Source organism: Podarcis bocagei (assembly GCF_964188305.1).
Source record: "Podarcis bocagei genome assembly, chromosome: W".
NCBI lineage: Eukaryota > Metazoa > Chordata > Lepidosauria > Squamata > Lacertidae > Podarcis > Podarcis bocagei.
The window spans coordinates 42741101-43273587 of record NC_138131.1 but is presented as its reverse complement, the minus strand read 5'-3'; the positions used below and the strand labels follow the sequence as shown (position 1 = coordinate 43273587).

General features: G+C 45.4%; 1 long non-coding RNA gene across 1 annotated transcript; it reads right to left on the bottom strand.

Moving 5' to 3' along the window:
* Positions 1 to 253363: 253363 nt before the first annotated feature.
* On the bottom strand, positions 253364 to 523316 carry LOC308578343. Its single transcript, XR_014003889.1, has 2 exons — positions 523159 to 523316; positions 253364 to 253489 (listed from the first exon to the last, which is right to left on the bottom strand). It is a non-coding gene; the product is annotated as an uncharacterized lncRNA (long non-coding RNA).
* Between the last annotated feature and the right edge of the window lie 9171 nt (positions 523317 to 532487).

The window sequence follows — 532487 nt, the reverse complement described above, 5'->3', positions numbered from 1 at the left end:
TTTCAGAGGGTCGCATAGGGGCTTTCGCACTCTTGAAATCCTCTGAATCATCCGATTCAGTTTCAGACTCAGAACCTTCATCAGTGGGTGTGGGTTGTTGCGGCTGCTTTTGCTGTTGCTTATCCTCAGTCTCATCACTGTCATCAGGATAACATTGGAAAATTCCCACATTCTCCCCCCACTTGGCATTGTACTCAACACTTCTTGTGAGCTTAATTGTCTTAGAGTTATTCTGTAAGAACCTTTCTGATAACCTAGAAAGATACCATGCAATCCACGCTTGCCTAACTTGGAGCTTTGTGGTGTGTGAACCCACATGTCAGAACCAAAAATTCTCATGTGTTTGATGTACGGTTTCTTGCCAAACATCTTCTCATACGGGGTACAACCAATCGCTGAAGATAACCTGCGATTGTAACTGTAAACAAAACATGAGAGAGATTCGGCCCAATAACTCTCTGGAAGATTGGCATCATGCAGCAAGGTTTTTAACCCTTGAAGCAATGTCTGATTTGCCCTTTCGCAAAGCCCATTCTGCCATGGCGAGCGAGGACTGGACAAATCGTGTTGAATTCCTTTCTCAGTCAGAAAAGCTTCAAACTGCTGAGAAGTGAATTCTCCCCCGCGATCAGTGAAAAGAGTCTTTATCTTCTTACCATGCACATTTTCCAACCAAGCACAGAATTCCTTGAACCTTGGAAAAGCCTCTGATTTCTGCTTGAGATTGTACACATAAATATACCTGGAAAATGCATCAATGAGAACCATGAAGTACCTATTTCCACCCAAAGAGGGCGATAGTGGACCAACTAAATCAGCATGAACAACCTGGTATGGTTCAGTAGCTTGCCTACTAGACACCTTACCTTTCGCAGCCATTTTCACCTTGTTTGCTGCGCATGCCTTGCACTTCATGTGGTACCTGCAGGGTTTAATAGTCGTACCTTCAACCAAGGCAGGCATTTTAGATACTGCCTCAAAATGCAAATGACCAAATTTTCTGTGAAAATCATGAATACATCCTGCATGCAAACATTTGTTAGAACCTGCAATGCAACAAGTCTCATTCTGCACAACATCATCATAATACAAAACAAATAAACGACCAACATTTTCAGCATGCAATACATAATCGTTTTTCTTTGTGATGGTGCATTCCTTGTTCTTGAAGGAAACGTCAATGTTCCGTTCATTCAGCTGCATAACACTGAGTAGATTGTGTGTAGCATCTGGAACGTAAAGCACATCTTGTATCGACAAGTCCAAACTGTGAAGAACAACAGTTCCGTAGCCTTGACTGGGGATCGTGTGGTCATCCGCCTGGTGAATCGCACCTTCCTGTGGTGTAAAAGACACGAACAGTCGCTTATCGTTGCACATGTGGTGGGTAGCTGCTGAATCAACAACAAAGAAAGATCTAGACGTCTTCTGGACCTTTGCGATGTTTGGAGTGAAGCGTGAGACCATTGCCTTGTGCTGCGTTGTCCTGGAGACCGGACCTTTGCCTTTGCTTTGGCCTTTTCCACGCGATGAGCTTCCGCTGCGCTGCTCTGTCTTGGCTCTGGGATATCTGCATTCCCTCTTCATATGGCCTAGACATCCACACAAGTAGCATTTCACTGCCTTCAAAGCTTTGGCGCCATCTGGTGGTTTCACTGCACTCTGGGATGACGTCTGTGAAGACTCCTCCTTACCCATGCAGCTAGCACCCTGGCGGTCTGCTTCATTCAGAATCACGGCAGTAACATAGGCTACTGTGAGCTGAGCAGTTGGCTGAACAGCAATCTGAGTGGCAACGAACTCCCAACTTGGACCCAAAGAATGTAGTATCCTGAAGGAATACACAGCCTCTGGAAAGGTGAGTCCTCTCTGTTGCAGCTCATGTCTCAGATTCTGCATTTCCATCAGATGTGTACGCACATCTCCACCTTCAGCAAGAGCCATACCATGCAGCTTGGCATAATAGTACATTGAGGAACCAGCCTCTGTCCTCAAGTGAGCTTCTCTTAAAGTGTCCCAAATTTCTCTGGCTGTGGTCTTACCACGCAACAGACAGAGCTCTTCTGGGGATACTATCAATGTAAGAGTTCCCATCGCTTTGGTATCTTTAGCTCTCCACTCGTCTGTAACTAGAGCTGGGGGGTTGTCTGTAATAACTTTATACAGACCCTCTTTCCACAGAATAGCCTCTGCATAGAGTACCCAGTCCGCGTAGTTTTTCTTATTGAGCTTAGGAATCCCAAAAGCATCAGCCAGCTTTGCATCTGCCATCTCCACGGCGTTTAATCAAGCTGCGTCACTGCTGCTTTCAAACCTCATTCCAAAAGCACGTTCAAAGGTACTTTCGGTTTTCAAGCCTCCCAAGCCTGTGAGCCTGTGCCTTAGAGCCTTTGCCTGTATTGCGGCAAAACGGCTTTAAAAGTTCAAAGTCCAGCCATAAAGCCATAAACTAGAAGCTGGCAGGCTGCCCGGAGCATGAGCACATACCTCTCATCAATCAACTCGACGCGCAGAGCAGATAACACCGATCCGTTTCTCTGTTCCTCTGCCGGCATTCCGACTCGGCTTCTGGAGTCCATCCTTCAGCTGACTGCGTTTATCTGGGCCCGGAACTAAAAATGTTGTAATTGCAGAGTCCTGTACACAGCGGAATGATGAGCAGTACGTGCCACATGCTTAACTTTGCTTTATTTTCTTTTTAAAAAAAATTATCGGTTTTACAAAGTTTTTATAAACAATACAAACAAATAAAGAAACAAACAAACATGTATAATTTCATCTCCTTTTTTCATAAACCTCACTTCTCTGACTCCCCCAAACCTCCCCTTTCTACATCCCAATTTCCAAAATTGTTTCAGCAAATCCTAAACTTAATTTTATCAAATTTGTCTCTTATTTGTTCTTTTCTTTTACTTAATCTTTTGTCGCTGTAATCTCCTTTTCTTACTAAAAACCTCAACATTTTAGCATTCATTAATTTTGCAGTATTTCTTGAGATAAGTTTTAAATTTCTTCCAATCTTCATCCGCCGTCTCTTTCCCCTGTTCACGGATTCTGTCGGTCATTTCAGCCAATGTCATATAGTCTATTACCTTCATCTGCCATTCTTCCAGAGTGGGTAGATCTTGAGTCTTCCAATGCTTTGCGATAAGTATTCTTGCTGCTGTACTAGCGTACATAAAAAAAGTTCTATCTTTCTTCGACACCAATTGGTTAACAATGCCCAAGAGAAAGGCCTCTGGTTTCTTAGGGAAAGTACATTTTAGTACCTTTTTCATTTCATTATATATCATTTCCCAGAAAGCCTTAATCTTCGGGCACGTCCACCAAAGGTGGTAGAAAGTACCTTCAGTTTCTTTACACTTCCAACACTTATTGTCAGGCAAAAGATAGATTTTTGCTAGCTTGACTGTGGTCATGTACCACCTGTAGATAATTTTCATAATATTTTCCATTAAGGCATTACATGCCATAAATTTTAGGCTTCCGGAGGCGGCGTGAAACAGCAATGGCGGTCCTCTTCAGGCTCTGAAGAGGGGCTCCACGGAAAAGGGTCGTGCGCTGCGGCACAGCGACGACCCATTAAGAAAAACCACGGGCAGAGCGAGCCCGTGGCCGTGGGACTCGGCGGGCACCAGAAGCGACCCCAGAAACGGAGAAGGAACCCCATAAGGGGCTCCGGAACGTGGAAGGGGGAGCGGTGCTGTGAGTTCATCGCTCTTTCTGCGGAAGCGAAGCCGTGCGGCTGCTGCTGATGAGCGCTGACCTTTCTTCTTGAAACATCAGGCTTCAAACTACATACTCGTGAGTAAGGATTAAATTTTCGGGACTAAAAGATCTAAAATTTGGCTGAAAACGGGAGACGCAAAACAGGAAGTCCGTCTTCCGACCGTGCTTTAAAGATCAAAAGCAAAGACTTTGACAAGCGGGAAACGCTTTAAAAGGGATTACAAAGTTGGGACTATCGTGTATTGACGGAATTGGCTTTTAAGGGGTAAAAAAGAGGCATCTGTTTTTAAGCTTACGGGATTTTAAATGGGACTTTCCTCCCTTTTGTGGATTACAAAGGATTAAGAAACCAAGCCTCGGACTGCCAGGAGATAAAAGAACTGTCAAATTGCGGAAACTGTATCTAAAATTGAAATTGTTACATTTGAGCGTTGCTGACAAGATACAATCAGGGAAACTGTTTCTTGCACCTCTTTTGTGAGACTTTGTTTTAACTGGGGAAGAGCTCTGCACGTTAAAAGAGTGATTGAAGGACTTTTTGTAAACTGTTTGGGACTTCAGGAACTTTAATGGCGGATAAAATCCTTTCTTTCTTGTGAGCTACAGTGGTACTCCCCCTAGTGGATTCTGGATTTATAATTGTCTGGGAACAACATTTTATTTTGACTCTCTGCTGCTTTGTTATTTACACTTTGGAACTGTTTTTCCCATGGGACAGTATATAATTTGACCTTGACACATAGACAGGTGTGGAATGAGTGGCCCAGCGAAAACAAGATCTGCAAAAACGAAAGCAAAACAAGCCCAACTTGTTCAAACAACTTTGACTTCCCAGTCACGTAGATCATCCGTCCCAGCTGTTTTGGGAGTACAAGAGGGGGAAGTTGAGCAGCCAGCATCAGAGGACATGGCTACAGGAGGATCTGAAACCTTTTTAAAACAAATCTTGGAACAATTGGCAATCTTGAACCAGAAGGTGGATGACCAATCGACAAAAATTGATCAAGCTACAACCTCTATTAGTAAACTAACTGACCAAGTTGCTCAACATACACAAGTAATTGGGAACCTTAAGGAAGCAACTGTAGAAAATCGTAAACTGGCTGAGGAAGCCAACCAAAAAGCAGAACAAGTAAATCAGAAGGTTGAGGCAATAAAAGGGGAGGTAAGGCCGTTACACAAGCAGATCAGTGAACAGCAGGCCTACCTGTCTATGGTGGAGCTGAGAAATCGGGAAAACAATCTGAGATTGAGAGCTATTCCAGAACTTGAACAGGAAGATCTGACTGGCTACCTGACAGCGGAATTTTCAAAGTTCTGGGGTATAGAAGAAGACAAAGACTTTAAAATTACAACTGCGTTCAGACTGGGAAGAGTCGTGAGGAGGGACAGATCCAGAGACTGTTTGATTATCCTGAGATCCAAGCAGGAGAGAGACAAGATATTAGGCCTTCATTTTAAGAAATCACTGGTTATTCAAGGCAAAAGAGCAGAAATTTACAGAGACATACCAAAACAACTTTTGGACCTTAGAGCTACATACTCAGACTTAGCAAGATTACTGAGAGGCAACTCAATTCCTTATAGGTGGGAGTTCCCTCAAGGATTATCCTTTAACTTCACAGGAAAGAAAGTTAAAATTAAAACAACAGAAGACAATCAGAAGTTCCTGAACGACCACGGAGAGGATCTCCAAAAGGGAGCAGCAGCAGCTTGGCCACTGCCACCGCCTGGAATTGTACCGACACCTACACCCTCGGGATCAGAGGAAAAGGAAGAGACGACACTATAAGACCAACAGATTGATCCAGGATGTCTCTGCAGCTACTCAGTTGGAACATTAATGGCGGGAATTCTCCGGAAAAAAGAAGAAGAATCTTTCATATATTGAAAAAAGAACAATTGGACATTATTTGCTTGCAGGAAACTCATGTGACTAGGCTCCACAGGAAAGTATTAATTAACAAAAGACTAGGCCAAGAATTTATTTCATCGGATAGAGTCAAGAAAAGAGGAGTGGTGATCTACGCAAAGGAGAGCCTGTCACCAAAATTTTTATTTAAAGATGAGCAAGGAAGAATTGTAGCTATTGAAATACAGACACAAGGAGAAAAATTTTTGATATTAGGAATTTATGCACCAAATGAGGGGAAATCAGACTTTTACAAGAAGCTGCATGAGATAATGCTGGACTATCTGGACTATACCAACATCATTATGATGGGAGACATGAATGGTGTGGTCTCTACAAACATGGATAAGTCACAAAACCAAAACTTAACAAAAGATGGTAGACTACCTAAGACTTTTTTTGAACTAACTGACAATATGGATTTGATTGATATATGGAGGACAAAGAACCCCTTAGGTAAAGAAGGAACCTTCTTTTCTGAGGCCCATTTGTCATGGACAAGAATCGACCAAATATGGACAACTAGAGGGCTGGCACCTAAGATTAGAAAAGTGGAAATCTGCCCTAAAACCTGCTCCGACCACAACGCCTTGAAAGTGGAATTGAGACTTACTCCAATCGGTTCCTTCAGATGGAAAATGAATGACACCCTACTAAGAGATCAGGAGATTGTGAAGAAGGCCCCAAAAACTTTAAAAGACTATTTTGAAATAAATTTGAACACCCCGGTGGAAAAGAGAACAATCTGGGACGCGAGTAAAGCAGTTATGAGAGGGTTTCTGATACAACAGAATACGATTAAGAAAAGACTCTGGAATGAAAAAAAAGATAAGATCTTAGAGAAGATAAGAGAAGGGGAGAAAAAACTGAGATCAAAACCAAAGTCGAAGGAGGTTCTCAGAGAAATTAAGTTCCATCAAGCACAATATGCGAAACTGATAAATCAAGAAGTTGAATGGAAAATTAAACAAATGAAACAAAGATCATTTGAATCAGCGAATAAGTGTGGGAAACTGCTAGCATGGCAGTTGAAAAAGAGACAAAAATTGAATACGGTTACAAACCTAGAGATTGAAGGGAGAAATATCCAGAAACCAGAGGAAATTAGAAAGTGCTTCCAGAGATATTTTAAAAAACTTTATACGCAAGGGCCGCAGGAAGAGACTGAGATAGACCAATTTCTAAAAATTAATGGATTACCAAAATTAGCCCAGGAAAAGAGATCAATCCTGAATTATAAGATAACACAACAAGAAATTGAGGATGCCATTCAGAATATGCAACTAGGCAAATCTCCAGGACCAGATGGACTTACCTCCAAATATTATAAGACATTGAAAGACTTCTTGATACATCCACTATTGGAGGTTTGCAATCAGATCATGGAGGGGAAGAAGGCGCCGGAATCGTGGAAAGAAGCTTTCATCACATTGATACCCAAACTGGAAACTGAAAAGACTCAACTCAAGAACTACCGTCCCATCTCACTCCTAAATGTGGATTACAAAATTTTTGCAGACATTTTGGCAAGTAGGCTTAAAAAAGTGTTAAATGAAGTAATTCATAAAGACCAAGCAGGCTTTCTCCCAGGTAGACATCTGTTTGATAATACCAGGAATATAATCGACATTTTAGAACTCTTGCAAACTAATATCAATACGAAAGCAGTGTTGATTTTTATAGATGCGGAGAAGGCCTTTGATAATATTTCTTGGAAGTTTATGAAGAGAAACTTGGAAGGGATGGGAGTGGGACGGGGGTTTGAAAATGGAATAGAGGCTATATACTCAGAGCAAAAAGCTAAACTGATAGTGAACAATGTGGTGACAGAAGAGTTCAAAATTGAAAAGGGAACACGACAGGGGTGCCCCCTATCCCCTCTTTTATTTATCTCAGTCCTGGAGGTGCTTTTGAACATGATTAGGGAGGACCGGTTGGTGCAAGGAATACAGGTCGGAGTGAAACAATATAAACTGAAAGCTTTTGCAGATGATTTGGTTTTAACATTACAGGAGCCAGAATCTAGTACAAAAAGAGTTTTAGAACTGATTCATGAGTTTGGTCGGGTGGCAGGATTTAAGCTGAACAAGCAAAAAACCAAGGTTTGGGGAAAAAACTTGACACCTTTAGAAACAGATGGGTTTCAGAAGGAGACAGAGTTAAATGTGGTTAAAAAAGTGAAATACCTAGGGGTCAATTTGTCTTCCAAAAATTTGAATTTATTCAAAGATAACTATGAAAAATGTTGGTCAGAAGTTAAAAAGGATTTAGAAATTTGATCAAGATTAAAACTTTCCTTGTTGGGTAGAATTGCAGCTATAAAAATGAATGTATTGCCAAAGATGTTGTTTTTGTTTCAAACCCTACAGATTGTGGACAGAGTGGAATGTTTTGGAAAATGGCAGAAGGATATTTCTAAGTTTGTCTGGCAAACATAATGTTGTGTCAGCAAACATAATGTTGTGACCAATATCCTGTGCCCACTTAATCATAGCTGATTTAACTGTTTCGTCTTGTGTATTCCACTTCAGCAACAAGTTATACATTCTTGACAAATTCTTAACATTGGGTTCTAACAGTTCTGTTTCTAATTTTGATTTCTCCACCTGGAAGCCAATTTTCCTGTCTTGTTTGTATACCTCCATTATTTGGAAATAATGGAGCCAATCTCGTACCTTTGTTTTTAATTTCTCATGACTCTGTAATTTCAGTTTATCTCCTTCTTGTTACAAAATATCCCAATACTTTGGCCACTTGGCCTCCATATTGAGTTTTTTCACCGCTTTAGCCTCCAAAGGTGACAACCATCTAGGAGTTTTGTTTTCCAACAAATCCTTATATCTAGTCCAAACATTATATAGTGCTTTTCTGACAATATGATTTTTAAAGGCCTTATGCACTTTAGCTTTATCATACCATAAATATGCATGCCATCCAAATACATTATTAAAACCTTCTAAATCCAAGATATCTGTATTCTCGAGGAGCATTCACTCTTTCATCCAGCAGAACGCTGCTGCTTCATAGTACAGTTTTAAGTCCGGCAGTGCAAATCCCCCTCTTTCCTTTGCATCCGTTAATATCTTAAATTTTATTCTGGGCTTTTTGCCCTGCCAGACAAATTTCGAAATATCCTTCTGCCACCTCTTGAAACAGTCCATCCTGTCAAGAATTTGCAATGTTTGAAATAAAAATAACATTCTAGGCAATACATTCATCTTTATAGCTGCAATTTGGCCCAACATTGAAAGCTTCAAATTTGACCATGTTTCCATATCCTTTTAAAAGTTCTGACCAACATTTCTCATAATTGTCTTTAAATAAATTCAAATTCTTAGATGTCATATGAACCCCTAAATATTTCACCTTCTTAACCACCGTCAAACCTGTTTCATTCTGGAACTTCTCCCTTTCCATGACTGATAATTTTTTTTCCAAAACCTTAGTCTTTTGTTTGTTCAGTTTAAATCCAGCCACTTGACCAAATTCTTGAATTAATTCTAAAACCCTTTTTGTACTAGTGTCTGGCTCTTGTAAGGTAAGCACTAAGTCATCTGCAAATGCCCAAAACTTGTACTGTTTGGCTCCGACCTGTACCCCTTTAACCAGCTGGTCACCTCTAATCATATTTAGCCACACCTCCAAGACAGATATAAAGAGTAATGGGGAGATTGGGCACCCCTGTCGTGTCCCTTTTTCTATTTTAAATTCTTCACAGAGAGCCAGTGTGGTGTAGTGGTTAAGAGCGGTAGTCACGTAATCTGGGAAACCGGGTTCGTGTCTCCGCTCCTCCACATGCAGCTGCTGGGTGACCTTGGGCTAGTCACATTTCTCTCAGCCCCACTCACCTCACAGAGTGTTTGTTGTGGGGGAGGAAGGGAAAGGAGAATGTTAGCCGCTTTGAGACTCCTGAAGGGGAGTGAAAGGCGGGATATCAAATCCAAACTCTTCTTCTTCTTCTTCAGTTATCACATTATTTACAATCAGCTTTGCTTTTTGTTCTGAGTATATTGCACCCATACCATTCTCAAAACCTTGGCCTACCCCCATCGCATGAAGATTCTTTTTCATAAAGCTCCAAGAAATATTGTCAAAGGCTTTCTCCGCGTCCACAAATATCAAAACTGCTTTAGTGATTATGTTCACCTCTAATAGTTCCAAAATGTCTATTATGTTCCTCACATTATCTGACAAATGTCTTTTTGGGAGAAAGCCTGCTTGGTCCATATGAATCTCTTCCATCAGCACTCTTTTTAATCTTTTTGCCAAAATGTCTGCAAAAATTTTGTAATCCACATTAAGTAATGATATAGGGCGGTAGTTCTTAAGTTGAGTCTTTTCAGTCTCTGTCTTTGGTATGAGTGTAATGTACGCTTCTTTCCACGATTCTGGTGCCCTTTTCCCCTCCAAAATCTCATTGCAGACTTCCTTTAACGGTTGCACTAACCACTCCTTCAAAGCTTTGTAGTATCTGGAAGTCAGCCCATCTGGTCCTGGAGATTTGCCCAGCTGCATGTTTTGGATGGCACCCTCTATCTCTTGTTCTGTTATTTTCTGGTTTAGATCCACTTTGCTTTGATAAGAGATTTTTTGTAATCCATATTGCTTGAAAAACTCGTCTATATCTTCTTCCTTCTGCGGCCCTTGTGAATATAATTTTTTAAAATAGCTCAGAAAGCAATACCTGATCTCATTAGGTTTATATATATTCTTTCCATCAACTTCTAGGCTTGTAACCGTATTTAATTTCTGTCTTTTCTTCATTTGCCAGGCCAGAAGTTTGCCACATTTGTCTGCAGATTCGAATGTCTTTTGTCTCATTTGTTTAATCTTCCATTCAATCTCTTGGTTCGTCAATTCCATGTATTGTGTCTGATATAACTTGATCTCTCTCAGGATCTCCTGGGACTTTGGTTTGGATCTCAATTTCTTCTCTCCTTCTTTTATCTTTTCCAAAATCTTATCCTTCTTTTCATTTTGTTTTCTCTTCTTTATTGAATTTTGTTGTATTAAGAATCCTCGCATCACAGCTTTACTTGCATCCCAGATTACTCTTTTTTCCACATCTGTTTTTAGATTTATTTCAAAATAGTCCTTTAGGGTTTTTGGGGCCTTTTTGTGGATCTCCTCATCTCGAAATAGGGTGTCATTCATCCTCCATCTAAATGAACCAGCTGTTGTAAGTTTCATCTCCATCTTAATGGCGTTATGGTCGGAGCAAGTCTTTGGGCAGATTTCCACTTTCTTAATCTTTGGAGCCATCCCACTAGTAATCCAAATTTGGTCAATTCTAGTCCAGGTCATCATAGCTTCAGAGAAGAAAGTTCCCTCTCTCTCGAGAGGGTTCCTTGTCCTCCAAATATCAATCAAATCCATATTTTCAGTCATTTCAAAAAAAGTCTTTGGTAATCTCCCATCTTTGGAAATTATCTGTCTTTGTGCTTTGTCCATATTCGTAGATACTACTCCATTCATGTCTCCCATCATAATTAGGTTGTAATCCAAATAGTCCAATAATGTCTCATGCAACTTCTTAAAAAATTCTGACTTCCCTTCATTAGGTGCGTAAATCCCTAATATCAAAAAATTTTCACCTTGAACTTGGATTTCAACTGCCAAATATCTCCCTTGTTCATCTTTAAACATAAATTTCGGGGAAAGTTTTTCCTTTGCATAGATTACCACTCCTCTTTTTTTTACTTTATCTGATGAAATAAATTCTTGGCCTAATCTCTTGTTGATGAGTAGCTTCCTGTGCAATCTTGTCACACGAGTTTCCTGTAAACAAATCAAGTCCAAATGTTCCTTTTTCAATAGGTGAAATACATTTCTTCTCTTACGAGGGAGGTTCAAACCGTTACAATTCCAGCTTAAAAGTTGCAGAGCCATATTGAAACTATTTGCCTCCTGTCGCTCCGAGTAGCTCTTCTTTTTTTTTTTTAATAAATTTTTTATTGCGTTTCTTTCCATAGGTTAACAGATTAGTTTACATAGCAACATGCAAGAAACATTTTTTATATATGAAGAAAAATAAAAAAAGAAGAAAAAGTTAAATATCTTTCACAACGTCCTTCGACAACTCACTTTCTTTTGGACCTCCTCACATCCTCTCAACATTGCATTCATTATTCTAACCAGTTCAGCAATTTGTTATCTTGTTTCATATCTTATTGTACCTTTGCATTTATTATGTTGCCAATTTCAAAAGTTTGTAATTTAATTTTGACACTTTTAATAAACATAATATTTTTGTTTCTGATTTATCTCGTTTTTTCGTCATTACTTACTTTATCATTTACTTAAATAAATTGCAGAAGCATAACGTTTCTTAATCGTGCACAATCTTAACATTCAAACAACTTATAGTATTTTTGCAAATAGTCCTTAAATTTTTTCCAGTCCTCCTCCATTGTTTCTTCACTCAGATCTCGGATTCTGCCAGTCATTTCTGCCAACTCCATGTAGTCCATCAGCTGCGTCTGCCAGTCCTCCAGTGTGGGTAAATCTGGTGTCTTCCAGAACTTTGCAATAAGAATCCTTGCTGCTGTGGTTGCATACATAAACAAAGTTCTGTCCTTCTTTGGCACCTTCCGGTCCACCATGCCCAGGAGAAAGGCCTCTGGTTTCTTGGGAAAGGTATATTTAAATACCTTTTTCAACTCATTATATATCGTTTCCCAGAAGGCCTTTACTTTCGGGCAGGTCCACCAGAGGTGAAAGAATGTCCCTTCTGCCTCCTTACATTTCCAACACTTATTATCAGACAGGTGATATATTTTAGCCAACTTGACTGGGGTCATGTACCACCGGTATACCATTTTCATAATGTTCTCTTAAGGGCGGCCTTAATCTTTATTGATGCGGAGAAAGCATTTGACAACATTTCTTGGATGTTTATGAAGAAAAACTTGAAAGGGATGGGAGTGGGACGGGGGTTTGAAAATGGATTAGAAGCAATCTATTCAGAACAAAAAGCCAAACTGATAGTGAACAATGTGGTGTCGGAGGAACTCCAAATTGAAAAAGGGACACGACAGGGGTGCCCTCTATCCCCTCTGTTATTTATTTCTGTTCTGGAGGTATTGCTGAACATGATCAGGGAGGACCAGTTGGTGCAGGGTATAGTGGTCGGAGCGAAACAATTCAAACTGAAAGCTTTTGCAGATGACCTAGTCTTGACAGTACAGGAGCCAGAATCTAGTACAAAAAGAGTTCTTGAACTTATCTTGGAGTTTGGTCGGGTGGCGGGATTCAAGCTAAACAAACAAAAAACTAAGGTTTTGGTCAAAAATTTGACACCTACAGAGATAGATGGGTACCAGAAAGATACAGAGCTAAGTGTGGTTAAAAAAGTGAAATACCTGGGGGTATCTTTGTCCACCAAAAACTTAAACCTATTCAAAGATAACTATGAAAAATGTTGGTTGGAAATTAAAAAAGACTTGGATATTTGGTCAAGATTGAAACTTACCTTGTCAGGCCGAATCGCAGCTATAAAGATGTGTGTTTTGCCAAAAATGTTATTTTTATTTCAAACCCTTCAGGTCGTGGACAGAATGGAATGTTTTGGAAAATGGCAGAAGGATATCTCTAGGTTTGTCTGGCAGGGCAAAAAGCCCCGAATAAAATTTAAAATACTAACTGACTCAAAAGAAAGAGGGGGGTTTGCCCTGCCGGATTTAAGGTTATACTACGAAGCTGCAGCCTTCTGCTGGTTGAAGGACTGTTTTTTGTTGGAAAACACCGATGTCCTAGATCTGGAAGGGTTTGATAATGCTTATGGTTGGCATGCATACTTGTGGTATGACAAGGCGAAGGTTCACAAACTGTTCAAAAACCATATTGTCAGAAAATCAATTTTTGCCGTCTGGATGAAGTATAAGGACTTATTAGAAAGTAAGACCCCGAGGTGGTTATCACCAGTGGAAGCCAAGATTTCTAAAAAAAGGCCCAATATGGAGGCCTACTGGCCAAAATATTGGGAATTAATTGAAAGAGTCGGAGACAATTGGAAGCTCCAAAGCCAGGACAAATTAAAAAGTAAGGTGCGAGATTGGTTACATTATGCTCAAATTCAAGAGGTATTTAAAATGGATAAAAAAGTGGGTTTCCAGACGGAGAAATCGAAACTGGAGACGGAGTTACTAGAACCAAAGACTAAGGTACTTTCGAGAATGTATGACTTGCTGCTTAAATGGAACACACAGGATGAGACAGTTAAATCTGCTATGATAAAATGGGCACAGGATGTAGGACATAACATTATGTCTGAGGACTGGGAAAGGTTATGGAACACCGAGTAGCTCTTCTTCTTCTGTCGGTAGTTTAAGTCCAAACGACAAATTTAAGATGTCTGTTACTTCTTTTGTCTCTGATGTTGGTTCCACTCCCACTGTTCCTTTCAGAAGGTCTTCCCTGTAGTCTTTCAAGAATTGGTCTCGGTCTTGAACTGATCTTATCCTGATTTTCCTACCTTTAAATTTAAAAGATAGGCCTTGAGGGAATTCCCACCTGAAGGGTATTTCGTTCTTCTTCAGCAGACCCACTAGTTCTTTATATAGTGTTCTTGCATCCAGAATCTCTTTTGGTATATCCTTAAAAATATCCACAAAAGAATTCTCAATCTCAAGGGTTCTTTGATAATGCAAATTCAATATTTTGTCTCTTAAAGTTATCAGGCAATCCCTTGGCTTTTTCCTGCCTTGCGCTCTGCCCAGTCTGAAGGCAGTCACTATCTTAATTTCTTCCTTCTCCAACTCCTCTTGCCAAAAATCCGAAAATTCTTTTGAAAGGAAGTCCACCAAGTTATCTCCTTCACTTTCAGGAACTGCTCTCAATCTTAAATTCCTTTCCTTCCTCTGCAGGTCAAGCATGGACAGGGCTAATGTATGATCTTCTAGTTTTTTGCAAACTGGCTCTATTTTTTCCTGTGTAGCATCTGCAGAGGCTTTGGCCTCCTCAGCAGAGACCTTAGCTTCTTCTGCAATTTTACGTATGTTGGCAGAGTCCTCTAATATTTTATTAATAGATTCTGTATTAGACGTCACTCTTTTCCCTAATTCATTCACGCTTTGTGTGTTCTGATCAAGTTTTATTGAGAGTTCTGTCAACTTTTTGCTATTTTCCAATCCCTGCTTGGTCAGAGATTCCAAAGACTCATTTATCTTGACTAAAGCTTGTGTTACAGCATCTGATGTCATTGTTGTTTTTGTCTGGCCAGTTGCAGCTGGTGCCGTAGGGATGCCTGAAGCTGAAACTCTACGCTGTTGTAAAGATTTTGTCTTGTATGGTCTTGCAGATCTAGTTGTTGTCTCTTCTGGTACGCCGCTCATTGCCTAGCCAAGGTCACTCTCACGCCTGGGTTGTTTTTAAAAGGAAATTTCCACTGCCTTAATAGTTACAGTCCAAATTGCAGCAATTACCAGAATGTCCTCTAGGGGAAAAAAGTTTCCAAAACTTCTGAAACAAAATGTCTTATAGTCAATCCCCTAGGGTTTTCCAATAGTCAATTGCAACAGTTTCCTGTATTTCCAGAGATTAACAAAACAGTAATTTTGTAACTCTCCTGAGCCCAATAACTTTAAAACAAAGTAGCTTTCCAAGTAACCATTTAACTCACTTACAGTTCTCTTCCGGCATCCTCACTTAGACAGTCCGTTTCAGGAGCATTTGACACAGCGGTAAAAGTTTTTTAAACTCCTTTTCCAGCAGGTTTAAATCAGAAATTCAGCCCCCTTCTGCTCCTGCCAGCCAAAAGGGGGAATTTTCAAAGCCAATGTCTAGTTCGCTTAGTTCTTTAAGATCTTTCAAAGGTTGCAGCTTTTAACTTTCTTTGCTGTATACTTTTGCAGTCCGGGAAAGGCTGACTTCCTTGCTTTAAAGCCAATCCCGTTTTCAGCCAAAATTCTTTAAAGTAATTGTAAATCCCAAATTAGTTTCAGTCCTACTCACAGGTTTTAATTTGTAATCCAGATTTCAGGAAGGAATCGGCGCTCTCCGGCTATGGCGATGCGGCTTCGCTTCACGAGCTGGGTGACGACTCTCAGCACCGCGCTTCACCCCCGCTGCCGTTCCGGAGCCTTTAAGAAGGCTCCTTTGCGATTTCGGGGGGGCGCAATGGTGCCCACCGAGTCTCCTTGTTTACAGGCTTCAGCGCCTGTAATTTTTAAGGGTCCCCGCTTCGCCGTAGCGACAGGACCCGAACTCGAAAAGCAGACCCCCTCCAGAGCTCGGAGGGAAATCCGCCATTAACCGATGGCGCCGACCGGAAGTCAACTTTGCTTTATTTTCACCTCAAAGTTGAGAGATTACAAACATGCATCTTGCCTCTGCGGGAGCAGAGAAGCAACCATCCTTCTCCTCGGAACAAAGAACACTGAGAGAAACAGTGAAAAACAGGAAACCAGTGTACGTCACATCCAGTCTCCCATTCCCGTGGGAAACCCAACAGTACTCTGACTGTGGAATGCAAAACATTGTCCTGTGACTAGCACTTCGCTGCACAGTGAAGAAAGCAGAAACCAACATCCGGGGGGTGTTGCCTTGTCCGAAACCTAGGGAGGTAAGGGCCTCCGGCACGCCCCCGAGCGGTGACACCCGTGGGATCCTAGTTGGCGTACTCCAACAGGACCCCCCCACGGCTTGTGGTTAACCCTTCCCAGTCTCCATGCTGGGTAGTCGATAGGAGCCAATGCCTAAGGCCAATACCTTCCAATTCTGTAATCAATAAAGTTGTGGCCTTTTTATGCCCATTAACCTTAAATAATGTGTCCCGTGTCTTTATTTCACTTGGGGGAGGGGACTTGCCACACAATAGAATTCCCATCAGCCCCAGCATCATATGGCCATGCTGACAGGGGCAGATGAGAGCTGCAGTCGAAAACATCTGGAGGGCACCAGTTGTGGTGGGAGGATGCTACTGTTCACAGAAGACCTTCCCATTAGGAAGCACCATAGCTCCGTGACCGAGTATCTGCATTGCAAACAGAAGCTCCCAGGTTCAATGCCCAGCATCTCCAGGTAGGGTTGGGAGAGAATCTTGCCTGGAACCTTAGAGCAGGGGTCCCCAAACTACAGCCCGCAGGCTGGATGTGTCCCGCCACGGTCCTGGATCCAGCCTGCCCGAGGTCAGGAGAGGAAGATGCCCAGAGTTGCTGGAGGACGGATGCCTGCAGGGAAGCTCGCCAGCCTCGGCCGCAGGTTTGGCTTGCCTTCCGCTGTGCATGGGGGCATGAAAGGCCTGCACATAGACTGGGCCATGGGAGTGAGGGAGATCCATGTGTAGGCTGGGTTGTAGGGATGAACATTGGTGATATTGACCATCTCATTAGCCAAAAGCAGGCCCACACTTCCCATTGAAATACTTATAATCTCCCTTGGCCAATAAAGCAAGATGAGCGCCACAACCCCAGAGTTGGCCACGACTGGACCTAATGGTCAGGGGTCCCTTTACCTTTACCTATTCACCAAACTAAATGTTTTTCCTTCTGCAGTGTTGGATGGCAGATTGAGAGGAGTTCCCTACCAGGACAGACTTTGCTCGTGTGACCAAGACATCGATTCTATAGAACATATTTTGCTGCACTGTGCGAAATACGAGCACGCCAGGGCTGAACTGATATTACCCTTGCTGGTACCTTTCCCGGGAAAATCAGAGGTTCACTATGTCAGGTTCCTATTGGAAGACTGGACAAACACTAGAACATTAGCAGTGGCAAAGTTTTTATCAGTGGTTGCAAGAACCAATGATCCCTATCTTTAAGTCTGAACAAAATGCTTGTTTAACCTGGTGGTAGGCTGTCTGAATTGTGTACAGTGGACGCTCGGGTTGCACACGTGATCCATGTGGGATGCACGTTCGCAACCCACAGTGGCTCGTCTGCACACACGCGGGTTACAATTTGGCGCTTCTGCGCACGCACAACTGCTGAAACTCGGAAGTAACCTGTTCCGGTACTTCCGGGTTTCGGCGGGTCTGTAACCCAAAAAAATGCAACCTGAAGCATCTGTAACCCGAGGTATGACTGTATTGTTTTGTAATGATTTGTTGGGTCTCTGGACCGTAATAAAGACTGATGGTGATTTACTCGAACCTACTTTTCAAAAATTAGATACTGCTTCTTATAATGCCAAAATCAACATCTTGACATAATAAATTAAAATGTAGCTTTCCAGTTGACCACCAAGTCCAGTATGTACAAAACACAAGTCCTATATTGTCAGCACCATAGTACATTCTTTTCTAATTTCTTCATCTTCTCTTGTATTTTGTTGTCTGTCCTATTGCTTAGAAGAGTGGCGTGAAATAATCTTCTAAGTGTCTAATGAAGATGATTGGGTTGGCAAACAAAAGAACTTGGCACTGATGGAAACTGGCACAGGCAGACAAGACAAGGATTCCTGGATATTTCCCTGTTTCGCCCGAGGGGGCTTCATCAGCTGTGCATGGTTCTAAATCATATAAACATAGACACTTTGTAATATAATAGCTACACAAATTCCAAACTAACAAACAAAGATATTAAAAAATGTACATATATATAATAGCTACATGAAGCTTATTCGTAATGGATTCTCAGTCGTGGTGACCCAATAGGCAACAAGTGCAGATAATTCATGTTAATTCACTCTTAAAGGAACATTGTTCAATGACATACTACAAACAGTAAATTGTTACAACAGGCATACTATATGGTCATAAAGGTTTTCCCAATATATAACTAAAGAAAACAACTATAATCTAATTCAGTGTTTAACCATAAAGGATGAAGCATATTCCATAGGAAAACAAACCTACTTTCTTTCTGTTGTAGAACCTTCCTTGCTTGATCTAGAGGCCCCTGGTAAGCCTAAAGAACAAAAAATGTTAGATCATCTTCAGTATGTGATTCCTGAATGAAGTGCTGTACCAAAGGTGCATCTACGTTTTTGTTTCTGATCCTACTGCGATGCTCTGATAGGTCCTGATAGGTCTTATGCCCAACATACAGTAAGCCACAAGGGCACTTAATTATATAAACAACCTGTGCTGTGGCACACATGACTGTATGGTAAAGTTGAAGTCTTAACTATTCTTTTACTAGTAATGCAAACCTACATGTGGTGCAATGTCCACATTTGAAAAAAAACCTGTTGTCAAGGTCTACTGTGTACATGTGTGTTTTAAGTCAGTGTGTACTAACATATCCCTAAGTGATCTAGTACGTCGTTTGGCGAGGCAGGGAAAGACTTCACAGCCAGGAATTTCTTTCAGAATATACCAATGGCGTCTTGTTATTTTTTCAATTTTGGCTGTCATATAGTTGTACTCAAAGGAAACATAAATCCTCCTATGACTCTTGTTGGTATCAGAGTGGGTTTTTATTTTTTATTTTTTTATAAGATATTTATTAAGATTTTCAGAAAAATTACAAAAGAAAAAGAAAAAAGAAAAATACAAAATAAAAATAGTTAAAAAACAGTTCAATCTTTCTATCACATATTTTTCATTTGCTTATTTCCCGGACCCCCTCACACCTTCCTTTTCTGTATTCCAGTTCCAATTGTTAATTCAGCAAATCCCTCCCCTCTTCATTCATCTTAATCTTCAATTTTTAAATATAACATTATTATTTTTTTACCTATTAATAACCATTTTCTCATATTCCCTTATAGCATTACAGCAAAAGACCACTTAATTTCTATCCACCATCATTCTAACATTCATTAATTTTACAGTGTTTCTGTAAATAGTCTTTAAACTTTTTCCAATCTTCTTCCACCAACTCTTCTCCCTGGTCTCGGATTCTGCCAGTCATTTCTGCCAGTTCCATATAGTCCATCACCTTCATCTGCCATTCTTCCAGGGTTGGTAGATCTTGTGTCTTCCAGTACTTTGCGATGAGTATTCTTGCTGCTGTTGTGGCGTACATAAAGAAAGTTCTATCCTTCTTTGGCACCAATTGGCTGACCATGCCCAGGAGAAAGGCCTCTGGTTTCTTCAGGAAGGTATATTTAAATACCTTTTTCATTTCATTATAAATCATCTCCCAGAAAGCCTTAATCCTTGGGCACGTCCACCAAAGGTGAAAAAATGTACCTTCAGTTTCTTTACATTTCCAACATTTATTATCGGGCAAATGATAGATTTTTGCAAGCTTGACTGGGGTCATGTACCACCTGTATATCATTTTCATAATATTCTCTCTTAGGGCATTATATGCCGTAAATTTCATACCTGTGGTCCACAACTGTTCCCAGTCAGCAAACATAATACTATGTCCAACATCTTGTGCCCATTTAATCATGGCAGATTTCACAGTTTCATCCTGAGTATTCCATCTCAACAGCAAGTTATACATCTTTGACAAAGTCTTAGTTTTAGGTTCTAACAGTTCTGTTTCTAATTTTGATTTTTCCACCTGGAAGCCAATTTTCTTATCCAAGTTATATGCCTCCATTATCTGATAGTAGTGAAGCCAGTCTCGCATTTTATCTTTTAATTTCTCAAAACTCTGCAATTTCAATTTATCTCCTTCTTGTTCCAAAATTTCCCAATATTTTGGCCATTTGACCTCCATATTAAGTTTTTTCTGAGCCCTCGCCTCCATTGGTGATAGCCACCTTGGGGGTTTGTTTTCAAGTAAGTCTTTATATCTTATCCAGACATTAAACAATGCTCTTCTGACAATATGGTTTTTAAATACTTTATGTGCTTTAACCTTGTGCCACCCAAAAACATTGTTAAAACCTTCTAGATCCAAAATGTCTGTGTTCTCAAGAAGCAGCCATTCTTTCAGCCAGCAAAATGCTGCTGACTCATAGTAAAGTTTAAGGTCTGGCAGGGCAAATCCACCTCTGTCCTTTGCATCAGTTAATATTTTAAATTTTATTCTGGGCTTCTTGCCCTGCCAGACAAATCTAGAAATGTCTCTCTGCCACTTCTTGAAACAGTCCATTTTGTCCAAAATTTGCAATGATTGAAACAAAAACAACATTCTTGGCAATACATTCATCTTTATAACAGCAATTCGACCTAACAAAGAAAGCTTCAAGTTTGACCATATCTCTAAGTCCTTTTTCACTTCTGACCAACATTTCTCATAATTGTCTTTAAATAAGTTCAGTTCAATTCAAAATCCTTTATTAGGCATAACACACCACACATTAACAAACAAACATCATATACAGACTGTATAAAATACGGGCTCAGCGAACACAATTTATCCTAGTCCTATTCTTAACTCCAAGAAATGAATCGATGTACAAAGATAATATAATACAACACAGCAACATCACCTACCATTAAAACCACTAAGTCTCTTTATCATGGCCCATTCTTTCTTCATGGACAGCACTTAAAAATCTTTAAATAAGTTTAAATTCTTAGCGGTCATATTCACCCTCAGGCAGGGGCGGCGACTTATAAAAAATATTGGGGGGGGCCATACCGGGGTCCTGCCGCTGGTTCGCTCGGGTAGCCGGGAGAACGCAGTTCGAGGTGGCGGTGTTGGGGAGAGACCCTCGCTCAGGGCGCCACGAGACTTGGCGGCCGGTGGCCTATCTGGGGGGTTTTGGAGCGTATTTTGGCGGAGCGATTGGGGAGGAGGGGGCTTGTTGCCGGATTCTTCAGCTGGGCCGGAGATCCGCTGCTGGGGGGTCCCTGGGCCGAGTTGTGAGCACGGCCTGCTGAAGGGAGATCCAGCCGATTGCGCGACGGGGACGGCCGGGGCTCTCCGGCTAGGGCGCGCGGCTGGCTGGCTGGCTGGCTGGCGAGGGAGCAGGTGGGGAGGAGGCGGGGGTCCTGATACAGTCGGGGGCGGAGGCAGACGGGGCCGAGGGGCGAAGAGGGCAGGCGGGGACGGGGCGCTTGCTCAGGAGCTCAGCTAACCTGTCCCAAGAGACATAGCCTAAGTACTCCTTCCTTCCTTCCTTCCTTCCTTCCTTCCTTCCTTCCTTCCTTCCTTCCTGTTTTTTCCCCCTCCCTCTTTCCACTGCTCCCCTCTTTCTTTCTTTCTTTCTTTCTTTCTTTCTTTCTTTCTTTCTTTCTTTCTTTCTTTCTTTCTTTCTTTCCTTCCTTCCTTCCTTCCTTCCTTCCTTCCTTCCTTCCTTCCTTCCTTCCTTCCTTCCTTCCTTCCTTCGTCTCATTCCTTCTTATTTCATTCATTTTCTTCCATTCCTCCAACCCTTCGATGCTCCTTCCTTCCTCCCTTCCTATTTCATTCCTTTCTTTCCTTTCCTGCAACCCTTCCCTGCTTTTTCTTTCCTTCCTTCCTTCGTCTAATTGCTCCTTATTTCATTCATTTTCCTTCCTTCCTTCCTTCCTTCCTTCCTTCCTTCCTTCCTTTTCCACCCCCTCCCTCAATCTCACCCTCCCTCCCTCCCTTCCTTTTTCCTTCCTTTCTTCCTTTCTTTGCTCCAACCCTTTCCTTCCTTCCTTTCTTCTCATTGCTTCCTGCTTCATTCATTCCTTTCCTTTCCTCCAACCCTTCCCTGCTCTTTCTTTCTTTCCCTTCTTCCTTCCCTCTCTCTCTTTCCCTCCCTCCTTCCTTCCTTTTCCACCCCTCCCTCAATCTCACCCCTCTCTCTCTCTCTCTCTCCCTTCCTTCCTTCCTTCCTTCCTTTCCTCCAACCCTTTCCATCCTTCCTTCTTCTCGTTGCTTCCTGTTTCATTCATTTCTTTCCTTTCCTCCAACCCTTCCTTCCTTCCCCCACCCCTCCTCCCTCCCCCTCTCTCAATCTCACCCCTATCCCTCCCTCCTTCCTTCTCGCCTTCCCCACAGATTCACACTCTCCCCCCCTCACCGCCCGCCCTACAGCCCAGCTGAAACTCTCGCTCACCCTCCAGCCGCAATTGATTTTATATCGCTATTCTCCCTTACTCCCCGCTGCTGCTGCCGCCTCTCCCCTCACCCCCCGCTCCCCCCCGCCCACCTCCCAGCACATGCCTTTCCCTGTGGTGTGTGTGAGAGAGAGAGAGAGAAAGGGGGGAGAGGGAGAGAGAAAGAAAGAAAGGGGGCACACACCCTTGTCGATGCCTTCTATACACTGAGAGGCAGAAATCACATTCATAATAGGAACCAGAGAAGCCACACTGAGGCTAGCAGGTGGGCGCTCGTTAGGAGCACGCTGGGCAGGTTGTGTGTGTGTGTGTTTGGGGGTGGTGTCGGTGGAGAGGGGGGGGCGGACAGACCGTAGCTGGGTGCCGTGACATCAAGGCGAGAGGGAAGCTGAGCCGAGGAGCAGAGCTGCGCGATCGGCGGCGGCGCTCTGCTGGAGGGGCGCCCAAGATTATTGGGGGGGCAGAGCCCCCCCAAACGAATTTTTGAGGGGGCTCGGGCCCCCTCAGGCCCCATGGAGTCGGCGCCTATGCCCTCAGGTATTTTACTTTCTTGACTAATGTTAAACCTGTCTCCTTCTGAAACCTCTCTTTCTCAATCGGTGTTAAATTTTTCTCAAGCACCTTAGTTTTTAACTTATTCAGCTTAAATCCTGCCATATGACGAAATTCCTGAACCAATTCTAATACTCTTTTAGTACTAGATTCTGGCTCCTGTAACGTCAATACTAAGTCATCTGCAAAAGCTTTCAATTTGTACTGTTTAGCTCCGACCTGTATACCCTTGATCAAACGGTCCCTTCTAATCATGTTTAGCAAAACCTCCAGGACCGAAATGAAAAGCAATGGGGAAATTGGACAGCCTTGTCGTGTCCCTTTTTCTATCTTAAACCCCTCTGTTACCACATTGTTAACTATTAGTTTGGCCTTTTGCTCTGAATAAATTGCACCTATACCATTTTCAAACCCTTGGCCAACCCCCATCCCCTGAAGATTTTTCTTCATGAAACTCCAAGAAATATTGTCAAAGGCTTTCTCCGCATCTACAAAGATTAAGACAGCTTTAGTGTTAATATTCACTTGCAGCTTCTCTAGAATATTAATTATATTTCTCGTATTGTCAGACAAGTGTCTGCCCGGGAGAAAGCCCGCTTGGTCCTTGTGTATCTCCTCTACTAGGACTTTTTTCAGTCTTTTAGCCAAAATGTCTGCAAAAATTTTGTAATCCACATTAAGCAAGGATATGGGGCGCTAATTCTTAAGTTGCGTCTTTTCAGACTCATTTTTAGGTATTAATGTAATATAAGCTTCTTTCCACGACTCTGGCGCTTTTTCCCCCTCCAAAATTTCATTACAAACCTCCTTTAGTGGTTGTATTATCCAGTCCTTCAAAGATCTATAATATTTTGAGGTTAAACCATCTGGCCCTGGAGCTTTGCCCAACTGCATATTCTGAATGGCACCTTCCCAGAGTGGGTTTTTAAAAGTGTTGACCTATCTAGCATTGTAGTTCTCTGCATTGCAGCAGAGACTACTGTGCATGCGATGTTGATTTTGGCATTATAACAAGCTGTATCTAATTTTTGAAAAGTAGTTTCGAGTAGATAGCTTTGCAATTGTTACTATATGGCCTATTACGCTTATGTATCTAAACTTCCAAGCTGCAAATCACGACTCAGAGTTCAAGGGCCAATGGCAGAGGCCCAAATCCTGAAATGTTCTGTGATTGGACATCATTTATCAAATCAATTTATCAAATTATCACAGGAGCTCAGAATCCTTAGTCCAGGCTCAAGCTCAGACAAAGACAGACCACTGAATACATAACAGTGAAAATATATTATTCCTTTCCACTTGGGATAATCTTGCCATAAATGCCCAAAACTAGCCTGACTAAGGAGTGGTGGAGAGGTATACTTCTGAATATTCAATAATTCCATAACACTTGCAGTATCAGATTGAGGCCTGCTGTTTCACATCAACAAGCTGAATGGATTTACTCCATGACTTTATACTTTCCTTAATGGTAAATATTAAGTAGGGTAGACAAATTGCAACACTGAGCTATTGTAGTTCCCATGCCAATATTGCAGTTCCCCATTTAAAATTCCTTCTTGCTCCCTGTCAGTGGAGGCTCATCCTTAAGGGGGACTGGGGCACTGCTCCACCAAGCTCAATTGCTTCTCTGCTGTCCTCCAACAGCCTGCTTCTTTCTTACATCCTCTCTAGGGTTGGCATGAGCAGTGAGCTCTTTCCTCCTCAGTCTCAGGCTGCCTTTGCAGAACTCAACGAGGGGAGAGGGGCATGCCCCACATGCCCCTGTCCAGGGGAGGAGAGGGGCAGGAAAGCTGCTGCTCAGGCTCCTTGAGTGCGCCAGGTCAGACGTGACCCGGAGGCGGAGCTGCTGCTGTGACTGGGAGCGAGGTGCACTGCGGCCACCCACCCTCCTGCTCTCTTCCCTGGGTCAGGCCTAACATAAGGACAGAACTCTGGCCAGCAGAAGCACAGCAGCTTAGGTCAGCTCCTTCTCACACAGAGCCAGGCACCAATGAGGGAGCCTGCTTTGGGGGCACCTGTTTGTGCCCCCTGCCACAAATTTGTGCCCCCACGGCCCACACATGCTACACTGTAGTTGGCTTCATCCATGGGCGTAGCCAGCATTTTTGTTAGTGGGGGCAGGCCTTTTGTTAGGGGGTCAGAACCTCAGTTAGCTATGTATTTTTATTTATTTTTATTTAGTAGGCCCCCCTTGGCCACATCCATGGCTCCATCTATCATAACATTTTGGAAATGCCCTGACCCACCCACCCCAACACTGATGTTGATTTTCTGAGATATCAGGCGCTCAAGCACAAGTCAAACATAAAGAATCGCTGCTGTTTCTTTTTGTGTAGCCTGTTTAGGCTGGAAATTTGCCTCAGTTTTTTATTCTCTAAGGAAGGTTCTGTAAAGTGCAGGATAATGTAGTAGCTCACAGCATGGCAGGATCACTTAGTTGGGGACATGGGCATAGCCAGGGGGTGAAGTGGCCACCCCTAAATCAAGTAAATAAATAAAAATACAGAGAGTCTGATATTCCAGATGCAATCACACTTCTTCCTTAGGGCAGCCTCCTATTCATTTATTTCTTGTTGAAAGATAAAGAAGTGTTTTGCAGAAACTAGCAACAACTTTATATATCAAGAAGACACATGTAGTTCATAGTAACTGTCTTTCAGGGCAGTTTGTCTAGGAACAAAAGCAACTGTTGCTATGAACACTGACTAGTCACTAGAATAATAAGATGAAAGCTGGAGGTGGGGTTCGGGGTGGGGTTAATCTTTCTTTAAACAAACATGTAAGTATGGATGCTAAGCAGAAGAAGAAGTAAGACAAGCGTTTCTGTGGGGGAGGGAGTTTATTGACTGCTCAGATATAAGACTCACAACATCATTTTATAACCAAAGAAAGTGCCTTTATGTGACCATTAAAACAAATCAACTGGAATTATATTCACAGAAAGCCTTTAGCAGAATCATTTCCTGTCCTCGGAATCCAGCTGGAAGTGTTGGGCGAGCCGACTGCATAATCAAAAAAGCCAGTAAGTTACTGTGAGACAAACAGAGGAAGCTGTGTTCCTTTTCAAATCTGTCTGTCAACAGTCACACACACCAAGCAAAAGCCACCCATAACAGACGTTTTCCTTGATAAATGGGAGAATTGTCTGATAATCAACAACCATATAATTTTATCCAGTAGTATTAGTTTGATCTGACGGAAACTGCACATTTCCCAAGAAGCACTGAAAGAACGCTTCATTTAACTACAAACCCCCAAATCTGGGATCCCATCAAAACTGATGTTTGGCAAAAGTTTTGCAGCAAACCCCCCACATTTTGTAACACCCCACAAACAGAGTAATTGATACATCAAACTGGGGTTCATAATTAATATCCAAAACCAAACATTGTCCAATTCACTCCACACTGGTGCCAAAGTCTGGCAAAAGTTTTGTAGCATTTTGCAGCACCCCACAAACCAAGTAACTGACAGGGGTCATGAGGTCACCCAAAAACCCAATGTCGTCTGACTCACTCCAAATCAGGGCCAAAGTCTGGCAAAATGTTTGCAGTAAAAACCACACATTTTGCAGTGCCCCACAAACGGAGTGGTTCCTAGCACATCAGGAGGAAGAGTCCAGACAACCAAAAGTGGATAAATAGGTTGTATTTATTAAATATAACAACTTGAGGATCAGCAAAACTAGTCAGATTTGACCAATGAAACCAAATCAAATTAAGTCTGGGCAGGTGTGCTTGTTCCCCTCCACCCACAAACACGCAAGTGCTCAAACAGAGCTCTTTGCAGATCCTTAAGAATCATGTCACAACCCAAATCAGAAAGATGCATACCACCAGGTCTATACAACTGTGGGGCACAGAACATAATTCTGCCATGAGGGATATAAGCACCCACATTCTCAAACACAAACATCGTTGTAGAATGATTAGCTTTATGTCTTGCCCATCCACCTTCTTAGGAAGGCTGCCCCCACTCCATAAGCACCTCTACAACATTCCAAACCAAACTATGATAAACTCAGGGATGAGGAAGCACAGCTGATATTTAGTGATCTCAACTGAATTTACCTCACCAGATTGTTATCCCCAAGATGGATGACCAGAATATCAGGATTAGGGTTAGGGAGGGGATAGGTGGACGTTCAGGGTTAGGGTTAGTGCCTGGTTTGTTTTTTTTTCATGCTTTTTAAGCTTCTAATGATATTGCTTCATTTTTATGAGACTCGATAATTCCAAAAAGTAAGCAAACTACCTGAAACGTAGCAAAACCAAGAGAAATGTGAAAACCAAAAGTGAGATACCAGAAACCCAAGAAGGAAGGAATTCATGAAAAAGGAAAATTGCCAGACAGAGACTTCAATCAAATCATTACCAAATTCACCAGAATCCCAAAACCAATTGAAAAGAAGCAGATTTATAACTTTGTAATCAACTTTGCATAGCCTCCCCTCTCCCACGAAGTGTTGCTATCTTTCCTTTCCGGGGATTTCTGTTTGTCGTTGGCTGTGGACTGCCATGGACGCTCAACGGAGTATAAATCAATTTTACAACGGCTAAGAGTACTTCTGCTGACTCACGTGCTCTGACATTTTCTTAGACCAACATTTTCCTGGTTTGAGGAACGGAAATGAATTGTATAAGACTGACATAGACTGACATAGATTGAGAAGAGGGTTGGAAATTGCAGAGAGGGAGTGACTCAAACAGCGACATCAGCTGGTGAATAAAAATTTTGCACTCTTTCGAAAAAGACGTTCCTCTAACAAGACTTATAAGATCAATTACAGGGATTTTTGCAAGATCAGCAACTAGTGAAGATACCAAAGCACTGCATCATAATCTGCTGAAAGAGAAAAGGTTTCATAAAATTTTATAGACCTTATACCCCATTACTGGAATAGCATTCCTGTTGCCCCTGGAAGAGTAACATCTAGAGAGAATAGTACCTAATATTATTGCATTGTACATTATTAATTGAAAATACTCACCAGCTCCTTTCTTATTATTTATATATACTTTTCATATTTTCTTCCCCCTCTTTATTCCTTTACAAATTATAAATTATAAATAGCATTATTATTATTACTTTCTCTTGCTTTATTTCTCTCTTACCCTCCCATCTTTTCTTTGTTTCTTTCTTTTGTAAATTTTTTTGGGGGTATTTTTTGTTTTGTTTTGTTTCTCTGTTTCACTTCTGTTGTTTTTCTGGTTGTGTTTTTGTGTGGTTTTGTCTTGTGTGTGTTTTTTTGTTTTTTGTTGCTGTTTTTTCTGTTTTTATTTGCTTTGCCTTTCGCCATCTATTGGTAGCTAATGCAGCTGATATTAGCATCAGATGTCATTAGTTTTGTTGTAAGGTGCTGATTAACTGAACCGCTAACCTGTTTAAAGATTTGTATATATGATCTATCACCCTGAATGAGTAAGTGAACGCAAGGATTGCAATCATTTATTATATTTATTTGAGCTGGTGAATTTGTGATAGTTCTGTATTGATGATTGGCTGTCACTAATTAGATAATTGTCCATAATCAATTTTAAATATATTTAGTGAAACTGGTGCATATAAAGAATTAGTGGATACATAGGCCAGAGATTATTATCAGATTGGTAAAACTGTCGTGATTGCATTAAGAAAGATTGAATTTAACTGACATTCATTAATTATCACATTGGAAATATTGTCACGATTGCATTAAGATTGAATTTTATTGATATTCAGTCTGTAAGACAGAAAGAAAGAGAACAAATTACCTTGTGAGCTAATTGAATTTCTTAGTGATGTCTGGTAAAAAAACAACTGTGTCAGGTTCTGTGGCAGTTTCAGTCTCACAAAACAGGAGAACTTCTGTAATTGACATGGATCAACCACTAGATATGAGAGAATTAATTTTAAGTTTGAAGAAAGATATCCAAGATTTAAAAAATAATGTAATTGAAAAGGCAAAAGCAACAGAAGAAAAAATTATTTCTATGGGTGTTAAAATAGATGAAAATGTGAAAATAACAGCTGAGTTATCAACTTAGGTCAACAATTTAGTACAAAAAAATTCAGAACTGACGAAAATAGTGCTAGACCTTAAAGGTAAAACACAGAACCTAGAGGAAGCTCAGAAAAAATTACAAAATGAAAATAGAGAGTCGAAAAGGGAATGTGATAAGATAAGGAAAGAAACAGCAGATCTGAAAGCGCAGCAGGATTCAACTCTGGACTCTGTTGCGATGTTGCAAATGCAGAGAAGGGAGAATACCCTAAGATTCAGAGGACTAACAGAGGACGCAGAAGAAATAACTGGGGGAAAAAACTCAAAAGAGCTAGCAGCTTGGTTAGACCTAGAAGAAGCAGAAGTAGCACAAAAAATAGAAAAAGCATTCAGAGTCAAATCTAATGCAGCAAAAGCAAATAACTGTCCGGCTGACTGTTTAGTCTCTTTTAACTCTTTAAAGGAAAAGAAGAAAAGGTTAAAAGGTGGCAACTTAATGAGAGTATGTTAAATGATGAAAAAACTGTACAGAAGGCCAAGCAAATCTTAGAATAATATTTTAAGTTTATTTAAATCAAGGAGTAGATCTAGAGAAAGTTTGGGACACGGGTAAAGCCGTCATAAGAGGCTTCTTTATCCAACAAAACGCATTCCAAAGGAAAATAAAGGAGGAGAAGAAAATGGAGATCTGGGAGGAAATTAGAAAAAAGGAAAGGACCCTTTCCCAAAAACCAGATGATGAACTCATTAAGCAAAGTATAAAAATTTTACAGATGCAATTCTCCATGATAATAAACGAAGAGATAGAATGGAAGATAAAATGGTTGAGACATAGAAATTTTGAGTTTGCAAATAAACCTGGCAAACTTCTGGCCCGGCAATTAAAGAAGAAAAAGGAAGATAGAATTATCAATAAAATTAAAACTGAAGACAAATGGATCCAAGAACCGAAGGAAATTAGTAAAAACTTTGCTAGTTTTTTTGGGAAAACTATATAAAGAAGGTCCAGAGACTCTAGAGAAAATAATTGATTATTTGGGCAAAAATAAACTACCTAACCTAAGGAAAAAATTGAAATTTTGAACTCACCAATAACAGCTATGGAGGTGCAACAAGCTATACAGAGATCAAAATTAGGAAAGGCCCAGATGGTCTCCCAGCTAATTACTATAAAAAGTTAGAACAAGCATTATTTCTTCCCATGAAAGACCTAATGAAAGCTACCGAAAACCTGGAAGGACAGCTTTATTACTCTTATCCACAAACAGGGAACAGATGCCTCAAACATGGCCAATTACAGACCCATTGCACTGCTAAATAACGATTACAAGATATTTGCAGACATTCTTGCAAATAGATTAAAAATGGTGCCGAAAGAGATAATTCATAAAGATCAAACCAGATTTCTTCCCGGACGATTTATGCAATCCAATATTAGATGTGTGTCAGGGAACTGCAGGCAGCGAGGGGGGAAAGAATTAGAGGATACAGGGAACGATCTCCACTGCTCAGTACTGAGTCCTCCTCAGAAGACAGAGAAGAGGATGAGTCTGGGGAGGAAGGGGTGCTTCAGAGAGATGGGGATCCACGTCACAGGGGGAAACGGAAGGGGCTGAGCCGTTGGCTCTGTTGGTCTCGAGGGAGGGGTCACTTTGTTTATTCGGCATGTAATCTTGTCTGAAGAAAATAAAGAAAGGAATTTATGGCTGGCTGCCGGGAGTGTTTTTCTGCTAAGTGCAGCAACGTGTGCAGCTGGCAAGCTGACAATGTGTGATTAATGTATTAGAATATTTGGATATTAACATTGATAAACCAGCAGCTATTATGTTGGTGGACGCTGAAAAAGCTTTTGACAACGTGTCCTGGAAGTTTATGAAAAAATTAATGGAAGAAATCAGACTGGGAGAAAATATTTGTAAAGGAATAAATGCCATCTATTCAGAACAATATGCAAAATTAATCATCAACGGAAGAATTACTGAGGAGTGCAAAATAAACAAGGGAACCAGACAGGGCTGCCCACTGTCACCACTGATATTTATCTTGGTGATGGAAGTCTTGAACAATCAGGTAAGAAAGGATCAGCTTGTTAAAGGCATCACTCTGGGAAACAAAACATATAAAATTAAAGCTTTTGCGGATGATTTACTTGTTATGACTGAAAACCCTAAAGAAAGTCTGAAAAGAGTGCTGGAATTGATTAAAGAATTTGGAGAAGTGGCAGGCTTTAAGCTGAATATAACAAAAACAAAAATGCTTGTTAAAAATGTAACCACGGAAGAAAAGGATGACTTAGAAAAAATATTGGGCCTTAAAATCTCCTCAAGAGCGAAATACTTGGTGTCAGGGGTTCAGGAGCAGAGGCACAGGAAAGGGAGGAAACAGAGAGCGAGGGGGAGGAATCCGAAGGTAAAATGAGCGATGACAGCGGTCCGAGATCTCCGAGTCTTTCCAGTGAGTCGGAAGATTCACAGAAAGGGGCGCCAGTGGTCAGAGCAAGGGGGGCGCCTAGGGGGACACCCCAGGTAGAAGGGACCAGAGGGGACTCAGAGAGCAGCAGTTGGAAATCGGGACCAGCTTCCCCACCAGAGCGCAGTAGGGGGGGAGGGGTCCCAGGTATCGGGATCTGGCGGCTCGCCGCAAGCGGGAGGGCAGGAGTTAGGATTGGCCACACCTCCATCGGGGAGCGAGGAAACGGTCAAGAGGAAGGTTGAAGGCTGTGCGCGCGCGCCAAGTTCAAATGCACAGGAAGGCGGCACAGTAAGCAGCCCGGATAGGGAGCCAGGTCCTAAAGCCCGCCGCAAGGAGGGAGAAGAGTCGGGGGGGTCAGCGTCAGAAGAGTCCAGGAAGGAAGAGACCACGGGGGGTAGAGGGACCCAGAGGAGAAAGGAAAGACGGAAGAGGTGGAGTAAGGCTAGAGTATTAAGTTGGTGTACAGGAGGCGGAGACTCAGACGGAGCTTCGCCGGTCTAGCTTCTAAGACGTAGAGCTGCGCGCTGCGGCTTGAAAATGGAAACTGTAACTCAATAAAGAAGTTTGTACAATACTGCCGGCTAGCGTGGTCCTCTGTGAGCTGGGACCTGGAAGCGGCTCTGACAGTAAGCTCCGTCCCAAGATTTTGCACCAAAAGCCTCGCAGCGTGAGTGGGCGCAGCGAGGCGTGGAGATTGGTGCTTCGCAAGCTCACGAAAGTCGGAAGAGATGAATACTGAACAGCAGATAGCAGCCCCGCAAAATACAGTGTCACATCTAAACACCGAGATACTAGCCTCCAGGAAGAGGGAGGAGGAAGCGGCTGCCGTCTACAAGGATCTCCAAGTCAGGTTGGAAGTGCTTACTAAGCAGGGGCAACCGGGACCCAAATCGGAGGGAATTGGGCTGGGGAGAAGAGGAGGCAGCCTTGTATCTCATTTCGATGGGAATTTACAGCAGTACCCCAACTTCCGAGCAGATGTGCAGTTTGCGCTGCAACTGCTGGATAAAGACTTTAGAGATGAGCAAGAGAAGGTGGGGTTTATTTTATCCCATCTGCATGGAGACGCTAAAGCGTGGCTGCGCAATCTATGGAGAGATAAGGATCCGGTGCTCCGAAGTGCGGATGCCTTCATTAAAGCGATGGATTCGTGTTTTCTATCAAATATAGACGTTGATATCGCCAGAAAAGAGATACATGGGCTGAAACAAGGGAGGGCCAGTGTGAGGCAGTATCATTCCCGCTTTTTTGCACTGGTCAGTGCCCTGGAATGGGACAAGGATTCAGCTCCAGTCAGAGACCTGTTCTGGGAAGGGTTGAACAGTGCGGTAAAAGACGAAATTGCGAGGGGGGAGAGGCCCCGGAGCACTCAGGAGATCGTTCAGAGGGCGCTGACGATTGGAGTGCGTCTAGAAGAACGTCCATGGAGCAGAGATGAAGGGCGTGGAGGACGCGAGTCGGCGAGAGCGCCTTCCTTCTTTCCCAGGGATGCAGCGCGTGCGCTCTCCACGCCTCCGCCAGGAGGAGGAGGGGAACCTATGGAGGTTGGAGGTGCCAGGGCTCAGTCAGCAACCAGAGCCCTAGCACCGGGAGCAGTCAAGGCGAAGCCTCCTAGAGGGAACAGAAAGTGCTACCTCTGTGACAGTCCTCAGCACATGGCGAAAGAGTGTCCCCAGAGGCTCCACAAGCACACTGCAGCCTCCGCGACGGTAACAGAAGCAACTCAGCAGAGAGAACCACAGCAGGGAAACGACGGAGTCTGGCTGGAAACAGAGGCACTGGGGCCCAGCCAGACGAGTCAGTGAAGCAGTCCCCAGGGATGTTGCAGCCCACAGACCCCCTCCCGCCCAAACCAGTAGTGCAGCTCACCGCATCGCTCCAGCTACCCAACGGACTTACAATGGAAGTGCCAATTACCATTGACTCTGGTAGCAACGCGGATTTTATAGGGCAGGATTTCATCGAGCAGCACAAGATAACGCTACTGCCAGCCACGCTGCCCCTGAAGGTTGTCACGGTGGATGGCAGAGAATTGCTAGGGGGGCAAGTGGTGAAGCAAACGCCACCGATGGTGATGCAAATTGGAAATCACAGGGAAGTCATCAGCTTTAATGTCACCCAACTGTCGGACACGCCTGTAGTATTGGGCATGAGTTGGCTGGACAGGCACAGTCCGACGTTGGCTTGGTACCAGCGGCAACTAACTTTCGGCTCCTCTTACTGTGCAGAACACTGCATCCTACCCAGACTGGAGGGGGAAGAAGAGGACGCACAGCTGCAATTGGGCACGCTGCAAGCAGTGCCCCACAAGTACACAGAATTTTTGGAGGTTTTCTGCGAGAAGGAAGCGGACAAGCTACCTCCACACAGGCCCTATGACTGCAAGATTGACCTTCTGCCAGGGGCGACGCTGCTGACAGGGAACCTGTATTCCATGTCTGAAGATGAACTACAGGAACTCAGGGAGTTCATAGATCATAATTTGAAGCGCGGGTTCATCCGGGAGTCCCAGGCAGTGGGGGGCAGTCCAGTATTCTTTGTGAAGAAGAAGGACACGCCCCAAAAAAGGCTGGTGGTGGACTATCGCATGTTGAACTCGAAAACCAAGCCCACGGCTTTCCCCATGCCCAAGATCGACAACCTCCTCGCGACGGTGCGCAAAGGACGCGTGTTCACCAAGTTGGATCTGCGAGGGGCGTACAATCTTATTCGCATACGGGAGGGCGACGAGTGGAAGACGGCCATGTTCACGCCCCTGGGCACCTACGAATACAGAGTTATGCCCTTTGGATTACAAAATGGCTCCCACTGTTTTCAAGCTTTCATGCATCACGTGTTAGCGGGGCTCCTCTATAAGAAGTGTGTCTGCTTCCTGGACGACATCCTGATATTTTCAGAATCACAGGAGGTTCACGACAGAGACGTCAAGGAAGTTCTGCAAAGGCTACAGGAGCATAGACTGTACGCCAAGCTGGAGAAGTGTCAGTTCGACATGACGGAGGTGGATTTCCTGGGCTACAAATTGTCGGACAAGGGGCTCGCCATGGACAGCGCCAAGGTTCGCGCAGTGTTGGACTGGAAGAGCCCGCGCAACCGGAAGGAGGTCCAGCGGTTTGTCGGCTTTGCTAACTTCTATCGAAAGTTCATCAAGGGGTTCGCGATGCAGACGGCGGCCATTACCGACACGCTCAGCTCCAAGAAGAAGAAGTTCATCTGGACGGAGCAGGCGGAGCAGTCCTTTCAGAAACTCAAGCGTCTCTTCTCGTCCGAAGAGCAGCTGCTGCATGTAAATCCTAGCAAACCGATGAGGGTTGAGACAGACGCCTCAGACAGGGCCGTGGGAGCAGTCCTGTTGCAGCAAGATCCGCATGGGGATTGGAGGCCGTGCGCCTTCTACTCCAGGAAGCTCAGCAAGTCGGAGCAGAACTACACCATCTGGGACAGGGAGTTGCTTGCCATTCATGCAGCATTCAAGGCGTGGAGGCACTTCCTGATCGGAGCCAAACAGACAGTGCAGGTCCGCACGGACCATAAGAATCTGGAGTACTGGCGCACGGCGAGGTTCCTGAAGCAGAGGCACTTACGTTGGGCGGAGTTCTTTGCGGACTTCAACTTCAGGATAGAGTACGTCCCAGGTGACACCAACATCATGGCGGATGCACTGTCCAGGAAGCCGCAATACCTCGAGGAGGCAACGCCAGCGGCGGCCAAGCACATTTTCGCACCAGAAGTGTGGGCGTGCGCTTCGGCAACCGTCGACCTGGATGCGGTACGTCGCGCGCTGCAGGACGACTCTTTCGCACGAGCGAAGATGGAGGAGGTGCACAGGGGCACGGCGAAGGGCGGTGAGTTCCAGATACGCGAAGGGTTGCTCATGCGCAAAGGGGCCCTCTACGTGCCGGGAGACGAACTCCGCGCTAAGGTACTGCAGCAGTTGCACGACGCACCCACCGCCGGGCACTTTGGCACAGAGAAGACGATAGAATTAGTCGCCAGAGACTTCTGGTGGCCCAAGATGCGGGGGGAAGTCGCGGATTACGTCGCGAGGTGCGACACCTGCCAGAGGGCTAAGCCAGTGCACAAACCGCCGGCGGGACTGCTGGAACCGCTGCAAACTCCGCTCGAACCGTGGGAGAGAGTGGCCCTGGACTTTGTCACGGATCTGCCCAGCTCGAGGGGCAAGACAGCAGTGCTAGTGGTGGTGGACTTGTTAACCAAAATGGCACATTTCATTCCGTGTGCGAAGGTGGCCACGGCGGAACAGACAGCCAAACTGTTCATAGATCACGTGTTCAAGGTTCACGGTCTGCCACGGTCTATACTGTCCGACTGGGGGCGGCAGTTCATCTCGAACTTCTGGCAGAAGCTGATGGGCATCCTGAACGTCAAGATCAACCTAGCGTCGGCGAGACACCCGCAGACCAACGGGCAAGCGGAGCGGGTCAATGCCATCATGCAGCAGTACCTGAGATGTTACGCAAATCAGCAGCCTGCAACGTGGGTGGACTACCTGCCACTCGCCGAGTTCGTCTACAACAACACGAAGCACGTGTCCACGGGGGTGACGCCGTTCTTCGCCAACAATGGGAGGCATCCCAGAACCTTCCCGGGATTAGAGAGAGTGGGGGAGGGGGAGCCACAGACAGCGGACGCCTTCGCGTCAGAGTTGCAGGAGGTCCACGAACAGCTTCGAAGGCAGTTAGAGCTAGCTAAGCACGCATACAAACTGCAGGCTGACAGACACAGGAGGGTTGGGGAAGAAATACAGGTGGGAGACTGGGTTTGGTTGGCAGCCCAGGCAGTGCCGGCCAGATCGTTAGCGAAAAAGAAGCTCGGCCATAAGCAGCTAGGGCCCTACCAAGTCGAGGCACAGGTCAACCCGGTGGCTTTCCGGCTGACACTTCCGGAGGGATCCAGGATGCATCCGGTTTTCCATAGATCAGTGCTCACTCCCTACAAGGCACCGCACAGATTTCAGGAGCCAGGGACGGCACCAAGCCCGCTCAGGGAAAGGACCACGCAGGGGGGGGGTCACCAGAGGGGGAGCCCATCAACGAGGTCACAGAGATTTTAGACTCAAGATGGGGGGAAGACGGAGTGGAATACCTTCTCGCCAGAGAAGGCACCCCAGTCAGTGCCAACAGCTGGGTGCCGGGCTACGCTTTGGAAGAACCTCTGCTAAAAGACGAGTTTCATGCCCTCTTCCCACACAGGCCCATGCCAACCGAGTTTTTCGAGGACTGGCTTTTCACACCCACGCTTTCAGCCAGCACGTTCCAGGGGTTCGACTCGGACGAGGAACCGACACTGAACACACGTTCCCCGGAGGGGTCACCCTCGGGATCTGCCTCAGAACCCTCGTATTGGTGGGATGACCGACCAGAGGAGCAGTGGCGCAGGAAGTGGCTGGAGGGTCCCGGGCGAGCAACGTCCCCAGAAGGGACCGAGGGAGAGACGGACATGGACGTGTTCGGGGAGGACCTTGGGTTCGAGCACGGCGGCACAGAGATGGAAGCAGAGGAGATCGACGTCGGCGAGTGCAAGGAGGAAGAGCCGGACTTATCCAGTTGGATGTACGCCACGGGGAATGAACTGTATCCGGCACTCACCCCCATATCAACGGAGCACCCAGCACCCACGCCTGAAGGAGGGGAGGGGGAAGGGGGGGCTTCGAGGGGGGATGGATGTCAGGGGTTCAGGAGCAGAGGCACAGGAAAGGGAGGAAACAGAGAGCGAGGGGGAGGAATCCGAAGGTAAAATGAGCGATGACAGCAGCCCGAGATCTCCGAGTCTTTCCAGTGAGTCGGAAGATTCACAGAAAGGGGCGCCAGTGGTCAGAGCAAGGGGGCGCCTAGGGGGACACCCCAGGTAGAAGGGACCAGAGGGGACTCAGAGAGCAGCAGTTGGAAATCGGGACCAGCTTCCCCACCAGAGCGCAGTAGGGGGGAGGGGTCCCAGGTATCGGGATCTGGCGGCTCGCCGCAAGCGGGAGGGCAGGAGTTAGGATTGGCCACACCTCCATCGGGGAGCGAGGAAACAGTCAAGAGGAAGGTTGAAGGCTGCGCGCGCGTGCCAAGTTCAAATGCACAGGAAGGCGGCACAGTAAGCAGCCCGGATAGGGAGCCAGGTCCTAAAGCCCGCCGCAAGGAGGGAGAAGCGTCGGGGGGGTCAGCGTCAGAACAGTCCAGGAAGGAAGAGACCACGGGGGGTAGAGGGACCCAGAGGAGAAAGGAAAGATGGAAGAGGTGGAGTAAGGCTAGAGTATTAAGTTGGTGTACAGGAGGCAGAGACTCAGTCGGAGCTTCGCCGGTCTAGCTTCTAAGACGTAGAGCTGCGCGCTGCGGCTTGAAAATGGAAACTGTAACTCAATAAAGAAGTTTGTACAATACTGCCGGCTAGCGTGGTCCTCTGTGAGCTGGGACCTGGAAGCGGCTCTGACACTTGGGTATTTGGATCACCCCCAAGAACATAAACTTATTTCAGGATAATTACACCAAAACTTGGTTAGAGATTAGAAAAAACTTTGTAACCTGGAGTAAACTAAAATTAACATTTCTGGGTAGGATTTCCATTATAAAGATGAATGTGCTTCCAAAATTCATCTTTTTATTTCAAATGATTCCAATACTGGGCGAAGCAGGTTGTCTCAAGATATGGCAAAGAGAAATTTCCAAATTCCTGTGGGAAGGGAAGAAACCTAGGATTAAACACCTGATCTTAATAGACATAAAAGAGAGAGGAGGCTTTTCTCTACCCGACCTAAAACTTTACTACGAGGCAGCCTGTTTCACCTGGCTAAAAGATTGGTGCACGTTGCAGGATTCGGACCTCCTGGTAGGTTTTGACAACTGTTGGGGATGGCACGCCTACCTGATATATGGAAAAGCGAAAATTCATAAAAAAATTACCAACCATATAATAAGAAAGTCACTCTTTGCTGTATGGGAAAAATATAAAGACCTGATGGAGCCTAAAGTCCCGTGGTGGACTTCTCCAATAGAAGCCATAGCAGTAAAACGGAAAAAAAACCCAGGAAAGCTGGCCAACATATAAAACACTTCTAAAAAATGGAGATTACCAAATAAAATTTAAAAACTTTGAGGAAATAAGAGAACACATCTCAGACTGGTTTCAATACCATCAGTTATTTGAAAAATTTAAATCTGACAAACAAAAGGGGTTCTCAACAGAAATTTCCCGATTCGAATCTGATCTGGTAAATTCTAAAAGAAAAACTCTTTCCAAAACTTATCGACTCCTCCTTGACTGGACAGTCAAGGAGGAGGAGGTAACAGTGGCAATGGTGAGGTGGTCCCAGAATTTTGGCCATTCAATAACCATGGCACAATGGGAAAATTTATGGAAGATCAATTGGAAATTCACAAATTGTTACACGATTAGAGAGAACTTTCAAAAATGCAACATCGATGGTATTCTAACACCATGGAAACTTTCAAAAATGTATAAAAATGTGTCAAGTAATTGTTGGCAATGCGGGGACTCAGGAACATTCTACCATATGTGGTGGATATGTAGGAAAATACAGGTATTCTGGGAGAGTATACATGCAGAACTGCAAAAAATGATAAAGATCTCTTTCAATAAAAAAAAGAGGCCTACCTCCTGGGAATAACAGATTTAGATATTCCACAAAAGAGGAAGGGTATCTTTTTATATGTGACAGCAGCAGCAAGAGTTTTGATCGCAGCAAAATGGAAGAGTAATGAAATCCCCTCTATACAAGATTGGATTCAAAAGCTGACAGAATACCACCGGTATGAAATTTACGGCATGTAATGCCTTGAAAGAAAACATTATGAAAATGATATACAGGTGGTACATGACCCCAGTCAAGCTTGCTAAGATATACCATTTGTCTGATAACAAATGTTGGAAGTGCAAGGAGGCTGAAGGAACATTCTTTCACCTTTGGTGGACCTGTCCAAGAGTGAAGGCCTTCTGGGAAATGATTTATAACGAGTTAAAAAAGGTGTTCAAGTACACCTTTCCTAAGAAACCGGAGGCCTTCCTCTTGGGCATTATGGGCCAAAAGGTGTTAAAGAAGGATAGAACGTTTTTTATGTATGCTACCACAGCAGCAAGAATACTTATCGCCAAATATTGGAAGACTCAAGATTTGCCCACACTGGAAGAGTGGCAAACGCAACTGATTGACTACATGGAGTTGGCCGAGATGACTGCCAGAATCCGAGATTTGGGAGAAGAAGCAATGGAGGAGGATTGGAAAAAATTCAAGGACTATTTGCAAAAATTTTATAAGTTATATGAACTTTAAAATGCCGCATGACTTGAAATGTTAGCTCCAGCAATGAGAGTGGCATATACATGAAATTGGATAATATTATTGAAAGAATCAAAGTTTAAATGGTTAAAAATGATAATATGTTTTGTTCTTAGAGTAAATGGATAATAAGGGATTTAAACTTAAATTGCAATGGAAAGTACAAAAGAAACACATGAAACAAGGTTATAATTTGCTGATAAATTTATTGTTAAGAACGCATTGTGCGGGAGATGTGGGGAAGTTCGATAGAAAGTTGAAACAAGTTGTTGAAAGGTTATGGTTTTCTTCTTTTTCTTTTTTTGTCTTTTCTTTTTCTTTTTCTTACTTTGTCTGTGATTGGAAAAAATGCAATAAAAACTATTTTTTTTAAAAAAAACAAAAGCTGACAGAATATGCCGAATTAGATGGTTTATCAGAAAAAATAAAGAATAAATCAAAACAGGAATTTGTTTCAAAATGGAAGGTTTTCAAAGAATATCTGAAAAATAAATATAGTAGTTTAAATTCTGTTGCAGCATTCGAGTAATAGTTGCAAGGTAGATATAAGAAATTATATTTACCGTATTTTTCGCCCCATAGGACGCACCGGCCCATAGGACGCATCAAGTTTTTTTTGGGGGGAAATAAAGGGGGGGAAATTATTTTCCCCCCAGGCGCTTGTGGGGCCGGCAGCAGGGAGAAGCGCTCTTCTCCCCGCTGCCCGCCTTCAGATCAGATCCGGGGACAGCGGGATGACGCGCTGCGCCTCCCCGCTGTCCCCGGAGCTTGCGGGGCTGGCGGCGGGGTCTCCCCGCTGTCAGCCTCCAAACCACTTCGGGAGACAGCAGGATGGCGGCGTTCCGCCTCCCTCTGTCCCCCGACCTTGTGGGGCTGGCGCTGGGGCTCTCCTGAAGTCTGGAGAGCGAGAGGGGTCGGCGCGCACCGACCCCTCTCGCTCTCCAGGCTTCAGCGAAAGCCTGCATTCGCCCCATAGGACGCACACACATTTCCCCTTCATTTTTGGAGGGGAAAAAGTGCATCCTATAGGGCAAAAAATACGGTATTAAGAATAAGTTTAATTATGATAAAAGTGTGTATTGGCAATAAGTAATATGAATTTGAAATATGGAATAGAAGGGAGGTTGGTTCTTTAGTGTTAAGACCAATAGATGTTTTATTATTTGCTAAGAAAATTATGTGTCTATGGTTATTCTTGTGCGTAATTTGGTACTTGTGTTCTTTTTCTTTTTTCTTGTTGTACCAATAAACTTTATTTAAAAAGAAAAGAAAAGAAAAGAAGTAGAAATGTGAGAAGCAGAAGAAATACCACCAGAAACCCCCGACAAGAGGGGGAAAGTAAATTGCGCAGAAACCCCAAAGCCAGTTAAACCTTAGTTTTGCATGGTGTGGGGGTGATTTCGCTTTTGCGTGGCTATTCCCTCCCCCCCCCCACAGGTGGAATAAATAAAGACAACGGACACAGCGTTTTAGGTTAATGGGCGAAAATGGCCACAACTTTATTGATTACAGGAAATGAAGGGTATTGGCTTTAGGCATTGGCCCCTAACCGACTATCCGGTCTGACCGGGAAGGGTTAAACACCAACAGGGGGAGCCACCCGAGATGCGTATCCCTAGGCGCTCCCCGAGGGGTTACCGCTCGGGGGCGCGCTTTAGGCCCTAGCCTCCGTAGGTTTCGGACGAGGCGTCGCCCCTCGGAGTCCTTTAACAAACTACCCTTCAAGCATTGGGGGAGGTGATGGCGTTCCTCCCCCCAACCTCATCTGCATGACAATACCCCGGGCAATGCCTACCACCAAAACCGAGGGAGTTGTGACGATTTGCTACGAGGTAGGCGAAAAAACCAAGTAGCTCACAAAACCAGCCAATTAGCCAAATGGAAAAACTCCTACCAGGCCCCTTGCGGCGACCAGCCAAAGCCCATAGCAAGGTCAGTGGCAAAACCTAGAGGGCGGGTGGGTGGGAAACCGCGTCGTCTCCAGGGTGAAAAGGGGCAAGCCGAGGGCTGCCCCGACCTTAAGTGGCCTTTCTAAGGCCCGCCCCTGCCGCCAGCCGATTGGCTGGCGCCACAGGGGATGCTAATTGGGGGAATCCCTGTCTCCTGCGAGGCTGGCGCCAGCCTCGCGAGAGCGAGTGTGGGCGGGGTCGTGATCCCGCAACCCCCCCTCCTCCTGACGATCGGAAGGGGCATTGCGTGGCTATTCCCTCCCCCCCCCCACAGGTGGAATAAATAAAGACAACGGACACAGCGTTTTAGGTTAATGGGCGAAAATGGCCACAACTTTATTGATTACAGGAAATGAAGGGTATTGGCTTTAGGCATTGGCCCCTAACCGACTATCCGGTCTGACCGGGAAGGGTTAAACACCAACAGGGGGAGCCACCTGAGATGCGTATCCCTAGGCGCTCCCCGAGGGGTTACCGCTCGGGGGCGCGCTTTAGGCCCTAGCCTCCGTAGGTTTCGGACGAGGCGTCGCCCCTCGGAGTCCTTTAACGAACTACCCTTCAAGCATTGGGGGAGGTGATGGCGTTCCTCCCCCCCCAACTTCATCTGCATGACAATACCCCGGCCAATGCCTACCGCCACCGAGCCTCAAGCCGGCTCGCCGCCAATACCCTCAGACCTGTAACCAATCCCTAACACCTTGAAAAATATCAGCCAACCAAATATCATTTCCCGCATCAGATAGATGCACGCCATCCCAGCGATAAAGCATTTCCTTGTCAAACCGTATGCATGGGTGCTGAATGACCCGACCGCCCCATGCGGCCACTCTACGTGCCACCGTGCGCTCCACAATCCTTCTAGCTTTATTCACAGCCACGGGTTTCTCTGCATCCCGCCAACATCGCCTTTCCAGCAAAGACGACCAAATTATTGTAATGTTTTCATGGGATGCCCTCAACAATTCCAAGTCATTGATAATGTTCCACATCAAGTTCACCCCTTTCCTATACGCCAAGTCGTTCTCGCCCAGCTGGACGACCAAGGCACTGGGTGGGCCCTCGGCAGCGATTTTTTTGGATACAACTGGGAAAAACTCTTCCCAACGCATACCCCTCCTAGTGATCCATGATAGTTTGACCCAGCTGGGTAGTCGTAGCTCTTTAACCCAGCCCCTTTGTTCGGCGCGCCGCTTTGCCCAATATACGATGCTGTGGCCGAGGATCCACAGTCGAACCACACCAGTACCTGAAAAGAGAGAATCGGAGAACCGGATCAGGAGGAGTGCCCGGGGGAAAAGCTGAGGGGAATTTAGAAGGTCTACCGTATATAACCCTGGAATGCGTTGGATTTCCAGCGCCCCATGTCCATAATTCTTTCAGCCGATAAGCCCATATGGGCGGCGGTGGTTGCCGCCCCAATGCGAAAGGAGTGCGCGGCGTACTCCTCTTGGGGAAGCCCGATGGCGGCAATTGCTTTGCGCATGACCCTCGTGAACTGCTGCTTTGAGAGGGAGGAACCGTCGGAATGCAAGAAAAAGGGGCCACTAGATTCTGGTCTTACACACAGGTATTTTCTAGCATCCTTTACAGGGCAAGGGCCCGCCTTTTGAGTCGCCTGGAGGTGAACCAAGGCTCCCTTGCCAAGCTGATCAGTCTTCGAACTACGGATTCTTAACATTACATGCGCACTGCCCACAGTTACGTCCTCAAGTAGTAGCCCCCTGGACGCTGCGCGGTCCTCACAAACCACTTCGCCTATGCGTAGGGCGCCAAAAAATGCGAAAGAAAACGCTGCTGAAAATAATCTGGCTTCATATCTTGACCAAAACAGGGCCCTCAGCTTCCTACGGATTTGGGTGAGTATATCTAAAGTTATTGGCCTTCTCCTGTCCCGGCCGTGAGGCCTGGACCTGCGCCAGCCCTCAAGCATCTTACACACAACGAAATGCGAACAGGGATCCACAGAAAATAAAGTTTTAGAAAAGAAGGATATAGCTGCTGAAAGAATATTGAGGGTTTTGGGGGCCCGGCCAAGATCTCTAAGGTGGACCAAGTACTCTATGACTTCAGACTTGGACGGTGGCCTGCCTGGCTTGGACCGTCCCTTTTTGATGCGGAAGGATGTGAAGTCTAGCCACGCCTTATTATACGATCTCAGGGTAGAAGGCGCTAGCGCAGACAATACTCCTTTATTGCTTCTCGTTGCCAATATTCCAGAGGTGCTCCGGGAATGGTTGCGGCTGCTGCTGCGCATCCAGCGCCAATGAGCGAAAGCGTTCCATCTGGAAACGAGATAGAGCATCCGCGATGTTATTATCAATACCAGGGACGAACTTGGCTGAAGCGTGAAGGTTCAACCGCAGGCAGGAGAGGACAAAGTACCGTAAAAGGGACGCTACTCTGGGTGAGCGTGACGATTGTTTATTCAAAACTGACACGACCGCTAGATTGTCCGTCCAGAAACAGACCCTATGGTTCTTGAACTGGTCTTCCCATAAGTGAATTGCAACCACGATGGGAAAGAATTCTAAGAATGTCAAGTCACGTAGTATTGGTTTACCTTGCCAGGAGGGAGGCCAGTGCTGGGCACACCACTGGCCCCTGAAGTAGACCCCAAAACCTAAGGACCCGGCCGCATCCGAATGTACTTGGAAATCAGACTGCAGCACCAAACTATCCTGCCAAAGCAATATGCCGTTGAAACCATCCAGGAATTGCAACCAAACAAGGAGGTCCGCCTTTACTGCCTTGGATAAGCCTACCCTATGATGGGGTGACCGTAAGCCTGTGGACAGCTTTGCTAGGCGGCCACAGAACGGACGACCGGGGGAAATTACACGGCAGGCGAAGTTGAGGTGCCCCAGGAGGGATTGAATTTGCCTCAAGGTGACCTTCTTTAGGGGCAGTATTTGGCCGATAAGCTCTCTTAAGGCAACCAATTTTTTAGCCGGTAATCGCGAGGTTTGGGCAACGGTGTCAAGTTCAATGCCCAGGTAGGTCATGGTAGTGACCGGGCCCTCGGTCTTCTCGCTTGCCAGAGGGACACCCAGTTCCCTAGCTAAGGACTCGAAGGCCAGGAGGAGGGACCTGCACTCCCCAGCGTCACTTGCCACCAAAATAAAATCATCGAGATAATGACCCACCCCCAGAGAGCCAGTTCTAAACTTTAGGGCCCATTCCAAGAATGTGCTGAAGGTCTCGAACGCAGCACAGGCAACAGAACAACCCATGGGCATAGCTTTGTCAATGAAGTAAGCTCCCTGGAATTTGAAACCCAACCAGTGGTAGTCTTCCGGATGAACCGGGAGTAGGCGAAATGCTGACTCGATGTCGCATTTTGCCAAAAAGGCGCCCCTGCCGAAGCTCCGCACCAACCGCACAGCTTGATCGAAAGACGAATACTTCACCGTGCACATCTCTTGGGGAATGGCGTCATTAACCGAGGATCCTTTGGGATAGGACAGGTTGTGTATCATTCTAAATTCACCGGGGGCCTTCTTTGGGACAATACCAAGGGGGGAGATATGAAGCCCTTCGATAGGCGGAGTTGCGAATGGACCGGCCACCCTGCCGGCTGTAATCTCCTTCTGTATCTTTTTAAACGCGATGTCGGGCCTTTCTAATACTGATTTCTGGTTAGGGGGGCAACTGGAATTGGGTGTGAAGGCAACCGGAATTCTAAAACCTTCAGAAAACCCTTCATCCAGTAGGTGGGCTGCACGTCTATTTGGATAGAACTTTAACAATGCTCTCAAGGGCTCCAATTTTATCGGAGAGCACGCAAGGCCTAGGGAGATGTTAGTAACGAGCCCCAGTTGGCCCTTGGGAGGGGGCTGCAGGTCCGGCGGGGCCACCCCTGTTTCCCCAGGAGAGGTGACCCCTGCCTCCCCGAAAGGGCTGCTGCCTCCCTTTGAAGCAGTTGACTGCTGGGTGGCTGCCTAGGCACCTATCGCATTCGTGCAAGTACTTACAAGTAACGCGCTGACAGGTACCCTTGTTGAAGTCCCAGCACTGCCTACGGCGTTGGGTCTCCACCTTACCAGATTTTGGCTGTTGAGCGGCTTTCTTCTCAATATTGGGCCCCACATGTTCAAACCAGCAATTGTTGTCCTTTTGGTCCCAGCGCGTTGAAGACAGCAGCGAGGCATTCCTCCGAAAGTCTTCATCATACGCCAAAGCAGCTTCATCTCCTGCCATCTCCCGTGCCCTCCTGACGTGTGCCAGGTAGGACACGAGGTGCGCGCCCCTCTTGGGATAGCAACTTGACACCACAGCCATAAACACTTGATAGCCATTAAGCCAATTCTCGAACGTTCGCTCTACCCGGGGTACCCTGTACCTCCTTTTCCCATAGTACTTAATTTTTTCCCCTTTTCCCTTGACCTGAGCTGGGGGCAGCAAGGAAAACATATCTACATAATTGCCATTCAATATCTTATTCCTCTTCCTCTTAGAGAGGTGGTTCCCCAGAATAAAGTCAGTGGCAGCGTTGGTTGAGACTTTAACGTCTGGAACCAGAGCCCCATCCTTCCAATCAAGCGTGCCGTTAAATGTCTTCCTGTGTGAGTTTGCCCTCCGCTCATGCACCCACTGGGGTGCTCCAGTGTCCTCCCCCTCCCCCCAATATGCCTCCATTGGGGCGTCACTATCCCCATCTGATGAAGAGGTACCTGTTTCCTCCTCGGAGTCCGAAGTGTCCCTCTTCTTGCTTTTCTTCGACCGGTGTTTCTTCTTCGCCTTCCGCTTTCCGCCCCGTGGAGCGTCGTCACGGGGGGCCGGGTCGCTGGCAGCGGCCACCTGCTGAGGGGGCAGCTCCTCCTCAGAAGATGACTCCTCCGATGTGCTTGGTTGCCTAGGGTTATCCTGGAAAACACTGGGAACATCAATCACCTCCTGGCGCGGGGCTGATGTAGAGGCCACCGCCGGCCTGGCCTTTTGTCCGCTCGCCCTAGGTTTTTTAGCTGGTGCCTTGCCTTTCAGTGGACCTGACTTAGATTTTTGAGTTCTAGCAGCTTGTAGGCGCGTCCGTGGCCTGCTGGGGGCCTGCTCAACCACGTTAGCTGCACTAGTGGAGGGACCATCCTGACCCTGCTGACTGGGGGGGGGGGTGTCTGGTATGCAATCTTGTGACACCTCGACAATGTTCGGAGAGGGAGTGATAGGTGCCCTGCACTGCGCGTACAATGATTGCAGCGCGGAAAAAAGCTGGGCCAAGGCCTGAGGGTTACAAAGGCCTGTTGGCATTAGGGCGTTGCCACGCTGAGATTGTTGGGGGTTGCTGCTGCCCTCCATGACCAAGCTGAAAGCAGTGCCTCGGGGGGGGCGCAAGTCAAGTCAAGTTAGTAAGCAAATCGAGTGTCTATTTTATTTATTTATTGTTTACCTATTTGTTTATTTATATGTTTGCTTGTTTTTTAATTTAATTTTATTTATTTTATTATTATTATTATTATTATTTATTTATTATTTATTATGGCACAGCGATGTGCCAATGGCTCGTGGGGAAGATGCGGACAGTGGCGCTTCGGCGGCGCGGCTCGTAAGCCTTGAGCGCGGTGGCTGCTCGCACCCAAGAGACCAGCACGGAGGTAGATTCAGGCAGGGGCGCGTCGCTCCGATCCGCTGCCGGAGGATCAGCTGATGGGCGGCCGCTTGCTGGCAGGCTGCTGAGAGGCTGAAGGTGCTCCCTTTCGCTGCCGCAGCTCAGCTGATGAGCGGCCGCTTGCTGGCGAGCTGCTGATCGGCTGCCGGCACGACGATCCCGGGCGCAGCTGACGAGCGGTAGCTGGCGATCTGAAGCTCAGCTGATGAGCGGCCGCTTGCTTGCGAGCTGCTGGGATGCTGCCGGCACGGCGATCTAGTGCACAGCTGAAGAGCGGTAGATCCGATCAGCTGATGAGCGCTGCCGGCGCGGCGATCCGAGCGCTGAAATCCGAACCACGAGGAGCGGCAAGTCTGGAAGACGACGAACCTCACGGCGACCCAGCAAACCGCGTCGTCTCCAGGGTGAAAAGGGGCAAGCCGAGGGCTGCCCCGACCTTAAGTGGCCTTTCTAAGGCCCGCCCCTGCCGCCAGCCGATTGGCTGGCGCCACAGGGGATGCTAATTGGGGGAATCCCTGCCTCCCGCGAGGCTGGCGCCAGCCTCGCGAGAGCGAGTGTGGGCGGGGTCGTGATCCCTCAACCCCCCCTTCTCCTGACGATCGGAAGGGGCATTCCCTGAGATGTTTACTGTGTGGGTTTCTTGTGGTTCTATTCCATTGGTTTTCTCATCTTTGGTGGATGTGGTTTGTTTCTGTTGTTTCTGGTTCGTTTTGGGGCTTATGTTGAATTTGTTTCTTTTAGGGCGGTTTTCGTTTCATGGATTCTTTTATATAAATTACGATTGTGAGATATACTTGGGGTCCTGTATGTATTTCATGCTCTTTATTGCCCCCCCCCCCAACAACCTCAGGCTTTTATATACATTATTTACACAATGAGTCCCGTCTGACTGGCTAATTCTGGTTTTTTTAAAAAAAAATATTTTTTATTGGTTTTACAAAATTTTTTATAGACAATACAAACAAATAAAGAAACAAACAAACATGTATAATTTCATATCCTTTTTTTCATAAACCTCACTTCTCTGACTCCCCCAAACCTCCCCTTTCTACATCCCAATTTCCAAAATTATTTCAGCAAATCCTAAACTTAGTTTTATCAAATTTGTCCCTTATTTATTCTTTTCTTTTACTTAATCTTTTGTCGCTGTAATCTCATTTTCTTTCTAAAAACCTCAACATTTTAGCATTCATCAATTTTGTAATATTTCTTGAGATAAATTTTAAATTTCTTCCAATCTTCATCCGCCGTCTCTTTCCCCTGATCACGGATTCTGCCGGTCATTTCAGCCAATGTCATATAGTCTATTACCTTCATCTGCCATTCTTCCAGAGTGGGTAGATCTTGAGTCTTCCAATGCTTTGCAATGAGTATTCTTGCTGCTGTAGTAGCATACATAAAAAAGTTCTGTCTTTCTTTGACACCAATTGGCCGACAATGCCCAAGAGAAAAGCCTCTGGTTTCTTAGGGAAAGCTGACTGGCTAATTCTGCTTCCCTCCTGGCGCCTGAATGGCCGGGAGGAAAAGACCAATCAGTTGTTGTTCTAGGATCCTACTTGCCTATTTTTCTAGGATCCAAGGTTAGTACATAACAGATTGCTTCATTTCTAGGTTTTTGGGGGTTTGCACCTTTGAGTATATTAATTTTTATGAGATCTGATAATCCCCCCCCCAAGAAAGGAAAACCACCAGAAATGAAGCAAAACCACCAGAAATGTCTAATGACCATTCCAACAATGAAGTCAACCACTAAAAACACAAGAACCTATTGAAAAGAAGCAGAAGAAACATGTAAAAGCAACATCAATGGAAACTGACAAAGAAGCCAACCAACCCCAAGCAAAGCAGATTCACCAGAAACCCCCAAAGCATTCAAAAGTATTACCACCAGAATGCAAAAACAAGAAAACTTCTCAAAGGAAGCAATAAAGCAAAAGTCCAAAAAACAAGCCAAACCAATGGAAAAGAAATGAAGCCAGCCGCAAATGAAGCACATTCACCAGAAACCCAAGACTAAGTGAAAACTACCGTATTTTTGGCCCTATAGGACGCACTTTTTCCCTTTCAAAAATGAAGGGGAAATGCGTGTGCGTCCTCTGGGGCGAATGCAGGCTTTCGCTGAAGCCTGGAGAGCGAGAGGGACGAACTGGCCGCCACAGGAGACAGGAAAGTGTTTTCTCCTCGTGTATCTTGTCGTGCCAGAAATGGGGTGGCCATGTTACACGGAAACCAAATTCCCTGCTGGGTCTGAGCCCACCCAGGGGCAGCAGCCTGTGCAGCACTAAAATCCAGCACCCTCTGCTTTGAGCATGTCCTGCTTTACAACGTCACAGAATGATAGCATTGTAGAGCTGGATGGCACACCCAGGGTCATCTACCCTGCAGGTGGGTGCTGGGAGTCAAGGAACGGCTCCAGATCCCACCAGCCCTTGTCCTTTCCTAGGAGCTGGCCCCACCAGGTGGGCATGGCGGGGTGGCACCTTGGAACAAGGTCTGCTTGACGACCACACCCTGGGCACACCGGAGGGTGAGTGGTGCCTTGCGGCAGGTTGGACTGGATGACCCCCAGGGTTTCCAATCCAGAAGAAGATCTAACTGGAACACATCTCTTCCCTTCCCCATGGCACTACATGGTTGCCGACACCAGCACTGGCTCTCTGGTGTCAGGTCAAGCAGCGGCACTGCGGATGGGGATATATCCGCTGCTTGGGGGCACCCAATGCATCGGCTTCTGGTACTACCTGAGCTCAGGGTGGGCTGGACGGCCCACAGAGTTCCCTCTTGCCTCCAAGCTAGAGGACCCCAGTGACTTCCACCGCCCCAAGTCCTTCATCCATTCAGCTGAGAGTCACAAATGCATTGCTGTGCTGGTGGCCCCAATCCGAAAGGAGTTGGCCGCGAATTCAGCTGGGGGTAAACCACAGGCAGCAATCGCCCTTCGCATAGCGCGCATGAACTGATGCCGTGCAAGGTAGGAGCCATCCAAATGTATGAGGAATGGGCCTGAGACGGTTGGTCTCACGTACATGAAATGTCTAGTACTCTTTACTGGGCATGGCCCATTGTGACTATTTGCTCGGAGCCGAATAAGGGCCCCCTTTCCCTGCTGATCAGTTTTGGAACATCGGACATGCAGGACTAAATTGGATCTGGACAAGGTCAGGTCTCTCAAACTTCCCCAAGCAGCGGAATCTTGTTGGCCCTCACAAACCACTTCGCCAATGCGCAGAGCGCCAAAGGAGGCAATGGTGTAGCCTTATTAGACTTTACTGATTGGTGTGCTCTGCGTTGCTCCCGGACAGGAGGAAGGAAGTCAAATGACACCAAGGTTGGTTCAAAGAAAGAGTTTATTCTGCTCTCCAGATAGCAGAAGGCACTTGTGTGGTGAGTCCACAGCAAGTCCAAAGAAATGAGAAATTTCATGCAGTATATATATCCTCCAGGCACCCTCTCCCTCCTTCCCCAGGAATCCAACCACATCAGCCTATACACGCAGGTTGACATCACATGTGTTCCTGCTACGGTATTCTTAACCATAAAAGGATATTCGTTCCTGTACTTCTGACCATAAAAGGGTATTCCTGTTCCTACTCTTATCTTGGAGCAAGAGGTCACCAACTCCAAGAACACACTCTGGCACTGTTCCCGGACTAGGTCTATGCGTCAGGACGTAAGATAAGACCTAGACATTGTTGGGATACTGCCAGGGAGAGAAAGGCCATGATGACCCCACGTCGATTCCGGACGATCCATCGATCTCCCGTAGACATGCAGTATCATTCAATTAGTGACACGAGCTCCAGAAATAGCTTGCCACATTCCAGAGCTGGTGCACGCTCTATCAGCAGAATTTGCACAGCGAAAGATGCACGCCGGAGAGCATTATTTACAACTTTATTCAGTGTTGGTCAGAACAAAGAAAACATGACTGCCTGTGTTGATGTCTCGGGCACATAGAGAGAAACGAAAGCAATAGACAAACAGAAACTTCCTGTGAGCAGGAAATACATAGGCTGTGACTCACAACAGCCTGTCCCCTTTTTAAGGTGGAACGGAAATATCCTAACAGACATGTCATCCCTACTCCACTAGAACAGCCAAGGTCATCCTTGCCGTCACAAACTGATAAAGGAGAGGGCTCTGAGCACTTGTTTATACAGCTGGGTTTGGCTCAAGAGCTCAAGTTAAAGCATTCTAGAAATGCTCCCTTGGAAACAGAAAAAAGTGGATTTTGGGTCCCTGCACAGAAACCCATTCCTTCAATGGCGTATGCAGCCGAAAAATAACCGGGCCTTGTACTTGGACCAACAGATACTTCTTAACTTTTATTTTTGTTGTTGTTGTTGTTTGGATTTGGCATAGAATGTCATATGTTATGGGCCTTCTACCATCACTGCTGGGAGGCAGCAGCCTGCGCCAGCCCCCCAGTGCCCTTCACACTAAGAAATCCGCACAAGGGTCTATGGAGTAAATAGCCTTACAGAAGGAGGAGATTGCAGCTGACTGGATGTTATAGAGTCTTTGCTGCGCGACCCAGCTCCCTAAAATGTACCAAGTATTGCAGAACCTCAGCCTTGGTAGGGGGTGTGTCAAGCCTAGCATTTTTTAATTTGCCTTGAAACTCCATAAAGTCCAACCAAGCCTTTTTATGATGTCTAAGCGTGGATGGGACTACTAAAGCCAATACTCACTTCAGGACATCATGTTCCAAAGGTGCTCCAGGAATGGCTGTGGCAATTGCTGCGCCTCTGGTGCTAATGAGCGGAAACAGTCCATCTGAAAACGAGACAGAGCATGCGCGATGTCATTGTTAACCCTAGGTGTAAATTTGGCAGAGAAATAGGTGATTAATTCTAAGCACAAAAGGACAAAGCACCGGAGCACGTTTGCCACCCTAGGAGAGTGTGATGATTGTTTAGACAGGACACTGACAACCGCTTGATTGTCAGTCCAGAAGCATACCTGGTGATTCCTGAACTCATCAGCCCACAAGTGCACCAGAACTACGATAGGAAAATTCTAAGAAGGTGAGGTCACGCGTGATAGGTTTTCCTTGCCAGCTGGTAGGCCAACGCTGAGCACACCAGCATCCCCTAAAGTAGACACCAAACCCCAGGGAACCAACTGCATCAGACTGTACCTGAAAGTCTGAACGCAGCATCAAATTGTCCTGCCACAAAGAATTCCCCTGTACTTATCCAGGAACTTTAACCAAACCTCCAGGCCTTACTTGATCACTTTAGAGAGGCGCACTCTGTGTTGAGGAGCATGCAGTCCCGCTGACAGCTTAGCCAATTTCCTACAAAAGGGGCAGCCAGGGGGCACTACCCGGCATGCAAAGTTGAGGTGACCCAAGAGTGATCGACTCTGCCTAAGGGTGACCTTCTTGAGAGGAAGAAGTTACAGAATTAATTCCTTAAGTGCTGCTAGCTTCTCCCTTGGTAGGCTGATGTCTGTGCGATTGTGTCCAATTCAATACCCAAAATAGGTTATGGTCGAAACTGGACCCTCTGTTTTGTCTGCCACCAAAGGTACCCCAAGCTCCTCAGCCAGGGAGGTGAAAGCCTCTAAAGAGAAGCGCAATCAGGGCTATTACTAGTGATGAGAGAAAAGTTATCGAGGTAATGGGTCACCCTTTCAGAACCAGTTCTAAAGCAAAGGGCCCAGTCTAAAATTGTACTAAATGACTCAAAAGCTGCACAAGCTACTGAGCACCCTATTGGCATAAATTTGTCTATGAATAAGCCCTAAACCTAAAACCTAGCCACAGAAAGTCCTCTGGGTGAATTGGCAGGAGGCAAAAGGCTGACTCAATGACACACTTAGCCAAGAGTGCTCCCCTGCTGAACCTGCGAATAAGCTTTTATAGCCTGATCAAAGGAGGCATATTTCACAGAACAAGGCTCCTGTGGTATTGCATCATTGACTGAGCCACCTCTAGGGTAGGATGGGTTGTGGCTCATACGATACTCTCCTGGAGTCTTTTTAGGGACGATGCCTAAAGGTGAAATGTGTAAAGCCAGTATAGGCGGCTCCCTGAAGGGGCCAGCCACCCTCCCAGCCAGAATTTATTTGTTTATTTTCTTTTTGCAATAGCTAGCATTTCCCTAACTGGTTTGTTTGTTTGTTTGTTTGTTTGGTTTAGGGGGTCCACTGAGTTAGGAGGGATCTAAGAGGTGAGAGCTTAACAGAAGAGAACGCCAAAACCATGGGCCAAATTAATACCGGTTTGCGGCTGAATTAATACCGGTTTGTGGCTGTTCTTTGGGCTGGTCTGTGAGCATTTCAAGACCCCTGGTGGAAATGCCCCCTACCGCCCAGAAAGGGCTGTTTACCTTTAAAACATGAGGACGCCGGGTAGTTACCTAGGCACTTTTCACATTCATGTGCATACTTACAATTTGGCCCCTGGCACACACCCAGCAAACCTCACGGTGAGGGACTCGCTTAGCTTTGAATTTCCAAACTTAGAGGGATCTGGCTGCTTCTTTTCCACATAGGGACCCACGTGCTCCATCCAGTAATTCTGGTAGCTCAGGTCCCAGCAGGTGGTGGGCAGCAGGGAAGCATTTCTGAATTGTCCTCGGAATCAGAAGGCTTACTTCTCTTGCTCTTCTTGGCCGAATGCTTCTTCTTACTTAGACTTCTTTCTCCCTTGCCCATCATTGGAGACTGGTGCTGTTCTGCAGCCGCTGACACTTCCTGTTGCCCCTGCATCTCTTCCTCCGATGATGTTTCGGAGCCCCCTTCCGTAGTAAGGTTGTGAATCCTGTAGAATACTGGGAAAGTCTGGGGTATAGTGAGAGGCAGAAAGGTTATAATTGGTGGGTTTCTGGATGAAAAATCGGCTCTGGATCCATTCCAGTCCGGCTTCCGCGCTGGTCATGGGACCGAGACGGCTTTGGTCGCCCTAACAGATGATCTCCGCAGGCAGCTGGATCGAGGCGGGTCGGGGCTGCTGATTCTTCGAGACCTGTCAGCAGCCTTCGACATGGTCGATCACGAACTTCTGGACCAACGCCTTGCCGACGTGGGGGTCCAGGGCACAGTCCTTCAATGGCTGCGCTCATTTCCCTCCGGTCGGGGACAGAGGGTGGCGCTTGGGGGGGAATTGTCATCGCGCCACTCCTTGGTGTGTGGAGTGCCTCAGGGTGCGATTCTCTCCCCGATGCTTTTTAACATCTTTATGCGCCCCCTTGCCCAGCTTGTCCGGAGTTTTGGGCTGGGCTGCCATCAGTATGCTGATGACACCCAACTCTATCTGTTGATGGATGGCCATCCTGACTCGGCCCCAGACACACTGATCAGATGTTTGGAAGCTGTGGCTGGATGGTTACGTGGGAGCCGGTTGAAGTTAAATCCTTCGAAGACAGAGGTCCTCTGGCTGGGACGGAGCGATATGGGATTGAGGGGGCAACTCCCATCTCTTGCGGGGGTGCAATTAGTGCCAGCACTGTCCGTTAAGAGTTTGGGTGTAATCTTTGACACCTCCCTTTCCATGGAGGTCAGATTGCATAACAAAGGCGGCATTTTTTCATCTCCGGCAAGCTAAGCAGTTGGCTCCTTACCTCTCTCGCTCTGACCTAGCCACTGTGATCCACACAACGGTCACCTCCAGACTGGATTATTGTAACTCACTCTACATGGGGCTCTGGTCCATGGGGTCACGAAGAGTCGGACACGACTAAACGACTAAACAACAACAAGCACAACTGGGAAAGGAAACATCTATGCTCCTATCATGTACTAAGGAAGAGGAAAATAAAAGTACCCAACTTTACACAGAACCCTTTTAGCAGATCTTGAGATAGTTTGAGTGAGTTTGCTTCCTTAGACTAAAGAATGCAAGTTCCTAGAGAAATGATCTTTAAAGGAAAATTGAAGTGAACAGTTTTTTCCTAAGATAGGGAGAGGATCTTTTATTAAGCATAGTTAATTCAATTGACATAATCACTCACAAATGATTAAAAGAGCCATAGAATTAATCAATTAAAATAAAATTAAAATTAAAATTAAAAGGAATACAAAAGTGAACATTTTTTCTGAACTTGCCTAGGAACAGTAAGCCTAATTAAGATTTTTTAAAACAACCACACATAGGAAAGTGAGATTCAAGGTACCTTTAGAAAAGATTGCCCCCCCTCCCCGTAGTTTCCTTTTAAAGGAAGCTTACTCAGGAGTAAATTTACCTGGCACAGAAGTAAGAAGGGGGAAAAAACTGAAAGAGACTGATACAGGGGGGGGGGGCATTTTCCAAGAAAAGAGGCCAGGAAGTCTTATAGAGGCTGGTATCAGGGCTCAGATAGACAATTGCTGGCTATGGAAGCTTCTCCCTTTTAATAACAATTTTCTTAGAAGGAACACCATATTTTCATAGGCATATGCTTAATGAAATACGTACACTGCATATTAGCTTGAGAGAGCAGTTGGCTCAACTAGGCTTTTGCAGCAGAAACATTAGTTTCTTCACAGCACATTTCAAAATACTGGAAAAAAAGACTGGAACACGGATGTAGGCTCACAAACTCAAAAGTTGCAACAAAACATCATTTACCGTCAACTTAAAATCATAATCCTCACTTAAGCTACTCGGAGGAAGACTCTTTGGAGCCTCTCTCAAATAACAAACATTTGCACGCTTCATTCTCATTTTTGTCCTGTTTAAGATTGCTAAGGCCCTTATATTTAAAATTTTTGAAGCAAGCTTGCAATTTTAAAACTATGTGCATATAAGAACAGTCTGTGGATGCCAAAGCCAATGTAAACACAAACCCTTTAAATATTTCTAAATCTTTGAGTACATCTCTTATTCATTTTTTTTAGAGAAACTAAGATCTCTAATGCGTGGGTTCTCAGGCTGGGCTGTTATTATATCTACTGCCTTCTGAGCACCATTAAGTTTACGGTTTCACATTCTAGCTTTAGGTTATAGTTTATAGTTTAACAACACAAATTTGATGTGTTCAGCTCTCCCTAAGGGTTCACACCCTGATTTTGTTGAAGGATCTCTGAGGTGGCCGCTGTGCCCTGGGTTCCAGGTGGTGGGCCTAAGCCACCCACTAAAAGTTACAATGGTCTCGCAATTTGTACTTGGAAAGACCATTTTGCCCCTTTATTTTATTTCATTTTATTTTTCCCAGTTGCAGATGACAAACTGGAGGGGCGTATCAGAATCCTCTCTGGGGCAAAAAGGCTTCATGGAAGCTTTGTTGCCAGGAGGAGTCCAGCTAGGGTGTTTAGAAGAGTGAGCTCCCATTTTCCCTCTAATACTGAGGGGGGGGGGTTGCTCAGTAGATTACACTAGGAGATAGAAAAACAAGCACAAGAAAGGGACAGAGAAGGGGGGGGGGTAGAGAGAAGAATATTCTATCAGTACTTGATTTTTTTTTTTCTTCAACTAAAAGGCAATCCCTGCCTACCAGAAAACCACAGGCACTAGCCTGGAAACCACGGGTCTCTCTAACCCGGTAAAAACCACGGATTCGGAATTTATTCAGCGCTGCTTACAAGACTAATACTCCGAGGGAAGACGTGGGGGAAAGAGGAAAGGAGACTTTCCACGGTTTCCCCGGTCAGGCTCCGAGAGGGAAATCGGGAAAGAGAAAAGGAGAGAAAGAGTTTAGGACGTTTCTGGGCGACTCCGAGGAAAAACGTCAGAAAAACAGCAAAAGTTCCGCGGTTTCCCCGGTCCGAGAGGGAAATCGGGGGAGGGAAGGATAGAGTTTAGGATGCTTCCAGGCGACTCCGAGGGAAGACGTCAGAGATGGAAAGAAGAAAAGCCCAGCTGTCGTGGAGACGTTACTTTCCCACCCCCTCCCAATGTATTAACTTCAAACCATACTCACATTCGTAGATGTCCCTCGTGGATCCCGGGATCCTTTCTCTTTAGCCAGCTTGACCTTGCCTTTGCTCCCCCTGGCTGGGCTTTTGGTGACGATTGATTACCGCCCGCAAAGAGGAGGTAGGGAGAGGAAAAGGGGATCCCTGGGCTAAGGTTGCCCAGTGGCACCCGATCCCCTCCATCTCCCCCCTCACCTTCACAGGAGGACCAAGTGTCCCTGAGCATGGTCGCCAAACTGTTACCGGAAAAATCTGAGGGCTCCCTTGGACAAAACAAAGACACCAACCAGGATAACTTGGAGCAAAACAGCAGCCTGTAGGGTTGGCCTTTATTGAACTGTTGCAACAGGGTGTTCCCCTCACTTGCAAGAGAGAGAAAAGACACAGAAAAATGGTGTGCAAGGCCTTATAAAAACTTTTGAAATTCTCATCCTGTAGGTCAAGCCCACCCCCAGAAACATCATGCATACATCACAGAAAGGAGGGGTTGAGGGAGGGGTGGTGGTGGTAACCTGAGTGTCCTGTCACCTGGCTGGTTCCCTTCTCCCCCTCCCCATGAGTCATTTTCCAGGTGACAGAGGGGACTTTGCAGTTTCCTGCCCCCAGAGGGAAGAGCTGATTATTGTCCTTTGTTCCAGTCTGTGCCAAATCCACTCCCATATGCAAGTTCTTGTGATCTTGATTGTCTTCTGTCTGGGACCATCAGGGTTATAGAATCATAGAATCATAGAGCTGGAAGAGACCACAAGGGCCATCGAGTCCAACCCCCTGCCAAGCAGGAAACACCATCAGAGCACTCCTGACATATGGTTGTCAAGCCTCTGCTTAAAGACCTCCAAAGAGGGAGACTCCACCACACTCCTTGGAAGCAAATTCCACTGTCGAACAGCTCTTACTGTCAGGAAGTTCTTCCTAATGTTTAGGTGGAATCTTCTTTCTTGTAGTTTGGATCCATTGCTCCGTATCCGCTTCTCTGGAGCAGCAGAAAACAACCTTTCTCCCTCCTCTATGTGACATCCTTTTATATATTTGAACATGGCTATCATATCACCCCTTAACCTCCTCTTCCAGGCCCAAGACAGAACCCTGTGGCACCCCACTAGTCACTCTTCTCCAGGATGAAGAGGAACCATTGATGAGCACCCTTTGGGTTCGGTCAGTCAGCCAGTTACAAATCCACTGAGTGGTAGCAGAGTCAAGACCGCATTTTACCAGCTTCTTTACAAGAATATCATGGGGCACCTTTTCGAATGCCTTGCTGAAATCAAGGTAGGCTACATCCACTGTGTTCCCTTCATCTACCAGGCTTGTAATTCTGTCAAAAAACGAGATCAGGTTAGTCTGACATGACTTATTTTTCAGAAATCCATGCTGACCATTGGTGATCACAGCATTCCTTTCTAGGTGCTCACAGACTGTTTGCTTCATGATCTGCTCCAGAATCTTCCCAGGTATTGATGTCAGACTGACTGGGCGGTAATTATTTGGGTCCTCTCTTTTCCCCTTTTTGAAAATAGGGACAACATTTGCCCTCCTCCAGTCTGCCGGGACTTCGCCTGTTCTCCAGGAATTCTCAAAGATGACTGCCAGTGGTTCTGAGATCACATCTGCCAGTTCTTTTAATACTCTTGGATGCAGTTCATCTGGCCCTGGAGACTTGAATACATCTAAACTAGCCAAGTATTCTTGTACTATCTCCTTAGTTATTCTGGGCTGTGTTTCCTTTGCTGAATCATTTGCTCCAAATTCTTCAGGTCGGGCATTGTTTTCTTTATCGGAGAAGACTGAGGCAAAGAAGGCATTGAGGAGTTCAGCCCTTTCTGTGTCCCCTGTTTGCATTTCACCATCTTCTCCCCTGAGTGGCCCCACTGTTTCTTTGTTCTTCCTTTTGCTACGAACATACCCATAAAAGCCTTTTTTGTTGCTTTTAACCTCTCTAGCCAGCCTGAGTTCATTCTGTGCTTTTGCTTTTCTGACTTTGTGTCTACACGTGCTGGCTATTTGTTTGAATTCCTCTTTGGTGGTTTCACCCCTTTTCCATTTTTTGTACACATCCTTTTTTAATCTTGACTCAGTTAAAAGTTCTTTAGATAGCCACCCTGGCTTCTTTAAGCACCTTCCATGTTTCCGTCTCATTGGTATTGCCTGACGTTGTGCTTTTACTATCTCCCTCTTAACAAACTCCCAGCCATCATGAACTCCCTTTCCTTTTAGTATTACTGTCCATGGGATCTCACCCAGCACTTCCCTAAGTTTTATGAAGTCGGCTTTCTTAAAGTCAAGAAATTGAGTCCTAGTATGCTTGGCTGCTCCTTTCCGCTGTATAGTAAACTTCAGAAGAGCATGATCACTCGCGCCTAATGATCCTTCCACTTCTACCCCACTAACCAGGTCATCAACATTGGTTAGGACCAGATCTAAAATGGATGTTCCTCTTGTTGCTTCTCCCACTTTCTGGACAATGAAGTTGTCTGCAAGGCCAGTGAGGAATCTGTTTGACCTTATGCTCTTGGCTGAGTTTGACATCCAACAAATATCCGGGTAATTGAAGTCCCCCATTACTACTATCTCCCTTCCTTTTGCATGCTTGGCCATCTGTTCCAGGAAGGCATCATCTATGTCCTCCGTTTGGCTTGGGGATCTATAGTAAACTCCCACAATGAGATCTCTGTTATTCTTCTCTCCCTTAATTTTGACCCAAATGCTCTCACTTTGGCTTTGAGGTTCTAAATCTTGGATCTCTTCACAGGTATACACATCCCTGACATATAACGCCACTCCTCCTCCTTTCTTGTCTGGTCTGTTTCTCTGAAATAGATTGTATCCCCCCATTATTACATTCCAATCGTGGGACTTATCCCACCAGGTTTCAGTGATGCCTATTATGTCATATGTAGTTTGCTGTACCAAGAGCTCAAGCTCATCTTGTTTATTTCCCATGCTTTGCGCATTAGTGTACAGACATTGAAGTCCATTAATCATTCCCCCGTGTCTCTTATTTAAGGATTTTTTCCTCCCACCACTAGGTCTGCGTGCTGTTTGCTCCATTTGGTCTATGACATTTGGATGATCATCTTCATCAATTGATAGACTCCTACCTTCAGGAGCACTGTCTCCCTCCCCCACATTAGTCAGTTTAAAGCCCTCCTGATGAGGTTTCTGAGATTTTTGGCAAAAACATTTCTCCCAACCGTTGTGAGGTGCAGCCCATCGCTTGCCAGAAGTCCATCTTCAAGAAACTGCAGTCCGTGATCTAAGAATCCAAACCGTTCCTGTTTTCACCATTTGCGAAGCCAGCTGTTCACTTCCACGATTTTTCCCTCTCTCCCTGGGCCACGTCGTTCAACTGGGAGGACAGATGAGATGACAATTTGTGCATTTAGTTGCTTCAATTTCCTGCCAAGAGCCTCGTAGTCTCTTTTGATCTTCTGGAGGCTATTGCTTGCAGTGTCATTGGTTCCCACATGAACCAAGAGGAAGGGGTATTCGTCAGTGGGTTTTATAATTCCTTGCAGTCGTTCAGTTACATCTTGGATCTTAGCCCCGGGGAGACAGCACACTTCCCGAGACATCTTGTCAGGCCCACAGATCACTGCTTCTGTTCCCCTCAGTAGGGAATCCCCTATCACCACTACACGCCTCCTCTTAGGTTTGGTCGGGGTTCTTCCGTGAGCTGTCCGTTCCAAGGTCGCCTGCACATTCCCTGAGGACTGACTTTGCTGCTCGTCTTCATATACCTGATCGACTGTAATGAGGGAGAGATCCTCAAATGGAGTCTGCTCTTCGTCTTCCATGCTAGGGGAGAGGACTAGGGGAGAAATATGCCTCGATGCCGGAATTGGAGGCTTCCATTATTCTAAGCCCAATACGCAATCAAGATCCACAGCTTTTGTCAAATTTTGACCCGCTAGCAGTACCGACGCAAGATGCAGCTGTTGACCTGCTACCTGTACAGCCTATACGGGTCTGCAAAACCCTTGCTCTGCAAAAACCAGCTGAACATCATGATACATCAGCTGAACAACATGATATTTGTAACAGTGGCATCGAAGATCCTCTGGGCCAAATCAACCTATTGGCCCCTCAGTTAAAGCTATCACACCTACCTAGGGACCAGCGACCTCAAACCTGGAACCACCAAGCAGGGCAGAAAGAGGAGGAGCCCAGCTCAGGAGCCTCAAACCACCGGAAAAGAGATTGACTGCCACTATTTCCACCATCACCCTATTTCCACATCCTTTCTTGGAATGTGGCGGGATGGCTATCTAAGCAGGGTGATGTCGACCTTCTGGATTTCCTTACAAAATTTCAGATTATATGTCTACAGGAGACATGGTGTCTAGATCTCCATGTCCCTTCTTTACAGGGATACGAAGCCTTTGCTACCCCTGCGATAAAACCAAATGTTTGGAGAAGGCTGAATTAGAATTCCCTGGCATGGATATCCTGCTGGCAGGTGATTTCAACGCCAGGATAGGAAATGACATTAATACGTACTGCTCTAAATCCCAGTTCCTGCCAGAGGCAGATTGGTTTATTCCCTGGTCCTCTGACGATAAGGTCTTGAATAAGGCAGGCATTACATTAATGGAGACTGCCTTCAAACATAATTTGTATAATTTGCATGGTACCCATATGGACAGGTCAGGGGGTTTCTTTTCTTTTCTTGGACCTAGAGGTGCGAGCGTTATTGATTATATCCTGGTCTCCCCAAAACTCTTGGAGAGGTCACAGGGCTTCAGGACTTTCAATAGAATTGAGAGTGATCATCTTCCTATATCAGTTTCACTAATTCCCCGTGGTTTGGAGGATCCGCAATACCGCAATCACTGTGCAGACCCACCTCCAACTCTGGCCCTTCGTAGGCGTAAATGGAACAGCGACCTGGAATCTAAAATCAAACTACACCTGCATTCATCAGACTTACTGGCCTTGAGAGACCAGTGTATCTCATCTAATTCTGACCCCTTTTCAACATTTCAGCAGGTCTCAGAGTCGCTCTTCCCACTACTCACGAATTCCAACCCTCCCAAACAACAAAACAACTCGAGGGCCTGGTTCGACAAAGACTGTAGGAATCTAAGATCTTTGCTTAGGAAATTACAAAATAAGGTAAAACAGGAAGGGACCCTGTCCTCAGTGGAAAACCTGCACAGGTGGCGTTCTCATTATAAAAATACTCTAAAATTTAAGAAATCCCTCTACAGAAAGGAACAATGGGAAGCACTTGACAAAGCGATCAAATTGTGGGACGACAAAAAGTTCTGGGAAATAATTGCTCAGGGAGTTTCACCCAAAGGGAAAATTGTAACCAACAGTATTTCATCTAACTTATGGTACCAACATTTTCCCCGGCTATATACAGCTCCAAACATTGCTAAACCGAGCCAGTTTCCTCCTCTTAAAAATGATCTATTAATGGGCTGGGATCCTGTTACCAAATCAGAATGTTTACAGCTAATTAAAACACTCAAGAATGGCAAAGCTCCCGGTGAAGATATGATTCCTCCTGAGGTGCTTAAATTAAATGCCTAGTGGTGGGCTGCTATTTTGGCCCAACTTTTTACAGCAATAAATGATACATGCAAAATCCCAGAAAACTGGAAACTGAGCCTGGTAGCCCCCATCTATAAGAAGGGAGACCCCCAAGACCCCTCAAACTATCGCCCCATAAGTCTCCCGGACATTGTGTATAAACTTTATACTCGATACCTGCTAAATAAACTGGTTGACTGGGCTGACCACTCTAACTTGCTTAATCCGGAACAGGCAGGGTTTAGAAAGGGCCATAGTACAACAGGCCATTGTTTGGTACTACAGACAATGATAGATAAGTATACAAAGGTACATAAGAGCAAACTTTTTGTGGCTTTTGTAGATCTCACATCCGCTTTTGATTCAATCTGTAGGGACAAATTTGTTGGTTTCTGCTCTCTTCACTGTGCAGCGAAGTGCTTGTCACAAGACAATGTTTACATTCCACAGTCAGAGCACTGTTGGGTTTTCCCACGGGAATGGGAAGCTGGATGTGACGTACACTGGTTTCCTGTTTTTCACTGCGCTCTCGGTGTTCTTCATTCCGAGGAGAAGGACGGTTGCTTCTCTGCTCCCGCAGAGGCAAGATGCATGTTTGTAATTTCTCAATACTGAACTGAAAATAAAGCAACCTTAAGCATGTGGCACGTACTGCTCATCATTCCGTTGTGCACAGGACTCTGCAATTACAACAAAATTATGGCAAAAACTATATGAAACAGATATTGATAGACGACTTCTTATCAGAGTTTGCAGGGCAGCGGCGCGCGAAGTTATACGCATCTTTTAGAATTAGGGGAGCTAGTCTCAAACGTTTGTTGGGGGAGACCTAGGGTTTTTTTGTGGGGGAAGTTATTTGTCCTGTCTTCAAGCTTTTTATGATGGAGGACCTCTGTAGCCACCCCCAACGACACGATCTCAAGATGGAAGGTGAGGGAACAGCTGCAGTCACCTGCGATTCCTGCGCAATGTTTGCCATCTTGCCAAAGGTTGCAGAGGACAGGGTCACACTTCAAAACGACCTTGACAGATTAGAGAACTTGGCAAAAACAAACAAAATGAATTTTAACAGGGAGAAATGTAAAGTATTGCACTTGGGCAAAAAAAATGAGAGGCACAAATACAAGATGGGTGACACCTGGCTTGAGAGCAGTACATGTGAAAAGGATCTAGGAGTCTTGGTTGACCACAAACTTGACATGAGCCAACAGTGTGACGCGGCAGCTAAAAAAGCCAATGCAATTCTGGGCTGCATCAATAGGAGTATAGCATCTAGATCAAGGGAAGTAATAGTGCCACTGTATTCTGCTCTGGTCAGACCACACCTGGAGTACTGTGTCCAGTTCTGGGCACCACAATTCAAGAAGGACACTGACAAACTGGAACGTGTCCAGAGGAGGGCAACCAAAATGGTCAAAGGCCTGGAAACGATGCCTTATGAGGAACGGCTAAGGGAGCTGGGCATGTTTAGCCTGGAGAAGAGGAGGTTAAGGGGTGATATGATAGCCATGTTCAAATATATAAAAGGATGTCACATAGAGGAGGGAGAAAGGTTGTTTACTGCTGCTCTGAGAAGCGGACACGGAGCAATGGATCCAAACTACAAGAAAGAAGATTCCACCTAAACATTCGGAAGAACTTCCTGACAGTAAGAGCTGTTCGACAGTGGAATTTGCTGCCAAGGAGTGTGGTGGAGTCTCCTACTTTGGAGGTCTTTAAGCAGAGGCTTGACAACCATATGTCAGGAGTGCTCTGATGGTGTTTCCTGCTTGGCAGGGGGTTGGACTCGATGGCCCTTGTGGTCTCTTCCAACTCTATGATTCTATGATTCTATGATTCTATGATTCTATGATTCTATGATTCTCAAAATACTTAGAGAGTTACATTCAGACACCACAGTTAAAATCAGAACTGGGATGTCAGGCAACTATACTGACCCATGTGGTAGCGGTTTTTGTGATGAAGGCCATGAAAGCCAGGGAAAGATTTATGGATGACAATGTAAAGACCCCTTCATCGTCTGTTTAACTCATTGCTTGTTTTCCCTCTCTTTCTATTTTGTGGGATGAAGGTTTTGTTGGCATAGTATGTAATGAATTTTAATATTTTTAACTATTGTTGTGTTGATGTTTGTGTACAGGCATGGTCCTCACAATAAACGGATTTGTTGTTGTTGTTGTTGGTTTAGGGTTACGGTTAGGATTATGGTTAGGGTTAGGGTTTGGGTTGGGGTTAGCATTAGGGTTAGGGTTAGGGTTGGGGTTGGGGTGAATGACCACCGAAAGAACAATCCAAGCTTATTCGTCCTCTTCCTATTCAGATGGAACCCAAACACCTATGCTTGATTTGGGCTGATAAAAAACATTTCACTCTGCGATTTTTGAGTGAATGTGCATTCTAACCCCCAAAACAGCAATTTGAAATAAGCCCAATCAGGCCTTTCTCATCTTCTTTTTATGCAGATGGAACCCAAAGCACCTTTTTGCTGTGGTTGGGGGTGATTCTGGTCCACACCCCAAAAACACCATGCGAATTGAAATAAGACCAATCAAAGCTTATTCGTCTTCTGTATACACATATGGAAGCCAGGAGACTGTGTTGTTTTATTTTGGTCTCATTACACACACTTTGTGATTTCAGGGTCAATGTGCATTAACACCAAAGAACACGACATGAAATAAGCGAAATCCAAGATTCTTCTTTCTATGTAGCTGGAACCCAAAACAACCTGTTTGGCTTTGTTTAGGCTTATTACACTTCGCTTTGCTAGGGTTAGTGTTAGTGTTAGGGTTACGTTTAGGTTTAGGGTTGGGGTTGGGGTTGGGGTTGGGGTTGGGGTTGGGGTTGGGGTTGGGGTTGGGGTAAGGGTTAGGGTTAGGGTTAGGGTTAGGGTTAGGGTTAGGGTTAGGGTTAGGGTTAGGGTTAGGGTCAGGGTGAATGACCACCGAAAGAACAATCCAAGTTTATTCGTCCTCCTTCTATTGAGATAGAACCGAAACACCTATGGTTGATTTCGGCTGATAACAAACATGCCACTCTGCGATTTTTGAGTGAATGTGCATTCTAACCCTAAAAACACCAATTTGAAATAAGCCCAATAAGGACTTTATCATCTTCTTTTTATGTAGGTGGAACCCAAAACACCTTTTTGCTTTGGTTGGGGGTGATTCTGGTGCACACCCAAAAAACACCATGCGAATTGTAATAAGCCCAATCAAAGCTTATTCGTCTTCTCTCTACGCATAGTGAAGCAAGAAGACGGTGTTGTGTTATTTTGGGCTCATTACACGCACTTTGCGATTTCTAGGTAAATGTGCAGTAACACCAAAGAAAACGCCTTGAAATAAGCGAAATCCAAGATTCTTCTTTCTATGTAGGTGTAACACACAACAACCTGTTTGGCTTTGTTTAGGCTTATTACACTTCGCTTTGCTAGGGTTAGTGTTAGTGTTAGGGTTAGGGTTACGTTTAGGTTTAGGGTTGGGGTTGGGGTTGGGGTTGGGGTTAGGGTTAGGGTTAGGGTTAGGGTTAGGGTTAGGGTTAGGGTTAGGGTTAGGTTTAGGGTTAGGGTTAGGGTTAGGGTTAGGGTTAGGGTTAGGTTTGGGGTGAATGACCACCGAAAGAACAATCCAAGCTTATTCGTCCTCTTTCTGTTCAGATGGAACCAAAACACCTATACTTGATTTGTGCTGATAAAAAACATGTCACTCTGCAATTTTTGGGTGAATGTGCATTCCAACCCCAAAAACACCAATTTGAAATAAGCCCAATCAGAGCTATATCATCTTCTTTTTATGTAGATTGAACCCAAAACACCTTTTAGCTTTGGTCGGGGGTGATTCTGGTACACACCCAAAAAACACCATGCGAATTGAAATAAGCCCAATCAAAGCTTATTCGTCTTCTCAATACGCATATGGAAGCGGAAAGACGGTGTTGTGTTATTTTGGTCTCATTACACACACTTTGCGATTTCTGGGTCAATGTGCATTAACACCAAAGAACACGACTCGAAATAACCGAATTCCAATATTATTCTTTCTATGTAGCTGGAACCCAAAACAACCTGTTTGGCTTTTTTTGCCTTATTGATAAAGCTCTGATTGGGCTAATTTCAAATCCAAGATTCTTCTTTCTATGTAGCTGGAACCCAAAACAACCTGTTTGGCTTTGTTTAGCCTTATTACATTTCTCTTTGCTAGGGTTGGGGTTATGCTTAGGGTTAGGGTTACTGTTAGGGTTAGGGTTAAGGTTAAGGTTAAGGTTAAGGTTAAGGTTAAGGTTCGGGTTCGGGTTCGGGTGAATAACCACCGAAAGAACAATCCAAGTTTATTCGTCCTCCTTCTTTTATATATATATAAATCTTTTATTGGTTTTACAAAATTTTTGTACAAAATTTTTCAAACAATACAAACAAATAAAAAGACATACAAACATGTATAATTTCATAGCCCTTTTTTCATATCCCTTACTTCTCGGACTCCCCCATACCTCCCCTTCGTGCATCCCAATGTCCAAATTTCTTTCAGCAACTTCGGAACGGCTAAGGGAGCTGGGCATGTTTAGCCTGGAGAAGAGGAGGTTAAGGGGTGATATGATAGCCATGTTCAAATATATAAAAGGATGTCACATAGAGGAGGGAGAAAGGTTGTTTTCTGCTGCTCAAGAGAAGCGGACACGGAGCAATGGATTCAAACTACAAGAAAGAAGATTCCACCTAAACATTCGGAAGAACTTCCTGACAGTAAGAGCTGTTCGACAGTGGAATTTGCTGCCAAGGAGTGTGGTGGAGTCTCCTACTTTGGAGGTCTTTAAGCAGAGGCTTGACAACCATATGTCAGGAGTGCTCTGATGGTGTTTCCTGCTTGGCAGGGGGTTGGACTCGATGGCCCTTGTGGTCTCTTCCAACTCTATGATTCTATGATTCTATGATTCTAAATAATTTTATCAAATATATGTCTTGCTAATCTTTTCTTCAACTTAATCTTATGTCGCTGTAAAGAAAGGAGGAGGAGTGGCGTTATATGTCAGGGATGTGTATACCTGTGAAGAGATCCAAGATTTAGAACCTCAAAGCCAAAGTGAGAGCATTTGGGTCAAAATTAAGGGAGAGAAGAATAACAGAGACCTCATTGTGGGAGTTTACTATAGATCCCCAAGCCAAACGGAGGACATAGATGATGCCTTCCTGGAACAGATGGCCAAGCATGCAAAAGGAAGGGAGATAGTAGTAATGGGGGACTTCAATTACCCGGATATTTGTTGGACGTCAAACTCAGCCAAGAGCATAAGGTCAAACAGATTCCTCACTGGCCTTGCAGACAACTTCATTGTCCAGAAAGTGGGAGAAGCAACAAGAGGAACAGTCATTTTAGATCTGGTCCTAACCAATGTTGATGACCTGGTTAGTGGGGTAGATGTGGATGGATCATTAGGCGCGAGTGATCATGCTCTTCTGAAGTTTACTATACAGCGGAAAGGAGCAGCCAAGCATACTAGGACTCAATTTCTTGACTTTAAGAAAGCCGACTTCATAAAACTTAGGGAAGTGCTGAGTGAGATCCCATGGACAGCAATACTAAAAAGAAAGGGAGTTCATGGTGGCTGGGAGTTTGTTAAGAGGGAGATAGTAAAAGCACAACGTCAGGCAATACCAATGAGACGGAAACATGGAAGGTGCCTAAAGAAGCCAGGGTGGCTATCTAAAGAACTTTTAACTGAATTAAGATTAAAAAATGATGTGTACAAAAAATGGAAAAGGGGGGAAACCACCAAAGAGGAATTCAAACAAATAGCCAGCACGTGTAGACACAAAGTCAGAAAAGCTAAAGCACAGAATGAACTCAGGCTTGCTAGAGAGGTTAAAAGCAACAAAAAAGGCTTTTATGGGTATGTTTGTAGCAAAAGGAAGAACAAAGAAACAGTGGGGTCACTCAGAGGAGAAGATGGTGAAATGCAAACAGGGGACACAGAAAGGGCTGAACTCCTCAATGCCTTCTTTGCCTCAGTCTTCTCCGATAAAGAAAACAATGCCCAACCTGAAGAATTTGAAGCAAATGATTCAGCAAAGGAAACACAGCCCAGAATAACTAAGGAGATAGTACAAGAATATTTGGCTAGTTTAGATGTATTCAAGTCTCCAGGGCCAGATGAACTGCATCCAAGAGTATTAAAAGAACTGGCAGATGTGATCTCAGAACCACTGGCAGTCATCTTTGAGAATTCCTGGAGAACAGGCGAAGTCCCGGCAGACTGGAGGAGGGCAAATGCTGTCCCTATTTTCAAAAAGGGGAAAAGAGAGGACCCAAATAATTACCGCCCAGTCAGTCTGACATCAATAGCAGGGAAGATTCTGGAGCAGATCATTAAGCAAACAGTCTGTGAGCACCTAGAAAGGAATGCTGTGATCACCAATAGTCAGCATGGGTTTCTGAAAAATAAGTCATGTCAGACTAACCTGATCTCGTTTTTTGACAGAATTACAAGCCTGGTAGATGAAGGGAACGCAGTGGATGTAGCCTACCTTGATTTCAGCAAGGCATTTGACAAGGTGCCCCATGATATTCTTGTAAAGAAGCTGGTAAAATGCGGTCTTGACTATGCTACCACTCAGTGGATTTGTAACTGGCTGACTGACCGAACCCAAAGGGTGCTCATCAATAGTTCCTCTTCATCCTGGAGAAGAGTGACTAGTGGGGTGCCACAGGGTTCTGTCTTGGGCCCGGTCTTATTCAACATCTTTATCAACGACTTGGATGATGGACTCAAGGGCATCCTGATCAAATTTGCAGATGACACCAAACTGGGAGGGGTGGCTAACACCCCAGAGGACAGGATCACACTTCAAAACGACCTTGACAGATTAGAGAACTGGGCCAAAACAAACAAGATGAACTTTAACAGGGAGAAATGTAAAGTATTGCACTTGGGCAAAAAAAATGAGAGGCACAAATACAAGATGGGTGACACCTGGCTTGAGAGCAGTACATGTGAAAAGGATCTAGGAGTCTTGGTTGACCACAAACTTGACATGAGCCAACAGTGTGACGCGGCAGCTAAAAAAGCCAATGCAATTCTGGGCTGCATCAATAGGAGTATAGCATCTAGATCAAGGGAAGTAATAGTGCCACTGTATTCTGCTCTGGTCAGACCACACCTGGAGTACTGTGTCCAGTTCTGGGCACCACAATTCAAGAAGGACACTGACAAACTGGAACGTGTCCAGAGGAGGGCAACCAAAATGGTCAAAGGCCTGGAAACGATGCCTTATGAGGAACGGCTAAGGGAGCTGGGCATGTTTAGCCTGGAGAAGAGGAGGTTAAGGGGTGATATGATAGCCATGTTCAAATATATAAAAGGATGTCACATAGAGGAGGGAGAAAGGTTGTTTTCTGCTGCTCCAGAGAAGCGGACACGGAGCAATGGATCCAAACTACAAGAAAGAAGATTCCACCTAAACATTCGGAAGAACTTCCTGACAGTAAGAGCTGTTCGACAGTGGAATTTGCTGCCAAGGAGTGTGGTGGAGTCTCCTACTTTGGAGGTCTTTAAACAGAGGCTTGACAACCATATGCCAGGAGTGCTCTGATGGTGTTTCCTGCTTGGCAGGGGGTTGGACTCGATGGCCCTTGTGGTCTCTTCCAACTCTATGATTCTATGATTCTTTTTCTTTCTCAAAACCTCGCCATTTTAGCATTCATCTATTTTATAATAGTTCTTAAGATAGATTTTAAATTTCTTCCAATCCTTTTCCGCCGTCTCTTTCCCCTGGTCACGGATTCTGCCAGCCATCTCAGCCAGTGTCATGTAGTCCATCACTTTCATCTGCCATTCTTCCAGAGTGGGTAGATCTTGTGTCTTCCAATACTTTGTGATGAGTATTCTTGCTGCTGTCGTAGCATACATAAAGAAAGTTCTATCTTTTTTTAACACCAATTGGCCGACAATGCCCAAGAGAAAGGCCTCTGGTTTCTTAGGGAAGGTACATTTAAGTACCTTTTTCATTTCGTTATATATCATCTCCCAAAAGGCCTTAATCTTCGGGCACGTCCACCAAAGGTGATAGAAAGTACCTTCAGTTTCTTTACATTTCCAACACTTATTATCAGGCAAATGGTAAATTTTTGCTAGCTTGACTGGGGTCGTGTACCACCTGTAAATCATTTTCATAATATTTTCCTTTAAGGCATTACATGCCGTGAATTTTATCCCGGTGTTCCACAACCATTCCCAGCCAGCAAACATAATGTTATAACCAATGTCCTGTGGCCACTTAATCATAGCTGATTTAACTGTTTCATCTTGTGTATTCCATTTCAGCAGCAAATTATACATTCTTGACAGATTCTTAGTATTGGGTTCTAACAGTTCAATTTCTAATTTTGATTTCTCCACCTGGAAGCCAATTTTCCTGTCTTGTTTATACACCTCCATTATTTGATAATAATGGAGCCAGTCTCGTACTTTGGGTTTCAATTTCTCGTGACTCTGTAACTTCAACTTATCTCCATCTTGTTCCAAAATTTTCCAATACTTTGGCCATTCCGCTTCCATATTAAGTTTTTTCAACGCCTTAGCCTCCAAGGGTGACAACCATCTAGGGGTTTTGTTTTCCAACAGATCTTTATATCTTATCCAAACATTATATAAAGCTTTTCTGACAATATGATTTTTAAAGGCCTTATGCACCTTAATTTTATCATACCATAGATATGCGTGCCAACCAAATGCATTATTAAAACCTTCCAAATCCAAGATGTCTGTATTCTCGAGGAGCATCCACTCTTTCAGCCAGCAAAACGCAGCTGCTTCGTAGTACAGTTTTAAGTCCGGCAGGGCAAATCCCCCTCTTTCTTTTGCGTCCGTCAGTATTTTAAATTTTATTCTGGGCTTTTTGCCCTGCCAGACAAATTTCGAGATATCCTTCTGCCACCTCTTGAAACAATCCATCTTGTCAAGAATTTGCAATGTTTGAAACAGAAATAACATTCTGGGCAATACATTCATCTTAATAACTGCAATTCGGCCTAACATGGACAATTTCAAATTTGACCATATTTCTAGATCTTTTTTAATTTCTGACCAGCATTTTTCATAGTTATCTTTATACAAGTTCAAATTCTTAGATGTCAAATGAACCCCTAGATATTTCACCTTCTTAACCACTGTCAAACCTGTTTCATTCTGGAACCTCTCCCTCTCCATGACTGTTAATTTTTTTTCCAAAACTTTAGTCTTTTGTTTGTTCAGTTTAAATCCGGCTACTTGACCAAATTCTTGAATTAACTCCAACACCCTTTTTGTACTAGCATCTGGCTCTTGTAAAGTAAGTACTAAATCATCTGCAAAGGCCCTTAACTTATAATGTACACCTTTAACCTGCTGGTCATCTCTAATCATATTTAGCAACACCTCCAGAACAGAAATAAAAAGTAATGGGGAAATTGGGCACCCCTGTCGTGTCCCTTTTTCTATCTTAAATTCTTCAGTTATCACATTATTTACAATCAACTTGGCTTTTTGTTCAGAGTATATCGCACCCATACCATTCTCAAATCCTTGGCCTACCCCCATCCCATGAAGATTCTTTTTCATAAAACTCCAAGAAATATTGTCAAAGGCTTTCTACGCATCTACAAAGATCAGAACTGCTTTAGTGTTTATATTCACCTCCAATAGTTCCAAAATGTCAATTATGTTCCTCACGTTATCTGATAAATGCCTTTTTGGGAGAAAGCCTGCTTGGTCCCTATGAATCTTCTCCATCAACACTCTTTTCAGTCTTTTTGCCAAAATGTCTGCAAAAATTTTGTAATCCACATTAAGTAATGATATTGGGCGGTAGTTCTTAAGTTGAGTCTTTTCAGTCTCTGTCTTTGGTATGAGTGTAATATACGCTTCCTTCCACGATTCTGGCGCCCTTTTCCCCTTTAAGATCTCATTGCAGACTTCCTTTAACGGTTGTACCAAGCACTCCTTTAAAGCTTTATAGTATCTGGAAGTCAGTCCATCTGGTCCTGGAGATTTGCCCAGTTGCATGTTCTGAATGGCACCCTCTATCTCTTGTTCTGTTATTCTCTGGTTTAGATCCACCTTACTTTGATGAGAGATTTTTTGTAATCCATATTTTTTAAGGAATTCATCTATATCCTCTTCCTTCTGCGGTCCTTGTGAATATAATTTTTTAAAATAACTCAAAAAACAGTTTCTAATCTCATTGGGTTTAGATATATTCTTTCCATCCACTTCTAGGTTTGTAACTGTATTTAGTTTCTGTCTTTTCTTCAATTGCCAAGCCAGAAGCTTACCGCATTTGTCTGCAGATTCGAATGTCTTTTGTCTCATTTGCTTTATCTTCCATTCAATCTCTTGGTTCATCAGTTCCATATATTGTGTCTGATATAGCTTAATCTCTCTCAAAATCTCCTGGGACTTTGGTTTTGATCTCAATTTCTTCTCTCCTTCTTTTATCTTTTCCAGGATCTTTTCCTTCTTCTCATTTTGCTTTCTCTTTTTTACTGAATTTTGTTGAATTAAAAATCCTCGCATCACAGCTTTACTTGCGTCCCAGATCACTCTTTTTTCTACATCATTTTTTAAATTTATTTCGAAATAGTCCTTTAAAGTTTTTTGGGCCTTTCTGTGGATCTCCTCATCTCGAAACAGGGTGTCATTCATCCTCCATCTAAATTGACCAGTTGTTGTAGGTTTCATCTCCATCTTCACAGCGTTATGGTCGGAGCAAGTCTTTGGGCAGATTTCCACTTTCTTGATCTTCGGAGCCAGCCCACTAGTAATCCAAATTTGGTCAATTCTGGTCCAAGTCATCATTGCTTGAGAGAAAAAAGTTCCCTCTCTCGAGAGAGGGTTCCTTGTTCTCCAAATATCTATTAAGTCCATATTTTCAGTCATTTCAAAAAAGGTCTTTGGAAGTCTCCCTTCCTTGGAGATTGTCTGTCTTTGTGCCTTGTCCATATTTGTAGAAACCACACCATTCATGTCTCCCATGATTACCACATTGTAGTCCAAATAGTCCATCAGAGTTTCATGCAACTTCTTAAAAAAATCCGCCTTCCCTTCATTTGGTGCATAGATTCCAACTATTAACAGTTTTTCTCCTTGTATTTGTATTTCAATTGCCAGGTATCTTCCTTGTTCATCTTTAAACATCATTTTTGGGGCCAATTTCTCCTTTGCATAAATCACCACTCCTCTTTTCTTAACTTTATCCGATGAGATGAATTCCTGTCCTAATCTTTTGTTTATAAGTAGTTTCCTGTGTACCCTGGTCACATGAGTTTCTTGTAAACAGATCAAATCCAATTGTTCTCTTTTCAAAATATGAAAAACTTGGCGTCTTTTCGTAGGAATGTTCAGCCCATTACAATTCCAACTAAGGAATTGCAGGGCCATCTTGTTATTTGTCTTCTACTCCTCCAACCGCTCCAAGTTGCTGAAACGGACTGCCAAAGTAAAGTACCAGGACAGTGATCTGCATTTAAAAACTTGTTACAAAGTTACATAGTTGGAGTGCTACTTGATACAAAGTTTTGGGGCTTTGCTGCAACAATTTATTGGACAGTGTTGATAGAGAAACTATATAGAAAAAGTGTTGCAGGAGATTAAGGCAGCGGAAAACTTTTTTCTCTCAATAAGTCATGCAGGTTAATAAAGTCACTTTTTCTCCCCTCTGCCCCTGGTCTACCTGCTGAAAAGGAACAACATACCTTTTAGGTGGGAGTTTCCACAAGGACTGTCCTTCAACTACAAGGGAAAGAAGGTGAAAATAAAAACAGTTCAAGACAAAGAGAAGTTTTTGGAGAGAAACCACGAGGATTTGCAGAAGGGAACGGTAGACCCAATTTTAGAGGTAAAAGGAGCAGTGGACATTCTGAATTTATCGTTTGGACTTAAACCACCGTCAGAGGAAGAGCAGCAACTTGGAGCGGTTGGAGGAGTAGAAGACAAATAACAAGATGGCCCTGCAATTCCTTAGTTGGAATTGTAATGGGCTGAACATTCCTACGAAAAGACGCCAAGTTTTTCATATTTTGAAAAGAGAACAATTGGATTTGATCTGTTTACAAGAAACTCATGTGACCAGGGTACACAGGAAACTACTTATAAACAAAAGATTAGGACAGGAATTCATCTCATCGGATAAAGTTAAGAAAAGAGGAGTGGTGATTTATGCAAAGGAGAAATTGGCCCCAAAAATGATGTTTAAAGATGAACAAGGAAGATACCTGGCAATTGAAATACAAATACAAGGAGAAAAACTGTTAATAGTTGGAATCTATGCACCAAATGAAGGGAAGGCGGATTTTTTTAAGAAGTTGCATGAAACTCTGATGGACTATTTGGACTACAATGTGGTAATCATGGGAGACATGAATGGTGTGGTTTCTACAAATATGGACAAGGCACAAAGACAGACAATCTCCAAGGAAGGGAGACTTCCAAAGACCTTTTTTGAAATGACTGAAAATATGGACTTAATAGATATTTGGAGAACAAGGAACCCTCTCTCGAGAGAGGGAACTTTTTTCTCTCAAGCAATGATGACTTGGACCAGAATTGACCAAATTTGGATTACTAGTGGGCTGGCTCCGAAGATCAAGAAAGTGGAAATCTGCCCAAAGACTTGCTCCGACCATAACGCTGTGAAGATGGAGATGAAACCTACAACAACTGGTCAATTTAGATGGAGGATGAATGACACCCTGTTTCGAGATGAGGAGATCCACAGAAAGGCCCAAAAAACTTTAAAGGACTATTTCGAAATAAATTTAAAAAATGATGTAGAAAAAAGAGTGATCTGGGACGCAAGTAAAGCTGTGATGCGAGGATTTTTAATTCAACAAAATTCAGTAAAAAAGAGAAAGCAAAATGAGAAGAAGGAAAAGATCCTGGAAAAGATAAAAGAAGGAGAGAAGAAATTGAGATCAAAACCAAAGTCCCAGGAGATTTTGAGAGAGATTAAGCTATATCAGACACAATATATGGAACTGATGAACCAAGAGATTGAATGGAAGATAAAGCAAATGAGACAAAAGACATTCGAATCTGCAGACAAATGCGGTAAGCTTCTGGCTTGGCAATTGAAGAAAAGACAGAAACTAAATACAGTTACAAACCTAGAAGTGGATGGAAAGAATATATCTAAACCCAATGAGATTAGAAACTGTTTTTTGAGTTATTTTAAAAAATTATATTCACAAGGACCGCAGAAGGAAGAGGATATAGATGAATTCCTTAAAAAATATGGATTACAAAAAATCTCTCATCAAAGTAAGGTGGATCTAAACCAGAGAATAACAGAACAAGAGATAGAGGGTGCCATTCAGAACATGCAACTGGGCAAATCTCCAGGACCAGATGGACTGACTTCCAGATACTATAAAGCTTTAAAGGAGTGCTTGGTACAACCGTTAAAGGAAGTCTGCAATGAGATCTTAAAGGGGAAAAGGGCGCCAGAATCGTGGAAGGAAGCGTATATTACACTCATACCAAAGACAGAGACTGAAAAGACTCAACTTAAGAACTACCGCCCAATATCATTACTTAATGTGGATTACAAAATTTTTGCAGACATTTTGGCAAAAAGACTGAAAAGAGTGTTGATGGAGAAGATTCATAGGGACCAAGCAGGCTTTCTCCCAAAAAGGCATTTATCAGATAACGTGAGGAACATAATTGACATTTTGGAACTATTGGAGGTGAATATAAACACTAAAGCAGTTCTGATCTTTGTAGATGCGTAGAAAGCCTTTGACAATATTTCTTGGAGTTTTATGAAAAAGAATCTTCATGGGATGGGGGTAGGCCAAGGATTTGAGAATGGTATGGGTGCGATATACTCTGAACAAAAAGCCAAGTTGATTGTAAATAATGTGATAACTGAAGAATTTAAGATAGAAAAAGGGACACGACAGGGGTGCCCAATTTCCCCATTACTTTTTATTTCTGTTCTGGAGGTGTTGCTAAATATGATTAGAGATGACCAGCAGGTTAAAGGTGTACATTATAAGTTAAGGGCCTTTGCAGATGATTTAGTACTTACTTTACAAGAGCCAGATGCTAGTACAAAAAGGGTGTTGGAGTTAATTCAAGAATTTGGTCAAGTAGCCGGATTTAAACTGAACAAACAAAAGACTAAAGTTTTGGAAAAAAAATTAACAGTCATGGAGAGGGAGAGGTTCCAGAATGAAACAGGTTTGACAGTGGTTAAGAAGGTGAAATATCTAGGGGTTCATTTGACATCTAAGAATTTGAACTTGTATAAAGATAACTATGAAAAATGCTGGTCAGAAATTAAAAAAGATCTAGAAATATGGTCAAATTTGAAATTGTCCATGTTAGGCCGAATTGCAGTTATTAAGATGAATGTATTGCCCAGAATGTTATTTCTGTTTCAAACATTGCAAATTCTTGACAAGATGGATTGTTTCAAGAGGTGGCAGAAGGATATCTCGAAATTTGTCTGGCAGGGCAAAAAGCCCAGAATAAAATTTAAAATACTGACGGACGCAAAAGAAAGAGGGGGATTTGCCCTGCCGGACTTAAAACTGTACTACGAAGCAGCTGCGTTTTGCTGGCTGAAAGAGTGGATGCTCCTCGAGAATACAGACATCTTGGATTTGGAAGGTTTTAATAATGCATTTGGTTGGCACGCATATCTATGGTATGATAAAATTAAGGTGCATAAGGCCTTTAAAAATCATATTGTCAGAAAAGCTTTATATAATGTTTGGATAAGATATAAAGATCTGTTGGAAAACAAAACCCCTAGATGGTTGTCACCCTTGGAGGCTAAGGCGTTGAAAAAACTTAATATGGAAGCGGAATGGCCAAAGTATTGGAAAATTTTGGAACAAGATGGAGATAAGTTGAAGTTACAGAGTCACGAGAAATTGAAACCCAAAGTACGAGACTGGCTCCATTATTATCAAATAATGGAGGTGTATAAACAAGACAGGAAAATTGGCTTCCAGGTGGAGAAATCAAAATTAGAAATTGAACTGTTAGAACCCAATACTAAGAATCTGTCAAGAATGTATAATTTGCTGCTGAAATGGAATACACAAGATGAAACAGTTAAATCAGCTATGATTAAGTGGCCACAGGACATTGGTTATAACATTATGTTTGCTGGCTGGGAATGGTTGTGGAACACCGGGATAAAATTCACGGCATGTAATGCCTTAAAGGAAAATATTATGAAAATGATTTACAGGTGGTACACGACCCCAGTCAAGCTAGCAAAAATTTACCATTTGCCTGATAATAAGTGTTGGAAATGTAAAGAAACTGAAGGTACTTTCTATCACCTTTGGTGGACGTGCCCGAAGATTAAGGCCTTTTGGGAGATGATATATAACGAAATGAAAAAGGTACTTAAATGTACCTTCCCTAAGAAACCAGAGGCCTTTCTCTTGGGCATTGTCGGCCAATTGGTGTTAAAAAAAGATAGAACTTTCTTTATGTATGCTACGACAGCAGCAAGAATACTCATCGCAAAGTATTGGAAGACACAAGATCTACCCACTCTGGAAGAATGGCAGATGAAAGTGATGGACTACATGACACTGGCTGAGATGGCTGGCAGAATCCGTGACCAGGGGAAAGAGACGGCGGAAAAGGATTGGAAGAAATTTAAAATCTATCTTAAGAACTATTATAAAATAGATGAATGCTAAAATGGCGAGGTTTTGAGAAAGAAAAAGAATCATAGAATCATAGAGTTGGAAGAGACCACAAGGGCCATCGAGTCCAACCCCCTGCCAAGCAGGAAACACCATCAGAGCACTCCTGGCATATGGTTGTCAAGCCTCTGTTTAAAGACCTCCAAAGTAGGAGACTCCACCACACTCCTTGGCAGCAAATTCCACTGTCGAACAGCTCTTACTGTCAGGAAGTTCTTCCGAATGTTTAGGTGGAATCTTCTTTCTTGTAGTTTGGATCCATTGCTCCGTGTCCGCTTCTCTGGAGCAGCAGAAAACAACCTTTCTCCCTCCTCTATGTGACATCCTTTTATATATTTGAACATGGCTATCATATCACCCCTTAACCTCCTCTTCTCCAGGCTAAACATGCCCAGCTCCCTTAGCCGTTCCTCATAAGGCATCGTTTCCAGGCCTTTGACCATTTTGGTTGCCCTCCTCTGGACACGTTCCAGTTTGTCAGTGTCCTTCTTGAATTGTGGTGCCCAGAACTGGACACAGTACTCCAGGTGTGGTCTGACCAGAGCAGAATACAGTGGCACTATTACTTCCCTTGATCTAGATGCTATACTCCTATTGATGCAGCCCAGAATTGCATTGGCTTTTTTAGCTGCCGCGTCACACTGTTGGCTCATGTCAAGTTTGTGGTCAACCAAGACTCCTAGATCCTTTTCACATGTACTGCTCTCAAGCCAGGTGTCACCCATCTTGTATTTGTGCCTCTCATTTTTTTTGCCCAAGTGCAATACTTTACATTTCTCCCTGTTAAAGTTCATCTTGTTTGTTTTGGCCCAGTTCTCTAATCTGTCAAGGTCGTTTTGAAGTGTGATCCTGTCCTCTGGGGTGTTAGCCACCCCTCCCAGTTTGGTGTCATCTGCAAATTTGATCAGGATGCCCTTGAGTCCATCATCCAAGTCGTTGATAAAGATGTTGAATAAGACCGGGCCCAAGACAGAACCCTGTGGCACCCCACTAGTCACTCTTCTCCAGGATGAAGAGGAACTATTGATGAGCACCCTTTGGGTTCGGTCAGTCAGCCAGTTACAAATCCACTGAGTGGTAGCATAGTCAAGACCGCATTTTACCAGCTTCTTTACAAGAATATCATGGGGCACCTTGTCAAATGCCTTGCTGAAATCAAGGTAGGCTACATCCACTGCGTTCCCTTCATCTACCAGGCTTGTAATTCTGTCAAAAAACGAGATCAGGTTAGTCTGACATGACTTATTTTTCAGAAACCCATGCTGACTATTGGTGATCACAGCATTCCTTTCTAGGTGCTCACAGACTGTTTGCTTAATGATCTGCTCCAGAATCTTCCCTGCTATTGATGTCAGACTGACTGGGCGGTAATTATTTGGGTCCTCTCTTTTCCCCTTTTTGAAAATAGGGACAGCATTTGCCCTCCTCCAGTCTGCCGGGACTTCGCCTGTTCTCCAGGAATTCTCAAAGATGACTGCCAGTGGTTCTGAGATCACATCTGCCAGTTCTTTTAATACTCTTGGATGCAGTTCATCTGGCCCTGGAGACTTGAATACATCTAAACTAGCCAAATATTCTTGTACTATCTCCTTAGTTATTCTGGGCTGTGTTTCCTTTGCTGAATCATTTGCTTCAAATTCTTCAGGTTGGGCATTGTTTTCTTTATCGGAGAAGACTGAGGCAAAGAAGGCATTGAGGAGTTCAGCCCTTTCTGTGTCCCCTGTTTGCATTTCACCATCTTCTCCTCTGAGTGACCCCACTGTTTCTTTGTTCTTCCTTTTGCTACAAACATACCCATAAAAGCCTTTTTTGTTGCTTTTAACCTCTCTAGCAAGCCTGAGTTCATTCTGTGCTTTAGCTTTTCTGACTTTGTGTCTACACGTGCTGGCTATTTGTTTGAATTCCTCTTTGGTGGTTTCCCCCCTTTTCCATTTTTTGTACACATCATTTTTTAATCTTAATTCAGTTAAAAGTTCTTTAGATAGCCACCCTGGCTTCTTTAGGCACCTTCCATGTTTCCGTCTCATTGGTATTGCCTGACGTTGTGCTTTTACTATCTCCCTCTTAACAAACTCCCAGCCACCATGAACTCCCTTTCTTTTTAGTATTGCTGTCCATGGGATCTCACTCAGCACTTCCCTAAGTTTTATGAAGTCGGCTTTCTTAAAGTCAAGAAATTGAGTCCTAGTATGCTTGGCTGCTCCTTTCCGCTGTATAGTAAACTTCAGAAGAGCATGATCACTCGCGCCTAATGATCCATCCACATCTACCCCACTAACCAGGTCATCAACATTGGTTAGGACCAGATCTAAAATGACTGTTCCTCTTGTTGCTTCTCCCACTTTCTGGACAATGAAGTTGTCTGCAAGGCCAGTGAGGAATCTGTTTGACCTTATGCTCTTGGCTGAGTTTGACGTCCAACAAATATCCGGGTAATTGAAGTCCCCCATTACTACTATCTCCCTTCCTTTTGCATGCTTGGCCATCTGTTCCAGGAAGGCATCATCTATGTCCTCCGTTTGGCTTGGGGATCTATAGTAAACTCCCACAATGAGGTCTCTGTTATTCTTCTCTCCCTTAATTTTGACCCAAATGCTCTCACTTTGGCTTTGAGGTTCTAAATCTTGGATCTCTTCACAGGTATACACATCCCTGACATATAACGCCACTCCTCCTCCTTTCTTTACAGCGACATAAGATTAAGTTGAAGAAAAGATTAGCAAGACATATATTTGATAAAATTATTTAGAATCATAGAATCATAGAATCATAGAGTTGGAAGAGACCACAAGGGCCATCGAGTCCAACCCCCTGCCAAGCAGGAAACACCATCAGAGCACTCCTGACATATGGTTGTCAAGCCTCTGCTTAAAGACCTCCAAAGTAGGAGACTCCACCACACTCCTTGGCAGCAAATTCCACTGTCGAACAGCTCTTACTGTCAGGAAGTTCTTCCGAATGTTTAGGTGGAATCTTCTTTCTTGTAGTTTGAATCCATTGCTCCGTGTCCGCTTCTCTTGAGCAGCAGAAAACAACCTTTCTCCCTCCTCTATGTGACATCCTTTTATATATTTGAACATGGCTATCATATCACCCCTTAACCTCCTCTTCTCCAGGCTAAACATGCCCAGCTCCCTTAGCCGTTCCGAAGTTGCTGAAAGAAATTTGGACATTGGGATGCACGAAGGGGAGGTATGGGGGAGTCCGAGAAGTAAGGGATATGAAAAAAGGGCTATGAAATTATACATGTTTGTATGTCTTTTTATTTGTTTGTATTGTTTGAAAAATTTTGTACAAAAATTTTGTAAAACCAATAAAAGATTTATATATATATAAAAGAAGGAGGACGAATAAACTTGGATTGTTCTTTCGGTGGTTATTCACCCGAACCCGAACCCGAACCTTAACCTTAACCTTAACCTTAACCTTAACCTTAACCCTAACCCTAACAGTAACCCTAACCCTAAGCATAACCCCAACCCTAGCAAAGAGAAATGTAATAAGGCTAAACAAAGCCAAACAGGTTGTTTTGGGTTCCAGCTACATAGAAAGAAGAATCTTGGATTTGAAATTAGCCCAATCAGAGCTTTATCAATAAGGCAAAAAAAGCCAAACAGGTTGTTTTGGGTTCCAGCTACATAGAAAGAATAATATTGGAATTCGGTTATTTCGAGTCGTGTTCTTTGGTGTTAATGCACATTGACCCAGAAATCGCAAAGTGTGTGTAATGAGACCAAAATAACACAACACCGTCTTTCCGCTTCCATATGCGTATTGAGAAGACGAATAAGCTTTGATTGGGCTTATTTCAATTCGCATGGTGTTTTTTGGGTGTGTACCAGAATCACCCCCGACCAAAGCTAAAAGGTGTTTTGGGTTCAATCTACATAAAAAGAAGATGATATAGCTCTGATTGGGCTTATTTCAAATTGGTGTTTTTGGGGTTGGAATGCACATTCACCCAAAAATTGCAGAGTGACATGTTTTTTATCAGCACAAATCAAGTATAGGTGTTTTGGTTCCATCTGAACAGAAAGAGGACGAATAAGCTTGGATTGTTCTTTCGGTGGTCATTCACCCCAAACCTAACCCTAACCCTAACCCTAACCCTAACCCTAACCCTAAACCTAACCCTAACCCTAACCCTAACCCTAACCCTAACCCTAACCCTAACCCTAACCCTAACCCCAACCCCAACCCCAACCCCAACCCTAAACCTAAACGTAACCCTAACCCTAACACTAACACTAACCCTAGCAAAGCGAAGTGTAATAAGCCTAAACAAAGCCAAACAGGTTGTTGTGTGTTACACCTACATAGAAAGAAGAATCTTGGATTTCGCTTATTTCAAGGCGTTTTCTTTGGTGTTACTGCACATTTACCTAGAAATCGCAAAGTGCGTGTAATGAGCCCAAAATAACACAACACCGTCTTCTTGCTTCACTATGCGTAGAGAGAAGACGAATAAGCTTTGATTGGGCTTATTACAATTCGCATGGTGTTTTTTGGGTGTGCACCAGAATCACCCCCAACCAAAGCAAAAAGGTGTTTTGGGTTCCACCTACATAAAAAGAAGATGATAAAGTCCTTATTGGGCTTATTTCAAATTGGTGTTTTTAGGGTTAGAATGCACATTCACTCAAAAATCGCAGAGTGGCATGTTTGTTATCAGCCGAAATCAACCATAGGTGTTTCGGTTCTATCTCAATAGAAGGAGGACGAATAAACTTGGATTGTTCTTTCGGTGGTCATTCACCCTGACCCTAACCCTAACCCTAACCCTAACCCTAACCCTAACCCTAACCCTAACCCTTACCCCAACCCCAACCCCAACCCCAACCCCAACCCCAACCCCAACCCCAACCCCAACCCTAAACCTAAACGTAACCCTAACACTAACACTAACCCTAGCAAAGCGAAGTGTAATAAGCCTAAACAAAGCCAAACAGGTTGTTTTGGGTTCCAGCTACATAGAAAGAAGAATCTTGGATTTCGCTTATTTCATGTCGTGTTCTTTGGTGTTAATGCACATTGACCCTGAAATCACAAAGTGTGTGTAATGAGACCAAAATAAAACAACACAGTCTCCTGGCTTCCATATGTGTATACAGAAGACGAATAAGCTTTGATTGGTCTTATTTCAATTCGCATGGTGTTTTTGGGGTGTGGACCAGAATCACCCCCAACCACAGCAAAAAGGTGCTTTGGGTTCCATCTGCATAAAAAGAAGATGAGAAAGGCCTGATTGGGCTTATTTCAAATTGCTGTTTTGGGGGTTAGAATGCACATTCACTCAAAAATCGCAGAGTGAAATGTTTTTTATCAGCCCAAATCAAGCATAGGTGTTTGGGTTCCATCTGAATAGGAAGAGGACGAATAAGCTTGGATTGTTCTTTCGGTGGTCATTCACCCCAACCCCAACCCTAACCCTAACCCTAATGCTAACCCCAACCCAAACCCTAACCCTAACCATAATCCTAACCGTAACCCTAAACCAACAACAACAACAACAAATCCGTTTATTGTGAGGACCATGCCTGTACACAAACATCAACACAACAATAGTTAAAAATATTAAAATTCATTACATACTATGCCAACAAAACCTTCATCCCACAAAATAGAAAGAGAGGGAAAACAAGCAATGAGTTAAACAGACGATGAAGGGGTCTTTACATTGTCATCCATAAATCTTTCCCTGGCTTTCATGGCCTTCATCACAAAAACCGCTACCACATGGGTCAGTATAGTTGCCTGACATCCCAGTTCTGATTTTAACTGTGGTGTCTGAATGTAACTCTCTAAGTATTTTGAGAATCATAGAATCATAGAATCATAGAATCATAGAATCATAGAATCATAGAGTTGGAAGAGACCACAAGGGCCATCGAGTCCAACCCCCTGCCAAGCAGGAAACACCATCAGAGCACTCCTGACATATGGTTGTCAAGCCTCTGCTTAAAGACCTCCAAAGTAGGAGACTCCACCACACTCCTTGGCAGCAAATTCCACTGTCGAACAGCTCTTACTGTCAGGAAGTTCTTCCGAATGTTTAGGTGGAATCTTCTTTCTTGTAGTTTGGATCCATTGCTCCGTGTCCGCTTCTCAGAGCAGCAGTAAACAACCTTTCTCCCTCCTCTATGTGACATCCTTTTATATATTTGAACATGGCTATCATATCACCCCTTAACCTCCTCTTCTCCAGGCTAAACATGCCCAGCTCCCTTAGCCGTTCCTCATAAGGCATCGTTTCCAGGCCTTTGACCATTTTGGTTGCCCTCCTCTGGACACGTTCCAGTTTGTCAGTGTCCTTCTTGAATTGTGGTGCCCAGAACTGGACACAGTACTCCAGGTGTGGTCTGACCAGAGCAGAATACAGTGGCACTATTACTTCCCTTGATCTAGATGCTATACTCCTATTGATGCAGCCCAGAATTGCATTGGCTTTTTTAGCTGCCGCGTCACACTGTTGGCTCATGTCAAGTTTGTGGTCAACCAAGACTCCTAGATCCTTTTCACATGTACTGCTCTCAAGCCAGGTGTCACCCATCTTGTATTTGTGCCTCTCATTTTTTTTGCCCAAGTGCAATACTTTACATTTCTCCCTGTTAAAATTCATTTTGTTTGTTTTTGCCAAGTTCTCTAATCTGTCAAGGTCGTTTTGAAGTGTGACCCTGTCCTCTGCAACCTTTGGCAAGATGGCAAACATTGCGCAGGAATCGCAGGTGACTGCAGCTGTTCCCTCACCTTCCATCTTGAGATCGTGTCGTTGGGGGTGGCTACAGAGGTCCTCCATCATAAAAAGCTTGAAGACAGGACAAATAACTTCCCCCACAAAAAAACCCTAGGTCTCCCCCAACAAACGTTTGAGACTAGCTCCCCTAATTCTAAAAGATGCGTATAACTTCGCGCGCCGCTGCCCTGCAAACTCTGATAAGAAGTCGTCTATCAATATCTGTTTCATATAGTTTTTGCCATAATTTTGTTGTAATTGCAGAGTCCTGTGCACAACGGAATGATGAGCAGTACGTGCCACATGCTTAAGGTTGCTTTATTTTCAGTTCAGTATTGAGAAATTACAAACATGCATCTTGCCTCTGCGGGAGCAGAGAAGCAACCGTCCTTCTCCTCGGAATGAAGAACACCGAGAGCGCAGTGAAAAACAGGAAACCAGTGTACGTCACATCCAGCTTCCCATTCCCGTGGGAAAACCCAACAGTGCTCTGACTGTGGAATGTAAACATTGTCTTGTGACAAGCACTTCGCTGCACAGTGAAGAGAGCAGAAACCAACAAATTTGTCCCTACAGATTGAATCAAAAGCGGATGTGAGATCTACAAAAGCCACAAAAAGTTTGCTCTTATGTACCTTTGTATACTTATCTATCATTGTCTGTAGTACCAAACAATGGCCTGTTGTACTATGGCCCTTTCTAAACCCTGCCTGTTCCGGATTAAGCAAGTTAGAGTGGTCAGCCCAGTCAACCAGTTTATTTAGCAGGTATCGAGTATAAAGTTTATACACAATGTCCGGGAGACTTATGGGGCGATAGTTTGAGGGGTCTTGGGGGTCTCCCTTCTTATAGATGGGGGCTACCAGGCTCAGTTTCCAGTTTTCTGGGATTTTGCATGTATCATTTATTGCTGTAAAAAGTTGGGCCAAAATAGCAGCCCACCACTAGGCATTTAATTTAAGCACCTCAGGAGGAATCATATCTTCACCGGGAGCTTTGCCATTCTTGAGTGTTTTAATTAGCTGTAAACATTCTGATTTGGTAACAGGATCCCAGCCCATTAATAGATCATTTTTAAGAGGAGGAAACTGGCTCGGTTTAGCAATGTTTGGAGCTGTATATAGCCGGGGAAAATGTTGGTACCATAAGTTAGATGAAATACTGTTGGTTACAATTTTCCCTTTGGGTGAAACTCCCTGAGCAATTATTTCCCAGAACTTTTTGTCGTCCCACAATTTGATCGCTTTGTCAAGTGCTTCCCATTGTTCCTTTCTGTAGAGGGATTTCTTAAATTTTAGAGTATTTTTATAATGAGAACGCCACCTGTGCAGGTTTTCCACTGAGGACAGGGTCCCTTCCTGTTTTACCTTATTTTGTAATTTCCTAAGCAAAGATCTTAGATTCCTACAGTCTTTGTCGAACCAGGCCCTCGAGTTGTTTTGTTGTTTGGGAGGGTTGGAATTCGTGAGTAGTGGGAAGAGCGACTCTGAGACCTGCTGAAATGTTGAAAAGGGGTCAGAATTAGATGAGATACACTGGTCTCTCAAGGCCAGTAAGTCTGATGAATGCAGGTGTAGTTTGATTTTAGATTCCAGGTCGCTGTTCCATTTACGCCTACGAAGGGCCAGAGTTGGAGGTGGGTCTGCACAGTGATTGCGGTATTGCGGATCCTCCAAACCACGGGGAATTAGTGAAACTGATATAGGAAGATGATCACTCTCAATTCTATTGAAAGTCCTGAAGCCCTGTGACCTCTCCAAGAGTTTTGGGGAGACCAGGATATAATCAATAACGCTCGCACCTCTAGGTCCAAGAAAAGAAAAGAAACCCCCTGACCTGTCCATATGGGTACCATGCAAATTATACAAATTATGTTTGAAGGCAGTCTCCATTAATGTAATGCCTGCCTTATTCAAGACCTTATCGTCAGAGGACCAGGGAATAAACCAATCTGCCTCTGGCAGGAACTGGGATTTAGAGCAGTACGTATTAATGTCATTTCCTATCCTGGCGTTGAAATCACCTGCCAGCAGGATATCCATGCCAGGGAATTCTAATTCAGCCTTCTCCAAACATTTGGTTTTATCGCAGGGGTAGCAAAGGCTTCGTATCCCTGTAAAGAAGGGACATGGAGATCTAGACACCATGTCTCCTGTAGACATATAATCTGAAATTTTGTAAGGAAATCCAGAAGGTCGACAGCACCCTGCTTAGATAGCCATCCTGCCACATTCCAAGAAAGGATGTGGAAATAGGGTGATGGTGGAAATAGTGGCAGTCAATCTCTTTTCCGGTGGTTTGAGGCTCCTGAGCTGGGCTCCTCCTCTTTCTGCCCTGCTTGGTGGTTCCAGGTTTGAGGTCGCTGGTCCCTAGGTAGGTGTGATAGCTTTAACTGAGGGGCCAATAGGTTGATTTGGCCCAGAGGATCTTCGATGACACTGTTACAAATATCATGTTGTTCAGCTGATGTATCATGATGTTCAGCTGGTTTTTGCAGAGCAAGGGTTTTGCAGACCCGTATAGGCTGTACAGGTAGCAGGTCAACAGCTGCATCTTGCGTCGGTACTGCTAGCGGGTCAAAATTTGACAAAAGCTGTGGATCTTGATTGCGTATTGGGCTTAGAATAATGGAAGCCTCCAATTCCGGCATCGAGGCATATTTCTCCCCTAGTCCTCTCCCCTAGCATGGAAGACGAAGAGCAGACTCCATTTGAGGATCTCTCCCTCATTACAGTCGATCAGGTATATGAAGACGAGCAGCAAAGTCAGTCCTCAGGGAATGTGCAGGCGACCTTGGAACGGACAGCTCACGGAAGAACCCCGACCAAACCTAAGAGGAGGCGTGTAGTGGTGATAGGGGATTCCCTACTGAGGGGAACAGAAGCAGTGATCTGTGGGCCTGACAAGATGTCTCGGGAAGTGTGCTGTCTCCCCGGGGCTAAGATCCAAGATGTAACTGAACGACTGCAAGGAATTATAAAACCCACTGACGAATACCCCTTCCTCTTGGTTCATGTGGGAACCAATGACACTGCAAGCAATAGCCTCCAGAAGATCAAAAGAGACTACGAGGCTCTTGGCAGGAAATTGAAGCAACTAAATGCACAAATTGTCATCTCATCTGTCCTCCCAGTTGAACGACGTGGCCCAGGGAGAGAGGGAAAAATCGTGGAAGTGAACAGCTGGCTTCGCAAATGGTGAAAACAGGAACGGTTTGGATTCTTAGATCACGGACTGCAGTTTCTTGAAGATGGACTTCTGGCAAGCGATGGGCTGCACCTCACAACGGTTGGGAGAAATGTTTTTGCCAAAAATCTCAGAAACCTCATCAGGAGGGCTTTAAAGTGACTAATGTGGGGGAGGGAGACAGTGCTCCTGAAGGTAGGAGTCTATCAATTGATGAAGATGATCATCCAAATGTCATAGACCAAATGGAGCAAACAGCACGCAGACCTAGTGGTGGGAGGAAAAAATCCTTAAATAAGAGACACGGGGGAATGATTAATGGACTTCAATGTCTGTACACTAATGCGCAAAGCATGGGAAATAAACAAGATGAGCTTGAGCTCTTGGTACAGCAAACTACATATGACATAATAGGCATCACTGAAACCTGGTGGGATAAGTCCCACGATTGGAATGTAATAATGGGGGGATACAATCTATTTCAGAGAAACAGACCAGACAAGAAAGGAGGAGGAGTGGCGTTATATGTCAGGGATGTGTATACCTGTGAAGAGATCCAAGATTTAGAACCTCAAAGCCAAAGTGAGAGCATTTGGGTCAAAATTAAGGGAGAGAAGAATAACAGAGATCTCATTGTGGGAGTTTACTATAGATCCCCAAGCCAAACGGAGGACATAGATGATGCCTTCCTGGAACAGATGGCCAAGCATGCAAAAGGAAGGGAGATAGTAGTAATGGGGGACTTCAATTACCCGGATATTTGTTGGATGTCAAACTCAGCCAAGAGCATAAGGTCAAACAGATTCCTCACTGGCCTTGCAGACAACTTCATTGTCCAGAAAGTGGGAGAAGCAACAAGAGGAACATCCATTTTAGATCTGGTCCTAACCAATGTTGATGACCTGGTTAGTGGGGTAGAAGTGGAAGGATCATTAGGCGCGAGTGATCATGCTCTTCTGAAGTTTACTATACAGCGGAAAGGAGCAGCCAAGCATACTAGGACTCAATTTATTGACTTTAAGAAAGCCGACTTCATAAAACTTAGGGAAGTGCTGGGTGAGATCCCATGGACAGTAATACTAAAAGGAAAGGGAGTTCATGATGGCTGGGAGTTTGTTAAGAGGGAGATAGTAAAAGCACAACGTCAGGCAATACCAATGAGACGGTGTCAGGGGTTCAGAAGCAGAGACGCAGAGAAGGGAGGAGACAGAGAGCGAGGGGGAGGAATACGAAGGAAGGATGAGTGGGGATGACGAACCGAGATCGCCGAGCTTATCCAGTGAGTCCGAGGATTCCCAGAAGGGAGCGCCAGCAGTCAGAGCAAGGGGGGAAAGCAGGGGGACACCCCAGGAAGAAGGGTCCAGAGAGGAATCAGAGAGCAGCAGTTGGAGATCGGGACCCACGTACCCAGACGGGAACAGCGGGGAGAAAGGGGACCAGATATCGGGTTCCGGAGGCTTTCAGAAGGAGGGAGGGCATGAGTCAGGAGTAGTCACGCCCACCTCGGGGAGCGACGAAACGATCAAGAGGAAGGTTGAGAGTTGGGCGCGCGCGCCAAGTTCAAATGTAGCGGAAGCTGGCGCAGTAAGCAGCCCAGAGAGTGAACCAGGTCCCAAAGCCCGCCGCAAGGAGGCGGAAGGGTCAGGGGGGTCCGCGTCAGAAGAGAGTAGGAAAAAGGAGACCCCGGGGGGCAGAAGGACCCAGAGACGGAGGGAAAGGCGCAGGAGGTGGAGCAAGGCTAGGGTATTAAGCTGGTGTGCTAGAGGCGGAGACTCAGACGGGTCTTCGCCGGTCTGACCTAGAAGAAGTAGGGCTGCATATTGCAGTTTGGAAATGGAAGCTGTAATCCAATAAAGACTCTTTTAACCTGAACGCTGGCTAACGTGGTCCTATGTGAGCTGGGACTGAGTGGCAGCCCTGACAGACGGAAACATGGAAGGTGCTTAAAGAAGCCAGGGTGGCTATCTAAAGAACTTTTAACTGAGTCAAGATTAAAAAAGGATGTGTACAAAAAATGGAAAAGGGGTGAAACCACCAAAGAGGAATTCAAACAAATAGCCAGCACGTGTAGACACAAAGTCAGAAAAGCAAAAGCACAGAATGAACTCAGGCTGGCTAGAGAGGTTAAAAGCAACAAAAAAGGCTTTTATGGGTATGTTTGTAGCAAAAGGAAGAACAAAGAAACAGTGGGGCCACTCAGGGGAGAAGATGGTGAAATGCAAACAGGGGACACAGAAAGGGCTGAACTCCTCAATGCCTTCTTTGCCTCAGTCTTCTCCGATAAAGAAAACAATGCCCGACCTGAAGAATTTGGAGCAAATGATTCAGCAAAGGAAACACAGCCCAGAATAACTAAGGAGATAGTACAAGAATACTTGGCTAGTTTAGATGTATTCAAGTCTCCAGGGCCAGATGAACTGCATCCAAGAGTATTAAAAGAACTGGCAGATGTGATCTCAGAACCACTGGCAGTCATCTTTGAGAATTCCTGGAGAACAGGCGAAGTCCCGGCAGACTGGAGGAGGGCAAATGTTGTCCCTATTTTCAAAAAGGGGAAAAGAGAGGACCCAAATAATTACCGCCCAGTCAGTCTGACATCAATACCTGGGAAGATTCTGGAGCAGATCATGAAGCAAACAGTCTGTGAGCACCTAGAAAGGAATGCTGTGATCACCAATGGTCAGCATGGATTTCTGAAAAATAAGTCATGTCAGACTAACCTGATCTCGTTTTTTGACAGAATTACAAGCCTGGTAGATGAAGGGAACGCAGTGGATGTAGCCTACCTTGATTTCAGCAAGGCATTCGAAAAGGTGCCCCATGATATTCTTGTAAAGAAGCTGGTAAAATGCGGTCTTGACTCTGCTACCACTCAGTGGATTTGTAACTGGCTGACTGACCGAACCCAAAGGGTGCTCATCAATGGTTCCTCTTCATCCTGGAGAAGAGTGACTAGTGGGGTGCCACAGGGTTCTGTCTTGGGCCTGGAAGAGGAGGTTAAGGGGTGATATGATAGCCATGTTCAAATATATAAAAGGATGTCACATAGAGGAGGGAGAAAGGTTGTTTTCTGCTGCTCCAGAGAAGCGGATACGGAGCAATGGATCCAAACTACAAGAAAGAAGATTCCACCTAAACATTAGGAAGAACTTCCTGACAGTAAGAGCTGTTCGACAGTGGAATTTGCTTCCAAGGAGTGTGGTGGAGTCTCCTTCTTTGGAGGTCTTTAAGCAGAGGCTTGACAACCATATGTCAGGAGTGCTCTGATGGTGTTTCCTGCTTGGCAGGGGGTTGGACTCGATGGCCCTTGTGGTCTCTTCCAGCTCTATGATTCTATGATTCTATAACCCTGATGGTCCCAGACAGAAGACAATCAAGATCACAAGAACTTGCATATGGGAGTGGATTTGGCACAGACTGGAACAAAGGACAATAATCAGCTCTTCCCTCTGGGGGCAGGAAACTGCAAAGTCCCCTCTGTCACCTGGAAAATGACTCATGGGGAGGGGGAGAAGGGAACCAGCCAGGTGACAGGACACTCAGGTTACCACCACCACCCCTCCCTCAACCCCTCCTTTCTGTGATGTATGCATGATGTTTCTGGGGGTGGGCTTGACCTACAGGATGAGAATTTCAAAAGTTTTTATAAGGCCTTGCACACCATTTTTCTGTGTCTTTTCTCTCTCTTGCAAGTGAGGGGAACACCCTGTTGCAACAGTTCAATAAAGGCCAACCCTACAGGCTGCTGTTTTGCTCCAAGTTATCCTGGTTGGTGTCTTTGTTTTGTCCAAGGGAGCCCTCAGATTTTTCCGGTAACAGTTTGGCGACCATGCTCAGGGACACTTGGTCCTCCTGTGAAGGTGAGGGGGGAGATGGAGGGGATCGGGTGCCACTGGGCAACCTTAGCCCAGGGATCCCCTTTTCCTCTCCCTACCTCCTCTTTGCGGGCGGTAATCAATCGTCACCAAAAGCCCAGCCAGGGGGAGCAAAGGCAAGGTCAAGCTGGCTAAAGAGAAAGGATCCCGGGATCCACGAGGGACATCTACGAATGTGAGTATGGTTTGAAGTTAATACATTGGGAGGGGGTGGGAAAGTAACGTCTCCACGACAGCTGGGCTTTTCTTCTTTCCATCTCTGACGTCTTCCCTCGGAGTCGCCTGGAAGCGTCCTAAACTCTATCCTTCCCTCCCCCGATTTCCCTCTCGGACCGGGGAAACCGCGGAACTTTTGCTGTTTTTCTGACGTTTTTCCTCGGAGTCGCCCAGAAACGTCCTAAACTCTTTCTCTCCTTTTCTCTTTCCCGATTTCCCTCTCGGAGCCTGACCGGGGAAACCGTGGAAAGTCTCCTTTCCTCTTTCCCCCACGTCTTCCCTCGGAGTATTAGTCTTGTAAGCAGCGCTGAATAAATTCCGAATCCGTGGTTTTTACCGGGTTAGAGAGACCCGTGGTTTCCAGGCTAGTGCCTGTGGTTTTCTGGTAGGCAGGGATTGCCTTTTAGTTGAAGAAAAAAAAAATCAAGTACTGATAGAATATTCTTCTCTCTACCCCCCCCCTTCTCTGTCCCTTTCTTGTGCTTGTTTTTCTATCTCCTAGTGTAATCTACTGAGCAACCCCCCCCCCCCTCAGTATTAGAGGGAAAATGGGAGCTCACTCTTCTAAACACCCTAGCTGGACTCCTCCTGGCAACAAAGCTTCCATGAAGCCTTTTTGCCCCAGAGAGGATTCTGATACGCCCCTCCAGTTTGTCATCTGCAACTGGGAAAAATAAAATGAAATAAAATAAAGGGGCAAAATGGTCTTTCCAAGTACAAATTGCGAGACCGTTGTAACTTTTAGTGGGTGGCTTAGGCCCACCACCTGGAACCCAGGGCACAGCGGCCACCTCAGAGATCCTTCAACAAAATCAGGGTGTGAACCCTTAGGGAGAGCTGAACACATCAAATTTGTGTTGTTAAACTATAAACTATAACCTAAAGCTAGAATGTGAAACCGTAAACTTAATGGTGCTCAGAAGGCAGTAGATATAATAACAGCCCAGCCTGAGAGCCCACGCATTAGAGATCTTAGTTTCTCTAAAAAAAATGAATAAGAGATGTACTCAAAGATTTAGAAATATTTAAAGGGTTTGTGTTTACATTGGCTTTGGCATCCACAGACTGTTCTTATATGCACATAGTTTTAAAATTGCAAGCTTGCTTCAAAAATTTTAAATATAAGGGCCTTAGCAATCTTAAACAGGACAAAAATGAGAATGAAGCGTGCAAATGTTTGTTATTTGAGAGAGGCTCCAAAGAGTCTTCCTCCGAGTAGCTTAAGTGAGGATTATGATTTTAAGTTGACGGTAAATGATGTTTTGTTGCAACTTTTGAGTTTGTGAGCCTACATCCGTGTTCCAGTCTTTTTTTCCAGTATTTTGAAATGTGCTGTGAAGAAACTAATGTTTCTGCTGCAAAAGCCTAGCTGAGCCAACTGCTCTCTCAAGCTAATATGCAGTGTACGTATTTCATTAAGCATATGCCTATGAAAATATGGTGTTCCTTCTAAGAAAATTGTTATTAAAAGGGAGAAGCTTCCATAGCCAGCAATTGTCTATCTGAGCCCTGATACCAGCCTCTATAAGACTTCCTGGCCTCTTTTCTTGGAAAATGCCCCCCCCCCCTTGTATCAGTCTCTTTCAGTTTTTTCCCCCTTCTTACTTCTGTGCCAGGTAAATTTACTCCTGAGTAAGCTTCCTTTAAAAGGAAACTACGGGGAGGGGGGGCAATCTTTTCTAAAGGTACCTTGAATCTCACTTTCCTATGTGTGGTTGTTTTAAAAAATCTTAATTAGGCTTACTGTTCCTAGGCAAGTTCAGAAAAAATGTTCACTTTTGTATTCCTTTTAATTTTAATTTTAATTTTATTTTAATTGATTAATTCTATGGCTCTTTTAATCATTTGTGAGTGATTATGTCAATTGAATTAACTATGCTTAATAAAAGATCCTCTCCCTATCTTAGGAAAAAACTGTTCACTTCAATTTTCCTTTAAAGATCATTTCTCTAGGAACTTGCATTCTTTAGTCTAAGGAAGCAAACTCACTCAAACTATCTCAAGATCTGCTAAAAGGGTTCTGTGTAAAGTTGGGTACTTTTATTTTCCTCTTCCTTAGTACATGATAGGAGCATAGATGTTTCCTTTCCCAGTTGTGCTTGTTGTTGTTTAGTCGTTTAGTCGTGTCCGACTCTTCGTGACCCCATGGACCAGAGCCCCATGTAGAGTGAGTTACAATAATCCAGTCTGGAGGTGACCGTTGTGTGGATCACAGTGGCTAGGTCAGAGCGAGAGAGGTAAGGAGCCAACTGCTTAGCTTGCCGGAGATGAAAAAATGCCGCCTTTGTTATGCAATCTGACCTCCATGGAAAGGGAGGTGTCAAAGATTACACCCAAACTCTTAACGGACGGTGCTGGCACTAATTGCACCCCCGCAAGAGATGGGAGTTGCCCCCTCAATCCCATATCGCTCCGTCCCAGCCAGAGGACCTCTGTCTTCGAAGGATTTAACTTCAACCGGCTCCCACGTAACCATCCAGCCACAGCTTCCAAACATCTGATCAGTGTGTCTGGGGCCGAGTCAGGATGGCCATCCATCAACAGATAGAGTTGGGTGTCATCAGCATACTGATGGCAGCCCAGCCCAAAACTCCGGACAAGCTGGGCGAGGGGGCGCATAAAGATGTTAAAAAGCATCGGGGAGAGAATCGCACCCTGAGGCACTCCACACACCAAGGAGTGGCGCGATGACAATTCCCCCCCAAGCGCCACCCTCTGTCCCCGACCGGAGGGAAATGAGCGCAGCCATTGAAGGACTGTGCCCTGGACCCCCACGTCGGCAAGGCGTTGGTCCAGAAGTTCGTGATCGACCATGTTGAAGGCTGCTGACAGGTCTCGAAGAATCAGCAGCCCCAACCCGCCTCGATCCAGCTGCCTGCGGAGATCATCTGTTAGGGCGACCAAAGCCGTCTCGGTCCCATGACCAGCGCGGAAGCCGGACTGGAATGGATCCAGAGCCGATTTTTCATCCAGAAACCCACCAATTATAACCTTTCTGCCTCTCACTATACCCCAGACTTTCCCAGTATTCTACAGGATTCACAACCTTACTACGGAAGGGGGCTCCGAAACATCATCGGAGGAAGAGATGCAGGGGCAACAGGAAGTGTCAGCGGCTGCAGAACAGCACCAGTCTCCAATGATGGGCAAGGGAGAAAGAAGTCTAAGTAAGAAGAAGCATTCGGCCAAGAAGAGCAAGAGAAGTAAGCCTTCTGATTCCGAGGACAATTCAGAAATGCTTCCCTGCTGCCCACCACCTGCTGGGACCTGAGCTACCAGAATTACTGGATGGAGCACGTGGGTCCCTATGTGGAAAAGAAGCAGCCAGATCCCTCTAAGTTTGGAAATTCAAAGCTAAGCGAGTCCCTCACCGTGAGGTTTGCTGGGTGTGTGCCAGGGGCCAAATTGTAAGTATGCACATGAATGTGAAAAGTGCCTAGGTAACTACCCGGCGTCCTCATGTTTTAAAGGTAAACAGCCCTTTCTGGGCGGTAGGGGGCATTTCCACCAGGGGTCTTGAAATGCTCACAGACCAGCCCAAAGAACAGCCACAAACCGGTATTAATTCAGCCGCAAACCGGTATTAATTTGGCCCATGGTTTTGGCGTTCTCTTCTGTTAAGCTCTCACCTCTTAGATCCCTCCTAACTCAGGGGACCCCCTAAACCAAACAAACAAACAAACAAACAAACCAGTTAGGGAAATGCTAGCTATTGCAAAAAGAAAATAAACAAATAAATTCTGGCTGGGAGGGTGGCTGGCCCCTTCAGGGAGCCGCCTATACTGGCTTTACACATTTCACCTTTAGGCATCGTCCCTAAAAAGACTCCAGGAGAGTATCGTATGAGCCACAACCCATCCTACCCTAGAGGTGGCTCAGTCAATGATGCAATACCACAGGAGCCTTGTTCTGTGAAATATGCCTCCTTTGATCAGGCTATAAAAGCTTATTCGCAGGTTCAGCAGGGGAGCACTCTTGGCTAAGTGTGTCATTGAGTCAGCCTTTTGCCTCCTGCCAATTCACCCAGAGGACTTTCTGTGGCTAGGTTTTAGGTTTAGGGCTTATTCATAGACAAATTTATGCCAATAGGGTGCTCAGTAGCTTGTGCAGCTTTTGAGTCATTTAGTACAATTTTAGACTGGGCCCTTTGCTTTAGAACTGGTTCTGAAAGGGTGACCCATTACCTCGATAACTTTTCTCTCATCACTAGTAATAGCCCTGATTGCGCTTCTCTTTAGAGGCTTTCACCTCCCTGGCTGAGGAGCTTGGGGTACCTTTGGTGGCAGACAAAACAGAGGGTCCAGTTTCGACCATAACCTATTTTGGGTATTGAATTGGACACAATCGCACAGACATCAGCCTACCAAGGGAGAAGCTAGCAGCACTTAAGGAATTAATTCTGTAACTTCTTCCTCTCAAGAAGGTCACCCTTAGGCAGAGTCGATCACTCTTGGGTCACCTCAACTTTGCATGCCGGGTAGTGCCCCCTGGCTGCCCCTTTTGTAGGAAATTGGCTAAGCTGTCAGCGGGACTGCATGCTCCTCAACACAGAGTGCGCCTCTCTAAAGTGATCAAGTAAGGCCTGGAGGTTTGGTTAAAGTTCCTGGATAAGTACAGGGGAATTCTTTGTGGCAGGACAATTTGATGCTGCGTTCAGACTTTCAGGTACAGTCTGATGCAGTTGGTTCCCTGGGGTTTGGTGTCTACTTTAGGGGATGCTGGTGTGCTCAGCGTTGGCCTACCAGCTGGCAAGGAAAACCTATCACGCGTGACCTCACCTTCTTAGAATTTTCCTATCGTAGTTCTGGTGCACTTGTGGGCTGATGAGTTCAGGAATCACCAGGTATGCTTCTGGACTGACAATCAAGCGGTTGTCAGTGTCCTGTCTAAACAATCATCACACTCTCCTAGGGTGGCAAACGTGCTCCGGTGCTTTGTCCTTTTGTGCTTAGAATTAATCACCTATTTCTCTGCCAAATTTACACCTAGGGTTAACAATGACATCGCGCATGCTCTGTCTCGTTTTCAGATGGACTGTTTCCGCTCATTAGCACCAGAGGCGCAGCAATTGCCACAGCCATTCCTGGAGCACCTTTGGAACATGATGTCCTGAAGTGAGTATTGGCTTTAGTAGTCCCATCCACGCTTAGACATCATAAAAAGGCTTGGTTGGACTTTATGGAGTTTCAAGGCAAATTAAAAAATGCTAGGCTTGACACACCCCCTACCAAGGCTGAGGTTCTGCAATACTTGGTACATTTTAGGGAGCTGGGTCGCGCAGCAAAGACTCTATAACATCCAGTCAGCTGCAATCTCCTCCTTCTGTAAGGCTATTTACTCCATAGACCCTTGTGCGGATTTCTTAGTGTGAAGGGCACTGGGGGGCTGGCGCAGGCTGCTGCCTCCCAGCAGTGATGGTAGAAGGCCCATAACATATGACATTCTATGCCAAATCCAAACAACAACAACAACAAAAATAAAAGTTAAGAAGTATCTGTTGGTCCAAGTACAAGGCCCGGTTATTTTTCGGCTGCATACGCCATTGAAGGAATGGGTTTCTGTGCAGGGACCCAAAATCCACTTTTTTCTGTTTCCAAGGGAGCATTTCTAGAATGCTTTAACTTGAGCTCTTGAGCCAAACCCAGCTGTATAAACAAGTGCTCAGAGCCCTCTCCTTTATCAGTTTGTGACGGCAAGGATGACCTTGGCTGTTCTAGTGGAGTAGGGATGACATGTCTGTTAGGATATTTCCGTTCCACCTTAAAAAGGGGACAGGCTGTTGTGATTCACAACCTACGTATTTCCTGCTCACAGGAAGTTTCTGTTTGTCTATTGCTTTCGTTTCTCTCTATGTGCCCGAGACATCAACGCAGGCAGTCATGTTTTCTTTGTTCTGACCAATGCTGAATAAAGTTGTAAATAATGCTCTCCTGCGTGCATCTTTCGCTGTGCAAATTCTGCTGATAGAGCGTGCACCAGCTCTGGAATGTGGCAAGCTATTTCTGGAGCTCGTGTTGCTAATTGAATGATACTGCGTGTCTACGGGAGATCGATGGATCGTCCGGAATCAACGTGGGGTCATGATGGCCTTTGTCTCCCTGGCAGTATCCCAACAACAGGTTATGGTCCCAGATTCACAGCACTTACAGGAGAGTAAGACTGCGACAGACTGCTGTGAGTTATGTGGAAAAATTGCCGAGGCAGAGTGACTTTGATGTCCGGCTGGCTTAATTGACCTGGGAGCCGCGCTTCGTGATTTATGAGCTGCCGAGATAAGAAGTTTTTGAAGGCATAAAGGCTCACGGCTCAAGTAAAAGCCTGGAATGGAGTTTTTCCAAGCCTCTGAAGGCACTGAGTGCCCAAAGTTACAGGCACAATTATGAGACTTGGGCAAGTTGCTGTGAGAGTCTACTTCGTCAGTTTGGAGTGTGGCATACTGTGTGTGAAGCCCTACTAGTTCCTCTGACAGATAGATGGAGGGCCCAAGATTCAAGGGCCATAGACGTAATTGTCTTGTCCGTCTCTCTGGAGGAAATTGCTACGCTAGCTGGCAATACGACAGCACGTCAGATGTGGAATGCTTTGAAAGTAGCTCATCTGCCGGTCATCCCAGCCCAGAGTTTGACTGTATCGGAGGTCCTGGCTGTTTCCCAGAATGCGAGTGAATGCAGGGATGCTGAGGGCACCGGTTGCAAGCTGCAGGGGGAGCTGACTGTGATGTCATCCCAGGCAGCATTCCAGCCTCCAGGGGGAGCCAAGGAGTCGGCAGCTGAGAGCTCTGATTCCCATGAGAGCCAAGGTCATCGTCTTTGCAGAGGCCAGAAGGCCAGAAGTAAACAGAGACAGATGAATGAATGAATGAATGAATGAATGAATGAATGAATGAATGAATGAATTTATTACGGTCATAGACCAGAAGAAAAGAAAAAAAAGAAAAAAGAAAAAAAACATAAAAGGCAACAATAATTTACAAGGGAATGATGGTGTCAATTAAAAGTTGTAAAATTATACATAAAAACAATACACATACACACACACACACACACACACACACACACACACTCATATATGCACTACAGTATATATATGGGCTTAAAAAGGGGGGGGCTTATCCAGGGGTCAAATCTTTTACTTTTTTACAGCTAATGCCCTCCGCTTGATCGCGGCCGCAGAGAACTTGGCCACTTTCAGTGTTACTTCTGGGTTTTTATCTCCTAGTAGGATTTTCAGCCGCTGAGATTCAGATCGACCTGGAAATTTCTGAACGATAGGGGAGATGAACAGTAACCTGATATCCCCGTAAAGGTCGCAGTGTAACAGCACATGTGAAGCCGTTTCCACCTCCTTCGGACCACATGGGCAAACTCGTTCAGCATAGGGTGTGCCCTCGTATCTGCCCTTTAATAAGGCAGATGGCAATACATCAAATCTGGTAAGGGTAAACGCCCGCCTATATTTTGCAATTTGTAGGTCCAGCAAATATGGGGTTAGATTAAACCCTTTTCCATAATCTTGGATAGCTGGATATTTATCTATCTTGCTCATATGGTCCTGAAGCTCTACATCTCCTATTCGCTGGCTCACCATCATTTTGGCCTTTTCAAAGCCTGAGGCTATGAGTTCTTGTGAGGAAAGCCCCAGGCCCCTCAATTTTTCATAAAGCGACAATCTCCATTTAGACTGGAACGGGTCTAGTAGAGTCAATGGAGCCACTCCCACTGGGAAAAATATGAGTTTTAGCCAGAAGTGAATCTTCAAGATCCATATCCTGGCATTAATAGGGAGTTGACCAACCTCCAGCCTAATGGCAGTGTTAGAGACACAGGTAGGTAACCCTAGTAGGGAACGATAAAATTTAGTTTGTACAGATTCCAGGGACTTGAGTTTTTGACAATTAAATATCTGGGTGCCATACGTCAATTGTGGAAGTACTTTTGCAACAAAGACCTGGGAGGCAGCAGGAACATATTGACCTCCTTTTCTGTAAAAGAATCTTATGATAGCTCTGGAGGATCTTTGCGCATTTACAATGGAATTCTTAATCTGATGGCACCAGGATCCCTTCTCATCAAAAATTATTCCAAGATATCTAAAAGATGTTACTTGCTCAATAGGTTGGTTATTAATTTTCCATTTATGTCGGAGTTTTCTCTTGGAGAACACCATAATTTTTGATTTAGTGTAATTTATTATTAGGTGTTCAGCTTCGCAATACTCTGTAAGAGCTCGTAAAAGTTTTCTTAGACCCACACAAGAGAAGGAAATAAGTGCCGCATCATCCGCGTACAAAAGAACCGGGATTGGTGTATTATTTAGATTTGGGGAATGAGTACTTGCTTCCTCCATCTTTCCGACTAAGGAGTTTATATAGAAGTTAAAAAGAATAGGGGCAAGAACACAGCCTTGCTTGACACCATGGGAACTTTGGATTTCCTTTGATAGGTTCCCATAACGGTCGCATCTAACACGGATCCGAGTATTTTCATGTAGTCTACGGATAAGAAGCAAAAGGCGTCTATCGATGTTTGTGACATTTAGTTTTTCCCAAAGTCTGTGCCGGGGTATCGAGTCGAAGGCTGATTTGAAATCTATAAAGGCTACATAGAGAGAGCCTCCTTTCTTTGAGGTGTATTTCTCCACCAGATGTTGCAATACCAGTCCTTGGTCTAGAGTTGATCTATGTGCCCTGAAACCAGCCTGGGCTTCCTTTAGGATATGCTCCTGTTCCAGCCAGTCCGCAAACTTTTCACGTAAGTGAGTTGCATAAAGTTTGCTGATGATGCTTAGGAGACTGATTGGTCTGTAATTGGCTGGATCAAGTTTACAGCCTTTCTTGAATATGGGAACGATGATTGCCAATCCCCAGTCCTCTGGTATTATTGCTGTTTGATCTATGCTGGTGAAAAGGGTGGCAAGGACTGGGGCCCACCAGTCAATATTGGCTTTGAGAAGTTCAGGAGAGATGTTATCTGCTCCCGGGGCTTTTCTGTGTTTAAGTGCCTGAATAAGCCTCCTAATCTCCGCGACCGACACCGGAGGCCACTCATCACCTGCCGCACACTGTATTAGTGGCTGTGTCAAAGGCAGAGCTGAATATGAAGATTGGAAAAATGCCTCCCAAGTCCCTGCAGGTATAGTATACTCCACTTCTGAGGAAGTAGGTCGCACTCCATTTGCTACCAGTCTCCAGAAGGTGGCCGAATCTCTCTCTCTGGATGCATCTATTAGGCATTTCCATTCTCTTTTCTGTGCCAGGAGTTTTTTGTTTTTGATCAAAATTTTATAATTCCGTTTATCTTCAAACCAGCCCGTGGGGAGTTGGGGTAAATTGGCAGATCTATAATTCTTGTATTTTTTCAATAAATTTAGCTTCATATCCTGACATTCTTGATCAAACCAGGGTTTGGAGTTTTTATATACTGAGGGTTGCCTACTTGGCCTATTCCTTTTTCCCTTCAGGGAATCTTGAAGGAGTGAAGTTAACTCCTGAAATAAATTTATCTTTAATTCATGGCTTGAGGAAGTTATAAGGTTTTCTCTCTTAATGAGGAATTCCTTTGAGCATAGCCTACTTGAAATTTCCTTATGCAGTTCATCTGTCCATCTAATGCGCGAATATCTGAGCTCCAAAGCTGTAGGGCTCGAATGCTCGATTTTTTCAGCGCAGGATAAATCCTTTCCCGCAGCTACGAGTGCACTTAATGGCAGATGATCACTGTCTAAGCGCTCCTCCACTTTGCATTCCAGAACTTTGTTTTGAAGATCATACGACACGATTATATAATCAATTGTGGAGGCGCCATTGTTAGATATAAATGTGAATTCTCCGACCTTCTCCCCCTCTGTACGGCCATTCAATATAACCAGGTCCAACTTATTGACCAAGTGTAGTAGGCATAAGCCGGCATAATTGCAGCCTTTATCCTTTGAGATTCTAGCTGGTATTGGGTGGGTTTCCTCTATAATGGGGACTGTTTCATGGAAATGGGCACACAAAGCCTCATCAGATTGTCCAGTTCTGGCATTTAGGTCGCCTGCCACCACTACAGAGGCATCAGGAAATTGATTTAGTAGTTTGTCAAGATACTGTTCTAACTGAGCCCAAGTGTTTCTTATCAATCTTTTCTCTCTTTGTGGGGGTAGGTATACATTAACTAGCAGCCAGCTGTGGGTTCTCCACTGTACTTGCACAGCTGTGGCCAGATGGTCTAGTGGGTCTAGTTTTTTTAATGTGGCCCTCAGCCTTGTTGAGATTAAAGTAACTAACCCACCTTTAACTCGCCCCCCTCTAGTACTTAAAAGGCCTGGGAGGGAGAACGCAGAAAAACCATTTAACTCCACTTCACTTGTGCTCCAGGTCTCCTGGAGAAACGCAATGTCATGTCTCTGGATATATTTAGCAAAGGATTGGTCTGAGACCCTCTTTTGCCAACCTGCAATATTCCAAGTTAGCAAGGCAAGGTTGGACGTTGTCTTGCCAAAATTTGATCTTAGTCAATTTGCCTTTGAAAGATTTTTTGGGCCTATCTTTTTATCTGTTGGTTGGATTTCATTCATTTTGGCAATGTCCATAGATGTATTATCGCCCAGGTACTCAATGGAATCAGTTGAAGGGTGCAGCGTGCTAACGTTAGTGATCAGTACTCCTTTTTTTGGCGAATCTACCTTGAGGTGTTCTATTTGACTGGTGCCAAGTTCATCCTCATCCAGGTATCTCATGCTGGTCCAAGAGCGCGTTGTGGTTGTCGTAGGGATGGTTTCCTTCTTAGATGGTAGGTTGTTGCTGTCCCTTACGCACTGTGTTAGATCTGTTGTTGTTAGGTTTATCTCTGCAGCTGCAGAGGTATTATAAGGGTAGTCTTTCGTGGTTGCCATAGGGATGGTTTCCTTCTTAGGTGGTAGATTGTTGCTGTCCCTTACGCACTGTGTTAGATCTGTTGTTAACAGGTTTATCTCCGCAATTGTAGAGGTATTATAAAAGTAATCTTTCATGAGGTCTGTCTTGGCTTTTTCAGAGAGGTTCTCTTTCTTCAATTGGTCCGTTGCCGGTTCTTTCTCTCTTACTTTTTCCTGAGCATTCATCCCTGTTAACTTATTTCTAAGGGTCTCCAATCTTCTCAAGATCTCAGATTGGGCAAAGAAAGGCAACAATCCAAACTGGTTTATTAATGCCTTTTCTTCTGGATAGAAGTTATCCATCCCCTCATTAGGCAATCTCATCTCCTGTCTTAGTTTCAAGGGCCCTTGCTCAGTATGTTCCAGTTTGTCTTTTGAGTGTCCTCTCTCCTCCTTTGGTTTACAAGTAAATCTTATCTCAGCTGTCGTAAACTCATCAGGGAACAATTTCAAGCATGTGCTGTTTTCGAAAAATCTTGTTACCGTTATCCTTTTCTTTGACAGCAGATGTCTTGATCTATATATATATTTAGCCAAGTTTTGATCTTTGAAGGAGGCAATCACTCGCAGAGAATATCCATTGTAGAATATGAAATCTACTGAGGTAATGTCATTTAATTTTATTTTCCCTGGCAGCATATCATCTAAAATATTCACAAAATGCACCGAGCGTTCTTCCTGTGTAAGGAAGCCCTTTGGCTTCGGGTAGTTAAGAAAAGCTAACTTCCTATCTGCCAACATCAGTTTCCATCCTTTATCCTGGGGCAAGTCTTGCCCTGCTACTGGCTCATCTTGAAATCTGCCATAATCAATAGTATGGGGTGAGTCTTCTTTAATATTTATGGATCCTTGGGGTTTCGGCATAGAGCACCCGGGTAGTGATTCCGTTTCCTCACTTGTTTTGTTAGGCAGCAATGATGTTTCTTTCAAAGACTTCAGCTGGATCTTTTTTCCTGGATCCACACTGTTGTTCTCTCTGCTGCCATGTATAGCAGGTTTATTAGAGTTTGTTTTTGATTTTGTTGGAATCAGCTTATATAGTCTTTTCCAGCATACTTTGCATGCGCGTCGGTTTATAACAGATTTCCTTGCAGTTTTTATGTTCTTACTTTTCTTTTTAGTTTCAACTTTCTTCTTATGGGATCTCTTACTAGTGCCTCGCTTCTTTTGATTTGCTTCGATAGGAAATTCAGTTTTAGGGACAGATACATACAGCCCTATGTCCTTTCCTTGGTGTAAATGATTTTCCGCTGCTGATCCTTGTGTGCACTTGCTGGTTGCTGGTTGCTTTGTATATTCTGGCTCTTGAGGGGTGGTTTGTGGATCAACACCAAGAGGTTCTGAGCCTTTAGCTTGGAGGGGATAATTTTCCACTAATGTCAGGAGCAGCCCATTTGTTATTGTTAAGTATTTTTTCATAGCTGCCAGATCCAGATTTATAGAGAGCAGCCAGTCCTGAGGATAGCAGTCATTGTTTTCCGTCTGGGAGCCCATAGATGAAGTCTGGGGTTTCTGGGAGTTTCGGGTTTCTTCCTGTAACTCTGAAGATAATATCTCAGCCAAGACTATTTCATGGGCCAGGCTCATTGTATTTCTATTTTGGTTGCTATTTTCTGTGTCCTGTATTCCTCTAGAGAAGGTTGAGTGATCTTGAGCAGCAGAGGGAAAAAGAAGAGCCTCATCCTGCTTCAACTCAACCATCTCAGCCATCTTTTGCTCATTTCCATTTCCATTTCCATTCTCGTTGTCCCTTGTGTGTAAAAAGTATTGCGTGATTTTACTCTGTTTCTCATAGCACTCCTGGTACAATGGACTTGTCACTATCCCCAGGTCCCTACGTTTCTTTCTAGTAAGTACCATTTGTAAATCTTTGTCCACCCAGCTATGGGCTAAGGTCCAAAATGAGGCAAAGTTTGGGATAGCTGTTTGTGATTTGTAATTTGATAGCTTATAGTTCAGAGCGTAACACGGAGTTGGCAATAAATCAGCTGTCACCCGTTTTCCTTATTGTCGGTCAGACTTGAAGGGCGCGGCATCGCGGGGAGCAAAGCCCTCCGGACATCAAGATAACAAGGTAGCAAAGGAGCTCTTTCTTTTTTAAAAAAGCAACAAGCTAAAAGGACTATTAAACTACTTTAAAACTCTGGAGGAGTTAAAATATATTATAAAGGGAGTTTCAAAGGTTGGCTCGGTGTCGAGCCTGTTTAAAAAGCAGATTTAGAACTTGCCTCAGATAACCTCCAGAACTCTGCAGCTAGTTCGGCGGCCAACAGATGCCTGTTTGATGGCGAGGAGCAGGGGGGCAAGCAGCAAAAGCCCACGCCGGTGGAAAACAAGGTTTTGCTTGCTGTAAAAGCTGCTCCAAAGGCCAAAGCCAGATTTATTGTTGATTCGGGATGCACCCACCATCTGGCAAAAGATAAGCATCTGTTTATCTCCTTCACACCTCAAGACGGAGAGATCCACCAGGCTGATGGAAAGACGTTGTGAATCGCAGGAGAAGGGACTGTGAGACTTGCAAGTCTGCACACTACCATCAAAGATGTACTTTATGTTCCAGGTGCTGCAGACAATTTGCTCAGTGTCCCACAGCTGACTGGGTGTGGCTTTGAGATTTCCTTCAAGAGGAGCATCTGTGTCATCAGGAAAGGCAAATAGGACATTTTGCATGCAAAGTTTATGGATGGCTTATTCTGTATAACTTATGATGACAATGGTGCTGCTGTGTCAAATGTTGATTCTTGTTGTGTTGCACAAACTAACAAAGTTCTTCATGCAGGATGCATTCACAAGGCACACAGAAGGTTTGCTCACATGTCTTGGCAGGCACTGGCCAAGATGCCGGAGTTGGTTCAGGGTTTGAACATCAAGCCCTGTAAGTATCACATGGAATGTGTATCTTGTGCAGAGAACAAGGTGAAGGTTGCTCCAAAAGGCAAGGAGTCTAGCAGGCAGGCTTCCAAACCCTACCAGCTAGTCCACGCAGACCTGGTTGGTCCACTTGCGCCCTCTTTGGGTGGAGCAAGGTACTTCATGGTTCTAATTGATTCTTTTTCCAGGTACATTCATGTGTTTATGCTGCAGCAGAAATCGGAAGCGTTTCCTAGGTTCAAGGCATTCTGTGCTTGGTTGGAGAATGTTCACAGTAAACGTATTGGCTGTCTCTTTACTGATCAGGGCGGGGAATTCACTTCTCAGCAGTTTGAAGCTTTCCTGACTGAGAAGGGAATACAGCATGACTTGTAAATGTTTAGATCGCCATGGATGAATGGACTTGTGGAGCGAGCAAACCAGACATTGCTTCAAGGCCTAAAAACCTTGTTGCATGATGCCAATCTCCCTGGGAAGTATTGGGGGGAGGCTTTATCAACGTTGGTTTATTCCTATAACAGGAGACTGTCATCACCTATTGGTTGTACTCCCTATGAAAAGATGTTTGGTAAGAAACCTTACGTCAAGCACATGAGAATCTTTGGTTCTGACATGTGGGTACACACCCCACAGAGCAACAAGCTTGGGAAGCGTGGGGCACATGGTTTGTTCATGGGGTAAGAAAAAGGTGCATACAGGGTATGGATGACTGATTCTAAGTCCATTAAGTTCACAAAGAGTGTTGCGTACAATCCTAAGTGGGGGGGGGGGGAATGTGGGAATTTTCCAGAGTTACCCAGAGGAAGATGAAGGTGATGTGAAAAAAGCAGATAATGTTGAGGTAGAAGAGGAAGCTGAGGATGATGATGATGATCAGAGTTCGGATTCCAGCTCAGTGGGCAGCGCTGCTGCTGATGTCAGCGACAGTGATGACACAGCAGACTACAAGAGCGCAAAGGCCTCAGTCAGACCATCTGATGCGTCTGACAATGAACTGGAAGAACCACTGTTCACCATTGGTCACTTTTCTCCTAAGAAGGAGGAGGTGAGTGCAGAAGACTTGCGTCTAGTACGCAGATCTGAAAGGGCCACGAAAGGCAAAGCTCCAAAGAGATTTGCTGATGAGTTTGCTAAGATAGCAACTGCTGTTCTTAGTAGCTCAGAGAAGGTGTGGGAACCTTCAAGCTTCAAAGAGGTTCAGGAGTTAACCTCTAAAGATGCTGAGCCTTGGCTTAATGCCATGAAGGCTGAAGTTGATTCCTTGAACAGGAACCAAACTTGGGAGCTGGTACCAGTAGTCCCAGGAATGAGACTGGTTGGCAGCAAATGGGTCTTCAAGGCCAAGACAGACCAGAATGGCAAGGTTGTCAGACACAAAGCCAGACTGGTCGCCAGAGGTTTTTCACAGGTACCAGGACAGGATTACCACGAGACCTACTCACCCACCGTCACGTATGAGAGCATTCGGCTAATGCTCAAGATTGCTGCAGAGGAGAAACTGCATGTTTCCCATCACGACATTAATACAGCTTTTTTGTACGGGGTTTTGGGGGAGGAGCTGTTTATGCTTCCACCTGACAGGATGCAGATACAGAAGGGAATGGTCTGTAAACTTCGGAAATCCTTATATGGTCTCAAGCAGAGTGCCAGGTGTTGGAACACAAAACTCACTGAGACATTGCTTTCTCTAGGTTTTCACCAGGGCAAAGCTGATCCATGTGTGTTTGTCAAGGAGGAGGGGCAAAACAAACTGTATTGTTTATGTTTTGTTGATGATCTTCTGATGTTTTGGAAGAATCAGGCTTTGTACCAAAGCACCCTAGCTCAGCTGAAGGAGCACTTTGACATGAAGGATCTTGGTGAGGTATCCAACTATCTTTCTCTGCAGGTGGAGAGGGACCAAGCAGGTAATTTTCTGGTACACCAAACACAGAAAATTGCTGATGTATTAACTAGGTTGAATTTGGTTGATGCAAACCCAGCAGGCACACCGATGGTGACAGGTTACCAGGTAGATAGTACTGCTGAAGCGTTTTCTGACACTACGCTGTACAGATGCATTCTAGGCAAGCTGAATTTCATTGCTAGATGTTCAAGACCTGACATAGCTGTAAGCTGTAACCTGCTTAGCAGACATGCCAACAATCCTACTGTTCAGGATTGGAAAGCTCTGAAACGCATAGCCTGCTATTTGAAAGGGACTTTGCACTACAGGCTGAGGTTCACCAGTCAGAAGACTGGAGGTCTTGAAATCTTTGCAGATGCTAGTTTTGGAAGTGACACCACAGATGGTACAAGCACTTCTGGAGTATGCTACATGTACAACCACTGTCTGTTTGACTGGCTGTGCAAGCAGCAGACAACAGTGAGCCTAAGTTCCTGTGAAGCAGAACTCAATGCTCTGTCATTTTCACTCATGGATTGTGAATGGTTGATGCAACTGTTTAAGGACATCAGAGTTTCTGTGAAATGTCCTATACAAGTGTATCAAGACAATAGATCCTGTTTGGTTTTGGTGAACTCAGAGTTGCAAGCAAAGAACCAAGTACCGTATTTTTCTCACCATAGGACACACCGGACAATAGGACGCACTTTGTTTTAGAGGGGGGAGAACAAGAAAAAAAATTCTCCCCCTCTCTGCCCAGCGCCCCTTCAGTGAAGCGGCAGGAGGCGCTGCACAGAGAGGGGGAGAACTTTCCCCCTCTTGTTTTCCCGCTCTAAAACAAGGTGCCATTTAGTGTTAAAAGTCCACGAGGTTATCACTTTCGTTCTCTGGAATCAATCTCAATTTCAAATTTCTCTCTTTTCTCTGTAGTTCCCACAAAGCCAAAGTTGCGTCGTGCTCATGGACCTTTTTGGCAATCGGTCCTAAATTCTCTTGGGTCTCTCCAGTGATAGCTCTAGCTTCTTCAGCAATTTTACGTGTAGCAGAATTTTCCTCAACCAATTTGTTTATAGATTCTGTGTTCTGGTCTAATCTTGCTGATATTTCTGTTAATTTTTGTGTATTTTCTGAAGTCTGTTTTGTCAGAGACTCCAGGGATTGGTTTATCTTAAGCAAGGCTTGTGTCACGGCATCCATGGAGACAGCTGTCGCTTTTTCTTGTCCTGTTGTTCCTGTAGGTCCAGAAGTTACGCCTGTGATTGAGCCTCTTTTCTTTAGTTGTTGTTGCTGCTGCTGGTGCTGTTGTTGTTGTTTGGTCTTGGCTCTTGTGACTATCTCTTCTTGTGAACCACTCATGTCAAGGTCGTTTCTCACGGGAGCTGTTTCCCACTGGAAAGTTCCACTGTCTTAAGCTGTGCCGACCTTTACTTTACCCTCTAGGGGGAGCAAGTCAAAATGTCCAAATACAAGATGTCCAAATACAAAGGCAAAGAGAATATCCAAATGCGTAGGAAAAGGAGAAAGAGAAAAATTAAAGCAAGTGTAGCTGGAGGCTTGTAACTGCAAATTGCCACAATTTCCCAGTAGATACTGTCTCAGCCTGCTCTGATGTACTGTAGCCAGGCAATACAAAAACTTTATATCACAATGTAACTTTCACAGGGAGAAGTCAGTTCAGTGTCCTATTGTCCTATAAGGCAGACCGTTTCATGTTCTTGAGACAGCTGAGGCAGCAGAGGATTTTTCTTTTAAATAAATCATGCAGTTGCCAAAGTCTCTCTTGCCTCCCCTCTGCCCTGCTAGCTAGAGGGGAGATCTAAAGTCCAAATGTCAGGTTTAATTAAACAAAAACAAAGTCTTTGACGGATGCAGCTTTACAGTTCCGTTGCTTTCACTTTCATGCAGTCGGGGGAAGGCAGACTTCCTTAATTTTGACCCCCCCCCGTTTTCAACCAAATTTCCAGGTTTTAATTCCAAATAAAGGTTCCGTTTTACTCACGGGTTTTTTTCTGTCCGAGATTTACAGGAAGGAATTGGCGCTCTCCACTAATAGCGACGTGGCTTCACCCTGCGGGCTGGGTAGCGATTCTCAGCACCGCGCTCCCCCGATGTCGTTCCAGAGCCTTTAAAAAGGCTCTTTCTGCGGTAAAGGGGGGGCGCTTTTGGTGCCCACCGAATCTCCTCGTTCACAGGCTTCCGCGCCTGTGATTTTAGGGGTCCCCCGCTTGCCGTAGCGGGACAGACCCGAACTCGCAGGGCAGTCCTTTTCCGGAGCTCGGAAAAAGGACCGCCATTAGCGCTGGCGCCGACCGGAAGTCACAAGATCTACCCACTCTGGAAGAATGGCAGATGAAAGTGATGGACTATATGACACTGGCCGAGATGACAGGCAGAATCCGTGACCAAGGAAAAGAGACGGCGGAAGAAGAATGGAGAAAATTCAAAAGTTATCTTAAGGACTATTATAAACTTGAAGAATGTTAGAGTGTTGTGGTTTTTAGGAACAAAGGGATACAGTGATATAAGGTCAGAATACAGAGATGACTAAGATGACAGAGGTTGGAAAGCAATAATTGGGAGTTGCTATAAAATTATGGACATTGGGATGCAGAAAGGGGGGGTATGGGGAAGTCTCAGAAAAGAGGTTTATGAAAATATGTTATGAAATTATACGTGTTTGTATGTCTTTTTAAGTGTTTGTTTGTTCTTTAAAATTCTGTAAAACCAATAAAAATTTTATAAAAAAAAAATAAAACAAGGTGCCATTTAAGGTGCATTCAGGCGGCTACCTTGGAAGCCTGGAGAGCGAGAGGGGTCGGTGTGCACTGACCCCTCTCGCTCTCCAGGCTTCAGGATCCTTTTGACCTGCTCTTTGGGGCTGGCGCGGGGAAGCCCACCACCAGTCCCAAAGAGCAGGTCAGGGAGCAACGGAAAGGCGCAGGGAGAGGCTCCTGTCATAGCCGCGCGTCACCTCTCCAGCCGGGAGAGGGTCGCAGGGCTATGGCTTCTTTAGCCCTGCGAGTGCTCTCCCGGCTGCAGAGTTGACGCGCGGCTATAGAGGCTCCTGCCATAGCTGCGCGTCACCTCTCCAGCCGGGAGAGGGTCACGGGGGGCTGCTTTAGTCCCGCGCGTGCTCTCCCGGCTGGAGAGGTGACGCGTGGCTATAGAGGCTCCTGCCATAGCCGCGTGTCACCTCTCCAGCCGGGAGGGGGTCGCGGGGTGCTTCTTTAGCCCCGCCCGCGCGTGCTCTCCCGGCTGGAGAGGTGACACGGGGCTGTAGAGGTTCCTGCCATAGCCGCGCATCACCTCTCCAGCCGGGAGAGGGTCGCGGGGCTATGGCGTCTTCGCTCCATAGGACGCACACACATTTCCCCTTCATTTTTGAAGGGGAAAAAGTGCGTCCTATAGAGCGAAAAATATGGTACTTGCAGATTAAGCTACATCGTGCAAGAGAGTGTATTCAGAAAGGACTCATTTAGGTGTCCTACATGCCAGGAAATGAAATTCCTGCTGATCTGTTGGCTAAGGTTGTTAACAGAGAACAACCTAAGGTTTATGTACAGAGGTTGCAGTTGGGTTGAACCACAGGTACTACAGGTTACACAGAAAGGGGGAGGGTGTTAGGATATTTCCGTTCCACCTTAAAAAGGGGACAGGCTGTTGTGAGTCACAGCCTATGTATTTCCTGCTCACAGGAAGTTTCTGTTTGTCTATTGCTTTCGTTTCTCTCTATGTGCCCGAGACATCAACACAGGCAGTCATGTTTTCTTTGTTCTGACCAACACTGAATAAAGTTGTAAATAATGCTCTCCTGCGTGCATCTTTCGCTGTGCAAATTCTGCTGATAGAGCGTGCACCAGCTCTGGAATGTGGCAAGCTATTTCTGGAGCTCGTGTCACTAATTGAATGATACTGCATGTCTACGGGAGATCGATGGATCGTCCGGAATCGACGTGGGGTCATCATGGCCTTTCTCTCCCTGGCAGTATCCCAACAATGTCTAGGTCTTATCTTACGTCCTGACGCATAGACCTAGTCCGGGAACAGTGCCAGAGTGTGTTCTTGGAGTTGGTGACCTCTTGCTCCAAGATAAGAGTAGGAACAGGAATACCCTTTTATGGTCAGAAGTACAGGAACGAATATCCTTTTATGGTTAAGAATACCGGAGCAGGAACACATGTGATGTCAACCTGCGTGTATAGGCTGATGTGGTTGGATTCCTGGGGAAGGAGGGAGAGGGTGCCTGGAGGATATATATACTGCATGAAATTTCTCATTTCTTTGGACTTGCTGTGGACTCACCACACAAGTGCCTTCTGCTATCTGGAGAGCAGAATAAACTCTTTCTTTGAACCAACCTTGGTGTCATTTGACTTCCTTCCTCCTGTCCGGGAGCAACGCAGAGCCCACCAATCAGTAAAGTCTAATAAGGCTACACCATTGCCTCCTTTGGCGCTCTGCGCATTGGCGAAGTGGTTTGTGAGGGCCAACAAGATTCCGCTGCTTGGGGAAGTTTGAGAGACCTGACCTTGTCCAGATCCAATTTAGTCCTGCATGTCCGATGTTCCAAAACTGATCAGCAGGGAAAGGGGGCCCTTATTCGGCTCCGAGCAAATAGTCACAATGGGCCATGCCCAGTAAAGAATACTAGACATTTCATGTACGTGAGACCAACCGTCTCAGGCCCATTCCTCATACATTTGGATGGCTCCTACCTTGCACGGCATCAGTTCATGCGCGCTATGCGAAGGGCGATTGCTGCCTGTGGTTTACCCCCAGCTGAATTCGCGGCCAACTCCTTTCGGATTGGGGCCACCAGCACAGCAATGCATTTGTGACTCTCAGCTGAATGGATGAAGGACTTGGGGCGGTGGAAGTCACTGGGGTCCTCTAGCTTGGAGGCAAGAGGGAACTCTGTGGGCCGTCCAGCCCACCCTGAGCTCAGGTAGTACCAGAAGCCGATGCATTGGGTGCCCCCAAGCAGCGGGTATATCCCCATCCGCAGTGCCGCTGCTTGACCTGACACCAGAGAGCCAGTGCTGGTGTCGGCAACCATGTAGTGCCATGGGGAAGGGAAGAGATGTGTTCCAGTTAGATCTTCTTCTGGATTGGAAACCCTGGGGGTCATCCAGTCCAACCTGCCGCAAGGCACCACTCACCCTCCGGTGTGCCCAGGGTGTGGTCGTCAAGCAGACCTTGTTCCAAGGTGCCACCCCGCCATGCCCACCTGGTGGGGCCAGCTCCTAGGAAAGGACAAGGGCTGGTGGGATCTGGAGCCGTTCCTTGACTCCCAGCACCCACCTGCAGGGTAGATGACCCTGGGTGTGCCATCCAGCTCTACAATGCTATCATTCTGTGACGTTGTAAAGCAGGACATGCTCAAAGCAGAGGGTGCTGGATTTTAGTGCTGCACAGGCTGCTGCCCCTGGGTGGGCTCAGACCCAGCAGGGAATTTGGTTTCCGTGTAACATGGCCACCCCATTTCTGGCACGACAAGATACACGAGGAGAAAACACTTTCCTGTCTCCTGTGGCGGCCAGTTCGTCCCTCTCGCTCTCCAGGCTTCAGCGAAAGCCTGCATTCGCCCCAGAGGACGCACACGCATTTCCCCTTCATTTTTGAAAGGGAAAAAGTGCGTCCTATAGGGCCAAAAATACGGTAGTTTTCACTTAGTCTTGGGTTTCTGGTGAATGTGCTTCATTTGCGGCTGGCTTCATTTCTTTTCCATTGGTTTGGCTTGTTTTTTGGACTTTTGCTTTATTGCTTCCATTGAGAAGTTTTCTTGTTTTTGCATTCTGGTGGTAATACTTTTGAATGCTTTGGGGGTTTCTGGTGAATCTGCTTTGCTTGGGGTTGGTTGGCTTCTTTGTCAGTTTCCATTGATGTTGCTTTTACATGTTTCTTCTGCTTCTTTTCAATAGGTTCTTGTGTTTTTAGTGGTTGACTTCATTGTTGGAATGGTCATTAGACATTTCTGGTGGTTTTGCTTCATTTCTGGTGGTTTTCCTTTCTTGGGGGGGGGGGGATTATCAGATCTCATAAAAATTAATATACTCAAAGGTGCAAACCCCCAAAAACCTAGAAATGAAGCAATCTGTTATGTACTAACCTTGGATCCTAGAAAAATAGGCAAGTAGGATCCTAGAATGCAACAACTGATTGGTCTTTTCCTCCCGGCCATTCAGGCGCCAGGAGGGAAGCAGAATTAGCCAGTCAGCTTTCCCTAAGAAACCAGAGGCCTTTCTCTTGGGCATTGTCGGCCAATTGGTGTCAAAGAAAGACAGAACTTTTTTATGTATGCTACTACAGCAGCAAGAATACTCATTGCAAAGCATTGGAAGACTCAAGATCTACCCACCCTGGAAGAATGGCAGATGAAGGTGATAGACTATATGACATTGGCTGAAATGACCGGCAGAATCCGTGATCAGGGGAAAGAGACGGCGGATGAAGATTGGAAGAAATTTAAAATTTATCTCAAGAAATATTACAAAATTGATGAATGCTAAAATGTTGAGGTTTTTAGAAAGAAAATGAGATTACAGCGACAAAAGATTAAGTAAAAGAAAAGAATAAATAAAAGACAAATTTGATAAAACTAAGTTTAGGATTTGCTGAAATAATTTTGGAAATTGGGATGTAGAAAGGGGAGGTTTGGGGGAGTCAGAGAAGTGAGGTTTATGAAAAAAAGGATATGAAATTATACATGTTTGTTTGTTTCTTTATTTGTTTGTATTGTCTATAAAATTTTTGTAAAACCAATAAAAAATATTTTTTTTAAAAAAAAACCAGAATTAGCCAGTCAGACAGGACTCATTGTGTAAATAATGTATATAAAAGCCTGAGGTTGTTGGGGGGGGGCAATAAAGAGCATGAAATTGTTGTAATTGCAGAGTCCTGTGCACAACGGAATGATGAGCAGTACGTGCCACATGCTTAACTTGCTTTATTTTCAGTTCAAAGTTGAGAAATTACAAACATGCATCTTGCCTCTGCGGGAGCAGAGAAGCAACCGTCCTTCTCCTCGGAACAACGAACACCGAGAGCACAGTGAAAAACAGGAAACCAGTGTACGTCACATCCAGCTTCCCATTCTCGTGGGAAAACCCAACAGTACTCTGACTGTGGAATGTAAACATTGTCTTGTGACAAGCACTTCGCTGCACAGTGAAGAGAGCAGAAACCAACATCCTCCCCCTTTCTGTGAACATCACTGGGCAGCGTGTTCGTACAATATCAGTACAAACCCAACTTCTGTACATAGGTACAGTGTTGATCCCTTGATACAATCTTGGACAATACATCAGCAGGAATTTCATTACCTGGCATATAGGACACCGTTACGAGTCCCTTCTGAATATGTTCTCTAGCATGTTGCACCTTCAATTGCAAGTGCTTCGTGCTTTGCTTACAACCTTCCGAATTCAGCAAAGCCAAACATGCTTTGTTGTCCTGGTAAACCTGGATTGGACATTTGACAGGAATTTTCATGTCTTTGCACAGTTGTAACAACCATTCACAATCCTTAAGTGAATAAGACAGTGCATTCAGTTCAGCTTCACAAGTACTTAAGCTAATTGTTGTTTGCTTCTTGCATGACCAATCAAATAGACCCTGATTGTACATGTAGCAAACTCCAGACGTACTTTTCCTGTCTGTAGTGTCACTTCCAAAACTTGCATCTGCAAAAATCTCAAGACCACCAGACTTCTGATTGTTAAATCTCAGTCTGTAATGCATAGTGCCTTTCAAATAGCGTGCTATGCGTTTCAGAGCTTTCCAATCCTTAACAGTAGGATTGTTGACTTGTCTGCTTAGCAAATTACAGCTAACAGCAATGTCAGGTCTTGAACATCTGGCAATGAAGTTTAGCTTGCCTAGCACACTTCTGTACAGTGTAGTGTCAGAAAATGCTTCTTCAGTGTCTTCTACCTGATAACCTGTTGTCATCGGTGTGTCTACAGGGTTAGCATCCATCAGGTTCAGTTTGCTTAACACATCAGCAATTTTCCTTGACTGGTGTACTAGAATGTTACCACTTTGATCTTTCTCTATTTCCAGAGATAGGTAGTTGTTTACCTCACCAAGATCTTTCATGTCAAAGTGCTCTTTCAGTTGAGCTAGGGCGTTATTGTACATTGTGACATCTTTCCAAAAGAATAAAATATCATCAACATAAAACAAACAATACAGCTTCTTTTGCCCTTCCTCTTTGACAAATACACATGGATCTGCTTTCCCTTGCTGAAAACCTAGAGAAAACAATGCTTCAGTGAGTTTTGTGTGCCAACACCGTGCACTTTGTTTGAGACCATAAAGGGACTTCTTTAGAGCACAAACAAATCCCTGTTTTACCTGTACGCCATCAGGTGGAAGCATATATAGTGATTCACCTAGAGATCCGTACAAAAATGCTGTATTCACATCGTGGTGACTAATGTGTAGATTCTCCTCTGCAGCTAGCTTGAGCATAAGCCTAATGCTCTCATACCTCACTGTGGGTGAGTAGGTCTCGTGACAGTCTTCACCTGGTACCTGTGCAAAACCTCTGGCTACCAATCTGGCTTTGTGTCTGACTATCTTGCCATTTTGATCAGTCTTCGCTTTGAAGACCCATTTGCTTCCAAGCAGTTTCATTCCTGGAACTACTGGAACTAGCTCCCAAGTTTTGTTCCTTTCTAAGGAATCAAGCTCAGCCTTCATGGCATTTAACCATGGCTCAGCTTCCTTAGAATCCAAATCCTGGATTTCTTGGAAACTTGAAGGTTCAAATACCTTCTTGGAGCTTTTAACAGCTGCTACTGCTGTCTTCGCAAATTCATCAGCAAATCTCTTTGGAGGTCTGCCTTTTGTGGCTCTTTGTGACCTGCCAATTAGCCTTTGGTCTTCAACACTCTCCTCTTCTTTCTTAGGAGAAAAGTGACCTATTGTGAACAATGGTTCTTCCAATTCCTGATCAGAGCTTTCAGAGGGTCGCATAGAGGCTTTCGCACTCTTGAAATCCTCTGAATTATCCGATTCAGTTTCAGACTCAGAATCAGAACCTGCATCAGTGGGTGTGGGTTGCTTATCCTCAGTTTCATCACTGTCATCAGGATAACATTGGAAAATTCCCACATTCTCCCCCCACTTGGCATTGTACTCAACACTTCTTGTGAGCTTAATTGTCTTAGAGTCAGTCATCATTATTCTGTAAGAACCTTTCTGATAACCTAGAAAGATACCATGCAAACCACGTTTGCCTAACTTGGAGCTTTGTGGTGAGTGAACCCACATGTCAGAACCAAAAATTTCCATGTGTTTGATGTACGGTTTCTTGCCAAACATCTTCTCATACGGGGTACAACCAATCGCTGAAGATAACCTGCGATTGTAACTGTAAACAAAACACGAGAGAGATATATTTACACATAAATATACCTGGAAAATGCATCAATGAGAACCATGAAGAACCTATTTCCACCCAAAGAGGGCGATAGTGGACCAACTAAATCAGCATGAACAATCTGGTATGGTTCTGTAGCTTGCCTACTAGACACCTTACCTTTCGCAGCCATTTTCACCTTGTTTGCTGCGCATGCTTTGCACTTCATGTGGTACCTGCAGGGTTTAATAGTCATACCTTCAACCAAGGCAGGCATTTTCAATACTGCCTCAAAATGCAAATGACCAAATTTCCTGTGAAAATCATGAATGCATCCTGCATGCAAACTTTTGTTAGAACCTGCAATGCAACAAGTCTCATTCTGCACCACATCATCATAATACAAAACAAACAAACGATCAACATTTTCAGCATGCAATACATAATCGTCTTTCTTTGTGATGGTGCATTTCTTGTTCTTGAATGAAACGTCAATGTTCCGTTCATTCAGCTGCATCACACTTAGAAGATTGTGTGTGGCATCTGGAACATACAGTACATCCTGTATCTCTAAGTCCAAACTGTGAAGTACAACAGTTCCGTAGCCTTGACTGGGGATCGTGTGGTCATCCGCCTGGTGAATCGCACCTTCCTGCGGTGTAAAAGACACGAACAGTCGCTTATCGTTGCACATGTGGTGGGTAGCTGCTGAATCAATAACGAAGAAAGATCTAGACGTCTTCTGGACCTTTGCGACGTTTGGAGTGAAGCGTGAGACCATTGCCTTGTGCTGTGTTGTCCTGGACACCGGAACTTTGCCTTTGCTTTGGCCTTTTCCACGCGATGAGCTTCCGCTGCGCTGCTTTGTCTTGGCCCTGGGATATTTGCATTCCCTCTTCATATGGCCTAGACGTCCACACGAGTAGCATTTCACTGCCTTCAAAGCTTTGGCGCCCTCTGGTGGTTCCACTGCACTCTGGGATGACGTCTGTGAAGACTCCCCCTTACCCATGCAGCTAGCACCCCGGCAATCTGCTTCATTCTGGGTCACGGCAGTAACATAGGCTACTGTGAGCTGAGCAGTTGGCTGAACAGCAATCTGAGTGGCAACGGATTCCCAACTTGGACCCAAAGAATGTAGTATCATGAAGGAATACACAGCCTCTGGAAAGTTGAGTCCTCTCTGTTGCAGCTCATGTCTCAGATTCTGCATCTCCATCAGGTGTTTACTCACATCTCCACCTTCAGCAAGAGCCATGCTATGCAGCTTGGCATAGTAGTACATTGAGGAACCAGCTTCTGTCCTCAAGTGAGCCTCTCTTAAAGTGTCCCAAATTTATCTGGCTGTGGTCTTTCCACGCAACAGACAGAGCTCTTCTGGGGATACTATCAACGTAAGTGTTCCCCTCGCTTTGGAATCCTTAGTAGCCCATTCATCTGTAATTGGAGCTGGGGGATTGTCTGTAATAACATTAAACAGACCTTCTTTCCGCAGAACAGCCTCTGCATAAAGTACCCAGTCCGTATAGTTTTTCTTATTGAGCTTAGGAATCCCAAAAGCATCAGCCAGCTTTTCATTAGCCATCTCTGCTACTTTAATCAAGCTGCGTCACAGTACAGCTGCTTCCAAAAGCACTTGTAAAAAGTACTTTTGCTTTCCCAGCCACCAAGCCTGTGAGCCTGTGCCTTTGCCTGTATCGCGGCAAAACGGCTTTAAAAGTTCAAAGTCCAGCCATAAAGCCATAAATTAGAAGCTGGCAGGCTGCCCGGAGCATAAGCACATACCTTCATCAATCAAACTCGACGCGCAGAGCAGATAACGCGATCCGTTTCTCTGTACCTCTGCCGGCATTCCGACTCGGCTTCTGGAGTCTCCATTCTTCAGTTTGATTTACGTCTTTCTGGGCCCGGAACCAAATATGTTGTAATTGCAGAGTCCTGTGCACACCGGAATGATGAGCAGTACGTGCCACATGCTTAACTTGCTTTATTTTCAGTTCAAAGTTGAGAAATTACAAACATGCATCTTGCCTCTGCGGGAGCAGAGAAGCAACCGTCCTTCTCCTCGGAACAACGAACACCGAGAGCACAGTGAAAAACAGGAAACCAGTGTACGTCACATCCAGCTTCCCATTCCCGTGGGAAAACCCAACAGTACTCTGACTGTGAAATGTAAACATTGTCTTGTGACAAGCACTTCGCTGCACAGTGAAGAGAGCAGAAACCAACAGAAATACATACAGGACCCCAAGTATATCTCACAATCGTAATTTATATAAAAGAATCCATGAAACGAAAACCGCCCTAAAAGAAACAAATTCAACATAAGCCCAAAAACGAACCAGAAACAACAGAAACAAACCACATCCACCAAAGATGAGAAAACCAATGGAATAGAACCACAAGAAACCCACACAGTAAACATCTCACGGAATGCCCCTTCCGATCGTCAGGAGAAGGGGGGGTTGCGGGATCACGACCCCGCCCACACTCGCTCTCGCGAGGCTGGCGCCAGCCTCACGGGAGGCAGGGATTCCCCCAATTAGCATCCCCTGTGGCGCCAGCCAATCGGCTGGCGGCAGGGGCGGGCCTTAGAAAGGCCACTTAAGGTCGGGGCAGCCCTCGGCTTGCCCCTTTTCACCCTGGAGACGACGCGGTTTGCTGGGTCGCCGTGAGGTTCGTCGTCTTCCAGACTTGCCGCTCCTCGTGGTTCGGATTTCAGTGCTCGGATCGCCGCGCCGGCAGCACTCATCAGCTGATCGGATCTACCGCTCTTCAGTTGTGCACTAGATCGCCGTGCCGGCAGCATCCCAGCAGCTCGCAAGCAAGTGGCCGCTCATCAGCTGAGCTTCGGATCGCCAGCTACCGCTCGTCAGCTGCGCCCGGGATCGTCGTGCCGGCAGCCGATCAGCAGCTCGCCAGCAAGCGGCCGCTCATTAGCTGAGCTGCGGCAGCGAAAGGGAGCGCCTTCAGCCTCTCAGCAGCCTGCCAGCAAGCGGCCGCCCATCAGCTGATCCTCCGGCAGCGGATCGGAGCGACGCGCCCCTGCCTGAATCTACCTCCGTGCTGGTCTCTCGGGTGCGAGCAGCCACCGCGCTCAAGGCTTACAAGCCACGCTGCCGAAGCGCCACTGTCCGCATCTTCCCCACGAGCCATCGGCACATCGCTGGTGCCGCGCAGCTTTGTTTGACCCTCCCTGGACGGATCGCCATAGTGAGCAGCTGCAGCGCTCACTGAAGGTTACAAGGGGGAACGGGAGGCTATTGGGGAGCGTGGTGAGGGGTAGCGGCCACGAAGCCTCAGGGCCGGAGAGTCCTTTTGCGGGTACGCGGGGGGCTTTTGCAGCGACTGTTGCAGATTGCAGCGTCCTGGTTGCCTAGCCAACGGTCGCCATTTTGATTGAACCACGTGGCTTTAGAAGCGGCCATTTTAGTAGAGGCATCTCTAGTTGGGAGCGCATAGAGGCTTAGTGCTTCCCTTCTTACCTGGCTAAGAAGTCCCTCTTTAATTTAATTTAATTTGCCTCCGCCCACGTGGCCTGGTAGCGGCCTTTTTAAACTAGATCTGCTACCTAGCCTGGTTTGAGGAAAGCATTCACAGTCATAGTGATTTAGCTGGTACTGAATTATATTTGAGGTTGTATAGGCTATAACCTAGCCGGTTTTTCCGGCTGCTTTCCCAGCATTTACAATTATTTATAATTATTTGGTGGTTGGCGCTAAATTAATTTGAGCTGATTTAGTATTTGATAGCCTTACGCGTTGTATTTAAAAGGACATTTGGTGGTTTATAAGGCTATTCCCAAAGTGGTTGTCAATTGTACTGGTTGCTAATATATTAATACAGAATATCTTGCTTGGTTGACAAGGGCTACCTGACCCCATTGACCGCAATTCCTGCTGTGTTTCGTTGCTTATCCAGGCCGCCTCTGCCTGGAAATTCATTTAGCAGGTTAGACTGATAGTGATATAGCCCCAGTTACATAAATAATTATAAATAAGTAATCACATATATATATACATAAATAAATAAATAAATAAATAGAAAAACAAGCATAAATAAATAAATAATAAATAATAAATAATAATAATAATAATAATAATAAAATAAATAAAATTAAATTAAAAAACAAGCAAACATATAAATAAACAAATAGGTAAACAATAAATAAATAAAATAGACACTCGATTTGCTTACTAACTTGACTTGACTTGCGCCCCCCCCCCCGAGGCACTGCTTTCAGCTTGGTCATGGAGGGCAGCAGCAACCCCCAACAATCTCAGCGTGGCAACGCCCTAATGCCAACAGGCCCTTGTAACCCTCAGGCCTTGGCCCAGCTTTTTTCCGCGCTGCAATCATTCTACGCGCAGTGCAGGGCACCTATCACTCCCTCTCCGAACATTGTCGAGGTGTCACAAGATTGCATACCAGACACCCCCCCCAGTCAGCAGGGTCAGGATGGTCCCTCCACTAGTGCAGCTAACGTGGTTGAGCAGGCCCCCAGCAGGCCACGGACGCGCCTACAAGCTGCTAGAACTCAAAAATCTAAGTCAGGTCCACTGAAAGGCAAGGCACCAGCTAAAAAACCTAGGGCGAGCGGACAAAAGGCCAGGCCGGCGGTGGCCTCTACATCAGCCCTGCGCCAGGAGGTGATTGATGTTCCCAGTGTTTTCCAGGATAACCCTAGGCAACCAAGCACATCGGAGGAGTCATCTTCTGAGGAGGAGCTGCCCCCTCAGCAGGTGGCCGCTGCCAGCGACCCGGCCCCCCGTGACGACGCTCCACGGGGCGGAAAGCGGAAGGCGAAGAAGAAACACCGGTCGAAGAAAAGCAAGAAGAGGGACACTTCGGACTCCGAGGAGGAAACAGGTACCTCTTCATCAGATGGGGATAGTGACGCCCCAATGGAGGCATATTGGGGGGAGGGGGAGGACACTGGAGCACCCCAGTGGGTGCATGAGCGGAGGGCAAACTCACACAGGAATAATAATAATAATAATAATAATAATAATAATAATAATAATAATAAATTTTATTTATATCCCGCCCTCCCCAGCTGAGCCGGGCTCAGGGCAGCTAACAACAATCAAATAAACAAAAAAATAATAACACATTCTAAAAATATTTCATTATAAAAATTAGTTAAAATCGAATTGATGGCAACCGATTAAACAAAATTCTGTGCAGGTTGCCAGAGGAGGGAGTCAGGCTGCGCCCTGACCAAAGGCCTGGCGGAACAACTCTGTCTTGCAGGCCCTGCGGAAAGATGTCAAGTCCCGCAGGGCCCTAGTCTCTTGTGACAGAGCATTCCACCAGGTTGGAGCTGCAGCCGAGAAGGCCCTGGCTCTAGTTGAGGCCAGCCTAACCTCTCTGAGGCCTGGGACCTTGAGGGTGTTATTATTTGTAGACCGTAGGTTTCTCTGTGGGGCATACCAGGAGAGGCGGTCCCGTAGGTACGAGGGTCCTAGGCCGTATAGGGCTTTAAAGGTTAAAGCCAGCACCTTAAACCTGATCCTGTACTCCACCGGGAGCCAGTGCAGCTGGTATAGCACCGGATGAATGTGATCCCGCAGCGAAGACCCCGTAAGGAGTCTCGCTGCGGCATTCTGCACCCGCTGGAGTTTCCGGGTCAGTCTCAAGGGCAGCGCCACGTAGAGCGAGTTACAATAATCCAGTCTGGAGGTGACCGTCGCATGGATCACAGTGGCTAGGTCAGGGCGAGAGAGATAAGGGGCCAACTGCTTAGCTTGGCGGAGATGGAAAAATGCCGCCTTTGTTATAGCTGTAGTCTGCGCCTCCATAGAGAGGGAGGTATCGAAGATTACACCCAAACTCTTAACGGACGGTGCTGGCACTAATTGCACCCCCGCAAGAGATGGGAGTTGCCCCCTCGATCCCATATCGTCCCGCCCCAGCCAGAGGACCTCTGTCTTCGAAGGATTTGACTTCAACCGGCTCCCACGTAACCATCCAGCCACAGCTTCTAGACATCTGGTCAGTGTGTCTGGGGCCGAGTTATGATGGCCATCCATCAACAGATAGAGTTGGGTGTCATCAGCATACTGATGGCAACCCAGCCCAAAACTCCGGACAAGCTGGGCGAGGGGGCGCATAAAGATGTTAAAAAGCATCGGGGAGAGAATCACACCCTGAGGCACTCCACACACCAAGGAGTGACGCGATGACAATTCCCCCCCAAGGAAGACATTTAACGGCACGCTTGATTGGAAGGATGGGGCTCTGGTTCCAGACGTTAAAGTCTCAACCAACGCTGCCACTGACTTTATTCTGGGGAACCACCTCTCTAAGAGGAAGAGGAATAAGATATTGAATGGCAATTATGTAGATATGTTTTCCTTGCTGCCCCCAGCTCAGGTCAAGGGAAAAGGGGAAAAAATTAAGTACTATGGGAAAAGGAGGTACAGGGTACCCCGGGTAGAGCGAACGTTCGAGAATTGGCTTAATGGCTATCAAGTGTTTATGGCTGTGGTGTCAAGTTGCTATCCCAAGAGGGGCACGCACCTCGTGTCCTACCTGGCACACGTCAGGAGGGCACGGGAGATGGCAGGAGATGAAGCTGCTTTGGCGTATGATGAAGACTTTCGGAGGAATGCCTCGCTGCTGTCTTCAACGCGCTGGGACCAAAAGGACAACAATTGCTGGTTTGAACATGTGGGGCCCAATATTGAGAAGAAAGCCGCTCAACAGCCAAAATCTGGTAAGGTGGAGACCCAACGCCGTAGGCAGTGCTGGGACTTCAACAAGGGTACCTGTCAGCGCGTTACTTGTAAGTACTTGCACGAATGCGATAGGTGCCTAGGCAGCCACCCAGCAGTCAACTGCTTCAAAGGGAGGCAGCAGCCCTTTCGGGGAGGCAGGGGTCACCTCTCCCGGGGAAACAGGGGTGGCCCCGCCGGACCTGCAGCCCCCTCCCAAGGGCCAACTGGGGCTCGTTACTAACATCTCCCTAGGCCTTGCGTGCTCTCCGATAAAATTGGAGCCCTTGAGAGCATTGTTAAAGTTCTATCCAAATAGACGTGCAGCCCACCTACTGGATGAAGGGTTTTCTGAAGGTTTTAGAATTCCGGTTGCCTTCACACCCAATTCCAGTTGCCCCCCTAACCAGAAATCAGTATTAGAAAGGCCCGACATCGCGTTTAAAAAGATACAGAAGGAGATTACAGCTGGCAGGGTGGCCGGTCCATTCGCAACTCCGCCTATCGAAGGGCTTCATATCTCCCCCCTTGGTATTGTCCCAAAGAAGGCCCCCGGTGAATTTAGAATGATACACAACCTGTCCTATCCCAAAGGATCCTCGGTTAATGACGCCATTCCCCAAGAGATGTGCACGGTGAAGTATTCGTCTTTCGATCAAGCTGTGCGGTTGGTGTGGAGCTTCGGCAGGGGCGCCTTTTTGGCAAAATGCGACATCGAGTCAGCATTTCGCCTACTCCCGGTTCATCCGGAAGACTACCACTGGTTGGGTTTCAAATTCCAGGGAGCTTACTTCATTGACAAAGCTATGCCCATGGGTTGTTCTGTTGCCTGTGCTGCGTTCGAGACCTTCAGCACATTCTTGGAATGGGCCCTAAAGTTTAGAACTGGCTCTCTGGGGGTGGGTCATTATCTCGATGATTTTATTTTGGTGGCAAGTGACGCTGGGGAGTGCAGGTCCCTCCTCCTGGCCTTCGAGTCCTTAGCTAGGGAACTGGGTGTCCCTCTGGCAAGCGAGAAGACCGAGGGCCCGGTCACTACCATGACCTACCTGGGCATTGAACTTGACACCGTTGCCCAAACCTCGCGATTACCGGCTAAAAAATTGGTTGCCTTAAGAGAGCTTATCGGCCAAATACTGCCCCTAAAGAAGGTCACCTTGAGGCAAATTTAATCCCTCCTGGGGCACCTCAACTTCGCCTGCCGTGTAATTTCCCCCGGTTGTCCGTTCTGTGGCCGCCTAGCAAAGCTGTCCACGGGCTTACGGTCACCCCATCATAGGGTAGGCTTATCCAAGGCAGTAAAGGCGGACCTCCTTGTTTGGTTGCAATTCCTGGATGGTTTCAACGGCATATTGCTTTGGCAGGATAGTTTGGTGCTGCAGTCTGATTTCCAAGTACATTCGGATGCGGCCGGGTCCTTAGGTTTTGGGGTCTACTTCAGGGGCCAGTGGTGTGCCCAGCACTGGCCTCCCTCCTGGCAAGGTAAACCAATACTACGTGACTTGACATTCTTAGAATTCTTTCCCATCGTGGTTGCAATTCACTTATGGGAAGACCAGTTCAAGAACCATAGGGTCTGTTTCTGGACGGACAATCTAGCGGTCGTGTCACTTTTGAATAAACAATCGTCACGCTCACCCAGAGTAGCGTCCCTTTTACGGTACTTTGTCCTCTCCTGCCTGCGGTTGAACCTTCACGCTTCAGCCAAGTTCGTCCCTGGTATTGATAATAACATCGCGGATGCTCTATCTCGTTTCCAGATGGAACGCTTTCGCTCATTGGCGCTGGATGCGCAGCAGCAGCCGCAACCATTCCCGGAGCACCTCTGGAATATTGGCAACGAGAAGCAATAAAGGAGTATTGTCTGCGCTAGCGCCTTCTACCCTGAGATCGTATAATAAGGCGTGGCTAGACTTCACATCCTTCCGCATCAAAAAGGGACGGTCCAAGCCAGGCAGGCCACCGTCCAAGTCTGAAGTCATAGAGTACTTGGTCCACCTTAGAGATCTTGGCCGGGCCCCCAAAACCCTCAATATTCATTCAGCAGCTATATCCTTCTTTTCTAAAACTTTATTTTCTGTGGATCCCTGTTCGCATTTCGTTGTGTGTAAGATGCTTGAGGGCTGGCACAGGTCCAGGCCTCACGGCCGGGACAGGAGAAGGCCAATAACTTTAGATATACTCACCCAAATCCGTAGGAAGCTGAGGGCCCTGTGTTGGTCAAGATATGAAGCCAGATTATTTTCAGCAGCGTTTTCTTTCGCATTTTTTGGCGCCCTACGCATAGGCGAAGTGGTTTGTGAGGACCGCGCAGCGTCCAGGGGGCTACTACTTGAGGACGTAACTGTGGGCAGTGCGCATGTAATGTTAAGAATCCGTAGTTCGAAGACTGATCAGCTTGGCAAGGGAGCCTTGGTTCGCCTCCAGGCGACTCAAAAGGCGGGCCCTTGCCCTGTAAAGGATGCTAGAAAATACCTGTGTGTAAGACCAGAATCTAGTGGCCCCTTTTTCTTGCATTCCGACGGTTCCTCCCTCTCAAAGCAGCAGTTCACGAGGGTCATGCGCAAAGCAATTGCCGCCATCGGGCTTCCCCAAGAGGAGTACGCCGCGCACTCCTTTCGCATTGGGGCGGCGACCACCGCCGCCCATATGGGCTTACCAGCTGAAAGAATTATGGACATGGGGTGCTGGAAATCCAACGCATTCCAGGGTTATATACGGTAGACCTAAATTCCCCTCAGCTTTCCCCCCGGGCACTCCTCCTGATCCGGTTCTCCGATTCTCTCTTTTCAGGTACTGGTGTGGTTCGACTGGATCCTCGGCCACAGCATCGTATATTGGGCAAAGCGGCGCGCCGAACAAAGGGGCTGGGTTAAAGAGCTACGGCTACCCAGCTGGGTCAAACTATCATGGATCACTAGGAGGGGTATGCGTTGGGAAGAGTTTTTCCCAGTTGTATCCAAAAAAATCGCTGCCGAGGGCCCACCCAGTGCCTTGGTCGTCCAGCTGGGCGAGAACGACTTGGCGTATAGGAAAGGGGTGAACTTGATGTGGAACATTATCAATGACTTGGAATTGTTGAGGGCATCCCATGAAAACATTACAATAATTTGGTCGTCTTTGCTGGAAAGGCGATGTTGGCGGGATGCAGAGAAACCCGTGGCTGTGAATAAAGCTAGAAGGATTGTGGAGCGCACGGTGGCACGTAGAGTGGCCGCATGGGGCAGTCGGGTCATTCAGCACCCATGCATACGGTTTGACAAGGAAATGCTTTATCGCTGGGATGGCGTGCATCTATCTGATGCGGGAAATGATATTTGGTTGGCTGATATTTTTCAAGGTGTTAGGGATTGGTTACAGGTCTGAGGGTATTGGCGGCGAGCCGGCTTGAGGCTCGGTGGCGGTAGGCATTGGCCGGGGTATTGTCATGCAGATGAGGTTGGGGGGGAGGAACGCCATCACCTCCCCCAATGCTTGAAGGGTAGTTCGTTAAAGGACTCCGAGGGGCGACGCCTCGTCCGAAACCTACGGAGGCTAGGGCCTAAAGCGCGCCCCCGAGCGGTAACCCCTCGGGGAGCGCCTAGGGATACGCATCTCAGGTGGCTCCCCCTGTTGGTGTTTAACCCTTCCCGGTCAGACCGGATAGTCGGTTAGGGGCCAATGCCTAAAGCCAATAACCTTCATTTCCTGTAATCAATAAAGTTGTGGCCATTTTCGCCCATTAACCTAAAACGCTGTGTCCGTTGTCTTTATTTATTCCACCTGTGGGGGGGGGAGGGAATAGCCACGCAATGCCCCTTCCGATCGTCAGGAGGAGGGGGGGTTGCGGGATCACGACCCCGCCCACACTCGCTCTCGCGAGGCTGGCGCCAGCCTCGCGGGAGAAGGGATTCCCCCAATTAGCATCCCCTGTGGCGCCAGCCAATCGGCTGGCGGCAGGGGCGGGCCTTAGAAAGGCCACTTAAGGTCGGGGCAGCCCTCGGCTTGCCCCTTTTCACCCTGGAGATGACGCGGTTTCCCACCCACCCGCCCTCTAGGTTTTGCCACTGACCTTGCTATGGGCTTTGGCTGGTCGCCGCAAGGGGCCTGGTAGGAGTTTTTCCATTTGGCTAATTGGCTGGTTTTGTGAGCCACTTGGTTTTTTCGCGTACCTCGTAGCAAATCGTCACAACTCCCTCGGTTTTGGCGGTAGGCATTGGCCGGGGTATTGTCATGCAGATGAGGTTGGGGGGGAGGAACGCCATCACCTCCCCCAATGCTTGAAGGGTAGTTCGTTAAAGGACTCCGAGGGGCGACGCCTCGTCCGAAACCTACGGAGGCTAGGGCCTAAAGCGCGCCCCCGAGCGGTAACCCCTCGGGGAGCGCCTAGGGATACGCATCTCAGGTGGCTCCCCCTGTTGGTGTTTAACCCTTCCCGGTCAGACCGGATAGTCGGTTAGGGGCCAATGCCTAAAGCCAATACCCTTCATTTCCTGTAATCAATAAAGTTGTGGCCATTTTCGCCCATTAACCTAAAACGCTGTGTCCGTTGTCTTTATTTATTCCACCTGTGGGGGGGGGAGGAATAGCCACGCAAAAGCGAAATCACCCCCACACCATGCAAAACTAAGGTTTAACTGGCTTTGGGGTTTCTGCGCAATTTACTTTTCCCCTCTTGTCGGGGGTTTCTGGTGGTATTTCTTCTGCTTCTCACATTTCTACTTCTTTTCTTTTCTTTTTTAATAAAGTTTATTGGTACAACAAGAAAAAAGAAAAAGAACACAAGTACCAAATTACGCACAAGAATAACCATAGACACATAATTTTCTTAGCAAATAATAAAACATCTATTGGTCTTAACACTAAAGAACCAACCTCCCTTCTATTCCATATTTCAAATTCATATTACTTATTGCCAATACACACTTTTATCATAATTAAACTTATTCTTAATACCGTATTTTTTGCCCTATAGGATGCACTTTTTCCCCTCCAAAAATGAAGGGGAAATGTGTGTGCGTCCTATGGGGCGAATGCAGGCTTTCGCTGAAGCCTGGAGAGCGAGAGGGGTCGGTGCGCGCCGACCCCTCTCGCTCTCCAGACTTCTGGAGAGCCCCAGCACCAGCCCCACAAGGTCGGGGGACAGAGGGAGGCGGAACGCCGCCATCCTGCTGTCTCCCGAAGTGGTTTGGAGGCTGACAGCGGGGAGACCCCGCCGCCTGTCCCGCAAGCTCCGGGGACAGCGGGGAGGCGCAGCGCGTCATCCCGCTGTCCCCGGACCTGATCTGAAGGCGGGCAGCGGGGAGAAGAGCGCTTCTCCCTGCTGCCGGCCCCACAAGCGCCTGGGGGAAAAATAATTTCCCCCCCTTTATTTCCCCCCCAAAAAAAACTTGATGCGTCCTATGGGCCGGTGCGTCCTATGGGGCGAAAAATACGATAAATATAATTTCTTATATCTACCTTGCAACTATTACTCGAATGCTGCAACAGAATTTAAACTACTATATTTATTTTTCAGATATTCTTTGAAAACCTTCCATTTTGAAACAAATTCCTGTTTTGATTTATTCTTTATTTTTTCTGATAAACCATCTAATTCGGCATATTCTGTCAGCTTTTGAATCCAATCTTGTATAGAGGGGATTTCATTACTCTTCCATTTTGCTGCGATCAAAACTCTTGCTGCTGCTGTCACATATAAAAAGATACCCTTCCTCTTTTGTGGAATATCTAAATCTGTTATTCCCAGGAGGTAGGCCTCTGTTTTTTTATTGAAAGAGATCTTTATCATTTTTTGCAGTTCTGCATGTATACTCTCCCAGAATACCTGTATTTTCCTACATATCCACCACATATGGTAGAATGTTCCTGAGTCCCCGCATTGCCAACAATTACTTGACACATTTTTATACATTTTTGAAAGTTTCCATGGTGTTAGAATACCATCGATGTTGCATTTTTTGAAAGTTCTCTCTAATCGTGTAACAATTTGTGAATTTCCAATTGATCTTCCATAAATTTTCCCATTGTGCCATGGTTATTGAATGGCCAAAATTCTGGGACCACCTCACCATTGCCACTGTTACCTCCTCCTCCTTGACTGTCCAGTCAAGGAGGAGTCGATAAGTTTTGGAAAGAGTTTTTTCTTTTAGAATTTACCAGATCAGATTCGAATCGGGAAATTTCTGTTGAGAACCCCTTTTGTTTGTCAGATTTAAATTTTTCAAATAACTGATGGTATTGAAACCAGTCTGAGATGTGTTCTCTTATTTCCTCAAAGTTTTTAAATTTTATTTGGTAATCTCCATTTTTTAGAAGTGTTTTATATGTTGGCCAGCTTTCCTGGGTTTTTTTCCCCGTTTTACTGCTATGGCTTCTATTGGAGAAGTCCACCACGGGACTTTAGGCTCCATCAGGTCTTTATATTTTTCCCATACAGCAAAGAGTGACTTTCTTATTATATGGTTGGTAATTTTTTTATGAATTTTCGCTTTTCCATATATCAGGTAGGCGTGCCATCCCCAACAGTTGTCAAAACCTTCCAGGAGGTCCGAATCCTGCAACGTGCACCAATCTTTTAGCCAGGTGAAACAGGCTGCCTCGTAGTAAAGTTTTAGGTCGGGTAGAGAAAAGCCTCCTCTCTCTTTTATGTCTATTAAGATCAGGTGTTTAATGCTAGGTTTCTTCCCTTCCCACAGGAATTTGGAAATTTCTCTTTGCCATATCTTGAGACAACCTGCTTCGCCCAGTATTGGAATCATTTGAAATAAAAAGATGAATTTTGGAAGCACATTCATCTTTATAATGGAAATCCTACCCAGAAATGTTAATTTTAGTTTACTCCAGGTTACAAAGTTTTTTCTAATCTCTAACCAAGTTTTGGTGTAATTATCCTGAAATAAGTTTATGTTCTTGGGGGTGATCCAAATACCCAAGTGTCAGAGCCGCTTCCAGGTCCCAGCTCACAGAGGACCACGCTAGCCGGCAGTATTGTACAAACTTCTTTATTGAGTTACAGTTTCCATTTTCAAGCCGCAGCACGCAGCTCTACGTCTTAGAAGCTAGACCGGCGAAGCTCCGTCTGAGTCTCCGCCTCCTGTACACCAACTTAATACTCTAGCCTTACTCCACCTCTTCCGTCTTTCCTTTCTCCTCTGGGTCCCTCTACCCCCCGTGGTCTCTTCCTTCCTGGACTCTTCTGACGCTGACCCCCCCCCCGACTCTTCTCCCTCCTTGCGGCGGGCTTTAGGACCTGGCTCCCTATCCGGGCTGCTTACTGTGCCGCCTTCCTGTGCATTTGAACTTGGCGTGCGCGCGCAGCCTTCAACCTTCCTCTTGACCGTTTCCTCGCTCCCCGATGGAGGTGTGGCCAATCCTAACTCCTGCCCTCCCGCTTGCGGCGAGCCGCCAGATCCCGATACCTGGGACCCCTCCCCCCTACTGCGCTCTGGTGGGGAAGCTGGTCCCGATTTCCAACTGCTGCTCTCTGAGTCCCCTCTGGTCCCTTCTACCTGGGGTGTCCCCCTAGGCGCCCCCCTTGCTCTGACCACTGGCGCCCCTTTCTGTGAATCTTCCGACTCACTGGAAAGACTCGGAGATCTCGGGCCGCTGTCATCGCTCATATTACCTTCGGATTCCTCCCCCTCGCTCTCTGTTTCCTCCCTTTCCTGTGCCTCTGCTCCTGAACCCCTGACATCCATCCCCCCCTCGAAGCCCCCCTTCCCCCCTCCCCTCCTTCAGGCGTGGGTGCTGGGTGCTCCGTTGATATGGGGGTGAGTGCCGGATACAGTTCATTCCCCGTGGCGTACATCCAACTGGATAAGTCCGGCTCTTCCTCCTTGCACTCGCCGACGTCGATCTCCTCTGCTTCCATCTCTGTGCCGCCGTGCTCGAACCCAAGGTCCTCCCCGAACACGTCCATGTCCGTCTCTCCCTCGGTCCCTTCTGGGGACGTTGCTCGCCCGGGACCCTCCAGCCACTTCCTGCGCCACTGCTCCTCTGGTCGGTCATCCCACCAATACGAGGGTTCTGAGGCAGATCCCGAGGGTGACCCCTCCGGGGAACGTGTGTTCAGTGTCGGTTCCTCGTCCGAGTCGAACCCCTGGAACGTGCTGGCTGAAAGCGTGGGTGTGAAAAGCCAGTCGTCGAAAAACGCGGTTGGCATGGGCCTGTGTGGGAAGAGGGCATGAAACTCGTCTTTTAGCAGAGGTTCTTCCAAAGCGTAGCCCGGCACCCAGCTGTTGGCACTGACTGGGGTGCCTTCTCTGGCGAGAAGGTATTCCACTCCGTCTTCCCCCCATCTTGAGTCTAAAATCTCTGTGACCTCGTTGATGGGCTCCCCCTCTGGTGACCCCCCCTGCGTGGTCCTTTCCCTGAGCGGGCTTGGTGCCGTCCCTGGCTCCTGAAATCTGTGCGGTGCCTTGTAGGGAGTGAGCACTGATCTATGGAAAACCGGATGCATCCTGGATCCCTCCGGAAGTGTCAGCCGGAAAGCCACCGGGTTGACCTGTGCCTCGACTTGGTAGGGCCCTAGCTGCTTATGGCCGAGCTTCTTTTTCGCTAACGATCTGGCCGGCACTGCCTGGGCTGCCAACCAAACCCAGTCTCCCACCTGTATTTCTTCCCCAACCCTCCTGTGTCTGTCAGCCTGCAGTTTGTATGCGTGCTTAGCTAGCTCTAACTGCCTTCGAAGCTGTTCGTGGACCTCCTGCAACTCTGACGCGAAGGCGTCCGCTGTCTGTGGCTCCCCCTCCCCCACTCTCTCTAATCCCGGGAAGGTTCTGGGATGCCTCCCATTGTTGGCGAAGAACGGCGTCACCCCCGTGGACACGTGCTTCGTGTTGTTGTAGACGAACTCGGCGAGTGGCAGGTAGTCCACCCACGTTGCAGGCTGCTGATTTGCGTAACATCTCAGGTACTGCTGCATGATGGCATTGACCCGCTCCGCTTGCCCGTTGGTCTGCGGGTGTCTCGCCGACGCTAGGTTGATCTTGACGTTCAGGATGCCCATCAGCTTCTGCCAGAAGTTCGAGATGAACTGCCGCCCCCGGTCGGACAGTATAGACCGTGGCAGACCGTGAACCTTGAACACGTGATCTATGAACAGTTTGGCTGTCTGTTCCGCCGTGGCCACCTTCGCACACGGAATGAAATGTGCCATTTTGGTTAACAAGTCCACCACCACTAGCACTGCTGTCTTGCCCCTCGAGCTGGGCAGATCCGTGACAAAGTCCAGGGCCACTCTCTCCCACGGTTCGAGCGGAGTTTGCAGCGGTTCCAGCAGTCCCGCCGGCGGTTTGTGCACTGGCTTAGCCCTCTGGCAGGTGTCACACCTCGCGACGTAATCCGCGACTTCCCCCCGCATCTTGGGCCACCAGAAGTCTCTGGCGACTAATTCTATCGTCTTCTCTGTGCCAAAGTGCCCGGCGGTGGGTGCGTCGTGCAACTGCTGCAGTACCTTAGCGCGGAGTTCGTCTCCCGGCACGTAGAGGGCCCCTTTGCGCATGAGCAACCCTTCGCGTATCTGGAACTCGTCGCCCTTCGCCGTGCCCCTGTGCACCTCCTCCATCTTCGCTCGTGCGAAAGAGTCGTCCTGCAGCGCGCGACGTACCGCATCCAGGTCAACGGTTGCCGAAGCGCACGCCCACGCTTCTGGTGCGAAAATGTGCTTGGCCGCTGCTGGCGTTGCCTCCTCGAGGTATTGCGGCTTCCTGGACAGTGCATCCGCCATGATGTTGGTGTCACCTGGGACGTACTCTATCCTGAAGTTGAAGTCCGCAAAGAACTCCGCCCAACGTAAGTGCCTCTGGTTCAGGAACCTCGCCGTGCGCCAGTACTCCAGATTCTTATGGTCCGTGCGGACCTGCACTGTCTGTTTGGCTCCGATCAGGAAGTGCCTCCACGCCTTGAATGCTGCATGAATGGCAAGCAACTCCCTGTCCCAGATGGTGTAGTTCTGCTCCGACTTGCTGAGCTTCCTGGAGTAGAAGGCGCACGGCCTCCAATCCCCATGCGGATCTTGCTGCAACAGGACTGCTCCCACGGCCCTGTCTGAGGCGTCTGTCTCAACCCTCATCGGTTTGCTAGGATTTACATGCAGCAGCTGCTCTTCGGACGAGAAGAGACGCTTGAGTTTCTGAAAGGACTGCTCCGCCTGCTCCGTCCAGATGAACTTCTTCTTCTTGGAGCTGAGCGTGTCGGTAATGGCCGCCGTCTGCATCGCGAACCCCTTGATGAACTTTCGATAGAAGTTAGCAAAGCCGACAAACCGCTGGACCTCCTTCCGGTTGCGCGGGCTCTTCCAGTCCAACACTGCGCGAACCTTGGCGCTGTCCATGGCGAGCCCCTTGTCCGACAATTTGTAGCCCAGGAAATCCACCTCCGTCATGTCGAACTGACACTTCTCCAGCTTGGCGTACAGTCTATGCTCCTGTAGCCTTTGCAGAACTTCCTTGACGTCTCTGTCGTGAACCTCCTGCGATTCTGAAAATATCAGGATGTCGTCCAGGAAGCAGACACACTTCTTATAGAGGAGCCCCGCTAACACGTGATGCATGAAAGCTTGAAAACAGTGGGAGCCATTTTGTAATCCAAAGGGCATAACTCTGTATTCGTAGGTGCCCAGGGGCGTGAACATGGCCGTCTTCCACTCGTCGCCCTCCCGTATGCGAATAAGATTGTACGCCCCTCGCAGATCCAACTTGGTGAACACGCGTCCTTTGCGCACCGTCGCGAGGAGGTTGTCGATCTTGGGCATGGGGAAAGCCGTGGGCTTGGTTTTCGAGTTCAACATGCGATAGTCCACCACCAGCCTTTTTTGGGGCGTGTCCTTCTTCTTCACAAAGAATACTGGACTGCCCCCCACTGCCTGGGACTCCCGGATGAACCCGCGCTTCAAATTATGATCTATGAACTCCCTGAGTTCCTGTAGTTCATCTTCAGACATGGAATACAGGTTCCCTGTCAGCAGCGTCGCCCCTGGCAGAAGGTCAATCTTGCAGTCATAGGGCCTGTGTGGAGGTAGCTTGTCCGCTTCCTTCTCGCAGAAAACCTCCAAAAATTCTGTGTACTTGTGGGGCACTGCTTGCAGCGTGCCCAATTGCAGCTGTGCGTCCTCTTCTTCCCCCTCCAGTCTGGGTAGGATGCAGTGTTCTGCACAGTAAGAGGAGCCGAAAGTTAGTTGCCGCTGGTACCAAGCCAACGTCGGACTGTGCCTGTCCAGCCAACTCATGCCCAATACTACAGGCGTGTCCGACAGTTGGGTGACATTAAAGCTGATGACTTCCCTGTGATTTCTAATTTGCATCACCATCGGTGGCGTTTGCTTCACCACTTGCCCCCCTAGCAATTCTCTGCCATCCACCGTGACAACCTTCAGGGGCAGCGGGGCTGGCAGTAGCGTTATCTTGTGCTGCTCGATGAAATCCTGCCCTATAAAATCCGTGTTGCTACCAGAGTCAATGGTAATTGGCACTTCCATTGTAAGTCCGTTGGGTAGCTGGAGCGATGCGGTGAGCTGCACTACTGGTTTGGGCGGGAGGGGGTCTGTGGGCTGCAACATCCCTGGGGACTGCTTCACTGACTCGTCTGGCTGGGCCCCAGTGCCTCTGTTTCCAGCCAGACTCCGTCGTTTCCCTGCTGTGGTTCTCTCTGCTGAGTTGCTTCTGTTACCGTCGCGGAGGCTGCAGTGTGCTTGTGGAGCCTCTGGGGACACTCTTTCGCCATGTGCTGAGGACTGTCACAGAGGTAGCACTTCCTGTTCCCTCTAGGAGGCTTCGCCTTGACTGCTCCCGGTGCTAGGGCTCTGGTTGCTGACTGAGCCCTGGCACCTCCAACCTCCATAGGTTCCCCTCCTCCTCCTGGCGGAGGCGTGGAGAGCGCACGCGCTGCATCCCTGGGAAAGAAGGAAGGCGCTCTCGCCGACTCGCGTCCTCCACGCCCTTCATCTCTGCTCCATGGACGTTCTTCTAGACGCACTCCAATCGTCAGCGCCCTCTGAACGATCTCCTGAGTGCTCCGGGGCCTCTCCCCCCTCGCAATTTCGTCTTTTACCGCACTGTTCAACCCTTCCCAGAACAGATCTCTGACTGGAGCTGAATCCTTGTCCCATTCCAGGGCACTGACCAGTGCAAAAAAGCGGGAATGATACTGCCTCACACTGGCCCTCCCTTGTTTCAGCCCATGTATCTCTTTTCTGGCGATATCAACGTCTATATTTGATAGAAAACACGAATCCATCGCTTTAATGAAGGCATCCGCACTTCGGAGCACCGGATCCTTATCTCTCCATAGATTGCGCAGCCACGCTTTAGCGTCTCCATGCAGATGGGATAAAATAAACCCCACCTTCTCTTGCTCATCTCTAAAGTCTTTATCCAGCAGTTGCAGCGCAAACTGCACATCTGCTCGGAAGTTGGGGTACTGCTGTAAATTCCCATCGAAATGAGATACAAGGCTGCCTCCTCTTCTCCCCAGCCCAATTCCCTCCGATTTGGGTCCCAGTTGCCCCTGCTTAGTAAGCACTTCCAACCTGACTTGGAGATCCTTGTAGGCGGCAGCCGCTTCCTCCTCCCTCTTCCTGGAGGCTAGTATCTCGGTGTTTAGATGTGACACTGCATTTTGCAGGGCTGCTATCTGCTGTTCAGTATTCATCTCTTCCGACTTTCGTGAGCTTGCGAAGCACCAATCTCCACCCCTCGCTGCGCCCACTCACGCTGCGAGGCTTTTGGTGCAAAATCTTGGGACGGAGCTTACTGTCAGAGCCGCTTCCAGGTCCCAGCTCACAGAGGACCACGCTAGCTGGCAGTATTGTACAAACTTCTTTATTGAGTTACAGTTTCCATTTTCAAGCCGCAGCGCGCAGCTCTACGTCTTAGAAGCTAGACCGGCGAAGCTCCGTCTGAGTCTCCGCCTCCTGTACACCAACTTAATACTCTAGCCTTACTCCACCTCTTCCGTCTTTCCTTTCTCCTCTGGGTCCCTCTACCCCCCGTGGTCTCTTCCTTCCTGGACTCTTCTGACGCTGACCCCCCCGACTCTTCTCCCTCCTTGCGGCGGGCTTTAGGACCTGGCTCCCTATCCGGGCTGCTTACTGTGCCGCCTTCCTGTGCATTTGAACTTGGCGCGCACGCGCGCAGCCTTCAACCTTCCTCTCGACCGTTTCCTCGCTCCCCGATGGAGGTGTGGCCAATCCTAACTCCTGCCCTCCCGCTTGCGGCGAGCCGCCAGATCCCGATACCTGGGACCCCTCCCCCCTACTGCGCTCTGGTGGGGAAGCTGGTCCCGATTTCCAACTGCTGCTCTCTGAGTCCCCTCTGGTCCCTTCTACCTGGGGTGTCCCCCTAGGCGCCCCCCTTGCTCTGACCACTGGCGCCCCTTTCTGTGAATCTTCCGACTCACTGGAAAGACTCGGAGATCTCGGACCGCTGTCATCGCTCATTTTACCTTCAGATTCCTCCCCCTCGCTCTCTGTTTCCTCCCTTTCCTGTGCCTCTGCTCCTGAACCCCTGACACCAAGTATTTCGCTCTTGAGGAGATTTTAAGGCCCAATATTTTTTCTAAGTCATCCTTTTCTTCCGTGGTTACATTTTTAACAAGCATTTTTGTTTTTGTTATATTCAGCTTAAAGCCTGCCACTTCTCCAAATTCTTTAATCAATTCCAGCACTCTTTTCAGACTTTCTTTAGGGTTTTCAGTCATAACAAGTAAATCATCCGCAAAAGCTTTAATTTTATATGTTTTGTTTCCCAGAGTGATGCCTTTAACAAGCTGATCCTTTCTTACCTGATTGTTCAAGACTTCCATCACCAAGATAAATATCAGTGGTGACAGTGGGCAGCCCTGTCTGGTTCCCTTGTTTATTTTGCACTCCTCAGTAATTCTTCCGTTGATGATTAATTTTGCATATTGTTCTGAATAGATGGCATTTATTCCTTTACAAATATTTTCTCCCAGTCTGATTTCTTCCATTAATTTTTTCATAAACTTCCAGGACACGTTGTCAAAAGCTTTTTCAGCGTCCACCAACATAATAGCTGCTGGTTTATCAATGTTAATATCCAAATATTCTAATACATTAATCACACATTGTCAGCTTGCCAGCTGCACACGTTGCTGCACTTAGCAGAAAAACACTCCCGGCAGCCAGCCATAAATTCCTTTCTTTATTTTCTTCAGACAAGATTACATGCCGAATAAACAAAGTGACCCCTCCCTCGAGACCAACAGAGCCAACGGCTCAGCCCCTTCCGTTTCCCCCTGTGACGTGGATCCCCATCTCTCTGAAGCACCCCTTCCTCCCCAGACTCATCCTCTTCTCTGTCTTCTGAGGAGGACTCAGTACTGAGCAGTGGAGATCGTTCCCTGTATCCTCTAATTCTTTCCCCCCTCGCTGCCTGCAGTTCCCTGACACACATCTAATATTGGATTGCATAAATCGTCCGGGAAGAAATCTGGTTTGATCTTTATGAATTATCTCTTTCGGCACCATTTTTAATCTATTTGCAAGAATGTCTGCAAATATCTTGTAATCGTTATTTAGCAGTGCAATGGGTCTGTAATTGGCCATGTTTGAGGCATCTGTTCCCTGTTGGTGGATAAGAGTAATAAAGCTGTCCTTCCAGGTTTTCGGTAGCTTTCATTAGGTCTTTCATGGGAAGAAATAATGCTTGTTCTAACTTTTTATAGTAATTAGCTGGGAGACCATCTGGGCCTTTCCTAATTTTGATCTCTGTATAGCTTGTTGCACCTCCATAGCTGTTATTGGTGAGTTCAAAATTTCAATTTTTTCCTTAGGTTAGGTAGTTTATTTTTGCCCAAATAATCAATTATTTTCTCTAGAGTCTCTGGACCTTCTTTATATAGTTTTCCAAAAAAAACTAGCAAAGTTTTTACTAATTTCCTTCAGTTCTTGGATCCATTTGTCTTCAGTTTTAATTTTATTGATAATTCTATCTTCCTTTTTCTTCTTTAATTGCCGGGCCAGAAGTTTGCCAGGTTTATTTGCAAACTCAAAATTTCTATGTCTCAACCATTTTATCTTCCATTCTATCTCTTCGTTTATTATCATGGAGAATTGCATCTGTAAAATTTTTATACTTTGCTTAATGAGTTCATCATCTGGTTTTTGGGAAAGGGTCCTTTCCTTTTTTCTAATTTCCTCCCAGATCTCCATTTTCTTCTCCTCCTTTATTTTCCTTTGGAATGCGTTTTGTTGGATAAAGAAGCCTCTTATGACGGCTTTACCCGCGTCCCAAACTTTCTCTAGATCTACTCCTTGATTTAAATAAACTTAAAATATTATTCTAAGATTTGCTTGGCCTTCTGTACAGTTTTTTCATCATTTAACATACTCTCATTAAGTTGCCACCTTTTAACCTTTTCTTCTTTTCCTTTAAAGAGTTAAAAGAGACTAAACAGTCAGCCGGACAGTTATTTGCTTTTGCTGCATTAGATTTGACTCTGAATGCTTTTTCTATTTTTTGTGCTACTTCTGCTTCTTCTAGGTCTAACCAAGCTGCTAGCTCTTTTGAGTTTTTTCCCCCAGTTATTTCTTCTGCGTCCTCTGTTAGTCCTCTGAATCTTAGGGTATTCTCCCTTCTCTGCATTTGCAACATCGCAACAGAGTCCAGAGTTGAATCCTGCTGCGCTTTCAGATCTGCTGTTTCTTTCCTTATCTTATCACATTCCCTTTTCGACTCTCTATTTTCATTTTGTAATTTTTTTCTGAGCTTCCTCTAGGTTCTGTGTTTTACCTTTAAGGTCTAGCACTATTTTCGTCAGTTCTGAATTTTTTTGTACTAAATTGTTGACCTAAGTTGATAACTCAGCTGTTATTTTCACATTTTCATCTATTTTAACACCCATTGAAATAAATTTTTCTTCTGTTGCTTTTGCCTTTTCATTTACATTATTTTTTAAATCTTGGATATCTTTCTTCAAACTTAAAATTAATTCTCTCATATCTAGTGGTTGATCCATGTCAATTACAGAAGTTCTCCTGTTTTGTGAGACTGAAACTGCCACAGAACCTGACACAGTTGTTTTTTTACCAGACATCACTAAGAAATTCAATTAGCTCACAAGGTAATTTGTTCTCTTTCTTTCTGTCTTACAGACTGAATATCAATAAAATTCAATCTTAATGCAATCGTGACAATATTTCCAATGTGATAATTAATGAATGTCAATTAAATTCAATCTTTCTTAATGCAATCACGACAGTTTTACCAATCTGATAATAATCTCTGGCCTATGTATCCACTAATTCTTTATATTCACCAGTTTCACTAAATATATTTAAAATTGATTATGGACAATTATCTAATTAGTGACAGCCAATCATCAATACAGAACTATCACAAATTCATCAGCTCAAATAAATATAATAAATGATTGCAATCCTTGCGTTCACTTACTCATTCAGGGTGATAGATCATATATACAAATCTTTAAACAGGTTAGCGGTTCAGTTAATCAGCACCTTACAACAAAACTAATGACATCTGATGCTAATATCAGCTGCATTAGCTACCAATAGATGGCGAAAGGCAAAGCAAATAAAAACAGAAAAAACAGCAACAAAAAACAAAAAACAAACACAAGACAAAACCACACAAAAACACAACCAGAAAAACAACAGAAGTGAAACAGAGAAACAAAACAAAACAAAAAATACCCCCCAAAAAATTTACAAAAGAAAGAAACAAAGAAAAGATGGGAGGGTAAGAGAGAAATAAAGCAAGAGAAAGTAATAATAATAATGCTATTTATAATTTATAATTTGTAAAGGAATAAAGAGGGGGAAGAAAATATGAAAAGTATATATAAATAATAAGAAAGGAGCTGGTGAGTATTTTCAATTAATAATGTACAATGCAATAATATTAGGTACTATTCTCTCTAGATGTTACTCTTCCAGAGGCAACAGGAATGCTATTCTAGTAATGGGGTATAAGGTCTATAAAATTTTATGAAACCTTTTCTCTTTCAGCAGATTATGATGCAGTGCTTTGGTATCTTCACTAGTTGCTGATCTTGCAAAAATCCCTGTAATTGATCTTATAAGTCTTGTTAGAGGAACGTCTTTTTCGAAAGAGTGCAAAATTTTTATTCACCAGCTGATGTCGCTGTTTGAGTCACTCCCTCTCTGCAATTTTCAACCCTCTTCTCAGTCTATGTCAGTCTATGTCAGTCTTATACAATTCATTTCCGTTCCTCAAACCAGGAAAATGTTGGTCTAAGAAAATGTCAGAGCACGTGAGTCAGCAGAAGTACTCTTAGCCGTTGTAAAATTGATTTATACTCCGTTGAGCGTCCATGGCAGTCCACAGCCAACGACAAACAGAAATCCCCGGAAAGGAAAGATAGCAACACTTCGTGGGAGAGGGGAGGCTATGCAAAGTTGATTACAAAGTTATAAATCTGCTTCTTTTCAATTGGTTTTGGGATTCTGGTGAATTTGGTAATGATTTGATTGAAGTCTCTGTCTGGCAATTTTCCTTTTTCATGAATTCCTTCCTTCTTGGGTTTCTGGTATCTCACTTTTGGTTTTCACATTTCTCTTAGTTTTGCTACGTTTCAGGTAGTTTGCTTACTTTTTGGAATTATCGAGTCTCATAAAAATGAAGCAATATCATTAGAAGCTTAAAAAAGCATGAAAAAAAAACCCCAGGCACTAACCCTAACCCTGAACGTCCACCTATCCCCTCCCTAACCCTAATCCTGATATTCTGGTCATCCATCTTGGGGATAACAATCTGGTGAGGTAAATTCAGTTGAGATCACTAAATATCAGCTGTGCTTCCTCATCCCTGAGTTTATCATAGTTTGGTTTGGAATGTTGTAGAGGTGCTTATGGAGTGGGGGCAGCCTTCCTAAGAAGGTGGATGGGCAAGACATCAAGCTAATCATTCTACAACGATGTTTGTGTTTGAGAATGTGGGTGCTTATATCCCTCATGGCAGAATTATGTTCTGTGCCCCACAGTTGTATAGACCTGGTGGTATGCATCTTTCTGATTTGGGTTGTGACATGATTCTTAAGGATCTGCAAAGAGCTCTGTTTGAGCACTTGCGTGTTTGTGGGTGGAGGGGAACAAGCACACCTGCCCAGACTTAATTTGATTTGGTTTCATTGGTCAAATCTGACTAGTTTTGCTGATCCTCAAGTTGTTATATTTAATAAATACAACCTATTTATCCACTTTTGGTTGCCTGGACTCTTCCTCCTGATGTGCTAGGAACCACTCCGTTTGTGGGGCACTGCAAAATGTGTGGTTTTTACTGCAAACATTTTGCCAGACTTTGGCCCTGATTTGGAGTGAGTCAGACGACATTGGGTTTTTGGGTGACCTCATGACCCCTGTCAGTTACTTGGTTTGTGGGGTGCTGCAAAATGCTACAAAACTTTTGCCAGACTTTGGCACCAGTGTGGAGTGAATTGGACAATGTTTGGTTTTGGATATTAATTATGAACCCCAGTTTGATGTATCAATTACTCTGTTTGTGGGGTGTTACAAAATGTGGGGGTTTTGCTGCAAAACTTTTGCCAAACATCAGTTTTGATGGGATCCCAGATTTGGGGGTTTGTAGTTAAATGAAGCGTTCTTTCTTGGGAAATGTGCAGTTTCCGTCAGATCAAACTAATACTACTGGATAAAATTATATGGTTGTTGATTATCAGACAATTCTCCCATTTATCAAGGAAAACGTCTGTTATGGGTGGCTTTTGCTTGGTGTGTGTGACTGTTGACAGACAGATTTGAAAAGGAACACAGCTTCCTCTGTTTGTCTCACAGTAACTTACTGGCTTTTTTGATTATGCAGTCGGCTCGCCCAACACTTCCAGCTGGATTCCGAGGACAAGAAATGATTCTGCTAAAGGCTTTCTGTGAATATAATTCCAGTTGATTTGTTTTAATGGTCACATAAAGGCACTTTCTTTGGTTATAAAATGATGTTGTGAGTCTTATATCTGAGCAGTCAATAAACTCCCTCCCCCACAGAAACGCTTGTCTTACTACTTCTTCTGCTTAGCATCCATACTTACATGTTTGTTTAAAGAAAGACTAACCCCACCCCGAACCCCACCTCCAGCTTTCATCTTATTATTCTAGTGACTAGTCAGTGTTCATAGCAACAGTTGCTTTTGTTCCTAGACAAACTGCCCTGAAAGACAGTTACTATGAACTACATGTGTCTTCTTGATATATAAAGTTGTTGCTAGTTTCTGCAAAACACTTCTTTATCTTTCAACAAGAAATAAATGAATAGGAGGCTGCCCTAAGGAAGAAGTGTGATTGCATCTGGAATATCAGACTCTCTGTATTTTTATTTATTTACTTGATTTAGGGGTGGCCACTTCACCCCCTGGCTATGCCCATGTCCCCAACTAAGTGATCCTGCCATGCTGTGAGCAATCAATCAATTTCTTTATTCGACCGATAGTCAGAATTAAAACATTACACAATAATTATAAACTATAACATCATAGGAGATACATAAGTAAGGTAGGGCCACAGAAATAGACCTCTCATAGATAACCCACATCAAAGCATTCAGTTATACGTTTCCGACACTTGAGTGCCAGGAAAAGAAATTTAGCCACTGACAAGGTTGTATTCCCAGAAGACTTATTTAGCAGATATGCTGTCTGCTTTCCTCTTTGTCGGGAACTGAGCTGGGGTAAGTATGGAGTTATAAGATACTGTCTTAAATCGTTGTAGAAGGGACAGCTCAATAAAATGTGCTCTGTGGATTCTACCTCACCCAATGCACAGTGGCATAATCTCTGGTCATATGGAACTCCTCCATATCTTCCCTTCAGGACCGCCGAGTCAAGAACATTCAGCCTAGCCGCAGTAAATAGTCTGCGGTATTCCACGTAGTGGATATCCGCCAGGTAGCGAGCTGGAGCAGCCCGATACAACTGCTCCCCCAGAAACAACCCAGGTTTCACACGGGCTATGTCCTCCTGTCTGGCAATATCCCTTAATCTTTGCGCGATCACCGCCTTTGCGTGGCTATACGTCATGGACTCTATATAAAGGGAGGACAACCCACACTTCTGCACTTCCTCCACTATCTCCCCTTCCCATGGAGATTTAAAGTTATCCCTCAGAATCAAGGGGGCCAAACCCACCGGTCTGAAACAGAGCTTGAGCCATAGCCATAGCTTCGCTTTCAGGGCCACATACCTAAAGGCTTGGCAACCGGTTTCCAATCTCATGATCGCGCCTGCCACGGAGGGGGGGATCCTGAGTATGGCCCTGAGGAATTGGGTTTGGATAGATTCCAATTTTTCAAAATCCCTACGTGAGCCCAAGGCAATGCCCACCAGCAGAAGAGGGAGGACTTTCATTTTAAAGAGACGTAAGGCAACATTGACAGTTTGTGCCTGTTTCTTGGAGTACAGGGTTCTAATCACCAGGGCTGCTTTGGATGCGTTCGAGGCTATGTATTCTCTGTGCGCCAGGAAGGACCTATTTGATCTTACAACCTGACCCAGGTATTTGAAGCAACTGACCTGCTCTAAAGGAATACCATTAATTGACCATAAATTAGGTCCATGCTGTGAGCTACTACATTATCCTGCACTTTACAGAACCTTCCTTAGAGAATAAAAAACTGAGGCAAATTTCCAGCCTAAACAGGCTACACAAAAAGAAACAGCAGCGATTCTTTATGTTTGACTTGTGCTTGAGCGCCTGATATCTCAGAAAATCAACATCAGTGTTGGGGTGGGTGGGTCAGGGCATTTCCAAAATGTTATGATAGATGGAGCCATGGATGTGGCCAAGGGGGGCCTACTAAATAAAAATAAATAAAAATACATAGCTAACTGAGGTTCTGACCCCCTAACAAAAGGCCTGCCCCCACTAACAAAAATGCTGGCTACGCCCATGGATGAAGCCAACTACAGTGTAGCATGTGTGGGCCGTGGGGGCACAAATTTGTGGCAGGGGGCACAAACAGGTGCCCCCAAAGCAGGCTCCCTCATTGGTGCCTGGCTCTGTGTGAGAAGGAGCTGACCTAAGCTGCTGTGCTTCTGCTGGCCAGAGTTCTGTCCTTATGTTAGGCCTGACCCAGGGAAGAGAGCAGGAGGGTGGGTGGCCGCAGTGCACCTCGCTCCCAGTCACAGCAGCAGCTCCGCCTCCGGGTCACGTCTGACCTGGCGCACTCAAGGAGCCTGAGCAGCAGCTTTCCTGCCCCTCTCCTCCCCTGGACAGGGGCATGTGGGGCATGCCCCTCTCCCCTCGTTGAGTTCTGCAAAGGCAGCCTGAGACTGAGGAGGAAAGAGCTCACTGCTCATGCCAACCCTAGAGAGGATGTAAGAAAGAAGCAGGCTGTTGGAGGACAGCAGAGAAGCAATTGAGCTTGGTGGAGCAGTGCCCCAGTCCCCCTTAAGGATGAGCCTCCACTGACAGGGAGCAAGAAGGAATTTTAAATGGGGAACTGCAATATTGGCATGGGAACTACAATAGCTCAGTGTTGCAATTTGTCTACCCTACTTAATATTTACCATTAAGGAAAGTATAAAGTCATGGAGTAAATCCATTCAGCTTGTTGATGTGAAACAGCAGGCCTCAATCTGATACTGCAAGTGTTATGGAATTATTGAATATTCAGAAGTATACCTCTCCACCACTCCTTAGTCAGGCTAGTTTTGGGCATTTATGGCAAGATTATCCCAAGTGGAAAGGAATAATATATTTTCACTGTTATGTATTCAGTGGTCTGTCTTTGCCTGAGCTTGAGCCTGGACTAAGGATTCTGAGCTCCTGTGATAATTTGATAAATTGATTTGATAAATGATGTCCAATCACAGAACATTTCAGGATTTGGGCCTCTGCCATTGGCCCTTGAACTCTGAGTCGTGATTTGCAGCTTGGAAGTTTAGATACATAAGCGTAATAGGCCATATAGTAACAATTGCAAAGCTATCTACTCGAAACTACTTTTCAAAAATTAGATACAGCTTCTTATAATGCCAAAATCAACATCGCATGCACAGTAGTCTCTGCTGCAATGCAGAGAACTACAATGCTAGATAGGTCAACACTTTTAAAAACCCACTCTGGGAAGGTGCCATTCAGAATATGCAGTTGGGCAAAGCTCCAGGGCCAGATGGTTTAACCTCAAAATATTATAGATCTTTGAAGGACTGGATAATACAACCACTAAAGGAGGTTTGTAATGAAATTTTGGAGGGGGAAAAAGCGCCAGAGTCGTGGAAAGAAGCTTATATTACATTAATACCTAAAAATGAGTCTGAAAAGACGCAACTTAAGAATTAGCGCCCCATATCCTTGCTTAATGTGGATTACAAAATTTTTGCAGACATTTTGGCTAAAAGACTGAAAAAAGTCCTAGTAGAGGAGATACACAAGGACCAAGCGGGCTTTCTCCCGGGCAGACACTTGTCTGACAATACGAGAAATATAATTAATATTCTAGAGAAGCTGCAAGTGAATATTAACACTAAAGCTGTCTTAATCTTTGTAGATGCGGAGAAAGCCTTTGACAATATTTCTTGGAGTTTCATGAAGAAAAATCTTCAGGGGATGGGGGTTGGCCAAGGGTTTGAAAATGGTATAGGTGCAATTTATTCAGAGCAAAAGGCCAAACTAATAGTTAACAATGTGGTAACAGAGGGATTTAAGATAGAAAAAGGGACACGACAAGGCTGTCCAATTTCCCCATTGCTTTTCATTTCGGTCCTGGAGGTTTTGCTAAACATGATTAGAAGGGACCGTTTGATCAAGGGTATACAGGTCGGAGCTAAACAGTACAAATTGAAAGCTTTTGCAGATGACTTAGTATTGACGTTACAGGAGCCAGAATCTAGTACTAAAAGAGTATTAGAATTGGTTCAGGAATTTGGTCATGTGGCAGGATTTAAGCTGAATAAGTTAAAAACTAAGGTGCTTGAGAAAAATTTAACACCGATTGAGAAAGAGAGGTTTCAGAAGGAGACAGGTTTAACATTAGTCAAGAAAGTAAAATACCTGAGGGCATAGGCGCCGACTCCATGGGGCCTGAGGGGGCCCGAGCCCCCTCAAAAATTCGTTTGGGGGGGCTCTGCCCCCCCCAATAATCTTGGGCGCCCCTCCAGCAGAGCGCCGCCGCCGATCGCGCAGCTCTGCTCCTCGGCTCAGCTTCCCTCTCGCCTTGATGTCACAGCACCCAGCTACGGTCTGTCCGCCCCCCCTCTCCACCGACACCACCCCCAAACACACACACACACAACCTGCCCAGCGTGCTCCTAACGAGCTCCCACCTGCTAGCCTCAGTGTGGTTTCTCTGGTTCCTATTATGAATGTGATTTCTACCTCTCAGTGTATAGAAGGCATCGACAAGGGTGTGTGCCCCCTTTCTTTCTTTCTCTCTCCCTCTCCCCCCTTTCTCTCTCTCTCTCTCACACACACCACAGGGAAAGGTATGTGCTGGGAGGTGGGCGGGGGGGAGCGGGGGGTGAGGGGAGAGGCGGCAGCAGCAGCGGGGAGTAAGGGAGAATAGCGATATAAAATCAATTGCGGCTGGAGGGTGAGCGAGAGTTTCAGCTGGGCTGTAGGGCGGGTTAGCTGAGCTCCTGAGCAAGCGCCCCGTCCCCGCCTGCCCTCTTCGCCCCTCGGCCCCGTCTGCCTCCGCCCCCGACTGTATCAGGACCCCCGCCTCCTCCCCACCTGCTCCCTCGCCAGCCAGCCAGCCAGCCAGCCGCACGCCCTAGCCGGAGAGCCCCAGCCGTCCCCGTCGCGCAATCGGCTGGATCTCCCTTCAGCAGGCCGTGCTCACAACTCGGCCCAGGGACCCCCCAGCAGCGGATCTCCGGCCCAGCTGAAGAATCCGGCAACAAGCCCCCTCCTCCCCAATCGCTCCGCCAAAATACGCTCCAAAACCCCCCAGATAGGCCGCCGGCCGCCAAGTCTCGTGGCACCCTGAGCGAGGGTCTCTCCCCAACACCGCCACCTCGAACTGCGTTCTCCCGGCTACCCGAGCGAACCAGCGGCAGGACCCCGGTATGGCCCCCCCCCCAATATTTTTTATAAGTCGGCGCCCCTGCCTGAGGGTGAATATGACCGCTAAGAATTTAAACTTATTTAAAGATTTTTAAGTGCTGTCCATGAAGAAAGAATGGGCCATGATAAAGAGACTTAGTGGTTTTAATGGTAGGTGATGTTGCTGTGTTGTATTATATTATCTTTGTACATCGATTCATTTCTTGGAGTTAAGAATAGGACTAGGATAAATTGTGTTCACTGAGCCCGTATTTTATACAGTCTGTATATGATGTTTGTTTGTTAATGTGTGGTGTGTTATGCCTAATAAAGGATTTTGAATTGAATTGAACTTATTTAAAGACAATTATGAGAAATGTTGGTCAGAAGTGAAAAAGGACTTAGAGATATAGTCAAACTTGAAGCTTTCTTTGTTAGGTCGAATTGCTGTTATAAAGATGAATGTATTGCCAAGAATGTTGTTTTTGTTTCAATCATTGCAAATTTTGGACAAAATGGACTGTTTCAAGAAGTGGCAGAGAGACATTTCTAGATTTGTCTGGCAGGGCAAGAAGCCCAGAATAAAATTTAAAATATTAACTGATGCAAAGGACAGAGGTGGATTTGCCCTGCCAGACCTTAAACTTTACTATGAGTCAGCAGCATTTTGCTGGCTGAAAGAATGGCTGCTTCTTGAGAACACAGACATTTTGGATCTAGAAGGTTTTAACAATGATTTTGGGTGGCACAAGGTTAAAGCACACAAAGTATTTAAAAACCATATTGTCAGAAGAGCATTGTTTAATGTCTGGATAAGATATAAAGACTTACTTGAAAACAAACCCCCAAGGTGGCTATCACCAATGGAGGCAAGGGCTCAGAAAAAACTTAATATGGAGGTCAAATGGCCAAAATATTGGGAAATTTTGGAACAAGAAGGAATCATAGAATCATAGAATCATAGAATCATAGAGTTGGAAGAGACCACAAGGGCCATCAAGTCCAACCCCCTGCCAAGCAGGAAACACCATCAGAGCACTCCTGACATATGGTTGTCAAGCCTCTGCTTAAAGACCTCCAAAGTAGGAGACTCCACCACACTCCTTGGCAGCAAATTCCACTGTCGAACAGCTCTCACTGTCAGGAAGTTCTTCCTAATGTTTAGGTGGAATCTTCTTTCTTGTAGTTTGGATCCATTGCTCCGTGTCCGCTTCTCTGGAGCAGCAGAAAACAACCTTTCTCCCTCCTCTATGTGACATCCTTTTATATATTTGAACATGGCTATCATATCACCCCTTAACCTCCTCTTCTCCAGGCTAAACATGCCCAGCTCCCTTAGCCGGTCCTCATAAGGCATCGTTTCCAGGCCTTTGACCATTTTGGTTGCCCTCCTCTGGACACGTTCCAGTTTGTCAGTGTCCTTCTTGAATTGTGGTGCCCAGAACTGGACACAGTACTCCAGGTGAGGTCTGACCAGAGCAGAATACAGTGGCACTATTACTTCCCTTGATCTAGATGCTATACTCCTATTGATGCAGCCCAGAATTGCATTGGCTTTTTTAGCTGCTGCGTCACACTGTTGGCTCATGTCAAGTTTGTGGTCAACCAAGACTCCTAGATCCTTTTCACATGTACTGCTCTCAAGCCAGGTGTCACCCATCTTGTATTTGTGCCTCTCATTTTTTTTGCCCAAGTGCAATACTTTACATTTCTCCCTGTTAAAATTCATCTTGTTTGTTTTTGCCCAGTTCTCTAATTTGTCAAGGTCGTTTTGAAGTGTGATCCTGTCCTCTGGGGTGTTAGCCACCCCTCCCAGTTTGGTGTCATCTGCAAATTTGATCAGGATGCCCTTGAGTCCATCATCCAAGTCGTTGATAAAGATGTTGAATAAGACCGGGCCCAAGACAGAACCCTGTGGCACCCCACTAGTCACTCTTCTCCAGGATGAAGAGGAACCATTGATGAGCACCCTTTGGGTTCGGTCAGTCAGCCAGTTACAAATCCACTGAGTGGTAGCATAGTCAAGATCGCATTTTACCAGCTTCTTTACAAGAATATCATGGGGCACCTTGTCAAATGCCTTGCTGAAATCAAGGTAGGCTATATCCACTGCGTTCCCTTCATCTACCAGGCTTGTAATTCTGTCAAAAAACGAGATCAGGTTAGTCTGACATGACTTATTTTTCAGAAATCCATGCTGACTATTGGTGATCACAGCATTCCTTTCTAGGTGCTCACAGACTGTTTGCTTAATGATCTGCTCCATAATCTTCCCTGGTATTGATGTCAGACTGACTGGGCGGTAATTATTTGGGTCCTCTCTTTTCCCCTTTTTGAAAATAGAGACAACATTTGCCCTCCTCCAGTCTGCCGGGACTTCGCCTGTTCTCCAGGAATTCTCAAAGATGACTGCCAGTGGTTCTGAGATCACATCTGCCAGTTCTTTTAATACTCTTGGATGCAGTTCATCTGGCCCTGGAGACTTGAATACATCTAAACTAGCCAAATATTCTTGTACTATCTCCTTAGTTATTCTGGGCTGTGTTTCCTTTGCTGAATCATTTGCTCCAAATTCTTCAGGTTGGGCATTGTTTTCTTTATCGGAGAAGACTGAGGCAAAGAAGGCATTGAGGAGTTCAGCCCTTTCTGTGTCCCCTGTTTGCATTTCTCCATCTTCTCCTCTGAGTGACCCCACTGTTTCTTTGTTCTTCCTTTTGCTACGAACATACCTATAAAAGCCTTTTTTGTTGCTTTTAACCTCTCTAGCAAGCCTGAGTTCATTCTGTGCTTTAGCTTTTCTGACTTTGTGTCTACACGTGCTGGCTATTTGTTTGAATTCCTCTTTGGTGGTTTCCCCCCTTTTCCATTTTTTGTACACATCCTTTTTTAATCTTAATTCAGTTAAAAGTTCTTTAGATAGCCACCCTGGCTTCTTTAGGCACCTTCCATGTTTCCGTCTCATTGGTATTGCCTGACGTTGTGCTTTTACTATCTCCCTCTTAACAAACTCCCAGCCATCATGAACTCCCTTTCCTTTTAGTATTGCTGTCCATGGGATCTCACCCAGCACTTCCCTAAGTTTTATGAAGTCGGCTTTCTTAAAGTCAAGAAATTGAGTCCTAGTATGCTTGGCTGCTCCTTTCCGCTGTATAGTAAACTTCAGAAGAGCATGATCACTCGCGCCTAATGATCCATCCACATCTACCCCACTAACCAGGTCATCAACATTGGTTAGGACCAGATCTAAAATGGCTGTTCCTCTTGTTGCTTCTCCCATTTTCTGGACAATGAAGTTGTCTGCAAGGCCAGTGAGGAATCTGTTTGACCTTATGCTCTTGGCTGAGTTTGACTTCCAACAAATATCCGGGTAATTGAAGTCCCCCATTACTACTATCTCCCTTCCTTTTGCATGCTTAGCCATCTGTTCCAGGAAGGCATCATCTATGTCCTCCGTTTGGCTTGGGGATCTATAGTAAACTCCCACAATGAGGTCTCTGTTATTCTTCTCTCCCTTAATTTTGACCCAAATGCTCTCACTTTGGCTTTGTGGTTCTAAATCTTGGATCTCTTCACAGGTATACACATCCCTGACATATAACGCCACTCCTCCTCCTTTCTTGTCTGGTCTGTTTCTCTGAAATAGATTGTATCCCCCCATTATTACATTCCAATCATGGGACTTATCCCACCAGGTTTCAGTGATGCCTATTATGTCATATTTAGTTTGCTGTACCAAGAGCTCAAGCTCATCTTGTTTATTTCCCATGCTTTGCGCATTAGTGTACAGACATTGAAGTCCATTAATCATTCCCCCGTGTCTCTTATTTAAGGATTTTTTCCTCCCACCACTAGGTCTGCGTGCTGTTTGCTCCATTTGGTCTATGACATTTGGATGATCATCTTCATTAATTGATAGACTCCTACCTTCAGGAGCACTGTCTCCCTCCCCCACATTAGTCAGTTTAAAGCCCTCCTGATGAGGTTTCTGAGATTTTTGGCAAAAACATTTCTCCCAACCGTTGTGAGGTGCAGCCCATCACTTGCCAGAAGTCCATCTTCAAGAAACTGCAGTCCGTGATCTAAGAATCCAAACCGTTCCTGTTTACACCATTTGCGAAGCCAGCTGTTCACTTCCACTATTTTCTCCTCTCTCCCTGGGCCACGTCGTTCAACTGGGAGGACAGACGAGATGACAATTTGTGCATTTAGTTGCTTCAATTTCCTGCCGAGAGCCTCGTAGTCTCTTTTGATCTTCTGGAGGCTATTGCTTGCAGTGTCATTGGTTCCCACATGAATCAAGAGGAAGGGGTATTTGTCAGTGGGTTTTATGATTCCTTGCAGTCGTTCAGTTACATCTTGGATCTTAGCCCCGGGGAGTCAGCACACTTCCCGAGACATCTTGTCAGGCCCACAGATCACTGCTTCTGTTCCCCTCAGTAGGGAATCCCCTATCACCACTACACGCCTCCTCTTGGGTTTGGTCGGGGTTCTTCCTTGAGCTGTCTGTTCCAAGGTCGCCTGCACATTCCCTGAGGACTGACTTTGCTGCTCGTCTTCATATACCTGATCAACTGTAATGAGGGAGAGATCCTCAAATGGAGTCTGCTCTTCGTCTTCCATGCTAGAGGAGAGGACCTCAAAGCGATTGTGTATTTCTAAACAATCAGAGTGAACCCTGGGCCTCCTACTTCTTTCAGTCACGTTTCTCCATATATCTGGCTCCTGTGTTGGTGAACTATCTTCCTTCTCAGGGGAGCCCCCGGTCTCCTCGTTGGTGGGGACGGTGTGCTCTGTTGCTTCCAAGAAGATTTCCAGCTCTCTAATTCTTTGGAGCGTAGCTACACGTTCCTCCAGTTGATAAGCTCCTCCCACAGCTAATCCCCTGCCTCAACAGAAACCCTGCCCCCTCTGACCTTTACACAGGGAAAACAGCTAATCAGCCACAAAGAAACACACACACACAAGAAAACCCTTTTTGCTCCTTCTTCAACTGCTGCCCTACAAACTCTGATAAGCTCCTCCCACAGCTAATCCCCTGCCTCAACAGAAACCCTGCCCCCTCTGACCTTTACACAGGGAAAACAGCTAATCAGCCACAAAGAAACAGACACACACAAGAAAACCCTTTTTGCTCCTTCTTCAACTGCTGCCCTACAAACTCTGATAAGCTCCTCCCACAGCTAATCCCCTGCCTCAACAGAAACCCTGCCCCCTCTGACCTTTACACAGGGAAAACAGCTAATCAGCCACAAAGAAACACACACACACAAGAAAACCCTTTTTGCTCCTTCTTCAACTGCTGCCCTACAAACTCTGATAAGCTCCTCCCACAGCTAATCCCCTGCCTCAACAGAAACCCTGCCCCCTCTGACCTTTACACAGGGAAAACAGCTAATCAGCCACAAAGAAACACACACACACAAGAAAACCCTTTTTGCTCCTTCTTCAACTGCTGCCCTACAAACTCTGATAAGCTCCTCCCACAGCTAATCCCCTGCCTCAACAGAAACCCTGCCCCCTCTGACCTTTACACAGGGAAAACAGGGAAAACAAGGAGATAAATTGAAATTGCAGAGTTTTGAGAAATTAAAAGATAAAATGCGAGACTGGCTTCACTACTATCAGATAATGGAGGCATATAACTTGGATAAGAAAATTGGCTTCCAGGTGGAAAAATCAAAATTAGAAACAGAACTGTTAGAACCTAAAACTAAGACTTTGTCAAAGATGTATAACTTGCTGTTGAGATGGAATACTCAGGATGAAACTGTGAAATCTGCCATGATTAAATGGGCACAAGATGTTGGACATAGTATTATGTTTGCTGACTGGGAACAGTTGTGGACCACAGGTATGAAATTTACGGCATATAATGCCCTAAGAGAGAATATTATGAAAATGATATACAGGTGGTACATGACCCCAGTCAAGCTTGCAAAAATCTATCATTTGCCCGATAATAAATGTTGGAAATGTAAAGAAACTGAAGGTACATTTTTTCACCTTTGGTGGACGTGCCCAAGGATTAAGGCTTTCTGGGAGATGATTTATAATGAAATGAAAAAGGTATTTAAATATACCTTCCTGAAGAAACCAGAGGCCTTTCTCCTAGGCATGGTCAGCCAATTGGTGCCAAAGAAGGATAGAACTTTCTTTATGTACGCCACAACAGCAGCAAGAATACTCATCGCAAAGTACTGGAAGACACAAGATCTACCAACCCTGGAAGAATGGCAGATGAAGGTGATGGACTATATGGAACTGGCAGAAATGACTGGCAGAATCCGAGACCAGGGAGAAGAGTTGGTGGAAGAAGATTGGAAAAAGTTTAAAGACTATTTACAGAAACACTGTAAAATTAATGAATGTTAGAATGATGGTGGATAGAAATTAAGTGGTCTTTTGCTGTAATGCTATAAGGGAATATGAGAAAATGGTTATTAATAGGTAAAAAAATAATAATGTTATATTTAAAAATTGAAGATTAAGATGAATGAAGAGGGGAGGGATTTGCTGAATTAACAATTGGAACTGGAATACAGAAAAGGAAGGTGTGAGGGGGTCCGGGAAATAAGCAAATGAAAAATATGTGATAGAAAGATTGAACTGTTTTTTAACTATTTTTATTTTGTATTTTTCTTTTTTCTTTTTCTTTTGTAATTTTTCTGAAAATCTTAATAAATATCTTATAAAAAAATAAAAAATAAAAACCCACTCTGATACCAACAAGAGTCATAGGAGGATTTATGTTTCCTTTGAGTACAACTATATGACAGCCAAAATTGAAAAAATAACAAGACGCCATTGGTATATTCTGAAAGAAATTCCTGGCTGTGAAGTCTTTCCCTGCCTCGCCAAACGACGTACTAGATCACTTAGGGATATGTTAGTACACACTGACTTAAAACACACATGTACACAGTAGACCTTGACAACAGGTTTTTTTCAAATGTGGACATTGCACCACATGTAGGTTTGCATTACTAGTAAAAGAATAGTTAAGACTTCAACTTTACCATACAGTCATGTGTGCCACAGCACAGGTTGTTTATATACCGTATTTTTCGCTCTATTGGACGCACCGGACCACAGGACGCACCTAGTTTTTAGAGGGGGAAATCAAGGAAAAAAATATTATCCCTCCCCCCAGCCACAAAGAGCAACGGACAGGCTGTGCGCAGCCTGTCTGCTTCTCCCAGAGCTTCTTGGGGCTGCGGGGGAAGCCCGGGTTCCCCCACCAGCCCCAAAGAGCAAAGAAGCCAAGACAGCGCACGGGATCCATAGCCGCGCAACCTCTCCAGCCAGGAGCTAAACCTCTCCAGCGCGGCTAAAGAAGAAGACAAGGCAGTCCAGGGCAGGCACCCACTGCCCTGGCTTCCTCTTTAGCCTTGCACAGCATCTTTAGTCTTGTGCAACGGGATGGATTGCGCCCGCTGTCCACCGGGGCTGGACTAGATGACTCCTGGGGTTCCCTTCCAACCTTGCAATTCTATGACCTCGGAAGGTGTTTGGGGTCTCCACCACTGGAGGCTTTTAAGCAGCGGTTGGGGGACCATCTGCCTGGCGTTCTTTAGCTGTGATTCCTACATTGTGAGGGGGCTGGGCTAGATGACCCTCAGGTGGCCCTCCCAACTCTATACAGTCCTACAGTTCTGCAGCAGGAGATCCACAGCCACTTAGAATCATAGAATCATAGAATTGGAATAGACCACAAGGGCCATCGAGTCCAACCCCCTGCCAAGCAGGAAACACCATCAGAGCACTTCACACAATGCCCACTCCCAATTTTCATCTGAGAGACATGTGGCTTCAGTGTCTAGGTAGGTACCCCCCTACTTGCCACACTTCCCCCACCTCACTTAAGCTGAGGGAATTCCTGCCCAGAGAAGCTCCCAGGTGAGGCAAGGGTTAAGATCTACCTCTGGTAGATCTCTTGCGGCTGGAGAGGCACGCAAGGCTAAAGAGGAAGCCAGGGCAGTGAACGGGATGGATCGCCACCCCCGGAGAGGCGCGCAAGTCCAAAGGGGAAGCCAGGCAGCGAACGGGATGGATCGCGCTCGCTGCCCTGGCTTCCCCTTTAGACATGCGAAGCCTCCCACCCCCCCCCACCCCCGGAGAGGCGCGCAAGTCTAAAGGGGAAGCCAGGCAGCGAGCGCGATCCATCCCGTTCGCTGCCTGGCTTCCTCCCACCCCCCCCCACCCCCGGAGAGGCGCGCAAGTCTAAAGGGGAAGCCAGGCAGCGAACGGGATGGATCGCGCTCGCTGCCCTGGCTTCCCCTTTAGACATGCGAAGCCTCCCACCCCCCCCACCCCCGGAGAGGCGCGCAAGTCTAAAGGGGAAGCCAGGCAGCGAGCGCGATCCATCCCGTTCGCTGCCTGGCTTCCTCCCACCCACCCCCCACCCCCGGAGAGGCGCGCAAGTCTAAAGGGGAAGCCAGGCAGCGAACGGGATGGATCGCGCTCGCTGCCCTGGCTTCCCCTTTAGACATGCGAAGCCTCCCACCCCCCCCCCACCCCCGGAGAGGCGCGCAAGTCTAAAGGGGAAGCCAGGCAGCGAGCGCGATCCATCCCGTTCGCTGCCTGGCTTCCTCCCACCCACCCCCCACCCCCGGAGAGGCGCGCAAGTCTAAAGGGGAAGCCAGGCAGCGAACGGGATGGATCGCGCTCGCTGCCCTGGCTTCCCCTTTAGACATGCGAAGCCTCCCACCCCCCCCACCCCCGGAGAGGCGCGCAAGTCTAAAGGGGAAGCCAGGCAGCGAGCGCGATCCATCCCGTTCGCTGCCTGGCTTCCTCCCCACCCCCACCCCCGGAGAGGCGCGCAAGTCTAAAGGGGAAGCCAGGCAGCGAACGGGATGGATCGCGCTCGCTGCCCTGGCTCCTCTTTAGCCTTGCGAAGCCTCCCACCCCCACCACCCCCGCTGGAGAGGCGCGCAAGTCTAAAGAGGAAGCCAGGGCAGCGAACGGGATGCATCGCGCTCGCTGCCCTGGCTTCCTCTTTAGCCTTGCGAAGCCTCCCCCCGGCTGGAGAGGTTGTGCAAGGCTTTTCTAGAGGAGGGAGAAGGGACTGACTGGCGGCGTCAGTCCCTTCTCCCTCTTGGGGAAAAGCCCGCAAGAGCCGCGCGAAGCTTGTGTGGGGCTCTTGAGGGCTTTTCCTGCCTGCCTCCTCCCTGCATTCGCTCTATAGGACGCACAGACTTTTCCCCTTAGTTTTTAAGACGGGAAAAGTGCGTCCTATGGTGCGAAAAATACGGTAATTAAGTGCCCTTGTGGCTTACTGTATGTTGGGCATAAGACCTATCAGGACCTATCAGAGCATCGCAGTAGGATCAGAAACAAAAACGTAGATGCACCTTTGGTACAGCACTTCATTCAGGAATCACATACTGAAGATGATCTAACATTTTTTTGTTCTTTAGGCTTACCAGGGGCCTCTAGATCAAGCAAGGAAGGTTCTACAACAGAAAGAAAGTAGGTTTGTTTTCCTATGGAATATGCTTCATCCTTTATGGTTAAACACTGAATTAGATTATAGTTGTTTTCTTTAGTTATATATTGGGAAAACCTTTATGACCATATAGTATGCCTGTTGTAACAATTTACTGTTTGTAGTATGTCATTGAACAATGTTCCTTTAAGAGTGAATTAACATGAATTATCTGCACTTGTTGCCTATTGGGTCACCACGACTGAGAATCCATTACGAATAAGCTTCATGTAGCTATTATATATATGTACATTTTTTAATATCTTTGTTTGTTAGTTTGGAATTTGTGTAGCTATTATATTACAAAGTGTCTATGTTTATATGATTTAGAACCATGCACAGCTGATGAAGCCCCCTCGGGCGAAACAGGGAAATATCCAGGAATCCTTGTCTTGTCTGCCTGTGCCAGTTTCCATCAGTGCCAAGTTCTTTTGTTTGCCAACCCAATCATCTTCATTAGACACTTAGAAGATTATTTCACGCCACTCTTCTAAGCAATAGGACAGACAACAAAATACAAGAGAAGATGAAGAAATTAGAAAAGAATGTACTATGGTGCTGACAATATAGGACTTGTGTTTTGTACATACTGGACTTGGTGGTCAACTGGAAAGCTACATTTTAATTTATTATGTCAAGATGTTGATTTTGGCATTATAAGAAGCAGTATCTAATTTTTGAAAAGTAGGTTCGAGTAAATCATCATCAGTCTTTATTACGGTCCAGAGACCCAACAAATCATTACAAAACAATACAGTCATACCTCGGGTTACAGATGCTTCAGGTTGCATTTTTTTGGGTTACAGACCCGCCGAAACCCGGAAGTACCGGAACAGGTTACTTCCGAGTTTCGGCAGTTGTGCGTGCGCAGAAGCGCCAAATTGTAACCCGCGTGTGTGCAGACGAGCCACTGTGGGTTGCGAACGTGCATCCCACATGGATCACGTGTGCAACCCGAGCGTCCACTGTACACAATTCAGACAGCCTACCACCAGGTTAAACAAGCATTTTGTTCAGACTTAAAGATAGGGATCATTGGTTCTTGCAACCACTGATAAAAACTTTGCCACTGCTAATGTTCTAGTGTTTGTCCAGTCTTCCAATAGGAACCTGACATAGTGAACCTCTGATTTTCCCGGGAAAGGTACCAGCAAGGGTAATATCAGTTCAGCCCTGGCGTGCTCGTATTTCGCACAGTGCAGCAAAATATGTTCTATAGAATCGATGTCTTGGTCACACGAGCAAAGTCTGTCCTGGTAGGGAACTCCTCTCAATCTGCCATCCAACACTGCAGAAGGAAAAACATTTAGTTTGGTGAATAGGTAAAGGTAAAGGGACCCCTGACCATTAGGTCCAGTCGTGGCCAACTCTGGGGTTGTGGCGCTCATCTCGCTTTATTGGCCAAGGGAGATTATAAGTATTTCAATGGGAAGTGTGGGCCTGCTTTTGGCTAATGAGATGGTCAATATCACCAATGTTCATCCCTACAACCCAGCCTACACATGGATCTCCCTCACTCCCATGGCCCAGTCTATGTGCAGGCCTTTCATGCCCCCATGCACAGCGGAAGGCAAGCCAAACCTGCGGCCGAGGCTGGCGAGCTTCCCTGCAGGCATCCGTCCTCCAGCAACTCTGGGCATCTTCCTCTCCTGACCTCAGGCAGGCTGGATCCAGGACCGTGGCGGGACACATCCAGCCTGCGGGCTGTAGTTTGGGGACCCCTGCTCTAAGGTTCCAGGCAAGATTCTCTCCCAACCCTACCTGGAGATGCTGGGCATTGAACCTGGGAGCTTCTGTTTGCAATGCAGATACTCGGTCACGGAGCTATGGTGCTTCCTAATGGGAAGGTCTTCTGTGAACAGTAGCATCCTCCCACCACAACTGGTGCCCTCCAGATGTTTTCGACTGCAGCTCTCATCTGCCCCTGTCAGCATGGCCATATGATGCTGGGGCTGATGGGAATTCTATTGTGTGGCAAGTCCCCTCCCCCAAGTGAAATAAAGACACGGGACACATTATTTAAGGTTAATGGGCATAAAAAGGCCACAACTTTATTGATTACAGAATTGGAAGGTATTGGCCTTAGGCATTGGCTCCTATCGACTACCCAGCATGGAGACTGGGAAGGGTTAACCACAAGCCGTGGGGGGGTCCTGTTGGAGTACGCCAACTAGGATCCCACGGGTGTCACCGCTCGGGGGCGTGCCGGAGGCCCTTACCTCCCTAGGTTTCGGACAAGGCAACACCCCCCGGATGTTGGTTTCTGCTTTCTTCACTGTGCAGCGAAGTGCTAGTCACAGGACAATGTTTTGCATTCCACAGTCAGAGTACTGTTGGGTTTCCCACGGGAATGGGAGACTGGATGTGACGTACACTGGTTTCCTGTTTTTCACTGTTTCTCTCGGTGTTCTTTGTTCCGAGGAGAAGGATGGTTGCTTCTCTGCTCCCGCAGAGGCAAGATGCATGTTTGTAATCTCTCAACTTTGAGGTGAAAATAAAGCAAAGTTGACTTCCGGTCGGCGCCATCGGTTAATGGCGGATTTCCCTCCGAGCTCTGGAGGGGGTCTGCTTTTCGAGTTCGGGTCCTGTCGCTACGGCGAAGCGGGGACCCTTAAAAATTACAGGCGCTGAAGCCTGTAAACAAGGAGACTCGGTGGGCACCATTGCGCCCCCCCAAAATCGCAAAGGAGCCTTCTTAAAGGCTCCGGAACGGCAGCGGGGGTGAAGCGCGGTGCTGAGAGTCGTCACCCAGCTCGTAAAGCGAAGCCGCATCGCCATAGCCGGAGAGCGCCGATTCCTTCCTGAAATCTGGATTACAAATTAAAACCTGTGAGTAGGACTGAAACTAATTTGGGATTTACAATTACTTTAAAGAATTTTGGCTGAAAACGGGATTGGCTTTAAAGCAAGGAAGTCAGCCTTTCCCGGACTGCAAAAGTATACAGCAAAGAAAGTTAAAAGCTGCAACCTTTGAAAGATCTTAAAGAACTAAGCGAACTAGACATTGGCTTTGAAAATTCCCCCTTTTGGCTGGCAGGAGCAGAAGGGGGCTGAATTTCTGATTTAAACCTGCTGGAAAAGGAGTTTAAAAAACTTTTACCGCTGTGTCAAATGCTCCTGAAACGGACTGTCTAAGTGAGGATGCCGGAAGAGAACTGTAAGTGAGTTAAATGGTTACTTGGAAAGCTACTTTGTTTTAAAGTTATTGGGCTCAGGAGAGTTACAAAATTACTGTTTTGTTAATCTCTGGAAATACAGGAAACTGTTGCAATTGACTATTGGAAAACCCTAGGGGATTGACTATAAGACATTTTGTTTCAGAAGTTTTGGAAACTTTTTTCCCCTAGAGGACATTCTGGTAATTGCTGCAATTTGGACTGTAACTATTAAGGCAGTGGAAATTTCCTTTTAAAAACAACCCAGGCGTGAGAGTGACCTTGGCTAGGCAATGAGCGGCGTACCAGAAGAGACAACAACTAGATCTGCAAGACCATACAAGACAAAATCTTTACAACAGCGTAGAGTTTCAGCTTCAGGCATCCCTACGGCACCAGCTGCAACTGGCCAGACAAAAACAACAATGACATCAGATGCTGTAACACAAGCTTTAGTCAAGATAAATGAGTCTTTGGAATCTCTGACCAAGCAGGGATTGGAAAATAGCAAAAAGTTGACAGAACTCTCAATAAAACTTGATCAGAACACACAAAGCGTGAATGAATTAGGGAAAAGAGTGACGTCTAATACAGAATCTATTAATAAAATATTAGAGGACTCTGCCAACATACGTAAAATTGCAGAAGAAGCTAAGGTCTCTGCTGAGGAGGCCAAAGCCTCTGCAGATGCTACACAGGAAAAAATAGAGCCAGTTTGCAAAAAACTAGAAGATCATACATTAGCCCTGTCCATGCTTGACCTGCAGAGGAAGGAAAGGAATTTAAGATTGAGAGCAGTTCCTGAAAGTGAAGGAGATAACTTGGTGGACTTCCTTTCAAAAGAATTTTCGGATTTTTGGCAAGAGGAGTTGGAGAAGGAAGAAATTAAGATAGTGACTGCCTTCAGACTGGGCAGAGCGCAAGGCAGGAAAAAGCCAAGGGATTGCCTGATAACTTTAAGAGACAAAATATTGAATTTGCATTATCAAAGAACCCTTGAGATTGAGAATTCTTTTGTGGATATTTTTAAGGATATACCAAAAGAGATTCTGGATGCAAGAACACTATATAAAGAACTAGTGGGTCTGCTGAAGAAGAACGAAATACCCTTCAGGTGGGAATTCCCTCAAGGCCTATCTTTTAAATTTAAAGGTAGGAAAATCAGGATAAGATCAGTTCAAGACCGAGACCAATTCTTGAAAGACTACAGGGAAGACCTTCTGAAAGGAACAGTGGGAGTGGAACCAACATCAGAGACAAAAGAAGTAACAGACATCTTAAATTTGTCGTTTGGACTTAAACTACCGACAGAAGAAGAAGAGCTACTCGGAGCGACAGGAGGCAAATAGTTTCAATATGGCTCTGCAACTTTTAAGCTGGAATTGTAACGGTTTGAACCTCCCTCGTAAGAGAAGAAATGTATTTCACCTATTGAAAAAGGAACATTTGGACTTGATTTGTTTACAGGAAACTCGTGTGACAAGATTGCACAGGAAGCTACTCATCAACAAGAGATTAGGCCAAGAATTTATTTCATCAGATAAAGTAAAAAAAAGAGGAGTGGTAATCTATGCAAAGGAAAAACTTTCCCCGAAATTTATGTTTAAAGATGAACAAGGGAGATATTTGGCAGTTGAAATCCAAGTTCAAGGTGAAAATTTTTTGATATTAGGGATTTACGCACCTAATGAAGGGAAGTCAGAATTTTTTAAGAAGTTGCATGAGACATTATTGGACTATTTGGATTACAACCTAATTATGATGGGAGACATGAATGGAGTAGTATCTACGAATATGGACAAAGCACAAAGACAGATAATTTCCAAAGATGGGAGATTACCAAAGACTTTTTTTGAAATGACTGAAAATATGGATTTGATTGATATTTGGAGGACAAGGAACCCTCTCGAGAGAGAGGGAACTTTCTTCTCTGAAGCTATGATGACCTGGACTAGAATTGACCAAATTTGGATTACTAGTGGGATGGCTCCAAAGATTAAGAAAGTGGAAATCTGCCCAAAGACTTGCTCCGACCATAACGCCATTAAGATGGAGATGAAACTTACAACAGCTGGTTCATTTAGATGGAGGATGAATGACACCCTATTTCGAGATGAGGAGATCCACAAAAAGGCCCCAAAAACCCTAAAGGACTATTTTGAAATAAATCTAAAAACAGATGTGGAAAAAAGAGTAATCTGGGATGCAAGTAAAGCTGTGATGCGAGGATTCTTAATACAACAAAATTCAATAAAGAAGAGAAAACAAAATGAAAAGAAGGATAAGATTTTGGAAAAGATAAAAGAAGGAGAGAAGAAATTGAGATCCAAACCAAAGTCCCAGGAGATCCTGAGAGAGATCAAGTTATATCAGACACAATACATGGAATTGACGAACCAAGAGATTGAATGGAAGATTAAACAAATGAGACAAAAGACATTCAAATCTGCAGACAAATGTGGCAAACTTCTGGCCTGGCAAATGAAGAAAAGACAGAAATTAAATACGGTTACAAGCCTAGAAGTTGATGGAAAGAATATATATAAACCTAATGAGATCAGGAATTGCTTTCTGAGCTATTTTAAAAAATTATATTCACAAGGGCCGCAGAAGGAAGAAGATATAGACGAGTTTTTCAAGCAATATGGATTACAAAAAATCTCTTATCAAAGCAAAGTGGATCTAAACCAGAAAATAACAGAACAAGAGATAGAGGGTGCCATCCAAAACATGCAGCTGGGCAAATCTCCAGGACCAGATGGGCTGACTTCCAGATACTACAAAGCTTTGAAGGAGTGGTTAGTGCAACCGTTAAAGGAAGTCTGCAATGAGATTTTGGAGGGGAAAAGGGCACCAGAATCGTGGAAAGAAGCGTACATTACACTCATACCAAAGACAGAGACTGAAAAGACTCAACTTAAGAACTACCGCCCTATATCATTACTTAATGTGGATTACAAAATTTTTGCAGACATTTTGGCAAAAAGATTAAAAAGAGTGCTGATGGAAGAGATTCATATGGACCAAGCAGGCTTTCTCCCAAAAAGACATTTGTCAGATAATGTGAGGAACATAATAGACATTTTGGAACTATTAGAGGTGAACATAATCACTAAAGCAGTTTTGATATTTGTGGACGCGGAGAAAGCCTTTGACAATATTTCTTGGAGCTTTATGAAAAAGAATCTTCATGCGATGGGGGTAGGCCAAGGTTTTGAGAATGGTATGGGTGCAATATACTCAGAACAAAAAGCAAAGCTGATTGTAAATAATGTGATAACTGAAGAAGAAGAAGAAGAGTTTGGATTTGATATCCCGCCTTTCACTCCCCTTCAGGAGTCTCAAAGCGGCTAACATTCTCCTTTCCCTTCCTCCCCCACAACAAACACTCTGTGAGGTGAGTGGGGCTGAGAGAAATGTGACTAGCCCAAGGTCACCCAGCAGCTGCATGTGGAGGAGCGGAGACACGAACCCGGTTTCCCAGATTACGTGACTACCGCTCTTAACCACTACACCACACTGGCTCTCTGTGAAGAATTTAAAATAGAAAAAGGGACACGACAGGGGTGCCCAATCTCCCCATTACTCTTTATATCTGTCTTGGAGGTGTGGCTAAATATGATTAGAGGTGACCAGCTGGTTAAAGGGGTACAGGTCGGAGCCAAACAGTACAAGTTTTGGGCATTTGCAGATGACTTAGTGCTTACCTTACAAGAGCCAGACACTAGTACAAAAAGGGTTTTAGAATTAATTCAAGAATTTGGTCAAGTGGCTGGATTTAAACTGAACAAACAAAAGACTAAGGTTTTGGAAAAAAAATTATCAGTCATGAAAAGGGAGAAGTTCCAGAATGAAACAGGTTTGACGGTGGTTAAGAAGGTGAAATATTTAGGGGTTCATATGACATCTAAGAATTTGAATTTATTTAAAGACAATTATGAGAAATGTTGGTCAGAACTTTTAAAAGGATATGGAAACATGGTCAAATTTGAAGCTTTCAATGTTGGGCCAAATTGCAGCTATAAAGATGAATGTATTGCCTAGAATGTTATTTTTATTTCAAACATTGCAAATTCTTGACAGGATGGACTGTTTCAAGAGGTGGCAGAAGGATATTTCGAAATTTGTCTGGCAGGGCAAAAAGCCCAGAATAAAATTTAAGATATTAACGGATGCAAAGGAAAGAGGGGGATTTGCACTGCCGGACTTAAAACTGTACTATGAAGCAGCAGCGTTCTGCTGGATGAAAGAGTGAATGCTCCTCGAGAATACAGATATCTTGGATTTAGAAGGTTTTAATAATGTATTTGGATGGCATGCATATTTATGGTATGATAAAGCTAAAGTGCATAAGGCCTTTAAAAATCATATTGTCAGAAAAGCACTATATAATGTTTGGACTAGATATAAGGATTTGTTGGAAAACAAAACTCCTAGATGGTTGTCACCTTTGGAGGCTAAAGCGGTGAAAAAACTCAATATGGAGGCCAAGTGGCCAAAGTATTGGGATATTTTGTAACAAGAAGGAGATAAACTGAAATTACAGAGTCATGAGAAATTAAAAACAAAGGTACGAGATTGGCTCCATTATTTCCAAATAATGGAGGTATACAAACAAGACAGGAAAATTGGCTTCCAGGTGGAGAAATCAAAATTAGAAACAGAACTGTTAGAACCCAATGTTAAGAATTTGTCAAGAATGTATAATTTGTTGCTGAAGTGGAATACACAAGACGAAACAGTTAAATCAGCTATGATTAAGTGGGCACAGGATATTGGTCACAACATTATGTTTGCTGACACAACATTATGTTTGCCAGACAAACTTAGAAATATCCTTCTGCCATTTTCCAAAACATTCCACTCTGTCCACAATCTGTAGGGTTTGAAACAAAAACAACATCTTTGGCAATACATTCATTTTTATAGCTGCAATTCTACCCAACAAGGAAAGTTTTAATCTTGACCAAATTTCTAAATCCTTTTTAACTTCTGACCAACATTTTTCATAGTTATCTTTGAATAAATTCAAATTTTTGGAAGACAAATTGACCCCTAGGTATTTCACTTTTTTAACCACATTTAACTCTGTCTCCTTCTGAAACCCATCTGTTTCTAAAGGTGTCAAGTTTTTTCCCAAAACCTTGGTTTTTTGCTTGTTCAGCTTAAATCCTGCCACCCGACCAAACTCATGAATCAGTTCTAAAACTCTTTTTGTACTAGATTCTGGCTCCTGTAATGTTAAAACCAAATCATCTGCAAAAGCTTTCAGTTTATATTGTTTCACTCCGACCTGTATTCCTTGCACCAACCGGTCCTCCCTAATCATGTTCAAAAGCACCTCCAGGACTGAGATAAATAAAAGAGGGGATAGGGGGCACCCCTGTCGTGTTCCCTTTTCAATTTTGAACTCTTCTGTCACCACATTGTTCACTATCAGTTTAGCTTTTTGCTCTGAGTATATAGCCTCTATTCCATTTTCAAACCCCCGTCCCACTCCCATCCCTTCCAAGTTTCTCTTCATAAACTTCCAAGAAATATTATCAAAGGCCTTCTCCGCATCTATAAAAATCAACACTGCTTTCGTATTGATATTAGTTTGCAAGAGTTCTAAAATGTCGATTATATTCCTGGTATTATCAAACAGATGTCTACCTGGGAGAAAGCCTGCTTGGTCTTTATGAATTACTTCATTTAACACTTTTTTAAGCCTACTTGCCAAAATGTCTGCAAAAATTTTGTAATCCACATTTAGGAGTGAGATGGGACGGTAGTTCTTGAGTTGAGTCTTTTCAGTTTCCAGTTTGGGTATCAATGTGATGAAAGCTTCTTTCCACGATTCCGGCGCCTTCTTCCCCTCCATGATCTGATTGCAAACCTCCAATAGTGGATGTATCAAGAAGTCTTTCAATGTCTTATAATATTTGGAGGTAAGTCCATCTGGTCCTGGAGATTTGCCTAGTTGCATATTCTGAATGGCATCCTCAATTTCTTGTTGTGTTATCTTATAATTCAGGATTGATCTCTTTTCCTGGGCTAATTTTGGTAATCCATTAATTTTTAGAAATTGGTCTATCTCAGTCTCTTCCTGCGGCCCTTGCGTATAAAGTTTTTAAAAATATCTCTGGAAGCACTTTCTAATTTCCTCTGGTTTCTGGATATTTCTCCCTTCAATCTCTAGGTTTGTAACCGTATTCAATTTTTGTCTCTTTTTCAACTGCCATGCTAGCAGTTTCCCACACTTATTCGCTGATTCAAATGATCTTTGTTTCATTTGTTTAATTTTCCATTCAACTTCTTGATTTATCAGTTTCGCATATTGTGCTTGATGGAACTTAATTTCTCTGAGAACCTCCTTCGACTTTGGTTTTGATCTCAGTTTTTTCTCCCCTTCTCTTATCTTCTCTAAGATCTTATCTTTTTTTTCATTCCAGAGTCTTTTCTTAATCGTATTCTGTTGTATCAGAAACCCTCTCATAACTGCTTTACTCGCGTCCCAGATTGTTCTCTTTTCCACCGGGGTGTTCAAATTTATTTCAAAATAGTCTTTTAAAGTTTTTGGGGCCTTCTTCACAATCTCCTGATCTCTTAGTAGGGTGTCATTCATTTTCCATCTGAAGGAACCGATTGGAGTAAGTCTCAATTCCACTTTCAAGGCGTTGTGGTCGGAGCAGGTTTTAGGGCAGATTTCCACTTTTCTAATCTTAGGTGCCAGCCCTCTAGTTGTCCATATTTGGTCGATTCTTGTCCATGACAAATGGGCCTCAGAAAAGAAGGTTCCTTCTTTACCTAAGGGGTTCTTTGTCCTCCATATATCAATCAAATCCATATTGTCAGTTAGTTCAAAAAAAGTCTTAGGTAGTCTACCATCTTTTGTTAAGTTTTGGTTTTGTGACTTATCCATGTTTGTAGAGACCACACCATTCATGTCTCCCATCATAATGATGTTGGTATAGTCCAGATAGTCCAGCATTATCTCATGCAGCTTCTTGTAAAAGTCTGATTTCCCCTCATTTGGTGCATAAATTCCTAATATCAAAAATTTTTCTCCTTGTGTCTGTATTTCAATAGCTACAATTCTTCCTTGCTCATCTTTAAATAAAAATTTTGGTGACAGGCTCTCCTTTGCGTAGATCACCACTCCTCTTTTCTTGACTCTATCCGATGAAATAAATTCTTGGCCTAGTCTTTTGTTAATTAATACTTTCCTGTGGAGCCTAGTCACATGAGTTTCCTGCAAGCAAATAATGTCCAATTGTTCTTTTTTCAATATATGAAAGATTCTTCTTCTTTTTTCCGGAGAATTCCCGCCATTAATGTTCCAACTGAGTAGCTGCAGAGACATCCTGGATCAATCTGTTGGTCTTATAGTGTCGTCTCTTCCTTTTCCTCTGATCCCGAGGGTGTAGGTGTCGGTACAATTCCAGGCGGTGGCAGTGGCCAAGATGCTGCTGCTCCCTTTTGGAGATCCTCTCCGTGGTCGTTCAGGAACTTCTGATTGTCTTCTGTTGTTTTAATTTTAACTTTCTTTCCTTTGAAGTTAAAGGATAATCCTTGAGGGAACTCCCACCTATAAGGAATTGAGTTGCCTCTCAGTAATCTTGCTAAGTCTGAGTATGTAGCTCTAAGGTCCAAAAGTTGTTTTGGTATGTCTCTGTAAATTTCTGCTCTTTTGCCTTGAATAACCAGTGATTTCTTAAAATGAAGGCCTAATATCTTGTCTCTCTCCTGCTTGGATCTCAGGATAATCAAACAGTCTCTGGATCTGTCCCTCCTCACAACTCTTCCCAGTCTGAACGCAGTTGTAATTTTAAAGTCTTTGTCTTCTTCTATACCCCAGAACTTTGAAAATTCCGCTGTCAGGTAGCCAGTCAGATCTTCCTGTTCAAGTTCTGGAATAGCTCTCAATCTCAGATTGTTTTCCCGATTTCTCAGCTCCACCATAGACGGGTAGGCCTGCTGTTCACTGATCTGCTTGTGTAACGGCCTTACCTCCCCTTTTATTGCCTCAACCTTCTGATTTACTTGTTCTGCTTTTTGGTTGGCTTCCTCAGCCAGTTTACGATTTTCTACAGTTGCTTCCTTAAGGTTCCCAATTACTTGTGTATGTTGAGCAACTTGGTCAGTTAGTTTACTAATAGAGGTTGTAGCTTGATCAATTTTTGTCGATTGGTCATCCACCTTCTGGTTCAAGATTGCCAATTGTTCCAAGATTTGTTTTAAAAAGGTTTCAGATCCTCCTGTAGCCATGTCCTCTGATGCTGGCTGCTCAACTTCCCCCTCTTGTACTCCCAAAACAGCTGGGACGGATGATCTACGTGACTGGGAAGTCAAAGTTGTTTGAACAAGTTGGGCTTGTTTTGCTTTCGTTTTTGCAGATCTTGTTTTCGCTGGGCCACTCATTCCACACCTGTCTATGTGTCAAGGTCAAATTATATACTGTCCCATGGGAAAAACAGTTCCAAAGTGTAAATAACAAAGCAGCAGAGAGTCAAAATAAAATGTTGTTCCCAGACAATTATAAATCCAGAATCCACTAGGGGGAGTACCACTGTAGCTCACAAGAAAGAAAGGATTTTATCCGCCATTAAAGTTCCTGAAGTCCCAAACAGTTTACAAAAAGTCCTTCAATCACTCTTTTAACGTGCAGAGCTCTTCCCCAGTTAAAACAAAGTCTCACAAAAGAGGTGCAAGAAACAGTTTCCCTGATTGTATCTTGTCAGCAACGCTCAAATGTAACAATTTCAATTTTAGATACAGTTTCCGCAATTTGACAGTTCTTTTATCTCCTGGCAGTCCGAGGCTTGGTTTCTTAATCCTTTGTAATCCACAAAAGGGAGGAAAGTCCCATTTAAAATCCCGTAAGCTTAAAAACAGATGCCTCTTTTTTACCCCTTAAAAGCCAATTCCGTCAATACACGATAGTCCCAACTTTGTAATCCCTTTTAAAGCGCTTCCCGCTTGTCAAAGTCTTTGCTTTTGATCTTTAAAGCACGGTCGGAAGACGGACTTCCTGTTTTGCGTCTCCCGTTTTCAGCCAAATTTTAGATCTTTTAGTCCCGAAAATTTAATCCTTACTCACGAGTATGTAGTTTGAAGCCTGATGTTTCAAGAAGAAAGGTCAGCGCTCAGCAGCAGCAGCCGCACGGCTTCGCTTCCGCAGAAAGAGCGATGAACTCACAACACCGCTCCCCCTTCCATGTTCCGGAGCCCCTTACGGGGTTCCTTCTCCGTTTCTGGGGTCGCTTCTGGTGCCCGCCGAGTCCCACGGCCACGGGCTCGCTCTGCCCGTGGTTTTTCTTAATGGGTCGTCGCTGTGCCGCAGCGCACGACCCTTTTCCGTGGAGCCCCTCTTCAGAGCCTGAAGAGGACCGCCATTGCTGTTTCGCGCCGCCTCCGGAAGCCTAAAATTTATGGCATGTAATGCCTTAAAGGAAAATATTATGAAAATGATCTACAGGTGGTACATGACCACAGTCAAGCTAGCAAAAATCTATCATTTGCCTGACAATAAGTGTTGGAAGTGTAAAGAAACTGAAGGTACTTTCTACCACCTTTGGTGGACGTGCCCGAAGATTAAGGCTTTCTGGGAAATGATATATAATGAAATGAAAAAGGTACTAAAATGTACTTTCCCTAAGAAACCAGAGGCCTTTCTCTTGGGCATTGTTAACCAATTGGTGTCGAAGAAAGATAGAACTTTTTTTATGTACGCTACTACAGCAGCAAGAATACTTATCGCAAAGCATTGGAAGACTCAAGATCTACCCACTCTGGAAGAATGGCAGATGAAGGTAATAGACTATATGACATTGGCTGAAATGACCGACAGAATCCGTGAACAGGGGAAAGAGATGGCGGATGAAGATTGGAAGAAATTTAAAACTTATCTCAAGAAATACTGCAAAATTAATGAATGCTAAAATGTTGAGGTTTTTAGTAAGAAAAGGAGATTACAGCGACAAAAGATTAAGTAAAAGAAAAGAACAAATAAGAGACAAATTTGATAAAATTAAGTTTAGGATTTGCTGAAACAATTTTGGAAATTGGGATGTAGAAAGGGGAGGTTTGGGGGAGTCAGAGAAGTGAGGTTTATGAAAAAAGGAGATGAAATTATACATGTTTGTTTGTTTCTTTATTTGTTTGTATTGTTTATAAAAACTTTGTAAAACCGATAATTTTTTTTTAAAAGAAAATAAAGCAAAGTTAAGCATGTGGCACGTACTGCTCATCGTTCCGCTGTGTACAGGACTCTGCAATTACAACATTTTTAGTTCCGGGCCCAGATAAACGCAGTCAGCTGAAGGATGGACTCCAGAAGCCGAGTCGGAATGCCAGCAGAGGAACAGAGAAACGGATCGGTGTTATCTGCTCTGCGCGTCGAGTTGATTGATGAGAGGTATGTGCTCATGCTCCGGGCAGCCTGCCAGCTTCTAGTTTATGGCTTTATGGCTGGACTTTGAACTTTTAAAGCCATTTTGCCACAATACAGGCAAAGGCTCTAAGGCACAGGCTCACAGGCTTGGGAGGCTTGAAAACCGAAAGTACCTTTGAACGTGCTTAGAATCATAGAATCATAGAATCATAGAATCATAGAGTTGGAAGAGACCACAAGGGCCATCGAGTCCAACTCCCTGCCAAGCAGGAAACACCATCAGAGCACTCCTGACATATGGTTGTCAAGCCTCTGCTTAAAGACCTCCAAAGTAGGAGACTCCACCACACTCCTTGGCAGCAAATTCCACTGTCGAACAGCTCTTACTGTCAGGAAGTTCTTCCTAATGTTTAGGTGGAATCTTCTTTCTTGTAGTTTGGATCCATTGCTCCGTGTCCGCTTCTCCGGAGCAGCAGAAAACAACCTTTCTCCCTCCTCTATGTGACATCCTTTTATATATTTGAACATGGCTATCATATCACCCCTTAACCTCCTCTTCTCCAGGCTAAACATGCCCAGCTCCCTTAGCCGTTCCTCATAAGGCATCGTTTCCAGGCCTTTGACCATTTTGGTTGCCCTCCTCTGGACACGTTCCAGTTTGTCAGTGTCCTTCTTGAATTGTGGTGCCCAGAACTGGACACAGTACTCCAGGTGTGGTCTGACCAGAGCAGAATACAGTGGCACTATTACTTCCCTTGATCTAGATGCTATACTCCTATTGATGCAGCCCAGAATTGCATTGGCTTTTTTAGCTGCCGCGTCACACTGTTGGCTCATGTCAAGTTTGTGGTCAACCAAGACTCCTAGATCCTTTTCACATGTACTGCTCTCAAGCCAGGTGTCACCCATCTTGTATTTGTGCCTCTCATTTTTTTTGCCCAAGTGCAATACTTTACATTTCTCCCTGTTAAAATTCATCTTGTTTATTTTTGCCCAGTTCTCTAATCTGTCAAGGTCGTTTTGAAGTGTGATCCTGTCCTCTGGGGTGTTAGCCACCCCTCCCAGTTTGGTGTCATCTGCAAATTTGATCAGGATGCCCTTGAGTCCATCATCCAAGACGTTGATAAAGATGTTGAATAAGACCAGGCCCAAGGCAGAACCCTGTGGCACCCCACTAGACACTCTTCTCCAGGATGTAGAGGAACCATTGATGAGCACCCTTTGGGTTCGGTCAGTCAGCCAGTTACAAATCCACTGAGTGGTAGCATAGTCAAGACCGCATTTTACCAGCTTCTTTACAAGAATATCATGGGGCACCTTGTCAAATGCCTTGCAGAAATCAAGGTAGGCTACATCCACTGCGTTCCCTTCATCTACCAGGCTTGTAATTCTGTCAAAAAACGAGATCAGGTTAGTCTGACATGACTTATTTTTCAGAAATCCATGCTGACTATTGGTGATCACAGCATTCCTTTCTAGGTGCTCACAGACTGTTTGCTTAATGATCTGCTCCAGAATCTTCCCTGCTATTGATGTCAGACTGACTGGGCGGTAATTATTTGGGTCCTCTCTTTTCCCCTTTTTGAAAATAGGGACAACATTTGCCCTCCTCCAGTCTGCCGCGACTTCGCCTGTTCTCCAGGAATTCTCAAAGATGACTGCCAGTGGTTCTGAGATCACATCTGCCAGTTCTTTTAATACTCTTGGATGCAGTTCATCTGGCCCTGGAGACTTGAATACATCTAAACTAGCCAAATATTCTTGTACTATCTCCTTAGTTATTCTGGGCTGTGTTTCCTTTGCTGAATCATTTGCTCCAAATTCTTCAGGTCGGGCATTGTTTTCTTTATCGGAGAAGACTGAGGCAAAGAAGGCATTGAGGAGTTCAGCCCTTTCTGTGTCCCCTGTTTGCATTTCACCATCTTCTCCTCTGAGTGACCCCATTGTTTCTTTGTTCTTCCTTTTGCTACGAACATACCCATAAAAGCCTTTTTTGTTGCTTTTAACCTCTCTAGCAAGCCTGAGTTTATTCTGTGCTTTAGCTTTTCTGACTTTGTGTCTACACGTGCTGGCTATTTGTTTGAATTCCTCTTTGGTGGTTTCCCCCCTTTTCCATTTTTTGTACACATCCTTTTTTAATCTTAATTCAGTTAAAAGTTCTTTAGATAGCCACCCTGGCTTCTTTAGGCACCTTCCATGTTTCCGTCTCATTGGTATTGCCTGATGTTGTGCTTTTGCCTGATGTTGTGCTTTTGGAATGAGGTTTGAAAGCAGCAGTGACGCAGCTTGATTAAACGCCGCGGAGATGGCAGATGCAAAGCTGGCTGATGCTTTTGGGATTCCTAAGCTCAATAAGAAAAACTACGCGGACTGGGTACTCTATGCAGAGGCTATTCTGCGGAAAGAGGGTCTGTATAAAGTTATTACAGACAACCCCCCAGCTCTAGTTACAGACGAGTGGAGAGCTAAAGATACCAAAGCGATGGGAACTCTTACATTGATAGTATCCCCAGAAGAGCTCTGTCTGTTGCGTGGTAAGACCACAGCCAGAGAAATTTGGGACACTTTAAGAGAAGCTCACTTGAGGACAGAGGCTGGTTCCTCAATGTACTATTATGCCAAGCTGCATGGTATGGCTCTTGCTGAAGGTGGAGATGTGCGTACACATCTGATGGAAATGCAGAATCTGAGACATGAGCTGCAACAGAGAGGACTCACCTTTCCAGAGGCTGTGTATTCCTTCAGGATACTACATTCTTTGGGTCCAAGTTGGGAGTTCGTTGCCACTCAGATTGCTGTTCAGCCAACTGCTCAGCTCACAGTAGCCTATGTTACTGCCGTGATTCTGAAGGAAGCAGACCGCCAGGGTGCTAGCTGCATGGGTAAGGAGGAGTCTTCACAGACGTCATCCCAGAGTGCAGTGAAACCACCAGATGGCGCCAAAGCTTTGAAGGCAGTGAAATGCTACTTGTGTGGATGTCTAGGCCATATGAAGAGGGAATGCAGATATCCCAGGGCCAAGACAGAGCAGCGCAGCGGAAGCTCATCGCGTGGAAAAGGCCAAAGCAAAGGCAAAGGTCCGGTCTCCAGGACAACGCAGCACAAGGCAATGGTCTCACGCTTCACTCCAAACATCGCAAAGGTCCAGAAGACGTCTAAATCTTTCTTTGTTGTTGATTCAGCAGCTACCCACCACATGTGCAACGATAAGCGACTGTTCGTGTCTTTTACACCACAGGAAGGTGCGATTCACCAGGCGGATGACCACACGATCCCCAGTCAAGGCTACGGAACTGTTGTTCTTCACAGTTTGGACTTGTCGATACAAGATGTGCTTTACGTTCCAGATGCTACACACAATCTACTCAGTGTTATGCAGCTGAATGAACGGAACATTGACGTTTCCTTCAAGAACAAGAAATGCACCATCACAAAGAAAAACGATTATGTATTGCATGCTGAAAATGTTGGTCGTTTATTTGTTTTGTATTATGATGATGTTGTGCAGAATGAGACTTGTTGCATTGCAGGTTCTAACAAATGTTTGCATGCAGGATGTATTCATGATTTTCACAGAAAATTTGGTCATTTGCATTTTGAGGCAGTATCTAAAATGCCTGCCTTGGTTGAAGGTACGATTATTAAACCCTGCAGGTACCACATGAAGTGCAAGGCATGCGCAGCAAACAAGGTGAAAATGGCTGTGAAAGGTAAGGTGTCTAGTAGGCAAGCTACTGAACCATACCAGGTTGTTCATGCTGATTTAGTTGGTCCACTATCGCCCTCTTTGGGTGGAAATAGGTACTTCATGGTTCTCATTGATGCATTTTCCAGGTATATTTATGTGTACAATCTCAAGCAGAAATCAGAGGCTTTTCCAAGGTTCAAGGAATTCTGTGCTTGGTTGGAAAATGTGCATGGTAAGAAGATAAAAACTCTTTTCACTGATCGCGGGGGAGAATTCACTTCTCAGCAGTTTGAAGCTTTTCTGACTGAGAAAGGAATTCAACACGATTTGTCCAGTCCTCGCTCGCCATGGCAGAATGGGCTTTGCGAAAGGGCAAATCAGACATTGCTTCAAGGGTTAAAAACCTTGCTGCATGATGCCAATCTTCCAGAGAGTTATTGGGCCGAATCTCTCTCATGTTTTGTTTACAGTTACAATCGCAGGTTATCTTCAGCGATTGGTTGTACCCCGTATGAGAAGATGTTTGGCAAGAAACCGGACATCAAACACATGAGAATTTTTGGTTCTGACATGTGGGTTCACACACCACAAAGCTCCAAGTTAGGCAAGCGTGGATTGCATGGTATCTTTCTAGGTTATCAGAAAGGTTCTTACAGAATAATGATGACTGACTCTAAGACAATTAAGCTCACAAGAAGTGTTGAGTACAATGCCAAGTGGGGGGAGAATGTGGGAATTTTCCAATGTTATCCTGATGACAGTGATGAGACTGAGGATAAGCAACAGCAAAAGCAGCCGCAACAACCCACACCCACTGATGAAGGTTCTGAGTCTGAAACTGAATCGGATGATTCAGAGGATTTCAAGAGTGCGAAAGCCTCTATGCGACCCTCTGAAAGCTCTGATCAAGAATTGGAAGAACCATTGTTCACAATAGGCCACTTTTCTCCTAAGAAGGAAGAGGAAAGTGTTGAGGACTTAAGGCTGATTCGTAGGTCACAAAGAGCCACAAAAGGCAGACCTCCAAAGAGATTTGCTGATGAATATGCTAAGACAGCAGTAGCAGCTGTTAAAAGCTCCAAGAAGGTATTTGAACCTTCAAGTTTCCAAGAAATCCAGGATTTGGATTCTAAGGAAGCTGAGCCATGGTTAAATGCCATGAAGGCTGAGCTTGATTCCTTAGAAAGGAACAAAACATGGGAGCTAGTACTGCTTGAGAGCAGTACATGTGAAAAGGATCTAGGAGTCTTGGTTGACCACAAACTTGACATGAGCCAACAGTGTGACGCGGCAGCTAAAAAAGCCAATGCAATTCTGGGCTGCATCAATTGGAGTATAGCATCTAGATCAAGGGAAGTAATAGTGCCACTGTATTCTGCTCTGGTCAGACCACACCTGGAGTACTGTGTCCAGTTCTGGGCACCACAATTCAAGAAGGACACTGACAAACTGGAACGTGTCCAGAGGAGGGCAACCAAAATGGTCAAAGGCCTGGAAATGATGCCTTATGAGGAACGGCTAAGGGAGCTGGGCATGTTTAGCCTGGAGAAGAGGAGGTTAAGGGGTGATATGATAGCCATGTTCAAATATATAAAAGGATGTCACATAGAGGAGGGAGAAAGGTTGTTTTCTGCTGCTCCAGAGAAGCGGACACGGAGTAATGGATCCAAACTACAAGAAAGAAGATTCCACCTAAACATTAGGAAGAACTTCCTGACAGTAAGAGCTGTTCGACAGTGGAATTTGCTGCCAAGGAGTGTGGTGGAGTCTCCTTCTTTGGAGGTCTTTAAGCAGAGGCTTGACAACCATATGTCAGGAGTGCTCTGATGGTGTTTCCTGCTTGGCAGGGGGTTGGACTCGATGGCCTTTGTGGTCTCTTCCAACTCTATGATTCTATGAATGGCCAGCTGAGATTTAGAACAAGAAGCATATTGGGAAACTATATCCCTTGCTTGGGCCAAGGGAATAGAAAACTGCTTTGCCAATGCTTTCGCAGGAAGGTGAAAGGTGTTATGACATAGTATAGGACCAGAAAAGAGAGAAAAGGCAGAAATGTCCCCCAAAGCCGCATCTGCTCTTGCATTGCCCTCTGCTAAATACCATGGGTGCGATGTGTGGGAGCGAAGATGTGCAACATAATAAGGGAACTCTCTGTGCTGAAGTAAGGTCTGCAGGGCAAGAAACAAGGAAAACAAGTCAGAATCCAAGGAAGGAGTTATATAAGATATTGGTAAAATAGCAAAAAGGTGATATACATACTGAGTATCCACAATAAGATTGAAAGGTTGAGTAGGAAAGGATTGAAATGCAAGAATCACAGCCGCTAGCTCAGCTTGCTGAGCAGAAGACTGTGGGGGGGGGGTAAATAAACATTTCCATTGTCCTCCCTCCTCCCATGTCACTACCCCCTCTACTTCTTGTTCCATCTGCGAAAAGGGTCAATGCAGAGGGGAGAGGTGTGAGAGACAAGGGGGTAGCCAAAACATAGGTGACCTGTGTTAGAAATGTCAAACCGTCATCCTTTGGAGCGTTAAAAATGATGACACCTATAGACTTCCGGGTTGTCACCATCGCCGCATGGCGGACTCCCTCCGTGCTCCGGAGGGGGTCTGCTCGGCAGGGGCTGGGTCCTACCGCGCCGGCGACGCGGGGACCCTTAAAAACCACGGGCACGGAGCCTGTGGACATGGGTGACTCGGCTGGCACCATTAGCGCCCTCCCGACTCGTGAAGGAGCCTTTTTAAAGGCTTCGGATCGGGTGCCGGGGAGCGTTGTGGTGCTTTGAGTCCTCTGCTTTCCCTGCCGAGCGAAGCCGCATGCCATTCGACGGAGAGCGCTGACTTCTTCCATTGGAAATTCGGACTATTAACAACAACCCGTGAGTAATTGGGAAACCGGGTTCAAAAGGAGAAAAAAAGAATTTTTTTCGGATTTGGCACGAGCGGGGGTTATCTAAAAAGGAAGTCAGTCCCCCCCCCCTACTGTAAACATTCTAAAACAAGGACTGGGTAACCAAGGTCGAAAGAGAAGCATACTCTTGACAAAAATCATTAATTCCACGATGGGAAATTACAAGAACTGTGCTGGAGGAGAAGAGTGGAGGGTGAGAAGGAAAATGTAACCCCCCCTGTGAACCGGGGCGATTCGCAGAGCCTGGCCAAGAGAGACGGAGACTTTGACAGCTGTCAAAGTAGCTGTCAAAGTTGGAGAATATAAAGAGGACTTTGTTAGGAGGACTTTGCTGGTTAATTTTGTTACAATTTGATACAATATGGATATAAACTGTCGGAAAATAAGGCACAACAATTTGACTTTTGGATTAGAGGATACAAAGTTATTACAATTCCCCTAGAGGGGTTTCGGGACATTACAAGAACGGTCGTAAGTGGAAAAATACTCTTGGATTCGTACAGGACTTGTTATCTTCTGGGAAAGCTGCAAAACTGAAATAGTATTTTGTCTACAGAGGTGTTTACATTAAAGGAGACAATAGAATTTTCTATTGAAGAAAGGAAGGGACGCGCTAGCAATGATACAGATGCAGATTAAAGAGAAGACTTTGAGATTCAGAAATGTTCCAGAAGAGGAGAAGGAGGATATTTGGAAGAAGATGATTGAAACTTTAGCAAAGTGGCTACATTTACAGGAAAAAGACATAATAGAACAGACAGAGAAAATCTTCAGAGTGAACTCAAGAAAAGCAAAAATGAACAAATGGCCGGCAGACTGCATCATTGTATTCACATCGAATTGGATGAGAGAGAAGATCCTCCAACTAAAGAGTAAGAACAAATTAACCATAGATGGAAAGGAAATAATAATTTTACAAGAAGTCCCACCTAGGCTGATAAAAAAGAGACAGCAATTCCAATTTCTAACAAAAGCATTAAAGGCCAAAGCAATATCTTTCAGATGGGAATACCCAGTGGGGATTTCCTTCAACTTCAAAGGAAAAAGAAGACGATTTGAGACATTTGAGGAAGCAGATATGTTTTGGAGGAAGTATCGAGGAGAATTAGGAGGTGGGAAAAGTGAAGTAAGAAATGAGGAAGGAAGAAAGGGAGAGCTATCGGATGAGGCGGAAGAAGAAGAAAAAGCTCAGCAAAGGGTGGAAGGATAAAGAACTACGCCAGTGGTAAACAAACAGACCAATAACTATTACAAAACCCCTCTCCTTTACCACTGCAGATAACGTAAACTCTTTCCATTAACTTTAGAATTTTTTAACTAATAAATAATGAAATTTAAATTGTTATCATGGAACATGAATGGTCTAAATAATAGGAGGAAGAGGCAGAAAATAGAACGTATCTTAGAGAGGCAGAAGTGGGACCTTGCTTGCTTACAAGAAACCCACATCAATACTAAGCATAAAAGACTATTGGTAAAACCAAAGTTAGGGGAAGAATTCATCGCATCTGATGTAAGAAAAAAGAGGGGGGTTGTAATGTATGTTAAAAGCAAATATGAACCGGAATTGATATATGAAGACAAAGAGGGGAGGATTATAATAGTCAAAATATCAATAGAGGGGGAACCAATTGTAGTAGCGGGAGTCTATGGACCAAATAGAAGAAAATCAGAATTCTATGTTAAAGTAAGATCATTATTAATGGAATATATTGTAGATTTATTAGTGCGTGACCTGCTAATTGATTTACGGTCCAATTAGCTCTTTACAGCGGTCCGGCACGCTTCCCACTCAGCGGCGCAATCTGCTTCGTTCCGTCACGCCTAGCAGAGTAAAACACAGCGGCAAGCTGTCACGTAGCTTCCGACAAATACACAGAGCACCAGATTGTCCATTTACAGCTCTTTATTGCATCCTTTCTCAGAAAACTCCAGGACTTCTCACAGCCATGACAAACTGCGTCTTTCTCTCTCAAAGACCGAGAAGAACACACAGAAAACTCCTCCCATCTTCCAAAGCTGACGTCAGAATGTTGAGGCATCATGGGAACAACTTAACCTCTTAAGTTCCGACTCCCATACCCCCTCTGCATCACATTCTGACAATACCTGTGGAATATCCACATAACTCTCAGGTTCACACAGTGCGAAACTTACCCACGCACCTGTGGCCTGATACCTTTCAGGTGGAATACCTTTCGTTGTGCGACTTGACCGTCTGGGCACAAATTCAGATGCTTCCCCTGACTCACCATCACCAGCAGGTGTGTCCTCAGCATCACGGGATTCCCCCTCTGACTTAACACGTTTTTGAATCCTCTCCATCACACTCACTGGAGAACTAGGCTCACTCTTGGCCTCTCTTTTAACAACTTGTGGAGATGCCCCACCCTGCTCCAGACCTTGGTCAGTGACCTGATCGTCATCAGCAGACTCAGCCTCTCCTTCCTCCCCCTCAGAACCTTCCTGCTCTGAATCAGAAAGACATTCTGATAGAACATCACGCTTGACAGGAGTCTTTGACCTTTCATCCTGTTCGTAGAACTCAGCGTGTTTGCTGATCAGCATTTTACTCTGATCACCTGATGGGAACGCAAACCTCCATGCACGCGCTGCTGGCTCATACCCACAGAAGATCATTTTCCGGAACTTGGATCCATCTGGCCCTTGCAAAGCTTTAGGCACTGGCACAGATGCGTCCGAACCAAACTTGCGCAGAAAATGAATCTGGGGTTTCCTGCCATGCAACCATCCAAAGGGTGTGTCACCTATCATTGAATTGTAGGTCCGATTCCAGGTGAAGCCCACATACCTGATTGCCTCCAGCCAAAACTTTGGTGGTAACCCAGAATCTCCCAGCAACACCTTTGCAGCCTGGACCAGAGCCTCACATCGGAGCTCTGCCTCCCCCCTCTGATTGGGTGAAGTCACTGTGTGACGTATCCCTTTCTTGCGAAAGAACTTCTGCAAAGCAGATCCTGTAAACTCAGCACCTCTGTCACTTGTGACTGCTTGCACTTTGGTGGAGAACCTTAGTTCCACCTCCTCAATCCAACTTCTGATCAGCTGAGCTGCATCTTCCTTGGATTTGAGCCCAAGAGTCCAGGTATTCTGCGTAAACCTATCCTGCATCGTTAGCAGAAACCTGGCTCCTCCCAGACTTGGTTCCTTTACGGGACCCAATAGATCTATGTGAACCAGTTCAAAGGGTTTTGTGTGTACCCTCTCCACCTTTGGGTAACTGCACCCTTTTACCTTTGCCTGCCTGCATGCTTCACATTTTATTACACATCCACATTCTACAATGTGACAGCCTTTGGCGACCTCAGGCAGCGTCTGTAGTTCTTCTAAAGAACCATGAGCTGTCCTAGCATGCCAAACATGTGCACATGACACATGAGCGGGAACTGTAGCACACAGGGCTTGTGCTTTCTCAACCTTCCCCTCACCCTCCAGAGACGTTTTAAGAATGAAGAGATCATTCTGCCCCTTTTTAACCTTGGCAAGTATCCTCCCTCCTTTGGAGATTGTGCAGACATCATTTTCGAAACAAACCTTAAACCCCTTCTTTAACAAATAAGGCACAGACAAAAGACAGTGGTGTATCCCTGGGACAATACAGCACTCCAACTGTTCCTGTAAAAGAGAAATATTTGCAACGTTAGTTACATTTCTTTTCTGTCCATTTGCAAAAAGTACAGTTTTTCCAGCAGAAATTGCTCTGCAATTCCACATCTCGACAGCAGGGGTCTCTGGAATCAAGTTGCGATTAGCTGCAGAGTCTATCACAAAACAAAACTCTGAGCCTTTCTCACAGCTGTTCTCAAACAATGCCATACTGGCTGTTATTTGATAAGTCTCCTCCTGGTGTTTGTCACGTCCACCTGCCTCAGTCCCACGCCTGGCTGCTCTCCCAGGCTGGTTGCCATGGAAACCCGACTGGTTCCCATGGGAGTTGACCTTGACAACATCCTGCCTTGCCTCCTTGCTCCGGTGGGGGCAATTACGCCGCAGATGTTCCGTAGAATTACACACGTAGCACCGACGAGTGGAAAAACACTGGGGTGAGCTCTCAGCTAGCAAAGCTTCCGGGACACCAGCTCCGCCCCCTCTGAAACAGCACTTCCCCTCGGCATACACAGTGGAAACTTTTTCAAACTGGCTTTTGGGCTCCTCTGCCCCCCCGACACTTCCAACAGCACTCCGTGAGGCTGTATAATCAGGGCTTCTGGCTGAGCACTCGGCGTTATCCTGCTCCTGGCCTCCTGCTGAGCTTTGACACAAACCCCTCAGCACATTCCAGGCTTCACAGGCCGACTCAATGCCTTCCAAATACGGCAACAGCTTAGCGTGTACGCTTGCTCTCAACATGCAGATCTCAGCTCTCTCAGCTTTCTCTCTCTGCATCTTCTCCTCCAGAAAAGCAGACTTCAGCTTTCCTGCATCTCTGTCCACCAGCCCCGCAATTTCAGCAGCAGCCGGTTCGCTTGGGGACGGCTGTTTCTTGCTTACGTCCCACAAGCCAGTTGCCCAAAACCAGGCTCTCACCCTTCTAACCCAGGTTTCCCACAACTGGGTGGTGAGCTCTTCAAGCTTCTCAAGCGGAACTTCAAGCACCTCTAGGTCATCTGCCATGGCCTCCCGTTCTCCCCAGGCGCCCCAAGCTGTACTCACAGATCACCAGCTCTTCCGGCTCCTGTCCGTGGAGAAATGAATCCTTGCTGCTCTTGGCACTGCTGCATTCAGCACAGGCAAACCTTTGCGTCTTTCAGCTAGCTGCTTGCCTCAGATGCAGGCCTCCGCTTCCGGTCAGCTACACTGCCTCCGAACGCAAACTTCAAAGCATTCCGGCGGCAGCCTCCAGTGACAGCTTTACAAGCGGTAATTACGGGCCATAACCTGTTGATTTATTAGTGCGTGACCTGCTAATTGATTTACGGTCCAATTAGCTCTTTACAGCGGTCCGACACGCTTCCCACTCAGCGGCGCAATCTGCTTCGTTCCGTCATGCCTAGCAGAGTAAAACACAGCGGCAAGCTGTCACGTAGCTTCCGACAAATACACAGAGCACAAGATTGTCCATTTACAGCTCTTTATTGCATCATTTCTCAGAAAACTCCAGGACTTCTCGCAGCCATGACAAACTGCGTCTTTCTCTCTCAAAGACCGAGAAGAACACACAGAAAACTCCTCCCAGCTTCCAAAGCTGACGTCAGAATGTTGAGGCATCATGGGAACAACTTAACCTCTTAAGTTCCGACTCCCATATATATAGATATGAGAATTATTGTGTTAGGGGATTTAAATGGAGTAATGGAACCAGAATTGGATAGATCACAGAAGAAGAGGGGGGGGGGAATGAAGGGAAGCTGCCAAAAAGCTTTATGGAAATGGTAAAGATTTTTGATTTAGTGGATATATGGAGATATAAACATCCTGTTGAAAAGGAGTTCACATATTTCTCAGAACCAAAAAACTCGTATAGTCGAATCGACAGTATATGGATTACTAAGGATATGACAATTGAAGCAGAGAATGCCAAAATATTGCCAAAAACACTTACAGATCACAATCCAGTGTCATTAACTCTTAAAGGAAAAGAGGAGAAAGGGAAAAAAATGTGGAGGATGAATGTTTTCTTATTAAAAAACGAAAAAGTAATACAAGGAGCCAGGAAGTTGATGAAGGAATATTTTGAAAACAATTGGAGGAAAGGGACAGATGTTAAAACAGTGTGGGATGCTGGGAAGGCGGTTGTTAGGGGATATTTCATACAACCAAACTCAATAGCATATAAGAATAAAGAAAAAAAGAAAAGGGGGCTTTTAGAAGAAATTAAAAGGAAGGAAAAAATGGCCTATGCAAGCAAAAATAAAGAGAGATTAAATCAAGAAATTAAATTACTGAGAGTAGAATATAATAAAATTATAGAACAGGAGGTAGAACAAGAAATCAAATTTTGGAAATATAAAAATTTTGAATGGGCAAATAAGCCAGGCAAGATCCTTGCCTGGCAGCTAAAGAAACAAAGAAATGAAAAATTAATAAATAAAATAAAAGTAGAAGAGAGGACAATAAGGGATATGACAGAAATTAAAAAAGAATTTGAAAAATATTACAAAAAATTATATCAAAAAGATGAAGTGCCAATAGAAGAAATAGAGGAATATATAAAGAAAAATAAATTAATAGAGATAGCAGAAGAAGACCATAAATTATTAAATGAACCAATATCAACCGTAGAAATTAAGGAATCAATTCAAAAATTAAAAATAGGGAAATCCCCAGGTCCAGATGGCATACCAGCAGAATATTACAAAGAAATGTTAAATGAATTAATTGACCCACTAAAAGAAGTAATAGAGGAAGCAGTAGAGAAGGGGAATATTCCAGACTCTTGGACTCAAGGGTATATAACACTCCTGCCAAAACAAGGTACGGATTTGGAATCGGTCTCAAATTATAGACCCATTTCATTGTTAAATTCCGATTATAAAATTTACGCAGGATTATTGGCTAATAGGTTGAAAAAAATTATAGGAAAAATAGTACATAAAAATCAGGCTGGATTTGTGGAAGGTAGACAAATAAAGGATAATATCAGAAATATAATAGACATAATGGAATATCTACAAGTAAGAAGAGACAAACAAGCAGCCCTGATTTCAATCGATGCGGAGAAGGCTTTCGACAAAATCTCATGGGAATTTATGAAAAAACTATTAAAAGAATTGTGTCTAGGTGAAAAATTCCAAAAAGGTATAAATGCAATATATAACCAACAGAAAGCAAAAATTATTATTAATGGAGAGTTTGGAGAAGAAATCAACATCTTTAAAGGTACAAGACAAGGATGCCCCCTATCCCCAATGTTATTTATAATAGTATTAGAGGTTCTATTAAAGAAAATAAGGCAGGACAACCAAATAAGAGGAATAGCAGTTGGTGAAAAAAGATATAAGTTAAGAGCCTTTGCAGACGATGTTATGATCACAACAGAAAATCCCCTACAATGTACACCTAGAATATTGGAATGCATAAACGAATATGGCAGATTAGCAGGATTCAAATTAAACTATGGGAAAACCAAAATACTAGTGAAAAATATGGAAGAAAAGGATAAAGTGAAATTACAAGAAATTACAGGATTGGAAATTAAAAAGAAAATAAGGTATCTTGGAATAAATTTAACAACAAATACTATAGACTTAAGTAATGAGAACTATGGGAAAACATGGAATGAAATAAAAAATGACTTGCAAGTATGGGGAAAATTAAATCTTTCCTTACTAGGGAAAATGTCGGTAATAAAGATGAACATATTACCAAGGATGATGTTTTTATTTCAAAGTATCCCAATACTAGGAGGAGATAAATGTTTTAATAACTGGAAAAGAGATTTGGCTAAATTCATATGGTCAGGGAAAAAGCCAAGAATAAAACACAAAATAATGATAGATAAGAAGGAGAGAGGAGGATTTGGTCTCCCAGATATGGAGTTATATCACGATGCGGTGGGTCTGACCTGGCTAAAGGAATGGATCAAATTAGATGACTCGGATGTATTGGATTTAGAGGGAGTAGAGACGAGATTTGGATGGCATGCCTATTTAATAGATGGAAAAGTGAGAGTACATAAAGGCTTCCTAGGGCATATAATCAGAAAATCTATATATAAAATATGGGAGAAATATAAGAGACTCTTAGAACCGAAAACTCCCTGGTGGGCATCGCCAGCAGAAATTGTCGCAGTGAAAAAATTAAATATGAAAGAAAATTGGGCTACCTATAAAACTGTATTAAAGGAAGAAAACGGAGAATTGGAATTAAAGGACTACACAGAGATTAAAGCTCATATTAGTGATTGGTTCCAATATATTCAAATTAAGTATAGATTAGCAAAAGACAAAAAGTTAGGATTTGAAAAAGAAATATCAAAATTCGATAAATATTTAATACAAGAAAAATCAAAAAATATATCTAAATTGTATAATCTGATTTTAGAGTGGGAAACAAAGGATGAATTGGTTAAAGCATCAATGATTAAATGGGCGCAAGATATTGGGAAAAATATTATGTTTGAACAATGGGAAAAATTGTGGAAAGAAGATATGAAATTCACCATGTGTTATATACTGAAAGAAAATTACCTTAAAATGCAACATAGATGGTATTTAACACCTGAAAGAATAGCAAAAATGAATAAAAACTGTAGCGATATCTGCTGGCGATGTAACACGGGAAAAGGTACCATGATACATATATGGTGGAATTGTTTAAACATCAAACAATTTTGGGAAATAATATATAATGAAATGAAAAAAATGTTTAGATACTCATTTAGGAAAACGCCAGAAGGTTTTCTATTGGGAATTGTACCAGGAAGCCTAAGGGAAGAAGATAAGACCTTATATTTATACGCAACAGTAGCAGCAAGGCTATTGATTGCGAAAAACTGGAAAAGTGGTATAATACCGACAAAAACAGAGTGGCTTGCCAAATTATTGGAGTATTACAATATATCCAAAACAATGGAAGAAATTGGAAGGATTTCAAAAGAAAAGATAGATAGGGACTGGAAGGTGTTTAAAAGATACTTGCAAAATCATATCGAAAAATCAGAACTCCTATTAGAATAAACAAGTTCCGTTTCAAATAATGATATATCAAATAAGATGGAAAACAATGTGTAATAGAAAAAGAAGTATGAAATTACGGTAAAGGTGTGTGAAAGAAAGTAATAGAAGTGGAAAGAAATTGTAATTGAGTAGATTGGAAGTCAAACACAAAGGTGGGGTGAAGGGTTGGTGGATGGTGATGGGGAAAGGAACTATTTGTGGGATTGAGTGTAAGTATGTTTGAACATTTTTAAGGATTGTAAGAAATGTATGTTTGTATGCTTGTATATGTGTATTAATGATGAATTTAAATTAAAAAAAAAAGGAAGGGACTGGACGTAAGTTTTTGTTCCTGAACAACAAACCTCTGTAGAGATACCAGATTTCCGAATTAGAACGTTTTCGCAGCTGAACAGGACAAGAAACCTGAGAAAGTGAGGAATAAAAAGAACAAAGGACTGATTACGACATGGAAAGAAAAAAGGGAGGAGCGGTAAAGACCAAGGAAATTAAAGGCCTTTTTTAGATTGGACGTTTGAAGTTAAACATTATTAAAATAAATAAATTAAAAGAAAACCGGCAAGGTGGAACTGGGGAGAAATCTGGCCATGGATTTGAGACCTCCAGGCTGACAACATACAGACTGATGGACATAGGGAATCTAAACTGGGGAAGGGGGGGGGGAGATTTGGAATCCAAAGGCTGTGCAACTATTTTTTGAATCTTTTTATATCTTTTATCTTTTATATCTTTATATAACTCTTGTATATCATTTCATTTTGATTGGACATGTTTTTTTAAAAAAAAGGGAATTCGTGGAAGGAAACTGGGGTGGATCTGGGGGAAAAATCTTTTTTTTCTATTTTTGTAAATGATATGGGAGGGAGGTAAGATTGTGTAATTTAAATTGGATAGTGGGTTAAACAAATTAAGTTTTAAATGGGGAGTGAGAGATTGTAGAACTAAATTCATGAAAGGGGAATACAGCTGGGAGGGGGAAGGGGGAGTCCCAGAAAGTTGGTATTGAAAGTAAGGCTTTAAGTGTATTTTATCTTTGTATTTCTATATTTTTTGGAAACTTTAATAAATATGATTTTTTTTAAAAAAAGTGATGACACCTATAAAATCAGCCAAGGCAATTTGCACGGCAGCATTTGTTATGAATAAATGCTGCTGTTCAGTCTGTGAGAAGGGCAGATATATTGATGCAACATCAGAACCGCTCAAAGCTATAGCACGTGAACGTCCTTTGATAACAATGTCTGATGTGGATTCAACAACGGAATAAATGTTTTTAGGTGGGGTGTGTGGTAAATGTAGCCATTCTATAATGCAGATTGTCTTCTTCTTTTCTGTCTGAGCATATAAATTCCTGTTGGCAACAATGGTGTAGCAAACACTGCCAGATGCAGCTTGTGTGCAGCACCTCTAGGTGGTGCATGCGGAAAGGTTTCAATGCTTCACCCACAAAATGTTGACAAAGTGTAGGGGAGTTCCGCATGCCTTGAGGCAGGACAACCCACTGATATCACTGGGTGGGCTGCGAATTGTTATATACTGGCAATGTAAAAGCAAACCGTTCCCTGTCTGCTGGAGCCAGTGGGATGAAGATGGTTCAATGTGGCCGAAAGTCAATTGTTCAGAAATAAGCTGTTCAGAAATAGCTGGTGTCGCTGCTGCTGATTTTTCTTTTGGTAGAGGCCACTGTTCTACCCCCACTGGGGTATCAGTGATCCTGGTTTGCCACACTGGAAACAAGTTGTATCGGTGGCTACAGGCTGGTTTTCATTTAGCGCTGCCGCCAGCAGATGAGCCTTGTGGGTGGCTGTACCAACAGACTGACAAATGCGAAGCATGGCTGCTGTGTCTGTGGCAGGATTGTGTATCATCGGTTGTAACGCAACCTTACAATCCTCATTGGCATTTTCAAAGGCCAATTGTTTGATAATTATTTGTTTGGCTTCAGGATTTTCAATTTGACGACTCACTGCTGTAAGCAGCCTGTCCATAAAGGAAGAATATGATTCTCTTGCCTCTTGCCTGATTGAACCCCACCTTGATTGAATACTGGTGGGTTCTGGGATTTTTCTCATTGCTTGTTTAGCAGCAAGAGCAGTGTCCCTCAATAAGATTTGCAGCAGTGTGGCTTGCACTGAAGCTTGAGTGAAAGGACCACGCCCCATCATGGCATCTATGACGTCTGCAAGGGTAATATTTGGATTATTTCCCCTGATTTGTTGAAACAAAGCTGGAGCATAAGCACGGCAGGCAGTTTCCCATTCGTGGGCAAACAAAACACCTGCTGATGGGGGTAACACTGTACGTGCCAAAAGCTTGATGTCATCTGGAACCAAAAGCTGGGCTAATGTGGCTTCCAAAAGAGCCTGTGTAAATGGGGCTCAAAGTCCATTTGTCCTTACTGACAATTGCAGCTCTTTCAAGATTTTAAAGTCAAAAGGTTGGTGTGTCACTGAAAGTAGCTGGAGTGAGTGCCAAGCCAGGAATCATGCTTCTTTTCAAACCATGTTCTGAAGTTTGTTTCATGATCAGAACAATCCTCTCAAGTGATTGTTTTCACCCTGCTTTAAAAGCAACACTTCAAAGAACGGCTCAAAAAAATAAATACACAAAAAAAAAAAACCTTAGCAAAACAGGATTCCCAATGAAATGGTCTGCCTCACAGCCAGAGGCTCTACTCCAAGGAAGCACTGAGGAGGACTGTGACAGTTTGGAGCTTTGCTGTGTGTTCTCTGATCTGGTGACACATGCTGTCTGTTGAAGTTGAATGGGGAGGGGCCCTTAGATGTCTGAAAGAGTTCTGGGACTTGCTGGTTAATGGGATTTTCTGCCGTCCTCAGCGGATGCTCAGCCCTTCTGTCTATTCCAGCTGTAGTGTTTCAGAAAGTTGCTTTGAGCCAAACACACTCCCCTTTGAAAGTTTCAAGATCTCAAGTCTCAAATGTTTGGTAGCCAAGAGCATGGCTTAATTAGAATTGGAAACACTATTGAAAAGGTTTACTTTTCAAATACATTTAAGTAGGAATTACTCAGCCTTGGAGAAGCCCCTTCCTTGGGTCTCTGTCACTCACCTGTCAGTCACTCATCCATTCTGAATGGGTAGAAAGAAGCACAGAGCTATGACATACAGAGAGGCGTCAGGCAACCTCACTGGAGGAGGACTGGTGATTCTGGCCATGTATCTGAGTCAGTAATCACAACGCAGAGAATTGCCAGAGTTAGAATTAATCATCCTAGCAGAGACTGCTTAGAAGTATGGAATTCAACAACAATCAATCATGCAGAGATGCAACGGAGAACATTTTCTGAAATTAGAAAAAGCTGCCCAGTGCTGGGGAATGACCCCAGTCATGTCCAGTGTGGGAGAGACATGGCAGGATTAACCACCCTGTGCTCTTTCAGCAACTTTCTCTGTGGTCAAGAGCTGTAGGTGCTCATCAAATGGAAGCCCTACTTCCATCTACTGCTCTGAAGTAGGGTCATCTCTGCCTCCAGGTTTTCAACTTTTATGTACATCTTCTGAAAATGCACAAACCTTTTCTCTTGTATGAATGATGCCAGGTTTTAGCTCACTGGTTCCTTTATTTTATCCAGTTTTCTGTTTGGAATCTTAATGGCTCCCCCTTTGTATTTTTTTTAAAATAATTTTTATTAACTGGCTAATCACATCAAATTAAATCACATCATATAAATTCCAAATTACAAAGCCAAATTTTTAAATTTTGTTGGGGGAACCCATACTTCAAGATCCAAAGGGGGATTCAGATCATCTTCTTTACTGCGTTAATGTCCAAATCAGTCCCAATCAGTCCAAACAAAGTTCATAATTCTATCCAGTCTTATCTTGGTGTTTCCACATCATATCTTATTCATATAATTTCTCTTTTTCCTTTACGATCTCTTCTGTTGGTCTCCTTAAGCCGATAGCAAGTATAATAATCCTGTGTGGATTTCCCGTTCCTCCACTAAGTCCAGATGGTTTCCATATATCTCCTTAGTAGATAACCTCGTTCTTTCCATCGTAAATTTTGGCATTTGTCGCTCTTAAGTCCCACCGAGGAGTTGATCCACGATATGTAAACAACTCTATTTCTCTCTTTCTCCTCCCAGACCCAAGAGCTCCAACAATGCCTCCCAAAATGGCGACGGCATTTTTAACTGCGTCATTCCAGAACTCTTAGCTTTCCAGCTTCATCTTGAAACATTGCTTTGGATCGAAAGTTTATCTCCACACAGCCTTAAATCCACAGCTTAAGTCCTTAGTTTCTGACTCATTAGGGGAGGGGATTCTTGTTAAATCACATAAAAAAAGGAAGGCAGGTTTTCTCCCCCCTCCCCCATTTGTCATACCATATCTTGACGTATCTTCTCATATTTTATTCTTGTCTTGTTATCAGAGATCTCTTCTGTCAGCAGTCTTTACTCCCCTTTTTCCTTGAAGCATGTGCAATTAATCTTGTCCAAATTGTTTCCTTTAAAGATCATTTGCAACTAGCGGCGCGAATCAGGAACGGCGTCCAGGAGAGCCGGAAATCCCACAGGAGGGCTTTGTGCCTAGTGCCCCCACCCCCATAAATTCGGGGGTGGTATAGGGCACAGCAGGCAAGGGCCGTCTCCCCCACAATCCTGGGGGGGTTAGGGAGGCTAATTACCCCCATCATAGCCTCCAAATTACCTCGTGTGGGTCGGAGAGATGTTATTGTCAGCCATCTTCCGATGCGCCACCTAGTGGCCCCCAATGGCTCCCCCTTTGTAAAAGCCTTTCCTCAGGAAAGTGGATAAGGCAAAAGAGGAGACCCATATATTGTAGGTGCCTTGGAGGGGTCATGTTTGCCTCCACACAACCATGTGCAGAAGAGTCATGGTTGCTCCTGACAGGGGCAGCCTTTGACACCACCACCACCTCCCCAGGAGAACACAAAGCTAGCGTATTTAGTAATGAGAATATTTTGTCTCCCCAAATACCGGTAGTCTTGCCACTTGTAATGTTTTTATTGGGAGGAGGAATAAGGAATTGCACCTCCTCCCAATTGCTTAGCCCAGCCATACTGAATTCTGTCTGTTGATCACACTCAAACACAACAAGGGACTAGGGATGGAGGAGAAATGTGATTCAATTTGCATTTAAAGGCAAACCTACTTAATTTGCACTTCCCAAAACAAAATGAGTACTGAAGTGCAGCCATTGTTTGAAATCCACACTTGCTGAATTTTGCAAGGTTGTCCTCCAGTCAAGCCATGTGTCCAGAAATGCATGTATTAGGGAAATAACATACAGAAATGTATTACATTAATTTAAATTGTTTTACAAAAATACATTAGGCAAGTTATACATACAAACTATGTGCATGTTATGAGAAATTTGCACTAAAAATGCTGGTGATTTTTTCTTTTAATTGCAAACTGATGTGGGAATGTGGCAAAATATTTTTAAGGTGACATGGAAATGAGGAGAGCTAAACTTAAGACATGGGTATAGCCAAGGAGGGGCAGATCCAAAAATATTATTGAAAAGCATTGAAAGTACTCAATTATCTGAGGTTCTGCTCCCCCTCAGCAGAAGCCTGGCCCCCACAATGTCTTATTTATGGTGTATTTTTGCCTGTGACTTAAGAAACTGAAACTGAAAGATTCTACCGTCCTTACAAGGGAAGTAACCTAGGCACTATCTCTCATTCAGTTCTGTAGCTTGGGGGTTCCTTCTACTGGAACCTTCGCCAACCTGGGGCTGGAAGCTGCAGGAGGGGAGGAGAGGGCTCTTGAGCTTGGGTCCTGCTTATGGGTTTCCCTTTGGGGCATTCACTGTGGGAGCAGGATCCTGAATTAGATGGGCCATTGGCCTGACCCAGCAGGTTTTTCTTAGTTTCCTATGTTCACATGCTGGTTTAAGAATAATCAATGTAGGTGATGTATTTTGGAGAGGTTCTGGCCCTATCGGGTTCTTTATAAGGGTGCTTTGTATGCTGCCATTCTTTCTGAAGGCACCTTGGTATCTCTGGTCCCAACCCATGCCCTCATGCCATAGACCTGGCTGTTCCTTTCTCTCCTTGCAGGCTGAAGAGAAGCAGAAGGCCTCAGCTGCATTTGCTCAGCTCCACACTGCCATGGAGATCCTGGGAATTGTGGTGGAGGAGCAGAAGGCCATCTGGCGAGTTTTGGCCGCCATCTGCCACCTGGGTGCTGCAGGGGCTTGCAAAGGTAAGACTAACGGCTGGCAAAGGTGGCATTTTGGGCTGGGTGGTTCTACAAGGAGACTGCTGTGCTGGATCCATCTGTGACATGTGATTGATTTATTGCTCAGATAAATCAGATAAATCTTGGCGTCCAGCCCGCTTCGGCTGCGCTCCTGGCCAGGCCTCAGACTTCAAAGGCCACATTCCGATGTTCTGAGCAAAACGCAGAGATCAGCAGCGGTAAGAGAAAGCTCCAAAAAACTCCAGTGCTTGCTTCAGTGTGCTCAAACAAAGTCCACTCAGGATCTTAGCAGCTAAAAGCAGTTTTATTTACAGCAGACTATCCATTGTCGAACAGCATCGTGAAAACACGTCCACTCTCCTCAAAAGCGAAAGTAGAGAGAGTCAGAACAAAGACTTGAGAGACTCGGAAATGACGTGGAGTCTCCCCCCTCCCAACAGTAGGCAGGGCGTACACTCTGAGCTGTTTAACCCTGTAAGCTCAGGTTCCCTTCACACCATCTGCTGCAGCCTGAGAAAGGAGATGATGGAGATGTCCCTGCTTTGCAGGCTGCATGGTGCAGCATTTCAGAAAATCAAGCCATCTGCTTGGGCTCATTTGTCTGAATTCCCTGCCCCCTTTTAGCCTATCCTTCTAGGAGCATTACAGAAAGTCAATGGATCTCAGTTCAGCCTCTCTGCTTGAGAGGCTGCTGTTTTCATATAATGCTGGTCTTGCACAAGGCCTGCTCTTGGAGATCCCTGGAGTGGGAGGAGAGCCAGAGAAAGTGCAAGACCCTCCAATATGTGTTCTGTCTGAGCCAGCAAGCAGAGTGTGCCACCCACTGCAGAGTTGGCAAAATGTTAAGCCACTTGCTATCTTACATAGAACCATAGAATTGTAGAGGGCTGCCTCATGGAAACAAGCCTGTTTTTTGCTGCTCCAGAGAGTGGTACCCAAACCAACAGATTCAAATAACAAAAGAGGAGATTCTGATTAAACTGGGAAGAACGTTCTGAAGATAAAAGCCATTTAATAATAATAATAATAATAATAATAATAAATTTTATTTATATCCCTCCCTCCCCAGCCAAAGCCGGGCTCAGGGCGGCTAACAACAATCAAATAATCAGTCAAATAATCACACAATCTAAAAATATTTCATTATAAAAATTAATTAAATCAAATTGATGGCAACCAATTAAGCAGAATTATGTGCAGGTTGCCAGAGGAGGGAGTCAGGCTGCGCCCTGACCAAAGGCCTGGCGGAACAACTCTGTCTTGCAGGCCCTGCGGAAAGATGTCAGGTCCCACAGGGCCCTAGTCTCTTTTGACAGAGCATTCCACCAGTTTGGAGCTGCAGCCGAGAAGGCCCTGGCTCTGGTTGAGGCCAGCCTAACCTCTCTGAGGCCTGGGACCTTGAGGATGTTATTATTTGCAGACCGTAGGTTTCTCTGTGGGGCATACCAGGAGAGGCGGTCCCGTAGGTACGAGGGTCCTAGGCCGTATAGGGCTTTAAAGGTTAAAACCAGCACCTTAAACCTGATCCTGTACTCCACCGGGAGCCAGTGCAGCTGGTATAATACCGGATGAATGTGCTCTCGCAGCGAAGACCCCATAAGGAGTCTCGCCGCGGCATTCTGCACCCGCTGGAGTTTCTGGGTCAGTCTCAAGGGCAGCGCCACGTAGAGCGAGTTACAATAATCCAGTCTGGAGGTGACCGTCGCATGGATCACAGTGGCTAGGTCAGGACGAGAGAGATAAGGGGCCAACTGCTTAGCTTGGCGGAGATGGAAAAATGCCGCCTTTGTTATAGCTGCAATCTGCGCCTCCATAGAGAGGGAGGTATCGAAGATTACACCCAAACTCTTAACGGACGGTGCTGGCACTAATTGCACCCCCGCAAGAGATGGGAGTTGCCCCCTCAATCCCATATCGTCCCGCCCCAGCCAGAGGACCTCTGTCTTCGAAGGATTTAACTTCAACCGGCTCCCACGTAACCATCCAGCCACAGCTTCCAGACATCTGGTCAGTGTGTCTGGGGCCGAGTCAGGATGGCCATCCATCAACAGATAGAGTTGGGTGTCATCAGCATACTGATGGCAACCCAGCCCAAAACTCCGGACAAGCTGGGCGAGGGGGCGCATAAAGATGTTAAAAAGCATCGGGGAGAGAATTGCACCCTGAGGCACTCCACACACCAAGGAGTGGCGTGATGACAATTCCCCCCCAAGCGCCACCCTCTGTCCCCGACCAGAGAGAAACGAGCGCAGCCATTGAAGGACTGTGCCCTGGATCCCCACGTCGGCAAGGCGGTGGTCCAGGAGTTCGTGATCGACCATGTCAAAGGCTGCTGACAGATCTAGAAGAATCAGCAGCCCTGACCCGCCTCGATCCAGCTGCCTGCGGAGATCATCTGTTAGGGCGACCAGAGCCGTCTCGGTCCCATGACCAGCGCGGAAGCCGGACTGGAATGGGTCCAGAGCAGATGTTTCATCCAGAAACCTACCAAGCTGTTCAGCAACCGCTCTCTCAATCACCTTACCCAGGAATGGAAGATTCGAGACCGGGCGGTAATTGGATAGATCTGAGGGATCTAATGATGTTTTCTTTAAGAGCGGACGCACCACCGCCTCCTTCAGTTCCCCTGGGAATATCCCGGTGCCAAGGGACAAATTGATGATATCCCCCAGGGGGCCCCGCACCTCGTCTGGACACGCTCTAATCAGCCATGACGGGCACAGGTCAAGAGGACAGGTGGTGGGCTTTCCAGCTTGGAGGAATCTGTCCACATCGGCTGGAGATATCCGGTCAAAGTGGTCCAATACTGGACCCGAGGACAGTCGAGGGGCCTCCAGTTCCTTTATTGTATCCAAATTGGCAGGGAGGTCATGGCGGAGCAACAGGACCTTCTCCGCAAAAAAGCTCGCAAATGCCTCACAGCTGTGTGTCAGATTGTTATTTAAATTTGGCTGTCCTTCAAGGGACGTTAAAGACCGAATTATACTAAATAATTGCGCCGGGCGAGAGCCAGCGGATGCAATGGAGGCCGAGAAGTAAGACTTCTTAGCAGCCTTCACTGCCATCTCATAGGTTTTCATAAAAACCCTATAAGATGTTCTTGAGGCTCCGTCACGGGCACCCCGCCATACTCGTTCTAGCCGTCTGAGGTCCCGCTTCATTTTCCGAAGCTCCTCGGTAAACCAGGGAGCCCGGTTTCTGCGGGGTCGCAGAGGGCGCTTAGGTGCGATCTCATCGATGGCTGCCAGGAGCTGGGTATTCCAGCCCTCAACAAGCTCAGTCAATGAGTCGCCAGGGGGAGAAAGGTCCCGCAAGGCTTGACGGAATCTATCAGGGTCCATCAGCCTCTGCAGGCGAGCCCAAATCGGCTCGCCACCTAAGCAGGGTGGGGGTGGAACATCAATCCTGGCTTTCAGAGCATAGTGATCAGACCATGGCACCTTCATCGAAGGAGACATGATCACATCTATACCGGCGCCAAAGATCAAATCCAGCGTGTGGCCTGCTTGATGTGTGGGGCCCGAAACAAACTGGGAGAGCCCTAGTGTCGCCATGGAAGACACCAGGTCCAGAGCCTGTGAGGAGGGAGTGGCATCAGCGTGGAAGTTGAAGTCTCCCAATACCAATAGGTTAGGGAACTCCAAGGCCCAGCCAGCCACCGCCTCCAGCAGGCCTGACAGGGTGGCTGCTGGTGCGCTAGGTGGCCGGTACACCAGCCAGACAGCCAAGCTCTCCTCGGAGCCCCACACTAGGCCAACACATTCAATGCCGGGGATCGATGGCGATGGTAGAGCCCTGAAAGAGCAATCTTCCCGGATTAATACTGCCACCCCTCCCCCCCGGCCCACAGTCCGTGACTGGTGGAGGACGGAGAAACCCGGGGGCGCCATCTCTCGTAAGGTAACAGTTACCCCTTCGCGCACCCAGGTCTCCGTCACACAAGCCAGGTCAACTCCCTGCGAGATAAAGAAATCTCGCAGGGTAGCAGTTTTGTTGCCTATAGACCTGGCATTGCACAACACCAGTGAAGGAGGTGAGTAATCCTTGCTCACCCTACCCTCGTCTCTCGGGATGGGGCGCAGATTGGAAGCGGTACGAGCATATCCATATCTCGATCCCCTTCGCCTGTAACATCTGCCCCCACCGCCATACCTCCCTCGCCCCTCCACGGTCGCAATCCCAAGCCTCATACTAACCTCCATTTACAAATAGAAAACAAAACAACCAAAACAATTATGCCCAAACAAAACCAATCCCCGCCCCACTCAGTGTCCAACCCCAAAAACAAAACAAAATGGAACAAACAAAAATACATAAATAAAACCACCATTCACGGTGGTACAGCAAAGTAAACAATAAAAGCACCTTTAAAACACCTTAAAATATATAAAAACATCTTTAACATTTGCAGCAGATAATGAAATAATATAATATTATAAAAAACAACAACCCCCATTTAAGGTGCTGCAAATTAAAAGCAATTAAAACATTTAAAACTATTTTGTCCATTGCTGCCGGTAGCTGCTCTGTCCTCTAAACTGTGATGGTAGTGCAGGCCCCGCCCCCTAGGCCGGATGGAGTTGGCAGGAGAGGGAGCGGTCTTCCCAGCACTCACGAAGCAGCAACAGCAGTCGTGTCCCGGAGGCCTCTCCCAGACCTCTTATGCTGTGGCGATGAATGCAGGCCCCGCCCCCTAGGCCAGATGGAGTTGGCAGAAAGGGAGCGGTCCTCCCAACACTCACGCAAGCAGCAGCACCAGCAGTCTTGTCCCGGAGGCCTCTCCCAGACCTCTTATGCTGTGGCGATGAATGCAGGCCCCGCCCCTTAGGCCAGATGGAGTTGGCAGAAAGGGAGCGGTCCTCCCAACACTCACGCAAGCAGCAGCACCAGCAGTCGTGTCCCGGAGGCCTCTCCCAGACCTCTTATGCTGTGGCGATGAGTGCAGGCCCCGCCCCTTAGGCCAGATGGAGTTGGCAGAAAGGGAGCGGTCCTCCCAACACTCACGCAAGCAGCAGCACCAGCAGTCGTGTCCCGGAGGCCTCTCCCAGACCTCTTATGCTGTGGCGATGAATGCAGGCCCCGCCCCTTAGGCCAGATGGAGTTGGCAGAAAGGGAGCGGTCCTCCCAACACTCACGCAAGCAGCAGCACCAGCAGTCGTGTCCCGGAGGCCTCTCCCAGACCTCTTATGCTGTGGCGATGAATGCAGGCCCCGCCCCCTAGGCCAGATGGAGTTGGCAGAAAGGGAGCGGTCCTCCCAACACTCACGCAAGCAGCAGCACCAGCAGTCTTGTCCCGGAGGCCTCTCCCAGACCTCTTATGCTGTGGCGATGAATGCAGGCCCCGCCCCTTAGGCCAGATGGAGTTGGCAGAAAGGGAGCGGTCCTCCCAACACTCACGCAAGCAGCAGCACCAGCAGTCGTGTCCCGGAGGCCTCTCCCAGACCTCTTATGCTGTGGCGATGAGTGCAGGCCCCGCCCCTTAGGCCAGATGGAGTTGGCAGAAAGGGAGCGGTCCTCCCAACACTCACGCAAGCAGCAGCACCAGCAGTCGTGTCCCGGAGGCCTCTCCCAGACCTCTTATGCTGTGGCGATGAGTGCAGGCCCCGCCCCTTAGGCCAGATGGAGTTGGCAGAAAGGGAGCGGTCCTCCCAACACTCACGCAAGCAGCAGCACCAGCAGTCGTGTCCCGGAGGCCTCTCCCAGACCTCTTATGCTGTGGCGATGAGTGCAGGCCCCGCCCCTTAGGCCAGATGGAGTTGGCAGAAAGGGAGCGGTCCTCCCAACACTCACGCAAGCAGCAGCACCAGCAGTCGTGTCCCGGAGGCCTCTCCCAGACCTCTTATGCTGTGGCGATGAGTGCAGGCCCCGCCCCTTAGGCCAGATGGAGTTGGCAGAAAGGGAGCGGTCCTCCCAACACTCACGCAAGCAGCAGCACCAGCAGTCGTGTCCCGGAGGCCTCTCCCAGACCTCTTATGCTGTGGCGATGAGTGCAGGCCCCGCCCCTTAGGCCAGATGGAGTTGGCAGAAAGGGAGCGGTCCTCCCAACACTCACGCAAGCAGCAGCACCAGCAGTCGTGTCCCGGAGGCCTCTCCCAGACCTCTTATGCTGTGGCGATGAGTGCAGGCCCCGCCCCTTAGGCCAGATGGAGTTGGCAGAAAGGGAGCGGTCCTCCCAACACTCACGCAAGCAGCAGCACCAGCAGTCGTGTCCCGGAGGCCTCTCCCAGACCTCTTATGCTGTGGCGATGAATGCAGGCCCCGCCCCTTAGGCCAGATGGAGTTGGCAGAAAGGGAGCGGTCCTCCCAACACTCACGCAAGCAGCAGCACCAGCAGTCGTGTCCCGGAGGCCTCTCCCAGACCTCTTATGCTGTGGCGATGAATGCAGGCCCCGCCCCCTAGGCCAGATGGAGTTGGCAGAAAGGGAGCGGTCCTCCCAACACTCACGCAAGCAGCAGCACCAGCAGTCTTGTCCCGGAGGCCTCTCCCAGACCTCTTATGCTGTGGCGATGAATGCAGGCCCCGCCCCTTAGGCCAGATGGAGTTGGCAGAAAGGGAGCGGTCCTCCCAACACTCACGCAAGCAGCAGCACCAGCAGTCGTGTCCCGGAGGCCTCTCCCAGACCTCTTATGCTGTGGCGATGAGTGCAGGCCCCGCCCCTTAGGCCAGATGGAGTTGGCAGAAAGGGAGCGGTCCTCCCAACACTCACGCAAGCAGCAGCACCAGCAGTCGTGTCCCGGAGGCCTCTCCCAGACCTCTTATGCTGTGGCGATGAGTGCAGGCCCCGCCCCTTAGGCCAGATGGAGTTGGCAGAAAGGGAGCGGTCCTCCCAACACTCACGCAAGCAGCAGCACCAGCAGTCGTGTCCCGGAGGCCTCTCCCAGACCTCTTATGCTGTGGCGATGAGTGCAGGCCCCGCCCCTTAGGCCAGATGGAGTTGGCAGAAAGGGAGCGGTCCTCCCAACACTCACGCAAGCAGCAGCACCAGCAGTCGTGTCCCGGAGGCCTCTCCCAGACCTCTTATGCTGTGGCGATGAATGCAGGCCCCGCCCCTTAGGCCAGATGGAGTTGGCAGAAAGGGAGCGGTCCTCCCAACACTCACGCAAGCAGCAGCACCAGCAGTCGTGTCCCGGAGGCCTCTCCCAGACCTCTTATGCTGTGGCGATGAATGCAGGCCCCGCCCCCTAGGCCAGATGGAGTTGGCAGAAAGGGAGCGGTCCTCCCAACACTCACGCAAGCAGCAGCACCAGCAGTCTTGTCCCGGAGGCCTCTCCCAGACCTCTTATGCTGTGGCGATGAATGCAGGCCCCGCCCCTTAGGCCAGATGGAGTTGGCAGAAAGGGAGCGGTCCTCCCAACACTCACGCAAGCAGCAGCACCAGCAGTCTTTAACGGTGGAACAGACTCCTTGGAGGCTTTTAAGCAGAGGTTGGATGGCCATCTGGCATGGATACTTCAGTTGAGATTCCTGCATTGCAGAGGGTTGGACTAGATGACCCTTGGGGAGGCCCTTCCAACTTTACAATGCTATGATTTCCTCAACACCCCTCAGCCTCCCGGGCTGCTCACACGTCCTGATCTGAATATGCCTCCTAGTAGGAGTTGCCTTATTGTGGCGTTCCCTGGGCTTTGAAGAGTGGTTGCCTAGGAAAGCTGCAGAATGCAAATCCCTGGGGTGATAATTTTAGAATGAGAGAAGGGACTCTCACAGCAACCCCTTGGCTCCCTTAAAATTAAAATGTGGGCTAAATGTTCAGCACAACAGTAGTCCAAGAGGATAGCAAAATCATACAAGGATCATGAAAGTGTATTATCAGAGATGGCTACAAGCAATGCTTCTGTTCCAGAGTCATAGAATCATAGAATCATAGAATCATAGAATCATAGAATCATAGAATCATAGAATCATAGAGTTGTTATAGACCACAAGGGCCATCGAGTCCAACCCCCTGCCAAGCAGGAAACACCATCAGAGCACTCCTGACATATGGTTGTCAAGCCTCTGCTTAAAGACCTCCAAAGTAGGAGACTCCACCACACTCCCTGGCAGCAAATTCCACTGTCAAACAGCTCTTACTGTCAGGAAGTTCTTCCTAATGTTTAGGTGGAATCTTCTTTCTTGTAGTTTGGATCCATTGCTCCGTGTCCGCTTCTCTGGAGCAGCAGAAAACAACCTTTCTCCCTCCTCTATGTGACATCCTTTTATATATTTGAACATGGCTATCATATCACCCCTTAACCTCCTCTTCTCCAGGCTAAACATGCCCAGCTCCCTTAGCCGTTCCTCATAAGGCATCGTTTCCAGGCCTTTGACCATTTTGGTTGCCCTCCTCTGGACACGTTCCAGTTTGTCAGTGTCCTTCTTGAACTGACATGTGCTGCCTATGCACTGGTGGAGGAAGAGGGGACGGGCGGAGCGCACCACCCCCGGCAGAGCAATCCCAGTGGGGTTCCATCGTGGTTGCCCCCCCCCCCGCCCACACTGGGCGCCCCACAGGCGGCATACCGCGCCCCCAGGACGCGTGCCAGCCCTGCCCCCGCCTGCTCTCTGCCCTCAGTGCCGGAGCATGAAGCTCTGCCACTGTGCCTATGCACTTGTTTATCCATCTGGCTCCATTTTGAATTTGCACCCTCAGCCTTCATTACCATTTTATTATGGTAATTAACAGAGTTGAGTCTGATACTGCTGGCTCCTCTATCAGCTCCTACCCATCAGTCTCCCAGGTGCCATCAACACTGCCTGGCTTTGCAACTGTATTTTATTTTCTTCTGATTATGATTTGGTGTTGCTGTGTCTGAATTATAGCAAGAAGAATCTTCATCTCTGTAGCATGTCACAGCACCATTAATCAACTATAATTATTTTAAAATTTGGAAAGTTCACTGCTTAGGATGATGTCCTTCACCTGCCAAATGCTTAATACCAGAGTTTCCTGTAGATAGTATGAAATATCCAGGAATTTTAGTGAGGCTCTGGGTTCAGTTCTGGAATCAAGCCTTTGATACCCTGTCTAAGGCAACATCCCTCCCTTTTGACAGCAGTGGCTTGTTGATTTCTAAACAGAGGATCACTTCATTGCCCTGTAATGCTTCATTCCAGATTTTTGAAGATTACTTGGGAATTGCAAAGAGTGTGATTGCATCCCCATGTTCCTGCTTTTTTATTGCTGCAATTGTCACATGATAGTTTGGTGATTATGGGTGACACACTGCATGGAGATTTCCCTTGCATTTTGAATAGTTGGAGCTTGGTTTCCAATAGTAAAATTACCACTAAAGTTCATGGGTTATTACTAAGGTGGTGGTTGCTACTGCGGCTTCTGCTTCTTCTCCAGCTCATTGCACACAGCTCTTTACAACAAAAGTCTTATCAGTGGCAACCTGCCCATTCTGTCCATGGCCAATGCTTAGGCCACATTCAAGTCATACCTTTAAAGCACTATGATACCTCTTTAAATAGTCATGTTTTCCCCAAAGGATTATGGGAGCTGTAGGCTGTTAAGGGTGCTGAGCATTGTTAGGAGCCCCCTATACCCCTCCCAGAACTACAGTTCTCAGAGTTTCCTGGGAAGAGGGATTGATTGTATAGCTACTCTGGGAACTGTAGCTCTGGGAGGGTAGGGGAGGAAGTTTCAGACATACGTAGGTGAGTTCATCTCTGTTATAATCTTTTCCAGCAAGGTCACATCAGGAAAAGTTTGGTTCTCACGAAAGTAGCTTGACTAGGCCAGATACTTCCTAGTTTATATCTTCACCATATTGCGGGCAACGGAAGGGTGTTGTTTCTGCAAACTAATGAAGTTCTGTGAGGAGGCTACGAATCTCCTGACAGCTCTCAGCATCCTCAACAAACTACAGCTCCCAGGAAGCCATGACTGTCTGGAGTGGTGTCATAGTGCTTTATAAGTGTATGCCGTGGGCACAGGAGCTGAGTAGACCTTTGCTCCCCAAAAGATTCCTTGTGATTGTGCCTTCTGGCAGCCAAGCAAGTACCTGTGTTGCAGCTCTGAGCTTCCCATCAGGGTCCACTGCCATCTCCTGAGGTCCGGAGAGGGAGCATCAGGGATCAAAAGAGGGCTCAGAATGTGGTCAGGGTGGTTTTCGGTGGTGGTAAGAACAGCCAAGGCGGTTCAGGTTGCCTTGTGGGGCTTCTGAAGGTTCTTCCAGGTCCTCATTTGTTCTCTGTGGGGTTTCTTGCCTCTTTCATATAGGAGGTCTCCATGAGATCTGGGCTAGGCAGAATCTTGGCCTGTTTGGAAGAACTGAATACCAGGCTGCTTCAAGACCAGCTATTTAGTGAGGCACATCCTGCTTCATTCAATCACTTTACAGGGCATCCACATGTCTGCACAAAATCTGACATTTTTCAGGGGTTTGGGAGTGGAAAAATAAATAGCTCTCCTTTCAGCAGCTCACCCTTTGCTCCAAAAATCGATTCTGTTGCCAAAGGGAATCAAAGGACTCACAGATTTAAAAATGGATCAAAGTAAAATAGAAGTGGACTAAGAGAGAAAAAGATGAATTAGTTCCTATAACTCCAGTCCTCTGCTCTTCCTGCATTCAGTGGTATTCTTGTCAGGGACTTTTTTTATGAATGTATTTGTTTGTTTGGTTGGTTTTTTTTTGTTTATTAAACTTCTATCCCAAAGTTGCCCAAGGCAGCAAACGTGATAAAATGATAAAAACCTCTTAAAAACATACCATTCCAGTAGAGATGCAGACTGGGAAATATTTAATCTTAAAAGGCTTGTTGGAAGAGGAAGGTCTTCAACTGGTACCAAAAAGAGGTGGCACCTCTCCAGTCATAGAATCACAAAATTGTAGAGTCATCTAGTCCAAGCTCCTGCTAAATGTAATATTCAAGGGAAGGGCATTCCAAAGGCCAGGTGCCACAAAACTAAAGGTGCGACTCCTGTATTTTGCAGAACACACCTCTTAATAAGAGGGTATCTGCAGGATGTCAAACTCAGCCAAGAGCATAAGGTCAAACAGATTCCTCACTGGCCTTGCAGACAACTTCATTGTCCAGAAAGTGGGAGAAGCAACAAGAGGAACAGCCATTTTAGATCTGGTCCTAACCAATGTTGATGACCTGGTTAGTGGGGTAGAAGTGGAAGGATCATTAGGCGCGAGTGATCATGCTCTTCTGAGGTTTACTATAAAGCGGAAAGGAGCAGCCAAGCATACTAGGACTCAATTTCTTGACTTTAAGAAAGCCGACTTCATAAAACTTAGGGAAGTGCTGGGTGAGATCCCATGGACAGTAATACTAAAAGGAAAGGGAGTTCATGATGGCTGGGAGTTTGTTAAGAGGGAGATACTAAAAGCACAACGTCAGGCAATACCAATGAGACGGAAACATGGAAGGTGCCTAAAGAAGCCAGGGTGGCTATCTAAAGAACTTTTAACTGAGTTAAGATTAAAAAAGGATGTGTACAAAAAATGGAAAAGGGGGGAAACCACCAAAGAGGAATTCAAACAAATAGCCAGCACGTGTAGACACAAAGTCAGAAAAGCTAAAGCACAGAATGAACTCAGGCTTGCTAGAGAGGTTAAAAGCAACAAAAAAGGCTTTTATGGGTATGTTTGTAGCAAAAGGAAGAACAAAGAAACAGTGGGGTCACTCAGAGGAGAAGATGGTGAAATGCAAACAGGGGACACAGAAAGGGCTGAACTCCTCAATGCCTTCTTTGCCTCAGTCTTCTCCGATAAAGAAAACAATGCCCAACCTGAAGAATTTGAAGCAAATGATTCAGCAAAGGAAACACAGCCCAGAATAACTAAGGAGATAATACAAGAATACTTGGCTAGTTTAGATGTATTCAAGTCTCCAGGGCCAGATGAACTGCATCCAAGAGTATTAAAAGAACTGGCAGATGTGATCTCAGAACCACTGGCAGTCATCTTTGAGAATTCCTGGAGAACAGGCGAAGTCCCGGCAGACTGGAGGAGGGCAAATGTTGTCCCTATTTTCAAAAAGGGGAAAAGAGAGGACCCAAATAATTACCGCCCAGTCAGTCTGACATCAATACCAGGGAACATTCTGGAGCAGATCATTAAGCAAACAGTCTGTGCGCACCTAGAAAGGAATGCTGTGATCACCAATAGTCAGCATGGATTTCTGAAAAACAAGTCATGTCAGACTAACCTGATCTCGTTTTTTGACAGAATTACAAGCCTGGTAGATGAAGGGAACGCAGTGGATGTAGCCTACCTTGATTTCAGCAAGGCATTTGACAAGGTGCCCCATGATATTCTTGTAAAGAAACTGGTAAAATGCGGTGTGGACTATGCTACCACTCAGTGGATTTGTAACTGGCTGACTGACCGAACCCAAAGAGTGCTCATCAATGGTTCCTCTTCATCCTGGAGAAGAGTGACTAGTGGGGTGCCACAGGGTTCTGTCTTGGGCCCGGTCTTATTCAACATCTTTATTAATGACTTGGATGATGGACTCAAGGGCATCCTGATCAAATTTGCGGATGACACCAAACTGGGAGGGGTGGCTAACACCCCAGAGGACAGGATCACACTTCAAAACGACCTTGACAGATTAGAGAACTGGGGCAAAACAAACAAGATGAATTTTAACAGGGAGAAATGTAAAGTATTGCACTTGGGCAAAAAAAAAATGAGAGGCACAAATACAAGATGGGGGACACCTGGCTTGAGAGCAGTACATGTGAAAAGGATCTAGGAGTCTTGGTTGACCACAAACTTGACATGAGCCAACAGTGTGACGCGGCAGCTAAAAAAGCCAATGCAATTCTGGGCTGCATCAATAGGAGTATAGCATCTAGATCAAGGGAAGTAATAATGCCACTGTATTCTGCTCTGGTCAGACCTCACCTGGAGTACTGTGTCCAGTTCTGGGCACCACAATTCAAGAAGGACACTGACAAACTGGAACGTGTCCAGAGGAGGGCAACCAAAATGGTCAAAGGCCTGGAAACGATGCCTTATAATAATAATAATAATAATAATAATAATAATAATAATAATAATAATAATAATAAATTTTATTTATATCCCGCCCTCCCCAGCTGAGCCGGGCTCAGGGCGGCTAACAACAATCAAATAAACAATCAAATAATAACACATTCTAAAAATATTTCATTATAAAAATTAGTTAAAATCAAATTGATGGCAACCGATTAAACAAAATTCTGTGCAGGTTGCCAGAGGAGGGAGTCAGGCTGCGCCCTGACCAAAGGCCTGGCGGAACAACTCTGTCTTGCAGGCCCTGCGGAAAGATGTCAAGTCCCGCAGGGTCCTAGTCTCTTGTGACAGAGCATTCCACCAGGTTGGAGCTGCAGCCGAGAAGGCCCTGGCTCTAGTTGAGGCCAGCCTAACCTCTCTGAGGCCTGGGACCTTGAGGGTGTTATTATTTGTAGACCGTAGGTTTCTCTGTGGGGCATACCAGGAGAGGCGGTCCCGTAGGTACGAGGGTTCTAGGCCGTATAGGGCTTTAAAGGTTAAAACCAGCACCTTAAACCTGATCCTGTACTCCACCGGGAGCCAGTGCAGCTGGTATAGCACCGGATGAATGTGATCCCGCAGCGAAGACCCCGTAAGGAGTCTTGCTGCGGCATTCTGCACCCGCTGGAGTTTCTGGGTCAGTCTCAAGGGCAGCGCCACGTAGAGCGAGTTACAATAATCCAGTCTGGAGGTGACCGTCGCATGGATCACAGTGGCTAGGTCAGGGCGAGAGAGATAAGGGGCCAACTGCTTAGCTTGGCGGAGATGGAAAAATGCCGCCTTTGTTATAGCTGTAATCTGCGCCTCCATAGAGAGGGAGGTATCGAAGATTACACCCAAACTCTTAACGGACGGTGCTGGCACTAATTGCACCCCCGCAAGAGATGGGAGTTGCCCCCTCGATCCCATATCATCCCGCCCCAGCCAGAGGACCTCTGTCTTCGAAGGATTTAACTTCAACCGGCTCCCACGTAACCATCCAGCCACAGCTTCTAGACATCTGGTCAGTGTGTCTGGGGCCGAGTTATGATGGCCATCCATCAACAGATAGAGTTGGGTGTCATCAGCATACTGATGGCAACCCAGCCCAAAACTCCGGACAAGCTGGGCGAGGGGGCGCATAAAGATGTTAAAAAGCATCGGGGAGAGAATCGCACCCTGAGGCACTCCACACACCAAGGAGTGACGCGATGACAATTCCCCCCCAAGCGCCACCCTCTGTCCCCGATCAGAGAGAAACGAGCGCAGCCATTGAAGGACTGTGCCCTGGATCCCCACGTCGGCAAGGCGGTGGTCCAGGAGTTCGTGATCGACCATGTCAAAGGCTGCTGACAGATCTAGAAGAATCAGCAGCCCCGACCCGCCTCGATCCAGCTGCCTGCGGAGATCATCTGTTAGGGCGACCAGAGCCGTCTCGGTCCCATGACCAGCACGGAAGCCGGACTGGAATGGATCCAAAGCAGATGTTTCATCCAGAAACCTACCAAGCTGTTCAGCAACCGCTCTCTCAATCACCTTACCCAGGAATGGAAGATTCGAGACCGGGCGGTAATTGGATAGATCTAAGGGATCTAACGATGTTTTCTTTAAGAGCGGACGCACCACCGCCTCCTTCAGTTCCCCTGGGAATATCCCGGTGCCAAGGGACAAATTGATGATATCCCCCAGGGGGGCCCGCACCTCGTCTGGACACGCTCTAATCAGCCATGACGGGCACGGGTCAAGAGGACAGGTGGTGGGCTTTCCAGCTTGGAGGAATCTGTCCACATCGGCTGGAGATATCCGGTCCGGTCAAAGTGGTCCAATACTGGAGCCGAGGACAGTCGAGGGGCCTCCAGTTCCTTTATTGTATCCAAATTGGCAGGGAGGTCATGGCGGAGCAACAGGACCTTCTCCGCCATGACCTCCCTGCCAATTTGGATACAATATGAGGAACGGTTAAGGGAGCTGGGCATGTTTAGCCTGGAGAAGAGGAGGTTAAGGGGTGATATGATAGCCATGTTCAAATATATAAAAGGATGTCACATAGAGGAGGGAGAAAGGTTGTTTTCTGCTGCTCCAGAGAAGCGGACACGGAGCAATGGATCCAAACTACAAGAAAGAAGATTCCACTTAAACATTAGGAAGAACTTCCTGACAGTAAGAGCTGTTAGACAGTGGAATTTGCTGCCAAGGAGTGTGGTGGAGTCTCCTACTTTGGAGGTCTTTAAGCAGAGGCTTGACAACCATATGTCAGGAGTGCTCTGATGGTGTTTCCTGCTTGGCAGGGGGTTGGACTCAATGGCCCTTGTGGTCTCTTCCAACTCTATGATTCTATGATTCTATGAAATTTTGGTAGCAATTTCTCCTTTGCATATATCACCAAGCCTCTCTTTTTAACTTTGTCATACGAAATAAATTCTTGTCCCAATCTCTTATTAATAAGCATTTTCCTGTGTAGCCTCATTACATGTGTTTCTTTTAAACAAATCAAGTCCAATTGTTCTTTCCTTAATACATGAAAAACAGATTTCCTCTTCCGAGGGGAATTCAGTCCATTACAATTCCAGGTTAAAAGTTGCAGAGCCATGGTAAGTTACTTAGCTTTCCCTCCAACTGCACCGAGTTGTTGTTGTCTTTCCCTGGGCCCGGGAATCCAAATGACAAGTTTGCTATGTCTAGAATTCCTTTTCCTGATGCAGTCAGCTCCTCTCCTGATTCCACTTCCTTCTGTAAGTCCTCCTCGTGATCTTTCAGAAACTTGTCTTTATCATTCACTGTCCTTATTCTTATTTTCCTTCCTTTGTATTTAAAAGATAAACCTTGGGGAAATTCCCACCTGAAGAGTATTTTATTTCTTCTAAGTAGGCCGACAAGATCTTTATAATAAGCCCTTATATCCAAAATGTGTTTAGGTATATCCTTGAAGGACTCAACAAATGAGTCTTCAATTTCCAAGGTTCTTTGGTAGTGCAGATTCAAGATTTTATCTCTTTCTTCTTTTGTTCTTAAGGTGATCAAACAATCTCTTGCTCTGTTCTTTCCTTGTCTTTTGCTGAGTCTAAATGCACTCACTATCTTGAATTCATCTTTCCCCAGGTCTTGTTGCCAAAAGTCTGTGAATTCCTTTGTAAGGAAGTCTATCAAGTTGTCTTTCTCACTTTCAGGTACTGCTCTAATTCTTAGGTTTCTCTCCTTTCTTTGTAATTCAATCATAGAGAGTGTCAGGTCGTGATCCTCTAATTTCTTATATACCGGTGGTATCTTCTCTTGAACAGCAGTTGCAATATCCTTAGCTTCCTCTGCAATCTGTCGAGTCGAGGCCGATTCCTCTAATAGTTTTTCAATGGACTGTGTATTGGAGTTCACCTTGTTCCCCAGTTCATTAATACTTGGAGTGTTCAAATCTATTTTTGCTGAGGCCCCAGCTACTTGTTTATTTGTCTCTGCAACCTGTTTGGCTAATTTTTCCAAAGATGCATCAATTTTGCCAAGTGCCTGAGCCAATAGCTCTTCAGATGACATAGCTTTTGATTTTACTTGCGAAGCAGCAGCTCCTACTGTGCCTGCCGCTCCGGATGTTGAGGCCCTTCTCTGAAAAGTAATATCAGTCTTGTATTGTCTGCCGGATCTGGTAGTTTTATCCTGTATGCCACTCACTAGCTCTATCTTCCCTTTCCCATCTGCCATAACAAGCCCAAGGTCAGTCACATGCTTGGTGAGTTTGTTTTGCAAAGTAATTTTCCAGAGCTTGGTAACTTGATGACAAAATAGTTGTTACAACGTAGTCTCCTCTAGGGGGACACCCTTCCAACTTCACTATGCAACTGTTAAAAACAAGTATAGTTCTTAAAAGTTCCAATATCCCTCAAAAGCCAGAGTTTCAATGCTTTTAGAAAAGTTTCAGTGTCTCTAAAAAGTTACTTTATAGTCAAAGGCAGATCTATAAACACTGTATCTTTCTCAAAGTGTCAATATTCTTTACCCTTAACATGCAGACAATTCTTCCCACTGGTCGACCTTCCCTGTCATAGGCAGTCCGTTCCCAGATTTCCGAGACAGCAGAAATATGTTTACACCCTCTTTTCTTGCAGGTAAAATAATGCTCGGTTCTCCCCCCTCCACTCCTGCAAACCGGAGGGGAGTCGTCTTTTTTGGTGCTGGATTTGACCTTTAAAAGTCGTCTTTCAGGGTTACAGCTTTACAGTCTCTTTACTTTAATCTATTTACAAGTCGGAAGAGGCAGACTTCCTGTTTGTGCCTTTCCCGTTTCGGTGCCAAATTAACTAAATTTTTCTTCCAATTACTTGCTTACTCCTACTCACGGGTAGTTGCTTTAGCTTCCAATTGTCCAGAAAGAAATCAGCGCTCTCCGCGCCACACCCCCCCTTCCCGTTCCGGAGCCTTTAAAAAGGGGGGCGCAAACGGAGCCCGCCGAGTCTCCAAGTTCTCAGGCTCCCCGCCTGAGATTTCTTCGGGCCCCGCTTCGCCGCAGCGGTCAGACCCTGTCCCCGTGGAGCCGATTCCCTCCGGAGCTCAGAGGGAATCCGCCATTTGTCGCTGGTGCTGACCGGAAGTCTTTTGCAGGTTTCACCTGGGACTTGGTACGACTTTTGCCTGACGCTTCAGGCTTTGCAGAGCTCCCCTTAGCTCCTTTGTGTTGACATGGCTTCTTACAATTCCGCTGAAGATGCCTAGTCTGTCCACAATTGAAACAATGGACAACGTTCAAAGCAACAGCCTGTTCTTCACTAGCAATAGCAGTGGGGGTGTCAGAACTCCGAGCTTCTCTCCCCCTGTCTTTGACATCTATTGCAGCAAGGCGATCTTTCTCATTGAGAATCACGGCGCAGATTCTCTCCGTCGTGAGTTCTGCGGCAAGTAGAGAACCAAGCTGACTTGCAACCGTTTTATAATAATAATAATAATAATAATAATAATAACAACAACAACAACAACAACAACAACAACAACAACAATAATAATAATAATAATAATAATAATAATAATAATAATAATAAATTTTATTTATATCCCACCCTCCCCAGCCGAAGCCGGGCTCAGGGCGGCTAACAACAATCAAATAATCAAACAGTAAAATAGTTACACAATCTAAAAATATTTCATTATAAAAATTAATTAAATCAAATTGAAGGCAACCAATTAAGCAAAATTATGTGCAGGTTGCCAGAGGAGGGAGTCAGGCTGCGCCCTGACCAAAGGCCTGGTGGAACAACTCTGTCTTGCAGGCCCTGCGGAAAGATGTCAGGTCCCGCAGGGCCCTAGTCTCTTGTGACAGAGCATTCCACCAGATTGGGGCCACAGCCGAGAAGGCCCTGGCTCTAGTTGAGGCCAGCCTAACCTCTCTGAGGCCTGGGACCTTGAGGATGTTATTATTGGCAGACTGTAGGTTTCTCTGTGGGGCATACCAGGAGAGGCGGTCCCGTAGGTACGAGGGTCCTAGGCCGTATAGGGCTTTAAAGGTTAAAACCAGCACTCTATAAACACTGTATCTTTCTCCTGTACTCCACCGGGAGCCAGTGCAGCTGGTATAGTACCGGGTGAATGTGATCTCGCAGCGAAGACCCCATAAGGAGTCTCGCCACGGCATTCTGCACCCGCTGGAGTTTCTGGGTCAGTCTCAAGGGCAGCCCCACGTAGAGCGAGTTACAATAATCCAGTCTGGAGGTGACCGTCGCATGGATCACAGTGGCTAGGTCAGGGCGAGAGAGATAAGGGGCCAACTGCTTAGCTTGGCGGAGATGAAAAAATGCCGCCTTTGTTATAGCTGTAATCTGCGCCTCCATGGAGAGGGAGGTATCGAAGATTACACCCAAACTCTTAACGGACGGTGCTGGCACTAATTGCACCCCCGCAAGAGATGGGAGTTGCCCCCTCGATCCCATATCGTCCCGCCCCAGCCAGAGGACCTCTGTCTTCGAAGGATTTAACTTCAACCGGCTCCCACGTAACCATCCAGCCACAGCTTCCAGACATCTGGTCAGTGTGTCTGGGGCCGAGTCAGGATGGCCATCCATCAACAGATAAGAGTTGGGTGTCATCAGCATACTGATGGCAACCCAACCCAAAACTCCGGACAAGCTGGGCGAGGGGGCGCATAAAGATGTTAAAAAGCATCGGGGAGAGAATTGCACCCTGAGGCACTCCACACACCAAGGAGTGGCGCGATGACAATTCCCCCCCAAGCGCCACCCTCTGTCCCCGACCAGAGAGAAACGAGCGCAGCCATTGAAGGACTGTGCCCTGGATACCCACGTCGGCAAGGCGGTGGTCCAGGAGTTCGTGATCGACCATGTCAAAGGCTGCTGACAGATCTAGAAGAATCAGCAGCCCCGACCCGCCTCGATCCAGCTGCCTGCGGAGATCATCTGTTAGGGCGACCAGAGCCGTCTTGGTCCCATGACCAGCGCGGAAGCCGGACTGGAATGGATCCAAAGCAGATGTTTCATCCAGAAACCTACCAAGCTGTTCAGCAACCGCTCTCTCAATCACCTTACCCAGGAATGGAAGATTCGAGACCGGGCGGTAATTGGATAGATTTGAGGGATCTAATGATGTTTTCTTTAAGAGCGGACGCACCACCGCCTCCTTCAGTTCCCCTGGGAATATCCCGGTGCCAAGGGACAAATTGATGATATCCCCCAGGGGGGCCCGCACCTCGTCTGGACACGCTCTAATCAGCCATGACGGGCACGGGTCAAGAGGACAGGTGGTGGGCTTTCCAGCTTGGAGGAATCTGTCCACATCGGCTGGAGATATCCGGTCAAAGTGGTCCAATACTGGACCCGAGGACAGTCGAGGGGCCTCCAGTTCCTTTATTGTATCCAAATTGGCAGGGAGGTCATGGCGGAGCAACAGGACCTTCTCCGCAAAAAAGCTCGCAAATGCCTCACAGCTGTGTGTCAGATTGTTATTTAAATTTGGCTGTCCTTCAAGGGATGTTAAAGACCGAATTATACTAAATAATTGCGCCGGGCGAGAGCTAGCGGATGCAATGCAAGCCGAGAAGTAAGACTTCTTAGCGGCCTTCACTGCCATCTCATAGGTTTTCATAAAAACCCTATAAGATGTTCTTGAGGCTCCGTCACGGGCACCCCGCCATACTCGCTCTAGCCGTCTGAGGTCCCGCTTCATTTTCCGAAGCTCCTCGGTAAACCAGGGAGCCCGGTTTCTGCGGGGTCGTAGAGGGCGCTTAGGTGCAATCTCATCGATGGCTGCCAGGAGCTGGGTATTCCAGCCCTCAACAAGCTCAGTCAATGAGTCGCCAGGGGGAGAAAGGTCCCGCAAGGCTTGACGGAATCTATCAGGGTCCATCAGCCTCTGCAGGCGAGCCCAAATCGGCTCGCCACCTAAGCAGGGTGGGGGTGGAACATCAATCCTGGCTTTCAGAGCATAGTGATCAGACCATGGCACCTTCATCGAAGGAGACATGATCACATCTATACCGGCGCCAAAGATCAAATCCAGCGTGTGGCCTGCTTGATGTGTGGGGCCCGAAACAAACTGGGAGAGCCCTAGTGTCGCCATGGAAGACACCAGGTCCAGAGCCTGTGAGGAGGGAGTGGCATCAGCGTGGAAGTTGAAGTCTCCCAATACCAATAGGTTAGGGAACTCCAAGGCCCAGCCGGCCACCGCCTCCAACAGGCCTGACAGGGTGGCTGCTGGTACGCTAGGTGGCCGGTACACCAGCCAGACAGCCAAGCTCTCCTCGGAGCCCCACACTAGGCCAACACATTCAATGCCGGGGATCAATGGCGATGGTAGAGCCCTGAAAGAACAATCTTCCCAGATTAATACTGCCACCCCTCCCCCCCGGCCCACAGTCCGTGACTGGTGGAGGACGGAGAAACCCGGGGGCGCCATCTCTCGTAAGGTAACAGTTACCCCTTCGCGCACCCAGGTCTCCATCACACAAGCCAGGTCAACCCCCTGCGAGGTAAAGAAATCTCGCAGGGTAGCGGTTTTGTTGCCTATAGACCTGGCATTGCACAACACCAGTGAAGGAGGTGAGTAATCCTTGCTCACCCTACCCTCGTCCCTCGGGATGGGGCGCAGATTGGAAGGGGTACGAGCATATCCGTATCTCAATCCCCTTCGCCTATAACATCTGCCCCCACCTCCATACCTCCCTCGCCCCTCCACGGTAGCAATCCCAAACCTCATACTAACCTCCATTTACAAATTAGAAAACAAAACAACCAAAACAATTATGCCCAAACAAAACCAATCCCCACCCCACTCGATATCCAACCCCAAAAACAAAACAAGACGGAACAAACAAAAATACATAGATAAAAAGCACCATTCACGGTGGTACAACAAAGTAAACAATAAAAACACCTTTAAAACACCTTAATATATATATAAACATCTTCAACATTTGCTGCAGCAGCACCAGTGTCCTTAAAGCTATTACGGGGGTGAGCCTGGGCCCCGCCCCCTAGGCCGGATGGAGTGAGCCTGAGGAGGGAGAGGCCTTCTCCGACACTCCGATGCAGCAGCAGCGATGTCCCAGACCCCAATGAGGCCTCTTAACGCTGTGGCGAAGGTGAGCCTGGGCCCCGCCCCCTAGGCCGGATGGAGTGAGCCTGAGGAGGGAGAGGCCTTCTCCGACACTCCGATGCAGCAGCAGCGATGTCCCAGACCCCAATGAGGCCTCTTAAGGCTGTGGCGAAGGTGAGCCTGGGCCCCGCCCCCTAGGCCGGATGGAGTGAGCCTGAGGAGGGAGAGGCCTTCTCCGACACTCACGATGCAGCAGCAGCGATGTCCCAGGCCTCAATGAGGCCTCTTAAGGCTGTGGCAAAGTGAGCCTGGGCCCCGCCCCCTAGGCCGGATGGAGTGAGCCTGAGGAGGGAGAGGCCTTCTCTGACACTCCGATCCAGCAGCAGTGATGTCCCAGACCCCAATGAGGCCTCTTAAAGCTGTGGCGAAGGTGAGCCTGGGCCCCGCCCCCTAGGCCGGATGGAGTGAGCCTGAGGAGGGAGAGGCCTTCTCCAGCACTCACGATGCAGCAGCAGCGATGTCCCAGGCCTCAATGAGGCCTCTTAAGGCTGTGGCGAAGGTGAGCCTGGGCCCCGCCCCCTAGGCCGGATGGAGTGAGCCTGAGGAGGGAGAGGCCTTCTCCGACACTCCGATGCAGCAGCAGCGATGTCCCAGACCCCAATGAGGCCTCTTAAAGCTGTGGCGAAGGTGAGCCTGGGCCCCGCCCCCTAGGCCGGATGGAGTGAGCCTGAGGAGGGAGAGGCCTTCTCCAACACTCACAATGCAGCAGCAGCGATGTCCCAGGCCCCAATGAGGCCTCTTAAAGCTGTGGCGAAGGTGAGCCTGGGCCCCGCCCCCTAGGCCGGATGGAGTGAGCCTGAGGAGGGAGAGGCCTTCTCCAACACTCACGATGCAGCAGCAGCGATGTCCCAGACCCCAATGAGGCCTCTTAAAGCTGTGGCGAAGGTGAGCCTGGGCCCCGCCCCCTAGGCCGGGTGGAATGAGCCTGAGGAGGGAGAGGCCTTCTCCGACACTCACGATGCAGCAGCATAAGTCCGATTAAGGCTGTTAATAATCATGAAGCAGAATATCTCTTCCTGTAGAGGGAAATTGCATTCTGCCATCTGCTGGCGTAAGAATTTCATCTCTGTCAGATGCACTTGTACATCTCCATCTGGCACTAGCCTTAGATTGGTCAGCTTTTCAAAATGCAGCAACGCTGAAGAACCAGCATCTCTTTGATGTATTCTACGCAGCTGTCAGAGCCGCTTCCAGGTCCCAGCTCACAGAGGACCACGCTAGCCGGCAGTATTGTACAAACTTCTTTATTGAGCTACAGTTTCCATTTTCAAGCCGCAGCGCGCAGCTCTACGTCTTAGAAGCTAGACCGGCGAAGCTCCGTCTGAGTCTCCGCCTCCTGTACACCAACTTAATACTCTAGCCTTACTCCACCTCTTCTGTCTTTCCTATCTTCTCTGGGTCCCTCTACCCCCCGTGGTCTCTTCCTTCCTGGACTCTTCTGACGCTGACCCCCCCGACTCTTCTCCCTCCTTGCGGCGGGCTTTAGGACCTGGCTCCCTATCCGGGCTGCTTACTGTGCCGCCTTCCTGTGCATTTGAACTTGGCGCGCGCGCGCAGCCTTCAACCTTCCTCTTGACCGTTTCCTCGCTCCCCGATGGAGGTGTGGCCAATCCTAACTCCTGCCCTCCCGCTTGCGGCGAGCCGCCAGATCCCGATACCTGGGACCCCTCCCCCCTACTGCGCTCTGGTGGGGAAGCTGGTCCCGATTTCCAACTTCTGCTCTCTGAGTCCCCTCTGGTCCCTTCTACCTGGGGTGTCCCCCTAGGCGCCCCCCTTGCTCTGACCACTGGCGCCCCTTTCTGTGAATCTTCCGACTCACTGGAAAGACTCGGAGATCTCGGGCCGCTGTCATCGCTCATATTACCTCCGGATTCCTCCCCCTCGCTCTCTGTTTCCTCCCTTTCCTGTGCCTCTGCTCCTGAACCCCTGACAGCAGCGTTTGCCAAATCTCACGCGCGCATTGCAAATTCTGAATATGCACGAGTTGATCATCTGAGATACACAGAATTATGGCCGTCCTGGCTCTCACATTCTGTGAATTCCAACCTGGCGTTGGTGCAGCAGGGATGGGGTTTTCAATCACCCCAAAAATCCTCTGATTCTGAAGCAGGGCTTTCATCTTTACAGACCATGAGGAATAATTGTCATTAGTCAGTGGAGGTGGGTAAGGTAAGCCTCCTCCCTTCTTGGCATCCATTTTGAATCCAAGCCTCAGCTCTCACTCTCGAGCCTGTAAAATTCCAAGAGTCTATTGGCTGTTTACTGCCTCACTTGGCAGTTAAACACAGGCTGTTTTGAAAGTCCTTTCAAGAGCAGTGAGATATTAGACAAAACAAACGCTGTTTACCAGCCTCTCACAGTCCCAGCCCCTCTTCCGTTGTTGGCCGGTAACTTTCCACTTTACTGACGTTTCGTTGCTTAGCAACTGGACATTCCAGGCTTATCAAGACTCAGGTATGCGAAATATGTGGCTCTCTTTCAGTGCTGGTTTCATCCAAAAGCAGACACTCAGTGAACCGAAGAATGTCTCAATTCGCGTTCACTCTCACAGCCATAAAATTAGCATACCTTAGGGGTTCCGTTGCTCAGCAAAAACACCTCCTCCGGTGCTTCCATCCGCACGCTACCATATCTTCCTTATCTCCTTGCAGAGGATGAAGTACGCTCCATCAACCTCTCTTGTTGCTTTCATGGATCAAAACCATCCTCTGCTACCAGATGTTGGGAATCAAGCCTTTATTAGGAGAAACTGGCAACTCTCTAGGCACCCGGCTTGATCTCCTGATGACCTCCCTGTCTGCATTCCCCAGCAGGATACAGGCTAGGTCGTGATAGGCGATCCTTCTCAGCGTGAGAAGAACACCCCCCCTCTTTCCTGCCCCCCCCCAGGCAGGGGAAAGAGATAGACAGAAACGTATTTACATGCCTTTATTTCTGTCTTTGCAGCGTTACAGAAAAACACGACTGCTCTCTTCAAACTCCAACAGCCGAGAGACAAACTCCACCTGTACTTCCTGTACAGCTCATATTACGCTCTCAGCTAATTCCGGTGCTCTCTGCACTGTTAATTGACTGTCCCTCTGTTTCCCACGGAACAGTCCCAACATTCCCATTATGTTTTGCTTTCAAGCTACCAGCTCGCGGCCGCATTGCTTCTATATTGTAACAGATACATCATATCCTACAGGAGCACAGGAGGAGGCAGGAATGATGGATGTAAAATCTGACAGGTGAGAAACATTGAGGCTTAAAGAGAAGGAGCAATCTGCCATGCAGGGTTTGTTTGTTTTTTAAGTTGCTGTTTTACTTGCTAATGTTAGGAGTAAAAAAACCCACTTATTGATCTATTAGTAGATCCCAAGCTTCCATTGATGTTTCTCAAACGAAAGGGAAAAGCATTCCCCATGTATTTGCTACAATACTCTGCTCCTCCTTGTAGATGACAAGCCTTGCATATTCTCTCTCTCTTTCTCTCTCTAAATTTGAGAATTCTATTTGTTCTTAAGCTGAATCATTTGTAAACTGTTGTGATTTTGAGGATGTTGGAGGAAGAGGCACTATCCTCCTTGCCTTGACTGAAAATCCCCCCCCCCCCCCACTTTTAAAAATCATGGCATTGTCCTCCAATCTCCTCTTCTAGCAGCCTTTCCAACTAAGTTCATCACCTGTGGAGTTAAGAGTGCACTGCTATTAATCTCTTCCATGACATCTTCCCTTGCAATTCACTGTCATTTACTGTTAATTCCATAGGTACCCTCCAGACTACTTCCTAGATTATGACTCTAAAGCAACATGACCCTCTTGTTTTCCCTTATGCTGTTTTTGGTGGCTCTCCTTTCTGTCCGTTCATCAGCCACATGCTCAACATCTTATGGTCCCTTGGCATCAGGAAGATGAGACTTCCAGCGTGATTGACCAGAATGCTGCAACATGATTGCTGGCAGGAGTGAGACCTTGTCAGCATATAACACCTGTGCTCAAAGATCTGCACTGGCTGCTGATTTGCTACCAGGCCAGGTTCAAGGTGTTACTATTGATATATATAGCACATGGAAGAACCCTTTGCCTAGAGGACTGCCCTCTGTAAAGTAGGACACTTAGACACCCTAATGGTAAAAAGTGTTTTTCAACCCAGTTGACTTGGTGGAACACCAATCAGGAAAACTATATTTCCCCCAGTTCCTTGAATGCCCCTTTATCCAGAGCAGCCCCACTCGGTCAAGGCCAATAGCTGGAAAGCAATAGGGATCACACACACACATGGAATGAATGGAGGGATGGATGGGCGTCACAGACACTTTTAAACTACACTTTGATATCACCCCAGACAATCTCCCACATCAAACAGCCCACTTAGGTAAGGTCTCTGTACATAGCTGGTTTTCCTGTCTGGTTCTTGAAAACCCCCTACTCAGAAATATTTTTTTTATCAAAGAGTGAATAAACTTTTACAGCCTATGGACAACACTCCCATGCAGTCAACCTTCCAGGGCCTGCAAACCAGTGGGGCTGGGACAAACAGTGAGTGTGGCTGATAAAAAAAGAGGGTGAGGCCACCTGTCTCTTTTTCATATGCTTCTCTCTGTAGTGCCAGATCTAGGGCAGTGCAGGCTGTTCCCCTGCTCAGGGTGCTGAGCCAAGGGGGCATAAAATAATAATAATAGTAATAATAATATTGGTAGTAGCAATAATAATAGTAATAATAATAGTAATAATTAATACTTATATTCATGTGGGTACCTACTGAGAAACCCCATTAAAAAGCAACTGTACCAAAAGGAATTACTGTGGAAATAAAATATATTGGGGGAAGTGCCAAATTTTGTCCTCACTTAGAAAACCGTATTACCAAAGTCTACCCCTGCTCTCTGTCATTCATACACAAATCCACATGCATGCAGGTAAAAGGTAAATGTAAGGTAAAGGACCTTACATACATAGTCAAAGGCGTCTATGCGGTGTGGCGCTCATCTCACTTCAGGCTGAAGGAGCAGACAGCTTTCTGGGTCATGTGGCCAGCATTCTGGTGCACCGGGACACTGTGATAGAAGCCAGAGTGCATGGAAACGCCGTTTACCTCCCCCCTGGAGCAGTACCTATTTATCCACTTGCACAGGTATGCTTTCAAGCTGCGAGATTGGCAGAAGCTGGAACAGAGCAACAGGAGCTCACCCTGTCTCAGGGATTCGAACCACCAACCTTCTGCTCAGCAAGCCCAAGAGACTCAGTGGTTTAAGACCACAGCTCCACACATAATGCTCCCACACATCCATTTTCATGCATAACACACCTGCTCATTCACTCACACTCATTCTTTTTCATTCCCTCTCTTTCATGTTCAGGGATTGACCAACAAGCCTTCTTTGCACAAGGTGAGAAAGAAACATTTTCATCACAAAATTGCACAGATGCCACTCCAGCCCCATCTTGACCATCATAGTATCTCTCATCTTTCAACTTACATGCCCGCTTTCTCTCTTGCACCATGCGGAATGAAACTGGTCTCCATATCCCTAGACGGGAAATGCTTGGGTCCACATAGTAGCAGGGCCCAGGACTCTCCGTGATCGAGATCACTTGCAAAGGAAAGAAGAATTGTCTGCATGAGGCATGGTGTGGATTCTGAGCTATTTAGCTTGGTTGCAATGACTGACTTCCTATCCGATATCAATTAAAGGCACCCACTAGCTAGATAGCAGTGAATATGTTAAGCTCCGCCCCCCTGCACCTCCATTCCTGTTATCCTTCAACATGGCTTAAGTGTAGATCATCCTCTTCCCACTAAGGTCCACAGCTGTACAACTGAGAACCCTGATTTTTGTGCAACCATAATAATCAGCAGTATAAGACCCTCCAGCCCTTGCTGGACTACAACTCCTATCATTCTTGACCATGCTGACTGGGGCTGATGGGAGTTGTAGTCAAGAAACAACTACATTAGCCCCCTACATGCAGTGCCATTGATCCAGTTGGAATGGAAACTTTGGAAAGCCACCCAGCTCTTGATCATGGATCACCCAGGTCCCATCAACTGTGGCCCCGATAATTAGAGAGTCCCAAAAACACAGGTTGTCAATCTCTGTTCAAATGTTTTGCCAGCAAATTTAACAGTTGTTTAGCCAGCTTCACCCTGTGGGTCAGTTAATGCTGTTGGGAAAACCCAAATAACACAGAACCTAACTTGTCAGCATCTTACATCTTTCACTGGATTTCACACGCATTGTGTAGGCTGGCTCAGCATACTTGGTGAAGTCATGGTCCTTAATGCCAGTGAGAGGCTACCTACCATACTTCCCAGGTCCTGGCCCTGCAAGAGAACCACAAGGGGGGGAGGAATAAAATAATGGGAAGACAACCCGGAACCATTAGCATTTGCAGATTATGAGCTGCCACACTGGGTAAAAGGGCAAAATGGAATAATATATTGTGTTGAATAATATATTGAATAATATATTGGGTTTTGGAGCTACAGCTCTCTAGGTGTTGTTGTTGTTGTTGTTTAGTAGTTTAGTCGTGTCCGACTCTTCGTGACCCCATGGACCAGAGCATGCTGGGCACTCCTGTCTTCCACTGCCTCCCGCAGTTTGATCAGACTCATGTTTGTAGCTTCGAGAACACTGTCCAACCATCTCATCCTCCGTCGTCCCCTTCTCCTTGTGCCCTCCATCTTTCCCAACATCAGGGTCTTTTCCAGGGAGTCTTCTCATGAGGTGGCCAAAGTATTGGAGCCTCAGCTTCACAATCTGTCCTTCCAGTGAGCACTCAGGGCTAATTTCCTTAAGAATGGATGTGTTTGATCTCCAGGTGTTGCTGCACTGCAACTCCCATCATCTCTGACCATTGAACCAGACTGGCTGGGGCTGATGGAAGTCCCACAACATACTTTTCTTCTCCCTCTGGTAAAATCTCGCTAGCCTTGGGCCAGGATATTTGCATTGCAATAGGAAGTGAGCATTACAAGGCACCTGAATTCTTCTGTGGCTCGGACTATAATTCAAGCCAGAGAAGATTTCCCATTTTACTCAACCACCTATGCTCTGCCTGTACTTTCCCAACCCCCTTCCTTCATCCCCTTTAAACAAGCGTTACCCTGGTAGGACAACAGCAGTGGTGACATACCAGCCACAGGAAAAGGAAAACAAAAGAAAAAAAATATTATTAGCCTGACTCCCTCCTTTGGCAATCTTCACAGAACTCTAGCCCAATGGTTGCCATCAATTTGATTTGAATAAATTTTATAATGAAATGATTTTAGAATGTTGTATTATTTTATTGTTGTTAGCTGCCCTGAGCCCAGCTTCGGCTGGGGAGGGCGGGATATAAATAAAATTTATTATTTATTATTATTTATTAACAAGGAAATATGCACTGTCTCGCATGCTAGCAGTACTCTTGGAAGAAAGTTCTGATGGTGACTGAGAAATGTAGATCAGTTTCCTTCTTTGGTTTCCACAAGAACAAAAAAGGAACCCTGATGGATCAAGCCAGCCAGCCACCGAGTCCAGCATCCTGTTCTCACAGGGGCTAACCAGATGCCAGAGGGTCTTTCAACAATGCTGTTGAACACATCCAGACTGGCAAAGATATGGGTACCTCTGTATTCCTGATCTCCTTCTCTCTCTTGCCCCATCTATTCCCACAGCTCACCTTTATACTTGGCACTGATGGACGCATACTGCTTCTTGATGGCCGGCACTCTGGCTGGATGCTTAGAGCAGTGTTTCCCAACCGGTGTTCCGCGGCACACTAGTGTGCCGTGAGACGTTGGCTGGTGTGCCGTGGGAGGGAGGCGGGCGAGTCGGGCGGTGAGAGGCGGCGGCGGCAAGGATCCGCGTCGAGCCGGGGGCGGCTCCGCGGTGGTGGTGCCGAGGTTTCTCTCTCTATTCTCCCCTCACACACACACAGAGGAAATAACACAGGATCAGCTGACAGGACCCAGCCAATGGGGCGGCAGCGGGGCAGCGCGTGCAAAAGGGAGGAGCGCGAGACAGCGGACGAGGAGGAGGCCGGCATGTCCGGGCAGCAGCAGCAACAACAGCAGCAGCAACTCCCGGCGACGGCTCCTCAAGCCCCGGGCAACCCTACTCCCTCACCGGCCTCGGCCGCCCTCCTGCTCCACCCGCCGCCGCCTCCCCCGCCGCCGCTGGCCACCTCGGCCCCGCCGCCGCCCCCTCCTCCGCCCGCTATCGCCGCCACCACCACAACAGCCGCCGCCGCCTCAGCTGCCGCCGTCCCTCAGTCCCTCGCTTTGCTGCCTCCTCCCCCCCCCCCCAAAGCTTGGAGGTTCCCCAGCAAGGGGGAGGGAAAAAAATTGAAAACTTTCACTTTCGTGCGTCCCTCCCGGCGTGACGTTGCGCACTGACGTCACGGGGCTGTAATGGTGGTGTGCCGCGAGATTTTTTTCATCAAACAAGTGTGCCTTTGCCCAAAAAAGGTTGGGAAACACTGGCTTAGAGATACCAGAAAGACAACTAACAGGCTGAGCTGCACCTTTGGCTCTGGAAGTCGGCATTGGAGTGTGCCCACTGCAGTGGGGAGTCGTATGTGTCACCAGTGCTCTGGGGAATGAAAGTAAATGAATGAATGCAAGTCCAACCTGCAATAAAATGTTGCACCATGGAGTGTTGCAGCTCAGGGTTCCAGCTACTCCGTTCTACCCCACCCCAAACAGTATTCAATTTCCACTAAGTATGCTAAGTTCACATTGGGCTATTTGGGGAGGGGGGAGTGTTCTCCTCTGAGGGATCTTATCCTATCCTATCCTATCCTATCCTATCTTCAAACCTTGCCGTTTTCTCCAGGCTTGCTGAGCCCTCCGTCTTGCACAGATGGTGCTGTTTTGGCCACATAAGGACCATAAGTGCTAAAAGAATGGAGATTGCTGCTTGTTTATGTGATTTAACGGCATGTACCTAGGCCAGGGTAGCCAACATCCCAAGAGCTTGTTGGACTCCAACTCCCATCAGCCCCAGTCACCATGGGATGATGGGAGTTTTAGTCCAACAACAGACAGAGAAGAGCCCCTTTGCAGCCCCTGCACTGTAAGGGCTAAGGGAATGAGGGTGATTCCAGAGGTCTGTGTGCCTTTGTTTATTTAAACCAGGAATGGGAGGCTCAGCCCAGGAGCCACATGCCACCAACCAGACCTCTCTCTCTCTGACCATTAGCACTCTCTCCAGGTCACAAGCCTCCCTGCCCCTGCTTTGTGCCCTCTTCAAGTGCTTTTGCCTGGCTGGAATGTGAGATCAAAGCCTCTTGCTTTCCTGGATGAAGATGGGGGCAGGGGTAGGTATAGAAACTTGGAGGGTATGTGGAGCTGGATTATAGCCTAATGCACAAAGAGTCCCTCCTGTTGCTCCACCCAGTTTTTGTATCTAACCCCATTCAACACTGGTACATGGCCCTCAGATGGTTATCAAATATGGCCCTTGCACTAAAAAAAAAAAGCTTATTGACCCCTGATTTTACTGCCCCCCCCCCAGCCTGCCTTTCAACAACAAGGTCCCCAAGGCAGCTCAGAACAATTTAAAATGAACAACATGGAATGAAATTGCAACCATAAAATATAATTGCAAGCAGCTCAAGCAACAGTACCACGATCCCAAACAGCAGAAGGAAAACAATAGAAATGATTAATAGCAAAATAGCCATGTAGAAAACACACCAAAAGAAACATGCAAGGGGAACCAGCAGGCAGGAGTTGGGGAAATAGTTTCATGTGTGTTGATAGCATTAAGCAAAGCCCCAATAAACAGCGCTTAGTTTAACTATGGAACTCCCTCCCACAGGAGGCAGTGCTGACCACCAACATGGATGGCTTTTAAAGAGGGCTGGATAAATTCACAGAGGAGGATAAAGCTATCAATGACAACTAGTCAGGACAACAGTGGAATTTGCTGCCAAGGAGTGTGGTGGAGTCTCCTTCTTTGGAGGTCTTTAAGCAGAGGCTTGACAACCATATGTCAGGAGTGCTCTGATGGTGTTTCCTGCTTGGCAGGGGGTTGGACTCGATGGCCCTTGTGGTCTCTTCCAACTCTATGATTCTATGATTCTATGATTCTATGACTATGTCCTGCTTCTGAATACCAGCTGCTGGAAACATGGGAGGAGAGTGCTTGGATCCTGCTTGCAGGTTTCCCACAGGCATCTGGTTGGTCACTGTGAGAACAGAATGCTGAACTAGATGCCCTTTGGCCAGATCCAACAGATTCTTATGTTCTTACGTTCTTATTTGTTCGCAGCAAAGCACACTCACCATTGATGTGTGGAATTTGCTGCCACAAGACTTGTTGAACCTAGGATAACTCAGTTGGTGCAGCATGGGATTCTTAATCTCAGGGTCATGGGTTCGAGCACCATGTTGGGTAAAAGATTCTTGCATGGCAGGGGGTTGGACTAGATGACACTCATGGGCCTTCCCAACTCTACAGTTCTGTGATTCAATGATGGACGAAAGGCTAGATAGGGATCTCCATCCTTTTCAGTAACATGCATTTGGGGACCCATTTCTTCATCATTGACCATATATTTGCATGGTGGAAGTATTGGTGGAAGTCCTGACCCACCAGCTGAAGACCTAGATGGCATTGAAGGGGGAGTATTTATTTAGCTAGTTGTTTTCTTACATTTATATCCTGCTTATTTTTGGCATGAGTAAGCTGTCGCCTGCCCTTTTCCAGGTACCAAAATACTGATTCCAGACATTCCAAGCATAAGTCTGACCCTTCCCCCCGGAGAACCACAACTGTGTCCACCCTAATCCCAGAGCCCTTCAGGACAGAGGAGCAGAATGAAGGGAGCACCCCCTCCAGAGCATGAGACCAGGCCTGATCCCTCACCCTGAGCACTTTGGAGGGGGTGGGGAATAAAACTTAAATACAGGGCACAAAACAATGCCTTTTGTCATCTCCTTGTAGTGGCATGGTCTGTGGGGCAGCATTTGGAGAATACAAACAATTTCTTCTGTGTCTTTCTAATTCTCTGGAGTTTCTAAGAGAGGTGGCAACTGGCCTTTGCATTGCTATGCTCCCTAACCCTAATCATGCTAATACACAGCAAACAAAGGTCTTAGGATTTCAGTTACCAATCAAAGTAGCAATTGGTTGTGTCAGTCACCCATACCGCTGATGCTGCTTCTCTGGATGGAATGGAAATCTGGATGTAGATTTCAATAAGGAGTGGGGATGTTACTCAGCTTTCCAATTCCTCCTCTACCCCTTCCTTTTTGGAACATAAACAATGCCTCATGTCGCAATTCGCTCCCAGGTTGCCCAGGCGATGCGGATGCAAGTGTGGAACCAGACTTGTTTATTTCCATATTACCATGGTTCTGGCAGAATACTCTCCCTCTCCCTCCCTCCCTCCCTCTCTCTCCCTCTCTCTCTCTCTCTCTCTCTCTCTCTCTCTCTCTCTCTCTCTCTCTCTCTCTCTTTGTGTGCTGCTAATACAAGTCCTCCTTCCTTGCAAGTTACCGGGGGGGGGGGGGGAGCCACAAGCCCAAAATACCACATTTTGTTTCATAAGACCCATGGGCATAGCTAAGGGGGGGGGGGACAGAGGGCAGCTGCTCCCTATCAAATAAAACAATAGAAATACTTAACTGACCAATCATGTCATTTCTGCCCCGCTAACAAAAGTCCTCGCTATGCCCATGCTAAGACCATGTTCCCCATTCCTTTGCCTTCATATGATATAGTATTCATTGATTTTTTTGGTTCCATTTTTTCGTTTTATTTGCAGCATTTGTATTCTAACCTTCCCCCATTCCCAGGAGCTCAGAGAGGGGTGTTTGCACAGGCTGCCTGGGCAACAATGACCACATCCCAGTTAAAATGAAACAAAAAGTCCAGAAAGCATAAAAAAATGAACCTCAAAGCAAAAGAGAATGTTTCTCAATATGAACAGAGGGATGGAGAGGAAATTCAGTTCCCTTAACATGAAACTGACCCAATTCACCCTTCCTTAAACAAGAGGCACACTGAAACGCAGCTTTCTTTTGAAATTTGCACTTCTTGGAATTTTGCCACATGGTTCTCCAACAAAAAACAATGTGGACATACTGTCAGGGAACTGACATCGGAGCAGAGGGGAGAGGCGAGGCTCCCGGACTCTGCAGGAGAGGGGACAAGTAAGGGAAGAGAGAGAACGTCATCTGGGGAAGGAAGTCCAGGTGACACCAGGAAGAAGGGAGAGGCAGAGAGCAGCTCGGACGTGAGGCTCCGAGACTCTTCCAGTGAAGTCAGTGAGGAGGGTGGAGGACCACCACTCGGCACGCCCACTCTGCGCAGAAGGCTTCCGCGCAGAGAGGCGAGGCGAAGGTTGTCCGTTAAGGAATTCTTTTTTTTAAAAAAAATAAAATATTTATTGCAATTTTTTAAACAACGAACAAACCACCAAACATATAAAATACCATCACCATACAGACAGAAAAAGTCAAAGCAAAGTTAAGAAATAAACAAAGAATAAAAGAAGAATACATATAAAACACAGTTGTTCATAAGTCATATTTTCATAATCTTTGGACTTCCCCGCATCTCCCTTCCCTGCGTTCTCAGTCACATAGTTATAGACAGCAATTTATTACCTTATTTCAATTCTTATTTTGTAAATCTCGGATATTATGTCCCAACTTTTAAATAACTTTATCATAAATTAAACTGCTTGATTTAAACATAATATTGCTTCAAATTTCATCATTTCCTTAAACCTCACTTATTCTCATATATTTTACAACAAAGTTTCTGCTGCCGTGTTACTTTCAATCGTGCATTCTCCTAACATTCATACAGTTTGTAGTGTTTTTGTAAATAGTCTTTAAATTTTTTCCAATCCTCTTCCACCGTCTCTTCTCCCAGGTCCCGGATTCTGCCAGTCATTTCAGCCAGTTCCATGTAGTCTATCAGTTGCGTCTGCCATTCTTCCAGTGTGGGTAAATCTTGGGTCTTCCAGTGCTCTGCAATGAGTATTCTTGCTGCTGTTGTTGCATACATAAAAAAGGTTCTATCTTTCTTTAACACCCCTTGGCCGACAATGCCCAAAAGGAAGGCCTCTGGTTTCTTAAGGAAGGTATACTTAAATACCTTTTTAACTCATTATAGATCATTTCCCAGAAAGCCTTTACTTCCGGTCGGCGCCAGCGTTAATGGCGGTCCTCTTTCCGAGCTCCGGAGGAAGACTGCTCCACGAGTTCGGGTCTGACCCGCTACGGCAAGTGGGGGACCCCTAAAATCACAGGCGCGGATGCCTGTGAACAAGGAGACTCGGTGGGCACCAGAAGCGCCCCCCTTTACTGCCTTTTTAAAGGCTCCGGAACGGCATCGGGAGAGCGCGGTGCTGAGAGTCGCTACCCAGCCCACAGAGTGAAGCCGCGTCGCCATTGACGGAGAGCGCCGATTCCTTCCTGCAAATTGAATTCGGATTGAAAACCCCGTGAGTAGGATTGAATGACTATCGGGAACTTTTAAATTTAAATTGGAAATTTGGCCGGAAACGGGGGAGGTTAAAATCAAGGAAGTCTGCCTTCCCCCGACTGCATGACAGATGAAGCAACGAAAAACAAAGAGCTGCATCTGAAGGGAAATAACAATAGGACTATTTAAGCCTGGCATTTGGATATAAATCTCCTCTCTAGCAGGCAGGGGCAGAGGGGAGGGAAAGTAACCTCATTAACCTGCATGATTTTTGAAAGAGAAAAACTTTCCGCTGCCTCAATCCCCTGAGACGGACTGTCAAAATAAGATACCAGGACAGTGAAAAGATTTTAGAAACTTGTTACAAGGCTACATAGTTGAGGACTTAACTGATACAAAGTTTTGGGGTTTTGCTGCTACAATATACCAGACTGGACTGTGTTGACAGAGAAACTACATAGAAAAAGTGTTGCAGCATTTACATTGAAGTTTCCTGGTTTCTTTGTTCTATATTCTTTGTTTCCTTCACTTGGACATTATGTTTTGCCCCCTCTAGAGGGCTGAGAAGTAACAGTTGCAGAATAACAGATTAAGACAGTGGGATTTTCCATTTGGAAATTGTTCCTGTGAGAACGTCCTTGGGACATGAGTGGCCCAGCAGAGGAGATAACTACGAGAGCTAAAGCAAAACAGCAGCAACAGCAACAGAAGAAAAGAGGCTCAATATCAAGTTTAACACCGACAGGTGCAGCTGGGCAGGAAAAAGTGACGGCTGTCTCCATGGAGTCAATGACACAGGCGTTACTCAAGATAAATCAATCCCTGGAAGCTTTGACACAGCAGAGTACAGAAAATTCACAAAAACTAACAGAATTAACAGCAAGGCTGGATTTGAATACGAAAAGTGTGATATCGAACACAGAATCTATAAATAAACTGATTGAAGAAAACTCGGCAACACGTAAAATCGCAGAGGATGCCAGAAAGATTGCTGAGGAGACACAGGAAAAATTAGAACCGTTTTCTAAAAAAGTGTATGAACATGATGCGGCCTTGTCTTTGATGGAATTACAGAGAAAGGAGAGAAATTTGAAATTAAGACTAATTCCTGAAAGTGAAGGAGACAGCCTTGTGGAGTTCCTTACACAAGAGTTTTCTGACTTTTGGCAGGAAGAATTGGAGGAAGAAGAATTTAAGATAATAACAGCATTTAGACTGGGCAGGAGACAAAACAGAAAGACTCTGGGGGATTGCCTGATTACTTTCAGATCCAAGGAAGAAAGAGACAAAATACTGAAACTACATTACCAAAAGGCCTTGGAAATTGGAAATTCTCATATACAGATTTTTAAGGACATCCCTAAATATATTTTGGAGGTGAGAACCTTCTATAAAGATCTGGTCTGGTCAGACTTCCGGTTCCGGCCGCGGACGGTGAGGAAGCGCGGAGAGCCACGCCAAAGCTTTCCGGGTAACTCGGAGATTTGGGGGAGCCACAAAGGCACTGCGCCCCTCAAAAAGCTAAAGCCCAGGGGGGATACCCCTGGGGGAAGGTTTCCCGGCAGCGCAGGAGCGACGTTTCACCTCTGTGGCTTCCCCTCCCTTGGTGGAGAGGGAGCGCAGAATGGGGTCGTGTGCGTAACAAGGGAGAGCCCCGCCTCCGAGCTACGATGCCTCAAGCTTCCACCGAGAAAGGCGACGAACCTCTAAAAGCCTAAAAAAGGAATCCCCACCGTGAATGGATTTGGGATAACGCCAAAGATAACAACTATAGATGGGTGAGTCCGGGTTGCAACAGATTTTAGGTATGGACTCCACCCGACACAGAGCGAAAATGGCGCAGGTTTTGGAATCGCGGGCAGTTAAGAAAAGGGAGTAACAAGGAACGACCGAACTGTGTGCGTGCGGAACGAGGAGGGATATTTTCGGTCAAACTAAAAGGATTCTTATATACAAATGGACTTAAAACTGCTTGTTTGAGCTGGATATCTATTTGTTGGGAATTTGGCACGGACCTACGCTTGCTTTTATGTTGGGTTATCACCAAGGACTTTTATTTAAGTTTCCCGTGACTCTCAAGTGTAGCCTATTAAGCCCATACAGCAGCAAACGCTGTTGGGAAAGATCCTGAGAGGACAGGAGGAACATAGATGGAACAGAGAGAAGACGCTATTAAGATTGTTTTCTGCGGATACGCTTTAGGGAATTTGTAATGACTTTTTATTAAGGACTTACAAGACTTCTTGGCGGTGACTATATAGCAGAGCACTTTATGAAAGACGTTAAAGACAGATAAGTATTTGTAGCAAATTAGCCTACCTGCTCTAGGTTTTAGTGGTCTAAGTTACTTACTGTCTATTGCTTATTGTTTATTTTTACTGTATATTGTCTACTGTTTGCTACTTGGTGCTCACCCTTCCCCCCCTCCGCCCTCTCCCCCCCCCACTTACTCACCGCTTGGTTTTGTCTCCTTATAGATACAGTCAAGCCCCCCCACCTGCTTTTTACATTCAATCTGTAAATTCTATACAGCTACGCACCCAACCGCCCCCCTCTCCCTCCCCCCCTCCCTCAGCTAACAATCAAGTAACCAACTATCCCCTGAACAATCTGATAAGTGGACTGGTATTCAATACGACTTTTTCTGACAATACGTTAAAGGGAAAGAGATTGGAAAAAGCCCCTCAATATAGCTGGAAACATTAATTAGGACAACGAACTCAAACTACAGACCAGAACTGTTCCCCCCACTCGGAAAGCTTCAGAATCTCACCCTGGTCTTGACCTCAGCGCTACCTAATTTAAGACTGATTATAATTTAACTATAAGGGGTGATACCCCCAACACCCTGGGCAGAGAGAATGGAAAGTGGACTGGTACAGAGTGATTGCTTTGGACCACACATCTGGTACAATTACTTGGAAAGGACTAACGGAGCGGTAATAAGGAGATTGTGAGCCCTTAAAGGGAGAGAACTAGCTCCAAAAAGTATAAGCATAATTGGTAACCAGGAGCAAAATGCAAGGGAAGAACGGGAAAAGGGGAGGGGGGACCCCAGGCGAAAGGAAAGTGTCTAGACAGGAAGAAATTAAAGACTTAGATTTTCTGTGGTTAAAAATTAAGGAGGAGCTTAAACAGAATGAAAACAACATAGAGAATAAATTAGAGGAAATGCAAGAGAGGATAGATAGGAGAATAGAGGGAGCAATAGGGGAGCTCTCGAATAAAGTTCAAGAGTTAGCGGTCAAAGCAAAGACTTTTGAGGAAACCAATAAAAAAATACAGAAAGATATGAGAGAACAGAAAAGGGAGACAGAAAAAGTAAAGGAGGAGATACGAGAAGTAAATAAGACACAGGAGCAGATCTGGGACAATATTGCAATGACGGAAATGCGACAGAGGCAAATGCATTTAAAATTCAGAGGTATAGAGGAAGAGATGAAAGAGAATATTAAGGAGAAAATAATTAAGGAATTGGCTAAGTGGCTAGAAATGAAAGAAGAGGAGGTCGCATATACGATAGAAAACGCCTTTAGAATTAAAATGAGAACATACCAGAACAAGACTAAGAAGCCCCTTGGAGACTGCTTAGTAGTGTTTAACTCAATGGGAATGAGGAATCTGATACTCAAAACGAGCTATCATAAAAAATTAATAATAGGCGGCAGACCAATAATTGTCCTTAAAGAGATACCAGTCAGACTGTTACGCAAGAGGGAGGGATATAGACACATAACAGGAGTCTTGAGAAGGAATAATATTCAATTTAGATGGGAATTCCCCGAAGGAATTGCCTTTTTCTTCAAAGACAAGAGATTTAAGCTGACTAGCCCATTAGAGGTGGAAAAATTTCTGAGGAGATATGAGAGGGAGCTTGGTAAAAAGGAGGATAGAACAGCAGAGAGGCAGGAAGTTGGAGACGGTGGAGGCGGGGGTGGGGGGAAGCCGAGGTTGCGAGGGGGGAGGGAGGGGGAGATGGGGAGATGGAGGGGGAGGAAGGCGTGGTGGAAGAGGAGGAAACAGAGGAGGAGGAAGAAACAAGTAACTGAAAGTCAGATATAAACTTGATATTTTATTTTAATAATGTCATTAACCTTTCTAACTTGGAATGTTAACGGGCTAAATGAGAAACTAAAAAGGAATAAAATAGAGAAAGTCTTGAGGAATAAAAAATGTGACATGGTGTGTTGCCAAGAGACCCATGTAGCTAAAAAACACAAACATATATTGGTGAATAAAAGGCTGGGACTGGAGTTTATTAACTCAGAGGTGAATAAAAAAAGAGGGTTGGTGACTTATGTTAAAGAAAAATTGGAACCCAAAATAATCTGCAAGGATGAGGAGGGGAGGATCTTAGGGATCCAAATTACCCACCAAGGGGAAAAAATTTAACGTAATATCAGTTTATGCTCCCAATACAAATAAAACTGAGTTTTTTAAAAAATTGGAACAAATACTACTAGAATTAGAAAATGATAAATTAATCTTACTGGGAGATTTCAATGGAGTCCCTGAACCCGGGATAGATAGAAGCGAAAAAAGAAGGAAAGGGAAGCAGGGGAAGCTCCCAAAAACCTTCCATGATCTCCAAGAAAATTTAGATCTGATTGACATCTGGAGGTTCAAAAACCCAACAGGAAAACAGTTCACGCATTTCTCAGGGGTACACCAGAGCTGGGGTAGAATAGACCAGATCTGGGTCTCTAGAGAGCTCTCGATAAGATCGGTGAAATGCGAAATAGAACCTAGAACCCTCTCGGACCACAACCCAATTTTTTTGGAAATAAAGTGCAAACCTATAGGACTATATAGATGGAGAATGAACGATTACTTGCTGGAGCAAGATGAGATCATTGGTAAGGCAAAGAATATCTTGAAAGAGTATTTTGACCTAAATTTGAATAAAGGAACTAAAATTGAAGTGGTCTGGGAGGCAAGTAAGGCACTACTCAGAGGCTTCCTGATTCAACAGAATAAATATAGAAAAAACCTGAGGGAAGTAAAGAAGGAAGAAATAGTCAAACAATTAAAAGAAGCAGAGGGGAAATTAATAATAAATCCTGGGGATGAGAGAACCAAACACGTTTGCAAACTATTACAAACCCAATACGCAACACTGTTAAATCAAGAGATAGAATGGGGAATAAAAACGATGAAACAAAAGTACTTTGAGTCGGCAAATAAGACAGGTAAGCTGCTAGCGTGGCAACTGAGAAAAAGGAAAAAACAAAGGGTGATTAACAAAATTAAATGGGAAGACCAAACAATAGAAGATCCCAGTGAGATAAATCAAAAGTTCCTCCAGTACTATGAAACCTTGTACAGAAAAAAGGAGAATGAAGACATAAATGAGATAGAAAGATATTTGGAAAGGAATGGAGGGGAACAGCTGTTAGAGGAGGAAAAGGCACTTCTAAATGAACCAATAACGGTGGAAGAGGTCAGAGAAGCTATCAAAAAAATGAAACCCGGGAAGGCCCCAGGCCCAGATGGCCTCTCTCAAAAGTACTATAAAACCTTAGAGGAACTGTGATGGGATGATTAGCTGCTTGTGCGTAAAATCGTGGTCCCTCAGAGTTTGTGCAACTCCACAAACCTCTGTGTGTGACAGAGCTCCTCAAACATGTCTGCCCTAATCACTTGTAGATTCCGACAGTGGTTGTTTTCGGAATCGTCTCCAGCATAAGAGCTCCTTAACGGAAACCCGCCTTCTGGACTCACGGCGTGACAGTTTCCGGCGAGGCGTGGGTCTCCCTATGGGAGCTTCAGATACCTCCCCACTGTTCTCGCTGGAAGCGTCTCTGAGCCCTCCCTCCTGCTCGCATTCCCTCAGAGATCCACTCCTCCCCCTGCTGGTTCCTGCTTCGGCTGTTGAGTCTCTTCCTTCCTCCCTGAGCCCCTCCACCACCTGTTCCTCCGATGGCAGTTCCCTGACAGGAACATTTGGCCCCGATACTTAGTAATGTAATTAATAACATCTTGCAAGGAGGGGAAATGCCTGATTCATGGAGAGAGGCCTATATCACAGTAATACCTAAAGCAGATTCAGATATACTTGATGTAAAAAACTACAGACCAATTTCACTGCTTAATAATGATTACAAGATCTTTGCAGGAATAATGGCGAATAGACTAAAGAGATATTTGAATAGAGCGATCCCTAAAGATCAAGCCGGATTCCTGCCTGGCAGGCAAATAAAGGATAATGTAAGACATGTAGTTAATATAATTGAATATCTGGATCTCAGGATTGATATCCCTGCTGCTTTAATTTTTATAGATGCCGAAAAGGCCTTTGATAATGTATCTTGGCACTTTCTCATAAAATGTATGGAGAAGGTAGGAATAAGTGGGCCATTCCTAGAAGGCATAAGGGCAATCTACTCAGACCAAAGAGCAAGACTAATTATTAATAGCAACTTGACGAATTCGTTTAAGATTACAAAAGGTACAAGGCAGGGGTGCCCTTTGTCACCTCTATTATTTGTTATGGTCCTGGAAGTTATATTGAAGAAAATAAGAGAAACACCGGAAATAAGAGGGATCAAAATTGGTAAAAAAGAATATAAAGTAAAGGCTTACGCCGACGATTTAGTAATTTCAATAGAAGACCCCACAAAAGGGATAAACACAGTTATCGAATTAATGGAGGAATTTGGAAGGTCATCTGGGTTTAAACTAAACAAAGCTAAAACAAAGATGCTGATAAAAAATGTAGATGAACAATCAAAAAACAAAATTGAGGTTGAATCTGGGATAAAGACGTCGAAAAAGGTTAAATACTTGGGTATTTGGGTCTCCACAAAAAATATAAATCTGGTGGAAGACAATTATAATAGAACTTGGAGAGAGTGCAAAAAAGATCTAGATAGTTGGAGCAGACTGCAACTCTCTTGGGAAGGGAGAATGGCTGCTATCAAAATGAATATCCTCCCAAAAATGATATTCCTATTTCAAAATATTCCAGTAGTAATGGGCACAACAATGTTTAAGGAATGGCAGAGAACCTTGTCTAGGTTTATCTGGCAGGGCAAAAGGGCCAGAATTAAATATAAACTGCTCACGGACAGAAGAGATAGAGGAGGGTTTGCGGTCCCGAATTTACAACTGTATTACGAGGCCTCGTGTCTCTGCTGGACTAAAGAATGGATAACCCTAGATAACACCGACCTATTGGATTTGGAGGGCTTTGATGCTAGGTTTGGGTGGCATGCATACTTATGGCAGGATAAAGGGAGAGTGCATGCAGGATTCTCCAACCACATTATAAGAGGGGCGCTGCTGGAAGTATGGAACAGATGTAAGAGATTGGTAGAAAAGGACACCCCATGGTGGCTATCACCCATTGATATCCTAGCAATTAAGAAATTAAACATGGAAGGCAAAAGGTGGACATACGCCGATCTACTGAGAAACTCTGATAAAGGATGGGAAATCAGACCCTACGAAGAGCTAAAAGATAAAGTAACGGGATGGTTTCAATTCCACCAAATCAATGCCCTATGGAATGAGCACAAAAAAGTCGGAATGAGCAAGAATAAATCTAAGTTCCAACTAGAAATAATAGAAGGGAAGTCAAAACTCTTAACCAAAATGTACAACCAACTACTAGACTGGGACACCATGGATGAGGAGGTCAAAGAGGTTATGATTAAATGGGCCATAGACTTAGGATACCCCCTAGAATACGAAAGATGGACAAAACTATGGAATAAGGATATGAAATTTTCAGCTTGTGTCGGTCTCCGAGAAAATATGGAAAAGATGATGTACCGTTGGTACATCACACCAACAAAATTAGCTAAAATGTATAAAACCGGAGACAAGACCTGTTGGAAATGTAAGAAGAAGGAGGGAGACTTCCATCATATGTGGTGGACCTGTGAGGTGGTAAAGAAATTCTGGGCCTCAGTTTATGATGAATTAAAAAAGATCCTAAAGTATACCTTCCCTAAAAAGCCCGAGGCATTCCTTTTAGGAATGGTCGGGGATGAAATCAAGAAAGACGACCAAACCCTATTCCAGTACGCAACAGTATCCGCTAGGATACTGTTGGCACAGAATTGGAAAACACCCAACGTCCCAACAATCAGAGAATGGCAAACCAAACTAATTGAGTATATTGATTTAGCAATAATGACACTGAAAATCAGGCAACAGAAAAACACCAAATTTATTAACGATTGGAACAAATTCCTCTCATACATGGAGACGATTTTAGGAAATATCAAAATCACAGTAGGTATAATATAAAAACTGCGAGGTAGTAATATTGGTTAACAAAAGACACTGCCGAATATATTATTGAATTACAGCTCACGTTGTGGTGGTGGGAAGTCTAACAATGTAACAGATGTGTATAAGGACTTAGTACCTGAACAATATGGAATTTGATTTTGGATCTATTTAATTTTTTTTTCTTCTTTTTTTTACCTTCTTTGATGATGTTGTTTTAGTGAACGGTGTATATGTGTTTTTAAGTTGTTGGAATAAAAATAAAGGTTTTAAATTTTTTTTTTTTAAAAAAAGTTTTGTTTATGGAACATCCCGAACCGCTGTATGCTATAAAATACATCATCTGAGTAATAAAAGTTTCAAGCTCGAAAAAAGAAAAAAAAAAATAAAGATCTGGTCTACCTGCTGAAAAAGAACAACATACTCTTCAGGTGGGAGTTTCCACAAGGACTGTCCTTTAACTACAAGGGAAAGAAGGTGAAAATAAAAACAATTCAAGACAAAGAGAAATTCTTGGAGAGAAGCCACGAGGATCTGCAGAAGGGAACGGTAGACCCAATCTCAGAGCAAAAAAGAGTAGTGGACATTCTGAATCTATCATTTGGGCTTAAACCACCACCATCAGAGGAAGAGCAACAACTTGGAGCGGTAGGAGGAGTAAGTGACAAATAACAAGATGGCCCTGCAATTCCTTAGTTGGAATTGTAATGGGCTGAACATGCCCACGAAAAGACGCCAAGTTTTTCATATTTTGAAAAGAGAACAATTGGATTTGATCTGTTTACAAGAAACCCATGTGACCAGGGTACACAGAAAACTACTTATAAATAAAAGATTAGGACAGGAATTCATCTCATCGGACAAAGTTAAGAAAAGAGGAGTGGTGATTTATGCAAAAGAGAAATTGGCCCCAAAAATGATGTTTAAAGATGAACAAGGAAGATACCTGGCAGTGGAAATACAAGTACAAGGAGAAAAATTGTTAATAGTTGGAATCTATGCACCAAATGAAGGGAAGGCGGAATTCTTCAAGAAGTTGCATGAAACTCTGATGGATTATTTGGACTATAACGTAGTAATTATGGGAGATATGAATGGTGTGGTTTCTACAAATATGGACAAGGCACAAAGACTGACAATCTCCAAGGAAGGGAGACTTCCGAAGACCTTCTTTGAAATGACTGAAAATATGGACTTAATAGATATTTGGAGAACAAGGAACCCTCTCGAGAGAGAGGGAACTTTTTTCTCTCAAGCAATGATGACCTGGACCAGAATCGACCAAATTTGGATTACTAGTGGGATGGCTCCAAAGATTAAAAAAATAGAAATCTGCCCAAAGACTTGCTCCGACCATAACGCCGTGAAGATGGAGATGAAACTTACAACAACTGGTCAATTCAGATGGAGGATGAATGACACCCTGTTTCGAGACGAGGAGATCCACAGAAAGGCCCAAAAAACCTTAAAGGACTATTTTGAAATAAATTTAAAGGCCGATGTAGAAAAAAGAGTGATCTGGGACGCAAGCAAAGCTGTGATGCGAGGATTTTTGATTCAACAAAATTCAATAAAAAAGAGAAAGCAAAATGAGAAGAAGGAAAAGATTTTGGAAAAGATAAAAGAAGGAGAGAAAAGATTAAGATCAAAACCAAAGTCCCAGGAGATTTTGAGAGAGATCAAGCTATATCAAACACAATATATGGAATTGATGAATCAAGAGATTGAGTGGAAGATAAAGCAAATGAGACAAAAGACATTTGAATCGGCAGATAAATGTGGTAAACTTCTCGCCTGGCAATTGAAGAAAAGACAGAAACTAAATACAGTTACAAATCTAGAAGTGGATGGAAAGAATATATCCAAACCCAACGAGATTACAAATTGTTTCCTGAGTTATTTTAAAAAGTTATATTCACAAGGATCACAGAATGAAGAGGACATAGATGAATTCCTTAAAAAATATGGATTACAAAAAATCTCTCATCAAAGTAAGGTGGATCTAAATCAGAGAATAACAGAACAAGAGATAGAGGGTGCCATTCAGAACATGCAATTGGGCAAATCTCCAGGACCAGATGGACTGACTTCCAGATACTACAAAGCTTTGAAGGAGTGGTTGGTGCAACCGCTAAAGGAAGTCTGTAATGAGATTTTAGAGGGGAAAAGGGCGCCAGAATCGTGGAAAGAAGCGTATATTACACTCATACCAAAGACAGAGACTGAAAAGACTCAACTTAAGAACTACCGCCCAATATCATTACTTAATGTGGATTACAAAATTTTTGCAGGCATTTTGGCAAAAAGATTGAAAAGAGTGTTGATGGAGAAGATTCATAAGGACCAAGCAGGCTTTCTCCCTAAAAGGCATTTATCAGACAATGTGAGGAACATAATAGACATTTTGGAACTACTAGAGGTGAATATAAACACTAAAGCAGTTCTGATTTTTGTGGACGCGGAGAAAGCCTTTGACAATATCTCTTGGAGTTTTATGAAAAAGAATCTTCATGGGATGGGGGTAGGCCAAGGATTTGAGAATGGTATGGGTGCGATATATTCTGAACAAAAAGCTTGAGTGTAAAGTTGTTTAAAGTATCTCTGGAAGCACTTTCTAATCTCCACAGGATTCTGAATGTTTTTCCCTTCAATCTCTAAGTTGGTAATCGTATTTAGTTTTTGTCTCTTTTTCAGCTGCCATGCTAACAGCTTTCCACATTTATTTGCCGATTCAAATGATCTTTGTTTCATTAACTTGATTTTCCACTCCACTTCCTGATTTATCAATTTAGAGTATTGTACTTGGTAGAGTTTAGTTTCTCTCAGAATCTCCTTTGACTTCGGTTTCGATCTTAACTTTTTCTCGCATTCCCTAATTTTCTCCAAAATCTTTTCCTTTTTCTCGTTCTGTGCTCTTTTCTTTATGGTGTTCTGTTGTATCAGAAACCCCCTCATTACAGCTTTACTTGCCTCCCAGATTACTCTTTTTTCCACCGTGGTGTTCAAATTTATTTCAAAATAGTCCTTCAAAGCTTTTTGGGCCTTTTTGATAATCTCCTGATCTCTGAGCAGGGTGTCATTCATCTTCCATCTAAAGGAGCCGGTTGTAGTTAGTCTCATATCCATCTTTACTGCGTTATGGTCGGAGCAAGTCTTTGGGCAGATTTCCACTTTTCTGATCTTGGGTGCCAGACCTCTAGTTATCCAGATTTGGTCGATTCTTGTCCATGTCAGTTGGGCTTCAGAAAAGAATGTTCCCTCTCTTCCTAGGGGTTTTTTTGTCCTCCAGATATCAATCAAGTCCATATTGTCAGTCAGTTCAAAAAAAGTTTTAGGTAGTCTGCCATCTTTTGTCAAGCTTTGGCCATGTGACTTATCCATATTTGTAGACACCACCCCATTCATATCTCCCATCATAATGATGTTATTATAGTCCAGATAGTCCAGCATTGTCTCATGCAGCTTCTTATAAAATTCTGATTTCCCTTCGTTCGGTGCATAGATTCCCAGTATCAAGAACTTTTCACCCTGGGTTTGAATTTCGATTGCCAAAATTCTTCCTTGTTCATCTTTAAAAAGGAATTTTGGTGATAGGCTCTCCTTTGCATAAATCACCACTCCTCTCTTTTTGACTCGGTCTGATGAAATAAATTCTTGGCCTAATCTTTTGTTAATTAACACTTTTCTGTGGAGCCTAGTCACATGTGTTTCCTGTAGGCAAATAATGTCCAATTGTTCTTTCTTTAATATATGGAATAGCCTTCTCCTTTTTTCCGGGGAATTTCCACCATTAATGTTCCAGCTAAGAAGTTGCAGAGACATCCTGGGTGAGTCTGTTATTCTGTAGAGGGTGGTGTTTCTTTCTTCTGTTCCTCAGATCCCAAAGGTGTAGGTGCAGGCGGTGGCGGTGACCAAGCCTCAGGCCCTGTAATCACTTTCTGAAGGTCTTCTCCGTAATCATGCAGGAACTTATCTTTATCCTCGGGTGTTTTAATTTTCACCTTCTTCCCTCTGAATGTGAAAGATAATCCTTGAGGAAATTCCCACCTGAAAAGGATTGAGTTACTTCTCAACAGTTTGGTTAGTTCTGTATAGGTGGTTCTTAGATCCAAAAGTTGTTTAGGGATATCTTTGTAAATTTCCGCTCTCCTTCCCTGGATTACAAGTGATTTTTCGTAATGTAAGCTTAGTATTTTATCCTTCTCTTCCTTAGATCTCAAAGTAATCAAACAGTCTCTGGGTCTGTCCTTCCTTGCTACTCTTCCAAGTCTGAAGGCACTAACGATTTTAAAGTCCTTGTCTTCCTCCAAGTTCCAAAACTTGGAAAGTTCTTTTGTCAAATATTCCGTTAAATTCCCTTGTTCCAGTTCTAAAATTGATCTCAGCCTCAGATTATTTTCCCGACTGCGTAATTCAATCATAGACAGGTAGGCCTGATGTTCACCAATCTGTTTAGTCAGTGGTTTAACCTCCTCCTTCACTGCTTCCACTTTCTGGTTAACTTCCTCAGCCAATTTACGATTCTCTGTGGTAGCTTTACGATTCTCTGTAGTAGCTTCAAAAAGCTTCCCAATTGATTGTGCATGTAAGGTCACTTGTTCAGTTAATTTATTTAGGCTGGCAGTATTTTGGTCAATCTTTGCCGATTGTACATCCACTTTTTTGTCCAATGTTTCCAACTTCTCCAAGATTTTGTCTAGTACTGATTCGTTTCCTCCAGCTGCCATGCCTTCTGATAAAGTCAGCTCAGTTTCTAATTCTTGTGTTCCCAAAACAGTAGGAACAGATGATCTGCGCAACTGGGAAGTTAATGTTGATTGAGTTAATTGTTTAGCTTTAGCTTTGGCCGATCTTGTTTTCCCAGTGCCACTCATTCCACTCCTGTCTGCGTACCAAGGTCAGATTTAGTATGCTCCCATGGGAATCCACAAGCCCAGAGAGTAAACAACAAGTTAAAGGAAGAAAAAAGAGAAAAAACAAGTCCCAACCAGTTGTAAATCCAAAATCCACCAGGGGGAGTTCAAACAAATCTTGAGGAGAACAAAGGAAATTTTTCCAATAGTTGTTCCAAAGCGTAAAAGCTTAAAAAAGTTTTGCCAAAATCCAACAGTATCCAACCACTCATAAATTTCAAGAAAGACCTTCCGCTCTTCTTTATAGCCAGCAAAGTGAGTCCTTATTTAAACAAAGTTTCAGGAAAAGTGCCAGATAATAGTGTTTCAAAGTAGCTAGTCCAGTAACACTCAAAAGTAACAGTTCAGAGTAGCAAAAATCAAGTCCGCAAACTGACAGCTCTAATAGTTTGGCAGTCAAGTACCTGGGTTTCTTTAAATAATTTTGTAAATCCACAGGGAGAGGAAAAACTAAGTTCAAAGCAAAGCAGAAAAAAAAGTTTAAATCCCTTAGTACCTATAGCGACAGTTCAGGTCATGCACGAAATTGAAACTTTTAAATTCCTCTTCAAAGGCTTCAGATCAAAGTAATTCTTATGCTGGAGGAAATTTAGGAGACACCCACTCACGGATTCTGCTAGCGACTGAGCAGCAGCGCAAAGGGCTGCTCAGTCAGGGAAAGACACAACCACACCTAAGCGGTTTGGAACGGCTGAAGATTTACACACAAGCAACCCCATTTCCCGTGACAGCAATCCGTGAGTCCTTTACGTTGCTTGTGTGCAAGAGGACCGGGGTACAGTCATGAGTCAAACCGGAGGAGCCGGCGCAGGAGAGGGGGCCAAAGGCGGACAGAGTCTGGAGGAGAGAAACCGAGACTTGGAGCAGCAACTGGCTCTACTAGCGGCGCGGCTGGATGAAAGGAGGACACATGACGCCCAGGGGAAGATTACCCCCATCGCAAGAAAGGTACGGGGACTTGTGCGGACTTTTGGGGGCAACCCCAGAGATTATAACGCTTTTAAGACTGAAGTGCAGTATGCGCTGGATCTGCAGCACGATGACTTTGCCGACGATGGGGGAAGAGTCGCTTTCGTGGTGGGGCACCTGCAGGGGAGGGCCAGAGATTGGGTCCGACCCTTAATGGCGGCGGAGAACGCGGCTTTGAAGGACCTGAGAAAGTTTTTAAGCGCGATGGATCACATGTTCGCGAGCGATGTTGAAGAGAGTGTGACTCGTAAAGAACTGATGGGGTGCAAACAAGGAAACCAGTCAGTGAGAGAGTACTGGTCGAGATTTGCTATGCTGATCCATAAACTTGGGTGGGATCTGAGTTCTCAACCAGTACAAATGTTATTTGAGGAGGGCTTATCCTCTTGGGTGAGAGACGAACTTTCCCGCTCACCCCGCCCGGAATCGATGGACCAGCTGACCAAGTTGGCGCTCGCTGTAGGAGTCAGGCAAGAGACGCGCGCGCTGGAAAGGCGGGAAGGGAGAGCAGAGCGTTGGCATGACAACCGCATTCCAGACATGCCGGCGTCTACGGTGCCACCTGAGGAGCCAATGGAGATTGGAGAAGCGAGCGTGCGCGAGTTTTCAAACTCCAGCGAGGTGCGTAAGAAGGAGGGGAAAACCAGTAAGAGGTGTTTCCTATGCCAGCAGCCGGGACATTTTGCCAGAACATGCCCTCAGAAGAAGGCGTGGCAAGGAATGGTGGGGGCAGTGGGGAGTGAGGAGGAAAAAAAAGAGGCGCCGGGAAACGGCCGTGCTTGGCTGCAGGAAGGAGGGCACAGCAGCCAGGCGAGCAACCAGTAGTAGTGCCCAAACCAGACCCCCCCCCCCCGAGCAGCCATCGCAATAGAGGTGGTGCTAGAACTCCCAAACGGACACCCCATCAAAGTGAAGGCGCTGCTGGATTCAGGCAGCTCTTGCAACTTCTTTAGCAAGGATTTTGCGCTAGAACACCAGCTACAGGTGGTGCCTCTAGAACATCCCCTGCAAGTAACCACGATAGATGGGAGAGAACTTTTGGGAGGGGAAGTGACCCACCAGACCCCGCCCATGAAAATGACAGTTTCCAGACACACTGAGACAATTGTCTTTCACGTAGCCACCTTAGCAGGACCACCTATCATACTGGGAATGAGTTGGCTGGCACTGCACGACCCAGTAGTAGGGTGGCACCAGCGGACAGTCACCTTTGGGTCAGCTCACTGCGTAGAGCATTGCCACGGAGGGGAAACCTCGAGGATGGCAGTAGCGAGGGTGGCAGGGATGGCAGTAGGGGAAAAAGGGAAGATACCACCTCAGTATGCGGACTTGGAAGAAGTCTTCAGCGAGAAGGAGGCGGATCGGCTACCCCCCCACAAGCCCTTTGACTGCCAGATCAACTTGCTCCCAGACGCTCAGCTGCCAGTGGGCAAGCTGTACGCCATGTCAGATAGGGAGATGCAGGAATTGCGGAAGTTTATTGACAAGAACCTGAAGCGAGGGTTCATAAGGGAATCGAGGGCGGTGGGGGGTAGTCCAGTGTTCTTTGTGGACAAGCAAGACTCCCATGAGCCCAGGCTCGTAGTGGACTACCGTGGATTGAACAGGGTGTCGGAACCAGTGACCTTCCCAATGCCCAGAATTGATGACATTTTGGCCAGGGTAAGGAAGGGGAAGATTTTTACCAAGCTGGACCTTCGGGGGGCGTACAACTTGATAAGGATGAGGGAGGGGGATGAATGGAAAACCACCATGTTCACCCCTCTGGGAGCCTTTGAGTACTTAGTTATGCCCTTCGGATTACAATTGGGATCGAGCACCTTTCAAGCTTTCATGCACCACGTGCTGGGGTCCCTGCTGTACAAGAATTGTGTAGCCTTCCTGGACGACGTCCTAATCTACTCAGAGAACGAGGAGCAGCATGTAAAAGACGTCAGGGAAGTGCTGAAGAGACTGCAGGAGCACCAGCTGTGGGTCAAATTGGAGAAGTGCCAATTCCACGCTCGAGAGGTGGAGTTCCTTGGCTATCGGTTGTCAGACAAGGGCTTGGCCATGGACCCGGGGAAGGTGCAGGCTGTGCTAGAATGGAAGCCTCCCAAGAACAGGAAGGACGTGCAGAGGTTCTTGGGGTTTGCAAATTTCTACAGGAAGTTCATCAAGAACTTCGCCCATCTAACGGCACCCATAAAGGATTGTCTCAGCAGTAAGAAGAAGTTCGAATGGACAGAAGAGGCCCAGCGTTCCTTTGAAAAGCTTAAGAGGGCTTTCGCGTCGGAAGAGCAGCTCCTACATGTGGATCTGCGGAAGCCGATGAGGCTTGAGACGGACGCGGCAGACAGAGCTGTGGGGGGCATATTGCTCCAGCAGGAAAATGGGGAACAGTGGAAGCCGTGTGCCTTCTTTTCCAGGAAGCTGAACAAGTCAGAGCAAAACTATACAGTGTACGATCGGGAACTGCTGGCAATTCACGAGGCCTTTCGACGATGGAGACATTTTCTCATAGGCGCACAGCACAAAGTCCAGGTGTGTACTGACCACAAGAACCTGGAATATTGGAGAACGGCGAGAGTGCTGAACCAACGACAGGTGCGGTGGGCACAGGAGTTTTCCAAGTTTAATTTTGAGATTAGGTACGTGCCTGGGAAGGAAAATGTCAGAGCAGACGCCCTCTCCCGCAAGCCCGAATACGCAGAAGGGGAGGGAGGGCCAGAAGCACGTCATGTCATTCCCGAGGGCAGATGGGTGTGTGGGGGAGTGTTCGTCGGGAGGCAAGAGCTGGCCGGGTTGACGAGGGATGATCAATATGCACAAACCAAAATCCGAGAAATTGGTATCACTGGGGAAACTCAGGGGGGGGTTCGAAGTAAAGGACGGGGCACTGTACTATAAGGGTGCATTGTACATACCTGAGGGGGATTTGAGGAGCAGAATACTCAAACAACTGCATGACAACCCCACGGCAGGACATTTTGGACAACATAAGACAATGCTACTGGTCACCAGGCAGTTTTGGTGGCCACGGGTGAGGGAAGATGTGAAGGAGTATGTACGTGGGTGCCAGTGCTGCCAGAGAGCGAAGGGGGAGAGGACAGCACCTGCAGGGTTACTGGAGCCCTTACCCACACCAGAGAGGCCATGGGAGGTGGTATCAATTGACTTTATGACGGACTTACCCAAAGCCAGGGGGAAAACGGCAGTAATGGTGGTAGTTGACTTGATGACCAAAATGTGCCATTTTATTGCGTGCTCGCATGCGGTGACTGCAGAAGAAACAGCAAAGCTGTTTGTAGAGCATGTTTTCAGGTTGCATGGCGCCCCCTTGAGGATTTTATCCGACAGAGGCCGGCAATTCACGTCCAGATTCTGGAGGAAGCTCATGAGTCTGCTGGACGTCGAGGTTGGGTTCTCAACGGCCAGACATCCAGAAACCAATGGACAAGCAGAGAGAGCTAACAGCATACTTCAACAATATCTACGCTGCTACGTCAGCGAGAGGGAGAAGGATTGGGTGGACAAATTAGCGCTGGCTGAGTTTGCATACAATAACGCAGAACATGTGTCCACAGGGATGAGTCCGTTTATGGCGAATTACGGGTGTCACCCCAGGGCTTTCCCCGGGGAAGGGGAGGGAAGTTGGAGTGTTCCCGCAGCTGAAAAATTTGTGGAAGAAATGGAGGCTTTACACCAACAGCTTAAGTTAAACCTGGAAAGGGCCAAGGAAGAGTACAAGAGGCAGGCAGACAAGCACCGCAGAGAGGGAGAAACCATAAGAGTGGGGGACCAGGTGTGGTTGTCTACCAAAGGGTTGCCGTTCAAAGGAGGGTGCAAGAAGCTAAGGCCAAAGAAACTGGGACCGTTCGAAGTAGCCCAGCAAGTTAATCCAGTGGCCTTTAGGCTCAAATTGCCATCTCACATGAAACTGCACCCCATGTTCCACAGGTCCTTACTCTCACCGTTCAGGGAGGGGAGGGAATTTCTGGGTCAGCAAAGTGAAACACCCTTGCATCCACAGATGGAGGAAAGGGAATTCAGTGGCCATGCAGCTGAAATTCTTGATTCCAGGTGGAGAGGGGGACGAGTGGAATATTTGGTGGCGTGGGAAGGGGAGCCAGAAGCGGAAAACGCATGGGTCCCAGCAGAAGAGATTAGGGATGAGTATCTGCAGGAGGAGTTTCGTAGCAGGTATCCGGGAAAGCCCAAACCACCAGAGAGGTTCTGGGGGGAGCAATTTGGCACCACCGATGAAGAGGAAGAGTTTGAGGGTTTTCCCGCCTCCGAAGAGGAGGAAGGGGAATTGTCCGAAGAAGAATCCGACTGGGGAGATAGGGGAGAGAGAAGAGACAGCAGCAAATGGAGAGGGGTGTTTGAATCATCAGATGGAGGGGAGAGTTCCTTCCGGGGGTTTCCTGCATCACCATCCGAGGAAAGGACGGGGGGGTTGGAGGGCCCTGGGAGGGAGGTGGATGTCAGGGAACTGACATCAGAGCAGAGGGGAGAGGCGAGGCTCCCGGACTCTGCAGGAGAGGGGAAGAGTAAGGGAAGAGAGAGAACGTCATCTGGGGAAGGAAGTTCAGGTGACACCAGGAAGAAGGGAGAGGCAGAGAGCAGCTCGGAGGCGAGGCTCCGAGACTCTTCCAGTGAAGTCAGTGAGGAGGGTGGAGGACCACCACTCGGCACGCCCACTCTGCGCAGAAGGCTTCCGCGCAGAGAGGCGAGGCGAAGGTTGTCCGTTAAGGAATTCTTATGCTGGAGGAAATTTAGGAGACACTCACTCACGGATTCTGCTAGCGACTGAGCAGCAGCGCAAAGGGCTGCTCAGTCAGAAAAAGACACAACCACACCTAAGCAGTTTGGAACGGCTGGAGATTTACACACAAGCAACCCCATTTCCCGTGACACATACGTTAGGGAAAAGTGTGCATCAAAAATACATATATTTGTGGCAATAACAAACAGAAATGTGTTATTTTGGGGAAAATTGCTTGGAAAGAAATTAGGGGAAATGAGAACTAAAATTGTGTGTGTGTGTGTGTGTGTGTGTGTGTGTTTATTGGCTTATATAAACAAGAATAACATTATACAAGTTTTCTCATGTCATTAGTATGTCACAAAAATAGCATAATAATTGTGGAAAAATATCTGCAACATATGTTTCATTATTAGTGATCAGTGTATAAGTTCTTGGTTTATGAACTGGTTTAAACAATTAGGAAGAAGAAGAAGAAGAAAAAGAAAAAAGAGGGAGAGGGGTGGGGTCGGGTGGTTATGCTTCTCTTATTCTACTTACCGCATTTTTCGCTCTATAAGACACACTTTTCCCTTCCTAAAAAGTAAGGGGAAATGTGTGTGCGTCTTATGGAGCGAATGCAGGCGGGAGGCTCTGCTCAGTGCTCCCTTTTATTAGCCGTGTGGAGCTTGTGTGCGGCTCTTGGCTTTTCCCCAGGGAAAGAGCGCTTCACAGGCTCTTTAAAGGGAGCACAGGTCTTGGGGGAGCCTTAGCCATGCGCAAGTTCTCCCGGGCAACAGAAGCCTTCATCCCGCTGCCGGGGGCTGCGTGTGGCTATCCCAGAAGCCAGGACAGCAAGCGGGATCACTGCGATCTCGCTTGCTGTCCTGGCTTCTGGGATTCAGAATATTTTTTTTCTTGTTTCCTCCTCCAAAAACTAGGTGCGTTTTATGGTCTGGTGCGTCTTATAGAGCAAAAAATATGGTAGTGTGTGTGAGGGGTTGTGTCAGCATTACTTGTATGAGTTCTTTTACTATTCACTTGTATGGGGAATTATACTTAAAATTATATAGAACACAATAACTATACAGTGGTACCTCGGGTTACATACGCTTCAGGTTACAGACTCTGTTAACCCGGAAGTAGTACCTCGGGTTAAGAACTTTGCTTCAGGATGAGAACAGAAATTGCACGGCGGCAGTGGGAGGCCCCTTTAGCTAAAGTGGTGCCTCAGGTTAAGAACAGTTTCCGGTTAAGAATGGACCTCCGGAATGAATTAAGTTCTTAACCCGAGGTACCACTGTATATGAAAATGAAAAATGGATATGTAGGTCAACATTTAATTACCCTAGAATCATTTTATCCAATTCATCCGAGCAGAAGCAACAACCACTGGACAGATGATCTTAGGATTCAACATGCTAATTTCCAGCAGTGTTCTCAAACTTGCAATTGCCAGTAGTGTGGCACCTCTGTTTTTGGTTCAATATAACAATTTAAACATTGTATATTTGTCTATTAAGGGTTTTTCCCCAAAGCTAAGTACAACAAAATAAAATACAGATACAGAAGTATGCAAAGGAACACAAATGAAACACAAAAATTTCCTTTGCTGGGGGCAGCATGGAAGAAAAAGAAAAATTGATGTCCTCAGAAGGCATGTAAAAGGTGAGTTCAGGTAAGTGCATCAGTTAGACAAGCCATAGGTTCTGAAAAACCATGGGTACAATTTAAAAAACCTACTTTTTTCTTACAACAGTCTTCCAAGGTAGGCCAGTATCACTTTCCTAACATAGCAGTGAGGTGACTGAGACTGAGAGGGAAGGTTCTTGCATCAAGTTACAAAATACATAAGAAGCTGCCTCGATACTCGCTCAGAATATCTGAATGGAATTAAATCTATCTATTCCGAACAATTCGCTAGATTAATAATTAACAATACTTTAACGGAAAGAATTGAGATAACGAAGGGGACAAGGCAGGGCTGCCTGCTATTGCCATTATTATTCATAACAACACTAGATGTTCTGCTGAAAAAAATAACTGAAACAAAAAGAGTAAAAGGTATAGAAATTGGTTTAAAAGAATACAAATATAAAGCTTTTGCAGATGATGTAGTGTTGACGTTGGAACAACTAATAAATAGTTCAATTGAGGCAATGGAAAAAATAGAAGAATATTGTCATCTTGCTGGATTTAAATTTAATAAGAGCAAAACAAAACTACTAACAGAAAACATGGATAGTAAAGAAATAGAAGAGTTACAAATGAAAACAGGACTAACAATTGCAAAAAAAAGTAAAATACTTGGGGGTATGGCTAATGACAAAAAACATCAACTTATATAAAGATAATTACGAAAAGGTGTGGACAGAGATTAAACAAGACCTGGAAATTTGGACCAGAATGAAATTATCGTTGATGGACAGAATTGCTGATATTAAAATGAACATGCTTCCGAAACTGTTAATCTTATTCCAGACCATTCCTATTATATGTGGAACGAAACAATTTGACATCTGACGAAAACTTATTTCTAAATATATCTGGCTGGGAAAGAAACCTAGGATCAAATATAAAAACCTGACTGATGCAAAAGAAAGAGGTGGATTCTCCCAGCCAGATCTAAAAATTTATTATGAAGCATCTTGTTTTTGTTGGTTGCGTGATTGGATAGCATTAGACAATGAGGAGGTACTAGATTTAGAGGGATTCGATAATAGATACGGGTGGCACGCCTACCTGTGGTATGGAAAGACAAAAGTTCACAGAGGGTTTCTGCACCACATCATTAGAAAATCCTTGTATGAGGTATGGACTAGACATAAAAATCTCTTAGAACGTAAAACTCCGTGAGGTCTGACCAGAGCAGAATACAGTAGCACTATTACTTCCCTTGATCTAGATGCTATACTCCTATTGATGCAGCCCAGAATTGCATTGGCTTTTTTAGCTGCCGCGTCACACTGTTGGCTCATGTCAAGTTTGTGGTCAACCAAGACTCCTAGATCCTTTTCACATGTACTGCTCTCAAGCCAGGTGTCCCCCATCTTGTATTTGTGCCTCTCATTTTTTTTGCCCAAGTACAATACTTTACATTTCTCCCTGTTAAAATTCATCTTGTTTGTTTTTGCCCAGTTCTCTAATCTGTCGAGGTCGTTTTGAAGTGTGATCCTGTCCTCTGGGGTGTTAGCCACCCCTCCCAGTTTGGTGTCATCTGCAAATTTGATCAGGATGCCCTTGAGTCCATCATCCAAGTCGTTGATAAAGATGTTGAATAAGACCGGGCCCAAGACAGAACCCTGTGGCACCCCACTAGTCACTCTTCTCCAGGATGAAGAGGAACCATTGATGAGCACCCTTTGGGTTCGGTCAGTCAGCCAGTTACAAATCCACTGAGTGGTAGCATAGTCAAGACCGCATTTTACCAGCTTCTTTACAAGAATATCATGGGGCACCTTGTCAAATGCCTTGCTGAAATCAAGGTAGGCTACATCCACTGCGTTCCCTTCATCTACCAGGCTTGTAATTCTGTCAAAAAACGAGATCAGGTTAGTCTGACATGACTTATTTTTGAGAAATCCATGCTGACTATTGGTGATCACAGCATTCCTTTCTAGGTGCTCATAGACTGTTTGCTTAATGATCTGCTCCAGAATCTTCCCTGGTATTGATGTCAGACTGACTGGGCGGTAATTATTTGGGTCCTCTCTTTTCCCCTTTTTGAAAATAGGGACAACATTTGCCCTCCTCCAGTCTGCCGGGACTTCGCCTGTTCTCCAGGAATTCTCAAAGATGACTGCCAGTGGTTCTGAGATCACATCTGCCAGTTCTTTTAATACTCTTGGATGCAGTTCATCTGGCCCTGGAGACTTGAATACATCTAAACTAGCCAAGTATTCTTGTACTATCTCCTTAGTTATTCTGGGCTGTGTTTCCTTTGCTGAATCATTTGCTCCAAATTCTTCAGGTCGGGCATTGTTTTCTTTATCGGAGAAGACTGAGGCAAAGAAGGCATTGAGGAGTTCAGCCCTTTCTGTGTCCCCTGTTTGCATTTCACCATCTTCTCCTCTGAGTGACCCCACTGTTTCTTTGTTCTTCCTTTTGCTACAAACATACCCATAAAAGCCTTTTTTGTTGCTTTTAACCTCTCTAGCAAGCCTGAGTTCATTCTGTGCTTTAGCTTTTCTGACTTTGTGTCTACACGTGCTGGCTATTTGCTTGAATTCCTCTTTGGTGGTTTCCCCCCTTTTCCATTTTTTGTACACATCCTTTTTTAATCTTAATGAGGTCTCTGTTATTCTTCTCTCCCTTAATTTTGACCCAAATGCTCTCACTTTGGCTTTGAGGTTCTAAATCTTGGATCTCTTCACAGGTATACACATCCCTGACATATAACGCCACTCCTCCTCCTTTCTTGTCTGGTCTGTTTCTCTGAAATAGATTGTATCCCCCCATTATTACATTCCAATTGTGGGACTTATCCCACCAGGTTTCAGTGATGCCTATTATGTCATATTTAGTTTGCTGTACCAAGAGCTCAAGCTCATCTTGTTTATTTCCCATGCTTTGCGCATTAGTGTACAGACATTGAAGTCCATTAATCATTCCCCCGTGTCTCTTATTTAAGGATTTTTTCCTCCCACCACTAGCTCTGCGTGCTGTTTGCTCCATTTGGTCTATGACATGTTACTGGAGGGGGATGGTAAATTAAAGTTAAAATCATTCAAAGAATTGAGAGGATAATTAACCGATTGGTTACAATACCACCAATTACAAGATATCTTTAAGAAAGACAATAAAAGCAATGGTTTTAGTAACATCCAATCAGAGATTAAGACAGAACTGCTGGGTAGTAATAAGAAAATGATATCAAAAATGTATAAGGTACTACTAGAGTGCAAAACAAAGGATGAGGAGGTAAAGAGTGTGATGATAAGATGGGCACAGGATCTGGGGCATAATATTGATTTTGAGAGGTGGCAGGTAATGTGGAATAAAACAATCAAATTTACGGCATGTGTGGCACTTAAAGAAAACTGAATGAAAATGATGTACCGTTGGTACATCACACCAAGTAAATTAGCCAAAATGTATAGAAGCCAAGATAAATTATGTTGGAAATGTAGGGAAGAAGAAGGGAATTTCCTACATATGTGGTGGACTTGTACCAAAGTTAAAATCTTCTGGGATACTATTTATAATGAATTTAAAAAGGTCAATACCTTTTAAAATTCATTATAAATAGTAAAAAGCCAGAAGTATTTGTATTAGGATTAATTGACGAGGAAATCCACCAAAAAGATGTTAACCTATTCATGTACTCCACAACGGCGGCAAGAATCCTTCTGGCCCAAAAATGGAAACAGCAAGAGCTCCCCACTCTAGACGACTGGCAGATAAAGATGGTAGAGTACATGGAACTGGCAAAGTTGACGGAGAAAATTAGGAACCGACCCGCTGAAAGATTTCAAAGGGACTGGAGCAAATTTATAAATTATTTGAAAGAAAGTTGTAAACACCTAAAAACGTTTGTAACATTAATGTGAAATGTTTTGTAATGTGGAAAGAAGGAGCTAATTTACAAATGAAAGGGTGATTGTTAAATGATTATATATGGTAAAGAAGTGATTATAGAAATGTGACAAATATGTTAAACTAATAGGAAAGTCAGAAAGAATGATGGAAGGAAGTCGATGCTCGCTTGGAGCAGTAATATAAGCTTGGGATATGTATTATAAAATGAAATGAAATATGGAAAACTCAATAAAAACCATGATTTAAAAAACAACAACAACAGAATATCTGTCCGCATAGCCCTGATGGGGTCTCAGGGAGTGACAATTCTTCCCTAGTTCTTATTTAATCAGAGATGCCAGGGAAGGGACCTGGGACCTTCTGCATGCCACCGAGCTACAATGTTTCCCCCTCAAATACATAAATATGTGGTGAAGAGATTAGTCATTTGAAGAGAGAATTTTCCATGTTTGTGTCCTGATAATCTGATCAAGTGACCAGAGCCTGATTTCATGATGGCTCAAGATAGACTCAGCAGACCATTGGGGGTTGGGGTGTAGCATGAGGACACAGCCCAGGAAAGCCTGTTACTGTGGTTTCAGCTGACAATGACAGTCAAGGCCAAAGAAACGGATGCTCAGACTGATACAAAGTAATGTGACCATGGCATGTGTTGCCTCACCACTTGTACCATGTATCTCAGAAACAAAGGAAGCCGACACCATTCTATGTGGCCAAAGAATGGAAATGGAGATAAGCACAGCTGTGGTCACCTTGTCAAATATCAACGCAGCAGTCTGTTTGTCTTATGCCCACTCTAGCTGTCAGCTGAAATGTCCCGTGCTGCTATTATGTCATCCTGGCCACCCCAAAAGGTAGCCTGAGCTTGTGGGGACTCGCGAAGCGGGCAGTTCAGTTCAAGGGTGGCTCGGGGGCCGGTTAAACGACCCCCATGGGCTGCTTAGAAGCCACCCAGAGTGGCTGGAGAAACCCAGCCAGATGGGCGGGGTACAAAGAATAAATCATACAATGTTTTTAAACAAATAAAAAAAAACCCCTAGTTTAATCCATGGTAACATTAGCACTGTATACAGCAATGGGCTCCTTGAATATCTTTATGTATTTATTTAAAATATTTTTACTTTTGCTCTTGTTACCGGAGAATCCGAGGGCTCCCTTGGGCAGAAATCAAGACACCAACCAAAGCAATTTGGAGCAAATCAGCAGCCTGTAGGCTCGGTCTTTATTGAAGAAAGACTGTCGCGACAGGACTCCCACCTGTTAGTATCTCAGCTTACAGGCAGAGGTACCTGGCCTCCCCCGAGGCAATTAAGCTGGATACTTGATGACCTCTCCGCTGTGTCTCCCGGCAGGCTAGGTCATAACTCCGGCGATTCTCCTCATCAATCAGACGTGAAGAACACACCCTCCGCTACTCTGCTTCTCTCTCCCTCCCTGCATTCTCCCAGGGAGGAGAAATGAGACAGACAGGAGTCCTTTCTACATGTTTTATTCCTGTCACTCAACAGTACACAGAAATGCGTCTGTTCCCTTCAGACTCCATCAGAAGAGTCACACACTCCTCCCCTGTACTTCCAGCACAGGTCACATGACACACTGAGCTAACATCCGGTGCTCAGTACAGAGAATAGGCTCCACCTTTTCTCCAGCAGTACAGTGAGAAACCACAGCAGTTGTTGGCCATTCATGCAGCCTTTAAGGCGTGGAGGCACTTCCTGATCGGAGCCAAGCACACGGTGCAGGTCCGCACGGACCACAAGAACCTGGAGCACTGGCGCACGGCGCGGTTCCTGAACCAGAGGCAGATACGTTGGGCAGAGTTCTTTGCGGACTTCGACTTCCGCATAGAGTATGTCCCGGGGGACACCAACATCATGGCGGACGCCCTCTCCCGTAAACCGCAATACCTCGAGGAGGCGACGCCAGCGGCGGCCATGCACATCTTCGCACCGACAGCGTGGGCGTGCGCTTCCGCGACTGTTGACCTGGAGGCGGTTCGACGTGCGTTGCAGGACGACTCCTTCGCGAGAGCGAAGATGGCAGAGGCACACAGGGGCACGACTGCGACCGGCGAGTTCCAGGTTCGAGACGGATTACTCCTCCATAAAGGGGCCATCTACGTGCCGGGGGACGATCTTCGCGCCAAGGTACTGCAGCAGTTGCACGACGCGCCCACCGCTGGGCACTTTGGCACAGAGAAGACGATAGAATTAGTCGCCAGAGACTTCTGGTGGCCCAGAATGAGAGGGGAAGTCGCGGACTACGTGGCGAGGTGCGACACCTGCCAGAGGGCCAAACCAGTACACAGACCGCCGGCGGGACTGCTGGAACCGCTGCAAACCCCGTTCGAGCCATGGGAGAGAGTGGCCCTGGACTTTGTCACGGATCTGCCCAGCTCGAGGGGCAAGACGGCAGTGCTAGTGGTGGTGGACTTGCTCTCCAAGATGGCACATTTCATTCCGTGTGCGAAGGTGGCCACGGCGGAACAAACCGCCAAACTGTTCATAGATCACGTGTTCAAGGTTCACGGTCTGCCGCGGTCTATACTGTCCGACCGGGGGCGGCAGTTCATCTCGAACTTCTGGCAGAAGCTGATGGGCTTCCTGAACGTCAAGATCAACCTGGCTTCGGCTAGACACCCGCAGACCAACGGACAAGCGGAGCGGGTCAATGCCATCATGCAGCAGTACCTGAGATGTTATGCGAATCAACAGCCCGCGACGTGGGTGGATTACCTGCCTCTCGCCGAGTTCGCCTACAACAACACGAAGCACGTGTCCACGGGGGTGACGCCGTTCTTCGCCAACAACGGAAGGCACCCCAGAACCTTCCCGGGACTGGAAAGAATGGGGGAGGGGGAGCCGCAGACAGCAGACGCGTTCGCGTTGGAGTTGCAGGAGGTCCACGATCAGCTTCGGCGGCACCTGGAGCTGGCTAAGCACGCATACAAGGTACAAGCGGACAAACACAGGAGGGTTGGCAAAGAGATCCATGTGGGAGACTGGGTCTGGTTGGCAGCCCACGCAGTGCCGGCCAGGTCGTTAGCGAAGAAGAAGCTCGGCCATAAGCAGCTAGGGCCCTACCAAGTCGAGGCACAGGTCAACCCGGTGGCTTTCCGGCTGACGCTTCCGGAGGGCTCCAGGATGCATCCGGTGTTCCACAGATCGGTGCTCACTCCCTACAAGACACCTCACAGATTTCAGGAACCAGGAACGGCGCCGAGTCCGCTCCGAGAGGGAACCGAGCAAAGGGGAGTGCCACAGGAGGAGCCCATCAACGAAGTCACAGAGATTTTGGACTCGAGATGGGGAGAAGAGGGAGTAGAATACCTTCTCGCCAGAGAGGGCACCCCGGCCAGTGCCAACAGCTGGGTGCCGAGCTACGCTTTAGAGGAACCTCTGCTCAAAGACGAGTTTCATGCCCTCTTCCCACACAGGCCCATGCCAGCAGACTTTTTCGACGATTGGCTTTTCACACCGACGCTTTCAGCCAGCACGTTCCAGGGGTTCGACTCGGACGAGGAACCGACAATGGACACACGTTCCCCGGAGGGGTCACCCGCGGGATCGGCCTCAGAACCCTCGTATTGGTGGGACGATAGACCAGAGGAACAGTGGCGCAGGAAGTGGCTGGAGGTTCCAGGTCGAGCGACGGACCAGGGAACGACTGAGGCGGAGACGGACGTGGACATGTACGGGGAGGATTTTGGGTTCGAGCACGGAGGCACAGAGATGGAGGCGGAGGTGACCGTCGTCGACGAGCGCAGGGAGGAAGAACCGGAAGTCTTCAGTTGGAGGCCCGCCACGGGAAGCGAACTGTATCCGACATTCGTCCCCTTGACACTGCAGCACCCAGCTCCCGCACCGGAAGGAGGGGAGGGGGGGAAGGGGGGCTTCGAGGGGGGGATGGATGTCAGGGGTTCAGGAGCAGAGGCGAGGGCAAGGGAGGAAACAGAGAGCGAGGGGGAGGAGGCCGAAGAAAAGATGAGTGATGACGACGACCCAAGATCTCCGAGTCTTTCCAGTGAATCAGAAGATTCACAGAAAGGAGCGCCAGTGGCCAGAGCAAGGGGGGAGCCTAGGGGGACACCCCAGGAAGAAGGGTCCAGAGGGGGCTCAGAGGGCAGCAGTTGGAAATCGGGGCCAGCGTCACCAACAGAGCGCAGTGGAGAGGAAGGGCGCCAGGTATCGAGCTCTGGCAGCTCGCAGCAGGGGGGAGGGCATGAGTCAGGAGTGGCCACACCTCCATCGGGGAGCGAAGAAACGGTCAGGCGGAAAGTGGAAGGTTGGGCGCCAAGTTCAAATGCACAGGAAGGTGGCGCAGTAAGCAGCCCAGAAAGGGAGCCAGGTCCTAAAGCCCGACGCAAGGAGACAGAAGGGCCCGGGGGGTCAGCGTCAGAAGAGTCCAGGAAGGAAGAGACCACGGGGGGCAGAGGGACCCAGAGAAGAACGGTCAGGCGGAAAAGGTGGAGTAAGGCTAGGGTATTAAGCTGGTGTACAGGGGGCGGAGACTCAGACGGAGCTTCGCCGGTCTAACCCATAAGACGTAGAGCTGCACGCAGCAGCTTGAGAATGGAAACTGTAACTCAATAAAGACTTTTATAGAGAGCCAGTGTGGTGTAGTGGTTAAGAGCGGTAGACTCCTAATCTGGGGAACCGGGTTTGCGTCTCCGCTCCTCCACCTGCAGCTGCTGGGTGACCTTGGGCCAGTCACACTTCTCTGAAGTCTCTCAGCCCCACTCACCTCACAGAGTGTTTGTTGTGGGGGAGGAAGGGAAAGGAGATTGTGAGCCGCTTTGAGACTCCTTAAGGGGAGTGAAAGGCGGGATATCAAATCCAAACTCTTCCAAACTCTTCTTATAAAGTGACCGCTGGCTAGCGTGATCCTCTGTGAGCTAGGATCTGGAAGCAGCTCTGACAGCGCCTTTGCCTGCAGTACCTGCGTGGCCGCCACAAGGGGCGCTGTTCGGTAGCACTGATTGGTTGAAGCGGCAGCCGATTGACCTCGAGTTCGGAGAGTTGGTCAACCCATAAGAATAGGGCGAGGTAGAGTTTCACGGTCTACTCAGGGAAAATATATGAAAATAACAGGGGTTCCGTGCGGAGCTGTCAAGTTAGTGCTCCCTTATTTACGGAAGGTTTTCAGGGGATGCCCCTCTAGAAGGGGCATCTCCAGGCTCGGGGAGGTGGGAGGTGTGTGTGTGGGAGGTGTGTGTGTGTGTCTGTGTGTGTGTGTGTGTGTGTGTGTGTGGAGCTTGTGCATTACAGTGTAATGAAGGGGGGTCTCCTGCTACACTCTCCTTTCCTTTCTTCTGAAAAGATCAAGGCAGTTAACAAAAAATACAAAAATCAAGCCATAATTTAGCAATTTAAAATATTTGTTGGGAAAGCAGAAGCAGGAAAAGAAACCTACCCCGTACCTCTCCTAGCAGAGAAGCTCCTATGACAGCAAGGACCCCTTCCAAACAAAAAGATACAAGAAAGATCCTTCTTCTGGGGCCTGCCTGGTGTTAGCCTGTGTGTAGTTCAGATTCGGAAGTTTGATTGCATTTCCTGCCATTTTGGGTGCAGAGTGCTCTGTGTCAGAGCTGGCCCACACCTCCTTGCAGGCATGTCTTAAGCAACTGTCCAACTGCAGCAGCCCCATTTCCTTTGTAAAAGACGATGAGGAACCCAACAGAGGATGAAGTACCAAGGCACTGATGCCCCTGCTATTTGCAGAATTCTAATGATCCCAGCAGAGCTGATTCTCTACTGAGGACTTGTTGCCTCAGTTGGCCGGAATGACTGACTGCAGGTACAAGGCAGGGCAGACCTCGTAGATACCCAGGGCTTTAGCCCCCTCAATATTTCTAGGAAGGGTGCTCAGTCCCCCCAGTATTGAGGGGACCGCCATCCCCCACCACCAGGCTGTTGCTGTGGCCACAAATGACTGTCCCCAGCAGCCGTGGGAGGCCAAGGGCCCTGTTAGCCACGAGGGACATGCGACAAATATGAATGGCCACGCCTGGCAGGGGAGGCGAAGATGGAGGAGAGGAGAGGGGAGGGGGGAAATTTGATTTAATCCATTTGCATTCTGCAGGGTATCATAACAGGTTTCCAAACAAATAAACAACTTTTAACCAAGACGAAGGAACCAGAATGATTGGCAACTCAAACTAGAGCAAAATCCTTAGTTTTTCACCCCATCTTAATGCAGCCTATGGGACCAAACAATTCATTTGGCGCCGGGCGTAGGTACCTGAGCGGGACGTACGACAGGTGTGGATGAACACATCTAGGTCACATTGAGTAATTTGACCACACAGATGGGCCAGTGAGTGAAAGATGAAGGAGAATTTGGAATGTTAATAACTCCTCCCACCCATCTCAGGCAAACTGGTGGGGCAGCTACATGCATTCTCGGAAAACACAAGATTATTAAATCCATTCCCAGCTGGATTAAATCCTGGCCATGGGGGCTCAGCCCGCCCCCCCCCCCCACTATCCCCCATCGCCAGGTTGTAGTTACGGGGCTGCAAATGACAGTCACCTACAGCTGCAGGAGGCACACACCATAGGTAGCCGAGTGGGACATGAGAGAATCAGAACAGGTGGAGTCTTCACCATCTATCTCCTATGAGAGAAGCAACTGTGACAGTAAGGACCCCTTTCTAAACCAAAAGATACAAGAAAGCAGGGGTAATGGGTATATGGGGCTTCAGCCCCCTCAATATTTCTTTTTTTTTTTTTAAATTCTTTTTATTATTTGATCCATAAAAAAAATAAAGACTAGCATACAGAAAGAAAAAAAACAAAACATAGAAAAAAAGAAGAAGAAAAGCTTACCGACAGAATAAGTAAAAAGTACACAAATTTCTTATTTTCATAATTCTCCCATAACATAGCTATTTCTTTCAGGACTTCCTTCAGCGTGACCACAAATCATACGGAGCAAATAAATAAAATTACACGTTTCATCATTTATATTGCCGTTGTTTCCGATTTTGTTCTCTATTTTCCTTACACAATAACCATAATCTATCACAGTACATCTTTAAATCCCTCTAGCGTTATTTGTCCCTCGCTAATACCTTCCAGATAGTTTACGTATTTTCCCCAATCCTTAATGAACACTTGGTCTTTTATATATCTAATTTTTCCTGTTAATTTATCGAGCTCTGCATATTCCGATAATTTAAGTCTCCACTCCTCCACTGTTGGAGTTTCCTGCTGTTTCCACCTCTGAGCTATTAGAATCCTTGCCGCCGTGACCGCATAGTACACTAGTCTGCAATCCTCTTTTTTTATCTCTTGTTGTAATATCCCTAATAGGAAGATTTCTGGTTTCTTTTTGAACGTGTACTTTAATATCTTCTTTAATTCTGTGTATACCTTTTCCCAAAACTGTTTTACCCTTCCACACTCCCACCACATATGGTAGAAGGAACCCTCTGCAACTTTGCATCTCCAACACTTATTGTTCACCTTATACATTTTTGAGAGCTTCATAGGTGTCAGATGCCACCTATAAAACATCTTCATAACATTCTCTTTTATCGTAGTACACGCCGTAAAGTTCAACCCGTCTCTCCATAATCTTTCCCAGTCCTCGTATTGTATACTGTGGCCTACATCTCTTGCCCAGCGGATCATCACTGGTTTGACTTCCTCATCACCCAGATTCCAGTCCAAAAGTATTCTGTACATTTTAGATATATTTTTCATTTCGTTGTTTATTATTTCCATTTGGAATTTTGAGTCTTTATCTGCGTAACCTCTTTCTTTAATGTCTTTACTAAGCATCTGGTTGACCTGTTGGTGATTAAACCAATCATAAACATATTCTTTTATCTGCTCATAGGGTTTAGTTCTCCATTTCCCTTCCACTTTGGTCACTAACTGGTTGTATGTTGCCCAGTTGCCTCCCATATTAGTTGTTTTTCTACATGTTATTTCAAGAGGTGATAACCAGTGTGGTGTTTTCGGTTCTAATACATTTTTATATCTTTCCCACACTTCAATTAGCGGTCCTCTGAAGACATGGTTACCAAATCCCTTATGTGCTTTCATTTTGTTCTTCCACAGATAGGCATGCCATCCATAATGATTATCGAAGCCCTCCAAGTCGAGTAACTCCGTATTTTCTAGTCTGACCCAATCTTTCAGCCAGCATAGACATGCCGCTTCATAGTACAGCTTCAAATCTGGCAGGGCAAAGCCCCCTCTTTCTTTTATGTCTGTTAGAAGCTTAAATTGAATTCTGGGTTTTTTGCCCTGCCATATGAATCTCGAAACTGTCCGCTGCCATTCCTTTAAAGTCCTGCTCCCTTTTATTATAGGGAGGGACTGAAATAGGAACATCAATCTCGATAGCACATTCATCTTAATCATATTTATTCTTCCCCACATTGACAGTTTTAACCGTCCCCATTTTTCTAGATCTCTCCTTATTTCCTTCCACATCGGCTCGTAATTATTTTTATATAGATCTATATTTTTAGATGTTATCCAAATACCAAGATATCTCACTTTTTTGACCGTCCCTATCTGCGATTGCTGTTGGATTGATTCTATTATCCTTAAATCTACATTTTTGCATATCATTTTTGTTTTTGTCTTGTTTATTTTAAACCCAGCCACTTCTCCAAATAATTCCATTTCTTTCATTATTTCTCCTGTTGATATTAATGGATCTTCTGTCATCACCACTAAGTCGTCTGCGAAGGCCTTGGTTTTATATACATTCTGTCCTAAAGTCACACCTTTTATATTCCCATTTTTCCTTATAGAGTTTAAGAGGACTTCTAACACTATTATGAATAGTAACGGAGAGAGGGGACATCCTTGTCTTGTTCCCTTCTTTATCTTGATCTCTTCCGTTACTATACCATTTACAATAAGTTTGGCCTTCTGATCCGTATATATTGCCCTCACCGCGTTGACAAACTCACTACCTACATCCATATATTCTAGGTTTCTCAGCATAAAATTCCATATCACATTATCAAACGCCTTTTCGGCATCAATAAACATCATTATAACTTGTTTATCAAACCTAATAGACAGGAATTCTAGCATATCAATGATACATCTTATATTATCTCTCATCTGTCGGCCTGGGAGAAACCCTGCCTGATCTTTATGGATGACATCTGCTAATTCATTTTTTAACCTTCTTGCCAGGATTCCTGCAAATATTTTATAATCTACATTCAGCAATGAGATTGGTCTATAGTTTTTCACCTGGGTTAGATCCGCATCTTGTTTAGGAAGAAGCATGATGTATGCCTCCTTCCAGGTTTCTGGGATTTCCCCTTTCTTTAATATTATATTCATGATCCTTTTCAGGGGGCCCACAAGGATGGATTTCATCTCTTTATAGTAGCCGGCAGTGAATCCGTCGGGGCCTGGGGCTTTGCCCCTTTTTAAATCTCGAATTGCCTCCTCTATTTCTTCATTTTCAATTGGGGTGTTCAATCTTTGTTTTCCTTCCATTGAGATTTTTTGTCCCCCTTTATCTTTCAAGAATCTTTCTATTTTTCTTTGTCCTACCCTCTCTTGATCTTTATATAAATTTCTATAATAATTAATAAACTCACTCCTTATTCCTTTAGGGTCAGTTCTTTCTTCCCCATCTACCATTATTTTGTTAATTGTCCCTTGTTCTTTTCTTTTTTTTGTTTGCCAGGCAAGCCATTTGCCTGGTTTGTTAGCAAATTCAAAATTTCTTTGTCTGAGTCTTTTAATATTCCACTCTACCTCTCTGTTTATTATTGTGGCAAACTGTGTTTGTAGGATTTTTATTCTTTCTTTTATTTTTGGACAATTAGGTTTTTGAACTAATTTTTGTTCGTTTACCATTATTTGTCTTAAAATTTCCTCTTTATTTTTCTCTCTATTTCTATTTTTAATTGCATTTTGTTGGATGAAGTACCCTCTTATTACCGCCTTACTTGCATCCCAAATTATACTCTCTTTTGTTCCTTTATCACAGTTATCCTTAAAATACTCCATCAATCTTTTCTTTGCCATCTCCACCACCTTTTGATCATCCAACAGATAGTCCTTTAGTCTCCATCTGTAAGATCTTTCCTCGAAACTTTCCAACTCCATCTCTAATGGGTTGTGGTCTGATATTACTTTCGGTTTTATTTCTATAGCTTTAACTCTTGGACAAAGTTCTTTTGAGATCCAGATCTGGTCTAATCGTGAAAAGGATTGATTGGGCTCTGAATAAAAAGTAAATTGCTTTTCTAGCGGGTGTCTCAAACGCCATATATCTACTAAACTACAGTTTTCCACCATCGAGAAGAAAGATTTTGGTAACTTCCCATCTTTGTTTGGTCCATCTCTAAGTCTATCCATCTCAAGCGAAACAACTGCGTTCATGTCCCCCATTAATATTATTTTCTGATCCACATAGTCCATTATTTTTTCTTCTAATCTTTTAAAAAATTCAGTTTTACTGCCATTCGGGGCATAAATCCCCACTACCAACAGCTTTTCCCCTTGCCAATTGATGCTAACCCCTATCATCCTCCCCTCTTCGTCTTTAAACATTGTTTTAGCCTCTATTTTATTACTAATGTACAGTACCACTCCTCTTTTTTTTACTTTATCCAAGGTTTCAAACTCATTTCCCAACCGTTTGTTAATTAACACCTTTCTGTGCTTTCTGGCCACATGCGTCTCCTGGAGGCAGATAATGTCCAGGTTCTTCCTTTTCAAACACTGTTCAATTTTATTTCTCTTTTTTTTATCGTTCATGCCATTTATGTTCCAGTTCCAAATTTTTAAACCCATAGCACTTATATTTTCCCTTTATTTTCCTTTCCGGTTTTCCTATCTATTCTAAGTTTTCTGAGTCCTCTGCTTCCTCTTCTTCTTCCTCTCCCGACCTACTCCCCTCCTCCACCCCCTCCTCTAACACTCTTGGTTCTCCTGGTGAGGCTCTATCTACTCTTCCTATTTCCTGTACTTCCGCTTTAAGTTCCTTGTGTTTCCTAAGGAATTTCCCGGTTTCTTCGTGATTTATCAACTTATGTCTTTTACCTCTATATGTAAATGATATCCCTTCCGGGAATTCCCACCTAAACTCAATTTTATTTTTCCTCAGTGTTTGCACCAAGGGTTTATAAGGTTCTCTCCTTTTAAGTAGTCTTATTGGGACATCTTTAAAAATAATTATATAATTCCCATCTATGTTCAATCTCTTTTCTCTGTTCCTTTGGAGGATCCTGTCTCTCATTTCTTTATTTTTAAAGGTGATCAAACAGTCACCTGGAAATTTCTTGACTTTTGTTGCATTAACACGCATTCTAAATGCGTTCAGTATGCTATTGGCCATTTCCTCCACTGGCACGCCCATCCATTCTGCTAATTCTTTCGTCAATTTTTCTTTAATGTTCTCGTTCTGTGTCTCTGAGACAGCTCTCAGCCTCAGATTCACCTCTCTCTGCCTCAGTTCATTCATCGCTATAATATCCTTCATCTCTTCCTGTGTCTTACTTAATTCCATCACTTCTACTTTAATCTTTTCCTTGTCTCTTCTCATATCTCTTAGCTCCACCTTTGTCTTTTTTAACCCTTCCTCTGTGAGCTGCGTCCTTCTGGATATTTCTTTTATTTGGCCCTTTAATTCATTCACAGTTTCCTCCATTTTTTTGTCCAATTTCCCAATTCTATTGTCCACCGATTCTAACTTATGTTCCACCTTGGCTTGGCTTTGTTTAATCTCTGCAAACATTTTCAGTATGTCTGACTTAAAGTCTACCTCCTGTTTAGAGCCTCTCCTTTCTCCTGGGGTTCCCCCATTCGTTCCCCTCTTCCCTGTTTGAGACATCTTGTGTCCTTGTGTTAATCTCTCCCCCCCACTGTTCCTCCCCGCTCGAAATTATCTGTCTTGACGCCTCCTGCCGTTTCCTCACGGTTTTTCCTTTCCTTATTAGAGTTTATCTTTCATACCCTATTTGTTCCTTGGAAACAAAAATTCATTAACTCCCTATGCAGTAATTTCATAAACATCACAGACTCCAACCATAAGCAGTACACTTAGTCCTTATTAAATCCTCACAGTCCCAATCTTGTTTTCCTTTATAGATCAGATTCTAAATGCAGTGTCACGGTAGTTCCTTCAGATATGTAATATTTCCGAAGCAAATAGAGGATTCTCAAAGGGAGGTTTCCCAAAAAGAGAGGGTTTCTTCCCTTCTTTTACCCTGCTAATCCAGATGTTAATTGGTCCAAAGGTTAGGCAGGTTCTCAGAAAATTAAAAAATAGAAAAAAAACAAAACAAAACAAAAACAAAAAAAAAAGGGGGGGGTTAAGCAGGTAGAGGTCGGAACGAGAGGGGTAAGTAACGGGGGTGGAGGGAGGGGGCAAGGGAGCGGGAGGTTTAGGCGCAGCTCATATCAGCTCCATTTTGTCTTCTAAAGTTCTCCATATTAACCCCTGCCCTCGCTGAGTCTCTAAGTCCGCGCAGACTCTCGCTGTATCTTTAAAGAGTATCCTTAAAGTGTCCTTGCAGCCCTCAATGGATTTCGCGTTTTCTACTGTCGTTCTTCAAATATAAGATGTACAGTTCTCGACAGAATATAAAGTTCTCAACAGTTCTCAACAGAATATAAAATATGCAGTTCATATAAAGCTCCCACAGGTAGCATCATCTATTCTTATTCCCCTCTACATAAACGCTGCACTCCGGTTTCAGATGGCGGCGGGGCTTCTCTTCCGGGATTCCTCACTTGTACATATAACGTTAACAAAGAAAACAAAAGAAAAGTCCCCTCTCCTCTTTACAGCCTCCTGTTCACCAAGGACCACAGTTCACCTTTCTCCCCTGGACCCTTTCAAAGTTCCCTCACCCCTCCGGAACTGTTTTCTCCTTTTCTTTCTTTATATTTACGTTCACTCATTGAGGGAGGGAACCCGAGAGGGAACTGCGTTAACGCTAGAGCGAAACACTCACTTTCCTTTGTACTGGGCTCCTGCCGTGTCTAGGTTGATTTCGGCTGTCGGCTGAACTCTCTTTGTCTCTCTTTGTTGCCCCGATGTTTCTTTGTTTCTCCTCTTAGCCACAAAGTTACGAAAACCGGGGGTCCTTTTTTTTGAAAGCAAGCCGCTCTTCCTGCAAGCGCAGGGCTTCGCTATCTGAAGGCGAGAAAATGGCTCCCCCTGGACCCGTTGAATCTCTCCGTTACACTCTTCGCCTCTCTCGAGGTTACCTGGTAACTGGTTTGATCCTTTCTCTGGTCACGCCGGGGACTAGACTCCTTGAACACCCTTCCAAGGAGTTTGGGGGGTCTCCGCGCCCTGGAGTCACCCCTATCCTTCAGAATAGCTCGGGTTTCACCTTGCGGTGTAAACCCCTGCTTGCGCTGGGATCGCGGCTCACCGGAAGTCCCCAGCCCCCTCAATATTTCTAGGCAGGGGGATCAGTCCCTCCGATACCGAAGGGGCCGCCACTGGCCACCGCTGGGTTGTTATGGGACTGCAAGTGGCCGTCTTGAGCAGCCACAGGAGGCATGGGATGTAGGTAGCCAAGTAGGACATGCGATGGACGTGGATGGACACGCCTGGGTCACATCCGAGGAATTTGACTGCAATTTGGCAAAAAGCTGATTGCAGAATAGCAGCTGCCTCTTGAATTGTGCCCGCCATCCCTTCTCCTGCCTGTGAGTAGCTGCTTGGTCTGCCTATGCAGCTTCAGTCAAGTTAGCCTTGAAAAGTTTGTGCATTCTGGCCCCACCATTCTCCCCCCACCGCCGCCACTGCTTACCTATTCGCCTACTTTTCACCTTTGAATCCCTGGATTAGTGCATGTGGAATGTGCACATAAGCACAGAGAGTGAAATTATGTGAACAGTCAAGTCCACAGTAATTTGAAATGAAGCATTTCCAGGTACAGGAGGTAATTATCCCTCAGGTGAGAGACAAATTTCTTTCAAGAGGAATTTCTTGGTAGGCTGAAGCAGTATTTGCCTTACAGCGCCTGTCACCAATATCTCCTGGAACTGAATCATAGGCCTTCTAAGCACCGATCATTGCAGGAAATTGTCAAGATCTAGTGGTGACCTGATGCTTAACAATGTAGCAGAAAATGTGATTTATTGTTTTTCATACCTCATTATCTACCACAAGATTCTCTGCGGGTCATTATCCTTCTTTGGAGGTCTTTAAGCAGAGGCTTGACAACCATATGTCAGGAGTGCTCTCATGGTGTTTCCTGCTTGGCAGGGGGTTGGACTCGATGGCCCTTGTGGTCTCTTCCAACTCTCTGATTCTATGGAGCCTGGCAACCCAACAAAGCAAGATGCATACGCGAGGGCACTAACAATGAGCAAAAAAAAGAGGCGAGAGCACAGTTTAGCCTTTTGAGAAGCAGAGGGGCTTATGGAATCTGTGTGTCAAGTTTTGCAACCTCTGGGGAACTTGCTTGTGATGCTGCAGTTACTTGGCACAGAGAAACGAAACATCACATCTCTCTTAACTGAACCATCCTACAGACTGGAAGTACTGTACATTATGAGTGCATGGCGAGTTGCTGCCAAATGTTTGCCTGCTTGATTTCCCTCGCACATAAGCAGACTTCAGCTGAAATCACATGTGGGCATGTAAGCATGAACTGAACTACTGACTGAAACACTGGCAGGCATTTCTGTGGACACAGATGTAATTTTCTTCCAGCTATGATCATGGGGACAGCTGTACCTGACTCTGTTTACAGTCCAAATTGCATTAACATTTCCCTGGTTGGAAAGACAGACACAGCCAAAGAGGGTACATCTGGTCAAGTGTAGAAGGAAGTCAGAAAATGGGTGATTGATACCCAAGTCATTTCTTTCCCCTGGGATGTAAACAGGTTTTGCCTTCTCACCCACGCCCCACCACTTTCATGTGACAAAGAGTGTTCTCCTTAATGGAGAGCGCTGGTTGCGGTGGGGTCTATCAGGCCACACCCCCCCCTCCTTGGTTGCCAGGCATGATTGAAAAGTTGGCCTGTGGCAATGATTAGTTGGTTGAGTTGCTGGGGCAATTTATGTGTTGCAATTTGGTGGGAGGGATCTAATGCTTTATACTCTGTGCACGCAGCTTGGAAACTTTCTCTTTGCTGCGTGCATCGGAACACCCGCCCGCCCTAAATTTAAGGGTTTTCTGCGTCGACCTTGCTATGCCTGTCATGGGGTCATCTGCTGTTGTGGCAGGGGACTGGTAGGAATTTAGTCCATCTGGCTGATTTGTTTTTTGCCTACTGCAAATCGTCACAACTTGTAAGTTGCGGTTAGGCATTGGTTATCAAATTGTTTGGAACGGGGCAAGGATTGGCTGGGCCTGCCCCTCCAACGCTGCTGCGGAAAGGGAATTCCGTTAAAGGAACCCAGGGGCTTGCCATGTTTTCGTCCGAATCCCTGGAATGGGGCTAGGACCGGCAAGCCCTAGGGAGCATGCGGGGAGAAGTGAGGGCCTGTCGCTCAGCTCCATTTCTCCCCAATATTGTTTTCCCTTACTGGCTTTCGGTGGAATCCGGAAGTAAGTTCTGTCCCCAGGCGGGGGGCAGGGGGGGGACAGATAGTCTTAACCAATGCCGCACGTAGACAGGATTGGAATGAGTGGCACAGGGAAAGCAAGATTGGCTAAAACGAAAGCTAAACAACTGGTACAAACAACCTTGACTTCTCCGCCACACAGATCATCTGTCCCAGCTGTTTTAGGGACACAAGAAGGGGTAGCTGAGCAAACACCATTAGAGGATATGGCTTCAGGAGGATCTGCAGCAGTCTTAGATCAAATTTTGGGACAATTGGAAATTTTAAATAAGAAGGCGGATGAGCATTCGTCCAAAATTGACCAAGCCACAGCCACTATAAGCAAACTGACTGACCAAGTTGCTCAACATACACAAGCAATTGGGAATCTCCAGGAAGCAACTGCAGAAAATCGCAAATTGGCTGAGGAAGCTAACCAAAAAGCCGTGGAAGCCAATCAGAAGCTTGAGGCAATAAAGGTGGAGGTAAAGCCCTTGCACAAACAGATTGGTGAACAGCAGGCCTACCTGTCTATGGTTGAACTGAGAAATAGGGAAAACAACCTTAGATTGAGAGCAATCCCAGAACTTGAACAGGGAGATTTGATCGGCTATTTGACATCGGAATTCTCAAAGTTCTGGGGGATAGAAGAAGATAAGGATTTTAAAATTGTAAGTGCTTTTAGATTGGGAAGAGTGGTGAGGAAGGACAGATCCAGAGACTGTTTGATCATTTTGAGATCCAAGCAAGAGAGAGATAAAATACTAGGCCTTCATTTTGGAAAATCACTTGACATTCAAAGCAACAGAGCAGAAACTTACAAAGATATTCTGAAACAACTCTTGGACCTTAGAGCTACATATACGGAATTAACAAAACTACTGAAAGGCAACTCAATTCCCTTTAGGTGGGAATTTCCTCAAGGATTATCCTTCAACTTCAAAGGAAAGAAAGTTAAAATTAAGACAGCAGAAGACCAACAAAAGTTTTTGAACGACCACAAAGAGGACCTTCAGAAAGGAGCAATAGCATCCTGGCCACCACCTCCGCCGGTACCTGCACCTACACCTGCACCCTGGGGACCAGAGGATTCAAAGGAAGAGACGCCACCACCAAAGGAATAACAGATTGATCCAGGATGACTCTGCAGCTTCTTAGTTGGAACATTAATGGCGGGAATTCCCCGGAAAAAAGAAGAAGAATATTTCACATATTGCAAAAAGAACAATTGGACATTATTTGCTTGCAGGAAACGCATGTGACTAGGCTCCATAGGAAAGTGTTAATCAATAAAAGATTAGGCCAAGAATGTATCTCATCGGAGAGAGTTAAGAAAAGAGGAGTGGTGATTTATGCAAAGGAGAGCCTGTCACCAAAATTTTTATTTAAAGATGAGCAAGGAAGAATTTTGGCTATTGAGATACAGACTCAAGGAGAAAAGTTTTTAATTTTAGGAATCTATGCACCGAATGAGGGGAAATCAGAATTCTATAAGAAACTGCATGAGACAATGCTGGACTATTTGGACTATACCAACATCATTATGATGGGAGTTATGAATGGGGTGGTCTCCACAAATATGGACAAGTCACAAAATCAAAACTTAACAAAAGACGGCAGACTACCTAAAACCTTTTTTGAACTAATTGACAATATGGACTTGATTGACATTTGGAGGACAAAGAACCCCCTAGGTAAAGAAGGAACATTCTTTTCTGAAGCCCATCTGTCTTGGACAAGAATCGACCAAATATGGATAACTAGAGGGCTGGCACCTAAGACCAGAAAAGTGGAAATCTGTCCCAAAACCTGCTCCGACCATAACGCTATGAAAGTGGAAATGAGACTTACTCCAATCGGTTCCTTCAGATGGAAAATGAATGACACCCTATTAAGAGATCAGGAGATTGTGAAGAAGGCCCAAAAAACTTTGAAAGACTACTTTGAAATAAATTTGAATACCACGGTGGAAAAAAGAGTAATCTGGGACGCAAGTAAAGCTGTTATGAGAGGGTTTTTGATACAACAGAACACGATAAAGAAAAGACTTTGGAATGAAAAAAAGGATAAGATCTTAGAGAAGATAAGAGATGGTGAGAAAAAATTGAGATCAAAACCAAAATCACAGGAGGTTCTGAGAGAAATCAAATTCCACCAAGCACAATATGCTAAATTGATAAATCAAGAAGTTGAGTGGAAAATTAAACAAATGAAACAAAAATCATTTGAATCAGCGAATAAGTGTGGGAAACTGCTAGCATGGCAGTTGAAGAAGAGACAAAAATTGAATACGGTTACAAACCTAGAGATTGAAGGGAGAAATATCCAGAAACCAGAGGAAATTAGAAAGTGCTTCCAGAGATACTTCAAACACCTTTATACGCAAGGGCCGCAAAATGAGACGGAGATAGACCAATTCATAAAAATTAATGGGTTACCGAAATTATCTCAGGAAAAGAGAACAATCCTGAACTACAAGATAACACAACATGAAATTGAGGGTGCCATTCAGAATATGCAACTAGGCAAATCTCCAGGGCCAGATGGTCTTACCTCCAAGTATTATAAAACATTGAAAGATTTTTTGATACAACCACTATTGGAGGTTTGTAATCAGATCATGGAGGGGAAGAAGGCGCCGGAATCGTGGGAAGAAGCTTTCATCACATTGATACCTAAATTGGAAACTGAAAAGACTCAACTTAAGAACTACCGTCCCATCTCACTCCTAAATGTGGATTACAAAATTTTTGCAGATATCTTGGCAAATAGACTCAAAAAAGTGTTAAATGAAGTAATTCATAAAGACCAGGCAGGCTTTCTCCCAGGTAGACATTTGTTTGATAACACTAGGAACATTATTGACATTTTGGAACTTTTGCAAACCAACATAAATACAAAAGCAGTGCTAATTTTTATTGATGCAGAGAAGGCCTTTGACAACATTTCTTGGAAATTCATGAAGAAAAACCTTGAAGGGATGGGAGTGGGACGGGGGTTTGAAAATGGAATAGAGGCAATTTACTCAGAGCAAAAAGCTAAACTGATAGTTAACAATGTGGTGACAGAGGATGCTCCAAGATGGCGACTGAGACAGCAGCCTAGTTAGAGCTCCTGTCTTTCGTTAAGTTTTTAAGTAGTTTTTAGTCGCTTCCTAATTCTAATTTTATATTTTTAACGTTTTACTGGCTGCCTCATCACCTCGCCTTGCTTTTAGTTTATTGTTTTATTGTTTTACTGCTCAACCTGAGAAAAGACGCCGAGAAACAAGGAGCGGCTGAATCTGAAGGAAACCTGGGCGCAGGGGAGGAACAACAAAGCTTGCCAGGAGGATTTCTGTACAAGAAGGAAGATTAATAGCTGAAGGAAACCTGTTGTGACCTCTTACTGTAGCCGAGTGAGTATAACTCCCTAAAGGAAAAACGTGAATAGAGTTAAATCCTTGGGAGGAAAGAAAAATTGCTTACCTGATAAGGGCCTGGGGAGGCCTTGGAACCTCTCCCTTTTACCCAAAACTGACTTGCGGAGAGCCCTGCGATGGAGCTAATGATCCTAGTTTAGTTTAATTAAGTTTTTAACTCAATGTTTTAAGGCACTGAGACCCTGAAAGAAGATGTATATTTTATGTATATTTTAAAATCCTTTTTAAGCATCTTGATTATTACCGGGGAGTACCAGAGCCTCTGCGGTAATCACTTTGCAGCAATTGAAGAAGTAAACTCACCCCTGCCTCTCCACCACGTTGTCTCCCTTCTCTTTTGCAAATACCTCCTGTCTATTATCTCAGTCAATCCCAAGAAACATAAGGCAAGTTTAATTCGACAATCACTCTAAGGGGACTTTTGCTTTCACCATATATCCACATATACCCACATATCCACTATGGTCCTCACTAGGAAAAAATACAAGGACCAAGGAATTTTGCTTAACTCTCCGCAGTGCCCGATGGAGCGCCGAGGGAGTCAAAGTAAAATTATTAACTACTTTCCTCAAAAAGATGCGAGTAAGAGAACTCAGAACGAGAGTACTCTAGATGTAGCCTTGCCTTTGCCACCCACAGTGCTGGATTGGTCAACACAGCTAAAGGACCTGCAAACAAACAACAAGAGGACAAACCATCCAATAAACCTGGCCCAAGAACTTGCCAATGCAGAGAATGCTACAAAGGCTAATACAGCCAACACTTCTGACGCTAATCCTCAGGTGTCACCGCTGGAACTTGGAAGTGACCTTTCAACCTATTGGCTGAAAGCCAACGACAACGGAACAGAAACGCGGGGTGATTATCTTTGGGAGCAGATACACCAGATTTCTACGGATCTCCTTAACGTTAAAAATTTCTTAGCGATAACAAACGGGCTCCTCCTGACTCTAGTGGACAATTTTAAACAACATGTGAGCGCTTCAGATCAGATTACAAATCCCCTAGTCAGCCCGGATCCATTACTGTCCCCCAAACCTCGGAGGAAAAAAGCTGAGCGCAAGACGAAGAAAAGCAAAAACATGAAAAACCTAAGGCGGCCTAAGACAACTCACCGTACTTGCAAAAAATATTGGCAGAAGCTTTTTAACCTGCTCCCATCTCTCTCCACAAGTGGAACAAACAAATCTAACTCGAGTGCCATCAATGAGACACGCAAAATAGATACATCCACAAAAGATTCTAAACCAAGCTCTGAAGAATTAACTCCGAGCTGGGACAAAGGACCTAATCCATCTACAGTCATACTGCCTCAGAGTCCTCTTATGGCCACCATAGAATCTGCAGGCAGAGGTGAGCTGGCGTTCCAAACCACTGAGGGGAACCACCCCTCCCAAGCACGACAGATGTTGTGTCCCAAAAGAGAATGGAGTTTAGTCCTAACCCCTCAAAAGCTTGTCTTTGCTAATTACCCCAAACCGCCCAGATTTTATGTAGGGTCGGACCGTATAGACCATTTCTTGTCCATTATAAGTGGCATTTTACCGGGGGTAGTAAAAGCAACTGACATAGCCGCTATAGAGTATCTACATCAAGATGATTGCTCGGTACGAGCACAGATTACTTTTTTAGATCATAATTTGGCCAGTTTTATGTTTAGAGCCAAAAACCTATTTAAAAAAGAAAGAATAGTCCTATTAAGAACATTTGAGAACAGAGCACCCTTAACCTCTCTGATGGGGACCAAGGGCATAGGAATGGAGGTTCACAAAAGGAAAAAAACTAACCATCAAAACCACCAAAATAGAAAGCATAAGTTCCAGCAGGATCAGCCCCATCAAACAGTACCAAATGAAAAAAAGGAAGCCCCACATCCAACTGGTGCCTGGCCTCTCACGTGTGATAGTGAGGACTCCGCTTGGGAGGAAGAACTCCCGCTGATAAAGCGTTTCTGGTCACTGCATTTCTGGTCACTGCATTCTCCAGCCCAAACTGAGATCTTGAAAAGACTTGATATATAATCAAAGCAGATTAGCAAAAAAGGATGACCAAGGTGAGACAATGAAGGACCCTTATGTGCAGCCCATATCTCCCAAATGTCTAGTGGATAAGAGGACAGTGGGAGGTACCTTTAAATGTGTAGACGTGGAATTACAATCTGAACCCCCTGTGATGTATAATAAAGTAAAACCAAATCAATGTGTGAAATCTCAAAGCTCCTGGCATAGCTACCTCAAACTGTCTCCGAATGAATTAGCCTCCCCCCCTAATCCAAAACCTAGCCCCAAACCACCAAGAAGAGAGGATCACTACACTCTCTCCAAGCAGTCATCCTCGAAAAGAGCCAACGGGTGTGTTTTTTTAGACACCAAAGAACTGCTGGACGTGGAGGTGACATAGATCCAGCTCCTCGAAAGGCCCAGGGCCTAAAAGTGTTGTCTTGGAATATCGCGGGTTGGCACGCCAAGAAAAATAACCAACAATTTTTGTGCTACCTTAAGCAATTTGACATCATCTTCTTTCAGGAGACATGGCAGAATGATCCCATATTTCTCAATGGGTATAACTGCCACCATCTGCCTGCCTCTCCATCTCTAAAGGGCGGCAGATCTAGTGGCGGCCTAGCTTGTTTCATTTCCACGGAGCGGGCGCATTCTCTAACAGCCCTACCCAGCTGCAATTCCTTAGCAACAGCCGCTTTACTTAACCTCAAGAGAACTACTCTTCTGCTGGTCAATGTCTATATTCCCCCAGGCCAAAAAAACCCTGTTGCCAAGGCTTCATGGGCTGAACTAGAGGCGTTTTTAGAACCTCTTGAATCTACTTACCCGTCTGCCCTGACTATTGTGTGTGGAGATTTCAACGCTCGTATAGGAACAGATGACAACAGTCTATACACTCATTTCAACCTATTTATGGACCCTGAAGAACAGACGGATATTGGTGCGACACGACTGTCCAAAGATAGTAGAAGCAATTCTTCAGGTCTCTGCTTAGTGCAGGCTGCCAGACGGAGGGAACTGCTGATATTAAACGGCAACACAGAGGGGGATCGCCCCGGGGAATATACCCATTTTTCTAAGGCAGGGGGAAGCGTCATAGACTATATTCTAATCTCAAGATTTGCCTACAGCTTTGTGAGGAAGTTCCAAGTAGGCCACAATACTCTGAGTGACCACCTACCTCTAACTCTAGAGCTTGCAGGTCGGCCTTTTGACTATTCTATTGCCGAGCCACAATATATACCCTCTGTAAACTTGGGTATACTTGCTCCCAAAAGACTCAAATGGTCCCCAATATTGAATGAAAATCTAACCCTCCTCCTTCAGTCAGCAGAGTTAAAGCTTATTCGATCCGCTATTGTGACAGGCAATTCAGTAGACGCGATCATGGAACGCTTCAAATTACTTTTGGAAAGACTGAAACCCCACTTAACAACAGCGATACACAGCTCCGCCACAAAGAGGGCAAAGGACGGTGCTAGCTGGTTTGACCTGGAGTGCAGGCAAACAAGGAGAAAAACGAGAACAGCCTACCAGAGATATAGAAAATTAGGGACTGCCACCCTACTTAATGATTATATTTATGTGAGACGGTCCTACAAACAATTATTAAGGAGAAAGAAATTGGAAGCTGAACGAGCCGCATGGCAAAGCTTGGTTAAGGCATCGCACGAGAAAGATACTACTTGCTTTTGGCGAACCATATCTGGTCTACTGGACCAGGAGCGCACCAATTCCATCTGTACAGTGGAACCAATGGAGTGGTTGCGTCATTTTCAATCCTTGTTTCATGACCAGGAAGTCCAACATTATAAACTACGCATCCAATTGGAGGACCTACCTCATTGGCCACCAGTAACTGCAAAGGAAGTTGAGAACCTAATCGCACAATTAAAGAACAATAAGGCCCCAGGGAACGATTATATCCCTGCCGAACTTCTGAAGTCTAACATCGGCTGGTGGGCCCCCCTGTTGGCATCTCTATTTTCCTGGATTGACTCAACGGGTCTACTTCCAGATGGCTGGACAGAGGCAATAGTTATTCCAATCTATAAAAAAGGACCTATGCCAGACCCGGCGAGCTATAGACCAATCAGCCTTCTGCCCATACCCAGCAAACTATATGCTAAACATCTTTACATTAAGCTAACCAGCTGGCTGGAAACTGAAGCTATTTTAGCGGAAGAGCAAGCGGGTTTCAGGCAAGGCAGATCCACCATGGACCATTGCTTCACCCTAGCCTACCTAATTGACAAATATGCCAAAAAATCCCGTGGGGTGCTATACGCAGCCTTTATCGATCTAAAGGCTGCCTTCGATTCAATTCCACGTGCAAGACTCTGGGACAAATTGAGCGCATCAAGTATAGATAAAAGACTATTATTTTTGATCAGCTGTTTATATAAAGACACGGTGTTGCATGTAAGAACTTCGTTAAATGGCCATCTTATAGGACCAGTTCCTGTCAGCAAGGGGGTCAAGCAAGGTTGCATCCTGGCCCCAGTTCTATTCAACTTTTACATCAATGATATGGTTAACTGTTTGTCATCTCCGGACTTCCATGCCCCCAAACTGGCTGACAAACCAATATCCGTGCTTTTGTATGCTGATGATGCGATACTCCTATCTCGAACAAGAATAGGCTTAAATAGGCTCATAGGTGAATTTTCAGCATACTGTAGGAGAGAGCAACTGGTAATAAACTATCAGAAAACCAAAATCATGGTTTTTGGAAGGAAATGCAGACAGTATAGCTGGAGGATGGATAACCAGACAATCGAACAGGTTAAAGCCTTTAAATATCTGGGTATCGTCTTCCAGTCGACCGGGTCCTGGGATGTCCATCAAAAATATGCCAAAGAAAAAGCAGCTCAAAGTATTAAGATGCTGTCGCGCTTCTTTTACACGAAGGGGGGCAGATATATTCCAGCAGCCTTTGAAGTCTTTCAGGCAAAACCTCTGGCGCAGTTACTGTATGGGGCACAAATCTGGACGGGGAACCACTGCTCAAGTCTTGAAACTGTACAGTCTAAATTCCTAAGGCAGATATTCGGTGTCCCCTCCTGTGTCCCAAACGCAGCTTTACGACTCGAGGCCTGCCTCCCATCAGTAGAAACTCAGACCTGGCAAAGAACACTCAACTATTGGCTTCGCCTTAATCTAAATCCACCCGGTCTACTGCCTCTAGTAATGCAAGACCCTCATAAAAGCATGTGGTTCAAAACTGTGCATCAAAAACTCCTTACATGCGGTCTGCATTCGCAATCCCTACTATCAATGGGCCTTATTAAAGCAAAGAGCCTAATAGGCCAGCGCCTGAAAGACATTGAACGGCAAAACAACCTGACTATCTTAAAGAAAATGTGTCCATGGTATACCTATTTTCCCCCTGCCCACTTTGATTTCCCAGCTTCATATTTGTCTAAATTAACCATCCCAAAATACAGACGCGCCTTTACATTGGCTAGATGGGATGTTCTTCCTTCTGCCGTACTCGAAGGTCGTTACCAAAAGACTCCATTTGAAAAACGACTCTGCCCATGTAGAGATGGTAACACGGAAACAGTGTCCCACGTCCTCCTATCCTGCCCCCTTTATAAAGACCTAAGGAATGAGATTATTACTCCACTCATTCTCCCCAACCCCGGCCGTCCACAAGACATTATACTGTTCTTTCTCTTTTCTGATACGGACAGTCAGACAACAGAGAAGGTCGCAAGGTACATCGAGAGAGCTATGAAATTGAGGGCCACCATCTGAGTGACAGACGTGTTCATCTGACGGACCTCCTTTTGTTTGTTTTTATCCCCTTTTATGTTTATTTTATTTTATTTTTAATTCTTGTATAGCTGTGGCCTGTTGGCTTTGCTAATAAAGTTCTGATTCAATGTGGTGACAGAAGAGTTTAAAATTGAAAAAGGAACACGACAAGGTTGCCCCATATCCCCTTTGTTATTTATCTCAGTCCTGGAGGTGTTTTTGAACATGATTAGGGAGGACCGGTTGGTGCAAGGAATACAGGTCGGAGTGAAACAATACAAACTGAAAGCTTTTGCAGATGACTTGGTTTTAACATTACAGGAGCCAGAATCTAGCACGAAAAGAGTTTTAGAATTAATTCATGAGTTTGGTCGTGTGGCGGGGTTTAAACTGAACAAGCAAAAAACCAAGGTTTTGGGGAAAAAAATGACAACTGAGGAATCAGAAAGGTTTCAGAAAGAGACAGACCTAAAAATTGTAAAGAAGGTGAAATACCTAGGGGTAAATTTGACTGCTAAAAACCTGAACTTATTTAAAGACAATTATGAAAAATGTTGGCTAGAAATTAAAAAGGATCTAGAAACTTGGTCAAGATTGAAACTTTCCTTGTTGGGTCGAATTGCAGCTATAAAGATGAATGTATTGCCAAAGATGTTGTTTTTGTTTCAAACCCTACAGATTGTGGACAGAGTGGAGTGTTTTGGAAAGTGGCAGAAAGATATTTCTAAGTTTGTCTGGCAGGGCAAAAAGCCCAGAATAAAATTTAAGATTTTAACTGATGCAAAGGAAAGAGGGGGATTTGCCCTGCCGGACTTAAGGTTATATTATGAAGCCGCAGCCTTCTGCTGGATGAAGGATTGGTTACTGTTAGAGAACACTGATGTCCTAGATCTGGAAGGGTTTAATAATGCTTTTGGATGGCATGCATATTTGTGGTACGACAAGGTAAAGGTTCACAAAGGATTCAAAAACCATATTGTCAGAAAAGCAATATTTATTGTCTGGACAAAATATAAAGACTTGTTAGAAAACAAGACCCCGAGATGGTTATCACCAATGGAGGCGAAGGCCCGAAAAAGACTCAATATGGAGGCCGGTTGGCCGAAATATTGGGAAATAATAGAAAAAATCGGAGATAATTGGAGGTTGCAGAGTTTGGAAAAATTAAAAGAATAAGGTTACACTACGCTCATATTCAAGAGGTATTTAAATTGGATAAAAAGATAGGATTCCAGGTGGAAAAATCGAAGTTAGAGACAGAATTGTTAGAACCAAAGACTAAGGTACTTTCAAGAATGTATAACTTGCTGCTTAAATGGAACACTCAGGATGAGACAGTCAAATCAGCCGTGATAAAATGGGCACAGGATATTGGGCATAACATTATGTTTGAGGACTGGGAAAGGTTATGGACCACCGGAATGAAATTCACGGCATGTAATGCCTTGAAGGAAAACATTATGAAAATGATATATAGGTGGTACATGACCCCAGTCAAGCTTGCAAAGATATATCACCTGTCTGATAATAAATGCTGGAAATGTAAGGAGGCTGAAGGGACATTTTTTCACCTCTGGTGGACTTGTCCAAAAGTGAAGGCCTTCTGGGAAATGATCTACAATGAGCTAAAAAATGTATTTAAATATGAAAGTCTATGATTGGCTGCACTACTTCCAGATAAATGGAATGTTTAGAAAAGACATTAAAGACAAAGGATATGCTGATAAAGATTCTAGATTCCAGACAGAGATACTGAATAATAACTATATAATCCTATCGAAAATGTACAATCAGCTATTGGAATGGAATTTAATAGACGAGGAAGTAAAGTCGGTGATGATATATTGGGCTAAAGATATTGGTCACAATATATATTTCGAAGAATGGGAGAAACTTTGGAAAAAACATCTTAAGTTTACAGCTTGTGTGACATTAAAGGAGAACTTAATGAAAATGTTCTATTGATGGTATATGACTCCTGCAAAATTGGCCAAAATGTATGGAATCTGCAATAAATGCTGGAAGTGCAAGGAAAGGGAGGGGTACTTCTACCATATGTGGTGGGAATGTCAAAAAGTTAAAGGGTTTTGGGAGAGTGTATATAATGAAATGAAGAAAATCTTAAGATATACCTTTATTAAAAAACCCGAGGTTTTTTTGTTGGGATTGGTAGGAAAGGAGATAAAGAAGAAAGATCATAAGTTGTTCCAGTATGCAAAAAGAGTTTTACTAGCTCAAAACTGGAAATTAGAGGGCTTGCCGACTATTGAGGAATGGAGAGCAAAACTGTTAGATTATGCGGAGATGGATAAGATGACAGGGAAAATTAGATACTCAAAAGACCAGAGGTTCATTAAAGATTGGGAAAGCTTTACGAAATATCTGGAAAATCTAAGTGACGGACAGATAACACTAGTGGGCTTTAAAGGAGCTCTGTAAAAAGAAAAGGTTATTGTCTAAAGAGAATTGGAAGAACTGTGATGAATAATAGCAATATAAAACAGGAAATGCGAACCTTCATAAAGATTATAACGGATGATTTGTGGAAAGGTTGAAGGAAGTCATACCAAAAGTCTGTGAAAATGAGAATTGAATCTTTTTCTGTATTTTGTATTCTGTACTACGCAAATTAATAAAAATTATGCATGAAAAAAAAAAAAGGTATTTAAATATACCTTTACCAAGAAACCAGAGGCCTTCCTTTTGGACATAGTCGGCCAGAAAGTGCTAAAAAAGGACAGAACCTTTTTTATGTACGCGACTACAGCAGCAAGAATACTTATTGCAAAACATTGGAAGGCACAAGATTTGCCCACACTGGAAGAGTGGCAGACGCAACTGATGGACTATATGGAACTGGCTGAAATGACTGGCAGAATCCGAGAGTTGGGAGAAGAAACAACGGAAGAGGACTGGAAAAAATTTAAAAACTACTTACAAAAACAATATAAGTTATATGAATGTTAAGAAATTGCATGGTCTAGAAAAATATGGCTCCAGTAATTTGATTGTGAGATATAGAAACTAAGTTATAAGTAAGATAAGGTCGAAGTTTAAAGTAATACAATGTTTAATTTAAGGTACAAATAACTGACAAAAACTACTTTAAAATTAAAAATATAACGTTTGAAAAGTACAAAATAAGATATGAAATAAGGTAACAATTTGCTGGTATTTTCTATTATAAAGAACGCAGGGTAAGGGAGATGTGAGGAAGTCCAGTTAGTTATATGAAAAAGTTTTTGAATAGTTATTTTTTGTTTTTCTTTTTTCTTTTTTCTATCTATAGTGTTTGTTGGTGTTCTTGCATTTGGTGTTTTGTTTGTTATTCTGTTTGGTGAGGGGATTTTGTGTGTTTACTCTTTATTGTGTGTTTTAAAACTTAATTGAATATTTTATATTAAAAAAAAAAGATAGTCTTAACCAATGCCTAAGCAACCACTAACAATCATGTATGTTAATAAAGTTGTGGCCAAAATTATGCCAAAAACCTTAAACAAAAATTATGTGTGTGTTGTGAGTTATTTGAGGGGTGGCTTGGGGACCTTGACACGCAATTACACTTATCAAGTAATGGCAAGGTTGTGTGAAATGCCTGTAAAGCACATAGGGTGTTTCCCACATTCAGTACCAGAGAGAAAAGCAGGAATGTGTTTAAGCTAAAGGTGTACTGCAATGTTTCGTTATAAAGCTTCTGAATTTCATGGATTAGGAAGTACTGAAATTTTCTAATATATATAAATGTATTAGCTGGGCTTCTATGGGTGAAAGAAAATCAAAAGCCTTTCTGCCTCGCCCCTTTCTCCTCTAAGAACGCTGAAGCCTCATTATCAACAGCTGTGTCTTTCCCCAGCTACCGTAAAGTTCGCTCTATAACACGCAGATTTTTTCTCCTAAAAAGGGGAAATGTCTGTGCGTGTTATTGAGCGAATGTGTGGTCCCTGGAGCTGACTCGCCGGAGCGCAGGGGCAAAAATAGGCAAAAATCAGGCAAAAATAAGATCGGGCGGGCGGGCGGAGGGAAGGCGGAAGCTGCTGCTTTCCTGCATTCTGCCTCAGGGTCCTACTGCCCACCTGCTTCTGTTGCTGCGTTTGCTCAAACTCAACAAAGAGAAGGGAATCCCCTGCCCTCCTGGCAAGCAGAGGGTTAAGGAAAGGATCGAGTCCTTCCTTCTAATTCTTTCCTAGTCACACTGCGTGCAGGCTCCAGCCCACCACCTCCTCCTCTCCGTGCTCTAGGGACTCGCAGGCAGCCGAAAAACATGCAGGTGGGAGAGAGAGAGAGAGAGGGGGGGCTGGCTTGGGGGAGGACTTTTGCTTTCCTTTCCTCCCCCCCACCCCGTTAAACCCCCTCCCCTGCATTCTTAGCCAGCTGCTTCTCCGCACACCCCTCTTGTGCTCCTTGTCCCTTCTGTGTTTTTCCTTCCCACCCCATTTAAAACGTGGTGACAAAGCACAGATCCACATGGATCCTCAGGATTTTTGCACTGGGTCACCCCAAATTCACCATCAGATCACATTACATGTCCATGGCTACAGTCTGTACCAAAAGAATCGCGCACCCACTGTTGCCTGGGGCTGCAATGGTGCAAAAACGTGGTTACAAAGCACGGATCCACATGGATCCTCAGGATTTTTGCATTGGGTCACCCCAAGTTCACCATCAGATAACATAGCATGTCCATGGCTACAGCCTGCACCCAAAAAATCACGCACCCACTGTTGCCTAGGGTCGCAGTGGTGCAAAAACATGGTTACAAAGCATGGATCCACATGGATCCTCAGGATTTTTGCAATGGGCTACTCCAAACTCACTGTCAGATCACATGTCTGTGGCGACAGCATGAACCACAAAAATCATACATCCACTGTTTCATTTAGAATATTTTTTTTCTTGTTTTCCTCCTCTAAAAACTACGTGCGTGTTATGGTCTGGTGCGTGTTATAAGCGAAAAATACGGTATTCCTTTTCCAGCTTCTCTTCCAGCTGGAGTCCCAATAGCATCCAAAAGAGTCACAGATTCTCCATTACTATTAGCAAACAACTATGGGAACTGTAAGTGAGGGATTGTTTAAATGTTTTCACACTTAATATTAAAACAGCACAATCTTTTGGAAACATTGGCTTTGAAATTTTGGGTCCGGGCCTAAAGCTTAAGCTTGAATAACGCCTAAACGCAATAGGCTATGCAAAGCTGCCTTTGCTTTTTGCTACTATAAAAGTTGTATTAATATTTGGTTTTTATGTAGTAGGAAAACTGATAAACCAAATGTTAAGTAGGTACAAATATTATGTCTAAGTAAATAATTTCCCCCCCCCACACAAACAAAAAAGATAGTTCCCGTCCTCAAGTTTACCATCTCATTGCTAATCCTCTTTGGGTAGTCTGAAAGCTTTTTTTCTTTCTTTTTTAAGGTGGGGGAAACCCGAGATGAAAGTAGGAATGTGTTTAAGCTAAAGTTGAATTGTAATGTTTGTTTATAATGCTTCTGAATTTCATGGACTGGGAAAAGCCTCAATGACCTTGCTCCCAGCCCTCCCCTTGCTGCAAAAAATAAAATAAAAATATCTACAACCACAGGAGTTTTACCCCACATTGCCTTAGATGGCTAAGCTAACATGTTTAATTAGAGAAAAATCATTACTAGCATTTGTTAAGGATTGGAAGTTTCCTATGGACCTTTTGTGTGAAAGAGAAAATGAACTTGCAGTATCTGAATTTGAAGATTGAAAAAAAAATACTCTCTTTAACATTCTATTTTCTATAAACCAGTATCATACGTAGCTACTGAGACCCAGAAGTCCTTTTATTCTAGTCTCTCCCTTTAGTTGTTTTCTTTCTTTCCCTTTGTCTTCTACTTTTGTTTTCTCTTTTTCTTGTATTTTCTTCCTTCTGACTTTCTTTCTGCTCTTTCTTAGCTTAAGTAGCTGTTTTAACTCAGTATATTATAAAATATATATTTATAATGAATATTATTTCTGTCTGTCTTAGAATAAGTATCAATCAATAAATACAAACTTTTTTAAAAAAGGATTTTTACACCACAAACTCTTTCCCCAGTGTTCTGTCGCAAACTGTTCCCCCAAGGAAAACACCCTAGCAGTTTCTTGCTGCAGCCCCAGCCCCAGCCCCAGCCCCAAACCTCACCCTGCCAGCCCCACAAATCCCACTCCCAGCCAAGTTCTGTATGCCTCACCCCTTCCTTCTCCTCTGTAAGTACCCCGAAGCCTAATTTGCAACAACTGTGTCTTTCCTCAGTTGCTCCTAATCCTGCAGATATCCTCCACCTGCTGTCCAGGGACCCAATACAGCATCTATGCAAGAGGGAAATCCAGAGGCCTGACATCAGCACACCCTGTGGCATGACTGCACAGCCTATAGTGGCAAAGGACTGAGGACCCCCGAAATTTTAAAGAAGGGGTGGGCCCCTTCAAAATTCCCTGGGACAGTGAGACTTTAACACTCCCTATGGTGTGCTTGAGATATCTAGGGGATCAAGGTACTCCCAAAATTTTCAATAGGCGTGGGCCCCCTCAAAATTCCCTGGGATCACACAATGTCAGCACACCCCCATGGTGTGCTTGTGACATATACAGGATGGGGAGGCCAAGGACTCCAAATTTTCAAGGGGGTGCCCCCCTCAAAATGCCCTGGAGCGGTGTGATGTCAGCACATGCCATCTAAGGGGACATGGGCTGAGGGCCCCCAATATGTTGAAGGGCCCCCTCAAATTTCCTGTGGTCATGCATTTTCAGCACACCACATGGTGTTCTTGTGCCATCTAGGGGGGCATGGGCTGAGGGGTCCCAAAATGTTGAAGCACCCCCCAAAATTCCCTGGGGTCATGCAATTTCAGCACACCCCATGTTGTGCTCATGCCGTCTAGGGGGACATGGGCTGAGGGCCCCCAAAATGTTGAAGGGTCCCCCTCAAAATTCCCTAGGGTCATGTCATGCAATTTCAGCACACCACATGGTGTTCTTGTGCCATCTAGGGGGGCATGGGCTGAGGGGTCCCAAAATGTTGAAGGGCTCCCCTCAAAATTCCCTGGGGTTATGCAATTTCAGCACACCCCATGTTGTGCTCATGCCGTCTAGGGGGACATGGGCTGAGGGCCCCCAAAATGTTGAAGGGTCCCCCTCAAAATTCCCTGGGGTCATGCAATTTCAGCACACCCCATGTTTGGATGCTCCTAAATTTCGAGACTTAAGAGAATTATTGGGTCTCAAGCCTTTGACTTAAGGAGGAGTGTTGGGATTCGCAGGATACTGGGTAAGTCTGCAGGCTTCAAGTGGACGTGGACGCCATATCCAAGGAATTTCCGGGGGGGGGGTTGGGAAATTGGGATAGTATACGCCCCCCCCCCATTGCTCTACAGCTTGACCACGCAGTACGCCCTGTCAGGCTCAAGGCCCGCCGGGTCCCGTTTGCCTTGAAACCTCATATAGACGAGGAATTGGACCGGCTCGTGGAGCAAGGAGTGCTGGAGCCGGTGCCTAATGCCCCCTGGGAAACCCCAATCCTCACACCCGTCAAGCCTAATGGTTCGGTCCGCATCTGCGCAGACTACAAATGTACCATAAACAAGGCCCTCACGGCCCACGCATACCCAGTGCCAGTGGTCAGCCATGTCCTTGCCACCCTGGCTGGGTCAAATTTTTTTGGCAAGCTGGACTTGGCCCAAGCATATCAACAGCTGCCACAGCAGAGGCACAGACTGTGATGCACAGAGGAGCGTTCAGGGTAAAGCGGCTGCAATTCGGTGTCAGCGTGGCATCAGGAATATTCCAGAATCTAATGGACTCTCTCCTTAAAGGGATTCCTGGCGTCACCCCCTTCTTCGATGATGTGTTGATTGCTGGGCCCACACCAGAGGAGTTTGAGGACCGCCTCCGCACCGTTCTGCAGCGTTTCCAGACGGCGGGTCTCAAGGTGAAGCGGGAAAAATGTCTACTAGGAGTACCTCAGGTGGACTTTCTGGGATTTATGGTGGACGCAGAAGGGGTCCACCCAACTGGGGACAAGGTATGGGCCATTTGTGATGCCCCAGCGCCCAAGAGCAAGACTGAACTTCAGGCCTTCTTGGGACTATTGAACTTTTACCATTCCTTCCTTCCCCACAAGGCGGCGGTAGCGGAGCCCCTACACAGACTCCTGGACAAGCGGGCCCCTTGGGTGTGGGGCCAGCGCCAGGAGGCCGCATTCCAGGCAGTCAAGGACTTGCTTGTCTCAAACGCGGTCTTGGCACACTTCGACGAGAGGCTGCCGGTGGTGCTAGCATGCGACGCCTCGCCCTATGGCATCGGCGCTGTCCTGGGACACCAACTCCCGGATGGAAGAGAGGTACCGGTGGCATACTTTTCCCAGACACTCAACGCAACCGAGCGGAACTACGCACAAATCGACAAGGAGGGTCTGGCAATCGTGAAGGGAGTAAAAAAATTCCATGATTTCTTGTACGGGCGGCCCTTTACCGTGGTGACTGACCACAAGCCGTTGCTTGGCTTGTTTGCCCCCGAAAATCAGACCCCCCCAAGTGCTGTCTCCTCGCGTCCTCAGGTGTGTTAGGATATTTCCGTTCCACCTTAAAAGGGAGCAGGCTTTGGGAGTAACAGAGTCTGTGCATGTCCTGTTCACAGGATGTTTATGTTTGCTGTATTCCTTTCGGTTTTGCCAGTTAGTCAGAGACGCTGACTGAGAATGGACGTGTTTTCTTTGTTCTGTTCATGTTCTAAATAAAGTCTGTAAATATGCTCTTCTGCTCTTCTGCGGTGCAAGCTTTTGGCTGTGCTTTTATCTGCTGATAAACAGTGTACACAAGCCTGGAATGTGGCAATCCGTTTCCAGAACGGCTTCGTGTCGCTAACTGCTGGATCTGCCTGAGCTACGGGAGATTGATGGACGTCCGACTGCCAGCTTGGGGGCTCATGATGGACACTATCTCCCTGGCAGTTTCCCAACAACAAGGTTATGGGCCCAGATTCACAGCAGCACCTACAGAAGAGTAAAAGCTGCAACAGACTGCGTTTGAGGTATGTTGGGGGAAAAGCGAAAGGAAGGGACGCTTTTCTGTTTTACCTCGGCAAGGAGTCTTTGATCTCCGGCAAGGCTTAATTGGCCTGGGAGCTGAGCCAAAGAGACTTCGTGATTAATGGCTGCCAAGATAACGAGTCTCTGAAGATAAATAAAGGCTCACGGCTCAAATAAAAGCTGGAATGGAGTTTTTCCAAGCTTCTGGAGATGCTCAGTGCCCTAAGTTGGATGGGCAGAATTATGAAACCTGGGCAAAATGGTGTGAGAGTTTGCTGCGTCAGTTTGGGGTATGGCATACCGTGAGTGAGCCCCCCCCCCAGTTCCTCTGACAGAGAGATGGAAAACCGCTGATTCGAAAGCGATAGACGTAATAGTCCTATCCGTATCTCTTGAGGAAATTAAGACGCTGGCTGGCAACACCACTGCACGTGGGATGTGGAATGCTTTGATGAAAGCTCACAAGGCAAAAATCCCAGCCCAGAGTTTGACTGCATCGGAGGTCCTAGCTGTTTCCCAGAATGCGGGTGATTGCAGGGATGCTGAGGGCACCGGTTGCAAGCTGCAGGGGGAGCTGACCGTCACGTCATCCCAGGCAGCATACCAGCCTCCAGGGGGAGCCAAGGAGTCGGCAGCTGAGAGCTCTGTTTCTCGTGAGAACCAAGGTCAACGCCTTTGCAGAGGCCGGAAAGGCAAAGGTAAACACAGGCAGGCGCCTGCAGATGGCGAGGAGCAGAGGGAGGGTGAAGAGCCTGCGCCAGGGAAAAACAAAGCGATGTTTGCTGGCACAGCTTCACCAAAGGCTAAAGGCACGTCTGCTGACCAGAAGCAGGGGGGCAAGCTGCAAAAGCCCACGGCAGTGGAAAACAAGGTTATATTTGCTGGCACAGCTTCACCAAAGGCTAAAGGCACGTCTGGTGGCCAGGAGCAGGAGCAGGGGGGCAAGCTGCAAAAGCCCACATCGGTGCAAAACAAGGGTTTGCTTGCTGTAAGGACTGCTCCAACAGCCAAAGGCAGCTTTGTTGTTGATTCAGGCTGTACGCGCCACATTTCGAAGGATCGCCATCTCTTTATCTCCTTCAAGCCTCAGGAAGGTGAGATCCACCTGGCTGATGGAAGGACGTTGCAAATTGCAGGAGAAGGGACTGTGAAACTTGCAAGTCTGCACACAACCATCAGTAATGTACTTTTTGTTCCAGGAGCGACGAGCAACTTGCTTAGCGTCCCACAGCTTACTGGGCGTGGTTTTCAGATTTCTTTCAAGAGGAGCGTCTGTGTCATCAGTAAAGGCAAAGAGGACTATTTGCATGCAAAGTTTATGGATGGTTTGTTCCATATAACTTATGATGACACTGCTGTTGTGAATAATGCTGATTCTTGTTGTGTTGCACAAACTAACAAAGTTCTTCATGCAGGTTGCATTCACGATGCGCATCGAAGGTTTTGTCACCTCTCTTGAAAGGCACTGGCCAAGATGCCAGAGGTGGTTGAGGGTTTGAACATCAAACCCTGTAAATTTCACATGAAGTGTGTATCTTGTGCAGAGAACAAGGTGAAGGTTGCTCCAAAAAGGCAAGGAGTCTAGCAGGCAGGCTTCCAAACCCTACCAGCTAGTGCATGCGGACCTGGTTGGGCCACTTGCGCCCTCTATAGGAGGAGCAAGGTACTTCATGATTCTGATTGATTCTTTTTCCAGGTACATTCATGTGTTTTTGCTCGAACAGAAATTGCAAGCGTTTCTGAAGTTTAAGGCATTCTGTGCTTGGTTGGAGAATGTGCACGGTAAACGTATTTCTTGTTTGTTTACTGATCGGGGCGGGGAGTTTACTTCTCAGCAGTTTGAAGCTTTCCTGACTGAGAAGGGAATCCAGCATGACATGTCAACGCCCAGATCGCCATGGATGAATGGGCTTGCGGAGAGAGCAAATCAGACATTGCTGCAAGGAATAAAAACCCTGTTGCATGATGCCAATCTCCCTGATAAGTTTTGGGGGGAAGCTTTGGGGAATTTGGTTTACTCCTTTAATCGCAGATTGTCATCACCCATTGGTTGTACCCCCTATGAGAAGATGTTTGGCCAGAAACCCAACATCAAGCACATGAAAATCTTTGGTTCTGACATGTGGGTACGCACACAAGAAACCAACAAGCTTGGGAAGCGTGGGGCACATGGTTTGGTCATGGGGTACGAAAAAGGTGCATACAGGGTATGGAGGACTAACTCTAAGTCCATTAAATTCACAAGGAGTGTTGAGTACAATCCTAAGTGGGGGGGAAATGTGGGAATTTTCCAGAGTTACCCAGAGGAGGATGAAGGTGATGTCAAGCAAGCAGCTAAAGATGAGAAAGCTGCTGCTGCTGCTGCTGATGAGGATGAGGATGATGATGATGAGGATGATGATGATGATGATCAGAGTTCGGATTCCAGTTCAGTGGGCGGCGCTGCTGCTGCTGCTGGTGTCAGTGACAGTGATGACACAGCAGACTACAAGAGCGCACAGGCCTCAGTCAGACCATCTGATGCGTCTGACAATGAACTGGAAGAACCACTGTTCACCATTGGTCATTTTTCTTCTAAGAAAGAGGAGATGAGTCCAGAAGACTTGCGTCTAGTACGTAGGTCTGAAAGGGCGACCAAGGGCAGACCTCCAAAGAGGTATGCTGATGAGTTTGCTAAGACAGCAACTGCTGTTCTTAGTAGCTCAGAGAAGGTGTGGGAACCTTCAAGCTTCAAAGAGGTTCAGGAGTTAACCTCTAAAGATGCTGAGCCTTGGCTTAATGCCATGAAGGCTGAAGTTGATTCCTTGAACAGGAACCAAACTTGGGAACTGGTACCGGTAGTCCCAGGAATGAGACTGGTCGGCAGCAAATGGGTCTTCAAGGCCAAGACAGACCAGAATGGCAAGGTAGTCAGACACAAAGCCAGATTGGTTGCCAGAGGTTTTTCACAGGTACCAGGACAGGATTACCACGAGACCTACTCACCCACAGTCAAATATGAGAGCATTCGGCTGATGCTCAAGATCGCTGCGGAGGAGAAACTGCATGTTTCCCACCATGACATTAATACAGCTTTTTTGTACGGGGTTTTGGGGGAGGAGCTGTACATGCTTCCACCTGATGGGATGGAGATACAGAAGGGAATGGTCTGTAAACTGCGGAAATCCTTATATGGTCTCAAGCAGAGTGCCAGGTGTTGGAACACAAAACTCACTGAGACATTGCTTTCTCTAGGTTTTCACCAGGGCAAAGCTGATCCATGTGTGTTTGTCAAGGAGGAGGGACAAAACAAACTGTATTGTTTATGTTTTGTTGATGATCTTCTGATGTTTTGGAAGAATCAGGCTTTTTATCAAAGCACCCTAGCTCAGCTGAAGGAGCACTTTGACATGAAGGATCTTGGTGAGGTATCCAACTATCTTTCTCTGCAGGTGGAGAAAGACCAAGCAGGTAATTTTCTGGTACACCAAACACAGAAAATTGCTGATGTATTAACCAGGTTGAATTTGGTTGATGCAAACCCAGCAGACACACCGATGGTGACAGGTTACCAGGTAGACAGTACTGCTGAAGCGTTTTCTGACACAACGCTGTACAGATGCATTCGAGGCAAGATGAATTTCATTGCCAGATGTTCAAGACCTGACATAGCTGTAAGCTGTAATCTGCTTAGCAGACATGCCAACAATCCTACGGTTCAGGATTGGAAAGCTCTGAAGCGCATAGCCCGCTATTTGAAAGGGACTATGCACTACAGGCTGAGGTTCACCAGTCAAAAGACTGGAGGTCTTGAAATCTTTGCAAGTTTTGGAAGTGACACCACGGATGGTACAAGCACTTCTGGAGTATGCTACATGTACAACCACTGCCTGTTTGACTGGTTGTGCAAGAAGCAGACAACAGTGAGCCTAAGTTCCTGTGAAGCAGAACTCAATGCTCTGTCATTTTCACTCATGGATTGTGAATGGTTGATGCAACTGTTTAAGGACATCAGAGTGTCTGTGAAATGTCCTGTACAAGTGTATCAAGACAATAGATCGTGTTTGGCTTTGCTGAACTCGGAGAGTTGCAAGCAGAGAACCAAGTACTTGCAGATTAAGCTACATCGTGCAAGAGAGTGTATTCAGAAAGGACTGATTCAGGTGTCCTACATGCCAGGAAATGAAATTCCTGCTGATCTGTTGTCTAAGGTTGTTAACAGAGAACAACTTAAGGTTTATGTACAAAAGTTGCAATTGGGTGAACCACAGGTACTACAGGTTACACGGAAAGGGGGAGGATGTTAGGATATTTCCGTTCCACCTTAAAAGGGAGCAGGCTTTGGGAGTAACAGAGTCTGCGCATGTCCTTCACAGGATGTTTATGTTTGCTGTATTCCTTTCGGTTTTGCCACTTAGTCAGAGACGCTGACTGAGAATGGACGTGTTTTCTTTGTTCTGTTCATGTTCTAAATAAAGTCTGTAAATATGCTCTTCTGCTCTTCTGCAGTGCAAGCTTTTGGCTGTGCTTTTATCTGCTGATAAACAGTGTACACAAGCCTGGAATGTGGCAATCCGTTTCCAGAACGGCTTCGTGTCGCTAACTGCTGGATCTGCCTGAGCTACGGGAGATTGATGGACGTCCGACTGCCAGCTTGGGGGCTCATGATGGACACTATCTCCCTGGCAGTTTCCCAACTTGCCAACTTCAATTTTCCTTGCCAGCTACCAGTATGCACTGATTCACCGCCCTGGGAAGGCGATGGGTCATGCGGACGCCCTCAGCAGGCTACCACTACCGGAAACAGGCCCCGACCCAGCACCTGCACAAGAGGTTATGAGCCTGGAGCTACTTCCCGACCGCCCCATTCAGTCACAAGAAGTTGCACACCATTCCAAGAAAGATAGGGTCATCTCCCGGGTCCTGGACTGGGTGTGGAGGGGATGGCCCAGCAGCAGCCCTGGGCCAGAATTCGCCGGCTACACAACCCACAAACATAAACTGTCGGCCCACAAGGGGTGCCTGTTATGGGGAAGCAGGGTCGTTGTTCCCCAGCCCCTCCGAAAAAGGGTCCTCAGAGCCCTACATGAGACACACCCAGGGGTAGTGAGAATGAAGGCCCTTGCCAGGAGTTATGTGTGGTGGCCGGGGATCGACGGAGAGATAGAGGCCTGGGTCAAACACTGCCAGGCCTGCCAAGAATCCCACCCAGATCCCCCAAGGGCCCCAGTCCAGTCCTGGGAGTCCGCCCGAGCACCATGGTCACGCCTGCATGTGGACTTCGCTGGCCCCTTTCAGGGGAAAACGTTCTTCATAGTGGTGGACTACTACACCAAATGGCTGGAAGTCGCACTGGTACCATCCACTTCCACGTCCGCAGCCATCCGGGTACTACGCAGGCTGTTTGCAACCCACGGGCTCCCTGACACTCTCGTCTCAGACAACGGGACCGCATTTACATCAGGAGAATGCCAAACCTTCACAGCGCAGAACGCCATCCGCCACATCCGTTCGGCGCCGTTCCACCCTGCCACCAATGGCCAAGCAGAACGCATGGTGCGGACCACCAAGGACACCCTTCGCCACATGACGCAAGGGGACTGGGAGTACTGCCTTGCCACATTCCTTCTAGCACAGCACAGCACCCCCAGCTCAACGACTGGCCGGAGCCCCGCTGAACTACTAATGGGTCGGCGCCTTGCAATCAGATTGGACCGCCATCTCCCCGATAGAGCTCAGGATGAGGTAGTGGTGGGGGAAGGCAGGAACCCCCAGACCTTCGTGGCCCAGGACCCAGTGTACGCAAAGAATTTTGGGGCAGGCCCAGCATGGGTACCCGCCACAGTCACCAGGGTCGCTGGCCCCGTGTCGTACGAGGTGCTAACGGATGGGGGGCAATGCTGCCGCCGCCACTGCGACCAGATACGGCGACGATTCCCGGGAGAAAACCAGGAGGAGGACAGGTCAGAGGAGTCCCAAGGGAACAGTGGGGAAGTGAGGCCCATAGAACAGGAGGGGCCAGCAGGGGAGGCAGAATCAGTAAATACAGAGAGGACACGCGAGGCCGAAAGGACACCGGAACCAGAACCACGGCTGAGCAAGCTGGTTGCGCCAGACCAAACGGCCCCATCACAGCCAGCATCCTTGGAACACAAGCCAGAACCTGAACCCCGGACCAGGGAACACCCCAGGCCGCAACGCACACGTAGGCCGCCGGCGTACCTTGAGGACTATGAATGCAACCTCCCGGGCAGGACTGGAACTTAGAGGGGAGGGGTGTTAGAGAATCATAGAATCATAGAGTTGGAAGAGACAACATGGGCCATCGAGTCCAACCCCCTGCCAAGCAGGAAACACCATCAGAGCACTCCTGACATATGGTTGACAAGCCTCTGCTTAAAGACCTCCAAAGAAGGAGACTCCACCACACTCCTTGGCAGCAAATTCCACTGTCGAACAGCTCTTACTGTCAGGAAGTTCTTCCTAATGTTTAGGTGGAATCGTCTTTCTTGTAGTTTGGATCCATTGCCCCGTGTCCGCTTCTCTGGAGCAGCAGAAAACAACCTTTCTCCCTCCTCTATGTGACATCCTTTTATATATTTGAACATGGCTATCATATCACCCCTTAACCTCCTCTTCTCCAGGCTAAACATGCCCAGCTCCCTTAGCCGTTCCTCATAAGGCATCGTTTCCAGGCCTTGGGAGCGGCCCACCCAGCACTCACTAGAGCAGCAGCAGTGTACCGGAGGCCTCCCTCAGGTCTCTTAAGCTGTGGCGGTGAGTGCAGGCTCTGCCCCCTAGGCCTGATGGAGTTGGCAGGAAAGGGAGCGGCCCACCCAGCACTCACTAGAGCAGCAGCAACAACAGCAGCATCAGCAGTGACCCGGATGCCTCCCTCAGGCCTCTTACGCTGTGGCGGTGAGTGCAAGCTCCGCCCCCTGGGCCTGATGGAGTTGGCAGGAAAGGGAGCGGCCCACCCAGCACTCACTAGCGCAGCAGCAGTGTACCGGAGGCCTAACTCAGGTCTCTTAAGCTGTGGCGGTGAGTGCAGGCTCCGGCCCCTAGGCCCGATGGAGTTGGCATGAAAGTGAGCGGCCCACCCAGCACTCTCTAGAGCAGCAGCAGTGTCCCGAAGGCCTCCCTCAGGCCTCTTAAGCTGTGGCGGTGAGTGCAGGCTCCGCCCCCTAGGCCAGATGGAGTTGGCAGGTAAGGGAGCGGCCCACCCAGCACTCACTAGAGCAGCTGAAGCAGCAGTGTCCCGGACGCCTCCCTCAGGCCTCTTAAGTTGTGGCGGTGAGTGCAGGCTCTGCCCCCTAGGCCTGATGGAGTTGGCAGGAAAGGGAGCGGCCCACCCAGCATTCACTAGAGCAGCAGCAGCAGCAGTGTTCCGGAAGCCTCCCTCAGGCCTCTTAAGCTGTGGCGGTGAGTACAGGCTCCGCCCCCTAGGCCAGATGGAGTTGGAAGGAAAGGGAGCGGCCCATCCAGCACTCACTAGAGCAGCAGCAGCAGTGTCCCAGAAGTCTCCCTCAGGCCTCTTAAGCTGTGGCGGTGAGTGCAGGCTCCGCCCCCTAGGCCAGATGGAGTTGGCAGGAAAGGGAGTGGCCCACCTAGCACTGACTAGTTCAGCAGCAGCAGCAGTGTCCTGGAAGCCTCCCTCAGGCCTCTTAAGTTGTTGCCGTGAGTGCAAGCTCCGCCCCCTAGGCCAGATGCAGTGGGCAGGAAAGGAAGCGGCCCACCCAGCATTGGCTAGAGCAGCAGGAGCAGCAGTGTCCCGGAAGCCTCCCTCAGGCCTCTTAAGCTGTGGCAGTGAGTGCAGGCTCCGCCCCCTGGGCCTGATGGAGTTAGCAGGAAATGGAGCGGCCCACCCAGCACTCACTAGAGCAGCAGCAGCAGTGTACCGGAGGCCTTGATGGAGGCCCTCAAGCTGTAGCGGTGAGTGGAGGCTCCGCCCTCTAGACCAGATTGAGTTGGCAGGAAAGGGAGCGGCCCACACAGCACTAACTAGAGCAGCAGCAATGTCCCGGAAGCCTCCCTCAGGTCTCTTAAGTTGTGGCGGTGAGTGCAGGCTCCGCTCGCTAGGCCAGATGAAGTTGGCAGGAAAGGTAGCGGCGCACCCAGCACTCACTAGAGCAGCAGCAGCAGCAGTGTCCCGGAGGCCTCCCTCAGGCCTCTTAAACTGTGGCGGTGAGTGCAGGCTCTGCCCCCTAGGCCTGATGGAGTTGGCAGGTAAGGGAGCGGCCCACCCAGCACTCGCTAGAGCAGCATCAGCAGAAGTGTCCCGGAAGCCTCCCTCAGGCCTCTTAAACTGTGGCGGTGAGTGCAGGCTCTGCCCCCTAGGCCTGATGGAGTTGGCAGGAAAGGGAGCGGCCCACCCAGCACTCACTAGAGCAGCAGCAGCAACAGCAGCATCAGCACTGACCCGGATGCCTCCCTCTGGCCTCTTACGCTGTGGCGGTGAGTGCAAGCTCCGCCCCCTAGGCCAGATGCAGTTGACAGGAAAGGAAGCGGCCCACCCAGCAATCAGTAGAGCAGCCGCAGCAGCAGTGTCCCGTAAGCCTCCCTCAGGCCTCTTAAGCTGTGGCAGTGAGTGCAGGCTCCGCCCCCTGGGCCTGATGGAGTTGGCAGGAAAGGGAGCGGCCCACCCAGCACTCACTAAAGCAGCAGCAGTGTACCGGAGGCCTCCCTCAGGCCTCTTACGCTGTGGCGGTGAGTGCAAGCTCCGCCCCCTAGGCCAGATGGAGTTGGCAGGAAAGGGAGCGGCCCACCCAGCACTCACTAGAGCAGCAGCAGCAGCAGTGTCCTGGAAGCCTCCCTCAGGCCTCTTAAGCTGTGGCGGTGAGTGCAGGCTCCGGCCCCTGGGCCAGATTGAGTTGGCAGGTAAGGGAGCGGCCCACCCAGCACTCACTAGAGCAGCAGCATCAGTGTCCCGGAAGCTTCCCTCAGGCCTCTTAAGCTGAGGCATTGAGTGCAGGCTCCGCCCCCTAGGCCAGATGGAGTTCGCAGGAAAAGGAGCGGCCCACCCAGCACTCACTAGAGCAGCAGCAGTGTCCCGGAAGCCTCCCTCAGGCCTCTTAAGCTGTGGCGGTGAGTGCAGGCTCCGCCCCCTAGGCCAGATGGAGTTGGCAGAAAAGGGAGCGGCCCACCCAGCACTCAGTAGCGCAGCAGCAGCAGCAGTGTCCGGGAAGCCTCCCTCAGGCCTCTTAAGTTGTGGCGGTGAGTGCAGGCTCCGCCCCATAGGCCATATGGAGTTGGCAGGAAAGAGAGCGGCCCACCCAGCACTCAGTAGAGCAGCAGCAGCAGCAGCTTCCCAGAGGCCTTGATGAAGGCCCTCAAGCTCTGGCGGTGAGGGCAGGCTCCTACCCTGGGCCAGATTGAGTTGGCAGGATAGGGAGCGGCCCACCCAGCAATCACTAGAGCAGCAGCAGCAGTGTCCCGGAAGCCTCCCTCAGGCCTCTTAAGCTGTTGTGGTGAGTGCAGGCTCCACCCCCTAGGCCAGATGGAGTTGGCAGGAAAGGGAGCGGCCCACTCAGCACTCAATGGAGTAGCAACAGTGTTCCAGAAGCCTCCCTCAGGCCTCTTAAGCTGTGGCGGTGATTGCAGGCTCCGCCCCCTAGGCCCGATGGAGTTGGCAGGAAAGGGAGCGGCCCAGCCAGCACTCACTAGAGCAGCAGCAGCAGCAGTAGTGTCCCAGAAGCCTCCCTCAGGCCTCTTAAGCTGTGGCGGTGATTGCAGGCTCCGCCCCCTAGGCCCGATGGAGTTGGCAGGAAAGGGAGCGGCCCAGCCAGCACTCACTAGAGCAGCAGCAGCAGCAGTGTCCTGGAAGCCTCCCTCAGACCTCTTAACCTGTGGCGGTGAATATACTCAGAGTCGCAAAGTAATTTCATGCTCTTTATTCAGTTCATAGTGGTGAGGAGGAATAAATGAAAGTCCCCTCACAGTATCTGCTTTATATACATTATTTACACAATGGGCTGCACATGATTGGCTAATTCCGGAATTCTACTGTAAGCCAATCAGGTTGTGGATTCACTTCTATCTGGAGCAGGATTGGGTGGTTCCTGCCAACCAATCATACTGCTGCATTGTTCTAGGACCAATCAGACTGCTGCATTCTGAATCCTATTGTTCTAGGACTAATCAGACTGCTGCAATTTGGATCCTATTGTTCTAGGACCAATCAGACTGCTTCAGTTTGGATCCTATTCAACTCAGTACATAACATGTTCCATGATTTTGTTCTGGGTGTATGTAAGGGAACTAAAGGGCTTTGGTTAGAGTAGATTGTACATCATAGTTGTGTCATGTGGTAGAGCACAGGCTCCACATGCAGAAGTTCCCAGGTTCAATCCTTGGTATCTCTAGGAAGGGCTGGGAGAGAGTCCCTGCCTGAAATCTTGGAGAGTCACAGCTAGTCAGTGTCAGCAAGACTGAGCTAGCTGGAACGAAGACAGCTTTCTATGTTCCAGATACTCTTTAGTGGAGACAGTAGTTAGAAATGACTCAAACGCCAAGATTTTTAAGCATCTGGCAATTACCATTCCTATTAGAAAGCACACTATGATATTTTCCCATTTCCCCACAAGAACTTTCTGCAAACAGGTCCTGAATCAAGGCTGTAAAGCTATTTCCTGGTAGTTGAGGGATAGTGCAGAGGCCTCTGGCTAACCTCCTTCTGTCTTGAGAGACAATGAGGTGTGCCTCCAGAGGTGAGGTCAAACTGCTGCATTGGCAACAACGAAGAGACCTTCCTGAGGTGCAAGCCTGGGCAGTGTGTATGGTGGTCCTGAGATGCCCAGATGACAAGATCCCCCGCTCAGCCTCGCTGGTGTGGTCCAAAGGAAAGCAGAGCAATATGTTTTGCACCAGCTTGGCTGCAGGAGTTGCTCAAAATTAGCATACAGGAGCCGCACAGCCATTACCAGAGAGCGTTGACTTTTTCCTGTGGACAATTGGACTTAAAACAAGTACCCGTGAGTAGAAACGGAAAATTGGATCAAGAAATTGTTTTAATTTGGTATCGAAGCGGGAAGGTGCAAACAGGATGTCCGCCTTCCGCTTTTTTGTATATAGACTAAAGCAAAAATTTTGCAAGCTAAAGCCGGGAAGCTGTTAAAAAAGACTAAATTGCCTACATTTAGAACCACTGAAACCCCCCTTGGAAGGAGGAGAAAAGGGGGGGAACTCTGTTTAACCCCAGCAGGAGAGGGAGTGAAGAAGGATAAGTTTCCACCGTCTCTAACCTGGGAACGGGGTGTCAGAGACAGAAACTGTTGGAGAGGTTCATTGACTGTGAACGTAACACTATGACAGACAGCTAATGAAGAGAAACAAGTTGATTCTAATGTTGCCTTTTGCCTTTTAAAGAAACAAAATACTTGAAAAACATCTGAAACATCTGAAAAATGAAAGTAACTTTCCATTGTCTTAAAAAAAAAAATGGATACAAGTAGATAGTCTCCTCTAGAGGGAGCTTGCTAAATTGTTGTTGCAGCATATTTGAGACCCAACATCTGTGAGATTAAGACTGTGGGAACAGTCTTTTCTGACCTTGAACAAAGATGAGCTGGGAGAAAGACTGGGTGCTTGCTTTATGCAAGACAAATGCTTTGCTGGAACAGATGCATGAGAAGATGGACTTGATGAATGAGAAAATGGATTTGACTGTTGTGGTTAATAACATTGATATAGAAATCATACAAGAACCAATCTATCAATCTGTACTGACTGGGCAGGTGCAGATGACAATGGAGGAGGATGCGGCTGCACCTCAAATAGTACAAATGGAGAGACCCGAGGCCCTACAGGAGCATAAACCGCTGTTATTGAAGATTGAAGTTGGAGTGGGCCAAGGGGAATCTGGAGATGAGGAGGTTCCTAACTTTGGAGAGACCATGAAATTTGATTTTAAATACATTTTGGATTATATCGAGGACTGTGGGGAGTGGGACTGTGGGGAATGGGCAAGCTGGATGAAGGGTGATGGAGATAATTTTGGGCTGGAATTCCCCAGAGACCTACCCCCCAATTAGAAAGGAAAGAAATTAAGACAGAGACCAACAAAAGACAAGGAAAGAGGCAAGCACAAACAAGATGAAGAAGAACTGCAGAAGGGACATGGAAGAGATTTAAGGGCCTCGGATATAAGGCTTCCAGGTTGATGGACTAGATGGAATGGACAATAAGGACTGACATGACCCGAGACCAGGAAGAAGAGATGCTGGATGATGATTAGAAGAGAATTTATAATGGAAATTTTTTATTTTAGAATTAGCTAATGAATATTAGGGAAAATGTGGGAATGAAACTATACGACTCTAGTAGAAATGATATCAAGAGCTATGTATATTTGAAAACTAAGATTTAAGTTCTAAGGTACTTAGGGGTAAGAGAAGGTTAAATAAATTAAGGTAATCTCAATAACAGAATATGGGGAAAGATGGTAAGAATCTGTTGAGTTAAATATTAGGTTAAATTGTTAAGATAAATTTTATAACAAAAATTGAGAAAGATGGAAAGAATGTGCTGAAATAATTACTAAACTAGAACACAAAAACGGAGGTGTGAGGAGGTCAATGAAACAAGCAAATGGAAATTATGGATATGCAATTTGGGATTTGTTTTTTTTTCCTTTTTCCTTTTTCCTTTTTACTGTCTTTTGCTGTATTGTTGTATTTTGTGTTTTTCTCTCTTTTTATTGTTTTCTTTTTTTGTGTTGTAGTGTTTTTTTTTTTGTAATTCTGAAATTATCAATAAATATTTTTTTTTTAAAAAAAAACCAAAACAAAATTAGCATACAGGATGCCATCCAACAAACTCCATTCCGGATTTGTGTAGAGTTTACTCCTTAGTCTTTTCTTCTCCTCAAGAAATCCCACAAGGTTTAGGATCAGGGTTTTCCTTCTCCTAGATAAGCAACCTTCCCAGGTTGACAAGCCTCACCTGCCCCTCATGTACAGAATGTGCAGAAACCACCATTTTGACCAATGGGCCCCCTATTGGTCTTGTCTGCTTAATTTGGTAGAGCCTGTCTTTGCACGCAAGGAAGTCCTTAACTCATTGAGGGTTTGAGACCCATCGACTACTCTCACCTGGTTTAACCAACCAGTCAAAGCCATTCCCGGGGTGTGGCTGCTGCCACACGTCAACAGCTTCTAGGAGCCAAAGGGAAGAACTGAGTACAGGGTGGGAACCAAAGGTGGATCTTGTTGTTTAGTCGTTTAGTCGTGTCCAACTCTTCCATGACCCCATGGACCAGAGCACGCCAGGCACTCCTGTCTTCCACTGCCTCCTGCAGTTTGGTCAAACTCATGCTGGTCGCTTCAAGAACACTGTCCCACCACCTCGTCTTCTGTCGTCCCCTTCTCTTTGTGCCCTCCATCTTTCCCAGCATCAGGGTCTTTTCCAGGGAGTCTTCTCTTCTCATGAGGTGCCTAAAGTCTTGGAGCCTCAGCTTCACGATCTGTCCTTCCAGTGAGCACTCAGGGCTGATTTCCTTAAGAATGGATGCGTTTGATCTCCTTGCAGTCCATGGGACTCTCAAGAGTCTCCTCCAGCACCATAGAAATTGCCACTTTAGGAATCCCCTTACCTGGTTTCCATGAGTTAAATATGGGCAACAATTTTTTTTTTTAATGTGAACAAAACTGTCAAAAATTTACAGAATTCTGGAATAGTGAACAAGGAACAGTGAATGGGGTCATCTGGAGCTTTGAGGTACATTGCCAGCTGTATGTTGATGACACACAGCTCTACTTCTTTGCACTTGCGAGTATGGCAGTGGATGTGCTGGTCTTGCCTCCACAATGGACTGGATGAGAGTCAGTAAACTAAAGCTCAATCCGAATAAGGCTGAGGCACTGTTAGTGGGTGGTTCCCTAGACCAGATGGATGAGAGGTAGCCTGCTCTTGATGAGGTTACACCCCCTTCTGAAGGAGCAGGTGTGTAGCTTACAGGTACTTCTGGCTCCATTGCTGTTGCTTGAGGCTCTGGTGGCCCAGCGGTGCCCCTATCTGGACAGGGATAGCCTAACGTCTGTTGTCTAATCTCTGGCAACCTCTAGGTTAGATTACTGTAATATGTTATATGTAGGGCTGCTTCTGAAGATGGTTCGGATACTTCAGCTGGTGCAGAATTCAGCGGCCAAGTTGCTCACTGGGGCAAGACAGTTTGAGCATATAATACAATCCTGACATTGGTGCTAGTTTCAACTTATAAAGCCTTAAACAGCTCATGATTGCAATACCTCAAGGACCACCTCTTCCTATAAGACCTAACTTGGACTTGGATTATCATGTGAGCCCTTTCTTTGTGTGCCTTCTCCACAAGAGCCCCAAAGGGTGGAACACCAGAACGGGCCTTTTCTGCAGTGGCTCCCTGCTTGTGGGATGCTCTCTCCAGGGAGGCTCACCTGATGCCTTTGTTGTATATCTTTAGGTGCCAGGTGAAAATGTTTCTCTATAACTAAGACTTTGGCTGATCAAACATTCTATGGCCTTTCAAATGTTTTTGTGGGGACTTCCGCTTTGCTGCTGATTGCTTCCGGACGCTCATCTCGGGAGTTCCAAGGGGTGAGCACTCACCGAAGGGGTGAAAGAGGGGGGTTGCTAGGCTTCACAACTCCCAAAAGATCCAGGAGGGCTTCCTGCATCTAAAAGGACACGCTGAGGCGTTGGAGGGGTCTTCAGAGTTGAAGGAGACCACAGACGCCCACAACAGCGTTCCCTCCCCACGGAGAGAAAGCCTGACTTCGGGAGTGATCCTGCAGCATAAGCTCCAAAGAAAAGAGGCGTCTGGTATCCGCAAGCACGGTTGGTCCCCCGGAAAAAGCTATCAAAACATAGGTAATTAAGCATAAATCTTACGGCAGCTAGAGGCTTCTTTGAACTGGAAGCTGTACAAAGGACTGGGAGTTCAACCGAAGTGAATGGAAAGATAGCTGAGATTAACCAGACGCTTAATTAATGCAAGAGAAAGAGGAGGTCAAACCCATTGCATTTTGAAATACAATCCAGGAAAAAACAAGGTGGAGAAGAGAATTACAATTATATTGTTTTACAACAGCTTGCATGGACTGCTGTAATATCAAATCAAGAAAGAAATAAGGGGGGAAAGACTAAAAGGTGAACTATCCCTTTAATATATTGGACAACATCTCTTGGAGTTTTATGAAGAAAAATCTACATGGGATGGGGGTATGCCAAGGTTTTGAAAATGGTATAGGTGCAATATATTCTGAACAAAAAGCTGAATTAATTGTAAATAATGTGGTGACGGAAGAATTTAAGATAGAAAAAGGGACACGACAGGGGTGCCCAATCTCCCCATTGCTTTTTATATCGGTCCTGGAGGTTCTGCTAAATATGATTAGAAGGGACCGGTTGGTTAAAGGTATACAGGTCGGAGCCAAACAGTACAAACTGAGAGCATTTGCAGATGACTTAGTATTGACGCTACAGGAGCCAGAATCTAGTACTAAAAGAGTTTTAGAACTGATTCAAGAATTTCGTCAAGTGGCAGGTTTTAAATTGAACAAGTTAAAAACTAAGCTTTTAGAGAAAAATTTAACACCGATTGAAAGAGATAGGTTTCAGAATGAGACAGGATTGACTGTGGTAAAGAAAGTGAAATATTTGGGGATTAACATGACAGCCAAAAATGGGAACTTATTTAAAGACAACTATGAAAAATGCTGGGTCGAAGTGAAAAAAGATTTAGAAATCTGGTCAAACTTGAAGCTTTCATTGCTGGGTCGTATTGCTGTGATAAAGATGAATGTATTGCCAAGAATGTTGTTTCTGTTTCAAACATTGCAAATTGTGGACAAAATGGATTACTTCAAGAAGTGGCAGAGAGATATCTCTAGATTTGTCTGGCAGGGCAAGAAGCCCAGAATAAAATGTAAGATATTAACAGATGCAAAGGAAAGGGGTGGATTTGCCCTGCCAGACCTTAAACTTTACTATAAATCAGCAGCCTTTTGCTGGCTGAAAGAATGGCTACTTCTTGAAAACACAGACACTTTAGACTTAGAAGGTTTTAACAATGTATTTGGATGGCATGCATATTTATGGTATGATGAGGTCAAAGCACATAAAGCATTCAAAAACCATATTGTCAGAAAAGCATTGTTTAATGTCTGGGTAAGATATAAAGACTTATTGGAAAATAAAACCCCAAGGTGGTTGTCACCAATGGAAGCAAAAGCTCAGAAAAGGCTCAATATGGCAGACATATTGGGAAATTTTGGAACAAGAAGGAGACAAATTGAAACTGCAGAGTTTCGGAAAATTAAAAAACAAAGTGAGAGATTGGCTTCATTCTTATCAGATAATGGAGGCATATAATTTGGACAAGAAAATCGGCTTCCAGGTGGAAAAGTCAAAATTAGAAACAGAACTGTTAGAACCCAAAACTAAGAATCTGTCAAGAATGTATAACTTGCTGTTGAAATGGAATACTCAGGATGAAACGGTGAAATCTGCTATGATTAAATGGGCACAAGATGTTGGACATAATATTATGTTTGCTGACTGGGAACAGTTATGGACCACAGGTATGAAGTTTACGGCATGTAATGCCCTAAGAGAGAATATTATGAAAATGATATACAGGTGGTACATGACCCCAGTCAAGCTTGCAAAAATCTATCATTTGCCCGATAAGAAATGTTGGAAATGTAAAGAAACTGAAGGTACATTCTTTCACCTTTGGTGGACGTGCCCAAAGATTAAGGCTTTCTGGGAGATGATCTATAATGAAATAAAAAAGGTATTTAAATATATCTTCCTGAAGAAACCAGAGGCCTTCCTCTTGGGCATAGTCGGCCAACTGGTGCGAAAGAAGGACAGAACTTTTTTTATGTATGCAACAACAGCAGCAAGAATATTGATTGCAAAGTATTGGAAGACACAAGATTTACCCACACTGGAAGAATGGCAGATGAAGGTGATGGACTACATGGAACTGGCAGAAATGACCGGCAGAATCCGAGATCAGGGAGAAGAAGTGGTGGAAGAAGACTGGAAGAAATTTAAAGACTATTTGCAGAAATACTGTAAAATTAATGAATGTTAAAGGGACGTTGGATTGAAAATAAGCGGTATTGGTAAAAAGATTAACAAGAATATGTAAATACGGATTGACAATGGTTGGAAATATATAGCTATAAATAGGTTAAGATATTAAGGTTAAGATATTAAGTAAAGATAAATGATAGAGGGTAAGGAAGAAGAGTCGGTGAAAGAAGACTGGAAGAAATTTAAAGACTATTTACAGAAATATTGTAAAATTAATGAATGTTAGAAGGATGTTGCGTGGCAAGTCCCCTCCCCCATGTGAAATAAAGACACTAGACACGGTATTTAAGGTTAATGGGCATGAAAAGGCCACAACTTTATTGATTACATAATTGAAAGGTATTGGCCTTAGGCATTGGCTCCTAACGACTACCCGGCATGGGACCAGGAAGGGTTGTCCACAAGCCGTGGGAGTCCTGTTGAAGTACGCCAACTAGGATCCCAGCGGGTGTCACCGCTCTGGGGCGTGCCGGAGGCCTTTACCTACCAAGGTTTCGGACAAGGCAACGCCCCCCGGAGTCCTCTACCGGACTACCCTTAGCCTTGGGGAAGGTGATGGCTTTTCCTTCCCCCTTCATTTGCATAACAACTGACCCCTGCCAATGCCTAACCGCCACTCGAGCGAAGCTCGCCGCCAATACCTTCAAGCCTGCAACCAACTCCTAATCCCAGCTAAGATGTCCCCCAACCAGATATCGTTTCCAACGTCAGATAGATGCACGCCATCGCATCTGTAGAGGGCCTCATTGCTGTACTGGATGCCGGGGTGGCCGATGACACACCCGCCCAGAGCCGCCACTCTACGCTCCACGGCCCGCTGCAAGACCTTTCTTGCCTTATGGATTCCAACCGGGCTCACACAATCCCTCCATGTCCTCCTCTCAAGCAACGAGGACCACAAAATAGTCACGTTTGGGTAAACCGCCATCAATTCTGCAAAGTCGTCAAAAATGTTCCATCTCAAGTCAATAGCTTTGCGGTACGCTAGGTCATTCTCCCCCAATTGGATAACCAGGGCATCCGGGGGGCCCTCAGAGGCAGCTCTCGCCATCACAACTGGCATGAATTCACACCAACGCATGCCTCTTCTCGCCATCCAGGTCAACTGGACACCCGCCGGCAAGTTCATGTTTTTCCCCAGCCCGGTACTCATTGCACGCAGCCTTGCCCAATGCACGATACTATGGCCTACCAGCCAGATGCGTACCCCTTGGCAATCTGAAAATGAAATAAACAGGGAAAGCGAGGTCAGGCGTGCACCTTGTAGTCATAAAGTTCCCCCTTACATAAGCTCTGAATGCATTCGACTTCCAGCGGCCCAGATCCTTTATTCTCTCTGCGGAGAGCACCACCGTGGTTGCAGCGCCGATCCGAAAAGAGTGAGCCGCAAATTCACCCGCAGGTAGCCCGCATGCGGCCAAAGCCCTTCGCATCACCCGTGTAAACTGATGCCTGGCCAAAGGTGAGCCGTCGGCGTGAATTAAGAGGGGGCCTGGGCTACCAGGCCTTAGGTAAAGAAAACGCCTCGTATCCCTAACCGGGCATGGGCCAGGGCCTTGCACCGCCGGCAACCTTAGAAGGGCCCCCCCTCCCCTGCTGGTCGGTCTTGGAGCTCCTAACTTGGACTATAAGCTCGTTTGTTGACAGGGTCAGATCACCTAAGAGGATACCCCTCCGGGCTTGAACGGCCCCTCCATCGCAAACCACCTCCCCTATGCGAAGGGCCCCGAAGAAGGCTATGGAGTAGGCAGCCGAGAACAGGCGAGCCTCATATTTTGACCAGCATATGGCACGTAATTTTTTGTGTATTTGGGTCAGAATGTCAAAAGTTATGGGCCTCCTCATGTCAGAACCAGGTGGTTGCTGCCGGTGCCACCCATCTAACGCCTTGCGCACTATAAATTTGGCGCATGGGTCAGTGTCGAAAAATGTTTTGCCAAAATATTAAATCCCCTGCAGACTGAATATTGAGAGTCCTGGGGCCCTGCCCAGCTCCCTCAAGTGAGCTAAATAATGGAGGACTTCCCTCGCTGAAGGAACCGGGTTGCGTTTTGACTTGGGAAACTTATTGCGGAACACTAGGAAGTCGGCCCACGCTTTCTTGTAGGATCTCATTGTGGAAGGGGCGACTGCACCGAATACTCCCTTCAACACTTCTTCCTCCCAAGACTCCAGAGATGCTCCGGGAAAGGCATCGATGACTGTTCCGCATCTGGCGCTAATAAGCGGAAGCGCTCCATCTGAAAGCGAGACAGAGCATCCGCGATGTCATTATTAATGCCGGGCACGAATTTGGCCGAGAAATATATATTGTTCTCTAGACACAGGAGGACGGGGCACCGCAACAAGTTTCCCACCCTAGGGGAGCGGGTGGCCTGCCTGGCAAGAACCGCTACCACTGCCTGGTTATCTGTGTTGAAGCAGACCCTATGATTGCGAAACTGCTCTGTCCAGAGGTGCACTGCCACCAAGATGGGGAAAAATTCCAAAAATGTGAGGTCCCGGGAGATAGGCTGGCCCTGCCAGTCTTTTGGCCACCTTTCTGCACACCACTGGCCCCTGAAATATACTCCGAAACCTAGGGACCCTGCAGCATCTGACTGAACCTGGAAGTCGGCATCAAGCGTCAAGCAGTCCTGCCACAGGGATATCCCATTATAATTTTCAAGGAATTGCAACCAGACTTCCAAATCTGCCTTGACTTCTTTTGAGAGGTGAACCCTATGCTGTGGTGCCCTGAGACCTGCCGACAGTCTTGCCAGCCAGCCACAGAAAGGGCGACCCGGGGCCACTACCCTACAAGCGAAATTTAAGTGACCTAGCAGAGATTGAATTTGCCTTAAAGTCACCTTCTTCAGCAGCAAAAGCTGTAGTATTGTCTCTTTAAGGGCACACAGTTTTTCCCGAGGCAGTCTGGACATTTGGGCTATAGTATCTAATTCAATACCTAGGTAAACCAAAGAAGTGGAAGGACCCTCGGTTTTTTCTGCGGCTAATGGCACCCCTAGCTCTCCTGCTAAGGCGGTGAAGGCCTCCAGGAGGGTGGAGCACCGCTGCCTGCTATCGGCCACCAAAAAAAACCCGCTCAGCTGGAAGGGGCAAAGAGGGTGGTCCCCGGGCGTGCCTAGCCTTAAATAGGCTAGACCATGCCTCCCCGGCCCGCTGATTGGCGGGCCGGGTCGCAGACACGCCCGGGGATTCCCTACTCTCGCGGGGGCAAAGGCTAGCCCCGCGTGAGGATGTGGGAGGATTTCTGCATGCAACCCCCTCTCCTCTCAAGTCGGAAATGGCTTTGGATAGGAATTAAGGGGTTTCCAGCTGTAATGCTTTAGGAGATACGAAAAAAAAGGTTTATAAATGGGTAAAAGCTTAATGGTAAGGATTTGCTGAACTAACAAATTGAAGTGGAATACAAAGAAGGGAGGTATGAGGAGGTCTGGGGAAATAAGTGTAAGGAAGATATGTTATGGAAAATTATTTGTTTTTTTAACTGTTTTTATGTTGTATTTTGTTTCTTTATTTTCATTGTAATATTTTAAAAACTTTAATAAATATCTTTTTTAAAAAAATATTGGGGAACGTCTGAGGCAATTATGGACGATATGGAGGAAAGGAATGAATGGGCCTGAAGACTTAAAGACCTACCCAAACCCCAGTGCTAAATTAATGGAGTGATTAAAAATGTTTTGCTGAGAGTTTATGTGTGAGAGACATTCGATATACAGGCTCCGGCTTTTACATAGCAGAAAGCGTTTCTCCCTTTCGTTAAAAAATTCCTGACAGTTATTTGAATTGATGGTCGAAATGATGGAAAGAGATGAACAGATCTGAGGTCCTATAGATCATCCCAAATCCTAGTGCTGCACCCCGCAGAGCAAGTAAAGATTCTTGGTGGAGGAAAGAGCAAAAGGTGCTTTGGACTTCTGGACTTGAGATTCTTATTGAGCCAGCTCTTTCTTAGATGAATGAGAGAGACAAGAGACATTCAAGCTCTTGTTTTTGTGTAGTATGGAGGCCTGACTTCTTTGTGTTAAAATTTGCAGAAGTTGCACCAGTTTTGCTGATTTACTTCACACTATTCTTGACTGTTGAAGGGGGTGCAGGGGAAAAAGTTTTTGTGGTGAGAAGAGCCTGGGGAAGCCAAGAGAAGATTTTAAAGAACTATTAAGTAAATAAGCCCCTCCCGACAGGGTGGGGGGGTTACTGGGCTCCCCTCTATTGGTGGCAAGAAGAAATTACTCTGCAAGTAACAGGAAAGTTATATAAAGGCTGGTTACATGTGTAGGGAAATGGACAACGGGATTTCGGACAACTAGTGGACAAAACTGGTAACTGAGTAAAAATTTATTTATTTATTTATTCTCCTTTTCCTTGTTAAATGTTATTATTATTATGTTATTATCATCATTGATGGGACAGTGTGCATTAGAGGTGTAATATAGAAGTATTATAAAACACAATTTGTCAGGAAAAGAAGTAGCTACGGGTACTAACGGATTATAAAACAACTGGTTATGTCAAATGTGAATAAGAAATTTATGAATCCAGCGGCAGCAGTGTTATCTGCAAATCCTAAAAGGAGAAACTCAAATCAAGACACAGAAATGAATTCGGAAATGAGAGATCTTCTCCTGGGACTGAGAAAAGACATTTCAGAGTTGAAGAAAGAGATGAACGACAGTATAAGATCAACAGATCAAAAGTTGGATAAGATGGGGCAAAAAATAGAGGAAAATGCAAAAATGTTGTTAGAAATGATGGTTAAAATCAATGATCTGGTGGTTAAAAATTTGGAAATAACAAAGACTGTACAAGAATTAAAAGGGAAAACGATAAGTTTGGAGGAAGGGCTAAGAAAAGTACAGAAGGAGAACAGAGGGGGGGAAGGGGAAACAGAAAAAATTAAGAAAGAGCTGGCAGATATGAAAGAAACCCATGAGTCAGTCCTAGATTCAATCTCTATGATTGAAATGCACAGAAGAGAAAAAACATTGAGATTTAGATCTATTCCAGAAGAACCAGATGAAGTGATAGAGCAAAAAATATCATCAGAATTAGCCAAATGGATTGGAATAGAAGAACAGGAAATGAGAAATAAAATTGAGAGAGCCTTTAGAATCAGATCAAGAATTGCAAGAGCTAATAATTGGCCAGGGGACTGTCTGGTAACTTTTGTGAATATGGATATTAGAGATAAAATACTACAAATTAGCAGTACGACAAAACTTAAAATTCAGGAAAAATTGTTCCATCGAAGCTTTTAAGAAAAAGGGAAAAATATAAACCATTGGTGGAAGCACTAAATAAAAAATCAATTGTGCACAGATGGGAATTCCCTGAGGGAATTTCCTTTTTTTACAAAGGGAAAAGGAGAAGATTTGTTACTTGGGAGGACACTGACAAATTTTGGAGAACATATAGAGAGGAGTTAGGAGGTAAAAGACAGCTGAGATGAGGGGCGGACGATCTTAAAAAACAATCCGAAGAGGAAGAGTCTTAAGCATTAAGGACAAGTGACTTTTCTGAATTTCTTTTTTTTTAAAAATTATTTTATTTTTATTTTATTTTTTGTTAAGAAATTGAATCACTGTGTAGTAAATAATGGAATTAAGGATTGTTACCTGGAATGTTAATGGTTTAAATGATAAAAAGAAAAGAAATAAGGTGGAATTTATATTCAGCAAACAGAAATTGGATTTGATATCTTTGCAAGAAACTCATATCACAAAACAACACACAAGAATTTTATCCAATAAGAAACTGGGACTTGATTTTGTTTCTTCAGATAAATCTAAGAAGAATGGAGTTGTAATATACGCAAAAAAGCATTTGGAGCCGAAATTGATCTATAAAGATTCACAAGGAAGGGTCGTTGTCATAGAAATAATAGTCCTGGGGGAAAGAATTAAAGTTATCAGTTTTTACACACCGAATGAAAAAAAAGTGAATTTTATCAAAGGTTGGAACGAGAGTTGGGGGATTTTATTGGAGAGAAAATTTTATTTTTAGGAGACCAAAATGGCGTGGTAAATCCTGATTTAGACAGATCCAAAAAGACTACTAAAAACAGCAAATAAAACTCCCCAAAACCTTTTTTCAGTTAGTAGATTTGTTAAGTTTAGAGGACGCATGGAGAATACAAAATCCGACAGTGAAAGAATACACTTTTTTTCCCCTACCCTAGTAACTCGGCAGGAAGAATTGATGCCATCTGGCTAACAAAAGATTTGACAGTCAAAATATGTAAATCTGAAATTCAACCAAAGACAATAGCTGATCATAATGCAGTACAATTAACGCTGACCTGGGGAAAGAGGAAATCTATAAGATGGAGATTAAATGAAACTTTATTGAGAGATGAAATAATAATAGAAAAAGCAAAAAAGACCTTAAAGGACTTTTTTGAACTGAATTTAAATAAGGGCACTGATTTAAAGATAGTCTGGGATGCTAGTAAAGCTGTCTTAAGAGGTTTCTTTATTCAACAAAACGTAATTCAAAGAAAACAAAAGGGGGAAAAAACAAGAAATCTTAGAGGAGATTAGAAAAAGCGAGCTGGAATTATACAAAAAACCAAATAGTGTAGAATTAAAAAGAAATATTAAGATCCTACAATCTCAATAGTTAATGCTAATAAATGCAGAAATGGAATGGAAACTAAGATTATTGAAACAAAAAACCTTTGAACATGCTAATAAACCAGGAAGGTTATTAGCATGGCAATTAAAGAAGAGAGAGGCAGAAAGGCTTATAAATAGAGTTAAGTGCGAAGGCAAAATAATAAACAACCCTAAAGAAATAGAGAAACGATTTCTCGAATTCTTTAGAGAACTCTATAAGGAAGGAAATGAAACATCAGAAGAAGTTAAAGAATATTTAGAACAGAACGGTCTACCGAAACTTACTAAAGAACAAAACGAACTGTTGAATGCCCCTGTTACATTGTACGAAATTCAAAGAGCAATTAAGGAAGCAAAGATAGGAAAGTCACCAGGGCTTGATGGCCTACCGGCAATGTATTATAAAAATTTTGAGGACATACTGTCTGACCCATTAAGAAGTATCATGAACAACATCTTAAAAGATGGAACCATGCCGGACTCATGGAAAGACAGCCTTATTGCATTAATTCCAAAACAGGGAACGGACAATCTACTTATTAACAACTATAGACCTATCACACTCCTTTTTTTAAAAAATAATAATATTTATTAAAAGTTTAAGGATTACAAAACAAAGTAAAGAAGAAAAGTAAAGGTAAACAATACAAATCAAAACATTACAGTACATATAAAGAAAAAGAAAAGAGATAATAGACCGAAAAACACAATACATCCGAACAAAAACAAAAACAATTAAAAAACACCTCCAATATTTCCATATCTTTATCTTTCATTGACTTGTTTCATCGACCTCCTCACACCTCCCTTTTTTGTATTCTAGTTATTAATTATTTCAGCAAATCCTTTCCATCTTTCACTATTTTCTGTCATTTAATTGTCTTAATTTATTTTAACCTTATCTTACCATTAAAATCCTAAAACTTATATATACTTAATTCCTTATAACATTTCTACTAAAGCCGTATAATTTCATTCCAACAATTTTTCTAACACTCATTAATTTAACAATATTTCTCTAAATAATTTTTAAAAACTTTTTCCCAATCTTCTTCCACCGTCTCTTCTCCCTGGACTCGGATTCTGTCAGTCCTTTCTATCAATTCCATATGGTCCATCAACCTGGTGATCTTCTATCCGAGGCTCTTAACTCTTTTCCATGTCCCTTCTGTGTGGGAATGTTCTGGGGTGCAGGAGAGGATATATTGACTAATTATATCCTTTTCCAACTTGTGCTAACAAGTTCCCAAAATATCAGCAGAGTTTATAGACATTCCCCTTTAAGTTCGCAACGGTAACGTCTGCACAGGTTCACTAGAACCTCTATAATAATTACTCTGGTAATTTCCCCTTTGTTCCCTCTTAAAATACAAGACACAACACAGTCTTTATAAAAGTATAAAAGAGTTTACTCACGATCTGTTCACAATATGATCCCAGACGGCAGACAGGCTTAAAAAGGTAAAATACACTTAGAATCTATCTTATAGGAAGATAGCCCTCTCCTCTCTTGGCTGAGAGCCAAGAGGGCATCCTGCTTCTTCGAAAGGTGATGGCAGAGAGAGAGAGATGGCTGCCTGCCCTGTGCTTTTGTCATTACCTGCACAGGTGAGACCACACCCACCTCTGGTCACATGCGGAGGAAGTCAGTCCCCAGGAAGTTTACCTGCTTGCTGGACAGACATCCCTCCCCATGTTTCTAACATGTACACTCTAGGAATGTTGTCATTGACTGCTCCTGGGTTTACATCCCACATACCCCTTCTCAGGCAATACAACATATACAAAACATAAACAACTTTATTCAACCACCCAGAGTCCCAGCTTGACACGTAGATTCTGGAAACTCTCTCTTGGTAGGGGTTTCGTCAGGATGTCAGCAGTCATCTCTTGGGTGCTGCAGTAGGATAGCTCCACAAGTCCATCCTGGATCATCTGGCGTATGTAGTGGTATTTAACCCCAATGTGTTTTGTTCTGGCCAGGAACTTCTCACTCTGCGTCAGCTTCAGGCAACTTTGATTGTCCTCTAGCAAGCTGACAGGCCCTTTTCTCACCAACCCAAAGTCCTTTATGAGTTGATCAAGCCAGGCGATCTCTCTGCAGGCTTCTGTTGCTGCAACGTATTCTGATTCTGTGGAAGATAATGCTACACAGCTCTGTTTATAACTGCCCCATGCAACAGGTCCATCCCCAAACATAAAAACATGACCACTTGTTGATTTATAATCAGCATTATCCCCAGCCCAATCAGCATCTGTATACCCAACCAACTTAGGGTCTTTGACGGCTGGTAACCTTAATTTACAATTCATGGTACCCTTCAAATATCGCACCACCCTCTTTACACCTGCCCAATCATGCTCCGTGGGAGAATTCACTTTTCTGCTAAGAATCCCCACAGCATTAGCTAAGTCAGGTCTACATGTGGTAACTAAATACAAAAGTTTACCAATCGCCGACCTGTAGTCATTGTTGTCTGGCAACTGCTTCGAATCCTGCTGATTCTTCAGGAAGTCAGTAGCCATCGGTGTAGCAACTGGATGTGCGTCTTGCATCTGCATGTGCTCAACTAGCTCGTGGATCTTCTGTCTTTGGCTGAGAAGAAATGAGCCGTCCTCTTCTCTTTCCACCTGGATCCCGAGGTAGTACTGGACATCTCCTAGCTCCTTGACCTCCACCTCCTTGCTAAGGTGTTTTACTATCTGTGTATAGTCTTTCTCACTTGCTGTGGCAATAATCAGGTCATCAACAAATGCTAGGATATATGAGAATTGTCCATTATTTGACTTACTGTACAAGCACTTGTCAGCGTCGCCTTGCTTGTACCCAAGTTGCGTCAGCATTTTATGCAACTTCTGGTTCCAGGCTCTGGCAGCCTGTTTAAGTCCATAAAGTCCTTTCTGCAGTTTGCACACTAGATGTGCCTCATGTTGTTTTATAAAACCTTTGGGCTGCTTCATGTAAATTTCCTCTGAAATCTGCCCATGTAGAAAAGCGGTAGCAATGTCTATGTGTTTCACCCTCATTTTCTTGGAGGCTGCAATGCTTAAAAGCATTCTTACGCTGCTGTACCTCACAGTTGGTGCAAAAACTTCATCATAGTCTTCACCAAAACGCTGTGAAAATCCCTGTGCTACAAGTCTAGCTTTGTAGCGCTGCACTTCTCCTTCTGACCCCTTCTTAACCTTGAAAACCCATTTACTGCCAATGGCCTTCTTACCGGGAGGCAGCTCAGTGAGTGTCCAGGTCTTGTTCTGATGCAGTGCATCCATCTCCTCCTGCGCGGCCTTCCTCCAGAGACTGGCTTCTGCAGCTGGCATCTCCTGTATCTCTTCCCAAGTGGAAGGTTCCTGTGGAAACGCCGACCCTGCAAGGTAGGACAACCGTACTGGTGGGACACCTTTGTTGGTTCTGGATGAGATCCTGACCTCTGGTTCTGCGACCGCATCAGCTTCCTCATCCTCCTCCAAAGCGGGCATGTCCCCATCTGAGTCCTCATCTTCGTCTCTGGTGCCGCCAGGGTTCTGGTCCTCTGCGTCTTCTGGTGCGTCGCCTGTAGGGGGCGCTGTAACACTCGAAGGCAGATAATTACTTTGTGGGGTTTCAAAAGGGAAATATACAAACTCTTGAGTCCTTTCTGACTCATCTGAAGAATCCACAACAGTGTTCTTAGTGTCTACTTTTCCATATTCATCAAAATAAACCGCATGGTATGCATTTGTCTTACCAGTTTGTAAGTCCATAATTCTGTATCCTTTGCCTCCAGAAGCATATCCCACAAGGATACCTGCTTTTGCCCTGGAGTCAAGCTTGTGTCTGTGTTCCTTGGGCACGTGGAAGTAACACGGACTTCCAAACACACGTATGTGCGACAGATTGGGAGCTTTCCCATGCCAAAGTTCAAATGGTGTGCGCTCTGCACCTTTAGTTGGCAGTCTATTCTGCAAATAGACCGACGTGTACACTCCTTCGGCCCACAGCTTTTGTGGCAAACGTGCATCCTTTAGCATGCACCTTGTCATGTCCATAATGGACCTAAACTTTCTCTCAGCTGTGGCATTCTGCTGTGGTGTGTAAGGAATTGTGGTTACGTGTGCAATTCCTTCCTTGGCCAGGAGAGCCTGCATTTCATTTGAGCAGTACTCACCTCCATTGTCGCTCATTAACACAGCTGGAGCTCTCTGGAATTTGTTCTTGACCATGGCAATGTATTCCTGGAGCTTCTCCACTGTTTCACTCTTCTCTTTGAGGAAATATACAACACAAAATCTTGAAAAGTCATCCAGAAATATTAAAATATATCTATTCTTTCCCAGTGAGGGAACATTCATGGGTCCACATATATCAGTGTGCACTATGTCAAGCACTTTGTTGCTTCTTTGCTCTGCACAACGTGGAAATGAAGGTTTTATAGCCTTCTCAGTAATACAGCTTATGCACTTTGCTGGAGCTTTGTTGCTCTGCTTTACCTGCAAACCTCTTACAAGATTTCTTTTCTGTAGATCCAGAATGAGGCTGGCGTCCCTGTGTCCTAGCCTTCTGTGCCATAAGTCTAGATCTGCTTCATCCTTCTGGCTGGAATGTGCCACTTTTGCAGACTGGTTCTCTGAAAGATCAAGCTCATATACACCATTTATTAGCTTTGCTTGAGCAAACACTTTGCCATTTCTAGTCACTTTACATTCTCCATTTCCAAATGTGACCTGGAAACCTTTCTTGTCCAAAGTGGACACGCTGATTAAATTGCAGCTCAGCTCTGGAACATACAAAACTCTGGAGATTGTGTTCTCAATGCATTCATTGTTTATATTGCATTTCAGGCTCATGGAACCTGCACCTTTTGCTTTAACAATGTTGCCATCTGCAATCTCAATTTCAGATCCTTCTTCATCATTTATTTCATTAATCTCATTAAAATAGTCCTTTTTATATGAAAAATGCGAACTGGCACCTGAATCTAAAATCCATTTGTTACGTTTATTTTCACGATTCTGGACAGCTAAGTTCCTTTCTTGCAGTAACCATGTGCATTCACATTTCCCCTTCTTTTCCCCTTTTGGCTGAAAGGGGTGGGGTTTCTTTGCTTTAGGAGCTTTGCAGTTCTTTGCAATGTGTCCTTCTTTGTTACAATTGAAGCAAATCACTTTCTTAGGCATCTCTTTGGACTTTGTACATTGCCTAGATGCATAACTGCTGTCCTTGCTTCTAGCATTTCTCACTGGAGATTCAGCTCTATCTCTGCATTCTTCTTTTAAATAACCAATCAAGTCTTTAAAAGTCAGACCTTGTCTATGAGCCATCAAACTTATAAATGCGCTAAAGCGTGGTCCAAGTGATGATAACAAAAATGCTATCTTTGTATCCTCATCAAAAGCTTTGGGAGTCAGATCAATTCTTTGAATAATCTCAGTAAACTTGTTGATGTGCTCTGTGAATTCCTCTTTTGAATTCATCCTCAATCTGGTTAATTTACACACCAAGTTTCTGAAGCTGTTTATGCTAGATTCTCCATACACGCGCTCAATATCTCTTAAGATTTGAGATGCATCATCTGTACTATTTATTAATGATAGTTGCTCATCACGAAGTCCACTCAAAATTATGTGTCTAGCTTCGCTGTTCATGCGTTTCCAAGCACTTATCTTGGCTAAATCTCCCTCAGACGATCCCGTAGGTTGAGGGTTTAAAGCTTCCAAAATATGCTTATAATCTAAACACGCTATCAAGCGCTGCTTCCAGTGCATGAAATTGTACTCATTCAGCACAGGCATTCCTAGCTTTGCATCACTATCAAGAGCTGCTCTAGCCATCTTAAAATCCAAAATTTGAAAATTCTTCAAAATTTCAAAAATTTCTCAAAATTTTAAAATCAAAATCTCAAAAATCTCAAAATACAAAACAATTCTTCACTGCCTTGGGTCACTGTGAACTCTGAGGGAAGGGGGGGGGGTTGCTTAATCCCCACTGCACAATGGAACAAAGAACCATGTGCTTACCAGGAAGTTAACTCAGAAAAATACTACTCAACTCAAAATCACAATCCAATGCAATCCTTCAAAAATACGCAGAAATATGCAATACTGGGGCCACTAACCCTTTGTGGGAATGTTCTGGGGTGCAGGAGAGGATATATTGACTAATTATATCCTTTTCCAACTTGTGCTAACAAGTTCCCAAAATATCAGCAGAGTTTATAGACATTCCCCTTTAAGTTCGCAACGGTAACGTCTGCACAGGTTCGCTAGAACCTCTATAATAATTACTCTGGTAATTTCCCCTTTGTTCCCTCTTAAAATACAAGACACAACACAGTCTTTATAAAAGTATAAAAGAGTTTACTCACGATCTGTTCACAATATGATCCCAGACGGCAGACAGGCTTAAAAAGGTAAAATACACTTAGAATCTATCTTATAGGAAGATAGCCCTCTCCTCTCTTGGCTGAGAGCCAAGAGGGCATCCTGCTTCTTCGAAAGGTGATGGCAGAGAGAGAGAGATGGCTGCCTGCCCTGTGCTTTTGTCATTACCTGCACAGGTGAGACCACACCCACCTCTGGTCACATGCGGAGGAAGTCAGTCCCCAGGAAGTTTACCTGCTTGCTGGACAGACATCCCTCCCCATGTTTCTAACATGTACACTCTAGGAATGTTGTCATTGACTGCTCCTGGGTTTACATCCCACATTCTGCAGGTCTTCTTCATATCTATACATGTGCTTCACTTTGTCTTCTGCTGATCTTGTTCTTAGTTTCCTTCCTTTGGCACTGAGGAGTAGATCTCGGGGAAACTCCAACCTAGCAATGTCATTGTTCCTTCTCGACAGGTCAGCCCATTCTCCATAGTCAGAACTAAAGTCCAAACAATATTTCAGAGCGTGTTTCAAAGTCCCTCCAAAGCTAAAGGCCCCCACAACTCCAATCTCCCCCTGACCCAAATCCAGATCCCAAACCTGCATAGGGGAATCTAACCAACTTTCCTTCTCCAATCCAAGCGGGACTCCATCCCTCCAAATCTGGCTTTCTCTGGATTCAATCGTAAAGGGCAACAGCTTATATTCATCAAATTGCCTCTGTAAGGCCGAGGCTCTATCCACTTCAATTACTTGAGGTTCAATAACAACTTTCTCCTTCTTCTTCTCCACAGCTTGCAGTGTCAAAACAGATTCCTGAGTCAAATCCTGGGTTGTTTCTGTATAGGTATTCACTTTTAGTCCCAACTCAGTCATTTTTTTGTCCCATATTGTCAATTTTAATAATCATCACATCTGTCTTCTTATGAAGCACTTGTCTTGCAAAATGCAATCACTAGGGCTTCTTCTGTCAACATTCTTGTCCAAGGTCAGTCTCTGTATCACACGGTCAGTCTCTGTATCACACGGTCAGTCTCTGTATCACACGGTCTTTAATCTCTACAGCTGGAAAATTCCCCAGATCCACTCCTGCAACAGTTTCAAAAACTCCCTCTAGAGGAAACAATTTCTATTGTAACCATCCTTTTAAACAAATATCCAGCAACAAAGTTAGTTCAGTTTTCAGTTACATTTGCTCCTTTTCAAGTGCAAAAGGAAACAATGGAAACAATATATTTCTCTTATTTAGCTATCTGTCAGCATACGTTATTCACAGTCAATGAACTTTCCCAAAAAGTCGATCTTACTGAAAGCCCGTTCCCAGGTTCAAGACGCTGGTAATTTATCTTCCTTCACTCTCTCTCCTGCAGGCTTGGGCAGTCTAAAATTCCCCCCTCTTCTCCTGCTTCCAAGGGGGGTTTAGTAGTTTTAACCGATGGAGATTTAATCCTTTACAAAAGGCTTTCCAGACTTTAGTTTGCAACGTCTTTGCTTCAGTCTATTTACAAAAGGGGAAGGCGGACTTCCTGTTTGAAACCTTCCCGTTTCAATGCCAAAGATCCAATTTTCCGTTCTACTCATGGGTAGTTGTTTAAAATCCAATTGTCCACAGGAAAAAGTCAGCGCTCTCCGGCAACAGCAATGCGGCTTCACTCCGTGAAAAAAGCAGTCGATTCAAAGCACCGCACCACTCACTCCACGTCACTCCGGAACCCCGAAACTGGGTTTGCCCACGAGTAGGAGAGGCGCAAAAGGTGCCAGCCGAATCCCACGTCCACAGGCTTCTCCTGCCTGTGGTTTTTAATGGGTCTCCGCCTCGCCGTGGCGGTCCAGACCCTGATTTCCACGGAGCGGATTCCTCCCGATCAGAGGAAATCCGCCATTGCTGGATGCGCTAACCTGGAAGTCCCCAGGCCTATCGCACTCCTAAATAGCGATTATTAATTATATGCAAATATTTTAGCCGAAAGATAAAAAAAAGTCTTCCAGATGATTATACACAATGACCAAGCTGGCTTTTTGCCCGGGAGGCACATTTATAACAACACCAGAAACATTATAAACTTATTAGATTATTTAGACTTAAGAATAGAAAAGAAGGCAGTCTTAATGGCCATAGATGCTGAAAAAGCTTTTGATAGGGTCTCCTGGAAATTTATGAAAGGTCTATTACACCATATGGATTTTGGTATACAGTATATAAAAGGGATTGAAGCAATATATTCAAAACAAAAAGCTAAAATCATAATAAATGGAAATTTATCACAGGAGTGTGAAATCAGTAAAGGGGTCAGACAAGGTTGCCCACTATCCCCCTTAATTTTCATACTAACATTGGAAGTCTTATGTAAACGAATTAGGGAGGAAATAGAAATAAAAGGGATTATGCTGGGAAAAAGAAGTTACAAAATGAGGGCATTTGCTGATGATCTAATTATAACTACGGAGCAACCAAAACAGAGTCTAACAAAGGCGTTGGAAATAATATATGCCTATGGTAAAGTTGCGGGGTTCAAACTGAATTTAAACAAGACAAAACTATTAGTTACAAATTTGTCGCCAGATGAAAAAGCAGAATTAGAAAAAAATAATACAAATTAAAATCTACCCCAAAATCAAGCATTTAGGATTATGGATAACACCAAAGAATATTAACTTGTATGAAGATAATTATATTAATTGTTGGAAAGATATCAAAAGACAGTTGGAGACATGGACAAGCCTAAACTTATCATTCCTGGGCTGTATTTCGGTAATTAAAATGATAGTCTTACCGAAGCTACTCTTTTTATTCCAAACGATTCCAATTATAGGAAAGACCAGCAGTATTGACAAGTGGCAAAAAGAAATTTCTAAATTTTTGTGGAAGGGTAAAAGACCAAGAATAAGATATTAATAGATACTGTAGAAAGAGGTGGTTTCGGGTTACCGGATTTGAAGCTATATTACAAAGCCTCATGTCTTATCTGGTTGAAAGATTGGTGTTTATTAAAAAATTGGGATATTTTAGTTCTAGAAGGTCATGACACACGTGTCAGGGAACTGCCATCAGTGCCGGAGGGAGAGAGCAGAAGCCAGAGGGATTCCAGAGAGCGTCCAGGGATCGGGAGAAGCAGCCCATCTTAGAATCATAGAATCATAGAATCATAGAATCATAGAATCATAGAATCATAGAATCATAGAATCATAGAATCATAGAATCATAGAATCATAGAATCATAGAATCATAGAGTGGGAAGAGACCACAAGGGCCATCGAATCCAACCCCCTGCCAAGCAGGAAACACCATCAGAGCACTCCTGACATATGGTTGTCAAGCCTCTGCTTAAAGACCTCCAAAGCAGGAGACTCCACCACACTCCTTGGCAGCAAATTCCACTGTCGAACAGCTCTTACTGTCAGGAAGTTCTTCCTAATGTTTAGGTGGAATCTTCTTTCTTGTAGTTTGGATCCATTGCTCCGTGTCCGCTTCCCTGGAGCAGCAGAAAACAACCTTTCTCCCTCCTCTATGTGACATCCTTTTATATACAGTGGTGCCTCGCAAGACGAAAAGAATCCGTTCTGTGATTCTCTTCGTCTAGCGGTTTTTTCGTCTTGCGAAGCAAGCCCATTAGCGGATTAGCGCTATTAGCGCTATTAGCGCTATTAGCGGCTTTTAGCGGCTTATCTCCTGATCGGATCAGCTGATAAGTGGCTTAGCGGCTTAGAAAAAAGGGGGGGAGGAAAAAAAACCCCGCAGGAACTCACAAGGCATTGTCGTCTTGCGAAGCAAGCCCATAGGAAATTCGTTTTGCGAAGCACCTCCAAAACGGAAAACTCTTTCCTCTAGCGAGTTTTCCGTCTTGCGAGGCATTCGTCTTGCGGGGCACCACTGTATTTGAACATGGCTATCATATCACCCCTCAACCTCCTCTTCTCCAGGCTAAACATGCCCAGCTCCCTTAGCCGTTCCTCATAAGGCATCGTTTCCAGGCCTTTGACCATTTTGGTTGTCCTCCTCTGGACACGTTCCAGTTTGTCAGTGTCCTTCTTGAACTGTGGTGCCCAGAACTGGACACAGTACTCCAGGTGAGGTCTGACCAGAGCAGAATACAGTGGCACTATTACTTCCCTTGATCTAGATGCTATACTCCTATTGATGCAGCCCAGAATTGCATTGGCTTTTTTAGCTGCCGTGTCACACTGTTGGCTCATGTCAAGTTTGTGGTCAACCAAGACTCCTAGATCCTTTTCACATGTACTGCATGATTCTCTTCTGGGGAAGAGAATCAGCGTAGCACCAGTGGAGAAGGGGGGCAGATGGGGGATGCGGCGAGGCGGTCCCATGACTCCTTGCCTGGGACCAGTGGGGAGAGTAGGGGTTCTCCGTTGCCCACGCCCTCCTTGCGCAGAGAGGGTAGGCGGAGACTAGGTGTCAAAGAGCTTCTTTGCTGGAAGAAGTTTAAGAAACGCCCACTCACGGATTCTGCCAGCGACTGAGTCAGCCACGGTGGACGTGCCCAAGGATTAAGGCTTTCTGGGAGATGATATACAATGAATTGAAAAAGGTATTTAAATATACCTTCTTGAAGAAACCAGAGGCCTTTCTCCTGGGCATAGTCGGCCAATTGGTGCCAAAGAAAGATAGAACTTTTTTATGTATGCCACAACAGCAGCAAGAATACTCATTGCAAAGTATTGGAAGACACAAGATCTACCCACCCTGGAAGAATGGCAGATGAAGGTGATGGACTATATGGAACTGGCGGAAATGACTGGCAGAATCCGAGACCAGGGAGAAGAGTCGGTGGAAGAAGATTGGAAGAAATTTAAAGACTATTTACAGAAATATTGTAAAATTAATGAATGTTAGAAGGATGTTGGATAGAAATTAAGGGGTTTCCAGCTGTAATGCTTTAGGAGATACGAAAAAAAAGGTTTATAAATGGGTAAAAGCTTAATGGTAAGGATTTGCTGAACTAACAAATTGAAGTGGAATACAAAGAAGGGAGGTATGAGGAGGTCTGGGGAAATAAGCAAATGAAAATATGTGATGGAAAGACTGAATTGTTTTTAACTATTTTTACTTTGTATCTCTCTTTTTTTTCTTCTTTTTCTTTTGTAATTTTTTGAAAATCTCAATAAATATTTTTTAAAAAAACAAAGTTGAAGAAAAGATTTTGGAAGATGAAAGGGGAAAAATATTTACTTTTATTATTATCATTTTCTGTGCGGGTGTAGGTGTGTGGGTGTCTACACATATATGTTGTTGTTGTATGCAATGTTTGGGAGGAAATAAGACGGTAAATAACAAACAACAAACTAAATATCGATGTATGTGAATTTTTATTTCTTAATTATATTTTGTGGTAGTATGGCTGTATTGTTTTTTGAAACATAAAACCATTCAATAAAAATTATTTTAAAAATATATATATACAGCCAAGGTGTGTCACCATCACAACGGCATAGCAGTGTGAATTTGGTGAGTAACGGGGAACTCTGCATTTGTGTAATCAAGGAATAAAGTCCCAGGAGGAAAGATCACCCAGTTGTGGCCTGCGTATTGTCCTACCCAGTGCTTTTTTTCCTGAGGGGACGCGAGGGGCATACGCATACCCCTAAACATCTTGTGAATCTATGTTTGGCCTCATTGAGGGGCAGTATTTCAATATGCCTAGGAAAATGAGAGTACCCCTAAACATTTTTTTTTTAAAAAAAGGACTGGCTTTTTAAAAAAGCACTTTCTTTCTGTATTGTCGCCCCATAATTTTTCACTGCTTAGAACAGGGGTTCCCAGAGTGGGCACAGGCTGTGGGATTAACCAGAGGGTGCTAGGAGGCAAGAGGGGCATTGGGGGTATAACTATCAGAATTTGAAAAACTGGTATCACTCGATCAAGCTCATCGATTTTACTGATTTAATTGAACTAAATAGTTTTAACTGGATTTGGAATAAATGTGCAATTGATCGTTGCTGTTTTGAATTTTATTGCGTTATTATCTTCCTTAGTTGGTCATGCAAACCACTATTCTGGATACCGTTGTACCTCTGCTCCCGAATGCCTTGGGAGTCAAACGTTCTTTTGGAAGCCGAACGTCCAGTGGGGCTTCCACGGCTTCTGATTGGCTGCAGGAGCTTCCTGAGGCCAATCAGAAGCTGCACTTTGGTTTCCAAACGTTTCAGAAGTCAAATGGACTTCTGGAACGGACTCCGTTCGACTTCCAAGGTACGACTGTACAGTGGAACCTTGGTTGTCGAACATAATCCGTTCCGGAAGACCGTTCGACTTCCGAAACATTTGACAACCAAGGATCAATTGCTGATCGGCAAATTCTTTTTTTAAAAAGGAGTTCCGTTCGACTTCCGAGGTGCATTCAAAAATGGAAGCATTCGCTTCCGGGTTGTCGGCGTTCAGGTTCTGAATTGTTCGGCTTCCGAAGTATTCAACAACCAAGGTTCCCCTGTAATGCTTTTTATAGAGTGGGACTGTAGGAGGCACTGGGGATGAGTCTATGGAACCAAGCGGGCAGCAGCCCCAGAAAGTTTGGGAACCACTGGCTTAGAAGTCCAGAGTATGGTACAGGCAATCCTCATTTTGCGTAAGGGTTTAGTTCCGGACCTCTGTGCAGCTTGGCGGACCGCATGTTCACTCCTTTTTTCACTCCTTTTTGTGACGTCTATATGACGTTTTAGGGCTATTTCTGGGTTTGGAGCCCTGCATGTGAGCAATATGGGGAACACAATCAGATGAGCTTACGAAAATAAACTCATGAGAGTTTAGCATATTATGCTTGTCACAAATACACACACACACACACACACTCAACAAATGAAAAGAAAAAGCCATATATTTTAACTTTATTCTCTTCTTTGGAGTTCTTAGTGTTAAGAAATATGATGAGATGCTACTTGAAATGTGTTTTACATGCAGTATTTCTTTTGATCAACATAACACCACAATGTGCAACTTACCTAGCATAAAAGTGTTGTCATGTGTGTCATTTAAACCGCTTTTTAGGACTGCCATAATCACTTCCCTGACTTTACCTTACTAAAAAAAATTCCTTCCAGTAGCACCTTAAAAACCAACTAACTTAGTTCTTGGTATGAGCTTTCGTGTGCATGCACACTTCTTCAGATACACTGAAACAGAAGTTGCCAGATCCTTCTATATAGTGAGAAGGTGGGGAGGGGTATTACTCAGAAGGGTGGTGGGAATGGGAGATTGGCAGATAGCTGAGATGAGCCTGTTGACGACTCTTAACGACTGTAATAGGTCTTACAGGAAAAGGCAAGGGGTGAGAAGGTGAGAAATGGCTTAGTCATGTATAATGAGATAAGAATCCAATGTCTCTGTTCAGACCAGGTCTCTCCATGGTTTTAAGTTTGGTAATGAGTTTTAATTCAGCAGCTTCTCTTTCCAGTCTATTTCTGAAATTCCATTGTAGTAAAATAGCTGGGTATTTTAGTTCTGAAAAAGATAAAAAAGTTTTGCTGTAGGTTTGCATCTACAGCAAACCTTTTCAGAACTAAAATACCCAGCAGATGAAGTTAGACAACAGATCAACAGAGCCAGACTGATATCCAGAGAGAACTTGCTGCAAGACAGACCCAAAAAAGAAAATAACAGAACACCTCTAGTCATCACATACAGCTCCCAAGTTAAAACAGTACAACTATATAGAAGGATCTGGCAACTTCTGTTTCAGTGTATCTGAAGAAGTATGCATGAACACGAAAGCTCATACCAAGAACTAACTTAGTTGGTCTTTAAGGTGCTACTGGAAGGATTTTTTTTTTTTTTTTGACTATGGCAGACCAACACGGCTACCTATCTGTAACTTTACCTTACTAGATTGCCAAAAACACAAGTTGGCCCTCGTGCTTCTGCTTTATTTGGGTTCCCAACTTACTATAGCTATGTTTAAAAAATACAGTATGCATTTAAACATGACATTCTTGCTTTTGTCTTGAGAAACTTTATTTGAAAAGCTATCATTCACGATTACAATTAGATGGTATAGCAATAACTGCAGAAATCAGTTTCTTGCACAACAGCAATTATTATTTGCTAAAGTAATAGTTCTGCTGCTCTGGTTCACCAGAAGCGGCTTAGTCATGCTGGCCACATGACCTGGAAGCTGTACACTGCCTCCCTCGGCCAATAAAGCGAGATGAGCGTCGCAACCCCAGAGTCGGCCACGACTGGACCTAAAGGTCAGGGGTCCCTTTACCTTTACCTTTTTCTCTCTAAGCCTGACACTTGTTTAAAGAAAATGTGGGGTGCATTTTTACAGGCACTTACAAGAGGGTCAATCTTGCTGAACTCAGTGGGGCTACTCAGTGAGTAAAACTGCTCAGGGTTGCACAGCTGGTGAATTAAATGTATGTGTTTTGGAAGTCGAATGGAATGGCTGTCTTTTAATATCTCTACACTTGTGTTATTTTTTTTTTATCTGGGTTGTTCCGACCCCCCGGACTCGCCGCCACGGCTGCCGCCGCCTCCCTAACTGGGAGAGATAAGTGAAAGGTTCTCCTGGGCATAAATCCTCTGCCCTGTCGACCAGCTCTTTCCTTTTGTTTTAGCTTACTGCATATTGCGAAGTGAAGTTTGCCCGACTGCTAAACCGGGCTGTTTCAAAAATCCTAGGATCAAGGAAGAGGGGAAGGAAGAGGCTTGAACTGGCTGCCTTACCGTGAATAATTTTACGGCACCACTCTCCTGGAAGTGGTAGTATTCCTGTGAGGAAGACTAAAGGATTTAAGGAGCTCCCCAGCACAGTGCTTACGATGGTTCCCCTGCAAAATTGACTTATGGGCCATGGAAAAGGCCCAAGAGACCCTGACGAGGCATTATCCTCTCCGAGGCCTAAGCAATCAAGGAAGGGTTCACCTAAAGGTGGGAGAGGCCCCGAGGAATGTATATACTCAATAGCAATTCAAAATTGTTTCGATCCTCTAACTGCCCTTGAAACAACATCAAAAGATGAGGCCCCTGAGACGCTACAAATTGGTAAAGCTAATGGTAACACAAATGGGGATGGTCCCTATCCGAAGGAGGTGTTGGTAGCCGAATCTGCGGACTGCACAGGTTGTGAGCAACTCCATCTAATAATTAGAACTCTAAACTGTATATTTAAGAGAATTGACGGTCTATCCTCTCAGCTGCATAGCCTTCAGCAAAAACTGGATGACCAGCTGGTACAGGCAGCCCAAGATGGGGCAGTAGATGTTCCATTGTGCCGGCAGAAAGCGCCACCAAACACTGATCGCATGAAGAACTACAAATACAATCTCAACCCCTCACTGAATCGCCAATCCCTGACTCTACATCCGAGGAAGATTTCCCTAACCTTCCGGGAAAGGGACCCAAGTTGGGCTACGCTACATGGGACTAAAAAGCACCTTAGATGGCTTCTAAAACTCAAGACATCACAAATAGATCTTTGTGCCGTGCTTCCATTAATCCACCAGAACAGATATCAGAGAATGTTGCTGGCTTTCCACTCTGCAAAAATCCCCTCTCTTATTATTAAGCAAAAAGTGCTCTTGAAGAGTCATGGCATTTTTCCAACGAGAGTCTTCATGGATTCCATAATTAGACCCCTCCTATTGGAGGGATTAATCAAGGAGACAGTACAACCTTCCCGTCTTGAATCACAAAAGAGGGCTGAGCCTGGGCCAGTCCCAAAATACCTCCACTCCTACAACTAAACACTACGATTGTGCCAGTAACTCTTTGACACCCCAGGAGGAAAGAGAGCTTATCGCCTCCTTTGGAGAGTTACCAGCGAGGGAACAACAAGAAATTATAAATAGGCTAGACTTACTTAAACTTCAGTTTCTAAGTATCGCCTGCAATGGAGTTTTGACGCATAATACCCACGCTAATTTAGTGGTGCCATGCCCCATGGAGGTGGAATCAACAATTCCCCAATATCCAGCATATAAGGTGCCTTCTGCATTGGACGGGAAGGTCTCACTGCTGGAGGCAGACTCTTCGCCGCCCCTTCACGCTGGTAACTCTTCCCTGCTTCTAATAGACTTATCTGTTCCCTCCGTGATTAACCGATCAAAGAATGGAACTCAGGATAACACCCCCCTGGATAAATCGTTGTCCCTTCATCCCTCCATGCCGGACTTGGAATCAACATACATCGAAGACCATCAACGACCTGAGACGGTAGTGGCCACTCCAAGTCAGGCTTCTCCAGCGCATTCTTGTCCACCAAAAATCCAACAATTACCGTATTTTTCGCTCTATAACACGCAGATTTTTTCTCCTAAAAAGGAAGGGGAAATGTCTGTGCGTGTTATGCAGCGAATGTGTGGTCCCTGGAGCCGAAAAATAAGGCAAAAATCAAACCGCGCTTCAGGGAGAAGGGAGCTCCGTGAGAGAGAAAGCTGTTGCTTTCCTGCATTCTGCCTCAGGGTCTTACTGCCCACCCTGCTCTGTTTCGTTACTGTGTTTGCTCAAACGGAACAAAGAGCAGGGAAAGCCCCTCCCCTCCAGGCAAGTAGAGAGGAAAGCAGAGCGTCGCTCTATCCTGTCCCTGCTCCGGAGGGAACAATGTTTGTGAAGGGAAGAGAGATTACAGGTTCGGCTTAAAATTCTGATTTGACTTCCTGCTTTTTGTTTTTGGAGACACACAGCATTCAAATATGCTTTCTTCCATTTAAAAGGATGAAATCCTTAAACAGTGGCTGGCTTGTGTGGGTGGGTGGGGGGAAACTTTTGCCTTCCTTTCCTCACGTTATAGCCCTCTCCTGCATTCTTAGCCTTCTGTGTTTTTCCTTCCCTCCCCACTTAAAATGTGGTTACAAAGCATGGATCCACATGGATCCTCAGGATCTTTGCATTGGGTCACCCCAAATTCACCATCAGAGCACACAGCATGTCCATGGCTACAGCCTGCCCCCCCAAAATCACACACCCATTGTTGCCTGGGGCTGCAATGGTGCAAAAACGTGGTTACAAAGCATGGATCCACATGGATCCTCAGGATCTTTGCATTGGGTCAGCCAAAATTCACCATCAGAGCACATAGCATGTCCATGGCTACAGCCTGCCCCCCCCCCCAAAATCACGCACCCACTGTTGCCTGGGGCTGCAATGGTGCAAAAACGTGGTTACAAAGCATGGATCCACAGGGATTCTCAGGATTTTTGCATTGGGTCACCCCAAATTCACCATCAGATCACATGTCTGTGGCCACAGCATGAAGCACAAAAATGATACGTCCACTGTTTCATTCAGAATATTTTTTCCCTTGTTTTCCTCCTCTAAAAACGATGTGCGTGTTATGGTCAGGTGCGTGTTATAGAGCGAAAAATACGGTACGTGAGGAAGACACTATAGTGTCGAGAGTCACCACAGAGTGGACTGAAGACCCAGCAGGACATATAAATCAAATGATCACAAGTGTATCGGTTAGATCCCCAAAAAAGACGGCTCCAGAGGACTTGGCAGGAGCCTCTTCAGAGCCTAGTTGGGCCCAACAGCTAAAAACGCTAAATATTATCTCTACCCACCAGGATGCTAACTCTCTTCTGCTCCCCAAAAATTCTGGCCCTTGTGATTCGATCTTGTCACAACCGGCTCGCACTAGAGCAAAAGACTCCCCACAACTGGTGCGCACCAGAGCAAAAGACTCACCACACCAGGACGACAACTTTCAGCAAAGGAAAATAACGGACTTCTTTAAGGGAGCGTCCGGGCCGCATAAGAGCCCCCCACAAGAATTTAAATGACGGTTAGCCGGACAACCCAGAAAACCACCAATATCGATCCTCTGCTGGAACATAGCTGGCTGGCGTAGGAAAAAATGTGACCCAGATTTCCAGTCGTATATTAACTCGTTTCATATCATTCTATTGCAAGAAACTTGGGAGGAGGGTGAAATTGTCATAAACGGATTTGAACTATTATCCCTCCCAGCTTATCCCTCCCAGAAAGGAGGACGGCCGAAAGGTGGTCTAGTAATTGGTATCTCACTGAAGTTGCATTTCAAATTTTCATTAGTTTTGACTGCTCCCCCTTATGCTTTATCCGGGTTGATGTCGGGGGGAAAAGTATCACTGCTAATCTCCAATGTCTACCTCCCGCCAGGGGGTTCGTCCCTTGAACTGCATGATAGATGGGAAATATTAGAAGATCATTTAATATCATGCTGAGTCAAATATGCCAATAGTCAATCCTTAATTGGTGGTGACTTTAACGCACGTATAGCAGCAAATTGGGCCGACTTAACTAAAGCTAAATGGTGCACTGCGCCATGCCTCGACAATTATGATTTGAGACATGCCTTAGGGAGAGCCTCAAAAGACTCTAAAGTAAACGAGGCTGGAGTACTTCTTTACCATATGGCTATTCGTTTAAACTTAGTACCCCTGAATGGCTGCTGCCCTCCTGATATACCGGGGGAGTTCACCCACCTAGGCATAAAACCAAACAGTGTACTAGATTACCTTTTAGCCTCGAGTGACCTGATTTCGAAAGCTCTCTCTTTTAAGATTGACAATATTCAGTATAGTGATCACCTCCCACTTACTGCCACGTTTGCTCTAGACTGGCATGGGGACGAGCACAGTCATCCAACTCAATTAGATACTAATGCAGAAAACCCGGTAGAGGGTATTAATACGGCATTACGAGTGAAGGGTTTAAAGTGGTCTGTAACGCAGGCTCAAAAATATTCTGAATTTTTTCAGCAGGAGATCATACAAACCTATTCAGCCCTTGGCATAACTTCATATGAACACGATCAAACTATTAATCTATTTGCCAATCTGTTGAATGACTTCACGTCATTCTTTACTGTCCCAATCCACCAGGCAAATTGGGCCCACTCCAAGACAGGTGCACCGTGGTTTAACCGAAATTGCAAGCAAGCCAAACAACATCTCTGTGCTATTTATAATGATTACAAATCCTCAGGGGCGAGTATGCTTCCCAAGGAGGACTATCAGGCAAAATCAGCTTATAAATATGTGCAAAAAAAGGCCAAACAGGAATGGCAATTGAACCGCTGGCAAGCACTTATAGCTGCCTCAAGCACCCGTAATTCCCGAAAATTCTGGCTGTTGGTTAACAGAAAATCTAAAAGATACCCCTTAACAGTTATTCCTGCCCCAATTTGGGAATCCTTTCTAAGGAACTATTTTGCCTTACCAGACCTTAATATTAATACAATCGATGGAGTCTATGAGCAGCTCCCTCTTTGGCCACCCACTGACCCGGAAGAAATCCACGGACTCATTTCTAATCTTAAAACTGGAAAAGCCCCTGGTCCCGACCTATTCCCGGCGGAAGCTATAAAACTTCATGCAGACTGATGGGCGAAAACCCTGACCGCTACTTTTGATGCCGTAAATAACAGTGGGAAGGTACCAAGAATATGGAAGGATGCAATTATTGTTCCAATTCATAAAAAAGGCTCGACAGATGATCCGGGAAATTACAGGAATATCAGTTTATTGTCATTAATTGGGAAAATATATGCACGGTTCTTGTTAACTAAGCTTACTAAGTGGGCCGAAGAGAACAACCTGATTGGGCCTGAACAGGCTGGTTTTAGACCGAATCAGTCAGCGGTTGATCAGGTCTTAGTTTTATACCACCTTGCCCGGAAATATTCCTCCCCAAATAGAGGCCAACTTTGTGCGGCCTTTATTGATTTAAAGGCCGCTTTTGATAGCATCCCCAGAGGATTACTTTGGGGAAAATTAGCTCGATGGGGAATAGACAAAAGACTTTTGTGGCTAATAACTAAATTGCATGACGGATCGGCCGCTAGGGTGAGAATCACTCCGGCTGGCGACCTCTCAAATCCAGTAACTATCAATAGAGGTGTTCGTCAAGGATGTATCCTTGCTCCGACCCTTTTTAACCTATTTATAAGTGATATGAGGGCGTCTCTGATAGAGTCTCAAGAAACGATCCACGCCCCCCGTCTTGCCCAATATCGTTGCCCCCTTCTACTCTACGCAGATGACACAGTGATCCTATCCTTCTCAAGAGTCGGCCTCAGGAGGGCATTAAAAATCTTCGATGTTTACTGCAAATCAAATTTTCTTACAATTAACCATGTTAAGTCCAAAGTTCTAATTTTCACCAAGAGTCGAAAAACCTATAATTGGAGAATAGACGGAAAAGCTATTGACCAAGTCTTTAAATTTCAGTACTTGGGAGTCTTTCTCCAACACAACATGGGCTGGAAGGTCCATATTGCATATGTATTAAACAGAGCTAAAGCCCTTTCCTATGCGTTATTGCGTTCTTTCTTTTCAGATGGGGCTTTCCATATTCCATCAGTGTTAAAAGTTTTCAAGGCAAAGGTGATTGCAACAATAGCATATGCAATCCCATTATGGGGGTCCTTTGTTAACCTAACCCATTTGGAGGTAATCCAAAACCAGCTTTTAAGAAGGTTGCTAAAATTACCCAGGTGTGTAAGCAATACTGCTATACGACTGGAACTAAATGTTACATCTCTAGAAACCACACTATGGAAATGCATCCTCTGTTACTGGTTGGCATTATGGCATAAACTTCCAAATCTCCACTTGATACAGTGTCTCTGGAGAGATGACTTCCCTAGCCCCTGGGCAAAAATAATACATGGGAAACTTGTGTCCCTAGGACTATCTCCATCTGTACTATTAAAATTGGATTTAATTTCTGCCAAAAGAATTATAACTCACAAATTAGAGGAGATGGATTTACAATTTAATATTGCGACAGGTGGTGGCACCTGTTCGCCGATAAACCTTGGCTTAACACCACCAACGAAACTTCCATCTTACTTAACTACCTTATCTGTGGTGACGCACAGGTATGCCTTTATAAAGGCTAGATTCAATGTTTTCCCATCAAACGTGTTGGGTAACAGACTCTCCAACGGTCAGATCTCACTCCTCTGTGACTGTAAAAGTGGATCTATAGAATCGTTATATCATATAATCTTCTGTTGTCCATTACATTCGGCAGCACGGTCCAAGTTTCTGGCTCCATATTTATCGAGAATTGCTGACGGTCCTCAGGAAGCCCAAATAATATACTTATTAAACGACGAAGATACAAGTAGATCCCTTGCAGTCGCTAGATACCTGATTAATGTTTTATTTCAAAAGAGGAGAAATGGATCACTGTATATCTCCGACAGCTTAGCTAAATTTAAGAACCATCAATAAGTGCCAGAACTAAGACGCATACCCCCCAAAATCTGATGGATCTGAATGGCGGTTTACATAGGGGGAGCTTATTGTGTATAGTGTTTACTTAACTGAAGTAAAATTGGTTCTATATGGAACTGTTTAAACTGTATTGTTTATGGATAAATTCTGATGTATTGTTTCGATATGGGCCAATGGCCGCAATAAATCTAATCTAATCTAATCCGGAACGGATTACATTCGAGAACCAATGAATCACTGTACTATCAAATTCCAAATCCACATGAAAAAAACCCTCAGCATTCTAGCAGATTCCTTACAGGACTATAATTCCACACTGTATATCTGCTTCAGGGCGCCCCGCGCTCCCGGCAGCAGGCTGCTATCCGCAGCCTAGGGAGCCCTGTGGGAACTCCCGTGAGCTCCCCAGGCTTGCTGATAGGTTCCTGAAGCCTGGAGAGTGAGAGGGGTCGGTGCGCACCGACCCCTCTCGCTCTCCAAGCTTCAGCGAAAGCCTGCATTCGCCCCATAGGACGCACACAGATTTCCCCTTCATTTTTGGAGCGGAAAAAGTGTGTCCTATAGGGCGAAAAAACCGGTATATTGCAATGCCCACCATCCCTGACCATTAGCCATGCTGGCTGAGACCATCTGTATGGCCACAGATTGCCCGTCCCTGATATTTTATTTTTATGGGTTTTCCACACACATCTGCTCAGCTTCTGTGAGAACAGGATGCTTGAATAGTTGGGCCATTGGCTTGATCCAGCAGGCTCTTTTTATGTTCTTACGTTAGAGGTATGCTGCCTTTGTGCACGGCTGTTCTGCTTACCTCTCATGTTCAAGCCATCATAAACGAGTGAGTGCCTGAGCATGCGCAGAGTGCCACCCTCCCTCGGTGGTGAAATAAATAATCACTACTTTTACTTGAAGCCCTGATAGCCATCGCACCCAGCAGCTCTGGTATGTTTCGTGCACACAATAGAGCACCCTTGATGGATCAAGACCGATGAGACAATGCCACGTTGTGTTTCTGTTCCGTAGAAGTTGCTTCAACTTTCGTGCACGCAATTTCTGCTTTTGATGGAGACCTTGGCATTATGATAAGAGAAACAGGAACAGCACTTACGGCGCCCAAACAAAAGTGAAAGCAGAACAAGTTTGGACAAAACAGCACAGCAGTGTGTCAAAGTTCCCTGGAGTCCCAATTGCACATTTCCTCCCCTGCCAGGTAGATTTCGGCAGTTCATAGTCTATGTTTTATGTGGATCTGCCCACATATAATTAATGGAAAGGTCCATCTCCTGTTCCCATTGCCGATTGATATAAGAGGTGTGCTCAGTTTGTTTTTAGGGCGTCCTTCTTTTTGCAGGGAATGGGGTGTAGTATTTTTTGGTATTAATTCCTATACTATTTTCATCATCATCATCATCATCATCATTTATTACTTATACCCCGTCCATCTGGCTGGGTTTTCCCAGCCACTCTGGGAGGCTTCCAACAAAATATTAAAAATACAATAAAACATCAAACATTAAAAACTTCCCTAAACAGGGCTGCCTTCAGGTATCTTCTAAAAGTATAAGTTATATATCATTCATAATTCCACTTCATATTATTTTCATATAATTTAATTGTGATATTATGTTTTCAATACAGTGGTACCTTGCTTCTCGAACTTAATCCGTTCCGGAAGTCCATTCGCCTCCCAAAACCATTTGAAAGCCAAGGCGCAGCTTCCGATTGGCTGCAGGAGCTTCCTGCACTCAAGCGGAAGCCGCGTCGGACATTTGGCTTCCGAAAAACTGGAACACTCACTTCTGGATTTGCGGCGTTTGGGAGCCAAGCCGTTTGACTACCAAGGTACAACTGTAAGTCTGATTGAATTTGGTGGGGCTTCCTCTCAGGCAAGTGGGTTTAGAATTGCAGCCTAAAGCAGCTTTGGAGGCTGGCTTTGTCCACACTATGAACTTAGGACTTGCCTGCACCAGAGCAGAATTTGCAGTCTAGAGTAGATTTGCATCACCCTGTCTCCCCATGAATATATGGGCCTTCAGATGAGATACTTCCCACCCCATTGTTCTCCTGGGCCTTTTGCCCTTTAAATTCAGGGTTTTTTCAGTCCTCAGAAAGTCCAAAATGGGCATGATCGAGAAACCCCTTTGCACGTAGTACAAGAAACATGTATTAGTGCTGAGCCCCAGAATAAATTTCCCCCATCATATTTGGGAGACAGATAAAACTATAACAAAAGATTTTTATTTCTTTTTCTTACAGAGGAACAGCGCAATTCTATGTGTCTTTGCTTTAGGAAAGACCTCTAGGAATTTCTGGTTACAAATCAAAACTTAGCCACCATGCTGAAAATAATGCAGGGCCTACCGTAGCTTTGCAAATAAGCCCACAAGTGACTAGCCCTCAACATTTCACTTGTTCGCCTTGACCTCATTAAGTAGAGAAGTGTACTGTCATTTTGTGACAGAGAAGTTTCCTCCAAGGCAACTGTCCTAGAATGCCAGTCTGCAAAATTTGCCAGTCACCATTAAGTAGATATCTCATTCGCGAAGTCAGTTGTTTCATTTCACAAATGCTGTTTTTGTAAGAGACCCAAACAAATTGGGATGCTCTGCTTACCTTTTGGCGTCGATGCTCAGTGAGGACGTCCAGGTGATGATTGTTCAACTTTGAAGATTGGGTATTGCTGCAGGAGTCTCTGTTTCTCTCGAGGTAAATGATTCCTTAAGCTATTACATTATTTCTAGAGGGTGGAGGAAATGCTTGTGCTTTCGGTTTAGAGAGCGAGGGGGAATTCTGGGGAATTCAAGCAAAGAACGAAGCATCAAAACCTAAGGTCCATAGCAAGGCCAATGACCTAAGCCCTAACTAAAAGGGAGTGGAGGGTGGGTGACTCGCGACGGGACGACGATGAGGAATGAGGCCAGGGAGTGGCTGGCGTTGCAGCAAAGGGCTGCTGAACACGCCCCCTCCGCGGCACCTGGTTGGGTGGCCACCGGGGGGGGGGGCGTGAGCGCCAGCCAGGTGAGCTGGAGGCAGGGGGCAACGCCCCTGCTGGGCGGCGCTCGGGCTCCCGCCGACAACCACTCCCCTCTCTTTCAGGGAGGAGAGTCCTTGTGGTTCGAGGACCCGACCCCCGCGAAGTGAAATGAAGACACAAGGACACATGATATAAGTTTGATGGGCTAGAAAAGGCCACAACTTTATTGATTACAGCAATGAAAAGGTATTGGCTTAGGCATTGGATCGAAACAAGTGGGTTTATTCACCAGTAGGTGGAGCCTGTTGATGCTAATCCAACTATAGGCTCACCCCTGCTGTCACCGAGGGTCGTGCCATGGCCTCCCGCCAAGCAGGTATCGGACAGAATACACGACCGCCAGATTCCTTTAATGGAATACCCCTAAAAATTGAAAGCATAGGCGATGGCCACACCTAGCACTTCGACACACCACAACACATTATTCCAATGCCTAACCGCCACCTGAGCCAAAGGCTCGCCGCCAATACCCTCAAAGCTGCAACCAATCCCAGATGCTTTTTTAAAAATAGATATTTATTAAGAATTTTCCATTTCAAAAAGAAAACCAAAAAGAAAAAACAAAAAAGAAAACATATACAGTTTAGAACCCTTCTTTTCTATAACATATTTCTCTGACTTCCCCACACCTCCCCTTCTTATATTCCAATTCAAATTGTTAATTCAACAAGTTCTCATCCCCAATTTTTAACCTTTTTATATTTAGTTGAATTTAAAAGACCATTTTTACAACATCAAAATTTATGCATCAATGTTCATTCTTAAATCTTAAATCCTTTTTCTAAAGTCGACCCAAATTCCCTTCCACGAATTCCCCACTTTTCATACTAGTAACTGTCAGGGAACTGCCATCGCAGTCAGGAGTGGAGGAAGGGCTCCCGAGCGATGCCGGAGAAGGTCCCAGCAGGAAAGGAGGGGATTCAGTGACTGGGGAAGGAAATCAGCGTTACACTAGGGAGAAAGGCTGGCGGAGGCGGGCTTCGGAGGGATGGCTCCAGGACTCTTCGCCAGAGACCAACGGGGAGAGCATTAGTCCTCCACTGCCCACACCCACCCTGCGCAGAAGACTTCCGCGCAGGGAGGCTAGGCGGAGACTATCCGTCAAGGAACTTTTATGTTGGAAGAAGTTCAGGAAACGCCCACTGACGGATTCTGCCAGTGACTGAGACAGACGCAGAATCAGGACTGTCCAGCCAGGGAAAGGTTTTTCCAGGCAACCTCGCCGAGAGTGGCGGCAACTTACGCACAAGCAACCCCTAATTCCCATTACAGCAATCCGTCAGTCCTTGGCGTTGCTTGTGCACAACGGCAAGACAGGCAGCACCATGAGTCAAACCGGTGGAGCAGGCGCCCAGCAGGGAGCAGCGGCAGAGCCAAGTCTGGAGGAGAGAAATCGAGACTTGGAACGGCAGGTTGCTCTGTTGGCGGCGCGGCTAGATGAAAGGAGGACTAAGGATGCCCAGGGCAAGCCCACCCCCAGCGCAAGGAAGGTACCAGGGCTGGTGCACAAGTTTGGGGGGAACCCTCGCAACTACAATGCATTCAGAACGGAGGTACAGTACGCCTTGGAACTCCAGTATGATGACTTTGAGGACAATGGAGAGCGGGTGGCTTATGTTGTGGGGCATCTTCAGGATGCGGCCAGGGAATGGATCAGGCCCTTAATGGCAATGCAGAACGCTGCCTTAAAAGACCTTAGGAAATTTTTTGGCGCCATGGATACTATGTTTTCCAGCCAGGTGGAGCAAAGTGTGACTCGCCGAGAACTGATGGCTTGCAAGCAGGGGAGCCAAACAGTTAGGGAGTACTGGTCACGTTTTGCGATGATTATCCACAGACTGGGGTGGGATCTGAACTTGGAACCTGTGCAAATGTTATTTGAGGAAGGATTAGCCCCATCGGTGAAGGACGAACTTTCCCGCCCGCCCCGCCCGCAGTCGATGGATCAGCTGACCAAGGCTGTGCTTGCGATTGGAGTACGCCAGGAAGCGCGGGCACAAGAGAAGCGGGAGGGGAGAGGAGAGCGTTGGCATGACAACCGCATTCCTGAAATGCCGAGGCAGGCTTCCCAGCCAGTGGAGCCAATGGAAATCGATGGCGCGCGCGCGCAAGGGGTTTCAAACTCCAACGAAATGCGGAAGAAAGAGGGGAAGACAGCCAAGAGGTGTTTCCTCTGCCAACAGCCAGGTCATTTTGCCAGGGTCTGCCCTCAAAGGAAGGCATGGCAAGGAATGGTGGGGGCAGCTGGTGGTGAGGAGGAGGGAAACAAGGAGCAGGAGCAGGGAAACGCCAACGCTTGGCTGCCAATCATCGGGCACAGCAGCCAGGCCAGCAACCACTAAAGGTGCCCCAGCCAGACCCCCCCCCCAAGGCAGCTATAGCCATAGAGGTGGAACTAGAACTCCCAAACGGACACCCAGTTAAAGTGAAGGCGCTGCTGGACTCAGGCAGTTCTTGCAATTTCTTCAGCAAGGACTTCGCGCTAGAGCACCAGCTCCACCTACTGCCCCTAGATTTTCCCATGCAGGTGACCACTATCGATGGAAGAGAACTGCTGGGGGGGGGGGGAGTTACGCACCAGACGCCACCAATGCGAGTGAAGGTTTCCAGACACACAGAAACCATTGCCTTTCATGTAGCCACACTGGCAGGACCCCTAATCATATTAGGAACGAGCTGGCTGGCGCTACATGATCCAGTAGTGGCATGGCATCAGCGGACAGTCACCTTTGGGTCAGCACGGTGTTTAGAACACTGCCTAGGGGGGGAACCCCGAGAATGGCAGTGGCCAGGGTGGCTGGGATGGCGGTGGAGCGGAAGGGGGAGGTACCACCTCAATACGCTGATCTGCAGGAGGTCTTCAGTGAGAAGGAAGCGGATAAGCTACCCCCCCCCATAGGCCCTTTGACTGCCAAATTAACTTGATCCCAGGGGCTTAGCTGCCGGTGGGTAAGCTATACGCCATGTCGGACCGGGAAATGCTGGAGTTAAGGAATTTTATTGACAAAAACCTGAAAAGAGGTTTCATAAGAGAATCAAAGGCGGTGGGGGGCAGCCCTGTGTTCTTTGTGGACAAAAAGGACACTAATCAGCCCAGATTGGTCGTGGATTACAGGGCCCTAAACTTGGTGTCAGAAGCCGTGACCTTTCCAATGCCCAGGATTGACGACATTTTAACACAAGTAAGGCAGGGAAAGATTTTTACCAAGCTGGACCTTCGGGGAGCGTACAATTTGATTAGGATGAGGGAGGGGGGTGAATGGAAGACCACCATGTTCACACTTTTGGGGGCCTTTGAGTACTTAGTTATGCCTTTTGGATTGCAATTAGGCTCCGCCTGTTTTCAAGCTTTCATGCACCACGTGTTGGGGCCGCTGCTGTACAAAAATTGCGTAGCCTTTTTGGACGATGTGTTAATCTATTCGCACGACGAGGAGCAACATGTCAGAGATGTCCGGGAAGTGCTAAAGAGGCTACAGAAGCACCAGTTGTGGGTCAAGTTGGAGAAGTGCCAATTCCACGCCCAAGAGGTCGAGTTCCTGGGGTACAGGTTGTCAGACAAGGGCCTAGCTATGGACCCCGGCAAGGTGCAGGCGGTGCTGGAATGGAAGACCCCCAAAACCCGGAAGGACGTGCAGAGGTTCCTAGGGTTCAGCAACTTCTACCGGAAGTTCATCAAGAACTTCGCCCACTTAACCACGCCCATCACAGATTGTCTCAGTAGCAAAAGGAAGTTCGTCTGGACGGAAGATGCACAGCAGTCCTTTGAACAGCTAAAGAAGGCCTTCGCTGCGGAAGAGCAGCTCCTGCACGTAGATCTGCAGAAGCCAATGAGGCTGGAGACAGATGCGTCAGACTGAGCCATCGGAGCGGTACTGCTCCAGCGGGGGAACCAGTCCAGCTGGAGGCCGTGCGCCTTCTTCTCAAGGAAGCTGAGCAAATCGGAGCAAAACTACACGGTGTATGACCGTGAACTGCTTGCTATTTATGCAGCATTTCGACGCTGGAGACATTTGCTAATAGGAGCGCAGCATAAGATCCAGGTGTGTACGGACCATAAGAACCTGGAATACTGGAGGACAGCGCAGGTGCTCAACCAGAGACAGGTGCGGTGGGCACAAGAATTTTCCAAGTTTTTCTTTGAGATTCGGTACGTGCCGGGAGAGGAAAACATAAGAGCAGATGCTCTCTCCCGGAAGCCGGAGTACATGGAAGGAGAGGGACCACCAGAAGTCAGGCACGTGATCCCCGAGGACCGATGGGTGTGTGGGGGAGTGTTGGTCGGGGAACGAGAACTAGCCGAACTTACGAGAGACGACGAGTTCGCTCAAAACAAAATCAGAGAACTCAGAGAAGCAGGGGAAAACCATGGGGGTTTTGAGGCAAAGGAAGGGATGCTGTATTACAAGGGAGCATTGTATGTACCTGGGGAGAACTTGAGGGGTAGGGTTCTCAAACAACTCCACGACAATCCGACGGCGGGGCATTTTGGTCAACACAAAACCATGTTGCTAGTCACCAGGCAGTTCTGGTGGCCCAGAGTGAGGGAAGATGTACGGGAAGATGTACGGGGGTGCGACCACTGCCAGCGGGCAAAGGGGGAGAGGGCTGCACCCGCAGGGTTACTGGAACCCTTACCCACGCCGGAAAGACCATGGGAGGGGGTGTCCATAGATTTCATGACCGATTTACCCAAGTCAAGGGGGAAAACGGCAGTCATGGTGGTAGTCGATCTACTGACAAAAAATGTGCCATTTCATAGCCTGCTCACATGCGGTGACGGCGGAGGAAACAGCCAGGTTGTTTGTGGATCACATATTCCGGCTGCATGGCGCCCCCTTGAGGGTTTTATCTGACCGCGGGAAACAATTTACTTCCCGGTTCTGGAGGAAGCTCATGAGCCTGCTGCAAGTCGAGGTGAGCTTCTCCATGGCGAGACACCCGGAGACCAACGGGCAAGCGGGAAGAGCGAACAGTATACTCCAACAGTACCTGCGCTGCTACGTCAGCGAGAGGCAGAACGATTGGGTGGAGAAACTAGCGCTGGCCGAATTTGCGTACAACAACGCTGAACATGTGTCCACGGTAATGAGCCCGTTCATGGCTAATTATGGGTGTCACCCCAGGGCATTCCCAGGGAGAGGGGAGGAAGGGTGGAGCGTACCAGCGGCAGAGCAGTTTGTGGAAGAAATGGAGGCCCTACACCAGCAACTTAAGATGAACTTGGAACGGGCCAATGAAACTTACAAGAGGCAGGCAGACAAGCACCTCAGGGAAGGGGAAACCATACGGGTTGGGGATCGGGTATGGTTGTCAACCCAAGGGTTACCCTTTAAGGGAGGGTGCAAGAAGTTAAGGCCAAGGCGACTAGGACCTTTTGAGGTAACCCAGCAGGTGAACCCCGTGGCATTTAAGCTCAAGTTGCCGACCAGCATGAAACTACACCCAGTGTTCCATAGGTCTCTCCTCTCACCATACAGGGAGGGGCGGGAATTTCTGGGGTGAGAGGGAGAAGTCCCCATACAACCACAGGTGGAGGAGAGGGAATTTAGCAGTCAAGCCACGGAAATACTCGACTCAAGATGGTGAGGGTGCCAGGTGGAGTACCTGGTGGCCTGGGAGGGCGAACCCGAGTCAGAAAACACATGGGTTCCCGCGGAGGCCATCAGGGATAAGTGTCTTAGGGAGGAGTTTCACAGCAGGTTCCCAAGGAAACCCAAACCACTAGCGAGATTCTGGAGGAGCATTTTGGAGTCACAGAAGATGAAGAAGATTTTGTGGGGTTTTCGGGCTCTGAAGGGGATGGAGGAGAGGTGTCAGCTGGAGAGGAATCGGACTAGGAAGGTTACCCCGCGGGAGGAGACAGGAGGAGGTGGGAAGTAGAGTTTGAATCATCAGAGGATGGGGGCAGTTCCTTCAGGGGATTCCCCGCATCGTCGGCCGAGGAAAGGGACGAGATTGGGTCAAAGGAGTGGGCCGGAGGTGGAGGGGGTCCGGGGGGGAGGTGGATGTCAGGGAACTGCCATCGCAGTCCGGAGTGGAGGAAGGGCTCCCGAGCAATGCCGGAGAAGGTCCCAGCAGGAAAGGAGGGGATTCAGTGACCGGGGAAGGAAATCAGCGTTACACCAGGGAGAAAGGCTGGCGGAGGCGGGCTTCGGAGGGATGGCTCCAGGACTCTTTGCCAGAGACCAGCGGGGAGAGCATTGGTCCTCCACTGCCCACACCCACCCTGCGCAGACGACTTCCGCGCAGGGAGGCTAGGCGGAGACTATCCGTCAAGGAACTTTTATGTTGGAAGAAGTCCAGGAAACGCCCACTGACCGATTCTGCCAGTGACTGAGACAGACGCAGAATCAGGACTGTCCAGCCAGGGAAAGGTTTTTCCAGGCAACCTCGCCGAGAGTGGCGGCAACCCCTAATTCCCAGTACAGTAACAAAACAGCATAAAAAGAAAAAAGATGGATTATAATTATGCACCCTTTGGATCCCCAAACCCCATCCCGTCCCCTTTCCCGGTTTCAATCCCCAGCAGATGTCCATCAGTCTTAATCTGCTATCAGCCTGGAGATCTCACGTCCGAGGCTCTCAATTCTCTCTCAGTTCCTCTCTGCCGGTTTTTTTGATAGTCCTTAGTATTAAACACCAAATCTCGGAGACGCTCTAGCCCGATAGGGACAATGTTTCTTCCAGCCAGACCTCCATACTTAAAAGTGGAGCCCAAATCTTGTTTCTTACTCCTTTCAAGTCCAAATGTCCCCAAAGCTCCAACTTTCACCTTGATCAAATTTGTAATCCTTGGGTCTTCAGATCTCCACATAAGGAGATCTCTCCATTCTTCAATCTCGAGCTCAGACCAGATTTTCATCATCAAGTTCTTATTTTCCTTTGTAACCATCATGTCAGGCCTCTGGCTCTCCTTTGTCGTCTGCAACATTACATCTCCTCCTTCCTTTTCCTCAGAAACAACATGTGTTTCTTTCTCCACACTCTCAAGATTCTCAAATTTCTCCTCTTGTCCAGCTGCATAAACTTCCTGGATCAAGTCCTTATCGAATTCAGTGAATTTGTTTACTGTTAAGTCCAGAGTTGCAACGTTGGTAGCCAAAACATCAATTTGGCCTTGTAACTTTCCCAAGAGAAAGAACACTCTGTCCAATTTAGCTTGAATTTTCCCTCCTTCAGCCATTCTTGTAATGTCCCAAAACCCCCTCTAGAGGGATTTTGGTTACTTAGTATCCTTCCAGTTCAAATCCAAAAATCAAGTTAGTTTGTATCAGATTTTCCTTATTTTCAACAAAATATAGCCAAATTGTAACGAATATAACCAGCAGAGACAGTATAAAACAAAGTTCTCTTTTCCCGTCTTGACAGCTAATTTGACAGCTGTCAAGCTCTTCAATATCTCTTCAGCAGGCTCTCTCGCGGATCACTCCCGGGTCCGGGGGGACGGCACTTCAGCTCCCCAAATTAGTTCTTATCCTCCAGTAAGATTACTTAAACTGCCAAATCGTGAAATTAATGTCTTTACCCAATAAAAAAGATAAGATCCTCTCGACCTTAGTTAGTTGGTCCTTGCTTTAGATTATGTATAAAACGGGGAGACGGACTTCCTATTTGCGCTTTCCCCGATCGTGCCTAATTAAAAAAAAAAAAAATTCTTTACAAGTCCAATTTTCGTACTACTCACGGGTTGCTGCTTTAGAGTCCAATTGTTCATAAGAAGAAGTCAGCGCTCTCCGACCATGGCATGCGGCTTCACTCTGCAGGAGAAGCAGTCGACTCTCAGCACCGCGCCACTCACCCCGTCCCCCGTTCCAAAGCCTTTAAAAAGGCTCCTTCGTGGGTCGGGGGGGCGCAAATGGTGCCTGCCGAGTCACCAGGTTCACAGGCTTCACCGCCTGTGATTTTTAAGGGTCTCCGCGTCGCCACAGCGGCTAGACCCAAATCCTGCGGAGCCGATTCCCTCCGGAGCTCGGAGGGAATCCGCCATTGGTCGATCGCGCTAACCCGGAAGTCCCCAATCCCAGATGCTTTTGATGACACTAGCTAACCAAATGTCGTTCCCCAGATCCGATAGGTGGACACCGTCATTCTGGTATAAAGCTTGGTCGCCGATCCGGATACGGTCATGATAAATGACTCGGCCATACATAAAGCGCACCCAACGGGCTACCGCCTGATTTACGAGTTTCCTGGTTCTTTCAATGGCCATACAGCTTTGCACACCGCGCCAAACAGTTCTTTTCAGAACTGAAGTACAAGCCAAAGCCTAGAGACCCAGCCGCGTCTGATTGGACCTGGAAGTCTGATGACAAATTTAAAACATTCTGCCATAGAGATACCCCATTGTAGTTTTCCAAAAATGTCACCCACACCTTCAGGTCAGCCTTAACCGACTTGGGCAAACGGACCCTGTGGTGTGGGTGTCTGAGACCAACTGACAGCCTGGTTAGGCGAGCGCAGAAGGGGCGACCGGGGGAAACTACCCTGCAAGCGAAGTTAAAATGACCTAATAGGGACTGAATTTGTCTAAGGGTGATCTTCCTTAGGGTAAGGGCGTCTCGGATTATTTCTTTAAGGGCGTCAATTTTTTCCTCAGGTAGGCGGGATGACTGGGCCATTGTATCCAACTCGATACCCAGGTACGTGAGGCGTGTGGCCAGTCCCTCGGTCTTTTCGGCTGCGAGGGGAACACCCAAGTCCTGGGCCAGAGCTGAGAAGGCCCCAAGCAAGGAGGCGCATTCCCCCGTGTTGGACTTTCCCACGAAAAGAAAATCATCCAGATAGTGCGTTACCCCAATGGAATTGGTCCTAAAACGCAAGGCCCAGTCCAAGAATGTGCTGAAAGTTTCGAATGCCGAACAGGCTACTGCGCAGCCCATTGGCATGGCCCTGTCAATGTAGTATTTCCCTTGAAATTTGAAACCCAGCAACCAGAAGTCACTGGGGTGCACTGGCAAAAGGCGGAAGGCCGATTCAATATCGCACTTTGCTAAAAGTGCCCCGCGACCAAAACTCTGGATTAATTTAACTGCCTGGTCAAAGGAGGCGTATTTTACCGTGCATAACTCTTGCGGGATGGCGTCGTTAACCGAGCCGCCCTTCGGATAAGAAAGATTGTGAATGAGCCTAAATTCCCCGGGGGTCTTCTTGGGGACGATGCCTAATGGTGATACGTGTAAGTTGGGGATAGGGGGTCTGTCAAACGGGCCTGCTACCCTGCCAGCGCTCACTTCCTTGGCAATCTTTCTCTCTGCGACTTCCGGTCTCTCTCTAACTGACTTTTGATTGGGGGAATCTTTTGCTATCAAAGAACCTGCAATAGGGATTCTAAACCCGCTGGAAAATCCTTCCCGGAGGTAGGAAGCTGCATTTTTATCCGGGTAAAAGGACAGAAGGTTGCAAAGGGGGGGCGAGCTTGATGGGGGAAAATGCCAATTCCAGAACTACTTCATCTTCTGTTCCCTGCCATGGGGGCTCCCCTGGAACTGGAATGATGGAACCCCCGGCCTCCACGAAAGGGCTGCTTCCCCCCCTTAAAGCAAGATGTTACAGGGTGAGCCCCAGTGCCTCTTTCGCATTCGTGCGGGTATTTACAAGATGGCCTTTGGCAAAACCCTTTATTGTACTCCCAGCATACCCTGCGCTTGAAATCCCTTCTTTGCTTGGTCCTGGCCGATCGATATGAGTCGACTGGTTTCTTCTCTACGTATGGACCAACAGCTACCGACCAGATGCCGTTCTCGATCTGATCCCAGCGTGCTAACGGGATCCTAGAAGCCTTCCTTCTAAACTTCTTGTCATAGCTTATGGCGGCGGCCTCCCCTGAGAGGGCGCAAGCCGTACGGATATGCGAAAGGTAAGCAACAAGGTGAACAGCCCGCTTGGGATAGGCAGCAACAATCATCCCCATAAAGGCCTGAAAACCATCGAGCCAGTTTTCAAATGTCCTAGGCACAGAAGGGTACTTGCTCCTTCTCTTCCCATGGGAAGGCCTCTTTTCGCCCCTACCAAACTCCTCTCCAGGAGGAACTAACTTAAACATGTCAACAAACTCTCCATTTAAGATTTTTGCACGTAATTTAGGAGATAGATGATCACCTGGTATAACATCTGAAGTTGAATAGGTGGATGTGGTGGCGTCCTTTACCAGAGCCCCATCCTTCCACTCCTGGGTTCCCCCAAACTTTTTCAGGTGGCAATTGGCCCTCCTAGAGAGCGTCCAGTCCAGAAGACCGGACACTTCCTCGCCTTTTCCCCAGTAGGAACCCAGGGACGCATCGCTATCATACTCGGAAGAAGAAGTACCTGTATCATCGTCCGTGTCGTCCTTCCTCGACCTGCTTCTCCTACATGTGTGCTTCTTCTTCTCGCGCCTCTTACCCGAAGGCTTCTCCACCGACGCTACGGCGGTGTCCTCCTCCACCTCCTGTTGCTCGTCCTCTGCCGCCGAAGAAGACACTGAATCAGGCGACTGTGCCCTGAGCCACTTGTCCTGTGAGCGATTAGAAGAGCTAGGGGCAACAAGATTGTTATTGCGAGTAGACTTAGATGTCGCTTTCTCCCCCGAACACGAGACGCGGATGCCGAAGCCTGTGACTGGGACCTGGTCCGAACCGGTTCTGAGCTGGAATTCGCAGCCGCCTCTGCCAACTGAGAATCATTAAAGAGGGCGGCCGATGTACTAGGTAGTTCGTCCCATTGGGAAGATCGTGAACTCTCTGGAACCACCTGAGTATCCGGGATGACATCAGGAGAAGAGGGGGGGTTGGGGTTCACGTCGGGGAAGCGTTGTTCATAATCGTCGATAATAATAATAATAATAATAATAATTTATTATTTATACCCCGCCCATCTGGCTGGGCCTCCCCAGCCACTCTGGGCGGCTTCCATAAAAACCAAAAATACAGTAAAATGTCATACGTTAAAAACTTCCCTGAACAGGGCTGCCTTAAGATGTCTCCTGAATGTCAGGTAGTTGTTTATCGCTTTGACATCTGCTGGAAGGGCGTTCCACAGGGCGGGCGCCACTACCGAGAAGGCCCTCTGCCTGGTTCCCTGTAGCTTTGCCTCTCGCAGTGAGGGAACCGCCAGAAGGCCCTCGGCGCTGGACCTCAGCGTCCGGGCAGACTGATGGGGGTGGAGACGCTCCTTCAGGTATACTGGACCGAGGCCGTTTAGGGCTTTAAAGGTCAGCACCAACACTTTGAATTGTGCTCGGAAACGTACTGGGAGCCAATGCAGGTCTTTCAAGACCGGTGTTATATGGTCTCGGCGGCCGCTCCCAGTCACCAGTCTAGCTGCCGCATTCTGGATTAGTTGTAGTTTCCGCGTCACCTTCAAAGGTAGCCCCACGTAGAGCGCATTGCAGTAGTCCAAGCGGGAGATAACCAGAGCATGCACCACTCTGGCGAGACAGTCCGCAGGCAGATCTAAATAAATGATCTAAAAGTGTTGAGGAAGTGGGAGATGGGCTTTTGATTATTACTATTGCCCTGTTGTCCCCGGGATGTGCTTCCTGATGTATTGCGTGCAGCTTCAGACGTGCGCTTTCTCTTAGGAGCCATGGGATGCGCTTTATACAATACTAATCTAACAGCTGTTAGTGTGTGTGTGGGTGTGTGGGTGTGGGTGTGTGTATATATATTTATATAGAAACTTAAATTTATTTATGACTATTCGTATCTATTTATAAAATTATTATTATTATTATTATTATTATTAAGTTTATTTTATTTATTATTATTATTATTTATTGTTATAATATATTATTAGTTATTATTATTTTCTAAACTTGTTTATTGTTATTATTATTTTCCAAAATATTGATTAGATTAGTTAACAATATTTATTATTCTTATTCTTATTTGAAATTAAACTTATGTTGTTATTATAGCTAATTGATTAGTAATTATTGTGATCAATTGTCAGTATTGTTTACAATGAAATCGCAGAATTTGGAATTAACTTGGGTACAATTGACTGGATAACCAATAAACTATTGCTGTTGATATTTATTACTGCTGTTGATATTTATTACAAAATTGCCAATTTTTTAATGATGCTGTTTTAAATGATGCTATTATTCAGTCCCAATAAGATAGAATATAGCTGTTGCTGCTCAAGAGGTGCTGTCAAAATAAACTTCCTTCAAGTACAGTAATATTCTCAACTGTATAAACACAGTACAATAAAGTCAATGTACCCCGCTAGTAAAATAATCAGATGCTGAGCAATTAACACAGAAGTTAACTGAGTCGCAGCTAAATAAGAGAAGCCACTCCCTATGGTGGTTAACCCAGCTAAAACTTCAACTAAATCTGCTAAGCTCCACTTTGCTATACGAACAATAAACAATGGCTCCCTACTGCTAAGTTTCTCCAAGCTATGCAAACAGGAAACTGCAAGTTGATCAGTTGCCGGGCAACCTGACAACAATAGCGATCCTTCGGCTGCTAGAACAAAAGTTAACACAAAGAGTTCAGCTGCAGGAAATACGCCCTTAACTATCGGTCGTTAGCCACTATATTTCTTGCCGGTCAACAGCACAATAGCAGCATGAGTCACTCGGAAAACCTAGGGTGAGGGGGGGGAGGGGACCAAAACTCAGAGCCCCGGTGGTCTTGAACGAAATGAAAGAAATAAAGGACCCAAAAGCAGGGAGGGGGGAGTAGGTGAGTAGATTCCCTGTTCAACAGCCAGTTTCAGAGACAGAAACGGTCTGGCTAAGCGAAGCCCCTCAACAAAACACCCTTTAACGAAAAGTACCGGCTGGAGATTTCAAACACACGTGAGAAGCTTTAACAATTGCCTATAGTAATTCCACAACAAGACCAGTGAAAACCACCATTCAAATTCCTAACTAAAAGGAGGCCAGTGGGTTTGTTGTAAAACGTTGGAGGGGGGAAAGCACAAAGCCGTGCGGCTTTAAGCAATGAAAAGGGGACTTAAACAGCAGCAAGCAAGCAAAGGGTCAGCTTACGCACACCACACACACTTCCCCCACACCACATACGCTCCAAAATCACAGCACCACGCACACACACCGCTGCGGGGTGCTTGATGGCGCTGCCTAGCAGCCTGGCTTAAAAATGAATGTGGGGATAGGGATTTATTTAGCAACTGCTCATAGCGCACAACGCAGAGACAACGCGCCCATTGGTTATTCAGCGGGCTGCGTACAGTAGTGTGCCGATAAAAATTAGCGCCACGTGGCTAGGGCAAACAAAAGCGCTGCGGAAACCAAATAAAGAGTACTAAAATCATCAACGACCAGAATCCAATTGTAATTGTTAGCGAAATAAAGCAAATACACCCGCGCCTGCAGTGACGGCCCCAGGTCGGGCCTTTAAAACGAACCGGCACAAATAAAGCAAAAAGCCGGCACACACTCACTCACACAGTGCCCCCCCCCCGATCGGCTGCCGAGTAAACACACTGCCGGGTAAAGGTAACAGTCCTCACGCACTCAACTACAGGAAGGGATACCTAAAATCAGGCTGCTGAGCGAACGCGCTGCCAAGCGAAGGAAAAACTCGTCCCACACTTACCCACACAGTGGCAGACCGCAGGTCGGGCTGCCCGGAGATCGCGCCGCTGCCCTAAATACGAGCGGTGCAATGGACTCCTGAATAGCTAGAGATGCACACCACCACACTGAGAACTTACTCAGGGACGTTAGAAATCCACGTGGGATACAGCAGCCTGCAACGCTGCCGCGGGGGGCAGCACCAAGTAGCACACCAACACAACTTAATGTGGCAAATAATCTGGAAAATAATCTGGCGAAAGGGGTGAGAGGGTCAAATTGGCTAACGGGATATCGAGTCAGGGAAAACACAAAAGTGTAAGGAAGGCAGGAGAGGGAAAACCAACAACAAAGGAACCGGCAGTATAGGAAGGAGGTAGAGGGAAAGCCGGCCAAGCAGAATACTTCCCTGCAAGCAGCGGATCCTGACTCGCGACGGGACGACGATGAGGAATGAGGCCAGGGAGTGGCTGGCGCTGCAGCAAAAGGCTGCTGAACACGCCCCCTCCGCGGCACCTGGTTGGGTGGCCACCGGGGGGGGGGGCGTGAGCGCCAGCAAAAATCGCATGGTGATTTTTGCACAGAGCATACACACATACTTTAAGGCTGGGCAATGTATCAATACATTTGGGGGTGAGGAAATAAGTTTGAAGTCCACAGCATGGTAACAGTGCCATAATATTAATCACAATGTGTGTGCGTGCCGTGTAAAAAACCATTATGTGGGAAAAACCGTGAAGTCAGTCATCGCTTCTCTCATGGTTCCTTCTGTCCCTGTTGCTCTGCACTATAAAATAACAGTTGTAAGTGTGTTAAAGCTAAGTAAAAATGTATCTGTTTTAGACCCCTAAGTAGCAGCAGTTTTCAGGACCTTACCCCCTTCACCTCTACATAGAGAACCCCTAGATATGCCTCTGCGCTTAAGATGTGATCATGCTGTATCATAGAATCATAGAGTGGGAAGAGACCACAAGGGCCATCGAATCCAACCCCCTGCCAAGCAGGAAACACCATCAGAGCACTCCTGACATATGGTTGTCAAGCCTCTGCTTAAAGACCTCCAAAGTAGGAGACTCCACCACAATCCTTGGCAGCAAATTCCACTGTCGAACAGCTCTTACTGTCAGGAAGTTCTTCCTAATGTTTAGGTGGAATCTTCTTTCTTGTAGTTTGGATCCATTGCTCCGTGTCTGCTTCTCTGGAGCAGCAGAAAACAACCTTTCTCCCTCCTCTATGTGACATCCTTTTATATATTTGAACATGGCTATCATATCACCCCTTAACCTCCTCTTCTCCAGGCTAAACATGCCCAGCTCCCTTAGCCGTTCCTCATAAGGCATCGTTTCCAGGCCTTTAACCATTTTGGTTGCCCTCCTCTGGACACGTTCCAGTTTGTCAGTGTCCTTCTTGAACTGTGGTGCCCAGAACTGGACACAGTACTCCAGGTGAGGTCTGACCAGAGCAGAATACAGTGGCACTATTACTTCCCTTGATCTAGATGCTATACTCCTATTGATGCAGCCCAGAATTGCATTGGCTTTTTTAGCTGCCGCGTCACACTGTTGGCTCATGTCAAGTTTGTGGTCAACCAAAACTCCTAGATCCTTTTCACATGTACTGCTCTCAAGCCAGGTGTCACCCATCTTGTATTTGTGCCTCTCATTTATTTTTTTTTGCCCAAGTGCAGTACTTTACATTTCTCCCTGTTAAAATTCATCTTGTTTGTTTTTGCCCAGTTCTCTAATCTGTCAAGGTCGTTTTGAAGTGTGATCCTGTCCTCTGGGGTGTTAGCCACCCCTCCCAGTTTGGTGTCATCTGCAAATTTGATCAGGATGCCCTTGATTCCATCATCCAAGTCGTTGATAAAGATGTTGAATAAGACCGGGCCCAAGACAGAACCCTGTGGCACCCCACTAGTCACTCTTCTCCAGGATGAAGAGGAACCATTGATGAGCACCCTTTGGGTTCGGTCAGTCAGCCAGTTACAAATCCACTGAGTGGTAGCATAGTCAAGACCGCATTTTACCAGCTTCTTTACAAGAATATCATGGGGCACCTTGTCAAATGCCTTGCTGAAATCAAGGTAGGCTACATCCACTGCGTTCCCTTCATCTACCAGGCTTGTAATTCTGTCAAAAAACGAGATCAGGTTAATAATAATAATAATAATAATAATAATAAATTTTATTTATATCCCGCCCTCCCCAGCCGAAGCCGGGCTCAGGGCGGCTAACAACAATAAAACAGTACAAAAGTACAACATAAACAACATTCTAAAATCATTCATTATAAAAATTAATTAATTCAAGCCACTGGCAACCATTGGGCCAGAGCTCTGCGAAGATTGCCGAGGGAGGGAGTCAGGCTGTGCCCTGGCCAAAGGCCTGGTGGAACAGCTCTGTCTTGCAGGCCCTGCGGAAAGATGTCAAGTCCCGCAAGGCCCTGGTCTCTTGTGACAGAGCGTTCCACCAGATCGGAGCCACAGCCGAAAAAGCCCTGGCTCTAGTTGAGGCCAGCCTAACCTCTCTGAGGCCTGGGACCTTCAAGATGTTTTTATTTGAAGACCGTAGGTTTCTCTGTGGGGCATACCAGGAGAGGCGGTCCCGTAGGTACGAGGGTCCTAGGCCATATAGGGCTTTAAAGGTTAAAACCAGCACCTTAAACCTGATCCTGTACTCCACCGGGAGCCAGTGCAGCTGGTATAGCACCGGGTGAATGTGATCTCGCAGCGAAGACCTCGTAAGGAGTCTCGCTGCAGCATTCTGCACCCGCTGGAGTTTCTGGGTCAGTCTCAAGGGCAGCCCCACGTAGAGCGAGTTACAATAATCCAGTCTGGAGGTGACCGTCGCGTGGATCACAGTGGCTAGGTCAGGGCGAGAGAGGTAAGGAGCCAACTGCTTAGCTTGGCGGAGATGGAAAAATGCCGCCTTTGTTATAGCTGCAATCTGCGCCTCCATGGAAAGGGAGGTGTCGAAGATTACACCCAAACTCTTAACGGACGGTGCTGGCACTAATTGCGCCCCCGCAAGAGATGGGAGTTGCCCCCCCAATCCCATATCGCCCCGTCCCAGCCACAGGACCTCTGTCTTCGAAGGATTTAGCTTCAACCGGCTCCCACGTAACCATCCAGCCACAGCTTCCAAACATCTGGTCAGTGTGTCTGGGGCCGAGTCAGGATGGCCATCCATCAACAGATAGAGTTGGGTGTCATCGGCATACTGATGACAACCCAGCCCAAAACTCCGAACAAGCTGGGCGAGGGGGCGCATAAAGATGTTGAAAAGCATCGGGGAGAGTATCGCACCCTGAGGTACTCCACACACCAAGGAGTGGCGCGATGACAATTCCCCCCCAAGCGCCACCCTCTGTCCCCGACCAGAGAGAAACGAGCGCAGCCATTGAAGGACTGTGCCCTGGATCCCCACGTCGGCAAGGCGGTGGTCCAGAAGTTCGTGATCGACCATGTCGAAAGCTGCTGATAGATCTAGAAGAATCAGCAGCCCCGACCCGCCTCGGTCCAGCTGTCTACGAAGGTCATCTGTTAGGGCGACCAGAGCCGTCTCGGTCCCATGACCAGCGCGGAAGCCGGACTGGAATGGATCCAGAGCCGATGTTTCATCCAGAAACCCACCAAGCTGTTCAGCAACCGCTCTCTCAATCACCTTACCCAGGAACGGAAGATTCGAAACCGGGCGGTAATTGGATAGATCTAAAGGATCTAATGATGTTTTCTTTAAGAGCGGGCGCACCACTGCCTCCTTCAGTTCCCCTGGGAATGTCCCCGTGCCAAGGGACAAATTGATGATATCCCCCAGGAGGGCCCGCACCTCGTCTGGACACGCTCTAATCAGCCAAGACGGGCACGGGTCGAGAGGACAGGTGGTGGGCTTTCCAGCTCGGAGGAGTCTGTCCACATCGGCTGGGGATATCTGGTCGAAGTGGTCCAATACTGGACCCGAGGACAGTCGAGGGGCCTCCAGTTCCTTTATTGTATCCAAATTGGCAGGGAGGTCATGGCGGAGCGACAAGACCTTCTCCGCAAAAAAGCTCGCAAATGCCTCACAGCCGTGTGTCAATTTGTTATTTAAATTTGGCTGTCCCTCAAGGGACGTTAAAGACCTGATTATACTAAATAATTGCGCTGGGCGAGAGCTAGCGGATGCAATGGAGGCCGAGAAGTAGGACTTCTTAGCAGCCTTCACCGCCATCTCGTAGGTTTTCATAAAAGCCCTATAAGATGTTCTTGAGGCTCCGTCACGGGCACCCCGCCATACTCGCTCTAGCCGTCTGAGGTCCCGCTTCATTTTCCGGAGCTCCTCGGTAAACCAGGGAGCCCGGTTTCTGCGGGGTCGCAGAGGGCGCTTAGGTGCGATCTCATCGATGGCTGCCAGGAGCTGGGCATTCCAGTCCTCAACAAGCTCAGTCAATGAGTCGCCAGGGGGAGCAAGGTCCCGCAAGGCTTGGCGGAATCTCTCAGGGTCCATCAGCCTCTGCGGGCGAGCCCAAATTGGCTCGCCACCTAAGCAGGGTGGGGGTGGAAAGTCAATCCTGGCTTTCAGAGCGTAGTGATCAGACCATGGCACCTTAATCGAAGGAGACATGATCACATCTATACCGACGCCAAAGATCAAATCCAGCGTGTGGCCTGCTTGATGTGTGGGGCCCGAAACAAACTGGGAGAGCCCTAGTGTCGCCATGGAAGACACCAGGTCCAGAGCCTGTGAGGAGGGAGTGGCATCAGCATGGATGTTGAAGTCCCCCAATACCAATAGGTTAGGGAACTCCAAGGCCCAGCCGGCCACCGCCTCCAATAGGCCTGACAGGGTGGCTGCTGGTGCGCTAGGTGGCCGGTACACCAGCCAGACAGCCAAGCTCACCTCGGAGCCCCACACTAGGCCAACACATTCAATGCCGGGAATCGATGGCGATGGCAGAGCCCTGAAAGTACAATCTTCCCGGATTAATAATGCCACCCCTCCCCCCCGGCCCACAGTCCGCGACTGGTGGAGGACAGAGAAACCCGGGGGCGCCATCTCTCGTAAGGTAACTGTTGCCCCTTCGCGCACCCAGGTCTCCGTCACACAAGCCAGGTCGACCCCCTGCGAGATAAAGAAATCTCGCAGGGTGGCGGTTTTATTGCCTATAGACCTGGCATTGCACAGCACCAGTGACGGAGGTGAGTAATCCTTGCTCACCCTACCCTCGTCCCTCGGGATGGGGCGCAGATTGGAAAGGGTACGAGCGTATCCATATCTCGATCCCCTTCGCCTGTAACATCTGCCCCCACCGCCATACCTCCCTCGCCCCTCCACGGTAGCAATCCCAGGCCTCATAGTGGCCTCCATTGATGGCAATTAATATTATTCTTTCGCAGCCTAGAACAATAAAACCTTAAAACAATAAAAACAAAAACAAAAACAACCCAGAAAACAATAAAACAATACAAACAAAACTGCAAAAATTACAAATTCATCAAAATCTAACAAATTCCCCAGCCCACCCAAACATCCATCCCACCCCCATATATAGAATCGAAAGGGAAAGGGAAATATTAAAAAACAAAAACAAAACAAAACATGTTAAAAAGAGCTCTGCACTCCTCCGGGTCCTCCTGGGCAGTAGCAGCATCAATGGCAACAACCATCCTTGTGAGGCCCCACCCTGGGCCAGATAGTAAGTGGCAGGAGCAGTCCTTGTGAGGCCTGTCAGGCCCTCCCTAGGCCAGGTGGTAAGTGGCAAGAAGGAGCAGGGCCCTCAGGCACTCACGCAGGAGAGTCTTCCTGGGCAGCAGAGCAGTCCTTGTGAGGCCCCAGGCCCCGCCCCAAGCCAGATGGTAAGTGGCAAGAGCAGGGCCCTCAGGCACTCACCACAGGGGAGTCTTCCTGGGCAGCAGAGCAGTCCTTGTGAGGCCCCAGGCCCCGCCCCAAGCCAGGTGGTAAGTGGCAAGAAGGAGCAGGGCCCTCAGGCACTCACGCAGGAGAGTCTTCCTGGGCAGCAGAGCAGTCCTTGTGAGGCCCCAGGCCCCGCCCCAAGCCAGATGGTAAGTGGCAAGAGCGGGGCCCTCAGGCACTCACCACAGGGGAGTCTTCCTGGGCAGCAGAGCAGTCCTTGTGAGGCCCCAGGCCCCGCCCCAAGCCAGATGGTAAGTGGCAAGAGCGGGGCCCTCAGGCACTCACCACAGGGGAGTCTTCCTGGGCAGCAGAGCAGTCCTTGTGAGGCCCCAGGCCCCGCCCCAAGCCAGATGGTAAGTGGCAAGAGCGGGGCCCTCAGGCACTCACCACAGGGGAGTCTTCCTGGGCAGCAGAGCAGTCCTTGTGAGGCCCCAGGCCCCGCCCCAAGCCAGATGGTAAGTGGCAAGAGCGGGGCCCTCAGGCACTCACCACAGGGGAGTCTTCCTGGGCAGCAGAGCAGTCCTTGTGAGGCCCCAGGCCCCGCCCCAAGCCAGATGGTAAGTGGCAAGAGCGGGGCCCTCAGGCACTCACCACAGGGGAGTCTTCCTGGGCAGCAGAGCAGTCCTTGTGAGGCCCCAGGCCCCGCCCCAAGCCAGATGGTAAGTGGCAAGAGCGGGGCCCTCAGGCACTCACCACAGGGGAGTCTTCCTGGGCAGCAGAGCAGTCCTTGTGAGGCCCCAGGCCCCGCCCCAAGCCAGATGGTAAGTGGCAAGAGCGGGGCCCTCAGGCACTCACCACAGGGGAGTCTGACATGACTTATTTTTCAGAAATCCATGCTGACTATTGGTGTAGTAAAGTTAGTGTTTGTTTAGAAGCTATTCCTTGGTCAAGCAACGAGAGTGAGGCCTTGTGGGTAGCCAACAAGCCACAAGGACCATTGGAAATAAGTTCTGTCCCTTTAACCTCAGACTAACAGACACCCAGGGTGTGAAAGGTTTATTATGGGAAAGGAAACCCCTGAATTAATGGAAGGTTTGACACCCAGGTCCGAAGTTATGTGCATTCCCTCAGTGATGTTATCTGGCCTTGATTGCCTGGGAATGTGTATCTGCATAAACTCCACGGAAGGGAGGAACCCCTTTGATTTATTCCTTGTGTTATGTACTGAGTTGAATAGGATCCAAACTGCAGCAGTCTGATTGGTCCTAGAACAATAGGATCCAAATTACAGCAGTCTGATTGGTCCTAGAACAATAGGATTCAGAATGAAGCAGTCTGATTGGTCCAAGAACAATGCAGCAGTATGATTGGTTGGCAGGAACCACCCAATCATGCTCCAGATATAAGTGAATCCACAACCTGATTGGCTTACAGTAGAATTCCAGAATTAACCAATCACGTGCAGCCCATTGTGTAAATAATGTATATAAAGCAGATACCTTGAGGGGACATTCATTCATTCATTCCTCCTCACCACTATGAGCTGAATAAAGAGCATGAAATCACTTTGCGACTCTGAGTATATTTCACTGGCGACGAAGGTGGGATCCCGCTGAGCTGACTGCCACACACAGCACCGCAGCACCGCCACCTGCCGCACCGCTGCCTCGCACCGTGTATCCAGGCTTCAGCTCCGGGACACAAGGAACTCAGAATGGCAACCGACAGCAGCTTCTCGTCGTTCAACCCAGCATCTGGAGACTGGGAAGCGTACGCCTCCCGTTTCACCTTCCTCCTAGAAGCCAAAGGGGTCACCGATGAAGAAGACGCCAAGAAGAGGGCGATATTCTTCAGCGTCTGCGGAGAGGAGACGTTTGAAGTCGCCCGGGCTCTCCTTGCACCTGAAGACGTCGCTACTGTTCCATACAAAACAATAATGGAACAGCTGAAGGGGCACTTTTCGCCGCAGCCCTCAGTGGTGGCTCGTCGAAATGCCTTCTATGCAAAGCGGCAAGCCCCTGGGGAAACCATAACTGGGTTTGTGACCTCTCTCCGCCAAGCCGCCCGGTTCTGCAACTTCTCAGAGCTGGAGAACATGCTTCGTGACCGCCTCGTCGGTGGCCTGAAGGATGAGAAGCTGCAACGACGCCTCTACGCTAAGAAGGACCTAACGTTCCAGGTCGCTCTGGAGGAGGCCCTGGCAACGGAAGCTGCCGAGAGGTCGACGCAAGAGGCACGGCCGAGCCTGCCATCCCAACCAGGGGTCCACCACGAAGACCTCACCGACGACTCAGGATCCGACAGGGAGGAGGTGCACCGAGTACAGCAGCGCACTCAAGCAGCGCACAGACCACAGCTGCCTCGACGAGAAGGAGGAAACTGCGCAAGCTGCGGGGAAAGTCACGAGAGGAGGACCTGCCGTTTCCGCAACGCAGAGTGCAGGCAGTGCAGAAAATTGGGACACATCGCCCGGGTGTGTCGGGCTCGGCCCACCTGACACCAGGCATCAGATGACCAATCCAAGAGCCCCAGGTCCCGGGGCCCAACGCACCAAGGCAACTCGACGGAGCTCACGGACTGCCAGATATACCAGTTGCCCCACCCCAACGTAGAGAAAATTTATGTAGAGGTACAGATAGAGGGGGCCCCATGCCGCATGGAGCTTGACACGGGTTCAACTCTATCCATAATCTCAGCAAGGACCTTAAGGAAACTGTGTCCTACTGGGGGTCCCAAACTCAGGCCGGCCCCATTCACCCTACGGGACTTCCAGAAACGTAAGGTCCCTACAATGGGGGTGGGGACCTTCAGGGTGCAATACCGAGGGCGGACTCGGCAACTGGACTTGCTTGTGGTCAAGGGCCCCTACATTAGCTTACTGGGATTGGCATGGTTTGGACCACTGGGGCTAGCTGTCACCGGGGTGAACCACACTAGCTTACAAGTGGACGTGGACGCCATATGCAAGGAATTTCCAGGGGTTTTCGACGGGAAATTGGGACAGTATACGGGCCCCCCCCATTGCGCTACAGCTTGACCCCGCAGTACGACCGGTCAGGCTCAAGGCCCGCCGGGTCCCGTTCGCCCTGAAACCCCGTATAGACGAGGAATTGGACCGGCTTGTGGAGCAAGGAGTGCTGGAGCCGGTGCCTAATGCCCCCTGGGAAACCCCAATCGTCACACCCGTCAAGCCTAATGGTTCGGTCCGCATCTGCGCAGACTACAAATGTACCATAAACAAGGCCCTCACGGCCCATGCATACCCAGTGCCAGTGGTCAGCCATGTCCTTGCCACCCTGGCTGGGTCGAAAATTTTTGGCAAACTGGACTTGGCCCAAGCATATCAACAGCTGCCAGTAGATGAAGCCACAGCAGAGGCACAGACGATTGTGACGCACAGAGGAGCGTTCAGGGTAAAGCGGCTGCAATTCGGTGTCAGCGTGGCACCAGGCATATTCCAGAATCTAATGGACTCGCTCCTTAAAGGGATTCCTGGCGTCACCCCCTTCTTCGATGATGTGTTGATTGCCGGGCCCACACCAGAGGAGTTTGAGGACCGCCTCCGCACCGTTCTGCACCGTTTCCAGACGGCGGGTCTCAAGGTGAAGCGGGAAAAATGTCTACTAGGAGTGCCTCAGGTGGACTTTCTGGGATTTATGGTGGACGCAGAAGGGGTCCACCCGACTGGGGACAAGGTACGGGCCATTTGTGATGCCCCAGCGCCCAAGAGCAAGACTGAACTTCAGGCCTTCTTGGGACTATTGAACTTTTACCATTCCTTCCTTCCCCACAAGGCGGCGGTAGCGGAGCCCCTACACAGACTCCTGGACAAGCGGGCCCCTTGGGTGTGGGGCCAGCACCAGGAGGCTGCATTCCAGGCAGTCAAGGACTTGCTTGTCTCAAACTCGGTCTTGGCAGACTTCGACGAGAGGCTGCCGGTGGTGCTAGCATGCGACGCCTCACCCTATGGCATTGGCGCTGTCCTGGGGCACCAAATCCCGGATGGAAGAGAGGTACCGGTGGCGTACTTTTCCCAGACACTCAACGCAACCGAGCGGAACTACTCGCAAATCGACAAGGAGGGGCTGGCAATCGTGAAGGGAGTAAAAAAATTCCATGATTTCTTGTACGGGCGGCCCTTCACCGTGGTGACTGACCACAAGCCGTTGCTTGGCTTGTTTGCCCCTGAAAAGCAGCCCCCCCAAGTGCTGTCCCCTCGCGTCCTCAGATGGTCAATTTTCCTTGCCAGCTACCAGTATGCACTGATTCACCGACCTGGGAAGGCGATGGGCCATGCGGACGCCCTCAGCAGGCTACCACTACCGGAAACAGGCCCTGACCCAGCACCTGCACAAGAGGTTATGAGCCTGGAGCTGCTTCCCGACCGCCCCATTCAGGCACAAGAAGTTGCACACCATTCCAAGAAAGATAGGGTCATCTCCCGGGTCCTGGACTGGGTGTGGAGGGGATGGCCCAGCAGCAGCCCCGGGCCAGAATTCACCGGCTACACAACCCGCAAACATGAACTGTCGGCCCACAAGGGGTGCCTGTTATGGGGAAGCAGAGTCGTTGTTCCCCAGCCCCTCCGCAAAAGGGTCCTCACAGCCCTACATGAGACACATCCAGGAGTAGTAAGAATGAAGGCCCTTGCCAGGAGTTATGTGTGGTGGCCAGGGATCGATGGAGAGATAGAGGCCTGGGTCAAACACTGCCAGGCCTGCCAAGAATCCCGCCCAGATCCCCCAAGGGCCCCAGTCCAGTCCTGGGAGTCCGCCCGAGCACCATGGTCACGCTTGCATGTGGACTTCGCTGGCCCCTTTCAGGGGAAAACATTCTTCATAGTGGTGGACTCCTACACCAAATGGCTGGAAGTCGCACTGGTACCGTCCACTTCCACATCCGCAGCCATCCGGGTACTACGCAGGCTGTTTGCAACCCACGGGCTCCCTGACACTCTCGTCTCAGACAACGGGACTGCATTTACGTCAGGAGAATTCCAAACCTTCACAGCGCAGAACGCCATTCGCCACATCCGTTCGGCGCCATTCCACCCTGCCACCAATGGCCAAGCAGAACGCATGGTGCGGACCACCAAGGACACCCTTCGCCGCATGACGCAAGGGGATTGGGAGTACCGCCTTGCCACATTCCTCCTAGCACAGCACAGCACCCCCAGCTCAACGACTGGCCGGAGCCCCGCTGAACTACTAATGGGTCGGCGCCTTGCAATCAGATTGGACCGCCTTCACCCCGATAGAGCTCAGGATGAGGTAGTGGTGGGGGAAGGCAGGAACCCCCGGACCTTCAAGGCCCAGGACCCAGTGTACGCAAAGAATTTTGGGGCAGGCCCAGCATGGGTACCCGCCACAGTCACCAGGGTCACTGGCCCCGTGTCGTACGAGGTGCTAACGGATGGGGGGCAATGCTGGCGCCGCCACTGCGACCAGATACGGCGACGATTCCCGGGAGAAAACCAGGAGGAGGAAAGGTCAGAGGAGTCCCAAGGGAACAGAGGGGCAGTGAGGCCCATAGAGCAGGAGGGGCCAGCAGGACAGGCAGAATCAGTAAATACAGAGAGGACCCGTGAGGCCGAAAGGACACCGGAACCAGAACCACGACTGAGCGAGCCGGTTGCACCAGACCAAACAGGCCCATCACAACTAGCATCCTTGGAACACGAGCCAGAACCTGAACCCCGGACCAGGGAACACCCCAGGCCGCAACGCACACGTAGGCCGCCGGCGTACCTCGAGGACTATGAATGTGACCTCCTGGGCAGGACCGGAACTTAGAGGGGAGGGGTGTTATGTACTGAGTTGAATAGGATCCAAACTGCAGCAGTCTGATTGGTCCTAGAACAATAGGATCCAAATTACAGCAGTCTGATTGGTCCTAGAACAATAGGATTCAGAATGCAGCAGTCTGATTGGTCCAAGAACAATGCAGCAGTATGATTGGTTGGCAGGAACCACCCAATCATGCTCCAGATATAAGTGAATCCACAACCTGATTGGCTTACAGTAGAATTCCAGAATTAACCAATCATGTGCAGCCCATTGTGTAAATAATGTATATAAAGCAGATACCTTGAGGGGACATTCATTCATTCATTCCTCCTCACCACTATGAGCTGAATAAAGAGCATGAAATCACTTTGCGACTCTGAGTATTTCTCCCTCCTCTATGTGACATCCTTTTATATATTTGAACATGGCTATCATATCACCCCTTAACCTCCTCTTCTCCAGGCTAAACATGCCCAGCTCCCTTAGCCGTTCCTCATAAGGCATCGTTTCCAGGCCTTTAACCATTTTGGTTGCCCTCCTCTGGACACGTTCCAGTTTGTCAGTGTCCTTCTTGAACTGTGGTGCCCAGAACTGGACACAGTACTCCAGGTGAGGTCTGACCAGAGCAGAATACAGTGGCACTATTACTTCCCTTGATCTAGATGCTATACTCCTATTGATGCAGCCCAGAATTGCATTGGCTTTTTTAGCTGCCGCGTCACACTGTTGGCTCATGTCAAGTTTGTGGTCAACCAAAACTCCTAGATCCTTTTCACATGTACTGCTCTCAAGCCAGGTGTCACCCATCTTGTATTTGTGCCTCTCATTTATTTTTTTTTGCCCAAGTGCAGTACTTTACATTTCTCCCTGTTAAAATTCATCTTGTTTGTTTTTGCCCAGTTCTCTAATCTGTCAAGGTCGTTTTGAAGTGTGATCCTGTCCTCTGGGGTGTTAGCCACCCCTCCCAGTTTGGTGTCATCTGCAAATTTGATCAGGATGCCCTTGATTCCATCATCCAAGTCGTTGATAAAGATGTTGAATAAGACCGGGCCCAAGACAGAACCCTGTGGCACCCCACTAGTCACTCTTCTCCAGGATGAAGAGGAACCATTGATGAGCACCCTTTGGGTTCGGTCAGTCAGCCAGTTACAAATCCACTGAGTGGTAGCATAGTCAAGACCGCATTTTACCAGCTTCTTTACAAGAATATCATGGGGCACCTTGTCAAATGCCTTGCTGAAATCAAGGTAGGCTACATCCACTGCGTTCCCTTCATCTACCAGGCTTGTAATTCTGTCAAAAAACGAGATCAGGTTAGTCTGACATGACTTATTTTTCAGAAATCCATGCTGACTATTGGTGTAGTAAAGTTAGTGTTTGTTTAGAAGCTATTCCTTGGTCAAGCAACGAGAGTGAGGCCTTGTGGGTAGCCAACAAGCCACAAGGACCATTGGAAATAAGTTCTGTCCCTTTAACCTCAGACTAACAGACACCCAGGGTGTGAAAGGTTTATTATGGGAAAGGAAACCCCTGAATTAATGGAAGGTTTGACACCCAGGTCCGAAGTTATGTGCATTCCCTCAGTGATGTTATCTGGCCTTGATTGCCTGGGAATGTGTATCTGCATAAACTCCACGGAAGGGAGGAACCCCTTTGATTTATTCCTTGGGTTCTTAATTGGCCCAGCTGCCAGAAGTTAGATTGATTAGCCCGCAAGCCGGTCATTGGAGAATTTAAAAATAATCAGGAGTTATGATTGGTTTTGGGGGTTCCGACGCCACGTGCAAATCGGGGATAAAAGATCTGGGAAATGGCTGAGAAAGCGCGCTCTGCAATCCGCAAATCGCCTGGCTGCTGAGGTTCCATCTAAGTAGCTGTCCTTACGTCCTTTGTGACGGAGAATTGTGAAAGCCTCTGAATGCGGAACTTTGAAAGGACTCTAACTATTCTCTCTTTACTTTGTGAGTATGTAAGTTAGTTAGATTTTACAATGCTCTTATTTTTTCTTGCCTGTAACTTACTAAAGTGCCTTCTATTTTAACATGTTTTCTTATGTTCCTTTAAAATAAATTTTAAAGACAGAAACTATTTTTTGTTTATGTGCCTTTCCGGGGGAAAAGCTAATTCCTAGCCTTACACTTGGTTGTGCTCTACCATAGAATTTCTGTCTGCAAGTCTGTGGATACAGCTTGTGGAGGGGGGATAACCAGCAATAACGGGGCACAGCCTTCTCCCTGGGTTGTGGCTCTGGGTTCTCCGGGACAAAGGGAGTGGTGGCAGCCTTACCGGTGTTATTTTGTCCTGTTCTGTAAAAAGTAAACACGCCTGCCAGCCCTGCTCAAGAAACCTGGTCTGGCCGGTGAGCAAAGACAGGTGAGGGAGGAGCGGGTGGCTGGGGGCGGAAGTTTACACAATTGGTGATCACAGCATTCCTTTCTAGGTGCTCAGACTGTTTACTTAATGATCTGCTCCAGAATCTTCCCTGGTATTGATGTCAGACTGACTGGCCGATAATTATTTGGGTCCTCTCTTTTCCCCTTTTTGAAAATAGGGACAACATTTGCCCTCCTCCAGTCTGCCGGGACTTCGCCTGTTCTCCAGGAATTCTCAAAGATGACTGCCAGTGGTTCTGAGATCACATCTGCCAGTTCTTTTAATACTCTTGGATGCAGTTCATCTGGCCCTGGAGACTTGAATACATCTAAACTAGCCAAGTATTCTTGTACTATCTCCTTAGTTATTTTGGGCTGTGTTTCCTCTGCTGAATCATTTTCTCCAAATTCTTCAGGTCGGGCATTGTTTTCTTTATCGGAGAAGACTGAGGCAAAGAAGGCATTGAGGAGTTCAGCCCTTTCTGTGTCCCCTGTTTGCATTTCACCATCTTCTCCTCTGAGTGACCCCACTGTTTCTTTGTTCTTCCTTTTGCTACAAACATACCCATAAAAGCCTTTTTTGTTGCTTTTAACCTCTCTAGCAAGCCTGAGTTCATTCTGTGCTTTAGCTTTTCTGACTTTGTGTCTACACGTGCTGGCTATTTGTTTGAATTTCTCTTTGGTGGTTTCCCCCCTTTTCCATTTTTTGTACACATCCTTTTTTAATCTTAACTCAGTTAAAAGTTCTTTAGATAGCCACCCTGGCTTCTTTAGGCACCTTCCATGTTTCCCTCTCATTGGTATTGCCTGACGTTGTGCTTTTACTATCTCCCTCTTAACAAACTCCCAGCCATCATGAACTCCCTTTCCTTTTAGTATTACTGTCCATGGGATCTCACCCAGCACTTCCCTAAGTTTTATGAAGTCGGCTTTCTTAAAGTCAAGAAATTGAGCCCTAGTATGCTTGGCTGCTCCTTTCCGCTGTATAGTAAACTTCAGAAGAGCATGATCACTCGCGCCTAATGATCCTTCCACTTCTACCCCACTAACCAGGTCATCAACATTGATTAGGACCAGATCTAAAATGGCGGTTCCTCTTGTTGCTTCTCCCACTTTCTGGACAATGAAGTTGTCTGCAAGGCTAGTGAGGAATCTGTTTGACCTTATGCTCTTGGCTGAGTTTGACATCCAACAAATATCTGGGTAATTGAAGTCCCCCATCACTACTATCTCCCTTCCTTTTGCATGCTTGGCCATCTGTTCGAGGAAGGCATCATCTATGTCCTCCGTTTGGCTTGGGGATCTATAGTAAACTCCCACAATGAGGTCACTGTTATTCTTCTCTCCCTTGATTTTGACCCAAATGCTCTCAATTTGGCTTTGAGGTTCTAAATCTTGGATCTCTTCACAGGTATACACATCACTGACATATAACGCCACTCCTCCTCCTTTCTTGTCTGGTCTGTTTCTCTGAAATAGATTGTATCCCCCCATTATTACATTCCAATCGTGGGACTTATCCTGCCAGGTTTCAGTGATGCCTAATATGTCATATTTATTTTGCTGTACCAAGAGCTCAAGCTCATCTTGTTTATTTCCCATGCTTTGCGCATTAGTGTACAGACATTGAAGTCCATTAATCATTCCCCCGTGACTCTTATTTAAGGATTTTTTCCTCACACCACTAGGTCTGCGTGCTGTTTGCTCCATTTGGTCTATGACATTTGGATGATCATCTTCATCAATTGATAGACTCCTACCTTCAGGAGCACTGTCTCTCCCCCCCCCCCCCATATTAGTCAGTTTAAAGCCCTCCTGATGAGGTTTCTGAGATTTTTGGCAAAAACATACTTCCCAACCGTTGTGAGGTGCAGCCCATCGCTTGCGAGAAGTACATCTTCAAGAAACTGCAGTCCGTGATCTAAGAATCCAAACCGTACCTGTTTACACCATTTGCGAAGCCAGCTGTTCACTTCCACTATTTTCCCCTCTCTCCCTGGGCCACATCGTTCAACTGGGAGGACAGATGAGATGACAATTTGTGCATTTAATTGCTTCAATTTCCTGCCCAGTCGTACCTCGGAAGTCAAACGGAATCCGTTCTGGAAGTCCGTTCGTCTTCCAAAATGTTTGGGAACCAAGGCGTGGCTTCCAATCGGAAGCCTCGTAGGCCGCGTTGGATGTTTGGGTTCCAAATAACGTTCGCAAACTGGAACACTCACTTCCGGGCTTGCAGCTTTTGGGAGCCAAAACGTTCGACTTGCAAGGCGTTTGGGATCCAAGGTACGACTGTAGATTTATTAGATTGCCACATATTAAACAACTGAATCAAGCAAGAGGAACAAACCACAAGGACACATTTGGCGGAGAACAGTGAAACTTTATTGCATTTACAAACACACTGGGAAATCAAAGGCAAGCCCCAAAAGCTTGCACCAATTTATGGATTGTACTCTTTTTATTTACTGTTTGCTATATATAAAAAACATCTGCTACTACTTTAAGTGAATGGATAGGACCACATTAGGGTGTCTCAAGAATATGGTGGATAAAATGCTAATGATTTGTGTTGCTGTACTGTAAAGGATGGGGGACGGGATCCAACACATTTTTATATGAACAAGTTTATGCCTAAACATTAATTGTACCCTTTCATTATCTGCTTTTCAAAATCAATCTAGGGTTTCCCACTTTACTCATTTTTTGATACGGCCTTTAAAAAGAAATCCTGGAACACCTCCCCGATTTCCTTGTTATACTGTAAATTTGTAAATAGCTACTGCAATCGATTTTAGCTCATTGAAACAAGTATCATGTTATATATATTATATATGTTTTCCATTTTAAAAAACTTTGTGTCAAGCTAAAAACCCTGTGCATCAAAACCGTGGTCAGTTTAACAAGTGACTGTCCTTGAAGGATATCAAATTACACGGTAGGCGGGTTCCATTCAAGCTGCTGCAGGTGCAGAAGTCTGCTTCAGAAGCTGCCATTTGGGATCATCTGGGAAGTGCTAATAATCAGAACAGGGTGGTTGAGGAAGTAAATCACATGGTACCTGAAAAAGAGAGGTCAATAGTGCAGTATTTAGCAACACTATCTAAATCAGCAATAGGGGCAAACAAAGGTATCTAAGGTAGAGCATGGAATACTTACAGACCCAGTTCAGATGTCAAGTGAAACCATGGTTTAGTATGCTGGGAATGAGCCAAAGCAAGCCTTGGGCTCACACATTCCCCCCCTCCTCCCTCTACACAAGCGGTGAAGAGTTTGGAAACTACATCCTCGTTAGGCTTAACCACAGCTTGTTGCCTCACCCAAATCTGATGAACTATGCTTATTGTTAACCCTGGTTGATTGGTTTGATAAGCCATCTTTAAACCATGGCTCATCCAGCTAGCTTGTTTAAACTCTTAATCTCAGGGTCGTGGGTTGGAGCCTCACACGGGGCAAAAATAATAATCCTGCATTGCTGGGGGTTAGGCAAAATGACACTTGTGGTCCCTTCCAACTCTATAATAACTCTATAACTTTATAACGTTAACCACAGCTGAGAGTCTGGGGTGGTGTGCTAAACCAGCCTTCGCCAATCTGATTTCCTCCAGATGTTGCTGAATTCTTATGTCCCATCAACCACATGATAGTCAGGGATGATGGGACATCATCATCATAATTTATTACTTATACCCCGCCCGCCCGCCCGCCCGCCCAGCCAGGTCTCCCCAGCCACTCTGGACGGCTTCCAACAGGAGCTTAAAAATACATTAAAACATCAGTCATTAAAAAACTTATCTAAACATCAGATAGTTGTTTATTCCTTTGACATCTGATGGGAGGGCGTTCCACAGGACGGGAGCCACTACCGAGAAGGCCCTCTGCCTGGTTCCCTGTAACTTGGCATCTCGCAGTGAGGGAACCGCCAAAAGGCCCTCGGCGCTGGACCTCAGTGTCTGGGCAGAACGATGGGGGTGGAGACTCTTCTTCAGGTCTACTGGACCGAGGCCGTTTAGGCGGCTTTCAAGGTCAGCACCAACACTTTGAATTGTGCTCGGAAATGGACTGGGAGCCAATGTAGGTCTTTCAAGTTCTGTGGTCTGGGCGGCCACTCCCAGTCACCAGTCTAGCTGCCGCATTCTGGATAAGTTGTAGTGCAGGACCTCTGAAAGGGCCTCTGGTTCTCCATCCCTGTTATATACACTGCAGTAACAGCTTGTACATGAGGCTGATTGTGGATGTAACTGTGATATCAAAGGGAACAAGACAGATGCTTCTAATTGACTTTACCCATTTTCAGTGGTTGATCTTCTTATGACTGCGACGGTCAGTCCTTCTGCATTTAAGTCAGATCATGCTGATGCTCCAGTGTCACCGTCTGTTTCAGAAGCTGCCACTTGGGGTCCTCAGGGAAGTGCTTCTTAATAAACAGAGCGGGGTGAGTAAGGAAGTAAAACTCATCGTACCTGCAAAAGGAGAAGGCGCAATAGTCTAGTATTTCATAATAATGCCTAAATCAGCACCAGGGCCAGACAGGCAAACAGAGTGGTGATCCAGAGCAGCTGGAGGGCATCTGGTTGAGGAAGCTGCTGTGTTGCAACAATCCAGCCTCCAGAATCCCCAGATTTTACACATGTAGCCCGGAATAAGCACAACACTCCAGAACTGTTCAAAGAGGATAAATAGATGGTATCTATCCCTGCCATCAGGACACTCCATGCCCCTGGCATAATAATAATAATAATAATAATAATAATAATAATAATAATAATAATAATAATAATGATGATGATGATGATGATGATGAAATATTACTTATACCCCCGCCCATCTGGCCGGGCCTCCACAGCCACTCTGCACAGAATAACACTTCAAACATGAAAAACTTCCCTAAACAGGGCTGCCTTCAGATGTCTTCTAAAAGTCAGATTGTTATTGTATTTCCTTGACATCTGATGGGAGGGCGTTCCACAGGGCGGGCGCCACTACTGAGAAGGCCTGGTTCCCTGTAACCTCACTTCTCACAGTGAGGGAACTGCCAGAAGGCCCTCAGAGCTGGACCTCGGGCTGAAGGATGGGGGTGGAGACACTCCTTCAGGTATACTGGGCCGAGGCCATTTAGGGCTTTAGAGGTCAGCACCAACACTTTGAATTGTGCTTGGAAATGTACTGGGAGCCAATGTAGGTCTTTCAGGGCCGGTGTTATATGGTCTCGGCGGCCGCTCCCAGTCACCAACCTAGCTGCAGCATTCTTATTGCACTTGCTTACATTAATCAGCCCTGCGACCATCAAATTGCAAACTCTGACAAGTGGTCCAAGCAAAACAAAACCACCTGAAAGCAAATGAAGTTAACTGTGAGAGCCAGTGTGGTGTAGTGGTTAAGAGCGGTGGACTTGTAATCTGGGGAACCGGGTTCGCTTCCATGCTCCTCCACCTGCAGCTGCTGGGTGACCTTGGGCTAGTCACACTTCTCTGAAGTCTCTCAGCCCCACTCACCTCACAGAGTGTTTGTTGTGGGGGAGGAAGGGAAAGGAGATTGTTGGCCGCTTTGAGACTCCTTAGGGTAGTGAGAAAGCGGGATATCAAATCCAAACTCTTCTTCTTCTGCTATCCCCTCAGTGTGTCCCACGCTCTGCCTGGTCTGCCTAACAGCGTACCTGAAAGTGAACTTGCTAAAAGCAGTATTCACAGAGCCACTTCCCCAGGTGCAGTCTAAGAGATGCCACCTTCCATCAATGCGGACAGCATTCCAGGCATGGTCGCTCTTCCCCTTTACGCTGCAGCTGCCTATCAAATACTGGCACTGTATCCCTGCAATACTGAGAGGGGAAGGAAAGTATTCAGGAACAGTGTTGCTACCAAGAGGACAAGTGGTTGCTTTCACCGCTTTGATAGGCTGGATTGGCCATCCTTCATTTTGCTGGATCAGAGAAAACAGCAATCAGGTTCTCCACAGATTCTCATTTGCTCCAATTCGGCAGGAAAACACAAGTTTTCCTGGGATGAAACAACAACAACAACATTTGGACACGGACCTGGAAAGCCAGGACCTGTGCCTATAAAGCACAGAGCAAAGGTAAGTATGGATGAGGAACTAAGCCACACAGGGAAGAGACCCATTAAATTCAAGTAATTTTTAAGTCTATGGATTCCAGTGGATCTACTCAATTCAATGCAGCCCTATATATGCAAGTTTGCTTCAGGATCATTCACAGTGTGGGCATTCCTCCACTTACATGGTGGGTCATGTTCCGGAACCCCATGCACATAAGCAAAAATTGTGTAAGTAGGGTAAAGGTAAAGGACCCCTGAAAGTTAAGTCCAGTCACAGACAACTCTGGGGTGGCGGCACTCATCTCACTTTACAGGCCGAGGGAGCCGGCGTTTGTCCGCAGACAGTTTTTCCGGGTCATGTGGCCAGCCTGACAAAGCCGCCTCTGGCGCAACAGAACACCGAAACCAGAGCAGCGCACGGAAACACCGTTTACCTTCCCGCCCAAGCGGTACCTATTTATCTACTTGCACTTCTTGGCATGTTTTCGAACTGCTAGGTTGGCAGGAGCTGGGACCGAGCAACGGGAGCTCACCCCGTCGTGGGGATTTGAACCGCCGACCTTCTGATCGGCAAGCCCAAGAGGCTCAGTGGTTTAGACCACAGCGCCACCCGTGTCCCTGTGTAAGTAGGGAGCACACACTAAAAAAAGCTCATTTTTTCCTGCTCTCCAGCTCTCTCTCCCCACAACACTCTTTTCAACTAGAGTTGAAGCTCTGGAGCTGGCTGGAGGACCTGTGGAAAAGCAACAGCAGCTGCCATGCTGTGACGTGTGTCAGCTACTAGGTGGGGAGGCTGAGCAGCCTAAACAAAGCCCCACTGTGCCTCCGTTCTCTTTGGGGCTTCCTCCGATCCCACTGAAGTCCTCTTTGGGTTCTGGGGAGGGTCTCCTCATGAGCCATGAGGACTCTCCAGCTCTCTCCCGCCATTTTCTGCTTAGAATCTATTGATTTACTTATTTCCGAGGGCTGTCACGTGCGAGTTGATCACGCCTAAGCATGGAGATAGCTGCCTAGGGTAAGGGGTGGGGAACCTGTGGCTCTCCAGATCTCCTATCGCTACAGCCAAGTAGCAACCACTTGCCATGATGGCCGGAGCCAACAGAAGTTACCTGCACATTTCTTGAAAGAGTCGAGCATATCCACCGCAAATAGCCTTTCCTGACTGAAGGACATCAGCTGGTTTAAATGACACCTTGTCCAGGTTATAGCAGCCTTCCACATCATATTCTGTAGAAATAAAGACAATGAGCACCCATTCTGATTTGCTTGTGGGGTGGCAACACTTTGCAACACTTTCCATCGTGTTTCTCGATATCTTTCCTGGTTGCCAAAATCTGATTGGGGGGTGGGGTGGCTTGTCTTGCAAGAGCTCCAAATGAACTTTTGATTGCACAACATGGATTTGCCCATATGTGATTGAATCGCACCTCAAAAGAGAAAGTCTGGAAGCACTCATAAATCTGCTTTGTGTAGACCCAGGGTCTTGTTGCCAAATAAAAATGCACACTGGTGCAAGGGTTAGGAGTCGGGAGACACCTCCTCTCCTCCCGTGCTGCGACCTTTACTTTATTTTGACAAGGTAATAAGAATAAATAAATAAGAATAAAAATGTGCACCCCACCAGTGAGACCATTCCATTGTAACTATCCAACCTCCCAAAATTTCAACACCTCTAGCGATGGTTTGACCCCTTTCCGTTGTAACAGTACAAATTCTACAGACACCCTCCATATCTCCTCAAAATCATTCCTCCTGCATATTCCCCGTCTTACCTTAATGGCACATGTTCATTTATCATTAATAGCTATATCTCTTTTTTTTAATAAAATTTTTATTGGTTTTACAAATTTTTTACAAACAGTACAAACATATAAAAAGACAAACAAACATGTATAATTTCATAACCTTTTTTTCATATCCCTCACTTCTCGGACTCCCCCAAACCTCCCCTTCCTACATCCCAATTTCCAAAATTATTTCAGCAAATCCTAAATAATTTTATCAAATATATTTCTTCTTATTCTTTTCTTTAACTTAATCTTTTGTCGCTGTCATCTCCTTTTCTTTCTCAAAACCTCGACATTTTAACATTCATCAATTTTATAATAATTCTTAAGATAAATTTTAAATTTCTTCCAATCTTCTTCCGCCGTCTCTTTCCCCTGATCACGGATTCTGCCGGTCATCTCGGCCAATGTCATATAGTCCATCACCTTCATCTGCCACTCTTCCAGGGTGGGTAGGTCTTGTGTCTTCCAATACTTTGCGATGAGTATTCTTGCTGCTGTCGTAGCATACATAAAAAAAGTTCTGTCTTTCTTTAACACCAATTGGCCGACAATGCCCAGGAGAAAGGCCTCTGGTTTCTTAGGGAAGGTACATTTAAGTACCCTTTTCATTTCATTATATATCATCTCCCAGAAAGCCTTAATCTTTGGGCACGTCCACCAAAGGTGATAGAAAGTGCCTTCAGTTTCTTTACATTTCCAACACTTGTTATCAGGCAAATGATAGATTTTTGCTAGCTTGATTGGGGTCATGTACCACCTATAGATCATTTTCATAATATTTTCCTTTAGGGCATTACATGCCGTAAATTTTATCCCGGTGTTCCACAACCATTCCCAGTCAGCAAACATAATGTTATGACCAATGTCCTGTGCCCACTTAATCATAGCTGATTTAACTGTTTCATCTTGTGTGTTCCATTTCAGCAGCAAATTATACATTCTTGACAAATTCTTAGTATTGGGTTCTAACAGTTCAGTTTCTAATTTTGATTTCTCCACCTGGAAGCCAATTTTCCTGTCTTGTTTATAAACCTCCATTATTTGATAATAATGGAGCCAATCTCGTACTTTGGTTTTCAATTTCTCATGACTCTGTAACTTCAACTTATCTCCCTCCTGTTCCAAAATTTCCCAATATTTTGGCCATTCGGCTTCCATATTGAGTTTTTTCAACGCTTTCGCCTCCAAAGGTGACAACCATCTAGGGGTTTTATTTTCCAACAAATCTTTGTATCTTATCCAAACATTATATAGTGCTTTTCTAACAATATGGTTTTTGAAGGCCCTATGCACCTTAACTTTGTCATACCATAGATATGCATGCCAACCAAATGCATTGTTAAAACCTTCCAAATCCAAGATATCTGTATTCTCGAGGAGCATCCACTCTTTCAACCAGCAAAATGCTGCTGATTCATAGTACAGTTTTAAGTCTGGCAGGGCAAATCCCCCTCTTTCTTTTACATCTGTCAATATTTTACATTTTATTCTGGGCTTTTTGCCCTGCCAGACAAATTTCGAAATGTCCTTCTGCCACCTCTTGAAACAGTCCATCTTGTCAAGAATTTGCAATGTTTGAAACAAAAATAACATTCTAGGCAATACATTCATCTTAATAACTGCAATTCGGCCTAACATTGACAGTTTCAAATTTGACCATATTTCTAGATCTTTTTTAACTTCTGACCAACATTTCTCATAGTTATCTTTATACAAATTCAAATTCTTAGATGTCAGATAAACCCCTAGGTATTTCACCTTCTTAACCACTGTCAAACCTGTTTCATTCTGGAACTTCTCCCTCTCCATGACTGTTAGATTTTTTTCCAAAACCTTAGTCTTTTGTTTGTTCAGTTTAAATCCGGCCACTTGACCAAATTCTTTTTTTAAAAAATATTTTTATTGCTTTTTTTTTCTCCAGGTACAGATGTACAGTCAGATATATGAAAGAAATAACAGAAAAAAGAAAGAAAGAAAAAAGAAATCCATATTTCCAAGACATTTTTCATAACCAACCGGACTTCCCCACGTCTCCCTCACCCTGCATTCTTTACAATAAAAATATCAGCAAATTATTACCTTGTTTCGTGCATTCCTTTGTAATTCCAAATAGTTATGTTTTAGGTTTAAAATACTTATTGTCAATTTACTTTTACCTTAAAATAATTATAGTGTTACTTTAAACTTTAGTCCTCTCATAATTATAACTTAATTTCCCATTTCGCCAAATCTTCTTGCTGAAGCTAGATTTTCCAAATCATGCAAATTCTTAACATTCATATAACTTATAATATTTTTGTAAATAGTCCTTAAATTTTTTCCAGTCCTCCTCCATTGTTTCTTCTCCCAAATCTCGGATTCTGCCAGTCATTTCAGCCAATTCCATATAGTCCATCAATTGCGTCTGCCACTCTTCCAGTGTGGGTAAATCTTGTATCTTCCAATATTTTGCGATGAGAATTCTTGCTGCTGTAGTTGCATACATAAAGAAAGTTCTATCCTTCTTTAACACTTTCTGGCCGACAATGCCCAGAAGGAAGGCCTCTGGTTTCTTGGGAAAGGTATACTTAAATACCTTTTTTAACTCATTGTAAATCATTTCCCAGAAGGCCTTCACTCTTGGACAGGTCCACCAGAGGTGAAAGAATGTCCCTTCAGCCTCCTTACATTTCCAACATTTATTATCAGACAGGTGGTATATCTTTGCGAGTTTGACTGGGGTCATGTACCACCTATATATCATTTTCATAATATTTTCTTTCAAGGCATTACATGCCGTAAATTTCATTCCGGTGGTCCATAACCTTTCCCAGTCCTGAAACATAATGTTGTACCCAATATCCTGAGCCCATTTTATCATGGCTGATTTGACTGTCTCATCCTGAGTATTCCATTTAAGCAGCAAGTTATACATTCTTGAAAGTACCTTAGTCTTTGGTTCTAACAATTCTGTCTCTAACTTCGATTTTTCCACCTGGAATCCTATCTTTTTATCCAGTTTGAAAACCACTTGAACTTGAGCGTAATGTAACCAATCTCGCACCTTATCCTTTAATTTTTCTAAGCTCTGCAGCCTCCAATTGTCTCCAGTTTTTTCTATTATCTCCCAATATTTTGGCCAACTGGCCTCCATATTGAGTCTTTTTCGGGCCTTAGCCTCTATTGGTGATAGCCACCTCAGGGTCTTATTTTCTAATAAGTCCTTGTATTTAGTCCAGACAATAAATAATGCCTTTCTGACAATATGGTTTATAAACATCTTGTGAATCTTTACCTTGTCGTACCACAAATATGCATGCCATCCAAAAGCATTATTAAACCCTTCCAGATCTAGGACATCAGTGTTTTCTAATAAAAACCAATCTTTCATCCAGCAGAAAGCTGCAGCTTCATAATATAACCTGAAGTCCGGCAGGGCAAATCCCCCTCTTTCTTTTGCATCAGTTAGTATTTTAAATTTTATCCTGGGCTTTTTGCCCTGCCAGACAAACTTAGAGATATCTTTCTGCCACTTTCCGAAACATTCCACTCTGTCCACAATCTGTAGGGTTTGAAACAGAAATAACATCTTTGGCAATACATTCATTTTTACAGTTGCAATTCGACCCAACAAGGAAAGTTTTAGTCTTGACCAAGTTTCTAAATCCTTTTTGATTTCTGACCAGCATTTTTCATAATTATCCTTAAATAAGTTCAAATTTTTGGCAGACAAATTAACCCCTAGGTATTTCACTTTTTTAACCACATTTAACTCTGTCTCCTTCTGAAACCCATCTATTTCTGAAGGGGTCAATTTTTTTTCCAAAACCTTGGTTTTTTGCTTATTCAATTTACATCCCGCCACCCGACCAAACTCATGAATCAGTTCTAAAACTCTTTTTGTACTAGATTCTGGCTCCTGTAATGTTAAAACCAAGTCATCTGCAAAAGCTTTCAGTTTATATTGTTTCACTCCGACCTGTATTCCTTGCACCAACCGGTCCTCCCTAATCATATTCAAAAGTACCTCCAGGACTGAAATGAATAACAGAGGGGATAAGGGGCACCCCTGTCGTGTCCCTTTTTCAATTTTGAACTCTTCTGTCACCACGTTGTTCACTATCAGTTTAGGTTTTTGCTCTGAATAGATTGCTTCTATACTATTTTGAAACCCCCGTCCCACTCCCATCCCTTCCAAATTTTTCTTCATGAACTTCCAAGAAATGTTGTCAAAGGCCTTCTCTGCGTCTATAAAAATTAACACTGCTTTCGTGTTGATGTTAGTCTGCAAAAGCTCCAAAATGTCAATAATATTCCTAGTGTTGTCAAACAAATGTCTACCTGGGAGAAAGCCTGCCTGGTCTTTATGAATTACTTCATTTAATACTTTTTTTTAAATCTACTTGCCATAATATCTGCAAAAATTTTGTAATCCACATTAAGGAGTGAGATGGGACGGTAGTTCTTAAGTTGAGTCTTTTCAGATTCCAGTTTGGGTATCAATGTGATGAAAGCTTTCCCCCCTCCATAATCTGGTTACATACCTCCATTAATGGTTGTATCAAATAGTCTTTCAGTATCTTGTAGTACTTGGAGGTAAGTCCATCTGGGCCTGGAGATTTACCTAGTTGCGTGTTCTGAATGGCACCCTCAATTTCTTGTTGTGTTATTCTATAATTCAGGATTGTTCTCTTCTCCTGAGAAAGTTCTGATAGTCCATTAACTTTTAAGAATTGGTCTATCTCAGTCTCTTCCTGAGGCCCTTGCGTAAAGAGTTTTTTGAAATATCTCTGGAAACACTTTCTAATTTCTTCTGGTTTCTGAATATTTCTCCCTTCAACCTCCAGATTGGTAACAAAGTTCAGTTTTTGTCTCTTTTTCAACTGCCATGCTAGCAGTTTTCCACATTTGTTCGCCGATTCAAATGATCTTTGTTTCATTTGTTTAATTTTCCATTCCACTTCTTGATTTATCAATTTCGCATATTGTGCTTGATGGAATTTAATTTCTCTTAGAACTTCTTTTGATTTTGGTTTTAGTCTCAGTTTTTTCTCTCCTTCTCTTATCTTCTCTAATATCTTGTCCTTTTTCCCATTCCAGAGTTTTTTCTTAATCGTATTCTGTTGTATCAGAAACCCTCTCATAACTGCTTTACTTGCGTCCCAGATTGTTCTCTTTTCCACCGAGGTGTTAAAATTTATTTCAAAATAGTCTTTTAAAGTTTTTGGGGCCTTCTTCACTATCTCCTGATCTCTTAGTAGGGTGTCATTCATTTTCCATCTGAAGGAACCGATTGGAGTGAGTCTCAGTTCCACTTTCATGGCATTATGGTCGGAGCAAGTTTTTGGGCAGATTTCCACTTTTCTAGTCTTAGGTGCCAGTCCTCTAGTTGTCCATATTTGGTCGATTCTTGTCCATGATAGATGGGCTTCAGAAAAGAATGTTCCTTCTTTACCTAAGGCAGGGGTGTCAAACTCAAATTCATCGGGGGCCGCATCAGCAGTTTGGTCACCCTCAAAGGGCCGGTTGTATCTGTAGGAATATGTGTCCACTCTTTATTATCATAAATTATTGTCACTGCATTCAATTATTACTGTTTTTTGTAATAATGTAAGTAATAACTAGCTCCGAAAGCAGAAACATAGTCAGAATAATGGCAAGTAGATATTCAAATGTACAATTATTGTACAATTTATCCTCTAGTATAAATTGTAGAGGATCCTCAACAGGGTCCCTTCCAACTCTACAATACTGTACTATAATTCTAGGTGAAAGGAGCCGAAAGGGCAAAATCGCTTCCCAAAGGTGTCTTTCCACGTGAGAAAAGATTTAAAGTGAGGCAGTAAATAGTTAAGCAGGGAGATATGGAGAGGTGGGAGAGGGCTGAGAAAGAGAGAGAGAGAGAGAGAGAGAAAGAGTCGCCCTGTTAATTTGTTCGCAACTTCAAAAACACAGCCCATTACTTAAGAAAAGAAACCCATGAGGTTTTTTTAGGTTAGTATGCCAAACTGGATGAGCTTTTTTAAGGGAGGGTTGCTGTGCCTGGAAGAGCGGAACAGGGGTGAGGACGAACACGGGCGCTGCAAAATCAGCCAAGGGAGTGCGAACGCAGCAACGAAAAGCAGACCGCCACGGTCCTAGCACCTCCACGACGGTCGGATACATGGAGATTCTTTTTACAGAAAAACAAATTCTCTGGCTTGTAGGCTGCCGCGCATGCGCTGAAGAGGTGGCTTTCTTGTGTCAAAAAAAAAAAAGTGAGAATAAAAGGTGAAGGCTGGCGGCCGGCGGCGGCTACACGGGCCACATGACGAGGTCTGGCGGGCCGGATTCGGCCCGCGGGCCTTGTGTTTGACACCCGCGACCTAAGGGGTTCTTTGTCCTCCATATATCAATCAAATCCATACTGTCAGTTAGTTCAAAAAAAGTTTTAGGTAGTCTGCCATCTTTTGTTAAATTTTGATTTTGTGACTTATCCATGTGTGTAGAGACCACCCCATTCATATCTCCCATCATAATGATGTTGGTATAGTCCAGATAGTCCAGCATTATCTCATGCAGCTTCTTATAAAATTCTGATTTCCCCTCATTTGGTGCATAGATTCCTAATATCAAAATTTTTTCTCCTTGTGTCTGTATTTCGATTGCCAAAATTCTTCCTTGCTCATCTTTGAATAGAAATTTCGGTGACAGGTTCTCCTTTGCATAAATCACCACGCCCCTTTTCTTGACTCTATCTGATGAAATAAATTCTTGGCCTAGTCTTTTGTTAATTAACACTTTCCTATGGAGCCTAGTCACGTGCGTTTCCTGCAAGCAAATAATGTCCAATTGTTCTTTTTTCAATATGTGAAAGATTCTTCTTCTTTTTTCCGGAGAATTTCCGCCATTAATATTCCAACTAAAGAGCTGCAGAGACATCCTGGATCAGTCTGTTAGTCCTTATAGTGGTGTCTCTTCCTTTTCCTCTGAGCCCAGAGGTGCTGGTGTTGGTACCGATGTAGGCAGAGGTGGTGGCCAAGATGCTGCTGCTCCCTTTTGAAGGTCCTCTTCGTGGTCTTTCATAAACTTTTGTTGATCTTCTGCTGTTCTGATTTTAACTTTCTTTCCTTTAAAGTTAAAAGATAGTCCTTGGGGGAACTCCCACCTGTAAGGAATTGAGTTGCCTCTTAGTAGTCTTGCAAGTTCTGTATAAGTAGCTCTAAGGTCCAAAAGTTGTTTTGGTATGTCTCTGTAAATTTCTGCTCTTTTGCCTTGAATTACCAGTGATTTTCCAAAGTGTAGGCCTAGTATTTTGTCTCTTTCTTGTCTAGATCTCAGGATAATCAAACAGTCTCTAGATCTGTCCTTCCCAACCACTCTTCCCAATCTGAAAGCAGTAACAATTTTAAAGTCCTTGTCCTCTTCTATACCCCAGAACTTTGATAGTTCTGATGTCAGATAACCAATCAAATCTCCTTGTTCAAGTTCTGGGATGGCTCTTAATCTAAGGTTGTTTTCCCGATTCTTCAATTCCACCATAGACAGATAGGCCTGCTGTTCATTGATCTGCTTGTGTAGTGGCCTTACTTCCCCTTTTATTGCCTCGGCCTTCTGATTCGCTTGTTCTGCCTTTTGGTTAGCTTCCTCAGCCAACTTACGATTTTCTGCAGTTGTTACCTGAAGATTCCCAATTGCTTGTGTGTGTTGAGTGACTTGCTCAGTTAGTTTATTAATAGTGGCTGTAACTTGATCAAATTTAGTTGACTGTTCATCAGCCTTTTTGTTTAAAGCTGCCAGTTGTTCCAAAATTTGTTTTGAGACTGGGTCAAGTCCTCCTGCAGCCATATCCTCTGAGGCTGGCTGCTCAACTTCTCCTTCTTGCAGTCCTAAAACAATTGGGACAGATGATCTACGTGGCTGAGAAGTCAAAGTTGTTTGCAATAATTGCACAGATTGTTTTGCTTTCGTTTTGGCCGACCTTGTTTTTCCTGTGCCACTCATTCCACAGCTGTCTATGCGTTAAGGTCAAACTGTAAGCAATTCCATGGGAAACACAGTCCAAAGTATAAACAGCAAGGCAACAGATAGCCAAAATAATATGCAGTTCCCAGAGACTTATAGTTCTCAAATCCTCTAGGGGGAGCACCCCTGTAATTCAGAAAAAGAAAGAAACTTTTTCCGCCATTAAAGTTCCAGCAGTTCAAAATAAATTAAGAGGCACCTTCAATGTCCCTTTAGGCATGCAGAGCTTTTCCCAAATTAAAACAAAGTTTCCAGCAAGGTGCAAGTAACAGTATCTGTTTGTATCCAACAGTAACGCTCAAAAGTAGCACTTTCAGTATTAAATACAGTTTCCGCAATTTGACAGTTCTCTTTTACCCTGGCAGTCCGCTGATTTGGTTTCTTAATCCTTTGTAATCCACCGGGAGGAGGGAAAGTTCTGGTCCAAATCCAGTCAGTTAAAACAAAACTGGCCCTTTTAACTTCTCAATAACAAGTTCAAACATTGCACGATAATCCAACCTTTTTTTTGTAATCCCTTCTGAAGCGCTTCACGCATGTCAGAGTCTTTGCTTTGATCTTTAAGCAGAATTGGAAGACGGACTTCCTGGTTACGTCTCCCGTTTTCAGCCGAATTAATAAATTTAGTCCCAAAAATTTTATAGTCCTTACTCACGGGTATGAAGTTTGGAGTCTAATGTTTCAGGAAGAAAGGACAGCGCTCATCAGCAGCAGCCGCGCGGCTTCGCTTCCGCGGAAAGAGCGATGAACTCACAGCACCGCTCCCCCTTCCACGTTCCGGAGCCCCTTACGGGGTTCCTTCTTCGTTTTCAGGGTCGCTTCTGGTGCCCGCCGAGTCCCACGACCACAGGCTCACTCTGCCCGTGGGTTTTCTTAACGGGTCTCTGCTCTGCCGCAGCGGACGACCCTTTTCCGCGGAGCCCCTCTTCACAGCGCGAAGAGGACCGCCATTGCCGTTTCGCGACGCCTCCGGAAGTCCCACTTGACCAAATTCTTGAATTAACTCCAACACCCTTTTTGTACTAGTGTCTGGCTCTTGTAAAGTAAAGTAACCTCCCAAAATTTCAACACCTCTAGCGATGGTTTGACCCCTTTCCGTTGTAACAGTACAAATTCTACAAACACCCTCCATATCTCCTCAAAATCATTCCTTCTGCATATTCCCCGTCTTACCTTAATGGCACATGTTCATTTATCATTAATAGCTATATCTCCCACACCTCTTCATACCATTTTTGCATTTTATATTCTGCTTGCCCCTTCCACTTGCTAGCTATCATAATTCGTACAGCTTTCAATAAATTTGTGAGCGAGTCCTTCATAGCCTGCAAACCTTCCACCCCATCGTAAATTGATAATAATGCTACCGCGGCACTTTCAGTGAGCTTTAACCCAGTGATTTCTGTTATCAGTGAGCACCTCCTGATCCCTTCTGAGATTCATGGCTGAACAGAGATCCCAGTCAAGCTCTGTGTGAGCCAAACACCAAATCACTGATCCACACAGGTTACAATCCAGAATCCTTTGTGCAAATGGAGCTGACATGGCTGGCTATGAAATGGTGAAAATGCCCGAGACAGCTGCAAAGAAGCCATGCTCGGAGTAGACCCACTAAATTTAATGTCCATGAGTTACTTACATCCTTTGATTTCAATCGGTCTACTCTGAATATAACTTGCTTTGATATGACCTTACGTATCCATCTTCCTTGGCTGGCAATCACTGGACTGGGTGTCTGCTAAAGAACTCTGCTACAGAGCTGGATTCATGGGCTGGATTCAGTGACAAAGGCTGATCTTTTAATACCGGAAGTTGTCAGAGGCAAGGGGACTCAAGTATGCAGAAAGGTGGTACCCCCACCTACCTATATGGTGGCAGATCCACATCCAAATGGCTCGCACTTTCTCCAGGTCACTGTGGGCTTTTTGGAGCTCGTGGCGTCGGCACAGCAGGGCCCATGCCCGGTAGAGGACACTAGGCGGTACCTCTACCTCAGACCGCCCGGCCCGGGTCCGTTTCTGGTCCATGAAGATGGGTCAGCAAATTGACCTGAATTTTATGCGTATCTGTGATAACCCGTAAGAAATCAGCTTACGGCCCTCGGCCCTGTTAGGTTGTAACCTGCCCCAACCCTCAATGGCTCTATGGATCAAGAAGTCGCTACCCGGGTCATGAGCAAATGTAGCTTTTGAAAAGAAGCTGATGGCGGCCACGTGAATCTTTAAGGTTTTAGGAGCACGTCCCAGATCATCGAGATGGGAAAGGTACTGCAAGACAAGTCAGTGGTAGGAGGTACGTCATGAGAGAGCCCAGATAACCCAGACCTGAAACCAAGGAAATCACACCAGGCCTTCTTGTAGGACCTGAAAGTGGAGGGTGCCACGGATGCCAATACTCCCTGTATCACTTTGTGTCTCCCACATTCCACAGGTGCTCCGGAAAGTGTTTGGGCAACAGTTGTGCTCTAGGTGCAAGCAACCGGAAGCGAGGTATCTGAAATCGAGACAAGGCATCGGCAATGTCATTATTGGCTCAGGGTACGAATTTGGCTGAAAATCTTATGTTGTACTCAAGGCACCGGAGGACGAACGCCCGCAGAAGGGAGGAGATCCTCTCAGACCGAGATGACTGCCTGGCTAGAATGTTCATGACCGCCAGGTTGTCGGTCCTGAAGCACACGCGGAGATCTCGGAAATCTTCCGTCCAGATGTGAGCGGCCACCACTATTGGAAAGAACTCAAGAGAGGTGAGATCCCACGTGATGGCCTGACCTTGCCATGCCGTCGGCCATCATAGTGCACACCAGCGCCCCTTGAAGTACAAGCCAAAGCCTAAGGACCCAGCCGCGTCCAATTGGACCTGGAAGTCTGATGACAGATTCAAGACATCCTGCCATAGAGATACCCATTGTAGATCTCCAGACAAGTCGTCCACACCTCCAGATCTGCCTTGACCTGGGGAGGCGGACCCTGTTGTGCGGGTGTCTAAGACCACTGACAGCCTGGCTCGGCGGGCACGCACATTGTGGTGCGGATGCTTGAGGCCCGCTTACAACCTGGCTAAGCGGGAGCGAAATGGGCGGCCTGGTGAAACTACTCTACATGCGAAGTTGAAATGATCTAGCAAGGACTGGACCTGTCTAAAAGCGACTTTATTATTATTATTATTATTATTATTATTATTATTATTATTATTATTATTATTTCGGGAAGGGTTTGACGAATAGTTTCGTTAAGGGCAACTATTTTCCCCACTGGCAGGCGGGCGGATTGAGCTGCTGTGTCAAGCTCTATGCCCAGGCAAGTAAGATGCGTTGAGGGTCCGCCTTATCTGCTGTGAGGGGAACTCCCAGCTCCTGGGCCAAAGCTGAGAAGGCCTCCAGAAGGGAGGCACATTCGCCAGTATTGGGTTTCCCAATGAGTAGAAAGTCACCGAGGTAACGTGTCGCCCCAGGTGAGTTGGTTCTGTAGCGCAAGGCCCAGTCCCAACAAGTGCTAAATGTCTCAAAGGCCGAGCCAGCTGCAGAACAACCAATCGGCAAAGCCTTGACAATGTAATATTTCCCTTGAAATTTGAATCCCAGCAAATGAGAGTCATTGGGATGAACTGGCAATAGACAGAAGGCTGACTATGTCACATTTTGTCAAGAGTGCCTCGTAACCAAAATTCCGGATAAGTCTTAGTGCCCGATCAAAGAATTCAATCAAAGAATGCGGAGAGGAGGGAGCTGGTGGGGGGGGGGCACCCGGATATGAACCAGGGACCTCTTGATGTGCAGTCAAATGCTCTACCACTGAGCTATACCCCCTTATTGTTGTTGTTATCATTCTATTATTATTTATCTGTTATTTATTTATCTATTTATTGTTATTATTATTTATTATTGTTGTTATTTATTAAAATCTAGTCCAGTATCATTTGTTCAATCACTTACCACTGTAAGTAGAATTAATTACTGATACTATCAATTGTCTACCGTAACTGACGATGATATGAAATAATTATTCATTATAGGGGATTGATCGGAAAAAACGCTGCTCATAATCATCAATGAACGATCTAAATGCATTTAGGCAGTGTGAAATATGTTTGGGGTTATTATCCCATCCATGTGGCACCCCCGATGAATTACGGCTATTGGCACCCATGCAGCCTGAGGTGTGAGTTGATTCCGTTGCAGAGCGCTTCCTCTTAGGCGCCAAGGATAACATGCTAAAGCTACTGCCACAAACACGTGCCACCGCTTACAAGCGGTTGTACAGGGACGTGTTATTGATTCTGAAACAAATATACTAACTAATGATTGCTTTACTTAAAATAACCAATGATTCTCAAGCATTCAGTTAAATGTTTAATTGTTTATCCCATTAGTATGTGCTTGCGTGTGTTATTTATTACTCTCTCTATATATATTAATATTTATTATTATTATTATTTATTCTTTTTTTTTAATTTTTCTTAAAAATAAGATGCTTCCTACTTCATATTATAATATCTCATTCAATCCCCTGCAATGCAGAATATACCGGGCTCCCATACGGGGATCAAACCAGCAACCTTAGCATTATCGGCCCCATGCTCTAACCAGTTGAGCTATCCAGGCTCTCTAGAATTGCGTGGGACCCCGAGGGTCATTTAGTCCAACCCCTTGCAAAGCAGGAATATATAATTGTTCCATACAGGGATCAAACCTGCAACCTTGGCGTTATTGTCACCACGCTCTAACCAACTGAGGGTTCCGAAATATATGTAAATTATTTATTACTAATGAATTTTATTTTATTTATTTATTTTTATGTTAATTGTTTATTTATATATTTATCTATGGATTTGTTTAATTAATTAATCAATTTAATCTTGGTATGTGACATCATTCCACTTATTCTCTTTTATTATTATTAATGTATATTTATCATTATTTATTTATTTATTATAATAATTTTTCAAAAAAATAAATAAATAAATTGCATCCACTTATTTTATTTATTATTAGTAGTATTTTATTCTATTATTTATCTATTCATTTTTATTTATTTATTTATTTGTTGTTGTTGTCATTATTCTATTATTTATTGTTATTGTTATTTATTACAATCTATTCCAGTATTATTTGTTCAAATAATTACCACTGTAAGTAGAATTAATTGATGATGCCATTAATTGTCCACCATAACTAATGATGATATGAAATAATTATTCTTCACTTGACTGTTTGGTTTGTATTTGCCTATAAATTTATTTATTTGCCACCAAGCAAAGGGCCAGGCAGATAGACACAGCTAAATAACACACAAGCATATAGGGATGGAACAATGGGCGGCCCCCACACTGCAATCAAATGGAAATGTCCCTTTAACTAACAATTTGAAAAACATAAGGTTATGCTGGAGGCCCCAGCAGAAGGAAAATGCTGCCAAAGACAATGTATCCTTGATTGGCCATCCGCCAGGTACCTGAATCAACAATGTACCACGAACTGCCTGTCTTTAAGCGACAATGTATCCTGCCTGGTAGTTATTATTATTAATTTTATTTATTTATTTTGTTAATTATTATTATTATTATTATTTTACATTATTATTATTTTATTTATTTATTTATTTATTTATTTAATCAGTAAATATATTGCTAATTCTCAATAAATTATTACAATGTAATTAAAGTTACTATAAAGCCGCTATCAATTTACACTAGCTATTGCTACTGGTTAATTAGCACCCTATTGTGTCCAATAAACTGGTCAAATTCAGATTTTATTCAAGCATCTCAAATCAGTTAAAATAATATAAAATTAATGTAATCCCCAGTTAGTAAAATCTCAAGCCTCTTAAATTAGTCTCTAATCAATTACTGAATATGTTGGTGCAAAACGAATGGATTGATCAAATTACCTGATTGATATTTTAAATTAGATGTAAATAACATGTTGCAGATATTAATTAGCAAATTGAGACCACCGCTGACCACTAGATATTAGATAGTAAGGAACCTGCCTCCCTCAGGGGGCCTGCTTCAATTAACCTGCAATATATCTGGCAAACTGAATTTCAAGAACTGCTAATACTATCAGCAATTATATTGAGGTGACTCAATTGCTGTGAGCAATGGGCGGAGACGACTGCAGGTAAAGCAGCCCGCAAGGGAGTGGCAGTAAAGGTGTTACTAGAACAACAAACGAGAACTGGTTCTGCAGCTAAAGCATAAGCTGCCTTCTGTAATACCAGGAGGCTGTTAATTGCCCAGCTATTCGGTGCTTAAGGGAAAACAAAGCAACCCTGGCCGGTGATCAAAGGACAATGTGAGGGGAAGGGAAGTGGGGGTGTGACTGCGTCTCCCAAGTAAAACAAATGCTGAAAGCAGCTAATATAACGATAACTGCCAGGCAAATAAAATCGCGTTCAACTAAGTAGTTCTTTGGATAGCACGTTCAACTAACAAAGACTTTGGAGTAAGCTGAACAGAATTACCCTGGGGATGCAGCTGCAGTATAGCTGCACACTCTTAAACCAAGCAGGGGGGGGGGGATTGCAAGTCCGGTGCACAGGAAAAGTTTTAAAACTAAAGGGGATAAAGAAACACCCAGCGATAGCTTTTATTACTATGGGGCAACAGCGGGAAAGAAACACCAGGCCGACCCAGAAATACTATCCGTTTTTAAACCAGGGGGGGGGGTTAGGAGTGAGGGAGCTCGGAGCACCAGGAAGGGTTTAAGGCAGTGTTTCCCAACCTTTTTTGGGCAAAGGCACACTTGTTTCATGAAAAAAATCTCGAGGCACACCACCATTACAGCCCCGTGACGTCAGTGCTCAGCGTCACTCCGGGAGGGACATGAATTGCTAGCAAATTACATAATCACCTCCTTGAGGGCTGGCTCATCTTCTCCGAAGGCAGAATCCCATTAATTAACAGCACAGACTCACACCATTGCCAAGACGAGGGGGGAAAACCTCAGTCATGCACAGTCATGCACATGTGGGGGCTAAATGAGGACGAAGACCGGGCAGAGAGCAGGGTTCAAATCACCCCACCTGGCCAGGACAATCCCTGGGTGCTCCCGTGGGCCACTCGCCTGACCCACCTCGCAGGGCTGTTGTTGCGAGGTTAACACGGGGAGAACCACGCGCGCCCCCGGGAGCTCCTTGGAGGAGAAAGCGGGCGATGAATGCAATGCACGAAATATATGAGAGGCGACCAGGTTTTGCAGGTGAGGGGCCCCCGCCAGCCTCCGCTTCCAACACCCGGCGCAACGACGCCGAAGTTTCCCCCCGGGCTCAGCTCGGGGAGCAGCGCTGCTCCCCCCCGGCTCCCCTTCGCCCTCCCGGCTCTCTCTGCCACCCACTGGGGACCCCCCTCACCTGCCAAGTCCGGAGCGCCGGTGGAAGTTGCATGCATGCATGCAGGGCGCCGCGTTGCCATTGCATTGCACTGCACTCCATGCAACACCTGCACGCATGCATTGCCTTGCACACCCGCCAAGGGGTCTCCCCGCGGTCCGATGCGTCCCCTCCGGCGCGGATGCAGCATTGCAAAAATAAACACCCCCCCGACGCAGCCCTACCTGGGGGGCAGCCTCCGCCTCCGCCGCTCCGCCTCCGCGGGGATCCCTGGGCTCCATCCTGCCACCCGATCTCCGTGGGGGTGCAGGCAGGCTGTGCGGGGTCTGCGCGGAAGAGCCCCTGCCCGCCCGCCGCCGCTGTGCTCATTCCATGGCCGGGAGAAGAGCGCTTCAAACAAAACGCCCGGCCCGCCAGGCCACGCTGGGAAACGTAGTTCGCGCACCCCGCGCGGGCGCGGAGCCCAAGGGCGAGGGGACTATGGATCCCGGCAGCCCCCGCGCCGGGGACGGAGGGGGAGAGGCCGGGTGCAGGGATGGAGGGACGGGTGGGCGAGCGAGTGAGTGAGTGAGTGGCAGCCGCCAAGCCTTGGCCGAGAGCCAGGAAGGGCCTCCCCGGAGGAGGAGGAGGAGGGAGGCGCAGAGCGGGAGGGAGGGAGGGAACCCCAGGGGTCATCTAGTGACGGCGTCCCAATCGAAAATTTGACTTTTTTTAAAAAAAATCTTTCGAATTTTTTAATTTTTCCCGCGGCACACCAGGCAACATCTCGCGGCAAACTAGTGTGCCGCGGAACAGTGGTTGGGAAACACTGGTTTAAGGTAAAGCAATAAGCAGCAAGATGGGACAATAGCAAAATTGGGGCAATGCAGTCGTCTGAAAGAAGTTTTTAAATGGAGCTGCCGCCCCCTGAAATCGCAGAGGCGTGGGGGAGCAACACCAAAGGGAGAAGGCAACACGTGGGGAGAGGGGGAGGAAGGGCTCCAAGCCAAAACACAGAGCCTGCTAGAGAAGGACACAAAGCCAGCTAGCGAAGGGGGAGGGGGGGAGTTGAAATAATAATAAACTGCTGGAAAAGCCCTCACAGGAATTCACAGCAATACGGCAGTTTTTAAAATGCACCAGCAAATCTATGCAGTTTTAAAATGCACCAGCAAATCAAACAGAAATAGTAAGCACTCATAGATTTAAAGTCGGAGAAGCACAGCACACCCATACACAGAGTAAAGGCTTCGGGATCAGAGTTGAAATTAGGAACAATTAGGAGGTATTTGGAGAAAAGTAAAGAGGGAATTAAAGGTGGAATTAAAGTAAAGGTAAGGTGAAAGCAAAGGGGGGTTTACAGGCTTCCCTTTCTCAGAAGTCCTCTTCCAAGTTAGCTCCACGTGGTGCAGGAACACTGAAGAGAGAGTATCCTCCTGACTCGCACAGGACGACGAAGAGAAATGAGGCTGGGGAGAGGCTGGCACTGCAGCATAAAGGCTGCTGGACACGCCCCCCCATGGCACCTGGTTGGGCGGCCACCGGGGGGGGGGCGTGAGTGCCAGCCAGGTGAGCTGGAGGCAGGGGGCAACGCTCCCGCCCACAACCACTCCCCTCTCTTTCAGGGAGGAGAGTCTTTACTTACATCCTTTGATTTCAGCCGGTCTACTCTGAATATAACTTGCTTTGATATGACCTTACGTATCCATCTTCCTTGGCTGGCAATCACTGGACTGGGTGTCTGCTAAAGAACTCTGCTACAGAGCTGGATTCATGGGCGCAGGGCAGTGACAAAGGCTGATCTTTTAATACCGGAAGTTGTCAGAGGCAAGGGGACTCAAGTATGCAGAAAGGTGGTACCCCCACCTACCTATATGGTGGCAGATCCACATCCAAATGGCTCGCACTTTCTCCAGGTCACTGTGGGCTTTTTGGAGCAAGACACTCACCAGGTTTTTCACGCTATTCCTGACATTCACCTGTTTCAGAGAAGGTAAATAGACTTGGAAGCAGTTAATATGGACGAGGGGGTACCAGTTCCTTTCTTCTACCTAAGTCCATTTGTTTAAAGAAATTTTAGGGTGCAATCCTGCGTGCACTTACAAGAGTGTCTCTTGCTGAATTCACTGGGATTGCACAGTTAGTCGATTAAGTGTATGTGTTTTACTTGATTGATCAAAGAATTTATTATACTTGCCAAAAATGTACCCTTGGGGGGGAAGTTGTTCTGAAGGGAGACACATGATTAACCTTTCCTTTTTCCAGGGTTCACAGGCATGTTATTTCTACAATCTTCACGCCCCCGCAGGCGATGTGCCACGCCCCTGGGACAGACGCCTGCCTGCTCTCCGCCCCTGGTGCCAGAGCATGCAGCTTCGCCACTGCCCGTTGCACCTTTGGGTGGGTGGAAGTACAACTGGGGGGGCATTCTGGGGGGCAGGGAGGGACCAAGGCAACCCTGGATCCTGAGCCGGCCCTACTGTTGTCACTTGACAGCACTGGGGGAAACCCAGGGCTGATTACTGCACCAGTATATTAATTTTATGCCAGTTTAATTCTGGTGAGCCCCCCCAGAGATTCCTGGGAGTTGTGGTTTGGCAAGGGCACTGAGAATTTTCTGTTAATGACTGCTAGCCTTGTTCACAGAAGTATAGTACTCGGAGTTCCCCGAGGAGAGGAAATAACTACCAAATCAATTTCAGTGTGTAGTATAAATACGATCGAAAGTGAATTGTGAAAGAGAGAGGAGTCGTTCAAACCCTTTCATATTGCCTATGATTGCTAGCTCTCCTCCAAATTGACTTTGGAGCTATCTCCTGAATTTTTAAAGCAAAGCAATGCTGCAAAATAACTAAATATGGGTGTATATACATGCATTTAATTCACGCACGCACAGAGAGAGAAAGAGAATCCTGTGGTTTGTTAAGGGTTCTAGGATTTGTAGCTCTGTGAGGGGAAAACTACAGCTCCCATAGTTCTTTTGGGGAGTTGGTGTTCTTTAAAGCATGGTGTGTGCAGCGCATGTGAATAGGTGCTCCACCATGTTAGTTTTCTGGAAAACAGGAGCAGGGTCTTGTGACTCATGATGTTCCCAGTTCGGACCTTCCATCTGAACAGAAGTAATTGCCTCCTATCAGGAGAGGACACTTGAAAGCACTCTCAAATTCCAAATGCACCTTAAAAACCTCAGCATCCTAGCAAATTCCTTGCTGCATATATCACAATAAGAGACAGCATACCTTCTGTGCATAGGCATCCAGTTCCTTAAACTTTGCCAAGTCTATTTGTATTGATTTCTGATTGGATTTATCCCATGGATAATCTAGGAACAAAAATGGAAAAGTCATTCTTGAAACAGTGGGGAAAGGGAGGGGGAGCAAAGGATGACCTATGATGTGATTTAAAGGGTTGGAATACAGGGAACCAATAGGGAATAGAGATAGGGAGCCTTTTCTGCTTCTCCCCAAGGGAAATACAGCAGCAGGGAGTAGACCAACGTTGCTCTGCTTAAAAGGACACAGACAGAAGGAAGGAGAGGGAGAATGCTGAACCAGGTAGGATTTTGATCTGATCTTGCAAGACCATTTTGAGTACAGGACACAAGGCGTATGGCATGGTTTGCACTTCCCACTGGAAGAGCTGGTACCTCCTTAGAGAAGCCCTCTTCGCACCAAACATCTGGCTTTGATAGGAATCCCTTAACCCCGGCTGCAAATTTCACTGCATCCGCCTGCAATATGCATTCAACAGAACGCCAACTGCCAGCTCATTTCAGGAACTATAATGGTAGCATAACAAGAACACAAACAGGGCTGCTTGAGGTGAGGGAGAAAATGTACCCACCCACCCACATGCCACATATTGAAGCTCCAGCCTTAGAGGAAAAAAATATAGTGCAGCTTTCCCCCCCAGCCAGAACTCACTGGAACTGAGTTCTGGCACCTCTCAGGTTGGTGCCATTGCCATTGTAAAAGAACAAGGGAAGCGTTCGTGGTGAGTTCTGGCACCTCTTTTTCTAGAAAAATAACACTGAGCGCAGTTAATTTTTACCATTCAAGCCTTGTTCCCAGGATATCCCAAGAGGTGGGTGCAGAGATGTAGCTGGGGGGGGGAGGGGGCACTGGGCGCCACACCACAGGGGGCAGCACTTCCCGCGGGGCCAGAAGCGCGCCCGAGCCACGCATCTCTCCTGGGAGTGACGTGGTGGCTTGGGCCCCTGAGGGGCTAGCTACGCCACTGGGTGGTTGAGTGACGGGCTCATAAAATGATTTCCTAAGATACGCAGCACTACTAAGTAGTATTAATATATACAGCAGGTGTAGGGGATCTTTGGCCCTCCAGATGCTGGGGAACTACAGCTCCCATAATCCCTGGCCATGCTTGCTGGGACTAACAGGTGTTGTCACCCAACAACATCTGGAGGGCCAAAGGTTCCCTGCAGCTGACACAGAGGATCCAGATCAATAGCCATACATAAGCTTCTATTTACCATACAGATCTTCTTCCTGAGGCAGCATTGATGCTTGTACTCCTCCCATCTTGAAAGCCTACTTGAAAGGCGCTCCTTGGAGGAACAGTTAAGTGCTTCGAGCCAGGAATGAAATGCCCAACTGGAGGGATGAGGGAAGAGCATGGCTTGATCTGGGTTTATCAAACCCTTGCTTGGAGACCTTGGCATTAGGAGACGAGTAGCAGGAAGAGCATCCATGAAGTCAAAACAAAGGGGGAAAGCATAAGCTGTTTGAGCAAACCAGTGCTGGAGTGTGCCAAAGTTCCCTGCGTGGGGAAGCGCAGATACAGAAGGTGTCCCCATTGCTCATTTCCTCTCCCCTCCTGTGGTTTCCAGCAACTGGTATTCAGAAGCATTTCTGCCTCCAGCTGTGAAGGCAGAGCATAGCCATCAATGCTAGTAGCCATTGATAGGCCTCTCCTCCAAGGACGTGTCTAATGCTCTTTTAAAGCCATCGATGTTTCGAGGCCTTCACTGTCTCTTGTGGGAACAAGTTCCATAGTTTAACTATGTGCTCCATGAAAAAGAATATATATTTAGTAATTAGATGCTTTTTAGCTATCAGGCGCATCAGCCTTGTGAGAATTTCTATTTCGCTGCCAGGCCCCCACCCTATTTCTTGAAGCATCTAGATAGAAGCTTGTGCCAGCTTCCTCAGGTCTCTCCAGCTAGGCTGAATAGTTGTCAGGATCCTCTGAAGAAATGCAGAAACCAGGGACCCATTGCTAAGCAGGATGGCTCCCCCTTCATATCAGCGCAGAACATCCCATTCAGTTGGGCTGAGCCATGGCACTCCTGGCAGAGAGCTCTTTGGCGAGCCAATACTTAGTACTAAGTAGAATTGCCCATCCCTTCAGATCCTTCTGAGCACTAAAAAAGGAGGGAGAGGTTTCTTCCCTTCCCTGTGAAGCCCAAGCTTGCTGAGCTCTTCAAGAGAGAGGTGGGGGCTCCCAAAGGCTTCCCCTCCTTCCTTTACGCCTGATCTCACTGCAGTCCTAAAAGGGGGAGACTCTCCAAGACTGTAGTGATATTAGGCTCTTTCCATCCTCCCTTTTAGGCCTGATGCCTCTTTGTTGGTAGTGAAAGGGATTTTGACCCAAGATACAGATCCCAATAAGGATCTGGCACACGGAGTCCAAAAGTTTCCCACCTATTCAGCCTAGCTGGAGAGAGCCAACCTGAGGAAGCTGGCACAAGCTTCTATCTAGATGCTTCAAGAAATAGGGTGGGGGCCTGGCAGCGAAATAGAAATTCTAACAAGGCTGATGCGCCTGATAGCTAACCTAAAAAAAGCATCTAATTACTAAATATATATTCTTTTTCATGGAGCACATAGTTAAACTATGGAACTTGTTCCCACAAGAGACAGTGAAGGCCTCGAAACATCGATGGCTTTAAAAGAGCATTAGACACGTCCTTGGAGGAGAGGGCTATCAATGGCTACTAGCATTGATGGCTATGCTCTGCCTTCACAGCTGGAGGCAGAAATGCTTCTGAATACCAGTTGCTGGAAACCACAGGAGGGGAGAGGAAATGAGCAATGGGGACACCTTCTGTATCTGCGCTTCCCCACGCAGGGAACTTTGGCACACTCCAGCACTGGTTTGCTCAAACAGCTTATGCTTTCCCCCTTTGTTTTGACTTCATGGATGCTCTTCCTGCTACTCGTCTCCTAATGCCAAGGTCTCCAAGCAAGGGTTTGATAAACCCAGATCAAGCCATGCTCTTCCCTCATCCCTCCAGTTGGGCATTTCATTCCTGGCTCGAAGCACTTAACTGTTCCTCCAAGGAGCGCCTTTCAAGTAGGCTTTCAAGATGGGAGGAGTACAAGCATCAATGCTGCCTCAGGAAGAAGATCTGTATGGTAAATAGAAGCTTATGTATGGCTATTGATCTGGATCCTCTGTGTCAGCTGCAGGGAACCTTTGGCCCTCCAGATGTTGTTGGGTGACAACACCTGTTAGTCCCAGCAAGCATGGCCAGGGATTATGGGAGCTGTAGTTCCCCAGCATCTGGAGGGCCAAAGATCCCCTACACCTGCTGTATATATTAATACTACTTAGTAGTGCTGCGTATCTTAGGAAATCATTTTATGAGCCCGTCACTCAACCACCCAGTGGCGTAGCTAGCCCCTCAGGGGCCCAAGCCACCACGTCACTCCCAGGAGAGATGCGTGGCTCGGGCGCGCTTCTGGCCCCGCGGGAAGTGCTGCCCCCTGTGGTGTGGCGCCCAGTGCCCCCTCCCCCCCCCAGCTACATCTCTGCACCCACCTCTTGGGATATCCTGGGAACAAGGCTTGAATGGTAAAAATTAACTGCGCTCAGTGTTATTTTTCTAGAAAAAGAGGTGCCAGAACTCACCACGAACGCTTCCCTTGTTCTTTTACAATGGCAATGGCACCAACCTGAGAGGTGCCAGAACTCAGTTCCAGTGAGTTCTGGCTGGGGGGGAAAGCTGCACTATATTTTTTTCCTCTAAGGCTGGAGCTTCAATATGTGGCATGTGGGTGGGTGGGTACATTTTCTCCCTCACCTCAAGCAGCCCTGTTTGTGTTCTTGTTATGCTACCATTATAGTTCCTGAAATGAGCTGGCAGTTGGCGTTCTGTTGAATGCATATTGCAGGCGGATGCAGTGAAATTTGCAGCCGGGGTTAAGGGATTCCTATCAAAGCCAGATGTTTGGTGCGAAGAGGGCTTCTCTAAGGAGGTACCAGCTCTTCCAGTGGGAAGTGCAAACCATGCCATACGCCTTGTGTCCTGTACTCAAAATGGTCTTGCAAGATCAGATCAAAATCCTACCTGGTTCAGCATTCTCCCTCTCCTTCCTTCTGTCTGTGTCCTTTTAAGCAGAGCAACGTTGGTCTACTCCCTGCTGCTGTATTTCCCTTGGGGAGAAGCAGAAAAGGCTCCCTATCTCTATTCCCTATTGGTTCCCTGTATTCCAACCCTTTAAATCACATCATAGGTCATCCTTTGCTCCCCCTCCCTTTCCCCACTGTTTCAAGAATGACTTTTCCATTTTTGTTCCTAGATTATCCATGGGATAAATCCAATCAGAAATCAATACAAATAGACTTGGCAAAGTTTAAGGAACTGGATGCCTATGCACAGAAGGTATGCTGTCTCTTATTGTGATATATGCAGCAAGGAATTTGCTAGGATGCTGAGGTTTTTAAGGTGCATTTGGAATTTGAGAGTGCTTTCAAGTGTCCTCTCCTGATAGGAGGCAATTACTTCTGTTCAGATGGAAGGTCCGAACTGGGAACATCATGAGTCACAAGACCCTGCTCCTGTTTTCCAGAAAACTAACATGGTGGAGCACCTATTCACATGCGCTGCACACACCATGCTTTAAAGAACACCAACTCCCCAAAAGAACTATGGGAGCTGTAGTTTTCCCCTCACAGAGCTACAAATCCTAGAACCCTTAACAAACCACAGGATTCTCTTTCTCTCTCTGTGCGTGCGTGAATTAAATGCATGTATATACACCCATATTTAGTTATTTTGCAGCATTGCTTTGCTTTAAAAATTCAGGAGATAGCTCCAAAGTCAATTTGGAGGAGAGCTAGCAATCATAGGCAATATGAAAGGGTTTGAACGACTCCTCTCTCTTTCACAATTCACTTTCGATCGTATTTATACTACACACTGAAATTGATTTGGTAGTTATTTCCTCTCCTCGGGGAACTCCGAGTACTATACTTCTGTGAACAAGGCTAGCAGTCATTAACAGAAAATTCTCAGTGCCCTTGCCAAACCACAACTCCCAGGAATCTCTGGGGGGGCTCACCAGAATTAAACTGGCATAAAATTAATATACTGGTGCAGTAATCAGCCCTGGGTTTCCCCCAGTGCTGTCAAGTGACAACAGTAGGGCCGGCTCAGGATCCAGGGTTGCCTTGGTCCCTCCCTGCCCCCCAGAATGCCCCCCAGTTGTACTTCCACCCACCCAAAGGTGCAATGGGCAGTGGCGAAGCTGCATGCTCTGGCACCAGGGGCAGAGAGCAGGCAGGGGCGTGGCTGGCGTGTGTCCCGGGGGCGTGGCACATCGCCTGCGGGGGCGTGAAGATTGTAGAAATAACATGCCTGTGAACCCTGGAAAAAGGAAAGGTTAATCATGCGTCTCCCTTCAGAACAACTTCCCCCCAAGGGTACATTTTTGGCAAGTATAATAAATTCTTTGATCAATCAAGTAAAACACATACACTTAATCGACTAACTGTGCAATCCCAGTGAATTCAGACACTCTTGTAAGTGCACGCAGGATTGCACCCTAAAATTTCTTTAAACAAGTGGACTTAGGTAGAAGAAAGGAACTGGTACCCCCTCGTCCATATTAACTGCTTCCAAGTCTATTTACCTTCTGTGAAACAGGTGAATGCCAGGAATAGCGTGAAAAACCTGGTGAGTGTCTTGCTCCAAAAAGCCCACAGTGACCTGGAGAAAGTGCGAGCCATTTGGATGTGGATCTGCCACCATATAGGTAGGTGGGGGTACCACCTTTCTGCATACTTGAGTCCCCTTGCCTCTGACAACTTCCGGTATTAAAAGATCAGCCTTTGTCACTGCCCTGCGCCCATGAATCCAGCTCTGTAGCAGAGTTCTTTAGCAGACACCCAGTCCAGTGATTGCCAGCCAAGGAAGATGGATACGTAAGGTCATATCAAAGCAAGTTATATTCAGAGTAGACCGGCTGAAATCAAAGGATGTAAGTAACTCATGGACATTAAATTTAGTGGGCCTACTCCGAGCATGGCTTCTTTGCAGCTGTCTCGGGCATTTTCACCATTTCATAGCCAGTCATGTCAGCTCCATTTGCACAAAGGATTCTGGATTGTAACCTGTGTGGATCAGTGATTTGGTGTTTGGCTCACACAGAGCTTGACTGGGATCTCTGTTCAGCCATGAATCTCAGAAGGGATCAGGAGGTGCTCACTGATAACAGAAATCACTGGGTTAAAGCTCACTGAAAGTGCCGCGGTAGCATTATTATCAATTTACGATGGGGTGGAAGGTTTGCAGGCTATGAAGGACTCGCTCACAAATTTATTGAAAGCTGTACGAATTATGATAGCTAGCAAGTGGAAGGGGCAAGCAGAATATAAAATGCAAAAATGGTATGAAGAGGTGTGGGAGATATAGCTATTAATGATAAATGAACATGTGCCATTAAGGTAAGACAGGGAATATGCAGGAGGAATGATTTTGAGGAGATATGGAGGGTGTCTGCAGAATTTGTACTGTTACAACGGAAAGGGGTCAAACCATCGCTAGAGGTGTTGAAATTTTGGGAGGTTGGATAGTTACAATGGTATGGTCTCACTGGTGGGGTGCACATTTTTATTCTTATTTATTTATTCTTATTACCTTGTCAAAATAAAGTAAAGGTCGCAGCACGGGCGGAGAGGCGGTGTCTCCCGACTCCTAACCCTTGCACCAGTGTGCATTTTTATTTGGCAACAAGACCCTGTGTCTACACAAAGCAGATTTACAAGTGCTTCCAGACTTTCTCTTTCGAGGTGCGATTCAATCACATATGGGCAAATTCATGTTGTGCAATCAAAAGTTCATTTGGAGCTCTTGCAAGACAAGCCACCCCACCCCCCAATCAGATTTTGGCAACCAGGAAAGATATCGAGAAACACGATGGAAAGTGTTGCAAAGTGTTGCCACCCCACAAGCAAATCAGAATGGGTGCTCATTGTCTTTATTTCTACAGAATATGATGTGGAAGGCTGCTATAACCTGGACAAGGTGTCATTTAAACCAGCTGATGTCCTTCAGTCAGGAAAGGCTATTTGCGGTGGATATGCTCGACTCTTTCAAGAAATGTGCAGGTAACTTCTGTTGGCTCCGGCCATCATGGCAAGTGGTTGCGTGGCGAGTTCCCGCCCCCCCCCACCAAGATAAATAAACACACGAGACACCATAATTAAGGTTAATTGGGCGAATTAGGCCACAACTTTATTGAATTCAGGAATGAGAGGCATTGGCTTAGGCATTGGTCCTAACGACTATCCGGCTCCAGCCCATTTGCTGGAGACACGGTGAAGGGTTAACACTGATCGGGGGAGTCTCCCGCCGAGGCACGTCGACTAGGAGCTCCCCCGGGTCACCGCTCTGGGGCGTGCCTTTGGCCCACACCTCCATAGGCTTCGGACAGGGCCACGCCCCCCGGAGTCCTTTAACGGACCACCCTTCGTTCACTGGGGGGAGGTGATGGCGTTCCTCCCCCCCCCACATCCTCTTAACCCCTTCTTACCAATACCTACCGCCAATGCCGAAGAGTTGTGACGAGTTGCTACGAGGTAGGCGAAAAACCAAAAGGCTGGAAATTGCCAGTTGGGAAAAATTCCTACCATGCCCCTTGCGGTGACAGGCCGAAGCCCATAGCAAAGTCAGACCTACCTAAAGCCCAACTAAAGGGAGGGAGGGTGGGAAAATGTGGGGCTAGCCGGAGAAGAGAGGGCGAGCCCCCTCCGCTCCGGCCCTAAATAGGGCAAGCCACGCCCCCTCCAGCCAGCCGATTGACTGGCCGGGAGGCATGGCCGGACGTGGCCGGACGGGATTCCCCTGCTCTCGCGGGGGCTGAGACCAGCCCCCGCTCACGTGGGGAAGGGCGTGATGCCCGCAACCCCACCTCCTGGGGCAGGCCCAGAAGTGGCTTTGTTACTTGGCTGTAGCGATAGGAGATCTGGAGAGCCACAGGTTCCCCACCCCTTGCCCTAGGCAGCTATCTCCATGCTTAGGCGTGATCAACTCGCACGTGACAGCCCTCGGAAATAAGTAAATCAATAGATTCTAAGCAGAAAATGGCGGGAGAGAGCTGGAGAGTCCTCATGGCTCATGAGGAGACCCTCCCCAGAACCCAAAGAGGACTTCAGTGGGAGTGGAGGAAGCCCCAAAGAGAACGGAGGCACAGTGGGGCTTTGTTTAGGCTGCTCAGCCTCCCCACCTAGTAGCTGACACACGTCACAGCATGGCAGCTGCTGTTGCTTTTCCACAGGTCCTCCAGCCAGCTCTAGAGCTTCAACTCTAGTTGAAAAGAGTGTTGTGGGGAGAGAGAGCTGGAGAGCAGGAAAAAATGAGCTTTTTTTAGTGTGTGCTCCCTACTTACACAGGGACACGGGTGGCGCTGTGGTCTAAACTACTGAGCCTCTTGGGCTTGCCGATCAGAAGGTCGGCGATTCAAATCCCCACGACGGGGTGAACTCCCGTTGCTCGGTCCCAGCTCCTGCCAACCTAGCAGTTCGAAAACATGCCAAGAAGTGCAAGTAGATAAATAGGTACCGCTTGGGCGGGAAGGTAAACGGTGTTTCCGTGCACTGCTCTGGTTTCGGTGTTCTGTTGCGCCAGAGGCAGCTTTGTCAGGCTGGCCACATGACCCGGAAAAACTGTCTGCGGACAAACGCCAGCTCCCTCGGCCTGTAAAGTGAGATGAGTGCCGCCACCCCAGAGTTGTCTGTGACTGGACTTAACTTTCAGGGGTCCTTTACCTTTACCCTACTTACACAATTTTTGCTTATGTGCATGGGGTTCCGGAACATGACCCACCATGTAAGTGGAGGAATGCCCACACTGTGAATGATCCTGAAGCAAACTTGCATATATAGGGCTGCATTGAATTGAGTAGATCCACTGGAATCCATAGACTTAAAAATTACTTGAATTTAATGGGTCTCTTCCCTGTGTGACTCTGATCCAGCAAAATGAAGGACGGCCAATCCAGCCTATCAAAGCGGTGAAAGCAACCACTTGTCCTCTTGGTAGCAACACTGTTCCTGAATACCTTCCTTCCCCTCTCAGTATTGCAGGGATACAGTGCCAGTATTTGATAGGCAGCTGCAGCGTAAAGGGGAAGAGCGACCATGCCTGGAATGCTGTCCGCATTGATGGAAGGTGGCATCTCTTAGACTGCACCTGGGGAAGTGGCTCTGTGAATACTGCTTTTAGCAAGTTCACTTTCAGGTACGCTGTTAGGCAGACCAGGCAGAGCGTGGGACACACTGAGGGGATAGCAGAAGAAGAAGAGTTTGGATTTGATATCCCGCTTTCTCACTACCCTAAGGAGTCTCAAAGCGGCCAACAATCTCCTTTCCCTTCCTCCCCCACAACAAACACTCTGTGAGGTGAGTGGGGCTGAGAGACTTCAGAGAAGTGTGACTAGCCCAAGGTCACCCAGCAGCTGCAGGTGGAGGAGCAGGGAAGCGAACCCGGTTCCCCAGATTACAAGTCCACCGCTCTTAACCACTACACCACACTGGCTCTCACAGTTAACTTCATTTGCTTTCAGGTGGTTTTGTTTTGCTTGGACCACTTGTCAGAGTTTGCAATTTGATGGTCGCAGGGCTGATTAATGTAAGCAAGTGCAATAAGAATGCTGCAGCTAGGTTGGTGACTGGGAGCGGCCGCCGAGACCATATAACACCGGCCCTGAAAGACCTACATTGGCTCCCAGTACATTTCCAAGCACAATTCAAAGTGTTGGTGCTGACCTCTAAAGCCCTAAATGGCCTCGGCCCAGTATACCTGAAGGGGTGTCTCCACCCCCATCCTTCAGCCCGAGGTCCAGCTCTGAGGGCCTTCTGGCAGTTCCCTCACTGTGAGAAGTGAGGTTACAGGGAACCAGGCCTTCTCAGTAGTGGCGCCCGCCCTGTGGAACGCCCTCCCATCAGATGTCAAGGAAATACAATAACAATCTGACTTTTAGAAGACATCTGAAGGCAGCCCTGTTTAGGGAAGTTTTTCATGTTTGAAGTGTTATTCTGTGCAGAGTGGCTGTGGAGGCCCGGCCAGATGGGCGGGGGTATAAGTAATATTTCATCATCATCATCATCATCATCATCATCATCATCATCATCATCATTATTATTATTATTATTATTATTATTATTATTATTATTATTATTATTATTATGCCAGGGGCATGGAGTGTCCTGATGGCAGGGATAGATACCATCTATTTATCCTCTTTGAACAGTTCTGGAGTGTTGTGCTTATTCCGGGCTACATGTGTAAAATCTGGGGATTCTGGAGGCTGGATTGTTGCAACACAGCAGCTTCCTCAACCAGATGCCCTCCAGCTGCTCTGGATCACCACTCTGTTTGCCTGTCTGGCCCTGGTGCTGATTTAGGCATTATTATGAAATACTAGACTATTGCGCCTTCTCCTTTTGCAGGTACGATGAGTTTTACTTCCTTACTCACCCCGCTCTGTTTATTAAGAAGCACTTCCCTGAGGACCCCAAGTGGCAGCTTCTGAAACAGACGGTGACACTGGAGCATCAGCATGATCTGACTTAAATGCAGAAGGACTGACCGTCGCAGTCATAAGAAGATCAACCACTGAAAATGGGTAAAGTCAATTAGAAGCATCTGTCTTGTTCCCTTTGATATCACAGTTACATCCACAATCAGCCTCATGTACAAGCTGTTACTGCAGTGTATATAACAGGGATGGAGAACCAGACGCCCTTTCAGAGGTCCTGCACTACAACTTATCCAGAATGCGGCAGCTAGACTGGTGACTGGGAGTGGCCGCCCAGACCACAGAACTTGAAAGACCTACATTGGCTCCCAGTCCATTTCCGAGCACAATTCAAAGTGTTGGTGCTGACCTTGAAAGCCGCCTAAACGGCCTCGGTCCAGTAGACCTGAAGAAGAGTCTCCACCCCCATCGTTCTGCCCAGACACTGAGGTCCAGCGCCGAGGGCCTTTTGGCGGTTCCCTCACTGCGAGATGCCAAGTTACAGGGAACCAGGCAGAGGGCCTTCTCGGTAGTGGCTCCCGTCCTGTGGAACGCCCTCCCATCAGATGTCAAAGGAATAAACAACTATCTGATGTTTAGATAAGTTTTTTAATGACTGATGTTTTAATGTATTTTTAAGCTCCTGTTGGAAGCCGTCCAGAGTGGCTGGGGAGACCTGGCTGGGCGGGCGGGCGGGCGGGGTATAAGTAATAAATTATGATGATGATGTCCCATCATCCCTGACTATCATGTGGTTGATGGGACATAAGAATTCAGCAACATCTGGAGGAAATCAGATTGGCGAAGGCTGGTTTAGCACACCACCCCAGACTCTCAGCTGTGGTTAACGTTATAAAGTTATAGAGTTATTATAGAGTTGGAAGGGACCACAAGTGTCATTTTGCCTAACCCCCAGCAATGCAGGATTATTATTTTTGCCCCGTGTGAGGCTCCAACCCACGACCCTGAGATTAAGAGTTTAAACAAGCTAGCTGGATGAGCCATGGTTTAAAGATGGCTTATCAAACCAATCAACCAGGGTTAACAATAAGCATAGTTCATCAGATTTGGGTGAGGCAACAAGCTGTGGTTAAGCCTAACGAGGATGTAGTTTCCAAACTCTTCACCGCTTGTGTAGAGGGAGGAGGGGGGGGATGTGTGAGCCCAAGGCTTGCTTTGGCTCATTCCCAGCATACTAAACCATGGTTTCACTTGACATCTGAACTGGGTCTGTAAGTATTCCATGCTCTACCTTAGATACCTTTGTTTGCCCCTATTGCTGATTTAGATAGTGTTGCTAAATACTGCACTATTGACCTCTCTTTTTCAGGTACCATGTGATTTACTTCCTCAACCACCCTGTTCTGCTTATTAGCACTTCCCAGATGATCCCAAATGGCAGCTTCTGAAGCAGACTTCTGCACCTGCAGCAGCTTGAATGGAACCCGCCTACCGTGCAATTTGATATCCTTCAAGGGTACAATTAATGTTTAGGCATAAACTTGTTCATATAAAAATGTGTTGGATCCCGCCCCCCATCCTTTACAGTACAGCAACACAAATCATTAGCATTTTATCCACCATATTCTTGAGACACCCTAATGTGGTCCTATCCATTCACTTAAAGTAGTAGCAGATGTTTTTTTATATATAGCAAACAGTAAATAAAAAGAGTACAATCCATAAATTGGTGCAAGCTTTTGGGGCTTGCCTTTGATTTCCCAGTGTGTTTGTAAATGCAATAAAGTTTCACTGTTCTCCGCCAAATGTGTCCTTGTGGTTTGTTCCTCTTGCTTGATTCAGTTGTTTAATATGTGGCAATCTAATAAATTTACAGTTGTATCTTGGCTCCCGAACGCCTTGCAAGTCGAACGTTTTGGCTCCCAAAAGCTGCAAGCCCGGAAGTGAGTGTTCCGGTGTGCGAACGTTATTTGGAACCCGAACATCCAACGCGGCCTACGAGGCTTCCGATTGGAAGCCACGCCTTGGTTCCCAAACATTTTGGAAGACGAACGGACTTCCAGAACGGATTCCGTTCGACTTCCGAGGTACGACTGTACCTACAGCATAATCACATCTGAAATGGAAAATTGAAATGGAAAATTCTTAATAAATATCTATTTTAAAAAAAGCATCTGGGATTGGTTGCAGCTTTGAGGGTATTGGCGGCGAGCCTTTGGCTCGGGTGGCAGTTAGGCATTGGAATAATGTGTTGTGGTGTGTCGAAGTGCTAGGTGTGGCCATCGCCTATGCCTTCAATTTTTAGGGGTATTACATTAAAGGAATCTGGCGGTCGTGTATTCTGTCCAATGCCTGCTTGGCGGGAGGCCATGGCACGACCCTCGGTGACAGCAGGGGTGAGCCTATAGTTGGATTAGCATCAACAGGCTCCACCTACTGGTGAATAAACCCACTTGTTTCGATCCAATGCCTAAGCCAATACCTTTTCATTGCTGTAATTGTAGCACCCTGCTTGTGGTTAACGCTTAGCTGGAATGAAATATTCAACGCAGCAATAGAGAATTTAAAATAATAATTTATTTGTCAGACAAATAAATGAGAGGCACAGTGGTATATGGTTACCAAGCTCTGGCCTGGCCTCCTGCCATTATGGCCAGCACTTATATTCCCTTAATCCAGCCCCCTTTGCTCCTCCTTTGGCTGCCTCTGTCCAATCAGCCTGGTTGAATTTCCTATTGGCTGATTGCTATAACCAATCCTAAAAGATACACCCATATCCTCCTGTCCTTATGTGGAACACAAAGAGCTATATATTGTTACATCTATAAATGACAAATAAGTAGTAATATATCTTACATGTGTCTCAACAAGGAATCTTAATTACCAGCTCACCTCTTGCCCTCCTTGCCCTATTGCCCTCCAAAACAAATGGTTAATCTTAAATTTTTATCTTAAACATATGTCAAGGATCTTGAGTTCACATCAACATTGAAAGATCTCCTTCATTTGAAGGTTTCTAAACAAATGCCTGACAACTATATATCAGGACTGCTTGGATGGCGTCTCCTGTCTGGCAGGGGGGCTAGGCTGGTGGCTGACTTAATTTCAGGATAAATACAACTCTTACAACTATATGAAATAAGAATCTAGCATTTCTTAAATCCTTTGCATAATTACATTTAAGCCAATATATTTAATACATAACATAGGTAGCCTTTTAAAAGGAATAAGGCCTTTGTAAAGTAAAAAAGGAACTCAGTAAAAAACAGCTTCAAAAGAAGCCTCTTCAGTTTACACCCCCCCTTCAGCCAGCTGCTTTTCCCATTAGCTCTTCCCAACATTTATTGCCCTTTAACTCTCTCAGTTTAAGAAAGAAACAGCTTTAAAAAGACTTCCCAAAAATGCTCTCCCAAAAATGCTCTTGGCCTTTTAACCTTAGAAAGAAGATCTGGCTCATTTTACTGGGAGGCACATTGGTATTATTTTACTATTTACTCATTCCTAATTATGTTTATCTCTGCCTTTTTTTATCTTCTGTAACATGTAGGGTCAGTGTCCTCACTCTCAGCCTGTAATTCCCCCTTTTTACGACTTTGAGAATTGTTTTCTGCTATAAATCAAGGGGCCCCTTGTCTAGGAGGAAAACATTGCCAAGGTTCTCTAAGCAGCTGGTCTTCTGCCTGGCATGAAACATTTGAAAATCTAAGCCCATTTAATTTAGGAACCTGATCAAGATATAAGCCAATATAAGCCTTGATTAAAAATGCAGTCTATATTCAGATGCCACATTCCCCCCTTTCAAGCTCAAGGACCTTCATCCCAAGTGTCCTTGATAGCTTGACCTTCATCATGTTCCTGAGGTAAAGCTCTGTATAGGGCCATGATATGAGGTAGAGTTTCATTTGAAACCATCTTGCTAATTGTACTTCTAAAACATGAAATGATACATGGCATCATACATAAAACCATTACCACTACTGTCAAGAAAAACAAGCAAGACAATAGTATCCCTTTGAGTCCTGTGACATTAGGTAACCAATTGGTGAGCCATCCCATATCCCATCCTTCCCATGTTTGTACTGGGACATGTGCTATATTCTCCATCTTTGTGGCCAACACACGGATTGCCTCACCATTATCTGAAATGTTAAAGCAACAGGCATTCCCTGTCAAGTTCAAGACTCCACATAGGCCTCCCTGCTTGGCAAGTACATAATCCATTCCCATTTTCAGCTGCAAAATGGCGGCTCTACTTTCATCCAACTGTTGTGCAATAAGTCTCAAACTCTGGGCCGTTGCATTGGTTACAAGTTCCACTACTGCTTGCAATCGAATTATTCTGTTTAGATTATAAATAGGATCCCGTGCCCCTTGTATGAGCTCACCAGGATTCCAGGAGGCAGGATCATAATAGGCTATAATGCACTCTGGTGGCCAATCATCAGTACCGCTCCAACTTTGGGTACTTCCTCCTGCTATATGAGAAATATCAGCGTTTCTTCGTGTTCGCTTAGCTGAACTAGTGGGCATAATCCACATTGGTGGTAATACCCATCCCAGGAAAAAAGTACCACTCCATTTGGAAGGGAGTTTCTTGTATGCCCATTCTCCACATATCCACCACAACCATCGGGTCTGAGGGTTTTGGTATGTGGAGTGCATAAGGCGAAATATCAAAAGGGGTATAGAGTACAGTATGTATAACTGTATAACATACAGTGCAGTATGTTAGATTGCCTTTCTCTGTCACAGTTATGTTCCATACCACTTTCCATGCATGAATAAAAGGAGGTGCACAGGGCAAGGTATTCCGAGTTCGATAGGTAGTACCGTTTGCCCAGGTTTGACTATTCTTAATATAATCCCAAGTATAGTGGCAATGAGAAGAGCCTATCATGGTAGAATCAGCTGCATCTGATGATTTATGTACACAGAATTCCCCTTGTACAGGTATAACTCGTAGTGGTTTAGATGAGTTCCATCCGGGGAAATTCTGTACTTCTGTTTGGTGTGGCATTTCGCTTACCATACCAATGGCATTTAATGGTATCGGTAATAAGGGCATACCTCCCTCTGAATCATCTGGCCCAAGAGAGCAAACAAGGCAATTGGTCCTATTTGCAACATTGGCTACCATCTCAGCTAAGCCTACCCACATATTGTGGTCATAGCGGAATCCATTTTTAGCAAATTTGGTCAGATTCAAGGACCCTTCCCCTTCCCAAGGGATCAGGATTAATAATAAAATCATGTTGATGTCTAGCATATGCATTCCTTCCACAAAAGATTACCTTATTGTGATAGCAAATAAATATTAGTCCCAATATAATTCCCCCAGTGACAGAAATGGGGAACCACCAAGACCAAAACATATATCCCGAGGATCCCCAATGAGTAATATCTCTGATAATTGTTCCACAAGGGGGGGGGCAGTCAATTAATTGTATAAGAGAATCTTTCCTTTCACAATCGCTGGTTCAGATGCTCCTCAAGCTTCAGGCGTGCGCAGGTCAGCCAGCTTCCAGGTTGTGGCTGCAGCAGGCCGGTCGTCTAATGTTGCCCGTGACCTAGCCCGTTCCCGGTAGGGCTAGATACAGGGGTTTTTGGAGAGAGTCAGTTTAAGAGGGTTAGAGGGGTCACCTTTGCACGTCCAACTGCCTTCGGACTTCTTCAAACGGGAGTGATGAATCCAGGGGGTCACCTCAGCTACCTTCACCACTGTTGGAGTAGAGAGCAAGACGGTGTAAGGTCCACGCCACTTAGGTGCAAGTGGATCTCGTTTCCACTCTTTCACCCATACGCTATCGCCAGCCTGGAACTGATGAATCGGCTCGGCAATGCTGCACGGCGTGCGCTCGAGGGCCCACCTGTTAAGAGAAACAAAAACACGGGAGAGAGATTGCACTTGTCCCTGTGTCACATGGTCTCCTATTTGTTTAAGATCAGCTGGAATATCCTGAACAAAGGAGGGCGGTCTCCCATACAGGAGCTCAAAAGGTGACAACTTAAGTCTTTTTGTGGGTGCACACCGAACACGAAACAGTGTTATGGGTAACACATCTACCCATCCCAATCCCGTTTCCTGGGTTAATTTTGCCAATTGGGTTTTCAGAGTCCGATTCATTCTTTCAGTTTTCCCTGAACTCTGAGGCCTATAGGCTGCATGCAGTCTCCATTTCACTTGTAGGACTCGACATACTTCTTGTACTACTTGATCAATGAACGCTGGCCCATTATCACTTCCAATGCATCTAGGTAATCCAAACCTCGGGATCAATTCAGTGAGGAGTCTCTTAGTTACCTCTTGTGCCTTTTCAGTTCGGGTGGGAAAAGCTTCAACCCATCCGGTAAGAGTATCTACAAACACAAGGAGATACTTGAATCCCTTAGAAGGGACCAGCTCTGTGAAGTCCACAATTAGGCTTTCCATGGGGACATATCCCACATGTTGGATTCCAGGAGGTTGTACCGGTCCCTGCCTGGGATTGTTTTTAGCACAAAGAACACATTTCTGTGAAATGCAAGTTGCTAATTGTGATAGATTAATAATATACAACTTCCGACTGAGACTCTCTCTGGTTGCAGTACCGCCAAGGTGAGTAGATTCATGATAATTTCTTACAATTGTGCCTGCTAGATGATGAGGTACATAAATCCTATTGTCCGGCAGGATCATCCAACCATCCTTCACAACTGCTCCTTCCTGTTCAGCCCACTTCCTCTCTTCTGGGGTATAGTGAGGTTTAACTTCTTCTGGAACTACCTCTGGTATGAGGGCTGCTATAAATCCTCCCACAGGCTTTTGGGCTGCCTCTCGGGCTGCTTTGTCAGCAGCATGATTTCCTCTGGTTATTGGATCCCTTCCTCGTCCATGACCTTTGCAGTGCATTACAGCAATCTGTTCTGGAGCCCATACTGCTTCTAACAGGATTTCTACTTCAGGTCCATATTTCAAGGCCTTCCCGTGGGCTCCTATTAGACCTCTTTCTTTCCATAGAGCTCCATGTGCATGCAGGGTTAAGAAGGCATATTTAGAATCAGTATAGATGTTTGCCTTACATCCGGCTGCCAATTGCAGAGCTCTAGTTAAACCTATAAGTTCAGCTTTTTGTGCTGAGGTGCCAGCAGGCAAAGCTTCAGCTTCCACAACTTCCTCATTGGTGACCACAGCATATCCTGCTCGTCTGGCACCTTCATGCAGGTAACTGCTACCATCAGTATAATATACAACATCTGGATTTTTCAATGGTTCATCTTTCAGATCGGGTCTACTGGAATAAACTTCATCCATTATTTGGAGACAATCATGTGATTCTTCATCATCTACCTCTGGTAGGGGCAGCAAAGTCGCTGGATTGAGCATATTCACTACTCGTAGATGAATCCTGGGATTTTCACACAATAGGCCTTGGTACCTAGCCATCCTTGGGTTCGTTAGCCAATAACTACCCTTATATTCCATGAGTGTCAGAACAGCATGAGGTACATTCACATACATCGTCTGGCCGAAGGTAAATTTATCAGCTTCTTTGACAAGGCTTGCAGTGGCCGCTACTGCCCTTAGGCATGGAGGCCATCCTTTTGCTACTGAGTCCAATTGTTTTGACAAATAAGCTACTGGACGGTTCCAACTTCCTAATCTCTGGGTCAGGACTGCCGCTGCAATCCCATTCTGTTCATGTACATACAGCTGAAAGGGTTTTTCCGAATTAGGCAGTCCAAGGGCTGGGGCCTCCATAAGTCGTTGTTTGATAACTAAAAAGGCTTGTTGCTGCTCAGGTCCCCATACGAATGGGTCCTTTTCTGCACCTCGAGTGCTTTCATGTAAGGGCTTGGCCAGACTGCTGAAATCAGGTATCCATAGTCTACAAAACCCTGCTGTTCCCAGGAATCCTCTGAGTTGTTTCCTTGTGGTAGGTTCCTTGATAAGGCAAATAGCTTCTTTCCTCTCTGGTCTCAATGCTCGTTGTTGGTGTGAGATGTCAAAGCCCAAATATTTGACCTTTTCTAAACATAACTGTGCCTTTTTCTGGGAAACTCGGTAGCCAGCTTGCCAGAGCAAGTGGAGCAGTTCCTCTGTCCCTTCTTTACAGGTATCAAAATCCTTTGCCGCAAGTATAAGGTCATCTACATATTGCAGAACCACCTTTTCTCCAGGTATTGAGGGGTAACTTGTTAGATCCTTCGCCAAGGCAGTGCCAAATAAAGTTGGGGAATTTTTTAATCCCTGGGGCAATCTTGTCCAGGTTAGCTGGCCTTTTGTTCCTGTCAAAGGGTCTTCCCACTGGAAGGCAAATATAGGTTGGCTCTGTGGTGCCAGCCGGCAACAGAAGAATGCATCTTTCAAGTCCAATACAGTAAAAAATGTTGCTTCTGGTGGGATCAAACTCAGCAAGGTATATGGGTTTGGTACATTTGGGTGCAAGGTCTCGATAGCCTGGTTTACGAGCCTCAAGTCCTGCACTGGCCTGTATTCATCTGTCCCAGGTTTTCGAACAGGCAAAAGGGGTGTGTTCCATTCTGATTGGCAGGGCTTAAGCAGACCATATTTTAATAGGCGGTCCAAATGTTTCTGGATGCCCTCTGCTGCTCGCCGGGGTAAAGGATATTGCTTTACAGATACAGGGGTAGCCATAGGTTTTAAGGTTACTACAATTGGAGCTATATTCTTGGCCATTCCTGGTGGGCTATTTTCGGCCCATACTCCTGGTGGCACCTGTAGGGTTCGGAGGAGCTTGTTTAATTCTGTATCCAATGTGGGTTGGACTTGCAAGGCTGACATTAGGCACCATGATTGTTCCTTAGGTACTGAGAGGGTAATTATTCCTGCTGCCTTTGATGGCAGTTTCATTTCTGGACCTCGAGGAGTGAAGGTGATTTGGGCCTGCAATTTGGACAGCATATCTCTACCTAAGAGAGGTATTGGACACTCAGGTATATACAAAAACTGATGGGTTAAACGATGTCCCCCAATCTGGCATTCCAAAGGTTGGAGGAAAGACCTCTTAGCTGACTGACCAGTGGCACTTTTAATGACTACACTTTTGGATGCCTTTTTCTGCAATAGTTCTGGGAGTACTGAGTATTCAGCCCCAGTATCAATCATAAAGTCTATTAAATGGCTTCCTAATTGAATCGTGACCGTGGGCTCCTGGAAGCCTAACTTTATGGAGTCCGGTCGTTCCTAGTCTTGGGTAAAATCCTCCTCTGCCAGTCCAATGAAATTGTCTCTACTCTGTCCTTGTCCAGGTCTCTGATATCTTCCATTTCGGATCATTCCCCGTCCCCGTCCCTGGTTTCTTGGGCCGGAGCCTGGGCCTGGGCCTGGGCCTGGGCGTACTTCTTCCAACCTCAGGGGTTCAGGACACTCCCGCTTCCAATGACCCTCCTTCTTGCAATTCGCACATTGATTCCTTCCCAGTGGTGGATTCCTTCCCCGCCCTCTTCCTCCATTTAAGGGGCGGTAGTCTTGCTTCACTGCTGTGGCCAGCATTACCATCTTTTCCTTCTGCCACTTCTTCTTCTCTTGTTTCTCAGCCTCATCCCTATTCCGATAAACTCGGCGTGCAATGGCCATAATTTGGCTCATCAGCATCCCTTCCCATCCTTCTGATTTCTGAATTTTCTTACGAATGTCAGAAGCGCACTGGGCCACAAATGTAGCAGTAATCATTCTGCTGTTTTCAGGGGCTTCAGGGTCAAAAGGAGTCCATATACGATAGGCTTCTTGCAGCCTCTCTAAAAAGTCTCCTGGACTCTCATTTGGTTTCTGTTCTACTTCTGAGACTTTAGACATATTAGTGGGCTTCTGGCATGCCCTGCGGATACCTTGCACAAGCGTCTGGCGATAGGTGGTAAGCCTGGCCAGATGAATTGCATTGTTTGGATCCCAATTAGGATCTTCCAAGGGAAAGTTGTCTTGGAGATGACGGTCAATATTAAAAATATTTCCCACTCTGGCCTGCTCACGCAAATATATCTGTGCCTTTTCAATTATGTCTCTCCTTTCCTCAGTGGTGAACAGAGTATTCAGGAGCTGGCGGCAATCTGTCCAAGTAGAACTATGAGTATTTATTATTGAAGTCACCAAGTCCATCATAGCCTGAGGTTTTTCTGCGAAAGATGGGGTGTGTGTTTTCCAATTCATCAGATCTGTAGTCGTGAATGGAATATATTGCAGGGTCGAAGTTCGAGGTGGCCGTGGTCCAGGTTGCCCGTTAACCAGCACAGGCTCCTCAAGTGCATCAAATACTCTTCTGAGAGGGGCTACTACGTGATCTTTCTCTTCGCTTTGCTCTAGGGGCCTCAAATCATAGGGGATGGTATTTGTCCCAAGGCGTTCTTTTAGCAGCTTTATACGCCTGGCTGTATTGCTTGCTGACCGATTAAGGTCTCCCTGTAACTTCTGTAATAATTCTCTAGGACTTGGATGTACAGGAGTTTGGGGTAGGCAATCAGTTGTTCCACTAAAAGAGACTGTAGATGGAGTTCTACTGGGACTCACAGATGGAATAACCACTTCTGCTTGGGCTTCATTATAGGACTCCAATGCCTCCTGAAGATATTTATCATAATCTATCAAGGAATCAAGTTCTGTGACTCCAGCCCCATTATTCATTCCACTTTCTTGCCTTGGGGTTACAACTGGTGGAGTGTTTGGATTAGGCTCCCTTCGATGTGGAGCATAGGGTGGAGGTGGAAGCACCTCTTCCTCTGGTCCCTCAAAAATGGGTTTGAGTTTATTTGGCAAGATTCCTTTCCTAGCTTCGGCTTTTACAGCCAATAATTTGCATCGTTGGACTTTGCATTCCCTTATCCATGGAGGATTTTTATTTAATGTGCTCAGCCAGGAATCTATATATGAAAATTGTTCTGGGCACCCTCCAGTTTCTTTGGTGATGTTAGACCAAAGTTTGCTTACTAAATTTATATCAAAGGTTCCCTGAGATGGCCATCCAGTATTTTGTTTTGGCCATTCTAGTTCACATAACGTTCTCAAGAGCTCTGGCGTCATTTTGACTCCATATGCCCCTGAGAAGGCTTTCTTAAAATTATTTAACATACATTCAAGAGGTGTATTTCCCCCCTTTGAACCCCCAACTCCCATTGTATGGCCCTGTGAAGTATCCACTCAGTCACTCACACACACGCTTCGTGGGTTTCCTTGCCTAGTGAAGTCGCCTTACTAGGAACCGAAGTACTGCCCACTCCACACTCAGGTCAGCTACAGATTGCTCTGTACTTTCTCACACATACAATGCGCTAGATACTTCACCACACTCTACCTCCCATTCTTCCCTTTTCCCTACACCAGATCACCATCTGATGTACCCAACCACCTAGCGTACTCAGTTCCCACTTACTGAGACGCAGAAGTTTGATCAAGACTTCTCTTCCTCCCAATTAATTGGAGGGCCAAAAATCCCTTTGTGCACTTACCCTTGGTTGGTTCCGTTTCCCCCCGGTCCGTCGCCGCCAGTGAGCAGGGTATCAGACAGATGAGACTTCTGCGTTCCCCCTGGAAAAATTTACCAGTGCGCGCTGGGTAAGCAGTTTAGAGATCCTCTCTCTTGTACCCTGCCCAGTAGGGCGAAGGGGCTGCGTTCCAGCAGACCACTTATCCGAGTCACAGGCGCACCATAAAATGTAGCACCCTGCTTGTGGTTAACGCTTAGCTGGAATGAAATATTCAACACAGCAATAGAGAATTTAAAATAATAATTTATTTGTCAGACAAATAAATGAGAGGCACAGTGGTATATGGTTACCAAGCTCTGGCCTGGCCTCCTGCCATTATGGCCAGCACTTATATTCCCTTAATCCAGCCCCCTTTGCTCCTCCTTTGGCTGCCTCTGTCCAATCAGCCTGGTTGAATTTCCTATTGGCTGATTGCTATAACCAATCCTAAAAGATACACCCATATCCTCCTGTCCTTATATGGAACACAAAGAGCTATATATTGTTACATCTATAAATGACAAATAAGTAGTAATATATCTTACATGTGTCTCAACAAGGAATCTTAATTACCAGCTCACCTCTTGCCCTCCTTGCCCTATTGCCCTCCAAAACAAATGGTTAATCTTAAATTTTTATCTTAAACATATGTCAAGGATCTTGAGTTCACATCAACATTGAAAGATCTCCTTCATTTGAAGGTTTCTAAACAAATGCCTGACAACTATATATCAGGACTGCTTGGATGGCGTCTCCTGTCTGGCAGGGGGGCTAGGCTGGTGGCTGACTTAATTTCAGGATAAATACAACTCTTACAACTATATGAAATAAGAATCTAGCATTTCTTAAATCCTTTGCATAATTACATTTAAGCCAATATATTTAATACATAACATAGGTAGCCTTTTAAAAGGAATAAGGCCTTTGTAAAGTAAAAAAGGAACTCAGTAAAAAACAGCTTCAAAAGAAGCCTCTTCAGTTTACACCCCCCCTTCAGCCAGCTGCTTTTCCCATTAGCTCTTCCCAACATTTATTGCCCTTTAACTCTCTCAGTTTAAGAAAGAAACAGCTTTAAAAAGACTTCCCAAAAATGCTCTCCCAAAAATGCTCTTGGCCTTTTAACCTTAGAAAGAAGATCTGGCTCATTTTACTGGGAGGCACATTGGTATTATTTTACTATTTACTCATTCCTAATTATGTTTATCTCTGCCTTTTTTTATCTTCTGTAACATGTAGGGTCAGTGTCCTCACTCTCAGCCTGTAATTCCCCCTTTTTACGACTTTGAGAATTGTTTTCTGCTATAAATCAAGGGGCCCCTTGTCTAGGAGGAAAACATTGCCAAGGTTCTCTAAGCAGCTGGTCTTCTGCCTGGCATGAAACATTTGAAAATCTAAGCCCATTTAATTTAGGAACCTGATCAAGATATAAGCCAATATAAGCCTTGATTAAAAATGCAGTCTATATTCAGATGCCACATAATCAATAAAGTTGTGGCCTTTTCTAGCCCATCAACCTTATATCATGTGTCCTTGTGTCTTCATTTCACTTCGCGGGGGTCGGGTCCTCGAACCACAAGGACTCTCCTCCCTGAAAGAGAGGGGAGTGGTTGTCGGCGGGAGCCCGAGCGCCGCCCAGCAGGGGCGTTGCCCCCTGCCTCCAGCTCACCTGGCTGGTGCTCACGCCCCCCCCGGTGGCCACCCAACCAGGTGCCGCGGAGGGGGCGTGTTCAGCAGCCCTTTGCTGCAATGCCAGCCACTCCCTGGCCTCATTCCTCATCGTCGTCCCGTCGCGAGTCACCCACCCTCCACTCCCTTTTATTTTATTTTTTTTTATATAATATTTTTATTTGCTTTTTTCTAGGTTCCAGATTCAAATACGTCATCAATGACACAACAAAAGCATTTTTACAGAAAAAGAAAGAAAAGAGTTAGAAAGAATATTCATCCTTCCAGAACAGTTTTTCATGATCTACTGGACTTCCCCACATCTTCCGTACTCTGCATTCTTTACAATAAAAGTAACAGCAAATTGTAACCTTGTTTCATTCGTTTTTTGTACTTTCCTCCCAATTACATTTTAGGTTTAGAATACTTATAGTTAAATCACCTCTAATTTTACCATCATTCCTTAAAGGTTTCACTCTAAAACTTTCGTCCTTTCATAGTTATAACCTAATTTCCACCACTTTTCAAATAATTTTTGCTAAAGCCAATTCTTCCAAAACTCAGCAAATTTCTCAACATTCATATAACTTATAATGTTTTTGTAGATAGTCCTTAAATTTTTTCCAGTCCTCTTCCATTGTTTCTTCTCCCAGGTCCCGGATTCTGCCTGTCATTTCAGCCAGTTCCATGTAATCCATCAGTTGCGATTGCCACTCTTCCAGCGTGGGTAGTTCCTGTGACTTCCAATATTTGGCAATCAGGATTCTTGCTGCTGTGGTTGCATATAAAAAGAAAGTTCTATCCTTCTTTGTCACCCCTTGGCCAACTATGCCCAAGAGGAAGGCCTCCGGTTTCTTACAGAAGGTATACTTAAATACCTTTTTTAACTCATTGTAAATTGTTTCCCAAAAGGCCTTCACCCTTGGGCACGTCCACCAGAGGTGAAAGAATGTTCCTTCAGCCTCCTTACATTTCCAACATTTGTTATCAGATAAATGATATATCTTTGCAAGCTTGACTGGGGTCATGTACCACCTGTATATCATCTTCATAATGTTTTCTTTCAAGGCATTGCATGCTGTAAATTTTATACCGGTGGTCCATAACTTTTCCCAGTCTTCAAACATAATGTTGTGCCCAATGTCTTGAGCCCATTTTATCATGGCTGATTTAACTGTCTCATCCTGTTTGTTCCATTTAAGCAGCAAGTTATACATTCTGGAAAGCACTTTAGTCTTTGGTTCAAGTAATTCTGTCTCTAATTTCGATTTTTCCACCTGGAAGCCAACTTTTTTGTCCTTTTTAAAAATCTCTTGAATTTGGGCATAATGTAACCAGTCTCGCACCTTGTTTTTTAATTTGTCCAAACTCTGCAACCTCCAATTATCTCCAATTTTTTCTATTATATCACAATATTTTGCCCAAGCAACCTCCATATTAAGTCTTTTTCGGGCCTTTGCCTCCATTGGTGACAGCCACCTCGGTGTTTTGTTTTCCAGCAAATCCTTATATTTAGTCCAGACAATAAATAAAGCTCTCCTGACAATATGGTTTTTGAACAATCTATGCAACTTTACCTTGTCGTACCACAAATATGCATGCCATCCAAAAGCATTGTTAAACCCTTCCAGATCTAGGACATCAGTGTTTTCGAGTAAAAACCAATCTTTCATCCAGCAGAAAGATGCAGCTTCATAGTATAACCTTAGGTCCGGCAGGGCAAATCCCCCTCTTTCTTTTGCATCTGTTAATATTTTAAATTTTATCCTGGGCTTTTTGCCCTGCCAGACAAACTTTGTAACATCTTTCTGCCACTTTCCAAAACATTCCACTCTGTCCACAATCTGAAGGGTCTGAAATAGAAACAACATCCTTGGCAATACATTCATCTTTACAGCTGCTATTCTTCCCAACAAGGAAAGTTTTAGTCTCGACCAAATCTCTAAATCCTTTTTAATTTCTGACCAACATTTTTCATAATTGTCTTTAAATAAATTCAGATTTTTACCAGTCAGGTTAACCCCCAGGTATTTCACCTTTTTAACCACATTTAGCTCCGTCTCCTTCTGAAACCCCTCTATTTCTGAATGTGTCAAGTTTTTCCCCAAAACTTTAGTTTTTTGTTTATTGAGCTTGAATCCCGCCACCCGACCAAACTCATTAATTAGTTCTAAAACTCTTTTTGTACTAGATTCTGGCTCCTGTAATGTTAAAACTAGGTCATCTGCAAAAGCTTTCAGTTTATATTGTTTCTCTCCGACCTGTATTCCTTCCACCAACTGGTCCTTCCTAATCAAGTTCAACAGTACCTCCAGGACTGAGATAAATAAAAGAGGGGATAAGGGGCACCCCTGACGTGTTCCTTTTTCAATTTTAAACTCTTCTGTCACCACATTGTTCACTATCAATTTAGCCTTTTGTTCTGAGTATATTGCTTCTATACCATTTTGGAACGCCCGTCCCACTCCCATTCCTTCCAAATTTTTCTTCATGAATTTCCAAGAAATGTTGTCAAAGGCCTTCTCCGCATCTATAAAAATTAACACTGCTTTCGTGTTCATATTTATCTGCAACAATTCCAAAATATCAACAATGTTCCTAGTGTTATCAGACAAATGTCTACCAGGGAGAAAGCCTGCCTGGTCTTTATGAATTACCTCATTTAAAATATTTTTAAATCTACTTGCCAATATATCAGCAAAAATTTTGTAATCCACATTTAGGAGTGAGATGGGACGGTAGTTCTTAAGCTGAGACTTTTCAGATTCCACCTTCGGTATCAAGGTGATGAAAGCTTCTTTCCACGTTTCTGGTGCTCCCTTCCCCTCCATAATCTGATTGCATACTTCCATTAGTGGTTGGATCAGGTAGTCCTTCAATGACTTGTAATACTTGGAGGTAAGACCATCTGGGCCTGGAGATTTACCTAGTTGCATATTCTGAATGGCACTCTCGATTTCCTGCTGCGTTATCCTTTGATTCAGTATTGTTTGTTTCTCTTGGGATAATTTTGATAGTCCATTTGTTTTTAGAAATTGGTCTAATTCCAGTTCTGCTTGGGGTCCTTGAGTAAATAATTTTTTGAAATATCTCTGGAAGCACTTTCTAATTTCATCGGGTTTCTGAATACTTTCTCCATCAACAATTTTTGTCTCTTTTTCAACTGCCATGCTAACAATTCCCCACATTTGTTTGCCGATTCGAATGTTCTTTGCCTCATTTGTTTAATTTTCCACTCCACTTCTTGGTTTATCAATTTCGCATATTGTATTTGGTGAAATTTAATTTCTCTTAATACATCTTTTGACTTTGGGTTTAATCTAAGCTTCTTTTCGCCCTCTCTTATCTTCTCTAATATCTTATCTTTTTTACCATTCCAGAGTTTTTTCTTAATCGCATTCTGTTGAATCAGAAACCCTCTCATCACAGCTTTGCTAGCGTCCCAGATTGTTCTCTTTTCCACCGAGGTGTTCAAGTTTATCTCAAAGTAGTCCCTCAACGTTTTTTGGGCCTTTTTCACAATCTCCTGGTCCCTAAACAAGGTGTCATTCATTCTCCATCTGAAGGATCCAGCTGGCGTAAGTCTCAGTTCCATCTTCAAGGCGTTATGGTCGGAGCAAGTTTTGGGGCAGATTTCTATTTTTTTAGTCTTAGGTGCCAGTCCTCTAGATATCCAGATTTGGTCGATTCTTGTCCATGATAGGTGGGCCTCAGAGAAGAATGTTCCTTCTTTACCTAAGGGGTTCTTTATCCTCCATATGTCAATCAAGTCCATATTGTCAGTTAGTTCAAAAAAAGTTTTAGGTAGTCTGCCGTCCTTAGTTAAGTTTTGGTTATGTGATTTGTCCATGTAGGTGGAGACCACCCCATTCATATCTCCCATCACAATGATGTTAGTATAGTCAATATGGTCCAACATTACCTCATGCAGCTTTTTGTAAAATTCGGATTTCCCCTCATTTGGTGCATATATTCCTACTATCAAAAATTTTTCTCCTTGTGTTTGTATTTCAACAGCCAAAATTCTTCCTTGTTCATCTTTGAACAAAAACTTTGGTGATAGGCTCTCCTTTGCGTAGATCACTACCCCTCTTTTCTTGACCTTGTCAGATGAAATAAATTCTTGGCCTAATCTTTTATTAATTAAAACTCTCCTGTGGAGCCTAGTCACATGTGTTTCTTGCAAACAAATAATATCCAATTGTTCTTTTTTAAGTATATGGAAAATCCTTTTCCTTTTCTCCGGGGAATTTGCGCCATGAATGTTCCAACTAAGTAGCTGAAGAGGCATCTTGGATCAATTTGTCAGCCAGAAGGGATGGGTCTCCTTTATCGTCTGAATCTGGAGGTGGAACAGGTGTTGGGCCAAACGGAGGTGGTGGCCAAACTCCTGCCACTCCTTTCCAAAGGTCCTCCCCGTAGTCGTTCAGGAATTTATCTTGGTCTTCTGCTGTTCTGATTCTTACTTTCTTCCCTTTGAAGTTGAAAGAGAGTCCTTGAGGGAATTCCCACCTATAGGGAATTGCGTTGTTTCTCAGTAATCCGGCAAGGTCTTTATATGTGGTTCTTAAATCCAGTAATTGTTTTGGTATGTCTCTGTAAATTTCTGCTGTCTTCCCCTGGATCACCAATGAATTTTTAAAATGTAGGCCGAGTATATTATCTTTTTCTTGCCTAGATCTCAAAATGATCAGGCAGTCTCTTGGCTTGTCCTTCTTTACCACTCTTCCCAATCTAAAAGCGGTGACAATTTTAAAGTCTTTGTCTTCTGCTAAATCCCAAGTCTTTGATATTTCAGCTGTCAGGAAACCTATCAAGTCTTCTTTTTCGAATTCTGGTATATTTCTCAGCCTAAGGTTGCTCTCCCGATTTCTCAGTTCCTGCATGGACAGAAAAGCTTGCTGTTCATTAATCTGTCTAGTCAGTGGCCTTACTTCCCCTCTTAATTCTTCAATTTTCTTGCTGGCTTGCCTTGCTTCTAATTTTGCTTCTTCGGCCAATTTACGATTTTCTGACGTTGTTGTTTGAAGGTTCCCTATCGCCTGTGTATTCTGAGATACTTGGTCAGTCAATTTATTAATAGTGTCTGTCACTTGTTTCAAATTTGTCGCATGTTCATCTGCTTTCTTATTTAATGCTGCCAGCTGGTCCAATATTTCTTTGGAAACTGGATCCAGCCCTCCTGAGGCCATAGCCCCTAAAGCTGACTGGCTAGCTAAAGCTGGCTGGCTAGCTTCTCCCTCTTGCAAGCCTGTAACAATTGGAACAGATGATCTGCGTGGCAGCCCTGTCAAAGTTGTTTGCAACAGTTCAGTTTGTTTTGCTTTTTTGGCAGCCCTTGTTTTTGCTGCGCCACTCATTCCACAGCTGTCCATGCGTCAAGGTCAAATTGTAAATCCCATGGGAAAGACAACCCAAGACATAAACATCCAAGCAGAAGATTTGCAAAACAACCAGAAATTCTCAGAGACTAGATATTCCACAGTCCTGTAGGGGGAGCTCCCCAAAAATCAAACAAAGAAATAGCAAAATTTTCCACCATTAAATTTCCATAGAAAATCAGAAGAACGGGGGAAACCTTCGAGTTTCACCCTTTAAACTTGCAAAGATTTATCCAAGTCAAAATGAAAGTTCTTAACAATGGTGCGTGCAACAGTTTCTTATTTGTATCTCACCACAAAGCCCCGTAGTAACTTTTAGACTTTAGATACAGTAGCCGCAACTTGATGGTTGTTATGTATCTAGGCAGCCCGGGAGCCGGGTTCTCAAAAAGCTTATAATCCCAGAAAAGGAGGAAGAGTCACGATCAAAGTTCAATCAGTTTGCAAAAGTACAATTTTTACGTCTAAACAGCCAAGTCCAAATTTGCAAAGTAACATCCGCTTTCTTTAGAAGCACTCTTTTTAACGCTTCAGCTTTTGAATGTCTTTGCTTTGATCTTTAAGCAGAGCCGGAAGACGGACTTCCTTTTTAACGTCTCCCGCTTTCAGCCGAATTTCTCAAATTTAAATCCCGTAATCCTGGTAGTCTTACTCACGAGTGTGTTGTTTAAAGCCGAATTTCCAAAGAAGAAAGGTCAGCGCTCATCAGCAGCAGCCGCGCGGCTTCACTTCCGCGGAAAGAGCGATGAACTCACAGCACCGCTACCCCCTCCACGTTCCGGAGCCCCTTACGGGGTCCCTTCTTCGCTTCCGAGGTCGCTCTTGGTGCCCGCCGAGTCCCACGACCACAGGCTCACTCTACCTGTGGTTTTACTTGGCGGGTCTCCGCTTTGCCGCAGCGGACGACCCTTCTCCGCGGAGCCCCTCTTCACAGCGCAAAGAGGACCGCCATTGCCGTTTCGCGCCGCCTCCGGAAGTCCACCCTCCACTCCCTTTTAGTTAGGGCTTAGGTCATTGGCCTTGCTATGGACCTTAGGTTTTGATGCTTCGTTCTTTGCTTGAATTCCCCAGAATTCCCCCTCGCTCTCTAAACCGAAAGCACAAGCATTTCCTCCACCCTCTAGAAATAATGTAATAGCTTAAGGAATCATTTACCTCGAGAGAAACAGAGACTCCTGCAGCAATACCCATTCTTCAAAGTTGAACAATCATCACCTGGACGTCCTCACTGAGCATCGACGCCAAAAGGTAAGCAGAGCATCCCGATTTGTTTGGGTCTCTTACAAAAACAGCATTTGTGAAATGAAACAACTGACTTCGCGAATGAGATATCTACTTAATGGTGACTGGCAAATTTTGCAGACTGGCATTCTAGGACAGTTGCCTTGGAGGAAACTTCTCTGTCACAAAATGACAGTACACTTCTCTACTTAATGAGGTCAAGGCGAACAAGTGAAATGTTGAGGGCTAGTCACTTGTGGGCTTATTTGCAAAGCTACGGTAGGCCCTGCATTATTTTCAGCATGGTGGCTAAGTTTTGATTTGTAACCAGAAATTCCTAGAGGTCTTTCCTAAAGCAAAGACACATAGAATTGCGCTGTTCCTCTGTAAGAAAAAGAAATAAAAATCTTTTGTTATAGTTTTATCTGTCTCCCAAATATGATGGGGGAAATTTATTCTGGGGCTCAGCACTAATACATGTTTCTTGTACTACGTGCAAAGGGGTTTCTCGATCATGCCCATTTTGGACTTTCTGAGGACTGAAAAACCCTGAATTTAAAGGGCAAAAGGCCCAGGAGAACAATGGGGTGGGAAGTATCTCATCTGAAGGCCCATATATTCATGGGGTGACAGGGTGATGCAAATCTACTCTAGACTGCAAATTCTGCTCTGGTGCAGGCAAGTCCTAAGTTCATAGTGTGGACACAGCCAGCCTCCAAAGCTGCTTTAGGCTGCAATTCTAAACCCACTTGCCTGAGAGTAAGCCCCACCAAATTCAATCAGACTTACAGTTGTACCTTGGTAGTCAAACGGCTTGGCTCCCAAACGCCGCAGATCCAGAAGTGAGTTGTCAGGGAACTGCCATCGGAAGGAAGGGAGGTGGAAGGGCTCACACAGGTTGGGAGAGACTCAGCAGCTGAAGAGGGAACCAGTAGGGGGAGAGGAGCTGAGCTGAGGGAAAGTGAGCAGGAGGGATGGCTCCGAGACACTTCCAGCGAGGGCAGTGGGGAGGTTTCAGGACCTCCCGTAGGGACACCCACTCCTTGCCGGAAACTGTCACGCAGAGAGTCCAGAAGACGTGTTTCCGTTAAGGAGCTTTTATGTTGGAAGCGATTCCGAAAGCAACCACTGTCGGAATCTGCCAGCGACTGAGGGAGCCATGTTTAAGGGGCTCCATTACAGACAGAGGTTTGCAAACTTGATCAAACTCTGAGGGACTTGGATTTTACGCACAAGCAGCTCATCGTCCCATCACAGCATTCCGACAGTCTCTGTGAGCAGTTTATGCAGGAGAAGGCATCATGAGCAACCCAGCCGGAACCGGAGAAGCAGGAGCTGGAGCGGGTCCAAGCCTGGAAGAAAGGTACCGGGTGTTGGAGGTCCAGCTAGCGCTGCAGACGGCGAGGCTCAAGGAGAGGAGGGCTCAAGATGCAGAGAAGGGGAAAACCGCCCCGCTCGCCAGAAAGTTGCCAGGATTGGTGCAGAAGTTTGGGGGGGAAGCCCAAGGACTATCATGCCTTTAGGACAGAGATGCAATATGCCCTTAACCTGCAGTTTGATGACTTTCCCGACGAGGAATCGCGGGTGGCTTTTGTGATTGGGCATCTCGAAAAGGGGGCGAAACACTGGGTGAGGCCCCTGATGGCAACAAACAATGACATCCTGAAGGACACGAGGAAGTTTTTTCGTGCCATGGATTTGATGTATTCCAGCGATATTGAGCAGGGAGTGGTACGCAGACAGTTAATGGCGTGCAAACAGGGGAGCCGATCTGTTCGTGAGTACTGGACTGAGTTTACCATGTTGATCCATAAATTGGGGTGGGATTTATCGGCGGAACCCATTCAAATGCTCTTTGAAGAAGGGCTTGCTTCGGCGGTAAAGGATGAACTTTCCCGGGCGCCCAGGGCGGAGTCTATGGACCAGCTGACCAAATCAGTGCTGACCATAGGAGCGCGCCAAGAGGCGAGAGCCTTGGAGAGGCGGGAAGGGAAGGGGGAACGTTGGAGGGAGCTTCACATTCCAGAGATTCCAGAGCCACCGTTCCCGCCGGGAGAGCCGATGGAAATTGGAACAGCGCGCGCGCAATTTCAAAGCCCAGTGAAGAGGGGAAGAAGGAGGGGAAGGGCGCCAAGAAATGTTATCTCTGACAACAGCCAGGTCATTTTGCCAGAGTCTGCCCCCAAAGAAAGGAATGGCAAGGAATGGCGGGAGCTGTTGGGGAGAGGGAGGAAAAGGTACCGGAGCAAGTAAAAGCCAACGCCTGGCTGCCACCGTCGGGGCACAGCAGCCAGTGAAAGTGCCCACGCCGGAACCTCCTAAACCCACCCTAGTGATAGAGGTGTTCCTAGAGCTGCCTAACGGACACCCACTAAAGATAAAGGCGCTATTGGACTCAGGCAGCTCCTGCAATTTCATGAGTAAGGAGTTTGCTGCTGAGCACCAGATACAGACTATCCCTTTAAGTAACCCTTTGCAGGTGACCACGATCGATGGAAGGGAGCTGCTGGGAGGAGAAGTCAGCCAGCAGACCGTCCCAATGATAATGAGGGTAGCAAGACACACTGAGCTAATAGCGTTTAATGTGGCTACCTTGGGAGGAGCTCCCATTATTTTGGGGATGAGCTGGCTAGCGTTACATGATCCGCTAGTGGGCTGGCATCAGAGAGTGGTCTCCTTTGGGTCAGCGCATTGTCTAGAACACTGCAAAGAGCGGGAGGCTCAAGGAGGGGCCAGAGCCACTCTAGCAGGGACAGAAGTAACGGAGAAGGGGAAGGTTCCCCAACAGTACGCCGACCTGAGCAACGTTTTCAGCGAGAGGGAGGCAGACAAACTACCCCCACACAGACCCTTTGACTGTCAAATCAATTTACTACCTGGGGCACAGCTCCCTGTAGGCAAGCTGTATGCCATGTCAGACAGAGAGATGCAGGAGCTAAGGGAGTTCATTGACAAGAACCTGAAGAGAGGGTTCATCAGAGAGTCCAGGGCGGTGGGGGGCAGCCCAGTGTTTTTTGTGGACAAAAAAAACACGCACAAACCCAGGCTTGTAGTGAACTTCAGGGCCTTGAATGCAGTGTCAGAACCAGTGACTTTCCCGATGCCCAGAATTGATGACATTTTGACAAGGGTCAGGCAGGGAAAGATTTTTACTAAACTGGACCTGAGGGGGGCGTACAACCTGATACGAATAAGGAAGGGGGATGAATGGAAAACCACCATGTTCACCCCTTTGGGGGCATTTGAATATTTAGTTATGCCCTTCGGCCTACAAGCAGGCTCCGCGTGCTTTCAATCGTTTATGAACCACGTCCTGGGGCCTTTGCTTTACAAGAATTGTGTGGCCTTCTTAGATGACATGTTAGTATATTCAGAGACTGAGGAGCAGCATGTAAAAGACGTCAGGGAAGTGTTGGGCAGACTGCAAGCCAATCAGCTGTGGGTGAAACTAGAGAAGTGTCAGTTTCATGCCAAGGAGGTGGAATTCCTGGGGTACCGCTTGTCGGACAAGGGATTGGCTATGGATCCTGGCAAGGTCCAAGCGGTACTGGAATGGAAAACACCGAAAACAAGGAAGGATGTGCAAAGATTCCTTGGATTTGGAAACTTCTATCAGAAGTTCATCAGAAATTTTGCCCACTTGACGGCTCCCATTACGGACTGTCTCAGCAGTAAGAGGAAATTCGTTTGGACGGCGGAGGCGGAGCGAGCTTTTGAGGAACTGAAAAGGGCGTTTGCTTCGGAAGAACAGCTCTTGCATGTGGATTTACAAAAACCGATGCGAGTGGAGACGGACGCATCAGACCGGGCTGTGGGGGCGGTGCTTCTGCAGCCTGGGGGGAAGGAGAAGTCGTAGTGGAGACCGTGTGCCTTTTTTTCGCGAAAGCTGAACAAATCTGAGAGGAACTACACGGTGTATGACCGAGAACTACTATCTATTCATGAAGCGTTCAGGAGATGGAGGCATTTATTAATTGGGGCACAACATAAGGTGCAAGTGTGCACGGACCACAAGAACTTAGAGTATTGGAGAACGGCACGAGTGCTCAACCAACGGCAAGTGAGATGGGCCCAGGAGTTCTCCAAATTCCACTTTGAAATTTGTTATGTGCCAGGTCCAGAAAATGTTAGGGCGGACGCTCTCTCACGCAAACCTGAATATTTGGAAGGGGAGGGGGCACCAGAAGAGAGACATGTCATCCCAGAGGACCGCTGGGTGTGTGGGGCGGCATTGGTGGGGCAAAGAGAACTGGTAGAGGAAACAGAGAATGATGAATATGCCCAGAATAAGCTCAGAGGTCTTAGGGGTGAGGGAGAGGAACCAGGGGGTTTCGAGGAAAGAAATGGAGCGTTGTATTACAAAGGGGCACTGTATATCCCCGAAGGAGACTTAAGGGGGAGGGTACTCAAGCAGTTGCACGACAGCCCCACGGTGGGGCATTTTGGACAACACAAAACCATGTGGTTGGTCACCAGGGAATTTTGGTGGCCTAAGGTGAGGGAAAATGTACGGGAATATGTAAGAGGGTGTGAGCAATGCCAGCGAGCCAAAGGGGAGAGGCGGGCGCCGGCAGGGCTATTAGAACCCTTACCAACCCCAGAACGACCTTGGGAGGCAGCGTCGATAGATTTTATGACTGATCTGCCAAAGTCCAAGGGGAAAACAGCCATCATGGTGGTGGTAGACCTACTAACAAAGATGTGCCATTTTGTAGCCTGCTCGCATGCAGTCACGGCGGAAGAGACAGCGAAGTTATTTGTAGAACACATTTTTAGGTTGCACGGGGTGCCATTGAGGGTGGTCTCAGACAGGGGAAAACAATTTACTTCCAGGTTCTGGAGGAAGCTCATGAGCTTACTGCAGGTGGAGGTCAACTTTTCGACTGCCCGGCACCCTGAAACCAACGGGCAGGCGGAAAGAGCAAACGGTGTCCTCCAGCAATACCTGAGGTGTTATGTCAATGACAGAGAGAATGACTGGGTAGAGAAGTTGGCGCTGGCGGAATTTGCCTACAACAATGCAGAGAATGTGTCCACAGGGATGAGCCCCTTCTTGGCTAATTATGGGTGTCATCCCAGGGCATTCCCAGGGAGAGGAGGGGAGAGATGGAGCGTCCCGGCAGCCGAGCATTTTGTAGAAGAAATGGAAGCAATCCATCGTCAGCTCCAACTCAACTTAGAAAGGGCGAAGGAAGAATACAAGAGGCAGGCAGACAAGAACCGAAGGGAAGGTGAAACCATAAGGGTGGGAGATCGGGTGTGGCTGTCAACCCAAGGGTTGCCGTTTAAAGGAGGTTGCAAGAAATTAAGACCCAGGAGGTTGGGTCCATTTGAGGTCATTCAACAAGTCAACCCAGTGGCTTTCAGGCTCCGGTTACCCAACCACATGAAACTGCATCCAGTATTTCACAGGTCGTTACTGTCACCGTATGAGGGGGGACGGGAAGGGATGTCCACTCGGGGACCGGTCATAGAAGAAAGGGAATGCAGCAGCCATGTGGCAGAAATCCTCGACGCCAGGTGGAAGGGGGATCAGGTGGAGTATTTGGTAGCGTGGGAAGGAGAACCGGAGTCAGAAAACACTTGGGTACTGGCAGAAGATATCAATGACGGGGTATTGATAGAAACGTTCCATCAAAGGTTCCCAAGGAAACCTCAGCCTGTGGAGAGGTTCCGGAGGGAATACTTTGGCACCACCGATGAAGAGGAGGAGTTGGAAGGATTTACGGATTCGGAAGGGGAAGGGGAGATGGACTCTGAGGAGGAGGAGTACTTCGAGACCCGGAACCGCAACAGGTAGAGAGAAGTGTTCGAGACATCGGAAGATGAAGGAAGTTCCTTCCGGGGTTTTGCCTCCTCACCGCCCATAGAGGAGGGGGCGGGAGGGGGTGAAGGGGGCCCTGGAGGGGAGGTGGATGTCAGGGAACTGCCATCGGATGGAAGGGAGGTGGAAGGGCTCACACAGGTTGGGAGAGACTCAGCAGCTGAAGAGGGAACCAGTAGGGGGAGAGGAGCTGAGCTGAGGGAAAGTGAGCAGGAGGGATGGCTCCGAGACACTTCCAGCGAGGGCAGTGGGGAGGGTTCAGGACCTCCCGTAGGGACACCCACTCCTCGCCGGAAACTGTCACGCAGAGAGTCCAGAAGACGTGTTTCCGTTAAGGAGCTTTTATGTTGGAAGCGATTCCGAAAGCAACCACTGTCGGAATCTGCCAGCGACTGATGGAGCCATGTTTAAGGGGCTCCGTTACAGACAGAGGTTTGCAAACTTGATCAAACTCTGAGGGACTTGGATTTTATGCACAAGCAGCTCATCGTCCCATCACATGAGTGTTCCAGTTTTTCGGAAGCCAAACGTCCGACGCGGCTTCCGCTTGAGTGCAGGAAGCTCCTGCAGCCAATCGGAAGCTGCGCCTTGGCTTTCAAATGGTTTTGGGAGGCGAATGGACTTCCGGAACGGATTAAGTTCGAGAAGCAAGGTACCACTGTATTGAAAACATAATATCACAATTAAATTATATGAAAATGATATGAAGTGGAATTATGAATGATATATAACTTATACTTTTAGAAGATACCTGAAGGCAGCCCTGTTTAGGGAAGTTTTTAATGTTTGATGTTTTATTGTATTTTTAATATTTTGTTGGAAGCCTCCCAGAGTGGCTGGGAAAACCCGGCCAGATGGACGGGGTATAAGTAATAAATGATGATGATGATGATGAAAATAGTATAGGAATTAATACCAAAAAATACTACACCCCATTCCCTGCAAAAAGAAGGACGCCCTAAAAACAAACTGAGCACACCTCTTATATCAATCGGCAATGGGAACAGGAGATGGACCTTTCCATTAATTATATGTGGGCAGATCCACATAAAACATAGACTATGAACTGCCGAAATCTACCTGGCAGGGGAGGAAATGTGCAATTGGGACTCCAGGGAACTTTGACACACTGCTGTGCTGTTTTGTCCAAACTTGTTCTGCTTTCACTTTTGTTTGGGCGCCGTAAGTGCTGTTCCTGTTTCTCTTATCATAATGCCAAGGTCTCCATCAAAAGCAGAAATTGCGTGCACGAAAGTTGAAGCAACTTCTACGGAACAGAAACACAACGTGGCATTGTCTCATCGGTCTTGATCCATCAAGGGTGCTCTATTGTGTGCACGAAACATACCAGAGCTGCTGGGTGTGATGGCTATCAGGGCTTCAAGTAAAAGTAGTGATTATTTATTTCACCACTGAGGGAGGGTGGCACTCTGCGCATGCTCAGGCACTCACTCGTTTATGATGGCTTGAACATGAGAGGTAAGCGGAACAGCCGTGCACAAAGGCAGCATACCTCTAACATAAGAACATAAAAAGAGCCTGCTGGATCAGGCCAATGGCCCAACTATTCAAGCATCCTGTTCTCACAGAAGCTGAGCAGATGTGTGTGGAAAACCCATAAAAATAAAATATCAGGGACGGGCAATCTGTGGCCATACAGATGGTCTCAGCCAGCATGGCTAATGGTCAGGGATGGTGGGCATTGCAATATACCGTTTTTTTCGCCCTATAGGACACACTTTTTCCGCTCCAAAAATGAAGGGGAAATCTGTGTGCGTCCTATGGGGCGAATGCAGGCTTTCGCTGAAGCTTGGAGAGCGAGAGGGGTCGGTGCGCACCGACCCCTCTCACTCTCCAGGCTTCAGGAACCTATCAGCAAGCCTGGGGAGCTCACGGGAGTTCCCACAGGGCTCCCTAGGCTGCGGATAGCAGCCTGCTGCCGGGAGCGCGGGGCGCCCTGAAGCAGATATACAGTGTGGAATTATAGTCCTGTAAGGAATCTGCTAGAATGCTGAGGGTTTTTTTCATGTGGATTTGGAATTTGATAGTACAGTGATTCATTGGTTCTCGAATGTAATCCGTTCCGGATTAGATTAGATTAGATTTATTGCGGCCATTGGCCCATATCGAAACAATACATCAGAATTTATCCATAAACAATACAGTTTAAACAGTTCCATATAGAACCAATTTTACTTCAGTTAAGTAAACACTATACACAATAAGCTCCCCCTATGTAAACCGCCATTCAGATCCATCAGATTTTGGGGGGTATGCGTCTTAGTTCTGGCACTTATTGATGGTTCTTAAATTTAGCTAAGCTGTCGGAGATATACAGTGATCCATTTCTCCTCTTTTGAAATAAAACATTAATCAGGTATCTAGCGACTGCAAGGGATCTACTTGTATCTTCGTCGTTTAATAAGTATATTATTTGGGCTTCCTGAGGACCGTCAGCAATTCTCGATAAATATGGAGCCAGAAACTTGGACCGTGCTGCCGAATGTAATGGACAACAGAAGATTATATGATATAACGATTCTATAGATCCACTTTTACAGTCACAGAGGAGTGAGATCTGACCGTTGGAGAGTCTGTTACCCAACACGTTTGATGGGAAAACATTGAATCTAGCCTTTATAAAGGCATACCTGTGCGTCACCACAGATAAGGTAGTTAAGTAAGATGGAAGTTTCGTTGGTGGTGTTAAGCCAAGGTTTATCGGCGAACAGGTGCCACCACCTGTCGCAATATTAAATTGTAAATCCATCTCCTCTAATTTGTGAGTTATAATTCTTTTGGCAGAAATTAAATCCAATTTTAATAGTACAGATGGAGATAGTCCTAGGGACACAAGTTTCCCATGTATTATTTTTGCCCAGGGGCTAGGGAAGTCATCTCTCCAGAGACACTGTATCAAGTGGAGATTTGGAAGTTTATGCCATAATGCCAACCAGTAACAGAGGATGCATTTCCATAGTGTGGTTTCTAGAGATGTAACATTTAGTTCCAGTCGTATAGCAGTATTGCTTACACACCTGGGTAATTTTAGCAACCTTCTTAAAAGCTGGTTTTGGATTACCTCCAAATGGGTTAGGTTAACAAAGGACCCCCATAATGGGATTGCATATGCTATTGTTGCAATCACCTTTGCCTTGAAAACTTTTAACACTGATGGAATATGGAAAGCCCCATCTGAAAAGAAAGAACGCAATAACGCATAGGAAAGGGCTTTAGCTCTGTTTAATACATATGCAATATGGACCTTCCAGCCCATGTTGTGTTGGAGAAAGACTCCCAAGTACTGAAATTTAAAGACTTGGTCAATAGCTTTTCCGTCTATTCTCCAATTATAGGTTTTTCGACTCTTGGTGAAAATTAGAACTTTGGACTTAACATGGTTAATTGTAAGAAAATTTGATTTGCAGTAAACATCGAAGATTTTTAATGCCCTCCTGAGGCCGACTCTTGAGAAGGATAGGATCACTGTGTCATCTGCGTAGAGTAGAAGGGGGCAACGATATTGGGCAAGACGGGGGGCGTGGATCGTTTCTTGAGACTCTATCAGAGACGCCCTCATATCACTTATAAATAGGTTAAAAAGGGTCGGAGCAAGGATACATCCTTGACGAACACCTCTATTGATAGTTACTGGATTTGAGAGGTCGCCAGCCGGAGTGATTCTCACCCTAGCGGCCGATCCGTCATGCAATTTAGTTATTAGCCACAAAAGTCTTTTGTCTATTCCCCATCGAGCTAATTTTCCCCAAAGTAATCCTCTGGGGATGCTATCAAAAGCGGCCTTTAAATCAATAAAGGCCGCACAAAGTTGGCCTCTATTTGGGGAGGAATATTTCCGGGCAAGGTGGTATAAAACTAAGACCTGATCAACCGCTGACTGATTCGGTCTAAAACCAGCCTGTTCAGGCCCAATCAGGTTGTTCTCTTCGGCCCACTTAGTAAGCTTAGTTAACAAGAACCGTGCATATATTTTCCCAATTAATGACAATAAACTGATATTCCTGTAATTTCCCGGATCATCTGTCGAGCCTTTTTTATGAATTGGAACAATAATTGCATCCTTCCATATTCTTGGTACCTTCCCACTGTTATTTACGGCATCAAAAGTAGCGGTCAGGGTTTTCGCCCATCAGTCTGCATGAAGTTTTATAGCTTCCGCCGGGAATAGGTCGGGACCAGGGGCTTTTCCAATTTTAAGATTAGAAATGAGTCCGTGGATTTCTTCCGGGTCAGTGGGTGGCCAAAGAGGGAGCTGCTCATAGACTCCATCGATTGTATTAATATTAAGGTCTGGTAAGGCAAAATAGTTCCTTAGAAAGGATTCCCAAATTGGGGCAGGAATAACTGTTAAGGGGTATCTTTTAGATTTTCTGTTAACCAACAGCCAGAATTTTCGGGAATTACGGGTGCTTGAGGCAGCTATAAGTGCTTGCCAGCGGTTCAATTGCCATTCCTGTTTGGCCTTTTTTTGCACATATTTATAAGCTGATTTTGCCTGATAGTCCTCCTTGGGAAGCATACTCGCCCCTGAGGATTTGTAATCATTATAAATAGCACAGAGATGTTGTTTGGCTTGCTTGCAATTTCGGTTAAACCACGGTGCACCTGTCTTGGAGTGGGCCCAATTTGCCTGGTGGATTGGGACAGTAAAGAATGACGTGAAGTCATTCAACAGATTGGCAAATAGATTAATAGTTTGATCGTGTTCATATGAAGTTATGCCAAGGGCTGAATAGGTTTGTATGATCTCCTGCTGAAAAAATTCAGAATATTTTTGAGCCTGCGTTACAGACCACTTTAAACCCTTCACTCGTAATGCCGTATTAATACCCTCTACCAGGTTTTCTGCGTTAGTATCTAATTGAGTTGGATGACTGTGCTCGTCCCCATGCCAGTCTAGAGCAAACGTGGCAGTAAGTGGGAGGTGATCACTATACTGAATATTGTCAATCTTAAAAGAGAGAGCTTTCGAAATCAGGTCACTCGAGGCTAAAAGGTAATCTAGTACACTGTTTGGTTTTATGCCTAGGTGGGTGAACTCCCCCGGTATATCAGGAGGGCAGCAGCCATTCAGGGGTACTAAGTTTAAATGAATAGCCATATGGTAAAGAAGTACTCCAGCCTCGTTTACTTTAGAGTCTTTTGAGGCTCTCCCTAAGGCATGTCTCAAATCATAATTGTCGAGGCATGGCGCAGTGCACCATTTAGCTTTAGTTAAGTCGGCCCAATTTGCTGCTATACGTGCGTTAAAGTCACCACCAATTAAGGATTGACTATTGGCATATTTGACTCGGCATGATATTAAATGATCTTCTAATATTTCCCATCTATCATGCAGTTCAAGGGACGAACCCCCTGGCGGGAGGTAGACATTGGAGATTAGCAGTGATACTTTCCCCCCCGACATCAACCCGGATAAAGCATAAGGGGGAGCAGTCAAAACTAATGAAAATTTGAAATGCAACTTCAGTGAGATACCAATTACTAGACCACCTTTCGGCCGTCCTCCTTTCTGGGAGGGATAAGCTGGGAGGGATAATAGTTCAAATCCGTTTATGACAATTTCACCCTCCTCCCAAGTTTCTTGCAATAGAATGATATGAAACGAGTTAATATACGACTGGAAATCTGGGTCACATTTTTTCCTACGCCAGCCAGCTATGTTCCAGCAGAGGATCGATATTAGTGGTTTTCTGGGTTGTCCGGCTAACCGTCATTTAAATTCTTGTGGGGGGCTCTTATGTGGCCCGGACGCTCCCTTAAAGAAGTCCGTTATTTTCCTTTGCTGAAAGTTGTCGTCCTGGTGTGGTGAGTCTTTTGCTCTGGTGCGCACCAGTTGTGGGGAGTCTTTTGCTCTAGTGAGAGCCGGTTGTGACACGATCGAATCACGAGGGCCAGAATTTTTGGGGAGCAGAAGAGAGTTAGCATCCTGGTGGGTAGAGATAATATTTAGCGTTTTTAGCTGTTGGGCCCAACTAGGCTCTGAAGAGGCTCCTGCCAAGTCCGCTGGAGCCGTCCTTTTTGGGGATCTAACCGATACGCTTGTGATCATTTGATTTATATGTCCTGCTGGGTCTTCAGTCCCCTCTGTGGTGACTCTCGACACTATAGTGTCTTCCTCACGTAATTGTTGGATTTTTGGTGGACAAGAATGCGCTGGAGAAGCCTGACTTGGAGTGGCCACTACCGTCTCAGGTCGTTGATGGTCTTTGATGTATGTTGATTCCAAGTCCGGCATGGAGGGATGAAGGGACAACGATTTATCCAGGGGGGTGTTATCCTGAGTTCCATTCTTTGATCGGTTAATCACGGAGGGAACAGATAAGTCTATTAGAAGCAGGGAAGAGTTACCAGCGTGAAGGGGCGGCGAAGAGTCTGCCTCCAGCAGTGAGACCTTCCCGTCCAATGCAGAAGGCACCTTATATGCTGGATATTGGGGAATTGTTGATTCCACCTCCATGGGGCATGGCACCACTAAATTAGCGTGGGTATTATGCGTCAAAACTCCATTGTGTTGAATGGTTTCTTTAAATGTAAAGGTTCATCATTGTTCCACTCCATGTGTATGTCTTTAAGGGGCCGGAGCAAGGGCCAGAGCAAGATAACGAGACCCAGCTTTACAGCTGTGAAACATAGCAGGTGCTGCTGAGTTGTATTTGATTAAGGCGTGTCAGCATTTGGGTAGAGTATATAAGGAGCAGCACCTAGCTCTCCCATTACCCTGGGGGATGGGTTGGTGGTTGGGTCTGGTTTGTTTGTTAATATATTTAGTGTAAATGGAGTTTTTGTTTTTCTTATTAAAACCTTCTTTAAGTTATTTTTGAGTCCTCTCTTTTTAATGCATGATCTCCCCAGCAAGCTCTCTGCAGCGTTACTATACTGCGAAAAGCCAACATCTTTGGTTATGGGCCCAGCTGCTGAGTGGATGACTGCATATTTTTGGACTCTGAGAAAGGTTTGAAAACTCCTTTTCCTGTTAGCGTAGTTTTTGTGGGTCTGGAAGAGTTCCAGAATGGTTGACCGGGTTCCTGAAGCTGAGAAGGCTCTGGTCTTCCCACAGCTAACAGATGAGAACTATAGTTTATGGTCTTTTCGGGTGGAGGCGCTTTTGACCTCTAGAGAAGTATGGACCTATGTAACTGATGACCCTCCTAACCCTGTAACTAATGCTTGGTCGAAAGGAGATGCAAAAGCCAGGGCGATAATTAATTTGGCAGTCAGCGACCAGCAAGTAGTCTATATAAGGAATAAGAAAACTGCCAAAGAAATGTGGGACAGTCTTGCAGCAGTGCATGTTAGAAAAGAGTCAGCGTCTGCATTGACGTTTTTCAAGCAGTTGTACCAGATGAAGTTGCAGCCTGGTGGTGATTTGGCAGCACACTTGAGACGTCTGGAGGCAATACGCGGCGAGTTAATTCGAAGGGACATGGAGATACCTGATATTCAGTATGTTTTTATCATCCTTTGTTCCCTTAATGAGGACTTTGATGGTATAGCTAGCCAGATATCTGCCGTTCCACCAGCACAATTAACTGTGGAAGGGGTAACGGCAAGATTAATGGGCGAGTTGGATAGAAGGGAGGCTTGTGCCATAAGCACTCCTGTTTCCAGAAAGAATGAGGAACGCCATATGCAAACCTGTGGTGATACAACTGCATTTAAAGCTGCAAAGCGTTGTTGGTTCTGCAATAAGCAAGGACATTTTGCAAGGGACTGCAGATCCAAAAGAAAGCAAAGTACTCCCAAGCCTGTTTCTGTTCGTCAATCACGGTCGTCAGCCCAGCAGCCGGCATCGTATAGTAGAGACAGAAACGAGCCGCGAGCTTTTCACGCTCGGACTAAAGATCGTAAAAGAATTAAAGATGCCAAGTGGAAGTCTTTTGTTATCGACTCAGGAGCATCTCTGCATATCTGCAATGATCGAAGCTTGTTCATTTCTTTCGAAGAGGAAATTGGTAATGTACATTTAGCCAATTCACAAGTCTTGCAGTCGCTTGGCAGGGGTACTGTTAAACTTGACTCTTTAAACATTACAATAGCGAACTGCATTTACTGCCCGTCAGTGGACAATTTATTATCAGTAAGGTGTTTTGCTCGTCAAGGCATAACTGTGCGTTTCTTAAAGTCTATGTGTGAGTTTTTCGAGGGGAACAAACGTCTATTGTATGCCCAGGAATCTGATGGTTTATATAGACTGTATTTTCGCACCTACTCCCAATCGCCTATAAATTGCAGAGCAGCACAGTCAAGCCAGGGGTTGAGGAATGTAAGACCACATTCTGGGTGTGTCCACATGGCGCACAGATTTCTGGGACACCTGAATTTTGCTGATGTAATTAAGACAAAGAATATTGTCAATGGCCTCAACTTAAAACCATGCAAATTCTTTATGCAGTGTCTATCCTGTTGCAAGAATAAGATTAAGGTTGCACGCAAGGGTAATTGCTCAGATAGGAAAGTAACTGAGCCATTTGAGCGTGTACATTGTGATTTAGTTGGGCCACTCCCACCATCATTAGGAGGTTCGAAGTACTGGCTCACTCTGATAGACCAGTATAGTAGATATTGTTGGACTTATGCAATAGCTGAGAAGTCCCAAGCATTTGAGAAGTACAAGGTTTTTTGCAACTGGGTAAAAACACATTTTAACAAACCTATTAAGAACCTGTTTTCTGACCGGGGCGGGGAATTTGTTTCTGAGGATTTTGAGAGATTCCTGGAAGCGCAGGGGACTACTCATGAGTTATCTTGCCCCCGAAGTCCCTGGCAAAATGGGCTTGTTGAAGTTGTGCAGCGTGACCTGCAGGCAGGGGTTAAAACTTATCTGCATGATGCTAATCTGACCAAAGATTTTTGGGCTGAAGCGCTCCAAGCTTTTTGTTATGTTAGAAATCGCAGTTATCATTCTGGTTTAGATGTCACCCCCTATGAGAAGTTGTTTAAAAAATGCCCTAATCTGAAATACCTACGCATTTGGGGTTCAGATGTAATTATGCATTATCCTGCTAAGCAGAAATTGGGTGAGCGTAGTGTCCAGGGAAAATTAATGGGCTACCAGCAGGGGGCGTACAGAATTTACATACCAGCAACTGGCAAATTTCATATTACCAGAAGCATGATACAAACTGTAAATTGGAATGGAGTTGCTGTTTTCCAAGATACTGATGGTATAAATGATACTGAGGAAGAGGAAGCAGCAGCAGCAGGAGAAAATGGTGCTTCTGAATTAATGGGGAAAGACAAAAAGCCTGTTGAATCTGATAATTTGTTTGATGATTTAAAGTCACAGGCACCCGAGGGGAGGTTAGATTCTCTTGAGTTTTCTGACCGTGAGCTTAGCCTACAGGCACCTCTTCAGTCTGACAATGATGATTTACAACCTAAAACTAGTAGTTCACTTAGTCCCATTAAGTCTCAGGAGTCTGACTCTCCTTCCGGACTGAGACGTTCAGATAGAAAGAGGCAGAAGCCACAGCGTTTCGCAGATGAACATTTTAATACTGTGTATGCCAATAAGGTGATTTTTTGAGCCAAAAAGCTACAATGATGTTCAGAACTTACCTAAGCACCAAGCTGTAAATTGGTATAAAGCTATGAACTCTGAGATAGCTTCTTTAAATGAGCATAACACTTGGTCTCTTGTACCACAAACCCCAGATATGAGACTTATTGATTCAAAATGGGTTTATAGAGTTAAAATGAATGACAAAAATGAAGTTGTAAGGTACAAGGCAAGACTAGCTGCTAAGGGTTTTCAACAAATTCCAGGCGAAGATTATGATTTGTGCTATTCACCAAGTGTAAAATATGAAACAGTTAAGCTTTTGTTAAAAGATGCATCACAACGTGGACATTCTGTTTATCACCTAGACATAAAAACTGCATATTTGTTTGCAGATTTAAAAGAACAAATTTTTATGCGTGTCCCTGAAGGCATAGATGCTGCTGAAGGTTTGGTATGCAAATTAAATAAATCCCTTTATGGTCTGCACCAAAGTGGAAGGAATTGGCACCAAACTTTAGCAAAAGAATTGCTAGATATTGGTTTTTCACAAGGAAAGGCAGACAATTGTGTGTTTATAAAGGAAAGGGCAAACTCTGTAACAAAAATATGTGTGTATGTAGATGACGTGTTAATTTCTACAAAAACTAAACAGGAATATGAACAGGTAGTTTCACAGTTACAGAAGAAATTTGATGTGGTGGAATTAGGCATAGCTAAAAATTACTTATCCATGCAAATTGAGAAAGGGAAAAATGGATCTTTTCTGGTTCATCAAACTGCAAAAATTGATGATCTAGTTGAAATGCTACGTTTAGAAAATGCAAATGGGAAGGAAACACCTATGGTGTGTGGTTTCACCTTTACAGGTGAAGATAAGCCATTTCCTAACAAAACTTTGTATCGTTCTGCTATAGGCAAGCTAAATTTCATTCAAAGAATCTCAAGACCAGATATAACTTATGCTTTTCACTTTCTGGCAAAATTTGTGGAAAAGCCCACTACACAATGTTTCTCTGCTCTTAAGAGAGTGGTAGTGTACCTTAAACATACCAAACATTATAGGTTGCAGTTTACACCCAGTATTGACAAAGGTTTTGAAATTTTCTGCGATGCATTTCATGCAGTGGAACAAAATAATTGCAGGGGTCTGTCTGGTATGGTGTTTTGTTATAACAGTTGTCCATTTGAATGGAAGTCCCAGACACAAACCATTATTTGTCTCTCCACAACAGAGAGTGAATTATGTGCATGCGTTCAGGCCACTCGTGATGTAGAATGGTATCTGCAAGTATTTGCAGACCTACAGATGCAAGTAACACTACCAGTAAAAGTTTACCTTGATTCCCAGAGTGGGCTTGCTATCCTGTGTTCAGAGACCAATACGCAGCGCACTAGAGTCTTAAGATTACGTTTAGAATTTATAAAGAAACTAATTGCTGATGAAATGGTTGTATTTAAATATGTTCCAGGTGACAACCAAATTGCGGACATTTTTACTAAAGCACTTCCAAAGGTTACACATGAAAAACATGTACAAAGTATGCTTTATGTTTTTGTTCCACAATGATGAACCGCAGGGGAAATGTTGAATGGTTTCTTTAAATGTAAAGGTTCATCATTGTTCCACTCCATGTGTATGTCTTTAAGGGGCCGGAGCAAGGGCCAGAGCAAGATAACGAGACCCAGCTTTACAGCTGTGAAACATAGCAGGTGCTGCTGAGTTGTATTTGATTAAGGCGTGTCAGCATTTGGGTAGAGTATATAAGGAGCAGCACCTAGCTCTCCCATTACCCTGGGGGATGGGTTGGTGGTTGGGTCTGGTTTGTTTGTTAATATATTTAGTGTAAATGGAGTTTTTGTTTTTCTTATTAAAACCTTCTTTAAGTTATTTTTGAGTCCTCTCTTTTTAATGCATGATCTCCCCAGCAAGCTCTCTGCAGCGTTACTATACTGCGAAAAGCCAACACATTGCAGGCGATACTTAGAAACTGAAGTTTAAGTAAGTCTAGCCTATTTATAATTTCTTGTTGTTCCCTCGCTGGTAACTCTCCAAAGGAGGTGATAAGCTCTCTTTCCTCCTGGGGTGTCAAAGAGTTACTGGCACAATCGTAGTGTTTAGTTGTAGGAGTGGAGGTATTTTGGGACTGGCCCAGGCTCAGCCCTCTTTTGTGATTCAAGACGGGAAGGTTATACCGTCTCCTTGATTAATCCCTCCGATAGGAGGGGTCTAATTATGGAATCCATGAAGACTCTCGTTAGAAAAATGCCATGACTCTTCAAGAGCACTTTTTGCTTAATAATAAGAGAGGGGATTTTTGCAGAGTGGAAAGCCAGCAACATTCTCTAATATCTGTTCTGGTGGATTAATGGAAGCATGGCACAAAGATCTATTTGTGATGTCTTGAGTTTTAGAAGCCATCTAAGGTGCTTTTTAGTCCCATGTAGCGTAGCCCAACTTGGGTCCCTTTCCCGGAAGGTTAGGGAAATCTTCCTCGGATGTAGAGTCAGGGATTGGCGATTCAGTGAGGGGTTGAGATTGTATTTGTAGTTCTTCATGCGATCAGTGTTTGGTGGCGCTTTCTGCCGGCACAATGGAACATCTACTGCCCCATCTTGGGCTGTCTGTACCGGCTGGTCATCCAGTTTTTGCTGAAGGCTATGCAGCTGAGAGGATAGACCGTCAATTCTCTTAAATATACAGTTTAGAGTTCTAATTATTAGATGGAGTTGCTCACAACCTGTGCAGTCCGCAGATTCGGCTACCAACACCTCCTTCGGATAGGGACCATCCCCATTTGTGTTACCATTAGCTTTACCAATTTGTAGCGTCTCAGGGGCCTCATCTTTTGATGTTGTTTCAAGGGCAGTTAGAGGATCGAAACAATTTTGAATTGCTATTGAGTATATACATTCCTCGGGGCCTCTCCCACCTTTAGGTGAACCCTTCCTTGATTGCTTAGGCCTCAGAGAGGATAATGCCTCGTCAGGGTCTCTTGGGCCTTTTCCATGGCCCATAAGTCAATTTTGCAGGGGAACCGTCGTAAGCACTGTGCTGGGGAGCTCCTTAAATCCTTTAGTCTTCCTCACAGGAATACTACCACTTCCAGGAGAGTGGTGCTGTAAAATTACTCATGGTAAGGCAGCCAGTTCAAGCCTCTTCCTTCCTCTTCTCTGTCCGCCAAGCTGCACAGAGGTCCGGAACTAAACCCTTACGCAAAACGAGGATTGCCTGTACCATACTCTGGACTTCTAAGCCAGTGGTTCCCAAACTTTCTGGGGCTGCTGCCCGCTTGGTTCCATAGACTCATCCCCAGTGCCTCCTACAGTCCCACTCTATAAAAAGCATTACAGGGGAACCTTGGTTGTTGAATACTTCGGAAGCCGAACAATTCAGAACCTGAGCGCCGACAACCCGGAAGTGAATGCTTCCATTTTTGAATGCACCTCGGAAGTCGAACGGAACTCCATTTTTAAAAAAGAATTTGCCGATCGGCAATTGATCCTTGGTTGTCAAATGTTTCGGAAGTCGAACGGTCTTCCGGAATGGATTATGTTCAACAACCGAGGTTCCACTGTACAGCCGTACCTTGGAAGTCGAACGGAGTCCGTTCCAGAAGTCCATTTGACTTCTGAAACGTTTGGAAACCAAACTGCGGCTTCTGATTGACCTCAGGAAGCTCCTGCAGCCAATCAGAAGCCGTGGAAGCCCCACTGGACGTTCGGCTTCCAAAAGAATGTTTGACTCCTGTCAGGGAACTGCCATCAGTTTCCGAGGGAGAGAGCAAGCTCCAAAGGGATCCCAGAGAGCGTCCCGGGAGTGGGAGAGGCAGCCCATCTTCTGGGGAAGGGAATCAGCGTAGCTCCAGTGGAGAAGGGGGGCAGATGGGGGAATTGGCGAGGCGGTCCCATCACTCCTTGCCGGGGACCAGCGGGGAGAGGAAGAGTCCTCCGCTGCCTATGCCCTCCTTGCGCAGAAGGCTTCCGTGCAGGGAGAGTAGGAGGAGATTGGGCGTCAAAGAGCTTCTTTGCTGGAAGAAGTTTAAGAAATGCCCACTGACGGATTCTGCCAGCGATTGAGACAGCCATGGGTGAGTGGCTGCTCGGACAGGAAAGGTTCACTCAGGCAACCCAGCCAGGTGTTGGGACAAGCTTACGCACGAGCAACCCCTAGAACCATTACAACTCCCAAGGCATTCGGGAGCAGAGGTACAACGGTATCCAGAATAGTGGTTTGCATGACCAACTAAGGAAGATAATAACGCAATAAAATTCAAAACAGCAACGATCAATTGCACATTTATTCCAAATCCAGTTAAAACTATTTAGTTCAATTAAATCAGTAAAATCAATGAGCTTGATCGAGTGATACCAGTTTTTCAAATTCTGATAGTTATACCCCCAATGCCCCTCTTGCCTCCTAGCACCCTCTGGTTAATCCCACAGCCTGTGCCCACTCTGGGAACCCCTGTTCTAAGCAGTGAAAAATTATGGGGCGGCAATACAGAAAGAAAGTGCTTTTTTAAAAAGCCAGTCCTTTTTTTTAAAAAAAATGTTTAGGGGTACTCTCATTTTCCTAGGCATATTGAAATACTGCCCCGCAATGAGGCCAAACGTAGATTCACAAGATGTTTAGGGGTATGCGTATGCCCCTCGCGTCCCCTCAGGAAAAAAAGCACTGGGTAGGACAATACGCAGGCCACATCTGGGTGATCTTTCCTCCTGGGACTTTATTCCTTGATTACACAAATGCAGAGTTCCCCGTTACTCACCAAATTCACACTGCTATGCCGTTGTGATGGTGACACACCTTGGCTGTATATATATATATTTAAAACAATTTTTATTGAATGGTTTTATGTTTCAAAAAACAATACAGCCATACTACCACAAAATATAATTAAGAAATAAAAATTCACATACATCGATATTTAGTTTGTTGTTTGTTATTTACCGTCTTATTTCCTCCCAAACATTGCATACAACAACAACATATATGTGTAGACACCCACACACCTACACCCGCACAGAAATGATAATAATAAAAGTAAATATTTTTCCCCTTTTATCTTCCAAAATCTTTTCTTCAACTTTGTTTTTTTTAAAAAAAAATTATTGAGATTTTCAAAAAATTACGAAAGAAAAAGAAGAAAAAAAGAAAGATACAAAGTAAAAATAGTTAAAAACAATTCAGTCTTTCCATCACATATTTTCATTTGCTTATTTCCCAGACCTCCTCACGCCTCCCTTTTCTGTATTCCAATTCAAATTGTTAATTCAGCAGATCCCTCCCCTCTTCAATCATCTTAATCTTCAATTTTAAAATATTATAACATTAAGTTTTTACCTATTAATAACCATTTTCTCATATTCTCTTATGGCATTACAGCTAAAGACCACTTAGTTTCTATCCAACATCATTCTAACATTCATTAATTTTACAATATTTCTGTAGATAGTCTTTAAATTTCTTCCAATCTTCTTCCACCGACTCTTCTCCCTGGTCTCGGATTCTGCCAGTCATTTCCGCCAGTTCCATATAGTCCATCACCTTCATCTGCCATTCTTCCAGGGTGGGTAGATCTTGTGTCTTCCAATACTTTGCAATGAGTATTCTTGCTGCTGTTGTGGCATACATAAAAAAAGTTCTATCTTTCTTTGGCACCAATTGGCCGACTATGCCCAGGAGAAAGGCCTCTGGTTTCTTCAAGAAGGTATATTTAAATAACTTTTTCAATTCATTGTATATCATCTCCCAGAAAGCCTTAATCCTTGGGCACGTCCACCGTGGCTGACTCAGTCGCTGGGCGTTTCTTAAACTTCTTCCAGCAAAGAAGCTCTTTGACGCCTAGTCTCCGCCTACCCTCTCTGCGCAAGGAGGGCGTGGGCAACGGAGGACCCCTACTCTCCCCGCTGGTCCCAGGCAAGGAGTCATGGGACCGCCTCGCCGCATCCCCCATCTGCCCCCCTTCTCCACTGGTGCTACGCTGATTCTCTTCCCCAGAAGAGAATCATGCAGTACATGTGAAAAGGATCTAGGAGTCTTGGTTGACCACAAACTTGACATGAGCCAACAGTGTGACGCGGCAGCTAAAAAAGCCAATGCAATTCTGGGCTGCATCAATAGGAGTATAGCATCTAGATCAAGGGAAGTAATAGTGCCACTGTATTCTGCTCTGGTCAGACCTCACCTGGAGTACTGTGTCCAGTTCTGGGCACCACAGTTCAAGAAGGACACTGACAAACTGGAACGTGTCCAGAGGAGGACAACCAAAATGGTCAAAGGCCTGGAAACGATGCCTTATGAGGAACGGCTAAGGGAGCTGGGCATGTTTAGCCTGGAGAAGAGGAGGTTAAGGGGTGATATGATAGCCATGTTCAAATACAGTGGTGCCCCGCAAGACGAATGCCTCGCAAGACGGAAAACTCGCTAGACGAAAGAGTTTTCTGTTTTGGAGGTGCTTCGCAAAACGAATTTCCTATGGGCTTGCTTCGCAAGACGACAATGCCTTGTGAGTTCCTGCGGGGGTTTTTTCCTCCCCCCCTTTTCCTAAGCCGCTAAGCCGCTTATCAGCTGATCCGATCAGCAGATAAGCCGCTAAAAGCCGCTAAAAGCCGCTAATAGTGCTAATAGCGCTAATCCGCTAATGGGCTTGCTTCGCAAGACGAAAAAACCGCTAGACGAAGAGAATCACAGAACAGATTATTTTCGTCTTGCGAGGCACCACTGTATATAAAAGGATGTCACATAGAGGAGGGAGAAAGGTTGTTTTCTGCTGCTCCAGAGAAGCGGACACGGAGCAATGGATCCAAACTACAAGAAAGAAGATTCCACCTAAACATTAGGAAGAACTTCCTGACAGTAAGAGCTGTTTGACAGTGGAATTTGCTGCCAAGGAGTGTGGTGGAGTCTCCTTCTTTGGAGGTCTTTAAGCAGAGGCTTGACAACCATATGTCAGGAGTGCTCTGATGGTGTTTCCTGCTTGGCAGGGGGTTGGACTCGATGGCCCTTGTGGTCTCTTCCAACTCTATGATTCTATGATTCTATGATTCTAAGATGGGCTGCTTCTCCCGATCCCTGGACGCACTCTGGAATCCCTCTGGCTTTTTTTTTAAAAAAAAAAATTTAAATTTTATTAGCAAACAGATTCACGTTACACGTCAAACATCAAATACATATATACATATCATTAAAAGGTAGAAAAAAATCAGGAAAAAAAGAGAGAAAAAAAGAAAATTACCAAAAAAAAAAAAAACACTCAGAAGAAAGAAAAAAAGAAAAAGACAAGAGAAAAAGAACAGTAAAAAAGACAAACTTCCGTTCAACTTGGTCCAGGATTACACAATCATTAAATAATCTTTGCAGTAGAACTTACAATAGTATTTGACATCGGCGGTGTTAATTATCTTCTGCTGTTGTGTTACTAATACCCATATTGTTCTCAACATAAATTAAAAATTTCTTCCATTCATCTTTAAGTTTCGTAGTATTATTTTGCCTTAATTTCTGTGTTAATCTCGCTAATTCTATGTATTGATATAATTTCACTTGCCACTCTCCGGTCGTAGGCATATCCGGGGATTTCCATTTTTGTGCAATTAGGATCCTCGCCGCGGCTGTCGCATATTGGAAAAAGGTTTGATCTAGTTTTTTTTATTTCCTCACCAATCATACCTAAAAGAAACAACTCAGGTATCTTGGGGAAATTATATTTTAAGATTTTTTTCAGTTCATCATAGATCTTTCCCCAGAATTCCTTCACTGCCTCACAGGTCCACTAAATGTGGAAAAAGGTCCCAATCTTCTCTTTGCATCTCCAACAACTATTATCAACAGTTTTATACATCTTTCCTAGCTTTGCTGGGGTCAAATACCAGCGGTACGTCATTTTCTCTAGGTTTTCTCGGAGGGTTGCACACGCTGTAAATTTCATACCCTTCCTCCAGAGTGTCTGCCATTTATTGTAATCGATATTATGTCCAAGGTCTCTATCCCACTTCACCATCGCGCCCTTCACCACATCCTCTCTTGTATCCCATTCTAATAATTGTTTATATAATTTAGAGGTGTTTATCATTACTCTCTAAGATTTCTATCTGGAATCTTGATTTTTTATCACTCATCCCCTGTTTCTTGTGCTCACTCCACAGTGCATTGATCTGATGGAAGTGAAACCATTCTTTTATCTTATCTTTCAACTCGTCATAGGACTTCACCTTCCAACCTTCTTCTGTCTTAATTAAAAGATCCTCATAGGTCCATCTTTCTCCCGTCATGTTCGGTTTTTTTATTTTAACAATATCCACTGGGGAGAGCCACCAAGGGGTCCCTTTTTCAATCAGTTTTTTATATCTATTCCACACCTCCAGTAGTGAAGGAATCCCTCTGGCTTTTGCTCTCTCCCTCCGGCACTGATGGCAGTTCCCTGACACGTGTGTCATGACCTTCTAGAACTAAAATATCCCAATTTTTTAATAAACACCAATCTTTCAACCAGAGAAGACATGAGGCTTTGTAATATAGCTTCAAATCCGGTAACCTGAAGCCACCTCTTTCTACAGTATCTATTAATATCTTATTCTTGGTCTTTTACCCTTCCACAAAAATTTAGAAATTTCTTTTTGCCACTTGTCAATACTGCTGCTCTTTCCTATAATTGGAATTGTTTGGAATAAAAAGAGTAGCTTCGGTAAGACTATCATTTTAATTACCGAAATATAGCCCAGGAATGATAAGTTTAGGCTTGTCCATGTCTCCAACTGTCTTTTGATATCTTTCCAACAATTAATATAATTATCTTCATACAAGTTAATATTCTTTGGTGTTATCCATAATCCTAAATGCTTGATTTTGGGGTAGATTTTAATTTGTATTATTTTTTCTAATTCTGCTTTTTCATCTGGCGACAAATTTGTAACTAATAGTTTTGTCTTGTTTAAATTCAGTTTGAACCCCACAACTTTACCATAGGCATATATTATTTCCAACGCCTTTGTTAGACTCTGTTTTGGTTGCTCCGTAGTTATAATTAGATCATCAGCAAATGCCCTCATTTTGTAACTTCTATTTCCCAGCATAATCCCTTTTATTTCTATTTCCTCCCTAATTCGTTTACATAAGACTTCCAATGTTAGTATGAAAATTAAGGGGGATAGTGGGCAACCTTGTCTGACCCCTTTACTGATTTCACGCTCCTGTGATAAATTTCCATTTATTATGATTTTAGCTTTTTGTTTTGAATATATTGCTTCAATCCCTTTTATATACTGTATACCAAAATCCATATGGTGTAATAGACCTTTCATAAATTTCCAGGAGACCCTATCAAAAGCTTTTTCAGCATCTATGGCCATTAAGACTGCCGCCTTTTCTATTCTTAAGTCTAAATACTCTAATAAGTTTATAATGTTTCTGGTGTTGTTATAAATGTGCCTCCCGGGCAAAAAGCCAGCTTGGTCATTGTGTATAATCATCTGGAAGACTTTTTTATCTTTCGGCTAAAATATTTGCATATAATTAATAATCGCTATTTAGGAGTGCGATAGGCCTGGGGACTTCCAGGTTAGCGCCTCCAGCAATGGCGGATTTCCTCTGATCGGGAGGAATCCGCTCCGTGGAAATCAGGGTCTGGACCGCCACAGCGAGGCGGAGACCCATTAAAAACCACAGGCGGGAGAAGCCTGTGGACGTGGGATTCGGCTGGCACCTTTTGCGCCTCCCCTACTCGTGGGCAAACCCAGTTTCGGGGTTCCGGAGCGACGTGGGGTGAGTGGCGCGGTGCTTTGAATCAGCTGCTTTTTTCACGGAGTGAAGCCACATTGCTGTTGCCGGAGAGCGCTGACTTTTTCCTGTGGACAATTGGATTTTAAACAACTACCCGTGAGTAGAATGGAAAATTGGATCTTTGGCATTGAAACGGGAAGGTTTCAAACAGGAGGTCCGCCTTCCCCTTTTGTAAATAGACTGAAGCAAAGACGTTGCAAACTAAAGTCTGGAAAGCCTTTTGTAAAGGATTAAATCTCCATCGGTTAAAACTGCTAAACCCCCCTTGGAAGCAGGAGAAGAGGGGGGAATTTTAGACTGCCTAAGCCTGCAGGAGAGAGAGTGAAGGAAGATAAATTACCAGCGTCTTGAACCTGGGAACGGGCTTTCAGTAAGATCGACTTTTTGGGAAAGTTCATTGACTGTGAATAACGTATGCTGACAGATAGCTAAATAAGAGAAATATATTGTTTCCATTGTTTCCTTTTGCACTTGAAAAGGAGCAAATGTAACTGAAAACTGAACTTTGTTGCTGGATATTTGTTTAAAAGGATGGTTACAATAGAAATTGGTTCCTCTAGAGGGAGTTTATGAAACTGTTGCAGGAGTGGATCTGGGGAATTTTCCAGCTGTAGAGATTAAAGACCGTGTGATACAGAGACTGACCGTGTGATACAGAGACTGACCTTGGACAAGAATGTTGACAGAAGAAGCCCTAGTGATTGCATTTTGCAAGACAAGTGCTTCATAAGAAGACGGATGTGATGATTATTAAAATTGACAATATGGGACAAAGAAATGACTGAGTTGGGACTAAAAGTGAATACCTATACAGAAACAACCCAGGATTTGACTCAGGAATCTGTTTTGACACTGCAAGCTGTGGAGAAGAAGAAGGAGAAAGTTGTTATTGAACCTCAAGTAATTGAAGTGGATAGAGCCTCGGCCTTACAGAGGCAATTTGATGAATATAAGCTGTTGCCCTTTACGATTGAATCCAGAGAAAGCCAGATTTGGAGGGATGGAGTCCCACTTGGATTGGAGAAGGAAAGTTGGTTAGATTCCCCTATGCAGGTTTGGGATCTGGATTTGGGTCAGCGGGAGATTGGAGTTGTGGGGGCCTTTAGCTTTGGAGGGACTTTGAAACACGCTCTGAAATATTGTTTGGACTTTAGTTCCGACTATGGAGAATGGGCTGACCTGTCGAGAAGGAACAATGACATTGCTAGGTTGGAGTTTCCCCGAGATCTACTCCTCAGTGCCAAAGGAAGGAAACTAAGAACAAGATCAGCAGAAGACAAAGTGAAGCACATTTATAGATATGAAGAAGACCTGCAGAAGGGACATGGAAAAGAGTTAAGAGCCTCGGATAGAAGATCACCAGGTTGATGGACCATATGGAATTAATAGAAAGGACTGACAGAATCCGAGTCCAGGGAGAAGAGACGGTGGAAGAAGATTGGGAAAAAGTTTTAAAAATTTATTTAGAGAAATATTGTTAAATTAATGAGTGTTAGAAAAATTGTTGGAATGAAATTATACGGCTTTAGTAGAAATGTTATAAGGAATTAAGTATATATCAGTTTTAGGATTTTAATGGTAAGATAAGGTTAAAATAAATTAAGACAATTAAATGACAGAAAATAGTGAAAGATGGAAAGGATTTGCTGAAATAATTAATAACTAGAATACAAAAAAGGGAGGTGTGAGGAGGTCGATGAAACAAGTCAATGAAAGATAAAGATATGGAAATATTGGAGGTGTTTTTTAATTGTTTTTGTTCGGATGTATTGTGTTTTTCGGTCTTTTATCTCTTTTCTTTTTCTTTATATGTACTGTAATGTTTTGATTTGTATTGTTTACCTTTACTTTTCTTCTTTGTTTTGTAATCCTTAAACTTTTAATAAATATTATTATTTTTTTAAAAAGGAGTGCGATAGGTCTATAGTTGTTAATAAGTAGATTGTCCGTTCCCTGTTTTGGAATTAATGCAATAAGGCTGTCTTTCCATGAGTCCGGCATGGTTCCATCTTTTAAAATGTTGTTCATGATACTTCTTAATGGGTCAGACAGTATGTCCTCAAATTTTTTATAATATATTGCCGGTAGGCCATCTGGCCCTGGTGACTTTCCTATCTTTGCTTCCTTAATTGCTCTTTGAATTTCATACAATGTAATAGGGGCATTCAACAGTTCTTTTTGTTCTTTAGTAAGTTTCGGAAGACCGTTCTGTTCTAAATATTTAACTTCTTCTGATGTTTCATTTCCTTCCTTATAGAGTTCTCTAAAGAATTCGAGAAATCGTTTCTCTATTTCTTTAGGGTTGTTTATTATTTTGCCTTCGCACTTAACTCTATTTATAAGCCTTTCTGCCTCTCTCTTCTTTAATTGCCATGCTAATAACCTTCCTGGTTTATTAGCATGTTCAAAGGTTTTTTGTTTCAATAATCTTAGTTTCCATTCCATTTCTGCATTTATTAGCATTAACTATTGAGATTGTAGGATCTTAATATTTCTTTTTAATTCTACACTATTTGGTTTTTTGCATAATTCCAGCTCGCTTTTTCTAATCTCCTCTAAGATTTCTTGTTTTTTCCCCCTTATGTTTTCTTTGAATTACGTTTTGTTGAATAAAGAAACCTCTTAAGACAGCTTTACTAGCATCCCAGACTATCTTTAAATCAGTGCCCTTATTTAAATTCAGTTCAAAAAAGTCCTTTAAGGTCTTTTTTGCTTTTTCTATTATTATTTCATCTCTCAGTAAAGTTTCATTTAATCTCCATCTTATAGATTTCCTCTTTCCCCAGGTCAGCGTTACTTGTACTGCGTTATGATCAGCTATTGTCTTTGGTTGAATTTCAGATTTACATATTTTGACTGTCAAATCTTTTGTTAGCCAGATGGCATCAATTCTTCCTGCCGAGTTACTAGGGTAGGGGGAAAAAAGTGTATTCTTTCACTGTCGGATTTTGTATTCTCCATGCGTCCTCTAAACTTAACAAATCTACTAACTGAAAAAAGGTTTTGGTAAAAGGCGAAAGATTTATACGATCTGAAGAGAAACCAGAGTCTGCAACGAGATTCTTGAGGGAAAAAGGGCTCCGGAGTCGTGGAAAGAAGCATATATTTCACTCATACCAAAGTCAGAGACTGAAAAGACTCAACTTAAGAACTACCGCCCAATATCACTACTCAATGTGGATTACAAAATTTTTGCAGACATTTTGGCAAAAAGATTTAAAAGAGTTTTGATGGAGAAGATTCATAAGGACCAAGCAGGCTTTCTCCCTAAAAGACACCTGGCAGACAATGTAAGGAATGTAATAGACATTTTGGAAAAGCTAGAGGTGAATATAAACACCAAAGCAGTATTGATTTTTGTGGACGCAGAGAAAGCCTTTGACAATATCTCTTGGAGTTTTATGATAAAGAATCTTCATGGGATGGGGGTAGGTCAAGGTTTTGAGAATGGTATGGCTGCAATATATTCTGAACAAAGAGCCAAATTGATTGTGAACAATGTAGTGACTGAGGAACTTAAGATAGAAAAAGGAACACGACAGGGGTGCCCAATTTCCCCATTACTTTTTATTTCAGTTCTGGAGGTATTGCTGAATATGATAAGGGATGACCAGCAGATTAAAGGTGTGCAGGTCGGAGCTAAACATTACAAGTTAAGAGCATTTGCAGATGACCTAGTATTGACTTTGCAAGAGCCAAACACTAGTACGAAAAAGGTTCTAGAAACAATACAACAGTTTGGCCAGGTAGCTGGATTTAAACTGAATAAGCAAAAAACCAAAGTTTTAGCGAAAAACTTAACAGATATGGAAAAGGAGAAATTTCAAGAGGAGACAGGGTTGACAGTGGTTAAGAAGGTGAAATACCTAGGGGTTTACTTGACATCTAAAAATGTGAATTTGTATAAGGATAACTATGAAAAATGTTGGTCAGAAATTAAAAAAGATCTAGAAATATGGTCAAATTTGAAATTGTCAATGTTAGGCCGAATTGCAGTGATTAAAATGAATGTATTGCCTAGAATGCTATTTTTGTTTCAGACCTTGCAGATTCTCGACAAGATGGAATGTTTCAAGAGGTGGCAGAAAGATATATCGAAATTTGTCTGGCAGGGCAAAAAGCCCAGAATTAAATTTAAAATATTGACAGACGCTAAAGAAAGAGGGGGGTTTGCCCTGCCGGACTTAAAATTGTATTATGAGGCAGCAGCTTTTTGCTGGCTGAAAGAATGGATGCTCCTCGAGAACACGGACATTTTGGATCTGGAAGGTTTTAATAATGCTTTTGGTTGGCATGCATATCTATGGTATGACAAAGTCAATAGTACCTTCAAAAATCACATTGTTAGAAAAGCATTGTTCAATGTTTGGATAAGATATAAAGATCTGTTGGAAAACAAAACCCCTAGATGGGTGTCACCAGTGGAGGCCAAGGCAGTGAAGAAACTCAATATGGAGGTCGGATGGCCGAAGTATTGGGAAATTTTGGAACAGGATGGAGATAAGTTCAAATTACAAAGTCATGAGAAATTGAAACATAAAGTACAAAATTGGTTTCAATATCACCAAATAATGGAGTTTTTTAAACAGGACAGGAAAATTGGCTTCCAGGTGGAAAAATCAAAATTAGAAACTGAATTGTTAGAACCCAATACTAAGAATTTATCCAGAATGTATAACTTGTTGCTGAAATGGAATACACAGGATGAAACAGTCAAATCGGCTATGATTAAGTGGGCACAAGATGTTGGTCATAACATTATGTCAGCAGACTGGGAATGGTTATGGAACACCGGTATCAAATTTACGGCATGTAATGCCTTAAAGGAAAATATTATGAAAATGGTTTACAGGTGGTACATGACCCCAGTCAAGCTGGCAAAAATTTACCATTTGCCCGATAACAAATGTTGGAAATGTAAAGAGACTGAAGGTACCTTCTATCACCTTTGGTGGACGTGCCCGAAGATTAAGGCTTTCTGGGAAATGATCTATAATGAAATGAAAAAGGTACTTAAGTGTACTTTTCCTAAAAATCCAGAGGCCTTTCTCTTGGGCATTGTCGGCCAATTGGTTCCAAAGAAGGATAGAACTTTCTTTATGTATGCTACAACAGCAGCAAGAATACTCATCGCAAAGTATTGGAAGACACAAGATCTACCTACTCTGGAAGAATGGCAGATGAAAGTGATGGACTATATGACACTGGCCGAGATGACAGGCAGAATCCGTGACCAACGAAAAGAGATGGTGGAAGAAGAATGGAGAAAATTTAAAAGTTATCTTAAAGACTATTATAAACTTAATGAATGTTAAAGTGTTGTGGTTTTTAGAAACAAAGGGATACAGGGATATAAGATCAGAATACAGAGAGGACTAAGATGACAGAGGTTGGAAAGTAATAATTGGGAGTTGTTATAAAAGTTTGGATATTGGGATGCAGAAAGGGGAGGTATGGGGAAGTCCAAGAAAAGAGGTTTATGAAAATATGTTATGAAATTATGCGTGTATGTTTGTTTCTTTTTTAAGTGTTTGTTTGTCTTATAAAAATTCTGTAAAACCAATAAAAAATTTATTAAAAAAAAAAAAAGAAAAAAGGTTTTGGGGAGTTTTATTTGCTGTTTTTTAGTAGTCTTTTTGCATCTGTCTAAATCAGAATTTACCACGCCATTTTGGTCTCCTAAAAATAAAATTTTCTTTCCAATAAAATCCCCCAACTCTCGTTCCAACCTTTGATAAAATTCACTTTTTTTTTCATTCGGTGTGTAAAAACTGATAACTTTAATTCTTTCCCCCAGGACTATTATTTCTATGACAACGACCCTTCCTTGTGAATCTTTATAGATCAATTTCGGCTCCAAATGCTTTTTTTGCGTATATTACAACTCCATTCTTCTTAGATTTATCTGAAGAAACAAAATCAAGTCCCAGTTTCTTATTGGTTAAAATTCTTGTGTGTTGTTTTGTGATATGAGTTTCTTGCAAAGATATCAAATCCAATTTCTGTTTGCTGAATATAAATTCCACCTTATTTCTTTTCTTTTTATCATTTAAACCATTAACATTCCAGGTAACAATCCTTAATTCCATTATTTACTACAAAGTGATTCAATTTCTTAACAAAAAATAAAATTAAAATAAAATAATTTTTTTAAAAAAAGAAATTGCCACAGGGTTCTGTCTTGGGCCCGGTCTTATTCAACATCTTTATCAATGACTTGGATGATGGACTCAAGGGCATCCTGATCAAATTTGCAGATGACACCAAACTGGGAGGGGTGGCTAACACCCCAGAGGACAGGATCACACTTCAAAACGACCTTGACAGATTAGAGAACTGGGCCAAAACAAACAAGATGAATTTTAACAGGGAGAAATGTAAAGTATTGCAGTTGGGCAAAAAAAATGAGAGGCACAAATACAAGATGGGTGACACCTGGCTTGAGAGCAGTACATGTGAAAAGGATCTAGGAGTCTTGGTTGACCACAAACTTGACATGAGCCAACAGTGTGACGCGGCAGCTAAAAAAGCCAATGCAATTCTGGGCTGCATCAATAGGAGTATAGCATCTAGAGCAAGGGAAGTAATAGTGCCACTGTATTCTGCTCTGGTCAGACCACACCTGGAGTACTGTGTCCAGTTCTGGGCACCACAATTCAAGAAGGACACTGACAAACTGGAACGTGTCCAGAGGAGGGCAACCAAAATGGTCAAAGGCCTGGAAACGATGCCTTATGAGGAACGGCTAAGGGAGCTGGGCATGTTTAGCCTGGAGAAGAGGAGGTTAAGGGGTGATATGATAGCCATGTTCAAATATATAAAAGGATGTCACATAGAGGAGGGAGAAAGGTTGTTTTCTGCTGCTCCAGAGAAGCGGACACGGAGCAATGGATCCAAACTACAAGAAAGAAGATTCCACCTAAACATTAGGAAGAACTTCCTGACAGTAAGAGCTGTTCGACAGTGGAATTTGCTTCCAAGGAGTGTGGTGGAGTCTCCTACTTTGGAGGTCTTTAAGCAGAGGCTTGACAACCATATGTCAGGAGTGCTCTGATGGTGTTTCCTGCTTGGCAGGGGGTTGGACTCGATGGCCCTTGTGGTCTCTTCCAACTCTATGATTCTATGAAATTCAGAAAAGTCACTTGTCCTTAATGCTTAAGACTCTTCCTCCTCGGATTGTTTTTTAAGATCATCCGCCCCTCCTCTCAGCTGTCTTTTACCTCCTAACTCCTCTCTATATGTTCTCCAAAATTTGTCAGCGTCCTCCCAAGTAACAAATCTTCTCCTTTTCCCTTTGTAAAAAAAGGAAATTCCCTCAGGGAATTCCCATCTGTGCACAATTGATTTTTTATTTAGTGCTTCCACCAATGGTTTATATTTTTCCCTTTTTCTTAAAAGCTTCAATGGAAATTTTTTTCCTGAATTTAAAGTTTTGTCGTACTGCTAATTTGTAGTATTTTATCTCTAATATCCATATTCACAAAAGTTACCAGACAGTCCCCTGGCCAATTATTAGCTCTTGCAATTCTTGATCTGATTCTAAAGGCTTTCTCATTTCCTGTTCTTCTATTCCAATCCATTTGGCTAATTCTGATGATATTTTTTGCTCTATCACTTCATCTGGTTCTTCTGGAATAGATCTAAATCTCAATGTTTTTTCTCTTCTGTGCATTTCAATCATAGAGATTGAATCTAGGACTGCCTCATGGGTTTCTTTCATATCTGCCAGCTCTTTCTTATTTTTTTCTGTTTCCCCTTTCCCTTTTTTTTAAAGTAATATTTATTAAAGTTTCAAAAGGTACAAAAAACAAAACAAAAAGCCCCAAAAAATCAAAAAAGATTCCACCTTTAAAATCTCATTTTCAATAACTTCTTTTCACAACTTCCCCTCACCTCCCCTTCTTGTATTCCAGATCCAATTATTTGTTCAACAAGTTTTTATCCCTAATGTCTTAACCTTAATTTGTTAATATATTTATTTGTATTTAGATTTTAACCCTTAATTCATTATTATATTTAGTTCAATTTATAAATTAACTTTTAGATTATAAACCTTACTCATATATAAAAGAAAACTTTTCCTAAGGTTGACCCTATTTCCCTTCCACGAATTCCCCATTCTAATAATGATAAACAACATAAAATTTAACACAGCATAAAAAAGATCAGGCCCCCTTTGGACTTCCAAACCCCACCCTTCTCTCCCCGGTTTCAATCCCAAGCCATAGTCCATTAGTCCATCTATTTAGCCTGGTGACCTTACGTCCGAGGCTCTAAAATCTCTCTCAGTCCCTTTCAGCCGGCTTCTTTGAAAGTCCCTTATGATTGGCACCCAAACTCGAAGGGGCACTCTCTGAATAATGTCCATCATCCTTCCAGCCAGGCCTACTTGTTTAAGGGTGGAGCTCAAGCTCTGTTTCTTAAATCCATGTGTCCCAAAGACTCCATCTTCCACCTTAGTCGAGCTTGAAACCATCTTAACAGGCCTCCGGCTCTCGTTCACCTTCTGTAACATTTTGGCCGCCCCTCCTTTCTGCTCCTCCTGTTCAGCAAGTATCTTTTCCTCCTCTTCGGTCTTTGGTTTCTTTTCTTGTCCAGCTGCCTGTGTTTTGAACATCAAGTCCTTTTCCAGCTCAGAGGGTATATTTACTGTTGACTTCGGTTTTGTAGGACTTGTAGACAAAACATGGCCTTGCTCATACATCTTTCGCAGCTTTCCCATGAGAAAGACGACCTCATCCAGATCTGCCAGAATTTTCCGACCTATTTCCATTCTTGTAATGTCCGTGAATCCCCTCTAGAGGGATTCTGGTTACTTAATATTCCTTTCACTTCCGATCCAAAAGTCAAATTTGTTTGTATCAATCTTTCTTTACTTTCAATGCTTTGTAACGATATAACCGGCTAAAACCAAAGCTTTCAGTTTTTTCCGACCTTGACAGCTAGTTTGACAGCTGTCAAAATCTTCTGTAAACCCTCAGCAGGCTCCTTTCGTGGGTTACTCCCGGTCTCGAGAAGAGTGGCACTTAATCTAAACAAATAAACTCTTGTCCTCCAGCACAATAACTTAGACTTTTAAATCCGTGGAATTAATAACTTTTATCCAATCCGGGGGGGGGGGGGAAACAGCTCTTCTCGCAACCTTAGTTGGCAAATCCTTGCTTTAAACTGTTTACAATGGGGGGGAGACGGACTTCCTCTTTGCACCTCCCCCACTCGTGCCAAATTCACAAAAAAGATAATTTTAGTCCAACTTCCAAATTACTCACGGGTTGTTGTTCTTGATTTTGAGTCCAAATTTTTAAAGGAAGAAGTCAGCGCTCTCCGACAAATGGCATGCGGCTTCGCTCGGCAGGGGAAGCAGAAGACTCACAGCACCACGCCACTCCCCGTCCCCCGTTCCGTAGCCTTTAAAAAGGCTCCTTCACGGGTCGGGAGGGCGCTAACAGTGCCCGCCGAGTCACCATGTCCACGGGCATCCACGCCCGTGGTTTTTAAGGGTCCCCGCGTCGCCGGCGCGGCAAGACCCAGCCCCTGTCGAGCAGATTCCCTCCGGAGCTCGGAGGGAATCCGCCATTAGCCGCTCGCGCTAACCCGGAAGTCTCTCCCCTTCCCCCCCCCCTCTGTTCTCCTTCTGTACTTTTCTTAGCCCTTCCTCCAAACTTATCGTTCTCCCTTTTAATTCTTGTACAGTCTTTGTTATTTCCAAATTTTTAACCACCAGATCATTGATTTCAACCATCATTTCTAACACCATTTTTGCATTTTCCTCTATTTTTTGCCCCATCTTATCCAACTTTTGATCTGCTGATCTTATACTGTCGTTCATCTCTTTCTTCATCTCTGAAATGTCTTTTCTCAGTCCCAGGAGAATATCTCTCATTTCCAAATTCATTTCTGTGTCTTGATTTGAGTTTCTCCTTTTAGGATTTGCAGATAACACTGCTGCCGCTGGATTCATAAATTTCTTATTCACATTTGACATAACCAGTTGTTTTATAATCCGTTAGTACCCGTAGCTACTTCTTTTCCTGACAAATTGTGTTTTATAATACTTCTATATTACACCTCTAATGCACACTGTCCCATCAATGATGATAATAACATAATAATAATAACATTTAACAAGAAAAAGGAGAATAAATAAATAAATAAATTTTTACTCAGTTACCAGTTTTGTCCACTAGTTGTCCGAAATCCCGTTGTCCATTTCCCTACACATGTAACCAGCCTTTATATAACTTTCCTGTTACTTGCAGAGTAATTTCCTCTTGCCACCAATAGAGGGGAGCCCAGTAACCCCCCCACCCTGTCGGGAGGGGCTTATTTTCTTAACAGTTCTTTAAAATCTTCTCTTGGCTTCCCCAGGCTCTTCTCACCACAAAAACTTTTTCCCCTGCACCCCCTTCAACAGTCAAGAATAGTGTGAAGTAAATCAGCAAAACTGGTGCAACTTCTGCAAATTTTAACACAAAGAAGTCAGGCCTCCATACTACACAAAAACCGGAGCTTGAATGTCTATTGTCTCTCTCATTCGTCTAAGAAAGAGCTGCCTCAATAAGAATATCAAGTCCAGAAGTCCAAAGCACCTTTTGCTCTTTCCTCCACCAAGAATCTTTACTTGCTCTGTGGGGTGCAGCACTAGGATTTGGGATGATCTACAGAACCTCAGATCTGTTCATCTCTTTCCATCATTTCGACCATCAATTCAAATAACTGTCAGGAATTTTTTAACGAAAGGGAGAAAGGCTTTCTGCTACGTAAAAGCCGGAGCCTGTATATCGAATGTCTCTCACACATAAACTCTCAGCAAAACATTTTTAATCACTCCATTAATTTAGCACTGGGGTTTGGGTAGGTCTTTAAGTCTTCAGGCCCATTCATTCCTTTCCTCCATATCGTCCATAATTGCCTCAGACGTTCTCCAATATTTTTTTTTAAAAGATATTTATTAAAGTTTTTAAAATATAACAATGAAAAAAAAGAAACAAAATACAAAATACAACATAAAAACAGTTAAAAAAACAAATAATTTTCCATAACATATCTTCCTTACACTTATTTTCGCAGACCTCCTCATACCTCCCTTCTTTGTATTCCACTTCAATTTGTTAGTTCAGCAAATCCTTACCATTAAGCTTTTACCCATTTATAAACCTTTTTTTTCGTATCTCCTAAAGCATTACAGCTGGAAACCCCTTAATTTCTATCCAACATCCTTCTAACATTCATTAATTTTACAATATTTCTGTAAATAGTCTTTAAATTTCTTCCAGTCTTCTTTCACCGACTCTTCTCCCTGGTCTCGGATTCTGCCAGTCATTTCTGCCAATTCCACGTAGTCGATCACCTTCATCTGCCATTCTTCCAGAGTGGGTAAATCTTGTGTCTTCCAATACTTTGCAATGAGTATTCTTGCTGCTGTTGTAGCATACATAAAAAAAGTTCTGTCCTTCTTTGGCACCAATTGACCGACAATGCCCAGGAGAAAGGCCTCTGGTTTCTTCAGGAAGGTATATTTAAATACCTTTTTCAGTTCATTATATATCATTTCCCAGAAAGCCTTAATCTTTGGGCACGTCCACCATTGGTGAAAGAATGTACCTTCCGCTTCTTTACATTTCCAACATTTGTTATCGGGCAAATGATAGATTTTTGCAAGCTTGACTGGGGTCATGTACCACCTGTATATCATTTTCATAATATTCTCTCTTAGGGCATTACATGCCGTAAACTTCATACCTGTGGTCCATAACTATTCCCAGTCAGCAAACATATTATTATGTCCAAAATCTTGTGCCCATTTAATCATAGCAGATTTCACCGTTTCATCCTGGGTATTCCATTTCAACAGCAAGTTATACATTCTTGACAGATTCTTAGTTTTGGGTTCTAACAGTTCTGTTTCTAATTTTGACTTTTCCACCTGGAAGCCGATTTTCTTGTCCAAATTATATGCCTCCATTATCTGATAAGAATGAAGCCAATCTCTCACTTTGTTTTTTAATTTTTCGAAACTCTGCAGTTTAAATTTGTCTCCTCCTTGTTCCAAAATTTCCCAATATGTCTGCCATTTGGCCTCCATATTGAGCCTTTTCTGAGCTTTTGCTTCCATTGGTGATGTCACGGGAAATGGGGTTGCTTGTGTGTAAACCTCCAGCTGTTCCAAACTGCTTAGAAGTTGCTGGTGTCTTTCCCTGACTGAGCAGCCTGGGTGCTGCTGCTGCTCAGTCGCTCGACGAATCCGTGAGTGGGTGTTTCCTAAATCTCCAACATAAAAGCTCCTTGACAGACACCCTTCGCCTCGCCTCTCTGCGCTTAACCCTTCTGCGCAGAGTGGGCGTGCCCAGAGGTGCCCCTCCACTCTCTTCACTACCTTCAGTACCAGCGTCTCGGAGCCTATCCTCCGAGATGCTTCCCCCCTCTTCCTTCTTCCTGGTGTCACCTGGACATTCTTCCCCAGATGTCCTTCTCTCTCTACCCTTACTCGTTCCTTCTTCTGCAGAATCGGGAAGCACCGCCTCTCCCCTCTGCTCCGATGTCAGTTCCCTGACATCCACCTCCCTCCCAGGGCCCTCCCCTCCCCCCGCCCTTCCCTCTGACGGTGACGCAGGAAACCCTCGGAAAGAACTCTCCTCTCCATCTGACGATTCAAACACCCCTCTCCATTTGCTGCTGTCTCTCCCCTCTTCCCAATCGGATTCTTCTTCTGGCCAACCCCCTACCTCCTCTTCGGAGGCGGGAAAACCCTCAAACTCTTCCTCCTCATCGGTGGTGCCAAATTGCTCCCTCCAAAATCTCTCTGGTGGTTTGGGCTTTCTCGGGTACCTGCTATGAAACTCCTCCTGCAGGTACTCATCCCTCATTTCTTCTGCTGGGACCCATGCGTTTTCCTCATCTGGCTCCCCCTCCCATGCCACCAAATACTCCCCCCTCCCCCCTTTCCACCTGGAATCGAGAATCTCAGCTGCATGTCCACTGAGTTCCCTTTCCTCCATCTGTGGATGCAGGGGTGTTTCATTTTGCTGACCCAGACACTCCCTCCCTTCCCTGAAAGGTGAAAGTAAGGACCTGTGAAACACAGGGTGCAGTTTCATGTGAGATGGCAATTTGAGCCTAAAGGTCACCGGATTGACTTGCTGAACTACTTGGAATGGTCCCAGCCTCTTTGGCTGTAGCTTCTTGCACCCTCCTTTGAACGGTAACCCTTTGGTGGACAACCACACCTGGTCCCCCACTCCTATGTTTTCCCCCTCCCTGCGGTGCCGGTCTGCCTGCCTCTTATACACTTCTTTGGCTCTCTCCAGGTTTAACTTAAGCTGTTGGTGTAAAGCCTGCATCTCTTCCACAAACTCCTCCGCTGCAGGAACACTCCAACTTCCCTCCCCTTCCCCAGGGAAAGCCCTGGGGTGACACCGGTAATTTGCCATAAACGGGCTCATCCCTGTGGACACATGCTCTGCGTTATTGTATGCAAACTCAGCCAACGCTAATTTGTCCACCCAATCCTTCTCCCTCTCGTTGATGTAGCAGCGTAGATATTGTTGCAGCACGCTGTTCGCTCTCTCTGCCTGCCCATTGGTCTCCGGATGCCTGGCCGTTGTGAACACCACCTCCACGTCCAGCAGACTCATAAGCTTTCTCCAGAATCGGGACGTGAATTGCCGGCCTCTGTCGGATAAAATCCTCAAGGGGGCGCCATGCAACCTGAAAACATGCTCTACAAACAACTTGGCCGTTTCTTCTGCAGTCACCGCATGCGAGCACGCAATAAAATGGCACATTTTTGTCATCAAATCAACTACCACCATAACTGCCGTTTTCCCCCTGGCTTTGGGTAGATCAGTCATAAAGTCAATTGATACCACCTCCCATGGTCTCTCTGGTGTAGGTAAGGGTTCCAGTAACCCCGCAGGTGCCGACCTCTCCCCCTTCGCTCTCTGGCAAACCTGGCACCCTCGTACATACTGCTTCACATCCTCTCTCACCCGTGGCCACCAAAACTGCCTGGTGACTAGTAACATAGTTTTATGTTGTCCAAAATGTCCTGCCGTGGGGTTGTCATGCATCTGTTTGAGTATTCTGTTTCTCAATTCCCCCTCAGGTATGTACAAGGCCCCTCTATAGTACAATGCTCCGTTCTTAACTTCAACCCCCCCCCCCGGAGTTTCCCCAGTGATATCAATTTCTCGCATTTTGGTTTGTGCATATTGATCATCCCTCGTCAACCCTGCTAGCTCTTGCCTCCCGATGAACACTCCCCCACACACCCATTTGTCCTCGGGAATGACATGTCGTGCTTCTGGTCCTCCCTCCCCTTCCTCGTATTCAGGCTTGCGGGAGAGGGCGTCTGCTCTGACATTTTCCTTCCCGGGCACGTACCTAATTTCAAAATTAAACTTGGAAAACTCTTGAGCCCACCGCACCTGTCGTTGGTTGAGCACTCTTGCCGTTCTCCAATACTCCAGGTTCTTGTGGTCAGTACACACCTGGACCTTGTGCTGTGCGCCTATGAGAAAATGTCGCCACCGTCGAAAAGCCTCGTGAATTGCCAGCAGTTCTCGATTGTACACTGTGTAGTTTTGCTCCGACTTGTTAAGCTTCCTGGAAAAGAAGGCACACGGTTTCCACTCCCCATTTGCCTGCTGAAGCAATATCCCCCCTATAGCTCTGTCTGATGCGTCCGTCTCTAGCCTTATCGGCTTCCGCAGATCCACGTGCAGGAGCTGCTCTTCCGACGCAAACGCCTTCTTGAGCTTTTCAAAGGAACTTTGGGCCTCCTCCGTCCATACGAACTTCTTCTTGCTGCTGAGACAATCTGTTATGGGTGCTGTTAAATGAGCAAAGTTCTGGATAAACTTCCGGTAGAAATTTGCAAACCCCAAAAACCTCTGTACATCCTTCCGGTTCTTGGGAGGCTGCCATTCTATCACGGCCTGCACCTTGCCTGGGTCCATTGCCAGACCCTTCGCTGACAACCTGTAGCCCAGGAACTCCACCTCTCGTGCATGGAATTGGCATTTCTCCAGTTTGACCCACAGCTGATGCTCCTGCAGCCTTTTCAGCACTTCTCTGACATCTTTCACATGCTGCTCCTCATTCTCTGAATAGATGAGTACGTCGTCCAGGAAAGCCACACAATTCTTGTACAGCAAAGACCCCACCACGTGGTGCATGAAAGCTTGAAAGGTGCTCGATCCCGATTGTAATCCGAAGGGCATAACTAAGTACTCAAAGGCTCCCAGAGGGGTGAACATGGTGGTTTTCCATTCATCCCCCTCCCTCATCCTTATCAAGTTGTACGCCCCCCGAAGGTCCAGCTTAGTAAAAATCTTCCCCTTCCTCACCCTGGCCAAAATGTCATCAATCCTGGGCATAGGGAAGGTCACAGGTTCCGAGACACGGTTTACGGACCTGTAATCTACGATCAAGCGTAATTCTTTGGAGTCTCTTTTGTCCACAAAGAACACTGGACTGCCCCCCACCGCCCTTGATTCTCGTATAAAACCCCTCTTCAGATTCTTGTCAATGAACTTCCGCAACTCCTGCATCTCCCTGTCTGACATGGCATACAGCTTACCCACTGGTAACTGAGCCCCTGGGAGTAGGTTGATTTGACAGTCAAAGGGCCGGTGAGGGGGTAGTCTATCCGCCTCTCTCTCGCTGAAGACTTCTTCCAGGTCTGCATACTGAGGTGGTACTCTCCCCTTTCCCCCCACCACCATCCCTGCCACCCTGGCTACTGCCATCCTCGAGGTTTCCCCTCCGTGGCAATGCTCTACGCAGTGAGCTGCCCGAAAGGTGACTGTCCGCTGGTGCCACCCTACTACTGGGTCGTGCAGTGCCAGCCAACTCATTCCCAGTATGATGGGTGGTCCTGCTAGGGTGGCTACGTGAAAGGCAATGGTCTCAGTGTGTCTGGAAACCGTCATTTTCATGGGAGGGGTCTGGTGGGTTACATCCCCTCCCAAAAGTTCTCTCCCATCTATTGTGGTTACTTGCAGGGGATGTTCTAAAGACACCACCTGGAGCTGGTGTTCTAGCGCAAAATCCTTGCTAAAGAAGTTGCAAGAGCTGCCTGAATCCAGCAGCGCCTTCACTTTGATGGGGTGTCCGTTTGGGAGTTCTAGCACCACCTCTATTGCGATGGCTGCTCGGGGGGGGGTCTGGTTTGGGCACTACTACTGGTTGCTCGCCTGGCTGCTGTGCCCTCTTTCCTGCAGCCAAGCCTTGCCGTTTCCCGGCTCCTCCTTCTTTTCCTCCTCACTCCTCACTGCCCCCACCATTCCTTGCCACGCCTTCTTCTGAGGGCATGCTCTGGCAAAATGTCCCGGCTGCTGGCATAGGAAACACCTCTTATTGGTTTTCCCCTCCTTCTTACGCACCTCGCTGGAGCTTGAAAATCCGCGCGCGCTCACTCCTCCAATCTCCATTGGCTCCGACGCTGGCATGTCTGGAATCCGGTTCTCCTGCCAACACTCAGCTCTCCCATCCCGCCTTTCCAGCGCGCGCGTCTCTTGTCTGACTCCCACAGCGAGCGCCAACTTGGTCAGCTGGTCCATCGATTGAGGGCGGGGTGAGCGGGAAAGTTCGTCTCTCACCCAAGGGGATAAGCCCTCCTCAAACAACATTTGAATAGGTTCCGAACTCAGATCCCACCCAAGTTTATGGATCAGCATAGCAAATCTCGACCAGTACTCTCTCACTGACTGGTTCCCCTGTTTGCACCCCATCAGTTCTTTGCGCGTCACACTCAATTCCACATCGCTCGAAAACATGTGATCCATCGCGGAAAAGAACTTTCTCAGGTCCTTTAAGGCAGCGTTCTCCGCTGCCATTAAGGGTCGAACCCAATCTCTGGCGCGCCCCTCCAGGTGCCCCACCACGAAAGCAACTCTTCCCCCATCGCCGGCAAAGCCATCGTACTGCAGCTCCAACGCATACTGCACTTCTGTTTTAAAAGCGTTGTAATCTCTAGGGTTGCCCCCAAACTTCTGCACAAGTCCCGGTACCTTTCTTGCGATGGGGGTAATCTTCCCCTGGGCATCATGCGTCCTCCTTTCATCCAGCCGCGCCGCTAGTAGAGCCAGTTGCTTCTCCAGATCTCGGTTTCTCTCAAGACTCTGTCCGCCTCTGGCTCCCTCTCCTGCGCCTGCTCCTTCTGTTTGACTCATGACTGTTCCCCAGTCCTCTTGCACACAAGCAACGTAAGGGACTCACGGATTGCTGTCACGGGAAATGGGGTTGCTTGTGTGTTCCAAACTGCTTAGAAGTTGGTGGTGTCTTTCCCTGACTGAGCAGCCTGGGTGCTGCTGCTGCTCAGTCGCTCGACGAATCCGTGAGTGGGTGTTTCCTAAATCTCCTCCAACATAAAAGCTCATTGACAGACACCCTTCGCCTCGCCTCTCTGCGCGTAACCCTTCTGCCCAGAGGTGCCCCTCCACTCTCTTCACTACCTTCAGTACCAGCGTCTCGGAGCCTATCCTCTGAGATGCTTCCTCCCTCTTCCTTCTTCCTGGTGTCACCTGGACATTCTTCCCCAGATGACCTTCTCTCTCTACCCTTACTCGTTCCGTCTTCTGCAGAATCGGGAAGCACCGCCTCTCCCCTCTGCTCCGATGTCAGTTCCCTGACAGGTGACAACCATCTTGGGGTTTTATTTTCCAATAAGTCTTTATATCTTACCCAGACATTAAACAATGCTTTCCTGACAATATGGCTTTTGAATGCTTTATGTGCTTTGACCTTATCATACCATAAATATGCATGCCATCCAAATACATTGTTAAAACCTTCTAAGTCTAAAGTGTCTGTGTTTTCAAGAAGTAGCCATTCTTTCAGCCAGCAAAAGGCTGCTGATTCATAGTAAAGTTTAAGGTCTGGCAGGGCAAATCCACCCCTTTCCTTTGCATCTGTTAATATCTTAAATTTTATTCTGGGCTTCTTGCCCTGCCAGACAAATCTAGAGATATCTCTCTGCCACTTCTTGAAGCAATCCATTTTGTCCACAATTTGCAATGTTTGAAACAGAAACAATATTCTTGGCAATACATTCATCTTTAACACAGCAATACGACCCAGCAATGAAAGCTTCAAGTTTGACCAGATTTCTAAATCTTTTTTCACTTCGACCCAGCATTTTTCATAGTTGTCTTTAAATAAGTTCCCATTTTTGGCTGTCATGTTAATCCCCAAATATTTCACTTTCTTTACCACAGTCAATCCTGTCTCATTCTGAAACCTATCTCTTTCAATCGGTGTTAAATTTTTCTCTAAAAGCTTAGTTTTTAACTTGTTCAATTTAAAACCTGCCACTTGACGAAATTCTTGAATCAGTTCTAAAACTCTTTTAGTACTAGATTCTGGCTCCTGTAGCGTCAATACTAAGTCATCTGCAAATGCTCTCAGTTTGTACTGTTTGGCTCCGACCTGTATACCTTTAACCAACCGGTCCCTTCTAATCATATTTAGCAGAACCTCCAGGACCGATATAAAAAGCAATGGGGAGATTGGGCACCCCTGTCGTGTCCCTTTTTCTATCTTAAATTCTTCCGTCACCACATTATTTACAATTAATTCAGCTTTTTGTTCAGAATATATTGCACCTATACCATTTTCAAAACCTTGGCATACCCCCATCCCATGTAGATTTTTCTTCATAAAACTCCAAGAGATGTTGTCCAATATATTAAAGGGATAGTTCACCTTTTAGTCTTTCCCCCCTTATTTCTTTCTTGATTTGATATTACAGCAGTCCATGCAAGCTGTTGTAAAACAATATAATTGTAATTCTCTTCTCCACCTTGTTTTTTCCTGGATTGTATTTCAAAATGCAATGGGTTTGACCTCCTCTTTCTCTTGCATTAATTAAGCGTCTGGTTAATCTCAGCTATCTTTCCATTCACTTCGGTTGAACTCCCAGTCCTTTGTACAGCTTCCAGTTCAAAGAAGCCTCTAGCTGCCGTAAGATTTATGCTTAATTACCTATGTTTTGATAGCTTTTTCCGGGGGACCAACCGTGCTTGCGGATACCAGACGCCTCTTTTCTTTGGAGCTTATGCTGCAGAATCACTCCCGAAGTCAGGCTTTCTCTCCGTGGGGAGGGAACGCTGTTGTGGGCGTCTGTGGTCTCCTTCAACTCTGAAGACCCCTCCAACGCCTCAGCGTGTCCTTTTAGATGCAGGAAGCCCTCCTGGATCTTTTGGGAGTTGTGAAGCCTAGCAACCCCCCTCTTTCACCCCTTCGGTGAGTGCTCACCCCTTGGAACTCCCGAGATGAGCGTCCGGAAGCAATCAGCAGCAAAGCGGAAGTCCCCACAAAAACATTTGAAAGGCCATAGAATGTTTGATCAGCCAAAGTCTTAGTTATAGAGAAACATTTTCACCTGGCACCTAAAGATATACAACAAAGGCATCAGGTGAGCCTCCCTGGAGAGAGCATCCCACAAGCAGGGAGCCACTGCAGAAAAGGCCCGTTCTGGTGTTCCACCCTTTGGGGCTCTTGTGGAGAAGGCACACAAAGAAAGGGCTCACATGATGATCCAAGTCCAAGTTAGGTCTTATAGGAAGAGGTGGTCCTTGAGGTATTGCAATCATGAGCTGTTTAAGGCTTTATAAGTTGAAACTAGCACCAATGTCAGGATTGTATTATATGCTCAAACTGTCTTGCCCCAGTGAGCAACTTGGCCGCTGAATTCTGCACCAGCTGAAGTATCCGAACCATCTTCAGAAGCAGCCCTACATATAACATATTACAGTAATCTAACCTAGAGGTTGCCAGAGATTAGACAACAGACGTTAGGCTATCCCTGTCCAGATAGGGGCACCGCTGGGCCACCAGAGCCTCAAGCAACAGCAATGGAGCCAGAAGTACCTGTAAGCTACACACCTGCTCCTTCAGAAGGGGGTGTAACCTCATCAAGAGCAGGCTACCTCTCATCCATCTGGTCTAGGGAACCACCCACTAACAGTGCCTCAGCCTTATTCGGATTGAGCTTTAGTTTACTGACTCTCATCCAGTCCATTGTGGAGGCAAGACCAGCACATCCACTGCCATACTCACAAGTGCAAAGAAGTAGAGCTGTGTGTCATCAACATACAGCTGGCAATGTACCTCAAAGCTCCAGATGACCCCATTCACTGTTCCTTGTTCACTATTCCAGAATTCTGTAAATTTTTGACAGTTTTGTTCACATTTTAAAAAAATTGTTGCCCATATTTAACTCATGGAAACCAGGTAAGGGGATTCCTAAAGTGGCCATTTCTATGGTGCTGGAGGAGACTCTTGAGAGTCCCATGGACTGCAAGGAGATCAAACGCATCCATTCTTAAGGAAATCAGCCCTGAGTTCTCACTGGAAGGACAGATCGTGAAGCTGAGGCTCCAAGACTTTGGCACCTCATGAGAAGAGAAGACTCCCTGGAAAAGACCCTGATGCTGGGAAAGATGGAGGGCACAAAGAGAAGGGGACGGCAGAAGACGAGGTGGTGGGACAGTGTTCTTGAAGCGACCAGCATGAGTTTGACCAAACTGAGAGAGGCAGTGGAAGACAGGAGTGCCTGGCATGCTCTGGTCCATGGGGTCATGGAAGAGTTGGACACGACTAAACGACTAAACAACAAGATCCACCTTTGGTTCCCACCCTGTACTCAGTTCTTCCCTTTGGCTCCTAGAAGCTGTTGGCGTGTGGCAGCAGCCACACCCCGGGAATGGCTTTGACTGGTTGGTTAAACCAGGTGAGAGTAGTCGATGGGTCTCAAACCCTCAATGAGTTAAGGACTTCCTTGCGTGCAAAGACAGGCTCTACCAAATTAAGCAGACAAGACCAATAGGGGGCCCATTGGTCAAAATGGTGGTTTCTGCACATTCTGTACATGAGGGGCAGGTGAGGCTTGTCAACCTGGGAAGGTTGCTTATCTAGGAGAAGGAAAACCCTGATCCTAAACCTTGTGGGATTTCTTGAGGAGAAGAAAAGACTAAGGAGTAAACTCTACACAAATCCGGAATGGAGTTTGTTGGATGGCATCCTGTATGCTAATTTTGTTTTGTTTGTTTTTTTTTAAAAAAATAATATTTATTGATAATTTCAGAATTACAAAAAAACAACAACAACACTACAACACAAAAAAGAAAACAATAAAAAGAGAGAAAAACACAAAATACAACAATACAGCAAAAGACAGTAAAAAGGAAAAAGGAAAAAGGAAAAAAAAACAAATCCCAAATTGCATATCCATAATTTCCATTTGCTTGTTTCATTGACCTCCTCACACCTCCGTTTTTGTGTTCTAGTTTAGTAATTATTTCAGCACATTCTTTCCATCTTTCTCAATTTTTGTTATAAAATTTATCTTAACAATTTAACCTAATATTTAACTCAACAGATTCTTACCATCTTTCCCCATATTCTGTTATTGAGATTACCTTAATTTATTTAACCTTCTCTTACCCCTAAGTACCTTAGAACTTAAATCTTAGTTTTCAAATATACATAGCTCTTGATATCATTTCTACTAGAGTCGTATAGTTTCATTCCCACATTTTCCCTAATATTCATTAGCTAATTCTAAAATAAAAAAATTCCATTATAAATTCTCTTCTAATCATCATCCAGTGTCTCTTCTTCCTGGTCTCGGGTCATGTCAGTCCTTATTGTCCATTCCATCTAGTCCATCAACCTGGAAGCCTTACATCCGAGGCCCTTAAATCTCTTCCATGTCCCTTCTGCAGTTCTTCTTCATCTTGTTTGTGCTTGCCTCTTTCCTTGTCTTTTGTTGGTCTCTGTCTTAATTTCTTTCCTTTCTAATTGGGGGGTAGGTCTCTGGGGAATTCCAGCCCAAAATTATCTCCATCACCCTTCATCCAGCTCGCCCATTCCCCACAGTCCCACTCCCCACAGTCCTCGATATAATCCAAAATGTATTTAAAATCAAATTTCATGGTCTCTCCAAAGCTAGGAACCTCCTCATCTCCAGATTCCCCTTGGCCCACTCCAACTTCAATCTTCAATAACAGCGGTTTATGCTCCTGTAGGGCCTCGGGTCTCTCCATTTGTACTATTTGAGGTGCAGCCGCATCCTCCTCCATTGTCATCTGCACCTGCCCAGTCAGTACAGATTGATAGATTGGTTCTTGTATGATTTCTATATCAATGTTATTAACCACAACAGTCAAATCCATTTTCTCATTCATCAAGTCCATCTTCTCATGCATCTGTTCCAGCAAAGCATTTGTCTTGCATAAAGCAAGCACCCAGTCTTTCTCCCAGCTGATCTTTGTTCAAGGTCAGAAAAGACTGTTCCCACAGTCTTAATCTCACAGATGTTGGGTCTCAAATATGATGCAACAACAATTTAGCAAGCTCCCTCTAGAGGAGACTATCTACTTGTATCCATTTTTTTTTAAGACAATGGAAAGTTACTTTCATTTTTCAGATGTTTCAGATGTTTTTCAAGTATTTTGTTTCTTTAAAATGCAAAAGGCAACATTAGAATCAACTTGTTTCTCTTCATTAGCTGTCTGTCATAGTGTTACGTTCACAGTCAATGAACCTCTCCAACAGTTTCTGTCTCTGACACCCCGTTCCCAGGTTAGAGACGGTGGAAACTTATCCTTCTTCACTCCCTCTCCTGCTGGGGTTAAACAGAGTTCCCCCCCTTTTCTCCTCCTTCCAAGGGGGGTTTCAGTGGTTCTAAATGTAGGCAATTTAGTCTTTTTTAACAGCTTCCCGGCTTTAGCTTGCAAAATTTTTGCTTTAGTCTATATACAAAAAAGCGGAAGGCGGACTTCCTGTTTGCACCTTCCAGCTTCGATACCAAATTAAAACAATTTCTTGATCCAATTTTCCGTTTCTACTCACGGGTACTTGTTTTAAGTCCAATTGTCCACAGGAAAAAGTCAACGCTCTCTGGTAATGGCTGTGCGGCTCCTGTATGCTAATTTTGAGCAACTCCTGCAGCCAAGCTGGTGCAAAACATATTGCTCTGCTTTCCTTTGGACCACACCAGCGAGGCTGAGCGGGGGATCTTGTCATCTGGGCATCTCAGGACCACCATACACACTGCCCAGGCTTGCACCTCAGGAAGGTCTCTTCGTTGTTGCCAATGCAGCAGTTTGACCTCACCTCTGGAGGCACACCTCATTGTCTCTCAAGACAGAAGGAGGTTAGCCAGAGGCCTCTGCACTATCCCTCAACTACCAGGAAATAGCTTTACAGCCTTGATTCAGGACCTGTTTGCAGAAAGTTCTTGTGGGGAAATGGGAAAATATCATAGTGTGCTTTCTAATAGGAATGGTAATTGCCAGATGCTTAAAAATCTTGGCGTTTGAGTCATTTCCAACTACTGTCTCCACTAAAGAGTATCTGGAACATAGAAAGCTGTCTTCGTTCCAGCTAGCTCAGTCTTGCTGACACTGACTAGCTGTGACTCTCCAAGATTTCAGGCAGGGACTCTCTCCCAGCCCTTCCTAGAGATACCAAGGATTGAACCTGGGAACTTCTGCATGTGGAGCCTGTGCTCTACCACATGACACAACTATGATGTACAATCTACTCTAACCAAAGCCCTTTAGTTCCCTTACATACACCCAGAACAAAATCATGGAACATGTTATGTACTGAGTTGAATAGGATCCAAACTGAAGCAGTCTGATTGGTCCTAGAACAATAGGATCCAAATTGCAGCAGTCTGATTAGTCCTAGAACAATAGGATTCAGAATGCAGCAGTCTGATTGGTCCTAGAACAATGCAGCAGTATGATTGGTTGGCAGGAACCACCCAATCCTGCTCCAGATAGAAGTGAATCCACAACCTGATTGGCTTACAGTAGAATTCCGGAATTAGCCAATCATGTGCAGCCCATTGTGTAAATAATGTATATAAAGCAGATACTGTGAGGGGACTTTCATTCATTCCTCCTCACCACTATGAGCTGAATAAAGAGCATGAAATCACTTTGCGACTCTGAGTATATTTCAGAACAAATGCTCCATGAGGCCTCACCGGGGATGTAACGTTGAGTGGCAGCAGAGCAGTTAACATCTGGTCCTGGATATGCTTTTCTTGAAGAGTGTAGCACTGGAAACTCCCCATCCATACCCTGAAGGCATTTCTGGCACTCCACAGAGCATTGATAATTTTGGGCTTTATTGGATTCTGGAGTATCATGGATCCAACTGATGCAGTGACAAAAGTTGGGCATCCTTCATATCCTGCTGCTAACTGAATTGATTTGTAGGTTTTTAAGATGCTTACCTCTTTATTTGTTGTTGTTGTTGTTTAGTCGTTTAGTTGTGTACGACTCTTCGTGACCCCATGGACCAGAGCACGCCAGGCACTCCTGTCTTCCACTGCCTCCTGCAGTTTGGTCAGACTCATGTTTGTAGCTTCGAGAACAGTGTCCAACCATCTCGTCCTCTGTTGTCCCCTTCTCCTTGTGCCCTCCATCTTTCCCAACATCAGGGTCTTTTCCAGGGAGTCTTCTCTTCTCATGAGGTGGCCAAAGTCTTGGAGCCTCAGCTTCACGATCTGTCCTTCCAGTGAGCACTCAGGGCTGATTTCCTTAAGAATGGATACGTTTGATCTTCTTGCAGTCCATGGGCTCTCAAGAGTCTCCTCCAGCACCTCTTTATTACACTGAGGTAATTACATCATAAATGCAATTGACGGTAGCAAAACAGTCCCCTTTTCATTTTGGCACAGTTGTTTGCTATTACACTTCCTTATTAAGAGGCTGCCATTTGTTATCCGGGGGTGGAGGGATTTTTAGAGGAGAGGAATTCACCAGCTCATCTTTAATATTGGGGGAATCGTTCACAGCCCCTAATTTATGTTGACTTTTTAGCGTATGGTATTGCAATTAAGTCAGATTAATGAAGGGTAAATTCCAGCTTCTCTATTAAAAAAAAATAAGCTTTGTAAAGAACGTAATTAGCATGTTTGTTTGTTTAGCTGCTAATGGCTTAATTGCATCCTATCTTGCTATTCACAAATAGGGATCATGAAATGAGCATGAAAAGCAAAGTGTAGCATTCATACTAGCAGAAGAAGAAGGACGTGGAGGGTCAGCCATGGAGGGGAACTGTTGTTAAAACTTTTGAAAGCCATCTGAACTTTTTTTTCTATAATGTTTATTGAGAATTTTAAAATTACAAAAAAAGAAAAAAGAAAAAAGAGGGGGGAAAACAAGAAAAAAACAAATAACAATTAAACAATACAAATCGATAAAAGTCAAAAGCAAAAAGCAAAAACAAAACACATAGCACATCAAAATCAGAAAGCAAAAATAATGAAATATTTTTTAGCGAAATTCCAGATCATGGGCATACAAGAGACCTGGTGCTTAGACACTTCATCCCCCCCATCCCTACTGGGCTATGACGCCTTTGTGATTCCTGCGACCAAAACACATTTGTATGGGCGCCCTAGTGGAGGCCTGGTAACATTTGTTTCGCAGGAGCTACATCTTAATACCCCTCCTCTCTTTTGGTTAGAGAGTAATGGCATTCAAACTCTTCACATCACTAACAGCCCGGCTGGGGACTTCATATGTGTAAACTTGTACAATCCATCTGCCTATCCCTCTTCTCATTCAAATCAGTTTTGGGAGGATTTAAGATTTATCCTTGATAAATCTGTGGCTGAATTTCCAAAGTCAGAGATTCTTATAATGGGGGACTTTAATGCCAGAATCGGAGCAGATATAAGCTCATTTACCGATAAGTCGCAATTATACATAGAAGAGGAGTGGTTTCCTACGTGGAATTCACATGACAAGATCATTAATAGGGCTGGCATCATACTGCTGGAGCTTACCATAAACTGTGGGCTGCATAGCTTGCATGGCACACATCCGGGGGATACTTTGCTTTTCTAGGATCTAGAGGGGCAAGCGTTATAGATTACATCTGGTCCTCCTCGGCATTTAATGATAAGGCATATTGTTTCAATGTGTTCAACAGAACCGAAAGTGACCACCTTCCAATCGCCATCTCCTTCCACCACTCACTGCTGGGGCTTCCCAGCTCACCCCACCTCCAGGATTCACTGATCTTAGCCCCCGGACGTAAGAAGTGGGATATCTATTTGGAGCAAGAAATAAAAGTCCTTCTAAATTCCCCTGAGATCCTAGCCCTGAAAGCTCAGCTGTTAACAATGAATGTGAATCATTTCTCAAGTTTCCAGCAAATTCTGGCCTACTTGCTCCCTTCACTTACAAAACCTTCCCGTGCGATTCTAACCTGGAAGAATCAAACTTGGTTCGACCAAGAATGCAAACAGTGCAGAAGTAGGCTTAGATTTCTTCAGTCTGATATGAAATCAGACAGCACCCAGAGCAAAACCAGGGAGTTAGCTCAATTCCGTTCATACTACAAGAAGCTGCTCCAACATAAGAAATTGCTCTTTGTGAAAGATCGCTGGACGGCACTGTCAGTGGCCATTAAAACCCGTGACGACAAGAAATTCTGGAATTTAATTAATGCAGGTTTAAGACCCCCCTCATTCATCGTTAATAACATCTCAGCAGCCAGTTGGCACTCTCACTTTGCTCAGTTGTATTCCGCCCCAGATTCCGACGTAAACGTAGTCCCCACTCTCCCAGCATCTGCCTTGCCCACCTGGGAGCCAGTCTCCCCAGAGAGATGTATACAACTAATTAGCATGCTATCAGGGGATAAATCCCCGGGGGAGGATATGATACCTCCTGAGGTATTCTTATCGAACCAGACGTGGTGGGCCCCTATTTTAGCATCTCTCTTTACCACTATTAATGCCACCCTTAAGATTCCACCTAACTGGAAACAGAGCATAGTCATCCCAATACATAAAAAGGGGGATCCACAAGATCTGCGTAATTATCGACCTATCAGCCTGCTGGACATACCATACAAGGTTTACTCTAGATTCTTGCTAGAGAAATTAATCGAGTGGGCAGAAGAAACAAAGCTATTCCACCCGGAACAGGCTGGCTTCTGTAAAGGTCACAGCACATCCGGCCAATGTCTCGTTCTATCTACCCTGATTGATAAATACCTAAACAGGTTCAACTGCAAACTACACGCGGCTTTTGTGGACCTGACCTCCGCTTTTGACTCCATTCCCAGAGATAGGCTATGGCAGAAGCTTAGTTACACCAACATAGATAAGAGACTCCTCCTCCTTCTTATGGAAATTCATAATGACATATCGGCCAGAGTAAAATTCGGCCCTCTGGGAGCTCTTTCTGATTCTTTCCCTCTGAATAAAGGGGTCAAACAGGGCTGCCTCTTGGCCCCTTTTCTATTCAATTTCTATATCAACGACATCGTTACAACTATGAAGGCCCTAAATCAATCTGCCCCCTCCTTACAACAGCTCAAGATCCCCATATCACTCTATGCGGACGACATGGTGATATTGTCATTAACCAAGCAGGGCTTAAACAACATGCTCAGAGGGCTCATGACATATTGTGATACCAACTCCCTCAAAATCAATTTCGCCAAAACCAAAATTCTTACTTTTGGTACGAAAACTTGAATTGAATATTGTTCAGCATTCAAGTATTTGGGAATCACTTTTCAGCATGGGCTTAGCTGGTCAGCTCACCTAAATACGACCATCCTGGCTGCCCATAGAACCATCAAAGCCTTGGAGAAATTCTTCTATGCAAAAGGCGGCCAGTTGGTTCCACCAATCAGAAAAGCATTTATCAGTAAAGTCCTCCCGATGTTACTGTATGGGGTTGAAATCTGGGGGTGGAATTTAAAAACACTACAATGGCTGGAGATTCTGCAAAACTCTTTTGCACGAAAGACACTGGGTCTCCCCAAGGGCTCGGTTGCTGCACAGTTAAGAACAGAACTGGGCCTCCCCTCCATTGTTGCGAGAGCCGACATTAGAATTATTAGTTTTTATTGTAAATTAATCAATGCCCCAGGTTCCCTACTAGCCAGGCAAGCCTTTTTAACTTGTTCTCATAGCAACAAATGGTCCAAGGCCATGGAGACTATTACTGCACGCTACTCCCTCCCAGATCTTGACACGCTGTCATCTTGGGACCAACATAAAATCCGGGCTTGGATTCTTATAAGAGACGAGGCCATGGACCGGGCACAGTCCACCACTGCCCGCCTCTCCATGTGGCTCCCTAAAGTGAAAGTGGTAAGATCACTTGCCAACCACTTGATAGAACTGACAGAGCCCAATTTGAGAAGAGCGTTTACTATGGCCCGTTTCCATTCTATACCCACGGCCTTCCTTCAGGGGATTTACTCTAAGACCCCTATTACTCAGCGTCTATGTTCATGCACAATGAATGAAGTAGAGGACTTTATACATTTCTTTTTCTACTGCCCTATTTATGAGCCAATAAGATCTAAGCTCCTCCTCTTGATCCCGTCCACTATTACGTCTAAGGAAGACTGTTTGAAATCGCTTCTTGTGGACGCAAATCCCCAAATTTCACGTGGGGTGGCAATCTTCATAGTGCAGGCTCTGAAACTCAGGGCTACTCTGACAGGGTAGTGTGTCCTAGACCTGGACCTGTTTTAATTCTTTATATATATCCGCACATTAGATTTCGGGTGCTGGCAACTAAATCTTTGCATTATTGTCTTAGGGTAAGTTAAATGTCATTACGCCAGCAATATCGCCTTGAATTTTGCTTGGTTGCTTGTATCTAGCATTTTTGTACTGTCCTATTTTGCTATGGCTGTATGCTAATGCAATAAAAGTTTTGATTTGATTTGAAAAATAAACCACAAAGATTTAAAAACAGATCCAATATTCCCAAATCCTTAACTGTCATTACCTTATTTCATCGACCTCCTCACACCTCCTTTTTTTGTATTCTAGTTGTTGATTGTCACAGCAAATCCTTTCCATTTTTCATAATATTCTGTCATTAAATTGCCTTAATCTATTTTAACCTTATCTTACCATAAAAAACCCTAAAACTTAAAACTTAAATCTTATTTATACCAATTTCTCATAACCATAGCATATTCTTACATAGTTCTTTTTAACATTTCTGCTAAAGCCAAATAATTTCGTTCCAACATTTTTCTAATACTCATTAATTTTAGAAAACATTCCTAAATAGAATTTTTTAAAACTTTCTTCCAATCTTCATCCAACGTCTCTTCCTCCTGGTCTCGGGTTTTGTCAGTCCTTTCTATCCCATCCATCTAGTTCATTAACCTGGTAACCTTATGTCCGAGGCCCTTAAGTCTCTTCCATGTCCCTTCCGCAGATCTTCTTCATATTTATACCTATACTTTACTTTGTCTTCTGCTCCTTTCGCTCGTGGAGACTCCAGCTTAACAATATTTTTGTCCCTTCTCGACAGATCAGCCCCTTTTCCATAGTCCACACTGAACTCCATGTGGTATTTAAAAGCATGTTTCAAGGTCCCTCCAAAGTTGAGGACCCCCACAACTCCAAACTCCTCCCAGCCCAATGCCAGACTTGAAAAGTCAGAACATCCCTGCATAGGGGGGTCTATCCAGCCCCCCATCTCCAAGCCAAACAAGACTCTATCTCTCCAAATCTGGCTTTTTCCAGGTTCATTTGTCAGATCCCGGGGTCCAGCCACAGCCTCCTCCCTCATCTGATCTGTCAGAGCACACTCCTGAATTGATTCCTGAGTGGGTTCTATACAGATACCCACTACCTGTCCAAAATTTCTGATCGCAACAGTCATCAAGTCCGTCTTCTCATGTAACTGTTCCGATAAAGCACTTGTCTTGCAGAAAGCATGCACCAGAGCCTCCGAGTACATTGTTGTGCAAGGTCAAAGTCTGATCCCACGATCTTAATCTATTGCAGCTGCAAAACTCCCCAGTTCAGATTTAATAACAGTTTCACAAGCTCCCTCTAGGGGAAGAACTTCTATTTGTATCCATCTCTCTCTCTCTCTCTCTCTCTCTCTCTCTTTTAAAGCAGATCTAACAACAAAGTTTCCTTTTTCATATATTTTGTCAATATTTTATTCCTTTTAACTGCGAAGGAGAACAATGGAATCACTATGTTTCTCTTCTTTTAACTGTCTGTCAAAAACGTTTATCTATAGTCAATGAACTCCGAAAACGTCTGTCCTGACACCCCACTCCCAGGTTCAAGACGGTGGAAAATTGCTTTTCTTTACACACTCTTCTGCAGGTTTAAACAGTCCAGAAAAAAAATCCCCCCTCTTCTCCTGCTTCCAAAGGGGGTTCAGTAATTTTATTTTTCTTTTATTTAATTTAAATTCATCATTAATACACATATACAAGCATACAAACATACATTTCTTACAATCCTTAAAAATGTTCAAACATACTTACACTCAATCCCACAAATAGTTCCTTTCCCCATCACCATCCACCAACCCTTCACCCCACCTTTGTGTTTGACTTCCAATCTACTCAATTACAATTTCTTTCCACTTCTATTACTTTCTTTCACACACCTTTACCCTAATTTCATACTTCTTTTTCTATTACACATTGTTTTCCATCTTATTTGATATATCAGTATTTGAAACGGAACTTGTTTATTCTAATAGGAGTTCTGATTTTTCGATATGATTTTGCAAGTATCTTTTAAACACCTTCCAGTCCCTATCTATCTTTTCTTTTGAAATCCTTCCAATTTCTTCCATTGTTTTGGATATATTGTAATACTCCAATAATTTGGCAAGCCACTCTGTTTTTGTCGGTATTATACCACTTTTCCAGTTTTTCGCAATCAATAGCCTTGCTGCTACTGTTGCGTATAAATATAAGGTCTTATCTTCTTCCCTTAGGCTTCCTGGTACTATTCCCAATAGAAAACCTTCTGGCGTTTTCCTAAATGAGTATCTAAACATTTTTTTCATTTCATTATATATTATTTCCCAAAATTGTTTGATGTTTAAACAATTCCACCATATATGTATCATAGTACCTTTTCCCGTGTTGCATCGCCAGCAGATATCGCTACAGTTTTTATTCATTTTTGCTATTTTTTCAGGTGTTAAATACCATCTATGTTGCATTTTAAGGTAATTTTCTTTCAGTATATAACACATGGTGAATTTCATATCTTCTTTCCACAATTTTTCCCATTGTTCAAACATAATATTTTTCCCAATATCTTGCGCCCATTTAATCATTGATGCTTTAACCAATTCATCCTTTGTTTCCCACTCTAAAATCAGATTATACAATTTAGATATATTTTTTTATTTTTCTTGTATTAAATATTTATCAAATTTTGATATTTCTTTTTCAAATCCTAACTTTTTGTCTTTTGCTAATCTATACTTAATTTGAATATATTGGAACCAATCACTAATATGAGCTTTAATCTCTGTGTAGTCCTTTAATTCCAATTCTCCGTTTTCTTCCTTTAATACAGTTTTATAGGTAGCCCAATTTTCTTTCATATTTAATTTTTTCACTGCGACAATTTCTGCTGGCGATGCCCACCAGGGAGTTTTCGGTTCTAAGAGTCTTTTATATTTCTCCCATATTTTATATATAGATTTTCTGATTATATGCCCTAGGAAGCCTTTATGTACTCTCACTTTTTCATCTATTAAATAGGCATGCCATCCAAATCTCGTCTCTACTCCCTCTAAACCCAATACATCCGAGTCATCTAATTTGATCCATTCCTTTAGCCAGGTCAGACCCACCGCATCGTGATATAACTCCATATCTGGGAGACCAAATCCTCCTCTCTCCTTCTTATCTATCATTATTTTGTGTTTTATTCTTGGCTTTTTCCCTGACCATATGAATTTAGCCAAATCTCTTTTCCAATTATTAAAACATTTATCTCCTCCTAGTATTGGGATACTTTGAAATAAAAACATCATCCTTGGTAATATGTTCATCTTTATTACCGATATTTTCCCTAGTAAGGAAAGATTTAATTTTCCCCATACTTGCAAGTCATTTTTTATTTCATTCCATGTTTTCCCATAGTTCTCATTACTTAAGTCTATAGTATTTGTTGTTAAATTTATTCCAAGATACCTTATTTTCTTTTTAATTTCCAATCCTGTAATTTCTTGTAATTTCACTTTATCTTTTTCTTCCATATTTTTCACTAGTATTTTGGTTTTCCCATAGTTTAATTTGAATCCTGCTAATCTGCCATATTCGTTTATGCATTCCAATATTCTAGGTGTACATTGTAGGGGATTTTCTGTTGTGATCATAACATCGTCTGCAAAGGCTCTTAACTTATATCTTTTTTCACCAACTGCTATTCCTCTTATTTGGTTGTCCTGCCTTATTTTCTTTAATAGAACCTCTAATACTATTATAAATAACATTGGGGATAGGGGGCATCCTTGTCTTGTACCTTTAAAGATGTTGATTTCTTCTCCAAACTCTCCATTAATAATAATTTTTGCTTTCTGTTGGTTATATATTGCATTTATACCTTTTTGGAATTTTTCACCTAGACACAATTCTTTTAATAGTTTTTTCATAAATTCCCATGAGATTTTGTCGAAAGCCTTCTCCGCATCGATTGAAATCAGGGCTGCTTGTTTGTTTCTTCTTACTTGTAGATATTCCATTATGTCTATTATATTTCTGATATTATCCTTTATTTGTCTACCTTCCACAAATCCAGCCTGATTTTTATGTACTATTTTCCCTCTAATTTTTTTCAACCTATTAGCCAATAATCCTGCGTAAATTTTATAATCGGAATTTAACAATGAAATGGGTCTATAATTTGAGACCGATTCCAAATCCGTACCTTGTTTTGGCAGGAGCGTTATATACCCTTGAGTCCAAGAGTCTGGAATATTCCCCTTCTCTACTGCTTCCTCTATTACTTCTTTTAGTGGGTCAATTAATCCATTTAACATTTCTTTGTAATATTCTGCTGGTATGCCATCTGGACCTGGGGATTTCCCTATTTTTAATTTTTGAATTGATTCCTTAATTTCTACGGTTGATATTGGTTCATTTAATAATTTATGGTCTTCTTCTGCTATCTCTATTAATTTATTTTTCTTTATATATTCCTCTATTTCTTCTATTGGCACTTCATCTTTTTGATATAATTTTTTGTAATATTTTTCAAATTCTTTTTTAATTTCTGTCATATCCCTTATTGTCCTCTCTTCTACTTTTATTTTATTTATTAATTTTTCATTTCATTGTTTCTTTAGCTGCCAGGCAAGGATCTTGCCTGGCTTATTTGCCCATTCAAAATTTTTATATTTCCAAAATTTGATTTCTTGTTCTACCTCCTGTTCTATAATTTTATTATATTCTACTCTCAGTAATTTAATTTCTTGATTTAATCTCTCTTTATTTTTGCTTGCATAGGCCAATTTTTCCTTCCTTTTAATTTCTTCTAAAAGCCCCCTTTTCTTTTTTTCTTATATGCTATTGAGTTTTGTTGTATGAAATATCCCCTAACAACCGCCTTCCCAGCATCCCACACTGTTTTAACATCTGTCCCTTTCCTCCAATTGTTTTCAAAATATTCCTTCATCAACTTCCTGGCTCCTTGTATTACTTTTTCATTTTTTAATAAGAAAACATTCATTCTCCACCTTTTTTCCCTTTCTCCTCTTTTCCTTTAAGAGTTAATGATACTGGATTGTGATCTGTAAGTGTTTTTGGCAATATTTCGGCATTCTCTGCTTCAATTGTCATATCCTTAGTAATCCGTATACTGTCGATTCGACTATACGAGTTTTTTGGTTCTGAGAAATATGTGAACTCCTTTTCAACTCCCGCTACTACAATTGGTTCCCCCTCTATTGATATTTTGACTATTATAATCCTCCCCTCTTTGTCTTCATATATCAATTCCGGTTCGTATTTGCTTTTAACATACATTACAACCCCCCTCTTTTTTCTTACATCAGATGCGATGAATTCTTCCCCTAACTTTGGTTTTACCAATAGTCTTTTATGCTTAGTATTGATGTGGGTTTCTTGTAAGCAAGCAAGGTCCCACTTCTGCCTCTCTAAGATACGTTCCATTTTCTGCCTCTTCCTCCTATTATTTAGACCATTCACGTTCCATGATAACAATTTAAATTTCATTATTTATTAGTTAAAAAATTCTAAAGTTAATGGAAAGAGTTTACGTTATCTGCAGTGGTAAAGGAGAGGGGTTTTGTAATAGTTATTGGTCTGTTTGTTTACCACTGGCGTAGTTCTTTATCCTTCCACCCTTTGCTGAGCTTTTTCTTCTTCTTCCGCCTCATCCGATAGCTCTCCCTTTCTTCCTTCCTCATTTCTTACTTCACTTTTCCCACCTCCTAATTCTCCTCGATACTTCCTCCAAAACATATCTGCTTCCTCAAATGTCTCAAATCGTCTTCTTTTTCCTTTGAAGTTGAAGGAAATCCCCACTGGGTATTCCCATCTGAAAGATATTGCTTTGGCCTTTAATGCTTTTGTTAGAAATTGGAATTGCTGTCTCTTTTTTATCAGCCTAGGTGGGACTTCTCGTAAAATTATTATTTCCTTTCCATCTATGGTTAATTTGTTCTTACTCTTTAGTTGGAGGATCTTATCTTTCATCCAATTCGATGTGAATACAATGATGCAGTCTGCCGGCCATTTGTTCATTTTTGCTTTTCTTGAGTTCACGCTGAAGATTTTCTCTGTCTGTTCTATTATGTCTTTTTCCTGTAAATGTAGCCACTTTGCTAAAGTTTCAATCATCTTCTTCCAAATATCCTCCTTCTCCTCTTCTGGAACATTTCTGAATCTCAATGTCTTCTCTTTAATCTGCATCTGTATCATTGCTAGCGCATCCCCAGTAGCTTCCTGGATTGCTTTTTGTTCCTCCATCTCCTTTTTCAATTTGTCCATTTCTTTTCTTTGTTCCCTTTGTTCTTTGCTAATTTTCTTCACCATCTCATCCATTTGTTGATTCTTATTCTTAATTTCTTGCACTTTCTTGTCTGTCTCCTTCATTCCTTCTAGGACTTCTGTTAATTTTTCCTTTATTTCTTCATTTTCTTTTTCATTTTTTTCATTGTGTTTTCTAATTTTTCCAATTTCCCATCAATTGTGTTATTTTTTTCTTCCAACTCTTTTCTCAATCCTCCCAAGTCCAGTTTCAAACTAATAATAAGCTCCCTCAAGTCCATTTCTTCAAGGCCTGAGTTTCTTCTTAATTGTTGCTGTTGACTTCCAGTTCCAGTCTGTTTTTTAATTGCATGAGACATTTTGCGTTCTCTTTTCCAACCACCAGATGTCCTTCTATTGTTCCAATTTTCCTTTGTTACTGCTTTTCCTACTTTGCCCACTGGGTGTCACTGTGTTCTTATTAACTCAGCTTGCCAGCTTCTGCCCTCCTTTAATCCTCTCTTTCACTATTTTGTCTTCGTCACTTCCTCCTTCTTGATGATTACTCAGCGTCTTCAGACCTGTGACGCCATCTTATCTTATCTGTGAAATTCCCCTCCTTTCCCCCACAGCGTTCCTTATTCCTTTGTCCTTATCTTTCCTTCAAGGACATTCAGTTTCAAAGCAGCTGCTTTACTCCACCCAGCTCCAACAACAGGCAGCCTGCACCGCTTTGCACTTTGTAGTAAGTCCGTTTCAGATAGTGTGCTTTTCAAATAGTTTAATTGCAATCTGAGAGATTTCTTTACATTCTTTCCATATATATATATATGTTCTTCTGTCTTCCCTTTACTTTTGTGGTAGCATTACTTCTCCTCCACTATTTTTACTCTTTATCTTATTTTGGGTTTACCCACTCCGTGAGGGATTTCCCCCTCCTGGGTTCCCTTTTCTTCCCCTTGTCTTATTTCCTTTTAGGTTTTGTTACTGCTGCTACCACTTTACGTTTATTTTGATATAGAAATAGAGATTTTACCATCTTGTCGCTGCTTCAGTGATGTGAGGCTTTTCACCGGTCTGTTTGATGTTCTTCTCTGTGCCTGGATTCCCCCCCACCTCTGCCGTTTTTCCTTCAGCGAGGGGTGCCGGGATTCCAAAAAGACACTGCCGAAGTTCCTTTGGCTTGAGCTTCCTTCCAAGCCTTTTCAGGGGTCGTGTAGACAAACGTTGCCCCTCACAGTACCTGCTTACTGCAGTCAGAGCTCACACTGTTGCAGCTGTGGTAAAAGCGGAAGTCGGGGGTTCAGTAATTTTAGATGATGAAAGTTGATCCTTTACAAACGGTTTACTAAACTCTAGCTTGCCATGTCTTTGCTTTAATCTTTCTACAAAAAGCGGAAGGCTGACTTCCTGTTTAGACCTTCCCGCTTCAGTGCCAAATTAAAGGAATTTCTTAGTCCAATTTTCCGTTCTACTCACGGGTCGTTGTTTAGAGTCCAATTGTCCAAATTTAACCTACTCACGGGTAGTTGTTTTTGTAGCCAGATTGTCACAGGAAAAAGGTAGCGCTCTCCGGTAACGGCTGTGCGGCTTCGCTCCACGGAAGAAGCAGTTGACTCTCAGCACCGCGCCGCTTGCCCCGCTTCGCCCCAGAGCCCATAATTGGGTTCCTTTACAAATTGGGGGGGGCGCGAAAGGTGCCCGCCGAGTCCCACGGTCACAGGCTTCACCCGCCTGTGATTTTTTAAAGGGTCCCCGCTTCGCCGTAGCAGAACGGACCTGATTTACGTAGAGCCAGTCCCTCCGGATCAGAGGGAGTCCGCCATTACCGATGGCGCCACCCCGGAAGTCGAAAGCCATCTGAACTTTTGAAGTGCTTTCGCCTGTTGCAAAGCTTAGCAGAGTATAGCAGAGTACTGCAGCGTTTTTTAGGCAACTCTTGAGATTGCCCAGGCAGGATGACGATCAGGAACAAAGACTGACGACTAGTAACTTGATTCTTGTAGTTTATCATATACAGCAGTAAACATACAAGCTATCTACAAGTTACTATTTACAACATGACTTCTTCACTCTCAGCAACTCCTCAGCACTAACCAAACCACTTACTCCTCAACACTAGTGTCATAGGTCATGCTGCCTATATGAGGGACCTCAGCCAATCACTGAGCTGTTGCTGGGTCTTCTTATCTCTAGGCAGATTCCTTTCATGCTCTGTCTTCCCAGGCTGTGGAGACACTAATTGCTAACTTGCAAAGCTGCAAGCAAACCATGAATTCCAGCACCCCCTCACAGCTTGCATAGTGCAATTAGTTTCTGAGCACATACAAAGTATTTTCACCAACTTTGTTTTGCAAACCCATGCATTCACACAGCATTTTGTTTTTCACAAATGACAATGGCTTAGTCATTATATCTGACATTCTGGACACTTTCAACATATTCACATGCAATGACAGTCCTGTGTACATTAGTTCTGACATTCTGGTATTTTACTTCCACGTGTTTTGATTTCCCCTTGAACTGCTCAGTTTTACTTAGTGTTATACAGGCTTGGTTGTCCACAAAATCTTTTCCTGGAAAATCTCATTCAGTGCCAAAATCCAACAGTAACTGCTTAAAAAATATTAGCTCATTGCAGAGCTCACTCAAAGCAGCGTATTCCGCTTCCGTGGAAGACACACTAACTATGCTTTGTTTCCTGGATTTCCATCCAATCAGTGATCCACCGAACATGATCACCAGCCCAGTTACAGACTTTCTGTCTGGCAGATTTTCCCAGTCGCTATCTGAGTAGCACTCAAGCATTTCTTCTCCTGCTGAGCTCAATTTCAGAGCAGTTTGCTTTAAGTACCTCAGTATCCTTTTTACTCACAGTGGGTTTGGATACCTGTCTGCTTAAAATCCTCACTGCATAGCAGATATCGGGTCTACTCCACTGTGATATGTACATTAGGCTCCCAATGGCTGATTGGTAGAGATCTGGATGCTCAAACTCAGAGCTTTCATCTGATTGCATTCCTTTAACAAAACCTACTTCCATGAGTGTACTTGCCCCTTTACAATCTTGCATGTTAAAACGTTGCCAGCAGTTGCTTAATTTTGTTTTTCTGACTGAGCAGAAAACTACCATCACTGGCCCGGCACACTTCCACGCCCAAATAGTTTTGTACGTAGCCCAGATCTTTTACTTTGAACCTTTTGGGCAACTGCGTGGAAAACTCCTTGATTTGCCTAGCCTCTTTGGCCACATATAGCAAATCATCCACAAATACCAAATAAAATTATTGCTTGTTACCAGTGCCACGCATGTACAAACAGTTATCAGCAACACTGCGTTCGAAACCTAGAGAAACAAGAGTCTCATCTAAACATCTGTTCCACTTGTGTGCTGATTGACGCAAACCATATAGGGCTTTGTGTAATCTGTACACTTTTCCTTATCCTGTTTCAAAACCTGGTGGCTCTGATAAATAAAGTTCTTCATAAGGATTGGCATTCAGATAAGCCATCTGGATGTCAAAATGATTAACTTTAAGATTGCGCTTTGCTGCAATTGCAAGCAACAAACGCATGCTCTCACTTCTAGCTGTGGGTGCAAACACTTCATCAAAATCCAGTCCTGGTCTCTGGGAAAAACTTTGTGCCACTAAATGCACCTTATATTTATAACCACCAGTAGCCAGAGGCTTTATTTTTTAAATCCATCTACATCCCATCACCATGGCACTCTTTGGCGGTGACGTAGATGTAAACACTCCATGCTCACGGAGAGAGTTCATCTCCTCTTCCATGGCAGCCTTCCAGAGCAAAAATTTGCTCCTTAGGTAAATCCATTACTGGTTTGTAGCTTTGAGGCTCTATAGCTACATGGAACACGTGAGCTGTACCAGGCGTAAAACGATCTGGCGGAATTCCTATGTTCTTCCTCTCTGATCTTCTTGTGAAGGAATGGGTTTCCCAAACCCAAAACTGACTGTGCAGGCATTTTTAAACTGCACCAAAATCCCCATTTCTCCTTAGCTAAAATGCATAAACTTTAGCCGTTGAGCAAATGCAAAACAAGAACACAGCTCTCTTCCTTATCAGTTTGACGGCAAGACTGGCCTTGACTTTACCAGTAGAACAGACACAGACATATCTTATGTCCTGGCCACAAATGACGCAGAGACCCAAGTCTGGGACTAACGCCAGAGCATGTTCTCGGAAGTAGTGACCTCTTGCTCCAAGATAGGAGTAGGAACAGGAATATCCTTTTATGGTCAGAAGTACAGGAAGGAAGATCCTTTTATGGTTGAGAGTACCAGAGCAGGAACATATGTGATGTCAACCTGTGTACGTACGCCAACGTGGTTGGGCTCCTAGGGGAGGAGTGAGAGGGTGCCTGGAGGATATATAAACTGCATGAAACCTGTCATTTCTTTGGACTTGCTGTGGACTCACCACGCAAGTGCCTTCTGCTATCCGGAGAGCAGAATAAACTCTTTCTTTGAACCAACTCAGTGTCATTTTGACTTCCTTCCTCCTGTCACGGAGCAACGCAGGCCCAATCAGTGAACTCCAATAAGGCTACATTTCTTGGTGCATTGGCCGGGAATCCGCGTTCTCCGAGGACAGGACAAAGGACCGAGGCGTCACTGTGAAGCAAACAGCTCGGTCGGCGTCGGTGGCTCCAAGCGCGCACCCTACCATTTCTAGGGGGAGCCCCCCACCCCGTACCTGAGTGGAGATGCAGCAGAGACGGGAGAAAAACAGCAGCTGCACAGGGGAAAGGGTGCCCAAGGGAAGGGAAAGGTAGGCTCCACAACTTGTTTGTGGGAGTCAGGGGTTTGATCAGCCCCGCCCAGTAGGAGCAGTAAAGTGCCGCTGGGTTTAGCCAGTAGAGAGCAGTAGTGTGCCGCTGGTTTGCCGGTAGAAGAGCAGTAAAAGTGCCACCGGCTTTGGGAAGTTTGTGGGTAAAGGGGATTGGGGAGGTGCATGGGTTTTGTATTTGTATGGGGTTTGTATATATGTGTATTTATTTGTGTATGGGGACACTCCAGTGAATGTTTTGAGTGGATGAGACGTTGGGGCTCAGAGCCACTGATGAAGCGAAGTGTGGTCCTTGTAAGGTGCGGTTCCTAGCGACGCGAGTCCGTCTAGGCCACTAATAATAATAATAATAATAATAATAATAATAATAATAATTTATTATTTATACCCCGCCCATCTGGCTGGGCCTCCCCAGCCACTCTGGGCGGCTTCCATAAAAACCAAAAATACAATAAAATATCACACGTTAAAAACTTCCCTGAACAGGGCTGCCTTAAGATGTCTCCTGAATGTCAGGTAGTTGTTTATCGCCTTGACATCTGCTGGAAGGGTGTTCCACAGGGCGGGCGCCACTACCGAGAAGGCCCTCTGCCTGGTTCCCTGTAGCTTTGCTTCTCGCAATGAGGGAACCGCCAGAAGGCCCTCGGCGCTGGACCTCAGCGTCCGGGCAGAATGATGGGGGTGGAGACGCTCCTTCAGGTATACTGGACCGAGGCCGTTTAGGGCTTTAAAGGTCAGCACCAACACTTTAAATTGTGCTCGGAAACGTACTGGGAGCCAATGCAGGTCTTTCAAGACCGGTGTTATATGGTCTCGGCGGCCGCTCCCAGTCACCAGTCTAGCTGCCGCATTCTGGATTAGTTGTAGTTTCCGAGTCACCTTCAAAGGTAGCCCCACGTAGAGTGCATTGCAGTAGTCCAAGCGGGAGATAACCAGAGCATGCACCACTCTGGCGAGACAGTCCGCAGGCAGATAGGGTCTCAGCCTACGTACCAGATGGAGCTGGTAAACAGCTGCCCTGGACACAGATTTGACCTGTGCCTCCATGGACAGCTGTGAGCCCAAAATGACTCCCAGGCTGCGCACCTGGTCCTTCAGGGGCACAGTTACCCCATTCAGGACCAGGGAATCCTCCACACCTGCCCGCCTTCTGTCCCCCAAGAACAGTACTTCTGTCTTGTCAGGATTCAACCTCAATCTGTTAGCCGCCATCCATCCTCCAACCGCCTCCAGACACTCACACAGGACCTTCACCGCCTTCACTGGTTCTGATTTAAAAGAGAGGTAGAGCTGGGTATCATCCGCATACTGATGAACACCCAGCCCAAACCTCCTGATGATCTCTCCCAGCGGCCGCATGTAGATGTTGAAAAGCATGGGGGAGAGGACAGAACCCTGAGGCACCCCACAAGTGAGAGCCCAGGGGTCTGAACACTCATCCCCCACCACCACTTTCTGAACACGGCCCAGGAGGAAGGAGCGGAACCACTGTATAACAGTGCCCCCAGCTCCCAGCCCCTCAAGACGGTCCAGAAGGATGCTATGGTCGATGGTATCGAACGCCGCTGAGAGATCCAGCAGAACTAGGAAACAGCTCTCACCTTTGTCCCTAGCCCGCCGGAGATCATCAACCAGTGCGACCAAGGCAGTTTCAGTCCCATGATGAGGCCTGAATCCCGACTGGAAGGGATCCAAATGGTCCGCTTCTTCCAGGCGTGCCTGGAGTTGTTCGGCAACCGCTCGCTCAATCACCTTGCCCAGGAATGGAAGATTTGAGACTGGGCGATAGTTGGCCATCGTGGCCGCATCTAAAGATGGTTTTTTAAGAAGCGGTTTAATAACCGCCTCTTTCAGCGGGTCTGGGAAGGCTCCCTCACGGAGGGAAGCATTCACCACCCCACGAAGCCCATCGCCCAGCCCTTCCCGGCTTGCTTTTATTAGCCAGGATGGGCAAGGATCCAGGAGACAGGTGGTTGGTTTCACTCATCCAAGCAGCCTGTCCACATCCTCGGAGGTAACAGATTGGAATTGATCCCACTCAACTTGACCAGACAGAACTCTTGCACTCTCCCGCCCCGGCCCTGCTCCCACGGTGGAGTCTACTTCTTCCCGAATCTGAGCGATTTTATCTGCAAAAAACTTTGCAAAATCATTGCAGGAGAACATGTGGCCCGTACTGGGCCCCGATGTTGCAGGTGGTTCCGCTAAATTGTGAACCACCTGAAAAAGTCTCCTGCTGCTGTTTTCTGCAGATGCAATAGAGGCGGTGAAGAAATTCTTCTTCGCCGTCGCTATCGCCACTTGGTAGGCTCGACGTTGAGCTCTAACCTGTGTCCGGTCAGATTCGGAATGAGTTATCCGCCACCGGCGCTCTAGCCGTCTCAACGATTGTTTCATTGCCCTCAGCTCCAGGGAAAACCACGGGGCTGTCCGGGCTCCATGCAATCGGAGAGGGCGCTTCGGAGCCAAACAGTCAATAGCCCTGGTTAACTCCACATTCCAGCGGGCCACCAGGGAATCAGCTGAAAGGCCATCAACATGGGATAAAGCATCCCCTACCACTCTCTGGAAACCATTTGGATCCATTAAGTGGTGGGGGCGGACCATCCGAATTGGTCCCACCTCCCTGCAGAGGGGATGGGTCACAGAGAAGTCCAGTTGCACCAGGAAGTGATCTGACCATGGCACTTCTTTCGTTTCGCTTTTACTTAGTGTCAGATCACCAACATCCATAGAGGTAAACACCAGGTCCAAGGCATGTCCACGGCTATGGGTTGGGCCAGACTTATTCAGGGACAGCCCCATGGAGGCCATGCTTTCCACGAAGTCCCGAGCGGCCCCTTGTAAGGTCGTGTCGGCATGAATGTTAAAATCCCCTAGGACGACCAAGCTAGGTGTCTCCAGGAGAACATCCGCCACGACCTGAAGCAGCTCGGGCAGGGAATCCTTGGCGCAGCGGGGAGGTCGGTACACCAAAAGGAATCCTGTACTGCCCCTATTGCCCAACTTCCAGAACATGAACTCAGAAAACTGGGTCTTTCCAAAAGGACGCCTTGTGCAAACTAATGACTTCCTAAAAATCACTGCAACCCCCCCTCCCCGCCCACATGACCTGGGTTGCTGTGCGTAAGAGAAACCTGGTGGACAAGCAGCGGCAAGAACAGGCCCATCATCTTCACCCAACCAAGTCTCTGTTACACAAGCCAGGTCAAATCCTCCATCCATGATCAAGTCATGGATGGCAGTGGTCTTCTGAATCATTGACCTGGCATTGCACAGCAACACTTTCAGGTCATGTGGGTTTCCCTTGCTGATTCCAGTATCCTTCTGGTCAGGACCAGACCAGGAGGCAGGGATAGTCCTCAAACAACGACTAACTCCGCCTCCTCGGTAATGACATGGTCTGGTCTTAGCGTAACTCCTCCTCCTGCCCGTGATCACTGAGATCGGGTGTCCCAATACATTCCCCCCGTGGAACCTGCCCCAGCCATTCTATTGGCTGAGGCCCACTCCCAGGCAGCCCTGACCCTTCCCCTTAAAAAGCAAAATACAAACTATATAATAACTTAACAGAATAATAAAAAAGAAGCAAAGCAAGAAACAATAGTGCTAAAATTAAACTACTCCCCAGCTTGACTAAATACTTATCCAACCCCAATCAGAAATAAAACAATAAAATTATAGAATATTATAAAAAACAACCACCACAATTTAAAGTGCAGCAAATTAAAAGCACTTCAAACATTTAAAACCATTTTGTCACTTGCTGCAGGGAGCTGCATAGGCCTCTAAACTGTGGTGGTGAGTGCAGGCTCCGCCACCTAGGCCAGATGGAGTTGGCAGGAAAGGGAGCGGCCCACCCAGCACTCACTAGAGCAGCAGCAGCAGTGTCCCGGAAGCCTCCCTCAGGCCTTTTAAGCTGTGGGGGTGAGTGCAGGCTCCGCCCCCTAGGCCAGATGGAGTTGGCAGGAAAGGGAGCGGCCCACCCAGCACTCACTAGAGCAGCAGCAGCAGTGTCCCGGAAGCCTCCCTCAGGCCTCTTAAGGTGTGGCGGTGAGTGCAGGCTCTGCCCCTTAGGCCAGATGGAGTTGGCAGGAAAGGGAGCGGCCCACCCAGCAGTCACTAGAGCAGCAGCAATGTCCCGGAAGCCTCCCTCAGGCCTCTTAAGCTGTGGCGGTGAGTGCAGGCTCCGCCCCCTAGGCCAGATGGAGTTGGCAGGAAAGGGAGCGGCCCACCCAGCAGTCACTAGAGCAGCAGCAATGTCCCGGAAGCCTCCCTCAGGCCTCTTAAGCTGTGGCGGTGAGTGCAGGCTCCGCCCCCTAGGGCAGATGGAGATGGCAGGAAAGGGAAAGGCCCACCCAGCACTCACTAGAGCGGCAGCAGTGTCCCGGAAGCCTCCCTCAGGCCTCTTAAGCTGTGGCGGTGAGTACAGGCTCCGCCCCCTAGGCCAGATGGAGTTCGCAGGAAAGGGTGCGGCCCACCCAGCACTCACTAGAGCAGCAGCAGCAGTGTCCCGGAAGCCTCCCTCAGGCCTCTTAAGCTGTGGCGGTGAGTGCAGGCTCCGCCCCCTAGGCCAGATGGAGTTGGCAGGAAAGGGAGAGGCCCACCCAGCACTCACTAGAGCTGCAGCAGCAGCAGCAATGTCCCGGAAGCATCCCTCAGGCCTTTTAAGCTATGGCGGTGAGTGCAGGCTCCGCCCCCTAGGCCATATGGAGTTGGCAGGAAAGGGAGCGTCCCACCCAGCACTCACTAGAGCAGCAGCAGCAGTATCCCGGAAGCCTCCCTCAGGCCTCTTAAGCTGTGGCGGTGAGTGCAGGCTCCGCCCCCTAGGCCAGATGGAGTTGGCAGGAAAGGGAGCGGCCCACCCAGCACTCACTAGAGCAGCAGCAGCAGCAGTGTTCCGGAAGCCTCCCTCAGGCCTCTTAAGCTGTGGCGGTGATTGCAGGCTCCGCCCCTTAGGCCAGATGGAGTTGGCAGGAAAGGGAGTGGCCCACCCAGCACTCACTAGAGCAGCATCAGCAGTGTCCCGGAAGCCTCCCTCAGGCATCTAAAGCTGTGGCGGTGAGTGCAGGCTCCGCCCCCTAGGCTAGATGGAGTTGTCAGGAAAGGGAGCGGCCCACCCAGCACTCACTAGAGCAGCAGCAGCAGTGTCCCGGAAGCCTCCCTCAGGCCTCTTAAGTTGTGGCGGTGAGTGCAGGCTCCGCCCCTTAGGCCTGATGGAGTTGGCAGGAAAGGGAGCGGCCCACCCAGCACTCAATGGAGCAGCAACAGTGTCCCGGAAGCCTCCCTCAGGCCTCTTAAGCTGTGGTGGTGAGTGCATGCTCCGCCCCCTAGGCCAGATGGAGTTGGCAGGAAAGGGAGCGGCCCACACAGCACTCACTAGAGCGGCAGCACGGTCCAGGAAGCCTCCTTCAGGCCTCTTAAGCTGTGGTGGTGAATGCAGGCTCCGCCCCCTAGGCCGGATGGAGTTGGCAGGAAAGGGAGCGGCCCACCCAGCACTCACTAGAGCAGCAGCAGCAGCAGTGTCCCGGAAGCCTCCCTCATGCCTCTTAAGCTGTGGCGGTGAGTGCAGGCTCCGCGCCCTAGGCCAGTTGGAGTTGGCAGGAAAGGGAGCGGCCCACCCAGCACTCACTAGAGCAGCAGCAGCAGCTGTATCCCAGAAGCCTCCCTCAGGCCTCTTAAGCTGTGGAGGTGAGGGCAGGCTCCGCCCCCTAGGCCAGATGGAGTTGGCAGGAAAGGGAGCGGCCCACACAGCACTCAATGGAGCAGCAACAGTGTCCCGGAAGCCTCCCTCAGGCCTCTTAAGCTGTGGTGGTGAGTGCATGCTCCGCCCCCTAGGCCAGATGGAGTTGGCAGGAAAGGGAGCGGCCCACCCAGCACTCACTAGTGCTGCTGCAGCAGCAATGTTCCGGAAGGACCCCTCAGGCCTCTTAAGCTGTGGCGCTGAGTGCAGGCTCCGCCCCTTAGGCCAGATGGAGTTGGCAGGAAAGGGAGCGGCCCACCCAGCACTCAATGGAGCAGCAACAGTGTCCCGGAAGCCTCCCTCAGGCCTCTTAGGCTGTGGCGGTGAGTGCAGGCTCCGCCCCCTAGGCCAGATGGAGTTGGCAGGAAAGGGAGCGGCCCACCCAGCACTCACTAGAGCAGCAGCACCAGTATCCCAGAAGCCTCCCTCAGGCCTCTTAGGCTGTGGCGGTGAGTGCAGGCTCCGCCTCTTAGGCCAGATGGAGTTGGCAGGAAAGGGAGCGGCCCACCCAGCACTCTCTACAGCAGCAGCAGTGTCCCGGAAGCCTCCCTCAGGCCTCTTTTTTTTTTTAAAAAAAAAAAATGATATTTATTGAAACAAAAAATTTTAAAATCACACAGAAAAAAGATAAAATTACAAAAAAGAAAAAAAAACAGAAGCATAAGAAGATAAAGAAAAAATAAAACCATCGCTTTCAAATTCTCCAATTTCCGTTACCTTCTTTCCACGACCTCCTCCTCCTCCCATCTCTTGTATCTTGATTAATAATTATCACAGCAAATCCTTTCCATAATTCATAATATTTTATCATTACGTTACCTTACTCTATTATCATCTTGTCTTATAAAAACGACCTTAGAGCTTAAAACTTAAATCTTTTTTACCAACTTCTCATAACCATTACCTTTTTGCCAAATTCTTTAAACATTTTTACAAGAGCCAAGTAATTTCATTTCAACATTTCCCCAACATTCATAAAACATTTCTAGTAATAGTAATATAAAAAGTACCATAAAATAAAAGCAATCCAATCTTCTTCCAGCGTCCCCTCCCCCCGGTCCCGGGATTGTCAGTCTTTTTTTGTCCCATTAGTCTGTCACATTAACCTGGTGCTCTTATATCCCAGGCCTTCTGTAGAAATGAAAAATCACGGGAGACGAGAGAGGCAGGTGTAACATGAGGCGTCTGTCAGGGCGGGCCCTGAGAGCCTATTTTATTGAATATTGCAAGCATTGCCCCAGGTGGGCCTGTGGTTGATTGGTTGATACATACACACAGAAACTTGTAATTGGTTAACATAAGTACTAAGGCGGGAATTACATCTGAAAGGTGGGGATTACATGTGATCATTTATCATTGATGGGGAGAGGCTGAGAATCTGAGCTAAGAACTAGACAGGCATGAAGCCTCCTACTTGAATTGTAACTAGGGATTAATTGGCACAAACAATATAACAACCGGGTTCTGTATATGCGGTCAGCTAGGCATGGAGAGCAGGTACAGTTTGTTTTCCATGAGCTTGGGATGTCTGTTACTTAATGATTGATCATAGCATGAGACAATGTAATAATCAAGTTCTGTGAATGTGGTCAGCTAGGCGTGAAGAGCAGGTTCGTACAATGTGTGCAAAAGCAGGGAAAAACCTACAAGCAAAATTTCTCAGAAAGCAAGAGAAAAGAGGAGCAAAACTTCCCCAAAATGGAGCAGTTTTGTGTAGAAAGAGATTAACAGTTATATGCAGAAAGAAGACTTCCCTTTATCTCCCCCTTTCTTTTCTTGTTTGCGAGGCATTCTGGGTAGATAAGGCAAAAATATTTCAGGATTAGTGGTGTGCCAACAAATGCCCAAAATAAGTTCGCCAGGGTCGATGGGACAAAAATATTTCGGGATACGTGGTTTGCCAACGCATGCCCAAAATAAATCCGTCCAGGATCGATGGGACAAGAATACTTCGGGATACGTGGTTTGCCAACGCATGCCCAAAATAAGCCCGTCCACATCTCACCTTAGGTTTACTGTTGGTGTTGCCATTTCGCAAAGTAGGCAGCAAGGAGTTTATTAGGTGGTTGAGGGGGAGAGAGAAGCCGAGACAAAAGACTTATGAGGCCAGGAATGCATTGAAGGAAGCAACATAACAAAATTAAAATGCATATAATGACAAGGGCATATTGAAAGAGATTACGAAGCCAGGTAAGATTAGGTAGCCAAGCAGTAAGCCACTGGGTGAAAGAATCCCAGAGGCCAGAAAAACCAACGTCTTGTTTAATGTGGTGTGTGAGATTTTGCAAATGAGAGATCTGCTTTTGGATGGCTTTGGAATTATCAGTAATATTAAAACAGCACATGTTGTCCACTTGTTCACAGCCATAATGATGAAGCATCAGCAAATAATCTATAGCACAATTTTGTAAAAGTCCATTATGTAGTCCACTCTGTTCTTTATTCAAAAGGTGAAGAGCTTCCGAAGTAAAATTCAGGGCTTTTTCTGCAGAACAAGCTAAAGAATTAATGTTCATACGATTCGGTACAGCCAATCCAGGGACTCCTAGGAGAGAAACAACTAAAGAGATATATTCAGACCTACTGAAAAAGGAGACAAAAGCATCACAATCGTTAGTCAATTTCACAGAGCGGCGATATCAAGAGTGGGATAAAGGATCCAGAACTCCTGGAATAACCTGGATTCCTTCTTTGGCCGCAGAAAATTTGGGTAAAATTAAACCTGCGACTTTAGGAGGTAGTGGGCCTGCCAATTGGGTGGTCATAAGCACAATTTCACCAGGTAAAAACAGTGTCTTTGGTTTTTTGATTAATTAAGCCGATGGTAAAATCAGAGCGTGTATCCTTTGAGATGGTTTTAACAGTGGAGACTAACGGCGGAGGGCTCCCTATTTGTCCTGGCCCGGGAGTGGGGCCCCTAAGGAGTTTCCCGAACTCCTGCACTGATTTGCCCAATGATAGCCTTTACCGCACTTTGGGCACTTCTTGGAAGGCTTAGCCTCATTGGCATCACCATTCCTGTTTGCACCCCTGCTAGGGGCTCTGCATTGTTTAGCAAAATGACCTGGGCAATTGCAGTTGAAGCAGTTGCTATTCCCTCCAGCATTCCTGTTACATATGAGGATTTGAGACCAGAATCAACAATGGCCCTTCTTAATTCTCGCATTACAGAATAAGAAAGGGTTTCATATAGCACCTGTTGTTGTGCTGTGCCTGGGTTTGCATAAGAAATAGGGAAAGCAGATGGCAACACCCCAGCCCTCTCAGACTCTTCCTCTAAGGATAGGAGCCCTTTCTGCCTTGCCTGGGAAAGTGCAACACGGACAGCTCCCTTGAAACAGGCAGGAGCTGAGGCAGGCAAGGGAGGGGTGGAAGGAGGGAGGGAAGAAAGTGGGGGGGAAGAAAGAGGGGGGGAAGTGGATGTTGGCTGAGACACAGCTTCTGAAGCAGGCAAAGGAAACACAGGAGGGAGGGAAGGGGGGATGGGGGTGGGCTGAGGCATAGCTCCTGTATGAGCAGATGCAGGAGGGGGGAAGGGGGGGTGGATGGGTTGGAAGCAGGCAAAGGAGGGAGGGATTGGCAGGATTGTGCAGGAGGCAAAAGCTTAGGATAAGGAGGGGGGTTGTCTCCAACAGACAGAGATGCAGGGGCCGAGGGAGACGCCTGGGACGCCTGAGGTCCAAATTTTGCCACGGCATCTGCGCACTTCTGCCAAGTTAGCAGACAGTGGATAGGAGCCCTGGGCTCTGCAAAAAAGGTCTTTCCAATCTTTTGCCAGGTCTCTACCCCCAAGGAACCTGCCTCAGGGTACCAGGGGCATTGGAATGCAATCTCACATAACAAACGTTCAATTTCCTTTAAAGAAACATGAGCACCTGCACCTCTCTGTCTGACTAAATGAAGCAGTTCAGTAGCATGCACTTTCTGGGACTTTGTAAGCTCCCCCCCCATACTCACGGTGTAGCCGGCTAAGACTTCTCCAGTCGAGTGAAGTATGAGGCTGGCTGACTGCTTCGGCTGCGCAAGGGATCTGGCACGTCGGGGTCACCAGATGTAGAAATGAAAAATCACGGGAGACGAGAGAGGCAGGTGTAACATGAGGCGTCTGTCAGGGCGGGCCCTGAGAGCCTATTTTATTGAATATTGCAAGCATTGCCCCAGGTGGGCCTGTGGTTGATTGGTTGATACATACACACAGAAACTTGTAATTGGTTAACATAAGTACTAAGGCGGGAATTACATCTGAAAGGTGGGGATTACATGTGATCATTTATCATTGATGGGGAGAGGCTGAGAATCTGAGCTAAGAACTAGACAGGCATGAAGCCTCCTACTTGAATTGTAACTAGGGATTAATTGGCACAAACAATATAACAACCGGGTTCTGTATATGCGGTCAGCTAGGCATGGAGAGCAGGTACAGTTTGTTTTCCATGAGCTTGGGATGTCTGTTACTTAATGATTGATCATAGCATGAGACAATGTAATAATCAAGTTCTGTGAATGTGGTCAGCTAGGCGTGAAGAGCAGGTTCGTACAATGTGTGCAAAAGCAGGGAAAAACCTACAAGCAAAATTTCTCAGAAAGCAAGAGAAAAGAGGAGCAAAACTTCCCCAAAATGGAGCAGTTTTGTGTAGAAAGAGATTAACAGTTATATGCAGAAAGAAGACTTCCCTTTAGCCTTCAAATCTCTTCCATGTCCCTTTCGCAGCTCTTCTTCATATTTCCCTTTCACTCGCGGGAACTCCAGCTTAATAGTGTTTTTGACCCTTTTCAGCAAATCAGCCCTTTTCTCACAGTCCAGACTAAGCTCCATGTGATGTTTATTTTATTTTTTTTATAAATATTTATTAAAGTTTTCACAATATTACAAAACGAAAAAGAAAAAGGAAAAAAAATACAAAATAAAAAGCACTTTAAAACAATTCCAACTTTTTGTCACTTATCTTTCATTTACTTATTTCCCAGACCTCCTCATACCTCCCTTTTTTGTATTCCAGTTCAATTGATTAGTTCAGCAATTCCTTTCCCTCCTTATTTTATCCTGATCTTTAATCTAGATATATTGTAGCATTAAATTTTTACCTCTTAATAATCCATTTATTTTTCATATTCCTTTATACCATTACAGCTAGAAGCCACTTAACCTCAATCCGACATCATTCTAGCATTCATTAATTTTGCAATATTTCTGTAAATAGTCTGTGAATTTCTTCCAATCTTCTCTCACCGTCTCTTCCCCCTGGTCTCGAATTCTGCCAGTCATTTCTGCCAATTCCATGTAGTCAATCACTTTCATCTGCCATTCCTCCAAGGTGGGTAGATCTTGTGTTTTCCAATACTTTGCGATGAGTATTCTTGCTGCTGCTGTAGCATACATGAAAAAAGTTCTATCCTTCTTTTGCACCAATTGGCCAACAATGCCCAAGAGAAAGGCCTCTGGTTTCTTCAGGAAAGTGTATTTAAATACCTTTTCCAGTTCATTATATATCATTTCCCAGAAAGCCTTAATCTTTGGGCACGTCCACCATTGGTGAAAGAATGTACCTTCAGCTTCTTTACATTTCCAACATTTGTTATCGGGCAAGTGATAAATTTTTGCAAGCTTGACTGGGGTCATGTACCACCTGTATATCATTTTCATAATATTCTCTCTTAAGGCATTACATGCCGTAAACTTTATACCTGTGGTCCATAACTGTTCCCAGTCAGCAAACATAATATTATGTCCAACATCCTGTGCCCATTTAATCATAGCAGATTTGACTGTTTCATCCTGAGTATTCCATTTCAACAGCAGGTTATACATTCTTAACAAATTCTTAGTTTTGGGTTCTAACAGTTCTGTTTCTAATTTTGACTTTTCCACCTGGAAACCAATTTTCTTATCCAAATTATATGTCTCCATTATCTGATAATAATGAAGCCAATCTCTCACTTTATTTTTTAATTTTTCAAAACTCTGCAATTTCAATTTATCTCCTTCTTGTTCCAAGATTTCAGAATAAGTCGGCCATTTGGTCTCCATATTGAGCCTTTTTAAAGCTTTTGCTTCCATTGGCAACAGCCACCTTGGTGTTTTATTTTCCAATAAATCCTTATATCTTATCCAAACATTAAACAATGCTTTCCTGACGATATGATTTTTAAATGCCTTATGGGCTTTAACCTTGTCATACCATAGATATGCATGCCATCTGAACACATTGTTAAAACCTTCTAAATCCAAAATGTCTGTGTTTTCAAGAAGTAGCCATTCTTTCAACCAGCAGAAACTTGCTGATTCATAATAAAGTTTAAGGTCTGGCAGGGCGAATCCACCCCTTTCCTTTGCATCTGTCAATATCTTAAATTTTATTCTGGGCTTCTTGCCCTGCCAGACAAATCTAGAAATATCTCTTTGCCACTTCTTAAAACAATCCATCTTGTCCACAATTTGCAATGTCTGAAATAAGAACAACATTCTCGGCAATACATTCATCTTTATCACAGCAATTCGGCCCAACAATGATAGCTTCAAATTTGACCAACTTTCTAGATCTTTTTTCACTTCAGCCCAGCATTTTTCATAATTATCTTTGAACAGGTTCACATTTTTTGCTGTCATATTAACCCCCAGGTATTTCACTTTCTTTACCACAGTCAATCCTGTCTCATTCTGAAACCTATCTCTTTCAATCGGTGTTAAATTTTTCTCTAAAACCTTAGTTTTTAACTTATTCAATTTAAAGCCTGCCACTTGACCAAATTCCTGAATTAGTTCTAGAACCCTTTTAGTGCTAGATTCTGGCTCCTGTAACGTCAATACTAAGTCATCTGCAAATGCTCTCAGTTTATATTGTTTGGCTCCAACCTGTATACCCTTGATCAACCGGTCCCTTCTAATCATATTTAGCAAGACCTCCAGGACCGATATAAAAAGCAGTAGGGAAATTGGGCACCCTGTCGTGTCCCTTTTTCTATTTTAAATTCTTCCGTAACCACATTATTTACAATTAATTTAGCCTTTTGTTCAGAGTATATAGCACCTATACCATTTTCAAAACCTTGGCCTACCCCCATCCCATGTAAGTTCTTCTTCATAAAGCTCCAAGAGATATTATCAAAAGCTTTCTCCACATCCACAAATATCAAAACTGCTTTAGTGTTTATATTCACTTCTAGTTTTTCCAGAATATCTATTATATTCCTCAAATTATCAGACAAGTGCCTTCCTGGGAGAAAGCCCGCTTGGTCTTTATGAATCTCTTCCATCAGTACTTTTTTCAGTCTCTTGGCCAAAATGTCAGCAAAAATTTTGTAATCCACATTAAGTAACGATATAGGGCGGTAGTTCTTGAGCTGAGTCTTTTCAGTCTCTGTTTTCGGTATAAGTGTAATGTACGCTTCTTTCCACGACTCTGGTGCCCTTTTCCCCTCCAATATTTCGTTACAGACTTCCCTCAAAGGTTGCAATAGCCACTCTTTCAGAGATCTATACTATCTAGAAGTCAGTCCGTCCGGTCCTGGAGATTTGCCCAGTTGCATATTTTGGATGGCACCTTCAACCTCCTGTTCAGATATTTTGTAGTTCAACCTTAACTTACTTTCCTGAGAGATTTTTTGTAATTCATTTGTCTTCAAAAATTGGTCTATGTCCATTTCTTTCTGAGGCTCTTGCGAGTATAGTTGTTTGAAATACTTCTGAAAGCAATTTTGAATCTCAGATGGGTTGTGTATATTCTTTCCTTCCACTTCTAAATTTGTGATGGTATTTAATTTTTGTCTTTTCTTCATAGATGATGCCTTCCTGGAACAGATGGCCAAGCATGCAAAAGGAAGGGAGATAGTAGTAATGGGGGACTTCAATTACCCGGATATTTGTTGGACGTCAAACTCAGCCAAGAGCATAAGGTCAAACAGATTCCTCACTGGCCTTGCAGACAACTTCATTGTCCAGAAAGTGGGAGAAGCAACAAGAGGAACAGCCATTTTAGATCTGGTCCTAACCAATGTTGATGACCTGGTTAGTGGGGTAGATGTGGATGGATCATTAGGCGCGAGTGATCATGCTCTTCTGAAGTTTACTATACAGCGGAAAGGAGCAGCCAAGCATACTAGGACTCAATTTCTTGACTTTAAGAAAGCCGACTTCATAAAACTTAGGGAAGTGCTGGGTGAGATCCCATGGACAGCAATACTAAAAGGAAAGGGAGTTCATGATGGCTGGGAGTTTGTTAAGAGGGAGATAGTAAAAGCACAACATCAGGCAATACCAATGAGACGGAAACATGGAAGGTGCCTAAAGAAGCCAGGGTGGCTATCTAAAGAACTTTTAATTGAATTAAGATTAAAAAAGGATGTGTACAAAAAATGGAAAAAGGGGGAAACCACCAAAGAGGAATTCAAACAAATAGCCAGCACGTGTAGACACAAAGTCAGAAAAGCTAAAGCACAGAATGAACTCAGGCTTGCTAGAGAGGTTAAAAGCAACAAAAAAGGCTTTTATGGGTATGTTCGTAGCAAAAGGAAGAACAAAGAAACAGTGGGGTCACTCAGAGGAGAAGATGGTGAAATGCAAACAGGGGACACAGAAAGGGCTGAACTCCTCAATGCCTTCTTTGCCTCAGTCTTCTCCGATAAAGAAAACAATGCCCGACCTGAAGAATTTGGAGCAAATGATTCAGCAAAGGAAACACAGCCCAGAATAACTAAGGAGATAGTACAAGAATATTTGGCTAGTTTAGATGTATTCAAGTCTCCAGGGCCAGATGAACTGCATCCAAGAGTATTAAAAGAACTGGCAGATGTGATCTCAGAACCACTGGCAGTCATCTTTGAGAATTCCTGGAGAACAGGCGAAGTCCCGGCAGACTGGAGGAGGGCAAATGTTGTCCCTATTTTCAAAAAGGGGGAAAGAGAGGACCCAAATAATTACCGCCCAGTCAGTCTGACATCAATACCAGGGAAGATTCTGGAGCAGATCATTAAGCAAACAGTCTGTGAGCACCTAGAAAGGAATGCTGTGATCACCAATAGTCAGCATGGATTTCTGAAAAATAAGTCATGTCAGACTAACCTGATCTCATTTTTTGACAGAATTACAAGCCTGGTAGATGAAGGGAACGCAGTGGATGTAGCCTACCTTGATTTCAGCAAGGCATTTGAAAAAGTGCCCCATGATATTCTTGTAAAGAAGCTGGTAAAATGCGGTCTTGACTATGCTACCACTCAGTGGATTTGTAACTGGCTGACTGACCGAACCCAAAGGGTGCTCATCAATGGTTCCTCTTCATCCTGGAGAAGAGTGACTAGTGGGGTGCCACAGGGTTCTGTCTTGGGCCCGGTCTTATTCAACATCTTTATCAACGACTTGGATGATGGACTCAAGGGCATCCTGATCAAATTTGCAGATGACACCAAACTGGGAGGGGTGGCTAACACCCCAGAGGACAGGATCACACTTCAAAACGACCTTGACAGATTAGAGAACTGGGCAAAAACAAACAAGATGAATTTTAACAGGGAGAAATGTAAAGTATTGCACTTGGGCAAAAAAAATGAGAGGCACAAATACAAGATGGGTGACACCTGGCTTGAGAGCAGTACATGTGAAAAGGATCTAGGAGTCTTGGTTGACCACAAACTTGACATGAGCCAACAGTGTGACGCGGCAGCTAAAAAAGCCAATGTAATTCTGGGCTGCATCAATAGGAGTATAGCATCTAGATCAAGGGAAGTAATAGTGCCACTGTATTCTGCTCTGGTCAGACCACACCTGGAGTACTGTGTCCAGTTCTGGGCACCACAATTCAAGAAGGACACTGACAAACTGGAAAGCGTCCAGAGGAGGGCAACCAAAATGGTCAAAGGCCTGGAAACAATGCCTTATGAGGAACGGCTAAGGGAGCTGGGCATGTTTAGCCTGGAGAAGAGGAGGTTAAGGGGTGATATGATAGCCATGTTCAAATATATAAAAGGATGTCACATAGAGGAGGGAGAAAGGTTGTTTTCTGCTGCTCCAGAGAAGCGGACACGGAGCAATGGATCCAAACTACAAGAAAGAAGATTCCACCTAAACATTAGGAAGAACTTCCTGACAGTAAGAGCTGTTCGGCAGTGGAATTTGCTGCCAAGGAGTGTGGTGGACTCTCCTACTTTGGAGGTCTTTAAGCAGAGGCTTGACAACCATATGTCAGGAGTGCTCTGATGGTGTTTCCTGCTTGGTAGGGGGTTGGACTCAATGGCCCTTGTGGTCTCTTCCAACTCTATGATTCTATGATTCATTTGCCCGGCCAACAATTTCCCACATTTGTTAGCTGATTCAAATGTTTTTTGTCTCATTTGTTTAATTTTCCATTCTATTTCCTGGTTCATTATTTCCATGTATTGTACTTGATATAGTTTTATTTCTCTCAAAATCTCCCGGGACTTTGGTTTTGCTCTTAATTTCTTCTCACTTTCTTTTATTTTTTCCAAAATTTTATCTTTCTTCTCATTTTGACTTCTCTTCTTTATAGCGTTCTGTTGTATCAAGAACCCTCTCATAACAGCTTTGCTAGCGTCCCAGATTACTCTCTTTTCCACATTAATATTCATATTTAATTCAAAGTAATCTCTCAATGTTTTTTGAGCCTTCTTTAAAACTTCCTCATCTCTAAATAAGGTGTCATTCATCCTCCATCTGAAGGAGCCAGTTGATATTAATCTCATCTCCATCTTAACAGCTACAGATGGGTAGCCGTGTTGGTCTGCCATAGTCAAAATAAAAAAATTCCTTCCTGTAGCACCTTAAAGACCAACTAAGTTAGTTCTTGGTATAAGCTTTCGTGTGCATGCACACTTCTTCTGAAGAAGTGTGCATGCACACGAAAGCTTATACCAAGAACTAACTTAGTTGGTCTTTAAGGTGCTACAGGAAGGAATTTTTTTATTATCCATCTTAACAGCATTATGGTCAGAGCAGGTTTTCGGGCAGATTTCCACTTTCCTGGTCTTCGGTGCCATTCCTCTAGTTACCCATATTTGGTCAATTCTAGTCCATGTCATTTTGGCTTCAGAGAAGAAGGTTCCCTCCTTAGCCAAGGGGTTCTTTATTCTCCAAATGTCCACTAGATCCAAGTTGTCTGTCATCTCAAAAAAGGTCTTCGGTAGTCTACCATCCTTGGTGACTACCTGTTTTTGTGCCTTGTCCATATAAGTAGATACTGTAATTGCAGAGTCCTGTGCACAACGGAATGATGAGCAGTACGTGCCACATGCTTAATGTTGCTTTATTTTCAGTTCAAAGTGGAGAAATTACAAACATGCATCTTGTCTCTGCGGGAGCAGAGAAGCAACCGTCCTTCTCCTCGGAATAACGAACACCGAGAGAACAGTGAAAAACAGGAAACCAGTGTACGTCACATCCAGTTTCCCATTCCCGTGGGAAAACCCAACAGTACTCTGACTGTGGAATGTAAACATTGTCTTCGCTGCACAGTGAAGGAAGCAGAAACCAACATCCTCCCCCTTTCTGTGAACATCACTGGGCAGCGTGTTCGTACAACATCAGTACAAACCCAGCTTCTGTACATAGGTACAGTGTTGATCCCTTGATACAATTTTGGACAATACATCAGCAGGAATTTCATTACCTGGCATATAGGACACCGTTACGAGTCCCTTCTGAATATGTTCCCTAGCATGTTGCACCTTCAATTGCAAGTGCTTCGTGCTTTGCTTACAACCTTCCGAATTCAGCAAAGCCAAACATGCTTTGTTGTCCTGGTAAACCTGGATTGGACATTTGACAGGAATTTTCATGTCTTTGCACAATTGTAACAACCATTCACAATCCTTAAGTGAATAAGACAGTGCATTCAGTTCAGCTTCACAAGTACTTAAGCTAATTGTTGTTTGCTTCTTGCATGACCAATCAAATAGACCCTGATTGTACATGTAGCAAACTCCAGATGTACTTTTCCTGTCTGTATTGTCACTTCCAAAACTTGCATCTGCAAAAATTTCAAGACCACCAGACTTCTGATTGTTAAATCTCAGTCTGTAATGCATAGTGCCTTTCAAATAGCGTGCTATGCGTTTCAGAGCTTTCCAATCCTTAACAGTAGGATTGTTAACTTGTCTGCTTAGCAAATTACAGCTAACAGCAATGTCAGGTCTTGAACATCTGGCAATGAAGTTTAGCTTGCCTAGCACACTTCTGTACAGTGTAGTGTCAGAAAATGCTTCTTCAGTGTCTTCTACCTGATAACCTGTTGTCATCGGTGTGTCTACAGGGTTAGCATCCATCAGGTTCAGTTTGCTTAACACATCAGCAATTTTTCGTGACTGGTGTACTAGAATGTTACCACTTTGATCTCTCTCTATTTCCAGAGATAGGTAGTTGTTTACCTCACCAAGATCTTTCATGTCAAAGTGCTCTTTCAGTTGAGCTAGGGCGTTATTGTACATTGTGACATCTTTCCAAAAGAATAAAATATCATCAACATAAAACAAACAATACAGCTTCTTTTGCCCCTCCTCTTTGACAAATACACATGGATCAGCTTTCCCTTGCTGAAAACCTAGAGAAAACAATGCTTCAGTGAGTTTTGTGTGCCAACTCCGTGCACTTTGTTTGAGACCATAAAGGGACTTCTTTAGAACACAAACAAATCCCTGTTTTACCTGTACGCCATCAGGTGGAAGCATATAAAGTGATTCACCTAGAGATCCGTACAAAAATGCTGCATTTACATCGTGGTGACTAATGTGTAGTTTCTCCTCTGCAGCTAGCTTGAGCATAAGCCTAATGCTCTCATATCTCACAGTGGGTGAGTATGTCTCGTGATAGTCTTCACCTGGTACCTGTGCAAAACCTCTGGCTACCAATCTGGCTTTGTGTCTGACTATCTTGCCATTTTGATCAGTCTTCGCTTTGAAGACCCATTTGCTCCCAAGCAGTTTCATTCCTGGAACTACTGGAACTAGCTCCCATGTTTTGTTCTTTTCTAAGGAATCAAGCTCAGCCTTCATGGCATTTAACCATGGCTCAGCTTCCTTAGAATCCAAATCCTGGATTTCTTGGAAACTTGAAGGTTCAAATACCTTCTTGGAGCTTTTAACAGCTGCTACTGCTGTCTTAGCAAATTCATCAGCAAATCTCTTTGGAGGTCTGCCTTTTGTGGCTCTTTGTGACCTACGAATTAGCCTTTGGTCTTCAACACTCTCCTCTTCCTTCTTAGGAGAAAAGTTGCCTATTGTGAACAATGGTTCTTCCAATTCCTGATCAGAGCTTTCAGAGGGTCGCATAGAGGCTTTCGCACTCTTGAAATCTTCTGAACTATCCGATTCAGTTTCAGACTCAGAATCAGAACCTTCATCAGTGGGTGTGGGTTGCTGTTGCTTATCCTCAGTCTCATCACTGTCATCAGGATAACATTGGAAAATTCCCACATTCTCCCCCCACTTGGCATTGTACTCAACACTTCTTGTGAGCTTAATTGTCTTAGAGTCAGTCATCATTATTCTGTAAGAACCTTTCTGGTAACGTAGAAAGATACCATGTAATCCACGTTTGCCTAACTTGGAGCTTTGTGGTGAGTGAACCCACATATCAGAACCAAAAATTTTCATGTGTTTGATGTATGGTTTCTTGCCAAACATCTTCTCATAGGGGGTACAACCAATCGCTGAAGATAACCTGCGATTGTAACTGTAAACAAAACATGAGAGAGATTCGGCCCAATAACTCTCTGGAAGATTGGCATCATGCAGCAAGGTTTTTAACCCTTGAAGCAATGTCTGATTTGCCCTTTCGCAAAGTCCATTCTGCCATGGCGAGCGAGGACTGGACAAATCGTGTTGAATTCCTTTCTCAGTCAGAAAAGCTTCAAACTGCTGAGAAGTGAATTCTCCCCCGCGATCAGTGAAAAGAGTTTTTATCTTCTTACCATGCACATTTTCCAACCAAGCACAGAATTCCTTGAACCTTGGAAAAGTCTCTGATTTCTGCTTGAGATTGTACACATAAATATACCTGGAAAATGCATCAATGAGAACCATGAAGAACCTATTGCCACCCAAAGAGGGCGATAGTGGACCAACTAAATCAGCATGAACAATCTGGTATGGTTCTGTAGCTTGCCTACTAGACACCTTACCTTTCACAGCCATTTTCACCTTGTTTGCTGCGCATGCCTTGCACTTCATGTGGTACCTGCAGGGTTTAATAGTCATACCTTCAACCAAGGCAGGCATTTTAGATACTGCCTCAAAATGCAAATGACCAAATTTCCTGTGAAAATCATGGGGGCCGAAAATGGCGCCGTTGGGGGTAGCTCTGTTTTGTGCCCCGCGTTGATAGTGCAGACTTATCATTGTTTTTTAGCACTTCTAAAGCTTTTTTTTAGCACTTTTAAAGCTTCTTTTCCTCTTTTACCGAGCTTAGTAGCATTTAATTATATTTTTCTTTTTAATTAAATGCCAAAGGCCTATTTTTATCTGAAAGAGTCCGGCAAGCCGCCCTACCTTCACAGGGACGGCAATTAACAGACGGGGAGGCCAGCTGCTTCTCTGGAAGGACGCCGAGCTTTTTATCTACAAAAAAAAAAGAAGAAGGAAGGAACTGAAGCAGCTATAATCCCAAGAAACATAAGGCAAGTTTAACTCGACAATCACTCTAAGGGGGCTTTTGCTTTCACCATATATCCACATATACCCACATATCCACTATGGTCCTCACTAGGAAAAATTACAAGGACCAAGGAATTTTGCTTAACTCTCCGCAGTGCCCGATGGAGCGCCGAGGGAGTCAAAGTAAAATTATTAACTACTTTCCTCAAAAAGATTCGAGTAAGAGAACTCAGAAGGAGAGTATTCTAGATGTAGCCTTGCCTTTGCCACCCACAGTGCTGGACTGGTCAACACAGCTAAAGGACCTGCAAACAAACAACAAGAGGACAAACCATCCAATAAACCTGGCCCAAGAACTTGCCATAGCAGAGAATGCTACAAAGGCTAATACAGCCAACACTTCTGACGCTAATCCTCAGGTGTCACCGCTGGAACTTGGAAGTGACCTTTCAACCTATTGGCTGAAAGCCAACGACAACGGAACAGAAACGCGGGGTGATTATCTTCGGGAGCAGATACACCAGATTTCTACGGATCTCCTTAACGTCAAAAATTTCTTAGCGATAACAAACGGGCTCCTCCTGACTCTAGTGGACAATTTTAAACAACATGTGAGCGCTTCAGACCAGATTACAAATCCCCTAGTCAGCCCGGATCCATTACTGTCCCCCAAACCTTGGAGGAAAAAAGCCGAGCGCAAGACGAAGAAAAGCAAAAACATGAAAAACCTAAGGCGGCCTAAGACAACTCACCGTACTTGCAAAAAATATTGGCAGAAGCTTTTTAACCTGCTCCCATCCCTCTCCACAAGTGGAACAAACAAATCTAACTCGAGTGCCATCAATGAGACACGCAAAATAGATACATCCACAAAAGAATCTAAACCAAGCTCTGAAGAATTAACTCCGAGCTGGGACAAAGGACCTAATCCATCTACAGTCATACTGCCTCAGAGTCCTCTTATGGCCACCATAGAATCTGCAGGCAGAGGTGAGCTGGCGTTCCAAACCACTGAGGGGAACCACCCCTCCCAAGCTCGACAGATGTTGTGTCCCAAAAGAGAATGGAGTTTAGTCCTAACCCCTCAAAAGCTTGTCTTTGCTAATTACCCCAAACCGCCCAGATTTTATGTAGGGTCGGACCGTATAGACCATTTCTTGTCCATTATAAGTGGCATTTTACCGGGGGTAGTAAAAGCAACTGACATAGCCGCTATAGAGTATCTACATCAAGATGATTGCTCGGTACGAGCACTGATTACTTTTTTAGATCATAATTTGGCCAGTTTTATGTTTAGAGCTAAAAACCTATTTAAAAAAGAAAGAATAGTCCTATTAAGAACATTTGAGAACAGAGCACCCTTAACCTCTCTGTTGGGGACCAAGGGCATAGGAATGGAGGTTCACAAAAGGAAAAAAACTAACCATCAAAACCACCAAAATAGAAAGCATAAGTCCCAGCAGGATCAGCTCCATCAAACAGTACCAAACGAAAAAAAGGAAGCCCCACATCCAACTGGTGCCTGGCCTCTCACGTGTGATAGTGAGGACTCCGCTTGGGAGGAAGAACTCCCGCTGATAAAGCGTTTCTGGTCACTGCATTCTCCAGCCCAAACTGAGATCTTGAAAAGACTTGATATACTTCGAAGCAGATTAGCAAAAAAGGATGACCAAGGTGAGACAATGAAGGACCCTTATGTGCAGCCAATATCTCCCAAATGTCTAGTGGATAAGAGGACAGTGGGAGGTACCTTTAAATGTGTAGACGTGTGTCAGAGCTGCTTCAAGATCCTAGCTCACAGAGGATCACGCTAGCCAGCGGTCATTAAGTAAAAGTCTTTATTGAATTACAGTTTCCATTCTCACGCTGCTGTCTGCAACTCTACGTCTACTAGCTAGATCGGCGAGGCTCCGTCTGAGTCTCCGCCCCGTGCGCACCAACTTAATATCCTAGCCTTGCTCCACCTTTTCCTCCTGACTGTCCTCCTCTGGGTCCCTCTACCCCCCGGGGCTTCTTCCTTCCGGGATTCTTCTGACGCTGACCCGGACCCTTCTGCCTCCTTGCGCCGGGCTTTAGGACCTGGTTCCCTTTCGGGGCTGCTCACTGCGCCGCCTTCCTCTGCATTTGAACTTGGCGCGCGCGCCCAACCTTCCACTTTCCTCTTAACCGTTTCTTCGCTCCCCGATGGAGGTGTGGCCACTCCTGACTCCTGCCCTCCCTCCTGTGGTGAGCTGCCAGCGCTTCCCCCCTGGCTCCTTTCCTCTTCCCTGCTTCCTGGCGGTGACGCTGGTCCCGATTTCCAGCTGCTCCCCCCTGAGTCTCCTCTGGCTCTATCTTCCTGGGGTGCCTCTCTAGATTCCCCCCTTGCCCTGGCCACTGGTGCTCCTTTCTGTGAATCCTCTGATTCACTGGAAAGACTGGGAGATCTCGGGTCGTCGTCATCACTCATCCTTTCCTCTGTCTCCTCCCCTTCGCTCTCTGTTTCCTCCCTTGCCCGTGCCTCTGCACCTAAACCCCTGACATCCATCCCCCCCTCGAAGCCCCCCAGTCCCCCCTCCCCTCCTTCCGGTGCTGGAGCTGGGGGCTGCTGTTGCAAAGGGACGAACGTCGGATATCGGTCGCTTCCCGTGGCAGGCCTCCATCGGAACTCTTCCGGGTCTTCCTCCCTGCTCCCGTTGACGACAGTCACCTCCTCTTCCATCTCTGTGCCGCCGTGCTCGAAACCAGGGTCGTCCCCGAAAATGTCCATGTCCGTCTCTCCCGCACTTCCTCCAGGCGGCGTTGCTCGGCCGGAACAGTCCAGCCACTTCCTGCGGAACTGCTCCTCCGGCCTATCGTCCCACCAATACGAGGGTTCTGAGACAGATCCCGAGGGTGACCCCTCCGGGGAACGGACGTCTCGTGTCGGTTCCTCGTCCGAGTCGAACCCCCTGAACGTGCTGTCCGAAAGCGTGGGCGTGAAAAGCCAGTCGTCGAAAAAGTCCGCTGGCATAGGTCTATGTGGGAAGAGGGCATGAAACTCGTCTTTGAGCAGAGGTTCGTCTAAAGCGTAGCCCGGCACCCAGCTGTTCGCACTGGCCGGGGTGCCCTCCCTGGCGAGAAAGTATTCTACTCCCTCTTCCCCCCATCTGGAGTCCAAAATCTCCGTGACTTCGTTGATGCGCTCCTCCTGTGCCACTCCCGCGTGCCCCGTTCCTTCTCTGAGCGGACTCGGCGCCGTTCCGGGTTCCTGGAACCTGTGCGGTGCCTTGTAGGGAGTGAGCACCGATCTGTGGAACACCGGATGCATTCTGGAACCCTCCGGAAGCGCCAGCCTGAAAGCCACCGGGTTGACCTGCTCTTCGACTTGGTAGGGCCCCAGTTGTTTATGCCCTAGTTTCTTCTTGGCCAACGACCTGGCCGGCACTGCGTGGGCTGCTAACCAGACCCAGTCTCCCACGTGGAGCTCTTCGCCAACCCTTCTGTGTTTGTCCGCTTGTACCTTGTATGCGTGTTTAGCCAGCTCCAGGTGGCGCCGCAGCTGATCGTGGACTTCCTGCAGCTCCGACGCGAACGCATCTGCTGACTGCGGCTCCCCTTCTCCCCTGCATTCCAGTCCCGGGAAGGTTCTAGGGTGCCGCCCGTTGTTGGCGAAGAACGGCGTGACGCCCGTGGATACGTGCTTCGTGTTGTTGTAGGCAAACTCTGCAAGCGGCAGGTAATCCACCCACGTCGCAGGCTGTTGGTTCGCATAACATCTCAGGTACTGCTGCATGATGGCATTGGCTCGCTCCGCTTGCCCGTTGGTCTGCGGGTGTCTCGCCGACGCCAGATTGATCTTGACGTTTAGGAAGCCCATCAGCTTCTGCCAGAAGTTCGAGATGAACTGCCGCCCGCGGTCGGACAGAATAGACCGTGGCAGACCGTGAACCTTGAACACGTGGTCTATGAACAGTTTGGCGGTTTGCTCTGCCGTGGCCACCTTAGCACACGGAATGAAATGCGCCATCTTGGAGAACAGGTCCACCACCACCAACACTGCCGTCTTGCCCCTTGAGCTGGGCAGATCCGTGACAAAGTCCAGAGCCACCCTTTCCCAAGGTTCGACCGGAGTTTGCAGCGGCTCCAACAGTCCAGCCGGCGGTTTGTGCACCGTCTTTGCCCTCTGGCAAGTGTCACACCTCGCCACGTAGTCTGCGACCTCCCCTCTCATTCCAGGCCACCAGAAATCCCTGGCTACTAATTCCACCGTCTTCTCCTTGCCAAAGTGCCCGGCCGTGGGTGCGTCGTGCAGCTGCTGTAGCACCTTGGCTCGAAGTTCGTCACCCGGCACGTAGATGGCCCCTTTACGGATGAGCAATCCATCTCGTAGCTGGAAACCGTTGGCCGCTGCCTTGCCCCCTCGCACCTCTGCCATCTTCGTTTGTGCGAAGGAGTCCCCCTGCAACGCTCGCCGCACCGCCTCTAGGTCCACGGTCGCCGCGGCGCACGCCCACACTGTCGGTGCAAAGATGTGCATGGCGGCCGCTGGTGTTGCGTCCTCCAGATACTGTGGCTTGCGGGAGAGAGCGTCTGCCATGATGTTGGTGTCCCCCGGGACATACTCTATTCGGAAGTCGAAGTCCGCAAAGAACTCAGCCCAACGTATCTGCCTCTGGTTCAGGAACTGTGCCGTGCGCCAGTGTTCCAGATTCTTGTGGTCCGTGCAAACCTGCACCGTGTGCTTGGCGCCGATCAGAAAGTGCCTCCACGCCTTGAACGCTGCATGAATGGCCAGCAACTCCCTGTCCCATATGGTGTAGTTCTGCTCGGACTTGCTGAGCTTCCTGGAGTAAAACGCTCCCGGCCGCCACACGCCCTGCTGGTCCTTCTGCAGCAGGACCGCCCCCACTGCTCTGTCCGAAGCGTCTGTCTCCACCCTCATCGGCATGCTGGGGTTGACATGAAGCAGCTGCTCTTCCGACGCGAAGAGACGCTTGAGGGCCTGAAAGGACTGCTCCGCCTGCTCTGTCCAGATGAACTTCTTCTTCTTGGAGCTAAGGGTGTCAGTGATGGCCGCCGTCTGCATCGCGAAGCCCTTAATAAACTTGCGATAGAAGTTCGCAAAGCCGACAAACCGTTGGACCTCCTTCCGGTTGCGTGGGCTCTTCCAATCCAACACTGCTCGAACCTTGGCGCTGTCCATGGCGAGCCCCTTGTCAGACAGCTTGTAGCCCAGAAAATCCACCTCCGGCACGTCAAATTGGCACTTCTCCAGCTTGGCGTAGAGCCTGTGTTGCTTTAGCCTGCCCAGCACTTCCTTGACGTGCTTGTCATGTTCTTGCTGCGACTCCGAAAAGATCAGGATGTCATCCAAGAAACAGACGCACGTCTTGTAGAGAAGTCCCGCCAACACGTGATGCATAAATGCTTGAAAAACGTGAGCGCCATTTTGCAGTCCAAAAGGCATAACTCTGTATTCGTAGGTACCCAGTGGCGTGAACATGGCTGTCTTCCACTCATCACCCTCCCGCATGCGAATGAGGTTGTACGCCCCCCGCAGGTCCAACTTGGTGAACACCTTTCCCTTCCGTACCTTCGCCAGGAGGTCGTCGATGCGGGGCATGGGGAAGTCCGACGGCTTGGTCACACTGTTCAAAATCCTGTAATCCACTACGAGTCTTTTTTGGGGCGTGTCTCGCTTCTTAACAAAGAATACAGGACTGCCCCCCGCTGCCTTAGACTCTCGGATGAAACCGCGCTCCAAATTATGATCGATGAAGTCTTTGAGTTCCTGCAGTTCGTCCTCAGACATGGAATACAGCTTCCCTTTAGGCAGCGCCGCCCCCGGCAGCAGGTCAATTTTGCAGTCATATGGTCTGTGAGGGGGTAGCCTGTCCGCCTCCTTCTCGCAGAAAACTTCCAGAAATTCTGCGTACTTGTGGGGAATCGCTTGCAGCGTGCCTAGCAGCAGCTGTGACTCCTCTTCCTCTCCTTCCTGCCTGGGTACGATGCAGTGTTCAGCACAAAAGGAAGAGCCGAAAACCAGCTGCCTCTGGAACCAAGCCATCGTTGGGCTGTGCTTGTCCAGCCAACTCATGCCCAATACAATGGGCGTGTCAGACAGTTGAGTGACGTTGAAGCTGATGACTTCCCTGTGATTTCCAAGTCGCATCACCATTGGTGGCGTCTGCTTCACCACTTGCCCCCCTAGCAGCTCCCTGCCTTCCACAGTGACAACCTGCAGGGGCAGTGTGGCCGGCAGCAACTGCACAGCGTGCCTGTCGACAAATTCCTGCCCTATAAAGTCCGCGTTGCTGCCGGAGTCGATGGTGATTGGCACGTCCATGGTGATTCCAGTGGGCAGCTGGAGAGATGCTGTGAGCCTCACTACTGGTTTGGGCGGGAGGGGGTTCACTGGCTGTAAAATCTCTGGGGACTGCGTCACTAACACGTCTGGCTGGGCCCCAGTGCCTCTTCCTCCAGCCAGACATCGTCGTTTCCCTGCTGTGGTCCTCCCTGCTGCGTTGCTGCAGTCACCATTGCTGAGGCTGCAGTAAGCTTGTGGGGCCTCTGGGGACACTCTTTCGCCATATGCCCTGGCTGCTCACAGACGTAACACTTCCTGGTCCCTCTAGGAGGCTCCGCCTTCACTGCTGCCGGTGCTAGGGCTCTGGTTGCTGACTGAGCCCTTGCACCTCCAACCTCCATAGGTTCGGCTCCTCCTCCTGGCGGAGGCGTGGATTGCGCCCGTGCTGCTTCTCTGGGAAAGAAGGAGGGGCCCCCGGCTGGTTCGCGCCCTCCACGTCCTTCGTCCTTGCTCCACGGACGTCCTTCCAGCCTCACCCCCACAGCCAGTGCCCTCTGAACGACCTCCTGGGTGGTTCGGGGTCTCTCCCCCCTCGCTATCTCATCTTTAATCGAGTTGTGCAGTCCCTCCCAAAAGAGGTCTCTTACAGGAGCCGAATCTCTGTCCCATTCCAGGGCGCTGACCAAGGCGAAAAAGCGGGCATGATACTGTCTGACGCTGGCCCTCCCTTGTCTCAGCCCATGCACCTCCTTCCGTGCAAGATCAATGTCAATACTTGATAAGAAACACCCATCCATCGCTTTAATAAAGGCATCCGCATTCTGGAGCGCCGGATCGTTATCTCTCCATAAATTGCGCAACCATGCTTTCGCCTCCCCATGCAGATGGGACATGATGAACCCCACTCTCTCCTGTTCATCTCTAAAGTCTTTATGCAACAGTTGCAGTGCGCACAGTACGTCGGCTCTAAAGTTGGGATACTGTTGCAGGTTCCCATCGAAGTGAGAGAGCAGTCCGCCTGTCCGTCTCGCCAACCCAATTCCCTCCTGCCGGGGTGTTTGCTTTGCCAGTACGTCTAACCTGACCTGGAGATCCCTGCAGGCGGCAGCTGCCTCGTCCTCTCTCTTCCTGGATGCGAGAACCTCGGCGTTCAGTTGTGCCACTGCTTTTCTGAGGTCCTCTATCTGCTGCTCAACCGTCATGTCTCCTGCCGTTCGTGAGCTCGCTAGTGGGCGCCTGTTTCTCTCCCCTCCTCGAGGCTGCAGATGCCCACAATGTGGAGACGGAGCCTACTGTCAGAGCTGCTTCAAGATCCTAGCTCACAGAGGATCACGCTAGCCAGCGGTCATTAAGTAAAAGTCTTTATTGAATTACAGTTTCCATTCTCACGCTGCTGTCTGCAACTCTACGTCTACTAGCTAGATCGGCGAGGCTCCGTCTGAGTCTCCGCCCCGTGCGCACCAACTTAATATCCTAGCCTTGCTCCACCTTTTCCTCCTGACTGTCCTCCTCTGGGTCCCTCTACCCCCCGGGGCTTCTTCCTTCCGGGATTCTTCTGACGCTGACCCGGACCCTTCTGCCTCCTTGCGCCGGGCTTTAGGACCTGGTTCCCTTTCGGGGCTGCTCACTGCGCCGCCTTCCTCTGCATTTGAACTTGGCGCGCGCGCCCAACCTTCCACTTTCCTCTTAACCGTTTCTTCGCTCCCCGATGGAGGTGTGGCCACTCCTGACTCCTGCCCTCCCTCCTGTGGTGAGCTGCCAGCGCTTCCCCCCTGGCTCCTTTCCTCTTCCCTGCTTCCTGGCGGTGACGCTGGTCCCGATTTCCAGCTGCTCCCCCCTGAGTCTCCTCTGGCTCTATCTTCCTGGGGTGCCTCTCTAGATTCCCCCCTTGCCCTGGCCACTGGTGCTCCTTTCTGTGAATCCTCTGATTCACTGGAAAGACTGGGAGATCTCGGGTCGTCGTCATCACTCATCCTTTCCTCTGTCTCCTCCCCTTCGCTCTCTGTTTCCTCCCTTGCCCGTGCCTCTGCACCTAAACCCCTGACAACGTGGAATTACAATCTGAGCCCCCTGTGATGTATAATAAAGTAAAACCAAATCAATGTGTGAAATCTCAAAGCTCCTGGCATAGCTACCTCAAACTGTCTCCGAATGAATTAGCCTCCCCCCCTAATCCAAAACCTAGCCCCAAACCACCAAGAAGAGAGGATCACTACACTCTCTCCAAGCAGTCATCCTCGAAAAGAGCCAACGGGTGTGTTTTTTTAGACACCAAAGAACTGCTGGATGTGGAGGTGACATAGATCCAGCTCCTCAAAGGGCCCGGGGCCTAAAAGTGCTGTCCTGGAATATCGCGGGTTGGCACGCCAAGAAAAATAACCAACAATTTTTGTGCTACCTTAAGCAATTTGACATCATCTTCGTTCAGGAGACATGGCAGAATGATCCCATATTTCTCAATGGGTATAACTGCCACCACCTGCCTGCCTCTCCATCTCTAAAGGGCGGCAGATCTAGTGGCGGCCTAGCTTGCTTCATTTCCACGGAGCTGGCGCATTCTCTAACAGCCCTACCCAGCTGCAATTCCTTAGCAACAGCCGCTTTACTTAACCTCAAGAGAACTACTCTTCTGCTGGTCAATGTCTATATTCCCCCAGGCCAAAAAAACCCTGTTGCCAAGGCTTCATGGGCTGAACTAGAGGCGTTTTTAGAACCTCTTGAATCTACTTACCCGTCTGCCCTGACTATTGTATGTGGAGATTTCAACGCCCGTATAGGAACAGATGACAACAGTCTATACACTCATTTCAACCTATTTATGGACCCTGAAGAACAGACGGATATTGGTGCGACACAACTGTCCAAAGATAGCAGAAGCAATTCTTCAGGTCTCTGCTTAGTGCAGGCTGCCAGACGGAGGGAACTGCTGATATTAAACGGCAACACAGAGGGGGATCGCCCCGGGGAATATACCCATTTTTCTAAGGCAGGGGGAAGCGTCATAGACTATATTCTAATCTCAAGATTTGCCTACAGCTTTGTGAGGAAGTTCCAAGTAGGCCACAATACTCTGAGTGACCACTTACCTCTAACTCTAGAGCTTGCAGGTCGGCCTTTTGACTATTCTATTGCCGAGCCACAATATATACCTTCTGTAAACTTGGGTATACTTGCTCCCAAAAGACTCAAATGGTCCCCAATATTGAATGAAAATCTAACCCTCCTCCTTCAGTCAGCAGAGTTAAAGCTTATTCGATCCGCTATTGTGACAGGCAATTCAGTAGACGCGATCATGGAACGCTTCAAATTACTTTTGGAAAGACTGAAATCCCACTTAACAACAGCGATACACAGCTCCGCCACAAAGAGGGCAAAGGACGGTGCTAGCTGGTTTGACCTGGAGTGCAGGCAAACAAGGAGACAAACGAGAACAGCCTACCAGAGATATAGGAAATTAGGGACTGCCACCCTACTTAATGCTTATATTTATGTGAGACGGTCCTACAAACAATTATTAAGGAGAAAGAAATTGGAAGCTGAACGAGCCGCATGGCAAAGCTTGGTTAAGGCATCGCACGAGAAAGATACTACTTGCTTTTGGCGAACCATATCTGGTCTACTGGACCAGGAGCGCACCAATTCCATCTGTACAGTGGAACCAATGGAGTGGTTGCGTCATTTTCAATCCTTGTTTCATGACCAGGAAGTCCAACATTATAAACTATGCATCCAATTGGAGGACCTACCTCATTGGCCACCAGTAACTGCAAAGGAAGTTGAGAACCTAATCGCACAATTAAAGAACAATAAGGCCCCAGGGAACGATTATATCCCTGCCGAACTTCTGAAGTCTAACATTGGCTGGTGGGCCCCCCTGTTGGCATCTCTATTTTCCTGGATTGACTCAACGGGTCTACTCCCAGATGGCTGGACAGAGGCAATAGTTATTCCAATCTATAAAAAAGGACCTATGCCAGACCCGGCGAGTTATAGACCAATCAGCCTTCTGCCCATACCCAGCAAACTATATGCCAAACATCTTTATATTAAGCTAACCAGCTGGCTGGAAACTGAAGCTATTTTAGCGGAAGAGCAGGCGGGTTTCAGGCAAGGCAGATCTACCATGGACCATTGCTTCACCCTAGCCTACCTAATTGACAAATATGCCAAAAAATCCCGTGGGGTGCTATACGCAGCCTTTATCGATCTAAAGGCTGCCTTCGATTCAATTCCACGTGCAAGACTCTGGGACAAATTGAGCGCATCAAGTATAGATAAAAGACTATTATTTTTGATCAGCTGTTTATATAAAGACACGGTGTTGCATGTAAGAACTTCGTTAAACGGCCATCTTATAGGAACAGTTCCTGTCAGCAAGGGGGTCAAGCAAGGTTGCATCCTGGCCCCAGTTCTATTCAACTTTTACATCAATGATATGGTTAACTGTTTGTCATCTCCGGACTTCCATGCCCCCAAACTGGCTGACAAACCAATATCCGTGCTTTTGTATGCTGATGATGCGATACTCCTATCTCGAACAAGAATAGGCTTAAATAGGCTCATAGGTGAATTTTCAGCATACTGTAGGAGAGAGCAACTGGTAATAAACTATCAGAAAACCAAAATCATGGTTTTTGGAAGGAAATGCAGACAGTATAGCTGGAGGATGGATAACCAGACAATCGAACAGGTTAAAGCCTTTAAATATCTGGGTATCGTCTTTCAGTCGACCGGGTCCTGGGATGTCCATCAAAAATATGCCAAAGAAAAAGCAGCTCAAAGTATTAAGATGCTGTCGCGCTTCTTTTACACGAAGGGGGGCAGATATATTCCAGCAGCCTTTGAAGTCTTTCAGGCAAAACCTCTGGCGCAGTTACTGTATGGGGCACAAATCTGGACGGGGAACCACTGCTCAAGTCTTGAAACTGTTCAGTCTAAATTTCTAAAGCAGATATTCGGTGTCCCCTCCTGTGTCCCAAACGCAGCTTTACGACTCGAGGCCTGCCTCCCATCTGTAGAAACTCAGACCTGGCAAAGAACACTCAACTATTGGCTTCACCTTAATCTAAATCCACCCGGTCTACTGCCTCTAGTAATGCAAGACCCTCATAAAAGCATGTGGTTCAAAACTGTGCATCAAAAACTCCTTACATGCGGTCTGCATTCGCAATCCCTACTATCAATGGGCCTTATTAAAGCAAAGAGCCTAATAGGCCAGCGCCTGAAAGACATTGAACGGCAAAACAACCTGACTATCTTAAAGAAAATGTGTCCATGGTATACTTACTTTCCCCCTGCCCACTTTGATTTCCCAGCTTCATATTTGTCTAAATTAACCATCCCAAAATACAGACGCGCCTTTACATTGGCTAGATGGGATGTTCTTCCCTCTGCCGTACTCGAAGGTCGTTACCAAAAGACTCCATTTGAAAAACGACTCTGCCCATGTAGAGATGGTAACACGGAAACAGTGTCCCATGTCCTCCTATCCTGCCCCCTTTATAAAGACCTAAGGAATGAAATTATTACTCCACTCATTCTCCCCAACCCGGGCTGTCCACAAGACATTATACTGTTCTTTCTCTTATCTGATACGGACAGTCAGACAACAGAGAAGGTCGCAAGGTACATCGAGAGAGCTGTGAAATTGAGGGCCACCATCTGAGTGACAGACGTGTTCATCTGACGGACCTCCTTTTGTTTGTTTTTATCCCCTTTTTATGTTTATTATATTTTATTTTTAATTCTTGTATAGCTGTGGCCTGTTGGCTTTGCTAATAAAGTTCTGATTCTGATTCTGATTCTGTGAAAATCATGAATACATCCTGCATGCAAACTTTTGTTAGAACCTGCAATGCAACAAGTCTCATTCTGCACAACATCATCATAATACAAAACAAACAAACGATCAACATTTTCAGCATGCAATACATAATCGTCTTTCTTTGTGATGGTGCATTTCTTGTTCTTGAAGGAAACGTCAATGTTCCGTTCATTCAGCTGCATCACACTTAGAAGATTGTGTGTGGCATCTGGAACGTACAGTACATCCTGTATCGATAAGTCCAAACTGTGAAGAACAACAGTTCCGTAGCCTTGACTGGGGATCGTGTGGTCATCCGCCTGGTGAATCGCACCTTCCTGCGGTGTAAAAGACACGAACAGTCGCTTATCGTTGCACATGTGGTGGGTAGCTGCTGAATCAACAACGAAGAAAGATCTAGACATCTTCTGGACCTTTGCGACGTTTGGAGTGAAGCGTGAGACCATTGCCTTGTGCTGCGTTGTCCTGGACACTGGACCTTTGCCTTTGCTTTGGCCTTTTCCACGCGATGAGCTTCCGCTGCGCTGCTCTGTCTTGGCCTTGGGATATCTGCATTCCCTCTTCATATGGCCTAGACGTCCACACGAGTAGCATTTCACTGCCTTCAAAGCTTTGGCGCCCTCTGGTGGTTCCACTGCACTCTGGGATGACGTCTGTGAAGACTCCCCCTTACCCATGCAGCTAGCACCCCGGCGATCTGCTTCATTCTGGATCACGGCAGTAACATAGGCTACTGTGAGCTGAGCAGTTGGCTGAACAGCAATCTGAGTGGCAACGGACTCCCAACTTGGACCCAAAGAATGTAGTATCATGAAGGAATACACAGCCTCTGGAAAGTTGAGTCCTCTCTGATGCAACTCATGTCTCAGATTCTGCATCTCCATCAGATGTGTACGCACATCTCCACCTTCAGCAAGAGCCATATCATGCAGCTTGGCATAGTAGTACATTGAGGAACCAGCTTCTGTCCTCAAGTGAGCCTCTCTTAAAGTGTCCCAAATTTCTCTGGCTGTGGTCTTTCCACGCAACAGACAGAGCTCTTCTGGGGATACTATCAACGTAAGCGTTCCCCGTGCTTTGGAATCCTTAGTAGTCCATTGAGCTGTAATTGGAGCTGGGGGGTTGTCTGTAATAACATTAAACAGACCTTCCTTCCGCAGAACAGCCTCTGCATAAAGTACCCACTCCGTGTAATTTTTCTTATTGAGCTTAGGAATCCCCAAAGCTTCAACCAGCTTTGCATTAGCCATCTCTGCTACTTTAATCAAGCTGCGTCACAGTACAGCTGCTTCCAAAAGCACTTGTAAAAAGTACTTTCACTTCCCCAGCCACCAAGCCTGTGAGCCTGTGCCTTTGCCTGTATCGCGGCAAAACGGCTTTAAAAGTACAAAGTCCAGCCATAAAGCCATAAACTAGAAGCTGGCAGGCTGCCCGGAGCATGAGCACATACCTCCATCAATCAAACTCGACGCGCAGAGCAGATAACGCGATCCGTTTCTCTGTACCTCTGCCGGCATTCTGACTCGGCTTCTGGAGTCTTCAGTCTTCAGTTTGATTTACGTCTTCTGGGCCCGAAACCAAAAATGTTGTAATTGCAGAGTCCTGTGCACAACGGAATGATGAGCAGTACGTGCCACATGCTTAATGTTGCTTTATTTTCAGTTCAAAGTGGAGAAATTACAAACATGCATCTTGCCTCTGCGGGAGCAGAGAAGCAACCGTCCTTCTCGGAATAACGAACACCGAGAGAACAGTGAAAAACAGGAAACCAGTGTACGTCACATCCAGTTTCCCATTCCCGTGGGAAAACCCAACAGTACTCTGACTGTGGAATGTAAACATTGTCTTGTGACAAGCACTTCGCTGCACAGTGAAGGAAGCAGAAACCAACAGATACCACGCCATTCATATCTCCCATCAAAACTACATTGTAATCCAAATAGTCCATCAGGATCTCATGCAACTTTTTAAAGAAATCAGATTTCCCCTCGTTTGGTGCATAAACACCTACTATCAAAAAATTTTCTCCCTGTATTTGAATTTCAACTGCCACAAATCTTCCTTGGTCATCTTTAAATAAAAACTTTGGTTGCAATCTTTCTTTTACATAAATCACAACTCCTCTTTTTTTTACCTTGTCCGATGAAATAAACTCCTGACCAAGTCTTTTGTTCACCAATAATTTCCTGTGTAATCTTGTTATATGAGTTTCTTGTAAGCAAATCAGGGCCAATTGCTCCTTTTTTAATAGATGAAACACAGATCTCCTTTTCTGAGGGGAGTTCAAACCGTGGCAGTTCCAAGTTAAAAGTTGCAGAGCCATGATGTAGGTACTATGCTTCTCCTCCAACAGCACCCAGTGCTTGTTCCTGTTCTGTCGGTGGTATCACCTTCTTTAAGCGCTCTCTCAGTTCAGGAGAGAGATCTGGAATGTCTAGAGTTTCACTTACAAGAGTTCTTAACTCTCCTTTGGCTTTCTTCTGCAGGTCTTCTCCGTGGTCTCTCCAAAATTTAATTTTGTCGTCCTCTGATCTTATCTTTATCTTTTTGCCTTTATAGCTAAAAGACAAACCTTCAGGAAATTCCCACCTAAAAAAGATTCCGTTGCCTCTCAATTGTGCAACCAAGTCCTTGTAGTTGGATCTGAGGTCCAAAAGATGTTTCGGAATATCTTTAAATATCTCCACTCTTGATTGATGTATTACCAAGGTCCTTTGGAAGTGTAGGCTCAAGATTCTGTCTCTCTCCTCTTTTGTTCGAAGGGTGATCAGACAGTCTCTCACTCTGTCTTTTCTCCCTCCCTTTCCAAGTCTAAAAGCTCTCACTATCATGAGTTTTAGAACTGATTAATGAGTTTGGTCGGGTGGCGGGATTTAAGCTGAATAAGCAAAAAACTAAGGTTTTGGGGAAAAACTTGACATCTTTAGAAGCAGAGGGGTTTCAGAAAGAGACAGAGCTAAATGTGGTTTAAAAAGTGAAATACCTAGGGGTTAATTTGTCTGCTAAAAAATTGAATTTATTCAAAGATAATTATGAAAAATGTTGGTTAGAAATTAAAAAGGATTTAGAAATTTGGTCAAGATTGAAACTTTCCTTGTTGGGTAGAATTGCAGCTATAAAAATGAATGTATTGCCAAAGATGTTGTTTTTGTTTCAAACCCTACAGATTGTGGACAGAGTGGAATGTTTTGGAAAGTGGCAGAAAGATATCTCTAAGTTTGTCTGGCAGGGCAAAAAGCCCAGAATAAAATTTAAAATTCTAACTGATGTAAAGGAAAGAGGGGGATTTGCCCTGCCGGACTTAAGGTTATATTATGAAGCTGCAGCTTTCTGCTGGATGAAGGACTGGCTACTCCTAGAGAACACTGATGTCCTAGATCTGGAAGGGTTTAATAATGCTTTTGGATGGCATGCATATTTGTGGTATGACAAGGTAAAGGTTCACAAAATGTTTAAAAATCATATTGTCAGAAAAGCAATATTTATTGTCTGGACAAAATACAAGGACTTATTAGAAAACAAGACCCCGAGATGGTTATCACCAATGGAGGCTAAGGCCCGAAAAAGACTCAATATGGAGGCCGGCTGGCCGAAATATTGGGAAATAATAGAAAAAATTGGAGACAATTGGAGGTTGCAGAGCTTAGAAAAATTAAAGCACAAGGTGTGAGATTGGTTACATTACGCTCAAATTCAAGAGGTTTTCAAACTGGATAAAAAAATAGGATTCCAGGTGGAAAAATCGAAACTAGAGACAGAATTGCTTGAACCAAAAACTAAGGTACTTTCGAGAATGTATAACTTGCTGCTTAAATGGAACACTCAGGATGAGACAGTCAAATCAGCCATGATAAAATGGGCGCAGGATATTGGGTATAACATCATGTTTGAGGACTGGGAAAGGTTAGGGACCACCGGAATGAAATTCACGGCATGTAATGCCTTGAAGGAAAATATTATGAAAATGATATATAGGTGGTACATGACCCCAGTCAAACTTGCAAAAATATATCACCTGTCTGATAACAAATGTTGGAAATGTAAAGAGACTGAAGGGACATTCTTTCACCTCTGGTGGACTTGTCCAAGAGTGAAGGCCTTCTGGGAAACGATCTATAATGAGTTAAAAAAGGTATTTAAATATACCTTTACCAAGAAACCAGAGGCCTTCCTCTTGGGCATTGTTGGCCAGAAAGTGCTAAAGAAGGACAGAACTTTCTTTATGTATGCGACTACAGCAGCAAGAATACTCATCGCAAAATATTGGAAGACACAAGATTTGCCCACACTGGAAGAGTGGCAGACGCAATTGATGGACTATATGGAACTGGCTGAAATGACTGGCAGAATCCGAGATTTGGGAGAAGAAACAATGGAAGAGGACTGGAAAAAATTCAAGGACTATTTACAAAAACATTATAAGTTGTATGAATGTTAAGAGCTTGCACGATTCGGAAACTATAGCTACTGCAATTAGACTTTGTGGAACAGGAAACTAAGTTTTAAATACGAAAAGGTCGAAATTTAAAGTAATACTATGTTTAATTCAAGGTATAAGTAATTGATAAAAAGTACTTTAAATTCAGAAATACAACATTTGAAAAGTACAAAATAAGGTACGAAACAAGGTAATAATTTGCTGATATTTTTATTATAAAGAAGGCAGGGTAGGGGAGATGCGAAGAAGTTCGGTTAGGTATATAAAAATGTCTTGAACGGTTGGATTTTCTTTTTTTCTTTTTTTTCTTCTTTTTTATTTCTTTTTTATATTTCTTTCTTCTGTGTATATTCTTAACTTTGTATCTGGAAAATTTTATAAAATATTTTATGGAAAGAAAAAAAAAGCTCTCACTATCTTGAAACTCTCCTTCTCCAGATCTGGGTTCCAAAAGTCTGTAAATTCCTTTGTAAGAAAGTCAATCAAGTTATTTTTCTCCAGTTCAGGGACTGCCCTGATCCTTAAATTTGCCTGTTTCTCCCTCAACTCAATCAAAGAGAGGGTTGATTTATGTTCTTGTAGTTCTTTATGTATTGGTGGGATCTTCTTCTCTACAACAGTGGCTGTATATTTCGCAATTTCTTTCGCCTCGTCCGCTGTCTTTCGTATTGAACTTGATTCCTGTACTAATCTCTGAATGGTCTCGGTGTTAACGTTCACTTTCTGAGCCAAAGTATTAATACTTGTAGTATTTTGGTTAATACTTGTAGTGTTTTGATCTATTTTATTCGATGTCTCAGCTAGTTGTTTACTTATTTTGTCCAAAGTCTCATTTATTTTGCTGAGAGCCTGAGCCACTTCATCAGCAGCCATACCTTTAGACTTAGGTTGTGCCAATGAGGTTGTAATTGGCAAGCCAGAAGGGCTAGATATCGAAGCTCTCCTTTGAAGCCCAACGTCTGTGCGTAGTACTTTCCCAGATCTGGTTGCTTTTTGAGACTCTAGTTTGTCTTTCCCATCAGCCATAACCATCCAGATAAGAACCAAATTCGGTCACGTACTCCAACAAAGTCAGAACCTGTCAAGGTCAGTCACACGCTCAGAGGCAAAGAGAACAAGGATTGTTTTGCAGTGGAAAATTCCCTTAATCCAGCCACAGTTGCAGCAATTTCGCAGTTCCTCTAGTGGGACATAGTATCAGTAATAGTCCCTTTCTCATCCAGGAACCTCTGGAAATCCTGTAAAAGAAAAACTGGCTTGTCATCTGTGAAAAGACAATCAATGTTAGCATCATGCATACTTTTAACCTTGTCACAAAACTCTTGAAACTTTTCTAAAGTTTCCTGCGGTTTCTTCATCATATAAACCCAAGAATAATTAGTGTAACAATCAACACACACAAGGTAATATTTTGCATCGCCTCTAGATGGTTCTAGAGGACCAATCACATCAGCATACACCCGCTGAAAAGCTCTGTGGACCTTCTTGACCACCTTCTTGGTGTCCACACTGGTCAGACCTGCAAGAGAAATTTCGTTAGAATCAGTAGTATTACATTTCATGTAATCACTTTGATCAAAAGTCAACAAATACAGTCCATCTTTCTCTTTGGCAGTAAGAAACAATTCTCCATCTTTGTAGATCTTGCATCTTTTAGCATCATAGTACAGTTTTAGTCCCTTCTTTGCAATCTGCGAAGCACTCAGCAGACTAAATTTCAGTTCTGGAACCAGGTAAACATCGCTTATAGTCAAGTTCAGACTCTCAAGATACACAGTTCCAATTCCGGTCGCTTCCAGTTCTTGACCGTTGGCTTGTTTTACAGTGAAGCTTTGCTTCTTCAACGTCGAAAACAGTCCTCTGTGTGGGCAGAGATGCTTCGTGGCGCCGGTATCGATTATGAATGCGTTCCCAACATCTGGCGTGGTTCCTTTCGCCATCATCGCCTTTGCAGGTTTCACCTGGCACTTGGTACGGCTTTTGCTTGACGCCTCAGGCTTCGTAGAGCTGTTCTTGGCTCCTTTTGACTGTCGCGGCTTCTTACAGTTTCGCTGTAGATGCCCAGTCTGTCCACAATTATAGCATCGGACGGCACTCAATGCTATGGCATGCTCTCCAGTAGATTCAGCAGTGGGAAGATTTGAACTCTGTTCTTGCCTCCCTCTGTCTTTCACTTCCAGTGCAGCAAGTCTGTCGTGTTCGTTCAGGACCACAGCACACACCCTTTCCGCGGTTAGCTGCTGAGCAGGTAGCGAACCAAGCTGACTGGCAACAACCTTGTAGGTCCGGTTCAGGCTGTTTATCATCATGAAGCAAAACACTTCCTCCTGTAGACGGAAATTGCGTTCCACCATCTGTTGACGCAGGAACTTCATTTCTGTCAGGTGCGCTTGAACATCTCCATTAGGCGCAAGTCTCAGATTGGTCAATTTCTCAAAATACAGCAACGCTGAAGAACCAGCATCTCTCTGATGCGTTGTACGCAGCACGTTCCAAACCTCTTGCGCAAATTCCAAATGCTGTATATGCACAAGCTGCTCATCTGAGACACACAGAATTATAGCAGTCCTAGCCTTCACATTCTGTGACTCCCAAGCACGCGTTGGTGCTGCTGGGATGGGATTCTCAATCACCCCAAACAGTCTCTGATTCTGCAGCAGGGCCTTCATCTTTACAGACCAAGATGAATAATTGTCATTGGTCAGGAGGGGTGGAGAAGGCAAGCCTCCCCCCTTCTTAGCATCCATTTTGAGTCCTTGCATTGACTCTAAAACACAAGCCTCTAAAATCCAATAGCTGGCTTGTTTACACTCTTGACACCTGGCAACTCTGACACTGGCTGCGTTGGAAAGTCCCTTCCAGCAGTTCGTGAGGACCTAGTCATAACAAAACTATGTTTTCGCCTCTCTGAGGCATAGACTAACTGTCCAGCCCTCTCGAGTTTCTTTCCATTTCTCCTCTCTGAGGCACAGCCTTCTGAAGGACGTTGCTTAGCAACAGCGCATTCCTTTCCTCGGACAGGAAACCACAAAAACGCCTGGTATGCAGGCCTCTTCTAAGTTGGAGCTGCTTTCCCACACTCGCTCTCCGTGAAGCAGAGAATGAATCAATCTGCATTCACACTTTTAAGCCCTTAAAAGTCTCATACCTTGAGCATCGGCTTGGCTGTCAGCCTTCTTCTTGTCAGCTTCTGGCTGTAGAGAATCAGCCTCTCACTTCAGGCTTCCATGGAGCAGAGGAGGACAATTCACCAGCCTCTCATGCAGATGTTCGATGGATCGAAGAAAACAGCAACCATCCGAAGGCTGCCACTGTTGGAATTCTGCCTGGGTCAGAGGAATGTGCCACAGCGTAGGCACCGGCAGATATTCCTGTCGACCTCCCCGCGTCTCCACTCTGCTGATAAGCAGGCGAGGTCCCGGCGATTCATCTCAGATGTGTGAGAGGAACACACCGTTCTCCCTCTCTCCCCTTTGGTGTCCCCCAGGAGGGGAAAGAAGCAGACAGAAAACTATTTACATTCTTTATTTCTGTCTCTCATATCAGCACAGAGAAACATGTCTGCACTCGACAACAGCAAGAAGAAACTCCACCCATGTACTTCCAGTACGGGTCATATGACACACACACTGAGCTAACATCCGGTGCTCAGTACAGAATGTACTGCCCCTTTGTTTCCATGGCAACAGTCACAAACATCCTGTCTGGCTTTCCAGCCACAAGCAGCTGACTGAGCTGCTGGAGCCTTTGCTTGCTGCAGCGTTGGTGCTTTATGGTAACAGTCCCCCCCCCTATTTTTTCAAGTAACTTATTTTACCTTCCGTCCCCCAATCTCCAAAAGACGACAGTCCCAGATTATTTATTGCTTGATACTTTAAGACCAGGAGAGACCAGTCAGTAATATTGTATCTTGATCGTGTCCTCAAACGCAGAGTTAACTGTTGCAAAGGAAAGATACTTTCAGTGACAGCACACTTCCTGGTACGGCTTTTAGCTGATCGCAAACATTAGTCTCAGGGATTTGAGCAGTGAATTTAGTTGCTCTGGTTCTCTCTTTTAGCAGGGAAATACTGATTCAAGTCCTTCCCCCCTCCTCCCCTGCCTCAGAAGAGGGGCTAGCACTGTTAGATGTTCGGATTATACTCCTTCAAGACGTCCTTTAAGATTTCCGCTTACGAACTCATTGCTTAACTTCTTTACAAAAAAACGGGAGGCAGACTTCCTTTTTATACCTCTCCGCGTTCAGTGCCAAATCTTTAAAGGCAGTTCCTTTACTTGCCAAATAACCTACTCACGGGTCGTTGATCTTGTTGCCAAATTTGAAGGAAGAAGGCAGCGCTCTCTGGCAACGGGTTTGCGGCTTCACTCCACGGAAGAAGCAGACGACTCATAGCACAGCGCCACTTCCCCGCTCTGCTCCGGAGCCCAAAACCGAGCTCCTTAGCGGATTGGGGGGGCGCAAAGAGGTGCCCGCCGAGTCCCACGGCCACAGGCTTCACCTGCCTGTGGGTTTTAAGGGTTCCCGCTGCGCCGTAGCGGTAAAAACCCGATTTTCCGCGGAGCAAATTCCCTCCGTTTTAGAGGGAGTCAGCCATTTTCCGATCGTGCCACCCCAGAAGTACAATAAAATAAAAGCAATCCAATCTTCTTCCAGCGTCCCCTCCCCCCGGTCCCGGGATTGTCAGTCTTTTTTTGTCCCATTAGTCTGTCACATTAACCTGGTGCTCTTATATCCAAGGCCTTCAAATCTCTTCCATGTCCCTTTCGCAGCTCTTCTTCATATTTCCCCTTCACTCGCGGGAACTCCAGCTTAATAGTATTTTTGACCCTTTTCAGCAAATCAGCCCTTTTCTCACAGTCCAGACTAAGCTCCATGTGATGTTTAAGAACATATTTCAAATTCCCTCCAAAATTCCCTCCAAAAATTCCCTCCAAAATTAAAAGAGCTCCAAACCTCTGACGGCCCATTACCAGACTCGGAAAGTCCAAGCATCCCTGCAAAGGGGGGTCAGTCCAACCCCCCATTTCCAGTTCAATCCAAACTTTATCTTTCCGAGCCTGGTTTTTTCCAAGTTCATTTATCAGATCCAAAGGCTCATTTTCCTGCTGGGCCAAAAGTCCCTCCATCCCTGGCGTCCCAGATTCAGCAAAATCCTCTTCTTTCTATTATTCTTGTTGGTTTCTGCTCTCTTCACTGTGCAGCGAAGTGCTTGTCACAAGACAATGTTTACATTCCACAGTCAGAGTACTGTTGGGTTTTCCCACGGGAATGGGAAGCTGGATGTGACGTACACTGGTTTCCTGTTTTTCACTGTTTTTCTCTCGATGTTCGTTATTCCGAGGAGAAGGACGGTTGCTTCTCTGCTCCCGCAGAGGCAAGATGCATGTTTGTAATTTCTCAATACTGAACTGAAAATAAAGCAACTTTAAGCATGTGGCACGTACTGCTCATCATTCCGTTGTGCAAAGGACTCTGCAATTACAACAGTTCTGTCAAGGCACGCTCCTGTTTTAGTTCCTGAATGGGCTCCATATACTTTTCCACTACCTGATCAAAGGTTCTGGCAGCATTAGTCATAAAGACCATCTTCTGACTTAACTGATCCAATAGGGCGTTTATTTTACAGAAAGCACCCAACAGTGCTTCTGAAGGCATTGTCCTGCAAGGTCACAAAATTCTTTCCCACAGTTGTAATCAGTAACAGCCGAAAGTACCCAGGATTTAGTTACAATTTCATAGTTCCCCTCTAGGGGGAAAAACTTCTGATTGTTCTTTTCCTTGAAGACAATAGCAACAGAGTTTCTTCTTTAAGATATTTTGTCCATAATTGTTCCTTTAAAAGACGAAAGGAAACAATGGAATCACAGTATTTCCCTCTTTTTAACTATCTGTCAAAGCATTTATTTCTGGTCAATGAGCTTCAATCGTCAAATCTGACACCCCGCTCCAGGGTCAGGACAGTGGAAAATTACTTTACTTTAACTTTATTTCCGCAGGTTTAAACAACTCAATAAAAGTCCCCCTTCTTCTCCTGCTTCCGAAGGGGGGTTCCGCAATTTTGAATGATGAAAGACGATCCTTTAAAAGTGATTTTTAAGGCTCTAGTTTAGAATCATAGTAAAAGGCGAAAGATTTATACGATCTGAAGAGAAACCAGAGTATAGAGTTCTAGAATCATAGAATCATAGAATCATAGAATCATAGAGTTGGAAGAGACCACAAGGGCCATCGAGTCCAACCCCCTGCCAAGCAGGAAACACCATCAGAGCACTCCTGACATATGGTTGTCAAGCCTCTGCTTAAAGACCTCCAAAGAAGGAGACTCCACCACACCCCTTGGCAGCAAATTCCACTGTCGAACAGCTCTTACTGTCAGGAAGTTCTTCCTAATGTTTAGGTGGAATCTTCTTTCTTGTAGTTTGGATCCATTGCTCCGTGTCCGCTTCTCTGGAGCAGCAGAAAACAACCTTTCTCCCTCCTCTATGTGACATCCTTTGACAGATGGATTTACGTTCTCTTTGCTTTGTTATAACTACAAGAAAACGGAACGGTGACTTCCTGATTAGCCTTTTCCATTTCAGTACCAAATTAGAGTAAATTTTAGAGTCCAAGTTCATTTTATTTCGCCTATTCTTATATTAAATCCAGGTATTTAGCGTTCCAGTACTCACGGTTAGTTATTTCCTTTTTTAAAAAATAAATTTTAATTAGTTTTCCAAACACAAAATAAAGACAAACAATATACAATACATAGACATACACACATATAAACATATATAATTTCATAACCGTCCTTTCATACACCTTACTTCTCGGACTTCCCCATACCTCCCCTTTTCTGCATCCTTATTTTATATTTCTTCAGCAACTCCTCAATTAACTAATTATTCAATTCAATTTCTTTTAGATTCTTCTTCCCACAGTTGTCTGCCGATTCAAATGTCCTTTGTCTCATTTGCTTAATTTTCCATTCTATCTCTTGGTTCATCAGTTCCATATACTGCGTCTGATAAAACTTGATTTCTCTCAGGATCTCATGAGACTTTGGATTGGATCTTAATTTCTTTTCTCCTTCTTTCATTTTTTCCATTATCTTCTCTTTCTTCTCATTTTGTTTTTTCCTCTTTATAGAGTTCTGTTGTATTAGGAAACCTCGCATCACGGCTTTACGTGCATCCCAAATTGTTCTTTTTTCCACCTCTGTATTCAGATTTATCTCAAAGTAGTCTTTCAAAGTTTTTTGGGCCTTCTTATAGACTTCCTCATCTCTAAAAAGGGTGTCATTCATTCTCCATCTGAAGGAGCCAGCCGTTGTTGGTTTCATCTCCATCTTTACCGCGTTATGGTCGGAGCAAGTCTTTGGGCAGATTTCTACTTTTTTTTATCTTTGGAGCCATCCCACTAGTAACCCAAATTTGGTCAATTCTTGTCCATGTCATTTTTGCTTCAGAGAAAAAAGTTCCCTCTCTCTCTAGGGGGTTTCTTGTTCTCCAAATATCTATCAAGTCCATATTTTCAGTCATTTCAGAGAAAGTCTTTGGAAGTCTCCCTTCCTTAGAAATTGTCTGTCTTTGTGCCTTGTCCATATTTATAGAAACCACACCATTCATGTCTCCCATCATTACTACATTATAATCCAAATAGTCCATCAGAGTTTCATGCAGCTTCTTAAAAAATTCCGCCTTCCCTTCATTTGGTGCATAGATTCCAACTATTAACAGTTTTTCTCCTTGTATTTGTATTTCAATTGCCAGGTATCTTCCTTGTTCATCTTTAAACATCATTTTTGGGACCAATTTCTCCTTTGCATAAATCACCACTCCTCTTTTCTTAACTTTATCCGATGAGATGAATTCCTGTCCTAGTCTTTTATTTATAAGTAGTTTCCTGTGTACCCTGGTCACATGAGTTTCTTGTAAACAGATCAAATCCAATTGTTCTCTTTTCAAAATATGAAAAACTTGGCGTCTTTTCGTGGGAATGTTCAGCCCATTACAATTCCAACTAAGGAATTGCAGGGCCATCTTGTTATTTATCATTTACTCCTCCAACCGCTCCAAGTTGCTGTTCTTCCTCTGACGGTGGTTTAAGTCCGAACGTTAAATTCAGGATATCTTTTGCTCCTTTTACCTCTGAGATTGGGTCTACCGTTCCCTTCTGCAAATCCTCGTGGTTTCTCTCCAAAAACTTCTCTTTGTCTTGAACTGATTTTATTTTCACCTTCTTTCCCTTGTAGTTGAAGGACAGTCCTTGTGGAAACTCCCACCTAAAAGGTATGTTGTTCCTCTTCAGCAGGTAGACCAGATCTTTATAGAAGGCTCTCACCTCCAAGATGTATTTAGGGATGTCCTTAAAGATTTGTATATGAGAGTTTTCAATTTCCAAGGCCTTTTGGTAGTGTAGGTTTAGTATTTTGTCTCTTTCTTCCTTGGATCTGAAAGTAATCAGACAATCCCTCGGGGTCTTTCTATCCTGTCTCCTGCCCAGTCTGAATGCTGTTGTAATCTTGAATTCTTCTTCCTCCAATTCTTCCTGCCAAAAATCAGAAAACTCTTGTGTGAGGAACTCCACAAGGCTGTCCCCTTCGCTTTCAGGAACTAATCTTAATTTCAAGTTTCTCTCCTTTCTCTGTAATTCCAACAAAGACAAGGCCGCATCATGTTCATTCACCTTTTTGGAGATCGGTTCTAATTTTCCCCGTGTCTCTTCAGCAATATTTCTGGCGTCCTCTGCAATCTTGCGTGTTGCAGAATTTTCTTCAATCAACTTATTTATAAATTCTGTGTTAGATGTCACGCTTTTCGTATTCAAGTCCAGCCTTGATGTTAATTCTGTTAGTTTTTTTGAGTTTTCTGTACTCTGCTTTGTCAAGGCTTCTAAAGATTCATTTATCTTGAGTAACGCCTGTGTCATTGAATCCATGGAAACAGCTGTCACTTTTTCTTGCCCGACTGCTCCTGCCGGTGTTAAACTTGATATTGAGCCCCTTTTCTTTTGTAATTGTTTTGCTTTAGCTCTGGTTGTTATCTCATCTGCTGGGCCACTCATGTCCCAAGGACGTTCTCACAGGAGCAGTTTCCTGATGGAAAATCCCACTGTCTTGTTCCGTTGTTCTGCAACTGTTACTCCTCCACCCTCTAGAGGGAGCAATCCAAAATGTCCAAGTGAAAGAAACAAAGAACAAAGAAGCCAGGAATCCTCAGTATAAATGCTCTGCCCTCGCCGGTCCTGGAAGGAGCCTTTAAAAAGTCCCATATGCTCAGAGTCTTTGCGCCTGTCCATTGGGAGAGATAGGAAGCCCAGAGCACTTGTTCTTTAGATGTCTCTTTTATGAAGAGGCACGTAGTAAGACCATTGATCCCCTGCTGGTGAGGCTCGCCAACCTCCCGGAAAAGCAAAAACTTGACCTTTTCCTGTTAGGCAAAGATCAGAAGACGACCTGGATGGTCGCCAGATTCTGTGTACAGATCTGTAGGCACAGACCATCTCCCAACTCAAACTAGTTTGTTATGAAAATCCCCAAACTCGGTTCCATGGGTGACTCTGGGTCAACTCCCTGCGATAGTTTATTGTTGTACATTGTTTTTAAATTTATTGTTGTACATTTTTTAATTCTCTGTTTTTCTTCTGTGACTGTACCCCCAAGTGCGTTTTATGAGCTGGTCTCCAACCGTAATAAATTAGATAGATAGATAGATAGATAGATAGATAGATAGATAGATAACATGGACATGGGTACCTAAAGGAAGTCAGTGTGAGCAAGTGAAATGTTGAGGACTAGTAACTTGTGGCAGAGGCAGATCTAGGGCAGTGCAGCCAGTTCTGCCAAACTGGGCATCAAGCCAAGGGGGGCACTGCAGGGTGTCGCAACTATGATGTAGGGAATTGAGCAGAGCAGGTGGTGAGGCAGGGAGCTGCTGGATTTTGACCTTGTGCAGAGCGCCACTGAAATCTGAAAGATCAAAGTTCCCCCCACCTCACTTGTGGGCTGATTTGCAAAGCTACAATAGGCCCCACTGCATTTTCAGGACAGTGGCCTTTTTTTAACCTATAACCACAATAATCAAGAATTATTGTTCCAGTTGCTAGAACTGAGCTGAGGGGGTCTCCTTGTACCTCTTTCCTAAAGCAAAGACATGAAGGATCTCGCTCCATGAGAACCTACCCGGACCCTGAAATAAACATCAGAGGCCCTTCTTTGTGTGCCTCCCCCACAAGAGGGCCAAAGGGTGGCAACACAAGAACGGGCCTTATCTGCAGTGGCTCCCTGTTTGTGGAATGCTTGCCTGGCACCTTCATCATACACCTTTAGGCACCAGGCAAAAAAGGGAAATAGATTCAGGAGCAGTTGACACGAATAAGGAGTACCCAGTTCCCTTTTTCTCTCTAAGCCTGACATTGTTTAAAGAAAATGTGGGGTGCATTTTACAGGCACTTACAAGAGTGATCTTGCTGAACTCAGTGGGGCTACTCAGTGAGTAAAACTGCTCAGGGTTGCACAGCTGCTCAATTAAATTTATGTGTTTTAGCTGATTGACCACTTAATTTCTTAAATTTGGCAAAAACTTGCCCCTGGGTAAAAAGTATTCTGAAAGATGCTTAAGCTTTCCTTTTTCTTGGGTACACAGGTGTACACCTGTAAACAGGTGCCCTATTGTGTTAGAGCATGTGCAAGACAGGAGCATGGTCTTGTGTGACCCACATTGTTCCCCATTGGGACCTTCAATGTGAACAGAAGAAGTTGCCTCCTATCCGGAGAGGACACTTGAAGGCACAGTGGAACCTTGGGTCTCAAATGGCTCAGTTGACGAACAAATCGGAACCCGAACGCCGCAAACCCAGAAGTTAAATGCTTTGGTTTGCAAACTTTTTTCGAAAGCCGAATGCCCGATGTGGCTGTCGGCTATTGTTTCCAGGGCGCCGGCGCCAATTGGAAGCCGCACCTTGGTTTTAGAACGTTTCGGAAGTCGAATGGACTTCCGGAACGGATTACATTCGAGAACCAATGTACCACTGTACTATCAAATTCCAAATCCACATGGGAAAAAACCCTCAGCATTCTAGCAGATTCCTTACAGGACTATAATTCCACACTGTATATATCACAATAAGAGACAGCATGCCTTCAACACATGGGCATCCCATCAGATTGTTTCTGGGACAGAGTTGATCCTTGTTCTCCTTTCCTCTTGAAAGGCTACAAAATGGTTATCCTTGGGATGAGACAATATGTACATTAAAACATATACTGCAATGCCCACCATCCCTGACCATTAGCCATGCTGGCTGAGACCATCTGTATGGCCACAGATTGCCCGTCCCTGATATTTTATTTTTATGGGTTTTCCACACACATCTGCTCAGCTTCTGTGAGAACAGGATGCTTGAATAGTTGGGCCATTGGCCTGATCCAGCAGGCTCTTTTTATGTTCTTACGTTAGAGGTATGCTGCCTTTGTGCACGGCTTACCTCTCATGTTCAAGCCATCATAAACGAGTGAGTGCCTGAGCATGCGCAGAGTGCCACCCTCCCTCAGTGGTGAAATAAATAATCACTACTTTTACTTGAAGCCCTGATAGCCATCGCACCCAGCAGCTCTGGTATGTTTCGTGCACACAATAGAGCACCCTTGATGGATCAAGACCGATGAGACAATGCCACGTTGTGTTTCTGTTCCGTAGAAGTTGCTTCAACTTTCGTGCACGCAATTTCTGCTTTTGATGGAGACCTTGGCATTATGATAAGAGAAACAGGAAGAGCACTTACGGCGCCCAAACAAAAGTGAAAGCAGAACAAGTTTGGACAAAACAGCACAGCAGTGTGTCAAAGTTCCCTGGAGTCCCAATTGCACATTTCCTCCCCTGCCAGGTAGATTTCGGCAGTTCATAGTCTATGTTTTATGTGGATCTGCCCACATATAATTAATGGAAAGGTCCATCTCCTGTTCCCATTGCCGATTGATATAAGAGGTGTGCTCAGTTTGTTTTTAGGGCGTCCTTCTTTTTGCAGGGAGTGGGGTGTAGTATTTTTTGGTATTAATTCCTATACTATTTTCATCATCATCATTTATTACTTATACCCCGTCCATCTGGCTGGGTTTCCCCAGCCACTCTGGGAGGCTTCCAACAAAATATTAAAAATACAATAAAACATCAAACATTAAAAACTTCCCTAAACAGGGCTGCCTTCAGGTATCTTCTAAAAGTATAAGTTATATATCATTCATAATTCCACTTCATATCATTTTCATATAATTTAATTGTGATATTATGTTTTCAATACAGTGGTACCTTGCTTCTCAAACTTAATCCGTTCCGGAAGTCCATTCGCACTCAAGCGGAAGCCGCGTCGGACGTTTGGCTTCCGAAAAACTGGAACACTCACTTCTGGATTTGCGGCGTTTGGGAGCCAAGTCGTTTGACTACCAAGGTACAACTGTAAGTCTGATTGAATTTGGTGGGGCTTACTCTCAGGCAAGTGGGTTTAGATTTGCAGCCTAAAGCAACTTTGGAGGCTGGCTGTGTCCACACTATGAACCTAGGACTTGCCTGCACCAGAGCAGAATTTGCAGTCTAGAGTAGATTTGCATCACCCTGTCTCCCCATGAATATATGGGCCTTCAGATGAGATACTTAGAATCATAGAATCATAGAATCATAGAGTTGGAAGAGACCACAAGGGCCATCGAGTCCAACCCCCTGCCAAGCAGGAAACACCATCAGAGCACTCCTGACATATGGTTGTCAAGCCTCTGCTTAAAGACCTCCAAAGAAGGAGACTCCACCACACTCCTTGGCAGCAAATTCCACTGTCGAACAGCTCTTACCCTTCCCACCCCATTGTTCTCCTGGGCCTTTTGCCCTTTAAATTCAGGGTTTTTCAGTCCTCAGAAAGTCCAAAATGGGCATGATCGAGAAACCCCTTTGCACATAGTACAAGAAACATGTATTAGTG